Source organism: Lagopus muta, chromosome 1, assembly GCF_023343835.1.
Source record: "Lagopus muta isolate bLagMut1 chromosome 1, bLagMut1 primary, whole genome shotgun sequence".
In the NCBI taxonomy this organism is placed as follows: domain Eukaryota; kingdom Metazoa; phylum Chordata; class Aves; order Galliformes; family Phasianidae; genus Lagopus; species Lagopus muta.
This window is the reverse complement of record NC_064433.1, coordinates 129010705-129551344: the sequence shown is the minus strand read 5'-3', so window position 1 is coordinate 129551344 and position 540640 is coordinate 129010705. Positions and strand designations below refer to the sequence as shown.

Genomic DNA, 540640 nt, shown 5'->3' with positions numbered 1-540640 from the left:
AGGGCTTTATAGCAGTGATTGGGTAGATGCAGAACAATCTTTTTGCCAAAAGGATTGGTTTTTCCTGTGGCACTAAAGCCAGAAACCTCAAGGCTGATATCTAGGTTAAGCAGAAAATAAGGTGCTAAAGAAAACTAATTCACATGAAGTGGGGAAAAGCTGTCTGTAGTCTAGGACTTAGTGATAAACATTTCTGAAGCATTTTAAAAGGAATGCAGAAGCTTGTTCCTTTCAAAACGTAAGGACATACAGTAATATCTGTTTAACTGAAAGTATTGCATTGGCTGCAACAGTGGTGAAAAGTTTCCCTTTGAAAATAATAGAGACACATTTAAACACATTTTACATGCCACAAAATTAATGAGATATTCTTTGGACAGTGCTGCCACTTGATTTTTTTATGATAATAAACTGTTTTAACAGAGCTGCCTGGGCCCAATCAGACCAAGGATCTGCATACAGAGCTACACAAATAATAGGAGAAGGAACAAAGACTGCAGTCTGCTTACAGATGGTAAATCAGTACAGTGAGGAGCAGTGGCCCTGCAAGGTGCAGGAAGAACTCAGCCTGCATTCTCCTGCACTGGACTTGCAAGGACAGATGAAATTCCTGAAAGTGGAAGGACAATTAGTGCACAGACATTGAGTTTGATGTTTTCTTTCTATGTTAGAATTTTTTTTTCCCACACAGTGCTGTGTACAGTACTGGATCCCCCCTTTGGGAAAGGAATTTGAAAGAAGGGAAATAGGGCAGAAAATGTACAATGCAAATAATCTGAGGTCCTTACTGTGAGACAGACCAAAGGCTTTTGAGCTGTCCCATTTTTCAAAAATAGATGGACCCACTTACTAGGCCACCTCCACAGAGAGGAAATCTCTGGTACTAAAACACCCTCTAATTTAATGAAAAAGGCAAAACGAGAACTGAATTTATTTGGCTTTGGCTCCCAGCCATCAAACAGGAAACACGGCACATATTTCATGACTTATGTTCAGCAGTCACATTGATTAATTGCTGAAACAAACTACTGAGCATGGCTGCCTGGCAGCGCCTTCCCAACTAGAGTTATCAGTTATCACTGGGACTTCTGCTTAACCAAAACATGCTGCTCTGTCCAACGTTTAAGAAAACTGGTTGAAGTGTGGGAATGTGTAATACAAGTGCATGAGTCGGAGTTGGGAGCTCCCTTTAACTCTGAATTCTATGAAAATATGTCTGTACAATTTTCCCTTCAGTCTGTTCTCTCACAATCGCTTGTGGTTAATTTGTCCAGTTCAGAAAATAAATCAGCATCAACTGAAATTCAGTTTTCAGACCTTGGCTTTGCGGGTCTTTGATTTAAAAGTAAAAAATGAAATAAAAGGTGGGGGGCAGGGAACAGAAACAGTGATCACAGTAGAAAAGTTATCTAAAAAATCCTTACAGTAATCTGTTCCTTTTGGGCCTAAGAAACATTAGGCTTAAAAAATAAATAAATCTTCTAGTTACTAGGATTTTTTTAATATACATTTCCATGCTTAATAAGCAATTCTTCTGCTGGCAATTTTTGTTGAGCACTGTTATTAATAGAGCCACTTCAGCAATGAAATAGGAAGCTGTAATCTCACTCTACATGCTTTGGCAGCCCTTGGCATGGGCAGGATGTCTGAGAGGTACTGTATTCAGACTCTTCCTTTCTTAATAATAATGACATAGATAATAAAAATCTGTCTTCAGAGCTTCCGTATAAAAGGGGAGAACTCATTAACTGAGATGCACACAAAATGCAAAGAGCTCATTATGCTTTTGGGATGAAGATACCAAGTTCAGCCAGACATTGTATTTTAATTGGATTTTCCAGCAATAAGAGCAAAAGACTCTCAAAATGAACCCTCCAAGGAAGGAGAAGAATTGACTCTGCTCTCTCCTTGTGAGCCTCCACAGCAACTGTGACATTTGAAGATCTTTCTTCCTCATGAATGCACTCACTCCGCAGAGGAAGAAGTTACATCAATGAGTGCTGGTGACTGCAACCTCCCTTCCCTGTCCTGAGGCACTGAACTTACATAAATGCCTTGAAGGGGCTTGGTTACGTGCTTCTCACATCAACCCAACCCTTGTGTCAGTCCTGAAATTTCTTGACCCTGCTTCTCCTTGGGAAACTGATAATATGGACCTCTGTGGCCAAGGGGACCCTGTGAACTTACAGGTAGCAGCAGTGCTTAGGCAGCTACACTGGCAGGAAGGCAGCACTGCTTGCCCAGGCACTCGCTACAGCATGGGCAAAGCCCTGCAGTGGATGTCACTGATTCACATGTGGTTTTAATTCACTGGATAGCAAAATAGAGGATTCTTGCTCAGTTGTAACGGGTAGAAAGCCTAGAGCAAGGCTGCTTTCACACATAAATACTCACCACAGAACGATTCAGATTGAAAGTTAGCCTGCAAAAGGCAGGGCTAATTCCAAACTGACAGCAGATTGCCAAGGGTTTTGTCCAGCTAATTTCTGAATACTTCCCAGGATGGATATCTCTCAGCCTCTCTGCCTGTTCTGTACTTCAGCACACAGATTCCTTACATTCAAGCAGAGTTTTTCAGTACTGCAACTTGTGCCTCTTGCCTCTTGCCTTTCACTGTGCACATCTGAGAAGAGTCTCCTTTCCTCACTTCTACAAGCCCTTTTGATTGCTAAAGATAGCAATGCAATCCTCTCAAAGCCCTCTCTTTTTCAGGATCTCTCTGGAGATAGACTGCAAACTCAAAATCCTACATGCCGCATATTTCATATCCCTGATACTGATGAGAGAAGTGAGTCAATTGGTACATGTAGCCTGAAGGAAGCTAGGGCAGGAGGTCAAAACGATGCCTTACCAGCCAAAACTGTGAGCTCTGGTAGCTCCAAGAAAACCTTTTAAAAACTCTGTCTCAGATGTGCTATGTCTGAACATTGTATCAATAAACTTCATCTAATCATACATTTGAAATCTGTAATGATTTGATATTAAAATGGCCTTAAACTGCAGCAGTATTATAAACCCATCAGCAGCCACACTGTCAGCAGTTAGCCAGACAAGGAATAAAATATGCTGTTCTGAATCAAAAATGCCTCCTAAATACACTGTCTAATGTTTCACCAAGCATTTTAAGGCAGAGACCAGGCTGCCAGTTAAACAGCAGCCCAGCTCCTGCCTCTTGGTTTAAACTGTAGGATTCAGATGCACCTTTGTAGAAACCTCCAGGATAAAGGTTTACTGATGGCAATAGCAGACTCCATGTGTGGTTTTCTATGAGAAATGAAGCATTTCCAGAAATTTTTGCATAAGCCAAGAATTTTGCACAAAACCACAGCTGTCACAACAACTACTAGGTAAGGGCTGTCTCCCGACCTGCTGGTACCTGAAGCTTGCAAAGGAGAAATTGCAAGCTGTGTGTTGATGATCCTTGGATGTGAAAACTCAAGCAAGTTGTCTCTGCAAACCTGGGATCAAGGCCAGGGTGTGCATGCATTCTCTTCAGAGCCTTCCCTCTGACTGAGGCCTCCTTGCCAGTCCTGGAGATGAATGTCCACAGTTGTCATCCACAAAACACCAGGTATATTCAGTGTCACACATTAGTGCTTCTTCTGATAACTCTTATTCATATCCTAAAGCTGCTTTAAAAAAAATGCTTTGAACAAAAGCTTCGTGACCCTGAAATGGGAAGAAATTAATCCTTATTGAAGTCAGTGCCAAATACTTTCTTCTTTGCATGTCTGGCAAAAAAGAAAAATAAGCAATTCTGAAATCAAAATGAAGCTTCACAGATTCAGCAAGGCTGGAGTGACTTAGCTTCTCTGCTGTTCTTATATGAATGCAAATGAACACAACTACTACTATATAATTTAGAGCAGTTGAGATACTGAAGCATGTATGTTGTGACAGTTTTGAGACAATTTGACTTAAGCCCACTTCTGAAACTTGCCAGAGCCACTCCATTAGCAATCACTTAAGAAAGATGCAAAAAATGGTATCAGGAACAATGAGAGGAAGGGTACAAAACACAGTCACTGACAACATCCTCAGCCATTACATCTACAATTCATGCCGAGATCTGGAATTTCATCAGGATGTGGGACATGTAATCTAGGATCATTCCCTTACAGAGATGTGCTCAAATGTACAGTGTCCAACATCCAACCTGAACCTCCCATGGCACAACTTGAGGCCATTCCCTCTCATCCTATCACCGTTACCTGGGAGATCAACTCCCCACCTCACCACAACCTCCCTTCAAGTTGTTGTAGAGAGCAATATGGTCTTCCCTGAGCCTCCTCTTCTCCAGACTGAACAATCCCAGTTCCCTCAGATGCTCCCCTTAAGACTTGTGCTCCAGAACCTTCACCAGCTTTGTTGTTCTCTGAACACACTGCAGGGCTTCCATGACTTTCTTACACTGAAGCGCCCAAAACTGAACACAGTACTCCAGGTGCAGTATGCAATAATAGTCCTAATATATATCTTTGGTGTACACAATGTCAAGGCTGTCCCATGCTGCCCAAAGACAAGTGATCACATGACACATTGCATAAATTAGTACATACCAGCTGAGAAAGAAACTCCCTGGAAAAAGAAGCATATAGAAAGTGTCTTCTCATGCACCAAGTCCTACTCAAAAGTTAGGTGAGATTTTAGGTGAAGTTACTCTAGATTTGTTATGGCCAGTTAGCACTAGGTTATTGAGAAAGAGATTTCCTAGACTCAAGCTAAAGCATTCAATGCTGCTGCAAAGCAGTTTGCCTAGCAAGGAGCTTCAGAGCTTTTTGCTTTCCTATTAGAAGTTGAAGCATCAACTGCACTTGCTTATATCGCATACAGCCAGCCTAAAAGGAAAGCAAAAAGGAGCTCTCAGACATGGCTGAGAGGTAGTAGAGAACTGACCTAATAAGGAGAGAAGCATGTTGTGAAGAAAAATTTAAGACACGTCTCAGTGAATCTGCTTGTATACTTCTCAGGGCAGCTCAGAGCTTCCCTCTCTCACCCCAAATCCCATGTCCTGCCTTCAAGCCCAATCCCCAGCTCCAGAGCTGTTGAGGTAGCTTTGTTCTTCGTGGCCCTTGTTGGATTTCTGCAGCATGAATTTACTCAGCCACTTTCTGAACCCAGGAAAACATCAAATATTCACTATTTACTGTTGCAAAATGTTCTTGGAGGATGAAAGATCATTGAAAATGATGCTTTATTGAAAGGTCATTGCTGGACAACTACAGACATTCTGGTTACAAGCAGACTTGAAAGATAGACTCTAAATCATCAAAAGTCTAGAGGCTCCTTGGAAATACAACAGAGCTTTCTGTTCAATCTACAGCTAAATTTTTATCTGAATGTTCATTCACCCCAGTGATCTGACTTTGGGAATTCAGCTGTTGATATCTACCAGAACCAGCTGTTGGAGCTGTACTAATTTCTGCAGACGGATAGAGCCTATCTGTTGTTGCATACCTCTTGGGTCAGCGCAAAGAAGATTGGCAGTCTGTGGTAAGGGCATTCATTTCTTGCGTGGAAGATGCAGCTTGGGATTTCTTACTTCTCTGAAAGACTTGTAGCCCTCTGAAGTCCCACACAGAATAAAAACAATTCCAGCTGGGAGGGATCTCTGGAGTTCACGCAATCCAACCCTTGCTCAAAGGAGGTCTGGCTTCAAAACTAGGTATGGCAGATAATAGACAATTCATGATGGATCAGATGGGGTACTCAAAGCAGCCCAGGAACTCCCTGAGTTTGTGAAAACAGTGTGAGATGAGATATGAGTACAGACGTTGTGCCTCCCACAGTCAAGCATCAACACATCCTCCCACAACAAGTCACCAACACAACCACCAAGGTGTCCTTACTACCAAATTAATTATTTTTTCTCAAAACCAGTGGGAAAGCTTTAGAAATGTTACAGTTTCTGAGGACCAGAAGACTAACTCCAATAGTGGAAGGAATCAGGCAGAGATGGGTATCTCCCTTATCATAGAATCATCTGAGTTGGAAGAGACCTTTAAAGGTCATCTGGTCCAACTCCTCTGCAATGAACAGGGACAGTAAATCAGCTCATGAGACTGGTTTTCTAAACCAATACAAGTCCTTGTTTTATCAAGGTACTTCTTCAAAGCTTATCCTCAGCCTCATCCCTGCAAGGCACCACCAGAAACTACACCATATACCAGGCCCCCTAGCAGAACATTTGCTGAAGATGAGATCATGATTTTTGCAGCAAAGCATACCAGGAGAGAGCCAGGCCCTGGCACACATGACAGCAGCGAGTGTACTTGGCTGACGCTCATTCCTCAGCTGACTGTCCTGATCATTATGTAAAATTCCTCAGCTGGCAGAGCAATGCTTCTAGTGAGATACAGCCGGCCTCAGGAGCAGCTGGAGACAAATTCACAGCATGAGGAGGCTGCATTCCCCCGCATGCTGACAGCAGTCCCTGAGATCCTGCTCTTCCAGGGGCCTGGGCTGTCAGGCAGACAGAGCTGCAGCTCAGGTGATGGATAATTGTCCACTACTGGATACAGAAAAGCATTTTTTTCTCTTGGGTTTCTTAGTAAAACATGCCAGGAAAAATGATTTCAGCATGAAATTGTATCTGCGGGGTGAAGTACCAGCTTATAAATTAAAGTAGCCAGATCCAATGCACTATGCAATTTTAAAGTAAATCAAGCAAGTGCGTGCAAGCACAAGACTGTGGGTTTGGGAGGAAAAAGGTAATATAAATTCAAATACGAAACAGTAGCACAAAAATTAAGGGAGTCTTGCTTTCAGTGGATTATAACATGTTGAGTATTGCTGAAAAGATCAGGTCCTTGGCTAAATCATGATAGATATTTGGGGGTATATAAGGGTCTTCCAGTAAGTTTTCTTGTGCCTATTAAGTGAGTGTGTTCTGCTGCCTTCTATGCAAAAGTGCTGCTGAAGCCTCTCTTCCTCTCTTCCCAAAACCGATATCCAGGAACTTTATCTCTGAGGTGCAAAGATGTCCCCATATACAACCCCAGACTTCCTATGTATTGGGTTGGTTTTTTCCTTCTTCTGGCAATATTTTTATTCAAGGCTCTGTAGTTTGCCCACCATCCTTCACTACGGCCAGGTGAAAATTTGCCTGTTGATGATGAGAAAGGGCAAAAAAAAAATTACCTAATCAGGAAATGAAGAAATTATTAAGAGTGGTTTATGAAGGTGTATTTTGTCTGTGAAAGATAAATAAATAAATAAATAGGTTGCCAGAGCTACAAAACAGGTACAAACTTTCTTAGTTTAAATGCAGCCCTCTTAACCAGAAAAACTGTTGTTTCTAAATAGAATTGGTAGGTATTCAAAAGTGCTCTGCGATAGGAATGGGGATGATAAATATGTACCAGTTCAGCAAATATTTCTGCCTACACAATTCTAGTTATGTTGATCAAAACAAATCTCTAAAGTAGCCATTGGTCATGAGAACTCCACAGCGCTGTAAAATTTGCAGAAGCTCCAGTAGTATAATTTCTGCCTGGAACGAAAATTAAATGGTCTATAAGTCACTAAGTATAGTGTTAGAGAATCATTCTCACCAATTATGCTGTTTTGCTCAAATCCCCTATAACACTTTTTGGGTGTGTTCAGAGACTGGTACCAAATGTCACCCCCGAATTTCTTCTTTGCTTTCATCTCAGCAATCAACTTCCCAATCAGCTTCTCAGCATCCCTGCTGCAGCTGCTGAAGCTCCTGCCTTGCTGTGCTCACCCCACTGCTCCCGACAAGGCACACAGCACAGCAAAGGTGTAAATCTGTCATGAGGGATGGCCACTTCTCTGCGCTGTATTTAACGGTTCCACACTAATCCATCACAATGAATCCTAAACAAATCATGTAACTGCATTGGCTTCCTGACTGGGAGGAAAATGTATGCTCTGAGCCCTCCTGGTCTGACGACAGAAGAAAATGAAATTTTAACAAATCAGCCCATGAATAATGGAAAAGAAAATACCACACAGGCCAATAAAATGTTGTATTTGATTTAACATGTCTCAGGGTGACATTTTTCATTGTTTCAATGAAAAGGGCCTTCTATAATGAAGTGAAAGCCTCAGTGGACAATGGAAGGGCAACTGATGTCACCTATCCAAACTTCTGCAAGACCTTTGATATGGTCCCACACCACATTCTTATCTCTAAATTGGAAAATACAAATTCTAAGGATAGACTATTCAATAGATAGGGAATTGATTGAGTGGTCCCAACCAGAAGGTTGTGGTCAATGGCTCTACATCCAAGTGGAGGCCAGCAACGAGTGGCATCCCCCAGAGTTCTGTCTTGGCCCCAGAGCTCTTTAACATGTTCATAAATAACACAGATGGGGATTGAGTGCAGCCTTAGCAAGTTTGCTCATGACATCAAGCAGAGTGCTGCAGATAGAACCATAGAGTCATTAAGGTTGGAAAGGACCACTAAGATCATCTAGCTCAACCCATCACCACCATGCCAATTAACCATGTCCTCTCATCAGTACTTTTTCTACTCTTTCTCATAGGCTCCTGAAATACCAAAGATATGGGGCCGAACCCATTGAAAACTGCAGGATTTCTGCTGGTTTAGGTGTTTTCTCAATAGGTGCCATGAAGATTGTTTCCAAAGGAAAAAAAAAAAAAAAGTAATACATGACAAAAATCCATTAAACAACCAGAAGATGCTGCATCCTGCATCCTGCATATAAGCAGGTCCACTCATTCATTTGTTTATTTAATTATTACTTCTTATTGTATTACTCATTTGCTTCACTTATTTAATTCTAGGCTATCATTTTTTCCTCTGAGATGACATCCCTTTTTCTGCCTTTTTTTTTAATAAGAACATGCTGGGTGCAGTTATATTCTCACAGAGATCAAGAATTTCAATATTTTCAACGAGATCACAGATCTGAAGCATGGAAATGAGAGGAACGTGAAAGCCCAAATGTTGATTTATGAGTGAATAAGTTTATGTTCCACACATCTTTGAGAAAATGGTTTTGGCAGCACTGTACAGCTCTTCTGGTGAACACAGAATGTTTTCTTTCTTCTCTCAGGCAAATTAAAATATCAGCGGGTTCATTTCTCTTTCTTGTTTGATCTGTGCCTAGACCGAGAGATTTTAAAGCGTGTGATGATCCTGCAGTGACCACGTTCAGAATGCAAACATCTGCCAACCGTTACCACAGAATGGTTTCTGAAATAATGCTCCACTTGTCCCCACTTAGAGTAGAGATACACACAGCATGCAATCCCTAACCATAACAGCTGGTGCCTGTCAAAAAACAGTAGGGCTTTTGCAATGTTTTACCCTCTTTGCCCCAAAATCATAGCAAAGATCATCCAACCTTCAGCACACAGACTTCAGTAGTTTTCTTTGGTAAGTATGGCAGGCTGACATGGTTTTGTAAAGCTCTTGAAAAAGAATCCGAGTCGTCACTGTATCAATAAGTAAACTTTATGGCACTATTAATGATATTCTGCAAATGTAATTTGCTGAAGTCCCAGCAGCTTAATCTACTCTGTGAGAGAAACAATGACCAAGTCTCAACAGTAAGAACCTAAAGGCTTTCTGCTGTAACAGGATTTAGCAATAACTTTTAATTGGCAGTTCAAAGTTAATCCTCAAGAGAAAATGCGGTCTGGCAAATGCACCCACTCACAAAGAAAAAGAAAAATCATTAGACTGTGGAGTTTTTTCTCAGCATTTCTTCAGCTATTGTTATTGGGAAATTTTATAGGCATAATTGTTGCTTTGTCTCAGACTAACAAGGGTCTTCTTAGATAATACATTTTATCCGTTTTATATTTTATTTCTCTAGCAATGAAAAAGACGGCAGTAAGTTCAAATTTTTCAGTGCTTCTAGTAGGATTTAGCCTTATTTAATGCACTTTCTGAAGGGAAAATCAAAGGCAAATCCCCTCAACTAATGCTCTGCTCTTTCTCTTTTGTCCCTCAGCATCAGTTTCAGGATAGCAAGGTCTCATCAGTTTCAGGATACTGGGTCTGTTCAGCCTTGAGAAAAGGAGACTGAGAGGGGACCTGATCCAGGTCTATAAATATCTAAGGTGTGGGGGGCAGAATGGCGAGGCCAGACTGTTTTCAGTGGTGAGTGGAGACAGGACAAGGGGAAACGGCCGGAAACTGCAGCACAGGAAGTTCCGCACAAACATGCGCAAGAACTTCTTTACAGTGAGGTGACGGAGCACTGGAACAGGCTGCCCAGGGAGGTGGTGGAGTCTCCTTCTCTGGAGATGTTCAAGACCTGCCTGGATGCCTACCTGTGCAACCTACTGTAGGGAACCTGCTTTGGCAGGGGGGTTGGACTCGATGATCTCTGGAGGTCCCTTCCAACCCCTGCAATTCTGTGATTCTGTGATCAGTTTCAGATGTCCACACTCTCATATTTTCTTTCCATCTCCACTCAAACAGCATCCCCAAAGGCTTGCAGTGAGGAACCATTTCTCCTCCTCGATTAAGTTGAAGGAAAAGCCCATCACCCAGGCAAATCTTATTAACTCACTGGGATCTGTTCAACTCTAAACTTCAGCAGCTCTGTCATCCGTGATTTCCCTTCTTTGTTCCAGCAGTATTTAAGATTAACTCATGGTGAGTTGCTTAACTCAGAATAAAGCATATGGATGCCTTCACTGAGAACTGACAAGGTCCAAATCAGCCTCCTATCAACAGATCAAAGCCTGTGTGGAAAGCTGAGTTGTCGAGAAAAGCATTGGAGCTGCCCTCAAAAAAAAAAAACAGAAACACTCTGATAAGATATGCTTTGGCAGGAGCTCAGGTTGCAAAATGGCTGTGTTTTCCATGAGTGTTACTGAGAAATATGAAGAAATTCCAACACATCAACTGATCCACCTTTCTAGAAAGGTGCAGCTCTTCAACGCCTGTTTTGCACGAGTACTAGATTTAATTCTCGCAAAAATACATTACACAAATATTCACCGTAACAGTTACGGAGCCAACTTTAAGTGACTGATCCCCTGGCCTCCTGCCTTAACCTTCATTGAAACCCAAATGCTCACATCCACTTTGTAATATCTCAAACTCTGAGGAAGGCGGGCGGCTCTGCCCTCATCCTCACGCACCAAATGCCGCGCTGAACAGAGCAGAACAGAACAGCCCATTGTTGGTCATACAGACTGCTTTCTTTCCGGCAGACTGCTCAAACAAGACGAGAAAATCACAACAGCTTGTTAGAAGTACAGCCAACATGAGTAAAATCCATGAAAATGAATGCTTCGGAAAAGTAATGGGAGTACATACATACTTCGTTCATTTTCTATTACATTTTTTCACTTAAGAGATGTGTTCACTCTACACCCATGTGTTGACTTACTATGTATAACTAAGCACATTTTCAAAGCATAAGTTTTATAAGTTTAATAAAGTTTAATAAAGTTCCTACTTTACAGCGTTCCTAGCCCAAACTGTAAGCTCAAACTAATTCTTTTATGTATAAATGGAATAGTAAGGGCAAAATAGATGCATCAAAAAACACAGCAAGTCTGAGCCTCCAAAGAATCTACAATCTCATGTAAGTAAATTAGAAAAATCTTTTAAATATTTAATATTCTGGGAAAGGCTGATGTTTGAGACAATGCAAAGCTAAAACAAAGTGCAACTAAAAAAAAAAAAGTACAGAATTTTATAACATATACTTGATGTGTCCAACTAGTGTTTTAAAATGCTGAATGCTCAGGTACAGATGTTAACCAGACTGTGCTATTTGCAAAGTTCAAGTAACTTTTAATATGCATTATTTGAATGCCCAGATCAAAACTCATCCTCTCAAAACAACAGAACTAAGCCATTCTAGAAAAAAAAAAAAATGTATTATAGAAAGATTGTATTTTACCTGCTTTTTAGAAGAATTCTTGAAGCTTGAAAATTCTTTTACTTGAAAATAGCAATTCCAAAAGAGAAAAAAAAGAAAAAAAAAGAAAAAAAGAAAAAGAAAAAAAGTGTACAGGTGCTAAAAATAAAAGATCTGCTGAGGGAATTGCAAGATGCCTGTCGTTTGGTGACTACAATATTTATTTGGGTGGACGGCTTTGTTGATGTGGAATCCAGCTCAGCTGTTTGTAGTAAGCATCTCCGGATAAGGAGAGAGTGACATTACGTCTTGTGCACTCTCATAAATGAAGCAGGAATTCCCAGATTTGCTGTCACATGCTTTCAGTGAAGAACTAGCACTCGGTTTATACCCAGCCCCACTGCTCCCTGCCTCAACAGCACTAGTCTGAAGCCTGAGATAACTAGAACAAGTGGCAAAGATTGAAAGGAAAAACAGATTGGTGTGAGCTTCAGTGAGTAAACGCTTAACATACTGTCCTGAGTTCAGGCAAGAAGCAGGAATAAATATGCTGGGGAGAACAGAGCAGACATAGCCTTTTTAAACTACCATGGGAGTTATAAAGGAGCAGATTTAACAGTGCTCACTAAGAAAAACTGAAAGGGAAGAAAAATCAAATTCTGTTTTTCCACCATAAGAAAGCACTAAAAAGATTATCCTGACAAATACTCGTTCTCATTCTTTATACTGGAATTTCAAAGATCTACACATTCCACTACAAAATTCAATGCGACGTTAGATAAGCACCATACCAGCCAAGCTCTTTTTGCCCTGTCAGAAATAAATTGGTTTAAAAAAAAAATCATACTCCTGCCTGTCTACAGTCTCTACAAAGTATGTGCCAACTGAAAGAATGAATGCTACATTAATGATAGGTATGAGCAGAATAGAGAAAAGGAAGATAACATAAAATCCATTCTTCACTAAGAGAATGACACTATTGACATTTTGCCATACAGAATTGCACATTATTAACAATGATTTTTGTTGGCTGAGCCTTCTGAAAGAAGCAATTGTTCTTCAGAGATGAACAACTACTTTGACCTTCCATGACTCAAGGCAGAGATGAACACTTCCAACTCCACTCATGATTATCCATAAGGTCATCAATAGTTACATTCAACGTTCTCTTCTGATGTAAATCCAAAGCCTGTTCCTTCTCTCTTGTTGTTGTGAAGGTGCTCCGTACATGAGTCTGGTGAGGAAATGCAATAAGGTGGAGCATCACCCAATTTCTGTTACACTGTTCCATTTGTACTGTTGCTGGATATTATTATCTATTTAAAAATACACATTTTAGTGGTTAGGTTTTTTTGTTGGTTGGTTGGTTGGTTTGGCATTTTAGGTTGTAGAGCACATGTAATGGTTGCTCTTTTGCTGTAAAATATGTTCCAGTTAAAAACAACATGACAGTTGTTGAAAGCTCTAAGAAGTTATTGACAGATCTGTAACTCAAGAAGTGCCCAATCATGTTTTGTGAATGTAAATCTAGTTATACCTTTTCTATAAAGGCCTTTTGCATAAATGTCAACATCAGTGCCATGAAAATAGCAATTTAAAGGTATCTTATAAGCACAGGTGATATTCCATCCAATTTCAAGGAGATGAGTTGTACTGGTTTGGGGTGCATTAGAGATCTTTTTTTTTTTTTTTTGTAGTAACTTGTAAAGTGCTATTTGGGATTTGTGACAAAACAGTGTTGACAACACGCTGATGTTTTCATTACTGTTGAAAGCAGCCTCAAGATATTCTTCATTTTTCACACCATCTCATCAGCAAAGAGACTTGGAATGCACAAGAAACTGGGCCCAGCCAGGATCACTGACACCACCTGACAGAACAGATATCCTATACCATAGCACATCAAACTGAACAGTGGAGAGAAGGAAGAGGAAGAGAGAAAGAGGAATCCAGTTCAGAGCTGCAGTGTTTGGCATCAGTTATATATGCTGGAGCCCTGCGGTCCTGGAAATGGCCTGCTGACAGGAAGCAGTGGATAAATTATTTATTTTGCTTTGCTCGTGCAGGCCCTTTTATCTTTACTTCTTAAACTTTGTCTCAATCCATGAAGTTTTCTCACTTTTGCCCTTCTGATTCTCTGCCCAATTCTGCTGGGAAGGGTTAAGTGAGAGGCTGTCTGAATGAAGCTTAGCTGTCTACCAGAACTAAATCATGTGGGAAACCAGTACACCTTTTGAAGATGATACCAAGAAGAAAAGGATCCTTTTATTAAGATAAATGATTCACTTCCATCAATGTTATCGTTTGCCTGTGTTTCCTTTGCTTAGATGCTCCAGTTGTGGCTAGGACCCCAAAGCAGGAGATGCTGCAGAAGCATAGAAAAAGATTGAATTTCCGTCTCTGCAGGTGATGTGCAAGACACAAGTTAGCAAACACAGTCAGAAGTGGCAAAGACATCACCAACCAGCATAGTAACATCATATCAGAAAGGCGCGCAACTAAGGGGTGAAGACTACCCTATTTACCATAAGAGTTCACCAAACGCCCATCACTTCATTCAACCTACACTATCATTTACACTTTGTACTTGAAAATTGCTACATCAATATGATAACCCAGAGCAGAGGAGCTGAGGGGAGGCCTGAAGGCAGCTGCAGGGAGCGGAGGGGCAGCGCTGAGCTCTGCTCTGTGTGACAGCGACAGGGCCCGAGGGAACGGCGTGGAGCTGTCAGGGGAGGGCAGCTGGGGGTCAGGGAATGGGGCTGCACCACAGCGCGGTGGGCGGGGAACGGGATGCACAGGGCTGTGGGCACGGCCCCAGTGCTGGAGTTCAAGGGGTGTTTGGACAATGCTCTCAGACATAGAGTCTGGATTTGGGGTGGTGCTGGGTGGAGGCAGGGGTGGGCTCCTTTCACTTCCACATATTCTGTGATTGCATGGTTAACAGTGGATGGCCAGACAGAAATCCCAAGAATTCAAAATAAGTATTTCCTGTGAAGTTTATACCTCTGTGGTAGTTTGACCTTTCTGGTTGCCATACGCCTACTCAGCCACACTCTCACTCTACATCAGCCGCAGAACAGGAGGAGAAAACAAGATGAAAACCGTGTAGGTCAAGATAAGAACAGGACAACCACTTCACCAATTATTGTGATGGGTAAAGCAGACTTCACCTGGGGAAAAACAATTTAATTTACAGTTATTAACAGAGCACTGAGAAAAGCAGACGAACACAACTTCCTTCCCACCTCCTCTTCTTCTCAGCTTCAAATTCACTCCTTCACTTCTGATTCTTCTCCAGCCTAGTTCTCTTGTTAAGCTTAAGGGGAAAAAAAAAAAAAAAAAGAAAAAAAAAACCAGCATAGTAATGTCATACAATTGCACCAGAGAAAGTTATGCTTTCGTGTCTCAGATATCTAAAAATAATTCATTTAGTACATAGCTGAGGTAATAGAAGGAACATCACATACTGGGAACAAAATATAAACAAAAAATACAAGTAAATTATGAAATCATGTCTGCAAAAGATTTCAAAGAGAAAACTGTGATGTTGCTCAGTTTGATTTAGGATTTCACGTCCATAAGGCTGAACAGTGAAACAGAAGCTAACTGCGGTCTGGACAACACAGCTGGGAACCAAACCAGGCTTGGTTTTAGCTTTTGCTCTGCCTTCAGAGCAAAAACAGGACTTCTAGCATTTTCCGTAATTGCTTTTATGGAGAACACTACCATGCAGTCCTGTTTTTCTTATAAAGACACATAAATAAATAAGGTCACTGGTCTCAGCAAGTCCCAGCTGTAGCCCTGGAGCAAACATTATTTCCTCAGTAGGGAAGAAGAAGCCTACAGACAGGCTGGCCATTGTGTGAAAGTCATGGAACTCAAACTAATGGAGAGGACTTTTGCATTCCTGAGAGACTTTCCAGCAGGTGAGAACTGCTCATTCAACACACGGAGGAAGCCAGTTGGACTCAGCTGTGCCCATAGGGCCACCTCAACAGTGAGCAGCCTGCACAAGGCACGGGTTGCATGGAGCAGGGCATGCACTGAATGAGGCCAGCAGGACCTGACTTGGGGAACTTGCTCTTTTAGGAATCCTGTGTCTTATTTTGGAATTTATGAAAAACACACAAGCAATGGACTCACAAACTTCAGCCCAATGATGCACAGAGTTGATACTGCTTGTGGTTTTGATCAGCACATGTCCATGCTCAAGAAAGCACTTGAGGCCACGACTTCCATTAAGTCTGTTTAAAAGCAAACCAAATCTAATCAGTCTCCTACACAACACAAATACAGACAACTAATGGAAAACTTGTTCCATCATAAGGTAGGAAGAGATTCCTGCTGGCAAATTTTAGAAGTCAACGTGAAATCTGAAGGTCTCAACTCCTGCTTGTGGTCCCTGAAGGTGCAGATTTAATGCAATTCATGGAAGGGATGCTGCAACCACAGCCAAGTATCTACCTCAGGGTTAGATTAAAAACTCTTAAGTCTGTATTGACTGGGAGGGCTTTGCTCCACTGAAGGTGGTGTTCTACAGCAGCACCCCTGTTTGCCCATGTTTTCTGGAACCACATTGAGCAAACACACTGAGAAAAGGCGCAGGCAGGCACAAGACCATCTGTGTCTGGGCTCTTAACTAGTCTCAGCCTCTTTTAATCTTTTCTCCTCAACATTTTTTTCTACTTATGTGTTTCTCTCATTTCCTGGCAGGCAACCCTGTGATCTTTTTCTTTTACAGTAAAGCTATCAATACTGGCTGTCTGCAGTATACTATCAGCCCGCAGTGATATTAGACAAACCTACCCCAGACGGCTACTGGTGTAGGTCTCCAGGGCTTCATACCAAGGTTTCCATCATACCAATCAGCCTAGTACTGTATGCCTGACTAGCAGCGGGAGGAAGAGCAGCAGAGCACTCGTGAGCATTCCATCCTCACTCACAACACATTGCTGGCAGGGAGATGGGCACACATCCCAGCTTTCTTATCTCCGCCTGCACGCACTGTGAGAGGCTCCGTGCACCGGGTCATAAGATGCGGTCAGGAAAGACACAGATCACAATGGCAGCCTTTCAGCTCTGGACCCTGAAAGGTGGCATTGATGGCCTGCCCGGTACTGATTGGCTCCGCCACAGCCCCTAGCCACCACAGCCATCCTGCACGCCAAGCACTGCTTGTTCTTGCAGGCCACGAAGGTTGCCGGACAGCCAACATTTGCTTCAGGGCCACAATGAGTGGAGTGCAGCATCCTGAAGATAGAGAAGGGGCTGTTTTGGATCATTCAGTGACTTTCTATATAAGATGTAATTACGAGAGCATACTGCCCTTTATGCATGAGCACATACGTCAAAACAAGTATGAAACAGTAGTCCTTGCATAAGGAGAGCTTCATTTTCAAAAGTCATCCCTTGTCCTGAAGGTTAATCATGATTCAGCTGAGGAAATTATAAAGATAAACCCTCATTTAGGCTGATATCCCATTTCCACAGAGAAACAATCAGTGAGTAGCTCCAGTGCGCCATCTCTCAGTGTCTGTCTCCATATCTGTTCCAGAATAATGGCATGTGCCCCTCTCCCATTCCCCATCCAGCAATAATATGTAGTGGAGCAAGAGGAATAATTACCCCAAGGGATTAATTTAACCTCAGTGTCAAATTGGGTTATGCTGTCATTATTTCTGTGTCCTGGCCAGAGCAGATGTTATGTCTCTAGAAGATTTGAAACCAGTTTGCTTAAACTGGGAATTTTTCTCAAATTTTATAAAAGAAATTTAAGAGTAGTTCATTGTGTTGAGGGATATGGTTTAGTGACAACTATTGGGATAGGTGGATGGTTGCACTGGATGATCTTGTAGGTCTTTTCCAACCTTGGTGTTTCTGTGATTCTGTGATAATACTTCTTTCTTCCCATCGAAGTTACTTCTTCTTCCTTTTATTTCTCTCAGTAAATATGTATGATTTATGTACTTTATATAAAATTCTTCTAAGAAATTTAGAATCACAGAACCATTAAGGTTGGAAAAGACCTCTAAGATCATCTAGCCCAATCCCAGTACATTCCCATCATGCCCACTGCCCACGTCCCTCAGTGCCACATCCACACGGCTCTTGAACACCTCGAGGGACAGTTATTGCACCACTCCCTGGGCAGCCTGTGCCACTGCCTCACCGTTCCTGCTGAGAAGAAATGTTTCCTAATACCCAACATGAGAGTTGTAATGTTATTACACATAACAACATATCCCAGTCCCATTTTCCAGAATGGCTGAACAGAAAATTCTCCAGCTTCTGCAGGGTCTAACTCAATATTTGACAATGCTGGTGAAATGAATTTTCTCTCCAGTAACCTTAACACATAGCTGGCTCATGTAAGCTACTCTACATGAACATCTCACCATAAACCCTTATCTACATATCTACTTGAACAGAGGTGTATTTGACAAGTCAATGTTTCAACTCACTTCACTGTTTTTGTTTCTGACTTCTTACTCTACCGGGAAGCATTCTCATCTTTGGGAATGACAGAAAGATCTCACATTAACATCAATAGGACTGTTAAAAGCCACAGACTCAGCAGTACCCATGGGCTTTTTGGGGGCTTTTCCTGCTTTTCTACCTGCCATATTGGGTTGTTCTGGGTTGTGGGGTTTTTTTTTGTGCCAGTCACAAACTGTCAGGTCTCTTCAAGAACTAACTCATCATGCTTAACATGGGCCTTTCACTTCTTTAAGGGTCCAGTACCCTGTGGCAGAAAAATGCAGAGTTATAATGAATGTATAACAGTTTAGTACAAACTCTATTGCCAGTGCAAATCCATCAGATCAAAAGGCATGGCAGCTTTGCATCATCACAAGGGCATTCTCCAGGGACCAGAGCCAACCTCATGTACCTGAACTTCATGAGAATGCTCGTCTCTGATGAATGGATTTCCTCATGGATGGTACAAGGGGGCTGCACTCAGTGATCTCCAGAGGTCCCTTCCAACTCCTGTGATTCTATGATTCTATGACTGGCAACCCAGAGTACATCCCAGTGGTAGGAAAGCATCATTTCGCTTTCTGACAATTTATAATTCACTAAATGAAAGTCCTCTGTCATGCAGAAATCCCAGATGCCCTTGGGAGCTCATCTTCTGGCTCATCTGCCTGCTCAGCGCACAACTATGGAAAAGAATCAGAAAATCACAGGATCACTGAAAGGATGAGGTAGGAAGGGATGTCTAGAGGTCACCCAATCAATCCCCACTCAAGCAGGACCACCTAGAGCAGGTTGCCCAGCACCAGTTAGCACTGACAGTGGCACAGTGAACTTAGAAGGCAAGGACACCTTAAGATTTTTGCAAGACTAAGTAGATACACTTTCCATCTATTCCCACTGCCCTTTCTAACACAATCCTGCAAAATATGACACTAAAAGGCATGAGCAGTTCATATATACATCATCACATTCACTGCTCAAGTCTGGAATGTGTGACAGGATCTTCATGGAGGACTCCAATGAGCTCAATAGTTACACCTTGTTCTAAACTAAACAAAAAGGCTGAGATGACATTCCCTAAAGTGCTGAAAGGCACCTCAGATTCTTCTTTTAGTCCTGCACCAGATTTCTTGTCCACTTTTTTCTCTGTCCTCAGAAGTATTTATCTCATTCTTCAACCCCTACACAGTTACAGCCCCTTCTTAGCAGTCAGTCATCCCCAGGCTGGCTTCTCAGGCGAGATGATGTTTAATCTAGAGCAGATACCTTGCAGCCTCTCCAGCACAGTATTAGTATAATTATGATGTTTATTAGTAGGATCTACCTTCTTCTTTCATGCGAGACAAGTTACTGAAATCTCAGCAGAATGACCCCAAGACCAGCCAAATTCTTAAGTAAAGTGCTCATTATTAGCAGTTCACCTCTTTTCTTGAGAGCAGGTGGGAAGCTTTAAAGTGCAGAGATGGCACTGACTGCTGCTGCAGACATCACTGTCTCAGAGCAGCTCTGAGACCACAAAATAACCTGAATGTCCCAGAGGTGCCACAAAGCAGTTGTTACACCATCTCCAGAAAGGGCTTGGCAGCGATTGTCACTGTTGTGTAAAAGATAAGATGATGATAATACAGTTTGTACCACTCCCAAATGGAAAGGAACAGCTTGTACAGCTATCTTTCAAACTAAACATCCTGTAAGCAAATTCTAGCTAGGGACTTTGTCCTCCCCTCTTCTGTCTTCAAAGCCTGGCATAAAGTATATCTCAAAGCACACTCAAAGTGTGAGCCATTTCTGTAACCAGCAACTGTAAAAAAACATTTGCTCAAACTGTTCTCCATTAGTCATTGAGAAATTCCTTGATCTTCAGGGAAAAATACTCAGCTCAACATGAATTTATTTAAATATGTATAAGGGTGGTGCCGTTTGCATTTCTTGCTTATGAGTCTCCTGGCTGCATCCTTCCCAACTCTTGTGACACAATGTGACTGAAATAGCTGCAGCCCCACTGCTCTTTCCCCACTCAGTGCTCACCACGCAGGTGTTCCACAGACCCAGTAATGTGTATTTTACTGGACTGGTGAGCACTGGTGCTATTCATCCTTGCTCCCTTTTCCAAATGGCAGCCTTCTGTAGGTGGGAAGAGCCGGATCTCTGCAGTGCACTGGCTGGTAGAAATGACCCATCAGCCCCATCAAAGAAGTGCGTGTAGCACTCCTGTGAGATTGCTTTTATCAATGCAGCCTATGTGTTGAAATGGCTTTTCCGTACAATGCAGGAACTTTCATCTCCTGACTCCCAGTCCTGTGCCTTAACCACAAAGGAAGCTTGAAAAGCTCTCACAGACTTCTCCTCTGGTCATGCCCATGCACGGGTTTCTTAACACCACAGCAAACTGTCTGGGCTTAAGCAAGGCCATTTTGAATTTGGATCTATGCACAACACACTGGAAAGACAAATTACCTGGCTACAGGATGGCATCTTCCCACTGATGTGGCCGGGGCTCACACTACAAAATTCATAGCAGCTTCCTGTGAGTTCCAGGGCACCTGGTATCTAGTAACATCTATATGTAATCATTTGATCTAGTTTACACTGGTAAAATGTGTTCACACAACATTAGGTTATCCATGTCACACGACTGTGGCATTTTGCTGTAACAGCAGCAGCCTTGAGGAGTCCCCAGCCCTCTGCCGCAAATACACACGGTTATCCCTGAGATGGAGCCCAGAGGAGAGCAGGTATTTTGCAAGATATTAACAGTCTCAGGGAGTTGTTATTGAGGAATTACGGGAAGGAGTCAAGGGCTCGCTCTCCCTTGTTCCTGGTCTCCCATCTCCATCTTACCGGGCCAATGCAGTTGGTAGCTGGGCCACATTATGCATCAGAAGGAGGAAGTGATTTCATCACAAAACAGCCAAGAGAAGCCTTGGAACAGAGAATTTCAATGCAGGAGTGATTCTTCAAGAAAAATAAATAAATGTGATTGCTTAACCCACCAACTGCTTCCAGAGCTGCTTGGAAGACTGTCATGCGCTTCTCTGTTGCTCTACCATTCATTTTCTACCCCGAGGCTGACAGGTGTAGCTATACTGCTGTCTGAAACACAGCTGGCAGCAGAAGGTCACAACAGCTAATTTATATGTGAGCAACTACGTTGTGAGACCATAAAACACAAAAGCAGATGCAAGGAGGACACAGGAAGACTCCTGGAGCACTGAGCTGCAGTGCATCTGTATCTTCCACTGCAGGATAAATCAGCAAGCCCAGATGGAGGCAGGGAGAACTGTATGGGCAGAGGAGCTAGCACCTGGTTGAGAACAAAGTTACCAAAGAACAGAAGTACTGTCTAGCTGGTGCAGGTCCACTCTGAAATAGCTGAAAAGCTTTGGTGTCTTCACTTAAGAGTATCTGATGGGGATTTCAAGGTTTTTGTCTACAGTAAATTTGGATATCTTTGTTAGAACATGATGAATAGAGTACTATTACTAAATCTGTCCTACTCACAAGAAAAGTATTTAGAGATAAAGAATAAAGCACTGCAGGAATAACAAGCTGTAAGGACTCAAGAAATCAGTTTGGGCCTTACTGAGGGTAGGTCAAGTATTGTTGATCATGACCAAGACATGCCTAACAATGTTTTTAAAAGTTCTCATTGACCCAAATTCATGATCTGCCAAGACTGTGCATTTCAGTGTGCATTTCAGTTGAAAACTATCCACAGTAAGAAGCGGTAATGATGAGCATCTGGTGTTTCTACTGTAAGAAACCTATTTCTTCCAGACCTGCTTTGGGTAACTGTGGAAAATGATTGTTTCCATTTTTATCCCAAGGTTTTATACACTGAAAGATTCATCATGGTGCTTTTATCCAGCATTTCTACATCAGAGATTCCCACTCTTCAACCTCGCCATCTGTTTTCCAGCGCCACCAGAGGTTTGCTTCCCGCTGTGCTTCTCCCTGTGATGATGTTGGTGTCTTAGGAATACTGAAGAGTATTCCAGCCAAAGCTTTTTTATCTATCAGTTTAAAATAGACTTTATGACTTTAAATAGCAACTAAAGTCCTTGGAAGGATACTTGTTCTTTTTGTAACTGCTTCTCATTGCTGAGTTGTTCAGTCTGAAGTCCTCACATCCTTCGAAGCATTTTCTTTGCTAGCATTGCCTAAGTAAGAAACTCTTCCGAGGCGTGGCCCTGAACTACAGATAAAGGATTATGCACAATCAGGACATCTTTGAGAAGCTGAAGGCCACATCTTCACTTGCACACATCAGGTATCTAGAGAAGCCAGTGGTTCATAGATCGCGTTTGTGCCACAGAGGCCAAACGTATCAGAACAAATGTTAGGAGAATTATCACTTATGGAAAGAACTCAAACAGATCACCTTCTGAAGCTAAAGAACATATTTTCCTGAACACAGTGGTAAAACACTTTACAAGGAGAAATAAATTCAAATACACGTCTTCTAGGTAGACAAATCATAGCTTCGTCTACTTGGTCGTCTTTTATTTCTCCTTTTTTTGGATCTTCAGACCAGTGAATACTGGTTTTGGATGAGAAAAGCAAGGCTTATCACCAGTGGTGAGTATTTGACACCAACCCGGTTACAGAACAGACCTTTAGATCCCGCTAGTGGATTTTCTATCATATGCACCACTCCACACCCTCCAGACAAATTTTGAAAATGCTGCTGTTGAAACCTTTCTCAGGATGTGATGTGAGCACACAGCACCCCAACTCACCAGAGAGAGCTGGTCATGAATTGCCACAGCCAGAAAACAATGGAGACAATGATGGTCTGTGTTCCTAGGAACTCCTTGCCCAGGCTCCCTGGGCATCAGATGACTAAATACAGAACGGATGAACTTGCGGATATGCCATCAGTACTCCCATTTGGGACAAACAGGTAAATCAGCAGACTCTTCTGCAAGCTTGTAAGTCTGTGTGTCATATTCAGCTGCTGTTTTCATAATATAGAATGCTTATCTGAACATTTCTTTGACTAACATAATGGTTAGGAACAAATACCACATGTAAAAGCAGGAAAATTATGCTCCCTATGCTCTCTGAGGGGATTCAGTGATGTCCTATCTATGCCCACAGGCCGTTCACAGCAGCCATTAAGTGGTTTTAGAAGAATCAAGAATATAGGAAGCAAAGTAACTTTGAATACAAGAATCACAGAATCACCAAAGTTGGAAAAGACCTTCAAGATCACCCAGTCCAGCCACCCTCCTATCACCAATAGTTCTCACTAAACCATGTCCCTCAGCACAAAATCCAAACGTTTCTTTGAACACCTCCAGGGTCGGTGACTCCACCACCTCCCTGGCAGCCCATTCCAGTGCCTGACCACTCTTTCAGAAAAGCAGTATTTCCTAACGTCCAGCCTGAATCTCCCCTGGTGCAGCTTGAAGCCATTCCCTCTAGTTCTGTCACCAGTTACACAAGAGAAGAGGCCGACCCCCAGCTCACTACAACCTCCTTTCAGGTAGATGGAGAGAGCAATAAGGTCTGCCCTGAGCCTCCTCTTCTCCAGACTGAACAATCCCAGCTCCCTCAGCTGCTCCCCATAAGCCCTGTGCTCCAGACCCCTCACCAGCTTTGTCGCTCTCCTTTGAACCCGCTCCAGGGCCTCAATGTCTTTCTTGCAGCGAGGGCCCAAAACTGCACACAGCACTCGAGGTGCGGCCTCACCAGAGCTGAGTACAGGGGGACAATCACTTCACTTCCCTGTTCCTGCTGGCAACACCGTCCTGATGCAAGTCAGGATGCCATTGGCCTTCTTGGCCACCCGGGCACAGTGCTGCCTCATGTTCAGCCGAGCATCAATCAATACCCCCAGGTCCATTTGCTCTACGCAGTCTTCCAGTCACTCCGCCCCAAGCCTGTAGTGTTGCCACCAAAGTGCAGGACCCGGCATTTGGCCTTGTTGAAACTCATCCCATTGCCTTCAGCCCAGCTCTCCAGCCTGTCCAGATCCCTCTGTAGGGCCTCGCTACCCCAGGCAGATCCACACTTCCAGCCAACTTGGTGTCATCTGCAAACTTACTGAGAGTGCACTCAATGCCCTCATATAGGTCATCAATAAAGATAGTGAAGAGGACAGGCCCCAGCACCGACACCTGGCAAACACCATTCATGACAGGTCACCAGCTGGATTTAACTCCATTCACCACCACTCCCTGGGCCCGGCCTTCCAGCCAGACCCTTATCCACAAGCCACAAGCTGACAGCTTCTGCAGGAGAATACTGTGGGAGACATTGTCAAAGGCCTTGCTGAAGTCTAGGCAGACCACATCAACAGCCTTTCTCATCTCATCTACCAGACAGGTCACTAGATCATAGAAGGAGATCAGGTTGGTCAAGCAGGACCTGCCCTTCGTGAACCCATGCTGGCTAGGCCTGATCCCCTGGTTATCCTGCACATGCCACATGATCACCCTCAAGACAATCCGCTCCATAACTTTCCCTGGCACTGAGGTCAGGCTAACAGGCCTGTGGTTCCCCACATCCTCCTTACAACCCTTCCTGTAGATGGGAGTCACGTTGGCAAGCCTCCAGTCTTCTGGGACCTCATCAGTCAACAAAGAGCGCTGACAGATAATGGCGAGCGGCTCGGCTATCACCTCTGCCAGTTCCCTCAGCACTCTCGGGTGAATCCCATCCAGCCCCATGGACTTGTGACAGTCCCACTGGAGTGATAGGTCTCTGACTGAGTCCTCCGGAATTGCAGGAGGTTCTGTCTGCACTCGAGTTGAGACTACCAGGTCAGAGAGTGGAGTACCCTGAAGATAACTGGTGTGACCTTTAAAGACAGATGTAAAGAAGGCATTCAGAACCTCTGCCTTTTCCTTATCCTCAGAGGTCACATTCCCAGCAAGGGTTTCTTGTTCCTTTTAACCCCAGTGGCCAGGTTGAGTTCAAGCTGGGCTTTTGCCTTTTTGATTTTCTCTCTACACATCTTAACAACTTCTCTGTACTCCTTCTGAGTCGCCCATCCCTTCTTCCACAGGAAGTAGATTCTCTTTTTATCCCAGAGCCTCAAGAATGGCTCCCTGTTTATCCATGTTGGTCTTCCCACAGGCTCATTTTGCATCTCAGGGGGACAGCCAGCTCCTCCACCTTTAAGACTTCCTTCTTGAAGAGTGACCAGCCATCTTGGACCCCTTTACTCTCTAAGACTGATACCCAAGGGATTACCCCTACTGGCCTTCTGAATAATTCAAAGTCTGCCCTCTGTCCAAGGTAGCAGTTTTGCTGTTCCCCCTCCTGGCTCCACCAAGAATCAAGAACTCTACCATTTCACTGTCCAAGACAGCTGCCAACCTCCACATCTCCCACCAGACCTTCTCTGTTTGCAAACAGCAGGTCAAGCGGGGCAGCTCCTCTTGTCGGCTCTCTCACCAGCTGCATCAGAAAGTTATCCTCCATACACTCCAGAAACCTCCTAGACTGGGAGGGAAGGGATTTGTCTTTTAGTCTGCTGTAATTTCCTGATGGTACAGCTTTATAATAAATCCAGTCATCTGGCCCTTTGGTTTTATAGGGAAACAACGCACAAAGGAGGGGAGAAGTACACTAATACTTCAATCATCTGTTGCAAAGCTGTTTCTTTTCCCTCTCAGATTATGAATCTGCATCTAAAAGCCGAGTAAGAGCAATTCCCATTTTCTGACTACTTGAAATAATGACTTCAAGAGGAAAAACTGGCTGCTCAGAAATGCTTCAAGTCAGGCCATAGGTGACAAGAATTGTGAAAGGTCATCTGGGACTCTGATTAGGATTGGAAAGCAAAGAAGCAAGCTTGAAAATCTTCCTTTATTCCTCCACAAGTTACCAGTGTGAACTGTCATCTTACAAAAGAGTATTTACTTTTTTTCCTTTATTGGGAGAAGAAAGACTCTGACATTTGTGGTATTTGGTTTCTTTTTTCCCCCTATAAGTTACAAAACTTCAGTGCTTTATCGTAGCTCATATGCTCCTGAAATGAGTCTTGAATTCAAGAATGGTAGTTGAATGCAGCCTCAGTCCTTGGGCCTGTGGCATTTAGATACAACTTACCGATCACCATCTCCTGAAAAGAGGGCTACAGCATCTCTTTGATCAAGCTGGATGCCTGAAGGTCTCCTGTGTTTCCATGGCAAAGGACACCAGACAACCACATGATCACTGCTGTACCAGATTCTCTCATCACTCTACCTCAGGATATTCAGGGGAAATTCAGTTCAGAAGCGAAGGAAAAAGAGGTTGCTTAACGTTTTGAGGATTTGAATATTTTTTTAGGCTCAGAAAAGGCTCAGCTTTTTCCATCAGCAGAGAAAACATGGAGGAGAGAACCTGGGTTCCAGAATCACCACCACAACAGAGGATCAGGACAGGAGCTGTCACCACGAGAGAACTTCAGCACTAAATAGAGTTCTTCAAAGCTGACAAATTTCAAAACTTGGGATATTTTAAAAACAAATTATTTCACCATCATTTTGAAACATCAAGTATAACTCAGGAAAAGTGATTTCATGATCACAGTTAATATATTTAAATAGAGAAGTTGGAATAGGAGCTGTATACAAGCACTGAAGAATCAAGTCTTGGTTGTACAAGGTTAAATGTTTGCATATAGCTATCCTAATAATTAGTGAAGTTAACATTACTTTCTACTAATTTTGAAAGTAAAACACTAGTGATTTGGCACAACTCTTATTTTCCTACTCTGCAAACCTAGTGCGCTCACACAATACTGCCTGAACACCACTTGACTTCCACAAGTTATTCAAAATATTCAAACTCTGGACTCACATCTCAAGGTTAAGCCTTATGAAATATTCTAAATTTCTCAGGGACAATATTATACACATTTTGTCATACTCTTCTACTTGCAGGTACTTGAAGACATCCATCCCCCGCACCCCCTGTGAAGCAATTTTTTTTCCAGATGTACAAGAAGAAATTTACCATTACAGACAACAGCAGCACTAGAATCATAGAATTGCTCAGGTTGGAAAAGACCTTAAAGATCATCGAGTCCAACCACAACCTCACCATACTACCCTGACGCTAACAACCCTCCACTAAATCTCTGAGCACCACATCCAAGCAGATTTTAAAGACATCCAGGGATGGTGACTCCCCCACCTCCCTGAGGAGCCTATTCCAGTGCTTCACAACCCTTTCTGTACAGAAGTGTTTCCTGATATCCAACCTAAACTTACCCTGGTGCAACTTGAGGCCATTTCCTCTCGTCCTGTCACCAGTGAGAAGAGACCAGCCCTGCTCTCACTGTAAGCACCTTTCAGATATTGGAAGAAAGCAATAACGTCTCCCCTCAGCCTCCTCTTCCCCAGACTAAACAGCCCCAGTTCCTTCAGTCTCTCCTCATAGGGCACATTCTCCAAGCCCGTCACAAGCCTTGTTGCTTAGGAACCGCATAAGCAAAGTGACCATAATCACTGCTGTTAACATGTTGTGTAGACTTGCTCTGAGTTTACTCTATTTCCCTACTATTATTGACATATATTGGTTGAACAGCAGTTCGTGACAAACAAATGTAAGTGGCAGGAACATTTCTTACTTGAGTCAAAAAATGCTCATTCCACTGAACAGCTGGATGACTATGAAAAAAACACATACTACTTTTTTTTTTTCTGTGGCAGAGTTTTTATTTGGAGGGAAATTATAACTTTTGCATTTACATGGCACAAATTATATACAGTACACTTTCCATGATAAGAATTATGATGCTTCACAGAAAGGTATCAAATTTGAGATAAATAATGCATAAGCTAAAATATACAAACCAGGGGTGGAGGTGAAACTATTGGCCATTTGTATTATCTATAGAAGAATTTCAAGGAATAACGTTAATTCAATGTTCAAAAAATTTTAACAAACTTCTAGTAAAGTTAATTGAAATATTTATAATTCCATTCAGTTGTTGCACAGTATTTCCAATATACAATCAAGAAGATGCACAGAACACAACACAATAAGAAAAAACCTACTGCACCCACAAATTAAAGGTTTCACTACCTTTTGGATGCTGCACTACCATATTTATATAAACATTTACAACACTTCAGTAAACACAAGGGTTCTAAATGTAGTGCAGCATTATGGGGGGCTGCTTTCAGCTCTTGAAATAAATGTTAAATGCCCATATACTGTGCCATTTATTCTAAGCTGATGGTTTAAGCTGTCACCCTTAATTCCTACCATGTGTAGCAAACACTTTTTCCCAACTTTCAGATTACCATCCTTCTGACACCACACTCTATACTCTGAACCCTACACTGTCCTTGGTTTCACTGTCATTCTGGCATTTTGCCTCAGTGCTTGTAACAGCTAATCCCTTACATTATTTCTGTTTTAATGCCCTGTTAAGTAATCCTGTGTAGAATCTGAAGCAAAAGAATCTGCATCTTCATTATCAGAATCATCACTACTGTCATCAGCAGCTGGCTCCCCTGTCAGCGCTATCCGGGCGTAATCATCAGTGTCTATAGACTTGCAGAAATGAATGGCATATTTCAGTTTTTCCTCTAGTACTTGCTTACAAGAATACCTGGGTAGCTTCAGGAGAAAAAAGCAAGTGTATGACTCAGGAAGGAAATGGTCTGGAGGATTGTATTTATCCAATACCTGTCAAAAACAAAGAACACAATATTTTTTTATTTGCTGTCCAAACCACAAATAAATATTGACATGGTACTTGTGAATTTTTCTTAAAAGAACAGTAAAAACACCAAATCCATCTTCCCTCCACTAAGAACATAAAAACATATGCAGAAGCTTTCTTGATTATAAATATGTGATTGGGAACAATCTAAGATAGATTCTGTTGTTCTAAAAACGCCAAAACATGAATCGAAACACTGTGGTTTTTAAATTTAGCTGAAATGGGTGCTGAGCTGAATGAAGTACTGAACAAAAGCAGAAAAAACAGTTGATGACAGATAGTGGAAAATAATTAACATCTAAAGATGCAAATAGCTGGTAATCAAAAAGAGTAGCCAGTTGCCCAAATTAAAACAAGAAAATAAATAAAAAAAACAAATGTTTTACATCTTCATTGAACTGCCAAATCTGCAATACAATTTCACATCAGTAATAAAATTGGCCTGTTCTCCTCTTCTACGACTGCACTGGTTTTGGCTGGTAGAGTTAATTTTCACAGTGGCCAGTATGTTCTGTGTTCTGGATTCATGATAAAAACAGTGTTGGTAATACACGAACGTTTTACTTCTTACTGAGCAGTCTTTATATGGAGGTCAAAGTCTTTTTCTGCTTCTCATGCTGCCCTGCCAACAAGGAGGCTGGGAGTACACAAGGTGGAGAGAACACAAGCAGGACAGCTGATCTCAAACTGACCGAAGGAAGGCCCCAGACCAGATCGTGGTCAGCTATAAAAGCTCAGGGGGAAAGTTTGCTGGGGCTGCCATTGGTCAGACGGCAGCAAGAAGTTCTACTTTTCTTCAGTTTCTTCCCTTCCTCACCTTCATCACCCAACAATTTATTAAACAGTCTATCTCAACCGAGGAGCTGTCAAAATTTTTTTGCCTGATTCCCTCCCCACCACGGCTGGAGCAAGCAAATGGCTGCATGGTTCTCAGCTGCCTCCCAGGGTTAGATCACAGCAATCATGCTACTTCTTTCCCATAATTAGCTATATAAAATAAAATCCCCCCACCCCATCCCACACCTTACCTGAATAACAAAGTCCCTCCCTCTAAAATCTGCAATAGTCCTGGGCAGCCTTGTTCTGCCCCATACAAAACGTAGAAAGAGAGATCGCTCGGTATTGGAGAATGACTCCATCACTTCCCAGAACCACTGTATCAATGAAGCAGTTGGTTCAATGCCTTTGTAAGTTGCTACAGACTTCAGAAGATGAAGTGGAATATCTGGGCTTCCACATACCTAAAAAAATAAAATACAGTGATAAGCTACCAAAGTCTGACCAAATCATTTGCAGGTGATTTGTTTCCCTCCCATTCTCTTGAAATATTTAATCTGTTTTTACACTGACAAAATGAACATTCAGATATTTGAAGTGCTGCGCAGAGACTCCTATTACAATGATACTAAATAGACATCTTCCTCTCAGGGGACAATAATGAACCTTCTTTCATCTTCCTGAATCACATAAAGAATTAAACAATTTACCTGGGAAGAATATAGGTCTTGTTATCTTTCGTCAAATTGCGCTAAGAACTCAGTAGGCCCTAGGGTTGTTTTTTCTTGGTTGGCTGGTGAGGATTTTTTTTGGGGGGGGGGGGGGGGGGGAGAGGGGGTAAGATGGGGTAAGATGGGGTAAGATGGGGTAAGATGGGGTAAGATGGGGTAAGATGGGGTAAGATGGGGTAAGATGGGGTAAGATGTCTTTTTTTTTTTTTAATCTCCACAAATCATTCATTACATCACTGCTCAGCTATATAAAAAAATAACCTTTTGAACACTAAGAGAACAATTAAACTTCTAGTATTTCCTTGAGCAAAGTCTTTGCAATTACAAGCGAGCACTGTAAACAGCATCACATGTGGGGTTTATTATTCAAATTGGGATTAATAAGACATAAGTGAAGAACACAATTCAGTTTCAACAGAGGTAGCAAAACAGAAATTGATACCATAGTTTCCAGTTCATATCCTGTAAAGAGTGAAAGCAGAGGAACTGGAACAACACGGGCCATCCCCTCACGAACTGCCGCCACCTGTTCATCAAATTCATGAAGTCTGCAGAGACATATTTCCAGAATTTACGTGAATGCCATTTCTAGTAATTATTGGAACTAATAACTATTGCAATATTTAGGATCCTTTACGCTTTCTCCTTAAGTCTCCAGCTATATTCCAAGGAACACTTATCGTACAAGATGCCTGACCTATACCAGTTTATCAAGCAATCCATGCTGCACAGCACATATCTCACTGTATATCTCTCACTTTTATTGCCAGTATTATTTATGTACTGTGCCTGGCAAGAATAGACCAATACTCCATATTGAAACACCATGCTCTTGGGAAAAGAGCATCTGCGCCCTCAAACAATCCTAATACTAGACAGGCATTATGGTAAAAGAAAAATGGGTCTCACACATAAAATATGATGTCTGAGGAACAGATATGCCACCTTTTCAGATAATGATAGATGTTGCCACCCATGATTTGTATTTTACCTTTTTTTTTCCCCATCAAGTTAATTTTTAAAACATCGAGCTCTGCAAAGCAGAGTTTCACATCACTGCCATGTCCTGTCTTCAGGCTTCTCATCACCAAAATAAGCGAAGATCTCAAGACATGCTTTTACTTATGCATCCACGTTTTCACATGGATTCTATTAAGATGCCAGATTTGCGCTCAAGAGATTCACATAATTAAAAACTTTGGTATTAAGCGTTTTTCCTAAAAGATTTCTAACTGCTGGTGTCCTCTGAGAATAACCAGAATTTTGAATAGAACAGAAGCATTTCTTTAAGGTAATGCAATCCTTTAGGATCCATTTGATATTTTATATAGACCTATAATTAATCCATCACAAATAATACTCACGCCTACTGTCAAAAATAGCTGTAGGTAGTGGCTCAGAACCACTTATAGCAAAAATAAATAAAATAGGAAAGCAAGGACTATAATTCATATAGTCGTTGGCAGATACTGCACTGCAAGCTAATAAGGATATAGCGATGAGATAGTCTTGCACAAGTGTCCTCTAGAACGGATGACTGTGGTGAAGAGAATAAAACAACTATGAATCAGTTTTATGACAAAATTATCTCCATAATTTAATAGGCACGATGGCTACTAGGCCCCCTGTTTCTCACAACAAGATGCCTAAAGTTCAATGTACTGGTCTAGATTAGATATTTGGGTATCTAACTAACAAAATGCCCATTTTCACAAAAGCTGAACAACTGCTTCCCACAGAGTTTAGCGCAAAGTTCAGCTTTTGGCACCTCTGCATGAATTTAGTTGTCTGCAATAGATGTCAGGCTTATTTTACAGTGTCCAGGGTATGAAAGTCTTGTTTTTCATATTCTACCTTATATGAGAAGAGGAAAACCATTCATCTAGGACCGCTCTTGGCTAGATTACCTTAGTAGTCTTTTCAAACTTTAATGATTCAATAATTCATTTGATGGGAGTTAAAAATAAATATACAAACAAAAAACCTGTGAGAGCAATAGTACTGAAAGTGCTGTTCACAAGTTGCTAAATGATCAAAGTACATAAAAGGATGCATGCAAGGTAAGGCTTCGAGCCTACTACTTTGAAATGAAAATGCTTATTCATTTAACAATTTGAATGACTTATTCAACAAACCTGTAGTTTATTGCCAGCCTCACATATTCAGCTCTGTTATCCAGTGTAATATGAGTGTACTTGGAACTCAGCTGAATATCTTGACCACTTGCATTAGGCACAGTGAATGGAAGGCTCATAGCTTCAAACTCTTCTGATGTAGCTTCATTGTCTCGAATGTACATAAGTCCAGGAATAAAATCTTTATCAACCTTTTGAAAAAACATGCCTGAGTTAAAGTCAGCTTATTAGCACCCTACAACACTGTGTCCTTCCTACCAAAAGCATGACATCATGTACTATCTACCAAAAGCTTTGTGTCAAATGTCTGACCGTAACTCATCTAAGTGAATTCAAAAACAGCAAAATGGCTCAGTCTATTACACGAAATTTCATTATGCTGAAATGTTGAAGGGTACACGTGTTCTGGATTTCACACCACTCAGGGAACATTTGCCAAGGAACTGTATTATATAAGAAATGGATTTAAAGCTTAAGAACGCGATCAACTCTGTAAAATCCAATGGTTGTTTTGGTACAAAAGAAATCTCCTTACTAACATGTAAAAGACCCAGTACTTCTACAGTAAGTACATTTCCAGATGACAGCAGTTGAAAACCAACTCATCTTTGTAACAAAGATCTAACTCTTAACTCCACATTCAGTGAGTTCAGTAAACAGGAAGTTTGTGATTCTCAGCACATTGACTCAGACTATCTTCCATAGTAGTTTGAACTCATTTTCAGACACTAACAGCTATGGAAACATTTTCTGGCAAGAAAGAGTTTCACTACAAAACATTTATCTAGTCAAACCCAGAAGTGGATTTGAGAATGCTCTCCAATTCAAAGAAGTTATTTAACTACTTCTGAAAGACTTAAATTTACAGCTGTAACAGTGAGTACAAGTGATCCTTATGTATTGGCTCAGAAATGTGAAAGATCAGACAAAACACTACAAATACGCACAGCAGGGAAGCCAATCACCAGAGAACTCTTTTATATTAGAGTCTGCTTGTCTTCTGTAAGTTATAACTTACAAAGAAACAGCACACTTACCTCACTGAGATCAGCAATTGTTAGGTTCATTCCTGCAAGCTGTTTCCATACTGGTTCAGCCAGGTTGAGGCTCAGAGGACTGCCAGTCCGGATAGCAATACCCAGAAGGACACCTGTAAGTTTAAATAAGGGTGGGAAAGTTTGTATTTTATATTTTTTTTTAATAGATTCCTAATATTCTGAACATGTAGTGCAAGTGGAATGTCACAGAGTTGCTAGTTACCCAAGAAACGGAACATGTTCATATGCAAGAGAGACTTGGCAGCAGGATTTAATAGGAAACAATCTCTGTTTGCTCCAGATTCATCTCTTCCATTTGGTGTCACGATTAACAGAGGGGTCAGCCCATTCTGAAGCTCCTCACACATTTCTGCTATTGATTCACTGTAACCTCCACCACAATCATCCACAGATTCACCTTGGAGAAGAAAACAGGCTCATAAATATACATTCTTCCAAAAATATGTTTACAAACGAAGTCTTGAAATGAACTGGATTTTCTTTCACATGGATAACTGTGTAAACAAAAGTTTACTGAGAGCTACATCTGCTCCTCTGAAAACACCTGATGTTTTCCTTTGTATTTGGATTTCTCCAGCTCCTTGGAAACAGTATAATTTTAGAAGATTATCAACAACATACCAAATTTCAAAAATATTCTTTTGACAGAGCTTAACAACCACTTTTGTTTTAAACACTTGTCAAAATAAAAGAGATGGCGAAGAGAGTCAAACTAAAGTGACTCCCTGTGTGTCATTTGAAAGTAGAGATATTCTATATATTTTAGTAGATACAGTGCAGACAATCTAAATTCTATTTCATCAACAAATTCAAAGAGACATACAAATTGTGAAAAGAATGATTGAAGTAGGAACAGCCAGTCTGAATTATTTTTGAATTCTGACAACCAAAAAATAAGCTTCGGTTTTGCAAATACCCTTCATAACTAAAAGAGTTGCCTTCAGAATTTGAGGACAATTACAACCCCATTTCCACTGATCTTAAGGGTTATTTGCAGATTTTTGGTTGTTTCTGTTGATTTTTTAAATTATTTTAAAAGGCTTCATTATTTCCTAACGTTTTAAGCACATTCCTGTGCCAACATGCTGTTTTAATGTATCCATTTCTTTCCTCAGATCCTTCAAAAATAAAAGAGAAGCCAGAAAAAGATAGGTAGAAAATAGTTGAGACAAAGATGCTACGAAACAAAGAATTCTCTTACCAACAAACTTGACTTTCCAAACACGATGAGGAAGCAGAAGGCTATCAGGGCTGAAAGAGCTCATTTTAGCACACATCTGTCCAAAAACTGACTTTGTACCATCTGGCCCAGCCAGTCCACCTTTACTCCTAGAACGTTTTACCTGTCAGTTAAACATATGATAATAGTAACTACAAGAACATATATCAGCCAGCATCCCTGTGCAGATCAGAGATGAGATTTATAACATCTATGTGTTTAGTGAAACATTTGTAGAGGTCTACCCTGTATTTTGTATACATGTATATTACAAAGTAAGAACCAAGCTTCAAATTACAACACTGCAATATTTTTCACTGCTATTTCATACCTAATCAACCCTGGATATAGATACTGCGGATTCTTATTACATATCTTCACCCTTTACAAGAAGACAAAAGAATTTAAAATTTGTAGTTATTAAGAGGCCAGAACTATTAAAGAATAGCTGAGGCTAGAAGGGACCTCTGGAGACCACCTGGCCCAGCCCCTGCTCCAGCAGAGCCACCCAGACCAGAGTGCCCAGGGCCATGGCCGGGCAGCTTTTGGAGATCCCCAAGGAGGAGACCCCACTGCCCACGGGCAGCCTGTGCCACTGCTCTGCCACCCGCACAGCACAGGAGTGCTCCTGGTGTTCATTGGGAGTTCCTGTGCGCCAGTTTGTGCTCACGGCTTCCTGTCCTGGGCACTAAGAGCTTATTTAGCTCCATACTCTTTCCAGCCTCCATTCATGTGTATTATACTCCTTGATAAGATACTCTGAGCCTTCTGTTTGCCAGGCTGAACAGTCCCAGATCTCAACCTTTCCACATAAGAGAGATTGTCCAGTCCATCTTTGTGGCCTTCCTGTTGGGCTCCCTCCAGTACATTTATACCTCTCTTCTACAGGGGAACCCAGAACTCGACACAGTGTTCCAGGTGTGGTCACACCAATGCTGAGTGGAACCTTCCTCACATAGTGGCAATGACTTGCCTAACACAGCCAAGTTTACCATTAGTCTGTGTCGCATCAAGGTCACACTGTTGGCTGATGTTCAGCTTGATGTTCATCAAGACCCCCAGAGCCTTTCCCACCAAGCAGCTTTCAGGTTGGGCAGCTGACTCTAGCCTACATTTGTGTGTGGGCCTGTTCCTCCTCGCGTGCAGGACTTTACACTTCTCCTTGTTGTTGAACCTCACGAGAATCCTATCAGCCCACTTCTCCAGTGCACTGAGGTTCGTCTGGATGGCAGTAAGACCCTCTGGTGTATCAGCCACTCCTTCCATAATAATCCTCAGCAAGTTTTGTTGCTGACACACACTCTACCTTATATTCCAGATCATTAATGAGTATGTCAGAATAGGACTGGACCCCATGATATGCCTTTACATACTTGCCTCCAACTGGACACTAACAGCTGACCCTTTTAGCCTGGCCATTCAGTCAGTTCTCAACCAACCTCACTGTTTGCTCATCTAGTTCACACTTTAATCATGTTGTTCCCAACAGGTGAAAATAATATATACCTAAACAGCAATCAGAAAAAGATGCATGCCAACTTCCACTAGGTCTTATTTCTGTGACATAGCTATTTAACTGTGATTACTACAATTATCACTGTTAACAGAAGAAACTGGCACAAACATGAAAAGCACAGTATCTGGTTACCTAGGAGCTTCCACACCACATCCTCCATCGACTGAATGACTGTTCTGAGCTGGTTGGTTAGATCTTAGTAATTTTACGCTTAGAGCTGGAAATGTGAAACAACTAGGGCATGTTCATTGCAGCTAAATAGAATGATTCTTACCAGCCCTGCTGACAACTCTGTGGGCTTTCTTCCCTAGATAAGGAATTCCATGTTCCCCTCAACCACCAGTACCTTATTCATTTTTCATTTCAAACGGCTCATTGTTCATCTGTCTCCACTCAACATTTTATCTGTTCATCTCGAAGGCAAATGAAAGACAGAGGGATGCCAGTAACAAAGTTTGTTAATAAAAAAAGTTTTCTTCCTTTATTGGTTGAGAAAGAAATAATGATTTGGTAAATTTGTTTTTGGCAGGGGGCTTTTTATTTGTTTAGTTTTTGTTCTCCTGAATTGCAATATTCTTCTCATTAGCAAACTTGTTTTAATTTAATAGATCTCTAAGGAATTCAGATGCCTAAGAATTTTGAAGTTGAGAAGCTGAGAGCCTTCTCTTGAAAAGATTAGGTATGAGTAGGTGGTTTGTGAATGCAGTACTTAATTCACTGTTATTGCAAATCTCAAACTGAAAATACAACTCAGGTGACAATAAAATGGCAAACAATCTAGACTGAAGCCAATAGGAAGGCACTCATAATTGCTATTCCTACTGTACATTTTATTTAGCAACTGTTCACTAGCAACACAAGGTTTGCATTTAAATCTGCTCACACAGATGCTCAAATAGTTAAAACTCAACTTTAACAAAATAGTGTAAGAATGTGACAAGGGAATATTGACATTTCTGTTAGCACTATGATATTTTGCTGTGCCAACACAGACAGATGCCCATATTAAAATGTATTAGGTTATTAGCAAAAAGCAGAACTCTTCAGTAACAAATGGCAAAATTCAAACGAATTTGATCAGGCCACATTTCAGCACTGATGTTTTAACTTTTCATTGTAGAGGTCTAGAACATGAAGCTTTGCTCCTGTTTCCAAATTGTGTCCTTTAGAGATGTAGTAAGCAACCTGTGGAATCCATTCTGAATAGAATATTCTGAATAGAATAAACAGTTTCAGATACAATCCTTATTTAGTATGTCTCACTAAACTCAGATTATGCAACATAAATATTTTTTGAAATACAGTTCTAGCATTCTTGCTGTCAAGGTAGCTTTTTAGCACAAAATATGCTGACTAGAGCCCCAAAAGAGCTTCTGCAAAACAGTCTGCCATCAGAAGATACTAGCCTATGGAAATCAACTTTTCCTGGACCAGAGAGAAATGCAGCAGCTCGATAGCAGCATACAGCAATGGGCAGAGGAATCAAGTTCAAAGATATGCCTCAGTAAACAATCAGTTATTGCGAACACAGTCACTGCAACAAGGAGGAAGAAGCACTTAAATACCTCTGTTATCTGGCTACAGCATCTTTAAATAATGAAGATCAAAATTTAAGTTCTTTCTCCAAGTCTGAATAAAAAGACCTTCTATTTGCCCTAAACATCCTTCTAGAACTAGAGAAATACCAGCCATCCTATGGGACTATCTCCAGTTTCAGCCTGGTAGAAATGTATTATGTCAAGCCACACACTTAGGGACTAATAAAAACGCTCATGAAATGCTTATGACAGTTTGCTAGCTGAAATCAGCTAAGAAAAAGAAGAAGGTTCTGTAAACACAGAAGACATCTATGAAGAAAAAAAACACAGTTTAAGGATATGTCATGAAATCAATTTCCAAAAGCAGAAAAGAAGCATCAGCATGATAATTCCAAGAGCACAGACATCATATATTGAGGTTTCAGTTAACTATGCTCAAACTGAAACGGCAGCAGAAAAATACGTTATTAAAAGATAAGCACTGAAAGACCACTCCACAAAAACAGACACACAAAAAAGCTTAGCTTGTTCAATGCAGGAAAAAGAAAGTTGATGTGTTCTTTAAAAGCAGACTTGGCTAAGGGACAAGGCAATAACCAGAAAGGAGGAATGCCATTTAAACTGAAGCGTAGCACTTGCAAAAGAAGAAAACATTCATTGATTCATATCTTGTATAACTTAACATACCCAGAAGCACAACATTCCTCCTAAGAAAGCAGAAGACACTGAACCAGGAGTACTTGTTCTCCTTAATAACTAAGATTTCTTTGCCTACTAAAAGGAGGAAAGATCACAAAATACAAGGCATGCTCCAAAAGTAATGCATCCTATTTTATTATGCTAGCCCATGGATGAGGCGGGTGTTGGTGGCAGAGCAGTGGAGGTTGAACCTTCTCACCAATATTCTGTTACATTTTGTTGCTGTGCAACAGTGGCAGCAGAGGGGCATGTGAAGCTCCAAATGGAGACTTCAAATGCGGCCTTCACATGGAAGTGCATATGAAGCAAAGATGTGTTACTGAACTTCTCCATGTGGAAAAAATGGCATCTACTGACATTTATTGATGCTTGCTGAACATCTACAGAGATCAGAAAGTGGATGTGAGCATAGTGAGGCAATGGGTGGTGCTTTATGGCGCTTTATTTCAGCAGTGGCATGAGAGATGAGGAAGATAAGCCATGTTCCAGAAGGGTATGCACAGCTGTCACCTCCACTGGTGCAGACTTTTACAAGTGCAGCATGCAGGCTCTTGTCCACCACTGACAAAAAAGCACAGCTAATGGTAGTGACTGTTGAAAACCATGTTTTGTGTTGAGAATTTTCTCTATCAAACAGTGTTTTTTGTAGCTGTTGTAGCTTCCACGGAAATAAATAGGCACTGCTTTTGGAGCAACCTATGTATTTTAAAGAACAAGTCGGTATCTGCACAACAACTTTAAATTAAAATCTCATTCATTTATTTTACACAGAGGAAAAAGAAGCAGTGAACAGACTGCACTGCATAATTTACAAACTGTAAGAAGTATCTTTTGACAGCAAAGGGATTTTCAAGTCTTGCTGCAGTTGAACTCCCATCTCCAATTAAGTTGAAAACTCTGTTTGAGACTCCATAAAGCAGCTTTGAATCACTACTTAAAGGATCAAATAATTTCATTCAAACAGATCTTTCATTCAGTAGTTTCATTCTCCGCAAAACCTAACTCAAGAGATTATAATCCACATTTTGTACTATATAAGCAGGGCAGATTACAAGCACAGTCTTTCTTAGTCTTGACTAAATCTTGGAAAGACTTGTGTTACAGAAATATCTCATTTCCTAAGGAAGCTATGAAAATTGAAGCCTCGATGCTACCAGATTTTTTCTAAATTTAAAGACAGACTGAATTAATGAACAGGAATACAAGAGAAGCCCATCTTTAATAATTAACACAACAGTAGAAGAACACTAGGAAACAAGCCCAAAACCCAATCACTTGTTTTCAGCTTAAAGCTAAATATTTGCACTGCTTATTTTGAATTCCCCCCCAGAAAATAAAAATAAAAAGACAAATAGTGAGAAGATTTCTGGCACTGCCTCTAGCTTCACAGGGTATGTATTAAAGCAACGTATTTTAATCACATAACATTAGCAGAAGAAGTCTTAAGAGCCTGTGGAAAATGGCAAATGAGCAGAAAGTATCATCCAGCCCAAACAGAAGGTATTTCACTGAGAAATAACTCATTATTCAAAGGTTTTGCAGCTTCTCAACTCTAACAAAGAGTAAGTTTTCTTACTTCCTAAAGTACATTTGAAAAAATGAGAAAAACCACACGACTAAAGGAAAGAAACACATAAGGATTCTGTAATACCAAACATCAGTCCATTCAAACAAAAACAAACGTTTTAGTATTCTATGTTACAAAAACATCTATGGACAAAAAAAAAAAACCTTATGTGGCCTAAGGCACAACATTACATTTTCTAATGTCAATGACAAGAAAAAGCCCTTTTATATCAAACAGTTCTGCAATCGATATGATCACATGCAGTGACCAGGCTGAGAGTTTATCAGCCTGATTCTTAATCATACCGAAGCGCCTTCTTCCTGTTCTCCCCATAACCTTTATGTCCTCTGTTCTGAAAGCAACAGTGGAGTAATTCATGTGATCATCTCGGAAGGTAAGAAAGGCATCAGAATCTCTGCTCTCTAAAATCATCTAATACAGTGAATTTTGAAAAAGCCATTCTTTGTCAAGCAGGACATACTTTGCTCATTACAGTCCAAATCATACACTTATTTCAACTGTTCCCTCCTCCTCCCCCCACACACACATCTATAGTCTGGGTGAAAACATACTGAAAAGAAAACAAGCTTCATTGTTGTTCTATCCGCCAACATAAACCCAACTCCTCAGTACTCAGACACCAAACAGCTGAAACATGAAAGGACCTGAAGAACGTTAAGCACTGGTAACTAAACAAATGTACTAAAATCAAATCTTCAACTTCAGATACCTGTATTCTATTGAGCTCAACAACTGGCCCATGCTGACGATCTCTCACCATAGTTGCTTGTACAACCTTTCGGAAAGCTGCCTCCTAATAAAGGAAAATACAAAAAATTAAGTGGTAAGATTGCAATCAAATAAGAATACTGCATATATTTGACAGGTAAATGTATTCTTAGTTCAATTAAGGAAAAAGCAAACAAAAAAAACTCTTCAATGGAACAGAGAAGCTGATGCTATAGTAATATTCTTAAGCAGTTTTCTTCCAAGTACATCACCAAACACTGGAAAAGGCATAAAGCCCTTGACACTTTCTTTAGAAGACATGGAAACAAGCATCAACTACTTTTGAAATGCTCAAAAATAAACAAGAGCAACAGAATATAAAATTGTGAGATGTTACTTAAGGAGCATGTTAGTTTGAGCTAATACAATTCACACTTGAAACACCTGGAATACTAAAAACTAAAGAAGAAAATCTCTCCTGGATCACACAAAATAGTGGCTTGAAAAGTTTTACTGCATCCAGATTCAGTTATTACTAGACTGCCAATATGCTACTGAGTGTAAATTAACTTATGCTGCACTAATGTGAATGTAATTAAAAGTTGGAGAAAAACAATCAAAAAGTCAAAGGGAAGATCATCCTGTCAAGGAAGGACAGAAATAAACAAAGAAACCCACAATTTCTTTTTGGTGCAAATTTAATTATCTATATTTCTCTCACTAAATATTTGAATCCAATTCTACATTATCAGTTTCAAGAAAGGTTTAAAAACATTTTAAGTTTGTTTGGTTTCTGTTTTTTAATATCCCCCATCAAAATGAGGTCAAGATGCCTCTTGTAGCTGAAGCAAGGAGGCCTCATCCACAGGCTCCCCAGAGTCAGGCAGCCTGTAGCAGATCCCAACAACCAGATCTCCTTCATTGGTCCAGCCAGCAATTTTAACCCACAAGGTCTCAAACTGGTCATGGCTGTTTCTCAGAGGCTTAGAGCTCTTCACAACCTTTTTACTTATTAACATGGAGGTCAATTTCCCTCCCTTCTTGCTCTACCTATCCCATCTAAAAAGTTGGTAGCCCTTAGTTGCAGTACTGTTGTCATGCAATATATCATACCATGTTTCTACAATAGCAAATACAACATTTACAATTTCTGGTGTCCCTGATGATTGTTTTTGGCATAAAATATGCCTGATACCACATTTTATCTTGTATCTGAAATCTTTCAACAACTGTTCTGCACACTGTAAAGTATTGGATATTCTTCCTACACACAAATTCCTGTACTTAAATTACCTAAAGACTCCCATTAATAGCATTAAGATGCACAAGTATCACGAATAGAATGGACTTCTCTTTGACTCTTCTGATGAAAAATTGTGGTGTTATCTTGGCCCATGAAGCATATATTCAGCCAGATTTCTCTACCACATAATTTTATTGGGGTCTAGAGAGACTGCAAGACAGTGCATTCTGAAGAGTCTAATAGTAGGTCATGTGTCTTATTTAAGAATACAGAGCAGTAATGCAAAAAAAAAAAAAAAAAAAATTGCTTCTAGTTTCAATCAGACCAGCTAGCAAATTTTGTCTGTTTACATATGGCTATCACTTTTTGTTAGATCAGACAAGTTACTAGGACAGTGAGAAAATTCAGATCCAAAGCTAGTGATCATGTGGAAGGCCAGTCATCTTTTTTAAAGGCTTTCCATAACTGAAGTTTTGAAATAATGTTGCATCCTTCAAGAATCTTAAATATCTAGACTTCATGACTGACTTTCCATATTGCTGTGATATTCCACGCTTCTTTATTCATTTGAGATTGGCTTCCTAGGTATCCCTTCTTTTAACATCATTTAAAGCCACAGAACTTGCTTTAGATCAAGTACTGTATCATCTGATTATTGCAATTGAAATACGAAATTGAGACAATGACTATTTGAAATATTTCTTCTTGGTTTTTTTTTTTTTTGTTTTTTTTTTTTTTCCCTAGAATAACACAGTGATTATTCTAAAAGAATTTGGCTATAACACAAATGTAAGAGCTATAATATACAGTTATTTTTAAAACTAATACACAGTCCAAAAAAAGCAGAGGAAAATCTAATGAAGAGAACACATTCATGAAGAAAGATATGTGCATAACCAGAATGCATACGTTCTAACATACAACATACAGAACAAATTAAGATAAAAGTTCAGTTTTCTTCAGAAACAGTTTAAGCAGCACATTTAAACAGTATAGTTACAAATATCTCCTTTAAAAATCTATTCAGATAAATACCTTTCCCTGTGATATCAGTATTCCCCGTAGTGTGTCAAAACCAACTGATGGTCCTTGGCCAGTTTCATCAAGTCTTCCTTCAAGGTCAAACATTGGAATACAAGGACAAAAGAGTTCTGAAATGTGATGCAGCAGTAGAAGCCTGTTTCTCAATGAAATGATGGGTATTTCCTGTAGATGATTGTACTCCATAGGAACCTATAATAATGTAATTATATCCAATAATTTAGGATTATTCTATCCTTTATTTTATTAAATAGAACAACAACTTAAGATTGGTAGGCAAATTTGTATCAGAAATTCAGGAAATGCTTATTCACAGTGTAAAAACTTAATATGGAATCCAGTTGTGTCTAAAAGATATGTACAGTATACATCTAAACTGAAAGCACCTGCAAGTATTAAAATATGACAGTTATACTATCCTTATTTCAAATTTTACTATTCTCTTTAGCCATAAATAAACATTTTACATCTTGCCACCACTCCACCTAGGCATTATGCACCATTATTATAGCTGAAAAACTGAATGTACAAAAAACATTCTCAGTGCAAAGCAAGCAATGATGAATTCACGTGGAAGAGGTGGAATACAGAATTAAAATTCCTTCCAGTTTACTCTTCAGTATTGGATTAACAACTGACTGAAGAATCCTTTTCACTTGAAGAAAAAAAAAAAAAAAATCTATCTTTGGAAATGCAGAAGCAGAACACTGTGTCCAAGCCAAATCAAAGCACACTAAACTGATACAGAGATTTAGAAAGGAAATGTCTGCTGAAAGATCAGCAGCAAACATTAGTACATTAAAAACCAGAATGCAGTAAGCCAAAAATATCACCTGTGTTGGAAGCTTGCCAGCATTAGCAGGTTTACTGGTTGACCAAGCTAAAGTATGTGCTGAGCCACAGGCAACTCTGTTGATCTTTTTACCCTGGAGTGCTGCAACCAAACGTGGTCTTTGGATGGCATTAGTTGTTCCATCTCCAAGCTGTCCTTCATCATTATCTCCCCAGGTATACACCTCCCCTAAACCAAGAAAAAAAAAATTACTTCTGAAGATAGAAATTTGTTTGTTTGCTTTAAATAAGCACTTAGAAATCATTTAACCAATTGAGACCATGGATAGTAATTAAGATTTCTAGAACTGACAGCTGTCCTGACATCCTGCAGGTAAAAGTGAATGACACAGTTAAGGCTGTACAGCAGCTTGTATTAAATGCGTCAATTTCCTCACAGTTTATATAATAAAGTTCTATTGCAGAACAGTAGGAAATGGTGGTGCAGAAGGATAACAACAGATACACCAGAAACAGTCTGTACTTCACAGTTCCATAGCAAAAAAAATAATAAAAAAAAGCTAAAAAAAAAAGAATTAGAAAAGACATCATTTTGCATAAGAGAGTCAGTAATAGCTTATGTTATTAGAGTGGACATTAAAATGGGTGTTTAGTGTTGTAAAATTGGAAAATACTTTTTTAAAAAGCAACTTTGATTCACAGCATTCATTTTCTGCAGCTATATCCTATTTCACTAGCATCTACAAAACAGTTCTGCAGACCTGTTACTTAAATTTGGAAATATCCAGTACCTCAATCTACTTTAGAAAAAGCAATATTGTTTGTGCAATGCTTCATTTATCAAGTTAAAACACTCCAGGCAGTTCAGACAACCCAATAAAAAAAGCTAAATCCATTAATTCTACTCCTTGATCAACTCGTAATTACTTTTTGAGCTCTGTGTTTTTCTTCTACCATCAGCATTTATGAAACTTAACTCGTAATTTTTATTAATTCAAAACCTTCAGTTGTTTTTAAGTTATTACTGTAAATCAATGACATATTTCGTGCTCAAGAAATATGCAACTTCTGTAAACCCAACACATAGATGCACACAGAGGATCAGCATTTTTAGCAAGGACAGCCGACCAATACTCAACATAAACTTTCCTTTTTTTATTCCCTCTCCAAATTCGGTACTAAGTAACGTATTTAATTTTTATACCATCTTCAGTGCAGCAAACACAGTGTAAAGACCCAGTAGCAATTGCAATGACTTTCTTTCCTTGCAGCCCCTGCACTTGTCGTGGTCTTCTAACATGGTCATCAGATCCATGGCCTAGGCGATGATAATCTCCTTTGCCCCTGCACAGAGAAGACAGCACATTTCAAAACTGAGTTTTAATATTAGAAAGAATGGAAACATGGAACATGTCATGTATTTGGCCTTCCAGTAGAAGTAGTTATAAATAGCCAGGCAAAAATATTTGATATTTAGCAGAAACAGTACAGCTCTGACTCCAACTATTCAAAATGAATAATTCCTAGTTCATGTGACATGGATGTGACTCTGCTATTACAATAAAAATACTTAATATATGGCTCCAGCTTGCTCTTCATAGGTCCTTTCACCACATTCACATGTGTTTTGTTGCGTTTTTTTTTGTTTGTTTCTCTTAAAAGAGTAAGACTCGAAGATTAGGCATCCATCAGTGGCAAAAGCAGTACCAACTTCAGAGACTGTAACCTCATATAGTTTGAGGATATTGCTTGGAGGCAGTGTTTGGAAGGTATTTTGTTTTGCTTTTCTAAACACTTCAGTCTGGTAGTTGTTTAAACTACCAGAATTGCACAGGAAGATTAAAACAACAAACTAGATATACAAATTCTTAGATAAGAAAGATTTTGATAATATATGAAAATGTTATTTATGCTGTCAATCTTCCAAACTGCACGACACTGAGCTTACATTTTTAGTGATCTCCTTTGAACTCTTGCATTTTACAGTGGTCAACGTCTTGAGCAAGAAGTCTGTGTTTACATCTCCACGACAAAATACCTTAGTTTTTCATTCAAATAGCACTACAGTATGTTCCTCAAACCACTAGAGGTTTTTTTATTATTATTATTTTTTTATTATTATTATTTTATTACTAATCAAAACAGAGAAACTCAAAAGGGCTTTCCATATGGGAGAAAAATCAAAGCAGCGAAGGTAGCGTAATAGTAATATTTGTTGCAAAGAAGGTTACATTTAACGCTGTCCAAATAACTAATATAAAATACCTACCAGGTATATACTGCTCCAGATTTGGTAAGAGCCACAGAAAATTGTGATCCACATTCTACTTTAACCACTCCAAGGCCTGTGAGAGAATCAATCTAGGAAAATAATAGCAAATAAAATAACAATCAATTAGGGAGACAATAGCTTCATCAACCATCCTGTGTTTAGGCATATCTTAAGTACAATAAATTGTCTAAGTCTTGCAGTACTTATACGCAAGCTTATGAATTAAAGTGCTTATGTAGATCATTTAACAGAATTCCAGTCCTTTCATCTTTCTACTACTTACTACTTAAACCCTAAAAAGAAACTCAGATTTGGAAAACCATTGAAGATCTTAACTAGTATTTTACCTGCAGCAATATCTCCTTAGTAGAAATAGTAAGGCTCTGTCACCAGCTACTGAACATTACTATCACCAGCTCCTCTGACACAGATGTGAGTCTGCTGCCTTCATAAAAGTACTTAAACCTGCAATACGCAGTTCCTATTCATTCTGTATGTGCCCTTACATCATTTTATCATCAATCCTATGGACTGATAATCAACAAGACCAATAAGCTATGTTCAAATTGTGTTACACCATGCAATAAATAAATAAAAAACACCCCTACTTGGAACAGGCCAGTAGACTCTGTCTTTTAGGAAAGGGAATGGAGACACCTGCATCCATATAAAGAGGTGCAACTCTGGATTAAAAATATAAAATCCACTGTGCATAGGTGTGCACAATGACACTGATGTAGTTACACGTTATTCTCAAACTGTGCTCATCTCTATAACAGATGCTGTTATTCAGATTAGTTGGCTATATGGATTTTGTTTGAAATATGAAGATTCCTTGGGAAATTTCTAACCTTTCAAAGGGAAATAACATTAAAGCAACAACTACTTCTGGAACCAGAAATGATCTCTAAATAACAAAATCGTAAAACCAACTTTTATTCTGCACAAAAATTGAAGACCAGTCACTGTATCCTACAAAGCTCATTATTAACATCAAAAGGATCCTGATGTCCCACGGGGGGTGGAAGTTTGCTCATATTAATGTATGTCTTCACTAATTTCTATTAACATTATGGTTTATAAAACAATTGAAAATATGTATTCAAATACCTTCATTGGCACTTTACAGCCATCACTGCCTCCTCTCCCAAGTTTTCCATAATCTCCATCACCCCAAGACCAGACTGTGTCATCATCTGTCAGGCACAATGTCTGTGCATCTCCACTGCCACAGGCTATGTCAATCACACGATAGCCCTGAAGAGCTTCCACCTGTAAAGCAATCACCAGTTTTTGTTTACAATAAAGACTCAGTCACTTAGTTTCAGAAAAGAAGTCAAACCCAACTTGGAGAGAAGCATCACTGGAACTACAAGTCTGAAACACAACAGGATCTTGCAAATGAATTCAAGTCAAAAGCCTTTACTCTTTTCAAACCAATAAAATAAGTACATATTTCACATACTGAATTATTATTTTTACTTGAACTTTTTTTTTTCAGCCTAAAAAAAAAAAAAAATACAGGGGAAGTAACTCATACAAAACATTTAAGGTTACCAAAGGCTATATTCTATTTATGTGCTCAGGTTCTCTGGTTCACTCTTGTGTACACTAAGCACCTGAATAAACTGCTTATTTTCAAATAGCCTCTTACTATTTTACGATTTCACTGCTTTCTGAATTAAATCAACATCTTGACTTTTGAAATGCTGCCATCTAGTGATGATGTATGGAATTGAGATTCACAAAGCAAAAGAATTCTGACACACAAACTGCATTCTGCTAATCCACATCCTTCTTGAAATAAGGGATTTGAGGAAGCCCAATCCATCATCCAAACCGGCATGGGATTTCACATTCTTCAAACTAATCTATGGATTTGTTATTTTCATTCTAATCAAGAAAATGGAGGAATGTTGTACAACGAAGTGAGGTAGACCTTGCTTTTGGGGGCAGGGGAATGCAAACATCTGATCACTTTCAGTAATTTTACTTCAGCAAAGCACTCCTGTGGAAGGGTGCAGGCACGTTCATCCCTCTCCAAGATACCTCCCACCCCTCACCCAAACTGGAAGCAACATCAGCATGTAATCCATTTACAGTTGGTACAGGTTATGTCCTTTACACTCACAGTACTGTTGTTTGGCTTTTAGAGCTGCTGTTTTGCTTGGCAGGGAGGGTTAAGTCCTCTCCAAAACAAATTCCTTATAAGCTGCTTAGTGATCTCTAGCAAAGTTTTGCAACTCAACTTTTACTGCATTCTCACAAACCATTTCTGTTCTCTAAAGCAACCACTGTTTCTTCCTATTTTTTTTATTTTTTTTTTTACAATGCAGAAATACTGAAAGTCACAGATCAGAAGTTAAGAACTGGAATAAAAGACCACACAGAATTCCAGAGGTTTCTTACCAGTTTAGGCTTCAGTTGGTCTTCGCTATCTCCATGCCCAAGGCGCCCATATCTTCCCTTTCCCCACGTAAAAAGGTCTCCTGCAGCAGTAATACATGCACTGTGTGCTCCACCAGCAGCGATGTCAACCACTTCTATACCTCTCAGAGATTCAATTACACGAGGACGATCACAAGGGCTGAAATGAAAACACTTTTTGACACACCTTTTGCAATAGACAACTCACATAAACCAACGTATGAAGAGCTTTGCAAAATGAGTACGAGGACATTCTACTTCACTGTTTATTTTTGTTCCACATCAACATCGTCAAGATTTATGTTAAATTATTCATTGAAAAAAATTTTAGAGATTTATAAAAGCTGGAATATTTTACTACCTGTACTACTAAAGCATAACAGGTTAAATGAAACTACAGAAATATTTCCATTAAAGCTTAAGAGTTAAGCCTTTACCCTGGAAAATCAGTCTAATTTAATATACATTACCAAAATTTCTAGCATAACATGTACTGATTTCCTCCATGGACTCAAGCATTTCTTTCTTTTTTATTTTTTTTAATCACAGACAGAATCACACAGAATCACCCGGGTTGGAAGGGACCTCAAGGATCATGTAGTTCCAACCCCCCTGCCTGGCAGGGCCACCAAACATACACATTCAGATCAGGTTGCCCAGGACCCCGTCCAACCTGGCCTTAAACACGTCCAAGGACGGGGCATCCACAACCTCCCTGGGCAGCCCGTTCCAGGGCCTAACCACTCTCCTTGTAAAGAAGAATAATATCTGATTATTGTCTGTAACAACAAAACTTCTTTAACACAGGTAACTGCAAGTGAACATCAGAAGCAGAATGGTAGTTTTGTTTCCTCCCTGAAGTGCCACATACACACAGTGTAGATTCCAAAGGAAATCCTCTGAACTTCAGCATCAGCAGATAAGATAGAAGATAATGTTTTGTCACAGAAATCCAAGTAATTTTATCTGACAAAAATTTTGCAGTTCTGCAACTTGAAGACATACATTTCTACATCACTACTTACCACTGACTTCTACATACAGACCGTATTCATATAACACTTCAAATACTTTTCAACTATTATAAATATCCATTCATAGTTCAAAAAAACCAAAGCATTACCTTCGGTTTCCATGGCCAAGTTTACCATCTTCTGCTTCACCCCAAGAATAAACTTCTCCCTCTGAAGACAATGCCAAACAGTGCTTCCCTCCTGAGTTCACCGCAACTTTCTTTATAAACACATGTTGAATGGACTCCAGTAAAGTCGGAGTAGAAACTGACTCTGTTCCTCCAATTCCAAGCCTACCACCTGCTCCATATCCAGTGGCATACAGCTTTAGAATAAAAAATAAACTTCAGTTTTGTTTATGTCTTGAAGAACATTCATTATGGCTATAGAGAAGAATTCTTAATGAATGTATACTAGAACAGAATTGATGCAAAGGCCACCAGAAAAGTTTCTTATATGCCTCTATATCATCCTTTGGAAATTTTGAACACGTATTTACTAACAGGAAGAGGTTTTTCCTTTCACAATAGAAGTGGCATTGTTTTAAAGACTAAATTTAAGCAAGCAACATCAGTACATGTTCTATACTGAAGCTCCTGAATGTGTGGAAGGAGAAGGAGTACTCAAGCTTTCATTTTGGTCCTCACTATATAACAATAGTCTAAGGACAAAGCCAAGCAAGTTGAAGCAGAAGTCATATTCGAGATCAATACAAATGTGAAGAGGAGACCAACTTTAGGCAACAAATTCTTTGTCAAACCTGAAGCAGAAACAGCTTATATTGCAAACAAATATAATCTAAAAACAACTCCTCCAACACACATATCCCTTTTTCCCTTAGAAAGGACACTTGTCATTCAAGGCCCCTTTACTACTAGCATGATCTCTACTATATAGACATGACCTTCTTTTGCTTTCAGAGATGACCTGACACACATCTAAGTAAATTTTTCATAACGACTTTCAGTCTGCATTTAGCTTTAAAGCCTTCTGCTTTTTACTACCTGAAGGTCTTCTGTCTTCTTGTCTTGTTGTACAAGAGTCTATGAGTATGTTACTTGTATTCTTTATTTTCCAAAATCTGACAACTGTTTTCAATGAAGAACTGAAATATGCAATACTAGTTTCAAGTATTTAATGCTGCAGCTCACTGAATTCCTCTGTTGTAACGGCAGAATTGGTACAGTTTAGTTTCTTTAAAATATATATATTTGTAAATGGTGAAAAACACACAACAGGATGCAATTTTTACAAGGAGTCCAACAAACATTTGTTGTACGCTTACCTTTCCATCAGCAGTCACTGCAAACAGTGTCTGCTCACCACCAATTAATTGCACTGGTCTAAGAGTAGCAAGAGCTTCACATGGAGTTGGGACCTTGACTTTTGCCCCTTCAATTCCACCAAGTTGTCCTCTGTGATTATGACCCCAACCATAAATGGTTCCACTGCCTCCAGCTGAAAGCGTCCAATCATCAGGTCGTCTGTGTAACATTCAAAATAAAGCATTATAAATGTGCTTAAAGAAAGTAACAAAAAAAGTTCATTTGTACAACAACAAAGCATCACAAGACAAAACAAATGATAGCTGAAAGAAGTAACCTATTCATCCACTGAACAAGCTGTTCATCCTGTTCTCTCTTAAAGACATCATGGCATTCATGAAGAACATCCATATTTTCATTATCTGCCATTAATTCTCGGATTTTCTTTGCTACCTGTAAAAGATTTTGCATTAAACAATGTTATTCCAAATATACCATATTCTGATTGCAGCTGGCATAAACTAATTCAAATCTCAGTCTTTTAGATGCAGCGCTTTTCTAAGTTCCATGAGCTATTTAAAATATTCTGGCAATACCTCATCGAGGAAAAGGCGAGGTAATGGTGTCCTTTTGTCAAGGGCCACAGCAACCCTGGATGCCATACAGTATCTTCTGAACCAGGCCCATTTGTGTGTCTCAGCACAGCAAGGGAGAGTGTCCAGCTCTAGATCACAAGCAAGAGCCACAAGAACCTGCAGATAAAACAGATTTCAGAGCTGCAACAAAAGTATGTAATAAAAACTAACATACATTTGATGTAGCAGAACAGCTCATAGACCAGTAGGGCATCAACAGTCTCAGAAAATGTAAAGTGTGGGGGACATTAAGAGCTATCCACCTACATTATCCTCACTGATGAGGCAGCATCAAGTGTATGCAAGCTGATCTCACACAGTTATATATCTAACTTTCCTCCTCTAATACAGGAATTTTCACAGTACACTTGTGACAAACAACAAATTAATTGCCTTTTCTGTATCAAAAATGACATGCTGAACATTTTACCTTCTATTTCTAAACTAAGTATCCTTCCTCCAATCAAATCAAGTAATTCAGTGTGTTACCGGCAAAGACAGTATATAATGGATTACTTCTGCCCTGGAAAACCTTCTACGTATTTTAAGAACTTATTTTCTTTAAGACAGATAAATCCTTTTACATTTACTATAGGGGAAGCTTTTTTAAGCCGTTTTATTCTTGTTGCTCTTTTCTAGACTCGCTCAGTATATTTCCCTGTACTTTGAAGTACATGGCTCAAAATAGAAGATTCCTCCTTTTATGATATTCTTATTTGCTCCTACTGGAGGTAAGTAATACCTGCAAGATATTTTAAAGGTCAAAACTATATAAATATTCCTGCTAGGACAATTCAGATATCAATTGTCAAAAGTATACCTGAAGCTGTAGTGTAGTGTACTTTCATGATATTGTTCTTAACTACCTACCTCAGTCTAGTTAGGTATTCCTGATTTTTGTATTTGCGTATTTGGTTCTGATTCTAGAAGTAATATTCTGATTTTATCATTACTCAACTAATCTCAGTGACTTCAGACTAATTTTTCAAAATCCATTAAAAGCAGCCTTTAAATGAAGTTTTTCTATCGGGATGAGGTGAGCTAGTCACACACACTCATAAACAAAAATCACAAAAAATTTTACTCATGAATTCTTTACTGACTGTATCCCATTACCTTAAAGAAAGGGCTGTGGAGTAGCTGTTTGCCACCTCTCACAATAGGGTCTTCATAGTCAAACTGTCGCTGCAATGCTTCTGGAAGACCCTTAACCAAAGCAGCTAAAGCACTCCCTGTAAAACTCTAGAGAAATCAGAGCAGTTGAAAATTACACTGTGTTAGGAAGTAGGAAATTACTTAGATGGCCATGACAAATCATTAGTAACTTCCCAAACCATAGTTTGCTTTGAAAGTGGATGGAACTGAAGCATCAGTTCCATCCATTTCCTAATACAAAAGTATTTCTGTCATCTTTGACAATTCCAAAATTACATGGATAGAAAACTGGAATTAGCTTTAATTTTTCTTCTAAAACAAAGCCCTTTAAAGAGACTTGCAGACATGTTCAAGCAGGCTATTCATTTGGCGCATTTCCTATTTTGTGGTAACCAATAAAAGCCTTGTAAATAAAGGCCAACATTTTTAATGCTTCACAAACATCTTAATGAGAAGAATGTTAGAGGAGAGCTTCTGTGCCCTCTTACCAAAGTCCGTGCTTCTCCATCATTGTCCCCAAGAATCCGGTTGATGTTAATAGACTGGCCAAATTCTGTTGTGAGAAGCTTCCGTAGTCTCTGCAAAGCCCACATTCTATGGCCAGCAGCTAAAGAAGCAAAAAGCACACAATACCCAGAATTACTTTCAACAGTAATCTTAACTTCAAAAAAATAGATTTAAAATTGGGACTTACACCTACCTAAGGCACTCAGTTGAGCACAAGCTGCAAGAGAAGCTGCCAAGCGAGGAACTATACTCCTGTTGGAAGCAAAATTTAAGCGAAAATCCAGCAAACACGTAACCAAATCCATTGAGGGACATGAAAGAATGCAACGATCTGAGAGAAGATCTTTGGGACCTGAAAGAAATAAAAAGAAAAGGTAAAGAAGATTTGACAATTTATGCCCTTTTACTCAAATTAGAACAGAAATAAGAGCAGGATCTGCTGAACAAACACAGCAGTCTACAGTCTATATCCGAGTTGGTTCATTCCACCTCCCTTTGAAGGAACTGGAAGAAAGAGCCATTTTCATTACATACAATTACATACAATATTGGGTTTATAATGGATCCAAACAAGGATCATTGAAGACAACTCCCAACTCCACACAGGGGAGCTTAGGACTTAAACAATCCATCTAAGAGTATTATTCTAATACTTCATGAACACCAAAACATTTAGGGTCATGACCACTTCCCTGAGAAGCCAGTTAAAGTGCTTGACCACTCTCACCTCAGTGAAGAACTGCTCCCTAATACCCAATCTGAACTAACTCTGCCTCTTGCTTTAAGCCGTACCCTCGAGTCACACCAGTCACCATGTAATTAACCTAATACCATGGATTCATTAGGGAAAATACGTGTGTGTGTGTGTGTGTGTGTGTGTGTGTATCTCTCTCTCTCTCTCTCTCTCTCTCTCTCTCTCTCACATGAAGTAACCTCCCTTCACAGATAGACAAACGAGAGCAACTACAAAACATTTTTCTCTCCCCTATGTGCACCTCTCAAGCCTCTGTTGAAAATGCTTGCTATGTATGAAAGAAAACATTTTCTTAGTATGAATACAAATGAACAATTAACCTTTGGCATGTAAATATTTAAATTGCATTGGCAAATACACTCTCACCCTTCTATAAATGAGATATATTACTTTACCTGCAGCTGGCATGATAGGATAAACAGTGAATCGCCATCCCCATCCATTTACAGAGCCATCACTGATGAACTTCCACTTTAGTTCATCCCCTGGAATTCGCAACTCACTAGACCAATCTGACCACTCACGACCTGTTACAGTAAGTAATATGAACATGTTCACGTACGCTGACCAAGCCGATCCAATCTACTCAGCAATAACTTCTCTCTACGGTTATTTTAATATCACAAATATCACATAAACATATTCCAAAAGAAAAGTGCATGTGGAGCACATGTACATACCTATAATGATGTTACATAACCAAAACATAATTCTTAAACAGTTCAATTACCACTTCTATTGTATGTCTTCAGTGCTTTTCATACCACTTTCAGAAGACAATTGAGCTCTTACTACAATCCCACTGTCCTGTCCTCAAATTATCTTTTCATATTACAAAAATATATTGAAGCATTAAGCTCTAGGTCTTTTTCCAATCAAAAACAGCTCAATAATAAAGCACATGAAGATGTGCATCTGAAACAGGTTGGGGAAAAAGTCGTTCACAGTAAAAGCTCACATTATAGTGTGTCACATTAAGTGCTGAAAAACATTAAGTATGGGTGGTATACTTAGATTCTTGCACGATGTCGCAGATGGAAAGGGTTAAGATTTGATGAGATCTCAAATACTCCTCTATCATCTACAGAAAGGCAACAGCGCTTAAAAATGAAATTATAGACAATGGAATAAAAGATGTGGAGATTTCACGTAGAGTAAGGTACATAGACCAGAGCAGAAAACAGAAAGACAGAGCCTAGATTCTATTTTGGGCATTCAACAGAAGAAGAACATTTGTCTTGACTGTAAAAATAAAATAAAATAAAATAAAAGCTCAAATTCCTGCAACTATTACTTGAAAAACTCAAAGGGTAGCAAAAAAAAGTATCCTCTTCCAATTGTTTTTCAATTTGTTCAACTTTGATTATGCAGAAAATCATACATGGGCTGTGAGCGCAAGAATTTTTTTTTTTTTTTTTTTACATTCCAACTGCTTTTAGGAAAAATATAACAACATATACATCTGAGAGTCTATGAATTCAAATATTCAAGTTCATTCTTGTATGTCTGCATACAGATCATCTTTCCTTTTCGATTTAAAATGGGACATCAGCTTATACGTTTTCCTCCTTTTTAATGGCACATCGCTCACAAGGACTATGTCACAGTGGCACATTTATTCAATGTTTAACAGTAAATCACACAAGACACTTTTGAAAAGCACCTGATCGGACGGAAACAATTCTGTTGACACCATCCATGATGGTGAGTGGATCATGACGCCGCTCTGTAGAACACTGGCGATCAAATTCTACTCTCAGTCCCTCAGCACCTAAACAGCAACAAAGAATTTACACACTTCTACAGAGCAATCAATCCCACAAGCAAACGCAGTACTTTCGAAATCCACATGAAATCAAATGCAATTGTTTGGAAGCCATAGTGCTATTAATAAAAATAGAAATGTGAACTTGCTTTGGTTTAATGACAAACTGTTTCTAACTTCTCTTTGAAAGACCTACATTACAGGCAGCTCACGTGAATCGGAGCTAGCATACAGGAGACTATGTTCAGAACATTCCCAATTGAAGTTGCCATAGCAAAAAAATACTTATTTACAGTTAAGACAAATATCAAAAGGTAAAGGCAACAGAGAGTTTAAGTATCAGCACTGGAGGAAGAACTAGATGAAAATACAGCACAGAAGGAAAAAAGTATCTGCTAATGATTAAGGCTACATGATGAGCGTTCAATTACTGACCCTGAAAATGACTGCAGTCATTCTCAGCTTCATAAATGAACAGAAAACAGCAGTAATACATAGCTGCAGAGAAACAGTGTACGGAATTCAGTCACAGGACCCAAACTTGGGTAAATGTGCATTTCACATGACTGAGATGTTCATGCAGTATACAAGTGTTTTAAGAAACATTTTATTACAGCAATAGAACAGATAATATGACCTTAAAAGTTCAATACATGTTTTTGTAAGCTGAGAAAAAAAATTTACATATGCAGGCTTGTAAGTACCTGAGTTTTAGTAATATAACTCTAGGAATCCTATACCTGGTATTTTAACTGTGCCACTAGATGATGTATCATCAGTATATGGATGGCTGCTTTCTACCACAACTGGCTGCGAAGAGAGGCGGCCACTCTGTGAGTCAGTTGCCACATCTTCTAACTCAGTAACACACAGCTCCAACAACATATCAGCAACCTAAATCAAGAAAAACAGTCACACACCTAAGAATCAAGCTTATGAAAGCAGTGCATGGTTAGTCCAGGAACTCTGAGCCAACTATCATTCTTTCTCACTTAAAAAAACAAACAAACAAAAGAAACCCCATGTATTCTGATTCCTAAACTATCACATTCATTCAGAATATGAAAAAAATTAAGTAAATGCCAAAGCAACTGATGATTTCCATTGCAGAAAAACTGAATTGTAAACATAAACCAGTAGTGAAATATGTAAGTATATAACCAATGCGCAACATTAAAATGCATTGTTTAGAGAGAAAACTCCAACTATACTAATTTCTGAAGAGCAGTTTCAAACAAGAATTCTGACTGAGTAGGGAGAAGAAATTTTTAATTTACTTGTTAACACCTGAACAATTCAAAAAAATGATATGTAAATGCATGTATTTAATTGGAGTAGGAGGGATATGACTACATCTCAAATCCAGAATAGAATATCACTGATATACATATGGTCATTGATATACATATATCAATATATCAATGACCATATGATCATCACAAGGAATTTAAAGATTTGAAAAAAAGATGTTTAATAGGTACCGAAATACCACTTTGTTACTCTTACAGCATCTGTTAGAGTGGCCTCTCCCAATCCTGATTTAATATAACAGATACACCCTAAGATTTCATTTTTTAAAGTACAGCTGTCTTGTCATTTATATCATTAATTGAAAAAAAACTCAGAATTCTTAGCAAAGTCATTATTTATCTTTTTGATTAGTGAAAAAAAGAAATACAAACAAGAGCTTTGCATAATCACTTCCAATGTTTCAAAGCAGACTTTAAGCAGTGCAGAGCCATAAGTGAAATATGTTATATCAGCATCGTAAAGCAAATGCATTATTACTCATTAAAAAAATATTAAACAAACATTAAACAACATTCAGTTCATTCCCATAAGATATTATATGCAACAGTTATGATTGTCATATTCTGTTGTATAGCTTTTGGTAGCCAGTATTACAACATTCATTCACAGTTTGTTAGTTATGCAAGGAAAACACACACCCATGAACATTTTGCAAATATTTCTTAACTTCTTAACTTCTTTGATTCAGTTTCTTGCTTTGCCAGAATGATAAATCACATATATGATTTATATATGAAATTATATATGCATATTATGGCATAAATATCAGACATATTTACACTTGTTTCAAATAAATATATTCATGAAGCATCTCCATTACAGTCATTAAGGTTCAGATTCATTAAGTTCAACTGTAATTTTCATGCTTACTAATCTTCCCAGTACATCAAATTATACCACAAATAAATGAAAATATTCCAGTAAGCTAAAAACATAAAGGACATAGTCAAAAATGCAAGATAACAAAATCTGACCTGTGGGTAAGCTGTGCCCATACCAGACAGAACAGCTGAGAGAACATCTCTTCCCTTTTCACCTGCTCGGTTGGACACAGCAAGCTTTAGCAGGTCAACCATGACTCGCGTGTCATCTGGGACCAATAGGCTAGTAAACTCATCCAAGTACTGAGGTTCTGGGCCAGACACTTTACTTTGGCTTTCTACATCCTACAAAACAAATTGCAGAAAGATTTAGACAGGGAAGATGAAATAGGAATCTCATTGAATACAAATGTATTAACTTGTCTGAAGAAGTTTGAAAGTAGTTTAAGACATAATTCGCAATTCTGGGACTACGTGGCCTCAGAATTTACCTACTGTTAAACCAGTTTCTCAAGTGAAAAAGCTTTCCAAAATTAAATTCCTTCAGCTTCAGAAAAAAAGAAAAAAAAGAAGTAGCAGTAATCACCCAGTCTCTGAATGTACTTTACAAATGCAATCACTTATAGAGTAACTTCAAATGATCTAAAACAGCAGAACTGTTCAATAACAGCACTATAAGGACTTAAGTTTTAAGGAAGGCATTAACAACATTACTTCTTTGGTTTTTGTCATGGTTTCTGCAATGATGCTGGCAGCTCCAGGATCATCTGTGACTGGAATGAAAGGACGGGAAGAGGCAGCAGCAGCTGAGGGAGTTACGGCAGATGGCGTCACAGCATCTTCTGAAGAAACAACCTAGCCAACACGAACAAAAGTAACAAAGGCTGCAATGAGTGTAACAAATCCTTTAGGAGTGTATTTATTTTTCAGAAGGGTTTGTGTTCAAAGACAGCAGCAATTCAAAAACAGTCATAAATTTAGATACAACAGTTTCATTCCCTGTTTTTCTAGCTCCTATTTTATGTTTCTAACATGATAAGTCAGCAATGACATCCACATACTACAAAACATACACAGTAAAACATCAGTGTCTGCAGTGGAGACTGCAAAGCAGAAGACAACCCCATAAATACATGTCAAATTAGTAGTCTATGAAGGAAAAAATCTTCAGCAGCAAGCCTTTCTTCTTTATGGTTCTACTAGCAGTTCAGAATCAAGAGAGTGGAAACCCATTTACGCTCTTCTGTCTACCTTAGTTAACATAAGTTTACAATGATATTTCATTAAATAATTGCTGAATAGTCTTTTAATCCAGATTTTTAATCAGTCTTGCAAAATTACTTTGCTATCTGATCAAATAATAAACATTTTAAAACTAACTTTAAAATGCTACTATAAATCATAATTGCATTTTTATGACATACTGCATGCTGAAAGTTCAAAGTTGATTCCAGAAAAATTTGTATTTCCAAATGTGACATACATAAAGCATCCACTCCATAAATTAGAGGATGAGAACAACTGTTTAATCTCTGCTACTTTACCATCAAACTAAATACTATACAGTTCTAGCTTTACTCTTAAACAATGTTGAAAAAAATTCATTAGACACTACCTCCCCTCTCCTGTCCTGCCACGGGTTTGGGCTCAGCCTCTCTTCTATATCTCCTACAAGCATGCATTCATCTCCACTTGCAGGGCTTCCTGTAGAAGTAGCATCTGATGGGGGGGCTGGTGATGAAGAGGGACATTCTACTGGTGCAATCATACTTGCAGGCATCAGTGCTCCAACAACTGCATCCCTGAAATCATTTAGGACAGATTCATATAAGCCTAATTATACTCCTTTGTTGAACTTAGAAGAAGAAAAAATGGCACTAGCTTGGCTTAATAAAATAAGCAAAGGTTTCCACAGGCAGAGTTTAGCTCCATTCTCAAAGTTAAATGCTTAAATATTGTGTCTTAAGGCCATACTATTTTACATGAGCTCTCCTCTAAACAAATTTTAACAGCAATATTCTGTTCTCTATCAACGAGGAACGGTAAAATTTTATTATTCTTTCAACCCTGTTCCCTGCTGCTTCTTCCACTTCACCTGTCGTGACATTTATACCCCTATTACACAGCGTACTTGAGCATGCCTGAATAAACGTTTTTCCCCAGCTAGTGAAAGCTTCCTATTCTAAAGAAATCTAATATGAATATCAAAAGAAAAATTAAGTGAAGCTTGGCCCTATCCTGAGAAGTCCAAATCATAAAACCATTTACAGCTGACTCAAGAGACAGCGAAACATGGTACAGTATGACATGTATTGCTCTTTAAAACAAAGGAATACTTGAACACCTACCTGGCATACATGATTTGCAGTGCCATCAGAATATGAGATAATGCCTGCTGTTTGGCAACATTCCCATCAAGCGACAGGAGAATCTTAGCAAGGGAAGGGCGATTTGGCTTCAAACTATTTGCGCCGCTAATCTTGTTACTGGCAGCAGAAGAATCTGCATCTGAAGGAACACCTGAAGTAAGGGGGGGGAAAAAGAGAAAGCAATTGTTTCTGTTTTACTAAAAGTGTACTACATAATCGGAACTTAATCTCATTTCTTGGTAGATCATTACAGATCACAGAATCATAAGATAGCTGACATTGGAAAGCACTTCTTGGTCCATCTGCTTCCATCCCTGCTCCACCAGAGCCTCCCAGAACAGGGCACCCAGGCACACATCAAGGCAGCTTTCAGGAGGTGCCTCTCTGAGAATGCAGTGCCAGTGCTCTGTTATATACACAATAAAGTGGCTGTAAATCTAAGCCTAAAGGACATTTTTAAACTGCAGTTCTACAGTTACAATACTGGAATCAATACTGAAGCTTTTTCAGCAAATGCCTTCATAAAACAGTGTTCTACCTTTTCACTTATTCATGAAGAATGGGATAACATATAAATATTTTAGTGATTGGCATTTAAAACAAATTTTACTTAAACAGAAATTTTTCAAACAACATTAATATTAATTAGGTATCCTAAAAATACTAAATAAATATTATATTTATATATATATATAATATATATTATAGATATATATATTATATATTATATATATTATGTTTCTTACTCTCTTTATAATATAATATAATATAATATTTCTATATCTATATTATATATCTATAATATAATATTTAAAATAATAATATAATATTTCTTACTCTCTTTACTCAGTTTTCAAAGAAAGCAATTAGCAAAATGTTTGGAACTTTTAAACAAAAAATAGCAGTAGTGTAAAAACTACAGCAAAGACATGACATGTAACAAGGCCAGTGTTACAGTAGCATCCATTTACCATGTCTACAAAGCTATACTCTACATTAAAAGACAAAGACTTTGCAGTATTCGATCAAGTATGTTACACTTTACTTTTGAACAAGCCCTTTATAAATCCCCATTTTCAGGAAGAGGCTTTGTTTTATTTAGATGGGGGTGTTCCTCATATTGGATGCTTTTTGATCTTTTGCTTCTTTGCTGACTTTTAGTTTTCTTTAGACAGTGTTCTTTTCGTACTCTTCTATCAACTGCCAAACTACGCACACACCTAACTCTACTCTGGCATTAAAAAAAAGCATAAGATGATGTCTACCAACCAAGATAAGAAGCACCTAAAGGGTCCCTCGCTGTCTGAAAAAGTACTGGCTCGTGAACAGATGGTGTAGCTACATCCACTGTTGTCCATGCTACACTGTGGGAAGATCCACAAGCAACCCGGGTGATTTTCTGGCCTTCCAAGCCTTGGACAAGAGTGGGCTTTCTATTGACTGTAGTAGTTCCATTCCCTTGTTGCCCATGGTCATTGTCACCCCAAGCGTAAACCTGCCAGAAGACATTTCAGTTCATTAATTCACCTCAATGATTGCCTCATTTCTTTTCCTTACAACTCTACAGAAAAATCTGAGCGATCTGTATTAATAATGCAGAATATTTTATAGAACCTATTACTTTATTTTTAAATAATGCAAGTGTTGTCATATGTTAAAAAAAACAAGGTAACCCTTTATTAGGTGATTCCTAAATCACTGTAGATTTATAAATCATCAGCTGATCAATTATACAATGTTCAAAGTGAACAACTAAATTGAAAGAATCAATTTCATAGTAATTACTTCAGATTTTGTTTCTTTATGGATGGAGGAAACAGGGGAAAGGAAGGTGATAAGTAACATACCTGTCCAGTGTCAGTAACTGCTAGACAGTGGAGGGCACCTACTGCCACATGCACGATCTTTTTGCCCCTCAGACCCTCCACTACTTGAGGCTTTCGCACATGTACATCAGTGCCATGGCCCAGCCTGAAGTAATCTCCCTTACCCCTAAAACAGACACAAAAATAAAAGCAAAATTCAGGACAATTATAGTGCTCACACAATTCAAAATTGAATAAACAAAGGATAACTGCAATTCTATGACGCCACTACATTTCACCTCAGTCTAGAACAGGCATCATTTATGACTTTTCATACATCTGCAGTTACATGGAATTTCATCTGCTGCAGATACACTGAAATTATAGACACCTACAAAACTGATTGTTATTCTTTTTGGACCTACTTATACTAATAAGGATAAACCTAAAAATAACAGATCCTTTACCAAGTTCACTCACTTGAAAAAAAATATGAGAACTACTGTGTATACAGAATTGAGCTTCTTCAAACTGTTGCAAGCCTCAGTATAGGGTCTCAATTTATCATAATCTAATCTTATAAAATTGTCATAAAGAAAACAAAGCACACTAAAAATATGCCATAGAGGAAAAACTAATGTAGACACCTTAAAATGCCTGTGAGTGAAGAGGAAAAAGATCAATATTTCTTCATTGTGTTTTTAGTAACCATTTACTCATCTCTGCAGCTCACCAGAACCAATTTCTAAAAAAAAAAAAATAGTTCATGCTGGAAGTGAATGTGTCACATAGTGCCACTGCCTACCTAAAGATGTAATACAGAAGTTACAGTTTTTCTCTCAAATCAGTACGAATTTGTTAAGATAAAACTTAAGAAGCATCTCAGCCATCATAAGGTGCAGACGTGCACAGGTGACACAGAAGAAAAAAATAAAATCTCCTTGCCATCCTGTAATGTCATGAAATTATGCAAGAATTTTGCAAAACATTCTTGAAGATTGCCAAATTCCCCTTCCTCTTACTCCTTTCATCACCACAAGAACTCAGAGGGGAAAAAGAGAGAGACAAATCTAGTTTCTAGTGGCCGGCGATGAATGAGAACTACTAAAAGCTTTTCTCCCTTCTAGTAAGAGAAGTAAGTTTTAAAAATATAAGTTTTGTGGATTTCTCTATATTATTCATCAATTGGCGACAAATTATGTAACAACAACAAAAATTTTACATCATCCTAGGTTTTATATGTGTCAAACAGATACATTTATACTCAAAGATGGGGTAAGACCTTGAGCTGTAGAGATCTGAAATTGATTTGCATTACAGAAATTGACAAATTTTACAGAAAGATTTATAAACTTAAAAAGTGAGGCTTGTGCTCAAAATAAAAGCAGAAACAAAGAGGAAAAATAAAAAAGTCACTATTGATAACTCCGTGGCTTTCCCAGCAGCAATGAACTCTGCAGTGTCCTGCATGTTTTCAAGGCAATCTGTTCTGCACTTGCTTACTCTTGTAACTCTTCATTCTTGTTACTTCCTGACTCCACCAATCTCTGTTTTAACTGCAGGCTATGATTCCCATGTTCTCTTTTTTTCCCAACTCTGCTCCAAAGTCTTAATTTAACATTCTTTTGCATGCTTCATTACTTTCAAGAGAGAAAATGTTCAGTGAGACTCAGGAATTCTAGCAGAGTACAGCACATAATTCAGTATGTAGGCACAGTATACAAGACACAGTGAGCAACTGAACAGATCACAGCTTTTCTCAAAGAGCTTCCTATTTAAAAGACAAAGTCATCACACAGATGAAGTACAGATGGGGTTAAGGCAATCAAATAGCAGTAAATACAACACATACTTAGCAATTGCTTTATTAATATTTTCTGGCAAATTTCACATACCAGGTCCATACCACTCCTGACTTGGTCAATGCCAACGAGAACTGTGCACCACACTCAATCTGACAAACGCCTTGGCCATTTAGTCTTTCAATGTTCTGAGGAATGTTGCATCCTTCACTTCCTCCTCGGCCCAGTTTTCCAAAATCACCATCACCCCAAGAAAACACCAAACCTAACAAACACCAAACTGTAGGTCAAACAATGATCACAGTATTCCCACGTGCCAGATATCCAGCTTCTGGATAAAGATATTCCTACCTTCATCTGTCAAAGCAAGAGTCTGAGCATCTCTGCTTCCACAAGCAACCTGAATTACTCTGTGTCCAAGGAGCACTTTAACCTGCAAAAGAGAGAAAGAGATGTTTCAAATACATTAATTATGTTTTTAAAACTTTACAAACATTTTCAAGCTGTTACACTTGACGTTCAGGTTATCAAGTCCTGCTCACTCAAGATCCAACACTGCTCAGTGACAGCTGTGTGTCAGAACAGATGCATGACATGTAAGTTCAAAACAGTATTTCAAAACAGCACTAGCTGCTCTGAATGCAAGAGAGACTGCATCTTTTCAGCCCTCCTGAAATACTTAGCACATCAGAGGTAGGTGTACCAAAGCCCAATCAGATCACTCCAAAACAATATTATCGTACTGCATTTATGGTTTTGGATTTGCTTTACCTTTATTTTACAATTTACTAAATGAGCACATTCACATTTCATCAGAGATGAGAAACATTATTTTACCATCTTCGGCTTCAGCTGCGTAGTATTATCTCCATGTCCTAACCTTCCATATTCTCCAAGACCCCACGTATACAGTTCACCACTAGAGGTAATGGCAGCACTGTGGGAGCTGCCACAAGCAATATCACGGATACGTTTGGTTTTCAGAGCTTCTATCAGTCTGGGTTTATCACAATTCCTAAAGAGAGTAAATAAACAATATATAATCATTTTTTGAAGAGTTGTACAGTACATTAAGTTCTACAATTCAAAAATTTTTGTACTTAAAATTAACAGTAATCTAAAGATAAGATGCAACTCATGATTCCGATATTAATTCCTTATTACCACGAGTTTTAAATTTATACCAGTTAAACATATCTTAATGTATTTCAGTGTACTTTTGCTAATACTGTTGCATAAGATTGTATAAGAGTCACTATTAATGTTTTATAAACATATATATGGCTTCTGTGAAAGACTGTGAAATTCTCCCATGAAATGCCTACAGCAAGAATTTCAAGTTTCCCTTTTAAGATGTTACAAAAAATGCAAGACATTTGAACAATAAAATAATAACACTGCTCTAAACTGCACTTTTCATAGGTTTGACAATGACAATTTGGAATATTTATTTATTGTCACATCTACAAACACTGAGTTGGACACTGTAACTTTCTATGTATTCTGAGCAGCTTTTTGGAATATACCAGAGCAATAAACAAAGATTCCCCCCTCACCACAGGCCACGTCTATTCTTTTTGTTCCAAAACTTTGTTCTATGTTGCATATGAAGAAAAATTCTGACACATTTAATTTTTTCCTCACCATTGTCACATGGAAGACTGAAATACTGGATTTATTTCTAGATGTCAAATTTGTGAATTCTGGTCAAAGAACAGGCTACAAAAAAACTTGCAGAGTTGCAGTAGGAGCTGTTAGTGCTCAGGAGTGTAAAATCAATACAGTTTTACATGTCAAGGTAGCTCAGTAAAACTCACAACAGTAACAGAAAACTCAAACTCCAGAACTATATTATTCCATCAGTAACATTAAAAAAAACTAAGAAAGAATTCTACGGAAACTGCTACCAATTGCTGCACTGTTGACATACACTGCTGAAAAAAAAGTCTTTTCAGAACACAGACGTTTTATTTCTGTTAAAAATTCTGCCATTGTCAGTAGTGGTACTGCATGTCACAGCACAGCTATAAGCAAATCTTCTCTTACTACAAGCCAGATAAAACTGGTATCCTTACATTCGACTGAAGTGACCAAGTTTACCATCATCTCCTTCACCCCACGAAAATATCTTTCCATCTACAGTTAACGCCATAGCATGTCGGCCACCTGAAAGTATAAACTCAAATTTAAGTGTTCAAGCAGGTAGAGAAGGTCTAGCAAAAATCTCAGAGATTTGACATTGCTTTGTGTTTACGATGTAGTTGCATAAGTGGATACAGTTAGTTGCATTCTTAAAAGCTTCAACGTGTTTTAATTTAAAACAAAATGTTTGTGACTATAGGCTTCCTGGCACATTAAAAATAGAAATAACAACTTAATTTGCTATTGTCAATGCTGCAAGGAAATCAGCAAACAAACCACTATTTAACAATATTTAAAACATGAAAATACTTCCTTAGGAGTCTACTATAAGTTCTCCAGTAGTTAAGAAACTAGGTATGGTCTAAATTCATAGAATTTAATATCTTACACAGAATTAAACAACCTGTACTTACTAAAAAATAACTTTAAAAAAATCAAATATTCTGGTGCATTACAGCACTAAAGAAACTACAAAACAATTTCTATTTTTAAGCTTAACGTTCCAGTTATATAAGTAAGAATAACAACAGACCTGAGTGAACAGCCACCTTCTTTACAACGTAGTTACTGAGAGCTGTGATCTGGCGGGGAATAGGCACAGTCCCACTGGATATTCCTAAACCCAACCTTCCATTTGTGGCTTCTCCACAAGCATATACCTTACCCTCTACAGTCACTAAAAGTGGGGGGGGAAAAAAAAAAAAACCAAAAATAGTTTGTAATGCCATCAATGTTTCTCAAATGGAAATTTATTTCTGCCCTTAAATAATGATACATACTTTAAACTTGTATTACCTGCAAAAAGGCTTTTGGATCCTCCAGCCACTTGTACAACATTCAACGCAGACAGGGTTTCAGAAAATGAAGGAACCTTTATCTAGAGTAGAGAGGAAAAAAATCATTCCAATATATTTTGCAGTTGTATACATTATAGAAAAGAGGTATTCTGAAGTGATAAAACTCTGACATTTATCACTTTTATTATCATAGAATCACAGAATCACAAGGTTGGAAATGACTTACAAGATCATCTAGTCCTACGGTCCAACCATATTATACATGAAAACTCCTCATATTATTTGAACACTTTGCAGATACCATTAATACAGATCACACAAAAGACAGGAACCAAGAAAAGGTATATAATGCAGAAACCATGATAAACTCTGAGAGAAAATGAAATGGGATAAAAACAATCATTTTCTTTTTAGTATAGTTATTTTCTTGAGGAAAAAACAACTCAGTTCTGAAGAAAAGCGTAACAGCAAAACTAACCTAACTGAAAGTGTTAACCAACACAGTTTAAATCACAACACACGTACATTTTTTCAGTAGCAAAATGCTTTAGCAATCAGGATTATAGACCAATTTGAGAAGGAAAAAAAAACACATGCAACCTATTTTCCTCGTTACTACAAAATAGTCTTTAATCAAGCAGATTTTAGATATGTATTAAAAAAGACACCAATGCACCCTTCACAAGAGTCTTAAATCAACACACATGAAAACCTGGTTTATTCTCTTTTATAAGAGAGGCAAACATTCAGTTATTTTTAAGCAGCTGAAACATTTACAACAGACTATTTCACTGCAGTATATGAGTAAAAAAGTTTTTGTAGGACATTTGTAAACTAGCATTGAAATTACTATCCTAATTAATCAATTTATGTAACTTTTAATAATAATACTTACTAAGAACTCAAAATAAAGTGTTGAAGTTCATAAAAGCATTTTTTCCACCTAAAGAAGCTTAGCTTAATCTTCATAGATTTCATTCATATTTATACATGCATTTTATTTTTTTCTTCCCTCACATCTTCAATTTAACTGTCCTATTTAACTCCCTTTTCTACAGGGAGACAAACACTTCAGTCAAAGGAAGTCAGGATGATTGGAGCAACAATTCACATTATTTACAGCATAAATTCATGCGTTTAGCATCTCTCCCATCTTGCATCATATCAAAAATTATATATAAGCAGTTGCATACTGGCCTGAAATTTCAGTTAAAATGCACTTAAAGTTACACTAATAAGACAGCATTAATTTGAATTTTTTTTATTATTACTGAACTAGCTCCATTTACAGGTAATAGAAAAGTTCACTGCTATCTACATTTTACACATGCAAAAAAACTTTAAAAGAACAAAGTATAGAGAGTGATACAGATTTTTAAAAAAATTAGTTGTAAAGTAAGTAATTCAGTGCCTGCTAAAAAAAAAAAAAAAAAAAAAAAAAAAAAAATATACTACATTTCAGGGAAACAGCCAAAATGCAAATTTGCCCCAGCTTTTCCAGCCAGCACATGTCTAAACATCAAAAAGCCATAAAATAAACTTTAAAATTCTGATTAAATTGGAATTTAATTTGAGTTGTGTGAGGCTTGCACATTTTATTTTTAGCTGCCTGTGTTTTATACTAAAAATATTTAAACCACAAACATACCTTGGAACCTTTTAGTCCTCCCAGCTGATCTTTGTCATTCAGTCCCCAGACAAAAACTTTGGTTCTTATTGTAGCTGCTGATTCCAGCCCAGCTGCCTTCTTTCTAACAAGACTGAGTGTATTTAGGGAAAAAAGTCAGTTTAGCAACCTATATACTACAGCACAACCATATTTTTATTTTATCTACTTATTTTACATTTCTGAATGGTTTCAATATCCAAATGAAGTCATCACAATTGAGTGGTATCAATGAAAAGTAAAAACATAAAACTACACAAAATATCTTTCTTCTCCTGAGCAGTGGTAAATATATATATATATATATATATATATATATATATATATATATTCACTACATTTTAAGTACAAACATAGGAAATTTTCATTTTCAGAAATCAAAAGGAACCGTACAAAATGCTACCAACTTACCAGTTGGTAATTTTCAAGTATTTATCAACAAATGAGCTACCCACAGTTGTGACACGTATATTTCTCTTTACATTCAACCGAATTAAGTTGCACTCCTCACAATTAATCTTCTGAATAGAATATATAGGAACTAAGTCTCTTTGCCAACTTCTTTCCACCTGCAGTTACCTACCTCCCAGTATTAGCTTTGTCATCATCCTCTTCCTCGTTATCAGAAGCAAGGAAAGGGACGGCTGCCAAATCCTCATCCTCTGCACGTATACGTCCCAGTATGCTGAGGCCATGTATTTTGCAATCGATTCCAGAGCTTCTGCACTGCTTGATTGCAATCTCAATATACCTGTGATACTAAGAAGAAAAAACTAGATCGCCATCTTTTGGGTTCTCTGCATGTTCACAATAGACAGGAAAGATCCTCAACTTTTGCTCGACTTCATCACCGTAACAAAATTAATCAGCAAATTCAAATATTTTGCTTTTCAGAACTGTATACTTTAAGATAAACATTTGGCCTCATAAATTTGAGAACGATTTCACTTTAAATCTCCTGAAAATTCAGTACATATTCCTTCTTGCTGTTACTGAAAACATTCAGAATTACTATCTGAAATGAGCTTTTTCACCCACTAAAATGAACCCCAGATTTATGTTTACTGGAATGCCACCTTGGCTCAAAGGTGTATTGAATTACATCAGAAACAAAAACTAAAATATATTGACTGCTAAAAGATATTATAGAGTTGCACTGCGATTTACAGTAAAACTCATCAATTAAATTTACAACTGCCAGAAATGCTTCTAATATGCAGGAAAAGCAAGATACCACGCTTTAATAATCACAATAGTGCTTTTGATCCATCTGTTGCAACAAAATAATTTTCAGTTTACATACAAAAATAATTCTCCTTACAGAAACTTCACTTACTTCTGTACAATCACTGAGAAGAGGCACTGTGGTGTCTGTAGGATTTATGTTGATTGTCTTCAGCTCTATAAGGTTATTTAAGGAACTGCCTCCTAGTGAAAAAAGCATTGAAAGAAAGACACAGTAAAACACAATTTGTGTCGGGAACAGACACTACACATATGAAATAGATAAATGGATATTAAACTAAACTAGATAAAATAGAAGCTGCTGGGCATTAAAAAGAAAGTATTTTTCCAGCTTCTCAGAGAACATTCACATACCTGAAACTACGACTAAAGAGGGCATGTAGCTGCTGTCTGCAGGATCCACTACCATCTTTAGTCTGTGAACAAGAACATCTGGAAAAATCTCCAAGCGTATCCAGTGCTAGAGTAAGAAATAATTTCATTTTCAGATAGTATTCTTAGGACCATTTTATGATTAATAAGAATACACATACTGTTTTTCAATAAAGAATGATAAACATTCTTAGGTAGTATAAAAAACATCTACAAGGGTGGAAATCTGGCCAGTCTAGCTCTTAATACAAAAGAAACATCTGCAGCAAGTAATTGATTTCATTCAAGAGCAACACTGCTGAGAAGACTGAGAAAAGCACATTGCTCTTGAGGGTCAAAACAATGGAACACAACGTAAATCTCTGACTGGTTAGTGAGAACCCACAAACTGAAGGAAGGATACTTGGGGATATTTTCAGCATAGCTACCAAGAGAGCACCAAAACACACTGGAGAGAAGCCTAGCTGCAAATCCCAGTGCCTACACCGGCCACCAAGCAGTTCTATGGGCCAATAAGAAGAGATGAAGGAGAACAAGAGAGAAATAGTCAGAAACAGCTGTATTTAATAAGAACAACAAACTCACTTGAGTAAAACGTACACAATGATTGCTAAGAATTGTCATCAGTTACTACACTGAACAGGCTGTTGAAATTGCCTATGGCCAACCACAGAATAAAATAATCACTCCGTGTTCCAAAAAAAAATAATAAATTATCATAAGTTTTCCTTACAATTTCCAAGAAATAATGATGATGCATAGATTAAAAAATAGACATTATGAAGAAACAGTTGTACTTCAGATGCCTGTTTTTATTACTTACTCTCTTACTTGAAATAACAAAAACATTAGCAAAGTGAGGTAAGTAGTTATCCCTATGAAAAGATATGCCAAAATAAAGACGTTACAATTTCAGGTTACCTTTCCTTGTGAGCCAGAAGACTGCCAGCACTGCTCACTGCCATCAATAAGACGTGAAGCCTGATTCACAGAGGAAGAGACATTCAGATTCTTCACTATCCTTGACCAATCATCCAGTAACATTCCCCTCTGGCTACTATGTCGTCTCTTCAGCTGCTTTCCAGAACGCCCACAGAACACTGGAGACTGACCTGCATTGTTAAATGAAAGAAAATTTGTTTTATTAAACCTGTAACAGTGTGAAAGGAAATGGAAGAAATCAAAGACTTCAGACTTATAGTGTCAAGGTAGAAAATGTAAGAATGCCAGCTGAGCTTGAAATTGATTGCTTTTTAAAACGAGATGCAAGTACTTCATTTGAATACACATTTTCATGCCTGTCATCTGTGGTTGTGTTGTCATATTTTTTGTTCTTATGATTGATTTGTAAACCAAGCATGATTCAGTAAAAAAAAATAAATAAGTATTACAAAATTATGGAAAATTAGTATAATATCTTTAGGAATTACTAAGAGTGATTACTAAAATCATAAAGATATTCCGTCATTTTGAAATATAAATCAAAATTTATGGCCATGCATACATACAGTTGAAAAAACAGGCCCACAACATATGAATTCATGTTCTCTGCTGGTGTACAGAAAACTATATAGCCAACTCTCAATAGAAATCCCTTATAGGACAATAGACATAGCTATCTTAACCACTCAAAAAAGATTCTGAAGGTTATTAAGGAATAAGGAAGGTTAGTGAGCCATATTTTTCTTCCCTGCAAAAATTTACTTCTATGTCCCTTGCACTGATGTTTATAGCTTCTGTTACAGAGTCAAAGAATGAATGTTAGGTATTTCAGGGTTGCACCTGTTGTCCTGAGGATTCATTCCCCTATGTTTAAACTGAAAAGGCTGATTCTACTATTTTTCTCTTCAGTTCTGACAGAGTTATTGCCATGTAGCCATATTTTTTTAGCTTATTTAACACTACAAAGAATGCTTAATCATTGACATTTTGGTGTAGTTCAGCATGTGCAATTGTAACATCACAGTGATATGTTAAAAACATTCTGTTGTCTAAACACATTTATTATGATAAGAAGCTGTAATTCAAAACTGCTATTTTAAAACATTGTATTCATTGTATTTTAAATGTATCTATGAAACACTTGGATTCTGAAACTTACCTGGTTCGTTTATTCTGCCAAAAGTATGCCGGGTGTTATGTTTCCTGGTTTTAAAACAGGTTTCACAAAAGTCAAAATCATCACAGTTTCTGCATTTGAATCTAGGCCCATTGATAGGAAACATCTGACAGCCATCACACCTGATTTCACGAAAGAACAAAAAGTATATAAACTTTGAGCAGTTTCCATTGTAGAAGTTAATTGTGCCATCAGTCAAGATAACGGAATCAAGGTAGTAAGGCCAATGGATAAACTATATAGACTAATTCATCACTCACGTTACTCCAGGATGAATGCTGGGGACCAGTTCCATTTCTGACAATAAGCCAGTCCAGTGAGATTGCTGAGGGAAGTCTACGATAACATCTTTTCCATTGGCACTAAAAGCTGTTGCAAAAGCATACAGAAAATACTATGTGTTACAAATCACTCTGAAATCAAACAGAAAGTGTCCAGCACCACAGTCAAACAGATAAAAAAAAAAAAAAGTTACTTTCATAAGGAATCTTTTATTTTAATGGAGCTATATATTGACTTGATCAGACACCCTGGGTAAGGGCAGAGAGAAAGAAGAGAGGCAAGAAAAACCTTTTATTTGTTTATATCAATACATATAATATATAAAAAAATCTTTAGTTACATACAGTTACTTAATATATATGATATAAATAGAATATATATTTAAACAGAATACAGAAAAAATGTATTTAAATTTCTTGACTGAATTCCAAAGGAAGAGAGTTCTTCTAAGCACAAATAGAATGACCAAAATCTCTTAAAAAAATTACTGAGGCCCTATGGATAATTTCTATTTCACTTACAGGCTGCCATTAGCATTATGCACTTTCATATGAAGTCTTCAAGTCGCATAAACTTTTTAGACACTAGTTACATTTGTGGCTCATCCAGACAAAATATAAATAGAATTAGGAATGTGCAGGAAGCTGCAGATTCTTAAAGATCTCAAGAAGAACTCAAAAAGGGGCATTCACAGAGTATGCATCTCTGAATTTATCACTGACGTCAAATATATTCTGTTGTCTCATCATCAAGCAACATCCCACATTAGTGCATGTCTATAAAATTCTCTCCTTAAACACTGCAGAAAGTCTCTGTGGTTTCCCGTTTTATTACCCATGACCCATTTTGCACACGCATTACCTTTGACAACTCCCACACTTCGGTGAGTAACTGATCCCCATTTGTATTTGGGCGTAGTAACCGAGGTTTTCACTCGCACTTTGTCACCTATCTTGATATGAGAGGCAGAACTCTGTGGCGGGAAACCTAGCAGTAGCAAGAATAAATACAAGATAAGTGTTCTTTCCACCCTCCAAAACCAATCTCCCTTTGTATAGCATGCCAGTTTTTTGATAAAAAGAAGTTAACAGTGATCTTACCTAAAAGCTCAACGTGGATATATCTGACCCAGTAAGTACCACCCTTTTGCTGCCAATCACACTGTACATTGAGGTCATGCAATCCATCTCGATCCAGTTTAATAACTTTGCCTACATCTCCTTCACAAACTTCCTCATAGGTTCTGCAGCACCTAACCATCATCCCCACCTACAAAAAAAGAACAACAAAATGCCATAGCTCTGCAGTGCAGTGAAAAAAGGATTAAGTTTTCCCTACAGCTTTCATCTCCATGCTTACCTGAATATTCTCTCTCACATATACAGCATAATCATCATTACTCAGGAAATCAGCTCGTTTCTTGTATGTCTGGCTCTCTGTTACAACAGCACCACTGGACTGAAAAAAAAAAATCCAACACAAACGTGTATCAGTCACAAAATCTGTTTGCTATCAATTCAAATAAATAGCAGAAAAATTAAGACAATCCAACAACAACAAAAAAATATATATAATAATCAAGTGATAAAGCCAGAACAAGAAAAATCTTCACATCAACCCTCCTCAGGGCTACCATTCATGTTCTACTTTAAAGCTTAGTTTCCAGAACAACTTGCCAAAGAATATAGCTGCAGATTTTCAGAATGTGTGAAACAATCTATACATTGCTTGTGTGAGAACTGTCTACCAAAGAAAACTAGTGCAGAGAGGAATTGTGAGTAATCTACTTAGCCTTGTATACATACACTCGTATTACATTCCTTAGGCTGTGTGTTTGCACAGGAAAAAAGAGAACAGTGGGTGAAAAAGACATCTCTATCTTTCTGTCATGGAAGCTATTTAATGGCCAATGTCTGAAAAACGCCCTCGTGAAGAAAAAGTATGTTATTTTATTGGTATTTTTTTTGCCTTTCATTCATTAATTCTTTAGTCACACTTTGGAACCAGCAAGTTTCACTTTTTATTTTTCAGCCAAAGGAAGTTAAAAATAAACAAAAAGAAGTCCTTGACAAATATTACTCCACTGCACAGACCAGATTACCTAAAACTGAGAACTATCAGATATACATACAGTTACCCATAGTGAAAGAAACACCTGCAATTCCACTCCCCCCTTCTGTGTTTCTCTTACATAAACATTTACAGATTATTCCTTAATTAATTTACACAATCCCCTAGAAGCACGTGGCCAACATGGTCTTGAAAGCCTGGAGAAGCACAACGTTTCTGAACTCCAACCGAGTACAGAGAGAAAAGAATTACAAAATGTGCAGTCAGTTAGCATGACTTAGCTTTTATGAAAATGATACTTACCACAGGACAAGCAGCTTCAGCCTCTTCCACCTCCTCTGTTATTTCTTCATCTGAATACTCATCAGAGACAGTGTCAGCATCAGAGAGATCAGTAATCTGAACATCAGGGTGATCTAACAACCAGCCAACGAGAGCTTCCACTCCTAACACATAAAAGCACATTCTTACTGAGGCATTCTCTAGCATTCTTAGAATAGCATCCAAGTTGATCCATTTTACATAGCATTTTAATCTGCAAAATTTCATTCTCTCTATAATGTCACCTGAACAAAATACCTGGTAATCCAGAAGCACTTCCAGAGGTTCCAGACAGAGATTTTAGTGCAAATTCAATGTTTTTCCTAGGAAATCCCATTTCCATAAGTTGTACTACAATGGGGAGAGGTGGAATTGGAGATTGTTTGCGTTTTTTCACTTTCGTGGGTCGGATGTGCTGTACAGTCACAGGTGTCGTAGCCTCACTAGAGCTACAGTCTTCAAACACCGGAGTTGAAGGATGAGTAGACTCTACTGCCAGATACTGGCACACTGCTAAAGCAGCAGCCTAAATGAGAACACCAAAAGACACCAGTCCAAATAAAACAAGCATATTCAGTACAGGATGTGCGTGCAAGACTGAACTTAATGGTTATTTAACAAAAAAGTTTGGTATCACTTTTTCTTTTTTAAAAACCATAGCTTAACAAGTTTTAAATGGAACCTGAATTAGAAAGGGCTATTTACTAAATTATTTATTAGCAGAAAACAAAGACTCTACCTCAAGTTCTTGTTTGTCAAATATTGCTTTCACAGGTGATGGTTGTGTAGCTGCTGTTAAAAGTTGTTGCAAAAGAATCATGGGAGGCTGAGGTCCTTCAGGAGACATATCTCCTATGTCAGGAGAGGCAACTGCTCCATCCTCTTGAAACGAAAATAATATTTTAAACAATAAGCATGTAGTATAAAACAACCAGGGGACTTATTTGGGGGCCTATCAATAGATAAAACATATTGTTACTTCTACAACAGTTCCCCATAGGAAAGATACATTTAAGATTAAATGTGTACCACAACTTCCATACAAAAAGCAAATGAGACATTTGTGAATGCTAAACACTAGGTTTACAAAAATTCACTAGCACATGCCTTATAGAAACTGCTCATTAGATGGTGAAAGTGCACAAGTAATTTAAGAGTAATTTAAGACCTTTTTACAATAACTTTATTATATAGAAGTCCACAATGAACTGCTTTGTGAAGAACTACCCATTTCCTTCTCAAACTGATCCAATAACCATAGTATCTTCCTCCTAGACTGAGTCATTTCCCTCTCTATTACACCTAGTGTGAAACAATCCCAATCAGTATTTACTGTTCCTTCAAAAGAATACACCATTTTGAATCAACTGCTTCACAATTCTACAATTCTCCAACTTTCATATTTGATATTATTTTCTTCTTAGCATAAATATTCATGTTTCCTAGATCTTTGCTGTGGATATCACAGAAAAGTATTCTCACTCATTTAATTCTAATAAGAGGATGATAAAATATTTGGAACAATAATAGAGCTTCATGCACTTAATATTGTTGCAGGTTTTTTCTCCTTCCTAGAAAAATGATGGTAGAAGTAACACTCCATCCCCAGAGGAAAAAAAAAAAAAAGCTATTCTTGCTGATTTAAAATTTGATGATTGAAAATAAAATCAGAAATACATAATTAAATTCAACATATATTCATTAGTTCATTAGAGATAGTACATGCTTATCATTATTACATTGTTTTACATTACATTAAAACTTCAGTTCCTTGAAGTCCTCCTGAGATTCTGCTAGACATATTATACCTTGGTTCTTGTTGCACTGGAAACCACAAAACATCTGAAAACCAAGGAATGGCTATAGTAGATCTCATACTTTAAGCTTTGTAATTATAGAAGATCTACAAATCCTGCTAACTCAAATGTTTCAGTTTCAAAAAACTTGACTCATTTATTCTTCAAAAGATAAGCTGAAAATTTAAAGTGCTTTTGTGACAGAGACACTTGATTCCTGCATTCCTGAATTCTTAAGCAGGCTTATGAATACAACATACAACATGAAGGCCACAATGTAATCTCTCCCTACACTGGACAGCTCACTAATAACAGAACACCAGGTGGGTGCTCACAGTCATGATCACAATCCAAGAATACAGTTCAATATCAGAGAAAGCTTAATTTGAGCTGTCCTTGCTGAAGCAGAAGGCTGTGCAGCAGTGATCTCTCTGTGATGAAAGGGATGCCTCTGAACATTTTCTTAATCTTCAGAAATAATCTTTACAACTATGTTTGTTTATGAGTTAAACTTCGATTTATATTAGGACTTAGAAATTTAAGTGGTAAACTGATCACTGTAACTCTTATAATCATAATGGATTAATGGTATCAATCCATTTACAGTAATAAATCAAATTGCTGTCATATCACTTAGAACCACACAGATGTTGCTTCTTCTGCAGCAGCTTTTAATAAACAAAGTTAAAGCACTCCTGAATTTTAACCTTCAATTTTTGATCTTTAGAAGGCAAACCTAATTTCTAAGCTCTAACTGCAATTAGCCAGGGTCATAGTAATATGTTCTAACTTCTAAACAGTGACACACTCAAGTTGCATTTCAGAATACCTCCAGGATTTAATGCACTCTCCTGAACAGCTGGCTGAGATAAGATCTGCCTTAATGTATCCTGGTGAGACAGCAGAGCTCGGCCTGCTTTCAGAATGTACAGCTTTAATTGCTGGCATCTCAGCAGATCCAAATCCACTTGACCTACGAGAAACATTAAGCAGTCACTAGCACTATAAATATTTTCTATTACAGAATTCAGGTGGTATTCATACAACCTCAAGGCAAAGAAATCAGTTCACATCTTAACTCTTTGTGAAAGCTTATGAAATGCTATCGAATATATGTTAGTTTGAACCTAAATAACAAGTCTGTATATATTCTATGACTTGTGACAAAAATACCACTTTTTTTTTTCCACACCTCAGACAACCATGCAGCTAATATATGATACTCATATATATGAGTAGTTGTCATATACATACAACAGTATTTATAAGAATTCAACAGAACAAGCCCAGCCCTAAGCCACATTTACATTTTCTCAAAGTAAAAACAGTATCCCACTCATGATGAAGGACAACTCTTCCCCAGCTATATTGTCTCCTAAGTACATATTATCTAACGTTGATTAGGAAACAAGGTAAAGTTCCAGAAAATCCTTTTTCTTATGTACACTAGCTGTTTCCAGTATTTTCCCCAGAGAATATCTAGCCCTTTAAAACAACAACAACAAAAATAACTGTACCTGAAAGACCTTGATGGGGAGACTTCATTCTGTGTTTTTCTATTTTACTTCCAGCCAGATTTACTAGTTGAGCCCAAATGGATAGCATGGGTTCAGTGAAAGGCAAGTTGTTTACATTAAAAGCCACAACTGGAAGCTGGGCAGAGGAAGAACCAGACAAAAACAAAAAACGAATAAGTATTTTACAAAGTCATTCACAAGTTCAAATTTTTGTTGACTAAGGAAAAGGAAGAAGTAACATCTGTACTATTGCTCTTCCCCAGGAAGAACTGGAGAAGATTTATATTCCTTACCAAACTCCTAAGCTTGTATTGGAAACACAGCTAAAGCAAGGAAGAACTGCAGTCCCTGAAGTTTACTATACACTTACTTTGGTTGTGCATTCACTAAATCCATACTAACCAATTTGAGATTAAGATTCAAGTGAAAACACCTAAGAGATTCGACACTAGTTAGCAAATGAAGAAAACAAACAAGCTTTTCTCACACAAGATCCGTGTATCAAATTGTCGGGATTTGAGATTTTACCTCAAGTCAAGGACTTGAATCCCTTCTCCTCACCTCCCCAAAAAATGATCTTAGTTTAGCATTCAGAGCACTGTAAGTCTTGAATGTCAAAGTATTTACTCAACCAAGAACTAGTATTTTCTCTGCATCATAACAGCGCCTTATTTCCCTAATTTCACAAAAACACACCCTTCCCTGTATTGAAGCCCAAAGAAAACAAACGTACTGGTTTTAGTTGATTCAGAGGGCACACTCTACATGTTCGCATGTCGTAGAACTGCACAGTGATTTTCCCTTTGGGAGTGATGCGCGTCACCGTGCCTTCTCCAAATTCATCATGAACCACCTGACCGCCCAGCCTCAAGCGACTGTCTATGCCACCAATCACAGCTAGCACTGCCATTAGGCCTCCCACCTCTGGATTCTCAGTGTCAGGAAAGTAGTCATCCAAAACGGCCTACCAAAGAACAGTAAAATTAACTGTAGGGAGAAAACATACTTTCATCTGCTTTAAAATAAAAGATAATTATACGTACTTCAATTTAAAAATTACAACACAAACACATACGTTTATAAATATAAAAAATGGTTTCAAAATTAAGCTTAATATTGTTTACATTTATATTGTTTACATTTAATATTTATCATTTCAAAATAAACATTGCTATAAAAATGAGCTTATTTTAAAACGTGGAAACTACCCCTTCTGACTGTTTTCCTGCAAAGATGTGGGTGATGGAGGTTAGCTGAGAGTTGATGTACTTGTTTATGAGTCCATTCCACTGGCTTAGCGAATGGAGTGTCCTCAGCAGTGCCACTATCTCTTCTGCTAAAGTACTACTATGAGTTGCAGTTAGAGATGCTTGGGGTCTGGCTTTTCTCCTTCTCAGAGTAGATTCTGAAAAGAAAAAGTAATCAGACAACAGTTATCAGTTTAAAGCACACATTTTCCATACGTAAAAATAAGCCACTGGAGAAAAACTCCTCTACCTCTGAGCAGTGGGATATCTGAAGAACAAGTACTAAGCAGGCTGCCTAAAAAACCAAACAGTTTTTCCACAAGAAATTTCATGTCTCTTGACCTTTCATTTTTATCCCAGGACGGAAGTACTGCTTTCAATAAATGCACAGCAAGAATCTAAAATGAGAACAAAATTAGCATTATTCCAGTCAGTTATCAAGTATCATGGAAATTCTCAAACATTAAGTGTCAAAGAAGAATATTTATCAAGTTAACCTCCCTCTGTAGTATCTTCCATCACACTCATTTCTTTCTGGCTATAGCAAATCAGTAGCTCTCTGATTCCTGTTTGGCTTGCTAAGGAATATGCTAAGATATGTTTTATTGTCACATTTTAAGTGAATCCAACGCCTCTGCAATATTTAGTGTACAAAAACACGCAGTAGGAAAAACTTAAGTGACATAACACTAAAATACATAGGCACATTTCACATCTTGTTGGTTTTGTTTTCATTCTGTTTTCATCTCTAAAGACAAACCAAAGTAATTTTGAAATGCACACGTTACCTGTCTTTGTAGTGAAGCAGCAGTGAAAGATTCATGCCCCTCAACAATTTTCATTAGCAATGTTATCCACTGAGATGTACTTAGAGTGCTGCACATCTGAGGCATGAGTGCTATACTTCGAATGAAACCCAATGTGCACCAGCTCCTGTGTTGCTCTTTATAAACCAATTTATTTGGCAAGGAAGCTAAAAATAGATAGACATACGTAACAGTTAACTTTTCCGTCAGCTACGTAATTCTGTATATACTACTGGGCTGGAGTTCAGCTTCAGTTTCTTGTGTGGATTTTATTTGACAAATTATAACACAGAACATATAAAACCATTCTTATAACTATTAACTTAAGTTCTAGAGCCTGTAACTAGCTTCCTTAATCACAGAATCATAGAACAGCTCAGGTTGGAAAAAAACTCAAAGTTCATCAAGTCCAACCACAACCTCACCATACTACCCTGACTCCAACAACCCTCCACTAAATCACGTCCCTGAGCACCACATCCAAACGGATTTTAAACACATCCAGGGATGGTGACTCCCCCACCTTCCTGGGGAGCCAATTCCAGTGCTTCACAACCCTTTCTGTACAGAAGTGTTTCCTGATATCCAACCTAAACTTACCCTGGTGCAACTTGAGGCCATTTCCTCTCGTCCTGTCACCAGTGAGAAGAGACCAACTTTGCCCTCACTGTAAGCACCTTTCAGATATTGGAAGAGAGTAATAAAGTCTCCCTTCAGCCTCTTTTTCCCCAGACTAAACAGGCAGTTCCTTCACTGTCTCCTCGTAGGCATATTCTCCCTTCACAAGCCTTGTTGCCATTCTTTGGACCTGCTTTAGCACCTCAATGTCCTTTCTGTACTGAGGTTCCCAAAACTGAACACAGTACTCAAGGTGGGGAAAATATGCCTTCAAAAACAATTAATATGCCTTTAAATATGCCTTTAAAATAGTTCTCATCATTAACTACTCAAAAAGAGGAAACAATTAAACAGCATTACACTTGAAATTACAGAACTAGGAAACATACACGGTTTATCCAGTCACAATAATCTCCCAAAAACAGAGATAGTGCTAAGAAACTCATTATCTCAGCAAACTGCATACAGCCTAATCTCAGCATCTCACACATTTCTCCCGCTACTCCTGCTTATGTTCTAAGAAAACTTATTTGTCATGTCTACCAACAATTAAACATCCAAAACCACATTTTTTAGCCTTAAAAGATTAAGAGCTAGCACCAGAGGAAGTTTATTGGGCAATAAACAAAACAGAAACATTGCTGAATCAGACTATGACTAAATAATATACCTGATTTATCTATTGTACCACTTTCCACAAGCATACGGAGTAGACCACACAAAGTCCTAGTAGCATCACTTTGCATGACTTCAGCATGGACACCAGCAGAGAGACACAATGTCTGCAAGAGGTTCACAGTACTTGTCAACATCATGGATGTAGGGTGAAGATTCCTTTCAACTTGTTCACCTTCTGAAGGAAGACAAAAAAGGCAAAAGAATACAACAGTATTAAGTTATGCTATTCCCCAAAATGCTCTGAAAAAATGAGATACGAGAAACTCAGAACAAATATTTTCCAATTATTTCCAATTACAAGGGCAAATTATAAACCAGATATTTTGTGCAAATAATTCAAACATTTGCTCCAGCAATAAACTACTTTGAAGAAATTCAGAACGTGATGGGAAGAACAGGCAAGAAATCTGAATAGACTATATAGTTAGGCTGGGTAAAAACCACACTTCAGAATGGCATAAATAAACGTTTCAACATATACCTCTCCTAATAACAGTAACAAACTATTTCTAGTGGATAATCTTGTTTTCTTCGGCCCCACAAATATGCAACAAACACGACACTAACCTTTTCCATCCTCTTTTGTCATGGTAAAGATATTTTATGAAAGATTCTGGTCAGAAATCAACACCTATTAAATTATTCTTGTTACATGCAACATTTTCTCCCGTAAGAGCAGCTTTTTTCACATTTTAAAATGTCAGTTTTTGAATTCAACTGAAACTGTGCCTCCAGACTTATTTATTTAAAACAAAAAACAAAAACAAACAAACAAAAAAACTTAGTTTGGTTGTTTTTCAGTGGCTTTTGGGTTGTTTTTTTTTGGGTTTGTTTTTCCTTACCAGAATCATCCTCAGTGTCTGAATCCTCTGTGGTGGGCTGAGCTGCTGGTGGTGGCTCAGCTAGTTTGAGATCATACTTTCCCTCCTTTCCCATTCTGTAGGAATTTGTACTTCCAGTGTCCCATTGCACTCTAATCCAGCCATCTTCACCCAATTCTCCAATTACACGACCCAAACCTGGAGGGGGCCCATCCTGACAGAATAGAACACTTCAGGTTATAAATTTACAATAGTATTTCATAATCAAAGTTCTATTGCACTTTTTTGCTGCTAACAGTAAACATTCAACAACATTTCAAAAATTGGTGTATAGTAGTAAAACATTTCAGAATCCCCAAGGAAATTATCCAGTGAACTGCAGCAATATTCATCATTTGATCTATTTTACAGTGTACAACGTAAGTGCCACACACTTAGCTCAAACTGGATGTTATGTAGTAAGCATGTGGTCCTATTTCATTTCAAATCATGACTCAGAACTTTCTCACTTGAAAAAAAAAAAAAATCATCTCCAAAAATGAAATTAAACAAATAACCTATTTTGTGTTAAGGCTCCAAAATTTTGGAATGTAAAAACATTAGGACATAAAATTTAAAAACATATGGACTTTATATTTTAACACACCCAAATCTGTATGAAAGAGGCTGTACCTGATCACCCCATTTCCAGTCTACCCCTCTCACCACTCTGGTACCAATTTTCATCATGGCTGCCAGCTCTGGTCCAGAGACAGGGAGCTGAACTGGTGTAGTTTCCTTTCTTGATTCTTCTAGGACTGTGGCAGAAGCTCCATGAGAAGATGCAATCATATCTTCTTCAATATTGTCAGAACTAGGTCCTGAAAAAAATAAAAATATAAAAATAAAAAATCCAAATTTTTATAATGACATTTGTCACAGTTCAATTGTGCCACAAATAAGGTTTGTGATATGAAAGTAGTAATAACTTTTAGAAATAAAGGGATATAATGATTTTGAATGCAAGGGGCTCTAAATACTTAATTCTGATGAACTGTTAACATTATTAGGCAGTAGGTAAATGGTTGTCTGACAGAAACTTTTTGGAAAGAACTTCATATGAAAAATCCAGATAAGTACAGAAACAACTATTTCCTACTGTCTAAGAAAACCAGTTAAAGAAGCACCTGAGTCACGTCAAAAAACACCATAAGCCAACTGATCTCAGAAAGGAAGCTTAAATATTCAGACTGAGAATAGGTAGAACAGATGAAACTGAGTGTATGCAGTTTTAAATGTTTCCATAAAAACTACACTCTCGCTCCCAAATTCTAGTTAATTTCCACTTACATACCTATTTTTTGTAGCAGAGATAAAGGTGAATAGCTTTGAGTACTATCTTTACATGTTTATCTACCCAATCTACATGATTCACTACTTAAACATGATTACTTCCAAACACCAAGAAACCAGAATCTGTCATACCTATCAGCCGCAGCGTCGTTTGTGTCAGTGCCAGCATACCAGAGTTAAGAAGAAGACTCAAGGTATTAGCACCATGCTGCAGTGTCAACATGTTGAGCATGACCAGCAGGAAACGTGCTTGTGGGATAGTTCCAAGACTTGGTCCTGCTGGATTCTCATTAGTAATTGTTTGCAGAGGAACAGGTTGCACACCTAATACACAAATAATAAAGCCAGTTGACATTTGGAAGCTAGAGTAAAACAGATAAATTTGTTTGATTGGTGGCTTAAAGTATGTCTTGATTCCACACTTGGCTTTAAGAACTTGCAAGCTGAACTGCCATGGAACTTTTTTTCAACAATTAAGATTTTAATGGTAAAATATCACTAATGATTAATCAATAACCTGTTGCTAGAAAACAAGCAACATTCTCATAAATACGGAAAAGCGAGTTGGGGTTCGGTGAAGGACAGACAACACGCAAACCAGAAGTCATAATATTTCTCAGCAGAAAGCAAGGGAATTAATTTTAAAATTCTAAATTACTGAGAACTTCAGAAAATGTAATTATGTTAATTTAAAACAGTTTTATCCACAGTCAACAGCAACAACAAAAAGAGATTCACCTAGCTCTTTAAATTTTGCAGAGGCGTCCAGCAAGATGTTCCGGACATTCTGAACAGCCCATGCATACAGTTTTCCAAAAGTTACTTCTAGGAGCATTCTGTTAAAAGGTGGTATCAGATCAACGTCCTTCAAGCAGTCCGTAAGAGGTTCCCTTTACATAAGAAAAACAACAGAAGTTCAGTATTCCTCTCCCTCACTGAATTGTGAAAGCAAAATTAAGAAAAAAAAAAGAAAAAAAAAAGAGTTTTACCCTATATTGGCTCCTTCTGGAATAAGCCTCTGCCATCCACAGAACATAGCATATTGTACAGATGGAAGCAAAAAATTCTTTGCTGCCAATTTGAGAATAGTATCTATTCCCTCTAGACGAACTTCTGCTCTTTCCAGCTGCAAAAGGGAAAAAGAAAAAAATATTGTACTTCTATAAATTGCTGATACATTAAAGCCCATTTTCATCCACTTTACCTGTTTTAATAAACATTTTCTCATTTTTTCTACATCTACTGGCTCTTCTTTAAGCGCAAATTCAACAATTGTGTTAAGGAGTGCAGACTGTGGATACAAGCCCTGGACGTTTTGTTTCAGCCATTTGTACTTGTGGACACCTGTAACTGTACTCAAAAGTGGCTGCCACTTATCCTGTAAAATATGAAGGTAACACGTTAAACAAATTTTAAATTACTGTAAACAAGTTATTTCACATTAAATCATGTCTAAACTTAAGATACTAGGAGGATAAAAAGAAATTTTTCAGAGCCAGTAAAAAAAACCTAAAATTATTACTAACTCATTATCTATTTACTTTAAAAAGGCTACATAAAATTTCAAATTCATTACTATTTGAGGAAAAAAGAGAAAACAACTCATCACTGCTTTTATCATAGCATCGCCAAAGTTGGAAAAGACCTCTAAGACGATCTAGTCCAACCACCCACCTACCTCCACTATCACCCACTCAACCATGCCAAGTAGTACCTCTACCCTTTTCTCAAACACCTCCAGGGATGGTGACTCCACCACATCCCTGAGCAATACTGACATGAAGCTTTATTTGAACACTTCTGAACATATTCGATTCACATATTCTAAACATCTTCAGTACCCAAGCTTATTGTTAACAATTATTCCAAGTTTTACTCAAACAACACACCATACTTAGTTATATATACCAAACATCATTATCGAAATATTAAATGTCAATTTATAGCAATCACCACTTCAGCTAATTTTTTTTTTTTTTAATCTTGCTATTCTCATTTATAACATTGATCTAAAATCTGATATCCTACCTTGGGTGATTTGATTGGCATGGGCCTTTTATCAATAGGTACAGGACTGTGAGGAACAACACAGGATTCTTCTAAGTCACTCTCTTCGTTTCCAATTTTGGATTCTTCCACATCAGCAGATTCTGATTTTTTTGGCACTAACAATAAAAAAATTACTCCTTTTTGCAATCTGACAGTATTTGCAGTATCACATTTTCAGGTTTACATGATCAACTGAGAACGCAGAATGTATAAGATCTGCCTGTGATAAACTGAAGCAGTACTCTAGGTGAATCCTAGTTCTAACTACTGCGAAATGAGATCTGAAAATAACTGCAGTAAACTTATATCTATAAAGACCAATTTGAAAGCACTTCAGTGTTTTTTCTTCACATTGACTTCCAGCTGTACAGTTCTCCAACCACACTGCTTTAATACAACACGAGCATTAAATAAGATACCACTTCTAGTTGAACTGTACTAAAACCAATTCAGAACTGATAGTGATGGACCACTTTTAACATGCTGGAATGCAAGAAGCATGCCTCACTTAAACTTTCTCTCCCCTGCCTGATTTTCCTCTAAGAACTGACATGTAACCATTGATTCTGACAATATAAAAACACAGCAGAAAGCAAATCTCAAAAAGTACAGCAAACTTTGAAAGGAGCTTCATTTTTACCTTTTCAAAGAAAATACAGTATTAACATTGACTTACCTCTTTTTTTCCTCTTTTCTCTAATTATTTTCTGAACTACTCTCCGCCACCTGGGCAAAGAACTCAGAAGTTTAAACTTAGACATTATGGAGAGATCATTGCACACTGCAGGACGTAGCTCATTGAATAAGAATCTTAAACGTTCAATGACAGGAGCACAAACTTCCTTGTAAGAACGCCCTTGTTCTTGATGGGTCTGTAAAGAAATCATTGGAAGATTCAATTACTTTTTAATATACAATTTTTGAAAAGTGTAAGTTACTTTAAATAAAACCACTTAATGAAAAATAACCTAAACTTCAGTAGGTGAGTGGCTTACCTTAATCAGTGAGCATTTTGCTTGGTAGACAACACGACACACATCCACTACAGATTTTGGTAAGGTTTTGTGTTTCACCTGGTCAACTCCAAGAGTACCAGGATGAACAAGAGACAATGCCACATGACCTTAACGGAAAACACAATTTTTGAATATGCATTTCCAAAACCATGAATAATAGAATTTAAACTCGTCCAAACTGTTGTCTGGAACAACTTTGACACAAGTCTACGTACCCAAATCTTCATGTTTCAAAAGGCAACACAGTAACAAACGTCCTACTTCCTCCACAGGATGCTCAGGAGGGAAAGTGATTGGTGTTGTTAAGTGACACTGTTTACAGTATCTCTCTATTTGACATAAGAAGTCCTACAAAAACACACAAAAGACACTGTTTAACTTTGGTTTTAAGCATAACAAAAGGGTCCAAAATACAGCAGCCAGCACTTAAATTTAACTTCTACAGCCTGAACTAACACATGAAAGTCACAGATATCACAATTTGCACAGTAACTAAGCTATACATACACTTAACATCCAAAATGCATTCACATACTAATAGAAACACATCTTAGTTCAAAAAGAGATGAGCGTTATCTGTTGATAATACTAAAGCCTGACATCCCAAGTAATGTATTACTTTTTTCCCCATAAGAATACATTTATGATTTTTAGTTCTTCCACTCCAAAAAAGTCAGAAGAAAAAAAGTGGTGCTGCTAGAATATTGAGCGGACTAAAGCAAATCTTACTCATTACTTGTACTTGATCATTCCTTTCACAGAAGAGTAATTCTGAAGTGACAACAACTACTGTCTGCTATTACTTTCAGAGAATTTTCATCAACAAGAATGCTTCATGACACTGCTGTCAGCCTTTAGCACCACTTTATAATCAAGAGCTTACCTTCACAGTGTGATCCTGAATATTATTATCTGCAATAGCTTGGAGAAAGGGTTGTGAATGGTCGCTCAGAGTTAATCGATGTGAATATAGTTTTGATTTGTTTGGGGTTGTGTTCCCAGGTGAACTGCAGTGGTCTTCATCCTTTTCCTCATTGTAACTGTAATGAATCTGACTAGTCTGCAAGCCTCCAGAAAATATAGATGACTTCAACCATTCTAAAATTTAAAAAAATGCAAATGTAAATCCTAAGGAAAGCTTAACTATCAAGACTCAACAAATCCTGGAAATGAAAGCACACAGCTCAGTACAGAAGGTTTAGCACACCTTCTATTTGCTGAAGCTTTTTCAGACTAAAATAGGATTCTATAACTAGGAAACAATGAAGTAGCAAAGCTGCCATCACCTGTTTAGAGATAATATGGCCTTAACTATTTTTCTGTGATTAATATAAAAGTATACATCCTAGCTACTAAAATTAAGGTATTCAACATGATATAATCCAACAGCAGATGCTTCAGGCAGTCTATACTGAGTGAGCTTTACTGCAGAGATAGCAGTTACATAGCTTTCTCTCTCAACATTCTGTCTTTTGCATATTACTAAACGTTTTATGCTTAACTGTTCAAAATTATCATGTAATTCTTATCTAAATCTTGCTAAATGCTTGGACCTTGATGAGCATAGCAGTAATTAATGCTAAGAATAAAGAACTTCAATTTTGCTATTCTCTGAAGAACTCAAGACAATCTGTTCATTTGGCTTTTTTTTTTTTTTTTTGCATGCTTTGACAAATCAATATCAAGTTTTGCTTACTTGCACATTCAACTTCCAGAGGAGAAAGTGGTGTACTCATTGCTAAGTAAGACGCGTGCAGTCCAAGGAGAAGACCCAAATTTCTTTCTGTGTCTATTAAAGGTGATGATAAAGTACTGAGATCTGGTGTTGAAATCACTTCCTGGTCAGGCTGGTTAAAAGAAGGATGAGTTGAAAGCTAGTACGGAGTTCCAACAAGGATACTGAAAGCAAAGTAATACTTTACTTTAGGAACTGTGCATCTATTATAACATTTTTACCTCCATATACTGGCCAACACAGAAGGCGTGCATTGATTCTCGTGTGTCCTCAAACTGCAAGGCAGCTTCCAAAGCAACAACTGGGTCCTCACCTGCAAATTGAGCTAATAAGAGAATGAAGCAGTGAGTATAGTATAGCCTGTTTACGTCATCTAGCTTTGAAACAGAAGTTATTTGTGCCTTGAATTCAGATGCTGATTCTCACCAAGGATACTATTGCCAGTTAAAGACTGAGTTTGAAAGTCCTTTATGTCATATACTTTCCCATCAATCACAGTCCAAAATCCTCCATCTTTGTTGTGGTTCTCCAGATCAGCTTTACGTATAAGTGTTACCTCCTCATTATTTCTGCAACTCTGGCCAGTAAAAAATGAACCTATGAGTATATAAAACAGAACAGAGAATTTATCTACAGAAAAGCTTTACTGGAGATCTTTTCAATAGTCATTTAATCCTAAACTCTTCTATTCAAAGGTTGCCTGTCTTTTGACGTGCTCAGAAGTCAAAATAACTATTAACATACTCCTGTATGTGTAGTTTGCGATTAAATGGTGCCTATGCTCTATTTTATGCAGTAATAATCAATGTCACACTGAGATAGATCAGGCATTGCACAGCTACACAACTGTTTTTTTGTTTGGAGGCAGAGCAGTACAACCACTGCTCTGGCAAACCGCTGCTCTATTTGATTTTCCTGAGAATTATTTCAGTTTAGTACATGCTTGCCTGCAAGACGTTGTATTTAAGTCTAAATCCACATTTTTTAAACACAAAAATGAAACGGGAGGTTGTAAGTTACACAAAATGCTAAATGCTGTGATCTACTTTTCTGAAAAGCTGCATTTAACCTGCTTAACTCTATGCCTAAAACATATGTTAAGAGTTTACTGGCAGGAATACTGCTTAATTAATTCGTTAATGGAAATCTGTGCCGTAAAGCAAAATTCCCTTCCCAAGAGATGTTTGGGAATAGAAACCAATTTACATAGCTACTTAATGAAAACAGAAATCAATAGTCCAGATAGTATTTGTACATACCCATTATTCCTGGCCATGCTAAATCCTCATTGTCATCTCTTTCCTTCCCAGGGGCTAAATGGTTAAATCTGTCTAGATGTTCTAGCAAACCAGCCAACAGAGGGATTGCACCAGCTTCCTGCATTAATCCAGCATTTTTGCTGAGGAGTAGCACTATAGATACTACCAATTCTGGAAGAAGGATGCCTAAAGCATGGAAAACACAGCCAGTATTCAGATATATTTGAAGACTTGGATTTGTAGCATCATGAAAGTAAATCACCAGGCAACACACTCTACTTTCTATTATGTTTTAATTTTATTTTTAGTTTTCTATGTTTTAGTACAACAGTCTTTTCTCACCCCCCCCACCTTTAAATTTGTTCTCTCTTACCAATCTAAATATTAATTAGACTCCTTTTTTATTTTTATTTATTTTTAACACATTTAACACATTCAAGAACATTTACAATATAATGTTATTAACTTATCAGAGGGAAGGGGGAACAGCTAATAGCAACCTACCTGTTAAATCTCCATCCACAACATAAGATACTTCTGCAAAATGCCTATGACTAGTAGAAGCAATGCTGGTTGCCACAGGAAGTATATCACTGATGTGTGTGCACAAAAGAGCAGTGTATTTCTTCAATAAAGAGCCAACACCTAATTGGTCAGGACCTGTATAAAAAGCAGGAAAAGCACAGGAAACCATCACAGTTGTGTTTAAGAAAGACTTCAAAAATTGTCACACTTCTGAAATGGCAATCCCTCTTTGAAGGTAACTTACTGTATGTATTAGGGACCTGCCCAACACAATCTCCTGGATAAAGTTTACTAACAAGCAGACGCTGAAAACGGAGCAACAGGTCCAGAGAAGCAGATCTCTCTTTGCTAAAATGTTCATGGTCCATGCAGGAAGAAATGCGACGAGCAACATCTTTCAGTTTGGCTATCGTCTGTGATGCGATGTTCCTGGTTGGTACACAAGTGTTGTAAAATACTTAAGAGTTGATAGCAAAGATAGGCCCTAGAAATCTAGGTTAAGCTTTCACAGGAATTTCTCACCAACATACAAGAAACTTACACAATTATTTTTTTTTTTGTAGGATGGTGCCCCTTTGTTTGCACTAAAGTACCCAAAAACTCAAGGTTTTTTTTGTGAATGGATTTAAAAAACATCTGCTCTGACATAATCTAGTTCAGAAGAGTCTCAGTACTGATTAAATTACATGGCTACCATCACACTTAATGAAGAAGTACTCTACTATATGTTAAATACTCACATCTTAAAGGTCACACATTTAACAATTCTTTCTCACTGTCAAGAATTTAGAAATCTGATTTCTTCCTCATCTAAAGCCCCAGATGGATTCCTTAATTCAAAATGTTCGGTTCTAAATACATCCATGCAGATCTTCCTACTCTTTTAAGAGCAAAGTGGCCTTTGTAAAAATTGGGTAATTAATTGTAGTACTGTACTTCTCTCCTACATAGAATGGCACAGGTACATACAAGCTAGGAGGATGTTCAATACCTTGAATTCTGCGGAGATAAAATTCTAGCAGATGACTGCATTTGTTTGCGCACCAGTCATCCTTAAATTGCCTACCTTATAAAATGTCTCTCTAAACAGATCTTCTGTTCAAAAATAAAATAAATTTGAAGAAATTACCTTAGTAACTGCTGAATTAACTGAACTAATGGTAAACTTTGCTTTCCTGCAGATTCATAGATTCCAGTATTAATAAGGTCTTTGTCCAGTGGAGTTCTACTCCTATGAAGCGTAGACGCATTTGCTTCTTGCTCATCAATTTCTTTTTCTTTTTGTGCCTCTTTTTTTGCTTCTATATCCTAAAAATGTAAAACAAGTTGAAGCAAAAAAAAAAAAAGCAACTGTATTACAAAACATTTCACTAAAGTAAGTACTCATGAAAATAAGATAAAATTACTTCCACCCTATGCCAGAAATGAAACAATTCCTACCAGACAAACATGTACATTGTTTTCCACATGGATGATGCAGGATGGGGCTTTTTGTTTGTTTGTTTTGAACAATCGTAACAAAAAGAAAAAGCAGAGGAGGAAACAAGGCTAGACAAATTCAGAATTCTGCTTACACCAAACCAAGTTAACAATTTATTTCTATTCCGTGAATGTTTTGACATGACAGCACCTGCTGCACAGTTTAAAAATGAAGGCATGTTTACTCTCTATTTATAAACGTAACAAATCCAGTCCACTGCAGAACCTGGATTAGATCTGCTACTGAAATACAGACATACAGAACTCTGTGGAGACTAATTTATCCAAGTTTCAATGAATCAAAATTACCCTGTGCAGTGTTGTATGCTACCACCTACATCACTTTCAGCTTATATCTAGAGCTAATCCAAGCACCTCTGATTTACACTATAATGTACACATGTCCTAGTAGACGTGGTTAAGAATTAAAAGGTCTTGCATGTCTTTAAATATTAAATAAAAAAAAAACACACAAAAACACTAATGCTAGTACTAATTACTAAAACTAATGCATAAAGCAAAACTTAATGCACACATTTCATCTGTACCAAAACCCCCCTCATTTACCAACAGTGGAGAGGAACAGAAAAAGGAAATACGTCAGGATATATTAGCCTACTTTCATATCCATACATAAATACAGCAATTTACAGCAGTCTGTAAAAAGGACTTGGTGAAATTATGCCTCTTTCACAAATCTTTATGAAAATACTTGTTACAGTTGCTAAAATCATCACTGTAGGCAACAATAAGAAACACTCTTCTAAAAAGGAGAACATGATTCATACCTTCACACAAACACTGGCTCACATTTCAAGTTTCAGGTCAAGAGAGGATAATTCCACTCGATATATCTTCTTACTCTATTTATACATAACTGTCAAGCTGTTGAAGCATACCTGAATTTCTGCAGTAATGGCAGCATTTAGCGCAGACTCTAAGCCTCCATCAGCCATCAAGCTGCCCACCAAGAGGTCGATCATAAATCTACGGCCTGGACTTACATTCATTTCATTCCCTGAAACTAAGAACAGAAAAAACTATTAATGACCAAGAAAGGAGAGCACCAAAGAGCTTTTCATCTTAAGACCAACCTGCACTGGGTAAGAGCGCCGAGAGAGCCCGAGCTCGCTCTTCTGCTGTTGGCAGTAACACAGACCATCCACTCTGCAGCACTGCTTGAGCGGCGGATTGCACAGTGTTAAGAACACCAGCGTTGCTTGCAAGTGTTACCACTGTCTGTTTAAGGCTATTGAGCAGTATACCGCCCAAACCCAAGCCAAGACATTCTGGATCCACCTGGTGACTAATGGCAGCATGGAGCTAAAAAAAAACAACAAAGAAAGAGAAACAAGAAAGAAAAATAAGGGCAAATTTTAACAACAAAGAGACACGGAATTGAAAAAACAAGTCAGTCCTGGAGCAAGTGAGTAAGCTCACTGACCTAGATATAATACATCTCATATGCAAATCTGTGAAAATTAATGGGGAAATGCTAGCTTGCATAAACTTGTACTAAATTTGAATGAGTACCCAGAGACTACGAACTATACCCCTAGAATTCTGAACCCTAATAACCTGAAGAGTAATGTAAGCATCTTCTCCATTACTACATTACACTAGAAAAAGTAGCACATCTTCAGCAAGTACAGGTGTCTTCTAAAGAGGACACAAACTTGTGGAAATGCTATTTAAAAATATTAGAAATGCTCAAAATCCCAAAGAGCATAAAAAGCCTAAGCCATCTATATTTTATATTTATAGTTTGTATTTAATAAGATCCAGACGCTGTGAAAAGAAGAAAAGCTTTCTGGGGAAATGGAGGTGATAGAGATATTTCTCATCTGTAAAGAAAAGTAAGACACAGTTAAAACAACCATCAGCTGCAAAGTTTCAGAGAATAGAAAGTGATATTGTATTCATTTCATTTTCTAATCAATAAAAACATTTTAAAGCACATTAAATCTGCTATATTTGTCCATCAAATTTCCTGTAATATTTATTGCACTGAATGCTCAATATATAAGAAACTGAAGGTACCTGAAGCCTTAGAAGGTTTAATGTCGCCACAGCCATACATTCCTTTTCCTGAGGAGGAGGCCAGTCAGAAGAGCCATCCATTCCCTCCGTCACTTGTCTCAGTAAAAGATCTAACTGCTCAAACGTCATGGGGCAAACATCCACCACAAAAGGAACCCGCAAGCCTATTGACCATTCCGAACACGATGACCAAGCAAAACTCTACAAATTGAAAAGAAATGCAAAATTCAACTGCTATTTCTCAAAAATAAGAACAAAACAGATAATAGTTTCACACTCCTGCTTTTGAACAGTAACAGTAAGAAGAAATTACATTAGCACGTCTGATGAAGAGAAACCTTTGCTTGCATCTCTACATAAACACAAAACCTTACTAATCCCATTATTATCACATTTTCCAAAGTGCTGCTATGGCAATCCAAATATCTCACTATCTTTGCTGGAGTAAGCATTCAGCTACGCAGGTTTTCAACTGCTGTATTGGGATGGAGTGGAAGAATATCAGTATTTCTCAGAATATCCAGAGGGGAAGCTAGTCATCTATTTTTGGCAAAGCAATTGCATATGGTTTGTTTTTTACCAAGCTTTCATCTGTTCAGAATAAAAAATAAGAGAAGTCATGCAAGCACTGAAAGAGAGATTGGGATTAGCATACAAAACTAATCCCAGAGAAAGACAAAGACAAATCACAACTAACAAATCAAAAAAAAAAAAACTTACCTGAGCAGGCCCACAAGCGATTCCAACAATGTGCTTTGTGTCTAATCCTGGGAGGGCTGCAGGCTCCGGTTTAGTGATCCGTAAAGTGTCAAAGTGTTGACACTGATCATTGCTCCCCCAGCTATGCACTTCGCTATCTTCAGTCAGTGCTAAACAATGCGTAGATCCAGCTGCCACATCTATCACTTTTTTTCCTGAAAAATAAGTCAAATATTGAAAACATAACTTAGATTACAATCATTAACAGAAAAATATCAGAGGTAAGGCGAATTGTGCTAATTACAGCTGTACTTCCATGTCAGCATATTATAGATGCTAGTAGTAGCATACTGGAAAAGTACAGCAAAAGAAAAATCAAGGAAATACTTCAAGTTTCTTAAGAAATGACCAAAGTGTGAAAGTCCACAAGTTCAAAACAAACTGCTTCTATTTTGTACCCCTTCTACTAGGATACTACTAGGAAAGGTTTTTTAGAAGATCTACCCATCTATACACTGAGACTGTGAAGTTGAATTGTACTCATCAGTTTCAATTAGACCACACACTGAATATGAACAAGTTTTAGGAAAGATAGTGCAATTAAAGAGGTTTCTTTTCACATCCTCTCCTACAGAACTACAGGTTTCTATCAGATTCAAGAAATAACTCTCCCTGGAACAAACCAGTGAAAAATACTTGCGTAACAATACAAAAAATACACCTTATACAAGAATTTTTCTGTGAATCTAATAAAAGAAAAGGACAAGTACAACATAAAGACAAGGAGCATTTAAAATTGTCCTAATACAGTGGCTGTGAGCCTGTTGAAATGAAAGGTATGAAAGGCAGAAAAGACTACCTTTTTCAATGCCACCAGCACAAAGTATGACAGCAGAGTATATGGTACTGTCATTCTTATCGTTTAGATCATTAATGTCCAGTTAAAGGTTCCATCAACGACAAAATACTTTCCACCTCTGATAATTACCTTTCAAGCCTTCCAGTAGTTTGGGATATCGAACATGTTCTTCTGTTCCATGCCCAAGTCTCTGATTGTCACCTTTTCCCCAGGTGTAAACCTGGCCATCTTTGGTTAAAGCAATAGAAAACTGACTTCCACAGCGTACTTTGACAATGTCCAGGTCTTGGAGCTTTTCTATCAACTTGGGAGTCTTGCAGCCATCACTGCCTCCTCTTCCTAGTTTTCCATAATCACCATCACCCCAAGACCACACCTGGCCTTTAAAACAAGAGAAAGAAAATCAGAAATATTGCACTGCTTTTTCATTTTAAAGAATTATCTGCTCTGACAAACAAGTTCTTCAAAACTGAGATTCTCTAATTAGCACAATTTTCAAATTATACTTTAGGAGTAGTTCATGAAAATAAGAAGGATGAGAAAGATCTGAACAGTGCCTCCTGATCTGAGAAGTTCTCATGTTGACAAAAGTAGGCAAAAAAGGGTAACTCACTTAAAGTTCATCAATATGCAAAAAGACCTTCTGAAAAGCATATGCAGTAGACAATCTGTTGCAAATCACATCACTACAGTTAATAAGAACTTGCAAAATATTTTTTTCCACAGTGAAGGGTCAAATTGTCTGCAAAAGCTCTTAATTTTCAGTTCTTGTCATTCAATCAATTTCACAAAATGAAATGAAAAGTGCCATTGTCTATTATTATCATCTTTTGAAATGCACTACTGAATCCAAGCCTTGATTAGGAAATTTCTGAAAAGAAAGCTTTGTTTTACACTCCAGATTGTATTCATTCCTTATATAAGTTAGTCTGTAAGATACTGTAAGATAAGCAATGGAGGCATGCAAGAAGGGCATCAGTTTAAAAAAAAAAAAAAAAAAAAAAATTGGGTTTTCACTTCCTGGATGAGCAAATCTCAGCTTTTAAATTGAGACATATCACCACATGCAGTTATATTTTAGTAGAACAATTAGCTTTCGAGAGTTATTTCCCTTCTAAAGAATGATTTGGGTGCATAACCTCACATAGTGAAATTCAGATTCTGAATCTGTCTCAAACTCGGCATATAGTTCTGAGATGCTGGGAAGTTCCATTCCAATAGAGTCTCCCTTTGGCCCTTCCCATGGGTTAATGTAGGCAACACAATCAAAAAAATCTTGCTGTTGTGACAACATGAGTTAGTTAATTAGACAATGCATAAAATGTAGATGTATATATACTAATATTTTGTTTGTCTATTATATACTTACATAGCTATCTGGAAAGTATACAAAACAAATTTAAACAAAAATTTTCACATTCTAAATGAATATATTGAATATATACATGTTCATATAAATTTGCACAGAATATATGTAAAAATAGATAAATGTACATATATGTATCTCCCCAAAAAGAATTTCAGCTTTAAATTTTTAAAGAATTTAAGCCACTATAAATAAACACACTATCTGCTTAGAATGAAATAAAGCATATTTAGAATAAAAGAAAAAGTTAAGCTTAAGTGTTTCATTTTGCTACTAACCATTTTCAGTAACTGCAAGAGTCTGAGCATCTCCGCTTCCACACGATACATCAATAACTTTGAGACCTTTCAGCCCTGTGACCAGCATTGGGATGGTCTGGTCTTCACTGGAACCTTCAAAACAAAACAGCTCTCTGATTAATAAAACCAATATGGCTTGATGAGCTCTTTTGTTTGCTTCTGTTTGGTTGGTTTTGAATGCTTTGCTGCTTGAGGGGATAAGGAAATGGGGGGAAGAGGGGGAGTTATTTGTTTTTAGATTTGAGTATCATGACTGAGCTCCAATATGGTTTCTTAGGTCTCCAATACAGATTTAACTTACAAGATAGCTTTTGCTTCACAAGGAAGGGAACAGACAACACAATGCAGATTTTTCTTCCCCATCCAGAATTCAGAGCTTTAGCAGTTTTGATACAATCCTTCTCATAATGTAAGAAACCATTCAGGCTTCTCAAATCAGTCATAGGTAGGTTGCATAAAAGAACGTTTGAAAGAAGCACTAACAATTACTTGACAAACAACTGATTTTAACATACCATGACCAAGCCTGCCATAGTTTCCTCGTCCCCATGTATACAGCTCTCCTTCAGCAGTAATGGCTGCACTGTAAGTGCTTCCACAGGCTATATGAACAACATGTTTCCCAGCTTGCTTTCCAGACAAAGCAGATATCAATTTTGGTTCCTCCAGAGGGCTGTTGAAAGAGAAGGAAACATATTTCACAAACAGTAATCTGATGAGTAGATAAAGGTGGGCCATATTTATTAGAAAATAACTGATGCAATTCTACTTACAAATCCTAGCAGCAGTCTAAGGTACCAAAATAGAGTTATAAGCCAAAAATAAAGTTCAGATTGTTTAACAGCATACAAACCACTTAAGGGATGTCCAACAACTAAGATTTGTATTTCCAATTACATTGCTGAAGCGTTACTCAAAAATAATTTAGCCTAATATAAAAATTACTACCTTTAAATGCTATTTCTGAAGAAATAATTTTATGACAGTTCTAATCCTAGTGTAGTAATTCAATACTTTACAGGACATTCATTTCTGAAGGAGGATACAACCACTAAAATATATCTTGCACTCTTACAGAATACTCCTTTACAAAGACAGCTCCTGCACAAGAGGAGGACATCAATATTATTGTTCAATGTGGGGGGGACAGAAGAGGAATGATGTAACATGACTGCATTTGTAAAGATGATCGTACAATGACACCTGAATCAATGTTCCCAGAGAAAAATGCACTGTAGATTTATAAAACCATGAATAAAAGGCCTCATAATAGTATATTCACTACTACACCCTCTACCTACAAGCACTTCAGAAAGTAGCACAAACACAGAACTAAGAATATTAGAATTAGAAAATATGCAGAAAGAATTGGTTTAATACCATATCTGCAAGTGAAATGCTTAACATAAATCTGAAATATTTAGTAAACTACCAAACCAAATTATTTAAAAAATTGGACTAACAGTTATATTTTACCTTGTTTTGTTTAGTATAGTAACAAAGACTTTGAGGCCATGAATCTCAATCTTCTTACCTAATGGGACTGTCTGAAGAATGTAAATAAGGTGTTACATGTTTTGTCATTATGGCAAGCAATTCTTGATAAACAAATTGCAATCATGACAAAACATGTAACGCCTTATGTACATAGGAACAGTCAGTTACTATGCCAGAACTAATTTGCTTGCTGAAATGGTCACAACCATACAACTGGAAGAGCATCTGAAATATGGTTATTAACAATGCAATCTCTTACTTGCCTAATTTGCCAGATAATGACTGAAAAAGTACACACATCCTTTAATAAATCGTGATCAGAGAGAATCACACCTTTCACTCATGGACTCATTGTAGAGTGCTGTATTTCAACAATACTTCTTATGGGCATTTGCATACACAACCAAACAGTTTATAGTGTGAATTCAAACCACTGGCAAAAAAAAAATTGTTTATTTATTACGTACACTGTGTCACCATGGCCTAGTCTTCCACCATCTCCACAACCCCAAGAGAAAACTTCACCATTTGCTGACAAAGCAAGATAGTGATGCCCATCAGAATGTGCTGCAATCTTCACAATATTTCTAGAAGCTAGACTCTGCACCAGCTGTGGTCCCTGTGACACAAACAAAAGTAATTAGCTTATAACAATTTCTTATGTATTCCAGGAAATATTTTTCTTAAGCTTTTATCAAACATGTCAAATCCAACAAATCAATGTAAGCTTAAGGAAAAAAAGCGCCAAACTACTATTTAAATCTGATAAAAATTATAGTCTGAAGTTATTTTGTTCCAATACGTACAAAGTCATAACCTTATAAATGAAATTCTGTTTATCTTAGAGGCAATCTTAGCGATAAATATTTTTGTTTGAGAAACTGCAGTTTGAGAATGGTGTTATACTACCGAGCTAAAATACATTTAATATCTGCCAATTTCTACGCTGTTTCCAAGGCCAGCGTATCAGTGAAAGCAATTATCACTGTACCCTAATCCTCTAGCTTGACAGAAACTATGGAAATTAGATACATTTAATTAAACCAACAGAAGAGATAGAAGCCACTGCTTCTGAAAATTCAAAAACAGAAATAAAAGCTCACAAAAATCAGCACGCATTCACCTACTCTTCCAAGATACTTAAACAGCAGACCTATGGTATGCCATAATGCCTAAGAGAACACGTTCTTGAAAAAGGTCAGATAAAACTCACCAGTGTATCGCTGTTGTATGCTTGTGTATAAACTCGCCCATTCCTAGATAATATCAGAAAACGTTTCTCTGCGCAGGCAATCTGCACAACACCAAGACTGGCAAGTCCTTCACACTGAATTGGACCACTCACATTAGCATAGTATTTCCAACCTATTAAACCCCAAGCAATGACCTCCTGCAAAGAACCCTAGAAAATAAGAAATTCTGTAAGCATTCATTTTGAAACATGCAATTTATTTAAAAAGCATGTAGAAGATTATTATTGTTTGCTGTCAGTAGTCAATGAAGCATAGCTATTAACAGGGTATCAGAAATAAAGATTTGCATGCATTTTGTCCAGTTTAACCTGTAACAGAACATGCTATAAGTATCTGAATCAAGCATACAGAGATTTTCAACATGGGAAGCTAAACATTAACTAGGGTTTGAGGTAGCTGAATTTGTTGGTTTTTACTGTTGGTTTTGTCAAACACCCAACATATTCCCTCTGGTCTTGGGAATTTTCTCTGATAAACAATGGGAACAGCTGAAAACACAGCTGAATTAGCCTTGGAGTTGTGATAAGAAAGAATGCTTCCCAAACCGCAGAATTACATTCTTAGGCTGACTCAGAGAGTTCTGAATGCCATTAAAGATATCGAAACAAATTTAGGCAACTCAAAGTTACTTTGTGAAAATAAAGAAGGAAAATTAGGCAATCTTTAGAGTTGCTAACTTTGAAACTGAAAACTAGTTATAATTTTAGGAAATACATTAACTTTGATGCTGCGTAAGTTACCTTATGAGATGTAGGAGAGCTACACTGTGGAGGCATACATGGAGTGGCAAGACGATCCAAGTGGGCCATGATCACAACAGCTGTTTGTCTCAGATCAATTGCTAGTTCATTGTCCTGTGGTAAAGTCAGATACCTAAGAAAACTTTCATTTGGACTCAGAGGATAGGTCAGCAGCTGAAAAAGAAAAAAGAGCAGTCGGAAGAATATTTTAGTATTTCCATGCTGCTACACATACAGATAAAGAACATAGTTGAGTATTTGCACAAGATTCAACTCTGCACGTGCTCTTTCTTGAAGGGAAATCTCAAATGCACATGTTGAGAGAATATAGTGATAACTGAAAAATATAGTGATTAACTGAATAAAACAGGAAGTTGATAAAATGCAGTAAGTAGTTTTATTACACTCACAATCTCAGTAATATTTGCTGAAAGTTGTAGTAGAATTAACTATATAAAAACAATTCAAATATGCAGAAAAGATAACAGGCCATGTCTGTAATTACTTATTACAAAAGCATTAGCTCTGGAACACAATGTTTACCCATAATTATACTATGGAGTTCCTTTACCTATCTCCAAAAACACAGAAGTACAAAGAAAACCAAACACTAGTGAATGCATACATACATACATGTGCACACACACACGTCACTTGGAAAATACTACTGTTAAAGCCCAAATTTTGTTTGGATAGTTTTGTTTGAAGTTAATTTAGCCAGCCAATAAAATTTATCCCTTATGCATAAACCAAAGATAAGTACCTGAATCTCTTCCTCAGAATTGGGCACATCTTTATTACACACTATACTCTGAAATCTTTGTAACAAAGGTAGAAGGGGTGCACTTGTTCCCTGTGCAGATCGCTCATTGTCAGTTTCCCTTGTTCCATTATCCCAAAGCTGAAGCAACAACATAACTGCAGACAACATTTGGCTGAAAGAGAAAGTAAGTTTACATCTTTCATTAGTAAACATTTCTCAGGAAACCATTTTAGGTTAAGATAAGTTACTTTTTAGATTTTTAATTTTATAATATAAGCAGCCACATCTTTCCATTTGAAAGAGGGATCAAAATATCAAAAATGCATTTTGCAATCTAGCTAACTTTACTGCATTGCAGAAAATGTTTGTGTGCTTTGAGTCATAATTACATAAAACCAAAGAAAACTGAAGACAGGCATTGCTCAAGGCATTCCATTAACAACGATGGCTAAAAAAAATCAGTGCTCATGCTACTCACCTTAGCGTGCCCCTCTGCACCGCCAGTTCTAGCAATATAGCAAGTGCCAAGTGCTGGTCTTGCAATGGAATGTTCCCTGGTCCTTTTGTACTGGGAGCTCCATGCACATCTCTGTTTAAAAATCAAACGACTTACATTAGCTAAGAACGAACCAGAAACAATAGATATTTCTTAAACAATACCACACATCAAAAACCACTAAACTTACAGAATAATTTAAAATTGTTAATGAAAATGTACGTGGAAAGTGTTAGCTTTTCTTCTTAAGGAAACTTTTTGGACTGACACTAGAATTTAAATCGCCCCAGGCTTCACTGTCTATTCTTCAGCTCTCTTAAATATACTAAGAACATGAAAAACACATTTTCACAGGTGAAACACAAATATTCCTTATAATATTTACTATAGAGATGTATTTGCAGTATTCAAAAGAAAATTTTTTGTAACAACTGTAAAAGAGCACATTTAAGAGTCATCTTATAATAGGTAAACGTAGGAGAGTGCTTCAAGTCTAAAGGGAGTATCTTTATTTCCCCCTCTATGCATAGAAGTCTGCATTATATTACTACACTGGAAAGGCACAATTAAGTGTACACAAATAACGTATCACCAAAAGCTTCCTTTTTATGGATACAACCTACATTAATGATATAATATTTTTAGGGAGGATCTATGCAGAATGATTCAGAATACTCAAGTTTAAATTTTTCTTAAAAAGTTATAAGAATTAAATCATGTTTAAAGAGCATCATTTCAACAATTTACGTACCATTTACTTGCTTGGTGTAAAATTAGAAAACTTATCTTTTTACTTTTTCATAAAATATTCTTCTTACACCATCATTTGGTAGGAGATGCAAGTTTGCCGTTAAACAGATACTTCAGCAATACTCAAAAAAATAAACTTACCCAGTCACAACAGACCTTAGGAATTTAGTAGCTCTTTCCACCACTTCCAACCATACAGAAGATACTGTCCCTTCATCAAAAAGGGATGCCTCTGGAAGAGCTCGTAGTGCATCAAGTGATTCCTGTAACAGTTCACTGCACAGGTCTGCATCTTCACCTAAGGATCATAGGAGTACTAGCTATAAAAACTTTTAATACAGAATTTTGTCGGGGGTTTTCTTGGTCTCAAGTTACAAGTTACTTAATAATATGTATATACCAGCTCTCAACTTTCACACAAACATTTTGACTGCAAGACCTCTGAAAAACAACCTGCTTCACAAAAAATGCATTCAGAAAGGTGACAAGTCTTAAAACAGCCTGTCCCACTGTGTATCTGCTAAGGCATTCAGAAAAAGAACTAGCCTAGACAAAGATCCAAACTGTTGCAATCTGAACAAACAGCACAGACTGAGACAAATAGGTAAGTCAGTGTGACAATTCTCATGTGTCAAACTTTTGAGTGCCAGCCTTTGAAACATGACAGATGTTGACAATACACAAATTAAATACAGTTCTCACACTACTGCTCCAAAATTCTTTTCAGAACTACTACTATCCTGAAGTTACACTGCAACCTATCTTGTCTGAAGAATAAATCTAAGTTTTCTGAAACCTGGTATTAATAACGTATTCTTTTCATGAAAACTGCATTTGTATTGCTAAGCCTGAAAGTAACCCAGGACAATACAGCAGCCATATCGGCTTGGATGGCAATCTGCTCAGGCATCTCTGATCAACAGTAGTGGTGCTTTTATAATATCTTATAAACATAAAATACAACTATGGAAGTCTTAACATACAGAGCTATACATTTAATACAGACACATGATTCAATGGATCACCTGTGTTCTAATCAAAAATACATACAACGTGCTGCTACAGGGGAGACCTACCTGACCTCCACGCTCTACGGAGGAACGCAAATGCAAATGAAAGTGCTGCTCGGGATCCAACTCGTGCAAGTCCTTCGACACCTTTGCCTACAGGTCGTGGGCTAAGGGAAAAAAAAATACATAGGCATTGTGTCTATACAGCTTTATAATATATGTATTTAACTACATAGACTGAAAATAATTACACAATGTACTTGACAATTTTATAATTTACCTATATACATGCACATATAATTATACATTTTTTATAAATAATTGTAACTGCCTCAAAATGTCAACAAGCAAAATTTACTCTCATCCTAACTAATTCAATCCCTGACAACAAAAAGTTTCATACAGAATAAACAAAACAGACTGCCATCATTGCCATAAGAGAAGTTTCTGAAGGTGCTTAGAGTGAACTTACGATATTTTACTAAAAATACACAGATGTAAGATACTTCACATACTTATTATTTATCCAGGCTGTTTATACTGCTTGTGTATTTGAGCTGCATAAACTAGATTCACAGACTTTTTTTTTTTTTAATGTGAACCTTCAATTACAGATAATTTCATCGCTTTTTTCATTGTCTGTCTTTCCACTCAAGTGTCCTATGTCTCACTTATCTCACATATCTCACTTTGCAGCCTCTGTATTGGTATGTGTACCGAAGAGAGACAGCTAGAATTTTTATTTATACCTCACAAAACATTTCTATCAACTTCACTTTTTAATCAAATTATCGCATTAATCAAGCTGACAAGCTTTTAATTCTCTACCATTTTCTCTTAGGAAGACACAATCCTTTTATTTCTATCTCATATGACAATGAAAGTGAACTGCACAGAGCTTCTTTCAAGAGAGAGAAATTTTAAACTGGCATTTTTAGCAGTCTGGTAACTTAAATACACCAGTGTTCTTTTGAATCAAAAAATATTCTTCAGAGAATAGACTGTTCAGTGAAAGACATCACTGTCAGAACAATCCCATAATAACTAGTCTACAATCCTACTTACTGTCTCCTTCAATTTTAAAAGCTAGAGACAAGCTAACAAAAATTTGCTTGGCTGAATTGACTGTTCAGTCAGACAGACAGCAGTCTAATTCAACAATTGACAAGTTTTTTTAATACCTCACTTGACAGAATTTTTCTATTTTTAGGTCAAAAAAACTATCTAAGGAAATGGCTTTAAACTGGAAGAGGGTAGACTTAGACTAGATATTAGGAAGAAATTCTTTACTGTGAAGGTGGTGAGACTCTGGAACAGGTTGCCCAGTGAGGCTGTGAATGCTCCCTTCCTGGAAGCATTCAAGGCCAGGCTGCATGGGGCTTTGAGAAGCCTGGTCTTGTGAGAAGTGTCCCTGCCTATAGCAGGGGAGTTGGAACTCAATGATCTTAAATGCCCCTTCCAATCCAAACCATTCTATGAATTATAATAAAAGCCATCAACATCACAAGTAAACATCTGCCAAGGAGGAAAACTGTATGGCAGATAGCACCAGATACCTTAAGAAATAGAAACTTGTCCATGCATGACAACAACTCGTTACCTTTTCTTGTCCACAGTAGGCAGAGGGATACTATTGCTCTTCCACTTAACTTTGACATTCTCCTGAAGAACTGTTCTGTTCAACGCAATAAAATAACGTTCCAGGATAACAAGCCTCTGCTTTAGCCGCATAGCTGAAAGAGCTGTTGTGGCAGTTTGTGTGGCCAGAGTCTGTTGTTCCTTCACTAGTACATGTAGGCATTCCTTCAATTCATTCACATCTAAAAATCAGAGAAAGATAAGCATTCATCTTTGTTACATACATTGCCAACAAATGTAAAGACAAATTAAAAACCATTAGTTGACCAGAAGTCTAAATTGCAAAACCCAGTGAAATTCACTGCTTCTATATTTAATGTGCAAATGCTAACATATGTATTACTTAATTACAAATCATATTTAACAGATATTTAGACAAAAGCTAAGGTAATCATGAGAACTGGTACTGTGTGAATACATCTGAACCTTTATATTTCATGTCTGAAATGAAAACATCATAGAAAATATTTATGCAAGTGTGCCATATAACTTGTTTGTTTGGAAAACTCTTATCAGCAGCAGGCGTCAGTGCTAGACTTCTAAGTACAAGCAACAACATGGAGGCCATATTTTCATTTTCCAATGATATACATTATCTTAAGTTTCTCAGAAGTCATAGAATAACTCTCAGAAGCTCTAGGGCCACTGCCAAGAAGTGGTTAGATTCTGAAACAAATTATGCAAGAAATTTAAAAGACACGGGTATCATCAGCAAATTGAAGATGTGGCCTGTGCAGCAACAGCAGATAACTAATTCTTTGCTAACCAAAACAAGCATTCCACACTCTACAGTCCTAATAATGTAATGACAGCTGATAACAACAACAGCTTCAAAACACAGAATTTGGGAACAGTGTTTTGTTGCTCTTGTTTGATTGACTTGTTTAGTTTAGTTTTGTTTGGCTGTTTTTTTTTTTTGGTTGGTCTGTTTCTTTTACGTTCTCTGGAGATTTATTTCCTAGGATGAAGATCAACTAAGTTTCTTCTTAAGAGAGGTTTTTCTATTCTATTTTCTTTTTATGTCTACATATATGTAACAGTGTTTGTGAAAAGATGCCTCAAAGGAAAAAAAAAAAAAAAGAAAAAAAAAAAAAAAAAAAAAAGAAAACATATTTTGGAGTAGCAATTTCCAAGCTACAGAAATGCACTAGTAGCAGCCTTTGGAGCTCAAAACTGTATCTAATGAGACATGAAGGTTTTTTTTCATATGTAATTCTACAAAATACATCAAAGTTTTGTCCCCTTTCTGCAATGCAACTCCAGATACCCAGGAGAGTGGGTATTCAAGTGGCCTCTTCTACCACTATATCACATTGCACAGTTGCATACAGCTTGTTGTCAGCCCTCAACCCAGCCTGCTTTCAACACTGCTACTCACATTTCAGTATTTTGTATGTTAGATTCCTTTCCCTGAGGCAGTCTGCATTTTTCCATCTATGAGGAACAACTTACTTTTTTCAGTAAGAACAGATAAAAAAGTGTTCCTTGTAATCTAGACTTCAAAAACTAGACAAGAGCAATAGCAGCTATCACACACATCCATACTTTAATTCACAGAAGAATATGACAAAAGAGCCAAACTGTCCTTAAAATGTCCTTAAAATTCCTATAAAATTTCCTGGTATGGCTGACACTCAAGAGATTGCACACAACTACTTCAGATCCCTATGTAAAGTAAGACAAAGCAAATGCCTGCTTAAAGCACATTTGGTTTGTTTGGTTTAAGCTTATTGGCAACCTTTAATGGATTAATCACACAGAATCACAGAATCACCCGGGTTGGAAGGGACCCCAAGGATCATGTAGTTCCAACCCCCCTGCCTAGCAGGGCCACCAAACATACACATTCAGATCAGGTTGCCCAGGACCCCGTCCAACCTGGCCTTAAACACGTCCAAGGACGGGGCATCCACAACCTCCCTGGGCAGCCCGTTCCAGGGCCTAACCACTCTCCTAGTAAAGAACTTCCCCCTAACATCCAACCTAAATCTTCCCTCCTTCAACTTAAAACCATTTCCCCTAGTCCTGCTGTTGTCAGTCCTTTTGAAGAGTTTACTCCCCTCCTGGGTGTAGGTTCCCTTCAGGTATTGATAGGCTGCAATGAGGTCACCCCGCAGCCTTCTCTTCTCCAGGCTGAACAAGCCCAACTCCCTCAGCCTGTCCTCATAGGGGAGGTGCTCCAGCCCCCTGATCATCTTAGTCGCCCTCCTCTGGACCCTTTCCAAAATCTCAATGTCTTTCTTGTACTGAGGGCTCCACACCTGGACACAGTACTCCAGGTGGGGCCTCACAAGAGCCGAGTAGAGAGGGACAATCACCTCCCTGTCCCTGCTGGATGTTAGTTTGCAGCCTGAAGCTCCAGCATACTTTGAGGTCAATAACCACAATTTTGAAGGAAAAGTCTCAGTTGCAAAGTATTAGCACTACTCAGAAGCAAAATTAAAATTGCTACATGTTCTGAGGCTAATGCTGTTACCTAAAGCATGACTTAACATTTATCTTGTAACAGAACACTATCAGTGCTGACATACCAGTATCACGATCTCTCTACATAAGCCAACAGAAAAGACAAACACTGCTTTTCTTCCCTTCCTAAATACACCCTAGCAATCTCTTAATACCACTGGGACATAACAGTGAAACAGGAAACAACCAATGCTTCATTTTACAGATAGACTTTTTAAAATATTATTCTTTTTGGCAACCTATTTCATTCTGCTGGTTAATTCCCAATATTACATTCTCAAATATCCACAGGAATATTAAAGACATAGTCAATGGCACTTCTATTACTGCTTATGTCCAGGAGAGACAAAGTCTACGCTTAGTGTTATAGAAATCAAGTAGACCCCAATTCAGCAGTCTACAAACAGAGCTATAGTACTCATACTTCCCTCCTAGCAGAAAAATTATCTAAAGGTGAACAGTCCCTAAAATTGTTCCCAAGAGTTAAGAATGACATGTTCTCCTGTGACAAAGCCCTTCCTTTCAAAATAACATGTTTACTAAACATACATCATGGGGATAACTGGCAAGAAACAGAACACACAGAGACTACCTACATTCTGATTACAACTCCTTATTTCCCTGAAATACTACAACTGCTCAATTCTAGAATTGGTTCCAATCAACCACATTGTTTCTGTTTCCAAGATTCCCAGCTTCTCTGTTGCAACTGATGATACAAACTACAGTACAAACTCTGAATGCATAAAAACCAGAAACCTACAAAAGTACACAGCATACATCAAGTCAAGCAGAACAAGTTCTCAAGTGAACTGTTGCATACACACTGTACTACATCTGTGTACCTACAAATATGCAGGTGTATATACATATGTATATATACACACACATACACACACACACATGTACATATACACGCACAAGGCTTTTGATACGATCCCACGTCAAGTTCTTATCTCTAAATTGTTAAGATACGGATTTGAAGGGTATATTATTCAGTGAATAAGTAACTGCTTGGATGGTTGCAGTAAGAGAATTGTGGCCAGCAGATCTATATCCATGTGAAGGATGGTGACAAGTGGTGTCCCCCAAGGGTTTATCTAGGGACACAGTGGAATCAAGTGTAAGTGTACTCTAGGCAAATTTACTGACAATACCAAGCTGTGTGGTGCAGTTGACACAACAGAAGGAAGGGATGCCGTCCAAAGGGATCTGGATGAGCTTGAAAAGTGGGCTCACATGAACCTCATGAGATTCAGCAAGGCCAAGTGCAAGCTGTTGTACTTGGGTCAGGAAATCCCAGATGCGTACAGACTGGGAGAAGAACACACTGAGAACAGACCTGCAAAGAAGGACTGGGGGGTCATTGTAGATGAAAAGCTGGACATGAACCAGCAGTGTGTGCTTGCAGCCCAGGAGGCCAACTGCATCCAGCTCTGCATCAACAAGAGGGGTGGCCAGCAGAGAGAGGGAGGGGATTGCCCCTCTACTCTACCCTCATGAGTCTCTGTCTGGAGTACTGCGTCCAGGCCTGGGGCTCCCAGCACAGGAAGGACACAGAGCTATTGTAGAGGGTCCATGAAGATGATCAGAGGGCTGAACCACCTCTCCTATGAAGAAAGACAGAGGGAGTCGGGCTTGTTTGGCTTGGAAAAGGGACTAGGAACTAGGGAGACTTCACTGTGCTCTTCTGATACTTCAAGGAAGTTTACAAACAGGAGACCAATTTTTTACATGATCTGATAGCGAAAGGACAAGGAGGAATGTCTCTAAACTAAAAGAGGGGAGATTTATGTTAGATGTGAGAAATAAACACTTCTCAGAGGGCAGCAAGTCTCTGGCACACACTGCCCAGAGAGCTTATGGATGGCCCATCCCCAGAGGCATTCAAGGTCAGGTTGGATGAGGTCCTGGGCAGCCTGAGCTAGTAGGCGGCAGTCCTGCCCACAGCAGGAGGTTGAAACTGGATGAGCTTTAAGGTCCCTTTCAATCTAAGCCATTCTATGATTCTATGACATTCATAGTTGCACTCAGAAAATTCATTCCCAGTAGTTCAGCAATGCATACTGGTGATAAACTGTAAGATACTCAGCATCACATTCAACGATCTGACAACTGATTTATTTGAGAAAAAACAAACTTTTTAAAAGCCTCAAAGATTCAGTTCTGTTTCAATGCAGAAGATCAACATAATACTTCAAGATAACTGGAACTAGATAGACCACAACAGTTTCAAAAGAAAAATTTCACAGTATCATTTACTATCACTTCAGAAGCAAGTTATTTTGCTTTCCTGTCAACAAATGAAGTTGAATTAAGACAATACAAGAGTTAGTAAAAGGAATCAATCACAATTATTTCATCACTTCTTATGCACAAAAAGAACGGCTGGAAGGAATCTAATTTTGAAGCACTTAGCCTTCTAAGCATTCAGTTACAACAAACTATCTTCAAATACTTCAAGACTACATGCAAAAATAATTTATTCATGCAGAAAATATGACGTAGCCTCACCAACATTCAAACCATTAAAAAACTGAATAATTAGCTTCAACGACTTTAGTTTGAAAAATTCTTCCCCTCTACTCTTCTCACTTGAACCCCTAAAACCGTAGCCATTTCAGATTGAGAAGTGTAAGTAAAGTCTGGAACAGCTATTTCAGACATTATTTTAGCTATAGTAATCCTACATCTCAGTTATCTCAAAGCTGGACCAAGGACTGTCTTACTTTATTAGAGGTAAGTTCTTCAGTTTTAAGTGACCTGTATCTACACACTTCCTCTTCTTTAAATCTACTCTTACTACATAAACAAATTTATATTTTTTTTAATATGAGTTTCCTTCTCAGAAGGATTTAAGTACTTTAAGGAATAGATCAAGTGAAGTTGGCCAAATCTGAATAACATATATTACAAAGGAACTAAACAGACTAATGAGATAACAGCCTGTTAATAGTAATGATTCAAATTTCACCTTAGAAATTTGGTTACAGGGAACTCTTTAACCAAAAGTGTTTATGTCAGTCCTTGATGCTAAATGCCTCTTGCCAAACTCTGCTTTGTGAATCGTTTTATGAAGAGTGGAGACATTATTTACCTAATCCATATGTACAGCGTAAGACCTGAAGTCATAACATACAAGCTTAAATTCTCAAGTTAACATTAGCAAAATACTTGTTAAGTGACAACTATAATCAGATATGTTTCTGGCTGTCGTGGAGAGATATATAAGGGTTTTACCATCTTCTGTTAAAACTCATCACACCCCTCCCATCCCGCAGCAGCTAACATAACTACATGTCATCACTTCTTAATTCATCCTGCCAGCAATTCCCTGCATTAGAAGGAAAAATACCAGCAGTGTTTAACCTAGATGATTTGACAGAATAAGGTTAAGGAGTGATGCGCTATTTGGTTATGTCAGCAAACTTAAGGGGGCAAAGCAGGCAGCTAATGACTGTAACTTCTTAAACCATCTCAGCCACAGACAGAACACTAACCTGACATGAGTCTAAGACAGGTTGCCTACCAAGGCATGTCTGCTCCCTTTTTAGGATTTTAATAGGAATTAACATACTAAATGGTTTCTTAACATTTACAGCAGTAGCTTTTGCAGAGAACACTGCAGGCTTTTTACAGGTGAACTGATGATCAGCAAAAATGCCCCTATCAAACTGAAAAGTTTCAAGGACTTCCCCTGGGCCACAAGTCTTAGTAAAGGCAAATACAGATGATAGGATGTAAAGGGATTTCAGACCTAAAAATTCAAACAATTTGTGAAGAATACAATGCTACAATGAGCTCACATTTCCTGAAAGCAGCAGAACTTTAAGTTGATGCTCAAATACTCAGACACACAGCAGAATGGCAAGACGTAAGCCTCATCTACACCTTCACACATGTGTTTTATGCTTCTCAGGGAGTGTTTTCAGGGACATCCTCTGAAAAGCATAAACAGCAAGGAAAAGGATGCTTGGAGACAGACAGTAATTTCCAAGTTAGATGGGGGGGAGGGAGGGACTTAAAACCTGTTTGAAGTGGTAACAAAAAAAAAAGTGAAAGAAAAAACAGGGAGGTAAGCATTTTGAGCTAGGCCCTGATTCCTTTCACTGAACCATTGTTTCTATCAACATTCCTGAATCTTAACTTAAAAAGACTTGATCTAGAATATCAAAAACTAAATTTCAATACTGTGAATTCTTTCAATTTCTTCTGACCACACTATAATTTAGATGTATTTACCTAGCTAATATCTCTTATAGGATGAAACTTCAGCATGTTTTCCCCTTTCTTACATAAGGCAGAAAGATCCCATTGCTGTTGCTAGTGACATGTTTCTCAATAGCAACTCACTGAAATCACACGATTAATTTTTACCCCCCTCTCCCTTAGGTAATGCCTCTGAAGCATTTCTCAGTGCAATTAGCTATGCTAATACTATCAAGGAAACAAGACATGGTATTATCTATGAACAAGCTCTCACTTGTACACATGGAGACCTCCAGGAGTTCCATGTCATAACAGTGACTTACTGGCAAAACAGTTTAATTCACTGCTGAAATAAATCAGGCCTGACTATCTGAAAAACAACAATGATAGTAGTAAAACAAGGCTTTTAAGAAGAATCAGAAGTGCTTGGGTAATGATGAACACATAGCCTTGAGGTAACAGGACAAAGGGTAGTTGCTTTAAAGGAGCACTCATGTCAAAATGAGGCCTGAACAGTTCAACACTGACATCAGGTAAGAGCTGAATATGAAATGGATGAACGCTAAGAATCTAGAGAAGAAAAAAAGCAAAGTCCAATAATGACTTACTCACATTTTTATTACTACCTTATGCATTTTATAAGAATTTAACATAGTAACATCACTAGGGAGGCTGGGGGGGGGAAGAAAGAAGAAAAACAACTGTGACATCCTTGCCCTGGTTGTGGCAGTACAGTCATCACAGCATAAATTACAACCAGGGAAAATATTTTCCTTCTCTGAACTCGTGCCAGGACATGGAAAGGAAGACAAAAAGCTCTGCTTCTCAACATGTTTTCTGAACTGCTTTTTTTGTGCTTTCTCAAAATCCCTCAGCCCTTAGGGAGGAAGGATGTCACAAGGCCTAGTGACTTGGTTCAGCCCACTGAAGTTCAATAGCATGATCCTCCACACTTTACTGGCAAAATAAGACTGTATTCACCACTTCCAAAACATGGATATACACCAGACATTATGAAAGCCATGACTAGACAAAGTAAGACTGTAAATCATTAAATTCAACAGATACAGCTCAGTGGTAAGTCTGAAACGCAGACTTTAAATCCCTCTTCAATTCTTTTTCTAAAAGAACTCCAAGCTCACATCTCTAAATTATACCTTACTTGTCAAGGAATATAAAATATATATATATATATATATATGTTTAAAAAAAAACAAAAACCCACAGTAAATCTTTCATTCCAACTTGATCAATAAGAATACATTTAAGAAACAGTTCTCCTGAAAAGCTTCTTCACTCTTTTGACAGACAAATATTCAAGGGTTCATTTTATTTTTCAGATAGATGACAGAAGAAAAGCTCAGAAGAGTTGCACGTGTTTTATAAAATAAGAAAAATACCAAGATTGAAATAATCTTCTGTATTTTCTTTTCCAAAAATTAATTACCAAGCCACAGGATGCAGATGATGACGCAATGAAATGCAAATGAATGAGCAAAAGGCAATTGTTACCTCTCCTTCTAACAAATGCAAAACAAAAAGTTACCTACAATCAGGAGCAAAAGCTCCATCACAATGCTCTACTAATAAAACACAAGAGTGTTTATAGTATTTTTTACGGATCTGCTTGTCACAGACATTAACTCAAATCAAAGCGATGCAGACTTTAAGCACAAAAGGTAACAGCAAGGAATACAAATTTAGTATATGAAGCTAATAAATTATTTCTGTAAGCTCCATACAAACATAACTTTTTACTTTAAAAAAATATATATATTTTATAGGAAACAATTGGAGGGTGAGCTTGAAGGACCATCTCAATCAAGTTGGTCAGTTGGGAGAAATTTAATAAGATACTTTGTATTTAGATTACCATTTTTTACATTTGTTTTATTATACTGGTCATCAACAAATACCAAATACAAATTCAATACAAAAACAATGTGACCTTTAGCTTACATCTCTTCAATACATTCCCCCTTCTTCAGCATTCCCCCTCCCCCCACTGTAACTACAATTCTTCTCATTCCTCCTGCACTGCAAAATTCTGTCCCAGTTCTAGAGTGACAGCAAGTCCATCTGCTTCTCCATCCTTAAGAAAAGGGGACAAGCTGGCTGGCAAATATCAGAGGACAACAGACTGACAGTTGACCTGTGGCTCAACAGAAACAAGTGAAGTAGCTTTCCCAGAAAACAAGGCTATGCAGATCTGGATTCTGGCACTAAAGAGACAGGGACCCTCACGTGCTTCTGCGTGAGGGAAAAGGAACAGGAGCATAACAGGTGTCTCCAAAGTTTGTACATGCCAGCATCTGAACTGGGCAACATCAGGCACCAGAACTATAAAACAAACCACTGAAGTGAAGCTGCTGTTCACTGTTTCACTGAAGTGAAACTGCTGTTTTCAAGCTTAGACCATTTCAGACAGTGGGTTTGCTGTACAATAATAAGGAGTAATAGGGAACTTTAACTGACTTCAATATAAAAATCAGTATTGTACAGAGTCACAGGTGAAGAAGTGAACACACAGACCATTTCTCCTCTGCAATCACAGGTGAGATTACTGTCAGCAAAGGTCAGGACAGACAGTTAATTTAATAGATACTTCCAACATTGCTCCCATGATTCACTGAAGCTCCTCTACCAGACCATGAAATCAAAAAAGAAAAATCACCTATTAAATCTTTATTGCCTGCAGAAAATTCAGGCTTCAGAACCTAAGTAATTTCTTTTTAGTATCTGTAACTGGAAAGAAATGTTCTAAAGACATCTTAACAATTATCTGTATAACTGCATTTGTTCCAAGCCAGTTTATCACTCCTTCAACTAGCATGAGAGGTGTAAACTGACTCTCTAAGTCATGACTCTAATTAAATCTGAAAGCAATTACAGTAAATGTTTAACTTGATTCTCAGTTAAGCACTTACCAAACTTCTTCCACTAGCCTAACAGATGTATCTGTCAACAAGTACATTTGATCCAATTACTCTGCAATGCTACAAAAGTAGTAATCAACACAGAACATGTATTGCTTCAGTGAGAATCACCAAAACAGCTATAGTACCTGGTTGCCTGCCCCATACCCAACTCTCCACAATCGATTTGGCCCTGTAAGTGGGTGGCGGAGCCTCTTCTTCATCCTTCTTTTCTTTGTCATTTTGCTCTTCTTTCTTTGATGCAGTTTGGCATTCAGTGCTATCATCTAAAGAAGGAAAAAAAAAAAAAAAAAAAAGACTGGTTAAGCTACCTTCTCCTTTAAGTCAGATTTAGATTAGAAAGGTGAAAGGTGAAACTCAGAGCCCAATTTTTCCAGCACGATGGTCTATTAGTAAGAGCAAAAGGGGCAGAGGGGGGGAGGGGGAATGTGGTATGTACCATGTTAACTGCCACAGGTGGTAGGTCTTACATTACATTTCATAAGACAGTGACCTTAAAATCCAGAAATCACTGTTGTAACCTCCTAGGGAACTTTATTTAAATCCACACCAACACACAAAGTCACTATTGCAAAGAGCGCACTCGAGGTCAGACTTGGCTCCCAACTACCTGCATTTCTCCTGCATTTACTTTCATATTTCAGCACAGAAAATACAACAAATTGTCTTAATTTCAAAACCTATATATTAGCATTCTATATATTAGCATTCACACTAATTTCATGCAACAGCATTTCAAAATCTCTAGTGTATCTATCATCTTAGTAATTACCAGCAAGCAATGAAAATAATACCACCACTTTGTCCCTAAGCAATAGAAAAGCATTTGCAATCCTTTTTAAGGATTACTTTCACTAAGACAGAAAACAGACATTAGTCACTTATCTCTGTAATCAAAGACTGCCTGAAAGCCCAATTAGCTAAATACAGTAGATGTAGACAGCTGAAAGTCTCTCATTCACATCAGGGATGTGGATCCCCATTCCCTTACCTTCAGCCAGTTCAATTGCTTTGCAACTCAGGGCTTCATAGCAATTGCATATGACTATGACCTTCATTTCTAAAAACAACCCTCAAAATTTCTCAAGATCAGCATTTAAAAGAAAGCCCTGAAGAGATTAGTCTCAGTCATTTTTATCAGGCTCCTAGAAACCACTGGTTCTCCACTCCCTTCTGCTAGCCTAGACTACATAGACTCCTTCCCAGACAGCCAAGCCACAACAATCCAAACAATCCCAACAGCCACCCCAAAAGCAGAAGCACATTTCAGACAATGATAATAAGAAAGACCCTTAAAGCTGCAGAAAAACACAGCACATCTATGTATACTGCACCTGCCCCACACTCCCCTTGTATCTCACTTGGATAACAAAAGCTCTCAGCATACAAACACAACCTAACAATTTCCAATATATTCAGTTATTCTTTTCATTTGGCCTGGAATTAAAGAAAAAAAAAAAAAAAAAAAAACAGACTGTCATTTGATTGTAACCAGATCTGTGACTGCCTATTTGTTAAAAATGTCTTTGGCTGGAGACAATAGCAACACCCACAGTACATTTTTCCAAGCTGTCTTATTTATACAAATTTGTATTTAAAGTCCATGTTTCGTAATCTGTAACACACAGTAGTACACAGGAGGTGGCAAACAAAGACAAGGCAAACAGGAAAAATAAAAATAAAAAGATAGACAACAGCACAATGCACGCTGAGGTTGAGCTTGCGAGATAAGGAAGTGATAGTAGAGGTCATGTGAGTGCAGGATAACATCTGCATATTTCACTTTCAAGTAGAATGTATATTGAATATGACCCTTCCTATCAAATACTAACGAGCAGCCAACAGTCCAGCAATCATTAGCATGATAAAACACATCCAAAACACAACTGAATAGAGCTGGTTTTATTCCAAAGTACAAACAAACAATATTAAAAGGCACAGATTCCACTACACAGTTAAACCAAGCAACCTGTTGAGCCAGAGTAGTTTAAAATATTCCCACATCGCCACCATAACCTCAGTGTTTCTCCACTCACCCACACATGTACAGACACACTCCACAGCAGCTGGGATCTCAGTTAGTGGGAAGAAGGGTGGTGTGCCAAGACACTATGTTTTGCAAAGAGCTCTAAGAGAACTTGTTATGCTTTATAGCAGATCCTTGGCAAAGGTTGACAGCAAAGGACTATGAACTTAGCTCCTCTCTGCAAACAGAAGAGGTTCCAATCCAGGCTGGAACTTCATCTTTGTATTGTATAAAAATAAACGTGACTTTAAGCACAAGCAAATCTGCAAGGAAGAGTTTCTTTAGTTTTCTGTGTGAGCAGAATAGGAAGGGGGGGAGGGGGAAAGGAGGAAGAAGCTGAGCTAAAAATCACATTCAAAGCCCATGACAAATCGTTCCACACAGACTTGTCACTATTCTTACACACAACCACTTTCTCTTTAGGGAAGCTGGTCGGTCTAAATTGAAAGGAGCAGCACAGATCCCAAAATGATGAAAGTTCAGTTACATTAAGGAAAGAGATTTTTTAAAATAAAAATAAAAAAAAAAGGAACTCCCTTATTAAAAGGAACTTATTACAAAAGGGAGAGGGAGGCAGGAAGGAGTAAGTCTTGAGTAAAGCCAGCGTAAGCCAAAATGACAAATCACAAGGCAGTCCACAAAACAACACATACCAGAAGAGGCAGTAGCTGACAGCCCATTTTAATTTAAAATTAACAGGTTGCCAAGGAGGCTGTGGATGCCCCATCCCTGGAGGCATTCAAGGCCAGGCTGGATGTGGCTCTGGGCAGCTGGGCTGGTGGTTGGTGATCCTACACATAGCAGGGGGGTTGAAACTAGATGATCCCTGTGGTCCTTTTCAACCCAGACCATTCTATGATATTCATTATTATCAGAATGAAGTGTAAACATTGTAGGGAGCAAAAGCAACTGCATTAATTCTCTGCAATAACTTTCTCTTAACTATATTTTGGGTTATAATCTTAAACCTCCAAGCTGAAGTAGGTATGTTCCAATTCAGCAACTGAAGAAACTATCCTGCCTCAGTTAAGTCAGCTCCCAAAGCAAAGCACAAGAAGTCACCACGTGTGGCCAGTAATAGCCTAACCCCTCACAGGCAGGTAACAAAATGGAAGCAACTAAAGCTGGAACTTACACTTATTCAGTGAAGAAAATAACTGACAATCTGTAATGGCCTCAGGCACCTCTATTAGAGGAAGGTCTTGTGCTCCTCCCATATTCCAGCAAACTCATCCAGTCAGGAATCCTACACAGAAGTAAAAACCCTGCAGCTGTTTCCCAGCAGACAGCTCTATGAATACCTTCATGTCAATCATGAGGCAACAGTTACACAGCATGCTTTAAGCAAGGACTGCATTTTACAACTACTCTGAAATAGTACTTGGTAATCCAAGATCCAGGAAATATTTCAATCCCAATACAAAAACAAACAAACAAAAAAAAGAAAACACACACCACTGTTCTCTCTGCCAAAGATCAGACTGGAACGTAATAGCATTAGCGTGAAGTTCTATCTACGAAGCCATCTCTTACAGCCCCTTTTCCCATAACCCAGGACCTCAGAATACCAGCAACTTAACCAGCATCAAGCTGACAGACAAAGGTTCAACTCTCAGTTTGGAGGGGAATAGAAGAGGAAACCCAGTAATGGGACAGAGTTGTGAAGTTCATTTTATACTTCTCTATTAGAACTTAAGATAGTTAATTGAAACAGGAATTCCATCTATGCAGAAGTTTGTGGAAACAACAAAAAATTAGATTTGTGTGGTTAACTGACATCTTCAAAACATCCAGTTATGACTTCCTAACTTATTTCATACTTTCTACTCTTTCCAGTACACAGCTTCCAGTACAAGGTATTCATCTGATTCCAATCTCCTGATGGCAGCTGTCTTTTAAGTACATGTCATGCTACACCTGTATTTGGACATCACTGCTGTCACAGCTGTGTCCTTAGATGTTACTGGAAGCACGCAAACACATTTTGCTGAACACATTGATCATATACATCTTTCCAAAAGTGCCATGAATTAAAAACAAGCCTATTCCTAACCAAACGTTTCCACTAATAGGAAAAAATATATACATATATATATTTGCACTTTCTTCCCAGAGAGAAAATAAATGCGCTTCACTACCAAAAGCATATTCTTCCAGTTTATTCCTCTGCTGATTATCCACTGCAAGAATGAAGTGCCCCTTCAGAGCAGCCCAGCCTGTAATAACAGAGCTGTAGCTGTAGTGAAGAGAAAGGAATTGCACGCTAATTATAAGAGCCAAGAGCCTGAGAAGGCTATACTCAAATATCTAAACTATTGTAGCTTCACTTCACCCCTTCAAAGGAACAAAAAGGCAGACTAATCATGCTATTTAAACCTAGCTAAAGATTCGAAGAAAATCTTTGCTTGCTTCACATCTCAGAAAATCAGTCTATCTAAAGCCAGTGCTACATTTAAGAATTAAAAAAAAAAAAAAAAATCAGATACATGGGATTCTGGGTCATCCCATGCATCATCTTTTCACATCTTCAGCTCAGGCCAAACAATGGCAGAGAATCACTTTCAAATGGAGGAATACGTTATGTGCATGAAGTTTTCTGAAGGAACACTTCAGCTAGCAATATTTTCTGCAAACTACACTACTGATAAAGGCAAAAGTAAAGGGTATGCCAAACCAAGCTACTTGAGAAAGCTTAAAACCATCCAACAACAGTTACTAATAAAACTATTCCTTCTGTAAAATCTTGAGCTCGTAAAACCTCTCACAAAAGAATGCGATTGTTCATCTGAATAGAAGACAAAAAAAAAAGCACCCCATGCTCAGTCAGATTGTGGGCATTTTTCAACTGACCTTTTAGTCACTTCATGAAGACACAAAATTTGAAATAGCACTACTGCCTTTATCCCTTCCTCAGCTCAACTCCTTTATACCACGGCCTCAGCTGTAAACACACTGAGCAAAGTAACCAAGAGGACACTGCCATGCCTCACTCATCATAACACATCTGGTTATGATGTGTTCAGTTTCCAAAGACTGAAACAGATTTAAGCCTTCATTTGAAGACTCAGAAGTTACCATCCTGTAGACTTTTAGGAAACCACCTTCAAGTGTATTTCATTCAAAATAAAAACAGTGGCAAATTTATAAGCAGGTGAAAAGAAACCAAAATTTTGCTACAGAACAAATTCTGAATTCCATTTTCATCATCACTATAAAAGAAAAAGAAAGAAACAAACGTTTAAGAAAAGTCATACCTTTTCTTGGAGGTAGTTCACCATTCTGTGTAAATTCTGTTCCAGGATACACAATCTCCCCATCTTTTACCATTTCATTCCACAAACCACAGAGTCCGTCTCGTGTAAAAGCAAGCTGTTAAAAATAAATTATATATAATTACTTGCAATTGTATTTTTCCTAGAATCAACCCAGACAAAATTAAAAAAAAAACCCACCATGTATCATCTGACTAGTAAATTATTTGTGTGTGTTTGATAGAGGCTTGCATCATCTTCTGATTCTGCAGTTATGCTATTTTCAGATTAAAAGCTGAAAGCTTAGGTAGACTCAAAAACAGCAAGATGATCTTTCTTTTGTTGAATAGTTCTCCTCAAAAGCATAATTTGATCACCTCAAAACCACACACGTATTCAAAATGACATCAGGCAGTAATTCAGGTAAATATGTGAGGGAAATCCTTTTCTCCCTTCAGGAAAAGCTATGCTACATAAAGTCAAAAAATGGGGAAGCACGAAGAAAGTCAGCACAGCCTCCTCTACAGTAACTGAGGAGCAGGGCAGTCAAAAAACACATGACAACCAGACCATGCATCATAGGCACATTCAGTCAGTTCAAACCACCCTGCTGTGCAGAGCTCTGGTCACAACACTCCCTCTTCCTTCCAGCTGCTACAATACTTCCTCTCACGTGCCGATTAATGCATTTGTGTGAGCATCTGCTGAACCAGATCATGGGACTGATGAAGACTAAAGCAAGCTGTGCTCAGGGGAAGAACCAAGGGCTGTCTGAGCTTTAGCACAGGTCAGTTCTCAGTAAACTAAGTGTGTAGTGGAACAAACACGGCGGATCAAATGGCAGAACCCTGCCAGCATGAAGTGCTCACAAAACTACCAGCTATGAGACTGGCCTCCCAAGGATTTACCAATTTGCACCTTCCTTGAAGAGAACCCCATTGACCAAGACAACCTAATATTCTTCAGATGATGCTCTCTGCTTTCCAGAATGCTGTAAAACAGGTGCCTGCATCAAGTGAACTCCTTAATAACCAGGCTACTATTTGCAACCATATAGCCTAAGGGAGAAGGGGAGTACGTGAAACTAGAGAACAGAATGCCTTCAGTATTCTAGAGCTGTGCAATGGAGACATCTAAGGAAAATCCTGAAAGCTTACTTAGAAGCATCTTTGTAACACAACTGTAACTAACATTCAAATCCAAAATGTTTTAACTGAGGAATAATATAAATAACTTACATAACTGCTGCAAATATTTGCCACTATACGTACAAGTCCATTTATACTTTATCAGTTTCCCAAAGATGTTTTAGGAAAGGTTACAGTTTTTATGAGTCACAACCAATAGCAGGGAAATCATTAGCTGAACTCAGTAAGCTAAGACAAGAAAAATTAAAGTTGCATCACCACAGCAAACTGTGTTCCCATATCAGCTTTTTGACCTCCCACTGTGCACTCCACAAATTCAACAAGTCCTAATGATTTCATTCTTTTTTCAGCATAAGATACAAGATCACAAAGCATACGCATTTCTCACTTCCTGACCTCAAGGGGATACGAGAGAAAAGACAGTCTGACCTAGATCTTATACAGCTTACCTGTGATTTACCAGGTGTATACCACCAGAATTGTGCTGTTACCATACTTCAATGAAGGTGACATTCCCTGCTCTTCAGAGCTGGAGAAGACATAAGCCTTCTGCAGAATGCTGTGCATTGCTAAACACTTTACAGCTGGCTTATTGTTTTAAAAATTGGAATAGAGTGAACTAAAGTTGTACTCCAATAACGTAAAAGAAAAGAAAGAAAAAGAACCCTTTTCCATCACTGTGTTTCTCACATTGTTCTACATCTATAAATATTTCAACAGTAAGAGAGAGAGAGAGAGAGAGAGAGAGAGAGAGAGAGAGAGAGAGAGAGAGAGAGAGAGAGAGAGAGAGAGAGAGAGAGAGAGAGAGAGAAAGAGAGAGAGACACCCCCCTCTTTCATACGATGTGGGCATATTCTTTAGTGGGGCACCCAAATCATTTAATTTTCCCAGTTCTTAACAATAGCTTTGGTTGAAAAAAATACCTAACACAGCTATTTCAGTGTTTCTGGCTCCTATATCATTGAAGGATTTACACAAAGACTTTTGTTTATTAAACTGTATTCTCGTACATTTTACTTCATATTCTCAAATCGCCCTGATATAGAAAATAATTGTCACTGCCCTTTAGTTTACATACTAAAGGCCTAAAAGCTTTGGATTCAAGGTTCTTCATAACGCAACAATATTTTAATGATAAAACTTACTACCTCGGCAAACACAGCTGTAAAGCAGACTGAAAATTCTCTCCATTTCAACCTCTAATCTTTACACATAGCACAAAGCTCACACAAGTCTTCTAAGCAACTAAACGCTGAAAAAGTAAAAAAAAAAATGTCTTCTGCCTTGGGTTTACTGTCTGAATTCTTATCCAAGTCATTTTGTTGGTATGCTGCAGAAAGATAAAGCAACCACAGAGATTATAGGTCAGACTCAGACACAGCTCCCCCTCCTTCTCCAAATATGCTGCATGGAAGTTTACACTGTAAGCGCTCTCCGGAAAAACAACCTTTCTTTCATTCACTCTGTAGTTAACATTTTGTCAGAGGTTTAATTGGAGGGGGGGGGAAAGGGGGGTAGGGGGAGCAGAAAAGGAGGCAAGTTTGAAGGTAAAGAAACATTGGACTTTTCTTTTAGCAAATAATAATTATCTAGTAGCCACCTGAAAAGACATTTAAGGAACAGTATTTACAATTAATACATGTGTGATAGCTGAAGGCAACTCAACTCCAACTGTAACAAGTTCACCATTAATCTATTCAGTGTCCAGCAAACACATTAAACAGTGAACTGCTGCTACAGTAGCCAACAGTTCAAGCAAAGTTTGGGTTTTCAAAGAATGATGGGGGAACACAGTTGAGAAGCAGCTCTGCAGAACAGGTCCTGGGGGCCTGGTGGACACCAAGCTGAACATGAACCAACAACACTCCCACGCTGCAATGCAGGCTAATAGTACTCTGGGCTGCAGTAGGCAAACTCTCATCAGCAAGAGGGAGGTGATTTTTCCCCTCTGTTCAGTACTGGTGCCCAGTTCTGGGACACCTCAGTACAAAAGAGTCATGGACACGCTGGAGAGAGTCCAGTGAACGGCCACAGAGATGATGAAGGGACTGGAGCACCTCTTTGATAAGAAAAAGGCTGCAAATGTCCACAGAGGACTCAGCCAGGCTCTTTTCAGTGGTGCTCTGTGTCAGGACAAGACACCACAGGCACAAACTGAACCCAGAACCCAGCCTAGTCAAAGCACATCCACCTCAATTCCTTTAGAAACATGGCTAAACATGCTCCAGAAGTTATTTCATATTAACAAGGAGCAAAAGAGGTTCTGCCTAAATACCAGGAGCACTCCTGTGCTGTGCAGGTGACGGAGCAGTGGCACAGGCTGCCCAGAGGCCATGGGGTCTCCTCCTTGGGGATCTCCAGAAGCAACTTGGATGTGGCCCTGCTGGAGCAGGGGCTGGAGCAGATGGGTCCTGAGGTTCCTGCTAACCTCAGCCAGCCTGTGATTCTGTGAAACCAGCAGCTAAAGGTAGCAATAAGTCAACTCTATGGCATAAAAGCCAAATTTCTGCTTTGATTACACAATCTTGGTTGCTTTCTTTCTACAGCGTTTTAAGGTTTATCAGGAAATCTGTTGCATTCCTGGCTTGTCAATTAGTAGGTTTTCTCACCACGTTTTCCAATTAGTTCACTGGGCACGCAAGGACTAATTACAGTGTACTAGTATAGGAAAAGCCTGTATGTTTCAATATGAATAAATTATTAACAGAAAGAATTTAGTACCTTAGGTTTATTGTGGGAGTCTGTATCATACAGTCAATTAAATACATTAATTATTAGAAAAAGAAAGGGTTCGTGACAACTTTTCACAGATATTCTTCAGGAGCACATCATACTTTTCTGTCCCTCATCACTTCTGATGTACTGGGGTTGCAAGTACAGGAGTACAAGCCTAAAACTGTCCCCACCAGACACTTGACTTATGCAAACCTTCTTCCCTCTAATAATTTAGTAACTTCATTTGTGAATGTTTAAAGAGATTAATTTGACAAACGCAGTAAGTTTTCACTGAATGTTTGCAACTAGCAACACCTCCAGCAATGTGCCCTCTGTAAATGCACCACAAGAACCCCCAGGTCTGTTTGCCCTACCACCCACACACTTTCTTTCCAAGCCTGAGACAACAGCAGTGCCTTACTCCACCCCACCAACCAGTAACCCTTCAGCCTCAGAACACATTCTTAATTCTCTTACTCCTTCCACCACATTAAAGGCCATTCCCCAAGCCCAATATCTCCCTCATCTTTCCCATGACACCTCCTGACTTTCTTTCAAGTAAGACCACAGCAATCTCATCTTCTACACACCTCATATTTACAAACCGCAGCCCGCTTCCATCATTTACCACATATTCTCATATTCAGACCACGTCTTCTTATCTTTGCATTTCCAAAGTACGGATCACACCAAATTCATACTTCCCTCACAGACCAGGACTTCAGCCCTAACCACTTCTCTCAAGTCAAAAAGGGCCTGAGGAGCCTTCAAAGTGAACAGTACTGTAAACTAAGCAGACCTCTCCCTAATCTTTTGCTAATCTTGTATCTACAGTTAAACTGTAATTTATTCCGTCTGGTACAAGATTTAATTAAAGTCAAAAGTGTATTTAGTTTGCTGACATATGCTGTTGCTATCATCCAATGAGCCCAGCTGTGAAATTCTGCCCCCTCACATCACCTTCCCACTACCCTCTACAGAACAAGGTACTGGCATTACTGTTTCCTTAAATTTCAAGAACACAAAGCATTGCAACCACAACTCGATAAGCTTCTGAGAACTCTCAACGCAAGATTTGCTTTCAATAGGTTATTTTAAAAACAATCAGAAGCTGTGACTTGGTTCTAAAGTCAACCGCTTTAAATCAGACAAAGCTTATTCCATGTGGGCCACAGATCTCGTCCTAGATGTGGTTTCATGAACTTTCCTGCAACAAGAGTAGAAGCCTCTATAAAACTTAACTGGAGCTCAAGAAAAATGATGCAAGAAAAGAAGAAAGGAAAAAAACATCAGAAGGACTCATCCAGGTAGGATTGCTGTTTACATAACTGCATTGGAAACAGGAGATAATCATAAACCTCATTATGGATTTAAAATATAAGCTACTTAATAACCTTCACCTCAGAACTGTCACCATTTAAGGGATGGCGGTGGAGAGGAATCTGGTCCTCTACTCAGCTACTTCTGCATTAGCTGCTTGTAAAACATTAATTAAAACAGATTTTTCTTTAGAAACAGATGAAAAATATTTTCAACACAGGAACAGTAAAGAAAATCACAAGAAAAAACAGTAAATCCTTTCCCAAATCTGTCTACTGTTTTCACTCTTTTGATTCTTTTATATTTGTTTCCTTGTTCTGTTGTCTTTCATTTCAATGTTCCATCTAGCTTCCTTCCTTTCCTGCTAACATATGCCCTGAGACCCCAGCTGCTTATCATACCTATAAAAAGTACAGCGAACATCATTAGGTTTAACACATTGCTCTGATAACAAAGACAATAAAGTTCAACAGTCTTCTAATTGCTTCAACAGATTTGGGTTTAAACTAGAAATGTCCATTTGTCAACAGACTAGCAGGCTGCCATTTGTAGAAGTTTATATATAGTTTATGATAGTTTATAGTTGATAGTCATGTGCCCAGAAAAATCAAATCTTACCCTTAAACTTGGAAGAGAAATTCTCTAACTTCCTCCACTTGCAGAGCAGTAGCTCTGACTAACCCAAACACCTGCACATTGCATTTAATTTCTCCAGCCTTTCATTTCACATGCAGCATAGTCCTTACCTTTCCCCCTGTTTTGAAGGGACAGCATTACTTCCATTTTTAAATAGCTACAAATTCTATATTGCAAACTTTGCTACCCTTAAAAATGTAGTAGCTTTGATTTGCAGTTTATCCTTTTTTATCAGGATGCTGAATCTAAGGATAAAACAAACAGGAAACCCACAAAACAGAAAAAAACAACTTTGACTAGTTTCTTGCTTGAAACAGTCAAGATATCATTTATTTGCATCACCTTACAAGCAGGAATGCCAATCTAGATGCTAGAATAGTTAATCTTTCATTAAAAATCAGAACACCAAATTAAGCTTTAGAGAGAAGGTGAAAAGGTTTGGGACAAATGCAACTCTTACAGGTGGCTGATTCATCTCAAGATTTCTCTCAGATCTGGGCAAAAATAAAATGACAAATAGCCTGCCAGCCATGAACTGAATGAAAACTGATGAAAATGCATCCTATTCTTACTGTAGATAGCTTTTGTACCTTCACTATTGCTTAAAGTATTTCTCCCTTCTGCAGGAAAATGAAAGCTTTTCTCCCCTATCCTCTGCTGTTAAGCACTATAGTCCTCCCCAGGATACAGAATAAGCAGACCAATAAACATCAAACGCACACAAGCATCCCATTAGCTGACTGACTCTGCTTCTCCATTATTCAACCATCACTAATTAAAGTTCTCTGTGTAAGGTTCTAAAAGGGTAGCATGGTACGCTCACTTAACTGGAACTATTTTAAGCACAATTTGACTTGGCAAAGTGGATATCTAGGTTTAAGTAAACAATTTTAATCTTGCCTGCCTTCCTTTTTTTTTTTTTTTTCTTTTTTTTAAATGTTTCTCTTTCAAAAATGGATGTCTTTATTAGTGCAGCCATTAAAACACAATCTCCCCTTGCATATAGATTTTGTGATAAATGAGACAGTTCCCACTCATTAAAGATAAACGCAGTAGATGTTTTAAAATGCATTAATTCAAACCTAAAAAAATACTAGGAATGTAACAGGTGATCTTCCAACATTAGCAGCAATGCCTTATTTTATTATTTCCTAAGATTACTTAGCTGTTAGATAATACAGTATATTATTGGCATTTGCATTCTGAAAATGTTACATATTGTATTACTGATGCAATCTCATACTTGAGCTAAACCATCTGAATTTTTCAGCTACTGTAGCAGATTGCACTCTTTCAGACAACACAAAGCCTAACTTTGGTCCAACAGGAATCAGTAATTTAGTAAGAACAGATGAAAACAATAACATTTGTTAAGTAAAGCTCACAAAATGAATGTGTCTAGACACTGGTCTAGTTTTAAACTATGCTAGCAGCCATAAAACACAATAGCAGGCCAATTCCTTATAAAAATCTGACATTCCTTATAAAAGATCTGAAACAGTCGTGGGCGGCAGGCAGGTCTTTGTAGAGCACTTAGGCTTCCTATCATAGTATGGATTAAATTAGTTTCAGATAAGTTTCAGATGCTGATCTGAAACTTATCTGAAAATAAAAAAATTATGTTGCTTACATGCAAGTTTCTACTAACATTTCATACCACTTCAGTTACTGCTGCAAGATAAAGGCTCTCTGTTCCTACAGAAGGACATATGTCTTTAATATTCTCTTAACAACAGTAAAAAGATGCTACAGCACACTGTCTTTGTCTATTAACACAAACATCGTAAAACTGAATAAGGGCATTTAAATTTGGACTGGATACAAGCTAGAACAGTAGCTCTCAAAGATGATTAAACACAATCTGTCCTGAAGTCCACCTATCACTCTTTTCTTATTACAATAATACCACCATCTTACATACTGCTACTAATGCACACAATGTTATAGTGTCATTTATTACATTATTAATGCAACACTGTCTTGAACTAAAATAAAGAAGAACCCAATGATCTTCAGAGAGAGTTCAGTGCCTTTAAGCTTTTAACAATAGCTGCCAGAGACATCAGCCTGATAGCAGGGGCAAAAAACAAAAGCGGAGGAGTCAGAATTTGGAGACCACGAGCCAACCTAAAGAAATATTATCCTCCAATTCTAATTATATTCCTCATGTTAAGCAACAACAATCTCCAGTATTACAATCGTAATTCCAATTTCTGTTGACAGTCCCTTGAAAACTGACGGGGCCTTTCAGTAGATAGCAAGTAAAAATACACACAGCAGGAAAACTGCATGTTCAGAACACAGAGAGGTATAAGATTTACACCTGTAAAGAGATCTCACACATAGCTAGGTCGTGCCAGTTGATCAGTAGCTAAAATAGTCAATCGTGCAATAGAGAAATTCCCCAGAGCCTAAAACCCCCTTACTTGACAGAAGACATCTGCCATTTAATACACCCAAAGGAGAGACACGAGATCCATATATACCACTAATCCTTTTTGTTGTTGTTGTTGGACCTGTGTAATACCAAAACCTGCTAACCTCGTAAGAAAATCGTATCATACCTTGGTGGCCTCTTCACATTCCAGAGAAGAGAAAAACGCTTGTGTCCAGGAGATCACAAACGATTACTGTTCTCTTATTTCATTAATCTCATTATTTTGGCTGGAGTACGATTGGAAGAAAGCAAAGGGAATACTCTGGCAATTACAAGGCAAGTAAATAACAAGTTTAACTTGTTATTATTCAGAAGAAAATTTTATGAAACAACTTGCTCATAGAAATTTGTCATAAATTAAAACTTCTTATTGTTTAATGGAATTGTTACAACCCATTGGCTGCACAAACATCCCATAAAAGACAAGTACGTCACTGCAATTATATGCACTTAGTTGAAAACAATCCTTGAGGTACGAATGGCAACACTGCTGTCAAAAGTGCACATAAGCAGAAGAAAAAAAAAAAAAGGAGGCATGTTGAAAAAAGGCTTTATAAATGAAAGGAAAAATAGGACAAATCACACCAACAGTCACATTTTTCATCTTGTATAATAAAAGAAGAAGCCAACACACACTCAGCAGTAGTTAAAAAATGATTGTCACTCACCAGCTACAATTTTCTTCTATACTACAATAGCCAAAGCAACACTACAACTCAGCAATCAGTGTCCAGAATAGTATTTTTATATTTCTTCACACATTCATCTTCAAATTGTTTTGTACTACACTTATTTACCTCCTATGCCAAAACAAATAACTTTGGACAGAAACTTCAAAGTCTAGAAAGAATAAAAGAGGAAATACAGAATCATCTAGCTAACTCAAGACCAACCCCTGTCATTTTATAGTATTTACATACAAAACTTACTGTGTAATGTAACCTTCAAGGCTCTGTTATTCCAGAATCTGATTTAGCTCATTAGATGTAAAATACTGCAGGTAGCTGCTTCTGGATCACAACTGCAAAGGAACAGTTCCTTGTCTAAATGCAACAGCTGAACTACCCAGACCATCCAGGATATAATTTGGGGTAAAGTCACTCGGAATGCAATTTATTTTTTAAAATTCTTTATCTGTATCAAAACATTAACATCAGCTTGCCTATCCCAACAGGAACTTCAGCAATTTGAGCAGGAAGTTGGAGGTCTATTCAAAGTAAGGCATCTATGTGTAACATCTGAAAGAAGGAAGAAGTCATACGACTCAAGGACTCGCCCATTTTATCCAAAACTGACCTACATCACTCTAATTAGTCAATGTTTTCCTCATAGCTTTCACATTTGAATTGGGAAAACAGGATAACATGCTCATTCTTGCATCACACAGTCTAAATAAATAAGCAGACCATCTCCTACAGCAAAACTTCCACCAAATACCAGTACATCTCAACAAAAAACAGTTCCATTTTGGCCACACCTCTTTGACAGACTCAATACAGAATCAACTCCCTTGGGGTAAGAGAGCATTTAAAAGGAAGCCTATGCCTGTTAGCCAAAAAAATGACGGTAAAAGCACATCTGAACCCTTTCAAATATAAATTATATTCCCATTATCTTTCACAGCAGTTCTCTCGTGCATTAGAACGACTAGCTTTTAGGCACACAAGAAGTTCAGCGACAGCCTAAATGGAGAACTTCTGAGTTCAAACAGATGTGTGCTTTGGCTCTCTATAAAAATAACACATGTAGCCCAGCTTGCTTTTCTGCAGAGAGACTGGAGCAACAATGCAGCTCAAAATGAGTTTGTGCTCCTTCAAGCTCAGACTGATGCATATGCATCTGGCTCAAGTGCACTGCTGCTGATGTCTGTCAGCAGTTTGGATGACAAGCATCCCCAATCCACATCCGAAAAGTGCGACGCGGCAGTCCGATGCCTTACCTGCAGGTCTGTCTTCAGCCATTTGGAGTCAAACCTGGCCTGAGCAGCCAGACAGAAAGATTCCGAGGACATCTTCCCTTCTCCAGCCTCCTCTCCAGGCTGGCCGAGCAGCCCCACCTGCCACACAACGACACAGACAGCCAACCAGCACGTGAGATAAGCCACACAAGGTTATTTTCGTCCTAGCCACGACGGCCTCCGCTTCATCTTTCAATACCACCCCTCCCCCCCCCCCCGGCCCCGGAGCTCAGACCCCCCCAACGCCGGACAGGTCAACGTGCTCGGAGCAGAGCACCGCCGGACCACCGCCCCCCAGCAGCCCCGCTCCCCTCCCCGTGACGCCCCGAGGGCAGCGCCCGCGGCCTAACGCTGCCCCTCACCCAAGGCACAGCGGATCGATGGCGGATTACGCAAGACACCGGTCAGCGGCCAGCGGGGCCGCCTCACTCGCCGTTCCCTCCCCGGGGCTCAGCCCCTCCCCCGCACGGCCGCCCCACCCCCACACTGCGGCCATATCCACGGGGCTGAGCCAGGCGATGGGGGGTGGGGGTTGGTTCCCTTGGTAGTTCACCCCCACCTCGCGGCAGCGGACGGAGACGTCAGGGTACGACCAGCACTCACCGAGCGCCCGCGATGGTGGTGGCGGTGGCGGCGGCTCCCCGGCCCGCTCTGTCACCGCCCGCTATCCCCGGATTAATCCTCGCCCCTCCTTCCCGCTCCCGCCCGTCCCCCCCCCCCCACCCTCCTCCGCCGACAGCGGCGCTGAACGTTCCCTCCCTCGACACTGGAAACTGGGGAAGCACAGCCCCCTGCTCCCCCCATACACACATACGTCAACGAGGCTATCGACAAATCAGGAAGGGAGAGAGGCGGGACATCCGGTGCGAACCATCGAGAGGAGCGGCGCAATGGAGATAGACGGGTCAAGCGGAGAGGGGTGGGGGGATGACCCTCGGCCTCCTGGTTCTGGGTCTTGATGCTCCTGTCTCAGCGCCTGTCACCGTGGTGGATGAGGGCAAACCCCAGGGCGGCTGGGTGGTAAAGGTGTCATAACGGAACAGCCAGGCCTGGGGTTGTTAATGTGCACTGCAGATGGAGCCTAAATCAATCCAAGAGTAGCAAAGTAACAGTCACAGATTCACAGAATAGCCAGGGTTGGAAAGGACCTCAAGGATCATGAATCTCCAACCCCCTGCTACAGGCAGGGCCACCAACCTCCACATTCAATACTAGACCAGGCTGCCCAGGGCCCCATCCAACCTGGCCTTGAGCACCTCCAGGGATGGGGCATCCACAACCTCTCTGGGCAGCCTGTTCCAGCACCTCACCACTCTCTCTGTAAAGAACTTCCCCCTGACATCCAACCTAAATCTTCCCTCCCTCAACTTCAAACCATTTCCCCTTGTCCTGCAGTTTTCTACCCTCTCAAAGAGTTGATTCCCTTCCTGTTTGTAGGCTCTGAAAGGCTGCAATGAGGTCACCCTGCAGCCTTCTTTTCTCCAGGCTGAACAAGCCCAGCTCCCTCAGCCTGTCTTCGTAGAGGAGGAGCTCCAGCCCCCTGATCATCTTTGTGGCCCTCCTCTGGACTCTCTCCAGCAGCTCCCTGTCTTTCTGGGGAGCTGTTGGAGGGGGCTCCATACCTGGACACAGTACTCCAGATGGGGCCTCACAAGAGCAGAGTAGAGAGAGACAATCACCTACAATCACTTCCCTGTCCCTGCTGGCCACCCCTCTTCTGATGGGATATATTCCCTTTAGAGACCAGCTTCAGTTCCACATAAATAAAACCACAATTTCAAAGCAAAAGGATCAGTAGTGAGCAGTTCATTGGCAACCAAAGTGGCAGAAACAGCCTGAAGAAGTGAGGCCAAAGGAAAGGGTTGTGCTGGATGGAGTACGAAGAAGGGAGGTGGGCTTGGCAGGTGGGAAGAAAACTAGCCTTGGCCAACTCTAGCATGTGAAACCACAGGCTGCACATCCATGAAATTCTGACATGACTGGGACCCATACCAGCATTTAGACAAAGATACATAATATTTATTATTATTATTTATTATTGTTGTTGTTGTTGTTTAAGAAACAAGACATGGAGTTGTTGGAGCGGGTCCAGAGGAAGGCCACGAAGATAATCAGAGTGCTGGAGCACCTCTCCTATAAAGATGGGCTGAGGCAGCTAGGCTTGTTCAGCCTAGAGAAGAGAAAGCTCCAGGGAGACCTCATTGTGGCCTTCCAGTAGCTAAAGAGGCCCATGAGAAACATGGAGAGGGACTTTGTCCTGTAATGTAGGGATAGGACAAGAGCTTTAAAATAAAGATGGGTAAATTTAAATAGGTTTAAACCAGACATTAGGAACAAATTCTTCACAGTGAGTGCAGTGAGGCACTGGAACATATTGCCCAGAGAAGCTGTGGATTCCTGTTGTGGTTTAACCCAACAATAGCTCATCACCATGCAGCCTTTTGCTTGCTACTCTCTTTCTGCCCCAACATGGTATGAAGGAGAGAATTGGAAAGAAAATAGAATTTGATAGTTGAGATAAAAAACTATTTACTCAGACAAAAGAGGGTATGGAAATACAAATGCAATTTTATATATGTAGTTTTATATATATGTATATATAAACATACACATATGTATGCATAATTGCAACACAATTACTTGCCAACCAAAGCCCCGCTAGCAATGCTAGGTCTCACCCCCTGCCAACTGTCACCCCTCAACCCCAGAGCAACAGGCAGCTGTGGTCAACTACCTACAACTCCATGGCTTTCCATGTGGTTTCACATGGTATGGAATGGCCCCTGGCCTAATTCAAGCCACATGTACTAGATTTTCCCGGCCACCCTGGCTGCATAGTAAAGGTGGTGGCTCTTCCCCAGGTGTGCTTCCAACGGTCATGGATTCATAGAATTACCAAGGCTGGAAAAGATCTCCAAGATCATCCAATCCAAATGTCCACCTACCACCAGTATTTCCCTGCTAAGCCATGTCCCTTATTACAACATCTAAATGTTTTTAAACACCTCTAGGGACAGTGACTCCACCATCTCCCTGCTTAGCCCACTCCAGCACCTGACCACTCTTTTGGAGAATGCATTTTTCCTAATATCCAACCTGAATCTCCCTGACACAACATTCTATCTAGTCCTATTGCTAGTTACATGAAGAAGAGGCCGGCCCCTTCTTGTCATAGCCTCCTTTCTGATCACTGTAGAGAGCTACAAGGTGTCCCCTGAGCATCTTCTTCTCCAGACTCAACAATCCCAGTTCCTTCAGCTACTCCCTGTAAGACCTGTGCTCCAGACCCTTCACAGCTTCATTGCCCTTCTCTAGACACACTCTGGGACCTTGATGTCTTATTGTAGTGCAAGGCTCAAAACTGAACACAGCACTGCAGTTGCAGCCTCAATAGAGACAAGCACCAGGGGATAATCACTTCCCTGCTCCTGCTAGCAGCACTATTTCTGATACAATCCAGGATGCTATCGGACTTCTCAGCTCCCTGGACACACTGCTGGCTCATTTCAGCCAAGTGTCAACCAACACCCCCAGGTCCATTTCTTCCACACAGTCTTTCAGCCACTCTGCCCCAAGCCTGTAGCACTCCCTAGAGTTGTTGTGGCCAAAGTGTAGGACCTGGCACTTGACCTTGCTGAACTTCATCCCATCCCTTAGTTGTTGTCAGCAACAACCAAGACTTTGATGTGCTATTAATGCTGTTTGGGCTGAAACCAAGATGATGCCCCATTCCTGGTTCAAGACATATTGCATGGGGCCCTGGGCAGTCTGATCTAATGAGTGGCAACCTGCCCACATCCATGGGACTGGAATCAGATGAGCTTTCAGGTCCCTTCAACCTAAGCCATTTTGTGATTCTAAGAAACACTGTAATAATTATTACTGGTAAAGAATAGTGAATTTGACTATCTGGTGTTCATTTTCGAGGTAACAGAAAAGATGCTGCTATGACCTAGCTGCTCAGCTTGTCAATCACAATGGACCTCCCTGAAGTCAAGACCTGGTCTCCTTAAGTGAAATGCTGTACAGCATTTCTGAACTGCCTGAAATTTCATATAAAATATAGAAAGTTCTAATTTCACATTACTCTCTGAAACTTAAAAATATGAACCTTTAAAAACAAAAGTAGTTTCCCTTGAAAAATCTGCCCAAGTGTGAGCACGTCAAAAGCTTCATGTTAAATATGAGGGAACTGAAAGTTCTGTTACATGTTTCATGTCGTGTCTACTCTGGCTAGTCCATATGGCCTAGTCCATAGGCCACGGACTAGCACACCAGGATGGGAAATGTTTTAGTCTCCTCTTTCCTAGTAGTCTGGAAATGTAAGGAAATAGTTATATTTTCATATTAAAATAATTTTAAAAAGCACTTTGCAATTCACAGAGGCCAAACTAGAAGGAATTAGTACAACCTGGTTGAAACAATAGTCCCCACTGATTATGCCTATTGCTTTAAATTATTTGCAAGTTGGATCTCATTGAGGTACTTTGCATGAGCTACTGTCTCTGTTATTTGTTTGTTTGGCTCTCCAAAAATGTCATTTGCATACCTTTCAGACATATTTCTTACTTTTATTAAATAGCAAGCAGCAGTAATCTTCTGGTGCTCTTGATGAAAATAGTTTGAAGAGTGCATAACTAGCTAACTTGTAAGACTTGAATCTCTAGTCCAATTAGCAGGTAGTCACTGGGTTCAAGAAATAACAAAACATATTTGGGTGCAGTAACTATGGAGATTCAACAGATGGAAATACTTTTGAAGAATTTGTGGATTATTTTGTATTTCCAGATTTAGATTTCACTTTTGATGAGTAATTTTAATTTGCATTTGAAATGTGCTGTAATAGCATGGTACAATCTCAAATGACATCTTATTTACAGAAATACTATGTACCCATCAAATTTTCCACAGAGAAAAGTATGCTCAGTAAAACAGCTTCAATAATTACTTTGATGACATGAATAAAAATCATTTTATTTTAACAAATAATCAGAAAATACAAAGGCTCTGATGCCTGCAGTTTGTCCTTATACACAGTATTTTATTAATAATTTTACCAGTAAATAAGTTATTGTGAAGTTGTTTAAATGACAACGCTTTGTTGTTTCTCTACTGAATGCCCAAGGCAGTGAAGGTGGTAATACAGGCATCTGACAGACTTCTGAAGGCAAGTAGCTGAACTGCTGTTGGCTGTTGGCCACTCCACAGCCAAGCACTCCACTCTTATGATGCATATTTCCATCTCAAAGCAGGATTATGTGATCCTTTAAATCAGTTCTCCAGGCATCATTCTCTGTGTATCAGCTTGCTAAAGCAACCTACATTAAACTCAAGAAGATGATTAAGTAGATTTGATGTCCCTGTCTTAGAGACACCAACATCCTCAGGAGTTGCAGGGCAGGCAGCTAGTGATGGTGGAAGAAGGCTCTCAGCTTCCACTGCAAGTCTGCCAAAACCTTCACAATATTTTCTTGTTTACTCTAGAGAAATGAACAAATGTGGAAAAATATAATTTCCATGGACAGATACAGTCAGTCATTCACATGTATCTGCTTCAGGGCATATTATCAAATCGCTGTTAATACAGATTAAAGAAAAAAGTGAATATATCAGAATGCTTTCTAAGAGGATCCCTCTCCGCTGCACTTCTTAGAGCGCTTGCAAACAATACAGTGTGCTCTAAAAATGCCTGGCTTTGTGCAAGAGACCTCTCTTTTGCTGTGAACGTGTTGCAGGGGACGCAGTAGCTGCCACAAAAGAAGAACAAATGAACAAATGATGGGAATGATATTTTTTTTAATCATCAAGGACCAAAAACATCAAAGTATATGTTTATATGAAATCAGTATCCAATCCTACCTACAAACATTTCAGGTATATCTGTTCAATTTTTACTAATAAATATTTTTCAATGTGTTATAACAGCAGTGAAATATGGGGCATTCTTTTTTTCTCATTTGATCTCAATAATTGTTATGCACGGGGAAGAGACAGAAAACCATCTCTGTAAGAGCAGCACCCAACTGTTCACTGCAAGACAATGCTTTTTTTGTTTGCAATTTTTTTCAAGAGCTATTTGTGTTGAGCTCTCCCACTGAGCTTGGAAGTCTTTGTGTATTATTATCCGCAAAAAATACAAAATCCAGTCCATTCTGAGCTTAAAACAGGTCACAAAGAATTTCCTGGCTTATTCTTAGTGATGAAGGCTTTCCCAAAGAAAGTAAGAAACTTCTACAATTAGCCTTTATTATTTTGAACTGAACTGTGAGCCAAAATTTCAGTTTTACACAATAAAAGCTCATGATGAGGACCATTATTTCTTCATTTTATTATTTGTAAAGAATGCTGTCAGTTCAAATTGGTCAGTACATATTATTCCACATCAGTGCTTCCTACTGAGAGAAAACAGAGCAGAGTAAGAACGTAAAAGGATTCTCCTCCTCCTCACACGCTAGTATTTCCATATAGTCATCATGACAGTTACTAGTAGCCATTTTTATTACTGAAAAAAGAAATATGATTTACATAAGCAGAACAACCAAACAAAGAAAGCAGCTTCCGTGTTCAAAAACCAAAGCCTTTCATGATCAGTACCCCAATCCTCTTTCCCTGTGCATCCTCAGGACAACAAAACAACATCCGCCTCTACACATGACTTTCTGCTCCTTTCCCACCTGCAGTGCTACCTCTCACTTTTTTCTCTGTTCTAACCCATAGGCTTCACGTTCATCCACACACCCAAGATGATCTCACTCCACCTTTACTGGACAGTGACATATGCCCATTTGAGTTTGTAAAATGTACTGTTCCACTATAACATAGAATTAAGTTAAATCTGCCCCTTCTTTTTGCTTTACCTCGATCTTAATGACAAATATTGTTTACACACAGAACTTCAGCACGCTTTTCTCTTGTAACATTTTTATTTTGTGAAGCATTCTACCTAAAAATCACAGAGCATTGTACAGTTGATACAGTTCAATTGCAAAGGTGGTGCTGGGAAAGCAATTTGTGGTATTAAAAAGAAATGAAGGATAGAGCAATTAAAAACTGTCACAATAAAGCCACACTTTCCAAAGGTAGCTAATTAGACTCCATTGTTAATTACATTTTGAACAGTTAATTATTTTGAAAACTAAGGTGAATCCTGTCCTAATTAAAGCAAGCAATAAAGTTTTTGTTCTCTTAGCTCAAAATTCAGCCTCATGTACCTTACATTGCTCATCCAGTGCCAAATACACTTGTTTTCGTTCTCCCAGAAGAATGCTATCCCAACAGTTAATTCTTCAGGTGACATCCCCCATTACAGAGAAGAAAGGTTGTTTTGCCTCCCCCAGGCCAGCCCCAGTTTTTCTGTCCAGAAATATTCTTGCTTTACAGCCCAAACCAGTCTGATCTGATTTGCATCTCTGAACACAGGAAAAAGGAATTAATTCTCTGTTTCTGTGTCTGTTCTTTAAATTATCAATTCAAAATATTCATTTCATAAAGTATTTGAGATAGATGTTGCTCTCTGACTCACATATTAGCTTTGGAAATGCCAGCTTGAGTATACTCATTAGGCAGATCTTCAGGAGACTTTGGAAATAAATGCTACATAAACATTCAGATATCCAGTACAGACCTATGGAAATGAGAAGAATTTGTTATACACGAAAGGGTATAGCAGAATTTCATATTGCTGTTCATCAACAAACATTAGATTTTCAAAATCATCAAGATGGCATTTTAAAATCCACCAAAGCATCAAGGAAATGCTACTATCAGTACCAATCCATTTTGTTTTGCATTGAAATTCATTTTACTATTACTCTGACCTGTAAAGTGAGGACAGAATGGTCTCTCTTATCATAATATTGTGCAAATAGATTATCAGTAGGTGAATGCGTTCTGACTGGCAGAAGGCTAGTTGCCTGGTTAATGTTCAGAAGGTAACCCATCACAGACACTGCAACATGCTTCACAGTCAGTATCCAATTAGGGCAGCGAGTACATTCTGAACTCTGAGTTTAAGCAGATAAACAAAAATGTTTATTTCCCCCTAAATTAGAATGCATAGAGTAGTTCATTGCAGAAGACTTAGGAACAAAATTGAAATGATTTGGCAAAATGAGAGAAGCATTAGATCACTCGAAGATCTAGACTTCAAGTCTATGCCCTTTAGATAGTATAGGTGGATATAGGAGGATGAAATTTTGCTAGACAGAGATAGGAACAATATCCTTTAGCCAATAATCAAAGCATGAGAAAAATCTCCAACAATATAAGAAGGTATGATGCTAATTTTAATTCTTTCCATTTACAAGCTACCAAGTATTGAGTTTCTTCTAATGCTTGGAAGATGGCCAAAAACATTTTAGCTTTTATACGGGGAAACGCTACGAACACTGATGGGAATCTTTACTCATTTAAACAGGAAAGGAAGCAGTGTTTCTATAAAGAGTTTGTTAACCTACAGCCATATGGTATCCTTCCATACAGAAGTGCTTCATAAGGAAAAAAAAAAACAAACTTACTTAAAGAAAAACGTTTGAATATGTTGGACTTATGCCACACTTTGTCCTTGCTGCCTTGTGCTAAGAGAGGTATTAGCAGCCAAATAGAAAGGTCAAGGACAGGTTGATGAAAGCATAAGCCCAGGGATATCCGTGGGGGACAGGAGGAAAGGGAATCAAGATAATTTGTTGAATCTGTCCCTAATATGTACAGTGAATACCAGCACAAAACAGCCTCAATCTGCATGGCTTTTGAATCAGGAAACTGACCACGGCTCCCCTTCCTCAGATGTGTAAGAACAGTTGTAGACAATCTCTGTCATGTTTTTCCAGTGTGCCAATTTATAAAAGGAGATTTTTGCTCCTTCTTTGTTTTGCCAACTCTCACCCCATTATTACAATTGCAGGAAGTATTTTATTCCCAAGGGAGAATCACATGATATTTCAGCCATGTTAATGTGTTTTGTACCCTAAAAATTGAGAGAGGGGATGCCAACATCATGGGTGATCTAAAATGATGTAACTTGTTCAAATAGGAAGGAAAACAGCCCACCCAGACATTGTGTGATTCATCTTGTTCCTGTGCTAGTCTCTGTTGGCTCTGTGGAATGTGCTGAGCAAGCAAATTCAAGTATTTCAAGCAAGAGCATTCACACCTAATTTTCTGCTTCAGGAGAGAGCACTAAATCCTAGGTAGTGCTTGTAACTTCCTCCTAATGCTTTCTTCAGTATGATAGTTTTGTGTCACCAGATCACGAACAGATCACAGATTTGTCTCTCTGTCATGCTATTTCAACGTCTAAACTATCAGTATTTTTGAAAAAATAGACCTTGAAAGGTTTTTTCATCTTATTTTGTTCATAATGCTTTGATGAATATTACAACCAGGAAACCTGCAGCACTGGTAAACAAGCCTCTTTAAGTCTTCTCTTCCCTACTTAAGATGAATTTCTGGCCCATCTGCTGCCATTATATAAGATTTTAATAAATGTCTTGACAGGGATCTCTTGGAAAGAGTCCAGCGAAGGGCCACGAAGATGGTGAAGGGCCTGGAGCATCTCCCCTATGAGGAAAGGCTGAGTGAACTGGGTCTGTTCAGCCTTGAGAAAAGGAGACTGAGAGAGGACCTGATCCAGGTCTATAAATATCTAAGGTGTGGGGGGTAGAATGGAGAGGCCGGACTCTTTTCAGTGGTGAGTGGAGACAGGACAAGGGGAAACGGCCGGAAACTGGAGCATAGGAAGTTCTGCACAAATGTGCGCAAGAACTTCTTTACAGTGAGGTGACGGAGCACTGGAACAGGCTGCCCAGGGAGGTGGTGGAGTCTCCTTCTCTGGAGATGTTCAAGACCTGCCTGGATGCCTACCTGTGCGACCTGCTGTAGGGAACCTGCTTTGGCAGGGGGTTGGACTCAATGATCTCTGGAGGTCCCTTCCAACCCCTACAATTCTGTGATTCTGTGATTCTGTGTGATTCTGTCTATGAAGCCTTTTCTATGAGGTTGATTGACTGCTATGGTATAAAGCTGAGATGTCTACACCATGATGGTAAGACTCCAGCCTTATCCCTGCACACAGTAGCTCCTAGTATTTGTCTGTAGTTTTCACCCTGTATACACATACATTTCAAAGCATTGAATGTACGTATGTTCCCTCCTCCACCATCCAAAGAATGTGATCTCTGTTCCTACGTCCATCTCAAATGGTCTCTAGCTTTTGACATGATATGTTTGAGACATCAATGTTTTATAAAGCCTTTACTGTATCAACCCTTCTTGATGGTACATTCATTCTACTTCTCCTACATCCTCTTTTCTCTTCAATTTTGTTATTTATTCACACAGCTGAAGAGGAGCAGAGAAAACCTGAGCTGGCTTTGAAGCTCATATACTACATTTATAGGATATCCAAGAGGTACAATACAATATCCAAGAGTTTATGGCCTTGCACATTTACAGCTAACTAATTCTGAGGCTGGCATTAATGGAGTCATTTATTAATATGTTATTAATAAATAACTTTTTGTAGGTAAAAAGATCCTTTAACTTTTAAGAATTACTCAGTCACGTAAGCTTCCTTCCTGTTTTAAGGATAGGCAGCTGAATTTCCATCTGGGGTCGTATTTACTTCTCACCTGGGTAATACAAATGAAGATACAAAGTTTGATATTGATTAAATCAGGTATAAATGATTTACAGTGGTACATACTACACATATGTGGAGAGGAATGAGCAGGATTACACAGCCAAAATAGAAAACTATCAGAAACTCTAGAACAAACTTTTTTTTATTGTAACCAGTGATCCTCAGTTCTCAACTCACGCTTCGTAAAATACAGAGAGGTCTCATTTTGGCTAATATCAGCCATTCTCCACTAGGAGAGTCCAGTCCTTTGGACTGTCTTGGTTCTCTCAATGATCTTTAAGAATATATGAAGAAGAAAAATTTTAAAAAAAACCATGAAGAAGAAAGGTCATAGCACTCCAGTCTCATTTCTGTGTTAATTCTGATAATGAATTCATTCTACTCATTCCATCTATGTTAATTCTGATGTGTTGTGTTAGACTTGGCCCTCTGGAAATAACAAACTGGATGTAGTTCACATTTTGTGTGGTTTTTGACTTTAGAATTTCCTGGTTAGAAAATGGTAGTTCAGAATGGCCACTAAAAATTCCCTGAAATATCAGAATAGTATTCCTCCCAAGTTTAAACAAATTTCATTAACCTTGGCCACTACAGCAAAAATATCAACACGAATGCATTGCTTTGTCTTATAGTAAGTTTTCATTGTTTAATATCAAAATATCAGGCTAGGATAAAGAGTTTCAAGTGCCCCTAAAAAACGTGTTAAGAAAAAAGTAATTCCAAAATACAAAATAACAGCATGGATAACAAATGTGTTACTCCACCTGGGAGCATGTTGAGTTCTTTAAGCCTGCAGCCACAGCAGTGCAGCCTGTTCTCTGCTTTTTTCACTTCCTTCTGTTCTTTGGATACAAAAGAAGGCTGAAAAGAATCTGCTGTCTATTTGCGTTATTCATTAACTGCTAAATTAATAGCCATTTCCTTCCACCTTTCCCTCTGGGTACCAGATGCATGAGTTGCTCAGACCTCAGTCCAAGAAAATAACATGCCCCTGAGACATGTTGTCCCAAAGGGCGTTCTTCTGACATGTGGCATGGTGAAGTCACTTGCAGAAGAGAAGTCACAGCACAGAGAGGGTGAAACAAAGTTTGGCTATGGCAGCACGAAGGCAAATGTTCCGAACACGAGCAAAAGGCAAGAGCTAAAAAGGCCTACCCACACACATGTTGCTGCACATCAACCAACTCTTTCCCTAATTTTTCAGCTTTTACAGATTGTCTGGAGTGTTGGAGACCATGCTGAGGTAATATCCTCACCACTATGTCAATCCCCTATTTATACGAAATATTGTAAAGTAGAAGATGCTACATATATATGTGCAAGTGTTCCCCGTGCTCAGGAATAAGTGCAAGTTTTTATTGTCATCAACATTTTGAATAAAATGGTATTTTACAATAGATTTTAGCATCCTTTGCTATTCTGTGAAAGTGTTACACACTTTATTAGCTGCAAGTTAGCTTGACTGATAGAGACCAATGGAGCCAACAGCAGCTGACAGCTCTCAAGAAGACCAGACCTTCAACTGAGTAGCATAAGTGGCATAAGTAGCCTCACAGATACTTCGAGTGGTCAAAAGTACATAAAGGCAGTTTTGCAGACTTGCATTTGCACAACCAACTACAATTCCAGCAGCTAATATATCACCAGTGCCTCTGCATGTAGCAAAGATTTGTAGATTGCTGGCATTACATCCTGTTTAAGTGGAATTTTAGTAGAAATGAGGGCACTGATGTAGCTTTAGTATTTCACTGCTCTAAAACAACAACAAAAAAAGAACATTCTACAGCTGCTTTTGTACTACTAAACTATTCCTTAGTAATTTTGATGTATTCTAGATTACAGTGATCATGAATACAGAAAATGTGGACAGACTCTAAGGGCTGCTTTGCCTTACTTCATTGGCAAATAGCTCCAGATATTAAATCTAAATGACAGTCTTGTTAGATAAGTTTATCTAAAAAGGGTTGCTACTTGGCTGAATTAAGTCAGTTAGACCTTTAAGCATAAAATGTCCACCATATAAATGCAATAAAGACTACACTAGTTTTAATATGTCTAAAATATTACACCAGCAAAATAATGAATAATAATAATGGAAAGAGTACAAAACAAGTAGCTCTGCTAATGCAAATTATTTTGCACATATTAATTTGGCTTTGCTGTTTAGGTTTTCAAAGCCTTCTTTCCGAACTCTTCCAGAGACACAGAGTAAATATGATTTTGCATTGTAAAACATTTTTGCCTATGTTATATGCAAATATTATGTTCAGAGTAAGCTCCTGTGTATTGCCTTGACATACCCACCTCACACATGAAAACAGATGAGAAATGGTCTACAGTTAGTCTGTAGACTAACAAGTCAGCCAGAAAATAAAACAGCAAATGATCCATTTTTTTATCAATCAGCACCATTTATCATGAAAGCATTTTGCTTGGCATCTTAAGTATGTAACAGAATTGCCCTATAAATCAAAGGTCACAGCTCTTGAGAAGTCCTGATCTTCTGTTCTTATGTCTTTTAGAATGCCATGTTGACCACACAAGCTTCACTACTGTCATCACTATAATGTATAGCACTTTGCTGTGTACTTCAGTAATAATGTCAGTTGATTTCTGCTTTCAGTTCAGAAGCAAACACGTGACTTCCTCTATTTTGAGTTACAAACCTTAATGTAAGCATTTTTCTGAAATATGTTCAGCAACCAAGGTATTACTAGAGAACAACAAGAAGGTTAAGAAAAGTACAGCAGTTCCAGTGCAATGAGCATCAGAATAGCACTAAAGGAAAACTGAAAACTGTAACTAAACAGAACAGACTGAATTTCTGAAGAATGTTACCATCTGTCTGACCATTGCCCACTTGGAGCACATGCTTATAGACCTAATCTGCACAAATCATATCTTTCATTTTCCATCCTACAGGTACTGCTGTGTCATGGCTAAATCCAGAACGATTTTACCACTGCATTTTTCTGAGCAGAAAGTCTCATAAATTACTTATATTCCTAAAAATATCCTCTAGCATTTACAGCATACTATGTAAGCAGATGAACGACCTCCAGAGCACTTTGAGGAGAATCAATTAAAGATTTCTGAGCTGCAGCGACCAGATGGCCAAGTCTGAGACCACATCTGGACTGCCAGAAATTTAAGCAAACCGCGTTATCTCAGTGTGCAAAAATATCCCAAGAAAAATCCCAGATGATCCAATAAACTTGAAAAAATCCTCTCCAGTTCTAAAATAGGCTTATGGGTATAAAGGGATCGATGCCTGGGAGAGGCGCCAGAGATTTATGCAACCACTGCATTTGAAACTGATCGACAATGAGGGCTAACAGCTTTGAGTATTTTGGAGCTCGCCCACTTTTCTCACCCAAGAGATCAAGGGCAGGAGATTATGACCAGCCCTACCACAACCAGACAGAAGAAAAATTTTAGGAGATGCAGCTCTGGCTGGATGCCTTACAGGTAATTAGATTCATATTTCCAGTACTTTACCTGCATATTTAGAGGTGGAGTTATACTGCAGCAGTTAAAAATAAATGAATGCATTAGATTAATATAAATTGCAAAAAATCTGTTGCTTTCTAGGACACTAGGAGGCTTCCCACAGAGATGGAAGTAGGGTATTTCTTCTATAGTCACAAAAGCCTTCCTTAACTTCGAACATGTAAGAGGTCTGGTGACAGGGACCTATTTCAGTGGTTGATTCAATGTCCTTCTTATATAAGAGTTCTTCTGCCTTTCCATGCCAAAAAAAAAAAACAAAACAGCTGAAATACTCACCTTCTGTATTTTTAGTAGGAAGGGCCATGGCCATAAGTTTCATGGAATTCAAATATGGCCACTTCTGCTTCTCTGTCCAAGGTCTGTTTATGTAATTTTTAGGATGTTGAATGAACTCAAGACCTGGCTCAGAGGCCACGTTGCGTGATGCAGCTGAGCCTGCCAAGAGCAAGGCCCACCAGCCTGCAGCAGGACCAGCAGGCAGAACAAACACTGTGCAAGGCTCTGAGCATCCATTCATGTGGTGAGAAAGGTCTCTGGAAGATGCTCGCCAGCATCTCAGGGCAGCAGTTAGATGGCCAGAACACAAGGAAGTGTGACAGAGAAATTCAGGCGCTGTAATCCATGAGAGCAAAGCTACTGAGATCAGTAGAGGAGGACTGAATACTCTGAACACAAGGACAGCAATAGACTTTGTGTCCCTGAACCAAATACAGACTCATGGTGCACAGGTGAGTGAGAAAAGCTGGCCAGACATAAGGGTTCTTCTTCAAGAAATGCTTTCTGAGCATCTCCCACCGAGTTGCATTTAAACACAACTATAACAACTTCAACAAATGTAATTTCTGCAACTTGCTTTGAGCATTTCAGAATTGCTGTGTCATCCAGTCCATTTTCCAGTATAGCATAGGCTGTAAAATTTTGAGTGTCTGATTCCAATTTTATGTCTTTGAGATCAAACATGAATGCTATAAATACACACCTGTTCTAGATGTGAAGATGTCAAGAAATGAAGAACTGTCGGAGGGTCAAAGTGTGTCTTCCTGCAGCTCCTGAGAATTGGCTGCATAGGCTCCAGGCTAATCCATAGTGCAGCTGCCAAGCCTGTAAGAAGCACCTCAAATAAAGTGATTTTTGGATGACGCTTCTGGTCTGGGTCACTGCCTAAGCCTCACAGCAGTTTCCCCATGCATTCCCTGTGATTGAGACCCTGACTTGCTGTCTTAACTTCAAGCTTGGTCTCAGAACTGACTCACCACTGTGGACTTGTCCAGTGGTCTGGGCTGCTGGATGAACCCGCTGATGTTCAACCCAGCAGGTCCGCAGCTCTTATCAGTGAAGAGACTTCTACTGTCCTACTGTCACAACCAGCTCTCCTCCCTTTATGGTTACTGCTCCCAGACCAGTTCTTCCATTATTTCTCTTGGGAGCTTGCTTCAAAGGTTCATCTATGCTAAGGACAGTTCACTATTGCTAAGGAAAAATCAAGAAATACACCTCTTTCTAACCGGTACACTCACTCTTGATGTTTTTTCCCACTGAACTGAAAAAAGTCAATACCTGCTCCCCATGAAGGAAGGGATTCTATGTTTTGATCAGATCACCCTCTGCTGCATGCTGAGATGTTGTTTGCTATCAGACATTTTCTTTTATCTCTCAGACAATTTACAAGACCCATCACTAGCTTTTCAGCATTTTTTTAAAAACATTATGAGCAGAACTACAAAAAGTAGTAGGGTAGATAACTGCAGGACAGGTACCCTATCTACAAAAGGGTAGATAACAGCAGGACAAGGGGAATTGGTTTGAAGTTGAGGGAGGGAAGATTTAGGTTGGATGTCAGGGGGAAGTTCTTTACAGAGAGAGTGGTGAGGTACTGGAACAGGCTGCCCAGAGAGGCTGTGGATGCCCCGTCCCTGGAGGTGTTCAAGACCAGGTTGGATGGGGCCCTGGGCAGCCTGGTCTAGTATTGAATGTGGAGGTTGGTGGCCCTGCATGTGGCAGGAGGTTGGAGATTCATGATCCTTGAGATCCCTTCCAACCCTGGCCATTCTGTGATTCTGTGATACACATTCTATTTCAGTATGCTATATACAACGCTTCATGCACAGATGTTTTTTTTTGTCTCCCAGTACCTATCCCCATAAATCCCTTTTGCTTTGGTTTATCCAAATCACACATTTATATGCTTGTCCAGTAAAGCACCTAATCCTATTCACAGCAAACTGCTTTTGAGGATATAGTTCCCCTCTCTCTTCTTACCCGGCTTCCACTCCCATTCTACAAGTGGTAATCAGCCATACTTGCTCTTTGGCTGAATTTCACAAAACCCAAATTAGCTGACAGTGCACGTTCCTCTGAATGATGGGAGCAGAATATTCTTCCTTCTCCAAGTTTCGTTATCTGTTCCCACAGTGCAGAACCCCACTGGTTCTGTCTATACTCCACAGGGACACCTGAAATAGTGTGTGTTAGCGACCTTTGTTATTTCATCTGATATACACTTATCTGTTCAAAAGTATCCTCTGGTCAAAACACAGCCAAACATATTTGCAAAGCTAAGTTTATTAAATATACAGAATTTCTTTTAGCAAATTTGTCAACTCAGCAAAGACAAAGATCTGTTTTGCTTAACAAGGAAGCTTTCAAAATCTCTTAACATTGATCCATTCCCTTTTAACACTTCTATAAAGTAATGCTTCAGCATTTTTTTCCCCTGTTATTTTGCCCAGAATCAATGTCAACCAAACAAATCTAATTACCCAAAAGAAAAAAAAAAGGACAGTGAGGTGCCCTAGGGCTGGGCAAACATTAACACTCCAACTTTCTTTAGTTTTCACAAATTTCCAAATACATTAGCATAAGCAGTGCAATCTCAAAGTCACTTAAGAGTGGCTGATTCCAAAGCAGCCACAGAAAGATGATGGTGAAGGCATAATTCCACATTCTTTGGCTCCTTATGGGGAAAAACAGAGCTTTTAATGATGCCATGAGGCCAGAGGAGTATTGGAGAGGGCTGACAACATAGTGACACTGCCTAAAGCTGCTAGAGATTGAGCTGTCGGTCTCAAAGTGCTGGACAAGGGGAAGCCTGTAAGACAGTGAGTCCAGACACTCCCTGAGCACCTCAGCTACGTCACTGATGGGTTTATACCATGTGGTTTGAGCAGCCTCCAGCAGATGTACATGGGAGTCTCCAAAAAATACCCTCTTCATTGCATATGTTATGAACTTATTTGTTACACAAGGATCAACAGCTTATAATAGTGTGGTGAAGATATCTGAGGGTCACTCGTAAGAGCTTTTTTATTCCATGTCAGAGAACATGGAAATGCAGCAACTGCAGTAGACCCTCATCCACAGCATAGCAGGGCAGTCACCTAATGAACAGAGAGACAGGGTTAATGGATTTATCTGCATCTGTTTCCTAGTATGGCTTAGATTTGTACTCTTAATCACAGATGATGAAGAATGGCTTTGATTTTGGCTTTTTAATGTCAAAAGCTCAGTCTAATTCCCTCAGCCATCATCCTTACAGAATCCTTTAAACTTTCTCAAGACACCAATGCATTTATACTTCAGTCTAATTTATTTCTTAATATTTTCTTTCCATCTTTTTAAAGTACATTTCTGGACCAATGCAGTATTAGCTGTCTCTCTAAGGAAGTAAACTTAAGTCAGATTCCGTCTTGTCCTCCTGCTTTTTTTTTTTCTTTCCTCTTAACTGCAGCAATTTTGCAGGAACACTTCACAACCTTTTTTTTCTGGAAGGGGAAGATGCCTCATCTTCTTTTCTGAAGGGGCACAGCAGAGGGCAGCACATGGTATATGTTCCCCCAGCTGTTCCCAAGTGCCTCCCATGCGCTGTCCATGCTCTTTGACTTTACAGCTTCTGCTTTAATGCAACACGTTTTCAGCAGCATCATCACACCAGAGATCAAGCCAAGAATTACAATTATTGATTTATACGTGGGATGCAACAGTGAGCAGGAAAACAAATGTTTCAGCGCCTCTATCAGCATACATTACTATAACTGTGGGATGTATTCATTTTTTCCCCTGTGCCATCAGACTCCATCAGCTCCAGCGTATAAAAGAAGGAAGTTATTCTAGCAAAAAGTATTCCACTTCTGTTTGCAGTTGGAAGTTGAGGGGAAAATGTTATGCAAGCATTTCTCCCTTTTTACTTCTTGCTCCAGGGTTTCATTTCCAAGATCTCCACTTACACAACAATTCCACAGCGACTGCCTTTTAGGGAAAAAAGACTACATGTGAGGGAAAGGACTCTGAGCTGTGCTAGCAGAGATAATTCTCAAGCTTTATTTTTCCCAGGGATGCTGAGGAAGCCACAACTGTTAGGGACCTCTGCTTTCTGACTTCTCCCTCTCTGCAGCAGAGGCAAGGGCCAGAGCTGGCTTACCCTCCTGATGCATTGCTGTTGAGGACTCACCTACTGCCATTGGTTTTAGCTCCTGCTATAGATAGACACAGCCACCCAGAAGCACTTCCAGTCTATTCAGCCACATCCACTGTCTTATTAAAAGCAAATCTGCAAATCTTCCTCCTCAACTAGCAAGTAAGGGCTCCAGACAATAATTCAGCTTGCACAATTAGTGGCAGCGAACAATCCTTGAGCAGCAGAAGCATGATTAATTATCATCAAATAACATCTGCCTGCCTTTAGCCTGCAGTCTCCTTCCTGCTGCTGATGCTGTAGGCTTCAGGGAATGGTTTGCAGGAGCCTGGAGCAATGGGAATTCTAATCTGAAGTTTCCTTTCCTAAATACTTTCTATCAGGCTTAAAGAATAACAGGCCATACATGTATTTAGACATAGGTTCCTGCCATAAAGAATCATATATCTTTTCTTCTATCTATTTTCTGATGCATTAATATTTTGAAACTTAACTCTGTAACACTATAGGTCTTCTATTAAGCTTTCTCTAAGGCAGCACTATCTTCACAGTAATACTGTATATGATTAAATGCTCAGTACTGGGGATCTGTTCTCAAAAATATCCCCCTCTAACTTTAACTAAGTCTGCACTGAATTGAGACCAGAAAGGAAAATCTGAAGCCAAAGTGTATAATTCCATAGTTACTGAATGTGAGAAGTATTTACCTAGCGTACATCTTAGCAATTGTATGAAACATTCTATAGTCCATTTGTTTTCAACACAGATTACACCATGAGGACCTTGCACAGTCCATTTGGAGGCTGCACCTTTCTCAATGGCTCAGGGGACCATGAGTCAGCCAACAGCAGCACCGGATTTCACTCTTTCCTCCCTTTCTCTCAAAGTAAACATGCCAAAGGGCTTCCATGCAAACTTTGTACGTGGTAAATGTCCTGTAAATGACAAAGCCTCAGGGGTGCTGGCAGAGCCATTTTGAATAACTTTGAAAGTTCAAGAAAGACAGGGAAGTTCTTGAGAGAGTCCAGTGGAGGGCCACAAAGATGATTATGGACCTGGAGCATCTTCCCCATGAGGAAAGGCTGAGACACCTGGAAATGTTCATCCTGGAGAAGACTCAGAGGGGTTCTTATAAACAATTATATATATTTAAATGACAGGTGTCAAGTGGATTGCGCTGTTCCTTCCATGGGAGCTGTGGTATCTCTCCTCCCATGGGGTTCAGCATCACCAAAGATCAGCAGCTGGTGAGGAGGCCAACACGCAGCCCTTCTCCCTGCTGCCCACAAACATGATTTTTTAATAGGTATACAGCCTGCAATATTCCCTCATTTAAGCTTAGGCAATAATTCTGTTAAAAATAATTCTGTCATGGTGATAATACTTCATACCCATAGTAATCTTCTCCACTTTCATAGCCACACAGCATAGGTCTAAAATACATCAAGACCTGTAAGACAGCCAAAATCTTTCAAATTCATTTCCTCACTTTCGCCATAAAGCAGGAGAGAAAACCATGCAGGAACACATACTGGTGTAACCAGCCTGTACAGGTACATTAAAACATGGCTGCTGGCATGTGTAAGCCTATCTGAATGTCTCACAAGTGAGATTTCCAAAGATTTGGGGTCAACTCTTGCCTTAGATCATATGAATTTTAAATAAGTTATATTCTGCAAAGAAATTTAAACTGTTCCTCCCAGATAAGCACTTGAGAACTTATTTCTTGCATATTTTGTAGGAGCTGCCTGTGTCTTTTAGCTGCTGAGCTTTCTGACATCTTGCCCTTGATTGAGCTCTTGACTGTCAGCATACACACTCTGTACTGGTGAGGCTGTACCTCAAGTGCTGTGTACAGTTTGGGCCCCACAGTACAAGATGTGGAGGCCCTGGAGTGTGCCCAAAGAAGTGCAAAGAAACTGTAAAGGTTCTTTATCACCAGTATTATGAGTCGCATCTGAGGGAACAGGGATTACTCAACCTGGAGAAGAGAAGGCTCTGGGGAGACCTTACTGCTTTCAACAATGATCTGATAGGAGGTTGTGGTGAGGTGAGGTTGGCTTCTTCTTCTGAGATAACAGTGAGAGGACAAGAGGGAATGGGCTTATGTTGTTCCAAGGGAAGTTCAGGTTGGACATTAGGAAAATTTCTTTTCCAAAAGAGTGGTGAGGCACTGGCACAGCCTGCCTAGAGAGCTGGTGAAGTCACTGCCCTAAGAGGTGTTCAAGAACTGTATGGACATGGCGTTGAGAGGTATGGTTTAGTGGGCATGGTGGGGATGGGCTGATGGTTGCACTAGATGATCTGAGAAGTCTTTTCCAAACATAATGATTTTATGATTCTATGAGCCATAATTTATAAAAACCTCACTTGGTGTTTTGCAGGAAGGGAAGAGGACCCAGGGACAAAGGACTGCAAATCATTTTACTGTTTACCTTTACCATCCATTTACCTTGGGCCAAGGTAAAATGTATGAGTTTTAGTAGGGCCAAGTGTTGGGTCCTGCATTTTGGTCACAACAATCCCAGGCAACCCTACAGGCTTGGGGAGGAGTGGCTGGAAAGCTGTCTGATGGAAGGGACCTTGGTGTACTGATGGGCAGTCGGCTGAATACGAGCCAGCAGTGTGCCCGGATGGCCAAGAAGGCCAATGGCATCCTGGCTTGTATCAGGAATGGTGTGGTGAGCAGGAATGGGAAGCAATCCTGCCTCTGTAATCGGCATTGGTGAGGCCTCACCTCAAGTACTGTGTTCAGCCTTCGGAACCTCAGTACAGAAAAGACACTGAGGTGCTAAAGCAGGTCCAAAGAAGGGCAATAAGGCTTGTGAAGGGCTTGGAGAATATGCCCTATGAGGAGAGACTGAAAGAAATGGGGCTGTTTAGTCTGGGGAAAAAGAGGCTGAGGGGAGACCTTATTGCTCTCTTCCAATATCAGAAAGGTGCTTACAGTGAGAGAGGGGCTGGTCTCTTCTCTCTGGTGACAGGTTACAGGACAAGAGGAAATGGCCTCAAGTTGCACCAGGGTAAGTTTAGGTTGGATATCAGGAAACACTTCTGTACAGAAAGGGTTGTGAAGCACTGGAATGGGCTCCCCAGGGAGGTGGGGGAGTCACCATCCCTGGATGTGTTTAAAATCCGTTTGGATGTGGTGCTCAGGGACATGATTTAGTGGAGGGTTGTTGGAGTCAGGGTAGTATGGTGAGGTTGTGGTTGGACTCGATGATCTTGAAGGTCTTTTCCAACCTGAGCAATTCTATGATTCTATGAAATAACTTAAAGCTGTACATGTTTACCCAGTGATTTGCAGCTGATCACTTACCTTAAACAGTAGATTTCCTGAAAATCATTTAAAGCATTAGAAAAAGGCATTAAATTTAGCACTGATGCACTCTGCATTACTAACCATCCTCCCTTTCAAACTGATGGCCTGTTATCTAAGATTTTAGCATAGTGCTGTTCTCCAGTGCTAGCTTAGGATTTGGTAGCATGTCCTTCCATTTTGCTGGTGAGAGAGCTCCACGCTGTGGGAGGAACATGCACCATGAGCAACAAGACAAGGGATGCTGAAAAGAGAAATTATTGCATCCAATTTACTCTTGTTATTTCACTAACCATTTCTTAGTGTGTGTGTCTGACAAAACTCCAACCTCTCTCTTTCAAAGGGGATGGACTTACGCAAAAGCACTGCTTTGCTCTTGCCAGCATGTGGAGAAAGACACTGCACAGAAATGAGGGGAGAATGATTCAGAGATCTAAGCTCAGCCAAGTATTTAAGTATATACCTAGAATAAGCTGGCGGTAAGGTTAGACCTTTTGAATGATAGGTACAGATAACATCAAAAATAATCTGAAGTTCGGAAACATTTTCATCTCACTTAAGTGATGCTTTATTTAGAAAATGCTGGCACTCGAATTTTCTATGCCATCATTTTCATATGTTTAGTTCCTCTATCCATTTTAGACATCAAGATCTTAACTGGCATCTTCTAAGGGACATGCTTACCACTGTCATTTTTAAATAAAGGTAACAAACAAGACATTCTCTATTATAACTGAAATGCAGGCTATGAGAATCAAGGGGCCATAATCTTTAAAAATGAAATTGCTTAGTATCATGACATTTGCTTGTGTGCAGTGATCGGGTGGCATTTGATTGCACTGATTTTTTTTTATTGTACCTGACAAAAAAAAAAAAAAAGAAATTAAAAACAAATAAACAAAAAAAAAAAACACAAAAACCATCTAATTTGTTCCACCCTGTTAGTGGTCAGTTTTATTTCCTGTGACACCTTTTCTCTCAAGGACAAATTCTGCTAGCTATAGGCGGCACATACTTTTCAGTGTCAGAACCACCCCTTCTCATCACCTTGTGCTGACCTGTACATTTTCTCTTGGGTTCTGAGTTTCACCTTTTTGCAATTGCCCATTTAGTGACCTCTTACTTGCTCACAATCCCTTCATTCTGTTACAGTTGACAGGCCAGCCATCATCCTTTTCACTGCCCTTTAACCTTCCATGCTTGTTCCCTATTGAATCCCAGTGAACAATAAGCCTCTGCCTCCTTCCCACTCTGGCACTGTGGTTTGGATCTGTCTCACTGTTTCTGGGAATAAGAAGTGGATTAGGCTTTTGCAGAGGATTATCATAGGAGTGGTTATAGTTAGCAGCATATGCTTGTACCACAGGAATCAGATGTTTCATCTTCTAGTGGCCCCATGTCCAGCCGTAGGTGCGTCATGACACTGGCAAAAGGCCGGCACTCACAGTGGGCCTTAAGGGCTGTAGAGCTGGTGGCAGTCTTCCTGTTCTCATAGGTCGAGGCAGGTTGAGCCAGCATCATGCTGTACCAAGAATGGTCATCAGTGGCGGCCGGGCAAACTTCTGCAGTAAGTTCATCATTTGCTTGAGAATGAGGATTAGGGTACAGGGGAGCATGCACAAGGAGTGCATCCACATTTTTGTTGTCCTTCAATGGCAAGACATCTGAGTTACAATTCCATTTTTTCAGGCATATATGAAAGGGAAGGGGCTACTCTTCTGGGGAAGGATAGCCCCTGTGACTTCATCTGAGCCATTTGTCTCCATAATTAAATTCTGACTGGATTTTGAGTAGACTAGGATAGGAGTTAATGTGTGACTGCTTATATGAGCTCCTGATAAACTGCCTGTGCTTTGGGTATCTGTGGAAAGTGAGACCTCTTCTGAGTGAGAACCATTATGGGAGCCACAGACCAGGAAAAGCCTTTCATGAACCATCAATGATGTTTGCAAATACTGGAAGACATTCCACCCCACCATCACAATGGTCTCAGTCTCCCTTGGAGTCCCTACAAAAGCCTCAGGTGCTTGCCATGCAGTCCGTGCTTCCTGTGGAAAGATTTATCTCTTGAATTTGGCACAGCTGTTGTTGCTGCTAGTGATTAAAGACCTCCCAGGAATGGTCTGTATGTGCCTTGAAAGGTGGAGAATATAAAAATGCAGTCTGTGTATTCTACAACACAGTTATCAAATAATTCAAGATGTCTTTTACAAAATGCGGGAAGGTGGCTGGAGCATTATAGAGATCAAATAGCAACACAAGATGTTTTCAGTGGCTGTATGTGGTGCACAGAGTGTTTTTTTCTACTTGTTCCCTCGCCAGATTTGGAGCAAACTATACTCCTCTCTCAGCTCCAGCTTTGTGAAGCAGCAAATCTCTTGCATTCACATTGCTCCAGAATGAGAAGCAGAGGATATCAGATCTGCACAGTGATGTTGCGAAAGGAAGCAGAGGTCTGTGACTACTGCAAGCCGCAGGGCCAAACCAGCGTCCCTCAGAAGGGACAGCAGAACCCAAGGTAACAAAAGACGACTTTTTCCAACCGTTCTCAAAATCCATGGACAGACTGCTTCAGAGAGTCAAAGAATGCCCTAAGTTGGAAGGGATCCAACAACAAGGATCACTGAGTCCAACTCCTGGCTCTGTACAGGATCACCCAAAATTAAAACCAGTAAGTCTCAGCCTCAGCCCACTGTGGTCTCAGCTACACTTTTGATGTTGTGTCTTCCCACCCAGAGGGACCCTTACAAGCACATCTTCCTCTCCTGGCTCTATTCCCAGACCATTTTCTTCCATCTCTCCTCCTCCTTCTCTTACTCACCTCTTAGCAGCTCTTGGGGACAAGCCACCTCCCTGGAGACAAACGATCTTCCCACACCAGCAGATGCAGTCCCCAGGTCCCTAATGCAGCAACCACTGTCAGTCAGAGAACAGATGCACTAAAATGCCATGTCCTCTCCAAAGGTCACAAAGTATATCCTAAAGAACAGGGTCCAGTTAATTAATTAAGATGTGACTTTATTGAAGAAAATTGTTTTTGAGCAGTGTGAGAGCTAGGTAAGATAAAAAAGGTGCATACGTGCAGACACAAACAAAAAAAAAGTGAACTTGTTGACTCATGCTAGTTATTAACTCAAGGCCTCAAGGGAAGAGCATTAATGTGAAAGTTCTAAAGCTGAAAAAATAATTAAAAAAAAACAGAAGGCAGTTAGAAGACTGTAGCTCAGAAAGGCAGAGGCAAAGGATTAGCCTTCACCCAGGAGTAACAGGGGCTGCTGGCTTTTCACATGACCGACAGCTGTATGACCAATGAGAGCATGTCCTGCACCCCAATAATAACAAGCCAGTGGGAAAGGATTGCAGCCTTGAAGCTCAAGTCTAGGCATTCCACTTCCTGTTCCACACACCAATGTTAGTAGATCCACTGCCTAACCACAGAAATTGAGAAAAGCATCAATACGTGTATCTCACAGTTCAGATGAGCAAGAGTTTGCATGCATTTAAGAACTAACGCAAATGGAAGGCTGTTTTCTTTCTTGACAGAAGAAAAGTAACTTCCATCCATTTTGTCTCAGAATCACAGCATGTCAGCCATTTTCTCACTCTACTGCGCAGCTGTGGCCTGCTTTCTAGCAGCAAGGCAAGCCATGGCTTTGATTCTGCTACTCGTTATTAGATCATTTGGTAAGTTTGTGTTTTTACAACACAGATGCCCAGGTTCTGCAGAGAAGAGCACTTTTACATCCCACTGTATTGTCAGTAATCACTCAGTCACACTCTCATTGCAAAGGCAGAAGGAAAAATGGGCTAATGCCTGGTCCCCCCATCATCTGTGCAGGGCATGTGTACACAATGCTCCTTAGCTATTCCTACTGCTGAAAGAATTGGCACAGGTGTAGGAACCTGCAAAAAGAACAACCAGGCAGGCATGGCCTCTACACACATTGTCCCTACCTCCTAAGCCAAGCAGTGGTTCTGGGTGCAGTGCAATGCTACTTCTGGTTCCTAGACTAAGATGTCTATCTTCCCACATGATACTGTATCTGGCATATTTATGGAATCACAGAATCATTAAGGTTGGAAGAGACCTCTGAGATCATCTAGTACAACCATCAGCCCAGCCCTACCATGCCCACTGACCACGTCGCTTAGTGCCATGTCCGCATGTTTCTTGAGCACCTCCAGGGATGGTGACTTCACCAGCTCCCTGGGCAGCCCGTGCCACTGCCTCACCACTCTTTCAGTGAAGAAATTTTCCTAATTTCCAACTAGAATTTCTCCTGGTACAACTTGAGTCCATTCCCTATTATCCTGTTGCTAGTTACGTGGGAGAAGAAGCTGATCCTCACCTCACCACATCGTCCTTTCAGATCGTTGAGAGGGCGATAAGATCTCCCCTGAGCCTACTCTTCAGGCTGAACAATCCCAGTTCCCCCAGCCCTTCCCCCTAAGACTTGTGCTCCAGACCTTGACAGCTTTGTCGCCCTTTTCTGAACACACTCCAGGATCTCCTTACAGTGAGGAGCAAAAAACAGAACTCTGTACTCAAGGAGTGGCCTTACCAGCTCTGAGTACAGAGGGATGATTTTTTCCTTCTCCATACACAGGTGAACAATGTCCATCTCAGAATCAGCTGGCTTTTCAGCTGGAATTCCTGATGACTTCTTGCATTTTGGGAAAAGGGAAAAGGTTTAAAGCCTTTCCTGCACTAGCCCTAGCAAGTGCTAGACACCTGCCATTGTCACTGAGGTAAGAGTGAAGCAGAGAAGTTAAAAGGAAACAAATATATAAAAGAATGATTTATTTAACAGACAAAGGAGGGAAGTCTCCCAAGTATTAATTTTGAGGGTTGGCAATACTGAAGTCAGCCAAACGGAGTCCAAAAGAAACATTAAGGAAGAAGATTATTCTGTTTCAGCTACTTGCTAAATCAAAGAGAGGAAGAGGCTTCAGACGTTCTTGTTGTTCTATTGCTAGACATGCTGAAGTAGCAATTATCCTATCTACCTTGCACAGTGCTATTATGCAGTCAGCTTCATTTGAAGGAAAGATGTCCTGAGACAAAAGATTTAAAAATATTCTTCTGTTCACAGGACCTTTTTAAAAAGTGTTGCTTCTTTCTGTTTCTTTTTTCTTTTTTTTAAGTCATACTTATTTGACAAATAAAGCTCATTTTTTCACTGAGTTTAAGATTAGATCATTAGACCACAGATGCTACTATTTGTTACAGTCATCCATGACTGAGCCACACAGTATCATTTCAACAGAGGCTACCACTAAATTCCTAATTAAAACGGATTTTATCATTAAAACTAGAGATAGCATGATGCACATCGAAGACCGTTGTATCAGTCTACAGTTTATATATAGGAAGACTTGTCTTTATGCCTGACTTTACCTACAATATTTGCTGGGTATCCCATATAGCCAGAAAATATTTATAGGTACTTTCAAGTTAGTGATAGCCAAACGCCTGTACTCCCATTCTCAGTTCTCATTATGACAGTTTAGCAATAACAGTAGCTTTTGTGTGCAGACTAGTTGCTGTTACAGATCTTCACATATCCAGTATAAACATATCACTGCCAACAGCAAGTAGCCAGCTAAGTAGTAGAACTATAAAAAGGACTGAACCCTTCGGAGTAAATATTTGAGGAGCAAACAATATCAAAGAAATCTGTAAGACAACTGCATGTAAAATGCAAAAGTGGAATAGCTGAAATAAATAAGAAGAAACTCATTGAGCGACTCTAATAATTGGACTGTATCCCTGGTGCCTCATCTGCTAACAACATGAAACAAGACTTCCAATTTAACCTAAGTTAGCTAGCATTCCTGTCTGCTGCTTTGTGAGAACTCAGATTTAACCCAAGCATTTTACTCATTACTAAAACTCACTTCATGTTAGGAATCATGATATACTAGAGTGCATTAATATTGATTCATCATATAATAGACACTTTGACTACTAAGAAAACCAACTTTTCAGTATACAGATTGCTAGGACTTGAGTGAATTTCCTTGGATGGTAACAATGACTTACTCTCTGACATTGCTTAAGATCTTAAAGTTGTGCTTAGTGCAAGTATAGCCTCATCTTATTAAAATGTGTAAATCCACAGGTGTGATAATTTTGTGACAATGCTGAACAGCTGATGAACACATTAAGACCAACTGCATGCCAATTGGTTTCCTTCCAGCTTAGATAAATAACTACCACAGCCACCTTCCATTATAGCTCTTAAGCCAGCTCTGTTATGGTAAACTTAGTGTTAAATATGAGAGTAGTTAGTTCTGTAGCTATTTTTATTTGAAGCAGAGCTTCGTGGAAAGCCTTCTAGCAGCATGTACTTTTTGGTAGATTCTCTATAGAAAGCAATCCCATTAGCCCTTTACCTTTTCTCACAATAGGATCCTCCTTAAGCCCAACAGCTAGGCTTGAGTTTTCTCAGTATGTTTCTCCTAGTGAAAACAGGCTACTTCACTGTGTCCTTGGGAAGATTGCAGGACTCACCCTGGAGGCAACAGTGAGTGAAGCTGGAGATGTAGTTTTCCTGCTGAGAAGGCAATTATTTAGTAGGTAAAACATATTACTAGAAAGGTGGCATATTGCATACACTGAGAACTGAATGTAAGATAGCTACTGCAAGCTCAGTGGCTTACAGTTTGCAAAGGCATGGTTGGTTCAAAGCGAGGCTTCAAGTGGAAAGTAGGTTAGAATAATAAGCCATTCTCTTGTTGAAGTTGATATCCTATTGCTTAGTTGGATGACAAAAAATTCCAGTTGAAGTACATAGTAGTAAGTATGCAATCTTGCAACAATATTGCCTTGAAACTCTATTCAAAATACCTATATAAAAATAAACATTACAGTGAAGTTCAGGTTTGGAGTGCAGTATTATAACAAAGGATGTGCTGTACCTTACGAAAATTGATCTTTGAGCAGGCAGCTGACTGCTGTATTCCCTGAAGTGTCTGATAGAAAAGATGACTTCCTGAGCAGCAATGTAATAGAAAATCCACGTACGTATTGTTGGAACTACTCAGCAAATCTCATGACAGAGTTTATTTGATGAGTGAGAGGAGTTCCTCTGAGTTCTTCACTAGGGAAAATTTGAATTGCTCAAGTCTCCAAGGCATACCTTGAAACATAGTCAATTCAGCAGCTGACTGATTGGAAAGAGCAGCCCAAAGGGAATTCAATGACTATGACATGGTGGTTTGGTATGCATCTGTATACCAAAGCAGTTCTATAAATCACCACGTCAAAGCTAACAACATCTCTAAGTCTGAAACATGGTCCAGAACTCCCTTAAACTCAAGCAGAAGATCAATTTGCATACTTAACAATGAAGGCATGGGAAAGGCAGGCAAATTCTTTGCACCCAGGACTGTAATAATCAGCTTCTTTAAATTACTGTGACTATCATGCCTTCATTGGAAGACTTGTTCTAACGGTTCATGATAAAATGCTAGTGCATGCTAGGCTTTCATCATCCTCCCAAAATACAAAGACAGAACACTAGGCATACAGGTACTATATGTATCACATCAGTTCGCAACTAATGTAGGTGGACTACACCATCTGCTGCAGAATTATATGGAAAACTTGTGATTTTTCCTGTCTTCTCTAGTTGCTGGGGATCTAGAAGTGATTTCTGCTCAGCATGTGTGAGTAGGCATGGTATTAATTAAATCGAGTTCTCTGCTGCATGTTGAGAAACATACATCAGAATTACCTGCCTAGCTTTTGCCTGTTGCAAGCTGGAGAGGTTCCTTCCAAGGACCTGAAAGAGAGCTGAAATGGCTCTATCTATCTGCAATACACCTGCTGTGCTGCCAGTGCCAGTAACACAGCATCAGTCTCGCGTGATCTCTCTGAGAAGGAAGTTGAAGTTCTCCAGCACTGTAAGTGACCGCTATCATTTAGCTGAACTCTGATCTTCGTTTACTCCAGGCTTTAAAAATCGCAGACTTACAGCAGCTCTAATGCGCAAACATGGCAAGGCAGCAAAGGAGACCTTCCCTGTCCTCACTTCTCCACTCATTTGCAGACTACATTAGGTTGTGCTGATTTGCAGAATGCTATTCTGCCCTGGAAGGCAGTTGGTACACCCGACTGCTGTTTTTCTAGTGGTAAGCCATGAGAAGGAGAGTCCATGGAAGCTTATGAGACCTCCCATGTTGCAGATAACATATAAGGCAGTGTAATGTTGCAGATTCAGATGTCCAGTTTTGGGCATCAAGACTGAGTGTGATTTTCTTAAGTGCCAGCTTCCCAGGATGTTTCAGGAGTCCTGCTGCCACTGTCTACAATGCAGTAGAGCTCAGCGCTATGGTTTCATTTGACAAAAACCATTACAGATTTAAAAGCTTAAACCTGGGCCCAAAGACTGTACAGCGTATCCTCTGATTCTTGTTAATGCAGCAGGGAAGAGAGTCAAAGAGCCACCAGGATCCGTGATATTTCAGGATACCAAGGCTTCCTTTCATTCTCTCATCTGCTGGTATGAATGCCCACAGCAAACCAAGATTCACATCACTTCCTTTCCAAAGCAGGACCAACTCAGACCAGTGATGGCCCACTTGTACCAAATCCACTTCTGTACTCCAGAGTCCTTAGGAAGGATTTTAAGGTAATCTTCTGGCCAAGTTTCAGTGGACCAATACACAACTATCTTCACATAAGTGTACTAATTTTGGGTTTTGGTTCTCAAGGGCCAGAAAACAGAAAGGATTTCCACTGTTTTACTGTTTTCTCTACAGTCTCAGTTCTTACTGCTTCACTTGCTGGCAAAGTTGATTTCTTTAGTGCTTCTGCCAAGCAGAATTACTGCTCTTGCCTCAGGGTCTGATACAGCTGTTGGTTGGCTTCCACCCTGCTCTCCCAGCTACTTTATAGGAGTTTCAGATCAACTTCTGGGCATACACAATACGTTCTCAGACTTGTGCCAGATACAGAATAATCTGATTTTCCTTTAGCATAGAAAACAAAACAAAACAACGCTACAACAGCTGCTTTAATTTATTTTTTAAATCATTTTTATTTCATGTACATAAAACAATCACAACAGAGGAATCAAAGCAGCTACAGAAGAAGCAGTACATTCCTTTGGACCACGTAGATCTAAAGCATTCTTCTTTTCCCTGCAGATCAGGAAAAAACTCATCCTAACCAGAAAATGTCCACTCTGCACCCTGCCCTCCCCCTATGGCAAACAAAACAAAAAACTAAAACATACAACAGTAGAACCTCTACCAGCTTTTTCATCTCCTTCTAAGAGATCTACCTCCATCATTCATCCCTCCCTAAGAGGAGAATCCCAAGATAAGTCTGTTAAGTACAGACTGTACCTCTTGACTGATCCCAAATACCTGTACTGTTATTGAGTTTCAGAGTAGAGTTATCTACCTCTACAAAGCAGTCTGTAGACTTTTTACACCAGTCCTCACATATTGCCTGAATTAAGCAAAAAGTGGCTAACAAGTGGAACCAGGTACTATGAGTGCTTAAAATCGAGTTGGATGAAAGCAATGGAGAGGAACAGTTTGTCAGAGGAAATGCTACATACATCCTGGTGTTCCTACTGTGCACTTTGTGTGCTCATGAGACATCAGACCACAGTGGCATTCAGTACACTGTAGTACTACGATGTAAAAGCTGAGCTAATCCACAGCATGTTGTTTTGCAGTACTACAAACATGATGACAACTGCAGCAGGAGGAGTGCAGGACAACTGCGACAGAAATCAGAAGATTGTATTTACCATAGAAGTTTACATATACTGGGTATATGCAATTTAAGTTTAAGAAAGGTCATCTGATTTCCATTAACAGTTAAGAGCTGCAGTACCTTCCCTGTGACAAAAAGCTGAGGGAGCTGGGCGTGTTCAGCTTGGAGAAGGCTCCAGGGAGATCTCATTGTAGCTTTCCAGTACTTGGAGGGAGGAAGAAGGAAACTGACTTTTTACACAGTCTGTTAGTGATAGGATTAACAGGACTTGTTTTTAAATAAAAGAGGGGAAATTCAGCTTAGATGTTAGGAAAAAAATCTTTACACAGAGGGGAGTGAGGCACAGGCTGCCCAGAGAAGACATAGGTGTCCTATCCCTGGAGGTGCACAAAGCCAGGTTGGATGGGGCCCTGGGCAGCCTGAGCTGGTGCGTGGAAGTAGGTGGTTTTTAAGGTCCCTTACAACCTAGGCCACTATATGAATGATCTGAGCTATTATTTCTAAGGTATGCTTATGCTTTGGTTCAAAAGGTTTGTAAAATAGACAATACAGATGTTTTGAATGAAATGATCTGGTAGGATATTGGTGGAGTCAGGCTCTGGTTTTCAAGATATTTGCAAAGTCATTATTTATCATCACTGTTTCTTATTTTAGTCTGTGACTAGTCCTGGAGAACCTTTACATGGCAAGAGTAATAGTAACCAGCTGAAAGAGGCAGCAAGTGTATGTGGAATTACCCATCCAAACGTGTACTTCAGCAAGACATAACTAAGCATTACAATTTAGAGATTAAAATAATATGGATAGAGAGAAGTAAATGTTTTTTACAATGTCTGATGCCTGTTGGTTCTTGGTTGGGGGTATGTCAGCTTTTTTTACTCTTGGTTTGACCACACTGCAGAGATTTGAACTATAAAAATCGCTCATGTTTGAGCTCTGTTTGGAAATTTGCTTGGTAATTGTGAAAGCTGTTAAACATGTTTCATCCTTCCACAGGGCAAAGCACAAGTTAAATTTCCTGTAATGAATGTCACTGTACGTGTTAGTAGGCTGTATATAGATCAGAAGCTGGTATAACTACCCTGTGTTTGCCTTCACCTCTGTTCTTGTTTCGTGCTTTGCAAAATTCAAAGGGTTGCTATGGATAATTCTTCTTCCACCCGATGGAAGATTCTGCAGATCTTGTGAGTCTCACAAGGACAAACCCTCTATCCCATAGAATAAGATATTTATAGATTCCCTACTGCAGGGAACCCGCTTTAGTGGTAAGTTTGGACTCCAGAGGCCCCATCCAACCCCTGCGGTTCTGTGCGGTTCCGTGAGATGCGTGACACGCAGTAGCTCCGCGGAGCAGGAAGGCTGCTCTCAGCTCGGCTCTGCCGGGGTCTCTGCTACTTCCACACTCTTTCAAACGTGTCATGGCCAGGAGTCACGCTGCCCCTGAGGACGCGATGCCCCCCGTGCTGCCCAAAGAACACCAAACCGGCAGCGGTAGGGAGGGGCTCAGCGCTGCCTCAGGGAGGCTCAAGCTGGAACCCCTCTCAGGCCACCCCGCTGCCCTCACAGGGCCCGCGCCTCACACAGCGCCCTGCCGTGACGTCAGAGTACGTGTGTATATGGGGGCTGGAGGGGAGGTGATGGTATGACGTCATCCTGCTGCCGTTCCCGAGCCCGGTTCAGCACGGAGCCGCCCCCGGCGGGCGGGGCGCGCAGCGCGGGGCGGTCCCGGTGCAGAACCGCTGCCGGCAGCACTGGGCCCGGCCAGTCGCCGTGCGTGAAGCCATCGGCTGGGCGATGCGGATGGCGGTCGGTGCGGCAGCAGGGGACGGGGCGGCGCAGAACCCCGGCCCCGCCGCCGTGTCGCTGGGCTTGAGCGTGGCCGTGGTGTCCAGCCTAGTGAACGGCTCCACCTTCGTCCTGCAGAAGAAAGGGATCGTGCGGGCCCGTGGGCGAGGTAGGGACCCCGCCGCCCAGGGCGCTGCAGTGCGGGGGGAGCGCCGCAGCGGGCTCCCGTTCCCCTGCGGCACGGCGGCATCGAGCCGAGCTCCGCCTGCCGCGGGCACGTCGGGTCGCCCCGGGCGCGGCCGGGGCGGGCCGGGAGCACCTTGCAGGCGGCCGCGGGCTGCGGGGAAGGTGGGCTCATTGTCTCCTGTGAGAGGCGGAGGGCGCGTTCGGCGCAGTCATCGTCACCGCTCCCCAGCCCGCCTGTCTGCCGTCCCGCTGCCGCGCAGCGCTGGGAACCGCGCCTCTGCCGGCACGCGATGCTCTTTCACTTCCGTGTGGCGCCGCCGCGTTGTGCCGCTGTCTCGGGCCGTTGTGGTTCGTTCTGCGGTGGGGCCATTCCGAGCTACAGCCGCCGCGTGGTGGTTTCCTTCGGTGGAGGAAGGCGCGCCCACAGCGCCAAGTCGCTGCTCCTCTTCTCGTGTTGAAAATCCCATCCCTCGTTATTGTTTTCTGATGTAAACCTACTCGGGAACTTAGCGTGCTGTCTGAGCAGCCTGGCCAGAATACGGATGTGAGCTCACGAGGCGTGGAAGTCTTCTGTGTTTTGTGCTGCAAACAGCAGCATCTCGATGCATAGGGTGTAGGGAAACTGCAGTGGGTGCATGGAGCAGAACAAACTTCCAGCTCTGCTACCACCAGCTGACAGCCTGATCTAACAAGTTGTTACACTTCCTACAGTGACTTCACATTAAGGGTCTGGGGTAAATCACTGTTTTACAGGTGTGCTCTCCCTTCAAGATAGCTGTAATCTATTTTTATTGTCCATAGAGGAATTACACTGCGTCATAACTACTGAGCTTGTTGTAAGGGAAACAAAAGAGAAAGGAAAGACTTTCCAGCCCAGCTCTGCTAAAGGTATCATCTCGTGGTACAGTTGGGCCTCATTACCTCAGTAGTGCCCTGAGTTAGGTGACTGATGGGAGTGTGTTTGTGTGGGTGCTGTGTGACAGCTGTGAAACATCTGCTCTGGAGATATGAACGAGTTTCACTTGTGTGTCTTCCCAAGTGTTTCCTGTCTCTGCATTAGGGGTTGGACTAGGTGACCTTTAAAGCTTCCTTCCAACTCAAATGATTCTATGAGACATCCAGCCAAATACCCTGTTTCTCTCTATTTAATGTGACGCCATGTAGCCTTGAACCTAGCAGTCAGGATGAAGAACATGGAGATGTTCGGTGTCAGATGATGTCTTTTTTTCCACTGGCTTCAGCAGGTGCTGTATAATTAACAAGGAGGCACTGCAAGTCTTTTCTGTCATCTCTCCTGAGTCAATAATATCAAGTCATTGCAATTAGTAATCCTCAGAAACGGCAGCGGGTGGCAAATATTTTGCAAAGTTATCTTACTTGAGTCAATATTTTCTGTAATTTGTGCCCCCAAGTGTTTTAATTTTATATGCAATAACAAAAGTCTAAAAAACGATTACTCCCACTCTAAAGCTGGCCATTTTCATTAGTCATTTTGTATCTCGCTTCAATTATGTAGTGTGATTTCCAAGTGCTTAATATTTCATAAGTTTCCAGAGTTGCAGATTATTATATCTTTCTTTCATTTGGGATTTCACAATGCTCGCTGTAGAATCGTAGAATAGCTTAGGTTGGAAGGGACCTTAAAGATCACACAGTTCCAACCCTGTGCCATGGGCAGGGCTGCCCCCCACCGGCTCAGCTGCCCATGGCTCCATCCAACCTGGTCTTGAGCACCTCCGGGGATGGGGCACCACAGCTTCTCTGGGCAGCTGTGTCAGCGCCTCACCGCCTCTGAGTGAAGAATTTTCTCTTTATACCTAATCTAAATCTCCCCTCTTTTAGTTTAAAGCCATTCCCCCTTATCCTGTCACTATTAGACTGTATAAGAAAATTGGTCTGTCTCCTGCTTATAAGCTCACTTCAGGTACTGGAAGACCACAATGAGGTCTCCCCAGAGCCTTCTCTTCAGACTAGACAAGCCCAAGTCCTTCAGCCTTTCATCATAGGAGAAATGTGCTCACTGCAATGCTGCCTATTGATCCAGAAGATCTTGGAAGAGAGTGTTTTCCCAAGTAAAGGCAGAGTGGGATTGCTGGAAAAGCTGGCATCATGTTCTCATATTCTGCTCAAGTCATGTTTGATGGGAGCTAGCATTTGGTTTAGTAACTAGTGATTAGCATTGATGCTCTTCAGAAACAGAGCTGATAAAATGTGGGTACACAGGTTCACTGGTGCGGTCCAGGTCATCATGAAAATAGTCATCCTTGAGATGGGAAGGCCCAGAAAGGCCATCCTGAGGTTTTATGCTTCTTGGAAATGCGTTGGTATGTCCATAGTTCGGAGGTTTCAATCATAGCATTTTCCAGATATTCAAGTACAGGATGATCTGTCCACACTACCATACTGCCAAATCTGCTTGCAAGACAAATTCTTGATACTACTTCACTGAAGCTATGTTAACAAATGAATTTATCCAAATAATTCTTTGTTTCCGTATGTTTCCCATTCTCCTGGTAGTGGCTTCTATGTGTATATTAAACTTCCTTTAAAGTGGCATTTGCTGGTGTTTTGGACACTTTTCAAAGTCATATAGCATTAGTGGTGCATAGGTATTCCAATCTGGAAATCAGAGCCTCTGGCTGTTATGTTCCCTTAAGAAGGTCTGACTTGGGCAGTTTTATTTGCCCCAGGCCAGGTCTGGACACCTTCTATTTTCTCTCTTGTTTTCCTCCCACTTGTCTGCCTTGAGGCAAAAGGTTAAGATAAAAATCCTTAATAGTTGAGAGTGTTGAAATTGTTCTATTTTGTTGTTCTGATAATGCAGTTTCATATTTTTCTAATATATCTTCCTATATTTCTTCTCCCAGGTACTTCATACTTGACAGATATAGTATGGTGGTCTGGCACTATTGCAAGTAAGTATCTTAAATGGTTTGATTTTTTTAAAAAAATTTTTTTTGAAGGGGGAAGTTGTGGTTTAAGTTGCAAAATGAGGCAAGATCTGGTTTCTAATCTTGGATCTGGCACTCGTAGTGAAGTTGCTTTCCCTCAGAAATATCCCACTTTTACTAAACTGCCTCTCTGGCTGTTCTGTCTGATGGTGTTAGAAAAAGCTAAGAGCTGGGATAAACCCAGATCAGATGTTTTTTTCTGGATTTTCTGAACCATCCGATACTTGCAGCTCTTGGCACCCACACACTGCTCTGACTGGATTCTTGCATGTTTTCTGTTTCTGGATTGCACTGGTACACCCAGTTTTTAATAAAAGTCAAAGCTGAATAAGAAATTGTAGCTCTGCACAAAGGGGCTCATTGAGCACATTATGCTTTAGATCAGAAAGCATTTAGCCTCAATTTTAAAAACAGTGTCTTTTCTTATTTCTAGTTTGGTAGCTCTGGTTTCGGTGTTGTTTTTAATTTGCTGGGTTAATATGAAGCCTTACGTGGTGCTGATTATGAGATCTGTGCAGTTCTAGTTTTAGTGTCTTTGTAAGTAATCCTCACACTCAGTTCACTCTCCAGTTTCAATCCATGCAGAGTAACTAGCTTTCTCCTTTTGTAGTTCAGTCCTAGTCTTACCCACAGGAGTTTAAATGCAAAGCTGGTTTATAGACACTAGTCCAGCCTTCTGTGGATTATTTGGAAATGTTTTGATGAGTTTCTGAGAAGCAAATGAGTCCAGCTATGTCCTTTGCTTTGATGCAACAAAGTACTTTGTTGTCCTCAAGCTGCACAAAAGGAATGGAAACTGATAGATCCCTCAAAGGATGAGGTTCGCAGCAAGACTAGGAGCCAACAGAGCTTCTAAAGCAAGTCTTCAGCTAATTCAGGCTGAGTTTAATTAGTGCTTTGTGGGCTTCTGACTCCGTGATCACGGCTGCCTAGGAAGCAATAAATCTGTGCTTTGGTCACTGTTTTTGTTCTCTGTGAGGCTTCTGTATTGAAGTTCAGAACAGACAGTTTACATAGGAGATTTTTTGGTACAGGAGTAAGAGGAAACGACTTCATGCTCAAAAGAGCTGCCTGAATTGGCTGAAGGTGCAACAGCTGAAGGGGTTGATTTAAGTTGGCTTTTGTCTATCAGCTAGGTGCAGGTATTTCAAAACACAGCCTCAATTATTTTACAAAGAAACCGATTAAGGACTTTATAGGTTCATTATTGCAACACCGTTACAAACTGCAATAGCAAGGGCTGGGCAGGCAGGCAACTGTGACATCTAGGGAAAGGTAATTCTTTGGCAATTAGTTGGGTGAGATTTGTTTTTTTTTTTCAGGTATGGAATTTGGAGTTAGGACAACTATCAAAGTCAGCATCAACTCTATCAACTTGTTTTTCCAGTATTTGTTCAGACACTGAACAAGCATTTCTGTGTTGGCATGCTAACTCAGAATAACACTGCCTAGCTATTTTGTGGCCTTGGGATCCACTGGAAGACTTCAAAGGAAGGCTTACAGATTCTACTGAGGGACTTCTTTTTTGACTGCTAAATTTTTTTAACACTAGTCAAGAGAGTGAGAGGTATCTCAGTTGGCTTTAGGTTCATTAGCTAATTGATTACTTTCAGTGTGAGCTGAACTTTTTTGTGATAAAACCAGGCTGGTAGATGTGCTCTAGGAACATTCCTAGTGTGTGTTAGCTGTGAATAGATTCAGTCTGTGGAAAGAGGCTAAAGTTTGTTTGCAGTAAAGCCCCTGAGGTGCATGGAGCAGACAGCTTTCACTGTTTAGATCTGCTTTTACCAATCTCCTCGCAGATGTAGACATGTCAGTGTGCATCAAGCTTTGTGTTGCAAGAATTTCTGGGATATCAGTGCTGCTTTTGCAAGCTGGAAGCCTGATGTACCTTCACAAGCTGAAGTAGTGACTTGATTTACAGCAGTGATGTGTTTGGAGATAAATTTCTAACCACTGAGGACTGGATAGGTTGGCAGCAAAGGTCCTCAACAACAGGCAGAAGGTAACTATTACTTAGATTTGATTTTTTTAATTACTCTTAGTTAATCCTAGTCTGTTGTTTACAGTGGTTACTATTCTATGGTAATGCTGAAAAGTTTTGGTAAGTTCACTTGGTTTATTACACGTGCAATGTGATTAAAGCTTTGGAGACCTAATTTATGAGTCTTGAGTTGGTGCCGTGTATTAGTGTTCTGTAGTCAGAAAGATGAGTCAGCTGATCTACACCCAAAAAAGGCACAAACTTTTGTTAGAATAACTTGGAAAAGTGTGAAATCTGCAGATCCACAGCATGCCAGGTGGGTCCTGCCTTCCATACAAGGTGTCCCTCAGAGCCATTGGATGCCTTGAGGATAGTGGCACAGCTGCCCCATGTGCCTGCCAAAATGCAGAACAGAGTTACTCCGTTCCCAGGGGCTGAAAGCCTTTCAAAAGACCCGTGCTGACTGAGGGACCAGCTTGTGCTCTACCAGTGCTGCTCATTAGCTTCTCTGGTTCGCTCTTGCATATAGAGAAAGCTTCAGTGACTTCGATTAGTATAATCTTGCCATGTTTGCAGTTTTTGCAGTTTGCGTATCTCCTCCGTGCTTCCTGTGGGTGACAGGTCTTCATTTTTACTGATGTAAATGTGAGCTCGTTTAATAAATTAATGAATGTTTGCACTGTGCTTTGCAGGTGTGAAGAGCAGTTTGATGATAACAACAGTTGATAGTTGATGGCAGTGCCAGCCTGAGCAGAAAGACAGTGTGGATTCTTGAAATGTTTTCAAATGTTTATAATGGCTCTTAAAATCAACTTGAAATTTGAGCTGTATGTAATCGGTGTTCAGTCTCAGGGTTTTTGCCAGGTAGCAAATTGTAACTGTGTGAGAATCATGTCGACCTATTATAAACGTACTGTAAACTTGCCAACACTTGCAAAACCATCCAGCCATTTTCTTTTTTTTTTTTTTTTTTTTGTTTACTGGAAACTTGAGCACATTTATCGCAGCTGTGGTGTGCAATAATGTGGTAAATTTTAGAACTGGCTTTTATGGAGTGGAGAAGTGAAAATAAGATTGTGAGGCTGCTAATGTGATTTGGTATGGATATATATATATTTTTTTACAGTGATCAGAAATTTCTTCTGATATTGTATAATGCTGTGAGAAGTTGAAGCATTCTATTCTATATTGAAGAGCTTTTATATATGCAGTTCATATTTCATTATTAGATTTATTTGCTGTCCTTATTTTTCCTCCCAAAGGTAACACTGCTGTTAGAAACTGTAAGCCACTGTGTTTGTGTTATATGAATGCACATTCTGAACAAATCCTGCATTAACATATAAAAATTCCAGCCATTTGGGTTAAGTGCAAAATTAACAGAGCTAAGCAGATCTGTAACATCTGTTTTCCACTTAAATCAATCTTTCTCAAACAATATTGGGTAACTTTTCATTCCTTCTTTTTACAAAGAGGTTTAAAAACTTATTTCTGGTTCTCTTGACAGTGGCTCTTGGTCAAATAGGGAATTTCTTGGCCTACACTGCAGTCCCAACTGTGTTAGTGACCCCCTTGGGAGCGCTTGGTGTTCCATTTGGGTAAGAGTTTATTTTTCTTGTTTTTATTTGAATGTTGTTACTACTTGGTATCAAATAGACTCTGTGATCACTGGGCATCTGCTAAGGAGATGCCAGGTTTATGAGTGTAGTGATGAGTTGTAACTTTGCCTGCTCTGCTTTGCCCAGTGAAGTATGTGTATAGACTGGTGGTGGTGGGAGTGTGGTGAAGAAAGGATTCCTGAATCTCTTCTTTTTTCATTTGTTCCGGACCATAGGGATCATTAAACTACTGTTTTTTTCCCCTTCATTTTGATTATTCTGGACTCTTCTGCTCATTCTCTTACTCACAGTTCCCTTACTATGTAGATCTTTCTCTTTGTTTCACATTTGTTCTCTGCCCTGCTATCCACAATCCACACGTGTTTATTGATGCTGATTTTAATTCAATTGGATTTGGCCCAGTTTCCTGAAGTGAGAGGCTCCCCTGCAAATGGATGCTCACAGTTTCTTCAATGTTATGTTCACATGAGGGGAAGGGGATAAAAAATAAGGCAGCGAGTGTTCCTGGATGGATTTTAATATACAGGTAAATATTCTGTGTATATCTTGACACTATCTATGAAGCTACTGCAGAGAAAAGGTACAATTATTTTAAAACAGTGCTGAGTGCTGCTCTGAGAATTTTTGCACCTGCCTACTGCTGTCTGCTGAATTATGTATGACTGGAGAGTTTATCTACTTGAGGATATACATTGTGTGGGCCACGTGCCTTTCTGAAGTTTTGTATGCTATGATGCTACACTGGTGCTCTACTCACCACCTATTATTTTATTCTAGACCACATAGCTTTTAATATTTTGGTCAGCTACATATTTGAGCTGAGTCCTTGGATCTTTGTAATCAAAGATGATTTTCATCTCATGGTTGTATAGCATATAAAAATTTAATGATATTTCACCAAATCACTAACAGGTAGTTGTCTGCTAATGAGTTTTGTTTCTTGGTGGTTTTTTTGGTTTGCTTTTCTTGAGGTGAAACATCAAGGATTGAGTAAAGCTGAGACTGGATGAATCTTCTGTTTTATAAGTATGTTTGAGGCTATTTGAAGATTCACTAATGTTTGATAATATTTCTTTAAGAAGGAAATTCATATGGCAGGTAACTTACTGCATTATTAACAGGATGTATTCAGGCTTAATTTTCTTCTTTTTCTTTGTGAAAGGTCCATTTTAGCTTCTTATTTGCTGAAAGAAAAACTGAACATTCTTGGCAAGCTGGGATGTTTGCTGAGCTGCGCTGGGTCTGTTGTTCTCATCATTCATTCCCCAAAGTCTGAGAGTGTAACGACTCAGGCTGAGCTTGAAGAGAAACTTACAAATCCAGGTACTTTGTTCCTTTTTTGAACTGGGAATGATTTTGTGAGGCTGACTGAGAGAACACGTGAGGAGGAAACTAGCAACCTAAATGACACAGGAGAGCTGTCTTCTGAAGAAAATATGACATGACAGAGGCAAACTGGTGCAGCTTTTGTGTAGGAAAACTGTGACTTGATGTCTATAGGATACCTCAGATTTATTGATCCGTCTATGTAGAAAGGAAAACACAGATGCTTTTGAAAAAGTTCTCCTTCACAGGAAGCTTAGAACAGTGGCCATTCGAGCTTTTAACTTTCTAAAATTTTGGAAGAGTGTATCACTTTCTTAGACACGAAAGCTATAATTCTAGGATCTTGATTTACATTGTTTTATACAGAACAAAAAATTCTCATTGTCTTTTCTCCTTTAATTCTACTCTTTTTAAATTTTAAGTTTATATTAAATGTTAATTATGTTCCAAATGAAATTTTTTTGCATGATAAAGGTGTGTATCAATAGACTGTTGAGATGTATGCTGAAATACCTATTCTTTTTCTTAACACCCCAGAAGTCCCAGGATAACACATACCAGTGCTGACACGTGCCAGATCCACTTCTAATTTTCTTTCATAAGAGCTAAGCTTCCAATTATTGTTACTTTAATTGCTTTAGGTGAGGGAAACTTGAACCTAACAGCATCAGCTATTTGCAGTTATGGATGAAGGGAAAAAAATAAAAGCAAAACAAAAAAGTTGCAAACAAAGAAAGCATATACTCTGGTCTAAATTTAATTTATCTGACCAAAATGAATTGGAAATGTATTATTTAAAGTTTTAAAGCATGCAACATTTTTCACTAGTCCAACTTGTATACTAATACTATAATGTAAATGATATGGTCTCCCAGTTGTTCCATCTGTCCTCTCTCATCTCACTCAGTTAATGGAGTCAGTTTTTATGCTTATGCTTTTTGCTGGATCCGTGCGCTGTGCTTTAGTGAAATGAGTGATGAATGAGGTATTATCACAGCTGCCCATCATAAGGGACTTTAACCCTGACAGAAGAGAGTTTTTTAAATAAGAACAAAAAAGAAAAGACATCTTAAGTTCTGTTCAAATGTGCAGCTGTCTATTTTACTACTCGATGACTTGCTTTCCACAAAGAACGTGAGGGCATCATTAGTTTCAGGTGCCTACAACATCACTGAAAGCACAGCGTTTTGGCTCTGCATTCAACAGCAAATCGTAGCTGTGATGTGTACTTTAGGTTCATTGACAGGACGTGATTTGCCTGCTAAAATCTTTAGAATGCCAAGAGTTCTTACCTTGCTGTTATCTTGTTTTGTTTTCCAGTTTTCGTGGGTTACCTCTGCGTAGTACTGCTAATGCTTCTCCTGCTAATCTTCTGGATAGCTCCAGCTCATGGACCTACTAATATCATGGTTTACATCAGTATTTGCTCTCTCTTGGGCAGTTTCACTGTTCCCAGCACAAAAGGCATTGGGCTGGCTGCTCAAGATATCTTTCACAATAATCCGTCAAGTCAAAGGGCCTTGTACCTCTGTCTGGTACTTTTGGCAGTATTAGGATGTAGCATTATCATTCAGTTCAGGTACATCAATAAGGCACTGGAATGTTTTGACTCCTCTGTGTTTGGAGCCATCTACTATGTTGTGTTTACGACTCTAGTCCTGCTGGCTTCAGCCATCCTTTTCAGGGAATGGAGTAATGTAGGAGTGGTCGATTTCTTGGGAATGGCATGTGGATTCACTACAGTATCTATTGGAATTGTTCTTATACAGGTCTTCAAGGAGTTCAACTTCAATATTGGAGACTTAAATAAACCTAACATGAAGACAGATTAATTTTTTTTTTTTCTTTTGAGGGGAAACTGGATGGCTCAGGGAAAGATAAAGAACCTTTCATTTCTAGGTCACTGATTCAAATATGATTCAGGTTGGTAGTCAGCCTCTGATGATTTGGTGGCCTACGTGAAATGAATTGGAGGCCTCCATCCAGTTTCAAAGGAGCAGTTTTCCATTGTACCCCAGTCAATACAATAAATGACCTTAATTGGAACCGTGGATTGAGTTAGCATAGAGACTGTTGTATTTCCTTACTTTAAAGGATAATCAATCAGAAGAGATGTGAGGATATTCTGACAGACTTGTGTGTGAATCCTTGTATTATGGCTGTCCCTGAGGTATTGTTTTTGTGGGTAGAAAACATCAGTTTCTAATGCACTCAATCTGATTCCTTTCCATGAGTGATGTGTACCTTAAAAATAAGAGGGAAAAAATGCGAGTTGAACAATTTGTTAATACTGCAATGTGTTCACCGTCAAGGCTGTGAATTCTGAGACTAATGTTGGCTGAACTGTGGACCGCAGATCTGTCCTTTTTAGTGACTGTCTTGGCAATTTGGTCTGCCATGTGGTGAAGACACTGGGGAGTTTTAAATTGAATTCTTTACACAGAGCAGTGAACCCTTAAAATCCTTCACTATTTACTTATCAGCTGATGGTATTGTTCAGGGTATGCATTTTCCTTTGTAACATGTGCATTAAGACATACCGCATTCACCTGAGAGTTTTTAATCGGGAGACAAAGTCTGTAAAAGATACGGAAATGATGCACAGACTCATTGCCTATATGGTGGCTTATTTTGTAAGCAGCTCAGAACTATTTCAGTGCCTTTGTAATCCAAAAATACTGCGTAAATGCGAATGTATTTGTTTCAGATGGCCTATATCGGTTTAATAATTCAGTCTCACTGTCAGTAATACTGGACTGTATTCAAATTCTAAACATGTAAAGCATCCAGGAGAAACACATTTTGGAAGAATTTACTAGCCTGAATTGAAACTCCTAGATGCTTTGACAGCTTTGGCATAGTTGTAATGGGAAGAGGTAAACTATGAGAGGACTATTCAAAGCCAGCCAACATACCTTGATTCTACTAGTTACTACTTGATTCTAATTGACTAAACACAAGAAGCTATATTGCAAAGTAGTTAATAAGCAGCAAAACCAAAATGTTGAGACAGAAGAGCATAAAATTTCTCACTGCTCAGAAAAAGAAAAGATTGCCTTGTCCTTTTGTAACCTGGGTAAAGGAGATTGAAGCCTGCCAAAACACAGGCATTCAGAGAGCTGAGTTTCAGGCAACCAACTGGAACATACATTCAGATCCACTAACTTACAGACCTTTATGAATAGTTCAGCAATAATATTTTGACAGGTAGTACTCAAGTACACAGCTTAAGCTGTGAGTGGAATGATTCTGAACTGTTTAGGTTAAACCTTTTAGAGAACATTTGTATGTCAAAAATAGTTAATTTTCACGTTTGTATTTGGTAGTTAATCACAAGTCAAGAATTTGTGAGGAAAGCTTGAAAAGTAAGAAATGTTTGTTTCTATTTCGAGTGCAAAAACAGAATTCAGACAGTGGAACTCAATAATCTCTGGGTCAGGATGTTTCTTGAAACAAGCAAAATCCCAGTATGGTTACAAGACAGCATTTGGAAAAAGTTCATGATGTTTTTTGAAGAATTCATGAATCTTTGTGACTGGCTGAGGGTGATACAAATGTTGATTAATGAAGGTAATAGTGCCCACTCTGAAATGAGGTTTTTTTGTGTGTCTGTGTGTGTGAATTAATGCTATCTCAAAACTCACCTATTGTTTGGAAGCCAGTTTGACAACTGTGAACTCCGGATTCATGGTCTGAACTGGCAGAAATGTGCACTCTTACAGACTGGCACAGAAATTGGGTGTCTTGACGTAATAAAATAGCAGAAAAGGGGCCATCTTGGATTTGCAGATACTTCATATGATTTCTAGAAAGTTTCAGAATGGTAGATGGGGCAAATTGGACCATGGAAGATAATTACTAAACTCTGTCGATATTGATTGAAGATGGCATATTGGTTATCAGCAGTTACGTTTTGTCACCCTAGTTCCCTTTTTTTTTCCCACTGAAATCTGAATTGTACATACGTTATGAGACCTGTAGTGACCTACTTTTTAAAACAATGTTAGCTGTTTTCTGAAGCAGTCAAATTGCCTTTTCAAAATCCGCAATCAAAGTTGCATGTTGGTTTTGTACTAGCCTTTAATCTCCAAACGTTTCCGTGAAGATCTTTAGGTTAAAGTGAAAAAGTTTGTGGTCTTATCTCAGACCTCCTTTGGCCATGTTTGTATGTTTTGTTTTAAAACATTCTTATTCATTTAGGAAGTGCCTATCCTAGTATGTTAGGTTCATATGCAAATTATTAGTTAATATTGTATCCACAATAACTTGACTGCCCTATCTAACTCTTGCCATTTTCTGCAACACACAAGCAAGTTTACTTGAGGAGCACTCTCTACGCAGAGTAAGAATTAAGTAGCAATCATGTTCTGTGGTCCTTTGGCCATCCTTACAGCTGATAAATGTATGTATGGGTGTCTTCTCCCCGGCTGCTCCTCATCCATGATGAGCTTTCTAGAAATGTCTGGTTAACCTTGTTTAAAACAGATGTCAAAAGCCAGCACATAAGATGAAAGAAATTCTCGTGGCCTTGCACATCATTTATATCTGCAGCCTTTTACATCGTGAATGCTAAATAATGGAAGCCTTTAGTTTTGCTACTTTGTTCATTGTATAACAGTGTTTTTTGAGTACTGCTGTACCTGGACCTGGTTCAATTCTAACTTTAGAAGTGTATTAGCATTTTGTTGTCACTGTTGGTATCATTCTTCCTCCCTTTTTTAGTCTTTGCCAGTTGCTTTTCTGATTTAAAAGGAGGCAGTGTTGAAGTTGAATTTTAGCTGTTCCCTCTTTTTTTCCCCACCTCTGTCACCTCTGTCTGCACTTGAAAAAGACATCCAAGTTCCGTCATCTCAGGGAGCAAATGTGCATAGCTGTTTCCTGAGCTTTCCCTCATGGAAGTGATGGAGCCTACATGTGTAAAATGGAGTGATTACAGTAGTGGAATGAATTTGAGTTAAATTCAAACCCATACAAAAGGTGTTTCACTCTGTATGCCTGGCATCTGTTGTACTTATCAAACTCACTCACTTGTTACTCACTTGCCTTTGATGATTACCCCTTCAGTGTATGGAGGGTTTACATGTGTCACTCCCAATCTTTATTAGGTGTTAAACACAAAAATTCCTCAGATGCTCAGTAGGAAAATAGAAACATTTTTGATACAACAACCAAAAAAAATTTGTTACCTTAAGTACTTACATAGAAATGAAAAATACCTAAGGTTATCTGCTGTACTGACTTTCCAACACGTTATATATGTAAATAGAGCCTATTTATTAGTGAACTGAAACTAATGTTAAAGAGAACCTGTCATATCACAGTTTGACAAGTGAGGCTTCCTATTAATAATCTTGGTTTGTACTGAATGTACGTATTTTTCTGAAGTAGCTAGCACTGAAAAATGAAAACACTGGATTTTGTTTGTTGAAATACTAGAATCTGTGAGGTTTAGCTTTGCTTTTTATTTGAAACATAGAGGGTTTGTATTTGAAGAAAGATCTGGGGTTAATAAGTATGGAGTGCTTAAAACTGGACTTTGCATGTTATACCCTTCTTTCTTCATAAATATAAAGCATTCTGCAGATGTTCCTCAGCTGTTTAGCTGAAGCTGCACTGTTAAATCAGTTATTAACAAATATTGATCAATTACCTGATGTCTTTTCTTTACAAAGACCAATCTTTGAAATAATTTTTGGTGCTACTGAATGCAGGCTGAAGTGATGCGGAATGTTAATGTACCATGTGAGGCACCAATGATGCAAAAAGTTATTACTATTAGTGCCCAAGTGTTTCAGACAACAATGTTGAAATGATTACAAAGTTAGAGATTAAGAAATCTTTCTTAAAAACTGAAAATATGTGGTTTTGGTGGGTTTTCTTGTGTTTGGATTTTTGTTTTCTTCTTTCTCTAAACAGCTACTCTAGAGAGTAGAAAATGTTACACAAATGGGGTATTTTTAACTTAATTCTTTTTTTTTTTAAACTGTGGAACTTTATTTTTTTCTAACTTTTGTTTTCCTGGAATGTAAAAAAACAGTTCTGATGCGATGTGGGGAAAAAGTGGATGGCAACAAATACACAATGTCAGGTTGCTTCAATGCTATTGCAATATACTCACTATGGATTACATACAAATGGTTTATTTTATTAGCTTTCAAATAATGTGTATATATATATATATATTTGTTAATGGCTTACCAGTCAAGCTTACTCTTTGCTTTTTAAAAAATAGTTATAGGCATGTTGTATTTGCCTTGTGTAAATTATAAGAGGCTATTTATTAAGTTTTCTGATAACTAATCTATTTATTAATCTGTAATGTTTTAAAATAAATGATTTTATTTCTAGCTCAATGCTTGTTTTGTGACTCCTCCTCTTTATCACACAGGCCAAAAAAAAATATATATATATATTTTCCCACTCATCTAATTGTGGTGCAGTCTAATCCCAACTCATGAGCCCAAGCTATTTTCCTTACTTTTGTAGCCTTTCTTTTACTGGTGATGGACTGTTCTTTCATGTGTACAGATCAATTACCACGTGAAAGGCTCAGTCATCATGTGGTGGCATCTACCAAAAACTGCAGCCTTGATGTTTTAATTGCACTTGAGGTATGCTCACATATAAAATAAACCCTCCTGGCAGAAGTGTTCAGTGGAGCTTGAGTCAGTTCAAACTGGTTTAAAGGTTATCATACTCTCCTGTACATAGTCTAAAGAAACCTGTGTGACTGGTCTAATTTCTTGCCACAAGAGCTTTCCACAGAGGGAATCATTTCAGAAGATGGTGTCCGCCCAGGTAATCCTTCATCTGAAGTTCATAGCTACTTGTATTAGATACTGGCACAAGCATGACTTTCAGACATGTCATTTTTCAAATGGTGGGATCATGATGAGGAACTGTTTCGGTCTTTAGGCTTGTGTCTTAGGGAACAGACCAGTATTACTGCTGGTGAAAGTTAAAAGTTATTTTAAAACAAGCAAAGTGTCTCTTGAGTATAAAATTTGCATGCATTAGAAGAGACCGACATGGATTCCTCACAAGGTATGTGATTGAAATCTTATTTTTAAGATATTGCTGATATTAATGCCATGTACTGAGATAGGAAGACCAGGAAACCAGAGGTTTTCTTTCTGTACGCAGCATCTCTGATTTCCCTTTTTTAATAGCCTTTTCTTTATTTATTTTTAAAGTAAGCGAGTATACCGTTGTTACCAGTGAGGTCTGTGACATAACCAGTCATGAATGTGTGTGCATCTCATCCCCACGTCTCATGTGAGGAGGGTGTTAAAAAGACCAAAAACTGATAGTGCCGTTTTCTCTTTATTTAACCAGAGGTGGTGGAGGGGAGGGGAAAAAAATAAATAAAGTGCTGTTGATTTTTCTGACGTGTTTGTTACTGTTTTTGTTCTTATTTTTGAGATCTTAAGCAGAGCTTATTAAGTTGCATGTGGGAGAGCAACCCTTGTAGGATCAGACTCACAGATACAGATCCTTTGTTCTGCTCAGCTGTCTCGGTTAATCGCAGCAGGGACATGGCCACCAGAGGCCGTTACAGCTGCCTGATTTCCTCATCAGTTTTCTGCCATCTACAGACAGCACTGAATTTATTACCCTGGTGGGATGCTTTAAAACTCTGCCAGCTTGTGATATTTTGCCAAGGGATACCAGACAGAGGCTCTGGGTAGATAGCTTTTTATCGCAATCCTTTCACTGTTTGTATGGGGTTGGAAATTACTGCACGAGAGTGAGCTAGCTCATATGCAGCACGAACCTGCTTACCTGCTAATGTTTCCCAGGGTTGTGTGAGTGGCAGCCTTGCTCTTTATCCTTAAACCTTGAGGGATGTTTATATACACAATAGATATTGAGCCCTGAAAAGTTCTGCTCGTAGCTTTGCATAATAACTTATACTAGCAGACTTTTGCAGTGAAATTCACTGAGTACAAAGAACGTGCAGCAGTATTGTGAGAGTGGATGAGGGTAGGTAGCTTACTATCACTCTTCTTTTCAGAGTAGTTTCCAGATACTCTGAAAACATGTCTGGTGTATCATGCTGTTGTAAATTATCAAGAGATGCTTTTTGATAATTTTCTGTTAAGCACAACCTCTGGCAGTGAAATAAGGCTGCGATGACTTGTGATGAACTGAGAGCACTCAAAAATGTTTTCTGTGTGAAGGAGTAACAGTATTTTGATCAGAACTAACAGCTGGAAAAAAATCAGGAAGAGTTTAAACAGATATTGAACTTTTTCAAAGACTTCACAGTTCTGGTATCTTGCACAACACAGAAAAGCCAGCTGTGAAGTGCTTAGCAAATAGCTGCGTACTGTCTATTATATAGATCATCACAGAATCATAGAATGGCCTGGGTTGAAAAGGACCACAATGATCATCTAGTTTCAACTCCCTGCTATGTGCAGGGTCACCAAGCACCAGACCAGGCTGCCCAGAGCCACATCCAGCCTGGCCTTGAATGCCTCTGGGGGTGGAGTATCCACAACCTCAATGGGCAACCTGTTCCAGTGCAAAATTAATGTTGCATCTAACAGTCTAGTTTCAAGCCTGGGGATAGAATGTTGCCCTAGGACATAAAATAGGCCTAAAAATTATTTCTTTGAGTGTCCTGGAAAGTGCAGGACTTAAAGTGACAGAGTGAGGGGCCTTTTTGGTCCAGCTGATGAGCAAGATGAGGGATCATGGGAGGGTAAGCCAAGATTGCTGCTCCGGTTTTGTTTCTGAGTTTTACAGAAATGAAGCAGCAGCCTATGCAGACTGTGGTCATGTTCTGAGAAATCCTAGCAAAGAAAAGTGTTGTCACTGGGAGTTGTGACCAACAGGTCTGTCCTACTTGAAAGTCAGAGCTCTCAGGTGGAGCTATCGTGGACGTTTTGGGAGTGGTGGCAATCTAGGCTAATGTTCCACGGTAGCTTTGGAAGGTGTATATCAGTAGTTTTGAAGGAACTGAAGGGCTCTCTGAGCCTGGCACTTATCAACTGATAGAGCTGCGTTCCAGAGTCTAAACTACAAGCTGAGGAGAAACATGCCAACATCCAGTCAGGCATATGAGATTCAAGCAGTCTTGGTAGGAAACTGCGTAAGAGGAGCGTGGGATTTGGCTTAAATGGACTAATAAATCATACAAATCATTCAACTATTTAAAATGGCCTTTTTTTTTTTTTTTTTTTTTTTTTTTTTTTAAATCTTACTGTATATGGTCTGTAAGTTTTCCCGTAAGAGTGTAAAAAGAAAGGGGAACGTGGATTTTTGGAAGGGATGCTTGGGGTAGCAAGTCATAACAAATGACGTGCGGCTGCGAGGAAACACGCTTCTTGTGAAATATTCTGCAGTGCATTAAATGGCTCTTTATTTAAAAACAATAATATAAAAAAGTTGCCCGTAGAAGGCGACAAAGCCGGCTCAGAAATAGCGTTCCTAAGCGGAGTTACGCCCCGCCCCGGGCTCAGGCAGCTCCCCCCTTCGCTCAGAAGGTGACGGCGGTTACGCGGCCCTCAGCCGCCGGTAGTGCTGACGTCACACCGCACCCGCAGGGGGAAGGAGAGGGGAAGGCTTACGGGAGAGGCCACGTGACCGGGACGGGCGGGGCGCGGCCCGGCCCAGAGCGAGGCGGCCGCGCCCTTTCCGGCGGGCGCTGCCGGGACCAGCGGGGCGGGGACAGCCGAGCGCGGGGAAGGCGCCTGCCCTCGCCTCTCGCTGCAGCTGCCCGCCGTCAGTCCTCACCGTCCCATCCCCTCACCTCATGGCGGTGCAGAGCGTAGCGGCCGGCCCCTCCCACCGCCCGCTCCGGCCTCCCCCTCCTCCTCTTCCGCGCGCGGGAGCCGCGGGGCTCCTCCCGACGGGAGCGTGAGGGGCGGCGACCGCAGGTAACGGGGGAGAGATGAGGGCGGAGGAGGCCTGGCGGCCCGCCACGGGGGGGAGGGCGGCCTGGAGCTCGCGCTCCGAGGGGCGGGGCTTGTGGGCGCGAGGCGCCGCCCCGCCTCGGGGTCGAGCCGCGGGCTCCGGTGCCGGCGTGCTGGGAGCCGTGTGGGTGAGCAGCCGGGAGGCCCGGGTGGGCCGTGCCTGGCTGCGGTAACGTGTGCGTGCGTGCGTGCGACTGGCGGAGGAGTATTCGCGGTGCCGCGTTCGTCCCGTGGAGATGAACGGTTTCGTCCGTGGCTCGTTGTGACGCTGAGTGCCCGGTGAACACCGGCAGAGCTTCCCAACCCGGGCTCGGCTTCGGTGTGAGGTGTGAAGGGAGGTTTTGGGTCTGTTTCCGTTCGGTGAAGGTAAGGGTTGCGTCTGGCGTCTCAGTCCCGGAGCGTCTTTAGGTTGCGTGGAACGCGAGGCTGCCTGTGTCAAAAGCTCAAGGTGGAACTTGAGTGAACTTTGGTCGTGTGGCTGAGAATGAGGTAACGAAATAGTTGCAGCAGGGATGGAGGAGGTTGTGTCATTGACTGTTGGGCCGTTTTGATAGACTTCTGGGAAATGCAGGCAGGAGGGCAGCAGCTACGAAACACGCTGTAGTTGCCTAGTTGATGAATAACGCTCTGTTTTGGTGAACGTCCTGCCATTGAAGATTGTTCTTTATATAAAAGAGGATAAGTGTAAATAGCGTAGGAAGAATAGGATGTACAAAAAGGTAAAGAATGGATTCTTGTCTTGTTTTCTCCCCCAGTATCTTAAAATTGAATGCTCTTTGTTTTTTTCTTTATTAATGCCGTGTTGAAGGAGTACACTTCCTCACTGTTCAAAAAACCTTCTTCAATGGGCTTTTTGAAACTGGTGTGTCTTTTGCTTTGAGCACTTGTGCCTCTGGTGTGCTATCTATATGCACGTGTATGACATCCTTGTAAAAAAAAAAATAATAATAATAACATGAAGATAAAGCATATTTCCTTGTTTACCTTGTCTGTGTAATACATAAAAATAAGTATAAGACTGCGCTCTCATGGACAAGGCTGGAAAACTTTATCTCTGCTTTAGGAGATTAGGGGAAATTTTTTCACACAGAGGGTGGTGACACACTGGAACAGGTTGCCCAAGGAGGCTGTGGGTGCCCCATCCCTGGAGGCTTTCAAGGCCAGGCTGGATGTGGCTCTGGGCAGCCTGGTCTGGTGGTTGGCGACCCTGCACATAGCAGGGGGTTGAAACCGGATGATCATTGTGGTCCTTTTCAACCCAGGCCATTCTGTGATTCTGTGATTCATTCTGTTGGAATTAGAGTTGCGCTACAAAATTGGAGGTGCTCTTTCCTACTTTCTGGACTCCTTGGGCTCTGGATGGCATGCATCTTGGCCTTTTAAAGGTGCACGTGACTGAGATTTGAACCAGCAGCTCTGAAGTCTGAATTGTGTGTTATGTCTGTCCTTTATGTGTTCTCTGCCCCCATGTCTCAGATTTTCATGAGTGCGCATAACTGGACTGAGGAGGAAGACTTGGGTTACAGAGTTACCTGTACATTGCAGATTTAAGGAATCTTACTGAGAATATCTGCGTTGTTACTTTTTTCCCCAACCTAAGAGTTCTGTATATTAATATCTTCTAAAAGCTCACTGTACCAAAGCCAATGCTTGAAACTTTAGTTTTTCTTACCATAAAAGTGCTTAGGACTTAAGTTACTGAACAAATATGAAGGGATGACAACAGTATTTCAGTTCAACTTTTAGCATGTTCCCTCCTAAGGAATGGCTTGGATTGCACGCTCGTTTCTTCAATTAGTGAAGCGAAAAGCAAAGGGATGGGAGAACTGTAAGGTTCCACATGAGGCATTTGAAGGGAATGTTGAACTGGAAAATCTCTCTACTGTGTTACTCAGGCATTTTTAAAAGTGTGAGCTCCCTTTGTGAAGCATAGGTGAGACTGTGTACACTTCTGTGTGTCGTGCATGAAGGTGAGATTAGCATTAAGTTATGGACATTGGGGTTTTCTAGCTGAATTCTTAATGTACCAATCAATATTCTTATTAACTTATATTTTAGAAACCTAACACTGGAGATACTTAAGAAGCGAATGCCTCTGGATTTTGGAACAAATTGGTATGTATGTAACAAGCCTTCAAAGGGTATATTACTGAACACTTGTGCTTTTAGGGGGTGTTTCTGGTTCCTGTGGATTTATGCCTCTGGAAAGGAAGAAGGGAACATATAACAGTCACTGTACACTTGTTGAAGCTTTGGTTGATTGAACCCACTCTTCTTCCACATAAGGCTTTGTGGATGAGAGGGCATTAAGCAGGTGCACTATTTGAAATTCAGAAACACAAAATTTCTTATGGAGCTCTTACAGGTGAGCAGAATTGAGAAGACAGCAGAAAAGTTAATAAATAAATAAATAAATAAATAATGGTGAGCAGCTGTACCTGGGCTAACTCTTAGTAATGTCATATCAAAACAGGCCTGTTGTTTTCAGATCCTTCTGGTGAGTCATGTAGTGTTGGTGGTGTGGCCGAAACAAGAGTGGTAATTAATGGCAGTGAGCAGGGAAGGGTTGCCAGTGAGTAAATGCTGTTGAATATTTTCAGGAAACATTTCTGTAAAAGGAGATGTTTCTGTAGGAGGAAATGAAAGTTATGACGTCCAGCCAGGTGGAACTGGCTAAACAAATGCAGTTCATAAAACAGTAGTTCTGCAGAAAAGAGTTTGGAGGTTATGCTGTTGGAGCACTTGAAGCTGACTGTGCAGGAAAAAAAAACCACTAATTTTGGATTGAGTGGAAGAAGACTTCCACTGTATTGTGGAAGTGCTAATATCTCAGCTGAAATACAGTGCACAGCTTCAGGAGTCACACTTGAGAGAAAAAAGCATGGGCTGTTGAGAGGCCCCAGAGGGCTGCACAGCAGAAGGCAGCAAACGCCTGACCTGCAGTGACAGAGGGAGTTGTACGTTGTTCCAAGGCCAAAGTGGACATTTGTGATGGGTTTTGTTAATCAAAGGGAAGATCTAGATGAAGATCATTAGGTAATGAGAGAGTTCCTAACAAACGTGAGAACATCGAAGCACACGTGATGTTTATGTGGTTTCATTCATAAGAATCTTCCTTGGAGAGGAGTGTTTGAATTGCCTGTAGTGAGGAGCAGCATTAAGTGATGCTGTACTTGGGCAGATGGTTAAAGTAAATGGCTTGTTGAAGTCTGCCTTAGTTTATTGATATCATCTCATTCACAGTTAAAAAGATGAGGCTTTGGAGAGAAAATCCAGAATTCTAGCATTCAGAGATTTTAGTGTACGTTTAGGCTATTTCTCAGAGAAAAGACAGTCTACTTAGCTATTGAGGGCTGGTGGCCAAGTAGGCAAAGTTAGAACAATCCACCATGTTAACTTTTACCGACTGTAATTATTGCTTTCAGATGAAGTACAACAATTAGAGGTGATAATTAATTTTCTTTGGCTGATAACTCCTTCATACTTTCTTAAGCTTATCTACTTTCAAATGTAAAATATTATTTCATCTCACAAAATCACTTCTAATGTTTCTGAACATGTAGCTAATTTGTTACAATAAATATTTAACATCTTTTAAGCTCCGTACCTTGTGCTCCTGTGGAGAGAAAAGGACTTCTGAGCACAGAGGAAAAAGAAATGTTTCCTTGTGTTAGGCTGATGACACACTGGAGCAGGTTGCCCAAGGAGGCTGTGGATGCCCCATCCCTGGAGGCATTCAAGGCCAGGCTGGATGTGGCTCTGGGCAGCCTGGTCTGGTGGTTGGCAACCTTGCACGTGGCAGGGGGTTGAAACTAGATGATCATTGTGGTCCTTTTCAACCCAGGCCTTTCTATGATTCCATGATTCACTCTAGCTTGTCAGCAGCTTTGCTTGTTATTTATGCTATTTCCCAGATATACTCAGTGTTAAAATCAGTTGTGAATTCAGTTAAAGAATCTTTGCAGAACAGTGCCAAGTCCAAATGAAACCACCGCCAACCTTCCTTCCCTCCTGGTGAGCCTCTTCAGTGAGGAGCTGGATTTGCCACAACCCTGCTGCAGAAATAGCCAGTGAAAGGAGACATCAGGGTGAACTATGCATGAAAGTACGGCACTCCAATCCAAGCCAGAATAGGACTGGCCACATCTGTGAGGGCAACTAAGCTTAGGAAAAAACAGCAATGTGAAAAATAATCAGATTCTTCCTCCAAAGAAAGGTGATTTTGTCAGTTTGAGTTGTTTTAATAAAAAACTACACCAATAAAATTACTCTCATTGGTAATATAACTGGAGTAGCTTCTGTTGGTCTTCTGAATTTATAGAATCACAAGGTTGGAAAGGACCCACAAGATCATTTAGTCCAACTGTCCTGCCATCACCATTGCCACCACAAACTAAACCTTATCTCACAGCTCCTCGTCCAGACCCCTCTTGAACACTGCCAGGGACGGCAACTCCACCACCTCCCTGGGCAGCCATTCCAGTGCCTGACCACTCTCTGAGAGAAAAAGTTCTTCCTTATGTCTAATCTAAACCTCCTCTGATACAACTTGTGGCCATCTTCTCAGGCCCTGTTTATTGCCTGGGAGAAGAGGCAGTTCAAAGCCAGGAAGTGTTTGGAGCTGTTAGTGAGGTGATTTGTTGTGGTCTGGCTCTCTCACTCATGAGTTTTGTTTGGTAGGTGTCTTTGAGTCATGCATGAATCCACTTCAGGTTTTTTTGTTGTTTGTGTTGGTTTTTAAAGTAGATCTTCGCAGTTCTTTTATTTCACTTTTTCCTACAAAAGAAGATACTGAAACATCTGCAAGGATAATCAGAGAGGGCTGGAGGTTTTTGAACTGCCGATCTTGTAGTGTTTTGGATAGTGCTGTGTTGAGTGTTTATGGAATAAGTTTGCTTTTCTTTGCTTTTTCACAGCCTAACAGGGTGCAAACAAGGGGAGCTGTGTTCACTTTTAATGTTAACCTACCCGTGTTCTCTGCTGGGTTTTCCTAGGAGAGTAGTGAATTAATGGAAGTTGGCAGCAAGAGCATAAAGAGAAAGGTAGTATTGGAAGAAAACAATGAATTTAAAGAAACAAGAGCAGGAGTCGAAGCTGTGAGCTTGCCTGACAGACTTGCAGTGTACTTTTATGAAGTCCAAAGCTTGCATTGGTACACCCATCTCTGCCAGAGCCTGGGTGCTTGGTATTGCACTGCCTTGGTGCTGGCATTGTCTCTCAGTATTAGAATCTGAATTCCATGACTTTAATGAGCACCTGAATGGAAACATTTTTTTCCCTCCTGTTCTTTGCTCCCTTTCCCTTTAAAGTCAAAAGCTTGTTAATACAACGTGCAGCAGCACATGCAGTGCTTCTGATTATGTGGAAAATGATTGCTTGGGGAAATCAATGCAAATCAGTGATTGGTGTTCGCAGGGAATAAAACTACCTTTATCTATAGGTGTGTTTTCTTCCTTTCGGCCAGTTCTCTGAATGTTTGTAATAACCAGCAGCCTTAAAATAAAAGCCTAAATATATTTTCCATTTCCCTTCATACTAGAGGAACGTTAATCTTCTTGAAAGGACTTTGGGTTGGGTTTTGTTTTGGGTTTGGTTTTTATTCATTTTGAAAGGATTTATACAGATATCTTAAATTTAAATCTTACGTATTAGATGAAATCCAGGAGATCTTCATTGCAGTAGATAACAGGAGAAAGGATGCACTGAAATGAATTTCCGTATTTAGCTAGAGGATGAGTATGTAAAACCTACATTTGTACTCCAGTCTAGTTAGTACTTTTTGCTAAGCTGTCATTGAAGGTCTTACATAACTAAGGCTTAGGTTGAGTGGGTGCTTTTCAGCAGAGAGCACATAGTTGCTGTAGCTGAGCAGAAAAATGCTTCATGCAGGTGTGGGAAGTTCTTTGTACAGTGCATCAACAAACAGAGGCATTTTCTTGTTCCTTGTTTATAGCTAGTACATGCATGTGCTTACATCCAGGCTCATTTGTGTCAGGCAAATTGCTGTTAATCTGACACTTGTTCTGCTCTTCTTTCACTTTCTCTAGTGAGTTTACATGGAAGAAATGCTGTGGCTGTTCTCAGGCTCTCTGACAAACTAATTTCAATGTAAGTAATTATTTGTTTGGTGTTGTCAGTTAAGTGGTGTGCAGCTCACAGGTCTGTGTACGTAAGGAAAAGGAAAATAAATCACAGCACTTAGAAGTTTTCCTTTTCTTTCTTTTCTGGGAAGCTTTTATGTTTTAAGGTTTCCATTTTTATATTCTGGGTCAGATAAAGATGTTAGTTGCTCAGCCATGAGTCAAGCTTACCCATGCTTGTTTCTTTCCATAGGCCATTCTCAGGAAGAATCAGCCACACGAACTGCTGAGGAATCCTCTGTGTGTTACACATTTCTGCCATTTTAATCGTGTTTGTTCTGTGCAGGTTTCAGTATTGCATCACCTCGTGTTGAGTAACAGAAGCTCTACTGTTCATTGATCAATGTGACAGTCCCCAGAAGTTTACGAGATGAGCCAAGCCCGTGGGAGATATGACTTCTGCATTGGGCTGGTGTTGGCTATGAGCTCCAGCATCTTTATTGGAGGGAGTTTCATCCTGAAAAAGAAAGGCCTTCTCCGATTAGCAAGGAAGGGCTCCATGAGAGCAGGTAAATGCATGTTTAAGAAGCTTGACAACATTCTGGTTTTACTGCTTAATAGATTACTGAATTTGTGATCTCCTTCTTACTTTTAGGTATATGGAACCTAAAATATATATCCAGTGTGTTTTTGTTGTGTTTTTTTCCCTCTGGTGTCAAATACACCTAACTCAGCATGTGACACATACTGCTAGATTTGCATACAGTGCCCTGTAGGGACACTTACTATAAAACTATTCCTTTCCATGTTAGGTAAGGCTTGAATTCATTTTGCAAATTGGTCTTGGAATCAGCACTCTTAACTGTATCTGTGCTCCTAGGAGGGTGGATTTAACTGCATTTGTCAGGAGATGGTGTAGAAAACTCAGAGTCACATAATGATATGCTGTAGTGTTGTCTGTTCTCTGGAGCTGCTGAAAGTGTTTGTCTCTCATTGTTGCCTTTTTAAAGCCAGAAACGTTCTAAGCAGTGCTCAGTTCTCCTTACGGATTAATATATTACCCACACAAAAAGCCATGTTAATGGACACTTGTATACATTTCCAGCTTTATTTTGTTGAACTGAATTAAACAATATTAAATCACTTTCAGTATAGCCGTTACCATTTTGGGAATTGATTTTTTTTTCATCAGTCTGTCAATGTATTGATTGGAACAATAAAATTCTGACCAGCACTACCTAGATTCTTTCTTTTCCTTCTGCTTGTTCCTGGGTTTTCTCAATGAGGCTCATGTTTGCAATGTTTAGTAGCAACCAAGTCTGAGTTCTGCCTGTAGCAGGGAGGGATCCAACTTAAGGTCTTAAAGATTTTAAAAGCCACTTCCCCACACCTCAATGGCTGTAAAGGAGATGAGGGATTGTTACAGTACGTTGGAGCTGTAATAGAATATTGGTTTGAGAGCAGCATGCAATGAGCATGCAGATAGTTGCAGAATCCTTAGATCGTTCAGAAAGCTGAATCTGAATATTTGTAATTCAGTGGCAGTCCTGTCTGCTTTTGAAAGATGGTTGATTCTGTGAGATACTCAATTCATTTTGCCTGGTTTGGAATGGGGAAGTGTGACTGCATTTCACACTGATGTATGTAGTTGATTGTCTAAGCCACACCTGATTTCCACAGTGTTTTTCTGAGATGTGTAACTTGGCTTTTTGTGTTGTTACAGTGAGTTGAAAGAACTGTTTTTCATTGTAAAGCCAGTAAGATCATCACTGCCACTTCTAACAAAAAGGAAATAAATAATCAGTTTTCAAAGCAGGCTGTAAGAAGCATCTGCATGTCAGTGCTTGACAATGATTTCAGTTCCTCTAGCTCAAGAGACCATATAAAAAAGACAGTAAAGACTGCCTGTATTTTTAAGAGCAAACAAAAATGTTTTGGCAGTGTTATTAGTGACAGAGCTAGCTGTTTGTTGATCTGTATTTTTAATGGAGTAACAAACACTCTTTCAGGTCAAGGTGGTCATGCATACCTTAAGGAGTGGCTGTGGTGGGCTGGACTTCTTTCAAGTAAGTAACTGTGACTTAATGTATGCTGTAGCCTGTGTTTTGCCTTGTAGCCTGGCACTGCAGATTCTTCCATGCAAAAGTTCATGATTCCAGTTAGCAGGCTGGGGAGATACAACATGGACACCAAAGTAAAGCACCTCTTCTAATTTGGCAGAATTAATTTTAGGGCCTGTTGTCGTCCCCCAGCCTGTTTTGTGTTGAAAATAGCAGTGGACGCTTTGTGTTCTACAAGTACTGTTAGCCCAACACCACCATTAGATTTTTCCCTTGTTCCCTTACTGCATGTTCATGTGTGCAAGAAGATTTGCATGGATTCACACGTTTGTTGCATAAGACACCCTAACCTCTTTTTTGTTATCATTACTACTCTGCAGTGGGAGCGGGAGAAGTAGCTAACTTTGCTGCCTATGCTTTTGCACCAGCTACATTAGTGACTCCTCTAGGAGCTCTCAGTGTTCTTGTAAGGTAAGAAATACTAACAGAAAGCAATGTGATTGCAGAGAGTGAAGCTAAATATTTGTAAGTGCCTGAGATATGCTGTAGTAAATGTGGTTTGTTCTTAACTATAAATGAAGAGCAGTTATAAACGTCAGAAGTAACTTGAAGTTTCTCCAAATTCCAAGTGACTTCTTTAAAATGGTTCTGGCAGTTTGCACCTCAGTATGTGAAAAACTGTTGCCTTCTCCATTTTAAAAACACATTGTATACAACACAGGAGTATTTTCAAGATTTTTGTCTTTTTAAAAATGATTTTTACAAGTGCCTCAACACAGAGTTCAGGGGAGGCAGCATAAAAAGGTGCTGCAAAATCCTACAAGTTAGTTCTGCCTGCAGCAAGTATCCTGATAGTGACATAGTTGATTTTCTATTTTGACTAAAAGCTTAACCAGTGGAATTGCTGTAAGTGATTTATGGCTATTAAAGGTGTTCCTGCTCACCAAAAAGTGCACATCATGTATGTAACTGGCATGTATGGTCAAATCAAGCTGTAAGTCGGTGAGCAAATAAATATTACTGATTGCATGTTTTGTTCATTTTTTCTTTTTCTTAGTGCCATTTTGTCATCCTTCTTTTTAAATGAAAAACTTAATCTACATGGAAAAATAGGGTGTTTGCTAAGTATACTTGGATCAACCGTGATGGTAATTCATGCTCCACAAGAGGAAGAAGTAGAAACTTTAGATGAAATGTCCAACAAACTCCGTGATCCAGGTAAGAAAAATGCTGGCTTGATTTCTAAGTAGTTACTACAGAAAGATGTGTACTTACTCCTCTCTAAGCAGAGAGTTTTATTACCACCCTCAGATACCACAAAGATGTCCTGTGTCTGCTTCATGTTGTCACAGCGGAGTAGAGATCTAGGTTCTGCAGTGTGATTCCATAGAGAGTCTTCAGGCTGACAGAGTGGTAAATGTAATGTGCCCAAGTTTCATTATTTTAGCAAGGTCACGCTAAAATCATTTTAACTTCAGTGTTGGTGGAGTAACGAGAAACTTGCTATCTTTTCTATTCAAGCTGAGTCAGTCGCCTTATTAGTGTGCTTTTTCTTGTTACCCTTAAGGTGTTTGATAGAATACATAAATAACAAGATGCCTTTTCTCCCCAAACGCAGGTTTTGTGGTCTTCGCAACAGTTGTTGTCATTGTGTCTTTAATTCTAATAGTCGTGGTGGGGCCTCGCCATGGACAGACCAACATCCTTGTGTACATCACAATTTGCTCTGTGATCGGAGCATTATCAGTCTCCTGTGTAAAAGGCCTGGGCATTGCTATCAAGGAACTTTTTGCAGGAAAGCCAGTGCTGAAACGTCCCTTGTCTTGGATTCTGCTGCTAAGCCTTACCGTCTGTGTGAGCACGCAGATCAACTACTTGAACAGGGCTCTGGATATATTCAACACTTCAATAGTGACTCCAATCTACTACGTAATCTTTACGACGTCCGTTTTAACTTGTTCTGCTATCCTGTTCAAGGAATGGCAGCACATGGCGGCTGATGATATCACTGGCACCTTCAGTGGCTTCCTTACTATCATCGTGGGGATCTTTTTATTGCATGCCTTCAAAGATGTTAACTTCACCCTAGCAAATTTGCCCGTTTCCTTGCGGAAAGATGACAGAGCAGCAAATGGGTCTTTGCTGAGCACGTATGACTGCTTTAATCACGATGAAGAAAGTTCTACCTGCCTAAGTGAAATACAATCCACAGAGAGTCTCTCAGCCAGGAGAAATGGAAGTCTGTCAGCCTTCTGAAAACACCTACTTGTTAAATAAGAGAAGAACAATTCTGTAACTCTGGATTTATTTCTTTTTCCTGCTGTGAAATGTCTGAGCTTGTCTGGAACCTCATGTACTTCTTAACAGTGTGGGTAGACAATCTTTAAGTTCGGTTAGTTTGGATCACAAACACTGAAGGGGGTTTTAATTTGCCTTATTTTTACTTTACAAAAATACTAAAATGACCTCAGACCACAGCTGGTGTTGTTGCTTAAGTTATGTAAATACTTTCATTTCCCTCTTCCGTTTCAAGATGTATTGCACTAATGACAATTTTATCCAAAATAAATGGCTTTATTTCTGCATTGGTGGTAAACGGATTGCAGTGGGCCTGAATCCTTTGTACTTATTGTGCCCCAAATGACTGCTGAATGGCTGTAACATCTTATCACAGTGGGAGCTGTCCCAGCCTTTGGCAGAAGAAAGCTATAACCAAGCAGCAGTAATCCTTTGAAAGTCCTACTTACCTAAAGCTTTGTTAGACCTGGAGGATTTACATCAACAAACCAACCCTAATCACAGAACTGTACTTCTGCTTGCAGTAATGCAGTTGCTGCCTCTGTCAGTACTTCAGGAAGTGGATTAGAAAAAAAACAAATCCAAAATGTCACTGCTTAAACAGTGTTCTGGTGGTAATTTTTTTTAAGCAAGTTCACAAAGGCAGAAAATAAGTATTAGTGATGTAGTTTTATAACAACGTTCCTCCTATAGATGGGGAAGGTTAGAGCCAACTGTTTACTGCTCTCATTTTGTCAGTTTCAGTGCTTAATGTTGAAGAGTACAGTTTATAACCAGGACAGAAATCAAGCACCTCCCACCTGTGAAACTGACTCTGCTGCCTTCCTTTTCATATGTGGAAGAGACACCAAGATGTCAAACAAGAAAAAAGGTCCTTGAAATTCTGAGTGAAGAACAGGATTTGAATTTCTGTCTGGTTTTAAGAAGCATCACATCTCTACTGTTCAGGTACAGAGCACAGCTCCCTCCAAAGACCCTAAAAACTGCAGGTTGTGCAGCAGTAGCACCAGACTGCTGACTGCCACTTCCAGTACCAAAACACCAGCCTGTAACATTTTACTTTATACTGTAATACATGCTTTGGATTCCAGATCCCCTGTGTTAGATAATTTAAAATAAGACAGTTATGCCTTTTGTGTGCTTTCTTTTTCCCCTTTAAGGCGAGCAATTATACTAAGTGAAGAAGGTGGTGGATTTTTTTTTTTAAACACTTAAATCTGGTTGATGAAATAATAAGCCACCTTTGAAAGTGTGAAACTAACAGAAAAGTAATCTCTGAAAACATATTCATTGCAGGGAAAATGTCATCCTAAATCCACACTAATGCTACTATTTCTAACATACATGTTAGAGATCAGTCCACCTAATGCTGCTAGTTAACCAGTGAGAATTATAATTTACTTTAATTACACCATAATTAATTATTTTTACGGAGTTCTTAAGCCAAAAACCAAGCTCTATTACTTAACTGCTTATGTAGCACAGGGCCAAGATGAAGCCTTGGGTATGTGAGACTTGGCTCTAAACCACTAATGATCTCAGGAAATTAAGCATTTCTTCAATTCCTTAATTGAAGCCTGAAGCAGAGGGGAATGTGTGACTGACTAGAAGGCTTCCTGGCACTCCACTGTGAGGAAATAACAGTTGTCTTTAAGAAACATTTCTTTATCTAGTAGAAGAAATGCTTGAATCAAGGACAAGCATCTCCCACACACCATGGCAGCCATGTGTGCCTGCTTGCCAGAACAGTGGCTCCTAAGCACTGACAGTCTGGGAAAACCTGCATCAAAGTAAATTTACTTGCAGACTGCCTGGCAAATCTCTATCTTCTGTTTTGTGAGGAATTTTAGCTCATTTTTTTCTCCTTCCTCAAGGAGAAACAAGAACTGCTTATCACTTGTAAACATGTTTGTATCTCCAACCAAAATACAAGCTGGGGAAGAAGCTCTTAGAAGGAAAAAACAGAGATCCCACTCTAATCAGTTAAAGTTCTGCCACTTAGAAATACCAGAAGTACTATCAGCCACCTCCATCTTAAGTAACTGTAGAGCAGTCCCCCTGAGCCAGCCTTCATTTCCACAATTAATGATCACAGAATACTTTTGCGCAGAGAAAGAACAGTCGACTGAAAAAATCAGTTATTCACAAAGCAGCTGCAGAATTCATTGTTGTTTTTTTTTTTTTAATAAAGGCTAATTAAGCAATTAATGCTCTAATACAATTAGGCATTGGTTTCTAAATCTTTCTACAGAGCCCAGTTTCTTAGCCTCCGCAGCTGTTACTTTGATAGCTTGGGGGAATGTTTATTCTGATCCGGTCTGAGATGGCCACCTCAGAAAAGGAATGCAAAGAGGTTGCAAGAACAAACCTTCTACAGCTGCAGGCTTTTAATCAAAGTATATAAAATTTTAGTCTAGAAAAATAAGTATGGATTGTATACAGTTACTGTGCTTGGAGAGTGAAGAGGACAGTGCATCACTCAGATGGCACAGGAGGACTGAAAAGGGCAGATAAAAGGATTTCTTCAACCTGCTGGCATTTTGTTTTTCTCCTTTCTCATACTTTTAGCCTAACCAGGTGCAAAAAGTATCATTAGGGAGGAAATCTAGTTGCTGGCAAGGGACTGGTGAATGGGCGGCTGGAAGCAGCGCACGTGTTCCACGGGTGTGCTCTCTCCATCTCCAGACTTCAGATACTTGTCCAAAATAGCAATTATTTCATCATTCAAAATCTGGAACTTGCGAATTCTTTCAACCATTTTCTTCAAAGGCTGCAAAATGCAAAAAAAAAACCCAACAATTAGCTCTGGAGATGAAAAGCACCAAATGCTGTGACGTCACTTTGTTACAAACGTTTCCCCATTACTGGTAATGCAATCAAGAAATCCAAGGTGCATTCTGGTTTCTGACACTGCAGCTTTTTGTACAAAAAGGACAATTTACAACTGCCTTCATGTAATCATAATCCAAGTGCAAGCGTAGGAGATGAGCAGCGTTCAGAAAATCCTTACAGCCAAGTAATTACAGCCTTCAGGCTCCAGTATTAGCATCTAATCCTTCGTACTCTCATTTTCAACATTTCATTCCAAAAAGCGATCAGTCCATCTGCAAAGCACCTGAATACAAACAGCTCTGATTTTTTTGTTCGTTCTGGAAAGAACAAATATTTTCAACATACCACATTCTTTATAACCTCATCTTTGCCATCGTGCTTTTGGACTTTCAGCAGGTGGTAGCAGAAATCCAACACGTCAAAGCGACGCTGCTGTCCCAAGAGCACAATGATCATGCAGCCAGCCCAGTGCAGGCCATCTCCAAAGCACTGCCTGAAATAGAAACCAGAACACAAAGAGCCTTCAAACACAGCTACAGGAAACATTTAGGAATCAGGCATTATAATAAAACACATATTAAATAAGTCCAGAATATGACAAACATGAATCTAAAAAATACTGTGAAGTCTAGTAGATCAGTTTTGCTTTCCAGGTTCCACAAGTGATGCAAATGAATGCTTAACACACACACACACACACACACACACAAAAAGGAAGCCTCCACCTTCTGCTTTCCTACAACTTACAGTTAGTTACTTCAAGGACATTTACCCCCTCCCCCACTTCGGCTCTAGCAGCATACATTTCATTTTCAAAGAAAACAAAGGGGGAATTCAGCACTGTCACTCTGCTTTGGGCTGCAGACAGGAAGGGAAGCAAAGGTCATTTCCCCCATAGCTGGTCAGTGAGAAGCACTCGACAGCAGCAGTTTTTCAAAATATGGATATGCACAAATTACCAAACCCAAGAACCGTATTAACGTGTTAACTTCCAAATGCTCATCCTTGCAGAGAGGAGTCAGATGAGAAAGTACTGGCTAGGGACGCTCGCACACGTCCAGCTATTTTATTTGCATTCAGCTTCTGTAATGGTAAGGCTACCACTGAACAACGTGTGCTAGGGCCTGCTTGTCATGGGATCATTCATTCTACTCTGCCAGCACTTAAAATAGAGGGTTATTTTCTTTAAAGATACAATCATCTCTGTGTTCACGCGTTACGAGCCCCTGCCTGCGATCGCATCGCTTCCCTTGGCTTTGCAGTAAGCAGACACACAAACAAACCCCTCTATTTGGTGCACAAGGAACAAAGGAAGGGCTGTTGGCACAGGTGCCCATACGTACTCCACAGTGAACTCGTGCGTTCCCACGGGGATGCAGTAGACGAACTGCATCGCGCTCCAGAGGCGGTGGAATTCTACACACTCATCTACGTGCATCACACCATTGCTGGGTAGGGGCCCACGCCAGATGGGATCGTCCAGGAAGGATCGGATCCTCGTCAAGATAACCTCAAACATGGACAGGCCGCAGCAGAGGCGTTCTTTGGTCAGCAAGTCGCCTTCCCTTGCGATTGCTATTTGCTGAGAATGGAAAGTGCAAAATCCCAGTCACACAAAGCACTCAGTTTACAGGCCTTCTTCCACACTGACTTACTTCACACTGAATTACTGAAGGAACTGGGGCTCTTTAGTCTGAGGAAGAGGAGGCTGAGGGGAGACCTTATTGCTCTCTCCCAGTATCTGAAAGGTGCTTACAGTGAGAGAGGGGTTGGTCTCTTCTCACTGGTGACAGGTGACAAGAGGAAATGGCCTCAAGTTGCACCAGGGTAAGTTTAGGTTGGATATCAGGAAACACTTCTGTACAGAAAGGGTTGTTAAGCACTGGAATAGGCTCCCCAGGGAGGTGGGTGAGTCACTATCCCTGGATGTGTTTAAAATCCGTTTGGATGTGGTGCTCAGGGACATGGTTTAGTGGAGGGTTGTTGGAGTCAGGGTAGTATGGTGAGGTTGTGGTTGGACTCGATGATCTTTGAGGTCTTTTCCAACCTGCACAATTCTATGATTCTATAACTTCTAGAAAAGTACCATCCTGAGCTAATAGCACAGCACTGTTCACATAACTGCTCCAGTTCCCACACTGCGCTCTCCTCTGGAGCACACTGATTGGAAAACATGTAATAGGAGCTTTAAAAAAAATAACAACCATAATTCAGTTTCACTTGGTTTATTCTAGAAGTTCCTCTTGTCCTTGAAGTGAAGTCAGAGTTCAGTTCAGTGAAAAAGCACTCAGAAAAATCTAAGGGCCTTTCCTGTCCTAAGGAAGTTTAAAGGGGTTTTGCTTGCATGGACGGATGCAGAAAGCCAGAAGAGTGCTCAGTGGCCTGCTGCTAGTATGGGCTGTAGCAGCTGCAGCTGCTAGATGAGAAAGCTCCAAAGACAGCAGAAACGGACTCAGATAAAACCAAAAACTGGCAATACCAAGTCAGTGCTTGTCCCACTTACACCATCACACTGCTCTCTTCTGCAGCACAGCAGCACCCACCACCGTGCATTACAATAGAACAGACTGAAGGCTTTGCTTTAGAGCACTCTGCTCTACACAGTTCACATCTCAATGGCTTGTAACCACTACAGTTCACAGAGTATTACTGTGCCCCCACAGTGACAGAATAACAGTGCTGAAGCTACAAAGGCAGTGGAAAAAGAATGTCCTCCTTGGTCATCAGTTTGCCTGGAGAACTCAACTCAAACGACCACTCATTTCTAGTGGTTTTCTAATTTACTGGCTGAAAGAGGAAGAAACTGTTTTAAGAAAATTACATACATTAAAATGGATCACAGTGAGTGGAATTTGCATTAGCAGCTCACAGCCTGGCCTGTACGCTGAGCATGTATTACGTAGCAACGTACATGAATAATACAATGTTCCTCCAAACCTGTCACCCCCACCCATCTCAAATATTTTAAACTTCTGGGCTACACAGCTTTACCAAATGCATGGATCTAATACAATTCCTGTCATGTGAGCAAGCTGGGTGTGCGGGTTGAATTCCTGACACAGCTATCTGCGCTGTGACAAAGAACAGGCTTCTGAGTGCCCAAAAATGTCCTGAATTGCCTCAGACAGAAATGAGAGCAAGATTACCTGTGGTGTTCCCAGTCTTTCAATGAGAGGGACCAAGTGTAACGGAGCATATTTTGATTCAAGTCTCTTCATTTTAGCATCAAGCCTTTCACCCTCTGAAAGAAAAATAAAAGGAGCATTGATTCATCTGATTCATTTGATTGATATCTGGCAATTTATTCAGTGCAACAGAAAGCTGAACATGTTTTTATTTTTATAGGCCATTTCAATTCTAAACAGTTGGTTAATCATCAGTGTGGTTTTAGAAAAAAATACGTATTTAAATCGTAGATTGGTACATCCAAATAAAAAAACACCAAGTATTTATAGTGGAATACATTTAATGCATTACTAGATTCAAGACAGAAAGTAAGGCTCTGTTATGCTACTGCTGCTGACATATTTGACTCCCACTTGTACTAACCAACTAAATTGCCTGACTGTAGAAGGTGGGTTATAGTGAGGGTGGAATTCTGTGTATAGTAAGGCTTAAAAAAAGCACTTGGCAGCCCCTTGTCACTGGCAAGTAGGAAATATTCTCTGGCAAGTGGGAAATACTGCTTACAATGGTCTAACAAACGGTTTGCTTTATGTACAGAGATGCAAGAATCTGAAAATATTCTCAAAGATTTTTAGCTGATGAGATTTCTCTGAGCAGAACAGATCAGCTGCTCTGACAGTGAGAAACAGAGGAAATGAGACAGAAGAGCAGCCTGGAAAGAAGCAGAAGAGCAAGGGGAAAAAAGCTCACTTCCTAACAGTGATGGATAACAAAAGGGGATACTCAAGAAAGCAATCCTACAAACACTCAGTGTGCATCAATGTAATAGAAAAAAAAAGTAGAAAACAAACATACGAAAAGGCTACAGGATCTGCCTGCATTTACTTTATCTGCTCCCAGGCTTCTTATACCTCACTGCGATTGACAGCTATGTACATCAGACAATAGTTTCAGAAAAGCCTCTCACCTTACCCACATTGAGGCATTACTGCTGCCCCAAATACCCCACTCATCTCTGTCACAGTATTCCTCATCTCCCTCTTGTAGATTGCACTGCAACTCGCCACGAATACATTCTTCAGCCAGGCAACCAGGCTTGAATCGGTTACCTCTACCATAAATGTAACAGCAGTGTTGTAAAGGACTGGAAGTGGTCACCAGCAGTGCAGCAGCATGTAAGGAAAGCAGAAAGCATTGCCCAAACGGGGTGTTTTCATTCCGTACCTTTGACATGAACTCTCGGCAGGATGTTTTGGAACGGTGCCGCATGCAACAGGTCACACACTTCCTCTAGGGACTGGAACAAAATGGAAAGGAGGCAGTTAGGAATAAAGAGTCTCCAGACCACAGCAGATACAAAAACTGGGCTTCCAAAAGCATGCTGATGCTGGAACAGCAGAGGGCAGCCAGCCTCCGCTGTCAAAGCTGCACACATAACTGCTCTGGTGCTTTCTGCACAGAAATTCTTCCTAAGACTAAATGATTTCACCAGGTTACCTTGGATTGACAAAGCAATCAGCAGCTCTCCTCCCACCCTGAGCTGGCTGCTCTTAAAGGACAGGATATTTATTAAAAAGACTAATTCAGGATGAGTAATTTCGGTGTGAAAGTGGCAGACGGATCCTGAGCAGACAAACAGAACTGTGATGGATGACGCACAGCTCAGCTATTTTTACCAGCACTGCTCCCACAACACATTATCACGTTGGGCACGTCTCCCAATAAGGCAGGCTGAGACACCTCCCAGGAGCTGCTTTACTTCTTCAGGGATGTGGGGAAGGAAGAGAGATGCCTCCTGCTTTTTGGTTGCTGTACGTGCAGAGATGACCAGCAGATGACACACAGCTTTGCTGTGTATCTGTCTTTCTTGGAGCAGAGGATCTGGCTATTTGCAGTCCTCGGTGCTAGTATTAGATGCTCAGCAGCCACAGCCCTACCAAGGCCAGGGTACTATGGCTATGTGCCTTTCCTAGCTCTAATCCTCGATGTCAACAACACAAAAATGGACATGCTATGCAGTAAAGATTAACAAGATCCAGCCACTAGCAGAGATGCACCAAAGACCCTAAATTTTGCACTAGTTATGGTAGATGACCACAGTGGAAAAACACTGGAATACAGATAGGACATCAGGGCACCATTGAGAGCAAAACCAAGAGAAGGGGCAGCAAGCAGGGGTGTGTTTCTAGAAAGTGCCTTCCAAGTCATGTCCCACTGAACGTGACTCCAGCACTGGCATCACTTCAGTGCACCCTCAGTCAATTCCCCCAGGCAGCAGCAGGGCCTTCACCTCTCTGGCCTCTCACCTCGTGCCCTGTTAACCTGAAGCCCACTCCAAAGCCCAAACTGTGACAGTTACCCCATCACAAGATATGGTTTCACTGCCAGTCACCTGGCCCTCCATCACCCACCCATCATCCCTAGGGAGGGATGCTCTAACATTGCACTGGTCTCCTGAGAACAGTGTGCCTTCGTTATCTCAGCTAACATTAACAGTTTTAAACACCTGAGAAAAGGACTCTTACATGAGGATTCATGCTTGTGCACAGCAGGACCCCAGCCAGCTTACTGAGTGAGCTAATGTCGGGCTGGTTGGCAGTCAGCAAAGATCTCTCCTTGATGGACAGCCCAGCCTCAGTACCTATATGCACAGGTGGGGAATCTCTCCCCACCTAGAATGGGCAACACAGGTAAAGAAAGGGAAAACACCACTCTTGTTGCTTTCATTGCTCATAAGCAATGTCCATCTTTCCCTCTGTGAGCACCCAAAAGCATCAAGAACAAGAGATCAGCATAGGAAATTGTTTCTACCTATCTGTCCATCCACAACAGCAATCCTGCAGATTTCAACCTTGTTATTTGTGCCATTAGTAACACAAATTTGAGAGTACATTTGGAGACACAGCAGGGTTTTAAACCAGCACAGCAGGTACCTACCAGGCTCTGCTCAATAAGCAGGCAAAACAGGACAGCATTTCCCACTTCCCGCAAATTCTGGAAACAGACAGTCTTCAGCTCTGCGTATTCAACTATGTCCTTCAGCTGATGATGGAAAAACTCCAAGATACCTGAAATCAACAGAGAAGCAAACAAATGAAAGGAAAAACAATAATCAAAACTCAGGAGCCAGAAAGAAATCTAGCGATGATCACACCAGTACAGCTCTCCATGTATCAGCACGTGAGGTTGTTTTTAATTTATGGACATGCCTCCTAGACGAAACTGAAAGGAGCAGTATTTAAACATATTAACAATCAGAGGTTAATGTTAAGCCAGTGATGTGTTGAGCATTTCAACTGGATAAATCATGCAGAATGGAGTGCCTGCATTCTGCTGGATGGAGCTGCTAAAGTAGGAGGTAAGAGAATGATTTCCAGACGCAGAAAGACAGAGCAGGGCTCTTGTCTGCTATTAGTCCTGTTCCATCCTCTTATTCTTGATTCTATTTCTGTCCCCCAGCCTGCTGCACCACCCAACATGTTCAGTTCACAGCTCTTCTTCCCACAGATGACAGAGCCAGCAAGGAGCAGAGCACTGAAGGGAGCACAGGTGATGTCAAAATAGAGCTGCAAGCACCACAGCCATGCAGACACGATCCATAATCTCTCAAGACAAATACAAAAAAGCCAAGTCAAGCTCTGCTGACAAGGATGCACTACATCCTGGCTGACAAGCACAGTCAGATTGGTTCATCTATCAGGTTTTCAAAAAAACTGCTGAAAACAGCTAAACTGTCATTTTCAAAGCCACACAACTTATAGAATCATCTCAAACCTCTCCAGTAAGGCTTAATGTATTGATGGACTCCGAGCTCCTCCCCCAACTCCAGAGAAAGGCTGCACCTTCTCCTGGTTTACAAGCAATTTCAGTAAGCCCCTGGGTTCAGGTGGCTCCTGCAGGTCAACAGCACTGAGGCTGAAGAGCTACGCAGGGTGGGTGAGGAAGAGCAGAAAACTGCAGTAGGGCAGACAGCTTCCAGGCTCTTTATAACATATTTCCATCAGCATTTTTGCATCTGTTTGCATAAACCTGGCCTTTTCAACCTCAAGAATAGTGATAGAAGAAAATACATAATACAAAGCTTTTGGATTGTATGCTAGATAAAGCAGTTTCCATTACACTCAATGAGGAACACAGAGAGCCTCTAGCACCTTCCCACGTGCTGCTTGGATGCGGATGGAGAACCCTTCCTATATAGAGGATGAACCTTCCATATTCACCCAGCAAGGCGACAGCCCAGAGGGAGCACATAACACAAAATATACGCTGGAGCGTATTCATGCCAAGGAAATCCCTCAATTTCAGAAGAGCTTAAGTATTTACAGAGGAGGAAAAAAGAGTATGGCTAACCCACGCGTTTCTACAGAACGTCTCACGCCATTAAATTTAGCAACAGAGAACATCGGTAAAGTGAACAGTAAGGGGAGGGAGCCAGAACTGCCTGTGCTACATCTCAAAGATCTGTTTGTCAACAGAAAATGTGCAGTAAAGGAGTGTTCCTCCGTGCATTCAGTGAAGAGAGGTTTCAGACCCAACTTGAGTAACTTAATGACTGAATAGGAAAACAAAACAGACACCCTAATGGAGGTCATCAGTTGTAATGAATGCTTGCTGACTTTGATGGATTCAAAGAAGAAACTGAAATGTAGCTGAAGGGAATGTTATTGATGTTACATAGACAGCTCTGCAGTGAAATCCTGAGAATAACTGATGTCACCTACAGCAAATGTAAAAAAGGAGGATGACAGCACACAGCGAAACCAAGAGCAGCACAAAGAACAGTGACCAGCAATAAGGAAAACTATTACCTAAACCCATACTGAAATTGCAACAGAAACCAAATCAAGGCTGTAAGTCCACCCAAAAGCAGCAGGAGCCAGAGAAGCAGGAGGTTCACATCATGAACACCAAGTAACTACAGACCAGTCAGTCTCACCTCTGTGCATGGCAAGATCATGGAGCAGATCCTCCTGAATGCCCAACTGAGACACACAGAAAATAAGGATGAGGTGATTGGTGCTAACCAACATGGCTTCAGCAAGGACAAGTCACGCCTGACAAATGTGGTAGCCTTCTATGATGGAGTTACGGCATCGGTAGATAAGGAAGAGCAAGTGACGTCACCTACCCCTACTTCTGCAAAGTCTCTGACACTGTCCTGAATGACATCCTGATTGACAAGTTGGAGAAAAATGGATTCGATGGATGAAGCATTTGCTGGATAAGGAATTGGCTGGCTGGTCACACTCAGAGAGTTGCAGTCAATGGCTCAGTGTCCAAGTGGAGGCCATTGATGAGTGGCGTTCCTCAGGGATCGGTGCCATTTAACATCTTTGTAGGCAACATGGACAGTGAGACTGAGCGCACCCTCAGCAAGTTTGCAGATGACACCAAGCAGAGTGGTGAAGCTGACACGCTAGAGGAAAAGGATGCTATCCAGAGGGGCCTCAACAAGCCTGAGAGGTGAGGGTGGTGTGACACTGAACAAGTTGCCCAGCAAGGTTATGAATGCCCCTGGCCTTGCTGCCCCCTGGCCTGCATTCAAGGCCAGGCTGGATGGGGCTTTGAGCAACCTGGTCTAGAGGGAGCTGTCCCTGCCTATAGCACAGGACTTGAAGTAGATGATCTTAAAGGTCCCTTCTAACCCAAACCATTCTATGATTCATTCTATGAAAATTACATGTTGTCTTCTACAACTGCTCCAAGTTACCGAGTTCCTTTCAAAGTCCTTAACAAAGACTTTTCTTTCTTCCCTGAGAGCTCCCATGGCCATATGCAGATACACAAACGCACACACCCACACACAGGCACTCATGAACAAAATGGTGTCATTATTTTGAGAACCTGACACTCCGTATTTATTACGCAGCTGTTCCAAAAGCCGTATCAACTACCTCCCTTACATGCAGCGCTTGATTTAGGGGTGAAGCAGAGGAAAGTTCACAGAAGTACACAGGCAATTTCTGACGGAACAGAAATGATGCTGGAAGTGCAATCTGCTCCACAGTGGAGACCTGGGGCAGCAGAACATTATCAAGTTTCCATTAATATTTAAACGATGGCGCTCCTGGTTACATCTACTTGTAGTGTACAGCACACAGAAGGGCATTCCTATGAGACTCCATGCGCATAATGAAGCCCTGCAGAAAGACCAACTGTCTTAGTTTCATTTTAATTGCATGCAGCCTCCATCCTTCTCCTATCTCCACATCCTTCTGTGGGTGCGAGCTGTAAGCAACTGAGTTAACATACATCTTGTATTTCGCAAATTAATCTGTTTGCTCCTTCTTTCCAAGAAAGCAACTTTAACTAAACCTCCCTATTCCTGCAGATGGGATGACGCTGGGCGCAGTAATAATTGGTCGTATAATCCCAGTTTCTGATTTACACAGATAGCAGCCTTGCTTCTGCTGAGATCAAACATCTAGTAAAGCACAGGAGATTAGTAAAGGATTAGGCTCCATCTCAACTGTGCTCAAACAGCAGATGCCAAGTTTCAGCTGTGCAGGCTGTACACTAATTAATTTAGGAAGTCAGACTAAATCGACACATGGTCAGATTTCTTCACTTTGACCTTCTCTCATTTTCTACAAAACAATTTCAGTTCACACCTAGAGACTCAAATCAAGCATGTTCCAGAGCTTGTAACAAGCCTGGTACCTCAAAGATTAGCTATTGGCTATTAATTATAGACCTAAGGTGCTGACTAACAACAAACCTGATCTTGAAAATAACTCTGGATCTACCCACAGTATGGCTTATTTTCTGCACAGTGCTGACTTTACAACTGTGAGGTGAAGTCTGCTAATCTGCAGCATCAAAATTGTTCCCAAGAAACCGGGTGATGTAATGAACTTTCTGCTGATTCCCCTACAGACCTTCAAGTGCTGTCTATGATTATTTCTTTAGTTCAGTAGAGACATCGTTAATTAGCTTTGCATCTCAGCAGTCACACCATTCCTTTAAAAGAAAAAGGAATTCTGATCACAAAGCCTGTGCACTGCTTATTTTGCTAGAAATAAATATCCTATTGGTCTTCGTATCTATTGTGTTACTCACTGTCCTTTCAAAATCATCTAGGATTTTCTTTTATGTAAACATAACGTACACTTCTGCAGTGTTTTGTCAACAGAGAACCAGGATTACCTTTTTTTCTCATTAAGTACGGACACGTGAAGGGCATTTCCCTCACCACTGCCTCCTGAAGTCTTTCAGTGTCATTTCTCAGCTTCCTTTCTGATTCCAAATCAGACAGAAGGAGCTACAATATGGAAAGCTTCTGAAAGTTTGGCTTTGCTGAGTTATCTGATATTGGAGCTCAGAAAATGGCCTCCCCTGTGTTTTTCTGCAAGTCCTTCAACAGCACTCCTATCTTTTCCTGCTGCGCATCTCCCCATGTCCCAACATTCTTTTCCGATGGACAAGTTTCAGAAAAATCTATGAATAAATTTCCTCCATGTTCTCCCCCAGGAGAATTCAAGACATGGCCCCCCAGCAAAATTAACCTACCCTTCCACTGATCCAAGTTCAGTCAAAATACCAGGAATACCTGGAAGCATCTGCAGCCTCTCTGCTATGCCCCAAGCTATCCTTCCCTTTCACTACTACTGCCCTCTTCCAGCCAAGGCTCCCTCCAGTCCTCATTAGATACTCCAGAAGATGTACAGGGGTGCAGGGGGAGACAGTTACCTGCTGGGTTGCTATGTTGAGCAGAAAGGCACAGCCAGCAGCACAACTGGTCAAAGGAGAGATGGCAGCACAGCTGGCAGCCACCCAGAGCCACAGAGCTGGGGGCTTCTCCCACATGGAGGGCAAACACGTGATCACAAGAGGTCACTGCCTCTTACATGTTGTAATGCCCAGTTTGCCTCACAGAAGGCCTCTAAGCCTCATCAAACAGCAGAGCTGAGGAGCTGTTTTCCTTACCACAACCAATGGCATTCCAGAGTGGCCAGGACATGAAATACTTGTTTATGAAAAGAAGGAAAGCTGTATTTAAATTCTAGGAAAACACCAGAAGAAAAATTTTACTTCCAAGATCAAAAGTCAAGTTCAGACTTTTACAAACTATTATTCCTTTCAAGAGCTTCAGAGACATTAACAGGTCCCTTCAAGAACCCTTACACTTGATGTATTTTTAGACAAATATTTTTATGACTACAAGATGAGCCAGTTCCCCACTGCTGTAAGATTGTTTCTATGGAAACAAATCCATTGGTGAGCAGGAGTCCTGAACAATTCTAATGCCACTGTCTGTACTCTGCTCCTTTTAGCAAGAATAAACCTCTTCAGAAATCCACAGGTCCAGAGGGCTGATCACGTAGAGCTCCCAGAACTGCAATCAGCGGAGTTCAAATAAAGCTCTCCATCAAAGTTTGGAGCACATGAAATAGCTGGAGCCTTACTGAGCAAACTTAAATTGCTTTGCTCGTGGAGAATGGACTCAGGAAGTTAATTCTAAATTGATGAACTAATGTTACATCGAGGCAGACGAGAGTCTGTGTACCTAATCCATAAATTGGAGTCATAGCTTTGGTCTTTATGTGTAGGCAGCGGTAGGTATAAAGAAGTGATTAAATGAGTTAGGGATGAAAAGCAGCATACAAACATGTTCTGTAAGATGCAAACTTCCTACTACAACTACTGAACACTGCTTCTGCAGCAGGCTGCCAGAGGCAGAGAAGGCAAGAGACAGCAGTTGGCATGCACTTGCTTGCATTTTCAGTGTGAGCCAAGTGAATAAGGTGAACAAGTGGCAGAAACCGCACAGAGATTTGAGCAGAGAAGAGAGGACAGTTTTTGAATCAAACGTGGGTTGAGCCTTTTCCTTCCATACTATGACAATTCCTCTCAGCATGCCAGACTGGGGCTAAAATCTACAGCAGGTTGCCATCACAGAGAACATTTTCCGTCACCAATCAGACACGCTCCAAGGGCAGGCAGCTCATGATGGAAGGGCTCCAGAGGCAGCAGCGCGATTCTTCAGTTATGCTACAGCCAGATGAAAACCCCCTGAGTTTCCACACGTTTTTTTGTTTAGTAGCTTCAGTAAGAACACACAGAAAAGCTGTGACTGTGCTACAAAGACTGCCTCTGCCGCTTCTCGGAAGAAGTTATCAAGTGTTCTTTGCTAGAAATATTTCAGCACAGAAAAATACCCATCGAGACAAAATCAGCCTGTGCACCAGCCACAGACATGCTTAGGGGACAGAATCAAGTGGGTTTTTTGAGATCCATTCCAATTCGAGTAGCTGTATGTCTTCTACCGTAACATGAAGAACTCTGATATCTCAGGACAGCAGGAATCCAATCATAGAGCATTTCTTTTCAAGTAGTAATTATGAGGTCGAAGTTGTTAGCGTTCTCTAGAAAACCAGAATGTTAAGAAGATTTTAAAAGGTTTAGGTCCTGCAGCAAGAGTAGATAATCTCTGTGAATAGCTGCACAAGTAATGTTTTGTCTTTCTTACAGGATAGATTGCCTTTTTATCTCAGGAGAAAGTTTCTGTTTAGGTCCCTAATACTTCTTAAAGTTGAGGATTTCTGGCAGAGAACACAGGCTTCCTAACCTCACCTGCAGCTCACCTCAAACCTCAGTGATGCAGACTCTGTATCTGAGAATACATGCTATTGTGGCCAGGACTTAATGAGTGGCTAAAATTCTCAGAAAGATTATTTTTAAGCTGCTAAGTACCATGAGTCATCCATTTCTATGCTCCAGGGAGAAAAACAGGAAGGAAACACTTAGCGAGTCCTCGATTTCGTTTAACATTGGTAATGAGCGTCAAGCAAGCTGTGGGAAGCAGAAAAAACAACCTTACTCCATTTGGAGTGGCATTTAATAAACCTGAAGAACTCTGAAATAATAAAGATATGCTCAGAAGGTGGGTGGCACATGGAAAGATTAAAAGATTAATTTGTGTTAATTAGATATTGTGGAGGAGGAATATTTTGAAGGGGGAAGCAGTTTCAAAATTTCAGAGAACAATGTGATAAATACTAATTAGCCAATTATTTCCCCACAGGGGCATGTAACTTTCAAAGACGTTTCTTCTCCAACTGTTATACTTCCTGCTAAGAGGCCGAGGTGCTCCCTGCACAACCTTCTGACACAACTGCTCTGGCAGGACCAGTCTGTCCCTCAGCAGTAATGTTCCTTTTACCTTACATTTCATAAGGGCAAAGCAAGAGGAAATGAAGGCTTTCCTGGAGAGTCAGGATTATCTAAATGAGACATTTTAACAGCACTGGTACAAAGGGCTAACTTGCAGAGGGAAAGCTCAACGTGCTTGAGATAAAGAGCAGAATGAGAAACTACAGTGAATATCCCAGCTCAAGGTAATCGTGTCATAAAGCTATCTATAGACAGACTGCCATCCTTTCATTTTCCCTAAGGACTGAAGTTGTAAAACACCATCTAATCCTTTATTAAGTATTTTCAGAAAGCTCAGCCCTTAACGATACTTGCTATGAAAAAAACGACTAAGTTCTGTTTAATGGGACAGAGAAGAGAGGGAGAGACAGACAGAGCTACATATAATCCAGAAGACAGTAATTAGTATCATTTTATTAAGTTTATAGTAACACCAAACGTGAACTAACCTGGAGAACCATACTCGTGTCTTGGCAACCTACAGATCTTAGGCATCACCTCCATCAGGGTCTTGACATACTGAAGAATTGTCCCTTGTAACTAAGAGAAAAGAGGCACTTGTTAATGTGTTACTAGAGAAAAACAAAAATTGTGTTCAAGCCACATACAGACTGAACGTGGTCTTGAATTTAGCCCTGTGCCAGCCATCATCTTCAAAAAAGGTCACTCTTTCAAATGAGGACAACTGCATTTTCCTTCACATGGTATTAGCTGCTTTTTGCTACAGGAAGAATGGCTTGACAGCTAAAGCCAGGAAGGAAAAAGTAGTACAGGAAATCACCAACTTTTCTTACAGCAAGCCTCGACTGTCCAACCAACTTTTTGATGTTAGTAAACAAGTTCATCAGAATGTTTTCAAAAGCAGCAAAAGAATAATGCTTAGTATGAGACATGTCTGTAACAGCTTCAACTGGCTATTCTAGGCACACCAGTTAAGACACAGCTCCAGTCCATAGTCATACCTTCCTGCCATAGACACCTATCTCCCAACATCTGAGCATTCAGATCATGCATCCCCCCACCTTGAGGCTTTTCAGCCATCTTAACTAATGCTTACTTGTTCTATGCTGCCTTTAATAAATTGAGGTGATCTGCAAAAAGTAAAAATAATCCCCCTCAAAACAATAAACCAACACTCAGCTCCAAAGCATGAAAATTACGTTTCCATCTTTCCCTGAAGATTATACCACAGAATCATATAGAATCACAGAATCATAGAATGGCCTGGGTTGAAAAGGACCACAATGATCACCTGGTTTCAACCCCCTGCTATGTGTGAGGTCCCCAACCACCAGACCAGGCTGCCCAGAGCCACATCCAGCCTGGCCTTGAATGCCTCCAGGGATGGGGCATCCACAGCCTCCTTGGGCAACCTGTTCCAGTGTGTCACCACCCTCTGAGTGAAAAACTTCCTCCTAATATCCAAACTAAACCTTCCCTGTCTCCATTTAAAACCATTGCCCCCGGCCCTATCACTATCTACACTTTACCCCCAGCACTCCTTCAAACAGGCTCCATCTTTTCAGACATTTCAAAAACATACTTAGAACACTGTTGGAATGACAATAAACAATTTGTCAACTGCCTGAAGTGAGCTTAAGAATAGTACAGCTATGCACCTCTTACATTTGGACTAAGTTGGCAGCATGCTCCTTGCAGAAACACGAGCTGGAGAGGGAAAAACCACTCCTGTAGCTTAAACTTACTAGCAACACATTATGATTGTATGCAAAGATGTTCATACAGTAAACAAACAGCCTCCCAACTCCTAGTTCCAAAAAAGGTTGTTTCCAGTACTAGTATCCATAGGCTGTATGGGTAACTCCTCCAACATCTGATGGTCTGAGCACTCCTCTGAATAGGCCTGATGCTACCCACTTCTAGATAAAAGCACTGAGATTAAGCCTTCCTTGTGATTAAGGCTCATCCATCAGTGACATTATTAATCAAAGCCCTGAAGTCACAGAAGGCAGAAAGCACACTCCAGCTGCTTTAAAGCATTCTGAGAGAGTAAATTTATGGTACATTTTTTAGTTTCAACCAACTCAGTGGAAACATTTATACTTTTCCAGAGTTTATCTAGGACCCAGCAGCATAGATCTCCACAAATTGAATGAATCCCCAAAGCAGAATTCAAGATTTTCAAAACACTGCTCAGCTTCCCAAGGTATATCTTCTATTGCTTTCACGAGACACCAAGCATTCCCAAATACAGCTTGTACTGAATTTCAGTGGGTGTAACATTTTAATTTAAGCTGAAATCTTAGTTTCCTTAGACATCCTACTTCCATTTTATTTTTCTTAAGATATTTCCTACCAGAAGCTATTCGGAATAGCAAAACTGACAGACAATGGCATACCAGGCTCTTGACGACTTTCAGCAGCTCCTCCATCACCACAGCAATCCCCTGATAGCCAAGAAGCCTACAGATGACTTTAAAGTGAGGGGGGCCAACAAAATTCCTATAGTTGCTGTAGATGCTTGAATATGCCAGATTCAATGCCTGAAATGAGGAAAAACAGATTGCATTAAATGAAAAATCTAAGCTGACTGCATCTTACAAATAATCTCATTTAAACACCACTTTGTAGAGTATTAAGAACAACGTAAATCTTGTATCTCACTCTCTGTCCAGAAAGTTAAAATATAAAGCTTCATTTTCGGAAGGCAGGAACTCTCTTGCTAAGCAAGAAAAGCCCATAAGAAGTAAAAAGAACAAAAAAGTATTTACTCACCAGACATTTTTCACTTGACATTTATAAAGTCACAAACATTACCTCATGTATTTTTCTGTTTACACAAGTAGAAAAGGATGATGGGTGCACGAATTTGAAGCACAATTTCTATTCCTATGCAGTCCATTTTACGTACAACACATCTTAAAAGAAGTGACTTCAATTTTCAGCTCACAACAGGTGTTGTAAACCTCTGTAAGAGGACCCCCTTACAGAAAACAGCCTTTTGCAGTTACTGCTCTCTCTAGCTAATTAATAAGGATCTCTGTTCTGCAACCCCCTTAGCTGTACACAAGATTAAAGCAAATCCAAGTCTGGGATGCACCCTCACAAAAATTCTTTTGGAGTTTATAAAGAAACACAGGATCAAGTTAGAAGGGACTCTTAAAGGTCACCTAGTCCAACTCCCCTGCAATGAACAGAGACACACCTACAGCTACATCAGGTCACTCAGAGCCCTGACCAGTCTGACCCTGAGTGTCTCCACGGATGGGGCATCCACCACCTATCTGGGCAACCTGTGTCAGTATCTCATAACTCTTATTGCAAAAAATTTCCTTATATTGAACCTAAATATCCCAGCTTTTGGTTTGAAACCATTTCCTCTTGTCCTATCACCACAGACCCTCCTAAAGAGTCTGTCCTTTTCTTTCTCAAGCCCCCCTTTAGATACTGAAAGGCTGTGCTCAGCTCACCAGGCTGAACAGCCCCAGCTCTCTCAGCCTGTTCTTGGAGGAGAGGTGTTCCATCCTTGGGTTATTTTTGCAGTCCTCTGGACACGCTCCAACAGCTCCATGTCTATCCTGTACCGAGGATTCCACATCAGGATGTGGTACTCCAGGTGAGGCCTCCCCAGCTCAGAGCAGAGAGGCAGGATCACCTCCCTCACCCTGCCAGTCACTCTTCTTCTGATGCAGCCCACAATTTGGTCGGCTTTCTGTGCTGACTTACGTCCAGCTTCCCATCCACCAGTATCCCATGTTTTTCAGCAAGGCTGTGCTCTATCCTTACATTCCACAGCCTGTACTGGTAGTGGAGCTCAGAGCCTTGGCTACACCAAAGAGTAAGCAGAAATATACAAACGGATGCTGGATATGGATTTAGAAAATGTTTGCTAAAGCTATGGATCAAAGGGGAGTTGGCCAACTTCACCTGGGGTGCAGCAAAGGACCACAAAGAGAATTAAGGGCTACAGCATCTGTTCTACAAGGAAAGACGGAGCTAGGTTTGTCAGCCTGGAGAGAAGGCGGATCCTGTCCATGTGTAAATGTACTTGGTGGGGTAGTAAGGGAGCTGGGCTCAGCTCAGACGTGCTCAGCGCCAGGACAACGGGGCACAAACAGGAAACTCCAGTTAAACACGTTATTACTGGAAGAGTGGTCAAACAGGGAGGCTGTGCAGTCTCTGTCCTTGAAGATGTTCAAGGCTGCAGCCCTGAGCAACTCACTAGAGGCGGCCCTGCCATGGCTGATGGCTGACGTGTCTTCTGCCACCCTGTGAAGACAATGTTCATTCCAAACTCTCAGCGACTGAACAGCACGAAGCTGCAGTCCCTCATGTACAACAAACCTATCTGTGCAGATTTCTGCTCACACTGAGAGGATCTGGGACACTGAAGAGGATGAGAACTGGTAAAATATTAAGCGTGCAGACAAATGTCCCAACATATGAAACATTTTATAGAGTTATCCCAAAAAGGAAAGACTCCTTTTCTTTCTCCTGATGTTCCCAATCAGGTAAATCTACACATTAAACACGCCCAAAGTGTTTCAGCCACAGCACAAAGAGAATTTTCCTTCACTGGCTTAAAGCACCCCACTGCCACCAGCTCTCTCGTATGCTGGTTAAAAGGGAGCTCCCTTCATACAGCAGAAATCTGTCACAGAAAGGCAAGCCCTAAAAACATGGTTTCATTATAAATAACTCACCAATGCATACCAGTAAGTCTGCCAATCTAATAATACACCATTTTCCAAGTAACCTTTGCAGAGAAGCACCTGACATAATCTACCTGTAAGCACGGGATCAGCAGTAAGTGAAGCAGGACCGAGGATTCAGAAAACCCCATCACACATCATTGCTGCTTTCCCCCCATGGTGCACTAAACCATAAAACACCGAGGGAAAATGCCACTAACACAGAGGGAGGGGAAGGTAGAGAGAGGGAGCTTACGTTTGTTCAGCTACGCCTTGCTCCCTCCCCTCCTGAAAGTGAACAAAACAACAACAAAAAAAAGAGTTGCTGGTTGCTGATGTCATCCAAGAGCTAACATAAATCACTCACAGCACCACCAGTACAGGCACAGGAGCATATAACAGGGATGTGCAGGCAGCGTGCTGCCCAATGTGAAGCAAGCAAGGGAGGGGGGGGAAAGGACATGATTTTTTTCCTCTATGTTCTTTGAAAACCAAGGCAACAGCACCTTTAGACAAGATGTGGCCCTGCCTGAATTTAAGTAGAAGAGACAAAGAAACCATGCACCAGCAGTGCCGTGAGGAAAAAGACAGGAGCGAGCAGTGAGAACTCAGTCCCAGGAATCTGAAGGGAAGAGAAAGCAAACTGGCAACAGAGAGCATGAAGCTCCAGTAACTCCTGATGAAAACGATGCAGAACGTTTGGTGCCTGTTCATTCATTTCCTCGGCATCACCACCCGACAGTCCTGGTCTGACATTTCTCCCAGGAGGCAATGGTAAGTACTGACTTCAAAAAACACCAGATGTGCTTTCCAAACATTTACTTGTACTAATTATGCATCTTATAACAAATGATGTGTTATAATGACAGAAAAAAATAGTATTATTGTTATTTAGTAAAGCACCAAATACTCTACTTAAAAAATGCTGTGATGAATAAATGTTTCTAGACAGTATTAGGAAGTGTTCTATAAAAAATAATTACATTTTTAAATAATTGGGATTCACCAGCTAGAAAGGAGACAATTGAACAATGAAAAGGTCTGCTCCTACCAATGTTCAGAAGTCAGTTACGTGTCAAAATGTGTCTCTCTGTTAAGCTTATCTGATAGAAAACTCAGTTCCTTTATCCGGCTGCTGTACTGAAAAGAGTGCACTTAACTTGATCAGGAAGGCAGCACCATACCATCACAGAAACATTAAGGCTGGAGAAGACCTCTGTGATCCCCCAGTCCAACCATCAGCCCATCCCCACCATGCCCACTGCCCACGTCCCTCAGTGCCACATCCACACGGTTCTGGAACACTTTCAGGGATGGTGACTGCACCACCTCCCTGGGCAGCCTGTGCCACTGCATCACCGCCCTTCCTGACCAGACTTTGCATAGGAAAGAATATTAGCAATTAAAAAAATAAAATAAAATAAAATAAAATAAAATAAAATAAAATAAAATAAAATAAAATAAAATAAAATAAAAAAGCACTACAATGATAAAAGCTGTATTTCACCAACTAAACCCAGCTTGAGAAAGCTCTTCTGGAGTGCACCAGGGCTAAGCACCGTGACTGATGGCAACAGTGTGGGGCCATCACAGCAGCTGCCTTAGCTGCGGATACAGAGGTGCAAACTCACCAGCAGGAAAGGAGAACAGCAGGGAACATGCAGTTAATGTAAAACACGATGGGAGACAAAAATACTGGCTGGTGACGGCTCTGCATGCTGCTTTGTTTTCAGTTAGCCATGACTGGAAGAAATCAAAGACTTGTGGGTGGCGGAGAAATTTATCACTCAATTGCCACTCTTACCATCCCTTGCCAAGTAAGAAAATCAGTTGCTCATGAATTGGATCACAGAAATCACCATTTAAGTAGAATAAAATGCTAGATACTCAGAGAGAAAAACAAATGCTGCATTTCTTAAAACAAAACAAAAAACAATACATACAAAACCAACCCAAACCCCACTTATCAACACACTCATCAGGCAAGAAGTAACTGCAACAGGTAAGCAGTTCGTTAGTTGGGTGGTTCATCTGGCTGTCTTCAGTCTAATGCCAATTCAGACAAGAATTTCAGTTTAATATAACGTTCAACATTACTTTTTCATAACAGTGTCCCTTAACATAAGATTAAGCTACGTACAAAGATTTTTTTCCTAACAGAAATGCTTGGTTTACTAACCAGAATACTCCAGTACTGTTCCAGGGAAGAGATGTATTAATGCATTCGTTTAAACTTCTGATCATTCACTTTTTCCCTGTTGGATGGCTGCATTTTTCACAACTGTAAAGGATGTTTTCAATCTTGAGAAGTTTTTATTTTACCTCATGTCACCTGAAACAAACTCCTCTGGCCAAAATACCCACAGACTTTATTCTAAGGACTGTATTACATTTATGCACTTAAAAGAGAGCAGGCAAATTCTGAATGGGATACTGAGGGCTATTACCCCTTGGCTCCGTGTTATGAGGGCACAGTAAAATGAAAATCCCTTTGGAAGAAAGTGGCTCCCCAAAGCCAAACCCAGTAGAATACACCATCTCTCAGAGACAAGATGCAGCTGGTCACGTGGACAGGCAGCAGCAATGACTGAACTAATACAGGCACATATTTAGCCTTTAACCTGGCGAAGAACTATGTAGTTTAAAGCTAAGAGCATTGTTTCCTAACAAATTCCTTCTTTGAATTACAGAGTGCTATGATCCCCACAGCATCCCCTGTGCTGCAGCATCTCAGCTGCCATTCTAGGAAGCAATAATTCCTTTGGGAAGGGGGATCACTGCTGGCAAAGCCAATACACCACAGCAACACCGCAATGGGAATAACTGTCCAGAACATCACAGGGAACACAGCGATGGTGATTTGGCCCAGAATGGCCAGCTGTGCCGACAGCTTTTACAGTGTCATGTATCACCCCAACTGGAACAGCGTGCTGTCCAGCTACTCCAGGAAGAGTTTCCAGAGGGAGGAGAGGGTGCCTGCCAGCCGCTCCTCATTCGTGGTGGAAAACCTCACCCCGCTGACCACGTACCTCCTGTGCGTCACCTGCCAGTCCGCCAGCCCTTCCAGTGACCAGTGCCAGGTGTTCAACACGCTGGAACAAGACCCGGCATCTGCTAACACCACCAAGAAGGAGCTGGCATTGGGCATCTGGCTGGCCAGCAGCCTCCTGCTGCTCATCATTGCCGCAATCCTCCTCTACGGCTGCCTGCACCTGCTGTGCCGTGCTAGGCGTGAGCGGTCACAGGGCCAAGCCGGGGCCTCCCAGAGGGAGGCACATGACTTGGAGGAGCCCAGCAGGCAGAGCCAAGTGCTGCAGGACAGACAGGAGAGGCAGCCAGATGGCATCCAGCTGGCCACCATCATTGAGAATCCTGCAGTCTGCAGGGAGCCTGGCCAGCCAGTCTCCAGCAGCCGGGAACGAGCGCCAGCAGCAGGACAGTGCCCTGCTGTCAGTTGGGAACCATAGGTCACGGCAGAGCTGTACTCCCATCTGTGCCTGCTACCTTTGTGGCTCTTTCCAGTGCCCTACACAGCCACTGATGCCCTGGGTGAAAGCTGAGGTTCCCCAGAAGTTTGCTAGTTAAAAAAGAAGCATGGAGCAAGCCATTGGCTTGCATCTGGGGGCAGATTTGGTTGCTTTCCTTCCATAGAAATGAGCAAACAGACATAAAAACAAACATAGACAGTGACCAAGTTATTTTTTTTTTCTTTTTTTTCTTTCTTTTTTCTAAGAAATACAAACAAGAATAGAAGTTTCCACATGAGAGCTCAGTTTGCCATATTGAAGCACACGCCCTGAGCATGAGAGCTTGCTGGTACACGTGTCACTGCCCAATTCTGACCACTTCTCACTCGCTCTCAATAGTGCCCACTCTCAGCAACGGCTCAGTCACAGCACATCAGCTACACTCATTGGGTTTTCATGGTGTCCTTTCATCTCAGAAATCTCCACTCAGCTGGACACACACAGTACAGCACCTCTGCAAGGACAATTCCATACAGCTTAAGAGATGCTCCAGGCTAACCTTACTTGGCACTCTGTGGCTCCCACCAGAGGCTCCTTTCCGCACTGCAGGCAAGTGACTTCCCGCAGGGGCAATGCAGTTCAGAGAAGCAGCTCCTGGTCCTTCCTCCTTTTTTGACAACAGAACTCATCCAGCAGCTGCCAGCTTCCAACCACATTCAAAGTTTTGTACAGCCAAGGGGCAAGGAAGTAAAAACGTGCTGAAATGCATTTCCTGTTTGTAACAACCAAATCTGCTCCTCATCTCACTCTGCGTTGGACTTCATGGCAAAGTATCAAGCAAAGTCCTCAGACAGAAACCTGTTCACCTTTGCAAAATGATGAATCTTGTCTCGTTTATGTGTAAAAGTCACCCTGCTTGAAATCTCTTTACATTCCCTAAAAACGTAGTAAATCTTTGCATCGCTGTGTAACATGGTCTTTCTGAAAGAAGGATGCACTCACTGTGCCTGCAGGTATTTTAAGCAGCCACTGGCACAGACATCCACGTACAGCCTGCCCCACTGACACAGCCTGGCTATGCCAGCAGAGGTACAGGGTGGGCAGCCACTGGGCCAACATGCATCCCAGCAGGCAGTGTGGCTCAGCAGCTGCTCTGTTCTGACCACAACTCCCACAGCTTGTGAAAAACCTCAACCCTCGTCTTGCTGGAAAAATAGATGAGCACATCTAAGCATCAGGCTGCTTTACTTTTTTCTCCCAGGACAAGTGAAATATGGAGAAAGGTGTGCCAAAAAAACAGGAGAGTATTTCTTCTCCAGAAAAAACCACCTCAGAAGGCATCTTTGTTGCATTAAGTTGGCAACGTGTTCTCCATCCCTGCACAGCACCTCCTACAGCTGACAAGTGTTTGTCTGACACCAATCTTAAATAAACCATGAAGATGACAGCACTTCTCTGTTGTTTGAAGTCAGGGTGAATCATGAAATGCACTGATAAACTCTTCAGAATGTAAGGGAAACACTACAGGTTTGCTTCCAAAAAAGGATGAGGGTGGTGGGCAAAGATTTGAATTAATAATTCAGCTGATAACAAGATGCGGCACAGTGCAAACTGGTGTCTATTTGCACACCAACACAGATAGAAACCATCATCTTTATACGGAGAAGTATATTCCAAAGGGCTGAGGTTTTTTTCACTAAATAACTCAGCACATACAAAATGCAGAAGACATACAAGTGTGAAAAAGTTCCGTAAGTGTTGTTTAAGGCAGAAAGCTGACTATTAAACTCTGGTCTACAGAACCAGGCACTTTATAATCAGGCACTCTTGCCAACAATGCTCTGGAGGTGCTGCAAGCACAGCACTGACAGCCAGGCAAGGGCAGCCACCGTCACAGAGAAAGGACATAAACCTGTTAAAGAGTGTCCAAAGGAGGACTACAAAGATGGTGAAGGATCTGTAGGACAAGGTGTATGACAAGCAGCTGAGGTTGTGTTCAGCGCAGAGGAGCTGAGGGGAGGCCTGATGGCGGCTGCAGCTCCTCACAGGGAGCAGAGGGGCAGCGCTGAGCTCGGTGTGACAGCGACAGGGCCCGAGGGAACGGCATGGAGCTGTCAGGGGAGGGCAGCTGGGGGTCAGGGAAAGGGGCTGCACCACAGGGCAGAGGGCATGGAATGGGATGCACAGGGCTGTGGGCACGGCCCCAGTGCTGCTGGAATTCGAGGAGTGTTTGGACACTGCTCTCAGAGACAGGGTTTGATTTTTGGACTGGTCCTGTGTGGAGCCAGGGGCTGGACTTGATGATCCCTGTGGCACCCTTCCACCTTGGGATATCCTACAATTCTACCAGTCATTCACACGTAATGTTAGTTCCGAACGCCCAGAACAGACTATTTCTTATACCTGCATTAGTCTTTCCTGCATCCAGCCAACGCTCCCAAATTTCAGCTGACATCCATTTTGCTAATCCTACACACATTTCAGTGGTGTAAGGGGATTGTAATGTCAAACACTCCTGCTCACTTTCAAGGCCAATAGCTCTGTCCTGTCTCCAGCTCTGCTCCCAGCTCAGCCAGAATAAGTTATACCTATGGTCTTCTGTTTTGATAATGAAGATACTGCTAAGAAAACTTTGGATACAGTAAAGATTGCGGACACAACTGTCTATGCTGAACATGAATACAATTAACACAGACCAAATGATTTAACCCATGTAGAAATATATGAGAACGAGTGAGCCCCTTGAGATCAAAACTAGAAATATCATCAGTGGTTCACAAACAAGTTCTGTGCTTGTGCAAAAATTCTGCACAGCAAGTGTGTAACTACTACAATCCCATACACGCCCAAGTATTTGCATGCACAGGGAGCCACCATGCCTCTGCCCTGACCTAAATAAACACCAATAATTGCTTAAAACCAACCAAACAAAAAATCCAGTTAGAAAAAGAAAAAACAAAAAACCACACACACATTCCTTGGGTATCTAATCAATACAAAGTGCTTACCTGAATATTCCGAGTAGTTCAAATACTCAGAAAGACAGCAAAAATAAATACACAGCTGTTCCACATTCCTCTATTAAACCACACATGTAGCAATTGAACAGTTTAACAGTTAAAAGACTCAAAACTTGTCACAGAGTGCATCTACTGGCTGTGCAGTACACAGAATAACATCTCATGGTAATATCACTGTGGAATTTGTAGCACCCATCGTGTAAGAAACACCACCTGTTACTTGCTGTGTACGTAGAAATTTCCTTACAATTCCATTCTGATATTCTCAATTCCAAAACGCACTGGAGTCAAGAATAAAATATATACTTCTGTAAAAATTCAGAACTAGTAAGGAATCCTTGCTAACACAGGTGCATCTAGTTACAAAATTTGCTCCAGAAACACACAGAACCATAGAATGGCTTGGGTTGAAAGCAACCTCAAGGATCACGAGTCTCCAACTCCCTGCCACAGGCAGGGCCACCAACCTCCCCATTTAATACTAGACCTGGGGCCCCACGCTAGTATTAACCTAATTAGGCTAATACTAGGCTGCCCAGGGCCCCATCCAACCTGGCCTTAAACACCTCCAGGGCGTTCAACCTCCACAACTACTCCAGACAGCCTGTTCCAGCACCTTACCACTCTCTTGAACCAAACATCTAAGAAGCCCTTTGATGGCTTCTCTTCATAGCACTACAGAAAAATATTCAGATATCTAAAAACGTATGGCTTTCAGAGTAAGGATTACTGAACTCATTTTAATAATGTAACCTTACTGATAAAATGTTCCCCGGCAAATCCTCCTCACTCGCCCCACTGTGTCATCATTTAGATAAATTACGTTAACAATCTGCACTAAATTCAGTGAGCTTTCTGGTCTTTACACAGCATCTGGTGAATTCCTAAAATAGTAAAGAACACAATAACTCTAATGTAAGAGAATCCTGTGCTCCTATAATTTACCATTGCCAGCTGGAGAACAATTACATAAAAACACTTTTCACAGGACCAGATGATCACTTGTTACTGTTCCGTATTAAAAATAAAACTAAAAGGTGAAGCTTTCCAACTCTTTTACATGCTAAAGCATGAAAATTTTAAGGGAGCAGCAAATTCATTATGTCTAAGATGTGTAACTGCACAGAGTAAACAACTACAAATCACACAGGCTTCTGTGGAAATCCTGCACGAACCTGCAGAGCACCACGAGGCCAGTACAAGATGAAGAGATGAGCTGACCAGAATGCCAAGCTCATCACAGAGACTGTGACATCCTCAGTTTGAAGTTGCCAAAGATATGGTACATTTTCTCTAGAATAATTCAAGCAGTTTAGTATCTGATAGTTTAGGATAGTAAGAGTGTCTATATTCCTGCTATGCCAGACAATAACTGAAGCTGTTTTTCCCACCTGTTCTTGTCTTTCCTGCTACACCTTTAGCAGCATAGCAAGGAAGTGGCTGCACTCAGGATGGGCTCTCATTCTCCTTTCCCCAGCTGACTACTCTCTGAGCCTGCTCTGCCACTACAAGCAGCTGCAGTGCAAGGTGGTTGAGAGCAGGAGCTGTTTTTAGCCATCAGATAAGACTATCAGACTAATCACTTGCACTTTGGCTAAAATACACTGTGGACTTCGTGGCACAGCCTAAAAACAAAGCGTACATTGAATTCAACACAACCACAGAATGTATTCGAGTCCATCTCTAGTAACTTTCATATGCATAAAATATATGAATATTTTTGGTAACATTCATGTGAAACAATACCCTTAAATACTGGCAAACCATAGACGTAAAGGGAATAAACTCCAACCTTTGATCCGTAGAGATACTGGGGCTGAGCATTGGGCTGCTTATCTCTCTGGAACTCCTGAGAAAATGGTAGCACAGTCCGAACAAATCTACAATAATAAAACAAAGACATAATTATTAACCCTTTAATTACTAGGTGTGTGTCTACTGCACTTTATCCTGTACACTACTGTTGTCTATGAATAACATCAAAGCCAGGCCAGTACCTTTCAGACCTGAGGATGGGAAAGCACAGAGCCTCCAAACACCTAAGCACAATGCAAAACTCAGTGGCCAAACTAGTGCTTGAATGTTTCATCATACTTGACTGATGTTCTATTATGTACATAGCAACAGAAACCAGGCCTAACAAACAGCATTACTGCTGTACATCGCACAAGGGGAAAAGAACTACAAGGACTTGGAATGCTGCAAAAGATGTGAACAAACATCCCCTCCGAACTGAGGGCTCCAAGAGCCTGAGAATCTGCAAGTCTGAATCCTCTCCTAAGCTATCAGCCCTGTGATAATGCTGTGTAATCACAGAATTCACATTTTACAGCAGTATGGTTTTAGTGGAGGAAGAAGTTAGTCAGCACCTACTACAACTTCAATTCTGCTTTAAATTTAAATGAAGCAAAATGAGGGACAGGATGGGGGTGCTTGTGGGTTAGGCATTTCTTGGTAAATGGCACAAAGTTGCACAGGCATAGGGAAGCTGAAAATGAATCATTTAAGAACTGCACATCAAGTGTTTGCATCCAGTCAAGCTGTTCCAGCTGATAGTGTCCAAAACAAATTGCACTTAAGAAAAGGTTTCAGAAGGGGAAGTCTGCAGCATTTATAACATTGAAAAATAATACCGTACTTGCATGTGTTTTTAAATATGTCCAAATTGAATTGAAACGCAAAATAAATGATCCATTAATCACTTCTCCTTGTAAATACCTAGGTATTCTATTTATGACAATTTTGTAGCTGAAAACAGGAACAGCTACCTAAACAAAATCTGTTCCGCCCAAACACGTACAAGTTGTACCATTCTGTTAAAAATTATTTGTACTACTTTTATTTCTGAGTAATCTGAATTTTTCTTCTGAGAATTTATAACTTCAAATAAACCTAACTTGAATTAGATGTTAGGAGGAAATTCTTCACTTAGAGGCGGTGAGGTGCTGGCACAGCTGCCCAGAGAAGCTGTGGTGCCCCATCCCTGGAGGCACTCAACGCCAGGTTGGATGGGGCCCTGGGCAGCCTGAGCTGGTGGGGGGCAGCCCTGCCCATGGCAGGGGGTGGGACTGAGCGGACTTTGAGGTCCCTTCCAACCTAAGCCATAAGTGATTTTTTCCCACAACACTAAAAGATATACATAGAAAACATTAAGTCCAGCATCACTTGCACTCTTCAATCTTTTTCAATGAGCAGGTATGTTCTGACATCCTGCAGGTTGCCTTCCTCCTGCTCCTCTTCCAAGCAACAGAAGTACCACTTTCAAGGACTGAGGAATCAACTCTCTCCCAATCAACCTACGACAAAGTGAGACAGATTTTACCTTCCCTCCAGCGCTGCTGGCTGCAGGTTTTGGCACATTACAGGATCACCAGTTCTTTTTCATTTTTAATCACTGTTGATGATCTCAGTAATTTATCCATTTTAATCAACACAGGTTGCAAGCAGCCAAAGTAGATTAAGTGGATGAAAAGCCTGCTGGCTTAACAGAGCTTTGCAGCGGTGATTGCTAAAGGATGACACGAGCCCTGAAGTATTTTCAGGATCAAATCATTTTATGTCAGTGTCTCTGTGATACTTCCCAGGAAGGAGTTCACAGTGAGCACTTTACAACCGACTGCCATCATCTATTTAAAAATATAAAGAGAAAACTGAAAAGGACCACTACGGTTAATGATCCCACTTCCTTGCTGCCACAGGCACCAGATCAGGCAATCTCATTCATAAACTTACTGAGCTTCAACTCACAGCAGTCCCTCCCTCTCTCCTCATAAAGTGTGCTTCTGGACTTCCCTGTCCAATGGATAGGGATCTTTTCAACGCCAGCCTACCAGCTCAAAGCACAGTCCCTACTCCCTTCAGGAATGCTAGATCCAGTGCACTCTTCGTGAATGTGAATGTCAAGCATACCTATCTGCACATTATATGGTACAATGCACCTTAAAAGCATTTGCATGACATTGCTAATGAATCTTGACCCCTTCTCCAAGCTGCTGAGTAAAACAAAGCATGCTATGGGAGCAGCACAGGGATGAAGTGATTGCTTTGGCTTGATCAAAACTGCAGCTACTACAGTTCAGCTCTGCCACTGGGACAAGCTCCTGTTTAGGCCACGGTTTCTTTGAGCTCTGAGGATTTAAGACCACACTTCACACAATCACCACTACACAACCCTTTAATTTGGGTTTTCTGCAGCTTGCCCATCACTGCAGTATCTAAGCATGCTGCAGTGCGCTGCTGCATGAAGTGCCAAGTACCATTCAAAAACAAGACCAGAGCAATTGGGAAGATAAAAGCTACAGGAGTGCACAAAACGTTTCTAAGTCATCCACACCGTCTGCTGTTTTACAGGGTTTTTTTTTTTTTACAGCTGTATTTCCAGTTGCTTAGAAATTGTGTGTGTGGCAGGGTTGGAGGTTGTTATGAAGGATGTTGAGAAGAAGAACTGGCTGACACTTAAGGATGGTGCTACTGGAGAAAAAGCAAACAAAATGGAGGGCATATTTAGCTAGAAAACAAGGCTTTAGGCCTTGGATTAGTACAAAAATGCTATGTCTTAATCTTTTCAAACAGCAAATGCCTGAGTATCACAAAGGAAATATCAATGTTCTTTCAAAATACAGTGGTCCTGGGTTTGGTGTGATTAAAGTAATAGTTGGACTTAGCCCAAAAAGAAACTGATAAAGAATTTCTGTTCCAAAATCAGGATCACATTAAAATCCATCAGTAACTTAAAGGGTCATTATAGGCTTATGTGAGATTCCCCACAGAATTCAGGATTTGTATAATATGTTGAGAGGAGATAGGACACCAGGACTGATGGCTGTCCTGGGAAGCTTGCATCAGTGTTTCAAGAAAACTCAGAAACCCTTAATCCCAATAAGCATCCAGATTGTCTTACACTTGTCTCACTTTCTTAACCCTGAACACAAAACACACTGTCAGCTCAGAAATAAGGCAGAAAACATGGCAGAAAAGGGAACACTAGCAGCAATACTTGAAAAGGAACAAAAAAGAAAAATCTTTAAGTTGCCCCTGAGCCTTCTGAATCTTCTGGATGGCCCAGTCATCCTAGTTCCACAAGTACAGAGGGAAAAAGCACAGGCATGGGCTTAAAATATGAAACAATTTCATGGTGCAGAAAGCCTTTCGGCTTGGAAAAGCAGGGAGCAAACGTGAAGAGAACTCTTAAAAGAAGTCCCAAGCAACACAGAAAAGACAAGTGAGAAATGGCTGCTCATGATCACTCTCAGAGTAAGAACTGGCCAGAACAGTTCCAGAACAAACTGAAGAGAGATCCCTTTTCCTACAGCATACAGCTTCCCTGTGAACCCCTCACAAAGCATCTCATGAATGTGAAAGCTTCACATAGCTTTTAAAAAGGACTGGGTAAAGCAGTGGGAAAAAAAATAAAGAACAGTCTGCAAAGGGTCAGAAACACAGTAACATTCAGAAAAGCAGCAACTGCAAAAATTAAATTCCTCTATCTTTTGATAACAGCTTCGTTGTTTTATCTCAGTACATCATCACGTATGAAAATATTCCTAAATCCTAAATAATTAAAGATGCCACATGTTTCAATTACTTCTGCACGAATAACGGCAGTCTGAACAAAACCCACAGGCTCTGCAAACATTTCAACCCTTACAAACGTTTGAAATCACCAAGTTCCAGCACTGCTAGGAAAAAAGCTTCAAAAAAAAAAAAAAAAAAAAAAAAAAAAGCTGGGCACAAATCAATCTGCTAACACACTAACTTTAAAGGAACAATCCTCATGTCTCAGCTCCACTCAAATTAACAGAAGGCAGGGCACAGGGACTTCATTGTCTAGGATCTCTGCTTCCAGCTCCTCACCCCAAGCACCTCCATGTCTATTGTCCACCATACTCACTGCTCTTTCTTCCAACCTTTCACTGTTCCATTGCTTCCTTCCTACCTACCTTCCTACCTTCACTACCTGTCAGGAGTTTAACTGACAGCTCACACAGAGCATGTTGCTGGGTGCCCATGTACTTGTGCACAATTACTTGTGCTCAGTTAAATACACTGATAATTCATCAATCTAAAGCTCATGCAAGGCAGTAACAGAAATAACGACCATGCTGGAAATGACCTGTTCCTCTACCAGCAAAAATACCAATGGGCACCACAGTGTGTCTGTAATTCTCACCACACTCCCATTTTCGCCTGAAACCAGAGCTACTTTGAGATGAAAACAGATCTGCCCAAGATTAATAACTAATAATGTAATAAAATATTATTATTATATTATTAATAACAATAATAATGTAATAATAATCGGGATACATTGATTATCCTGAATTAACTACCTAACCAGCCTGAGGACCAGCCTAACTCAATTTGTGTGCAGTTTTTAAATAGGCAAGCAGCTGTTCTATCGGTATCATGGTCTTATAGCCAAAATGGAAAGAGAATAACTAATTCTAGGAGCTACCAAACATATTTTATTAAAGCTGCCACATGAAATAGCACCCTTTCATCAAAATTTTCCTTTAATATTATGCTTATGTGATTCTTACCGCACCACACTGAACATTCCAGTACTGATCTCCAGACATATCAACATGCACAGTTCAACACTGCTGTGCAAACAGATGCGTGAAATAAAAGCTTCTTGGTGAAAACTTAAACACAACATTCACTTTTTTTTTCCCCAGACAGAATGTTGGCTCTAAACCACAATAAAACCATCAAAAAGAACATGTCAGACAGAGGAAGCATTCCAAGGAGAGTGAAAGATGAGAACAGGCTTTTCTTCCTGCCATAGCTCTATATCAGTATTGCTTTACTGACTCTTCACAATGCTTTAATCAGGTTTTGCTTAAAAGCCAAAAGCAAACACAAAATCAGGAAGCCTAAGTGCTGTGCCTTCCACTCATTCAAACTTTGAATCCTATCATTTGCTTCCTATTTCCATTACTCACTCTCCTTCAAGGCTGCAACAGCAGGAAGGAAGTACACCTGGAACAAAGTTCTAACACTACAGATACACACTGTTCTGCTGCCATAAGCTAAGCAAAACAAGAAAAGCTCACCAGCAGAGAAGATCTTTTAAAAGTAGCACTGGCCACCTGAGAAAAAGAAATGAGAAGAAATACAATTTACAGCTTCTCTGAATGACCAGAGGATCAGGTCAGGTCAGAGGATGAGTTTCCTCTGCTCAAAAAGACACATGCTTCTTCAAGGTAAGACTTCCCTGGCTAACAAAGGCTTAGTAAGACACAACCATCGGCCACGAAATAGCCACAAGTTCCAGAAACATGGCAGACAGCAGCAAGGCAGATAAAACCATACTCAGCAAGCACTCAACTCTTCCCTTTTTCTTCTTATCAACGCGGAAACAAGGAATATAATTTTACTTTCGTCATCGCACAGTTGAGGATCCTGTTTACCAAATGTCTTTCTGACATGCACACAGCAGTATTTTTGGACACACTTTATTTTCAGCATATCATAGCTAAGTCATAAAATGTCATAAAATGTAACCTCAGCAACCAAATTCTATTTCTACTGTGGACTAATAACAGTCTTTCATACATTTGACAGTACTTAGTAAAATGACTCATTTTACCTCATTTCAAGAAAAGCACCAGCAGCGAAAAATACACTAAATGAATGGTGATGGAATTTGTTAGCATTTGCTGTGAGAGAAGTTGCAGGAGAACAAGAGAACTGCTGCCAACAAAAGGCTACACCATGCCAACCTGTTAGTGGATCCATTGTAGCAGTAGTTTGGAAGGAAATCGTAATTGAGTTCCCAAAATACATGAAGAGTGATTCGTCCATAAGGGGCTGACACATTGTGATTGGCTTCCCTGAACATGGCATCAAAGCTGTCCAAGGTCATGTATCTGCTCAGAAGTTTGTGAGTCATTTTGTTTATTTCTATCAAGCCGTCCAGCTCCTACAAAAAAATAAATCAAGAGGAAAGAAAACAAGCAGTAAATTTAACAAAGGAGAGAACCTCAGCAAAGTACATAAATAGCCTTAATTGAATAGCAGACTATCAGTGAAAAATGGACAGCTGACTCCTCTCCAGTCTCTTAGTTCACTGGCAAAGCTGCAAGGAATCTGTGTTCCCAAGACTACTCTGTGTTTGTATCCCACCAAACCCTCTGAGACGCTGAGGGCATGACCTGTCTGCACTGCTGGCAGGTGTCTCAAACACAGACATGGGCCAACTAAGCTAAAGTTAGAACTCTAACACTTAACTGGAGTCAGATCGAGAAACAGCTTCTGCATTTCCTACATTACAAGCATCTGCAAAGTTATTTCTGCTGGGCAGAGCAACTGGTGACCGAACTTATGTAGTAGTACTGCTAGGGATAATACTAGATTTATCATAAATCCTTCTCGTGGTTTAGTCAGGTAAAGAGCTTACTAAGAGGCAATAAAAGGTGAGCCATTTACAAATGGAGGGAAAGTACCTACAGAATCACAAGCTGTGGATTATACATATGGGCACTGCCTTTCATAATGTTTTTTCTCTTGACAAGACATTTCCAAGTACGGTTTCTGGCACTTTCTTTTAAATAAATTACAATAGAAACAATGCATCTTTGACACCGGACACTGAAACACTCCTTCTTATGGAACAGAGCACTGAGCTCATTAATGACCAGAGTTGATCTAGCAATTCCAAGGCGAGTTACAGCACAGCCTCTAACCAGTATGTACCAAGGAAAAAAAAAAAAAGGAAAAAAAAAATTAAAAGCAGAGAACACAACCTTTCATTCCAAAAACCACCAACAAGCATTGCTTATAATTGTGCAATGACATATGAAAGAATATCCAGGGGAGACTGGTCTTCATTTGGCTGTGTAGATATATTCCCATACAGTGCTATCTGATTCAACTGCTCCATTTTTCAAAGGATTTTCAAACTTGTGAGTGACAGTTAACTTAAGAAGACAAAAAGAACCACTATGATCATTGCAACAGCACTGAGTCCAATCTGAGAGCACAGATTGATTGATCTTTTAACTGCCTTCATTTATTTAGCTTCAAAAACAGCAGAAGTTATTTACAAGTTAAGCTATTAGTACCAGTTTCTCATAGAGGAAACTAAGCAGTTTTCAGCAGAAGTGATTCTGTGTAAAACCAAAGAAAAAAAAGGGAAGATGGCAACAGGGGAATGGATGGCAACTTAGCCCTGTCAATCTGTACCTCAAAGAAGAGTAAGAGCCTATGACCTAAGAATCATCAGTGGCTTCTGTTCACTTAGCCAGTAACAAAACTACATTTAAGTAATTCAAATGTTAGAACACCATGCTCCTAAATGTCACAAAAAACCTGACTCCTGCCCATTTCAGGGCCTTAGAATTCTATTTACCCCCAGTAAAGGATGACATGAAATTGGGCGAGTTAATGCATGTCAAAATCTCACAGGTGAAAAAACAAACATATTACAACAAGACTGACAGTAAACTTTCATTCCAGCAGAACAGAATATAGCTTACAGCTGGCATTTCTGACTGAACATTAACTTGTCAAATTCATGCAGTTTGGCAATAAAAATTGCCCACTAACATTTTCATCAGGAAACTAACTCAAAAAGACACTTCAGTATTGCACAGATGCTCTCCTTTCACATGCCAGATCTCATCCCTTCGCAAGAAAAGCTTACCTTGATTTTGTCATGCTACAAAAAACAAGCTGGTGGGCTAAACAAACTCCTTTTGATTCTACCAGGCACAGTGTTGTTTTGTTTTGGTCTGCAATATATGTATAAGCACACACAGAAGTGGGCATTTCCAAAAGCTTAAGTCATGAGAGTGCTTACTCTCCTTGCCTGCTCATAGCTCCTAGAATACACTTTCTCTACAGGTGCTGTTTACACTTACAGCTCCTGTGGAGCTCAGCCTCTTCCCCTCTCTCCAGGTGTGACCGTGCAGTTAATCACTGAGAGAACACCTAGAGGGCTTCCAGCCAAACTTGAGATTGTTTTTTTCTTTTTTTTTCCTTCTACCATTAAAAAAAGAACACATGCTTTTAATGAGAAAAGTAAAAAAAAAAAAGGTGGAACACTCACCACAATGGAAGTCAAATCCTCACTTTCAAATCGACCAATTGCCAGCTCCATTGATCTGTACATAGCTGCTGAAATTCGCTGAGTGATCAATCGGTTCAGGTCTATCGACCTACCAAGAAGCTGAGGAAAAACTGCCATTAAGCTCTGAACTGAACATCAAATCACAAGACAAGCTGTACACGAACTGCAAGGTTCCACAAATTAATAGACTTTTAAACAGTGGATTTGCATTCCAAACACACAGAAACAAAGTATATGGATAACATTTATAAATCCATGAATAAATGAGGTGTTACATTTTATATCTAATTTCTCATAATAAGAAGTAATACCACATGCAGTATTCTTATCTAGGTATATATGTATCATCATTTAATGCCTTCATTACATTGTGCCAACAACACATTAAAAAAAATGTTGAAAGATGTTATTAGGAAGACAACATTACTACACACATTTCTCCTATTTGGCTTGCGTTTGCTTAACTTCAACACATGCTTGCAACTAAAATGGGATCTTTTAAGATTTTAGTTAGTTTATTCCTCCTACAGACAAAAAAACCTTATCTCAAATGTCACTTCTGCGACTTACAAAGCAGAACAGAAAGCACAGAAATAGTTTTGCGTATCTACGGAAATCAACACCACTGGAAAAATGCCGAGCAATGCAAATACAAGAACATGAGTTCACTCACCTGGACGTGTCTTTGTTTCAGCAGCGTCTCATAGCGGTTGGACTGCAGCAACTGAATGGTTGCTCCCTGATTCTTACATTCTGAACGCAAACGTTTATCCAAAAGCAGGCTATCAAGAAAAGAAAGGAAGAAGTATAGCAAACAGCAAACCCAAGCATGAGTAAAAGTTCTTGCTACTGAAATATCTACCTGCCGGCCATTGCCTTGTAGTATGCAAATATTTGGTCTGCCAGCTTGTAGACAAATTGGTCAAAACACAGGTTTACCTTAGGAGAGAGGAAAAAAAGTGTATTTATGGCTACTCAGTATTAAAAAAGAGGAACTTCTCCAAGACTTTCCACCAGTCAGTAAATACAACTAGAAGAGTTAACATTTCTAAAGACCCTTGCACAAGAGAAGATGACATTCAGCCTTCAATCATTAATGTGAAGGGTTTTGTAAAGATCTACACATGTCCTTGCAATGCATCAGCAAATCAATCATCCATATGCTGTCTTTGCAACTTGTTCCTCATTTGTTATTAATCTTTTGCAGTAGGTCTCATCCTTTAATTCAGCTTCCTTAGAGGAGGCTGAGAGGAAACCTTATTGCTCTCTTCCAATATCAGAAAGGTGCTTACAGCAAGAGTGGGGTTGGTCTATTCTCACTGGTGCCAGGACAAGGGGAAATGGCTTCAAGTTGCACCAGTGGAGGTTCAGTTTGGATATCAGGAAACACTTCTTTACAGGAGGGTGGTTAAGCACTGGAATGGGCTCCCCAGGGAGGTGGGGGAGTCACCATCCCTGGATGTGTTTAAAAACCGTTTGGATGTGGTGCTCAGGGACGTGATTTAGCGGAGGGTTGTTGGAGTCAGGGTAGTATGGTGAGGTTGTGGTTGGACTCAATGATCTTTAAGGTCTTTTCCTTCCTGAGCAATTCTAGGATTCTATAATTCCACATTAACATACAGACTACTTTGCTCCTGTAGGTAAGGTTGCTTTACCTCTGCCTCAATCTCATCATAGAGGAACTGCTTCTTAAATTTAGTAAGCGCATAATGAGCACTGTCATTATAAAGATCCAAAGAATACAGAACATACCTGAATGAAAACAAACAAACAAACAAAAATGTTACATATCTGTAGAGATGCGGCTCTTCAAAATGGTTAAGTCAACATACTTAAAGCCTGTGAATACTATGACCTACATGGGTGTCATGTAAACAAGATTTTTTGTTCTTGGAGTTTATATAAATATTCATACTTGCTCATTTAAGAAAGTCTTTTGTTAGTTTAATAATTTTTACAGATAAGTTTGCAGTCTGAAACCTGCTCTGCAGATACAGTTTTTCATCAAGTGAAACCATGCCTGCTCTTAGTACCCTAGATTATATTGAGTAGGTAATCAATTATGTTGATTATATTGAGTTATTAATAAGATCTACTGCAAAATAAGCATAGAAGGAGAACTCATCCAGGGAACAACACATTTAGCTACTGCAATTACATTTATATTAAATACTTAATATTTTATTCACTTTGGAAAAAAAAAAAACAAACACTGTGAGTTGTGGAAGTAAGCAAAGAGGAAAATTGTATGACGGTTTAGAATACCTTCTCAGTGACTGCTTGTTAAAATCAATTAAAGCAGTAACATTATAATAAAGAGTGGCAATCATTAAGAATAATCATTCAGTGGAAGAGCACGAGTAGGTCTTACTCCATCATTGACGCCTCTTTGGTCTCCAAAATATGGTCTGTCAGAATCCAAGGCATTGACATCTCAATGGGAAACTGGATTCTTCTTCCCATGGTCAGCTCTAAGAAGAATTCCCTGAACCACAGCTGGGACAGATCACAGCACTGCTGCAGGGTTTCTTTTGGGATAAATAAGGCAGAATTACACTTCTTACAGAAGTACATCAAGGAGAATACAACTGTGATTCTGATGATGCAAGGTGAAACAAATAAAAGCAGGTGTTGAGTCATACACAAGCCAAATGTGTAAACTCAATTCAAAATGCAGAGCCCATGACTTTTTGAAATAGTTCTGAACTCCATGTTGGCCCCCAAAGAGGTGCCTTATTACAAAAAATACTGTGGGAGTGGACCAGACTACCAGTTAAATGGAAAAATTCTGCACACCATTATGGGGGGCTTCTAATTTAATTTTTCATTTAGGGTCTGCTCCTCGACAGTGCACTGAACTTGGGAAGTAGCTGGTGAAGGAGACAACACAGTACTGGGACCGTTAGTACTATCCATCCTTATGGAGGACTGAATCACTCCACACATCTCTGTTCATCAGACAGGTCGTAAGTGACACACAGACACATGAAGAAGGGATTAAAACAAAAAGTTTCTAAGGCCACTGTCAGGGACACAGATGTACGTTTTCCCACCTCTCCAGTAAACACTCAGCACAAGCCTTCATTTGTGTAAGGCTTCAGAGCCAAAACAAAAAATAAATTTTTTACATTAAAATCTCCAAAACTGAATGTGCTGCTCACCAGCAACATTATAACAGAAATTAACAGGCTCCCCCTTCTTTGAGGGTAAAGGAGTCCAGTAACAAAGCAAAAATGAAAGACAACACAGCATGGTGATGACAAAGACTAAATACATTCAATGTCAGTAGGTGAATTCTTTAGGACAGCATGTTTCCGATTACAATTAACTGAATAGTAAAAGTGGTGAAATGACATTAAATTTACCACAACAGAGAATCCATTTCCTCTGTACTTGGGAAAAAAAAAAAAAAAAGAGAGAAAAAAAAAGAGAAAAAAACCCAAAACACAAAAACGACTTTCTTTTAAAAATTTCAATGCACACAGAATTATCTGTCCCTTGTTTGCATGAATACATTAAAAAAAAAAAAAAATGAGGCAACAATATGAAATTTGACCCATTATAAATGAATGTGTTACGAGTCAAAGTAAACCTACCACAATAATGAATAACACATCTCAGAAAACGTTTGGACAGACCAAGGTTTTTTGATCAATAAAACAACAGTAAGTTGGCTGAGGCAATCGGAAACATTTCCCAGGTTGTGTTAGAGGTGTTAGGACATGCTAAGCTGGACACTGATCATCTCCATATCTTACCACTGAAATTTATCAAATGAGTGTAGAAGAAAGACTCGCGATGGAATTTTTCTATGTCCAATATGGTGGGTCCCTCAAGGCTACTTCTCAAGGTTTTCTTGGAACCACTTTTGTCAGCAATGAGGGACTCTAACATAGTTCTCACCATGTAAAGCTGTATCATTAAAGGAAACAGTTGTGGTGGAAGGGGGGAAAAAAGGAAAATACACATGGCACATTAGTTGAGCAACACTGAGAATGACTATCAGTAAGCGACTGCTCCACTTCAAATTGAAAATTGGCACTGTGTGGGCAAAAAGCCTTCAGGCAAGAGGAACGGATGCAGCACTAACCTACCCAGCAGCACAATGCCTACCCACGCCAAGGGGCCTCCACTGACTCTGAGCAGCAGACCATTTGCAGTGGAACAGTTCACATCACCACAAGAGTAGAAGTAATAAGTAACGTCTTACCACCAAAGTTTAACAGAGGCGGATAGATGTAGGACTGCCTCAGAAACTTGTGTGTCATTTGCAATAGCTTTTCCAGTCCCAGAGCCTTGAGCTGCTTCAACAGCTCAGCAGAGTTTAAGGACTCTGTCATAGTGCGAACCATGTAGAGCTAAAAACCAACAGACAGGGGCAGGCAGGGGAGAGAGAATCCGTTAATAAAAACACACAGGTAAATAAGGAAGGGGAAACAGAAGCAGAGAAATTGTGTTAGTTTGTTAAAAATGAAAAGCAGCACGGTAAGCATGCAAAGGAAACTAATACACTTCTAAAGCAGAAAGGTTTCTTCCTTCAGAATAATTGTTGCCATCCCGTGCTCCCAGAGGAGAATGGAAAAATCACCATTCACCTCAGCAGATGTGGAGCCAGGCCCACAGCTGTTGGCTTCTCAGAGTATTTCACAGAGATTTCCAAGCATATCCAATTTGTAAATAGCCATTTTAGAACTGCAGGAGATTGAGAGAGAAGTACCTAGAGCGGATAGCTTTGATCTCCTCCCCTCAGCAGAGACAAACAAGTGTGCCACCCCAAGAGCAGAAATGACAACAGAACCGTGTGCTCTAACAAGCCTGTAGCTGCCACTGAAACAAAGCTCTCAGACACACCAAGCGTAGAGAAACACACTGATGAATATATATATATATATTTAAAGTTGATTGTATTTCCCTCAGAAAATTAGAAATCAAAACAAAATCTTCATTAGAATCATCCTAGTAAAACTTAGGCAGTCTTTTACTACCCAAGAGTGTTATCCACATGGGTTCTCTTCCCCACTGATGTATATAAGAATATTTGATTTACAAACCACAGTGGCCTTCAGTTTTTCACCCAAAGTGCTTGGTACCTCATTTTCTCAGTTGGACTATGAATACTCAGGCCTTACACTCTCCAAAACAAATTTACAAATAAAATAAAACAGGAAATTACACAGAGAAAACAAAACCAGCATCTAGGTATGGGATTTTGATGACATTTTTGATGCCACAGAAAATGCACCTGAAATACTATTAATAGTAGCATAATAATATACAGATTTTAGGGAGCAGTTTCTTTATTCACTGCTGAACAAGATGAGGGATCTTGTCAAGATTCAAATACTCTCCCTTGCTTTATATTTAAATTCTAAATATAATTTAAAACTGTAATTTAAAACAATGTAATTTATGAGATTTAACTAAAAGAACCAGCCACATGAGGGAGAATCTAAAATGGAAACAGTTAAGAAATAATCAAATCATTCCAAAATATTGCATTAATACATTAGGAGCTCAAGGAGAAAATATTTCTTTGAAGTGAGTCAAATTACAGAGATGGAACACTTGGAAAACCACACATCTGAATAGAAAGTGACAGCAACCCAGACAGATGATTTGGTTAAGTATACATCATTTTATAAATATAAAACTAATCAAAGTAGATTTTGAACATTCCAAAAGAAAACTGCACTTTAAAGTAGTTTAGCCAGAGAGAAAATGTGATGTGCCATCATCACTGACAAGTATCACAACCATTAGATGGGAACCTACCTGAGTACTGGAGGGACCCACCGCACGCCTTGGGACTTTGATATCAAAGCCACTTTTGGGGTCTTTTTCCCCCCTTAGAGCTGGGTCATTGAACGGTTCATGACCTGCTTCCCAGTCACAGACTGTCTTTCTGATGGCCTGCAAAACACTGAACAGAATTCACACCGCTTCAGACTTGCATGCATCCAAGTGCGCAGAAATTCTGCAACGATGCTCTGGAGTTCAGAGGAACTCAGAGGAAAAACAACTTTGCCAACAACTTCAAGACGGCCAGATCCACGTGATAATAATTCTACACTGTTCCCTCAAAAAGAATAGTCCAGAGCACTCCTCCTTTGTCCCAAAGTTGACCTATGAAACTGGTTCAAAACCCAATTGTCAGAAATTTGCCTTTGTGATCCTTAGTGAGTGCATCAAGCCATTTTGTACTCGTGCACCATGAAATGCTGGCCAGTTAATCAAATAAAACCACACTAAAACAAGACAATTTGAGCTTGAATTGAAAAAGATACTTCCTGTTTCCTGCAGAACTCCTAAATTCAGCTGGATTTTATACAAACGTAATACTTTAACTAAATTGAGAGTAAACAACTGATAAAGAAGTTAAGCTTAAAATCAAACAACTAGGGACACAAAAATACAGTGAAAAGTCATAGCAATCAGTGTGGGACAGAGCATTTGGAAAAGAAGTGGAAGGCTAATAAGGTAGAAGCAGAAGAAGTGAAGAAATAAGGCAAGATGCCAAGAGGGCAGAGAAAAGACTATGGGATGTAAATATCAGACACAAGGAAACACCTGAATCATAAGGAAGGTGGACAGCAACAATTTTATTCAGAATAAAAATACTGGTCTTTCTTTAAATATTACAGTACTTATCTTTCCTTAGGATAGAAATAAACTACAGGCAATCCTGTTGGAAGAAATCCTGAGGTAGTGCAAAGAAGCTCAAGACAACCTGGACTCCTACCTTAGCCATACTGGCAGTCATCCACTCTGACTCCCAACATACAGTCAGGCAAGCTAACTCGGAATACCATACAGACTACAAAGGGAGCATGGATTCAAGAGGCAAAATTTATCAACTGTGCAATTTTAATAAGAGTTGGAGAAAAAAAAAATACAGGGAGAGATGAGAAGAAGAACATTACCTCTGAATGACATTTTTCTTTTTTTTAATCGCTTGTCTTAATGGCTCTCTAAGCGTGACCTGGGCAAAGTCCTGAAGAGCTGCATAAATGGTATGGCGAATGGCATGATTGAAAACACTTTCCATCCTTCCCATCAGCACCTGAAGACCTTTGATCATGGCAATCACCTGGAAAAAAAAAAACACAGTTGTTTGTTTTAAATTTTGTTTGTATACTTGTTCAAAAAGTCATTTTTTTTCAATATAGAAAATGAAAGAAGAGGAATTAACAAGTTCAAAAAGGTAGAGGAGAAAGGCAGTCTGAAGAGGCTAGTTTTCCTGTACCCCTTCTGTGCTTTGAATGTAGGAAAACATGTACTTTCAGAGTCAACATGGGCATAGAAAATGGTTTCAGAGAATGTTCTCTTTTGGAATTAATCTTTGGGAAATCCGTCTAAAAAGAAAAAGGAAAATTTCTTACCTCAACCAAAGCAAACTTCTCCTCACTAGTATAATTGTATCTTGTTGCTCTTTCATACTCTTCTGCATTGTCAGGACAATCTTTATTAGAGTATTTGTCAGTTGGGTGTACCAGCTTCCATGAGTACTGCAGTTCACAAAATGGAAGAGGGAGAAGAAAGATGGAAACAAAAAAGGCCTGATAAACAAAACATATCTGAGCACAAATAATATGCTTATAAAATACTCTGATATTTTCAAGAACATCTGAAAAATATCTGGTACTATTCTCAAAACCTGCATAAATTCTGAAACAGAACATGATGTATGTAACAAGGTTATGGATACTGAGTTATTAACAAGGTTGATGGATACTGAGTGTGCTCAGAAAATGGATCGATAAGTGAGATACTCCATGCCAGGAGAAAATCTCAGTGGGAGGGCAGAAGAACTTATGTGACAAGCACTTGAGGGAATCCATACAAATCAGACACAGAAAAGCATGGACCTAAAATTGGCAGTAGTAAGAGGTAAAACAAACAAACAAGCAAGCAAACAAAAACAACCAAAAAGCCTACAAAAGTAAGCCCCAACAAAACAACTGCTGTGGTTTGTTCTGGAACTGGGAGTATAAAGACGGAGGTAAAAATGAGAGATTTCTACAGAGGTATAACAAATAGATCAAAGGTTCTAATCTGTCTTCTCTCATACAATATATCACCTGTTTCAACCCCTTCTAAGTTGTGCTTTGCCGTAGGTAAGACACACAGCCTTTATCTAAGAGTCTGGAATATATGAAGCATTCCCACAGTCTCCTCTTCAGTTTCTGCATTAAACAGTTTCTGATTGAAAAAAAATATATAAATGGCTACTTTTCTAACTAGCATCTGTTTTTAAAGTAAGTTATTAAAATACAAACCACTTTGCAGGTTATTTCCTCTCCCTCATCTCTTCTCAAATTTTATATTATCTACATTTATCAACTAAAAGTCTTCCTTACTCTTCTCCCATTGGCTAATGGAAGCCCTTCCATCTTTTCTGTGTGTACAGTTAAGACGTCCCACACTTCAGTTTACTAAGTGACAGCATCTAACCATAGCCAACTGAACACACTGACTTCCTATGTGACTGCATGTAGGTAATACATGACATATATGGAAAAATAAATGAAGTCAGTCTACGAAACATGCACCAAGAGCAACATAAAAAGCAACTGATCAAGGATCACAGGTGAACACCTATCCAGTAAATGTAAAAAGTTAAATGTAGTGTATGAGAAAGCACATGCTACTGGATATTTCAAGCAGTAACATTACTCCTAGACTTTGAGAGCTGAGGTGCTGCTTTCCTCTGGGAACAGTCTGAATCAGGAGAAAAGGAGTGCAGGAAAAAAGAGAATTAAGAGAACAGTACATAACATGCATTTTTTGTTCTCTTAAAGCAAAGCCTGTCCAACCTCATTTTCATCTGCTTTCCTTCTTCAGAAAACATACCACTTCCATGACGTGTGCACTCCACTGAGAAAGAAGCTGCAAGCCTTGGAGAGAAAGATCAAAGAGCTTCCGATACTCTGCATCTGTTTTCTGAGCTTCCTGTCGGCCAGAACCAGTCACCACCTATGATGTTTTTAAACAAGCAAACAAAAAAAATTAAAACACCTTGTGTACAACATTTCAAGTCACATTTCTCAGTATTTTTTTAAGCATTACACAGCATCACTTATCAAGACGTGGGTACAAAAGACCAGTAAAAGTTTTTTCTTTTAAAGAATTATCTCATTACATTTCACAGACTTTGGTCAAGAGGTAGAAACCACAAGGACTCTGTATCACCAAAATATCACTGCAGACAAACTCAAGACACTGATTATATATTATATATTATATATGCATGTGCACTTGATTTTAGTTTTCAACTCATCTCTTAAATTATAGCTTCACTCAAAGCATTATGGGCACACATTTGGAGTAAAGGTTAGACAACCTATTCCCACAGAGACAAGTCAAAAATTTCTGGGATACACAGACAAACAGAAGATGTCTGCAGTTTGTATGATGTATCAGAGTTTAAGATTTAAAATTTAAATAATATCATGCTGGGGATGGGTACCAGCCTTGCAGCTGGCTTTTCTTGAGTCAGGTCCTTGAGCTCTATCCTTTACCCAGCCTGAGATTTGCCTACTTTTTAGATGTTCTACAATAACTGCTAGCCAGTGATGTAAAATCTGCGCAAATAGCTCTAATCTCCCACACCTCACTGTTGCTGTAGCGAGCCAGTTCTGATATGAAACGCATATGGTCTTCTCTGATTTGGATCATCTGCTCACATATATTGTACTGGGGACTGCTGCTGGAAGACGTGCACGTCCATCTGTTGCAGAAGACAAAAAAATCTCCAATCAGTTGATGCAATAAAGAGTACAGCTGATACTAAAAAAGAAAGAACAAAAGATGAGTGACTCATTTTTTTCCTTAAATCCTCCTTCTCATCCACGTGAGGCCTTTCCTCTCCTCTGTCACTCTGCTGCTGCTGTGAAATACAAACTGCCATCTCTCTTCAGAAGCACACACTTAGGGACAGGACCAAAAAGGACTGAAAGCCAGGGCAGAGGGACAAGTATAGGAGGCCATAAGATGTTTAGCTGCTTTCAGCTTGTTTTTCTTCATTCATGTTTAACTAAGAAGAGCTTACAGTATGCTCCAAATATAAAAAGTTATTATTAAATACTATTAACATGTTATCAAGAGAGACACAAAATACATGCTACCAAATATTGTGTTAAACAGCCTCATACTTTTAGTAGCACAGCAGGTTCGCTACTATTGATTTTCTCTTAGCAATTACATGCAAGTTACATTTTTTTTTTCTGCAGGAATTAAAATGCAAAGCACTACATTCTAAATTCACATAACTGCACGGAGGGAAGGTCTCAGAGGAGCACAGGAACATTTGCTAAAATAAAGCAATAACCATAAACCATGGAACAATTTATATAAAACATCTGCATTTTCCAGCCATTTTGCTGTGTTGTACTCCTACCAAAACAAAGAGGGACACAAGCTAAGTTTCTGCTCCATGTACAATATACACATGCACTACTGCTCACCTTGCTTAGTATAATCCTTCATTTCTTTTAAAGAAAGTTTCATATTTAAAGGAAAAAATAAAAATTACATTAGTGTAAGATAAATTTTACATCCTCCAACTCAGGTGAAAAACAATGCCACTGAAGCAAGAAATAACTCAGCAGCACAGAAAGATTTTTAAATAACCTGTCCTTTACATTGTATCTACTATGTGAAGTACATTAATAGTGAAATACCCACACCAAAAAACAGACCAAGGTGAAAATCCTATTAATGTAATTATTACAGATTATCAGGTGATTATGAAATTACACTTTATGGGTCTGACCTTCCCCAGCCCACATGCTCCCCTCTCTGTATCCTCATCCTACCTACCTGGATTTGTTTTCCTCATAATGGGCACTTGTCTTGATGTATCTTGCAAGTTCAATCTGCATATCACCAAAGAGCGGGACAACCTGCAGCTGCTGTACACAGGGAATAAATCAGATTAGATAAATGATGACATATGCGCCTTAGTGAAAGGAAACTGCTATTTACCCAATGACAGTTTCAAAGTCATCTTTGTTTTATTTGATTATATTAATCTGGGTGTATATTTAAAACGCAGGGGGAATTGCCTTCTACATTACATATTAGGAAATGCTTCTCTTAACCAACCTTGAAGAATTTGTCAATCTTGGCTAAATTTATCCTCTTTTTTGCATCCAGCTTGTAGATGTTACTGACACTTCCATCCATCAGGTACAATCCAAAGCCCATAACCTGGCAAAAGAAAAAAACCAAACCTCACTGCAAAAGGAGTTCAGGGGTATAAACATGCTGAAAATATTTGTCATGAGACAAACATTCAGCGTTTACTCCATACTTTTTCATTCACTGCAAGACACACAGTAGATAATATCAACCAACTTCACATTACCTGGTGCTCTTTTATTATACGTACTTATACCTCATACTTATAGCTCATTTTTTCTGCTTACTAACCCTAATTTTTAAGTTACTTGCTTCCTCAAAGCTTTGATACATAGCATCAGCTTCAGAAGCCTTCTGCACAAATTTCCCACCTATCTAGAACTAAAATTTCCTAGTTCCTTTCTGTTGTTGCTATACTTCACAGAGACGTTAGTATAATCCTTCATTTCTTTTAAAGAAAGTTTCATATTTAAAGGAAATATGCAGTCTTGTTAGGAAGCACAACATTCGTTTCCTAACAAGGCTGCAGTTCAGTTAGACTAATTTCAATTTATGAAGAATAAAAATGGATTAGAAGTTTTCTTAACAGATTTAGTGTTTAAAATAAAAGAAAAAAAAAAGAAAGACAAAGACACTGAAGAATAAAAACAAAGGGCAACATTTGAGTTACATGGTTCATGTGGTTCTGGCAAAAGGAAACAAAAATCCAACAAGAATGCAAACATCTTTGTTCTGCTTCAGCCTTTTTTTAAGTTTGTACTGAAAAGAAACTCACTTTCAACAGCATGTGTTTCTCGCTGGGGGTTAGATACATTTTGTTTTCATAGTAGTCCACACACAAATTCACAATATCTGCAAGCAGTTCTTCATAGCCAACAATCACTTCCAACTGCTGCTGTAATGACTGACAAAAAAGAAGAAAAGGACATGAGTCAAGAAGTTACAGTCCCACAGGATCAGCAGCTACTACCAAAGTGAAAGGGTTTTCTTTTAAAGGCTTCATACAGCATTCGGTATTTTGGAAAAAGACAACTAAAGCTTACTTGTGTTATCTTGTTGTGGTTTGCAAGGAACATGGAGAGATTCTGGGACTCTTGAATGGATTGAGGATCTGCCATTTTCCGTAGGAACTGAGCAGCTCTTTGCAAAAAGAAGAAAACAACAACCGTATTTCCTTTCAGTGGCACTGCTTGTACGCAAATTCATCCCCGCTCAACAGAAACACATTTGTCTCTGCATCTACCAGGTAGTCAGCAGAACTCCAAGACATCAGCAAACCTGAAACTGTCAGTACAACCAGTACAATGGCAACGCCATTTGTTGCTTTTACAAGGTTGTTGACCTTACATTGCTACCTCCCACCTCATGAATAAAGCAGAAAGAGAATTTGACACATAAGGCCAGTGCCTTCTTGCCACAGCTTCACAAGAACATATTAGCCAAACCTACCCTCTTATTGACAACCTCTTAAGAGCAATGCTGAAATATCATAAGAACAACTTTGATTTACAAGCATCAAAACTGGATGCCAAAAACTGGAATAGAACAAAAAGTCAGCTTTCTCTGAAACTTGAAAAGCAGTACTGAGCAATGCGTATCCAATAGATGTAGTGAACACCAAGATAGAAGTATTTGCCTGTTTTGCCTTGAAAGACAGAAGAATCTTTAGTTGCTGGAAGAGCAGCATAAAGAAAGTCAATTCAGTCAACAGTTTAGCTGCAGTAACTGCAGAAAAAGCTGTCCAAAAAGGAGCTACTGCTGCCATCTTGTGGGAGCTCTGTCTCCCCACAGCATAAATCCTGATCCCATCCTGAACAGCTTACCTCTTGTAGGCTGAATGGTCATTTTTCACACTGCACTTCATATTTTTCAGCTCATCCAGTACTGCAAACATGTTGATAAATTTGCCCAGTGTGATCAGATACGCTTCAGAGACAAAGTCTTTTCTCCTCTCTGCATGGCACAAGCGTCTCACCTCCCCACAAAACCGTTCAATTGCATTTCTCTAACAGAAAACAAAAGAGACGAGTCAGGGAGTAAAAGCCATCATGTTTCCAAGAAAGATTTATCACACACAACTGGAGATCTGACACCTGTCTGTCCTCCCCTCTACGTGAGGTCTTCCACTGTCACAACGGTCCACTTTGGTGCACCTGCAAGAGCTAATGAAAAGCACCAATGAAGCAGAAAAACATTTAAGGCATGTGAGGCCAACAACACACCAACACAGCCTTTCCAGCTTCACCTCTGTGTACTACAAGTGTCATACAGAATTTTAGCCTGGCACAACTGGAAATATGATTTGCAATTTAAAGTCAGAAAAAATAAATCCCTTTGAAACAAGTGATTTTATATCAGAATAGTGATGAATGCTAGCACACGCCAATTTGCAAAACCATGCTTGCAGATGGTTATTTGAGGGCTTATTTCCAAGTGTACACCAGGACCCTCTGAGATTACAAGTGCAAATAGAAACTTCAGACACAAAGAGGAATCTGTTCTGAGTTTAGGGCAATAACCTCAAATGAAAGGAGATTTTTGTAGTCAGTAAGATCCATGAGTTTAGGAAGATGACAGATAATGCTACATTGCATTCATTCTCCTGTGTGCTCCATGGTTTGCAAGCTCTAGTTGCTCTGGCTTCCTCAGAAAAATGCCAAGAAACATCCTCCATTCATTGAATAAAGTGGCAAGCTGCTTGCACAGGAGGAGAGAGCAAGACAAATGGCTGTTCTCTAGTCTATATTTAGTTTGGGTGGCTGGCAGGTCAGAAAAACTGGGTTAGCTTGCTTCAAGGATGAATTTCTGCAGCGAAGTTGCACTGGGTGCTATGATGTCGAGGCTTGTAGAACCCTCAACCACCCAACAAATGGTCTCTGTGCCTTGATGGCCTTATGTATACACGTGAGATGTGTTTTATTTCTATTTCCTTTCCTTCCAAGTGTCAGGAACCATGTGCCATTATCTTCTATTTTATGCTCAAAGTCTTAATGGAGGAATCTCTTTTTGGTGGTGTGCAGCAATAGAACAAGAGGCAATAGGCAGAAAGTGGAACACAGGGAATTCCATACAAACACAAGGAAGAACTTATTTACAGTGAGAGTGGTGGAGCACTGGAAGATGCTGTCCAGAGAGGTTGTGGAGTCTCCTTGTCTGGAGATACTCAAGAACCACTTGGATGCCTCCCTCTGAGACCTGCTGTAGGGAACTGCTTTAGCAGGGAGTAGGATTCAACAATCCCTAGAGGTCCCTTCCTACCCCTGTAATTCTCTGATTCTTTGAAACTCCTGAAGTTGTTAAAACAGGCATTAGAAATGCTGCCCTTCTGAGAGACCTTTTTTCCCCCCAAAATATAACAATTAGGTTGAGTGACCGAGCATACAATATTAAGCATACAGAATAAGCATATAAGCTTGCTAACAAATTTTCTATTCCTTTTACCTGGAAATACATAAAATTCATCAGTTTTGTGACTTCTGGCTCCAGCACTTCCACAGTTTTCTCATAAATTTCTACTCTGTTAGGCTGCTCGTTGCACTTAACCTGAAGACAATTAGAGAGATCGTTACACTTACAGCTTTCCCCGATACAAAATTTCCCTCAGAAACTAAGATCCCAAATGACAAGCTGGTAAATGTATTATTATCACCTTGACAATACAAATTTAAGGCATCTACTGCTGGCTTTACTAAATCTATGCCATTCTTCTAAGATTCATTATGAGTTTAAAAATATAAATTGAGATTTTTTCTCTATTTTCTCTATTCTTTGCACTTTTGCATAAAAATATTTGCAAGCTGTTGCCAATTCACAGTTTCGCTTTTGGTCAGTTTCCTGATGCATCTTAACATTCTTCCCATCCCATCACCATATCACCAATCCCAGACACGTATTCACAGGATTTAATTTTTGTACACAGATCAAGAAAACACTACATAGCTCTGACAAGAAGAGAAGAACCATCTAAAAACCTAGAATGTTTAACACAAATGCTAATTATTACATGCTATATCACCTGTTAAACCTGCTCTGAATTTAAATATCTGGCGGAAAAAAGCAAGACGTCCAACCAGTTCCCAAGTATTAAAACACTATTCGACAGCATGCACAGCTTGCTAATTCAGGGATCAAAGCAAACTTAATTTCAGAACTCATTACTAAATCTCTAACCAAAACAAGATGGAAGTCCACATGCTGCATGGCAGTTTAATTTTGATCCTTTACCTGGGGAATGGCTCTTGAGCAGCTCCTCCATGTATATAACATGACAGCATATTCCTGGCCCTCTTCTAACATTTCATTCTGCAAGAGAGACATTTGATAATAATAAGGCATTGTAAAATAAAGGAGTTAAACTCACTTCTCTGCCATCATTCCAAAGCAAACTATTTTTCTTATTCAAAAGTGTATGTGCAAACATATATTGCAAGCTAAATGATATACCTTACTGCATATGTGTGAAGTAACATTACAGTAATACATAGGTGCAAACTGGCATACTGAATGCATCAGTGCTGTTTCTACCATTAAAGAAACATAACAGTTGAATTGATCAGCTACAGATGCCCAGCTTAGGCAACAGCTAAATTTTTCTATCTACTCACAGTCATGTTTTAACATTCAATCTAATTCTGATTAATATGCAAGAAAAGAAATGCCACACACTTGTGTGTTACTGCCTCTTGGAAATGTTACAGACAACTTCTTTTCTGTGACCACAATTCTTTCAATGAAATGCAAAATGACACATCATTCCCCTTTTATTCTAGGTAGCAGAGAAGCATCTACCTGGACACCTACTTACCATACTAGAGTGGACTGTAGCTTGCTCAATGTATCTCGCAATGCCAGTGACAAATGCATTTCTGTCCTCAAAGTTAGTGTTGAAGTTTGGCTGCAAAGAAAGCAAAATGTTGAATCAAATTCTTGGTAAGGAAAATAATTTAAGTATATCATAAAAGTGAACACTTTTGCTACTGTTGTTGTTTGCCTTTTGAGAGTACATATTCTTGCAAAAGAACTGCAATATTTTTTTCTGAAATGACAACAGACCTGGTAAAGCAGAGATGATGGTGGAGGTTCAATACACGGTTGCTGATCTGGCAATGGTAATTCTTCCAAGAGATCCACATTGGATAAGGCATCCTCCAGTGTTACTTGAGCAGTCATTTTGCACCTGTGGTTAAAAAAATACACACATATATATGTATGTATATACATATAGGCGTGTATACATACACGTACCTGTAGTTGTTTTATATATATATACATTTAACTATATAAACAGAAAACAAACACCACAAAGAGCAGTGAACCATTACTACTGTGGGAAACAGGTAGTTTCCCTTTGATAGACACCATAATGGAAGGGGACACAGTCAAACCAAAACCCACTTGGTTTCAGTATGCAAGTTTAAAATGAATATTAGGATAACGACCTCCTCCTTACTTTTTGACTTCAGAAATACTTCTCTTCCTCCCTGCTGCACCAAAAACAGAGAAAACACTGACATCAAATTCACAGGAAAAAAGGACTGCCCTCAGATGTAACCACGAGGACAGTAACATCAATCTGAAGTTAAAAATAAATAAATGAAGAAACCACCAAAGACAACGCAGTAAAAGCAAAAACCAAAGCAAAGGGAAGGAAACACTCAGAACTGATACGCCACCTGCCCTCAGAGGCCAACCAACAAACCACACACAGAGAGAGCTCACCAACAATTTCTAACAACTACTGTCAGACAGGTCTGCAGGCATTTTGCTTCTTGAAACCATGGCTCCAGCTTCACTTCGAGCCCGAGCAGGTTAGTTTTCATTACAATAAATAAATGAGCAGCGCACATGTTGTGCAACTTGCAATCCCTGTTGAAAAATGACGAAGGACAGGACTGACAGGAGTGCTTGCTGACAGAGCTGCCCACACTGAGCACAGCTCCTTCACAGCTAATGCGGTTATTCTTAAGTGAAGGGCAGGCAAAAGCCATGGCATCTTCCCTTCAAGAAATAAACAAATGCCAAAAGAATTCCATATCTGGGCACAAGCCCCACAAGGAAGTTGAACTGTCAACAGTTTTAGCCTGGAGGAAAACAAGAGAGAGTAGCTAAGAAGTTAGAGCACCACAAGCAAACATTATTTTAATATTTTTGTTCTGAGTATCTATAGGTCAAGCTTCAGCTAAAATAAAAACCAACACACTTTACCTGGGATAGTTTAACTGAGAGGCTTCTTCCAACTTGAAACTTCTCCTCCCTGTAGGCTCATGACCAAAAGAAACTCCCACTCACAGCTCCCCTGGGCCTCACACCCATGGGACAGATGCATGCACAGCCACCCCACGCTGCCACAATGGACAGGCAAATGGCCACAAAACACTGCTCCATCCCTACTCCAAAACCCAGTGAAAAAATGGTTGCCTCTTATACTCTGAAAACTACTGCAGTTATTCACACAAAAGGGAGTTGTCATTTAATGGAATAGAAATGGCCAGGTCTCCCCTCACCAGCACCAGTGAGGCTACACCCAAAGCACCACGGCCACAGCTGGAGCAATGTTACTGGACCCCGTGGTGGAAGAGGGACATAGATATATTGCAAAGAGACCAACATTGGCCCACCAAAATACTGAAGGCACAAGAGCACCTCTGTTATGAGGAAAGAGAGCTGAGACTTTCAACCTGGAAAAGAGGAAGCTCAGGGAGATCTCATCGATGCCCTTAAACACCTGAAGAAAGGATGCACAGAGGTCAGGTCCAGCTTCCTGTCAGTGGTGCCCAGTGCCAGGACAAGAGGCCATGGGCACAAACTGGCACACAGGAGCTCCCTCTGAACGCCAGGAGCACTCCTGTGTAGGTGATGGAGCAGTGGCACAGGCTGCCACTGTGGGGGCAGTGGCTGTGGGGTCTTCTCCTTGGGGGCTGGAGCAAGTGGGCCCTGAGTGCTCTGTCAGCCTCAGCCATGCTGTGATCCTCATCCCACCTCCTCAAACACAGCCCAGATCCCCAGTGTGGAAGAAAAGCCAAGGATGCTGATGCTAAAAAAGTAGTTAGAAAATACGAACCAAAGGATAAGCAAAACCCAAACTCCCTCTCACTTACTCTGCTGTCTTTTTAACAGCACCAGTCTAAGAAACTCCCCTCAGCAGGATGGATGCACAGGCTACAAAAGAAAGACTCCCTGCTGCCCCTTACACTGTGAGAAGAAACACAGGAGAGTACCTTTTTTCCAAGCCCTTCGGCATGATTTCACAAAGATAGAACGGCATTTTGTGAACTGGAGAATGTAAGCAAATGGGCGCAGACTGTTACAAAAGCCCTCTTGTTCTAAGGTTGCTGACAGATTCCCTTGGTAATTGCCATCCACACAGTTGGTGTTTGACTGGCCAAGCCATCATTTTGGCACACCAGCCCTTCACTTTTCCTATCCTGCTGTCTAGCAAGACATGGAAGAAGAAGAAACTCCTTCCTGCCCAGCTTTGACACATTTGCATACATTGAGAGCAGCAGAGGAAGGGCAGCTGGAGCTCAGCTTGTTCTCCACACCATCCCTGAGACCTTGGTGGGAAAGATTTTCTTCAAGGTTCCTTTTCTTTTCCCCCCCTAAGTATAATGAAAAATCATTTAAGTAAACTAAAATTCCCAAGACGCAAAACTGAACAGTTTTGCCTCCTTGAGACTGATCAGTATGAGTTCTTATACGTGAAACTACTGGGCAGCAGCACTACTACTTCAACAGATTCCCTTCTGGCAAAGAACACAAGAAACTTCAAAGACCTCCTTTAAAAAAATCACAAACCACTGTCTGATTATGAATTCATCTTAATGAGAAGAGATTAAAACACTGTAGTTACACTGATAATTATAGCTACACTGGTAAATTTATTCAAGCAGCAAGGTTTACTTTCTTACTACAGTCCTCTGATGCTGTATTTTCAGCTGAGCACTCACCTAGGATTTTCCAGGACTGATTCGCTCAAGCAGAAGAAACATATGAATTACTTCAAAACAATCCTTTTTTTTTTTTTTTCCTTTTTCTTTTTCTTTTTTTTCCTTTTTCTTCTGTCTTTGCATCACAACCCATCATTACAGCACTGAAGTCAAAATGCATTCCAGGAACACGCTTTCCTGGACATACACAACTTAATTAAAAGCCATTTGTTATCTTACATCCTCCCTCCAGGAGAATCACACACATCTGCATGTTGGTTAGCTAAGTTTTAGTGTCTGATGAGCACACCCATCTTCCTAAGCAGTAGAAAGCTGTGTCTGTGCTGATTCCCAGGCTCTCTCCAGACTGCAAAGCCAGCAGACAAGAAATCCCTGTCTCCTGCACAAACAATCATCTTACCATGCAAATTCCCACTGCATCCAAGGGTCAGATTATCAATCATGGGGTGGTTTTTTTCTTTTTTTTTTTTTAGGGCAACACCACTGACTAACTTAAATTAAGATATTCTTCTTTCTCTTCATTTGTGGATGAGACAAGCACCAGATGGGCCTGACCTGCTCAGAACAGTTTGCAGTGCAGAGAAGCTTACTGTGCCATCCCCATAACATTTTGTCCAGGTGAAAAACAAAAGAAAGGTACCAGACCCTGAAGTTCCTGTAGCATTATTTACATCTTAATCTAACTTCAGAGCTGGCTTAGTATTGAAACATATTCAAACAAAACATCTGCCAGTCTATTTTAAATGTTATAATTCTGTATCATTATTAACAGCTATGCAACTGCATGGCACACAACACTTTGCTTAGCGTTGCTCTGGTATTTAGAGGTGAGGGTCAATCCTAAGAGATAAACTATTTCCACATCTCTGTCTTAACAGAATAACGTCTTTGCTAAAGATTAATTCCAAGCATACCAGAAAATGCACAGTGTGCATCTTTCAGCCTTACTCTTGAAGGCCTCTTGATAGTTGGGCAGCCTGGTCCACTGGTTGATGACCCTGCCCACAGAAGGGCAGTTGAAACTAGATGATCTTTCAAGTCTTTTTCGACTCAGGCCATTCTATGATTCTATAATGATTCTATGATGATAGTGCAGACTGTTTGAAAAAACATATACAAACAGGAACACATTATGGGAAAAAGCCTTTCAAACAAACAAACAATCCACCTACATGAGTGACCAGAAGAACATTAAAAAAACATTGTAGGTAAGGACTGAGAAAGCAGAAGGTAGAGGAAAGAGTAGTAACTTCAGAATCACTATGATCTCAGTGATCATTTCCAACCTTTATGTTTCTATGATTCTATTTCAGAATGGAAAACTATCCCCAAAATGCCATTTCTTGGGTGGATGAATGATGTTTCTGGGCTGGTTCCTCTATAGAAATAAAGGTTTTTTCTTCTCATTTTTGGGGCAAGGATGTAGCTCTCCCACCAGGGGCATGGACACGGCTGGACTAGATGATCTTAGAGGTCTTTTCCAACCTGAACGATTCTATGAGTCTACGAAAAAGAGGACTGCTGTAATACTATTCCACTCTCAGAATCAACTTGTTTTTTTTTTAATCTCCAACACCCAAGGGAATTAAGGGATTATTATTTTTTTTTAAATGAGGGAAAAAAAGAAAAAAAACACTTTTGAGTTTTTAAGATATCTTCTATTGACAGTTACACGGGTCAAATTATTTATCAAAAAAGAAATCAGAAGACAACTCACTCACAGTCTATAATTACCTATAACAGGAAAATAATGTTAGATACTGGGAGATAGTTCCTAAGCGTGTTCAAGAAACAGCACACAAAATCCTGCAGACGTAAGTAAATTTAGGTAACCGTATGTTTCTTGAGACCTCCTTGTAAGTACAGAAATCACCAAGCATTTCCTCTTTCACTTCTTCTTCCAGAACCAAGGCTTCCACAGACACAACCTCTAATGGCCTCAAGGATCTATTCAGCTGAACTTGAAAAAAACTTTGATTCTCAGTGCAAGAAGTTCAACCTCACAACTGGGCTCGCTAATCTCTACCTGTTTTCTTTTCCATCATTCACTCAAAGTCCTGAAAATCCAGAAATCTTTATGGATTTATCAGCACAGGACCATCAGAACAGTAACCCAGTAGCCCTCCTGCTTAGAAGAGGGGAACAGCAGCAGGCAGTGGCCTGGACGTGGTGACAATTTCCAGGTGGTCTCTGCCAGCAGCTCCTTAGAGCAAATCCAAATCTTTACCCAGGACAGAGCAGGTGATGCTCTCAACTCCATCTATTGTGCCTTATGCTCACAGCATGCTCTAGAAGGAAAACCTCCCTGAAAAACAAAAGGTTTAGCTGATAGCATGGCACAAAAGAGATCTGACAAGTGAACAGGCAATGCCACAGAGGGAGAATCTGTGTTGAACACTGACTGGGGTTAGAGAAGCAGACACAGCAACCAAGCTCAGGCTTTCATGAGAGGAAGGACTGCAACAAGAAACTGTTGTAGACATGATAACCCTTCTGGACCTTTACTTCAAGGTGATGCCATTTATCTCATGGTTTTACACAGTGTGCAAGTCAGACCACAGGGATTCACCTGTATCACCATTTTTTGACACCAGTATCTTAAATAACTATTTAAAAAAGAAATTCCCAAAGTATGTATTTTCATTAAACCATCATTCCCAAGCATACCTGAAGTTTAAATGAGCACAAATTCAGTAAAAACACAGAATTATGCTTTTAACAGCCTGAAAGTTATAAAATCCACAAATGCATTAAGAAAAAAAAACAAAGAAGTGACACCAATGAAATTTTTTTTGGAAAAGCATACCCTATTGCTGCTATAACTACAGTACGAATCCCTGCAGCTCTAAAGGAGAAGCTGCACCAGCAGCTCTGAAGGCAGCCCAGGCAGTCAGAGGATGCAGGCAATGTACAGCTGCACCCACAGCTATGTAAGCTCTTAAAACCTAATGAACCCAACCCACGTGCCAGGGGCAGTGTGAGGATACTGCAAAGAGAAGCAAAGGGGTCTGGGGGTGTTCAGGGAATTGGTTTTGCTAAGGTCATGTCCTACACGACCCAAGAAGATCTCAAGCATTGAAATTTGTGAAAGAAATATTTTTTACTCGAATTCCAAAATCCTTAAGGTTGGGTTTAAACAATATATTAAAAAAACCTGCTGGATTACAGAAGCTCTAGAATATTTTATGACTTCATAGATGAGAACACTGTTTAATTTGACTGAAAACAGGTGCTGGGAAGTTTCTCTCTGTCTTTTTGCAGATCACTGGAAGCATTTCTTATTTTGTGTTTAAATAGATGCATTGCATTTCCAAGTGCTTGTGCATGTTCCCAGGCTCAAAATAAGACAAAAAGGAAGTCTGTCTGCTCTTTAAACAGCACTTCCTCTGACACTCTCTTCTCTCCCAAGTTTGCAAAAGCATCTTTGAATTTCAAATTAAATGAAGAATCTTAAATTAAGCCTAGCGTGGGTACTGAAAATTACAATTGCATTGCAACTCAAGAATTTAAACACACGTCTACGTGTGGGTTTTTTGTGTTGTTTTGTTGTTTTTTTTTAGTAAGCTTAAATAAGTAAATGAAAAATAAGCAAATCAAAATTTATCCTACTTCTTAGGGCAGGATACACTGATGAAAATGAGGGAAATTCTACATTCTCTGTAAGTAAGGCAGTGAAGGAAGGGAAAAATAAGTACATCCTTGGCTTGTATCAGAAATAGTGTTGTCAGCAGGAGCAGGAAGTAACCATCCCCCTGTGCTCAGCCATGGTGGGGCTGTTGCTCAAGTGCTGTGTTTTGGGCCCCTCACCAGAAGAAAGGCACTGAGGCCTGGAGCATGCACAGAGAAGGGCAATGAAGCTGTGAGGGGTCTGGAGCACAAGTCTACAAAAAGCTGCTGAGGGAACTGGGATTGTTCAAGCTGGAGAAGAGGAAGCTCAGGGGAGACCTCATCACTCTCTACAACAACCTGAAGGGAGGTTGTGGCAAGGTGGGGATCGGCCTCTTCTCCCATGTAGCAGTGATAGGACTACAGGAACGGCCTCGAATTGCACCAGGTTGCAATTCAATTGCAATGCAATTCATTGCAATGCAGGATTCAGGTTGGACGTTAGAAAATACTTCTCCAAGAGCACGGTCAGGTACTGGAACAGGCTGCCCACAGATGTGGGGGAGTCACCGACCCTGGAGGAGTTGTACTGAGGTACGTGGTTTAGTGGGAAATAGTGATGATAAGTGGATGGTTGGATTGCATGATCTTGGAGGTCATTTACAACCTCGGTGATTCCATGATTCTACATTCTCTAAAGAAGAGGAGCAAAAGCATTCAGCGGGCCAATAGGGATAAGCTTAAAAAGAGGACTGAATGGTCAGTTAAACTGCAGTGTGTGGCACCAACAGCAGTGAACTACATAGGAAACGACAAAATTCCCACAGTAACAGGCTTGGTCTACACAGCAGAAGTTTAGTTTTATCTCCGTAGCAATGCAACATTTCATCATTTCTTTTGCTCCCTTGTGTCATTCTTCTACATTACTGGCTTGCAGAAAATCAATTAAACCATTTTTCCATGAAGATAAATTGTTTCAGTACTCCTTGCAATGTTCCTATTCAGGATAAGTCATGAGACTGATCACAAAAGGCCCCTGAAGGTAAGAGTTGATAAAAAGAATTGATCGTCCCTTCCTAGAGCAGCACAGCAAAGATCACAATGTTTTGTTGGTTTTTTTTTCTCCCAAACTTCCAAGAAATCTCCCAAAATTTCACTTTTGTTTTATGTTAATTTATGGTCTGATTTTTGGGTGGTCCTGTTTGGAGCCAGAAACTGGACTTCTGATCCTTATAGGCTCCCTCCGACTCAGGATGTTCTACGATTCTATGAATTAAACCTCAAAAGCAGCAGCTGATCAACTGTATATTCTGAATACGTATAAACAATTTTATTAAATTAATAAGCAAACTGCTTCAGAGATAAGCAATGTGCCAGATCTGCTCTGTGTGAATGCTCTTTTTCAGTGCTGGGTTGACAGAATCTGCCTTTTTGTGATGGGGATTAATGCAGCGTGGTATTTTTGTGCAGGAGTGGAGCTATTCTGTGTTCCTAAGCAACAGATTAGCATAAACTGAAGAAGCAAATAAAAATGCTTTTCTCATCATTTATTGACCCACCTTATTAAAGTAAGGGACCAAAGGCAGCAGGCAGCAGCTGACAACCCTTTATGCAACAGACCTGACGTACAGCTCAGCTTTCAAAAAGCAGTTTGCATTTGGAATAAACAAGACTCAGTAAACATAAAAGGGAAAACTAAAAATTCCAGTGCTGAACTGTGTTGCAATTCCACCCGACAACACAGCAAATCCCAGAAGGGTCACATCAGGGAAATGGTTCACCTAGAACCAGGCTTCTGAGTGCACACAGCACTTGACTAACTCCCCTTCTCTTTCTCAGGGCAGCAGTCACAGCCTCAAGCTGCTGGAGTTAAAGGAGCATTTGGACACTGCACTCAGACAGCGGGTTTGAATTTTGGATGGTGCTGTGTGGAACCAGGAACTGGTCTTTATGTTCCTCCTGGGTCCCTCCCACCTCAGAATATTCTATGATTCTGTTCTTTTCCCTTCACACAATTCACCTCACCCCTGTTGTTTAATCTCTTCTCCTTGACTTGCTGTGCTGTCCCACTGCTCCACCTGCTGCAGCTGTCCTCAGTGCATTTTCTCCATGCCTCCATTTCAGATTCTTCCGCTGCTGCAGGAGCTCTGCTAACCAGTTCCTGCTGTGCCACATGGATGTGCTCAGAGGCAACACTGCATGGCACTGCTTTGGGAATGACTAAGGAAGGTACACCTGTGTATGGAGTGTATGCAGTGACTGGTAGGCAGAGCACCTGTCTGCCAGATACAGATGAGGGAGCCACAGGGTCTGAAAGGCCAGCCTGAGTCCTTAGATGCTAATACAAAAAACAACCAAGTTTTCAACCTTATTTCACCAGAGTAGAGGAAATAAAACAAAACATAAAATATTGTTGTTTTTTTTTTTTTTTTCCAGGGGCTGTACTCTAAGACATTTTCCAGAAAGAAAGCTAATAGTCTTTACTAGCGTTGTAAGTTTCCCTTTTCCTTTAAATGGGCTCATCACCTGATGAGTTTTATTCTTTCATTTTCATACAGCAAATAAAAATATGCAGTCTCAGTAAAAATGCTTCATCAAAAGCTCTACTTATGGCATCACCCAAAAAGTATCTACATGTGAATCTTGAGCAATGTATCCTAACAGTTCACCTGAACTTAACGCTCAAAATCAATAGGAGAGTGTGCTGAAATTAGTAGAGGTCAGGGAACCCACCTGAAATAATTGGGGCTGTACTGAGAGAAGAACAGAAGTCAAGCTCAGGTCTATAGCATTTCTTTTTCCTGCCAATAAAGTGTCCATGCCCTCATCAGAACTGAAGTATGTTTAAGTATCGTGTAGCAACACTACATTTTTATCAAGATCTTGGAGACAGATCTCTTGCATAGCTGTAGTGCATTAAGGTCAGCATTTCTGGGAGCTCCATGTCCCATTCTACAGCTGGAATCCTACCTAGCATGTCAGCTCTTGAAATGCATGTGCTAACACAATGTGCTGGTTTTGAAAGCTGGCTATTTTTACTTAAAAACAACAGCACTGCTTTACTTGCATTCATTCATAAGAGCATTACAGAGAATCAATTCTGGTAATTATTTGTGAGAGACAGTCATCTAAAAAGCGCTAAGTCCACCCTTTCTCTAAAGTATTAACATACCTTTGGGTGGAGGAAGGGAAGGAGAAAAGGCATTTTGTGCTCCAAATGAATAATTCTTGACTTTACCAACTTGTTTGCTCATTCTATTACAGACCTACAGAAACCTCTTCTATGAGAGGCCGCTGAGGGAGACACCACTGAACTGGAAAAAATCTAACTCCAAGTAGCTGCTCTGAGTATGAAGTAATTGTGCAGTTCCACTTGGAACCACAGAACAGCTGCTTGGCCCAAAGATCGTCATACTCACCTTTATTTCTCTAAGAGAAGGAACACAAGTCACACCAATGCATCTTACGTTTGTTATATCACTACAATGACAGATGTTGATTAGTGCAAGCACACTCACAACAAGCAAGTTGTACTCTGAGCTATTGGTACCACACAGCAAAGTAGTGTACCCTGATTCCTACAAACATAAGCTTCTAGGGACAAATGTACAGCACAGAAGTGTCCTAAGCTGATATCTGTAGCTTAAAATACCATTTCTAAAGTCTCAGTGAGTTTTTCTGGGTACACGATCCTATTTCACAATGCTGAAATGTCCTTCTCTGTTCCCAAGACAGAGTTGCACACACACACACAAAAGCCAAATATATGTGGGTTTTTTACACAGTCAAGTAACAACATAGCCAGATTTTGAAGTTGGACCGGATGATCGCAGAGGTCTTCTCCAATCTTGGTGACTCAAAACCCAACAAAAAAAGGAACGAGGTTATCTGATCTATCAGAGGCCACCTGTGACAACTTTCATATTCTAAATATCCTAAGTTTCCAAATCTGTTACATTTACTACCTGCTCTCAAATTCTAACAAAACTCAGAAGCATTTAAAGGAATCACAATCCCACGCACATGCATGGATTCATCTGAAGCACCTCACTGGTGCACCATTCACACTTAGCCTGTGTCAAGTTCCTGCAGTTTTCCTAGAAAAACAAGCACCAAATCTGGTTCAGGAGTAATTGCTTACTAAGCTGGGGCTTGTCATAGTAAGTACAGCTGTTTAAGATCATACAACAACAGTTCAGAAACCCACAATGTCATTGCTGAAAAAGAAGCCAAGTCAATCATGTGGCTGACTTCTGCTATGACATAACGCACTGCCCAACACTGAAGTTTACTTTTATTTGGTACAGCAAAGGAACCACAAGAAGAATTTGCCCCAAGAATGCAGAGCAATGACAGTAAAATGAAGCTGTCCTGACTCACATATAAAATATATACGGAAATTATACTAAAATTTGTTTTCTTTTGCATAACAGTGTAAGTGATCTTAGCAGCTTTCAGGCCAGCAGATGAGTAAAATTGAGTCTGAGGAGCTTTATGTGGGCTTTTTGTTCTACTTTATGTAACTTCATAGCTCCCATACAACTCCTCCGAAGCTTTCAATAAACCTCAGTCTGAGTATCTCAAATCTCTGAGAAGCAAAACAAGAAACAGAAGTCTGATGATCCTGAGAAACAGGTTATGGAAAGACTGTGACGATCACTCTCAGGAACCAGTCACCTTCCAAAGACAGCTCTCTCTCCGAGAGAATAAACAAACCACTAAACAAAACCAAGGAGCACATGAGACAAACTTTTAACATAAATGATGCAGCTGGAACTGATATCCGTTAATTACATGATTACACTTTAAGGTCTATGCAAGTTAAGGGAGTTTGTAGATACAAGTCCCGGGGCAGATTTCTACCTAAAGCTAACTTAAAACCCAATAATTTTATTAATGAATACTTTAGATACCGAGTGTATGTCATACAATATAGAAATACAATTTCTTCTATGTAAAACAAGCATAGAGGAATCAAACAATGAAAAATTCAGACTGTCTGTGAAACATCCCCATTCTACAACACTGATTTTTTTAAAAACAATTTTTGTAACTCAGATTCACTCAGTAGATAAATGATTCTGTGAGCTCTGGACGTCACGTTGAATTGGAAGGGACTTTTAAAGGTAGTCCAGCTCCCCTGCAATGAGCAGGGATCGCTGTCAGAAGCTTTAAGGTAACCCTGCTGGGCACAGCTCAGACGCTGCTCCATTCTCCTCCTTGTGACCCTCAGCAGTGTCCGTTCAGAACCCCACATTTTGCAGGCTGCTTCCGAGCACCACCTCCTCTTTCCTGGTCCTGGCAGCTACAAAAATACTGCTGCCCACACCAGCCAGACCTCACAGACTTCTTGTTTGGGAACGCTTAGAAAGCCTTTCGCTGAAAAAGCCAGGGTTTTGGAAAGGATGCAGGGAAAAGTGAGATAAGGACAAGAAGCAGAAGAGCGCTGATGTCAGGACCAGCACCAGTTTCACGCACGCAGCTTACAAAGCCAGTCTGAACATAAAAAAACTCTTTGTAGAAACGCAATTGTTAAGCACAGTCCAGAAAACAGAAAGTTATCTCATGATAATTATCAGAACCTCCGCTCTAAAAAACACACAGTAACGCACGGGGAAGTTTTCAGAATATAAATCGTAACAAGCAAGCAGAACGCAACAAGGATCGGAGCTGCAATTAGAGCCCAAGCTTCGTGCCCCCCACAATCACCGTAACGCTGTGTAACCTCTAACTAAGGAGAAGCCCCCTCAGACAGCTTTCCTCCCGCCGTGCAGCCACAGGGCTCCCTGATGTACATATCGCGCACATGCCCGAACTCTGCCCAGACCCCCGCCGAACGCCGCTGGAACACGGCCCCCATCGTGGCAGCGGGAGCTTACGGCCTCTGCCCCAGCAGCCCCAACCCATCGGACGGCACACAAAACCCAGGGGCGGACACCGGGAGGAGCAGCGAGACGCGCCCCGAGCGCAGCGCTCCGGACCGGGCAGGGGGCGAGGCCGCACCCGAAGCGCCGCCGCTGCCGCGCTGGGCCCGGCCGGGCCAGGCCGCTCCGCCTCCCGGGAACCGCTGCCGCGGAGGCTGCTCACCCGCTCGACGCCGCCGGCTCCCGGGAACGGCGCTGCCCGGCGGCGGTGACCCGTCCGGGGCTCGGCTCGGCTGAGAGCGGCGCTGGGCCGGCTGCTCGCTCCTGGGCCGCGCCCGGCGGGGAGTTTCCTGTATGAGTCACCGGACTGGGAGCCGCGCAGGGAAACACCCTTCCTGCGACCCAGCCCCTCCTCCCGCCGCCCGTCCCAAGCCTGCCGCCCCTTCCCTTCCTTCCCACCCGGGCCGGCCCCTCCTCCCTCCCTGCCCGCCGGCGTCTTGCTCCGACAACGGCGGCTCGTTTCGTTGGTATACGAGAGGCCGTGCCCTGTTCGAGCTGCACTACGAATGGCGGAGGGGACAGCGGTGCTGGGGCACCCCGGTGACATTTGTCTGGGTGGAAAACTAACGAGGTTTCTTTCCTTTGCCTCTGCGGCAGGACGGTGATCCCAGCAGTAAGGGTGTTGGTTCTAACCTCATGGAACCAACACAAACCCGTCTAAAAGTATTTCCTCTAGGTGGTGCTCATGTATGGCTTTTTTTCGTAGCTGAAGCGCTGCTGTTAATTGAAACCGAGCCAAACCAAGAGTATCTATTTCCCCACCTTTGATTTTTCTATAAAACACAACGAACACATAAAGTACTTCCTCCATTTAATACGTGCCTACTTTTTTCAGTGCGCTCCTATCTGCAGTTCTGCTTTCCTTCTATTTCTTCATCCTTCATCAAATGAACGTGGAAGCATCAGCACAATGTGAAACTGCTGCTTCTTCCTTAAAGGTTGTCAGGATCGCTGTGAGTGAGGGTAGGCTGGGTAAACAAACATGCCTTGTGTAGGGGTTACTGCCAGCTTACAGCTTGGAAAGTTCCAGACCATCTTGGTATTTCCCTGAAGCCTGGTTGCTTGTAATTGGACTAAGTTGTACCCAACATTTTTCACTATTGAAATCCTCTACAGTCATTAGCAAACGAGGCAGTATTGATGTAGCAAGCAACTTTCTGCCTTTGCTTTCAACAGCTGATGGTTTGGGTTTGCTGAGAACAGAACAATTATTCCTTCAGTTGGTATATATATATATTTTTTAAGTGAGTTTCCATTCTACTAAGCTTCCTTAAATAGCCTTCTTGTAACAGCCTTTGGAAAGTGGGAATAAGTTGCAAAGCCCATCATTCTCAGTACTTCATCTACTGCCTTATCGAATTATTCCACCCGTTCCACATCATCAAGAATTCCAACAGCTTGTGGAGAAATTCTGCATCATTTCAGACCGTTGCCATTTCACCATGTTCCTGGCATGTCTTCAGTTATTTTTTCCAGTGCTGTACCCAGAGCTGCAATCCAGTGCCGCTCTATTAAAGTTTATTTTCTAGGATGTGGCTACTTATTCTTCTCTGATAGGATATTTCCATAATATATGTTGGGTGTGTACGTTATAGAATTGTTTGCATTGGACGGGAGCCTTAAAAGCCATCTATTTCAATTCCTCTATGAAGAACGGGAACACCTACAGCTACATCAGGTTGCTCAGAGCCCCATCCAGCCTGACCTTGAATGTCTCCAGGGATGGGGCATCCAGCACAGCTCCATGCAACCTGTTTATATTGACAGAATGAATTTCACCCATCATAGCCCATGATCCCTAGGCTTCTTAGCTCAGTGAAAACTGCAGAAGACAACCAGAGCCAGATGCTTCCATTTCTAGCTGCTACTGCTCAATACACTTCATCATAAACCTAGTGCAGTGAGATTGTTAAATTAAAAAAAGAAAAGAAAAACTCACCTTCATAATGAAGGACTGGTTTCATTTCCTTGTCCCAAGTGAGCACAGAGTTGACAACAGCTCTGTCTTAGTGCAGCACTTGGCCTACATCAGCACTGAGACCTCAGTTCCTAAGCCACAAGTGAAGCAAGGGAGACTTGAAACATGCTGTGTCTGCAAGCACTAGACAGGGAACTTACTCCAAAGCTAAAAGCTCCCAGTGAGATCTGATCTACAGCATTTTGCCTCCAGCAAATGCTGGAGTGATACTACTTAGGCTTCTCGGGAGTACAGCTCCCACCTTTGCCAAAAGTCACCCAGTGCCAGGAGCGGCTGCTTCACCTTATCCTAAGGATTGGCTGACATCCCAGGGTCTTCCCATGCTCCTTCTGAAGCTTTTGAGTGATTGAGATATTTCCCCACTAGTGGAGCATTCTGCTCTTCACTGACATTCCCATACTCAAATTTATACCAACCCATGAAGTCAGATAAAAAATGCTGATATTTGATTACATGCAGCTTTTTTTGCCTATCAAGATCTTTTCTACTTTTTTTGTATACTGCAATCATAGAATGGCCTGGGTTGAAAAGGACCACAATGATCATCTAGTTTCAACCCCCCTGCTATGTGCAGGGTCGCCAACCACCAGACCAGGGTGCCAGAAGAATTAGAGGACAATCCCATTTCACCATCTGAACGTCTACACTATCATGTAACATGAGGCATACTTATCAGTATTACATTCTGGAATACCCCCATGACTCCTTGCTCTCCATTTTTGCGCAATTTAAGTACTGCAATGACTGTACTTGATAAAGGGTTTCAGTGGGTCTTCATGACCAGCTTCTCCTTTTACTGTATCATCCCTCTTACTCTTGCACCACTGCATATGGACCTCCTGGGCCTGGCTAAAGTTATACATATCTACATATACCTGATCATCACCAGATGTCCTACCCACTAGAAGGTAGGTGTGGCCTCTATGATGCCAATGGCTAGAATTAGAATCTCAAACAGACCTTTCTCAGGTGGTATTTATTTAAACTCAATATTTAACCTGTCACCATTATCTTTACTGATATCTATAACGCCAATGTGTTATGCTCCTGACAATTTTTGTACCTTACATCTTCATCAGATGAACACCAGACAGTAAGACAGCACAAGCTTAACCCAATTCCCTGCAGATCAGATGAAGACTTTCTTCAATGCTCTATACTAGCTACGCTAGCCACAGATACCCACAAGACTACTGCCTGAATTCCAGCTGGGTTTGTTCTATTTTGAATTCCTTTCTTTCGGCTGTACAGTATTTATCCAAGCTCTATGAATGAAAACCATCTGCAGAAGCCCAGATGATTTCCATGTCATTCCATGTGAAAGAAGAGGTTAGACAGAAGTCTTGAGGCCTTGCTTATGCGTTTCTAAGATGCTTATGTACTCCAGTTTTACACCTTTCCACCCAGATATCTTAGTGATTAAGTTTAATAGCATTCCTACCTCTCAGTTTGAGGTGCTGAGTCCATACACTGATCTTTTTATCCTCACAAGGGAGATAATACAACACAGAAACGTGCTATGATCTGTCATGATCCAACACAGAAAGGTTGTTATGAAGCCATCACGAACAACAGCCACAAGGACATCCACGCAAAACTACAAAGGTGATAATTGTCTCTGAATTAATTTAAAAATAAACCTACACCTGCAGCAAAAAGTCAGACAGCTTTCCACATTCTAAAAGACTGAGAAGAAAAAAAATCTGACATTAGGAGTCAGTACACACTTAATTTTGTATCAGATATGACAAATGGTTTAAAGCAGAGCAAAACTATGGAGCTATTCCATACTCCCACACATAAAACAGAGCTGTTGCTGGAGATAGGCAGAGCACTTGGAGAGTGTTTGCTGTGGCCATGTCCCATCTCTATCATGCAAGCAACAGCTCAAATATAATCCCTCACTTGGCCTCATCTAAGGCCCATCTAGTGCTGGTCATTTTATGAGTTATCTAGACGCCACGACCAACAACCCCATACAACTTCCCCAGTAATAAAAGCAGTGCAGCAACAAGCCACAGCATGATCCAATAACTACAAATTGCAGAGATGTGGGAATGTTTCTCTATAAGCACAGGAAGAAAGCTGGCAACATGTAAATCTGTAGAGTGAATAAGATTAAAATGCAGTTGGGGGGTGGATATTTTTATGTTTTTTATGGGCATGCAATTCAGAGATGGTATCTTTAATCCATGCTGCCAAGGAAACCATGCAATCAGCAACTGCTTGTTAACTTTTTGCTATCAATAGCTTGACACAGCAAAAGTCCCCAAGGACCCACTTAATTAGGAGGTTATTAAACTAAACAACAAAGAAAGCGTTAGAGAATTTCTGAAATCTGTTCTAAAATGGACCTAGATACAATAGAAGATCACAGGAAAGAGAAGGAAATGGAAGGGAAGTACTGAGGCTGACAGATAAGGGCCTTTACACTAACTTCTGACAGCGCACACAGAAGTTAGAGAGAAAAAAACAAATTTGCAAATAAAGCATAGATTTAACTGTGACAGCATCCAATAATGCTGTTTGGTTTTTTTCCCCAAAGATTCTTAGACATCAGATTTAACATCTCACCTTGAACATTATAATTTTTCTAAGACCATTTAGCCAGATCCTTACTTTTAAGTTCCTAAATCCATGCTTGCTGTTTCACCCAGATTAGTGCTCTTTATAAAATCATTCACTCCTCCATGCACATCATTTAAGTACTTGTTTTTCAAGAACCCAACGCCTTCTTGTGGCTTAGCATGAAACTGGATAACTTGGCTCAGAGTAGGATCTAACAGTATTTTTGTTTTGTAGTTTGCATTTCTCCAGGACGAGAACAATCTGGCTGCAGCTACAAATCAGCCTGAGCTTCCTCTCATTCAATAATTCATGAAGACATTATCCCCATAATCAAGAATCATTTTTTTTTAAATAAGTTCCTACTTCTAACTTTAGATCAGGCACATTTCTATCATAGGACATACCTTTTTTCACTTCAGTACACACCGACCTTTTAATATTATGAAAGCAACAGCCATAAGCACAAAAATCAACTTTGCAAAATCAATTCCTTGAAATTTTAATATCTGCCACCTAGTGGGCTTTTTTTTTTTAACAACAAAAGTTTTAAACCAGAAGTTATCCCTTAGAAGCTTAGAAAGATCAGTTTTCACATGCTCAAAATCCCAGAAGTGCAAATGAAGCTATACATATAAATGCAGCATTTCCATGTTGAAGAGAAGGATCCCAAATTTAAGATTCAAATCAGAGATAACTGATGGAAATTGGAATTTGCAAGCAGTCAAAATCATCCAGAAGAAATGGACAGGGGGTGAAATCCAACTAGCAGCACTTCTCTCTAAAGAGATCAGAAAATGCTAGACTTTTTTTTTAATCTGAAATTTGAGCAAATAGCTGAAATACCCAAAGCCTCACCAAAAACCTCTTTTCTGAATAGATAAATCTTTACTTAGCCTCTGCTAGGAGGCCGATGAAAGGTCTTGGCAGCATCACAAGGCATACACACCAAAACTGAAGGACTTATTCTTCAGTTAAACAAAAAAGACTCAAAAAAAAAAAAAAAAGCCATAACTTTGCAGGAACTTGTTGAGATCTCTTGTTTACACAAACCAGCAATATTTATACATGTAAAGTAATGCAGCAAATTCACAGCTCCAAAAACAGCTTTATAACGTGAGCCACTGTTCCACAGCTATTGTTAATATACTGCACTTACATAGCAGAAACACCCCTCTAACTTTAGTAAGTTACCACTGAGATTCAAGCAGAAACTCACACACAATGGTCTAATTCCAATTATTTAATCTTTTATTTACTCAAGTAAAAAGGCAAATGGCTGCGATTTTCTTCTTTTAAATGTAGGTGTACTCATGTCAGAATGACAAAATTACGGGGATGTAGCAGGGTTGTAGAACAGGGCCCACATCCACCTCTCTAAAAATGTACCCTTATTGGTACAAAATCCTATGATTTGATCAAAATCAATCAAAATCCTAAGTGTATTGTGATCTACCTCTTTACAAGAAATTAACTATTAAATGAATGGTTTTGTTTGCAAAAAGCTTTGAAGGAGAATGATCAACTTGTATCTGATGACCTCTGAAACATCTCAGCAATCCAACAGGTAAAAGCAATGTATGTCACACTGTCATCTTCATCATGCTTAAACTGCCAAGTTTACCACCAAAATGAGTATGCTTTCATCATTTAACATCAAAAAATATCAGTATTTTATGGCCTGCAATAATCCAATTAAGTTAATGTTGTTGTTTTTTTAATATCAGGTTATTGTAACAGTCATAATTGTTCCCAAAGAGTGCTTCAGAGCCATTAAGCAAACAAGATAAATGGCTCTTAGCTTCTTTTTTTTTCCCCAAAATGAACTCAACCAACCTTTTGAATAATAAGAACTGAGTCACACCACTGCACAGTGCCCTGTGACCTAGTCACAGCTGCAAAATTAATGGAAACAGTAAATCAGCAGTTATTCATAATAATAATAAAACCAAAATACTTATACAGCACAAAATACACTTCATATATTTCAGGCAAGATTGTTCACGCAGGATGCATTTTACAATGCACATTTTCTCATGTTAAAGCATATACATACAGAGAACAATACAGCCACAACCAATACGCTTAAATACCTGTACATTATTTACATTTGAAAATACTTTACACAACCCCAAACCATCAGTATAATTTAACTATATACGTTTCAAAATGGAGTGTAAAATGCTTACAGTTAACAAAGGACATTCAACATAAATGCTGCTTTCAGTTGTTCTGCAGCTCAGCAGATTCAGGCACTAGCTCTGTTCCATGCCAGCCATCAGTGACAGAGCTAAAGATTCCACTGTGAATCAAACCATTTTAAAAAGTGAGTATCTGCACTTAGATCAGTCTGCAAACATTCACTGTAATATTCAATTTCATAGTTTAAATGGAAAATACTAGTTTATTTTTTAAATGTTAACACTTCAGGATTTAAGATGCTAAAACATTTCAAATGTTATGAATTTCTGACATTTCTTAGTGATGATTAACTGATAAGAACTGGCAAGAAGTAAGATCCTTTGTTTGAAAGGCTAATGGCAGCAAATGGCAGCAAACAGAAAACTGGATAAAAGTGATAAAAGTTGAGGGGAATTATGTGCAGTTAGCCATTCTCACTGACAGTTCTTGCAGACAACCTCTTGTTGGCTGAAGTAAGATATAACCCTCTTTTAGAAGCCCATCTCCTTTCCCTATTGGAAAAGGCTGATCTCAGAGGAAAAACAGGTGAATGTGCATCTAAAGCTAATCTAAAGCATCCCAGCTAATTTCATTCAGAAGTCACACCCTAGCTCTAACTGGCATTGACAACCCATTTAAGCTAGTATCAGGCTGCAAGTAGAAACACAAATACCCTCTTCTGCTGTTTCTGGTACTGAGTAACCTCCAGCAGGCAGTCAAGAGCATAAGGGCAGCTGCAGCTAAGGCATCAAAATATTAAAATGTTATTTGTTCAAGCTATTCCCCAGCTGTCACCTAGCAACATCAAAAATGCTTGAATATGCTCTTCAGGTCTTTGTTTTAATTACCTATTCAGAAGACTGCTTTGGCTGTATCAGACAAGGGATACAGGCTAAGGGAGCTGGGCTTGTTCAGCCTAGAGATAAGAAGGCTGCAAGGAGACCTCAACTGCCCACTTTCAGTATTTAAAACGAGATTATAAACAGGAGGGGAATCAACTTTTTACAAGGGTGGACAGTGATAGGACAAGGGGGAATGGTTTTAAGCTCAAGAAGGGAAGGTTCAGATTGGATGTTAGAAGGAAGTTCTTTACACGGAGACTAATGAGGTGCTGGCACAAGCTGCCCAGAGAGGCTGTGGATGTTGCATCCCTGGAGGTGTTCAAGATGGGGCCTTGGGCAGCCTGGTCTAGTGCCAGATCTGGAGGTTGGTGGCCCTGCCTGTGGCAGGGGGTTTGGAACTTGATGACCCTTGGGTCCCTTCCAACCCAAGCCATTCTGTGATTCTGTGATCTTCTCTTCAAGCAAACAGGTAAACTGAAGATAGTTCCCATGAAAAATAAATTATGGTACATATATTCTAAAATTAATTAATTCAACTTATTCGGAAGTAAGGCTTTAATGTTTCTCTGAATGCTTCATTTATTATTTTCACAAATTAGACTTTTTAATCTGTACTGACAAATAGATTAAAATTTAAATACATTTTGTGTGATGAGTGCAGGTATATGAAAAGCATCATGTACTTACAGTGAGGAAAAGAGCCTCGGCAGACGGCTTTGTTGAGGACAGTTACAAGAAACATGTGGCAGTTTTTAAAATCAGATTCCATTTTCTCTATGGATTCCATCCTACAAAGTATAAGGGAGGTACACTTACCAGTCAGTCAACCTTACTTATATTTGAAGTTACCTTCAAAATATAAGCAAAATTTCACAGTGAACAACCAACATGTTTTTCGCGCTGCATTCTATCTTGAACTTAAAATATTTCAGTTATATTTGAGTATACCACTCTAGAATCTAAACTGTGGCCAATTTAGACTGGAGTGCCTGAACACTATCAGAGTGGCATTACTAGTGGTTTTGTCATCCCCTTGTAAGTATTTGCAGTTACTAGGAGGAACTTTGTGGTTTCAGCTGATGAGAACTACTGTTCTGAGGTACTCAGAACAGTTTTCAGGAATTTCAAGACAGCCATTCCTGGTCCCAAGTGCTTTGGAGCTCTTTGGGCCAAACTTACACTACCAAATAAAAACATGGACACACAGCAAGTTAAACAGGGCCTCAATCACCCACAGTTTCTTATTACAGAATCACAGAACAACACAAAATTGTAGGGGCAGGAAAGCACCTCTGTTTCATCTAGTTTCTATATGAAAATCTTTGCTCCAAAGTCAACTTTCATAGACTTCAACATCTCCACATTTTTGCCCTTGAAATTTTGACAAAGGTTTTATAATGTGGACAGTCTAGTGAGAAAAATAATTGGATTTAGATTTACCTACACTTATTTTTAACCTACATTTATTTTTAAGAAAGACAAAAATGTACTGCCTTCTAGAATGAAAGTCATGCAAAACAATCTCGCTTTTCGTGAGCCAAAAAAATGTCAGCAGCTGGCTGCCTATAACTTTAAACAACAAGAAAACAAGATCATAAACAAAACCTATGAACATCCCATTTTATCACTGCGAACAAATATGGATGAAAACCTCTCTTTGTTGCTATGCTGTACAACCTTTTCAGATACTTTAAAGATACACGCGAACCGTACTTGCAATTAGAAAATACCAAATACACACTCACAGACGCATATGATACTTGTTATGTTCTAAGATAAATTTCACTTCTATGAAGAAATAGTGATTAGCTTCTGGCATCTACCATTAAACATCTCAAAAGCACGTTTCTGAGCTGTGAAATCATGACTGGGTTTTATTTTAGGTACGTATACTTACTTCCAAGCCCCCAGACCCGCCTGCCAACGGTCTGCAAACATCAGCACTAAATTTAAAACTTTCATTATAGCTTCTTTGACAAAGCTCACCTAAAATAACAAAACAAAAGGAGTAACAATCAGAAAGTAATTGTTAATGAAGGGAAAAATCATTTTCATTACTAAGGACACAAACATATCCTACACCTTCCAATCTTATCTGTAAAACTGGTCTCCAAGGCGTAATACAAGTCTGCCCAGTTAAGATATGCTTTGTATTTGCCTTCATTCATTTCATGATTATTTCAACGAGGATTAGTCCAGACAGTATATGAGACAGGCGACTGTGACAACAGACATGTCTCCATTTCCTACTACACTAGCGTGAACAATCCTCATTACTTTTCCAAGCCTGTTAGTTCAAATACCAGCATCTCTAAAACACAAACGTATGTAAACTCCAGTAGATAATTTAATTTTATTTTCTCTCCTTTACAGAAAGCTGAGACTTGCAAGGGAAACAATATCAGTGTTAATCCTAAACAAGTTACCACTTCCTCAAGAGGATCTATTTATTACAATGCATGTATGAACTGCAAAATAGGCACAGCATCACTAGTACTAAACTATTTTCATGTCCTGCTGAACTCAGTACATCAGATATTCCATTTTTTACCCACCTTTTCTCTTAGTAAGCAGCGATCATGGATTGTAGATAGGTATCTGTAATGAATCTTTATTAATTGATCTAAATCTTTAGCTTCTTCTACCTGGTGCTGAAATTCCAAGCCAGTACTGTGAAGAATCTTAAAGAGAAAACCACAGTTATTTAAATTCTATGTTGCACACAAATCCTTGTGACTCATTTCCAAGACTTCCTTTTTGAGAGCCAATAATTGCCTGATACATTCACTCTTCCCTTTCCAGTCTCAACCTGGAGGCTCAGCCTCCCAGCTACTATAAAGTAAAAACTCTGAACTCATCTCACAACTCAGTGACATTTTGTATACTTTGCACAAGTAGGAACATTATCACTACACACAGGCAGATATATTAGCTCTGGAGGAATCAACTTGGACTGTATTATTTCATTAAAGGCCAAAAAATGGCAATTGAGTAGATATGAACCTTCTAGATGTTACCTTTATTTTTGAGAAGTAATAATTTTGGATCTGCCTGGCAGAGATTTTTTTAGAAGAATCTAATTGCAAAAAACATCTGCAGCAACACTTTTATGACCATAATAGCTCTTGAGAGATTCTTAACAGCTTAAAGAAGCCTATTTTGGCATGCATTGCACACACAGCTCTGGTACAAACAGCCAAAAAGAAAAAAAATATATATATGAAAAAATAACATCCAAAGATCAGTCTGCACACAGAGCTTGTGAAGCATTTTTAGAATTTATTTTAACTGCCTAAGTGAAAGCTGAAAGTTTTTCTAGCTTAAATTTTAGATTAAAATCACCTTGCAGAACAGACATTAGAAAAAGATTTTGCTTTATTAACTTATATCTCTTTGGTCTGGATAGTTTTAAATAAAAAATAACACTGCATTTTACAAGTTCTTAGCTTAGATGAAATTATGACATAAGACAAACCCGAGTCATGATGTAGTTGTGCAGGCTGTTAACAAAATGCATAAGTTTCACTCTTAAGAGGAACATGCGATGTATTTGTTGTTTTATACTTTCTGTTTGTGGTCCAAATCGAGGAAGTGTTCCGTGTTCTAACAAAGTTCCCTCTTTAACCTGTGAGTTTTCTGCAGCACAGACTAGTTCTAAAAATAAAACATATTAAAACCCTTATGAAAACAAACTGTAGCTAAAATGTTACTTAAAATTGATTTATTTCTCATTACTATGCAAGATACGCTGCTATAAGATTTTTCTTGCAATTCAGGTGTTTTATTAAAATATAGCAGCAATATATTGTATTTTGAAAATATGTGTACAATATAATTTGATAAATATGAGAACAGGAAATGCTATTTAAAGGTTCATTATGTACAAAGATAATAAATAAATAAAGTGCATACTATCTCCACAAAGGGGGAAATACTTAAAACACAAAACCTTATCTGTAAAGTAAAGATAGAAAATCACACACTTTCAGGAACAGAATCTAGCTGATGTACAAAACACAGATGAAGCACCCAACTTTCTAATTTGATTTTCCAGGACATGAATCACATATCAACTTCATATACGAAAGGAAAAGCATTATTACAGTGAAGATTAAGATCTCACCAGCAGATCTCTTTCTACAAACATCAAATTATTAAACTGTAGCTTAAAGTATGTATTCTTATCGAGTTTACTGTTTCAATCTCAATTTCAGTATTTTTTTCATCTTGTTTTCTAAACTTGCTTGCAAGATATTACTCACAAAAAACTTGGGCTATGAGTAGAGGACAGATCTTCCTACAACAGCAAGGTAGGAAGATCATACATAAACCAACTAGACCTGAATCAAAGTGGCAACAAGAATGCAGGAATAACATTGTTTATGAGGCTGAGGAGATGTAAAAAGCATGTCCTGTTTAATATATCTGAATTGTGAAGCTAAAAGAGATTAATATTTTACAGATTTAATCAAACTGCTCACTTCAGAAAGCAGCAGACCACTTATATCCTTAGATCCCAGAACAAGTTTTTAGAGTCTCTCTTATTTGAACAGCTTCTTACCATCAAATCTTAGAACATCTAGACTATACTTGGCCCACTTTATTTGCAATAAGAGCAGAAAAACTTGGTTGTAAATCTTTTGGCACTCTAGGCTTATAACTATGTCCACAGGCCAAGGAACCTAAAAACAGCAGAGGATAAGACAGAGACAGAAAAGGTAAGTCACATTAATACAACACTTCAGATCTATTCTAGAATAAAAACCAGCAGCAATATTAAAGTTACTATACCCTACCTTATAACTTAATGTCAAGCCATCCAGGGTGTGGACAGGCAGTTTCTTCTTTGCTGTATCAACACTTTCAAATGATATAGACAACCTTCACAAGGAAAGAAGTGATTTTATTGGTGGCGATCTAATTCTAAATTAGTGGCTACTTGCATTAGAGATTTTTTTTTCACTGTCTTAAACATTGCCTAATTTAATCTGATAGAGCTGTGTTGAAAAGGGGACAACAGCTCAAAGCTTCACTGAAACAGATTCTTGCAATGAATGTGCATTAATTAGTATTGAACTATACCAGTGAAATGTACTAATACAGGCAGATGTGAAAGAAAATGCAACTGAAGTCTATTTTATAGGATTTTGCATTTACCTTGAGCTGTCCTCTGGATAGCGCTGTCCTACTGCTTCTTGAAGCTGAACATTTAAGAAGGCAACATTCTGCCAAGCTTCCTTTTCTCTAATTTTGTCAAAAATGGATGTATAGAAATCATACATAGTATCTCCAGCTTCAAGTAAGAAAAAGTTTCTCATAGCTTGCAAATATTCTACAAGCCTAAAGAAGGAAAAAAAAATATAGAACATTACGTAAGCCTTCATCACACAAGTGCAACCAAACCTTAACAACTCTTCGTTATCCGTACTGAACAGAAATGTAATGAAATACACTGCTCAAGAAAACCTCCAAACATTCAAATAAAACAAAATAATCAACTCATTTTTTCCTGTCAACTTGAAAGGCATGCTGTCTTCAACAGACGTGATCTCGGCATTCAGCCTTCTTACAGGCCAGACAATTCTCCAAAATGGCTGTGAGTTTGGCAATCCCATCCTTTCTGAACACAACTTAAGAGAGTTCTGTGTAAGAAAGGACTTCAAAATGCAGTTCCAGAAGGTGATGATAGTGATACTTCCTTTGCAAAGCATAGGAAGAACAGTACCTCTGCATTTCTTTCAAAACACAACTACAAAAATACATTAAGTACTTAAGGTAGCTTAAAACATGACCTCTTCTGACCACCTAACAGGAATAGGCCATTTTACTTCATGTTGTATAAAAATACTGCATAACAGTGTTTCACGTAGTATAAATTTTTATATCAACAAAACCAAATTTCAGACTATATAAATACATTCTGGCCTCCTAAAATTCATCTTCCAGTTTCAAATGACAAGAATACTAAAAATCCTGTCCAAAACAACTTCCCTGTTTTTCTTCAGTGGGTGTTCAACAATGTATGAGCTGTTGGTTTAAAGCAGATAGACCAAAGTTTCATCGTGACCTTCTTAGACCTCCCCTTTTTTAAGTATTTCCTTGATGATTCAATTAGTACAGAAAGGCCTTTAATTCACATTTGTAGGGTTTTTTTAGAGAAAATTCCTGGTTTTACTTATATAGCATAACATTGATAATTAGAAAGGATAAACACATTACTTTCTTACCTATAATCCTTCTTTAAAGTTTGCATTAGATTACCACAGCACTCCAAGTATTGCTTGTCTATGTGAGGATAAAGGCAAGACCTCAGTGTCAGTTCAAAAGTCTGGCAGGTGACCGATTCTGAGGATCTATCCACACAAACATCCCCACCAGTAAACTTCTCATGAAAGTCACTCTGCTCCAAATATAATCTTAAAAATTAAATATAATAAAAATGCTTAGGTTAGAATACATGTATATTGTGCAAATTACAGAAGAAAAATGTCATACCTTAGAAAATTTTAATCAAAAGTGGAACCTCTACTCAAAAAACAGGATTGCAGAATAAATGTAATGTAGAATTATATAATATTACAGTTGCAACCATCAATATATTAGTTTAGTTTCACCTAATATAGTGACCAGGCATAAGAATACTGAAAAGGATGGCATACTGTAATCACTGCTAAAGGAGTAATTCCAAAGAACAACCTCAAGTTTGAACACTATCCAGCTTAATAAACCCTTTCTCATTGGAACTTTTAAAACTATGTTACTGTTATGCACACACAGTAGCCAGATGAACTTCCCAGTAAGGAATTTTATTTTTTTTCAAACCAACAATTTGGGAAAAGAATAAAGTTTGTTTGAGGCTCCTTGAGTATAAGATACCTGTATTATCTGCAGACAGCCTACATTTGTTAATTATTATTGTATCAGAAAAGGTCAACTTATTATAATGATGTTTGAAAAGCTGCTCAGTAGTTGAATCCAGTGTAAGAAGCCTGGTCCACTGCAGATATTGCCTTGATAGACTGGATGAGTCAGACACTGAATTAACTTACTATCTAACTTAAACAAATAGTACCAACAAATGAGAGAAGTGATAGTTTTATCTATTAATAATTATGACTTCTTTAAAACAACTTCCTCTGAAGTCTGAACTGAAAACACAGAAATTGCCAACTAGTATTTAGGAAAAACCTCAATAGCTGTTTCTTATTTGAAATGACAAAAGATTTTTAGAGTGTATATTGCACACAAATTCCAAGCAAGCATATTTACAATTTAGATTTTACCACAGCATTCATTACTCAAACACTTATTTATGTGCAAAAAAGGTCATGAGAAAGGCTGCATCTATTTACTACACTGATATAAGCAGCCGATTCCTCACTGATTTGTTTTTCTCTAACTAAGCAGAAGGGTAGTATTTACTGAGATACTGCCACTGATTATTGGTGTTCCTCTTTATTCTGTTTGCTTGTTTACTGCAGCAGCAATAAAAATTTGCTTTACCAGATGTCACTGAGCAGAACATTGCTCTCAACAACACAGCAGGAAGACCATTCATCTAGTGGGTATTTACTTACCTGGCGAAATTAATAGCCAGCAGTGGGTCATGGACATCATCCAGTTCCAAGTGCCTTTCTGCTATAGATTGCATCTTTATTAGGCTCTGCTTGGTGGCCTGCTGCTCTGTAATAATATCTGGAACAGATTCCTCCCCGTGCCTCAGGCGAGACTGCACGGATTCCAGGAACAGCGTATACAAACTCTTTCTTTCAGCATCTAAACTGGGCAACGTGTTTCATGGTAAGATTTCATTGTAAGAGAAAATACTGCCTGAACTACAAGACCAACTGCAGAATCTAACACACACTTGATACATTTTAAACAAAATGTAGGCTACTTCTCAAGTAAGTACTTAGAACTAAATGCTGCTAAATCAGTGGGGCTAGTCCAATGCTTCAAGTCGGGCATTCGGTTAAACACGTTGCTAATTAGAGACTATAAGAGAACTTCTTTCTCATAAAGGCAATTCTCAGCACCTAAAACAACCATGTCATAGAGGGAAAGAAGCCTATAGAGATACCAACATAATTCAGCAATCACTATTAACCCCACAGAAATTGCATGACCAAAAATTGCATTTCATCTCCTCCAAAAAACAAACAAACAAAAACAAACAAACAAAAAAATAAACAACCAACATTGATTACCTGCTACACTATGTTTTACAATCATTGAAAAAAGTAACCTGGCTACAGATACCCATAAAAATGTCAGTATAAGTTTCATCTAGTTATTAGTAAACTTTTTTTTGTTGAAGTACCATATGTCACCTCAAAATTACTCTACTGAAAAACAACTATTTATTAGACCAAAACACAATTTTACTGTTTACCATGTTGTCTAATAACAAATGAAATGTTCTGAAAACAAGTTTATGAAAGTTTGAAGCAGTAAGACCTGAAGGAAGTACTTGATCACTGCTCATTGTTTGCTTTGTTCTTCTCACTTGACTGCATTGGAAGAGTAAGTCTTCAATCAGAACTGGAGTTACAAACCATGATACTGACATACAAGGAGGACAGTGAAGTTGTTCCGTAACCACAGAAACACCATTATATAAAATATTCCCATGCTGTTAGTTACCCTATGGATTGATACCCCACCAACTGACAGCTCACCCCTGGATGCAGCCTGCTGTGGAGAGCCATCTTTGCATTGAAGATTCTTCAACAGCTGCATGGATTTTCCAGCCATGATGATTTGCTTTAGCACAGGTTTCAGAAAAGAGACCATAGTGTGTTGCCTGCTTGAAGGGGCCTGATCACTGCCAGAACTGGCACTGGCATTATCACTCATCTTCTCTTCGTTCTCTGTTTTTTCTGACACACTATATAATGTGTAGGTAGCATACCAAAAATCTCTGTGATTAACTGGAACGTTTTTGTTCCTGCAGAGAAGAAAAAAAAGAAAAAAGGAAAAAAAGAAGGCGTTGAATATTTTCCTTTTTAAAAGATGAAACTTCCTTACTAGAAGGTTTATCGCCATCTTTGTTCTATACATTGCCTTTCTTTCAGAACAATCAAGAAGTTTCTTTCAAACTATGAGCGTCCAACATCAGCAGCCCTACCTCTGAATGATGAATTCCTTTGCAGGATCAAACAAATTGCCGTGGACAATCCACTCATCCACTGTCTGTAAGTATGGCCTCACAGTCTCAACCCAGAGAGAGAACAGAAGGGACACCTGAATTCAAAGAAATTTAAAAAAAAAGCTTTTTTCCAGTAAACATTAAAAGCAACATGGCAAAGTCTAACCCATTAATTGTATGACAGTAAGTTTATAAGATATACTTAACTATACTTAATGATTTTTAAAGATCAAATATTCAACTAAAAATACAGGCCTAGCACTATAAGTGGAGACGTGCATTGTGCAAGTTTCCCCTTATTACTTTTGTCATGGCAACCAGACCCAAACAGCACCTTTCATTACTCTCACTCCGACATTCCTTAAATGATAACTGATAGTTGTAACACACCGTGGTTTTATAATGGACACAGTGACATCTACTACATTTTCACTAATGCTCATCTCCTCATTAATCTTGTATGCAGTTTGAGTGAAGTTTCATCAGAAAACAGTAATTCATTTTGGCTACCAGATTTGTCCCTGGTTGCTGAAGGACAATGTACTCAGTCAGCAGAGTGAAAACAGCTTTACCAAATATTCCAGAGTGTGATTTCATTACGGATGAATGATTTTTGCGTACCGTTTGCTCAGATGCTTCTCCAACACTGTCATATTCCAGAATAGCTTTGTAAAGAGTATTAAGCAGATGAGACGCTCGTACAACATTCCTGGTATCAGGTGGCACTTCTGCTACTCCTGTGCTAAAAACCTTGTGAAGTACCTTCAGCTGTGCCAGGCGGGGAGACAGCTTATCTATCACTATCGAAAGTGTGACTGTTTTGTCTGGGGGAAAAAAGATGGGGGGGAGGGGAAAAAAAATGTATAAAGGCAACACGCAACAGAAAATCAAATTCTGGTAATGCTATTCATGAGGTTTTAAAATGAAGAATGGCATCTTTCACAGTTTCAAAATGCCTTCACATAATATTTTGCATGCTTCCCTCATAAAAATTTCCTTCTGTGCCTCCCTCTTGTAAAATATCCCATAAAATTTCCCTTGCACTGTACCTTTGTTGATGATGCATTTTTCAATTTCGGTAAGTTCTTCTTTGAAGCTAATGAAGTATTTGTATAAGGCCCACATAAAAGCTTGGTATGTTCTGAATGGGGCTTCAGTGGTTTTCTTTGGAGTAGAAACATTTTCCGGGCTGTGTCCCATCACCTCATCAATAAACTTCTGCAGTCTAAACACAACTTGACCATACGCAGCTATCTGCTCCAACACAGACCTTAGGCAATTCTAGAATAAAGATATATATGTATATGTATATATATATATATATATATATATATATATATATATATATATATTTCTAATGAAAGCCTAACAATTAAATCACAAAATATTTATCTGAATTAACATGCAATGAAATTCTGCCATCTTTATTGCTTCATCACATAGAGGAAAAGCCCATTCCACTCGGACTAAACGAAGAACAATTACGGAAATGTTACTTTCCCACAAGCAGTGTTAACTTCCTTGTCCCAAAAACTACACCTTCCTACTGACAGATACATTCAGCTGAGATTCAGAAACAACTTACATGGGTTAAGTGAGTTACAATTATATCATTCCGCACAACCACTTTTCCATCATTCAGCTGAAATATAAAGAGCTTTTTCACTCCTGAAAGTAGCCTTGAAAAGAAACAAAGATTAACGCTTTTTCTTTGCCTTTATGGATTCACAACAACATTAATAAAAGAATCAGCTCTGCCTTGCTTACATTTCTGTTTTCAAATGAAAGGTGCTCAAAGATCAACTGTAATGCTATTCATACTGTTCAGCTGTTGCTAGAACAAGAACAAAACACTGACACTAGGCAAACACATCCTAAAGTTCCTCTCCAAACAAGACATCTTCCAGCCATGGGATGAATGAAAACCTACTTTGCAAAATTGGACACTATATTAAAAGATTCTAGGGCAAGGTAAGAACAACTTGGTTCTTCTTAACAGTTAGACTTGAGGAATCAATACATACAAGCAGCATTTTACATTTTCTTTGTAAATCTCAATGGTTAAATATACACTAGCAGCATCCGTGTTGTCAGCAACACTGGAAGCTAAAAGCTCTGTAATAATTCCTTCTTCAGATACAACTTCAAAGATAAATCTCTTATTTCCTTGAATGAGGATACAAAAACATACAGACTTAAAATGCAAGCTTTTTGATATTGCTCTTACCAAAGAGTTTCCCTTATAACCTGGGTTTCTGTGACTAGTGTTCTCTCTTCTGGTACATACAAAGGATCACTGGTGTACAAGTGGTGGTCCCTAGTAAAATGTGAAATGAAAACAATTTAAGGCCTGAAATCGAAGATCAATAATCTGAAAGAAAAGATGAAGCAATACTCTTAAGGCTCATTTTTGCTCTAATTGTATATGAATAGATACAATGTTCACGTAGACATTTTAAGTCAGAGCTTGTTCCCACACTGTTAAGTACAATACTATGGAAAACGTTCACTATCATCTAGTTGTACACAGCAGGGCAAACAATTAGGTAGGTAATAAGTAATGAATTTGAGATTTCTTTTTATGTTTCTAATTATTTCACTTTCAACGTATGAAAAGTTATGGAGTTAATCTTTCCAATCCAAAAACTAAAACCTAAAAGTAAAGTTTCAATTTCCTGAACTCATACCAGCAAATTCCCCCTTTATCTCAAAAGTTTGCTTCTGAAACTGAAGCTTCCCCAGGCAACCACGACCTTTTCCCTGTAGTAATGCACAATTCTTTGTAAACCTTCCACAGTATTTTTCACATTTTAGGACACAATGATTATTAGTATTTGCAATGTTTGATTCTTTATCAGAGGCAACAGTTACACAAGCAATAACTTTATTAGCTTTATACTTCATAATAAAGACACTTAATTAAGTCGTTATTTAGCTTTACGTGCCAGCAAGGAAGATGCAAGTGACATTGTTTTCTCACCAGACTGCAGCTAAGTTGGAATGCAAGTGCAAACTATGAGAAAAACGAGGAGCTCTTCCTGTCCAGTACTGAGGAACGACATGCTGCTCCAGCCAGCTGCGGGCATCAGGCTCACCAACTGTAAAAACACATGACTGCGGTGAGGTATTTTATTTCTACAGGAAATGCCTATGATAACGTTTCCATGTGTTTTCAATAAGCCTATCTGCTCAGCTGCAGAAGTAAAGATCTTTTAATATATATCAGAGTTTTCAACTGCTTACATTTCACCTCGATCATGTGACTTGTGCATCGTGCATTAATTAACTCACACAGAAACGTCTCACCTCCTATTTGTATTCACCTCAAGTACTGTGTTCAGTTTTGGGCACTCAGTACAGAAAGAACATTGAGGTGCTGGAGCAGGTCCAAAGAATGGCAATAAGGCTTGTGAAGGGCTTGGAGAATATGCCCTATGAAGAGAGACTGAAGGAACTGGAGCTGTTTAGTCTGGGGATAAGGAGGCTGAGGGGAGACCTTATTGCTCTCTTCCAGTATCTGAAAGGTGCTTACAGCAATAGTAATACAGCAATAGTGGGGTTGGCCTCTTCCCACTGGTGACAGGACAAGGGGAAATGGCCTCAAGTTGCACCAGGGTAAGTTTAGGTTGGATATCAGGAAACACTTCTGTACAGAAAGGGTTGTGAAGCACTGGAATAGGCTCCCCAGGGAGGTGGGTGAGTCACCATCCCTGGATGTGTTTAAAATCTGTTTGGATGTGGCGCTCAGGGACATGATTTAGCGGAGGGTTGTTAGGGTAGTATGGTGAGGTTGTGGTTGGACTTGATGATCTTTAAGGTTTTTTCCAACCTGCACAATTCTATGATTCTATGTCTTAAAAAACAGACTCTGAGGTGTACCTAGTTTTTAACTATTCCTCAGAGAATGCATTTTTATTTCAGGCAATTGTCACATGATATATACACGTCATGGTTTTATGATGTTTGGTTATCAGTATTCCACATCATAACATCATGTAGCGCACTGGGAGTTAAAGAGTTAATGCTCCAGGTCCAGGTATCTGTCCATGAAGAGAAGAACTACTACATACAACAGAGACTGTTCACTGTTCTGTTCGTATTTCCACTCAGGGGAAGAAGACAAAAGCCCTTGTAGGTCACCTGATGGATCATCTGGCTCATGTCTGTTGCTCGTCTCATCTCAGCATTAAAGTAAGGTATTCAGCTTTTGGACACTCTCTCATATTTGATTTATTAGCTTAAATTCTAATTATATTGTATTATATTGTATTATATTGTATTATAGTGCGTTCTCTTGCATTCCAATATCTTATTTAGCAAAGTAGTTTGTTTCTCCTCAGATCGATGTTGCTGTTTTGTTCTAGGGCCCATTTCTCTACCTTTTTCCTTTTTCCAGAGCACAGATCCATGTGTCCCTCTGTCCTACTAGTCACAGCACTGGACCGAACCAGCCCATAAGCCATTGGCAATACAAAGCAAAGCAGACTTCAAAAATAAACTGCCAAATATCACCATCTTTATCACACTGTTCCTTTTTGCTATGCATTCATTACATTACACAAAAATGTTTTTTTTTTCTTAAATGTGGTTACTAAGAAAACCATAACTGATCTCAGTAGATAACTACTACTTATACAAATTATGAATATTACAGACTTCTTATACAGGATATCATAAATCCCACAATATTCTATATGAAAATCTACTGCTATAGTTAATATTCTGTGAAACTATTCAAAAATAAGCCACCAGTATTCTAATGACATAAAACTAATTTTTCGGAAGTGTTTTACACCTAGAACTGAGTCAATCAGTTCTGTTGCCAATTAAATATTATTTTAGCATCCTGATAGTTAATAATAAGCATTTACTTTATACCCATAAAGCTGCATGCTACATCTACTTTGGAAGTTTTCATTTCTGTCATTGAGTATTTATGCCTATTTCCACACAAATAAACAGAAGCCTTCTCCATCAGCATCAACAGAAATTAAATCAAGCTTTCCATGTTGAAAAATTAAACGAGTAAACACTGAAGTGAATTATAGGTCTAAAATGCAGTATCTCACTAAGTATCTTCAGTGTCTCACTAAAGAATAATAAAGCAGTATTTGTTTGTAAAATCTGAGTACATATGATTAGATTAGAAACATTTATACTTAAACTAACCTTTCCAGGAAACATTAGGTACTGTTTTCTTGTTTGGATCTTGGTCTTCTAAAGGTGTTCTGTCTACTTGAATACCCGAGTCCTCCCTGCTCAAAGGCTGAGTATCATCCTCCTCCTCACTTTCTCCAGACCAATCCTAACAAGGGAAACAAAACCCCAAATGTTCCATTACAACATAACGGACAGACCTATACTCAGTTCCTATTGACTTGTTTGTAGCTGAATGTAACAATTTTCTTTCTTTCACTACAAAGCTAATTCAGGACATTAAGACTAACATAACTGTCTCTCAGAGACTAGTTTAAATTATATTAACATTAAAGCTGCAAGTTTTAAGTGGAAGAAGCATTTGTATTTATCTGCACAGAAACTGAGCACTGTAGAATAAAACACACGCTATTGACTTTTCAAGCCATATTCCACATGCCCAGTCACAAGAGAAGGCTCTGATGATGATACTGCGCTTTTCAAAGTTACTGATAGAAATTCTCCTCCTGAGACTCAAAACGTAGCATGACCTGAACTTCCTCTGCTTCTTACTTACCACCAAAACTTGCCACAATACTGGCAAGATTGTAACTTTCGGAAACCCATGTTAGGATGATCTGGGAAAGCCACATATGTTCCATTAATTTCAACCTGCTTGGAAATCTGCAATAGTCCTCACCTCCTCTTGCCATATACATTCTACTCTGATGCTAAGAATTTCACATACTCCTTTATACTACACCTACATTATAGTTATATAGTATATATACCTATATATACCTACATTAAGTAGGAAAGAGGTCAAAAAAAGTACACAGGCTGTGAAGGAAAAGCAATTTACTTTCTCTGAAACCTTTCAGGGGAATCAGAATTAAGGAGTGGAAGAGTTTAACTACAGAGCTAAAGGAGGCTTTGATCAGTAGCAGGCAGACGAGGCCAGCTCAGTCGCAAGGCTAAGTCAGAGCAGAAGGAAGAACAAAAGCATTTCTATTGCTGCTACTCTGAGTATGCCTGAATCTCGTGGTGTGAAGAAAGCAACAGCATGCCAAGGAATCCTTTAAGAATCAACGTAAACAGAGCACACAAGTCAGGGTAATTTAACCAGATCTCCAGCGTACTTCAGAACAGTTTATATGCTCTCCTTTTACTTTAAGAAATTACTTACTGGTGAATCTATGCCTGGGCCAAAGTAAATTTCTTCTCCTTCCAACAAATACTTTCCCCAATCAAATTTTTCTTCCTTTTCTAGAAGAAGTATAAATAAAATAAAATAGTAAGTATCACTTCACTCTGACTTCCTTTGAAAACAAATTCCAGAGCTTAAATTACCTTTATACTTTAAATCTAAAGCAAAGACATAGTCATCCACTTAAGGTTACACCACTGTTCTTTTAACAAGGTTATACACTTTCAACATGACACACAAATTGTGATATTGACTATGTATATTCTTTATCTCTGAGTTCTCAATTTTATTGTTTATACATTCAAAATATGCAGCACGGAGTGCTTTCAACACATTTATCTCTATAATGTTACACTACCCTATCCTTCAGTCCTGGAAAAACATGCAAGAATGCAACTTATCACTGACTGTGACTACTCCATTAGCTCAGTGGAGACAGTCTAAATGTGTAACTTACATATGCACAAGCATAGTGGACGATAAACAACAACAAAGCAAGAATTGTCTTACTCTCCTAAAGACACCACATATCCACAATGCGATGTGTCATATTTTAAAAGTAACAAATCACACTTAGAATATATTATATCTTAAACATGAAGCTTACTCAACTGTAATTAGAGCTGTTTGAGATAACCTCTTCATATTCACATTCCTGGAATGGGCTGAAAGTGCATTCAAAACACCGCCGAGGGAATGTGCAGAGATCATTCAAAAAGGAATCTTAAGATGCAAGATTTTCTTTAGGTTAGTCTGAAATATTCTTCTTTCAGTCTACGATACAACACTGCAAACAAATGGGGGATGGTATCCACTCAAACTTAAGCACAAGCCTCATTTTAGGCACTGAGTGAAATAGTCCTACTTCAGAACGCAGGCAACTGGGGTCTCCCTCTGGGAACCTTCAAAGGTATTTACCTTTCCTTGACTACATTGGGAACACAGGAATTTATATTACCAAAGTTGTTTCAGTACATATCCTATTAAGGTGCAAGACAGAGACTGAGGATAGAAACCAGCTGTCTGCCTTTGAGCGTGCAAGAGCTCCCAAGGTACTTTGCTGGCTGGAGAACTCAATTATGGAATGCAACATAAACAGGAGGTAGGAAAGGTTATTTGCAGACTATTTGAAATGTACACATTGTAAAAAAGACAATCAATAGTGCACCTTGATGTGATGGGAGATAATAAAATGGAGAGGAAAAACAGTGTTCTTATCAGCTTGTATTAACTGAGTACATCTTTTGTTAGCAACACAAACATCTTGTAAACTTACCTGCTTCTTTTTCTCTTGGCTTTTCCACATAGGTGGTGTTAGATGGAGAATCAGACAAACATAACAGAAGAGACAGTATGGAATAGTGTGTATCTGTCTACAAAACACATTGGAAAAAAAGCTAATTAAAAAGAGATTGAAAAGATTTTGGTTAAAAACAACTTCAGCCTATTATCTTTAAAAATGCTCACAGTTAATTCCCTCACCTCAGTCCCGAGCTAAAAAATAAGATCTGCAACACAATATTAAATGTTATCTGCTCTCTTCTGCCCACCAGCTAGCTGATCAATATGCAAATACTATGAAAACACTCTCAGCTGCCTCTTACTGAGCAGCTAATCAGGTGATGTGGAAAAGAGATAAGAGGAACCCGGAACTACTGTGAAAGTAAGAAGTCAGCTGAGGTCAGGTAAGTGCACACAGCTATATCAACATGGACAAAAGAAAAGGCCCTGCAGGTATCTAAGTCTAATTTCCCACACTCCTATGGTTTGTTATTTCAAGTGGAGGCTAAATCAAAGTTAGCTAAAAACATTTCACTAAAACTGCTCCATTTAGATATCATCTTCACATCATCTTCCCTCATCTGAAAACCTACACTAAGTGTTAAGGACACATTTTTAACTCTGATATTGTGCTAAAGCAGTTTTTGAAACAGGCCTTCAACTAAGCTAGAATATTATAGCAACAGTGGTATTTGGCAAAGATTGGTGTTACAGTCCTAACTCCTAATACTTGCTTAGAGGACAAACACTGCTGTCATTAGTGAGCTTTTTCTTTCTGAAGCAAGATTTTTCATTGGCCTCATTCTGACCTTCCAGAGTTCTTCAGCAGAACGCCTCACATCTAGCCACGTGGATATTCTGCTATCCACATTCCATATGCATGGACTTAAAAAAGAAATACATGAAAAGCTCATTGGGAATGTGATACAAGCCCACTTCCAATAAGAATTCTCAATTTTTTTGTAGAGCAGCATCACCCTCAACTAGTGTACATGGAGTATAACATGTTCCCACTGAACATTACTGACCTTTAGGGTTAGTCAAAGAGTTTTGGTAGGTCGTCAACAGAGCCACAAATGAGAGCGGGCATTCCACTCAGAAGGCACAAAACTGTTAAATAACCAACCTTCCCAGTTATGTGACACTGCTGAAAACTAAAAGCAGTTTAACTTCCAAGTATGAGATAGATAATATCTCCAGCTGTATTCTATTCACAATAAAAAAAAAAAAAAAGTAAAAAGTCTTAGGATACTGGCAACATTTAGAATGCTTACTTGGATTTTTGTTTTTATTCGACTCTCAAAATAAGTTAAAGGTTTGTAATTAGAAAAAACCTAAGGAGCACAGTACAGTAACTCAAGATGTGCAAGCTATTGAGGGCTCCACATTTTTTTTTCAACAAAGTAGAGGAAAGCTAAAAAAAAAAAAAAGTCCAAAGAAAGGTATATGACAGCAGTTCAATGAGAAGGAGAATTGACTCCAACTACAAACAGAGCCTTGTATTAAAGAATGACATTATATGGAGCAACACCTCTCAAATTGCAAGCTCAAACCTCCTAACAGCAGAAATTCCCAGTTTTCAAAGGTGAATTTCATAATAAACGACCACAATGGAAAATGCCCAAGTGAGACAATTTTTGCCATTTCCACTCAGGCCACATCTTAAACTGCTTTGATACAAACTGTATCGAAGGCCAAAAAAAGCCCAACCCACTCCAAAGCCACAAATGCAGTCTCATTAAGGAAGCTACACTCCATCACTGCTCCATTTGGGAATAATAAAAATCAAAAGGTTCAGATTCATTACCTAAGGTAAAAATTTGGGCAAAGGGCAAGAATTTCTGCTCAGCCAACATCTAGACAAGGGTTCAGCTACATTTGTACAATGCTGACCACAAAACATTTGCTTGGCAGTGAAAAATATATTCTGTAAGTCATGAAAATGAGCACACTGGAACACTGAAAGGACAATAAGACTGCTTCTAAAACAAATAGGGAAACTACAGAATACAACTCTAAAAATACATGATGTGAACAGCAACCACAAACTCTACTGCTAAGCCATCTGAAATTTCCAATGTGACATTACAGTAGAAGCCCACTGCATCAAGAGTGCAAAAAGCAGAAGGAAACTGTAACATACGTACTTTTGTTTCTTCTATGCTTGGGAGTGGTGAATTCAGAAATTTTTCTGTTAATCTTTTCCAGCTTGCTGCTTTTCCCAGGTCAGAATGAACTATCAATTTTTCATGTATTCTAATTTAAAAAAAAAAAAAAGTACAAGTAATGCTTCAAAAAAAATTAACTAATCCATTATTAATCCATAAACACATAACTCACCCTTCTATAGTCCTCTCTACTTTATGACTGTTCACATCAAGAAAACGGTGAAATCTGTATAAGAAATCTGTATTAGAATATGCTTGATAAGGCAACTTACGTCAGAAAGAAAATAAAGTCAATTTACACGATGGCAATATTTTTTTTAAATCTTATTTTCTGTTTAACAAAGCCTGCTTAATTCAGCAACATCATTAAACATCAACAAAATTTAATCTCCGTGCCTCTTATCTCAAGGAGGATTAAGGGCAATCAGCCTTAAAGACAGAAAAATGGAACACAGCTTAAATTTAACCAGCAATTCCAGACGAATGGAAAATTACTGCAGTAACAGCAAAATAAGTAATTAAAGTATGTCATCAGTTAAGTCAAGCAGAGCAAGGAAATAAAAAAAAAAATTACTGTCAAAGTCATCTGTGTCAAACACACAAATTATCTGGGACCTGCACCACAAACACAGGCAAAACAAACACCCACATGGAAAGGTCTGTAAACCTAAATGAAACTCCTCTGTAAATGGCAAAGGACAGCTGAAAAGAAAAGACAACCTCATCCAAACAAACAAAAAGATAAATGACCAAAAGTAGCATGTATAGGGATAAAAAAACCCCAAACTTGTGAAAGGTACAATAGACTTCACAGAAGACGTCAAAACACAAATAAGATTCTTCAGTTAGGAATAGAGGGAGAATAAACAGGAAATGGGATGTAACAGCACTGAGCACATGAGCAAGATTCAAGATACCAAGAACACAGGCCTGAATGCTAGCCTAAACTCATATTTACGAAATGAAAATCATTGCCTCTGAATCAGAGGCAAAAGCCAAGTTTAACCAAGCGAATTTGGAAAAAACAATCTAACATCACCTCACAGTCAAGGTAATGAGCTAAAAAAATCAAACTGCAAGCCTAATAGCAATGCTTTTTAATAACATCATTGAACAGTAAAGTCATGCCTGTATTTAGGAAACAAAGATGAACCTTTTTGTTAACCATGGATCAACTAGCCTGATTTTGGCTGCATCTAAGGCTTTGGAATAAATACCAGATAGAACAACTAGAAATGACAGTAAACAGTGGCAAGCACAAGAACTGGAAGACTTAGGGAAAAAAAAAGAAGAAGAAAAAATGTCTGGAAAGAAAAATTTAAAAATCCCATCCGTGGCAAAGATAAGTTATTAAGGAGAAAGAAACTTATTAATAAGAATCATCAGAGGTTTTGAGAAACTCTGGGGCCATGAGCGACCTTTAGCCTCAGCATGACCACTGTTACAAGCAATGCTTCTGATGCGGCTACAAAAGGATTAAATGTAGTACTGTGGTATGTAACACAAAATACTTCTGGTAAATAAAAAAAATCACAACGGGACAGCAGTTACACCATATTCCCACATTCCCAATGCACACAAGTGGCCTCCTGAATATCTATCCAAGCTGAACTTGTCAAGCATCCACACTGTTGTCCAAGAGCTATTCACTGTTCTGTATAAAATAGCCTTATTTGAGCCTACGAGGTGCTGATTCCCTGCCTCACTTAATGCAACGCAGTAATGCAACTGCTTACTTAAAAACTGGATTTAAATAGCAATAAAGCATGGAGCTTTTTTTTGCATAAAGCTCAGCAAGCACATATGGCCCAGCAGTGGCAGCAGCCAACCGGTGGTGAGGGAAACTGGAAACGGGTCATGTCAGGAGTGGCAGCAGACAGTGAAAAGGTGGTTGTGATAACTGGAAAAGCAGCGCGGGGACGTTCAGTAGGAACTGGCTGGCACTGTGACACAATGAAAGGGATGCTGCCAACGCAAGAGTACGGGAGGCAGGTTAAAATACACCATGTTTACGACAAGCTCAGATGACATTCGGCATCAGCAACGCTCCAGGCCGGCAGATCGCTCCCCTGCTCACCACGCACAGCCACTACTCTTCATTTCCCTGCAACCAACAAAACGCTGCTCGCTGAGGCGAGGCCGCCGAAGGGCACCTTCTCCCGCGAACAGCGCAGCAGCACTCAGCTCAGCTCTCCTCCGCAGCCGGCCCATAGCGCAGCCCACACACGAGCCCCGGGGCCGTGCAGCGGCGCTCCTCAGTCCGCGGGCGCTGACCTGAAGTTGGACCAGGCGAAATTCAGCGCCGTCTGGAACCGGCCGCCGCCCGACTCCTCCTCCTGCTCCTCCTCATCCTCCTCCTCCGGGAGGCCGGTGACGCTGCGGATGAGGGCGCGGACGGTCCGGTCCTGCTCCTGCTCGAAGCGGCTCCGGCGGCCGGGCGAGGCCAGCAGCGGGGCCGCCATCGCCGCGGCGCGGGAAGGGGACCTCGGGGAGGCGCCACGGAGCCTCCTGCCGCACCTCTCGCGAGATTTCGCAGCGACTCCTCACGAGAGCACAAGCCCCCCGTCAGTGGGGGGAGGGGGGAGTTAGGCGGGAAGGGAGTGTGCGCATGTGCAGGGCGGGAAGTGAGGGTGAGCGTGGACGTGCTGAGTGGTCGTGTGGAAGTGGAAAGGTTCCGGGGTGTGAAGGGCTCCGGGTATTGTTGCTGAACGGTTCAGCGAGCGTTGGTTGTCTCAGGGTGGTTGCCACCACAGCCACAGCTCCGTGGTCGGCGGGTGTCACTTGTTCACAGAAGCATAACACAGGGTGGGTCATTAACTGCTGAGTAGCAATCCTATTAAAGAGTCAGGGCTGGCCCACGTTACATAGTTCGTTTCAGTAACCCAAAATTGCACGGATCCATAGGGTTTGGAGGGAGCCTCTGGAGATTGTCCACTCCAACCCATCTCCTGTTGGGCCTGTTTTGGCAGTGAGGAGGGTCTGAAGTCAGAAGAGGGTGCTCCACCACAGAGGTTTTCCCTAGGGTTTTGTGCATAGCGTCTCATCATCCGCCCTGTTGTCATGAGCAGTAAATTGGATTCCAGCCTTTTCATAACCTCCCGCGTCCCTAGCAGGTCCAGCTGTCAGTGAGCTGTCTGCAAGCAGCTGCATCTGCACCTCCCCAAACCAAGCATTGCTTTGCATAGCTAGAGAAATCCACTGTGTATATTCCGTAATAGTACAGGTTTATGTGGAAGGAGTGGAGTGATAAATCAGCTTCAGTTTTGTCCTCGTTCTGTGTTAAATGTTCACAGTTATGGCACTGAGCAGCCTACAGCACTTCTGTCCTTCACAGTAGCTTTGTAGCACAGCAACAGCATCCTGAGCATGAGCTTCCTTCTGGAAAGCAATCATCCGAATCAGAGGGAAATGATTACTGACCTTTTACTGCAAGTCCTTCCTTTACTGCAGCTGTCATACCCCATATCCTTTACCGTTAGGTTTTGTTGTGCCTGATTTCACCAACAAATACTGGGTGTAACCTTTCCTCTCTCTCTCTTTGCAGTGAAGAGGAATGACCTTCTTCTTTAGCATTACGACATTGAAACTGGCACAACCAAAGGACCAGCCAGTGGGTCACAGTGAGCAGTAAAAAGGGGCCTTGGAAAGAAGTGCCCCTTTTTAAAATATACACAATTTATCAACAGAGCAGTACAGCTTTTACATTTTGTTGATACATTTAATGTATTTTTAAAAGGGCATTTCTTTCTGGGGTGTTCTTTTTTTGTTTGTTTGTTTTGTTTTGTTTTCCTGTGAAAATACAATAGTCAGTGTAATTTTATATTCCTGACAACAGGAAAATAAGATTGAAATTCTTACAAGTTATATTAAGGAGCACTAGTGCATTTTTATGTAGATAGGCTAAATCTTAAGTTTCAGAGTACGTTTGCAAGGAAGTGATGCTCTCAGTGCACCTGCAGGCAGGAAATTTGGCATGGGCCTGAGCTCAGATGGGCTCCAGGGCCTTTCCTGTAAAGCCTTAACTTACCAGATACTCAGAGGAAAATCTATAAAACTTCATTGTTGTTCCTCTTTCTTCTCTGATATTACAGTTCTTACTCTACATTAGAAGCAGCATTTTCACTTTTTAGTTGAACAGCATTAGCCAAGCTGTATGCTGAGCCATCATCGTTTGCGCTAGGTCTATGCAGTCAGTGGTGTATATCATAGCAATTAATGGTTGGAATGCTGTGAACGGCATTTAAAAAAAGTTATTAGACATTAAAGCTTCAGATGTTCTTTATACAACACTGCTGTGGTTTTTAGCCTATCGCCTACTCCTGTGTACTTAAGCATATCTGTGCCATTGCTTTAGTTGTTGAGAGGGGAAGTTCCAGGCTTTGCAGTGACTGTGGCATGCATGTGTCTTCTGTGCCCTTTGTGGTATGCTACGCTTGGCAGCCACCCACTCGATACACCATCAGAATAAAAGGGATTTTCACAGGGAGGTTCCAGATCTTGTTGGATGCCTCATGACAAGCTGAGTCCCACAAAACACAGGCTTTAATAACAACACTGTCTGAAAGATTTCCTGCTTCCCAGCTGCCCTGTACAAGTCCTTTCCCCTCACACCACACCCTCAATTGCACTGTTTTTGGAGCTTCACAGTGAGCTGCAGCAGGGGATTGGTCCCATTTAAAAAATAATCTTGTTCTTGTTTTGCAAGGAGTTTTAACCCAGGCCAAATTGCCAATCCCTTCCATTGGAGGTGTCAAGAAGAGAGGGAAGAACCACACACCCTAAAGCCTCCAGGCAGTAAAACTAAACCCTCAGTAGCTGGTAAATCAGAAATCTGTAGCTGGCTTTCAAAACAGGATACAAGGGCTGGGACAAATGTATAACATCTGTGCTCCCTCAGTCATAAAAGGTTTTAATGCTCCTTTTTTTTTTTTTTTTTTCCTTTTTTCTTTTTTTCTCATCATAAACCTCATTTTCTATTTTTGACACTTTACAGTAGCAAGGCTTGGTGTCTGTTTTCAACTTGGGGAGGGAGTACTGGGCAGAGAGAAGGCATGAAGGCCCTATATAAAAGAGATTTCAACTTTTTTTCTAGTAAGATTTAAAGCTAGGAAGCTTAAGAGCTGTCTGTCCAGATCACACTGCTGTGAACTAAAAGTATTTCTTCCAACACTTTCCTTGGTCATAGAACTAGGTCATATCTGTGAGGCACATTTCTCCATATAAAGTCATATAAACATCTGTGTCCAGTTACGTGCTGGAGGATGAAAAAGCAAGTCTTAAAAGTTTTTTGTTTTAGAAGCAAGTTTTGTTGAAGTTTGTTTTGTTTTCTTTTAGTGAGATTGTTGTGAGTTCTCCCCTGCTTTTCAGCTACAACTGACAAGCTAATTTGTCAAATAGGATTTGAAAGCAAAAGTACTGTATGATATGAACCATAACAGGTGAAATCCTGACTCCAATGGATAATTCATCAGCTCAGCTATGTGAGGTCCTCAGTTCATCTAGTTCCAATCCCCTGTTGTGGTCAGGTCTGCAATCTAGTTTGCCCAAAGCCCCATCTAGCCTGGCCTTAAACAATTCCCAGGGCAGGGCAGCCAGTTTCTCTGGGCAGCCTGTGCCAGTACTTCACCACCCCCTGAGTAAAGAATTTCTTCCTAACGTGCAATCTAAACCTGTCCTGGTTTAGTTCAAAACCATTACCCCTTGTCCTGTCGCTGTACTCCCTGACAGAACCCGCCTCCAGCTTTCCTGTAATCCACCTTTAGATACTGAAAGGCTGCTGTACGGTCACCTTGGAGCCTTCTCCAGATTGGGCAACCCCAGCTCTCTCAGCCTGTCTTTACAGAAGAGGTCTTCTGATCATCTTCTTGGCATTCCATATTCTTCTTGCGCTGGGGGCCCCAGTCTCCTGCAGTATTCCCAGTGGTGTCTCACGAGGGCAGAGTAGAGATGGACAATTACTTCCTTCATCCTGCTGGCTGCTACCAGAAAAATATGCAATAAATTCCAAAGGTCTGAAGGAGAGCATATTTAAAATACTATGTTTAGAGAAGTATTTAATATTTTAAGGTGCTTTTTTTTTCTTTTCATTCTCAGTGTATCTATAGAAATAATTATTTAATAATTAGTTGGAGGAAGTTAGAGAAAATAGATATTTATTATAAGTAAGATGTGGCTATATTTTCCTTTAATAATAAACATAGGCTGAATGAGGCTAGTCTGAATGCTGAACTATCATTGTAGAATAAGGCCTGCCTTTACGGTCTTGCAAAAATCAATCTGGATGACTCCTACCAGAGGAGGCTCTAAGCTCTTGGAATTTAGCTAATGATTTGCACCAGAAGCAGCACAAAAAGTATCTCAGAAGAGCAACAGGAAGATGGTGTACCTGATCTTTATCCTTAACAGGAAGGAGGTCATCTGATAACTTTCTTCTACAGTAGTTTTTTAAGCACGCTATAACATCTTACTCTGAATTCTTCCTCTGGTGGAGTTTCACAACAGAGTAAAATGTAGGACAGATTATAAAAAACTGCTGAAACTTACTTTTAACTCTTGTGATTTACAATTGCTTGTGTTTCCTGTTTAAATAGACATTCCAGGACAGAAGTTAAGCTACCATAAACTACAGATCCAACAGTCTTTTATGCTAGACTGATAAAGATTTGGTATAAGTCTTAGAGGGGGGAAAAAAAAACAACAACTTTGTAATTTTTAGCAGTCATAAAAAGCTGTAGGAGTGCAGATAAGGGTGCTGAACTGACTAACTGGAAAAAAAAGACAGTGGGATAGTAGGGCTGATTGGATGAATTTCACATCATGTCAAAGTCTTGCTAATCTTAAGAATCAGTATTTCATATGCAGGTTAAGTTTCCACTCGTCTGTTATTCAAGTTATTCATATTGAAACGGAATGCATACTGCAAGTCTTCTGATTACACTGTTAATACCAGCTTCAAAAAGATCATTGCATAGTTCTGATGCACCTAAAGCATTAATTTAACTACACATAGAATAATAGATAAAATTCTGACTTGGTGTCATTTTTTCTTACAGGTCTTGCAGGGCAGTGTGGGCCAACAGTCTCCCTTCAGCTATGCACGTTGTTGAAAACAAATCAGACTCATAAGCTTTTCCTTGTCAGTTAACCAAAGCACACAAACATGTGGCACAGCGGGTGAAGAATGAGCTAGAAGACTGATACTGTGACTTAAGACTGGGAACCTTAAAGGATGCACCCAGCACACAGAGAAAAAAATAAAGCAAGAAAAGCTGAGCAGAAGACTTCCAAAAAGGGGAAGGGAAAAAAAAGGCTGTAATGTCTTGTGCTGTAAAGTCACAGAAGACAGAAATCACGTTGTATACTAGGTCACTATTGCACTAGCAACAGCAAATCCTTGCTGGAATACTGAAAAACCTCCAGTGTTCCTGAGTAATTACACTTCAACAGTTACATGGCAAGTTGGTGAAATTTTATTTGGGTGCAATGCATTTTCCTTCACTAATACAATTCCAGAAGGTCACAGAAGCTGCCAATCCCCACATTTTCTCACCTGTTTGTGAACGAGGTTGAGGAACCATTCTTTCATTTTCTATAGGAACTGCACTTGGTCTTCACAAATATTAACAAGTATTCCAGTTTGTGAAGTTTGTCACAGTCATTTCTGTTTTGTTTCTGCGTTCTTCACTTTTCCTACCCATTAAAGCTATCAAACTTTCTTGGACAATTTTACCATATGCTGCTTTCCTGCTTGCTAAAAAATATACGTTTTCTCTTCTTTTTACCCTTTCCAACTAAAAATATTTTGCTCTTCTAGATCAGGTTGTTTGTTTTTTTTTTTTTTAATGGTAAATGCACTGATGTAAGTTTCCATCCCTGTCAGGTCCTTCTGGGAGCACGCTGTTATTCTGTTCCTGTGTTCAGTGGTATTACAATTTAACGGACCAGTACAGTTGCTTAGTACAAGGAAAACAAGCCAAATGAAGAAAAAAGCATCATGCATTATCTTCTCTTCATAACACACAGTAGTTGCCTTACACTTCTTGAAGACCTCCGAAATTTTCTAAACTGCCTTTCCATGGAAAGTACCTCCTCATGCCTCCCTGGAAAAGCTTACATAGTTTTCAGTTATTTCCAGACTTAGAATATCACTTAGATATCACTAATATCACTTAGACGAATCTGTTATTAGTCCTTGGATGTGCGAGTATTCAGCAAATCTGATGTCACTGTATGCTGGAATAAGAAATGCCTGATTAATGCAGAAATACTTCCCACTGCAAGCTGTGGAATCAGCATTGTTAAGGGTGTTTCTTTTTATTCATCTGAGAAATGTAATTGCAGTAGGTAGCTGGGGCTTCTATGGTGATGGCTTTGAAGCTGATTTCCAAGCATAGGATGGAAGAAATTGAAGAGTTAAATTAAAGAATAAACAAAATATGAGCAATGAATTTCTGTTTGTCCTTGAGCTGAGAATTCCTAATGAACACACAGCAAATGATATAACTGCTATATAATAAGCTGAATTATGTCAATGCTTTATTAGGAGATCACTAGTAATTGTGTATGATTTCAAGCTGGATTAAAGTAAGTTGATATAATTGGGAGCAACTGTAATTGAGAGAGTTCAGATGGTGAAAGTAGGCAGACCTCAAAGCAGTCTAAACAAATACAGCAGCTTGATCCTAGGAAAATACATTTTTTGTGGGGTATTTGGTGAAAAGGAGCTTGGTGATGAAAACTGACATGATTTGTCTGATGTCCAAGAGAGCAGAACTTGCACATTCTTGTTAGTATAGCGAATTGTACTGGAGATGAGGATCCTTCATGATTTTTCTTTTTAGAATCAATCAATCTACATCACATAAGCCTTTTTCACTAGTAGAAATGAAATTGATGGATGCATACGCATCACTATAAAAGTAGTTTTTGCATGAGTTCATGACTGCATTTTTACAGATAAATTAGCATTTGCTTTGTGCCTTACAATATGGTTAGCTTACACATTTTGCTGAGCACAGCAAACATCCCTTTTGACATGCTAAGCAACCATTTGGGAGCTATGTGTTTGCATCCAGCTCATCTAAAACCGAGTCACAAAAAGTGAAAGTGTTAGAGGGCTGTATTCCCGGGGAGAATGTCTATTCAGTTATTTATATGATTTTCCATATGGTTTCACCCACAATGACTTCTCATAGAATTCCTAAAAGGCACGGTCAAAGAGGGATGATTTGGAAGAGTGGTTTTTCAGCCGTTACTTCAAGTGATAAATTCCAGACAACTCTATAGGGATCCTCTAAAATTTTCTTCCTCACCTAGTGCCTTAGAGGATTTCCCATTGCATTTATGCATTTCCCATTGCACAGAACAAGTCTTAATGCTGAATTACGTACTGGGAGCCAAGCTGGCCTCAGCAAGAGATCAGTTTAATCTGAAGAATGTGATGGACTTCTGCCAAAACACAGAAGAAAGCCAGGCGCCAAAAATTACCTGTAAAGACCAAGCCAGTAATAAAGATTGAACTTAAGAATGTGAGATTAATGAGGGAAACTGGTAAAATGTCAGGTAAAATAGAGAGCTTTTAACATTCTTAAAACTACTATGAATAGGTGGCCCAGTTCACGGAAATTACATACGAGAACAAAAATCATTGTTGTCCACTTCCAGAATCAGGCACAACTATCTTGGTGCTGTTGGAAGCAGTACAGGCACTGACTCAGAAAGAACTACTAAAGTTTATTGCTAGAAAAGGAAGAAAGGAAGGAAAGGAAGGAAAGGAAGGAAAGGAAGGAAAGGAAGGAAAGGAAGGAAAGGAAGGAAAGGAAGGAAAGGAAGGAAAGGAAGGAAAGGAAGGAAAGGAAGGAAAGGAAGGAAGGAAGGAAGGAAGGAAGGAAGGAAGGAAGGAAGGAAGGAAGGAAGGAAGGAAGGAAGGAAGGAAGGAAGGAAATAGCAATCAAATGGTATTTTGAGTCTATTAAAAACAAATAAAAACAGGAAAGGTGAAGTTTCTTGTCACAGCTTGCTACGGGAGGCCTTTATAGGGATGACTTCTATTGCTTAGGTAGTGAGTTTAATGCAAAATAACAGTGATTGTTTGTTGTAAATCTTGAGCATGTTTGGACTGGTTTTGTCTAACCAAAACGGTGAATGATTAAGTTGAATTTAGCTTTGTGAATATACAGTTGATTCACGAAAATCTACTTGTAGATAAATAAAACACAATGAAGCCCTCCAGAATGTGCTGCATTTCTGGAAAATTTAACACTTCTAGGCAAAGTTGAATGCTGTATTGTCTAGCAAGCATGGTAATGACACTAGCATTTAAGTGGAAACTAATTCAAGTGGAGAGAGTGAGTAGACAAGTCTCCAGCAATCCATAAGTAAAAGACAAGCACTCAGAGAATGTTTCAGCTGTAACTGAGAAGCCAGAGCAACTGCAAAAAGCCAGTCACTTCAGAAAACATGAGAGAAACTCTCATGAAATGGGGAGCACATAGTAGTAAAGCAGTAGTAAAGCAGCTTAACAGGAAGCTGTAGAAGAAAGAAGAACACCAAAACAAACCTTATGAACACAAAGGCAGATGACGCCGAAAAAACATCCTGAGCTCTGCAGAGCTGCTGTATAGGCAATGAGAAATGGCTGGAAGGTATAGAGCCGCCAGCATCTGCCACTGACAGCCTTCCTAATGTTGAAGTGTGGTGTACATTACCCTAACTTCAGTATTATTTCTGCAAGACTAGCCAGAAAGAAAGTAGCCATAGTGAGTGCTTGAATTTCTTTGGATAATTTAATTACTGTGAGTGCTTTGATCTGTTAGAAATATGGAAATCATGTCTGTTCTTCAATAAAATGTCAAACTATATTGCTACATGCATTCAAAAATGTCTGAATGTATAGAGAAAGTATTACTGAAAGAAAATAATGTTACTGATCTGTATAGGCAACGAGCAGTGAGTATCTAAACAATAAATAACCTTCATAAATTAAGAATGTCCCAGAAATACATGTTTTTGATGCTGACATTGTACTTTTTGGGTGTGGGGGCATGGAAAACTGATAGATTTATTCCAAAGTACATACAGGAAATCCTCAGAGAAGAATCATCTTACAGCACCAAGAATTCTAACTAGGACAAGCACACATCAGCATCAAGGATAGCAGGAAGATGTTGACAGACACATTTAGGACACCATCAACATGACTTTCATAACAAGTGGTTATTCGGATGCCATCTGGAAATCACAGAGAGGGAGGTGGATAAGCTTCTGTCAAAGTTGCTGTCTATTTTTCCTGTTATTTTCTGTGTAAGTTCCTGACTGTGATTATTTTTATATAATAAGAATTCTTTCAGCCATACATGGTCTTATCACACTCCTAGGTGGAGGAGTTCTGAAAGTGAAGGGCTTTGGGGAAGCACAGGTTTAGTTCTGAAGGATTTCAGGGAAGGGCTTTGCTACCATTTGTTGTGATGGATCTTAACAATTCTGAACCACCTTTTTTGCTGCCCTTAGCAGTAGAAAAGCTGTAGAAAGGTTGTGGCCTCCAGAGCATATTGCAGTTTGTTCTAATGGTCAAGTATATAGTATATACTATAGTATAGTAGTGCAACTAATATACTGATATTAAGGCAAGTCAATCCTGTCCTGCCTAGTTGTGTAAGTACGACATTCCTTCTGAGCCTGGAACACCTGCATATTTTCATTGCTTTCAGTGGTCTCACCTTTCTTTATGACACTGAGATGAGAATCTAACCCTTTTAAAGAAGAGCATTTCACGTATTCCCCCCCAGATTCTTGCAGTCCCCTTCAAATTTGTCATCAGTCAGGAAACATGGATCCTGAAAGCAGTAATCAGGATGATCCCCAACTTACCATATTTAGTCTTCATCTGAAGCTGTATTTCTTGATAGCACTGAAATGGTTGTCAAATAAGTAGCTGTTGAGGTCTGCACTACAGAAAATTTATATGCTTGGAGCATCATAAATCTAGCTCTTAATTACCCTATTTGTCAAAAGGGATAGATTTGCACTAGGCGAGTGAACTGCCTATTGACAATTGGTCAATAACAGAACACAGGCCACGTGGCCCTGTCTGACATCTCAGAAGTGCCACAGCAGATCAAAAGCTAATTCTGGCTCAGACCATGCTTCACAAACTGAGGAGCCATAAATTAATGCCCTATTTAAAGGAAGTGTCATGGCCGGAGCATATACCGGATGTCTCCAGAAGTGCATTTATATTCAGCAGTTGGCAGCACCTAGAGAAATTCATGAGAAGAGCTTTACTGTAAACAAGTTTCTAGCACCAGGGGATAGTGCCAGGGCATACAGCTCGTCAAGGGAGCCAGCTCCGTGCTCCAACAAGCTGCAGACGTGTCCCATCAGCTCCCAGCTGAACAAAACCCGGAGAGGACTTTGGGAATCAGACCAGTGACAGACAGCCAGTAAAGTTTGTTGTTGCTTGTTTGCTTTTTATTTGTTTTCCGAATCTACTTCCTAGTTTCTTAATTCATTTTACTTTTCATCTGGTCATCTGGCAAATGTCATCTGGTCTGGAAAATGCTTTCAGCATTTGCTGGCAGTAGCTCAAGATGGCCTGTCTAAGGGGCTGAGGAACAGAACAAAAGTCCGCTAAAATTGCACCTTTGTATTAATTTGTGTTAAGGCAAATTATGCTTAAATTGTCCTTCTCTTTTCTGGAAGAAAGTAGTGAAGCAGGAACTGTGAAAAGAGAGGAAAAGCTGCCTTCTAAACAAATCAAAGTAGGACAGAAACCAGCCTAATCCTGGCTAAATAAAATGTGAAACAACCAAAAAAAGAGAGAGAAGAGGCAGAAAGTGAAAAACTGGAACAAAGAGCTACAAAATCAATCAGCAATGCCATGAAACTGTTGATGAAGCAAAAGGCAGTGCACTGAGGTAGCTTCCAAGAAGTGTGAAACCTAAATAAAGATGCCAAACATCAAGAAATGAGGTGATTTCACATTTGAAGGCAGAAGTAACTTTTTTCAGGTTACTGGAAACTTGGAGAAGTTCTCATCACAAAAGGGTCACCTGGTCACTTGAAGTTTTAACCAAATACCCAAACTACTGTGGTGTTCAAGACAGCAATGCTAATACTAGGATAACAGGAAAAAGGCTGAGGAGTGATTCTCCTTCCTTAAGGTGAGTTTCCACATAAACCAGCAGGAGCTTAGATCAATAATGAACAGGCTGAGATGTCCATCTCTCATCTCACCCCTGCTTTCTGTGTGCAGGGGAGTCAGAGAGAGTCTTTCTGGGAGCAAGAGGAGCATCCTGCATCTTTCAGTCTATGGCCATCAACTCAGTGTGAGTCAAAAATACAGGTACTTCCTCGTGTGCATAGAAGATATGCAGAAAGACATTTGGTAAAAAGAAAACAGACACTTAGAAAAGGCTCTTAGAAAATAGTGAAGTGCACAAACTATGTCTAGATGTATTTAGTAAAACAGGTTTTTCCAAGGAAATACAAATAGAAACAGATTGCTCTGAGTTGAAGGGTACTGAAAGAAGTAGAAGAACTGGACTCTGTTCCTTTGCACTTAGTAAAAGATGTCTTAGCTGGAAGAGGCAAGTGAATGATTGAAGGCTCACTGGAAAGTAAGTAGAAAATGACATACTGGACAGGTGATAAGATCTTTCTTCCTTGCCTACCAAGAGCTTTCTTGGCATCAGCTGGACTTGTCTTCCTTGACTTGTATATGGGCAATACACAGTACCTGATTTAGTTGGCAACCCTGCTCACGTCAGGTGTGGAACTGGACGATCTTTAAAGTCCCTTCCAATCCAAGCCATTATGTAATTCTATAATTCTATAATTTGATGACCTTTTGATTTCTTTAAGGACTCCTAGTGAGTGAACATTGGATCTGAAGATACGTGGAAAAACGTCTGCCATCATCCCTCAAAAGAGATTTTAAAATACTTACATGAACTAATTCCATTTGTATTCTAAATTCATAGTAAAGGACTATTCAGATTCAACCCAATTTTTGTGAGTGAAATTTTAAAGTTCCACAGCAAGTAGGAAGAACACAAAGAATGCGTAGAACTATTCCAGGACTTTTTAAGAAACAAATGCAATGAACAGACAGTGGGCTAAATGTGCTCAGATTAGATGCTTCCCGTGCGGCCATCAGCTTCAGCATTAGTCACCTTGGGTTCTCCTTGTAGCAAATGGAGAACAGCAGATGTTTCTGGGCATGAGTCATCCTATTTGAAAGCTGATATTTGAACTAGATAAAACAAACACCACCTTGATATTGCCAGTTTCTCTCTTTTGACTGTAAAGGGTTGACGGGGTGATCAGCTCAGCTGTATATGATTCCAACATGGATGAATAAAACCAACTCAGAGAAGTGAGAAATGGACGTCCAGAGGTCTCTTACAGCTTCCATCATCCTGAGATGCTGTGAAGCCCAGGCAAAAGTGTCTACATGTAAAACTGGAGCAGACAAAGGCAGCTATCCCCAAGGCCTGTACCCACACCAGTTGCAAGTCCAGTCTTTTGCACATTTGAAATAACAGGACAATTATGAAGGGTCAGTGATACTACTGCTCCATTTACTCATCTAAGTAAAAAATGCAAGTTTTGACAAAATTGTATGTGCATATGCTCCTTAACAGATTGTCAGGAAAGCAAAGGAAAACTTACTGAAGGGACTGATTTTATTGAGATGAGGATCTTTGTGCTGTCTGCCACTTTGAAGAATGGATAGGCATGAACCTGCAGCCCTTTTTGAGCTGAAGAAAGATTTTACATGATGAGAGTTATCCAGTTACTAAGAAATTGTTTTATTATCCTTGTGTGGACAGAGCAATAGACACTGAACTGTTGTCAGATCTGACGAGGAATGCAAAACGCCTGGGGATGAGCTACATAGGAAAAGGGAAGGATGGAGGCCTGTGACTAAATTGGCCAATTTTTGAGAAGGTTGTGATGGCCAGAGAAGCAACAAGCAATGGAAATGTCACCTTGTTTGCCAGAAAGTCTCATTCTCCCATTAATTACTGAAAATAGATTATCTCGATCGTCATCTCAGTGCTGTTTATGAGTCAGAGATTATAGTGGGCTGGGAGGGTGTGAAGAATTATGGAGGTGTGGAGGAAAAGTGCTCCTCTGTGACTGCTGTCAAATGCAGCCCGTAGCTGCCACACAGATTGCTTGCACGACAGAGGGAAAGAAACTCCCTTTGTAATCGTCACACAATTTGTTTTTCAAAAGTCTCCTTCTCTGGAGATATTCAAGTCTCGCCTGGACGCCTACCTGTGCGACCTGGTTTAGGGAACCTGCTTTGGCATGGGGGTTGGTCTTGATGATCTCTAGAGGTCCCTTCCAACCCCTACAATTCTGTGATTCTGTGAAAATTTTTTAGGTTTAGAATTGCCTTGAGCTACGGTTGTCATAAAAAGAAAAAAATAAAATAACAAAATAACCCACAATACCTTAGAATGTAATCCATACTTTTCCAAAACAGCACTAAGTACAAGCAAGCAACCTGGATAGAAGGGCATCCATGGTAGCATTCATGGCATAGCATCCATAGCATCCTTTGGCTAACGGCTGTGCAGATTCATTTGCTCAAGTAATTGGTGCCGTGAGCATCACTTCTGAGTAATGAGAAGTGAGAGAGGACAGAAGCAAAGCTGGAGGCATCCCATCAGAATAAAAGAATACTGCATCGCAAGAAGGGACATGATCACAACTCCATAGCTCAAACCAGTGTGACTGGGAGCTTTCCCTCTGAATGGTCTACAGCTGAAGAAGGGTTTACACATAGCAGAGTGCAAGGATGGGAGAACAGTTCATAGAATCAGAGTCAAGAATGGCTTGGTTCGGAAGGCACCTTAAGGATCATCTAGTTCCAACACCTTGCCTTGGGTGGGGTTGCCACCCTTTGCCTTTTCAGCACTTTCAGCTGAAATAATTTTATCAGTAAACATGAAGAAAATGTTCAGGAGTTAAGAGAGAGTACAGAATTTGTTTCTCTAACTCCCTCACCCCAGCAAACTTACATACCACACTCAAGAGCTGTATCCCTCTCTGGGCTGTGAGGTATGCATTCGTCTCCACAACATGGGTTTTATCTCTAGTGTGGTTAGCATTCTTTTCTAATCCATTTCCCAAAAAATAATATTTTGCTATCTGAGCAAATTTTGTAATGAGGCCAGGAATGTGGCTAAGAGGAAATTGAGGAGAGAAGGAGTAGAAGGGAAAACAAAACATAATTCTGATAATTATTGAAAGCACTCATCTACCTCAGGAATGGATAGTGAGAGATGAATGCATTCAGTTGGCACTGACAATTGTATATTTAACCTTTCCATTGCTTTTTGATGTCTTCAGCTCTTGAGGAATCTGATTCTCCAGTACACTATGCATTTTTAGATCAGAAGCTCACAGAAGGTAACGCGTGAATCTTCCTCTGTACTAAATGAAGCAAGCCAGCCTATGAGGCAAAGGAGTGAAAAAATGCAACAGTGCTGTTTGCTCGAACATTTAAGGTTAAGCATGTTTGATTTCTTTGTTCCTCACGTAAGTATTTCCTCATGTTTACATCCCAAAGAAATAGAGCTGGTGTGAGCAGGCAGCCGACATGGCCAGTCAGCTCTTCCACGTCCGAGGTGCGAGGTGAGCTGAGGGGCTGCAGGTGGGACTGCATGGGCAACAGGCAGCTCCAAACCAGGAGGAAGATTTAGAAACACACGGTGCTGCACACAGCATCAGCAAGGATGGGGGGAGGAACACCAGTGATGGTGAAACACACTGTCCTGCGTGCTGCAATGCCTGCAGAATATCTGCCACTGAACAAGCACAGCTTGTTATGTAGCTGGTTTTCCATCTCATCCAGTAACATACCTCTATCCATGTTCAGTGATTTCTCTCCCTCTGGGATTTGCTGTGCTGCTGTCAGCAGTTCCATGGCTTGCAGGTGCCACATCACATTCACACATTCTTGGCATTCCAGCCCCTTTAAGGTGAATGTGAGGCCTGACCCCTTCTCCCCAGGAACCCTTCTGCACTCCCCTCCCGACCCACAGAGCTACTGTCTCCCATCCTCTTGGCTGAGCTCAGATTTACCACTGCAACCCCTTACTTCCAAGCAAGAATTTATTATCATTATTATTCTCTCCTTCTGTGCTGGATGAAGCGGCTTTGGGCTACAGACCCCCATTGCTTATTTAAAAAAAAAAGTGTTGTTAGATGCCTGAATGGTGATCCCCTGCCTTTGACACTGCAGTGAGTTCTGCAGAGGTTACCCTGCATGACTGTTGCAGATCAGCAGCAATGGCAGGAGCTGTACAGACCAGCCCTGTTGCCCCGTGCCCCATTTTAAACACACAATCACTGATTCATGGCAGCAATCTCATTACGGACTTCTATTTTTTTTTGAAGAACTGCTGAGCAGCGGATAACAACATATCTTCAAGTTAAATCCAGTTCAATAAATAGTGCAAAATTAAATCATTCAATGTCTGGTGTGCCTTGAGCTGTACTTAAACTCTGTGCATGATTAACAGATTAGAATGAGAAAAAAAGAAGCTTAATCTGTCTGCTGCAGGCCTCTATTCCCCTGTGCTGCAGATTGCTGCATCTCTGGATGCTGCGCCAGCCAAGGTCTGCCCTTAGGTCTCAGCAGATGGTGTGGCCAGAGGAGCACAGCATTTCCAATTTAGCCTAAGACCTGAGTGTTGTGTGTGTCTTTATAATGAAGCAGTGACACATGTCCTTTTCAATTCTTCTGAAGAGGTATATCTGACTGTGCTGATTATTACAACAGTGTTCCCGGTGAAGATCAATATGAACACTGAGAAATAAGGCCCGGAAAATAACCTGTCCCTGGCCATGCAGTACTTCAGTACAAGAGGAATGGCATCCAGATGTCCTGAATCCTATTTGAATGTCTTCCCTGTAACAACACACTGCCCAGAATGTGACTGTAGGCTATCCTTTGAATTAGTGCTCTGTACTGGAACACTTACAAAGCTGGCACTCCCTACATTTGTTTTCTTAAATCGAGCCTTTTGAAAAGGCTTCATAACTGTATGAGTACGCCATTGCACATAAAATATAAGTACCTTTATCAGGTTAACAGAAAGCCCAATCCAATTGTGCCTAATTTTCCCGGTGTGGTGGGAGCACATTTCCCTTCAGCAGAAGCAGAGAGGGAAGAGTATTTTGTGTTTTGCATGTACTGCTATAGCACTGATGGCTGAGAGTATCAGTCACACATTGAGATCATACTCAGAGGTCAGGAATATCACCACGTAATCTTCAGCACCTAAATAACCAGCACATCACTAGCTCCATTTGCATTTCCTAATAGCAGCTCACAGAAATACAGGGACATATCTGCCAAACAAAGAAGCGTGCTGGCTTATTCACATTATTTTTAAAAACACAGAAAATAAAACACTGCTGTTCAAGGTGTTTTGCAGACTGCTCTGATAGAGAGCCGGTGGGTAGGGAGCAGCTCCAGTTGCCTGTGACTATTGGCACCTTCCAACTGCCTGCAGAACCACGATATGGTCCTGAGCTGTAGGTGGTGCGAGCTCCCAATATCCATATCTGCAGGCACCATGCTATCCCATGTAGGACTGGGACTGGGTACAGATGAGGTCTGTGGTGTGCAGTTCACGTTTCCACATCAGTGAACACCTTCCAAATGCTTGAAGAACCAAGACACGGTACAAGCTAGGACTGTGCATTTCTCTTTATTCTTTGGTGACTGTCATTGTAGAAAATTGCAACACTATTCAGCTGAGTGATGGGGAAGAAGAGGACAGGAGCATGCCATACATATGGCTGCCTCATCACTAGGGCTGGTGCCAGGAGCTGCATGGGGCTGAGCCCTTGGAAATCTGGGGATAAGGGTGTGGGTCACAGAATAATAGAACCACAGAATGGTGTAGGTTGGAAGAGACCTAAAAGACCATCGCATTCAAACCCTCTTCCACAGGAAGGGTTGCCAACCACTGAATCAGGAGCCAGTCCAGGTTGCCCAAGGCCCCGTCCAACTTGGCCTTAATGTCTCTTTTGCTCATGGGTAGTTCTGGGCACCCTGCTCTGGATGGCCCTGCTGCAGGTGGGCCCTGAGGGCTCTGCCAGGCTTTGCCATCCTGTGAGTCTGTGATTCAGACATTTTCTACTTAAGTGTCAGAACAAATTAGAAAGTTGCCAGCAGAAGGGATTTTTTTGAAGGAGCAGCTGTATTTTAATTTAGAAAGTTTAATTTATTTCAGTGTCACACCCTGAAAACACCCATGTGGGCCTAGGAGCCAAGTCAGACTGTGTCCTTGGTACAAAATCCCAGTGGCAATTAGCACACGCCAGCTGCACAACCAGGGTGGGCTAATGAGCACTGCAACATGGTGGTGGCACATCACTTGCAGCTGCTGAGACACTGAGCAGGCTGCAGCATGGGCCACCAGAAGCTCACAGAACATCAGCAGAGAACATCAGAGAATATCTGGCCAAAGCTGCAGGAAGGTCCCAGCCATGTGAAGTGGCTTTGTTGAGTTGAAAATTGTAGAACTGTGAAAAAAATAGAAGGGTGACACTAATGCCACAAGTGAAGGTGAGAAAAATTCCCCCAGATTTAACATTATTGTAAACCATTTCATAAAGGCAGCCTCTATGCTTTTTGTACATCTAAAATCAACTACAGATCTGAGACTGTCAAGTGCTCTTGTTTAATTAAGGGCTGCTAAGATTGCTACTGAAATGATTTTGCTGGTGTTTGTATTATAAAGGCACCGTGGCAGTAATATGAGAATAACATGAATATCCTGTCATCATAGCAAAAACCCCTCACAGCAAAAACTGAAGGGAGTTCTGTAATTGGGCCTGTGTTTCTGGTGCAAAAAAAAAAAAAGAATAGTTCTGCTTTTCTGTTCAGCTGCATCTCATATTTATACTCACTATATACTCACTAGAATTCTCCAGTCCTAGCCTAGGTTTCTTGATCAAACTCAAGTCATGTTTAGAGTTTATATAAAGAATGCTAATCTTGGAATTAACTGGTTGGTTTTTGTATTGAATTTACTGCGCTGGGGATAGCATAAAAATAATAAAGGAAACGATATAAGACCTGACTTCAATTTCATTTGAATTTTAATTGTTTTTATTGCAACTTAGCTTTTATTTTAAGATGCAGCATAGCTTTGGTGCCATCTTTTCATGACTTAATTTTAGTGTACTACAGCCTCTACATACAGTTTTCTGTATCAGAAATACGTAATAATTCACATTTCTCTCAACAGGTGATGTGTTACATGAGTACAGAAAGGCTGAAGGACAGAGAGACAACAAAGCCATTAATGAAATCAGGAAAGATGTTACATGCTTTATGCTTTAGCATATCATGGAGAAGAAACTGTGGTCAAGGCAGCAAAATGCCTCAGTCCTGCAAAACGCAAGGTTGGCACTCAGGTCACAGGGAGCTCTTATTTGGGTCACATTGGGTGGAAAACAGGTTTCCTAAGACAAACACAGATAATTTTAATTAATTGTTTTTTCTGGAGCTATTTAAAGAGAGATTCCATTTTTTTCAGGTCTCCCACAGGATAAAGATAAATTAACCAAGTAAATAGACACAGGACATCTTAGACCCCAGGCAGAACATTTAAACAAACTAATCCATTTGACTTCCTTGCAGAGTAAATATCATGTTCCCTAGCCATCATATGGACCCTGTGGAAGGCAGTAAAGCTAAATGACTGAAAAGCCCTGGTTTACAGTGCCCTACAACAGACCTTCTTGTCAGTGCCATAAGGTGAGATACATCAAAACCCAGAGTACTCCTGGGTGGAGAGAATTGAGGCTGTAAATTAGGGAAGTCAAAAAAAAAAAAGCCTTGAAAGAAAAGTGACAAACAAAATAGGTCAAGAAAGGCATGGAAACTAAAGTTTCCCAAAGTGCCAGGCATGGCTCAGAGCAATGCCTGTGATGACTGGCAGTGAGAACTGTTTGTACACCAAGGATGCTAAGAGAAGATACACCCATGTGATGCTGATGTTAAGCTTACTTTGGGAACGTGAGAATATACACATTCATCAACTGTGTACTAACCCTGACAGTAACGCACTGGGCATTTCTGTTCTTTAGCAGTTATTAGCAAGCACAGGTGGGAGAGCCTAAGCCATAGAGCAGTGAGTCAGCTCAGATGTGAGTGGGTATCCAGCATATCCCTCAAAGTGCCTGGTGGCAGAAATGAAAGCCAACAGCACAGAAAAACATCATTTACCAAGTTCCATACCCTGAGAGCACCCACAGACCTCCCTCTCCCTGCCTGCTCTCCAGGGCTCTCTGCAACCTGCCCAGGGCCATCTGTAGGACACATCCAGATCAAAGGCATCCTGCCTGAGCAGCATATAAGAATGCAGATGGATGCTGCTGTGGCAATGATTTCAAATACTTAAAATATTTGATAATTTTGTTAACTTTTCAGGCTTAGCAGTGGTCTTACTTTGTTTTCAGGAGGTATTAGCAGATTGAAGGGGAAATATAAAAAAGAACAAAACAACACACAAACGAACAGTAAAACCACAAAGTATTGCAATTTGTCAAAACAAGATGTAAAACAGGGGCTTCCTTCCATTTCACCCCAGTATCAAAACAGATGTGGAAAACCTGCTTTTGGCAGAACAGGGCTCTTTCCTGGGGCTGGGGACTGCACCCTTCACCAGGAGGATAAGCAGACAGTGTCTGCAGGCGAGAGGGCTAAAGAGAGTGAAGGAAAGACAAAGTTTCTTGAATTCAGAACAGAGGCATGGGGAACATTTTAGTATCTGCTTGGCTAATGATTGTCATGGACAGCAAACTGGAGCAGCTGGATTTGACCCATTCAATCCTACTGCCAGTAATGCCTACACACTTTTCTGCATATAACCAAGCCCAGCAGCTAATGCATGATGCAGGAAGCCTGCCTGGGTAGAGGATAGTTCCAGGGGCTGCAGAGATCAGGTTTTCCCAGAACGTTTCTTTAGACAACCCAAAAGCACAATGGGCAGGAATTTATCCTGAGTAAAGAACATGAGGAGCATTGCAGAGATTACACTGAGACCAGCCTGAATTTAGGTGATTTTATTTGAGCTGAACAGATCTCATTAACTTGCACAGGAGCTCTGCAACTATATGCAACTTTTCTGTCATCGTTGTTCAGCTGGAACATTAGTTGCACCTCATCTGTCAACCAGCTACTATATCCTGTAATTATATAATGACCTTTTACTTTGTGGTTTTCTTCTGCTCACCCAGTTGTTCAATGAGTTGAGTTTGTGGGTTTGCTCTTCATTTTTCCGATAGGTATGGTATGAGTGAAGATAATGTGAGAGCAAAAGAGCAGATGACATCTGTACTAATGCTTTAGTAAAATCTGTTAAGACAATTCTCAGTGTTTTGTACAGCCTGAAATTGCATTAAACTGTCTACAGAACTAAAGCAGCATAGAGCCTGACAATTGAAGTTTGCACACAAAGAACTGCCTTGGGCAAATTTAAGAAGTCCACCCTTCACGGCAAATGACTGTAAGCATGTTGTCCTCCTCCGTGTTTTCTGCCAAGGTGCTGATACATACTGCAAGTTTTACTTCTTACTGCCTCTTCAATTCTGACTACACAAAGCGTGGCTATCAAATGCCTGATATATTGTATACTGTCCATGAAAGCGTTGAGTTACAAAGCACAGAAGACCTACACGTATTTTGTAGCAATAGCTGTCAGAGGAATTTTTGGAAAAAAAAAATCCCCTGTTAAAAATAGTCTCAATTTTTCGCTTGACTGAACTGTAAAAGATTTGTTTCCCTAATTATACAGACACAATGGTTTAACTTGAGTTGCAAAAGCTTGCTGTTATTCTTCATCAGCATCTCTAATTCAGCAATAGCATGTCTGCAACATTGAGAGAAAACAGAAAAAGATTTGTGGTTTCTGCCATTATCAGTTATGGTATCAAATCCATTTTAGTGCTGAGGTGAGACCCTAAACATGTTCCTGTTAGAATAACTCTTGTTCAGCAGATACTGCAAACTGTCGGGCACGGAGAGGCTTTCAGGAGCTGCTGGCTATGCATGCAGCAGATGCTGGGCTGCAAGGTTACTCTGTTGCTGTTAATGGGATAATAGGGCATCATACTCTGCTATGAAGGACCTTAAGTACCTCAAATTAGACTCATTCATGGAAATACTCAAGCTGTATTAGCATTGAGTTTGAGCACAGAATACGTGCTCATTCTTTTTTCATTTCTACTTAACTGGTTTTCCTGAATTTCCACTGTAAGAAATAACAGATTTCTCCTTTGACCTTCCTGTTGAACCTCCACCAATATGCATCTTGCTTTGCTTTGCCTTCCACCTCCTGCATTTTCTTGTTCTATTTCCTAATAGCATCTTCTATCACTTTCAATGAGGACATTATCTTCCTTCCTTTCTTACAGGAAGAGGAGCTCACAAGATCACTGGTGTCAGAATATGAATCATTATTTTTCTTTTTTAAAACTTTCTTTATGACTCTACCAATTCTCAGCCAGTACCGTAGCCCTTTGCTACAGTCTCTCCACCTTTCTGCTACTCCTTTTCTCTCACTTTCCACTTTCAGCATCTCCTCTAGTTCTCCACCTAGTCTCCCCAACACCCTGCAGTATTTCTGGCCTCCTGCAGACTCTGCCTCTATTCTGCTTCAGGGAAATTCCATTTGCAGCAAACCCCCGTGCTGATCCACCTGGCTCTCATGCCACCAGGCATCCTGCTACTTTCATTGCACTCCTTCCTAACCATGACCCATTAGGACTGGTCCTGTATGCAAAGTATGTAGTGCCTCACATGTTGAAACCCCTGATGACAAAGAACCTTCAAAAAAGTAAAAAGAAGTTACACAAAAACATTGTCCTAGCTTGTTGGCTTCCTTAAGCTTTGAAAGCTGTCGTTAACTACGGGCTTCCTTTTGGCTGAAGTCTGTAAGTGACAATGTTTGCAAGCATGGTGCTCATTAGCAGCCAGGATGTGTGAGGCCAATGCTCCTCTTGCAAAGCACATTTAATTTTATCAGATAATCAAGCTATTTTTAATCACAAAGTGCTCTTTCAAAATGACAAGAGCATGCATGATCCAAAAAATGAACAGATACAGAGGCAACCAGTTCTATTTTAAAACCTCTGCTGAGAAGATAAAAATGATTCTGGGGCTGAAGTGCTGTGTTCCAACATTTACAGGCTTTCTTGTCAGTTGAAGAGCTGTGGGAGACGGAAGAGCAAAAATCAAGTTAGAGAGATAATACACAGGAAGCCAATGCTACATCAGGTTAAAAACAGCCAGTGCTTTCAGTGACAAACTTGGAAACCAGAATGGAAATACTGCTACACTAAACTACGCAGAACACGTCTACTCTGTCCCTCTTTTTCTTTATAAAATAGCATGAAGCAAAGAATTATCACCAAGAAATGGCAGAAGTCAGATGCCAGCCAAGCTGCTTCATGTATGAACAAAGAATCTGTCTGCCTTTCTCACACACTGAGTTATCACGCTCTTGGAAGAAAATGAAGATCATCTATTTAAATAGTGTCTGTATGAATCATAGGAAAAAAAAAGGTTATTGGGGAAGATCATCCCCCTTATCACTACTATTAGTGTTGAAGACAGAACAAATTCAAATCAAACTGAAAGCCAAGACAAGCCAGGGCTGACCTCCTCCCAGCTCTCTGAGGTTCTCAAGCTCTTTTAGAATCCTAAGTTTCTTCACCAGACAGTGGTCAGGTACTGGAACAGTCTTTCTGGGGCAGTGGTCACTGCGCCAAGCTGGAGTTCAAGAAGCATCTGGACAGTGCTCAGACAGATGGTCTGATTTTTGGGTGGTCTTGTGTAGGAGAAAGGAGTTGGACTTGATGATCCTTAAGTATCCCTTCCAACAATACTCTATGATGCTAGCTGTGGTGCGATTCCTGCTCTCTCTCCACTCCAAAAAAGCTCAAACCTAAAAGAACTGAAGTGACCATTTTCAGGATGATCCTGCTTCAACACAGGAACCTCACTATGAAGGCACAGGACAAAGCATTCATTGTGATTCTTTTTTTGGTTTGATAGTCTTTCAAGAACTTCCTATGTTTTTATATTAGTGAAAACGTAGTCTGTGGTAAAGTGATTTGTGCCTTCTGTTTTCCAGAACAGTTGCCACAGACGTTTGTAGCTCCATTGTCTGAAAGCTCAGTGCAATGCATGTGTATTTTTATTTCTATGGTCTCTCATAGATCTAGCAGGCCATCTTACTCCTACATGTCCTACAAAGGGACAACCTCATTAGCTACATTTATCCATTTTCATCTGCATCTTGGTAAGTTCATAAATCCTCCAAAATTATTATCATGCCACACAAGTCAAATGTGCTAGAGCTCCTTGAAATACTAGATGAGCACATACTTCGCATAGGTCAAGGTTTTTCAGCAAGTCCATGGCCTAGTATTGACAAAAGTGCTTTTATTCTGTCATCCTCCTGTACTTAAGAAGTTCTAAATGAAATTCTGGCTGTAACACAGCAGGAGATGATGCTTAGACTGATTTAGCTTGCTGTTTAAAAAGCCCAAAGCCACAGTGAACCTAAATAGGGAAATATATGTTGGGGCAGAATTTCCTTTCAGATTTTTGTACATTATTCTGCTCTGGAACCCAGGAGTCTTGTTTGGCTCCATCTCCTCACTTAGCACACTATAAACTGCGGGAAGCCAAGTCTTTAACACTTATTTAGCAGAGGAGAGTGTTAGCAGGCAGGTGGCTGGCCCCCCACCTGGGTAGGGCAGACACACGACTTTTCTTCCGCATCACTTTGTATCCCTCTTATGTAACCCAATAAATCTGAAATAAGGAAAGCCACCAAGATGATCAGAAAGCTGGAGCACCTTTCCTATGAAGAAAGGTTGAGGGGACTGGGTTTGTTTAGCTTAGAGAAGATAAGGCTTTGAGGAAACCTCACTGTGGCCTTCCAGCACTCGAAAGGAGCATATAAACAGGAGTGGGAATGGCTGTTTACAAGTATGGATAGTGACAGGACAAGGGGGAATGGTTTTAAACTAAGACAGGGGAGGTTTAGGTTAGATATTAGGAGGAAGTTTTTCACAGAGGATGGTGACGCACTGGAACAGGTTGCCCAAGGAGGCTGTGGATGCCCCATCCCTGCAGGCATTCAAGGCCAGGCTGGATGTGGCTCTGGGCAGCCTGGTCTGGTGGTTGGGGACCCTGTACATAGCAGGGGGTTGAAACTAGATGATCATTGTGGTCCTTTTCAACCCAGGTCCTTTTCAACTATGATTCTGTGATTCTAAAATACATATATTATACCTACACATCCAGGCAGACAAATGCACAGCAGTTATAAGCTCTGTATCTATACACTTTCACTGTACACAGAGCATTCTTAGAACATCTATAGGTAAGGTGTCATTTCCACACAGCTATGTGTGACGTTGGTGATTAATGCTATGCCATGTGCCTCACCACAGGTGAACACACAATGTAGAGACTGCTCTGGAGGTGAAAACATCATGTATGTGAGAGCTGTGTTATTGTGGCTGAATTTCACTGTGTGCCTTGCTTAAATCTTGTTCTTTTTCTGGGACACCATCCACTGCCATGCAGTTGGCATGACAGGGATGTCACTGTCCTGCCAGATGCTCACCTTAACCAGGAACACGGGATTGGGATCCACCTGTGAGCACCTGCAGGTGTGCTGCACATTTTGATGCCGACTGTTGGAATTAAAGCACAGAACTGCAGGGGTTGGAAAAGGACCTCTGCAGATCATTTGCTCCGACCCTCAGCTGCATGCAGCAGGTTCCCACGAAGTCAACATCTCATTGACTTCCACCTCGAATGAAGAGATGTATTTAATCTGTTCTTAGCAGCCTAAAAGAGGCGACATCCTAAGCCTGAGGAGGTAGCACCGTGTCCCCGGCTAGTTAACCAGACATGGGTACGAGGGGACACCAGGAGGTCCGGACGTGCCGCGGCAGTGCCCACTTCAGGCACAGATGTCCGCGCTCAGCCGCCGCGAGCACCGAAACAAAAACGCGGCTGAAACTTCTGAAACCCACAGCAGACTGGAAAAGCCGCCTCTCACCCGGTCCCGCCTCTGAATAGGCATTCGCACTCTTCCCATCGCTGCGGCGCGCTCTCTCTCTGGACAGCTAACAGAGCCCGCAGGACCCAGCCCGCCTCCTCAGCTCCTGCCGACACTCCCCCCGTGCTGAGGAGAGCGCCGCAGCGCTCCTCCCGCCGGACGAACGTTGGGGCAGCGAAGAGGCGGCGAGGAGGCGGCGAGGAGGCACCCCGCGGCTCGGCACAGTCCCGAGGTCGGGGCAGCGCCTCAGGCGGGTCGGCGGGGGCAGGTGCGGCGGTTCCGCGCGGCGCCGTGAGGCGGCGGCCGTGGCCGGCGTGCCCGTGGGCGTGCTCCCGGCGGGAGGGCCGCCCCGAGCCCACACCCCCGCCGCCGAGCGTTCGCCTCCTTCGCCGAGAGCCGGCGCGGCGGCGGCCGCTCGCTCTCGGGCCGCTCCCCCCCCGCCATGAAGGGCCGTCGGCGGTGGTGCTGGCGGGGGGAGCACCGCCGCTTGGCGCTGCTGCTGGCGCTCTACACGCTGCTGCTGCTGCTGCTGGTGCCCTACGTGCTGGACTACGGAGCCCGGCGGGCGCGGGCGGACGAGGAGCCGCTGCTGCGGCGCTGCCCCAGCCTGGAGGAGGCGCTGAGCGAGTGGGGCTGGGAGCAGCGCCCGCCGCCGCCCGGCGACGACGACGACGACGACGAGGATGCGGCGGCGGCGGCGGGGAACGGCAGCGGGGCGGGCAAGCGGCACATCTACCTGCACGCCACCTGGCGCACGGGCTCGTCCTTCCTGGGGGAGCTGTTCAACCAGCACCCCGACGTCTTCTACCTCTACGAGCCCATGTGGCACCTGTGGCAGGCGCTGTACCCCGGCGACGCGCTCAGCCTGCAGGGCGCCCTGCGCGACATGCTGCGCGCTCTCTTCCGCTGCGACTTCTCCGTGCTGCGCCTCTACGCCGCCCCCGCCGCCCCTCGCGACCCGCTGGGCGCTGCGCCGCCCGCCGCCAACCTGACCACGGCCGGCATCTTCGGCTGGCGGACCAACAAGGTGATCTGCTCGGCGCCGCTCTGCCCCGCCGCGCCGCGGCCGCGCCGCGAGATCGGCCTGGTGGACGGCGCCGCCTGCGAGCAGCGCTGCCCGCCGCGGGCGCTGCGCGAGCTGGAGGCCGAGTGCCGCAAGTACCCGGTGGTGGTCATCAAGGACGTGCGGCTGCTGGAGCTGGGCGCGCTGCTGCCGCTGCTGCGGGAGCCCGGCCTCAACCTGCGCGTGGTGCAGCTTTTCCGCGACCCGCGCGCCGTCCACAACTCGCGCCTGAAGGCCAAGCAGGCGCTGCTCCGCGAGAGCATCCAGGTGCTGCGCAGCCGGCACCGCGCCGAGCCCCGCGGGCCGCCCCGCCCGCAGCAGCCTCCGCTCCCGCCCGGCCTGGGGCTGCTGGGCGCCGGGCGGGCCCCCGCGCAGCACCGCGCCGAGTTCTTCCTCGGCGGAGCGCTGGAGGTGATCTGCCAGGCGTGGCTCCGCGACCTGCTGCTGGCCCGCCGCAACCCCGCCGCGCTGCGCCGCCGCTACACGCAGCTGCGCTACGAAGACCTGGTGCGGGAACCCCGCGCGCAGCTGCGCCGCCTGCTGCGCTTCGCCGGCCTGCCCGTGCCTCCCGCCATGGAGGCCTTCGTGGTCAACATGACCCGCGGCGCCGCCTACTCCTCCGAGCGGCCCTTCCTCATCTCCGCCCGCGACGCGCGGGAGGCCGTACACGCCTGGAGGGAGCGCCTCAGCCGCCAGCAGGTGCGGCAGGTGGAGGCGGCGTGCGGCGAGGCCATGAGTTTGCTCGCGTACCCGCTCAGCGCCGGGGAGCGGCGGTAGGGGATGGATGGAGATCCTCCGGCAGCCAGCGAGGGGCGAGGTGGCCGTGTGCGGCGCGGCCGTCGGGCGGCAAGATCTGAGCGTCTGCTCTGAAGGGGCGTTGGGGACGGCCGCCAAGCTTTGAGGGGACAGCAGGGATGGGCTTCTGAGAGTTCTGAGGTGTTTGGTAGGAGAGGTCCTCACCGGATGGCATCGAGCTCCAAGGCCTACTGGACATGAAACTGACGTACCAAGAGTTGTAAGTTCTTAAAACTTGTATTAAATTGATAAAGACTCTGAGCAAACACTCAGAAAACTCATATAAGAGCATCGCCCTTTCCAGAGCATAAAACATATCTGGTTACACACTGTTACAACACGTGAAGAAAGCATTTGTGGAACTCCCTGTGGGATTTGGCTGCCCATGCCTGGCAGGAGCCGCTCTGCTTATGGTCTAGTTACCCTACAGGCACTGCCCGTACCTCCCTCAGCTCCCACCTGCAGCTGTGCCCTCTGAGCACTGGGAGGAGCAACATGAGCATTTGTCTGCTTCTGTGTCTTGAGGACATGTGTTCCAGAAAGTCTGCACTTTTCTAAACTAGACTGTAATCCTTTTTTAAAGAGAAGTGTTCTAAGAAACTGATAGGTGTGATACCAGTGTTGAACGTGCTTTTTGCAGATTCCTTTAGAAGTGACATTATCTGGGAGGTGAATGCTTGACATTTCCATTTTGTTTTCTCAATCAGCTGAGAGAATGCCATTCTATCCCAGCTTCCTGGCTGAGACAATGAGCTGCACAGAGCTCCCATGCTCACATCCCCTCCCAGCGATAACATCCTCTCAGCTGTAGCTCCTGCATGTGGGCAGAGCAAACGCTGCCACACAAGGCTGAGCAATCCATCCTGGCAAAAGAAGTCCCCAACTAAAAGTCTGTATTTATTTAAAAAAAAAAAAAAAAAAAAAAAGCAACACATCCTTAAGTTTCATTTTGGGTTTTCAGATGTTGTTTTCCTGTAGATGTTCTGGGGTTCGTATGAGGAGGGTGTGCATGTGTGTGCATGCAAGTCTCTTTTTTTTTCCGTTGCTTACTTGGGGACAGAAGGTTGAAGATTTGTGGGCACTCACTGTAACTTTTTAGGAACTGCTCTTGCGTCTGTTCTGATCTGACAGCAGCTAAATGGTACCTTGGGAGTACATAAGGCTGTGGAGATGCTGACATACAATCCTCAAGCACAAAGTGAGAACATGAGCTTCAGATGGAGGATAATCCAGGCTCAGAACAAAGCTGTGTTTATATAAAGTGCTGGAAACGAAGGCAGCTCAAAGAAGTCACGTTATCTTACAAGACACGTTTGCATTGCATTGTAGTTTTTCATGCTTTGGGTGTTGCACTGTAAAACATGTCAGTGTGTTAGGGCCAACCGTAATTTACTGTGGCTCTTTTTCTTCCTTGGCCTTCCCACCCAAGAGCAGTGCCATTAGCATTGACACAGATGCAATCAGGAGCATGCTATTTGTGCTGGTCTGTGTTCAGCAAGTTGCAGCCTAGGAACTGTACGGTGCAGCTGTTAAGCACTCACTTCACTTGGCAGAGAACCTCATCGTGCCAGCTCAGGATGCAGTGGTGTGACACAAGGAGCTGTGGGAAACACACCCTCAGGTTCACTTTTACTGGTTTGTTGTGAGAAGTGTTGTTGTCCAACCGAAATTCATGCTTACTGCTGATAAAATCCACTAATTGTAAACTAGTCTGTTTTCTGAAACAGTTCCCACACTAGACAGATGTGTTTTCTGTATCAAGATTTATTTTTTCTCCACAGAAGTTTCCTGTTCTCTTTGTTAGTGGTTCATTCAGTTTTTTTCTCACCCCAAGCTGTTCTCCTAAGACCCAGTCTAGTTCTTGTCTTTTTGTGTGTGTGTGTGTACCATGAGAAGGGCTCTGTTCTGCAAAGTGTATAAAAATACAGCAAGTGCAATTTCTGTTTTGTGTTCAGGGCATGAGAGTTTATTAGAAGGCCCTGTAAAAAGATCAGCGGGGAACAAACAAAACTGAAAAATGAAGAAGTAGCAGTGAGAGTGCAGGATGTGCAAGAGCACCAAGGGTTAGACAGCAATTGCTCAATGGCAGATGTTGTGACTGCAGCACTTCAGCCTGGGCAGGACCTGCTGCAATGCCACCATCCCAGGAGAACAGCTGAGGCTCACCACCTACTTTGCTCCTAAAGCATTGTGATGGATGTTTACAGCACATCCTTGTTGGCCTGGTAACCTTGTAGGAAAAACATTGTAGTGTCAAACAACAGCATCGGTCCGTGCCTGAAAGGACAGAAGAAATGTGTGGGGTTGGGGGTGGGTGCTGGAGCTTTGTGGGAAGAGCTCTCTGGAAGGGCACCCAGCCTGCTGGGTGTTGGATGCAGGACAGCCAGGGTTAAGCTGCATTTTGGCAGTGGCTGCTCTTCTGTGGCTTGGTTAATGAGCTCTGCTGCTGCGCTGGGCATCTTCTAGAACACAAGGGACCGGTAAGCATGCTGCAGCTGAGCTGAACTTGGCAGGCTGGGAATCAGTCGGTGCTGGGCCGCAGAGCTTTAGTGGTTTAGACTGAGATTTGGGAACAGTCTATGCTTGTGTCACGTTCCATGTAATGAATTAACAGGTTTAATCTGTTAAGTCGTAGTTGGAACTGGGAACAAAACCGATGAATGCTTACACCATTATTTCTGTCATCTGGCTTTACTTTTTACTTTTTACTGGTTTATTTTTTGATCATGGTGCGTTTGCCTTAAGGGAGGTAGAAACTTGAGTCCTCTAATCATATGTAAAGTGCTTTGCTCTAAGCGAGGTATTTCCGTGCTGGAATTGCTAATTGCTCTGTTCCCATCTTATATCTGTACTTAAACTGCTGGGCAACAACTGCAGTGACACACTTGTGAGAAGCAGTGAAAGCGCAGAGTGAAGAAACACACAGCCCCTTGTGTTACTTACACGTGCTGACACATCACTTGCAGATCCCCACGCTGTGTACTCACATACTTTAGATACCATGGAGATGTTTTTGTTGCACTGAGGTGTTTATTTCTTCGGTTTCTGTTTGCCAGCACAAAGCTCTCGCTGATGCAGAATCCACCAAGGAATGCTGGAGCGGTCGTGGAGAATGGTAGCAAAGTCACTTATGGAGGAGCTGTGGTGTTGCATTGCTCTGCTCGGTGCTGTCCCCGCTCACTGAATATGGTGAAAAGTTCTGAGTTTCTACATGTAATTCTCTTCACACATCACTACTGCAGCTTTCAGTAAGCCAGATTATGAAAACCAGTGCAGAACTCCTGGGTTTATTACAGTCATGCAATTGGACAACATTTTGGTGAAGAACAGAGCTCTGTAGACCCAAAGGCATTGAAGTGGTGGTTTCTGCAAGCATGGGACTTGATGTACTGCCTGCCAGTGATGCTGTCTTTGGCACCAGGCAAGTGTGGCTTCCATCACCAAGCTGTTGTGCCCTGCTGATGACCTGCACGCTGTTTCTTGGTGTTAGTGAACAGGAATCAGGGCTTTCCCCGATGCCGCCAAGTTTTTCTCCCTGTTTCTAACTGTCTAACTTTGACAAACTTCAACTGTATTTAGGCTGAATCTTTTCCTGTTGGGCTCGAGGTTTGATTCTCTTTGGGGAACTTAATTCAGTGGAGTGCATCTTCTTTAAAACCAGGGTTGGGATGTGGTGGTGTTGCACCCACATCCAACTGCTCTCAGAGATGGCTCTGTGAGGTCATTTTGTCACTGTGGCGCTGTGGGAGAAGTTTGGGCTGGGGGAATGACTTCCATGTAAGCAATGCACGTGTTTGGTTTTTACTGTTACTACTCTCAGTTGGCCAAATCTTTGCAAAAAAACTGTTAGCATGTGCTAGTAAAAGTGGTTTTTGTATGTTTACGTGTCTTTTATTTTACACCAGAAAACATCTGCATTGGTCTTACCTTCAGTGAACGCTCTCAAACCTCTGTGTTCTCATGAAAAAGGCACATGTATGATGGCAGTGTCTTAATTACCCATGCTCAGGGTGAATTAACTCAGACTTTTAGTAGATACAGAGAAATATCAAGTGCAGTAGAAGCCCTCTACCTTGGAGAAGACAGAGCTGTTCATTCTGTTTAGCCTGAAAGGAAAGATGGAAGGAGGACAGCAGCGTGCAGCAGAATGAATAGCAGAGAGGCAGAGAGGTAGTCATGCCATGGACAGCTTTGGCACCAGAACAGGGATTTGTACGTGAGTAGTGAATCACTTTAGCCTGGCAGCTGGAAGTGTGGTTCTGGAGCAGGCTTCCAAATGGAGTTTGTTCCGGAATACTCTGTAATAAGTTCACACCATGTAAAAATTCTGGTCATTTTGTCTTTACCACGATTTGAGTACAGTTTACCAGAGCTGTACTATAAATGAAAATGAGAGCAAAAACCACATCATTAACTCAGTAATTTTTGCTCTGTTTTCTCGGAAGTCAGGAATGCCCCCAGCAGCCAGGATGCCTGCTGATAAAAGTGCTCTCTGCCATCAGTTAGAATCATTTCTTGCTTTAAGTCTTTTTATTTCTCCCTGTGGGTGCAGAGAACAGTCTGCCACCATTTCCTTCTGGAAACTTTGTCGCTTTGCCTTAGCAGAAGCATATGTTATACGATTGTTTATTACACAACAGCAACAAGAAGCACAAAAAAACTCCATGTTAATCAGCTTTAAAGCTTATTAGCTTCCTGTTCAGGCTGCAGTTGTACCATTCTAGTTCCGACACAGCACTCTGGGGCTCATTCATCCTTTTGCACTGAGCAACTTCCATGCTCCATGTGACTCAAGCCACAGAACTCCTCCAAGTGCTGCCTTAATGCCACCATATCAGATAACCAGATAACCAGATAAATGTTTGTACAACATCAAATTCGTGAAGAGAGGTGTTCTCACCTACCTGTCATGCCTTGAGTTGCTTCTTTCCGATTGAGTCACTATTATACTCCTGAGGAGTGTAGTATGAATTTCATTTTCCACCATAAATTGTAAATTGGAGCCATAGCTTGCAGCGATTCTTGGTAAATCCTTACCAGAATATTTATGCAGGTGGACTCTTCTGTGAACTTACAATCAAAGCTGCTACATTCACACTGGAAGCATCAAGCTGATATTACTCAAACTTTGTTCCTGGGTTGAAAAGGAGCTAACCTTTATCTTCTGACAAGATTTTATGTGTAGTTGTCTTAATACTTCCATGGAGAATAAACTTCTTGCTGCTCTTGGCTCCCTGCTCTAGGTTAATGTGTTCCCTGTAGACTGGTCATGGTAACCTTGAAGGAAACTCCTAGAAAGCAGTTTTAAAACCAAGCAAACTCAGATCATTTTATAACTGACTTACACGCGGCTTGCTGTGGAAGTACGGCAGCTGGCTAAAAAACAGTGCAGAGGAAAATGGTCTGGGAAGTGTTAGTTGACAGCCTTCTGAATATGAACCAGCAGTGTGCCCAGGTGGCCTAGGGCATCCTGGCTTGTATCAGCAATAATGCAGCCAGCAGGAGCAGAGAGGTGATCATCTCTATACTTGGCCTTGGTGATGATGCACCTTGAGTGCTACATTCAGTTTTGGGCCCCTCACTACAAGAAAGGCATTGAAGCCCTGCAGTGTGTCCAGAGAAGGGCAATGAAGCTGTGAGGGGTCTGGAGCACAGGTCTGATGGGGAGCAGCTGAGGGAACTGGGATTGTCAGCCTCGAGAAGACAAGGCTCAGGGGAGACCTTACTGCTCTCTACAGACTCACATCCCCAGAGGTGTTCAAGAACTGTGAGCATGTGGCAGTGAGGGACATGGTTAGCAGGCATGGCGGTGGTTTGATGGTTGGACTAGATGATTTCAGACATCTTTTCCAACTTCAGTGATTCTATGATTCTATTGCGTGGAATATGCTTAAATAGGAGATAAGTCTCCTGTGATGTTATGAACAGAATAATTTTGAGGTAAGCATTTGGTTAATACAACTTCTTCCTCTGCTAATGACGCTTTGATATGGTGAATGCTGAAGCAGTGAGAGGTCCCACAGAGTAATTCCCAAGACTGACTTTTGAATGTCTGCAGGCTTTTGTCTGCCTGTGAGATGGTAATTCTGCATTTGATGGCTTTAAACCAATGAGGGTAAAAAAAACTTCTGGGAAAGCAGATAGTTCCTCTTTAATGCAGCTGCAGCACTATAAGCATCTTTAGATCTGAGCACCAATTTGAAAACTACTTTGTAATGTTGTGGCTGCGACTGGTGAGATGCCAGCTTACCATGCTTCCATTGCTCAGAGTAGACATAATCATGTAGCATTTAAATACATTTTCTTGTCCCCTAAGAAGAGAAGCAGGCTTGGTTTTAACATTTTTAATAGATGTGAATTTGATAGATTTCATTAATCAGATGGTTCAGAACACCTAAACAGTGGATTTAGAAAAAGTTACATTTCTAAGCACTGCACAAATCTGAATGTGAATTTTGTTTATGAAAAACAAACAAAACTGAAGAACCTCTTTGCTGCCAGCTTCAAAAACACACACAGCTTCTGGTACTGTGAGTGTGCTGCAGAAGTCAGTCGGTCCTATGTGTGTGGGTTAGCCTGGTGGGAATAACAGCTTTCACTTAGTGATCCCATTCTTGCTTAGGGAAAACAGGAGGTCAATGGATGAACAAAATTCAGTTTCTTTGCAAACACTGAACTTGGTTTAAACACCTATGATATCTTGCAACAGAAAAGCGATATTAGGTTGCAAACACAAACATCTTTATTGTTTATATTAGGGAATACACAGAATGCCCGGGGCAAAGAAAGACATTATCGAACTTCCACAGCTCATCAGACACAGTTCAGTTCTTAATCAGCATCTCATACCACTATTTCCACTCCTCCCCTCTTTGATCTAGTTCAAATATCCAGCTGGTGTTTGCGCACTGAGAAGTTACTGAGAACCCTTAAAAAGCCTAATTAGTCACAACTTGAGAAGGATACTCCCAGCTATCTGAGAAAAACGTAATGGAAAAGAGCAATAGATTATTTGGATTGGAAAAAAAAAAAAGGACAGAAGATCTGAAAACAAGTAGCATTAAAAGCATCAGTTGCTCATTGTCCTGAACAAAGAAGCCCTGTGGTTGTAGGCAGGAAATAGCTGTAATCTTCTTAGGGCTTTGCTTTCCAATATAACACTTGGTAATGTTGAAGAAGAATTCCTTTCTCATTAAATACCAGATGTGAACTTCATCCCTTACCCGATTACATGGTTTTGCACGTTCACGTTTCAAATGCCCAAACCTACTGAACTACAGCAAACCATGACTTCTCACATTGAAATTTACTGCAGAGCTTCCTTCCCTTCCTGAGCGCTGGGTGAACTGGAGCAAGAAGGGTGGCTTGCCCTCACTCAGAGCAGGTAGAGGAACTGCACTACCTTGTCTGGAAGTTCCTGCTGTGCATGTACAGTGTGATATTGGAAAAGTTACACTCTCAAGAGCAGGTGTAGGCTTCAGCCCAACTTCATGACTGGAAAGGATCAAGAAAGACTGCTATCTAAAACACGTTCCAGTTCCAACCTCACCATACTACCCTGACTCTAACAACCTTCCGCTAAATCACGTCCCTGAGCACCACATCCAAACGGATTTTAAACACATCCAGGGATGGTGACTCCCCTACCTCCCTGGGGAGCCAATTCCAGTGCTTCACAACCCTTTCTGTACAGAAGTGTTTCCTGATATCCAACCTAAACTTACCCTGGTGCAACTTGAGGCCATTTCCCCTCATCCTGTCACCAGTGAGAAGAGACCAGCCCCGCTCTCACTGTAAGCACCTTTCTGATATTGGAAGAGAGCAATAACGTCTCCCCTCAGCCTCCTCTTCCCCACACTAAACAGCCCCAGTTCCTTCAGTCTCTCCTTGTAGGACATATTCTCCAAGCCCTTCACAAGCCTTATTGCCCTCCTTTGGACCTGCTCCAGTGGCAGTCCCCTCTATCACACCCATATTGATGTACATCTACATTTTACTGCTGCTTATAATAATATTTATTGTCAGCTGTTTGTGGCCCTTTCTTAAATAACAGGTAGTCTGAGCAAGTGTTGAATACTCTTATGAGGGAATCATTAATTACATTTAAGGATGGGAACTCTGGTTCTGCGTTGTGAGGACACAGCTGAGCTGCTGGCATTAACCTCAAGAGAACAATCCACCCTCCTGACTTCTCAGCTGAAGTACAGAACATACATGCACGTGCCAAGCTGCCACCATCACCAATCAAATCAGAGGTTCGATAGATGACCTGAATCCAGATGGCATGGCCGTGGGTTCTCCTGGTGCAGCACACAGTAACTCCACGTAACTCCAGTGACCTGTACAGTAGCGGTAGGAGCGCATACATACCCGCTACTTCTCAGCAACTCCAAGGTCTACATTGAGCTGTGAACACAGTGTGGAAAGTAAAGACAAAGCACTTGGCTGACCTGTAACAGGTGTCTTTGTTCACAATGAACCTGAAACTTTTAACAAAGCAGGAGCTCCATGCAACACGCAAGCCTCTCATCTTTGGAAAGGAGTGCAAGGATGAGGAATTATCCTTGTGTTCAAACGTAGCCAGGAGTACCAGCTGTGGAATTCTCTTGAAAAGGCAGGCAAAAGAAAGGGAAAGGCATAATTAGGTAAGGGATGGAAAACAGGACCAGCTGATGATCTGGTAGCAGTTTCCCGCCTAGTCGTCTTGTTTATCATTTTGGTATATAGCCTGCAGCAATTATGTCACTGAGAGAACCAATAAACCTGATTCTGCCCCTTCCAGTCATGGCCTAAACCAATGTCAAGAGCCCAAGCCAGCAATTTCTGCCTGAATGTACTGCCACTCTGTTGTGTTGTTTCATGTCAAGCCATGCTGCACCAAGACAAAACATGGGGCAGCACTCACAGGTGTGGTTTCATGGCTCTAGGCTTAAGTAAGCAACTCTTGTAGAACGCAGGGGAGGTCTTCCTTGCTTTTCTTTTTTAATGAAGCAATCCACACAAAGCTTATCAGACTAACTCCATACAGCAGACGCAGGGTGCACTGTAGCAATTAAGTAACAATGTCAGTAGAGACTAGTCACTAACAGAGTATAGAAAGAATGTCCTGGGTTGAAAAGGACCACAACGACCACATGGTTCCAACCCCCTGCTATGTGCAGGGTCACCAACCCTGTCTGCACCGACCATTGAACTTCAGGTCACATTATCCTCCCCAACAAGATCTTGAAATCTCCCTTCTTTCCAGGGGATGTTGATTATGGCCCTCTCTCAAAGAATTTGGTCTAATACTGTGCTTTGAAGGAATGGGCGGACTCCATTACCTGGCAGCTTGTGCAGTGCACTGTGTACTTTTGGGCTTTCCATGAGTTACGGAGCAGGGGGTGCGTATCATTTGTGGTATGCTTTGCCAGGACTGTTTGTTTGTTAGTGCACATTTGGAATTGTTGTCTGTTGAGCATTTGCTAACTTAAGACCGTAATTGCTTAAGGACAATGTATTCAGTAAATATATATTTAACCACCTGAGTTGTGGTCAGTGAAGTGTGTTAACTGAAATCTATTCCCCGTCTATCTACTATCCCTAGAACACAGCTTTTACAATACATTTTTATTTTTTCCTCTCTTCTTTTTCTCCTCTGTTTAGTTAAAGAATAACCCATTGCTATTTAACATCATCAAAATACTGTGACCTGCTATTTCACCATGGTAATTACCCATCTCCTGGCATCCTGTTTGCTGCCATTACTCTGTGCTGACACCAAGACAAGTCAGGCAATCTGGGACCAAAATTTGGAGTCATTGGATGACAGCTTCTTTGATTAAACTACGAGCCAGAAATAAACTTCATGAATATGCTGTAACACGGGACTGCACGGCCTACTTCTCCCTGCCCCAGCAATAGCAATGTCAGAGACGTTATTAGTGAAAAATACATTCAATCTATTTATTATAGGCTGAAATCAAATATTTTAACAGTGTAGCAAAACCCTTTTAAGTCAAGCACTCACTTTCTCTGAGGGAACACATTTTTTTTCCTCCAAATAACTACATCAAAGTGGGCTGCAAGTGTAGTATTTCCAATTACTGCTATCTAATTGACCAGATTTCCACAAGCTGCACAGCACAGCTCTGGCATTGTGCTCAGGCATAACAATGAAGCCTGAATACTTCCACCATTTTTTATTTTTATTTTTTTTTAACTTGCATATCGAATGTTCTTATATGGGATGCCTTTGAGTTCAGAAACATTTAAGAAATGCAAGAGACCAAAGGCACCTGAAAATTAAACAAAAAGTATTTTGTTACCAAACACTAAAGCTAACCTGAATGTTTGTTTCTCCAGAAATATGACTCTGGGCTCTGCTGCCCATTTACGTGCACCAATACACATCTTCTCCAGCTCTGTACTACAGAATATGGGCCTGGGAGGGCCACTGCCTTTACTCATACCACTGCAACAGGGCTTCCCCCCCCACTGGCACCTATCATAGAATCATAGAATCACCAAGGTTGGAAAAGACCTCCAAGACCATCCAGTCCAATCATCCACCTGCCACCAATATTTCCCCAGTAACCCACATCCCTTAGTACAACATCTGAGTGTTCCTTTTACACATCCAGAGATGGTGACTCCACCAAATCCCCGGGCGTTCCAGCTCCTGACTACTCTTAGTAGAATTTTTTCCTAATATCCAAACTGAGTCTCCCATGGTGCAAACCTACTGAGGGTGCACTCAATCCCCTCGTTCAGGTCATAAATAATGATACAGAACAGGACAGGCCCCAGTATCGACCCCTGAGGAACACCACCTGTGCCTGGTCACCAGCTGGATTTAATTCCATTCACCACTCCTCTCTGGACCTGTTCGTGCAGCCAGTTCTTTACCCAGCAAAGAATGTACCTGTCCAAGCCACGGGGAGCCAGTTTCCCCAGGAGAATTCTGTGGGAAACAGTGTCAAAGGCTTTGCTGAAGTCTAGGTAGACTACATGAACAGCCTTTTCCTCATCCACCTGGTACGTCACTTGGTCATAGAAGGAGATCAGGTTGGTCAATCAGGACCTGCCTTTTGTGAACCCATGCTGGCTGGGCCTGATCCCCTCCCTGGTTGTCCTGCACGTGCCAAGCGATCTCTCTCGAGATGATCTGTACGGCACTGAGCTCACCAGCACAGCATGGGAAAAAGCTGGGAAGTCCTTTACTCCAGTATATATTATCATAAACTGCCTGTTAAGTTTTGGTCCCCAGATGAAGCTTCACACTTCAACGGTATTTTGAAAGTCCACAAGCCCACCCAGGTAGGGTGGTGCGTAACAGACCATGATTAAGAAAGTAGCATAAGATAAAGGTGTATTGGATAGAGTGTCCAAACCAGATAGTTTATTAACTGAAAATGTGAATCAATCCCAGTACTTAAGCCCTTTCCCTGTCACAAGTACCTAAGTTCTGTGCAAAAGCCTGTATAAATCACATAACAAATCAAGATAGGGCATTTCATCTGAGTCCGCACACAGATTCAACTATGATTGCCTGCACCTACATCTTGTCTGTGTCTATCCATGATTAAGGCACTTTCACATTCAGACTGATGTTACCTTAAAAACGACATCCAAACTTACTGAAGGCTTTTTAGATTCAAGAAAATAGAATGAAATTATTAAAAATAAAAAAATCATTAAACATTCCTTACCTTGCCCTAGATTAGAATTGAATCAGGCTTTCCTTGTAAAAGCCTTCAAATCTATGATGAATTAGGATAGGGGACAGTTGAATTCCTGCTCTGTTATCCCATCACCCTTTCTTTAGGATAAGTTATGCAGAAATCTGCCAAACTCAGCATTTGGGACTGTAAGATTAACAGCAACAATTGTTTACAATGCTGCTCCTGCAGTAAAGCTGCCTGTTAAAGCCATTTCCTGGCTCTGAAATTCACTGTTTCCTCCCCTCTTTCCTTCTCTTTCACTTTATGGGCACATTTTTCAGAAGGGCGCTCCCAACATCACAAGCCAAGAGGAATCTGTGGTTTCGCACTGCAGTGTGCAAATCTCTTCTCCAAACTTGGGTCATACGACCCTCCTAACTCCACAAGTAAGGTTTGTGTCAGCTGCTGCTTGAAAAGAACAGTTTTCATTGTAAGGACATTTGAAATTGTTACTCAGGGTGTTTTTCTCTTCGGAACACTTTCATGCTACAAAGCAGCTCCATCCTTCTTACTGTGACGCTAGTTACGACAGATTGCACAAAAGCTGTGTGGGGTATTTACTGCCTTCTCTCCTGCATGATTTCCAGTCATCTCTTACCCTCCCTTGTTTATAAATCCCAGTGGGTCATAAGTTCCATGTTTTGGAGAGGAATATTCCCTGCTGCTGATGTATCTGCAAGTTCCCTGTTTCTCCTCAAAAAGGTTCTCCCTTCACCTCCATCTTAAAGAAAAGCATACCGAGTTGAAACTATTGAGTACTCAAATTCCATTCCCACACTTGTGCAGAAGCAGAGACCATGTCTGCCAAGCCTGAGGTCAGGCATGTTATTCTTGCAAGCTACTTCAAACAGAGTTAAAAGAAATACCGCACCTCTCCTTAAAAGGCATGCAAAACATATTAGCATTTGGAGACTTGTTGTTCAGAATTAAGTCTGATCAATACTGCCAGAAGAGAGATTGCAAGCCAAGTTGAATTGAAGTTACACAGGAGAGACCATCATTTCCACACCAACCTACAAATGGTCCTGCTGAATGATTAAAATCACAGGATGTGACCTCCTAGTTATTATAAATCGCTCGGGCTGTTTATTAAGCTGTTGCACTTCCTACTATGAGGTCCTTCCACCTGCCAGGAGTAAAACACAGTGGCCATCATACTGGTGAGCGTCCCTAGAACCTTTGCTACATACTCACCTCAGATCAGCTCACCGCAAGTCCAGCCAAGAACACTGTTGTGGTTTTCTTTCCTCAGCTTGCATTTTCTGCAGTCCTTTCCCCAAAGGAAATTTCTTCACCGTGAAAAAACATTTTTTGTAGGCCAAAAAATTCATATCCTTGGAATAGGGCCAGACTTCGTCAATTTCCAAGTATTTAATGCTTTACCCTTAGAATAGTAGAATCATTAAGGTTGGAAAGACCAACAAGATCTTCTAGACCAACTATCAACCCATGCTTGTGACTTCTAGACCAGGTCACTCAGTGCCATATCCATGCTTTTCTTAAAAACATCCAGGGATGATGACTCTACCACCTCACTGGGCAGCCAGTTCCAATACATTATTACTCTTTCAGAGATAACATTTTTACTAATATCCAATTTGAACCTCTTCTGGCAACAACATGAGGCTATTGCCACTCATCCTATCACTGTTACTTGGGAAAACAGGCCAACTTCAACCTCACAACAGCCTCCTTTCAGGTCATTATAGACAGTGATAAGGACTCCTCTTCTATAGACGGAACAATCCCAGTTCCCTCAGCTGCTCCCCATCAGACTTGTGCTCCAGACCCTTCACAGATTCATTGCCCTTCATTTGACACTCTCTAGTTCCTTGATGCCTTTCTTGTAGCGAGGGTCCTAAAACTGAACACAGTACTCAAGGTGTGGCCTCACCAACAGTAATTACAGGGGGACAATCACCTCCCTGCTCCTACTGGCAATGCTATTTCTGATATCCTTGTTCACTGTTTATTTTCTTTAAATCAGAGAAGGTAGGTTACACTGCTCCTTTCCCCAACACAAGTCAGGTGTCTGCACATCAGACATGGAGCACACAGCAAGAACACACTTGCTCCAGTCTCCCTCTTTTCTGAGGGCTTGACTTGAAGTCAGTGCGTTGGAGCTACTACTGAAGCCCACAGAAGCATTTAAACACCTCTCACAAAAAGCACCTTGTAAATACAAGGTTAAGCCCACATTTGTAACAGGATTGCTCCTATACTGTTCCTTCTACTTACAGAACCAAGTAACAGCTCCTCACCTTTAGCAGATGATCTGCCTAGAATCCCACAGAAGGTACAAGAATTGGCTCTTGCACAAACCACCTGCAGGGTGACTTGACACAAAACACCTTTGTTTCTTACCCAGCCACCAAGATAAGCACAAATATGCCAATTTTCTACCTATTTTAGTATCTTCTAATTCTGTAAATGAATCTCTAATTCCTCTCCCAAACATTGTAGATGAATGTACAAAAAAGTTCAGGTCACTTCTTAGTCTGCTCAAACATGATGTTAGCATTATGCTTGTGTATTGTTATAGATTTGAATACAATTAAAGACTTGTTGGCATAAGAAACAGAACTCCTGCAGACCTGTCTTGTTTTAGTGTCAGGATTTGCTTCTATGAAGTACTGAAAGAAGATCAGGGACGTCATTTTTCCCATCCACAGGGACTCAAATCAGCAAACTCCTTGGTAACGTCAGGTGAAAGTTTTCAGTCTGATTGATGATGCAGAAAGCAAAAATCTGGAGGGAGGAATCTCACAGTCCCAAGTACAAGGGCAGCCATATCAGCTGCAACATCCCATGCTACTAAAGCAACACCTCATTCTGCAAGGGCCACCATCTCACACATCCTCTTTCCACGTGAAGCGTATATTAGTATGTATTGATTGCTATTCACTGCAATCTTCAACTTTGTTTTCTACTCAAAACCTCACACCAAAGTTGAAAGAAATTACATCTGCTGCACAGACAGGTCAAGCTCTTGCCAGCTTGGCTTCTTCACGGAATGGCCTGGGTTGAAAAGGACCACAACGATCATCTAGTTTCAACCCCCCTGCTATGTGCAGGGTCACCAACCAGCAGACCAGGCTGCCCAGAGCCACATCCAGCCTGGCCTTAAATGCCTCCAGGGATGGGGCATCCACAGCCTCCTTGGGCAACCTGTTCCAGTGTGTCACCACCCTCTGTGTGAAAAACTTCCTCCTATCTTAATGGAAAGGAACTGAAATGATTTTTTCGAAGACACTAGTTGGTGAAATATACTATTTCTCCAGGACAAAGAGTTGTTTTTAAATCTGCATTTTCCGATTTTTGTTTTTCTCTCCCTACTTCCTTAATAAAGGAAATGTGGGAGTTCTGAACAAGGACCAGTGAGGTAAGAAGCAGCTAGAATTGAAGCCTACCTTTGGCTGACAGTGAATTCCAATTTTGGAAGATTTAAAATGAAAAGAATAAATCAAGGAATAAAATTAAGCTTCCATATGTAGGCCTCTCTCACTATGTTGGAGAAGTGTTTCAAGCCATTTTGGAATACAGAAGTTTGACTCAATTTTGGTTGCCCTTTCACAGTCACATTTTGGGCTTACTGGCAAACTTCATTAAACCATATATCTTTGCAGTGGAATTATGAACAGGGACACAAAGGAGTCTGTACTGGGATGGTTTACTACTGCTTTCAAAAGCTCAATCTCCCCAAGAAAGCCAACCAAACAGTTTTTACTTCCAGAATTTGTACGTGGTCTTTCTCCTAAACAACAGATCTCTGCAGAAGGAGCTGCTTTTCACTCAGAGTGATCTGATACTCCCCAGCCTATCATCATTTGAATTGGAAGGAACTCTTAAAATATGACTCTAGTCCAACTCCCCTGCAATGAACAGAGACACCGACAGCTACATCAGGTTGCTCAGAGCCCTGTCCAGCCTGATCTTGAATGCCTCCAGAGGGGGGGCATCCACCAACGCTCTGGGTAACCTTCAAGATGAATGTAAAGTTTATCTCACTGTATTAAGTCCATTTACTTTAAATAAGTTGTTTTAGTGATTTTGTAACTGCTTTTTCTATTGTTAGCACTTAGAAAAAACAAAAACAAGACAAAACCCCATGAAAGCCAAGCTACAAAGAGTATAAATAGAGCATGGATCATTGCCATCTTCGTCTTTCTTGAAACTGGAGAACTCAAAGATCTGTTCTGCTCAGAGATCTTTCTTTATCAGGGTTTGTTACTCTTCACCCATTAGGAACAGAACTCGGTTTTCCCATCCCACCAATAAAAAGTTTCTTGTTTCCTCTTTTTTTTTTTTTTTTTTTTTTTTTTTTTTTTTTTAATGTCAGGCAGTCACTAAAGATCAATGCTCTGTAAAAACGTACGTTGAAGGGACACATACAGGAGGTAGATCACTCATAAGCAAACAGCTGAAAGAAAGTAGACTTGACCATAGGACTGCAGCATTTCTCTGCAGCAGCATGTAGTCATTATTAGCCCAGCATTAAGTTTAATAGTTAAGGAGAAACAGAGTGAGTATTTACTCACACACAATTTTATGAGGAACAACTGAAATGGCAGCAAGAAAGAAACCACACTTCTTAGACAAACTGATATTACATCACATTAGTGGGCCACAGAGTTGTTTTAAAAAAATAAACCTTCTGAGACATGAGAACGACACGACATTTTAGCATGCTTTGAATAGCTGAGCTGCTCTTCAAGGCGCAACAGTTTTCAGCTATCAGCAAAGACAATGATATCGCCTCACCTGGAAAATAAGAAGCGTTTAGCATCACGTTAAAGCTAGCCTACGTGTGAGTGGGCTAAGTACTAGGCAAAGATTTTCCCTTTTCACACTTAAGATGATACTACAGTTCATCACTTCTGTAGCTTAGACATTATTGTGCAATGCCCCACTCAAGTTTCACATCTACTCTGCAAAAGAGAACAGTGGTAAACACCTTTCTTTTAGGATGGACACAAATGGTAAAGCCAGTATATTTGTCTGTCCTTTTAACTAAATGTTTGCTGTTTATCACACACAAAAACTGTAAGCAGACTCCATGGACTCTTCTGAGAAATATGAAACTTCTGTGAAAGTTCAGTACTGCTTTTTTTTCCCCCCCCCTTTTCCACCTCTTTTTTCTTCACTCCTCTTATCAGCTGTTTTCCCAAACCCAAGACATATTTCCATCTTCACCTGATTTTTAGCAACCTTAAAGGGAGAGGAAGTTTTACCTCCTGACTTCTACCCGAGAGCCTGGCTCCAGGCTTGGGTCAGGTCAGCCATATCTCAGACCACAAGAAGTTGGGTGTTATTCTTTTGAGGCAAGAGGAGTTCAGCTAATGGCAGCAGTCAAGGTACCCAAAGCTAAAGGGACAAACAGCTCTCAGTGTCTTCCTATTTAAACACATGGCCAGTAACAAAATCTTATTTTCCCTTTTTTCCCTGAAATTCATTAAGTACAGACTGTAGTAACAGATTCGCCAGTGTTGCATTCATGCATCTGTAGTCCTAAGGCATACTGTCCCATTTTACCTCTGGATTTCTCAACCTTGCTAGAGAAGTAAATGGATCTCTCCACATTCAGATACATACACATTCCTCTTGATTGCCGTGATCACCACATTTATATTTCTTCTTCCACATTCACAAGCTAAGCCAAGACAAGCTCAGGTCTACGACAATGTTGTCACACACCTCTTCTCACAGGGAGCTGCTGCAGCTGAACAAGACAATCGCAGCATGCTAGTTACGCTTAGATTCAACGCGTGGTGTAAAAGAAGAGAATGACCAGTTCTCATTTGTCTGTTTTCAGACTTCTAGAAAATCCCCACTGTCAGCATCTTGAGTAAAAAATAGGCGACGTCTTCAGACCTTAGTAAAACCACTTAAACACATTCACTTGCTTCAACAAACACCCCCACCTCAAGTGGCACAGTGAGCAGCAGTCTTCCTTGATCCATCCGCAGAGCGAGAGCTGTTTGTACTGAGTCAGTAATCACGCATTGTCTTCCAGAGGAAATACCAGCCGGGTACCCCTGCTTGCAACTTCATGCTCTGCTGCTCCTAAGTCGCGTTCCAGTGCTTCCTCTGAACTGCTCTTTGTTCTCCTGCCATCAAGGCTGGTGGTGGCTGTATGGGGGCCAGAAGAACCGTTCGCAGTTATTGTTGTATCGCCGTATGTCACAGTGAGGTCGCTGTCATTGAGAATAAAATCAGAATCCTCTTCTCTAAGTTGTTCTTGATTCTGGAGAAAAAAAAAAGAGGAAAGCCTTTATACAGCGCACAGCATTAGGTCTTCACCAAAAAAATAACTGGACAAGTTCACCTACATGTCAATACAGCAGCAACAGAAGGTAAAATTCCACCATAAGAAGTGTTCAAAATAACCCTGCACCCAGCGTTTGCAGAACAGCTTGCTGTTCTCTGAATAACTACAGCCCTTGTGGGCAGACAAGGGGGATCTGAACTCAAGAACTAGATCTTCAGGCAAGTCGCTAGTGATTTTTTAGCACTGGAGTACAAGTAATATAGGAAAGAGAAGCTGTCTACCCCATTTTTTATATGACAATTTAGAAGGCTGTTCAGGAAAAACAAAGCCTAAGACTGAGTGCAATTAAGCATTTCAACTACAAAGTCTGAGTTGTATCTTTCACTACCTCGGTAAGTTCAGAAGTAAAAGAACTCATACAAACTAGTAAGAATTCACTAAATCCAAATTCTTAACATTCAAGATTTCCTTAGCAGATAACTTTTTAGTTCATGAATTAAATCAACTAACTTACGAGATATGGTTTAGTAGCTTGTGGTACTAATAGGAATGGGAGGGTGGTTGGACTGGATGATCTTGCAGGTCGTTTCCAACCTTGCGATTCTGTGATTCTATAACTGCTTACAATGTTTACCCAGTACTAAATGGAGAATCAGTTAGCCTAGTTCTTAAGAACACTGTCAATCCATGAAATTAAGACAGACTTATATAAGAAAATGCTTTCTTCATAATTTTAACTAGTTCTGAAACGTTTTCTTTTCAAAATCATTCCAAATAAATGGCTCATGAAACCCTATGAACTTATTTTGGTAGAGATGGGGTCAAATAGATTGTCAAGGACTAGAAGTTGGTGGAGTAGGTAGTGGCAAGACAAGGGGGAAAGGCTTTAAACTGAAAGAGAGCAAATTTAGACAAGGTATCAGAAAGAAACTCTTTATTGTGAGGGTGGAGAGACACTGGAACAGGTTGCCCAGTGAGGCTGTAAATGCCCACTCCCTGGAAGCATTCAAGGCCAGGCTGGATGGGGCTTTGAGCAACCTGGTCAGTGGGAGGTGTCCCTGCCTATAGAAGGGGGTTGGAACTGGGTGATCTTAAAGGTCACTTCCAACCCAAACCTGTCTATGATTCTATGAGTATAACAAAACACTTGAAGTCAGTTTTCCTACACAGCACAACACAACAGCAAAACATTAAATTGTACCATGTTTAGCATGGTCTTCATAAGAGGCAAAATGCCCAAATTGTGTTTTTCTCATAGTGGAAGAAAACCGTATTATAAAGCTTGCTTTCTCACAACCAAAAGCGAGCATTTCCCCATGCAAATAGTCCATATTGCTCAGCAGGATCTGAAATGTAAGCATGTGTATCACTGTTCTCCTCAGTAGGCTGAATGCTCTCCACACCACACTCTCAAAGTACACCATTTCTTCCCGCTATAGCAAAGGAACGAGGGCGAAGTCCAGCTGATACAGGATGCCTGTGGTTAGTCTGACCAGAAAACCCTACCTGGATTGCAGAGCAGTTCAGGATAGTTGAGACTGAGAATTCTGACTGATGTCTGATGAAAAACTCTGCTCCTAGATAAATAAAGCTTCCTGGAAAAGCTTCCTGTTTTTATTTCAGAATGAGAACCAGCCGAAGTAAGGCAGCAGAACCCTCTAGGTGGTACAGAATGTGAGCTAGTCAGGGCTGAAAGAGGTATCACGAGCTTACCAAAAACACTGCAGTTCAGTGTTAGGTGCAAGACAAGCCCTACTTACACTGAATCTAATTTCTCAGAACCATCATGTCATCCACATTTACCCTTTATTACTGAAAGTTATTGTGATAAAAAGTGCTGTTCTCAAAGAGTAAAATGCAGTTTAAGATCCCTCCTTTCTTTGATTAAAAAAAAAAAAATCACTGAACTAACGCCAGCATCTTCAAGAGAAGGTCAAAATTGAAAGGTTCTGATACAGCGCACAGAAACAACTTTCACAAGCTTTCTATTGAAAAAAAGTCTTGGAAACAAGTCTAAGACAATTCAGAAAGTCACAAGAAAACGAGCTATTTAAAAACATCTGTCATGCTTATATGTACACCATCTTTGAAGAAGAGACATTCAAAGTAAGACAAAAAGCAGAAACACTGAGAAGAACAAAAAGCAGGCAGTTCTCAAAGCAGCATTCAGGCATTAAACCAAAGATGCTGCAAAGCTGTTACCACAAGTTTCTTATCACAGCGTTTGCCCTTGGAGAAGCACTAAGGAAGGACAAGCATACCAAAAGCTCCCAGAGCATCTCCTAGCTCCACAGTGCCATTAAAAGCAAGTTAATGGCAGCAAGGACAGCAGACCCAAACACACTGTGCTTGAGCTTCTCCAAAAGGCTGGGCAGCTTTTGGGAGCACAGTGCTGAGTGGAGAGGGGCCCCAAGCCTTATACTGCGTGGGAATTCCTGACTCAGTCCTTTCTGGTTTGTCCCAGGCTGTGCTTGCTCATAAACAGGATCTGTTCCAAAGAAAACAGTGTTCTCACAGTATGGTGAACAAACATGGCCTTGTGCTGGTTGAGATGCTCTTGCTTATTTCAATGAACAACACTGCAAACAGCAGGCAATTAACTTCATACTCTTTCCCACAGAACACACATGACCAAACCCATGTAGTACTTGGATCTGATGCTATGTTTACAAGCAAAGAGAATGTGTGTGTAAACCTACTGTGCTTCATACAGCATGAACAATTCTTTCAAGAAAGACAGGAAATGTATCCAAGTAGATCCCCAGAGACTTGAAATTCTTCCAAGAATAACCCTAAACTGGCCTCTGTAATCCCCTACAATTCTGCAGGAGTAACTTCAATTCACTCAAGCAGCATAAGTCCGAACTTCACTATTTAAACTCACAAATTATCATGGCTATGGACCTAACTTCAAAACCCTGCAAAAAACTGAAGTTTGTTTTGACTTAACACACCATTACCCACTCACCTCAAGGAACTTCACAGCATTCCGTCCATTCATTACAACATTTGGTGGAGATGTCACACAGATAACAGTGTGTAATCTAGTTGTTAAAGCTTACTAAGAACCCAGTCTTTATTGCTGACAGGCAGTATTTTGACCTCTCACGCTGAATACAGCACAGGCATCACAGGTGGCAAAATTTACATCAGAAAATTACTCCTCCTAAGACTATGGCATACTGCAAATGGAGTTTCTTTATTGGATTTGCACGTTTAGAAAACTACATTCAATTCTCTGGTACTTTCATACCAAGTGTCACACTGTGCATGATGCAAGGGTCAAACAATCTCGAAAAACAGATGGGAGCACGTGTAGGACAAAGCACACCCCTCAACCAACAAGCAAAGCCAAAATCCCCAGGAGTGCTTCATCAGGAGGAGTAAGTGATAACACAGATGCTTCATCCAAATGAAGTAGTGGGTAGAAAAGGGAATTACTGCTAGTTTCAAAGGACACATCATAAGTGAATTCAAATCTACCTCCATTACTTTAGGATAAGTTGTAAAGCCCTTCCAAGAGGTCACTGAAGTGAAAGACAGGAGGAAAGTTTTAAAACTAATCATTTTAAGCATGAACTACAGCAGCCTCTTGTGCTTTTTAGTTCCAACTTTGAAGAAGTAAAAAGCAATCACAGAGTTAGGAAGTCTTGAAAGGAAACTAGAAATTACACCTTGAACCGATAACCCTAATCTTAAGGCAGCAATGCAACAAAATACAAACAGCAAAAAAAGAATACAATATGGAAGATCCACATTATGAGTGTTAGAAGTAGCAAGCAGCCTTGTAAGCATTTTTAACATAAATGGCGAGTTATACAGAGATGAAATTAGCATTGCATCTCAGGTGGTGAGGTGTGACACAGAACTAACCCCATTAAGTAAGTTTCCATGCACAGAATCACAAAATTGCAGGGGTTGGAAGAGACCCCTGTGGATCATCAAGTCCAACCCAAAGCTAAAGCAGTTCCTAAAGCAGGTCGCACAGGTAGGCATCCAACTGGGACTTGAATATCTTCATAGAAGGAGACTCCACAGCTTCTCTGGGCAGCCTGTTCCAGTGCTCTGTCACCCTCACAGTAAAGATGTTCTTGTGTTTATACAGAATGCCCTGTGTTCCACTTTCTGCCCATTGCCCCTTGTTCTACTTTTACTCACAACACAGTAAGTGTTGAAGCAACCCAGAATGAGAAGTACTGGGGAAAAAAAAAAAAGGCCAAACTATAAGATAAAATGATAGCCAAAGCCTACATGCTCATTCTGGTTACTTATCCAGTAACTGAGGATCTAATCTTGTAAGATCATACACAGATAGCCACATGGGTAACACACAAGTAGACTAATTGTTCTGATGGATGCCATCCAGCCTAGATCTGTTCTAAGATCTCCAGTGGCACTGCAAAGATGGGAACAAAGCCAATTTCTTGCATTACTAATAGCTCTAAATAAGCATCAGAAGTTTGAAAATTCTTGGAAATTTTCCTGTCAGATAAAAGCAAGATTCTAATACAGTAAGAAGTGAGGAGTATTTCAAAGCTCCATGTGGGACTTGAAACTTTCTAGGAAAAAAAATAATAGAATTCTGGCCCAAATAATAGAAATCTGGCTATGCTACTTGAACATAGCAAATATGTTACCATCCTGGAGAATGTGCAATTGAGAGCATTCAGCCAGTACTAAGACTGTATTTACAAATCAGTTCACAGAAAGTTGTAAGACTTTAGAAGCATTTTACAGATAGGAAGGACATGTATCAGGATCTTGCAAGAGTAACAGGAGAAAGCAGCATTAATTATTGCAAGGCATGGCCACACAGCTAGTATGCTGACCTGCTAGATTGAGATAAGTAACTGATAAACAGTTTCTGAAATGTCATCTTAAATTTCACTGTGGAAACAATGAAGGGATGTCCTACCAGATTTCCTCCTGGCATGGATAAATATGTCAATGTCATTTCTCAAGGAGACCTCAATACAATCTTAGCAACAGCAGGAAAGGAATCTTGTTCAGAAGTGTCGAGAAGGGACAAAACATGTTGAAGTTATTCATGAACAACTAGTTTACTAATTAGATCTATAATTTTTCAATGTCCTTAAATATCATTAAATGGTATTTGAACAACAACAGCATCTGATTTCTACTAACAGAAGTTGTTGCCTCAGGTTGACTATCTTCACTCTTTTCTGCCTAGGACACAGCAGCAGTTACTTACAATAAATTTATCTTATCACCTTTGCCCAAGTAAATAAGTTGCTGAGGTCATATACATAAAGAAAACAAAACGCAGAAGTATTGAGTTATTTTACTTACATCATAAACCTGGGGACTTGTCAAGCAGCGGGCTATGAGGCCACACCAGCTGGGCAGAGTCGTGGTCAATGGAGGGCCACTGTGAGTGAGAATTGGCTTTAAATAACTTAGACTCGTTAAGGAAAACAGAACAGCTCTTGAAAACCACTACTGAAAACAAAAAGACAGTTTCTACATAAGTATAGTTCTGCCTTTGATTGACATGTTGCTCAATAATTGCATAACATCCACTAAACAAATAAATGGAAAGCATCTCCCCTCCCCAGCCCCATGTACCCTTGATCCTTCTAAGGGTGGTTTCTTTATCCACCTGCTTTCTGCAAAGAGAACAAACTAACTTATGGAAGTTTCATATAGTTGCAACATTTCCAGCTTTTGGGCTTGAGTCAAATGGAGCAAGCAGATACACGTGCTTTAATGTTAATGTGTTGCTGACCTACAGGTGGGAGCAGTTTCATGACTGCAAGCCAGAGGTAGCAAGGTGGTATACCTGCAAGACTCAACAGAGGTAAGTAACAAAATACTACGTACCCAACATCCCCAAAAGAACACAGTCACCTCATTTGTCCACTCTTGGCTGAGCAGTGAGCCACAGAGGTGTGACCATAGATCTCCACAGCCTGGACAAAGCCTAAGGAGACCTAAAAGTAAGAGCTCTCAAAGAAATTATTAATCTTATCTTTCAAAATTCAAGCATGATTTAGAATGGCTCAGTTCACACATGAAGCGTCTTGGACATCAGAACACCCAAAAGATTACAGCAGTTACTCTGGTAAGGCTCAAAAACATCACTGCTGTGCACACGCACACCACAGGCCCTCAAAAAGGCAGAGGGAAGACTGTATGGCCATAATCACATAGCATGGAACGAAAGCATTTGCCCAGGCAATGCTGCCAAGATGACAGTGGGCATGGGAAAGACCCCAGGTAAATCCATGTTTGTTCATTTTATTACTTCAGACTGATGATATACCCAAATAATAACAATTTTTTAAAAAGCATCCCTGCTACAAAGCAGCATATTGATCTTGTCTGGTACAAGAACAGAGCTGGGGGAGAACACCAATACATCCAACACTGCCAGAAATCAGGACCACAATTCTTCATTTTCCTCCTGACATCAGTTTGACTATATTAAATATAAGCACGTTGCAGGTATTTTAGCCACTTTAAGTCTCTACATTCAGAAAAATCAAGTCTATTTGTGAATTAGTACCATTTCCCTGATTCTAACTCAGCAGAGGAGAGTGTTTAGGAAGAAAAAAAAAAAAAAAGAAAGACTGTTTAAGCAGAGGTATCTCTCTTCTTCAGCAGAGCCTGGCACAGTGCATTTACTGGAACACATCATGGTATAATTATGCCACAGCAGTTAAGCTTCCTCCTTCCCTCCCCAACAAGTGTGGCTACACCCAGTCCTGGAAATAAACACTCTCCCCCAGCCCTTATGCAACCTACTGGCCTGTGTGTTTCCCCATGGCAGACAGGCCAGCAGTAAGTATATCACAAAAAGCAAACTCACTAATAGACACTTAGTATTTTTTCAGAGTTGCTGTTTCTTTTGCATTTAACGGTTGTGGCTGAGCCCAGAGCACAGCCCACAACACTGAATGAACTCCACATTCCAGAGGAATGAAGATCCCAGTTACTCATCTGCACAGTGCTCTGCACACAACAGCCAGCATTAGCACACTGCCAAATGAATCTTATTCGCGTCTTTTTCAAGTCGAATTCCACTGTGAAGAGCAAATCTTGAGACAATCTGCCTTTTTACTCATAAATCATGTGAACGCATCAGCAAAAAAAAAAATATTTTGACATTTAGATGTAGGTGGAGGTAACATTTCTACAGATCATCCATCCCCTTACGTGCAATTTAAATGCAGCAGATCTTTAGCGGAATGCTTCCTCGCAACAAAAGCAGCAGAATGTTACTGAAGGTACAGCTCTGCCTATGGATGTCAGTTTTGTCAGCCCAAAGTTCACAGAAAGCTTCCCTAATGATTACTAGTTGCCACTGAGAAAGCAAATGTATTATTAGCAGCCTTAACAAAGTTTGTGTGAAACACCTAACTGTAATTTTCACTTAGCTCTCCCCCCCTTGCTGTGGCTGCTGAAGGGAAGTCGGTATTGCCAACTACTCCTGTTATTCATAAGGCACATCCCTTTGTAAAGGGCGGGGGGGAAGGAGAGCTCTGCTTCCTTCAGGGCAGGGGGAATGGCAGTCAGTCACAGCCAGGTCCTTCCTGCTCTTAGCACACAAATTGTTTTTTTTTTTTTGTTTTGATTTAAATAAAAGCAGGTATTAGAACAAAAATTGACCTAGATAGCGTTGAACATTAGTCGCTACATTCAAAGGGATTGCTTGAAATGACTAACATTTATGAACATTTAAACTAGTACGAGCACACTTCTGAGCTTTGTCCCTTCAGCAGCACATGAGAGTACTGATGACAAACAGATTTTACTCTGAAGTGCTGTTAGGATTAAATGCTCCCAACAACATTCCTTGGTTGGCAGATCTTGATGTACAAGGCACGGAAGGAAGCTACTGTGCTCCAAGCAGGCCAACAGTACCCAACCAACCAACAGACAACACTGTGGACCATACAGTCACTTCTCAGGTGCAAGCTGCAACAAGATCAAGGCCCTGTCACAGGCATTTAGGTACCTTTAACTGCCTCAGATTACTAGGAATCAAATACTGAAACATCTAAGTTTCTGGGTAAAGTGACTTGGCAAGGCCAAAAGAACTTCCCTGTTTCTTACTAAGTGAACGTAAGCAGTTGCAGAGGAACACCTGTATGATAAACTCATTAAGAACACGCTAAGTAGTTAAAAAAAAAGAAAAAAAGAAAAAAATACAAGCACAAAGGACAGGACAGCTGCATGAAAACTGCTGTGAAGTTTAAACAAGGCACAATGACAACTTCAGAGAGGTAGTACAGTACAATACAGACACAAAAGGACACTGTGCATTAACACTCATAGGAAGTTCTGAATATTCTGAAGGAAATAAGCTGGATCACGCGTATATTTTTAGTGCCAGAACTTCCCATATCAGGGTTCACAAAAAGCAGGTGACTCTTCACCACAGTGAATTGTGTGTAAGACACGCACAGTGTGCTAGAAAACTAGTTTGTGCTCTGAACACCAGCAGATTAACAGAACAAATCAGAGGATCTGAAATTCTCAACTGTCTGTGTCACTTCTTATGCAGGTCTTCAACACACAGAACTGCCTTTTTTTTGCCATCTGGCAAGTTTGGCATACCATACTCTAAATGGAAAGGCCTGTTTTCCAAGTCAGGAAGCTGAAGTTTCAGCGTTGTGCCTTGAACCTGTCAAGCACTTGCTCTTTGTCATACCTGACTCTCTCAAGTGCCTAAAGCTACACATGGGTACATGGCAAGAAAAAAACATCTGAATACTTCACGTGCTGAAGAAACGCTGTTTTTTCAGAAGGATACTTATGGTCAAAGCTGTACCACAGCCTGAAGAGCCACGCACTTTCCTGCTTTGTTCTGTTCCTTCTTTCAGAATCAGGACCATCCTGGAAATAAGATAAAAATCATACTCAGTATTTCAGGCAGAAAAGCAATTTTTTTGTGATTCTATGACAAATTATACACTCCAGTCATTCACATTATAATGTCCTGTGCAACAAAGTCAAAAGATTTCAATATGATATGCAGATGACAGAACATTATTATTTAGAGACTTGCTTGTACTGAGATTACTTTCTATAGAAAAAAAAAAACCTGATATGATTGTGCAGAGAACAAGCAGGCCCTCTTCAACATTCTCAAGTTACCTTAATGATGTAACTTGGTGGCAAGAACCTTAAGCCTTAATGCTTACCACATAGTTAATGCAGTAACAGGGAAGAAAAAAAGTCCAAAACTGATAAATAAGCCTCTCTGCTATCCTGTTACTACTTGTCAAATAAATGAACTAGGACAGTGCAGACTGTTCATTACTCGGTTGGTCTCCTTAACTCAAGGAGTATGTCATGTACTTTCCCTTAAGCCTACTGCTTCCTTGGAAGAATAAGAGAATTTAGCATGCCTGATAAACTTCTGCAGAACCCATAAAATACATCCCACTTAAAAGAATTACACTTAACAGGGAATATACAATGAAATCACAATTGAGGAAGCTTATAGTGCAAACTTCCTAAGTGCTACATCACACCAGCTCTCAGAAGTGCTAAGTATTAAAATACAGTCCCCTCACTAGCTGTGCAGCAAGTCCTCCCACCAGCTGGGCTGCAGCTGCATTTGTTTTTACTTTTGTTACTTTTTTTTGGCCAGAGGCCAAAGTCAAGCCCAGGGAAACAGATGATGTGAGAACGCCTTGCATGAATCATCTTCCAAACTGCTAGAAAAGAACAGGATAGAGTTGGCCTGGGTATTCCTCATCTGGGGGGGGGGGGGGGGGGGGGGATGACGACGAAAAAACACCAAAAACAAACAAACAAAAACCCCCAAAACAAAACCACAACACCCTATGATTCATTCACCTAGAGCTAAACCTTCGTTGAAACTCATTGCCTCCCCAACCCAAACAATATATTTTCTTTAACTGTGACTTGCTGCCAATTCTGGTCTTGCGAAAGCCAGAGGAATCCAAAGGGAACTGACTAATGGACTCCATTAGGAATGCAGTGCACAGCTAAAGAGGGAAACAAATGGATAAGTGCTTTATGTTTACATGGGAAAAAAGCAAGCAAGTTATTTCCACACAGACACTGAATGAGAACAGAATACCCATGTTCTGGCTGGGGCTGTTTCCTGTTAAAGCAATTCCACTGATACTGACAAGCAGTCTAAAAGCCATCATACCACAATACCACTTCCTAACCTTGGTTTTATGCCATAACTTCACTGTAAATGGCATTTTGAGGCCCAGCCTTCTGGTCACTTCCACGCATAAAATTTAGAGAATATACATGCAATCTACAGGAATCTATCATGTGTTAGACTCAGTCTATCACAAAGAACAGAGATGCCTAATGTAGTTTCTGTAATGAAAGAGATGCTTCCTGAGCAGGTAAATATCTGTACAATCTGTGACAAAATGAAAAACAGATGCAAAATCCCACACAAAGTTGGAGATTGCTAATAAGAAAGCTGATCCCAAATGCAGCAAGTATCTCACGCACGTATCATTGGCCAGTCTGAACACCAGCATCACACAATCCAGGGTTTACAAAGCAAAGTTCACATGCTTGCTCCCTATGCATCCTCCGGTCCAGTCATCTACATTTCCTGCCATTCAACTTCATTTTCCTCTTGCTGGCTCCTGCATAATCAACCAGTTGTGCTACTGAACAATTAGTGTCACTGCAGTAGTATACTGTATGGGAGAGTGTAAACTACGATCTGGACAGAAGAACATGTGATGGAGAGTTGCTTCTACAGAGGAAACTCCCAGTTAAACCTCAGGAAATGTTTTCTTTTCAGACCATAAACTCCTGTGAACTCAGTCAATTTACAAAGAAGGTAAACTGAATAACATCCTTCCAGTAGTCTTGTTTACACATGGTGTATTGTAGGTGAAAAAAGCAGCACTTTGATTGTTACTGATGCATAGAACGCTGCACTAGGGATTCACTGAAAGTCTGCTGAAGGTAACTGACATCTTTTCAACGCTCCTTTTGCCTCAAAGATGGTGGGCAATAGAAGCAAGATCCAACTGGGTTCCGGTACATTACACAGGAGTTGAAGTTTGACTGAGAATCTTTGATTCTAAGCAAAGTCCAAGTGCTAAAATTTATTATCAACTATAGGACAGAAGCAAGAGGATTATCTGTGTCAGTTTAAGGGGAGACCATTTATGCTGCACAATGTTACAAGCATGCATTCGGCTGGTGGAGGAGGAAAGCACATTGCTATAAACAGAGCGTATTAGTATATCTGAGGAGAGGTTTGAGGCCTTGTACATACATACAAAAATCTGAAATGCAGGGAGACACCGCAGTGTTACGCCTAAAGACACAACTGTTTTTGGTGGGCGTTATTTGAATGTTATAAAGTAACATGCATAACTGATTTGCCAGCAAGGAGAGGAAGGTTTCAGCCATACACGTAGCTTCTGCAGTTCATCATCTCAGTTATAAAATAAGGATCAGCCTAATAGAGAAGTTATATTAATTACTTACTCCTTGTAAGACTTGGAAGTTGTCATTAGTAGGTGGAGGGTCCTGATCTGGGTCAACCCCAACCCTACAGAAACATTAGGAAAACAAAGCAAGTGGTGTTATTGAGGATTGAAAATGCTGTAAGTTTGGCAGAATGCATTTAAAAGCACCGTAAGCATCCAGCAAAGCTGCATTCAGAGAGATTATGAGAATAGTTTGAAGAAGAGCTGTCCATTATTTCCGTGCAGTCAAACAGCTAAACAAGAGGCTTCTTCACACAAGTAGCAACTACCTGTAGACAACAGCTTTAACTCTACCTCAGCACCAGCTTTAACTGCTTACCTTTGCTGCCAATTCTGCCAGGATACTTGCAAATACTACTTTTGGCCTAAAAAGATGAAACATGTATGATACCTTCTTCATTGGAGAAGATCCAAAGCAGAAAATCACAGACTAAGGAAAAGTCCAGTCTAAATATTTGACACAGCAAGTAACTCGACTGCCCAATGGGCCTGACAATGGCCCAAAAATACCATTAAGAAAACACAGTGTAAAGTGTCAAAAATACTTGATGAAGATCCATAATGTTTATTTGATGCAAGTTTCATTCACCTAACACAAAACAGTCAAAGTGGATTATCAAATGGTCTGCATAGTCCAGCCACTCATCCAAGGGAGGGTCAGTATGATAAGACTGTGGATGACCATAGAATAGTATATTGGTAAGAAACTACTTCTTTTTGCACTGTTATCAGGCATTTTATTACCGATCTATTTTTTCACCTGGCTCTTTTATCCAGGACAGGAATTTAATATGATACTTGTAATTAAGTTCTTTTTTTTCCCCCAGTCTATTCTTAAGACTTGAGTTGTCCAGCCTCAAATACTAATGATCTTTCAATCTCTGGAAGTCTAAATTCCACAAGAAAGTACAACCTTACGTGTAAGGTAAGACTGCCAGTGTCAAATGTTTTGTGTTTCAGTTCTGTGGCATAGCATAAAGACTGGAGAATGAAGCATTTAGTAACAAAAGCATTGTGTGAAATGGCTCACATTAATTGCCCCAATTTTAGAAGAAACTGAGCTGATTTAGTATAATTTGTTACCTAGACTTTGTGTACGCTTTTTCTAGCCATAGTGCCTACGGAATCTCCCTTCTGAAACAGTAACCAGAAACCAACACAACGTTGCAGGTCTGTCCAGGGGATGTATGCTCATGTAAGGCAATCGATCCAGACACGCTTTACTTTCAGACATACATTGCATTGATTAAAGTAACAAGGAATACCACTGAATAGTTTCAGGGCAGAACTCTATAAAAGAGAAGTAGGCATTAAAGCAAATGTTTAACTTATCCTTGCGGACTCAAGGCCAATCCAAAGCCTAACTCAACAGTGTAGTTCAGCGAAAATCCAGGAGGCAGCTCTAAGACAACTGCAGCTACCTCACATTGAGCTTGTGCTGACTGGGTCCTTGGCTTGGATTTTTCCTCTCTCATGTCTCCTCATCCCTTCGTTTTTCCTTTCATAGCAAGAAACAGAGCATCGTGTACTGGACAGACTGGGAACCAGACTGTAACGTGCCAGAATGAAATGCCACGCTAAAGAGCTCTGCAAGGTTACAAGAGCTGACACATTACTGCTTAGGCCATTGCTAAGCAATGAAGACAGGACAAGAAGGGCTTCCTGCAGACAAAACTAGTTACCTCACCCAACATCAGGAAACAAGCTCAGTATGGCAACATGTGAGACTGACCATTCCTTCATAAAAACACAATAATAATAAAGATTTGTGGCTTTTCTAGTTCCAACTGCACATCAGGGAGGTCCAACACACTACAACCACCAGACTTGAGTTAGCCATGCAGCTGGCAATATGGACTGTGAGCCCACAAAACTTATTCCAGAAGATGAACGTAGCTTGCATTCCCAAAATAATTTTAACTTGCTTCTACCCATTCACTTCATGTTATATAAAAGCATAAACAATCATCTCAGCTTCTATACGACTAATAAAGTTGTGCCTTTGATTCCTTCCTTGAGACAGTGGAAAGGGGCTAAGAAGACGACCAAAGCAAGATGACCATACTATTCAGGGAAAAGCAGATCATAGGGTAGGTGTTTGGGTTCACTGGCTTCCTGAAGAGTATGATCCCTTTTCTATATTAAAACATGTCCTGTTTCAGAGAAGGAAAAACGAAAAACAAACAAACAAAAAAACCTACAGAAGTTTCTTTCAAAATTGAAATAACATGTGGACAGATTCACCTTTTTAATGGTTTTCAAAATTATTCTTCAGGGTAACATATTTTGAATTTCTCCAATGAATTCTTTTTACAGCCACTTTATCCCCTCCCTTAACTTCATGTTTCAAAGCTTGTCTCTCAGTTCGCAGATTAACACAAAATGCAATACTACTTTGAATTCCCACAACTACTTTCACTAGTGTACAGTATCTTTCACCAGAGTGAAATGTATAGAAAGCATTTATTATTCAGAGCAAGTCCATCTGGTCAAGTTTCACATTATATACACATAGCTCTCCAACAAATGCTGTTTTTGTAGACCCTGCACCTCCAATTTCCAAGACAGCCTCATTTTTATTACCTGAAACAGAACAACACATGAACAGTCAGGTATCCCCTTAAGCTCCTTTACAAGGAAGAGAGGCTCAGAGAACATTTAGTTACTTCACTCTTAATTGCTTTCATAACTGAAAGTACAAGGAAAGCTGGTGTATGCATGGATAGCTTTCATCATAATTCTTATTGATGAAAGAAAAAAAAAAAAAGAAAAACACTTTACATCCTGAAGTACATTTAAAAAGCTTCCTATAACTAAAATGTGCTATAAAAGCCAATGACAGTTTTTCATTTATCTGAACAATATTCGCATGTAGAAAAATTGTTACTGGGTTGGCTTATGCAAATTCCCTTTCAGAGATCAGAGGCACAGGGTAGGAAGTCTCACTACGGATTGTGGTGTTTTACTCAAACATTCCACAGCCCACGAGCACAGCTTGGAGTGGATCACCCCGTGCAGCCACAGAGGAGCCCACAGGGCAGTGGTGGCTGAGGCCTGGAGGAGGGACAGCCTGCATAGGGGCAGGAGGGCTGAGGGAGCTGCTGCCTGTGGGGACCCATGTGGGGCAGTGCCTGAAGGTGGGCCCTGAGCTATGGAGCTGTGTTTGGGGCAGTACTGGGAGTGCTGCAGCCCACGGGAAGTCCATGGGGATCAGCTCAGGGTGGATGCCACTGTAGGATGGACTCACGTGAAGCAGGGGCACAGTGATCATGGAGGGATGGAGCGTCATGGGCTGGCAGCAGCCTCGAGAAATATACTGGAACACTCAAACACTATGACTATGTACAATTCAGCAATTTAAGCAGCATGCTAGGAGATAGCTGATACAAACATGGAAACCAAAAATGTGGAAAGGAACAGTGGGGGAAAAAAAAAAAAAAAAAGCAGGTAAAACTGCTTCGAGTTCTCCACTATGTCATTTTTCTAAATAGACAGAACAGTTTCTTTTGATATTTCAAAAGCCTTTCCAAGGCCCTACAAGACCTGGATGAGAAGTTACCAAAATATAACTATTACATCCTAGCATATGTAGTTGCAGTGACGGCCGGGAATGACCACAATAAATAGTACTTCTCACATTTGCTCTATGTGCTGCTTTAATACTAACTCTGTGCATCTCTGATAAATTTAGCACTCAACAGAACTTGCACATGTGACAGGCTCTGTGAAAAATTTACCATTGCTCTACACCAAAAATTTTGTGTGTTGTACATAGTGGCACATACAGATGATAGAAATACACTGTGCTTCAAGATATTTTCCTTTTTCCTGTCAGTTCTAGAAACAACCAGCTGATTCTCTGTCATCTCCACTCTTATCAGCACCTTGCTACAAAGCAATCTAACAACATTTACTTTTAAAAAATACATTTCAAGGAGGCTGAGATAAATCATCTGCAGAAGTCCCCTCCTCTTGAACAGCTGTACGTAGTAGCCCCAAAGAATGCCTAAGACTGCCTATGTGACCAAGGATAACAAGATCACATCCATAGTTTTCTCAGCTTTCAAGCCTTCCCAGGCCAAAGACATTCATTTAGTTTCATTAATTACACATAAATGATAGCTAAAGTTACTGGTAGAGTGGTTGGTTGGTTTTTTTTTTTTGGTTGCATAGTTGTTTGTAAGGCTAAATACTTAATGCTTGATCCATGCTCTCCCAGTCCACAAGAAGCAATCTAATTCTGAAGTGAGGAATATCTATGGCACTGCAAAAGAGAAGAAGCAGCAATAGCATGCCATAGTATAGAAGAAGAGTATACAGTGTTACGAAGATAAAGGAAGGCAAGCACCAGGTTAATTTGGTATCAAGGAAAGCACAGTGTCACCTGAAATACAGCCAGCGGCTTTCACTCATCTCTTCCACCGATGGAACATGGTCACCAACTCTGGTACAGTACAAGAATGGAATGTGAGTAACAAAAAGCTCATGAGATGACAGCTTTACAGAACTACCTAGCAAAATAAAACAAAAACCCTTACCCAAACAAAACAGACAAAATACACAAAAATAAGAATGACAGAACAATGGCATAGTGACAAAAATCATAGAAATTAACCATAACAGCTCTTTTTGATGGAGATGTCCAATAACATTCTTCATTTGTTCAGATCCAGGCTAGGAAAACACCTGAATTCACAACACAGGCTACACATTCATAACTTCTACACTGTATAAATTATACTCAAGAGCTCTTAAGAGAAATGCTACAGGAAGACAAAGTTGATCAAAGACAATTCCCAGCACTTTGGACTCATGTATCTTCTGGAGGGGAGAAAGTAAGTAAAGAAAAAGTCACAACAGAAATCCATGCATATACCAAAGAGGCTGCCACCATTTACTAGTTTTAGAGCAAATACTGATAATACATATGTAAAATACTCAACTGGCTTAACTAACAGTAAGCTAACAAAATCCAAGATAATTAATCTTCAGTCACAGTAGAGCACTCTCACCACTTGCTTTGCCTTTTTTCTACTGTACTTAAGAACAAACAAACAAGCCAGAGTATGTTTTGTTTCTAGTACTTTCCAATATAAGTTCCTTAGCAATTCATGGTGTTGTTCCACCCCACCTCTCTCCAAATCTGCATGAAAGCATACAGCATCAATTGTGTACTGCCTGTCTGAAATACAAGCCTAGGTTACCACCAATCCACACAGGTCTTACTTTACAAAGAACAGGTATGCATACTGACTGCAGGCTCATGTTTAAGAACCAAATACTTAAAGCTCACAGCTTGTGCTACTACTACAGGTGTGCAGTAGTCTAAACCTTCGAAGCTAAGGCAAATGCCAGACTTTGGGTAGATTTGGTTTTTGGATTTTTAATTCCCATGCCAACATACATTACAGGTCAGAGTAGTCAGAATTTTAAGTCCAGCACAGAGAAAGGTTTGCATATGCAGCAAAAGCTAAAATTAAAAATTGCCCAGTAACTTCAATTCTGTGACTTCTTTTTGCTGTACCTTTGCCAAGTCAGTATTACAGACATCTGGGAAAACATCAGTATGAGTGAGTGCATTTTTGGAAAATTTTAGCTATTTTGGAAGAGATCAACTGTTTTGTAGATGGTGGCTGAGGAAGAAGGCAATTCCCATCCTGATATTTTAAATAATAAAAATAAAAATAAAACGAAAGCTTATCACTCAAAAACTCTAGCATTGGATAAGCTGCTGCAGAAGTCAGCTTTAAGGTACCTTTGGTACTACTTTACTTGGCCTAACCAAGGTAATGACTCCTGAAACTGCCCATGCAGGCTTGGCAGAGCTCAATCAGTTAAATTCATATTATCCCATCAACCCAGATCCTACAGAGCCTGGGTGTTCCTCACTCTTTTTCTCTCTGGTGGGAATAGCCGTGTTTCAGACCACAAGAACTGCCATGCTTATATCCAGGCATCTAAAGAAGGAGGTGATCCTTCTCCTACCAGGGAAAAATCTCACAGGGCTGGTCCAGCAAGGCTAGAGAACTGATGGCTCTATTGCACTCCCATCAAAAAAGATTTGTGACTGATGACAAGGAATCGAAGAAAGCAGAATATGGAGAAGAGAAATTGAACATAGATAGAAGACTGGAGAAAACAGTACAGAAATACATGGCAAAAGGAAAGAGCTTACAACAGAGGGAAATGGACAATGCACATGCCCACCCTATAGAGGCAAAAGAAAGTAGTTAGAAGGCAGGCTTAGAAAATGATAAACCAAATGGTGGATCTGAACTGTAAAAAAATGGAAATAAGGAGGAAAGCAGAAGGGTGTGATCTCTTATTGAACAATTCCCACCTCAGACACAGACACAATACAAGGCTGGATCCCAGCATCACTTCTTGTCATTGCAGCACACTGAAACATGGTGTTCAAGAAAGGCATTTTATCCAAAGCCTAATAGCTGGACCACCCTGGTCCAGATTCATCCAGACACTGTCATCAAGCTGTTAGTTGCTATATGAACTGTCTACCTATCTGGGTTAAAGATGAAACTATGTGAGACTACTTAGTTTTATGGTTATTTTTTTGTTGTTTGCTTATTTAAAGAGGGGGAAAAGAAAAAAAAAATATATATATATAACTAGATAAAGAGCTCCTTGAAAGATTATATTTGCAAAGTCACGCAGAAGGCACTAAATACCTAAGCTGACATTGTCCAGACAGCCTAAGTATATTAAATGGAAAGTTATAATCCTCATGTTTAAGATTCCAAAAAAGGTGGCTTAATATAATTGAAATTACTTCTTTAAGATGCACAAATGTTTGAAGCAGCTTATGAAGGAGAAGCAGGCATTAATCTACACATTGCTTCACAGTAAGAACTAGGTCAAAACCTAACAAAAAAAAAGAAAAAGGGAAATATTTTTCTAGTTCCCCTCTTCCTTCTCCTGTAACGAATAAATGAAGCTATATGTCAGCTACTTTTTAGAAAAGAGGAACTTTGCCACTGGCTTTTGATTTACAGAGCTAATTTACTGGAAACGTTAAAGCTTCACACAGGAAATTGTTTCTTCACTTTAATCTCAACAAAGTAAGAGATTTTCATTTTTAATATTCGAGTAAGTTGTTTTAATTTCTACCAGAAAACACCTACTACTAAAAAAAAAATCAGTTTATATTCACATACATGAATATGTTCCACAGCCAAGACAGCGCATAAATTCAAATAGAGTTGATGTCATGGCTTTACACTGGATTCTGGTGGTAATTTTTAAACTCACCTAAAATCAAGTGGCAGAAACAAAAAGCACCTGAAGATCCCATTATTTTTGCTTGGATTTTGTTGTCACAACCTTACTTTCCCCAACTAGGGATCACCAGAAGAAAAGAACAAAGCATGCAAGCCAACTGCCATTCAAACAATAGGTACATGCCTCCACCTGAGCTACAGCAACTCCAGATCCTTGCATAACCATTGCCTCACACATGCAGCTACCTCTGCATGAACACAGTGCTACCAAGCCAGGCTGAAAGTCTTGGCTGCAGCCAGCTCTATGCTACTGTTATATTTAAACTGTGCAGGCTAATCTTAAAGATCTCGTCATTTATGTCTTCCTTAACACCCCAAAAACTGCTGTGAACTTCACAAGAGAGATGGACTTTTAAGAGTCTGCACAAATCCTGGCATTCAAGCCCAACACACGAGTGGCATTAGTTTCCTATTTCTCTCCATTTACTTTCTCCAGAGAACAGTGAACCTTCTATCTTTTTATCTCTCTTCTTCTAAACAATCCTAGACAGGAGCACTGCTTATTACCAGCCTCTGGCTCTGTTATCTTACGGTAAGTGCCAGAGCTGAGAAAGCATCCAAAGAAGTGCTGTCTCAGCACTACACAGTGCACCTGTGTGAGGCACTGGGAAAGAAGAGCACCTTCATCTCCTCCTGCCTACCTCACTCACCGGGGGGAAAGTGATGGAAAAGCAGCACGCGTTTAAAATTCAGCTGGAAAGTAATCTGTCGCTTCCCTGCATATGAAAAGTGAGGCGGGACTTCGTGCTTTCCCACAGAAAGGACTTGGTCACAACGCAGAACACCAGAACCCAGGTTTCTAATTCTTCATCAGCTGCACACGGCTGCCACCTCCTGGCACGAATCTGAGGTCATCCCTAGGAAGAGCAGCTTCAGTGATCAACACTGAAGTCTTCAGGGCAGCTGCAGGCAGACCCAAGCAGTTCTCTGCAATACTTCTCTCTTATGTGGAGTTCCCCTGCTGACACGATATCCTTCTCTTCATAGACAAACTAAACATTTATTTTCTATTAAGCATGTCAAACAAGTGATGATTAAAATAATTACTTAAATAAATGTGGTTAACATTTTAAAAAGCTAAACACTCCAGCCCATGGTTCAGCCAACCATCTGCTGGCAGCTGCTCTTCCAGGATGAGAGGCTCCTTGAGCCCAGTTCAATCTTGGTAGACTGCAAAAATGTTTTTACCTATCTACTGCTTGCAAGAACTCATCTCCTGCTCTCTTGTATCCCACGCCCCAGAAAGCTTCTGTACACTGCTGGTCGAGCAGACACCATCTGCCTGCTTTGCTGTAATTAGCATGGGGTTTCCTTATATACCACTATTAGCCAGAAATCTGCTTCCATTTCCAGAGGTGCCTAATGGAAAGCTGCACGTGGTACCTACTCCAGGCATCTTGTCAGAATCATTAAACAGCTTTCACATGGAAAGAGACACCAGTCAGGCTGAGCTGAGAAGTATCACTCATGGTCAAATGATACCACATTAAAAATGACTCAGGAGCTGTGGAATCGTTTTGCTGTTGATCTCAAGACCAGGTATTGCATATGCTGTTGCTAGCAGCATGATCTTTGGTGACCCTGACTACATGGAAGTGATATCTCTTTCTGGAGTACTAGCTAAACATCTGGAAATTGCATTTAAAGGACAAAAATGACAAAATTGGCACCAAAATATAAAAGGAAACCAGGATTACCAGTGTCTGCTGCTAAGCAGAGCTGAGAAACTGTAAATCACTGTTGTAATTTCTCAGGCTGGAAGCATCTGACATTGAACGCAGCTGTCTTCCTGGCACAGAACCGTTCAACTCTGTCAAATACATATCCTTAATGACAGGTTGTCAGGCAGTCTGACATATCACAGTTTGTAGTAAGCTCATCCCATAAACTTCAAAACTTGCTGTTGACATTACTGTATCAGATAGTTTGGCTTCAGCTGATCCATTCATACTTTTTTTTTTTCCCCAATCTAGAAAGCACTTGCTACCTATTACTACAAGTAGTTCACTGAAATTTTACAAGAAGAGCAACAATCCTTGAAGATTGTTAGTACTTCCTAAGACAGAAACTATCTTTGCTTTTTACTGTTCTAGCACAATACAACAGTAGACATTCTGGTTAGTATAACTAGGCTCCATCGTACTTTTCTTCCCTCCCCACACTAACTATCAAAGCTTTCAGATTGCCAACAGAAGTTGTCCTTAAGAATTGAATCATGATTCTTCAGGGCTTCTGTTGATAAGCAGTCTCAAACACTTGCAGCCCTAAAGTGCTAAGTATTGACCAGAATTTACAGACAAGTGGCTATAATTGTGTTGTTTGTTATTTCCATAGATCACTTCAAAACAGAGGGAACACACAGATAAGCAGGTTCCTATTTATCTCAGTTGTTCAGACTGAGATGTTGTTTAGGCTGTTAATTTTGTTTAGATAAATGTTTAAAGTGCATTCAGTATAGCATTAGAATCTCCATCTAACTTGGAAAACAACACAACCATTACCCATAGGCAGAAGATGGGGAAATACAGGATGAGAAGTCAATATAGAAACAGATTGGCTAATACTTTCTTTTTTGTATCTAGCAATGCTATTCCCACATTCTACTGGGCTGACAAGGATCTACACGCTTACTCACAGACCACTAGGAAGCTTAGGCCAAATACCTGCAACATCTTGTTTTGTTTTTGAACCAGCCTGCACTAACATTAGAATGTTCTAGATACCTAGAGCATATCTAGCAAGCATCAAACAAGTTTACCACCTGAAAAGTGAAGTTTCCCCAGCACACAGCTACATACTGACCTGATGTTCAGCCATGACAGCATAGGAGTTGTGCCTCCACCAACAATCCACACAGTGAAGAAGACAATGAGGAGAGTTGTTGAGAACATCATCTGATGAGCATAGGTAGCAGTATCTCGTATAGCCAGGGCAAAGGCCATGGCTCCCCTGAGACCTATGTGGAAAAAAAATGAAATAGAGCTTCTGAAGTGCAATCACGCCGTCATAATACAGCATCTTTCCTTTTTTTCCAGACATACAGGCTTAAAGTGATAAGCAGAAAGCAAGGGGTTCAGAGTAATCTCACAAGAGTTTTAACTCCCTCAGTTTCATTGATAAATTATGCCCTGGGATGACTTAGACTGTAACTTGCTGAATCCACAAGTGTTAAGAATTATTCATAAATTAATAGGAAAGAAATGCAGAAAAAAAACAAGCTGTGGACAACAGCAAAATAAGTTTTGGTAATCGAGCAGCTCCCTGAATCTAAATGAATATGCACACTTCTTCAACACTTGAACTGAAAATACTCCATTCCCAACATGAGGTGATCGTAAGCTGCCAGCAGCTGTCATTTCAAGATGTCACTCTTCTTAGACATTACACTTTCTATGACAGTTGAAAGATACATGAGAGCATGCTACAGCTGCCAAGTCCCCTGTTAAGGAAACCTACACGTTTGCAGAACTATCTCCTGCTTTCATAATGCACATCTTGCGATTTAAAAAGAATTCTTGCTCTACCCAACATTTTTGCTCTTTTACCTGAAAACATCATCATGTGTTGAAAATTCCAGCTGATCTTATGCCTTCTGCCCAGATTCAGCAAGAAGGAGAGGGGGTAGATGTGTGCAGCTCTTCCCAAAAAGATCGCAATCTGATCACAGCTGAGGGTTAAGGATTTCACCTTCCCAGGATTTCAACACAGTCTTGGGCACCTGGCTCTAACATGAAACTTCTGTTTTAATGAGAAATTCATGCAACAATATCAAGTGTCATGCTATTCCTCTCTATATAGAACAGACTTACACCAAATCTGTGCAGAATGAACTCACTGCACCGAATGCAGACTATTATGACCATGTGTTTTTAATGAAGTTAAATTACATCTAGCACAAAGACCATCAGCTGTGCAAACAAAAACTTAAAATATCACATTATAAGCAACTACTACCTCCAACATAAGACTGCATTTTAGACCAGCAGAAATGCAGCCCTAGCATTGAAAGAAGGTCAATATAAAAGACCAGCAAGTGTCCACTACTATCGCTCTTACAGAGGCAATGTGACCTACCGGTCAGTGGGCATTTAAATGTTCAGAGAAACTACAAAGATGAATTAAAAAATAATCATCATTACTAGAGTGAGGTTCAAAAAGCTTTGAAAAAGTACTGCAAAAATTCATAACCGTAAGTGAAAAGCTCCTGCCCTCCTGCACTATGGTCCCAATGAATAACCAGAAAGCTGAATAAATGCTCCACCCATCTAAGGAACACCTGGGTACAAATTAGATCAATAAGCTGAAATCCTATTACACAACAACACAATACTGTTTATTTGCTGCTAGGATATCAACATTAGAAGAATGAAGCAGCTCTTATGGGAAACAAAAGCATTTATGAAAGAACTCAAGACTTATCTGGGTTGATGTTACACCCAAATACTGAAGTAAAACAATATAGTCCACCTTCACGGAGTGAAGATTTTGATCATTACTTTCACAAAAAGCTTCATGCAGTTATTCCAAGCAATTTTTACTGCAGTTCTTTCGGGCACTGCAGAAGTTACCATCATGACCAACACCTGTAGGAAGAATGAGTAGGATTTTGCTAATGACACTGAGGCCTTAGCTCTGCCTTTGCAGTCCAACCTTTCTCTTTCAACAGTAATGATGTTTACATATCCCCTCAGATCCCACTCCGTAAGGCATTAACTCAAGGGGGAAAGCAGCTACTAAGGCAAAATTATCTTCATCTTCCTCAAAATTTAAAAAAAAAAAAAAAAAAAAAAAAAAAAAGTTACACCAGAGGTAACAAAGGTTAAGTGTTGTAGTACAAAGAGATGTGAAAAATGCAGTAAAAGTAGGTGGGCAGGAAGAGAATAGAACAGAAATTCTGAGGACAAACAAGACTGATGGCATAGCTTGGACAGAGGACAGATGGGTATAGCAAAAACAAAAAAATTACAACATTCAGCACCCCAGACAACTATTTCATCTGTATCTTCAACCAGCGGTTGCCGGGATCCAGAACATTTGTTAATTCAGAAATAAAAGGTGTGAGGATGTGGAACATTTTTGTCAGTGTTTCAGAAAAGTAAATGATCAAAGATAAATAAAGATAAGTGCGATAAATCCCTAGAAGTAGTATAGATATGAGAGAAAGAGTAAGCTGGAGAAAAAATAAACACATTCTAGAATAGGCCGCTTTTATGCTTCCTGAGTTTTATCTCCATGGCAAAGAGCCCTACTCCTGCAGTAGGCAGAGAGAAGTCAAGACATGAACCTCCATGTACATCATTTCAATCACACTCTGAATTGCTCTGAATTTTCAAGCCTCCAGGAATACAGTGAAGGAATAAATATACAATCTGTTTTGAAAGGGGGCACGAGGAGAGATGAATCTAGCAACTCCCAGCTTATCTGAGGGAGACTACCACCAAAGTGCTCAGTTCTGAGGCAGCTGAGCGCCAGGTAAGAAGTCAGCCAGTGATGATGGGAACTGGATACCAGTTTGAACAAAAGTTTGAACACAACAGCATTACAAGCACTGCTTGCCATCAACAGCTGAGGCACATATTTTTGTCTTCTCCACTGACAAAAGCAACAGGAACAATTTTTCTTTTGGATCAGACTGGTGAAAAATCAAGAAGAAAAGTTTGGAAGTCAAAACCTTCTACCTCTACCTTGTTTGCCCTGACAACTTCTGCAACCTCTTACTCACAGAAATCCTAAGCTATTTCTCCATTTACATAAACTGACAAGCTCAAAGTGCTTTCACCTATGCTGTAAACATCTCTAGAGGAAAGACTGGGAAAGAGCAGAGGGATGAACACCTATTACTTCACTTGTTACAAATTACTGTCAAGAATCAAAGAGAGTTTGTATATGATTTCAAATGTCAGTTTGGTATCAAGTTACATCATGCAAATCCCTCTTAAGGCACTATTACAAAGCTTTCTCCAGCCTTAAGAACTAGATATCAATTGTGGGAATGGGAAAAAAACAGACTACAATGTAGATTCCTCTCTTCGGTAACTCAGGAGCCCTGAAAGTTGAAGATGCATTTCAGCTCATAGCCACAACACCATGCATGATTAACCTTCATGATGCAACATACTTTTTTGAATCATAAGGTCTGGAGAAGAATAAAAGTTTTGAGTCTTCCTTTCCCAAGAGACATTGACACTTGATGTAGATACAGTGAATAACAGACACAGTGAATAACAGACCAATCCAGGCACACATCCCCCTCTCCAAAACCTCTCTCCCCCGTATTCCCCAGCTTCTCTTCTTTTCCACTCCACTCGGACTCTTAAATTCATCTAGTATAACTTCTCCAGGTGGGCAACATATACATTTGAGATGAGAACAGATAAAAATCAGAGTCCTGAATGTCATCTGTAAATCCCTTACGCCTTAGGAAAAACAGACAAGCAGAAGATATTAAAAACAAACAAACAAAAACAACTCAAATAATTTGCATTGGTGAACTATTCTTCACCAAGAATTCCCTAGTATGCTCATCCATCACTTTACCTTTAGATTCAGTGTTTCTCCATATCTGTGCAGCAGGCACTCACATTTCCCAAGTAAGCAACTCCCTTTGCCTATGCTGATAAATGTAGCAGCATGCTGCTTCCCCCTTCTGCTGAAACTGATGTTTCCTAGCTAGGAAGGAAATCTGCAAATTCAGGTGTTGAAAGTTCCTCTGTGCTACAGCTACGTGGAGGAAAGCATATCCATTTACTGATATGTTGAACATACACGACTTTGTACCCACTCAGGTGCAGAGCCAACAACTTCGTGGCAGAGACCTCAGGGCTTTGATATAAGGGTTAATTAAATATTTTCTTAGACTTCTTGTGTCTGCAAGACACAGGAATACTCTGGTCAACCACCATTTATTTGGTCAATGTCATTTATTTGATGAAGCTAAAATGCACCACCAGTCTACAGGCGCACATGAAAATAGAGAAGCTTCAGACAAACTGAAAAAGGATACAAAAGCTCCAATGATGAAAACTGGGCTGAATATGTGTTTCTGGAAAGTAAACAGTGCCAAACCCATGTAAGAAAAGATGAAGTTCTCAGCCAGGAAGTGCAATACCTCAAATAGCTAAGGAAAGAAGAAAAAAAATAACATGTTAAAGGCCAAGCAATAAATATGCTTTTCAAAATACCAGTACACAGCACTATAGCAACAAATAGTACAAAAGGTGAAAGGATCTTGCCTGCTTAGTGCGACTTCTTGATTCAACTGATAAGTTATTGTACGTATAATGTGCCTGAGTAATTCCACAGAACAGGACAGCCACTACACCTGTAAACAGAATTACATGTAAAAAATACATCAGTCTGTTTACTATGCGAGCACAAGATATTTTCCCTTCTCAACTCCTTTTAGGTTACCCTTAACCTTGAGATTTTATGAACCTCATTTTCAAATCAAGGATGGGGCTGGGCATGCTGGGACACAGATGCTTTTAAGCCAAATGAAAGCTGTTCTTAAGAGCTTTTACTGCACAGAGTTCCACCCTCTATGGTATTGTACAGAATACAATACCATAGAATACAGAAGCTTTAATGCAAACATCATGTTTCTCACAGGAAGGTTTAATGAGAACATGCATACATGGCTAAGATGGGCAGGAATTCTCTTAGTGTGCTCAAAGCCACCAACTCACCAGTAAATCCACAGGCTTCTGCTAGCAGGAAAGTGCTCCAAGACATTAAGAAGAAGAGAGCCGTTTCCAGCAGAGGGAAGCAGTGTAACTTGGTAAACTTCGTCACGTTAAGTCATTTGTTAAGGGATCACAAGTAAAAGAAACCCACTGGTCCTTCAGCTTCTCTCTAACATTTACAAAAAGCGCTTTTATGTGCTAATAACCAGTGCTAGTCCAAAAAAAAATTTTTTTTGGCATGAAAAAACATCGATTCCATCATATTAAGAGTCCCTTTCACATCATTAATTTTAGATATGTGTGCTGCACAGCTGCAGCATAACTCACCTCTTTCAACTAATAGCTTACTCCATACCACATTTCCCTGCAAAGTACCAGCACAGAAGGGATATATACTCAGTGTTCCATTCAGATTGCTTTTTCTTTTTCCCCTCACAGTATATTTTATTTTTAGACAATGATCTGCACACGCATACTCACTGGTCACCTTTAGATAAACCATAAAATGCATTCAGAAGTGTTTCATTTACAGGGCTGATCTCAACTACAGAAACCCTGGGATGAAGCACACTTATCAGAATTTTTCCACTCAGATTTGTGGAGAAGTATTTTTCAGCCAGTTTGGATATTTCTGCATTTTTAAGGTAAAACTGATATCCTGCCTACAAGAAGATAGATTTCTTCTCTCTGTGTTGATACATCTTGGATAAAACACCAGCACAACCACAGCAAGCTCAGCATTTTCCATGGGAAGAAAAAACAAATTTATCTTCCAAATGAGAGAACTTGAATAATGTCAAACACACAGAATTAACAGTTCACATAGGTAGCAAATAGTGAAACAAGTTTCAGCTGCCTTAAATACAGCTCTCCACATATTTCAAAATTTTTCTTCCCATTTATGGGAATTTTTTTCCTCCCTTCTCTCACTATTTTGGCAACACGTAAATAGCACAGCTTACTATAGCTCAGGTGTTGATAGCTACACAACTGTACAGGGAGTTATAGAAAGTAATAATGTGCTACAGGAGTGGTAGAGAAACCTCTGTTCCTTCTGAAGGCTGATGGCTGGCAGTCTTTGAAATCCAAGCAGGGCAACAGCAAGAGAACAACAGTATGGAGACTTGGAACAGCAAGATGCAGCACTTTCCCTGTCTACAGGAAGGCAATCAGCACCTTGACAGAGACATCAGGGCTGCACCACCATCCACCACTCCTCTCCACATACAATATAGCTGCACCCAGGGCTCTCTGTGGCATTACACAATCAGAGCTAATGGCAACACAGCTACTTGGGGAGTCATGGTTCAGTACATTAAAAACAATGAGGAGCACTACTTTCACAGGAAATTCACAGGCCCTGGGAGGTCTGCAGCTCACAGCACTCTTTGTGATTCTTGCAAGAAGTATTCAGTTGGCCCACAGGACTCACTGGAAGCAGTCTCCCAAGGGCTTTGTCACAGAATACGGTGTTCACAGCCACAAGTGATTCACACCAGAGGCAAACAGCTGGCAGCATTTCAGTGGTTAGCACAAAGCACTCCTGAGCATGGCTACCTGCTCCCCACCCACACTACTGCTTCCTGTTGGCATTCCGCATGGCTCAGAGAAGGGAAGGGCTCTGAAGCACATATTCTAGGTGCAACTTCAAACACAACCCTACTTTGCCAGAAGGCTGAACTCAAAACAAAAGCCCAAATCATGATCAGAAAGTCTCCACGACTGCTGGCATTAAACAAAACATAAAACTCAGCATTTTCTAAATAGCTGTTACTCTCCACATGGTCCTTTTCCTACATAATCCATCTCCCTGCCATTTTTGAAGACATACTACATGGATCACTCCTACCTCCCAACAGACTTACTGTGTAATATCATACTTCTGAAGCAGCAACCACTTGAGCAGTACTTACAACCCATCTTCCACAGAAGACTTAGATAATCCCACTACAAATTTATCCAGTGCCTGACTCAAAAGGAATTCATGTATTTCCTTAGCAACTAGACAGTCACATCTGTTGCTCCACGGGAGAAGAAGAGGTTGAAGGTTGATCTCCTGAAGTCAGAAAAGGAGCCCCATTCGAACCAATTCCTCATTTCCAGTCTTTTCTGGCAGCCTTGTGAATCAAACTCTTTATTTCTCTTGCCATTATAGTGTAAGCAACATATCAAAGTAATTTACTAAATTCAAAATTAAGACTTGTGGTCACCATTCTGGAGGAAGAGGAGGGTGATAGAAAGGAAAAAAAAAAATCACTTATTTATTTTATTTTAATTGACCAAATTGAAGTAATACTTCAAAATAATTACTTGCTTTCCTAATTTGAACATTAAAGCAAAGAGTTTTCTTTCTTTATTTCTTAGCTATAGCATTTTGGCTTCACTTCATTCCAGCCAGGTAGATTCTACAATTTAGAAAGAAAATACCAAATGATGCAATACTTTAAATGTTATTAAAAAATAATAATAATAACCAAAGGCTTTGAGGCCAAGACAGTTCACTGAAAGCCAGAACAAGTTTAAATATATTGTTTGCAATGTACTTGCAAAATAAGTATTCTGTCTATTTTTAAAGGACAGTGCATGACTGCATGAATGCCCTTTGCTGGTAGAGAGGTATGGTGATGGGTACTTCACAGCTATGACAGAGCTACAGAACATTGCTTGGGAGTAAGGTTCTATTCACTCATGACTGAAGTTACAGGTTCTAACTAGCAAAGACTAAAATGCACATTTACTGTTACTTTCTATATTATTACACACCATTAAGTAGTTTTCCAAAATAAAATAGTTAAAATTGTATAATTAAGCAACAGTTTATGCATTTTTATGCATTTATTTTTAAACCAGAGGCTGTCTTGTGAACAGCATCCTTCCTACTAGTCTCATAGCACCCTCCTGAGCAAAGCATTAGAAACAGCAAGAACCAATTGCTGCTTTAGAACATGATTTTACAAAATGGATTTGAAAGTATTCCAGCTGCAATTAGAAGCAACTCAGAAAACCAAAACCACAGCAACAGCATTTGAGCAGCTAGACCTATAGGTGGCCAGTGGCTTAAAAGCCAGTTTAAGAATCATCATTTTGGGTCACATCAACCGTAGAACAGTGGAACTGGAAGACAAAACACGAAAGCATCACAGCACATATTCCTCTTTATATCTGAAAAGTTTCCATTATGCAGGATACCATTGGGCAAATCTGAGCGGTGTGCCTGTAACTAAATACAGCTGAGACACTACTGCTTAAGATAAAGAATCACTGGTTCATTATTATTGTGCAAAATATCACATTTTACCCTTTCTTGGTCAGTTTTCAGAAGCCTAGGGAGATCAAAGCAAGCTGAGACACACAGAAATATTGTTATCCTTCTCAGTCTAAAAGAAAAAAAAAAATTGATTCTTTTCCCCTCCAGGAGAAGAACCACAAGCTTAAGATTTACAGCCATAGCCCAAAGCAGAACCCACACAGATTGCTCTGAGTGCTTCAGAGTTCTGATCAAACTAAATAAGTGTCAAGAGAGCAGGACAGGTCATGCAAAGCACACAATGTCATGATGTTAACTCTGACAGAGGTACAGTCTTTTCCAAGCTGCATGACAGGAGATTTTCAGCAAAAAGTTTGAATGAGAAACACTCAGAAAAACCTCATTAGGGTTAAAAAAAAAAAAAAAAAAAAAAAGAAAAGCTGTCAAGGATTCTGCTGAAGACAGAACAAAACACCAGTTATCTTCCAGTTACCTTAAAAACTGCTTTTCATAATTACTAACACTGAATGATAGGCCATCTATTTAGAGCCTCTTATTGACCTTGAGCCTTCTGGCAGCACACTGCGTGCAGAATTAATAAATTGTTAATACATCTGGTATGGCCACAGTTATACTGGAAAGAGTCATTTCTGTGGGTATCTTTCTATAGACAGAGTTAAATCTTCACACTCAGGTTGAAATAAGCTAGAGTCACCATTGCTACAGCAGGAAATAGGTGAGCACTGTTCGCACCTGAATGTGGTTTCTCATATGGAGGAGCTTAACATATAAAAGGATATCAGAGCTGTCACTACTCCTGTCACTGCTCCCATCATGAAAGAACCACTGAATATTCCCAGGAAAACACCAACTGACTTGAAAAATGCTGCTGCATCAAAAGCATGGGTGTTTTCACCTGTTGGCTGGTAGGCAACTATGGACCTAGGAAGAGAGTAACACAATGAGAAGTCAGAAGTGGCATCAGAATGGTTTTAATCCTTAACAGCAGAAAATGAACAATAGAACAGACCAACCCATACTGAAGGCAATTTTTTCCTTTCTGGTCTGTGTATGCCTGAAGAATCTTGGCAAAGGCTTGTGATATATATTGTCAAGTTCAAGGAAATAGTCTTAAATTTAAAACAGCATGTCTAAAATTATTTTTTTTTCCCCTCAGAAAAAGCATTTAAAGCAGTTAAGTAATTTCAGAGTAGAAATTCAAGGAGCTACTTACGAAGATAATACAATGGCAACAGCATCATTCAGCACGCTCTCCCCGAACAGAAGAGCATAGAGATCAACATCAGCGTGCAGCTCATTAAATATTGCCAGCACGGTAACTGCAGGAAAAAAAAAAAAAAAAAAGAACAAAAACCATACTGGATGACTTCAGGAACAACTGAGAGCTGAGAAAGCAGACTTACCAGCTTGCCTTAAGCAATAAAACACAAGAATTGAAGGATCAAAATCAATCTGGGAAACAGACTAGCCATGTTTATCTACAGGTAAACAATTCCACCATCAGTTTTAGGGTAGCCTCATTAGGCAGGAGCTCTGTGCCCCCCCACATGCACAGCATTTATAGCAAAGCCCCTGTGATGCACTGGCACAGTGCAGACAAAATACTTCTGTTATTTTTTGTAGAATGCTCTGCTATTTTTTGTAAAATGTGTTCCATATAAGATAACCTACAAAGATGTTGTGCTGCTCTTGATGTGTGGATTGTTGACATAGCTTTGTTGTTTCAATCACTGCACCAATGGCTGTAAGTGTTCCCCAAAGCATACCTTGTGCCTCAGGAGCGTGCATTTGCACAGGATTTGAAATGGACAAGACTGCTAAATATTTACAGCAGTCCTTTCAAAAAAGGCTCCAGTCTGACCTGAAAGAATGATTTCAGATGTTCCCATATATAAGCTTCAAAAATCAGATGGCAGTTTTTTGCACAAAGGCCAAAAACAGTGTGCAGCCATAGCCTGCTCAGAGCTCAGCTCAATTACAGGAGCTACTTCCCATTTTCACAACACACAACACTGAGCACATCAAATAATCTGTTTTAAATGTCACAATTCATACTTCAGCACACCATCCCCTGGCCCTGCTCTTCCACCAACTCTCCAGACTGACTTGGCAAGCACAGACACCTTTGTGAACATGCTGGATTTAGAAGGATAACTCAATTTTCTGCCAAAAGCTCAAACTACTTTGCAGAAGAGCATTCTTCTCTTTGAACTTGTATAGTATGAACTTCATTTGAAGGAAAAAAAAAAGAAAAAAACCCTCAAATATAGCTTTGAAAAATATCAAATGTCAGATGCAACAAAGACACAGAAATCCTTATATCCAATATAATTTATTTTCAGCCCTAAACTTGAAGCATGCTAAAAAAGAGTCTGTTGGGGAAAAATAATTAAAATAATGTATAATGAACAGGAAAGTTGGATTTGCCCTCAAACATACGATCACATAATCACCAAACTGATGGAATAGCTTTCACAGCACCCAGAACATCAGAGATGTTAGAATAACAACAAAGAAAATAAAGAATTATTAATATATTCGTGCTATACAGCCAACAATCCTAGCAACAGGATCATTTTGGAAGGTCATTAAAAATTGCTCAGCAAGCTACCTGGATCAGTGGCGGATATTATCGCTCCAAAGAGGAGGCAATCTGTATAATAGAATTTATCAGAGAGCTGTCCCACCAACTTCATTAGTTTCACAACCCCATACATGAGATTCCTGAAGAGAAAGGATAAAACAGTCCAAGTCAAACAAGTTAGTATATTTCAAACAAGCAAAGGAAAACCAAAAGCAACAATATTTCAGGTGGGCTTTGTTACATTGGAGCTCTGTGGGACAGTGCTGCAGTCTAAGCTCTCAAATTAAGGCCTCCACTCTTCTCTAGGAACTGAGTCAAGAGTGAGACATGATCCGGCAAATATAAAGCAAGCACAGCATGAATTCTGTTCATACAACCAGCACAAACTCCACAGGCTGCTTCCTTTTTCCACCACAGCAAACATTTTCATGCTCAAAATTCCCCTCGGTAATGCTTCTCCCAACACAGTACATAGAGAAAAAGCTTTGAACTGAGAATAGCTTTTAAAGTATTTCTGTGTAATGAAATTGAAGGATGCAAATCGAAGTCACCTAAGCAAACTCAGGATTTCTGTACTTCAGAATATCCATGCACCAAGAACACAATAATATTATCTGTGTGATTGTATGCAAGTAAACTAACATGATTATCTTAAACCAAATGTGCATGTATACATAAAGTGATGTACATATTCTGATCAGAGAGGGAGAGACAGAATGTGCACATGCAAAATGGAAAGGACATCTCCAGAAATTTGATAGCTAAGACTCTATTACAAGTAGTGCCTACAATTTGGAATAAAGTTAATTCTAACAGAAGTCTAAAAAGGTTTAATTTTGGACTACAACATAAGATCAGAAACTGAACACTGCTCTTTAGTTGTCTGGACTTGTGAAGTGATTCAAACTTGACAATATTGTTTTGTTATCAGTATTGCTTAGAAGTCAGATCTCAGCAAAAGTTATGCTTTAATTTTGAGTGGGAGAATCAGAAATAACATTCAAACAGATCACTAAATTAAAACTATCTGAATGGCTCAATGAACTCAAGGGACAGATATCACAAATTTCACTTACCCAATGATAAAACAAGAGACTGCTGTTCCTAAAAAGGCGTAGGCCAAAATCGACCCCAAATTCCTGAAAAAGTGTCTCTGTATAGAAGAAATGAAAGTTTAAACATGTTTTAAAAAAAAAAAAAAAAGAAGTTAAAAACACAGTGCATTGTTACACTTGCATTCATTGCCACATTCTAGAGAAATCCTTCAATTACTGCAATGCAAATTCTGTCCAACAAAATTTTGGTAAGATGTATACATGTAGGATATACAGTAAGAAAGACTTAGTTTCAAAACTAAAAACATGCACCACATGAGTAATTTATGTCATCTTCTAGTGAAACAACAATCTGGGTCCTTTCATTATCCAGAGTCTGGAACACCCCCACTGGAGTTGAATTTTGACTCTACTTCTCAGTACAATGTACTGCACTTTGGACATTTAACAGTTCATAGCAGCATATCTTTTAGCTCAAATGCAACTAATGCACAAAGGAAAACAAACGAGCAAGATTAGATAGTGTGCATATACACACACGTGTTTATATCCATGCATATGTAAAGTATTTTTTCTTAAAACAGGATGACCTAACCTAATCTGTAGAGGAAATCAAGATTTTTCTTACTGATGTACACAAATGATTGCAATGGAGACTGCACTCCTGAACAGATCAGTCTCCCATTAAGAAATTTTCCACAGAAGATGATTACACTTACCTTCTTCAAGCTATAACCAGCATGAAAAATAATAGGAGGCAACAGAATGTTGAAAAAAACTTCTGGGTCAAATGTAACCTAAAATAATAAATAAAATGTGAAACAAATTAGGAACAATCACACACTTTATGTCCTTTTCCTCTTTCATTTTTGACACTTACTATTTTTAAGTGTTGAAATCACAGTCAATGGGCCAAGATGACCTTTCAAATTACTGTTTAGCCCTATAAAGACACAACAGCAAAAAACTGCAGCTCTCCATAGGGAACAGCACCTAGGAAAACAATCTTTGCCTTCATCACCAATGACAGTCCTGCAACACTTCCAAACATAGTCCCTTTTTTGAAATAAAATTAATTCTAATGGAAACGATGCTGAAAAAGGTATCTAATTGCACATGACATTCATGTATTTGCAGATGAAATTATATTTAGACATTCATTTGTTGTTTGTTATTTTTTTTCCTGAGTCTAGCCAGCATACTGTTATTGCCAGCCAGTCAAGTCACGTACAAGTCTGGTTTTCAGGAAGCAGAATCACCATCACTTCTAAGTGTTCCAGTGGATGCTGCAGGTATCCATGGAAGACTATACTAGACAAAGGAACAAAACCAATCATTTATAATTCAAACAAGACCTGCACACATGTGAGACTAGACCTAGTGAAGACTAATACGAGAGTGTGCACCCAGACTGGGGCTCATATCAGCTCACTTCAGCTGTCTATAGCAGACAGGTACACGTATAAACAGCCACCTTCACAGTCATTCAGAGTCATCCTCATCATAGTTACTGAAAGTGTTTTTAAGACACAATCCTGAAGTGTCAATTCTGCACTTAAAAGTCTAGCTTTGCTACACAGCTACACACTGAAGAGATTTAATTCCTGCCACTGAATAAAATAAGAAAGGAAATAGCAGATCTGAGCAAAAGTTGATAGATAAGTTTCATTTCTAATACCAGATTGTTTAATTTGGTGGATTACAGGATGCAACAAGCAACTATTTCCTGAAAGTAAGCAGATTAAAAAAAAACAAGGAAATAACACCAAGAAGCAATGAGTATTCATTTCCTTCTATACCTTACATTACAGAAGGTAGCATCAGGCTCTTCCTGCTCTGCTGGTTTTCATGAATTTTATAGATATTAGAAGTGTACACGAAGTCTCCAGCAGCAGCCAAAGGCTTTGGAAAAGTATTACACTGTGGCAACAGAACACAGTTTTGCCAGCAGCAACACAGTACAAAAGGTGCTTCTCAGTTAAGCATTGAGGTGCAGTTACCACCAAAAACACTGACGTTTGATACTACCATTCAAGGGAATCGTAGATTTAAGAGCATTCAAGAAGGAGAAGCATGCAGCCAAACAGCACACATCCACAAGAACTGGCCTACCCTCACCTTTCGCAACATGTCATTTTGCTCCACGCTGTGAATCTTCCCAGGACTTATTTCGCCTTTGAGTGTATATTCGAAGAACTTCCCACTGACGTTGACCAGCAGGGTTGTGAATGGCCTGTCCTCCTGCGAGCAGCTCAGCGGTTTATCACGGCCGCTGGAAGAAGGAGTGCCGTATCTCAAGATTACCCCAACAATCAGGCCTGCAAGAAGAGGATTAAAAATCCATGAAGCTGATTTGACACTCCTGTACCGAGCTTCTGAGTTTGGAGCGTCAACTGAGGTGTAACACAAGAAGCTTACGTATATTTTGCAGTGAATGGCTACTACCAGTTTCCTGCAAAGGAAGAGAAGACCCAAGCAAACATGCTGATACTGATGAATTTGTAAAATCTGCTATCTGCTCAAAGAGACAAACAAAACACTCACTTTCATCTCTCTTCTTCCTCACCCTCATTCACATCTCTCCGAAAACTCCGAATTGTGCTGCAGGCTGACAACTGGGATGTAACAAACATTTCACCTCCTTCTGAGCAGAACTGAGTACGATATAACTAAATAACTACTGAAAATATACAATACTGAGTACTGAAAATATACTTCACTGAAAATATTCATTGTAAAATACCACAATACAGCTGCAGCAACAATGCAGCTTTCTGCCTGGCAATTCTAAGCAAGCCAACAATGGCAGTTGCACAATCTCCTGTGTATTTGCAAATTGTGCAACTAAAGTTCATACGGTGTGTATAAAGAAGTCAGCTGCGCCTCTTTTCACTAAGCAGAAATAAAACAAGGTAAAAAAAATAAGCAACCACAAGAGGCACGAGACATGCTATTCAGGAATATAAAAATAATTACTCAAGCAGCCTAAAGAAAATCCAGCCAGAAAACACCATCAGTAAGATGAGCATCATTAGCATGAGCAATCAAATTAATTAAATACATGTAACCAAATGGACAATGCCAGGAATCAAAACAAAAAAATACTGAAGAAATATAAGCTTTTAACTGACACTGTTCCTTTTACAATGTACTGTGAAAAACAACTGTCCAGCCCTATAGGAGGAATGGGAAGAATAGTCAGAGTAGTTTTGGCCTGAGAAGTACACAGATTGATACCTCCTTTAAGTCTTCCCTGTCATCTTAAGATAATTTGCGATTTAATCCCTGTTGCAGACAGCTGAAAGGTGATGATGGGTGACTGTCAATAAAGAAATGATCCTTCTGTTGGCAGGACAGTAGTTAGAGCTGGTTTTGCTCTGTGACCCTCACTCTGCATCCACAGATCTCTTTCTCCAGATGGTAAATAAAGTTGACAGATATTAACAAGAGAATAAATGAGGTGTAACAAGAAAGAAAGCACACATCACCAAAAAATGAAACTTTTTGGTATATATATAAAGAGTAATTGAACTGTAATGAAAAAACAAAACCAAACATAAAACAAAAAAGACCAACTCCCCATTCTCTTCAGGTTCAGAGCAGAAAAACGGTCTTGATGTAAAAGAAGGTACAATACAATAGCTGTGACACTTGAGCGGGTGGTTATTCTCTGGTCCCCAAGAGAACATAACGGCAACAAGATCATTAAAAAGTAATGGGAAGATTAAGATGTATTTTATTTAGAAAACAGACTATTTATTTAGAAAAGTATGTACTCAAGGAGAACACAGGGAAGTAAACTCTTCAGCAAGACAAGACTACTTACTGACATTTTAAAATGTTGACAATTTAAATACAGAGTTTTAAAGAGCATATTCCATACAACCCCAGAGTATTTTACAGCTACACTTATCTGATGCAATAAAAATGCAGCTATGCAGAAAATGACAGGTTATTGCCAGTCAACTTCAAGCCGTTTGCACTGCCAATTATGGCTACAGACATTTTCCACAAACCCCACTAGTCAGATTGCCAAAACTTACTTATTGCTCTCACTCCCCTCATCCCTAGAGAGGGCTAGGCTCACATAATACATCAGGAAGATGTTCAGCCTTAGAAATTCAGCTAGCCAGCATCTGCCAAAGCCCTGCAGTAAATCAGAAGCAACAAAGAAAACTCCACAGATTAATTTATACACAATGGTGGCACAAAACCAGCTCTGTACTGCTACTAAGCTGAGAATATTGAGGAGGATAGATTTCGCAGCCTAAGGCTCAGAGAGCATCATTCAGTGAATTCATTGCTAAAGCAGATGGGAAACCTTGTTGCCATTGTATTAGGAGGATGCACAACAGAGTAGGATGTGATTATATGATAGAACTGGACATAATTCACTCTTACATTTTCTCCGCTATAATAAAACATAGCTATTATTTTAAGTCTGGATTCAACTACATGACAATTATATCCATAACTCACATTTAATGTTTGAGGTTAAACATACTTTAACCATCAGTATTCCATGGTCTGGCTACAACAGCTGCTGGGAAATATCCTGTTTTGTACCCTTCCTGCTGATAAAATATCAAAGTGGACATCCTTCACATCAAGCACCACACAGTTTAGGAACATCCGATCCCTGCTGTCAGGCTGCTATCTTGCAACTCCTCCAACAACAACTGCAGGAAAAAACATCAGGATGCAGCCGAGACTGAAGTCTGCAGCTACTGCTTTCCTCGGGGTGGCCAGCAAGAAGGTAGGAGGCCATAAGAAGCAGTGGCAGCTAGTCAAGGGAGGGTGCTGCTAGGGCTCAGTCCTGCTTAGAACTGCACAGGGCTCAGTCCAGAAAGGAAATAGGTATGAAAACATGTGGGGCCCAAAATGGCCACACACATCCTACAGCAAGCGTCATCAGAGAAAAAACAACTAGGCAACTCAGAAGATGAGTCACAAGAGTGGAACAGATCCCTAATCTCACAAAGCACAGGCATGCTGCTATAGTTATCACACAGTCCATAAAGAGCAGGTTCTGAGCATTCAAGTGAAGTGTGCCAGCTAGGCACATTTGACAGAAGTGAGCTGCAGAGAGCCTCAAGTCATTAACATTTTTCTAAACAAGCTCAAAGTCCTTACGGAAAACCGTAGGGAAGCATTTATGGTTCCAATGAACATCTGCTCTTCTACACACTAAAAAGTTCCTGGACTTGTTAGATCACTTCTACAGACTTTTTTCATCTGATGAAAAGGCTTATATACTTAGCCGTCCCCCAAGGTCCCAAACAACTAAAGACCTAAGAACTAGAGTGCTTTTTAAGCAGACGGAACAGCCTGATTTACAGCTTCAGAAAAGATGCCCTCCTAAGCTGCCTGTCATCATGTGTTATACAGAGGGCAAGTTCATCCTTTATAAATTCTCTCTAGATATTTGACTTCAAGCATCTCTGGAACATTAGAGTCACAGCTGCAGAAAAAGAACAGAAGAGAATAAGACTTGGAACTGCTCAGTGGGCAAACCTAGTGAGGCACTATGCACTTACTTTAGCAGCTATTTCTAGGACAACACAAGCACAAATTCAGTACAGTACTACTGCTTATATAGAGGTGAAAGAAAGGATGGAAGTTAGGAATAAATACGAAAGTATCAGTATGCCAGCCCCGTGCTACCTTCATCTTGCACGGTCTCACTGATGAAGAGTTAATGAAGAATGTGGATCAATAGAGCAAATATTTGAATGCTTGAGAACATTTTAGCTCATCAAGATGGAAATCTGAAGAGACAAACTAAACCAGCACTGCCTTTTACTGCAGGAGACAAAGAGCTACAGGTGAGCTATAAATACTGCAACATTTTCACAGAATGGCCAGGGTTGGAAGGGACCTCAAGGATCATGAATCTCCAACCCCCCTGCCTCAGGCAGGGCCACCAACCTCCCCATTTAATACTAACCAGGCTGCCCAGGGCCTCATCCAATCTGGCCTTGTACAACTTTAGGGATGGGGCATCCACAACCTCTCTGGGCAGCCTGTTCCAGTGCCTCACCACTCTCTCTGTAAAGAACTTCCCCCTGATGTCCAACCTAAATCTTCCCTCCCTCAACTTCAAACCATTTCCCCATTTTTCCCAATTTTAGAAAAGCCATAAGTTGCTTGTGGTAACTGCTGCAAGGACAAGTTTGCACCACTGTCCTTAAGGATTCTCAGGAAGGCTAATCTCAGAAGTTAATACTTAATGCCTTGCCTTCAATGTGTGACTGGCATTCTCACTTTTAACAGGGAAAGTATTTATGCCACTACATTGACTGTATAACCTGTCTGATTGTGCAGCTGGTACATAAAGAACATTGTATTGGGGCATCCAACACATCCTCTGGACAACCTGTGCCAGGGCCTTATCACTCTTATTGTCAAAGCTTCTTTCTTAAGTCCCTCTTTTAGTTTGAAACTACTTCTTCTTGTCCTACAACAACAAAGAATTAGACCCCTTCTTTTTTTACAGTCCTCGTTAGGCCACTATCAGATCACCCCAGAGACTTGTCTTCAGCAGTTCAGACAGGCACACATAACCCAGGCCAGAGTTGAGTGGTTCTTCAGCCAAATTCCCTGCTGAAGAATTAGCCCTGAGATTTCAGGAAGCTTCAACAGCCGGCAAATTTCAGAACTGGAGGCATCTGCACTCCATGACACACAACTCAATCAGTGGATTCAAACCGTGAATCAGTGAATTGGATCAATGGGTGAACTAAAAGCAGCTTGGATACTGTTTCTTTTGTCCTAGAAAAGGCCTGGGCACAGACTGCTATGGCTCTATCCACGTCAAGTACAAGTTGTTATAACTGTATTTCTGCCTGAAGGAGACTCAGTGGAGATCTTACTGCTGTTTACAGCTACCCACTAGGAAAACAGAGAAGAGAGAGACTTCAGAAAATGCATAGAATTAGGACCAACAGCAGCAAATGTATTGCAACACAAAGGAAGAAGAATAAGATTTAAAAAAATATAAAAACCAGCAAAGTGGATAAGCACCAGGATAAGCTGCCCCCAAAGGCTGATTTATCTCTATCCTTGCACGTAGCAAAGCTCACACAAATACGCCCTAAGCAACATGGTCTGCAAGGGGCTGCTTTGAGCAGAAGGTTGGATGAGAGCCTTGCCAGAGGCCCCCCAGCCTAAACTGCGCTGCAATTTGCACTCTTTCCTACGGACACTAGACCCCTCAGACAAGTACGTTATGCAAAGAGAAAGCACACGCTAAGAGCAGCAGTTAAAAAAAAAAAGCAGCGCCATTGCATTTTGATATCAGCACTAAGCCAAACCATCATCTAGCTGGGTAACACCACCAGCAGAAGGCCCAGTTGCACCTCAGAGGAGATCCTATCGCACTCTACAATGACCTTAAGGGAGACTGTGGTGAGGTGGAGATTGGCCTTCTTTCCCAGGACAGTAGGTAACAGCTTGAAGTTGTGCCAGGGGAGAGTCAGGTTGAATATTAGGAATAATTTCTTCTCAAGAAGAGTGGTGAGGCATGAGAACAGGGTGCACAGGGAAGTGGTGCAGTCACCGTCCTGGGCGGTGTTCAAGAAACACATCAATGTGGCACTGAGGGACATGGTTAGTGGGCACAATAGTGATGGGCCGATGGCTGGACTAGGTGATCTTAGTGGTCTTTTCCAGCCTTAATCATTCCACGATTCTTCCTCCATTCTCCCAAACTGAACTTTTTACCAGCTTGCAGACAAGGATGGAGGAAAACCTGTCAAGAAGGATGGAAGAAAACCCTGCTCACATATCTTCAAAGCAGAAAACCAGGAATACAGAGTATTTATACACAATTTGTATATATATTTATACACAATGTATTTTAATAGAGGATGGTAGTTTGCGTGCATTGAGATGCCACAGTTATTTCAAATAACCCAGAGCACCACCAGAGAAAGTACTTCTCATACAGAGGCAGCCTCCAAACGTGACAAACCACACTTCAAATTTCACAGTGATTTATCAGGAAGTTTCAGAGCTTCTTACAAAGAAAATAATTCAGGCATTGTCTCTGAGTCCTCATTGAATTTCAGTAAAAGAGCATTTTTCAACAGGGAATGGAGGCACATGATACCAGTCCTGAAACACGAACAAAACTCCGGGGATACCCAGAATCTAATAGGTTGAACAACAGACTCAAGGTCACACTTTGTCATTGCTTTAGGATTGTTTTAGATAAGGACATAAAAAGACAGCAAACAACATTAATGGAATAATGTTGCTCTGCACTAATTCTTCCTTCTAGGACATCAAGTATCACACTATCAAGGGCATTTTCCTAATAAGCCAAAGCAAGCATAACTCTGAATTTAAATAAATAAAAGGATTATTCAGAAAAAGTTACTGAGACAGTGCACAGTACCCAAACATCAAATTAACTTGTTGACTTGATGCTGCCAGACACACACAACATGCACATTGCTGCCTTCTTTAAAACCTTGCTTTCCAGAAAGGCCACAGGAGTGTCAGGTGGCCAAAACTACTGTCTGACTAACTGTTATGTCTGGCTGTTCTGACTTTTTTTATTTATTATTTTTCTAGGATTTTTTTTTTTTCAGGTCATGTCATGTTAGTATGATCTACATACTCACGTAGCAACACGGTCAAAAGAATGTGAACTAAAGGAGAAGGCAGATACATTTTATTCAGTGGTGATAATGGGATTAAACAATAAATTTAAGATAGCAAAAAAAGGTCATTAAAAATATAATTATCAGAAGACAGAAGACCATGTTGGAATTCCAGCACTCCATGATCTGAAATTACTGCATTTCGCAGTTCAAAATCTATACAAGACAGTTATAACTGCAAAAAAATTTGTGTGTTCCAATTAACTGGAAAGGATGAGTAGGCACTATTAGGAAGACTGTAAACCAGAAATGTGATCCTAAGTACGCAGCAAATAGGTGACCAGGAATAATGTGTTGCTTCTCCTTCTCCTTCCCCTTTGGAATCTAACATTCGTAAGTACAAACTGAGCAAAACCCATATATTCAACAGCTTACGCTGAAAGCTTGGTCGTGGAAGAGACTGCTGTCTTGTGGTAAGATCATGTGGCCTCTGGTCCCAGCATGGGACTGAGTCAAGGCTCTTGGCAATTCCCAACTTCAGTAGTGACTCAGTGGAGTCACGGGATGAGCCACAGAGGACAATTTAAAGAGGCACACTCAACAGAGAAATAAGATACTGCAGCTGTAAAGTATTTGTCCGTTACAGATGGCACAAATATTTGTTAGAGATTATCAGTAAGATAAGAGCCTGCAATTAAGCTCTCCCTGTTTGTGCTTTCAAGTTCACTTACTGCACAACCATTGTTTCAGGTAACATATTTAATAAAGTATTTGCTGCCAGGTATTTTACATACAATATCTTAAAAGATTAGTTGTACTTTCAGAAATGCAAGTATTCCTTCTTAGCTAGAAAGCCCAAAGCAGTGAAAATCATACACATACTAAAGCCACGTGCATTCCTATAAGCACAGGCAGCAACGGGCAACCACAGAAACACAGGGTGACTTCAATCACCCTGCAATTGTCTTTCCTGACTCGTGAAGAAATAGCTTTATTATAGAGCACCAGTCAGCAGTCCCAACTCCCTTCTGCAGGAGCAGCGTTGAAGCATCTTTGAACCCAGGCTTCTAAATCAAATGAGGGAAAACTCAAACACTGAGATTTTTTTCCCCCAAAACATATTTGGGACCAGACTAGCAGGCACCCCAACAAAAACAAACAACATGAACAGCTCTATGGCATCTAACAAAAAGCTGTCTACTCAATCATATTTTTTTTTACTGCTTTTTTCTCCATTTGTGTATATACGCTTGAAATGCATGCATAGCTCAAACAGGAGGCCACAAACTCCTCAGCGTCCACAAAAATACCCAGTAAACTGTTTCCAAAAATAAAAAATAAAACTACACAGTATCACCTATTGCAGGCACTAGCAAGAAGTTAAGCTATCCTATAAAAGAAAAAAAAAAAAAAAAAAAAAGCCCAGATACTTATACTCCTCACACACATCCCAGTATATCACCATAAAGCTCCAGCAGCAAGAGTTATTATTGCACCGTTGCAAAGAGTTGGGCTTCCATCTGAAACCTCACAGAAACTTATTAAGTAACAGCAGTCCCCACTGACACTGTCATTTGAGGGTTTGACAGAGGGAGAGGGTAGAGACAGAAGGGGCAGGAAATACAGAATCATAGAATTACCAAGGTTGGAAGAGACCTCCAAGATCATCCAATCCAACCATCCACATATCCCAACCCACCTATTTCCCCACTAAACCATGTCCCTTAGTACAACATCTAAGCATTTCTTGAACACATCCAAGGACTGTGATTCCATCACCTCCATGGGCACACCTCATGACTTTTAGAGAGTATAAATTTTTCCTAATATCCAACCTGAGCCTCCCCTGGCACAACTTGAGGCCATTCCCATATCCATTTCTGCATGGCTTTGGTTTCAAAGACCCTCAATAGCTACAAAGAATGCTCCTAACTATAGCTAAACCTGCATTCTTGCTAAAAACAAAGAGTACACCCCAGCCAGAGGCCTTTGCTCATTTGAAAAATATTTACAAGTTTAAAGTGATCAAAGTGTATAGAAGCCTTCATCCTGAAGAACATTTCTGGAAGCTTCTGATTTGAGCAGTAGACCAAGCGAAGTCTTAAGAAAAAAAAACTAGAAAGATGTATGACCAACGCAAACAAAGTAAAATCTGCAACAAAAAAGTGTTCAGCTATTTCAAGGAGAGCTATCCAGCACTTGTTCCCCCCCCCCCCTCCCCCCCCCCCCAAAGCCTTTTTGCTCCAAGCCACATTCATCTATTAACAAAATAACCTCCTATCCACAGAACAGGAAATTGGCAAGCAGACTGAATTTTCAAGGAAATCCCACCCGCTGAGGCAAGCCCCCCTAGCTGTGGAGCCACGAGTAGAAGGCTGATGGATGCTCGTAAGACTGATGCTTGTGGCTTCCTGGGAAACACACACAGCAAGCAGAATATGTGGGAAGCAACAACCCCATGGCTTTCCGTGGACATACAATCATAAAGATCTCTTCTGACCTTAAAGATCATCTAGTTCAACAACCAAACCATCACCACCATGCCCACTAACCATGTCCCTCAGTCCCACATCACAGACGTCTCATTATAACATCCCCTATCCACCTGCAGTCTCAACACAAGATCTATTCCATCTCGTGGAACAGCTTTCTCCATACAGACGTCTCCAAGAGCAGAGCTGGGCGTTGTGTGTCCTCTCCGTGTCATCTTTCTGGGTGACTGCCCTGTGTACAAGCACAGTCTGGCCATGGCTTTCCCACAAAGCTCAACTCTCAATCCCATTTGACAGCTATTTAACTTGCTGATTCAGCTACTCTGACATCCCACTTCACATACTAGAAATCCAAAGGAAAAAAAAAAAAAAAAAACTAAGTACTTATGAACAGCTGAACAGAGGATCAAAGACTATTTCTTATTTGTGATTGGCTTTCCTGCTTTCAGCTATAGCAGTCTTCCTCTAACCAAGCTCACCCTTACAGATCCCACTCACCGCCTCCTCAACCTCCTCACTACACACCAGAGACCCAAACAGTATTTGCTTTGTCTCTGCATCCTATCTCAACTCAAACCCTGGCACATCTCACCAGTGAGGAAAAGATGGTTGGGAACCTATCAGGTAACATCCCCTTCTAATCCACAAAGTGCCAGCTGAGATTCAGTAAGGTCAGATTTATTTCAGCTGAATAGCAGCCAATCTCTGCTGTGTATTGAAAAATCTGAGCCACTGACATCCAGGGCATCTACCAACATTACAAGCACCTGCTGCAATACCCCTAGGCATTACAACAGGAAAAATAAAATAAAATAAAATAAAATATTCTTCCCAAGGCTAATCTCACTTAAATGTGCAGAACTACAGTGCATTGCAGAAGTCTGCATTTATCCTAACCATTTTATCTGTATATAGCCATTTATGCTATCTTTTGGCCTTCTATTGTCATTAGAATATGCACCAAACTTTGCTACCTTTCTTCTTGTTACACAATTTTCACCAATACACTCACAAGGGGTTAACTACTTATGACAAGCTTGGTTTTAAAATTGCTGAAGCCAGTGTGATCTTAAAAGCATTACCTGCACACTGTATGTATAAAAAGCCTGGCAACTTACATGTTTGTCATCAGAAACCTAAACTCACACCCTCTGCAAAAGTAAAGGACAAGGGACTCACTCGCACCCACACATAAGGTAGTATGGAGGATAATCAGGCCAGGAAACTAAGCACTGCTGCTCACCACACGAGTCTGTCCTTGACCATTTTTGCATACGTGACTCTATTTTAATCAACCAGCCACATTACTTTTCTTTTAAAATTGCCATTCAAGTTTAAAGAAAATTCCAAATTATCTATTTCTGTCTTCACATCACTTTCATTTCTCCATATATACTATTTTCTTAGATTAAATATGCTTGACAGAATAGAACAACTGCCAGTCACAACAACATGTAATACCATTTAATGCATTTTGTCTAGCCTATAGCTGCCTTCTCAAACCACGAAAACAGTTCCTCATTTAATAGCAATGTGGACTCTGATATCAGATAGTTCTAAGTGACAGAAAAAAAACCCAAAAATTGGTTTTACGTAGATAACTGGTTACACCACCTTACTATTCTGTCATTATTGCTCATAAAGAGAGCTGCCCTCAGAGCACTTGGAATTCTTTACAAAAGCTTCTTGACTTTACAAATCACATGCTGGAATTAGATTATTTGTTTAGGACACAAGATTATCTGAACAATAATGGTGGAAAAACACCCCTTGACAATTTACTTTAAAGAAGTACTTACACCAAGATTGGTCACCATATGAACCTGTATATTAATGACTGTGTGTATACATTGATTAGTCATGCTTTTAACGAGACTGCAGATATGCTTCACTGGAGGTAGTTTATCTATGGCCACTCTCTGTAAGCTTTTATTTTGTGTTGTAATGGGCGTAACTGTGCACATTCACCAAACCTGGATTTGGTACAACCATCCTGAACATCCTGATGTGCAGGGAGGCCACAGGGACAAATCATAAAATCACCAAGATTGGAACAGACCTTCACGAGCATCCAGTCTAACCATCCATCACCAATACTTCCCCACTAGAACATCCCTTAGTACAACATCTGAACAGTTCTTGAACGCCTCCAAGGATGCTAACTCAACCACCTCCCTCCAGGGCAGCACCTGACCACTCTTTGTAAGAAGGAATTGTTCTTAACATCCAATCTGAATCTCTCGTGTCACAACTTGAGGCCACTCCCTGTAGTCCTACTGCTAGTTATGAGGGAGAAGAGGCTGACTCCCCACCTCACCACAACCTCCTTCCAAGGAGTTGTAGAGCATGATAAGGTTTTCCCGAGCCTCCTCTTCTCCAGACTGAACAATCCCAGTTCCCTAAGCTGCTCCCCATAAGACCTGTGCTCCAGACCCCTCACAGCTTCATTGGCCTTCTCTGAACAGGCTGCAGGGCCTCCAATGTCTTTTTTGTAGTGAGGAGCCCAAGGCTGAACACAGCATTTGAGATGTGGCCTCACTATGGCCGAGTACAGAGTAGCGATCACTTTGCTGCTCCTGCTGGCAGCACTATTTCTGATACAAGCGAGGATATCACTGGCCTTCATGGCCACCTGGGCACACTGCTTGATCATGTTTAGCCATGACCAACCAACACCTCCAAGGTCCTTCCACACCGTCTTCCAGCCACTATGCCTCAAGCCAGAAGTGTTGCCTGGGGTTATTGTGGCCACAGTGCAGGACCCATCACTTGGTCTTGTTGAACTTCATCTCACTGACCTCACCCTGTCCAGATCCCTCTGTAGGGCCCCTGTCAGATTGACATTTCCTCCCAGCTTGGTGTCATCTGCAAACTTACTGAGGGTGCACTCAATCCCCTCATCCAGGTAAAAATGAATGGCTCTTGCCCAGAGCCAGTTGATAAGAGTCCTCTCATCTCTTCCCAAGAGCTCAAGCTTACCAGCTACCAGCTAGTGAAAGAAAACAGTCAAACCCTTGACTTGACTGTTCCCCCCATCCCTACTCCAAACCCTAAATCAGAAGGTAATTTATGCCTTATCTGCCCTCTTGGGGCTTTCCAACCTACCAGCGATGGACCATTTTCAGCCCAACAGGTTACTTCCTACCCCCAGAAGTACATGCTGAGTTTTAACATGCCAAAGAGTTATACTCCATAAGCTAACAGTGGATTCCCTTTGTACAATTCACATTTGAAAAAAAGCTCTGCAAAAAAGTACTAAAAACATAAGTTCGTATTCTACAGACATTGAAATCTCTGATGTACTAAAAAGACTTCTTATTTAATGATTTGCCTTTTAAAAGCCATTAGGAGTTTCTAAGAGCTCTCACATACTCATCTTTCAGGTTGTTCATCAAGATGGGACATTTCACAAAGGCCATGGCTTTGCATTCTTGAACAAGTATTTACAGCTGTGGTTTGCAAAAACACCAGGCTTTCCAAGCTGAAATGATGCTAAAAGCATATTTGGGATCACACTGAGAACAAAATCCCCATCACAGGCATTATAAGAAGACAACTGAAAAAAGGCTCAGCAAATCTTTTTCATCTTGTTCTTAACCCCAGTTTCTTACCTGCAAAATGGAGAGGCACTGCTCTGCAAACACATCACAGGATTTAATAAAGTTCAGCGACTCCCCAGTGACTGGGAATAAGATCTCTAAAGAACAGGAAAAGGAACGAGGAAAACTTCAGTAGGGATGTGTGACACGAGACCTCTACATAACACTCACAAGCTCTTTTCCTGAAGCTAAGAAGGGACTACCACATCAACAAGATAAACCTCTCAAGTCAACAGACTCAAGGAAAAATGCAATTTGACTAGCACAGTTAGCAGCTGACACATAGGCTAGGGGTGAGGCATGCTAATATGCAGATATTACGTCAATTCCTTAGAATTGACACATGCAGAGCGCAGGCTGGTCCAGTACATTTTTGGAATCTGACAGTCATTGCTTTTGCAGTTCCCAAAAGGCCTGATGAAAAAAATCCCAGGAGTCCACATGACCGGGGTATAAGAATACTGGACATCATAGTCTGATTTTCAGTTCCAGAAGTAGTGTGGAAGCTAGTTTGCATTTATGTACAATATAGGCGAGTTCCTTTGCTGTGATTTGTCAAACACTTGGCCAACACAAGTTGGAGTCAATGACTCTTGTGGGTCCCTTCTATCTCAGGACATTCTATGATTCTACGACCTACCGAAATTATCAAAAAGAAACACAAAAGAAAAGTTATCTGATGTGAATACAGCAATGTAAATCAGGCCCAACAGATAACAGCTTAGCAACTGATGTCTACAGAAACACAAATATTCAGTTAGCGGCTTTTATCAGCAATAATAATAGATGGTCTGGTATCAGGAAAGGCAGTCGCATGAACTCCTGCCAAATCAGGGAACACGCATGCATTCACAGAGATTTGCAGAAAAGTACATTGCTGTGCAAGGTGATATCACTGAAAATCTGAATTACAGCAATATTAAAAATGCACACTTGGATGTATCATATAGCACTGTGTTTTCATCGAGGAAATAAAATATTTTCCCTAACTTCCTCCCCACAGGTATTTCAATTAGTTACTATTTACAAGATCTTAGATTGCTGTTCAAAAAACTCTTTTTACAGGACTTGTAATTAGTAACAAACTGTCATTAGCAAAACACCATTAGCAAAAGGCTGTATGTCTAGGTCTACGCACAGAAGTCTTCAAAAAGCCTCACTAACGTGTTCCACTTCAGTAGGTGTGAGCATCCAAGGGCTCCAGGTTTGCCTGTAAACTCAACCAAAACATCTGAAGTGTCTGATTCCGTAAAGAAAATTCAAAAAACCAAAACCAAAATATTCTTCAGATCACTATATTAAGTTTGTGTGCAATAAATAATTGATATTAACATGAGTGTTACGCTTTGTCTGTGCATTTCCTAAATCACCTTGCAACGAAGGCATTGAAAGCCCTAGTCAGGAATACAGATTTACTCTCATCTGCAATCAGTGCCTGGCACAATAGTTAACAATACTTTTCATAATGCTTTGCAAAAAAACTCGTTCTAATTCTTTAAGCGACACTGTACAAGACTTCTAACTTGAAAGTAGTAGCTAAAGTAGATTGCTATACAAAAAGCAATCTGTTAACATGCAATTCTATTTAGTTGATCTGGTATGGGAGCAACTGCGAAATCACTGCATGCTACATAACAGTATAGCAGCTTCCCTGTGACCAGTTACTTCTCATCACCACAGTACCTAGAGGACATCACCGGGGATAGGACCACTGAAATGCTTCATCAGAACACCATTTACTGTCACCCACCACGACAGAATCTGCAAAGTGAATGCCTAAAGCATGGAACTCTTGGTCGCAGTACTAATTCTACCTGAGAACATGGAGAATGTTTCAGGCTCCAGAATCAATTCAAGTGCTAATCAAGATGACAAGGTTTTCCTTCTCCGCTGTTCCTGGTATGACAAAAATGCAGCATCCCACTCAAAACTGCAAGTAGCTTTTTGGTAAGACTTGTCTGATAAGACAAGCACAGTTAACAGCAGAAAGTAGAATTAAGTCTGAAGTTACAAGCTTCAAGTTACAAGTAAGAAATAAATCACACTTGAGTGAAGGATACACTAGTATATCAAATGCTGTCTTAGAATATATTCCCTCTGAGTACTCTTTTATGCTTTTAATAAAACCAGTATGTTCCCCAAAGCTAATGTTTTTGCCAGCCCAAATACATCACAATATACTGCCAACTGAACAAGTGTCTGGGACAATCCAACCATTCATGGCCACCGGAGTTCATCATTCCACTTGTTCCTCATCCTTCACAGATGCAGTAAGCCTTATGAATGCAGGCTTTCTTTAGATTGTAAGGCACAGCAATGGGGCTACAATATAAACCCATCCAAAGAAAATCCAGGCTTTTCAAAGCATCTATTGAAGATTTGCTGATCTGCACAAAGGTACATGCTCTGAAAAAAAAAAAAAAAAAACAGGTAGAAGAAATTCAGTAAAAAAGGGTTTACAAAGCACTAGAACACACAGAAGCTGTACTTAAAAAAGCTGCAAAATGCTTCTGTATAAATAAAGTTGTCTTGCATCCTTGCTCCCAATTACACAATATGATGATCTTTCCTCACTCATTTCTACCTGGGGGTCAATAACTCACAGAAAGAGGGAATGACAAAAATAGAACCAGATTACTGGTATGCCAAAGTGCTCTTACAGGGCACTGTGGAACATTCTGTTGCTTCTACACACAGTAAGTTCATGTCAGGTCCTGACACTGATATGTTCTGAAACCATAACAATTAAAGTAGCTCTTAAGTTACTGCTGTGATGCCTATTCATGCCAAAGAATTCAACAGAATTTCCACATCAGCGAGCCTTCCCTCAGCAGCAGGCAAACCAGCTGCTACAGTACTTTTGCTGTAACACAATGTGAATAGAATACCATCTCCCAAATCCTAAATATAGATTACACAATAAACCAGTGGATATACATTCACTGGAGTTCTTATTTTCAAAGCTTTTAATGAGGCTGTATCAGTTTAAGCATAAAAACATGTTATGAAATATGAACTAGTTAAGTGACAATAAATGGAAGATCAAATTAGGGAGCTGCTTCCTACAGGAACTTCCTTCCTTATATCTTTTATATACATATATACAAGATCACAAGTGTGAAGGATCAGTTTTCAGATCAGAGCTATTTATCACACCAAAGCAACTGGACTATTTGGACTACCGATATCTTATTTATGTCACAATGTCCTGATGTCTTATTTATATAGAAGAAACTATTTAAGATATCTATATATCTTAAAGATATCTATAGATAGATAGATAAGATATAAATAAGACTATATAAGATGTCGTATTTATATAGAAGAAACTATTTCAGAAGCAATAGCAGAACTTTGAGGAAAGCTACAGTATTGCCATTGTTGCATTCTACAGGATTGTTGTAGCAGCAAAATAGAAAAGGTGTGCCCAGTTACTCATACCAAATGCTGACAGATGGAACTGTAAGACCATTGGAAAAGCATTCATCAGAGCACAATCAGCCCAGTTTTACACCACAAATGTAGTAATAAAAAAATAAAAAACAAACAAACAAACAAAACCAACTAGCAGATATTGTGTGTATAAAAACTACACAATCAGAACCCAGCATAACGACTGGTTCTTTTCCAGGGAAGAGCTATAGTGAAATTTGGCTAAAAGCTAACAGGGTGAACTACGTTTCTCCCATCGCAATAGTAACTAAAATCTTGCACTGAATTAAAAAGAAATAAAGGACCAAGAAAATCTTATAAGATGAGTAATGTACTGATACAGATCCTCAGTTTAGGCTGATGAGCAGCAGTAGCCTAGCCATTCCCTTGCTCCCTGCTATCATGCCATCCCTTCAGGTTTGCCAGGTGTGCCGCACAGGGTAGATGTATGAAGAAGAAAAAAAAAAAAGGAGTGGTGTAAACAGATGAATAAAAATATTTTTATGGACTGAGCAATACAGTCGTGTTAGCTGGGAGGTGATGCAACTGCTACTATGCTCTAAGGAATTATGACATATAATACTTAAGGCTGGAAATGACCTCTCAGATCATCTAGTCCAACCATCAGCCCATCTTTACCATGCCCGCTAACCATGTCCCTCAGTGCCACATCCCCACCTCCAAGGACAGTGACTTCACCACCTCTCTGGGCAGTCTGGCCACTGCCTCAACACTCCTCCTGAGAAGACCATAAAGCTCCACGGCATAAACCCAGCCTCAGCCAGAAGCCTCTTCCCCATTTAAGCTCCTGAGGAAAAGTGGTGGCCTTTTTTCTCCCCCCAGGATTTTCTATTTATAGCCACAAAGACTTGAGGTTATTGGAACGTGACCCAAGACTATGTAGAAAAGCCTGCCAAATAGCACAGGAACATAACAATGAAAAGCTTAAACCACTGATATATTATTTTCCTTTTAAGACAACGTCTACTTTTTCAGCCACTGTTTTTGCATCCCCAATAGAAAAATAAAAATACCCTCCCTCCCAGAATACTTGTCATCTTAGCATCAGCCCATGTCAGTAAATCTGACTGAATCTACTGCCTCCTCCTTGGCTAAGTCTTCCCTTGCAGATAAAGCTCAGTCAGCCATTTCTCATTGTTGCTCTTTGTTCAGCAAATTCTTCTGGGCAGAGTGGGCAACCTCTTGGTACCAGCTAATCACCTGCTCACTGAAGTGCAACATGAAACGGCTACATCATCAGGCACGTCAAACCACAAATCATAGATTTTTCTTGTCAGTGCAGCCACTAATCCAGCAGAACACAAATACAACATCCCTAAATCCACAGAACTACAACAGTTTAAGTTACAGTACAAAAATGAATTTTTAGCATTTTAGAAACTAGAGGTTTTTTCCCATTTAATTTCCTCAACTTTGAAGGCCAGCAATAAGGAACAGACCTATGGTGGACAGCTGCTACCAAGAATCAGTAATGTCTTCCCAACCCTTCACAGCAGTCCCCAAGCACATCCCCTGGGGTCATCACCTCTCTCTGCCCACTCAGGGATTCCTAAGAAATTCAGACTTGTCAACCAGATGCTCTTTCAAGTGTCTTAAACAAATACCACACAACAGGTAAAATGCCTATAGTAAGAATTGTGAATTTTGGGAGTATAAATAATGATTACCTAAAATGCATCAACTTGAAATAAATTTGTGATCAATGGCAATGTATGATTCTTTAGTCAATGCTTTAGGGGAAAAAAAATACATATATCTAAATGTCTAATTACCTTTATATACTGTCTGCACATTTAAAAGTGTGTTTATCACACTAAATCAAATACAAAGAAAATACTGATTCAGCAAAGCATCAGAAAACAGGTTCTGTGTTCAGACGCACAGTGTTACCCAAGAACGGGCTAATCTGGAAAGAGAGTCATTCAGCTCTGCGGCATGCATGTAGTACGTGGGAGCACACGTAGGTCAGGAATGTGACCAGTTCAAGGATCTCAGCATCAGGAAAACACAATGCAGTCACTGCAGGACTTGGATCCTGGCACTCTGCCATCGCCACAGAAGCAGCCAGTTCTTGTTTTTAAGTACCACCTTTTTTCTGCTATTAGGATTCTGAAGATCTCAGTAGAACAGATCCACTAAAACCCTACTTTTACCAATTCCTAGTAATCCAGCATTACAAACTGAGTTGATTTCCTCACTTGCCACTTCAAAAGAATTCAATAGCATAACCTTGGTAAAGAGCATTAAGTGGTTTTTGGCCCTACTGGTGGGGGGGGGGGGGGTTGGAGCTTCATGATCCTTGAGGTCCCTTCCAACCCAGGCCATTCTGTGATTCTGTATAAGTTTTCTTCTTACAGCTGAAGAGTTTATACCTTGCCTACAAGCCAAACTTGAAGCCTTCCATGAGTTGAAGGACTAAAAATCTGGTCTTGCTTTTGAAATAGCCTATTAGCAGTTACACTAGAAGATATCAAACAATTATTACAATTAAATATTCCAAGAGACAATTGTAATGGTAAATCACAAAAGCATTGATTCTTACAACACAAATGAAAAATATATAACAATACCCACAGAACTACGAGGGCAGCTGAGAACAGAGGAATAAAATAAAAGAGGATCTAGGAAAAAGAGTTACTTATGATTAACACTGCAGCAAAAGATAAGTCTGAACACAGTCCTCCACCACCTCGATAACATTGAAAAAAAAAGTGTTGCAATGAAAGCTTGAGCTGTTGTTGTTACATAGTAATAAATGCATATATATAGCTGCCAAGGAAGAACGTGCAAAGCTTAAATAGTTTGCAGGAGAAGACAAGTACAGATCACATCAGCAGCATTCAAGAAATAAGACAAGACAGGCAAACAAGATGGTGGCAGCAGAGGGGTAGAAAAATCACAGAAACACCAAGGTTGGAAAAGACCTTCAAGATTATCCAGTCCAACCATCTACCTATCACCAATATTTCTCACTAAGCCATGTCCCTCAACACAACATCCAAATGTTCCTTGAACACCTCCAGGGACTCCATCACCTCCCTGGGCAGTGCCTGAGAAGGTGATTTCAACCATTTTGTTCTTGAGCCAATTGCACAGTCATAAGAGGCAGGAAAAATAGCAAAGGTTTTTAGTTTTGGTAGAAAAATTAGGCTTGGTATGCAAACAGGAGTGAAAATAGTCAACATTAAGATATACCATTGGCTACATCTTGGGTAAAAAAAGAAAAAAAAAAAAAAAATAGAACAGACAAGAGTTGAAGGTGATTTCCACAGAAGTAAAGAAAATGCTGAAGCACAGTACTTCTTCCAGACCAGAAACAGACAGTCAAACCTAGAGGAGACATCGGAGGGCAAAATTTATCTGTACCTACATCAGCACCTCTTGTGTGAAAATAGAAGGGGTACAGCGGACTGCCAAAATCCACCCAGACATCATCCTTCAGACTTCCAAGACTCCCCAGCTTTTCTCAGAGCTGTGGCAGAGTTAGAACCTAATGCTGAAAAACAGCTTGTCTGGTAGCAGAGAAACCGTGACTGGGGCCAGTGATAGCAACAAACCAAACATTTTAGATGGTTAATTTCCTCTGTGGTTGTTACTGTTTGTTTAATAAAAAGAATACAGCTGTAAGTTTAAGCAGTAGCTAGAAGATTACCGACCCGAACCAGAGCTTTAGCTTCATCAGGAAAGTGTTACTACACAAAATACATTGTATTTGCACCTCCTACCTTGACTTTACAGACTTTGGCACAGTGCCTCTGCCATATGTACCCTATAATATCTAACGCAAAGTGTCCTCTAACCCTGATTAAGGTTGACAAAACACAGGTGTCTGCAATGGAAAGCATCTGACACAATGAGAACCTTAATTATTCGTCTGAAGTAGGGAGAAGAAGGAATAACTGTTGTATGTTTTACATTTCGGAAGAGATTTCAAAACCATTAGGGTCTGAAATTGGAAATGTTAACATAAATATGCTCAAGTATTTGCCAGCAAGAGAAATAAACTTTTTTTTATAGTTCTCTGAAGATAATATATAGGGAAGGAAAGGCGGTATCACCAAGATGTGTGTTGTCAGTATTGTTTCATGAAGGCAAATATAAGAATTGAGTTTGCAGTAATTCTATTTAATTATTGCAGTTCAACAAGCAGATCTTCCATAGGAAACCACTCATTAGCTTACTTCAGTCACATTCTGCTGAAGAAAGATCAATTTTACATCCATAAAGCCCTATAAAAAATGATCAGGAGGCTGGTCACCCATGTGTTTTTGAAAGCCCAAGAAACTTCTATGTGTTCTGAAGAGAGTCCTTGTCCGACAGACAGATTTGGAAGCAGCAAACTCCCCGACAGCTTAATAAGCCAGAACTTCAGAGAAAAATTAAAGCTGGTACAAAAACAGAATCTTTCCATTCCAGCTCCCAAAGTTTGAAGAATGTGTCTGGGACAGAGAACAAACATGCAAATGTAGTTTAAGAGGTATAAAGGTTAAAGGTTTCTAGAGACAAAAATCAACTTCACAATCTGTTTGCCGAGAGATGAAAAACAGTAATGCTCAGGCTAAAATTGCACTGATATTCAGTTACTCATTTGAAAGTCTACTGCAGGGTTCAGGATAATTGACTTCCACCATCATGTGTCCAAAGCACTTTCCTCCTTCCAAAAATCTACTCCCATTAAATGGTGCCCAATGGGAATATACTCCCTACATTCTGTCCCTTGACAGAAGTGCTTGGAAGGCCTCACATTCTTACTGGTCTCTGCTCTGAATACATGAATATCAGGCAATGCTGGAGGAAAAACAGGAAACCACTTCCACAACACAGAAGCATTTGTTCCAGTTTTCCTCCTCCTGGCTTATTTTTCTATTTCCCAGAACTGCAGAACTCCAGTGCAGTCAGTGATACCAACTCCTCACATCATTTCACAGCTCCTGCAAATGCTCCTTCCATCCCATGTAGCACATCCCCGTGGACCAGCCAAGGGGCTCTCCACATTTAGCAGTTCAAAATCCATTAAGCCCAACTTCTGAAGACTACTGAATACTAATTCTGGAAGTATTCAGCTCTACAGCAGAAGACATGTAGGCTCACCAAAGTTCAAGCAAGTTCTCCAGTCACAGAAGGCGGCAAATGCTGAGGCTCAACACATTAGTTTGGTCACTGAGAGGACAAATTAAGGAATACAATCACGTTATCTCACAGATAAGTGTAAGGGAACTACCCCCAGAAGAAAAAGAACAGCCAGTTAGCAAATGACATAACATGGAGGGGGCAACAGATAGGACAGATCACGCAGCAGTGAAGCAGCCAAGATGCATGTGACACTTTGAATACAAGTTCCCCTTTCACTGGTCAAGGACTTGATGACATGCTAAGAAGTGTGGGAGGATGGGGGGGGGGGGGGGGGGGGAAGGGGAAGAGGGGGGCAGGAAATAATTTATCACTCCAAACTAGCATGGAAGGAGATAGTACTTACACTAGTGGATTCAAAGAATCGAAACCAAAATCTAGCCACATCCCTGCAGGACACCTGACACTTGAGTCAAATCTCACACAGGACATTCAGCCACGCAGGACACCTCACTTCAGCAAGCTGCCAATGGAAAGAGCTGCAATGTCACATATTGTCATCTTACACAGACAAGTTAATTGTATTTTGGAATACATTATACTGTGTTCTTTTGTTTTCACACCTATTTTTGGCTAAGAATAGCCCCCCCACTTTCATGATGAGAGAGCAGGAGAACAAGTAAAAAAGAAAAAAAAAAAAAAAAAAAGAAGAAGAAAAAGGAAAGCTACTACTGAGAATATGTTTTTTTCCCTAAAATGGATGTTCTTTATTTAAGCAGAAGAAAGGCATGCAGACATCTGTAGACACCTGCAGACACTGACAGGACCTTCTGGCCCTGGCAAAGCCAGTAGCTAAGCCAGTAGCTGGGAGATACACCAGGGTCAAGGTGCAATCCTTTTCCATGCTTTCCTCACACCTGCAGAGGTATCAAGAGGAATTCAGAGCTTAAGCTTTGAATTCCTCTTTTGAAACTAAACATGAAATGCTACAGCCAGGAAGAAAGCACAGACAGCACATGCCTCCCTCAGCTAAGAGCACAGTTCAGCTTTCTCTGCTCTACTCTAATTGAGGGGGAGTCTTTGACCATCTCTACTCCGATAAAACCCAGCTCCTTCCTCACAGCTTTTAGGGGCCTTCTGGCATTTCTAAGTGAAGTGAATTGTCTGATATCAGGGCATGAACAAAAAAGCAATTTTATATCATTTCTCTTTTATTCGTTCACACTCAGTTAATTGCAGGCTGAAGTGCTTTTTAATAGGGGGGAAAAAGCAGTACATTTGAACTAAATTACCCATCTTCAGCAGAGACAGAAGAGATCTGATCTGCTGAGAACAACTGTGCATTTTTACAGCACTGGTAAAAACTGTTCAAGATAAATACCCTTCTAAAAAATAATTGCTTGTATCACACTCCTTTCAACAGACACCACTTAGTTTAAAGCAGGAGAAGGCTATATTCAGTCATAAATGGGGATACAGCATTAATCCTGAATCACAAATCAGGTCTCACTAAAACACTTAAACACTTATATACCCAAGCCACTATTTCTGTTAAAGTGGACGTAACAGCCTTGAGAGAAATACTGAGGTTTTCTCCTCAGCACACATAAACAGTTCAGTGCAGGACTTGCAGCAGTCAGCAAGGAAAGAACACCCACAGCAAGCTGTAAAACTAGATAGCAACTGCATGATCTGCAGGAAGTAGAAAGTGTCCCTTCACACACTGCAACTCTGAGTCTCACCTATTTATTATTTTGGATGGCTGACTTGCAGCTCCTGCTACAAATTTCTGCTTTCTAATGAGTGAGAGAAGATAAATCATAGAATCACAGAATAGTGTAGGTTGAAAAAGGACCACAATGATCACTGAGTTTCCAACCCCCTGCTATGTGCAGGGTTGTCAACCACCAGACCAGGCTGCCCAGAGCCACATCCAGCCTGGCCTTGAATGCCTCCAGGGATGGGGCATCCACAGCCTCCTTGGGCAACCTGTTCAGTGCATCACCACCCTCTGTGTGAAAAACCTCCTCCTAATATCCAACCTAAACCTCCCGTCTCAGTTTAAAACCATTCCCCCTTGTCTGTCACTCTCCAGCCTCGTAAACAGCCATTCACAAATAAGAAAGTTGTTATTCAGAGAGCAGGAGTAAGCAGTGGAAATATCTCCCCAACAGAGCAAGAGAAAGGCTTCACCCAACTCTAAGATATCTTGGCTCTACAGAGTAGGTTTGGAAAGGGAGCAGCTTTGCCACGAGCAGGGGCTGGGAGCACACCCAGCAGAACCCTGTAGTTTCTACCTATGACAGTGAGCCCAAGTCACACAGTCATGTAGAAAAGAGTTTTGCTGCAGCACCTAGGCACTGCCCCAGACTGGCTGTCAGATGAACCAGAGGCACTTCTGAAAGCACCCCGCTGTGCATCTAATTGCTGCATGTGAAGGTGACTTTGGTGTTATGATGCTTTGGTCTTTCTTTAGCACAAAGTGAGGAAGCGATATAAAAGACACTACAATAGAGGCCACTGCTAAAAACCATTTCAGTCCAGCACATTCATTTTTTAAATTAAATATCAGAAAGAACAATGTCCAGATTGCTTGTTCTTTGCCTCAGGTTTATGTTAACATTACATTGGCCAATCCAGCAACAAGCTTATACACTGCTCACATTATGGCCAAGAAAATGCTTCCTCTTACCCTTCTATTGTTACCCACACAGGAAAGTCCCAGCTCACCATAGCTAAATGAGACAGCTGAAAACCTAGACTTGTTCAGTCACATTCATCTTCTCCCAGAAGCATGGAGTTCAATTCTTAAGTAAAGCAGCACTGAGAGGAGGATACCATCAGCACCCAAGAAACATTTCTGGGCAGCCTGTAGGACTTGACTTTTATACATTCACTCATTTTCCCCTTTTCAGTCTTCTCATCTAAAACATGCACTGAGGTTTACTGGAAGAGCTCTGCATTTGCAAAGTCTGAGTTCCTCCGTAATCTTTTAAGGAGATTCCTTGGAGGATCTGTTTACAGTTTGATTTCTATTGCAAAGTGGCAAAGAAAAACTGGAAAACATTACAAAAAAAAAAAATCTTATGAAATGGACTGAGGAAAGTCTCAGTAACAGTAACTGTAATGTACTATAGAAGAATATGGCTGTCTGACAACAAACCTATGCACCAGACATCAGGTTACCTGTCCCCAGCTCAACACACCATTATCATCAGAGCCATGCACTGTGCAGACACACATGATACACAAGGCAATCACATGTATGAGCTCTGCAGGATTTGTTTTTCTTCTGCAACAACAGCCTGGTTGTAGGGCAGTACTAGCTTTAAAAACCAGTTACCCTACTAGCAAGGATTAGTAAGGATTGATTATACAGAGGAAATACAAGGTCATCATTTCTCTTCTCATCTCTTACCAGTGATCAGAAAGGTAGACCAGTGCTGATTTGATTGAACATTGGAAAGCTGACATTAACCAATGAATATTAACTGATTGACTGCTACTAAAAACACTTTCAAAAAAACATTGTCCTGAGGACTATAACTGAACTGTATCACAAAGAGATTTCGGAAGCATTCAGGCTACTCAGTTACCCCACCTGAAAAGCAAAGCTGAAACAGCGGTAGGTTCATAACACAGATGCAGTGTTCCTGCGATCTCTCAAAGATAAAATGTGAAATTTCACTTGATCACAGACCACAAAGCAAGCTCAGAAACAAGATCTGCAGTACAACTCAGACATCCTGAGCAGACAACAAATGGAGCAAGACTCACTTGGAATGTTTGTATCAATTAATTTAAAAGAACATGCAGGTTGCCAAAGAAAGGACAATGTTCTTGAAATGGAGTGCTTGGAGTTATACTCCTAAATCTAATATTAGAATGCCTACATAAAAGTGGCTTATTAAATGCCAACATTGCCATTATTTTTTGATGGTCATTGAGGTGCAAGATGTCTCCTCCAGCATGTCTGCAGCTTAGAACTGGTATAGCAAGTGCTGCAGTGTGATGCGATAAGAACAGGCCTTTCTGTATTTGCTCTTCGGATAAGAGAATCTAGTCCAATACTGAGTATTTCAGAATAAATCTAGTTTTGTTTTTTTTTTTTTTTCCTGAACACCTCTCATTTCTCATTTACAAAAGGCAGCTGACATTTCGTGACCCTTCACATATTGTTTTTCCTCAAACAGAAGTCCAGTTTGCTTTTATTTTCAGATGTACAGTTTTCATTGGAGGTCTAACAAGTGATCTTCCTACCTCAACTTGCTGGCATGCTACAAAGCCTGGCATTGATGGAATTGTTTGGGCGGCACGTAACCTTTGAAAGTAGCAGGGCTGAGAAGGCAGAGGCACACAATATAAGGAGCAGAGAGGTAAGAACCAGGGCAAGCAGCCAGCCCACAGCACTGGAAGGTGCAGCCTGCACACAGCTCAAGAGCAGCTCTACAGTCCAGCAGGATCAACACCTGTGCTATGTGCGGGCTGCCAGTTGCCTAAGTTGTCACTTACAAAAAGGGACAAGGTAGTTGCCTGATGGCTGCGATACAGCCAGGACATCCGCACACCTGGAGAGCTGTTGCCCTGAGAGCAGAACTCCAGCAGCCACCATCATTTGCCCTCACCGAGCTCTTTCCAGTGCTCTCAGGGCATACAGCCCACACCTCACATTTCCCTAACATTCCTCATAGAGCAAGGCAAGCCCCCAACACAACAGACTCACACAGCTCAGGGAGGGCACAGGGCATCATGCCTTACCTTTGGGACTCGGAGCAGTACAAAGTGATCATCACAGCTGCTGTCACAAGTTGGCATACATGTGTCAACAAAGCCTGAAGTCCTTAATTGCTTCATAATGACTTGCATTGGTACTACTGTTGGTCAGGCAGCTACAGAAGAGCAACATTCCTGTTAAAGCTTGAAGACCAGAATTCAATTGTATTTAGCACTTTATAAGCCAAATGCATCTTCTGGAATAACCTGTGCATAAGCACAGTGCAATGACATGGTGTGTAATCAATTAAAATCTACGTTGAACCTGAACCTGCAGTTTTGGTAAGATCCTTTCCCCTTCCATTTACACAGCTGTGAGGTACGGCACATGCAGCCAACCTGTGGGACTTCCACATTGCCTGATCAAAAATAGGATGTTAAGTTGTACATCACATCAAAAGGCAGCCCTGTAAGTCATTAAGAATTCATGTAAACTTCAGGTTGTTTTCCATCTCAACACACATCTCCAGAGGAAGACATTTAGCATGTCAGCATAACACAAGCAGACAACAGTATCTGTCTCTACTGAAGAGGAAGTGACAAAACACAAAACAAGAAACACGAAAGACTGTTATGATTTTAATGGCCTCAAGAAGCAAAGCAACTTGCCTTACAAATCTACATAACACAGCAAGCCTGGCCACAGCAGCAGCCTTGGTTGCATCAAGGACTGGGTCATGGACCACCACACTGGTGGTGGTATCAGTTACAGCAGATGCCTCTTGCTCTATGAACAACACAAAGCTCCAAGTCTGGAAGAAATGTGAACTTTAGCAGCACCAGCAGTATCGGGGCCACAGTTCCTCTTAGCTGAGTAAAATGCATACTTTCTTTAACAGATGCATGACCAAATCAAAGAAATATCAAAGTGGAACAGGATGTGCTCATAGCAGGGTTCCCAGAAGAGATAAGTCAGAAACGTTGGTGAGAGGTCTGGCTGGAGGCAGCTGCTCCTCTCACCACCTCAATCCAGCACCGCGCCACCCAGCTCCCACTGAGCTCAGAGAAGGATCTCTAATAGCACGTTGCCATAAGGGAACAGAGCTAGACCAAAAATCCAGCAAGACAATTCTTCCAGGTCATTGTTTCCATGATAAAAATTAACCAGACCTTAAATGCCAGCCTGCATCTCCTGTACATCAAAGACATTTATACATTGCAAAAACTGCTGTTAGGGAAAACAGCATGCTCTCTGGTATACCAGAGGGGTTCACTGAGAAGGTGTGTGCATCAAGGGATGACCCATGAAAACAAAATGATTTAAATGAGGGCACATCAACAATGTGCAGTAGTTTGAGCCAATCGTTCTGGCAGTGCTGCTTATGGTGCAGAAAGAGCTACAGCACAGTGCCTTCTTGAGAACAGAATTTCAGCATTCATACATCAAACTGGGAATCCAGCATCAATTTAATGGATCAGAAAGTGGAAGTTATAGCAAACTAATTTGGGTTTAATGAGAGGCAGGGATTTTTGACTTGAACAGTTCTTTCCTCACAGCCCACCCAAATGCACACAAATAACAGGGCATCCCAGGCATCTGGGCACTACAGACATGAACTCTCCAGGTACAAGGATTTCTACCACGAAGCACAACACCCGGATCTCTGACATGGCCTTACAGCAGCTCCTGAAGGTGACAATACCAAGGTGATACCTAAATAACACCTTCAACACAGCTTCACTGTGTCACTTCCAATCAGCATTTGCACAGTTAATCTACCATCTCCCGTTCAGCTGCTAAGGATTATTATGCCGGTGCATTATTTACTCATATCTCCAATCTTTAATTTGTCACTTTCCAGCAACAAGCATACATGAAACACACAGCAATGCAGCAAAGGTATCAGTGACTAAGAGCAAATTGGGATGGCTTAAATAGAAGCATCAGCAGAGGAAAATTCCACTGCTTTGCAAGCAATCACAGAGATCACAGCAATACCCATCAGGGAGGAAAACCAGCAGTACCTATCAAGGAGGAAACAGCTCCTTTCCCCCTCCCACGAGTGTGGGATCTCTCAGCTGTGGTTACCCCGAGCACGCTCACCCCAACAAACACCAGGGAGGTGTTTCGCACCGTTTGGCAGGAACAGATTTAGCTAATGAACGAGAAGAAGGGCCTCTGGCACCAAGGCAATAACCAATCGCGGGCAGACAAATCATTTTTTAAATGGATGGCTGCTCCTCATCGGTGCCGCTGCGCTCTGCGCACCAAACTAAGCACCAAATACAATTGCATAAGTTGGCAACACAATGCCACGCTCCAGCAGCATCTCAGTGTCATTGACAGGACAGAGCAGTGCCCGGCTGGTGTGGAGCGCCAGCTCCAGAGATCAGAGGAGCGCCTGTGTCCTCCTGCTCAGACACTTCCCTGCGGGTTCGGCGGAATGTAGGCACCTCAGCGCCGACGGGGGTCAGGATGACAGGAGTGCGCCTTCGAGGCTCTCCGATTTCGCAGCAACCGACCGGCAGCCGGCGACGACCCGCACAGCCCAGGGCTTCCAACTGCCACCAATAGGACCCAGCGAGCGAGGCGGCTCCGCAAAGCGGAGCGGTGCAGGACGCTACGGCCTTCCAGCCGCGAAAGCGGAGGATGATGACAGGTCACGGCTCCGCACGCGGCGCCGGCCCTCCCGCCCCTCAGGAACCGAAGGCTGCGTCTCCCCCTCGTCTCCGTGGCACCGGACACCCATCGGGGCGGCGGCACCGGGCGCCCCCAGCCCCGCGGTGCCCCCCGCAGCCCCCGCCGCCGCGGTCTCCCCGCGGGCAGGGCGCTCTCCCGGGGCCCGGCCGCGGAGCCAGGCCCGCCGCTCACCGTAGATCATGGCGAGCCCCGTCTCGTGGAGAAAGCGGACGCGGCGGTGCTTGAAGAGCCAGATGGTGAGGATGGTGAGCGTGAGCAGCAGAATGAAGGTGAGGAGGCTCACGCTGTCCTGCCTGTGGCTCTCCTCCGCCTCCTGCTCGGTGGCGAGTTCCTCCATGGCGCTGCTGCTGCTGCCGCCGCCGCCGCTCCGCTCGGCCGCCCGCAGCCCGCCGGCTCCTAGCAGGAGGAGCAGCGGCAGCGCCATGGCCGCGACTCCCGCCCGCGGGCGCTGCCCTCTGCCCGGCCGGCGGCGGAGAGCAGCAGGGGCGGCCCCGGCGAACGGGAACCCGCCCACCGCCCCCACGGTCCCTTAAAGGCGCCAAGCCGGGCAGCGCCGCCTCCTGGTTGCGGTCGCCCGTGGGGTGCCGCGCGTGGGCTCCACGGTTCGAGGCGGCTGAGGGGCGGGTGGGGCGGGCAACGCACCGCCCCCGGCTGGGGCTGGGGCTCGGCGCTGCCGGGCGGAGCCGGCTGAGCTAGGCCGGAGCTGTCTTCTGCGGCACCTGCGAGGCGATGGGTGGCCGTCCCCGTGCGGCGCCTTTTCCGCTTCCGAAAGTTCTGCCGAAAGAAGGCGGAACGCTCCGGTGCTCCTGAAGCACTGCAGCGTGTCCCCGCGTGATGGTTCGGTGGGTTTGGTTTCAGGGGGAGGAAAAATGACTAAAATGCAGGCTGCTCGCTTGGGATTTCCTGCGCGAAGGAGGCAGGAGTGGGACGGTGGGAAGAAATCAACCGCTCCTCGGTGGTCTTCGTGTGAAATCCCTGCTGGAAAAGCGCGCGTGTGCCTCGGGTTCTGAAACCGACCACGCTTTGGGGCAGGGGAAGAAAAGTCGGTTTTCACAACCAAGCTAATATTGGAACTTTCTCCTTCAACTTTCTTTTAGTTAAGGGCTGTCCTCTGCCCACATGCTGCCGCACGGCCCTTTCTGTGGGTACTCACTGGAGTCTCCCCCTGAACTGTCTCCTCTTGCTTGAGGAACTCGCATCATCTCTTACTGCACACGCTTTCGTTTAGAACCCTTTCAAGGTGACAGCTATGCAAATCCCCATTTTTATTTTAAATGTGTTATTTATACAAACGCTTCCGCCTTCAAAACCCGGTACAGTTGCATACAATTATCTGTAAAGGCTTGACTGCACAACGGTGAAAGTTTATGTCGGTGGTGATCCCATTTGTAAGCCTCTTAAAGATGAAAAGCATTAATTTGCCCTGAAGACCCAGCTCTTAAACCTACACGAACTATTGAAGATTACTGCCTCCAGGCTGCCATATGTTAAATAGCACGTTTAAAATTAACATTGCTGCTACAATGGGAGCATTACACCTCTTAAGTCTTCAGGGTGTGACAGCCTACAGCCTCGCAGCAGCCTACTGTGTGTAGTACAGTGCTAAGCACATGCAATGCCAATGAAGTTGTAAAATAAAAACCTGAGTGGCCATAACAGATTCTCTTCTACTTTGTTCTTTATCATTTGCTGCTGAGTAATGCCTGTCCCTCAGTGCAAAGTGGGGCTTAAGAAAAAAATTTACATTGATGTCATAACTCCATCTACCTCTCTGCTGACCTGCTGTCAGCATCTTCAGTTGCATATTGCAAAGTCTTCCATCAGTAGTTTGTTGTACCCATCAACATCAATGTGGGTTGTATGTACTATGCCTCTTGCCCACCAGGCAGCAACAGTAATACCAAGGCAATTCTTTCAATACTTCAATGCAGTAACTCAGTTTTACTCTTCTCTTTTTTCAGCAGTGTTCATTATGGAATATAACATTCTTCCATAGTTTGGCATGTCAGTGCTACCATGAGCACAACTTTGCCACACTTACAAGTGTTTGGACTGCTGCACTGTTCTTGTCACTTCTGCCCAGGTATCACCTACGATGAGAAGGAATGGCTTCAAGTTGTGTCAGGGAAGGCTCAGGTTGGAATTAGGAACAATTTCTTCTCAAAAAGTGTAGTGAGGCAGTGGCACAGACTGCCCAGGGGGATGGTGCAGTCACTGTCCCTGGAGGTGTTAAAAAACTGTGTGAATGTGACACTGAGGGATGTGGTCAGTGGGCATGGTGGGAGTGGGCTGCTGGTTGGACTGGATGATCTGAGAAGTCATTTTCAAACTATTGTGTGACCTCATCCTAGGGACATCTCCACTGAAAGCAGTACATCACTGGGTACTCTCCCAAAATTCTTTTTATTGCATAAACGATTATGTTCACCACTGGTATGCATAAAATGGGGCATAATTCATTCCTACCCTGAACAACGTGGATGTGACTGAGTGTCAAAAAATTGGTGACAGGAACATGGTTGTCCACTAAGGAGATCAATGTTTAATAGTGATGTAATTAAAGTCTCCTCAACTCTGCGCTTTCTCTAGCAGATCGTTGCTAGGGAATTTGATGCACACTTTCCAGCACAGTATATTTGATTCCTACTGGGTCAAGTTTGCTGTCTTTACTTTCATTGATTGGTATTGTGGTGCTTGAATAGTTTAACTGACTTAAACGGGATCATTTGGGGAGTAATGGTGTTGAATAGCAAAAAGAATTAGGCCAGGTTTCTCTGCACCCCTCTGTGAACCAGGGCTTACTAAGAGAGTTGCGTGGCAGAGTCTGCAGCAGATTGGTGTGGTGCTTTTAGTTCGTTGGGAACAGCAGCGACATCACCACTAGGTGCGCTTCATTCCCACGGTAACTCTTTGGTGCAGCGGTGTTCTAGACTTCTTGGCAGGTCTCTGCCTGCCTTCCCACGCTGTTCTGCGCTGAACCTTCTTCACGTGCCCTACAGATGGCACTAGGACGTTACTTACCTCAGCTTAAAGGCTGCCACATGCACTGCAGAAGTCAGACTGCTCATCTAGCCAAGTGGCCCTTTTGTTTTATTCCTGCTTTCTTCTCTCTTATTCAATTTGTATCGGGTCCCGGTCAAAGATCTTAGTTCTGCTTGCTGCTTGTGAGTTCTCATTTGAGGCAGAAATATATATTTATGGAGATGCAAGGCAATGACCAGGTGGGTTCACAGTGGAGTTGTCATGGTTTTATGATTTTTTGTTATCACTATTACACATAACACTTTATAGAGCACTGGGAGTTAAAGAGTTAGCGCTCCAGTTTCGTTCCAGGATTGTCTTTATTTCTGGGTACCTGGTTCTCAGAAGAAAAGAACTACATACCCCAGAAGATTTTCAGTGTTCCATTTCCATTTTCCATTCAGAGGGAAAGATAAAACTGTTTGCAAGTCACAAGACGTCCCTTTTCTTCTTACTGCTCATCTCTGCAGCACGTGGTCCCTTAGCCATCTCGCATTCAGCACTGAGTAAGGCCTTTGGTTTTGGACAACGTCTCTCATTTACTTGTTCTATTAGCTTCGATCCCAATTAACTAGAGATAACTCTAGACATAACTCCATGACAAGAAACTAAAGCTATGAAATGGTGCATAGAGATAGCAAGGGAGACAATATAGTGATTCAGTTAAATTCAGCCATACTTGAAGGAACATGTTGGTATAAAATACAAATAAATAGGTACATTTGAGAGTGACTCATAGGATTGATTCACAAGAATGTAACCAAAATGCCATGGCTGTAGATACGGATCAGCCCATGCCATTCTTTTTTCCAACCAGTTTTCTCTCATCGACAAGTTCGGACTGTGAGAAGCATGATCATGTAGTCTGTTCAGCAATTTTATCATTTCCTTTGTGATGTAATTCATTGTTACCACATAATATGCCCTTTACGTTTATTCTTGATCCTACAATTGTGTAATGTGATGTTAGGCAAATGCCAAGTGTTATTTTCACACCTTCCTCTGTCTCTGAGCTCCTGGTGGTAGCATTGTTGGCCCCTCATCGATCGCACTGAAGAACTTCTGCCCCTACTCAGATCTTCTCAGTATTGTGCAACTGTTTAAGGTAGCACATGGTATTGCTGAAAGCATTTTGAGATTTCCACTTGTCTAACATGCCTTCATCGGGCTGATTTTGATAGAGAAATACTCCCAGCTGCTTGCACTTATAACAAACCAGAAAATCAGACAAATTCCTATCTTGATATGCAATGTCTTTGTGCAACTTCCCTTGCACACTCCAATTTTCTACCACATTAATCCAGAATGCAGTGTTGATTCACATGCAGAATAACCTTGCAGCAGCTAATGCAGGTCCTTATCACATTCCTGTCTTTCTCCTTTCTCCTCTTTAAGCCAAAGCCTCCCATTATCATGCTTTCAAAATGACAACCCACTGTGAACCTCTTGCCAGCTTCTGGCAGTAGTTGGGTCACCCTGTGGGCTAACCATCCATGTCAGTATTCCCACATTCCCACACCCTGGGGTTTCAGAAAAATGTGCTTTGTTGCAGACATCTTTTTAAAGACAGCTAAGTGTTCTGCAGTAAAATCCTGAAGAACATGTCATGTTTTGGCTCAAAAAGGAATTTGTTTGAATTTCCGTTCTATTGGTATTACCAAAATTTGTGACATGTTTCTCTATTAGCACCAGTTTTGCAGAGGTGTTGTATATCAAAGAAAATGTCAAAACTGCCATTTTTTCATCACATGAATGAAGAAATCAACATTAGTCTTTCCAGCAGACAAAAACCTAGAGGAAGCTCTTTTGTGATATTTGCAAGGTGTGAGAGTTGTTCGTTGGTACAGATTCACATCTCACAACTTTTAAGTCATGATAAACTTAAAAAATGTCTGAGAGGGATATGAGTAGGAATTTTATCCACAGGAGTGGGCTTTGCTGTTTCCCTCATGTCCAACAAGTTGCTTTTCTCTTCTACCTATTCATGAAATCAGGCAAATTGTTCTACCAGGAACAAAGCAGGTTTCCCCTTATTCATCAGCAGAAGGTAGCTCGTTATTCTTTGCAGGTCACACCATGGTTATCACTTGCAATGTTATAACTGCTTTAAGCAGCTCAGTGATCACTGCTGTTCTCATTGCACATCCCCATACATATTTAAACAAGTGAATATTCTCTTTCTCAGGGCTTGCCTTGTGCCAGAATAATAATAGTAATAAGAAAAGCTCTGGAGAAGAGCAAGTGAGCCTTGTTTGAGGCACGTGAACCGTAATTGGATCTCCTCCCATGCAAAATTAATCTTGTCTACCTCTATGAAGAGTTATTAGAACATCAAAGCTGCAAACATGCAAATGGATGCTCTGTGCTGTCAGTTGGACACTACTAGAAGCAATGCCTATGGAAGGTTTCTTCACTTCTAAAGTGCAGAGGATGAAAGACTGAGAAAGATATGAGCACAGTGTTATGGCATTCAAGCTTGGTAAAAACTATCTATATTCTACAAGTAGATTTGTACAGCTATACCAAATCTTTTGACAAAGCTCTCCTGGAAAAGCCTGCTGTTCTTTTCTTGATAGAGAATCAGAATGCCAAAATTATGTTTGATTAAATCTTGATTACATTCAATACAGTATGCCTGTAGGCATTGCATAGGTTAGAAAGTGAATGTTTGCATGTAAGGTTATGTTAAGTATCTCAATTTCATCTGAATTAGGCACCTAAGTGTATGAAATATGAATTAGGCATAGTTAGAGGAGAAGGATACGTCTGTCTTAGGAAGCTATACATAAATGTAATTTTTACTCTTGTTCTGGAAGAAAGGCAGAAAACTTTTAGGTTTTTGTTTGTTTGTTTTTTCTACAGGAAAACAAGCTTTTCTAATAATATTTGATCCTAAAGCATCCATTCAGAAATGTGCTTAAGTGATAAAAGGTGCCAACGTGCTGCACTTTGTGCTTTGCAATTTTGGAGGAAGCCTCACAGTTTGCTCAATCTAACTTGCCTGTCATATTTTCCTAGGCTCTCCTCCTGCTGAAAGTGCTGAATTATTAACAATATACTAATACAGCCAATTTGTGTAATCCAAACAATGCCTCTACACAGGCAATAAATTACTCACGGAGTGACAGAATGGCCGTTGAAGTGGCCAGTAATCACAGGATAACTTCTCCAAGAAGGAGACCCCACAGTTTCTGGGCAGCCTGTGCCACTGCTCCGTCAGCTGCACAGCACAGGAATGCTCCTGGTGTCCAGAAGGATCTCCTGTGTGCCAGTTTGTGCCCATGGCCTCCTGTCCTGGCACTGGGCACCCTGGCTCTGTCTTCTTTATACCGTCCCGTCAGATATTTATATTCATTGATGAGATTATTAATGTATGAAGAAATGAGATGAGACTATTAGTGGTGAAATTATGAATGCAATATCAGTTTTAGTAGCAATGCTTATATCCAGAGTTTCCCAGACTGGCAAAATTTTAAGAAAGTGGCCCTTACCTCCAAGAGGTAAGAACAATTTTGTTGTAGATTTTGATTACTGTGAAAACTGGAAAATGGATTGACTGTTACTGATCTCATTTTACAGTGTTTGACAAATGGTGTAGGAAATCTGGAGATGTTTTTTGAAAGGCCATGTGGACGGCCACTTCCCCACAGCTTGGTGGAAACCTGAGTCCAAGGCCACCTCAGTGAGAGAGGTTCATATAGCAGTTCTGAAAAAGATCAGCTAATGGTAATGCTGATAGCTGGTTCTTTTTCCCAAGAATAAGCAAATATGGGCTATTGAGGACAGTGCCACTGAGCAAGTTTTAATGTCTTGGTTAGTGACAACGGGAAGCTCCATGGGAAAACATGTTGGCTACAACAGTTGATCCCTCTCACAACAGCTCTGCATCTACCAGATTAATTATTACAGTGGGTCTGGGCCATGTTGCGACAGAATGTGAAGTCTGACAGCTCCCCAAAACCATGCCTATTTGAGAAGGAGCTGGATAGGGATGCTATTGAAAGGGGTGTTTATCTGGTTGATTGTTAGGCTGCTGGCCAAAGGCAAGGAGGAGGAATACTCCAAAGAGCTTAAAACACAGAGAGCAGTTGTCAGCTACTTCAAGACGCAGTCAATATTATCTCAAGGTGTATCACAAAGGTAGGAAAAACTGAAGGCAGGTATGTTAGCAGAATCAGCTTTATAGTAGTCAGGTCAGTACTTTTGCTGCTGTTAACAGAGGGTTTCATATAACACTGTACTCTCCCTTTTTATTTCTTTCTATTTCTTATTCTAATGGATAGCATATTTCATTCTATAACAACTGTTTTCCATGTGAAGATTATTTGCATATTCCTAGTTCCTTATCCTTCCCTCTTTTGTGCTTTTCACAATAAATGGGCAATAGCAAAACTAAGGTGATTTATTGTGGCATGGCTGGTACGTGCATGCAAAGCAGGGGCATCCAGCAGGCCAAAGCAGCATCTGCAAATGCATCTAGCAAATGTGGAGTATTAGAGCATTTTTTCAAAAGCAGCTTACATAGTAAGTACATTGCATGACCTCTAGTGGCATTAAGCCCAAGGCACTGTCAAAGTCATGCAGCAATCTGATAAAAGTGAGGAAAAGCCACGCTTATGGAGGCACTACCATTTATATGGTAGTTTATTCTAATGTGTCCTGCCTTACTGTCAGGCCTGTGTTGGCCCAAATGTCCCACTGCCAGAATAAAGCTGAGAAAAGTTTTTAATATAGCAGGAATTCCAAATGCTCAGCAGAGCAAATGTCTTGCAGCAATAATTTTTGTTGTAAGCTAATTACACGTGGTCATCGATCTTCCTGTGCATTTTCACATAGAGAAATAAGGAACCAGCAACACTAGCAACTCAAAAAGGAATAGCAGTGAGTATTGGGAAGTAAAGCCTCCAGTATCTTGCAATGATTCATTAAGTTGAGGAAAACCATTTTTTTAATGTTAGCAGAAGAATAATGTTCCATTTCCCTGTTTTTGTGGGCCTTATCCCCTTGAAGAACAGGAACAGTCATTACTGACTTCCCCTTTCAGGGTTCAAAGTCCCTCAAGCGAAAGAAGCGAAGAGCGACTCAGTGCCTGAGTTATGGCAGCAGGGAGAAGTAGGACCATTGCTGCCAGAGGAAACTGATGCAAAGATACAGTGGAAAGGGAAGCAAATGTGGCAGCAGAAAAGTGAACTTGGCTATGCAATTACAGATCCATGCTTTCACATAAGACATCCTCCTTGGGTTAGTAGCTGGTGTGGCCTCAGCAGGACAGCAGGACACACTGGGACAGCGATATTCTGTGGAGATGCTGGGCCGGTTCCCATGGCTTCCCTCCTCATCCATCATGTTCTCTAGCCTGAATCATGGAGCTAGTCAGCAGATAGACAGGCAGCCAGCAGTCTCCAGCAGCCCCTCAGCAGAAGGAATCCCAGTGCTCTGCCACACCAGGGAGAAGGCTCTTCAACAACTGCAGCTGCACCTTATGGAATATGACTTTTTGTGTGTGTGTGTGTATGTTTAAGTTTAGTTGCACTCACATTCTGGGGTCTGAAGCCTTTCTCTTGTGCACTTCTTTTTCACTCATGAGAGCTGGCTGTTTTCTTGACGCTTTCTAATTATTTGCATGTTGTTTTCTATAATTTGTTGTTTAGTCCTTTGGTGCGTGAATAGCTGTGAAATAGAGAGAGGAACTTGAAAGTAAATGCCTTTAAAATTTAAAAATCTTCTTAAATAGGTGATGTACCAAATTGATCACAGAGCACTTTAATTAATCCAGAAAATTAGCACTGTGTTCACCTTATCTTTCAAAACTGTTCAAATTCTTTTCTTATGCCTAAATAAGACTTTGTGGATTCGTTTCAAAGTACGAGACAGGCTTATTTACTCAGCATATTAATCTTTATAAATTCTTCATAATTAACAAGTGACTATAATTTAGCCAACTGTTTGAAGTTCTGTTGTTATACCAAACACCTCTTTAATGTGTGTGTGATTTGCTGTTTTTTCAGATGCAAGCCCTTTCAGGCACTGACAACTGTAGTTCTGTTTATGTCTAGTGCCTGTAACATATAGGATACTGCTAGAAACAATGAATGATAAACAGTTCTGCATAAAAAGCATGATTCACCTAAAATAATTTTAGAAGGTTGGCTTTAGACAGCTGATGTTTCAATGTCTATGTCTGTATTCCTCACTCTAGGTTTACTTTCATATTCAACAAAAAAACCCGAGCAGTTGTGATGGGTCAGACTAGCTACCCCAAAAAGTGCCTACCTGGAGATATGAATTGCCATTCCAAAGTTTTTTTCTATTGGCTTTATTATAAAGATTGCTTTGGGTGGCAAACTCAGAGAGACGTGCCTGTCTAACTAGAAAAACTGGGGCTGAGGAAAGCTGCCCACAGCTCTGGTTTGTATGGCAGGGAAGACAGTAGTGGGTACAGCAATATTCAAAAGAAAGCTGCTTTTAAATAGTTCACCTGCACTGAAAACATGCAATTTCTTAAAGATGCACAGCAGCGACAGATTGGTTTTTTTGAGGAAAAAACAATCAATAGACTGTTTTGCTGGGGACATAATCCCACTGAAATACATCTGAAACAGAGTAAAATGTGAGTCCCTAAGACAGTCATCCTTACTGGATTCTGGTTATTCTTTTCTTGATTTGGCCTTGTCTTGATGCCTGTCCTGCTTACAAATTTTTACTGAGGCTACTGCAGTTTGAATGGCTTCTGAATGCGTAGAAAGAGAGAGGCATAAATTCCCTAAAACAGCCCATAGGTGAATGAGGAGAGTCTGTAATTTGCATTAACTCAGACATCTTCCATTTTCTGTTCCTCACCAGCCAGCTGTGCACCATGACTGCGCTTCTCTTTTGACCTTTAGGTCAGGATCTATCAGCCTAAACTGTATGTAGGCTACTCAGAGTGTGCAGTATCCCTGTGTAGACTCACAGAAACTGGGATTTCACCTCTGAATATTAAACTCTATTTTTATACCCATCTGAACTGTTAGGAATGTCTCTCTATGCCAGATTAGTCTAATGTGTACCTGTTTCTGGTGACTGAGTCAATTTTCCACAAGAACATATATTTAATGCCACCCCAGTTTTTCCCATTTTGACTATTTTAATGTATTCTGTGTTCTGTGCTGGACTTTTTTGCTCCTTCAGTGTAAATTACATTATCTGAAAACCAGACTTAATGCAACAAGCCTTCCTAATATGCAATCAAGCTTTAGAATTTTAACCCTTCCAATTAATACTAATTTTTATATGTTTTCCACCTGCTGTCTCTGCAGAATCCCTTGATACTTTGTGCTATTAACAGTATAACTAATTTATTCCTCAGTCTTACGGTGACGTAACAGCATTTCCAAAAACAGTCTGGAATGTTTATTATATATTCTGCCATAAGACAGAAAGGGAAGAAAAGCCAAAAAAAAAAAAAAAAAAAAGATGTAATCCTTTATTTGTTGACTTCAACAGCTGGAAATTTTTTACAGTGAACACTTGAGTATTAAAAAGATGCTGCTCAAGTTCTATGAAATCTTGACTTGATCCCCTAAAACATGTGGGGATTGTTCAGGGATACAGATGCTGTGTAATTCCCTAAAGGATGTGCAGGCAGAGTCCAGCACAGACATAGCCTTTGAGTATATTTTGCCAGGGTTTCACCATGGTTGCAAACAAGTGGTATCTTCTACATTTCTGTTGGAGACCCCACTTTTCACCAGTCTCCCTGGGAACATGGGCCAGCCACCGTTCTCACCCACAAAGACAATGTGCATAGCAGGCTGGCACCATAGATAAAGCCACCTCGTTAAATTTACTGCTTAGACCTGGAAGAACATGAATAGGCTGTGTGAAAACATAAAATAAGACTGCAGATAAACAAATTTTGATGAATTATGCAACAGCAAATTAACACATTGCTACCTCTGACCAATCGCTTTTGGTGGTCTGCCGCACCACCAAATGATGAGGACAGTGTGTACGCCAGGCTTCAGCTGTCCCTCTACACAAATAGAACCTCTGTCCTGCAATTAAAAAGTTCCCTAGGCACTAAAAAGGATAACCTCATAGAACTGTGGTACAATCCAGGTTGCAACGGATCACAAAAGATTGCCAGGCCCAACTTTTTGTGGGAAAAGGAAACCTTGGTGTGATCAATATCAAAATTAGATTTAGGATAAACCTCTCTTAGGTTTCCTGGTATCCATTGCTCCTTGTCTTCTCCATGTAGCTCCTTGTGAAGAGAGAGCTTCCATCCAACTTCTCTTCTAAGGTGAAAGACAAAAAGGTATAAAATGACTAGAGCAAGCAACCTTTACTCGGTGTATTTCTGGCCTTCCTCTTCCATACTAGGACTGCAGCAGAGTGAAACTTTTCTGAAGCCTACATGTGGAACAGCACTCTGCAGAGCAGCCGTAACATTGGGTGTTAGAGACAAGGATAAAAGGTAAGGTAACTGGACATGCATGTTGACAAGTGTTCCTCCTGGTTTTAACTAAGATGCAAAGGGAACTGGAATGCCTAGAGCAAAAAGAAGTTCTGCTATCAGCAGCGTAAGGAAGAAAGTAAGGGCTGCTGGACTGTGTTTCAGTAGCTGTTAAAGCTCATCTTCATTATTCTTCCTCATGTGCTCCATTTGGCATGTGCATACATGCCTTGCTGAGTCAGCACTGTAACTTGTTATCTGAATTGCTGTCCAATTTAAAATGAGCCACAAACATACTCTCCATAAATTTTATGGTTGTTTCATTGCATTTGCATCTAACACCAAACTCAAGACTCCTGCCTGCCCCAGCTCGGTGTTCACGTAGAACACAAGCTTCTCTGGCAAAGTGTACATTAGGCAACACTCAGGTTGTGGCAGCTCTCTTCCTATCACAAAAAAGGATCTAGGATCTGGGCTCTTGTGTAAGATCTATGAAACGATAATTGCAAAATAAGAATGTGCTTTACAGCTGAAAACTTAATTTGCCCTGTTTCAGTAAGTGCAGTCAGAACACCAGCAGCCCTTTAAATAAACTGCAACCCCTTTCATCTGCAGACTTTCTGTCACAGAGACAGCTTGCAGCAAAATTCAGGATAATGTGGGTCTCGTGTCATATGTTATGCTGTCCTAATACCAGGATACATGCTTCAAATGTATTGGATTATTTAAATCATGGTCTACTTTCAAATATTTCTTTCGTTCATTTGGACATCAATATTTAATTTCTGCCTTTCTGAAATTTTGGCTGTTTAGAGCTTCAGTGAAAAAAACTTCAGAAAGGACTTGTAGTTCTGTGAATACTTTTAAGAGGGATGTTAAATAATTTACTCCCTGTCTGCACAGAATTCCACTCATCTTTGTCCCAAACACCAGCAGTAGAAAAAGGGTTGTGTATATGCTGTAATTCCTTACCAGGAAATCATTTGAGGTTGGGAACACCAAGAAGGTTTTTGGAACAAAAAAAAGCTTGCAGATATGAACTGTTCAATTTTCCTGTTTGTGCTTTTCCTTGTTGCAGTGGGTCAGTTCACAATAAGCTGTGACACAGCCACACTGGCCTGTTGCTCCTGGTTCACCAGCCCGTGTTGGAGATGTATGTCATGGCTGCCAGACTCTTTGCTGAAGACAGCTATGAAAAGGACATGCCCTTGTTGTCCAGTGGCACTGTGATTGAACAAAGCTGCCAATGACCAGGGTTGAATTCTATTTGCAGGGAGATGCTGGAAAAAAAAGATGCTTTTCAAACATGTTTATTGAAAAAAAGGAAGAATTCAGATTCAGCAGTAACAATGCGAAATAGACTCTAATATATTTTTTTGCAAAATTAGCCATATTATTTGTCCATCTTGGTCTCAAGTCCAAACCAACTTCTGTTGGCATTCATTCTGGCAAGAGTATCTGGCATTAGAAAATCTGCAAAGGGGACCAAAAAAATGGCCAGCATGGTCTCAGAATGTGTGACAGTTGCTGTATGAGATTATTCAGTGTATTTATCATCTGCTTCTGTTAAAAAAAAAAAAAAAAAGTCTGTTTAGACTCAAATGCACAGATGTCTGATTGAAATGCTTGCTTTTCACATTCAGCTGTTACCCAGTGCAGTTTGCCACACGTCTGTACAAATGCGTGTATAGGTGGTTGGGGACTCGGATAAGCAGTTGGAGGTGAGGGATCTTTTCTGGGAATGCTTCTGCCATAAACATATATCAAAGCTCAGCCTCAGAGAGTGAGCTCAGCAGTAAAGCATCCTTCTCTTTCTTTATGCTGAATGCAACATAAGAAATTGCCACTATCATATGCTATTTATCTCATATTTAATTCACAATTTCACATGAGTATGGGTGAATCTAATCTTAACTAAGAATCCTTTTCAAAACACAGTCTAGGTAAGCTGCCAGTATCTCAGGTATGGAATTTGTAATGCTTCCTGGTGGGGAAAACATGAGCTGAGATTTTAGGGAACAGTAGTTTTGAAGTCTTTTTGTTTTCAGAGTCTTCCCAATTTTCATGTCTTACAGGTGAAGTTTTCAACTTCTCTATAACCAGCAGGATTAAAAAGCAGTTTTAAACAAGACATTCTGCAGATTTTTCACAATGATACAATTCCAAGAGCTTTAAGACACGCACACAGAACACAATGAGATTGTGCAAGTTTGGCTCTGCACATTGCAGTGAGCTGCCAGCAGCACAGAGAGCCAGACTCTGCCCGGTGTTATGAGTGCCAATGTGCACTCTGTGAGCTTTTGCTTCCTTTACTACCTGTTTAGGGTGTGGGCAAACTTCCAGGTTCCAGTGTTTGCTGAGAATAAGCTCTCTTCCTGCACCTTGAGGTGATGCATGGGAGTGTCAGAAAAAAGAAGGGGAGGAAGTTGGGATCTCTGCACTGCAAAGCTGTGCAGGGACAGAAGCCAGCACAGAAGGCATGGATACACCAAGCTGTTGCACCAAATCTTTTATGACATAAACTCTACAGTGAAAATGCCTTATTTTTCAGTTACCTAGAAACTGCTAGCCGGGGATCAGAAAGCTCCGTATTACAGTGTAATTAGGTATATTTCATAACATCCCCAGGAGGGAAGTCACTAATTACGGCAGTTTGTTGAAATTAAAGTAAGTATAATAATGTTTGGTAGTGACTACAGTGTTATTGCAATCTTACATTACTACACTTCAGGCTATGATTGTATCAAATCTCACAGGCCAAGAGGGTTGAGTCTGCCTGGCGTATGAATGGAGAATGAAGAGCTGTGCCGGGCATTTGCAATTTCTAAAGAAGTCATGTGCTTGTAAGTCATATTAAATTGGTCTGGAAGAAATATCCTGGTGTTTTGGTGTCAGGAAACAGCCTGGAGGTTTGGCGATAAAACCTAAGGCATGTCCCAATCTGCTGTAGCCATATAAAACCCTGACTTCTTGTGGCACTGATGATTTTGCAAGGCAAGGATATTGGTCATGATAGTGTGGAAAATCCTAGCTCTAATTTACATTACAGCAAATGCAAGGCAAATGCAGGAGTTACTTTCTTCTCTTGCATTTAAAAACCTTTTGAAATGGTACTGACATCAGTGATGAGGTATTTCTATTGCAGAGCCAGCTGTTTCTCAGCACAGTGAAGTGGTCTCTACTCATGGGGACTATGAAGTCCTCTGTTATGACAGATCGATGTGAGACAGCAACCTTCAGGTTATGTAGTGACATCCATCACCCCCTGCCTTAACAGCCACTTCTGCCCTGTGGGTCTGCTGGCCTGGGCGCAGGCAAGAATACTTCCCCGCAGTATGGGGGAGTTAAGGAAAGGCTCCTCACCAGACCGGAGGGCGGTGGGTACGGCAAAGGAGTTCAAGGAACGTTTGGATATTGCTAGAAGATACAGGGTTTGAATTTTGGGTGGTCCTGTGTGGGGCCAGGGGTTGGTCTCGGTGGTCTTTGCGGCTCCCTTCCGCCTCGGGATATTCCGTTCCGTGAAACCCGGGAGAAAGCATTTCGAAATGACGGTACAGCCTCCAGACAGAAATTTCCCCGCCCCTCCGGGCCGCCAGCTGTCGCCGTCGCTACGGGAGACGGAGGCGGGCGGGGAAGCCGGAAGCGGGGCGGGGCGGCGAGGCGCTGCGCTGGCGCTCGGTCCCGCACGGCCTCTCCCCGCGGGCCGGGCCGGGCGGCGCCAGCGGGGCGGCTGTAGAGCGCGCGGCGGTTTTCGGTTGCCGAGGCGGCGGCGCCGGTGCCATGGGCTGCTTCTTCTCCAAGCGCAGGAAGCCGGCGCAGAGCGGGCAGCAGCAAGGAGCCAGCCAAGAGCCGGCGGCCGGCGAGGAGAAGGCGCCGCAGTACAGCTGGGACCAGCGAGCCAAGGTACGGGGCGGCGGGGAGGGCGAGCGGAAAGCGGTTTCCTGTCAGGCAGTGTGCCGGCAGCCTTGGCTTCGTATTCGCCGCGAGGCAGCCCGTCCCGTTAGCGAGAGCGGGGCGGAGTGAGAATGCGCTGTCGGTCCGGTGCGAGCTTCGATCGTTGGGCTGTCGGACCTTTAGGCCGTGTGGTACAAGTGACAAAAAGATGCGTGAGCTCATGTTAGCTGTAACTCGTGCTGAGCTCGCTTGTGTTTCTAAACTTGGTGAGGTGCTTCGGGGTTGCTCCTAAGTCTTTCAAGTGGATTAAGAAAAAGCTGTGCTGGAGATGAGCCGAGGGACTGTGCGTGTAACCTGGAGGGATCGGATCCTGGGGATAAAGAAGGCTGACCTGTGCTGGGCTCGTTGCTCTGTCTGGCTGTAGGGTGCTTGTGGAGACTTCTTATGGGGAGAGGGCTGTGCTGAGAACCTGTCCTGCAGTGAGTAGGGTGAGTGAGTGCCAAAGTACGTGACTAAATGAGCATTTGAAACCGTATGACCTAATCATAGAGCAAATTCGTCAGCTAAAGGTTAACTCGTATGAGCTTTTCTACACACTGTTTTACTCAAATGGCACTAACTTGTGGAGCTGTGTGGAAAACTGGCACATAGACATGCTGGACTTGGGAGGAAAACGAACCTTGTTGCTGTGGAGGTGATTGTTAGCATGTGGGAAGTAGGCTGGAGGGAACAGATGAGGTTTTACAGTGCAAACAAGCTGTCTCACTGGGGGGAAGTATGTCATGTATTGCGTATATAACTTCCTCTTTGTATGAAATACTCTGAAAAACTGGAAGAATCAGTGAGTTTGGGCTGTTCTACTGAACTGCGGAAGAGTAGCTGCTTAATTTGGTACAGCACAGCTCAAGAACATTTATGTCACATTCCAGCCCATTTCTCTTGCTCCCTGCAGCATTACTTTTCATTGGTCTCTGAGTATATGCTTGGTATGTTAAGCCAGGAGAGCAGAGCTGAGATGCTTGCTTTTAGGCAAGGGAATGCTGAGCTCTTTCTGCACTGTATTTGTTGATCACAGTTTGTGTTAAGTGTTACCATGTCAGTGTTCACGTGGTAGCGTTAGGTATTCTCTCAGACACATTATCCAATTCTCTATTGCTGCTTCATTTTTTGATGCAGCACACATAAGTATACTTATTCATTTCACAATCTGTATTTGTATGCAAAGTTTGATTGGTGGCAATTGGAAAACTTGAGGCATTAGGGCTCTTTGATCATCGAGCGCATCAAATTTGTGTTCTGAAAACAGTAACTCGGTCAGAAATATGAACTTTAAAAGCCATTAGCATTTCCTGTTACTTTTAATATGAATGTGTTAGGTGTGAAGTGTGTTCTAATTTCAAGCTATTACGCACAGTGATGCTGTTCCAGTTGTGTAGTGCAGTTCTGCAAGCAGAGTGCAAATGCCTACAGTCTGTGCAGGATGTCTGAACATTCTTAGAGATGGATAAATCTTGCTGCTCAGAGGCTCTGGTTGGCTTCCCATTAATTCAGGCTATGCTGACATACTTACTGTAGGCAGCGCAACCTAGGCACTCTTATGTGCATGATTGTCTGTACAGGGATGCGAAACAAGGCGACTGCTAGCTGACAGCTGTGCTGGCAGAAGCTCTGAACTTAAGCAGTTCTTCCAGCAAAGTTGTTTCTTCCACTTCTGAAGCACAGCACAGTGTAGACTGTCTTAATTGTGTTCTTCTGGCAAAAGAAGATTACTGTTGGTATTATGTAGCTAAAAAGTAGTATGACAAAGACTTTGTGACCATATAACTCCAGTGTAGTAGCCCTGAAAATGGGCCGTGTGGTAGAAAACTAAACATGAAATGCTATGAGCTGCTGATAGGTTACTTAAAAGTAAGGAAAGACATGAATTTGAAGGGCCTTTTCAGATTTGTATGTGCTCTTATTTAAAAGGGAACAGAAGTCTATGTATTTCAGATGGTTAAAAATTAATCAAATTCAGATTGCGTCGTAAATCTACTGGGATCTCTATAATGTTTGCTGACCTCTGGATTTGGAGAACTGTGTGAAGATTACTTATGGTGCAGAAGAAGAATCAAAGGATGAGCTTATCCTGAAATCAAAATGTGTTCTATTTCTTTCTTCTATGGGATTCCAGATAAATAAGCAGTGCACAGCTTATTACAGAGAGTTATCACTACTTAACATTCTGCAGGCTTGTCATATCCCTTCCTGACCAAATGCAAAAGAGGAACTTGGTGATGCCTGAATCTCCTCGGCCTTCAGCTATGATTTCATCTACAACATAAGATTGCCCTCCTGTTCTTGGTCTCCCTTTTCCTTTCCTACCTTTCTATGTTCTGAGTGACTAAACAGCATTGGCACACAGGACCAGAATAATAACTACAGCAATGGCAAAACATGGATATGTACAGACAGAAACTGGGATTTTATATTTTGAGATGGCTGATGCAACCATGTGCTGTGATCTCCTCCGTGAAGAGGGGAAACACAAGCATCTGAGGTTTTTCTTTTTGCTGTTGCTTCTCATCCTCAAAGAAGTAAGATTAGATGAGTTATGATTTCAATTACATTCAAAACTTAGGTGGACTTCCCTACTGAGAAAATTTTCTTTTGTGCCAATTGACTTGCAGATGAAGTGCTGTATTTGGTAGGAAACATATAATGATAGTTACTGTCAGGCCCTAGTAGTTGAATTCAAACAGTTTAAAATTGGACATACATACACAAAAATAAAACCCCCAAAACAGACAAACAAAAAACCAAACCATAATCAAAGAAGAAAACCTCATGAACAGGTCTTTAACTTGCCACACGAGTCGTAGTTTTCTGTTAGTTACTTCACATTTGGTGATTCTGCTGGAATGGTCTGAGCTGATAAGGTCTTCTTGCATTGTCTACATCTCTTTCACATATATTTTATTATTGAACAAATATGAAATCACTTTAACCTTTTTGATTTGTCTGTTACTAAGCAATGGGAGGTGGTGTCCTGAGTTCTCATGCTCAGATCAGATACTCTGACATATTAGGCTTTTCAGTGCACTGGAAAAACTACTGCTGTGTTTCTCAAAATGTGATCTACCAACTGAGGAAGTCAACAGGTTAATATTAAATAACACCTTCATTTAAGGCTGATGAGAGTGTGTTCTAGCTTCTTTTTTTTTCTTTCTTTTTTTTTTTTCCTTTCTTTTTCCTATCTGCAGCATCTGGCAGCAGTTTGTTGTTCAGACAAGTCTGCCAGTGTCTCCTCAGTGCTATTATTGGTCCTCTGTAAGAAGGGAGGGATTCTGAAGAATAGAATGAAACATATCTTCTGGCTGTTATATTGGTTGTGTTTAAAGTCAAGGTGTACAGGAGATGCTTCAAGATGAAAAACTGCATGACAGTGGTTAGAATCTGCAGATATTGTCCCTCTTTACAGCTTTTGTTACTGCTGGGAACCTGGAAGTCAGGCAGAGGTGAGTAACTTGAACAAACACTTTCTCCAGTGGATGTTGCAATTCAGTGCTGAAGGGCACCAATCCCATTTAAATCTGAATGCGAGGAATTGCCTAGGCCTGGAATGCACTTCTTTTGCTTCCTTTCTGTTAATTCCCCTATTGACAAAAATAGCACATAAATCTTCTTAAGTCTGTGTGCCTGCCCTGTAACTGCAGCTTTTGATGTCACTGTGTCAGCAGCCAATTCTTACATACTCTTAATTGTACATAAATTTGTAATGGAAATATCGTTTGTTATAATTTAGAAAGGTAGGAAGTGATTTTTGAGAGCGATATTTAAAAGAAGATCTTTGTGTCAGTGGTTTTGACAGACTTCAAAGTCACTGTTTTGCAGGCTATGTACAAGTAACTAGGGGAGGGCCACAATCCATTAAAGACTGCTTTGCCTCCTTATTAGTAGTGGGCAATCATTGCTGACTAAGACTCCTTTCCTGATCGACCAGGCTTCTTAGAAAAGTCTTCTTAGATCATGAACCAGGAAGAAGCTGTTGGGGACCTTGGTGATTTCAGGTACAGCTAGCACTGAAAACTGTGAGTATCTGGTACTTCTCAGTCTTCCAAGTGGGAGCTGCCAGGGCTGAAGGGAGATAACTTCATCTGCCTTCCTGGCCTCTGGCCTTCTTGCAAGACAGTTGTTCACAGTAGGAAAAGCTGCATACTACAGTGTTACTTGCTGCTGCAGAACTTACTAGAGTTCAGAGCATTCATGGCAAACTTTTGCTTGCCACCACTTCTTTCTCCGTGCCTTATAATCACTGCTTTACATGTTCTCCAGTCCTTTGTAATAGACTTATCAGCACTGTTGTTTCCAATGACTACAGATGAGTGTTGCCGTTCGAACCCGTCTCGAATTTCCCGGGAGACCGCAGCTTGGCCAATTACCGAGGCGACACCAATATGATGAGCAGCAAATGGCATTTATTACCCGTATACACTACCTTATATAGCCTAATTACTTCGTCTACGCCCCCAAGGGGGCACATCACACATCAATCATTAGAGCAGGGAGGGAGCTTAACACATCAGACCCCGCGGGGGGGTCTCGCAGTTTCGCAGTTGCTGACAACAGATGAGACTTCTGGTTTTCTGTTAAGGAGAAAAGCTATTGAGTAAGCAGGGATTTTTTTTTGGTCATCATATCTAATTATTTTAGGTTACTTTACAGAATGATTCCTGAACCTACTCATAGCACTTTGACTAGAAGTTTTCAATTCTTGAGCTGTGCTTAAACCTATTAATGCAGAACTCTCTACTCTAAAACTCTCTAAATTCAGCTGAAAGCATTAAAACTTACACCTATAAATACTGTGGTTGTTTGGAATTATACCAATCTGCAGAAAAGGGCTTTCAAAACTATATACAGCTGCTTCAATTCTTTGAAGCTTTATACACATGTGAAGGATAAGTAGGTGAATTATCAAACTTGATTTTTCTATTGCTAGCTTGTCATGCACATAAGATTCTACAACAAAGTTGTACCAGATAAGTAGGTAGAGAATCTACATATCTCTGGTTCTCACCGTGCAAGTCTTTAAATGCTATCTTCTGTTGCCTGTGTTTTTCCTAGCCTGCTTTTTAGCTATAGAGGTGGAACTCAAGCAATTAGTGCAGTCTGTCTCAGGGGGAGGAAGGTGAGTTAGTGGAGTATTAACCTCATGGTGATACCTGTACACCTGAGGACTGTTAAGCATGAAGCTCAGTGATAAGGACATAAACAGATGTTGGATGTGTTCTCAAAATTATAATCCTGCCCTGATATTTTTTCTAAGGCTTTTCTTTTATCCAAGGGAATTGAAATACTCAGATGTGCTACGGCCTCTTGGGTTACTGACTGCTCTCAAGGGCACAAACCCAGCGTGGCAGGGGGAGTGCTGAGGTCTATTTCATTCAGTCCCTCTGGTTCCAATGGTTGTGTTAGTCAATAAATATTTCTGGTCTTTGAAAAAGAAAACTGCCAAGTGGAATTAAAAGAAATCATCCAACTCCCTACAGTGGTGAACAAACTTAGAGCTAAGAATTACATCAGCACACAACTGTTAATTCACATTAGGGAAACAAAATTGAGCTCTTGAATGTGGAGATCAGCTGATTTTGTTGCTCAATCTAAATTAATACAGAACATCATTGAACTCAACGCTACTCTTTCTCAAGTGCTCTTATCTGAGATTCTGTAACCTGAGGATTATCTGACAAAGCAGTGTTATACACTTAGGCCTAATTAAAATAGTAAAGGAAAGTTGTTTCACAGATCTTTGTGAGGACTTAATGTTGGACAAACTAATACAGTCTCCGAGGCATTTAGAAGAGGCTTGTTTAGAAGGGCACAGTAGGTGTGATGTTTCTAAAAAAGCTGCCAGTTCTGGGAACTTTGAACTTCTCCTTTGTAAGGGAAGTAACCGTTCCTCTGTTTCAGTTACAAGGCACTACCACTCCCAAGGCTATAAATAAATATTTATGTTTGTACATATTATACACATGCACATCCATCCATGAATGCTCTAGGAGATGCTGGGGAAGAATGTGTCCCAAAGCAGTTCTGATACTTCAATTCTCTCGGTGCCTTGGGAATGCTCAGTGGATCAGATAAGTAACGTTACACGAGTCTTGTGCAAGATCTTAGGGAGTTGGAATCTTAATCATGTGGTGTGGCTCTGTGCTGTGATGCCTTTACTTTGAGCCTTCCAGTTCTGTCTGTAACTCTTCCACCTCCCTGTCCCAGGTTTGTGCTAGCAATATTGAATTTGGCTGAAAAGTGCTTACTGGGAGTTCATATCCATGGAGAAAGTTCATCAGCTGCAAACTTACTTTTGTGTCAGGAAGTCTCTCATGATGCATGTAAGAGCACACTTTGTTAGTAGACATATGTGGCTTCCAGGAGCTATTTCAGGAAAAACCTATCTAAACTAAGCTGCTTTAGTGCATGTCCATGACACATGCACTTTCTTGCTTGTGGTTTTAGAAACCAGAGACTTTTTTCTGGTCTCTAATCTTCTGTGAATGTTCAGAATAGTGGGGAGGGGGAATTTCTTGCCAGTTGAGCTGTCCAGGGCCTGCTGTACTGCTTTATCATTGCCTGCAGTACAGCAAGCCTTAAGGCCTTTGGACTGAAATGGCAGTTCAGGGAAGTGATCTGGTGTTAGAATAGTTCAGGTACTTGTTTCCTTTCAGTGCTATTTTAATAAGCTTTCACAAGAGGGCAGAGTAGAATTTGCTCTGGGAAAGCACAGTTGCCTTGACTGTCATGTAACTAGGAGGAACGCAGCTCAGATTTCCTTCAGTGTTCTGACTGCAGCTGCTGTATTATTCATGCAGCCCAGCTGCATCAGGTACCGTCCTTGTCACTGCGTGGCTCCCCAGTCACTGCTCTGCAGCACAGGCTGCTGGGGAGGGCCACAGTTTCTCTTGCAGCAGAAGAATGCTGGAGAGTGGAGGAGGAGAGGTCTGTAAACATGACCTGTATGCCAGCACTGCCAATCTTTGCTTGTTGCTTATAGCTAGCATGTAGCTGGAGTTGTTAGCACAAGGTAGTGCTGTGGCATAGATAAGCAAGCTCTTTGTTGTTTGCAAACGTAATGATGGAGATGCTGCTTGAAAGCAGCAATGTTTTCTTGCGGTGTGTTGAGGAGTGGTAACATAAGAGCAAGCAGGCTACTTGAAAAGGAAGTACTCTGTCTTCCCAGCTTTATGAATCTTTAATGCTGTTGGCCAATTCATTTATTACTGTTATTACCATAATCCTCAGGACCATCTTTCCTGTAGAAACAGTTTAGAACCCCCTCCCATTTCCTTTCTAAAGAACAAACTTAGTTGTGGTGAGGTTTGTTTGTTTGTTGTTGTCCTGGAGTTTAGTTTCGGCTCTCTGTTGTACCTCAATACTATGTGTTCCAGTAGCCTAGTTAAAAAGCATCTTTCATCACTCTGATATCTGTTCTTTGAAGTTTTCTGGCAAGTTATCCTGTACAGATCTGTAATATCTCAGATAATCCAAATCAGTTAACATTTGGCATTATAACATCATCTGTACGTAAAGACTTTCATGTGCTTTCTTTCCTTTCTCCTTCAGGTTGATCCAAAAGATTACACTTTTTCTGGACTGAAGGATGAAACTGTGGGTCGACTCCCTGGAAAAGTAGCAGGACAACAATTTGTCATTCAGGACTGTGAGAACTGTACTATCTACATATTTGACCATTCTGCCACAATCACTGTCGATGACTGTGTAAACTGCCAAATCTTTTTAGGACCAATAAAAGGCAGTGTGTTTTTCCGTGATTGCAAGGATTGCAAATGCATAGTAGCCTGCCAACAGTTTCGTACTCGGGACTGCAAAAAGCTGGAGGTATTCTTGTGCTGTGCCACCCAACCTATTATTGAGTCCTCCACAGGTATGAAATTTGGTTGTTTCCAGTACTATTATCCTGAGCTTGCTTTACAGTTTAAAGATGCTGGACTGAGTATCTTCAATAACACATGGAGCAAGATCCATGACTTTACTCCTGTGTCAGGAGAAAATAACTGGGGCCTTTTGCCTGAAAATGCTGTGGTTCAAGATTATGTTCCTCTGCCCACTTCTGAAGAGCTGAAAGCTGTCAGAATTTCTACAGATGCTATGAAGAGCATAATACCAATAACTCGAGGGCAGAGACAGAAGAGCAGTGATGAATCGTGTTTGGCTGTGTTTTTTGCTGGTGACTACACAACTGCGAATGCCAGAAAGCTAATTGATGAGGTAAGTGACCTTTTTCTCTGTTCAACTTTATGAATTTCTAATTGAACTTTCTCTGGATAGCCTTGGTGCTTATTGAAGAGAGAATGTTGAGGTTCTGCCTGCCTGCTAACTGTATTAATCAACTGCATGTTAAAACCTTGAAGCAAGATAAGATAATGGAACTCATCCTGATCAAACAGTTATCATAGAATGGCCTGGGTTGAAAAGCACCACAATGATCATCTAGTTTCAACCCCCCTGCTATGTGCAGGGTCACCAATCACCAGACCAGGCTGCCCAGAGCCACATCCAGCCTGGGCTTGAATGCCTCCAGGGATGGGGCATCCACAGCCTCCTTGGGCAACCTGTTCCTGTGTGTCACCACTCTCTGTGTGAGTTATATTACAACTAATGTCCTGTATTGGCACACCTGTTCTTTAATCATTCCAGTGTATTTTTCCAGTACAGCACACCAAACCTACACTGAGGAAAATGTGTAGTTCATCAATGAACTTGGTGAAGTATAGAATAAGTGGTTGTCAATGCTTGTGAAAGGAGATAGTCAATAAACTTGTTAACTTATTGTCCCCAAAATCTATCAAGGCTATTTGCCCTGAAAGCTTTGCCAGCACTAACAGAGACTTTTAAAAATAACATGCTAAATGTTATCTATCCCCTGCCCTTACCATCCAGTGTTGGAATTTTTTGCTGGAAAATTCAGGGAGTATTTGTTACAAGTCAGCTGTCTTTCATTATTTAAATAGCTGGTGCTGTCTTTTTTTTTTTTTTTTTTTTTTTTTCTTGTAAGGCAGGAGCTCCTATGCTTGGCTGAGTTTGGTCTTCACTGGGCTAAAATCTGGGAGTGGCTGGCTGCTTTTAGCATTCTGGAGTGCCAGGGATGACAGAGCAGAGCCAATAAGTGAATTACAGCTTACAGCTTGAGAGAGGTATCTGCAAAAGTTGCTGATCCTAGTGTTGTATGAGCAACCAAACAAATGATGGAGTTCTTTCTTTCAATTTTTAACTACAAGGAAAAAAAAGATAAAAAGCTTTAGGGTGTTTCCCTAAAGCACCTACCCCCATCCCTATCAGGAACTGAGTTACTAACAGTTACTTCAGTGAACACAGATAAGTAAGGGGGTATTTTTTCTGAAGAATGATTAGCTACAGTAAAGAAGGTATTAGGTGTGTTCTCCCCTGATAGTCTCCCTTTACAAAGAAGAGTTAAGAAGAATGTAAAAGACTACTTAGTGAAATGCTGGGGAAATCTTACTAGTCTGTGGATTTAATTTATGTTTTGGATGTATAAATATAGTTGTTTCTTTCGCATGCATGTTGTGGTTTTAACCCAGCAAGTAGCTAGGCACCCCACAGCTGTTTGTTCCCCCTACCAGCCAAGTGGGATGGGGGAGAGAATCAGAGAAAGCAAACAAACAGCAAAGTAGAGCTCATAGGTTGAGATAAAAGCTATTTACTAGGACAGAAAAGGAAGGGGGGAGGGGGAAAAATAATATTAGTGATGTATGTCCTGCAGTTATCACAGATTCTCAAGGTTTTGGGTTTTTTTTTTTTTTTTACTCAATTCCCTGGCAGTTTGGCAAGTACTTGTTTGCTCTGCTCTGCAGTCATGTGCTCACAGGTTTCTGAAGTATTTACTATCATTAAAGTCTGTTGACCTGTTTTTGCTTTTACCCATATTCTTCCATTCATTCCCAGCACCAGCTCAACTGGGTACAATCGTGACAACTCTTGAATTATTTCACATTTGGGAGCCAAAAATAAATATATGCAAACATAAAACAAGTGATGCACAAGCAATTCCTCACCACCCGCTCACCAATGCCCAGATAGCCTCTGGTTAGCAGCTGCCCCCCAGCTAATTCCCTTCAGTTTTACAGCTCTTTTACGTGTTGTCATATGATATGGAATGTCCCTTTGGCCAGTTTAGGTCAGTTGTCCATGGTTCTCCCCCCTCCCAGCTCCTTGGGTCCCCTCAATGCCCCTCACTGGTCGTGGCAGTATGAGAAGCTGAGAAACCAAAACATCCTTGGCTCTGTGCGGCGCTGCTCAGCAACAACTGGAAGCACTGATGTGTTACAAACATCGTTTTTCTCCTAAAGCCAAGTATCTCACCAGATTTCTTCTGTGAATAAAATAGCTGTGTCTCAATCAAAACCAGGACAATGTACCTTCAGTATCTCTGCTGGGTTTGGAATAAAGAGCTGTGTGTGTTTGAGAGCTTGTAACTTTTTTTTTTTTTTTTTTTTTTTCTTCCCCAAAATGGAAAACTTCAGTAGCAGATAGATAAGCATTTGAGCTTATTTTTTATTACAGTCTAAGGAGAACAAACTGCTTGACTCCGGATGCTGAATGCTTTTAACTCCTGTTAGTTTCAGCTTGTGAGAGACCGTGGAAAAAACTACAACCCTAGGCCATAACATAAAACCAAAATTCACACCTACCCCTGTAGGTGCACTAGAGCAAAGAATAAAATCTGGATGAATGGAATGGAAATAAACAGAAATGCAGAAAAAGCAAATGGTCTTTGAAAAGAGTAAAAAGGGTCTTTTTATTCTGTGGTTTAATGTATATGGGAAATGAGTATTCAGTCTACACTGGAATAGACTAAAGTTGAGCTGCATGCCTGAGAAACATTTTAGCTTGAACACTTTATCTGTTAATAGATGACTGCCAAAGGCTTTCAGCTGGTACAGACCAAAGAAGTCTCAATGAAAGCAGAGGATGCTCAGAGAGTTTTCCAACAGCATGCATCAGAATTCATTCCACTGCTTGAAAGAGGTGAGATTATACACAGTTTTGTTTCTCTTCTTAGTGCAGAAATCTAGCTGGTAGTGGGGTGTTCTGGAGAAGGTGAAAGAGAAGAAAATGGAAGGATGAAGGAGAAAATTATAAAGCCCGTTGAGATGAAGTTTGGAAGCTTCATTTAGGCACTGAACCTGTCAAAACTGAAGGCATCCAAAGTGAACTAATTCACTTAGGAGCTGTGACATAAACAGATCTGTCTGGGCTGATCAACAGAGGCTCATCTTTCTGGAATAAAAATCTATTAGCTTAGCACAACTGCAGGTAAAGAACCTAGATATTCAGTGTTTCCGTATGGATATTAAAGCAAATGTATGAACAGGCAAGTGTTCAATTCCTGTTTATAAACGGTGTTCTGTCAGAGTACTTGAAAAGCTTTTTTGCTGATTTGACTGTAATCGTTTTATTATCTGTTCCTATAGAAGTAATTTCATCTTGCCATCTGTTGTGTGCTGAAGCTCAAAACGTGCTCCCAAACTTAGGAGCAATGCGAAGTTTTTTTCACAGTACTGTAAGCGGTCCATGATGCTTACTGCAGGAATAGGATAGAAGTTCTGCTTTTCAGATCAAAAGTAGTTTAAGGGCTATTTTGCACCTATGTGGGAAGAAATAACGCTTTCAGAATGAAAGCAGAGAAAGGGGATCTGAAAATGGTGGGTGAGAACAAGTCTGAAAATCAGACTGTTCGCTATCTTGGTACTGAGGTAAAAATGCCTGAATGACTCAGTCGTGCTGCAGATGTCTGTGAAATGGCTCACTATGTGAGCAGTAGAATCTGACTCACTTGCACGATGCCTTCCACCCTGCAGCATTTCTGTGCCATTGCTGTCTTTCAAGAAATAAAGCAGGAAACCTGCTAGAGCCTCTGCAGAAATGAGCATGGATTTGCAGATATTTTCTGCACAGATAACATCGTACTTCTAAGCTATGGTTAAGTGTTTCTGTTTCTTAATTCTGTATTATGGCTTCTCAGACAAAAAACTGAAATGATTCTTGTAAGCTTCACCATTCCCTAAGGGATGAAAACTATAATGTTTTAATGCCAGACTCAAAAGTTGTATTGATTCCAGATGAAACGATCTTCTAGGTCCAGTCGTTGCTTTGGAGTTCAATGGAGATGGTGCTGTGGAAGGATGTCGAAACACTGTAAATGATGTTTTTAATGGAACCAAGGTAAGCTGGTGTTTTGCTTTATTAGCAGAAAATGTTAAAGGACATCTAAGATAATTCACAGTCAAGCTGTAGTTTCGATGTACTGAATTTTCTTTTGAAGTTCCTGAATGGTATAATCTAAATATCCTAGTCATGTTTTGTTTTTGTTTGCTTGTTTTGCTCAAAACTCAAGCTTGCTTGCAGGAAGGAATAAAAATTGCCCCGTTAACGAAAGTACTAAATTCCCATATTGTTTAAAAAAAGGATTTTCACCTGAAACTTTTCTCACATAGTGGTAAAAACAAATTTTGTTAATTTAACAGGGTAAAGCTCTGCTCCAAGACTTATAGAGCAGAGAACCTCATAAAGGAGACTTCAGTACCACATCTTTGTCAGAGTTTAATAGTATTCCAGCTTTTCTCAAGATTTACTTTTGTTTTGAAGGATATTGCAGTGTGCCTTCCTTCAAAGGCATTTGCTTTTTTCTTCTGTCAACGTGTTTTACTGTACTGTCTTTATACCGTGTCTCCTTTTTGCTTGCTGTCTGCTTTTTTCTTTTTTCTTTTTTTTGAATGGCAGTGGATTTGAGAAAGTGTCTGGAAACAATTGGAGCTCTGCAAGGGAGCAGTATTACTGATAATAGGAGAGAGGCAAACCCCTTGCTTTTAAACTGTGCAAAAAAGACTGGAATGTCTTTGGGACTTAGTGTCCATACAGCTCCTTGATGTCTTTCAGTTCATCTCAAAAGGATTGCTCCGGGAATTAGACTGCCCAGATTCTGGAAAACAGCCTTGTAATGTCATCTGCAATGTAGCTAATGATTGAGGGTTTTGTTGTATTTGCTATTGTGTGAGCAAAGCCTGATGTGTAGCAGGTTTACATTTTGGTTCTCCTAGTCTGGGAAATACTAGGACTGCAGTCTAGGCAGCGCTGTGATGTTGCTGGTTCTTTCTTGGGACCCAGAAGTCATCTCTGCAAATTTTACCATAAAAATCAGTTCTTTAACTGGGAGATCACTGTGGTGTTTCTGATGTAGTTAGTTTGTTGGTTTTTTTTTTCTTTTTTCATACCAAACAAAGCTGATACTGGGTACATAATTAGCTCATTCTTCTAGATCTCAGTTTCTCTGTTCAAAGGCTGAAGTTATATTAATTATTAGAACAAATAAAAACTTAGACTTCCCTTGCCAGAATGACTGGTGTCTGTTGTCATAACACAGTGAGTGCTCTGATCTGGGACATCAGAAACTATGCACTTCATACTTTGAAGTAATCTTTGTTCTTCAGGTTTCCAAATGTGAAATTATTTCCTGCCCCTGGATTTAAATCTGCTTTTTACAGACTGGCTCTGTAGTAAAACCTACCTCAGTTTGTAAATAATTGTTGGGCTGAATTGAGAAGCAGGACTTCAGGCTTCCTATCAGTCTTTTATTTAGATACAATTTAACCCCCAGATATCAGATAAATGCTATGTTTGTGTATGGATCTCCAGTTACTTGAATATCACAAATATACATTTTAGGAAATATATCTTTCTTAGGTCATAATTTAGAAATAATGTAGGGAGTAGCAGACTTTGGACTTATTACTACCAGCAGGTTCAGGAATGCTCTATAAAATGATTTCACATCACTGCTGGCTGCCTTTATCGTTTGGACAGCTTGAGAGTTGTTACAGTGCTCAGAAAGAATTATAGGTATTCTTGATCACAAAGCAGGGACAAAAGCTCTCAGGAAGGCATTTATCCTGTAAGGTTTTGCAAGGACATCAGTCTGCTTTTAAGCAACTAGTTACACTTGCATTGCAAAATTATTAATTTATTAACTTCGTCCATTAATACCTTCAATTTAGCCAAATTTTTGTTTCTGATTTAGATCTAATATAACTGTTGAGATACTCTAGTGCAGGTAGAAAAAATCATCAGCAGTAGTACCAGCTGGTCTTAAGTCTTCTACAGAAGTATTACAGCTGCTTAGTAGAAACAACGTGTTGCAAAGAGACCTCTGCGCTATACACACATAACAGAACTTCTGATTTGTGTGGTCTTGCTAGATCTGTCCTTGTTTCTTTTCTTTTTTCTTTTTTTCCCCTCTGTGTGCCTTTCATGCAGTATCCATTGGCCTCATCGCTTATAAAATCCTCTTCAAAATGTAAATTGCAATATTCTGGTAGGGAAGGATATTGAAAGAACATACTCAACTATTGTGACTGTGGTACAAATTGCTGTTGCACCAGCAAACTGCCAGATAAATAGTAGGTGTTGTCAAGTCCTTTCAAACAGAAATCTACTGTGCTTGCAAGCAGTAGTCTAGGCAGCTACTTGAAATAGACAATTTTGTTCTGAAATCAGAAGTTGATGGATAACAGGATATTCATCTTGAACTATATTAAAGTAAACCAATTCAAGGAACTGTCATAGTTTATGTTGACATGGTACTCAGAGGTGAAGCAGAAGAGTAGTGCTGTGTGAGTGTGATATCTGGAGTAGCCCATTTTTACACTTCAGAATCGCTGTTTGCTGCACAAGCACATATGATATGGTAAGAGGGAGGGAATTCCCCTGGAGGAATAAAAAATAGAAATAATTCAAGTGTTTTAATTGAAAGTATCCTTTGTTTGTTGAGACTGTTGAGCGTGAAAAAACTGATGAACTGCTGCAGCCCTTGTGTCTGTTACACTGATCTATTTGAATGGTGCCTGGGACATTTGTAGCTAATTTGCTGGAAATTCTTGAAGGTGATTGTCCTAGACCTTGAAATTGCATGTGTTGATCAATTGTGCAAAATGCAAATCTAATTAATTATAAATAAATAAAACACCTAAAATTGTCTAAAGCAGCAGCTAAGATTTTAGGAATAGAGTGCAAGGGAGTTCTTACCAACTTTGTTTTTTTGTGTGTGAAAGCTTACTGGTAGCCTGAGTCTGCTGAGAACAGTCACAACAACAAAGGGTACGTCAGGGCTCAGAGGATTCTGTTGTCAACCCTTAGTGGAAACCAAGACATTTGGGTCTCTCATGAAATGCAAAAATAAAGTCATAATTAGCTCCAAACAAGCAAAAACTACTTGAACTTGTTTATTAGTGATGCATAACTGTTTCCTTGTTTACTGAAATAGGTTTTTGTGTCGGAGAGCAAGGCATCAGCATCTCAAGATGTGGACAACTTCTACAACTTTGCTGATATGCGGATGGGAATGTGAGATCTAACACAGAAGTGTTCATGTATGGTTTGACTCAGCACTTGAATGTCACTTAGTTTGAATACTGCAGTAGTATCAGAGAATTTTTGTCATTTGGATTTATATTTCTCATACATTCCTTTTATAAAGCTCTTGATGGTTTTAATACCACGTTACCTGAACTGGAGTAAACAACGTACCTCCTTGTGTGCATTGTGCTCAAGACTTACACTTCAGCTCCAGAAACCACAGAGGTTTTGTACTAACTTGTTTTTACAGTGATTTCTAAACTTTTATTGACGCTTGAATGTTTCTTGTCAGCATTTAATGGAAGACATGAAAAGTGCAATGCTGGCATACATTTGATACATCGATAATTGTGAAGTTTAATTTGGACACTTTCTTAGCAAAGTATATTCCTGTGACACTCATTGTTCAAAACTTTCCTATATGTGTATTTGTCTTCATTGCGGGTCAGGAAGGAAATTGTATTTGATGAGTTCTTCTGAAAGCTTAGTCTGAAATGGACTTTTCTTGCAGCATTCTTTCAGAAACAGAGCATGACTTAAAAAAATGTGCATCTGCTTTATTCTGCTTCGGCATCTTTTTTGAATAAATTTGTTTGCAAGGGCATTTATGCAGAGTTGTCATACGAGCAGTCTGGTGAGTGAGCACTTGCTAGGCTCTTTGCTCTGAGGTGAACTCTGATCATGGGTACTCAGCTGAAAATGCTCTAAAGTCTAAAGAGCTCTAAGGTCCCTTCAGGCTCTCTGGAGATGCATCTACCTCTGGTATTCCCATGCCACATATGGGATATACCTGAGATTCCCTTGAGCTCTGGGAGTAATGACACTGGCACACTGTTACTTGTTACAAGGGACGTGCAGCAACCAGGAACCAGAGAAAGGGCTCTGATGGCATTAAGAAAGCTCTTCTTTGTTAAGACTCGAGAGCAGGGGGCTACTCTCAAAAGTACTCCTGAAAATTGGCTGTAGAATATTACTCTTTGCTGTAGGGCTTAGAGATTGATTCACAAAATGGACTGAAGAAGTGCTACTGTCAATTTGGATTTATTTGAATAGCTATCAATAAGGATGCTTATTTCTATATAGTACTTACTAGGGTGCGTATCTTTACTACTATTAAGTATATGATTACTTAATTTCTTTTAGCATGTTAGTTCCCCACTGATTTTTCCACAGGAACTTAATACTTATGTCTGGGAGTACAAGCCCTCTGTGATTCTTGAACAGGCTGTGCATGCAACTGCACAGAACAGAATTTATTAATTAAAATTGTGGGTTGCCAGTATATGCAGCCTTTATAATCAATTGAACACACTTTGGCTGTGTTGAGATGCTAAAGCAATAATGTCCTCATTAGCACTGTCCCTCTGAAAGTAAAATCTTGAACCCTTTTTTTCAGCTGAGATGCACAGTTCATCCATTTCACAGCTTTAGAGTTCCACAAGTGGGAGGCTGAATACACACCTCTTGCTAGCTGTTTTTAGAATTAGCACATGAATTTCAGGAGAACAGGTTCTTTGATAATTCTGTCATGCCCAAGAGACGTTCTGAGCTGTCATTTTGTTGCTACTATGCAAATACATGCCCTTAGTTTAAACTAGATATTGAGAATATGTCCTTAGGACCTCTCATTAAAGTTATGCATAGATTAAATAAGGAAGGATATCTCCTGAAGTCACGAAACCATTAGCATGCTGAAGGTCAGAAAAATGTCACTTGTAAAATGTTATTATTCGATAGAGTGAAATAAAATGAAACTGCCACCTAAATCTGACTGGTAGAAGAAATTGCCACTTATTTGCTCTTAGCCAGCTAGGATTTCTTTTTTTGTATGATGTGGTGAGGTGAGGCTATGGGAAGTAGCTACAAACCTTAGGTCTGTGCACAAGGCACAACTCATCAATGAATACTGCTGGAATTATTCTGGGTCCATACTGCAAGTGCATTATTTCTGATATGAATAAAGCTGTGTAATGTACTTCAAAAGAGTCGTTATGTGACTTCTCTGAGCACTGCCTGTATTGGACCATCCTGATCTCTAAACTTTTACACGTAATGTTTCTAATCTTATGTGCTGACACGTGATTATGTGTGTGTTACAGGTTATTTTCTGTATTTTCGATCTGATCAGGAAGCAAAGTGCTGAATTGCTTTTTGTGACTATTTTTGATGAAGGAGGAAATGAGTGATTGAAAATTAATCTGGTCTTGAAACATTGAAAACCTTTTTTACATGCTGGAAATGAGCAGGGTGTTGCTTCTTTTGCATTGTTTGCATGCTAAGCAACATAAAGGGGTTTTTAATTTTTAAAAACCTAAATAATGAAGGAGTTTCTTAATCCAATTATTTATCTTTGACTTCAATTTCTTGCTAATGGGTGTTGAGACATTTCTAGCCTTACTAAGAGTATATCAGATATTGCATGCATTACTGAATGGTACGTGCTCCGTGTAGTCTTTTGTATGTTTTTTGTATAGCTTTTTGTGTAATTTGCGTTGCACTGTGAATGTATTTCATAATAAACATTGCAAATGTAAACTCTGGGTTCTGGAAGACTTTCTTAAATTGCAAATCATTGCAAATTATAATCAAATATTAAAACAGAATTCAATGTTTAAGCACAGAGTGTGAGTTGCCAGATATTTGGAGCTAATTGAGAATAGGCATTACCTCTGCAGTCATCCATCCACTGAAAAAGATGCATTTTTGACAGCAGTGCAGTCATCCATCCTCCAAAAAGGTAAATTTCTGACAGCAGGGATTTTTCCCCAGAGTCACTGAGGATATGATTAACTTTACTTCTTGCATAATAAGATGTGCCAGAAGATATTCTTATATCAAATTGTAGAGATACGTGGATGCAGACTGTTAAAGCACTTCTCCCTGTTGTTGGTTGGTTGGGCGTTTGCTTGTTTGATTTGTTTTGTTTCAGCTTGTCCTGTGCTTTCTAACTGTAATTACCTCTTTGGATACTGGGTGGATGATAGTGATGTGCTCACATCAAAAACAGGTCATGATGTTTATAATAATAGAGTTGAAAGCTTTAAATTGATCAGAAAAGAGAATTTTCCAGCCATAGATGGTCTAGAGTGACTTCCATGAAGCGTAAATGTTTGCTAAGAAGTCCTGTATCAATACATTTTTCTGTTGAAACAAGATCAGTTGGGAAGCTTTAAATACTAGAAAGATTTTGTTCTGCTCTCAGCTGTTTCACATGTTTACAGTTCAATTAAAATCTTACACCTCGCTTGGATCTGAGTTGCCGCTAATCTTTTTTCTTTTTTAATTGTAGTATCTGAGTTGCAGTAAAGCTTAAGCATTTTCACAGTGTTTGCCAGTCAAGTCCCAAATAGTAGCCAGCAGATGCTCTGTATCTGTGTCCAATTGCTAGGAAGTCACCCACTTTCTTTTGTCGTATCCAGATAGTCATGCATAAAATGCGTGGATTTAGAAGTAATCCACATACCAGGCTGCACTTATATAACTGGGACAAATATTTTCCATTCCAAAAAGGAGCTTGAAACTTTGTATTACAAAATATGTGCTTCAGTCCTTCTGACTAATAGGAGCAAAAATGAGTTTTACTGATTTATGCTTCTGAGGGAGCTCTGTATCTGATTATCTTCTTTTAAATGATGAGTTTTAATCATGTAGGCTTTATTCTTATAGCATTCAGCTTTCAGTGTGTATTTAAATTACTGTTGCTGATAATGTCTTGTAGAATTTGTCAATTCCCCAGTCTTTTATTCCTAAAGATTAAATAAAAGCTGGAGTGAACTGAATCCTTTAAGATCTAGAAACAGCCCAGGTGTATACCTGAATCGTTCCTAAACTGTAAGACTTCTCCAGTTCCTTATTGACTCATTTGTGCTGTTTCTTTTTCATTTTTTTCCCCTCCAAATGAATGAGTAAACCTCCTAAATCCATAAGGGTGATTGCTGTAACTGTTTGGAGGTCTGCAGGAGCAGCTGTTCCGAGGTGTGTTTAAACCTGGTCTGAATCACCTAAATTCTAGTCTGACAGTATTAAAAGTTATGCATAAATGCTGATTGTAAGTAATCCAAAGCCTGGATTTGAGAAGGATGGTACAAGTAGACTGCAGCACTTTGTTAAACTGCGTGCTGTAATCTGCTGTTCTTGCATTTGTTTGTGTAGAAACGCAGTTCTGTTGTGGTCCATCCAGTTCCCTGTGTGCCTCAGGATTTGCAGTGTGAGCTATAGCAGTTTGCTGAGGATAACAGTTTCTGACAAAATAACATCTTGCTGCATTGCCAGTCTGGAGTTTTTTCTTTAATGTCTAATAAGAGCTCTGTCTCTGTGGGGTGAACAACACAGTCATCTATATATGAAAAACCTGAGAAGTGTCAAACCTGATAAAACAAGCACATATGAGAGGCTGGGAGTCTTGATGTATTAACAGGCTGGACGTGGTTATCTGTCTGTCCAGTTTTCTAGAAGAATGCTTTTCACTGCTTTTGTTTCATCAGAATGCCTGATTGCCATAAGACTGTTGCTGGTAACGTCTGTGGTCATGCAGTCTTGCTGATGCATGTGTGATCGTTGCTGGTTCTGAGTAAGAGAAGAAAATAGAGGGGGAAGTGAGAAACTTTCAAAAAGCTCTGAAGTTTTGTGAGCACAAAAGAAGTGCAACTGTGCGTTGTTGTTGGTTGGTGTTGTTTTCTAAATGTGCTAAACTTTGGCTGTGTGTGCTTTGGTGGCGTATCTGACTGCTCTCCTGGAATGCGTTAAGCAACCTGACCAGGATCTGTCAAGTATGAGTACCCTCTTTGCAATAGCACAAACAATTAGAGTGCCATAACTTTACAAGTGCTGTCAAAGGGCCTGATTTTCCAAATCATGTTGATTTTTCTCTCCCAACATTCTGGAAAAAAAAAAAAACCACTGTAGGAAGCTTGTCCTTAAAAGCATCTGATGAAGTTGATAGGTGAAGGAAATGAGGTTAAGAGGCTCTTGAACAGTATTTATACAAGGGTTTGTCTGATGTTCCCAAACTCCAAATGCTAAAAGCAGCATGCTCTTACAAATTCCACAAAAATGATGGGGTTAAACTTAAAGCTAACCACCTCCACAAAGCTAGGACCTCAAAGGACTTGGTGTCAGGAGGAGAAATATGTATTTCTTTTTTTCTTCCTACTTCATATAAGGACAAAGGGGAATGGTTTTAAGCTGAGACAGGGGAGGTTCAGGTTAGATATTAGAAGGAAGTTTTTCACACAGGGTGGTGACACACTGGAACAGGTTGCCCAAGCAGGCTGTGGATGCCCCATCCCTGGAGGCTTTCAAGGCCGGGCTGGATGTGGCTCTGGGCAGCTGGGCAGCCTGGCAGCCTGGTTGGTGACCCTGTATATAGCAGGGGGGTTGAAACTGGATGATCATTGTGGTCCTTTTCAACCCAGGCCATTCTATAATGATTCTATGATAAGAATAGTAATGATTGAATCCCGGTTTGTAAAGTTGTGAGAGAATCTCTGCTTTAATTTTTAGACAGCTTTGTTCTTATGATGTTAAAGAAAACTCAAATAGGTGTATGCTTGTTGTTGTTGTTGTTGTTTTGCATTAATTGTTCACCTCAAAAATAGAATGGAAACTACCCTTTTCTTTTTTGGGGAGGAGGTGTGGAGAGACAGTTGACTTGAGATTTCTGAGCACTTAAGGAATGGCAGCTTTATTTCCTCTTATCTAGGTGAATGCTAAGTGCTTTAGGGCGATTTCTCCCAAACAATTCTATTTGGCATATCAAGGCATCCAGTTCCTCCAACTCTTAGGTAAGAGATGCAGTAACTTTTCCTCAGTAATAGGGCTATGAGATGTCATCTTTGATTCTTCTCTGGTAGGTGTACTGGTATGTGTTTAGGATACAGACTCCCAATACCAATAGATACGGTTTGAAAGCTGCTGGCAACTCTGTCCATTCTGTATTACTGTTTGAGAAGGAGACAGATAAATAGGTGTTCTCCATGTGCGCAAATCTTTGAACTTGTCAGATCCTGGGAACTGAAGCTGGCACACATGTTTTGCTCTGAAGAGAATAGGTGCTTTGTGGCAATGCTAGTACTTTATTTGTCTGAATGTGCTGACCTTTTTAGGAGGAGAGACCCTTTTCCCCCATTTCTGAAATCCCTTCTTAAAAAGCACTTCAGGTGCTGCAGAAAAAGAGTTCTGCAGATTAAATGGAAGGGCTGTGCTGTGACCCGAGGGCATCTTTTGAGAGCTGCCCCAACAGGTGCTTAAGGATTGGCTTCAGCCTTAGAGGAAACAATAATCTTTTGAAGCTCTGAGTGTTTTTTGCTTCTATTTCTAATACTTCATATCGGAAAGAAACACTTCAGTCACAAGAGGATTTTGAGACAGCTAATGATTCTCAGATGAGACTCTACTTTGCATTTTTTTCCCCCAGCAGAAGAAAGTTGCTCCACAGCAATAATTAGCTCTCTTGTTTGCAGGTGGGTGTTTGTGCTTTGCTATAACACTTCAGTAATTTTGTTCATTGTGAGAAGAAAATAAGGGAGGTAAGCTTCTCTGTCTCTTGCAAGTAGCTGTCAGTGCTTGCTCTCATTTCAAGGGCATGATATCAAGGCTTCAACAGCGTCTGATCTGCCAATGAATCAAGTTTTAAGCAGTATCTGCAGGTTTCAAAGAAAGGAGTAATGCCAAGCTTTGGTGTCGGCACGTTTCTTTTTGCATCAGGGATAACTCCAGCTGCTCCCATAGAGGATTACGTGTCCAGGCTGGGAATGCTGCAAAGACTTGGAGGTAAGGGGTACGAATGAAAGGATATGAACCTTTTTCTTACTTCCCCCCCTGCCTCCAGCTGCTCCTTCACGGTGCTCTGACCTGTTAGCCGTCTGCTTCACTGATCTGGCATCTGATCAGAGATAGCAGGTTTCATAGAAAACAGTATTTTTTTTTCCATTGAAATTCACTGCAGTACTTCCAGGTATTTCAATTATAGATGCCTCTTTCATTGCTCGAGTGGATGTTAAACTCTGAGTGACCCAACTTCTCAGATGTTAAACGTTACTTCAGTGTAACTTTCTTAATACGCAATATACTGTGTGCAGCCTTTGTGTAGCTGCATAGTGACTCAGTTCAACTTGAGTATGGTATAGATGTATACATTGTTTCATGTTAACCATACCTCTTACATTTCTAGCTTCCACAGCGTTCCTCCCCAGGGAGGACTTTAAGTTTGTGTGCTATATTTTATCAACTTGTTAACATCTGGCTTTGCAAATTCCTCATATTCTCTAGGTCCGCAAGAGCATCTGTAGTTCATCCTTTCTCAGGAAAGTGGAAACTGTTGCATGTGTCTTTGCAAAGAGCAACAGTGTGCGATCTGCTTCCTATTTATTTATCTTGCTACATTTTCCTATAGAAATGAGTAGCAAATGCAAATGTAATTCTGCAAAAATTCATATCAAACGGCAAATAGTTTGCTAGAAGTTACGTGTGGATGTGGATGTGGATTCTGCAGATGTGGATTTACTGCAGAACCAGAGGTTGGGATGGGATGTCTTTCTCTCCTGAACTGAGACAGGCAGTGCAGTGATCCCAGGCATGCCCAATGAAGGTGGCTACCCAGCAGCATCTTTTCTGGGCTGCTGGTGAAGTCTTTCGTATATAAAGTAATTCAGCAGAAGATTTCTTGTGGGAATGTTTCTTCATAGAATGGCCTGGGTTGAAAAGGGCCACAATGATCATCTGGTTTCAACCCCCTGCTATGTGCAGGGTCGCCAACCAGCAGACCAGGCTGCCCAGAGCCACATCCAGCCTGGCCTTGAATGCCTCCAGGGATGGGGCATCCACAGCCTCCTTGTCCTTCAGAATGACCAATACTTTAACCATTGTATGTACTCTGTAAAGGTTCATGGATGCAAAAACAATAACAAAAAAGAAAAATTTTTCAAATCCAAATGAATGCATTGATACTTGAAAATGGTTTCCTTTCAGTCTGACTCGATCAGGTTTGAAACTTCCTTTATGATCAGGAAATGGTCTACTCCTGTTACAGGCAGATTTGACTTCATCATTCTGAGTTCTCTTCAATCTGGACTTCAGACCTCTTTGTCTCATTATTGGTGTTGCCTGCCCTAACGCCAAGGCCACTCAGGTTAATAGAGGCTACCACAAGTAGGGGGGAGGAGGAAGGGGGAGATATGCCTGGTGTTTTGCTTGATACTGTGGTTTACCGAAGCTGCTCGGAGAAGGCTCAGAGTGTTTTCCTGGCAAGTATGTATTGATGAACAGAAGGCAAATGAGGTGATCGCTGGTGCGTGAAGGAAGTCATTTGCGTCAGCGTCACTGGTTGCTGTCTAACTGCATTTGTAGAAAGTTACATTTTGCATTACACGCAGGAATACTAACCAGCTATCAAAAGACAAGACGTATTTTTGCAATGGGTATAATTTCCACAAAAGTCGCTGCCAGCAGCAGCGTTCCACAGTCAGAAACTGACATGGCCTCAGCTGTAGCTGACTTGGAGAAGTATTGGAGAAGTGAGAGAGTTAGTCAGTAGGCATGCCGTGCTGTGTGGGGGAAGTCCAGGCAAAAAGCAGAGTGGGCTTGCTGAGTGCCAAGGGCAGTGATGCACAGCAGTACCTCCCTGGCCTGGGGAAGCTGTATGCATGTCATAGCATGGTAAAATGGGCAAGAGGTGTTGTTCTGGAGGGAACTTGTGGCCAGAACTGCTCTGTCTCCTTTGCCATGAGCTGTCTCATGTCACTGCTTGGCTGCTGCCTCAGCATGGTGCAGCTCAGATATGCCAAGCCATTGCCGCCGTGCTTTCGTGCTCTCCTCTTTCCTTCTCCTCTGTACAACGCTTTTTGCTCGTACCTTTTCTCAGCATCGGTCCGAGCACAAAAGCAATGGCTCAGGGCAGCATCCTAGATTTGGGATGCCAAATATGGTTTCCCACTCTGCCAAAGCCTGTGCAGTCAGCAGCCTTCCCATGCCTCCAGCACCACACCTGCGACGCGGGCAGGCCTGCGGTAAGGGGGTGAGAGGCTGCACGCCGTGCCTGACGCAAGGGATGCGTGGAACAGGAGCATGGGGGCCGCGCGTGGGCACCAAGCCGAGTAAAGGAGGTTTGCCGTATATTGGGCCATCGCTTCCTTCGTTCTGAACGATGCCACCCATTGTGCCCATTTCTGTCAAACGCCGTTCCAGCGGGGAGCTCCGCCGCGGGTCGGACGATGACCGTCACCAGCCGGCCGAGCGCTGCCCTAAGGAAGGCTGCGGGATTCCGTAGGAGCCTTGCGTAACTCCGGCCAAACGCTCTAAATTTAGCGCTCCGTGCGGCGCCCTCAGAAGCGGTTGGAAAGCGGCCGGGCCCGGGGCCGGCCCTGCGGCGGGTGAGTCAGCGGCGGGGCGCGGGAGGCCGAGCCGAGGGGCGACCGAGCGGCCGGCCGGCCGGCCATCACCCACGCCGGGCGGTCCGCGTGGCCGCGCTCCCCGCGCCACGCCGCCCCGCCCAGGGGGGCCGCGCCGAGGCGGGGCTGGCGGGCCGCAGCCCGCGGCCGGCAGGAAGGGCCAGGCGCGGGCAGGGAGGGAAGGGGAAGAGGCGGAGCCTGCCGCCCGGCGGTGTCACCAGTACAATAGGGCTCTTGTGCGGCCGGAGGAGGGGTGGGGGCGGGCGCGGGCCTGGCCGCGGCGCGCCGAGCAGCCGGCACGCAGGGCGGGAGCCGCCGCCGGCCGCGGGCCCGGGCGGGGGCGATGCGCGCCGGCGCGGGACGGCAGCAGGAGCAGCCGCAGCGGGAGCGGCAGCAGCAGCAGCACCGGCGGCAGTCGCCGCAGAGGGAGCGTCGGCGCCAGCCCTGACGGCCGCGGCCGCCCACGCCGGCGAGTGGACAGGCGGCGGCGCGCCGGGCCGGGCCGGGCCGTGCCTCGCCGGCGGCGGGAGGTGAGCGCGGCCGGGCGGCCCGCGGGGAGGCGGGGCGGGGGTGGGCCGCCGGGGCCGCCGCGCCGGGCCTGTGCGCGGAGGAGGCGCCGCCGGGCCTGCGGCGGGCGGGAGGCGACGCTTGGCGCCAAGGCCGAGGAGGAGGAGGAAAAGGGAGCGGGCGGCACGTCCCGCGGCGGTGCGGGCCCGGTACGTGGGGCGGCGTGGGGCCGGCAGGCAGCGCGGTACCCGGTACCCGGCCCGCCATCGCCTCAGCACGCGTGCCGCTGTGCGCTGCGGTCCGGCCGCGGCCGGAGGGAAAAGTTGTGGCGGCTCCCGCCTGCCCGCTGGGGCAGCCGCTCCGCCCGCTGGCTGCGCTCGGGCCGGGCGTGGCGGGGCGCGGGGACTCGGGCTCGGCGCCCTTTTGTTCGGGGCGGGAGGCGTTGCGCCGCGCCGGGCGGCGGCGAGCGGGCGGGCGTCCTGCCGGTGCCGAGTGTCTCCTGCCGGCACGCCGCGGAACTTGCTAGAACTCAGTTTGACAATAAAGCACTGGCGCAACGCCTCCGCCGGGCGGCCCGAGCGCGACGCTCCAAGGTGAGCGGCGGGTGCAAGGAACGGGCTGCGGCGGGCGGGGCTCCGCGCCTCCGAGCGGGACCTGGCCCGGCCTCCTCGCTCTACGACGTGAGCCCGCAGGTGACGCGGGGCGGTGGGGGGTGCTGGGTATGGGCTGTCCTGAGATACATCCCAGTAGGGAGAACTCATGCTTTCTTTCTTTTTTTTTTTTTTCCTTTTTTTTTTTTTTCCTCTCCTTTTAAACTACTCTTTTTTGTTTGTTTTTTGAAGAGTTGAGGTGTTGTTCACAAATGAAGGCACTGGAACGGGCTGCCCGGGGAGGTGGTGGCGTCACCGACCCTGAAGCTGTTAAAGGAACGTTTGGATTTTGTGTTCAGGGACGTGGTTCAGTGAGAACTGTTGGTGATAGGCGGACGGTTGGAGGTCTTTTCCAACCTTGGTGATTCTGTGATTCTGTGAAATTGCAAGCGGCTGCGTGTTTTAATTAAAATATCAGTACGGTAGTGCAAAACCCAGCTTTGAGGTACACTATATTGAAGAGGAGAGGAGGAGGTAGCATCCAATCTTGATTAGAAACCCTCTGATTAAAGTACACCAGGAACTTGAAAGGTGTTATGCCTCTCTGTTGACATAACAGAGCCTTTCTGCTAAAACTAACGGGTGAAGGGAACAGCCTCATCTTGGTGTATGCAAACGCTGTGTCTGCAGGCAGCTTGTTACATCCCATTGGTGTTTGTCACAGGCTGCTCCTCAGAGCATCACCAATACATGCACCTGCTGGGCACTGTGTGCCAGCACTGGCTGGAAGCATCAGGAGGTGGGCGTGGGGAGGGAGGCCGCAGTAAGATTGTTTGGGGCTGACTTTGCAGCTACCACAGAGTTCCTTGGTGGGACTGCAGAAGAGCACTTGTTTACTGAAAGGAAAAAATGCTACGAAAGCACTTTTCCCGTTAAAACCAAGCTGGTGCTTCTAAGACCTGAAGTGTTGGCTGTTTTCTTTTTTTTTCTTTTTTCTTTAACTGAACTTTTGACCTCTTTCCAGGCTAGACATGACATGCTCTGCTCTTAATGCCAAAGAAGAGCAGAACAGAGCTCCTTTCCGATAAGGCTGCCTTTGTGTAAGGCGAAAGGCATCACGATAATTGCAGCTGCTTCTCTTGTACCTGTTCTTCATTTGATGTTTCCTTACCTGCTTTTCTTGTACAGGACTGGCTGTGTTCTCTTCCCCCGCAGCAGCAAAATTCGCCCTGGGTTGGGTCAGGCAGCGCAGCAGTTTTTGGCTTCACGTGTTTCACGTACATGTAGCAGGTATCTGCAAAGAGTTGCCAAGGAACTGGAACATGTGCAGTGGTCTTTGGCAAGGGTGCATCTTTATTTGGAATCTCATTGTAATCATGCAAGTCCACTGTGATTCTAAAGATGTGGGCTAGAGGATCTCAGTGTAGTACTGGAATAAACCCAACTTTCCTCTCCTGCAGTTCAGTGGGAACTTTGCACCCAGTTTTCATGGGGATACCTGAAGTTGCTGCAGGCTTTATTGATGCACACTTATTGCATAGATGTGTATAGCTCATGTATATGTGGTCACTGTAATAGCTGCTGTGTGTAGAGTGCTGTGCATTATTTACCTGAAGAGCCTGCTAGAGCTTATGTGTGGATTTTGTCTATAAGTGACCTGACCTTTGGCGTGAACATGAGTGTGCAAGGCTGTAGTGAGAGCTGCTGCATGGTTAAGGCTTTCTGGTGAGGAACGTGGTTGAATCATGTGCAGGGTGCCTCAAGTCAAAGTCAATATCCCAAAGGTGTTCCCCATGGTCTGTTTAGGTAAGTGTTTTGGTTTTCAGAATCCATTTTGAAGGTTGTGCCCTAGAGGACTGGGAGTACTGGGATTTCTGTTAGCTCAGCAGGAGCTGGGATGTACTGAGAGTAAGAACAGGTGCCCATTTGGGCAGTACATCTTTTATGATGCATAGGTGAAAATGTGCTATGAGCATCTGTTTGTGCAGTGTGTCTTCAAGAATCCTGAGATGCTGATATGTGGGCTTGGGGCTGTTAGTTGAAGAGGGAGGTGGTGTTGCGTCCATTTTTCAGGCCAATTTACTAACGAAGAATATTGTATTAACTGAAATTTGAAGCTTAATAAAATGTCATGCTCAAGCTCAGGTGTCATCTTTTCCTGTGTTTTGTAACCAAAACCTTATCTTTTTGCCTAGAGGAGATCTAGGCAAACTAACCAAACTAACCAAATGCACGTTGGCTAGTTGCCGTGCATCCAGATCCAGCAAGGCTTACTTTGCTCACTGTACACCAAAATAGACCTAATCAGAGCTTGCTGCTCTTTTGTGCAGCTTTAAGCTTTCTCAGCTCCCCAGGCCACTGCATGCCCTTAGCTGTAGCTCCCCCAGACCTGTGGAATGTCTGGAGTGGGAAGCAGCTCCTGTTCGACTGTGTGGCATCTCTTTTTGTTTTGTGAAGATTTGAAGCGTTTGTAACGCTCAAGGTTTTGTGTAATTAGAGACATAAGTGCAATTTTGAGATACTTTACTTAAAATAGAAACTAACAGTTAATAATAGTTTTTATCAGGGATATTTATGTCATGAAAGCCAACAGATGCTGGTAATGTCTTGAGAGATTACTGGGTGCATTAAGCGTTCTGTCAAGGCTGGGTGCTGCTGGGGGTACAGGTCAGGGCAGACTGGCAGAACACCGAGGTCTGCAGGGCCTGGTGTGGTATGGGACGGCCTCCTGCCTTGCCAGGGTAAGTTTAGGCTGGATATCAGGAAGCACTTCTTTACAGAAAGGGTTGTTAAGCACTGGAATAGGCTCCCCAGGAAGGTGGTTGAGTCACCATCCTTGGACGTGTTTAAAATCCGTTTGGATGTGGTGCTCAGGGATGTGATTTAGTGGAGGGTTGTTGGAGTCAGGGTAGTATGGTGAGGTTGTGGTTGGACTCGATGATCTTGAAGGTCTTTTCCAACCTGAGCAATTCTGTGATTCTATGATTCTGGATGGGACGTAGAACCCCATTTAACACTGCAGAGCACTTGTGTTTCTTATGCTTGTTGCTGCCTTACATTCAGAATTGCAGAATGAAATGCCTTGCGTATTGAACTGCAAGCTGAACGCAACATATCATGTTGTTAATGCCTCGGTGTGTTTTAATTAGAGCTGGAGGGCGATGTTAAAAAACAGGTTTAAACACATGCCTGACTGGTTGCTGAAACAAATAGGCCTGTCACACCATCTGGAGGGAGCTGTGTGTTATTTAACTATTCTACTGTCCAGGCCTCTTTCACTTGTTTCTTTCTTTTTCTTTCCCTTTTCTTCTTGTTTCCCTCCTTTCCTTATTCCTACAAACGCCGCCCGTGCGGAGCTGCCGCACCTCCTGGAAGCCGCTGCTAGGCTGTGGCTGCCGTTCCTGCTTCACCTGCAGCATCTCCAGGTCGGTGGCAGGGGCAGTGTGCTGCCCACCTTACCCCCCAGCATGTAACCGTGCCATAGGAGTACTGGTCCCAATTAGTCGGTGTTGTGCCACAGAGTGTGCACCGTGCTGTGCACGAGGCTGGCGGGAAGCTGCCATTTTGTGGTACGGGGCCTGGGGCCGGCACCAGGAGGCCTGTGTGGGGCCAGCCTGCGAGCCGTGCTGGTTCTGCCTGTGCTTCATCGCGTCGTGCTGTGTGAGCAAAGTGCTTCGCCTAGGTGAAGTGCACGATGCGTCTGCTAGGAGTCTGAGAGAAAAGGTTTGTGTTTGTTTGGTTTCTCGTTAACGTGAAGACGTTGCTGTTAGATTGACACAGCTGTTAGGTTGACAGAGGGATGTGGGTGTTTGTGAGCACTTGAAAATTGTAAGTATACACAGAGCTTTCCTTCCTGCTGCTTTGAATGCGCGGTTGTTTTGAGCAAGCCCGGCACTTTTTAAATAATGCTTGCTTTAAGGAATATTAGTATATAGAGAAAATTATTATTTGCACTAGATATTTAAATCTTCTCCTGTATCATGTATAGCGGAATAAATGGGCAGTATTTTCTTTCTACTGCTGCACAGAAAACCCTGGTTTTGGACTGCTGTGCACAAAATGTATAGAAGTGTGTGTTCTGACAGGGGAGGAAAGAAATGTCCCTAGCGGGATTACTTGTGGTTTTTAATTCTCTTCATTGTTCTGCTTTTAACTGCTTGCATTTCTTTAATGCTCTTCGTGTGTTGATTTACAGGCTTTGGTATCAGAGCGGCGATAGTGGAGTCATCGTCGAAGTAGTGCCGCATTCCAAGCAGGTTTGGGCTCTAGCGGAGAAAGGCTCATGCAGCTGAAACGTGCTGTGTGTGTGTAGAAATGCAGGAGCAAGCGGTCAGTGCGGTGGTGGCAGGGTGAGGGGGGCCTCTGTAGAAGGGCATGGGGTGTCCCTCGCTTCGGTTAGCAAGGCAGGAGTGTGCTGCAGAGAAACAAGTGTGGCAGAATTGTGCTCCTGTGCCTCCCTTGATGCAAATAGGCTCTTTTTCCTGCAGCTAATGGACTGAAGTGAAGTAGTGATAACAGGGGATGATTTGCAGTGAAAGGTAAAGCTTGTTAAATGTTGTTTGATAGGAAGGAGAAGGAATGCTTGCTTCTGGCACGGAAAATAGTTTTCTGTGTTTTCCAAGGCCGCCGACTGGTGATATGACAGGGGAAGGATGGCTGGTCATCAGCACTGCTGCGCTGCGATAGCCTTAACCTTGATTGGGGGAGTTCCAGCAACTCTTCCACATTGGCTTAATTCAGGAGTGGTTGTGTTCCTTTGAAAGAATCAAATTGACTGTCATTTAAGCAACTGAAAGGCAGATACTTAAACCCGATAATGAAGTTGCAGTCTTCCTTATGTTAACAACATAATCATTTCCAGCGTAGCATGAAATGAGCAATCTTAAGAAGTAAGTGAAGCATTTTGCCAGGCGAATTTGGACTTGCAGTTCTGTAACAGAATGTGCTGAAAGCGAGGGAGGAACCGAAGGGCTGATGTTAATACAAGGTGCTTATTTATGAACAACAGTGTTGTAATGGCCATTGGCATAGATAGGAAGGAAAATTCACTCCTGCTTAATGGTATTGATTCTTCGATGGAAATTATTTTTGCACAGTGCTTTGTCCCTGTTGCAGAAATGAATTTTCTGTGCTTTATTATCTGGAGTATAAAGCACACGTAGTTTACTTGCAGCAGGAGCTGAAAGTGATGTAGGCAGTGGCTGGCAAGTTGCATCCATGTACGCTGTTGCAGTTTTGAGGGAGACCTGGCTTCTGATCAGACAGCTATATGGAGGTGAAATAACTGGAATAGCTGTTGCGAAATGTGAAGCCTCTGGCCTGAGCTCAACAAAAGCCAAATGCGCTGAAAATTAGTTTATGCACCAGTACTTAGTGTATTCTCTGTCTTCTTTTGCTTAAAACTGACTACATATAATTCTTTGCAAGATACAACATCGTGCTTTCATTTTTCATCCCCTCTATACATCAGAAAATTTCACAAGGCAAGGTGTAAGTTATCAGAAAGCTCCTGGTGGTCGCCTCAATATCAGTCAAGAGTCTGTGATTGCCATTACAGGGATTAATTTGGCTTAAGTTGTCTTGGATCTTTTGTCCAGTGTCTTCTCTTTGCTTATTCTAGGTGTCAGAAGCCTCTCTATGCAAGCAGGAGTGTGCATGAGCTCAGACTGACATCTAATAGCTCTTACAGGTGCTGTTTCATTCTGTGTTTAAGATTATTGATGCAAATTTGTTCTGTATCCCCACTTCTGTTTGCTTAACTTCAATATTTCAGATAGTCCACTTGAGGTATGAATGGGTTAAGTGTTGAAAAAAGCTCTAAAGTAAATTAAAAAGGGGAGGAGGGGAGGCCTCAAATGCACATAGCAGCTCAGATGTGATTTATAGTTCCTGCTTATCTCTTCTAGCAGTGTCTTTGATGCCTTTGTACTCCCCTGTTGTCTGCCCCCTCTTGTCTTTTCCTTGACTTCCCTAAGTTCTTTCTTGTTGTAGAACACAGGCGTTTCTCATGAGTGTCTCACAGTGTTCTTGGGACCCTATAAATCAGCTAGGTCACATTACATTTGTCTCCTGTACCAAATTCCAGACAGAATGGACTTCCAGATTATTTGTAGTCAGCCTGAAAATATTTTTGGCAAACCTTTGGGGCTTTTTTTTTACTTTTTTAATGGAAAGATCTGTGTAGATTTGATAGGTCTGGTAGAAGATGGTGTTTCCTACCATCAGTTTTTACGTGAGGTAATATTCTGTGTAGCTAGTGCGTTTGTGAGAGTTCACATGTGCTTATCTAAAGGTATTGCCCGCTGACAAGTCGACTCTCAGCATTTGCAGAAAATAAGTAATTCACATTATAAAATATCATTTTCTGTTTTACTTGTTTGGTTTTTTTTAGGGTTTTTTTTTTTTTTTTCAGTAAATGCTTGTGTTAATTAGTATTTTGTTCATGTATTTCACACAAATTTCTATGCTTTTATGCCTGTTCATGTGTATGCTTTGCTTGGTTAAGCAAGTTGAATCTGTGTGTTTGATTGAAAATGTACATCGGCTCCATTTACTTTGTGCAGATATTAAGCATGTCTCAAAAGGGGAAGAAAAGCCACACATATATAGCAAGAAGAACTGCTGGAAAAACAAGATAGTGGCAAAGCATTGACTTAGTTGAGTAATTTCCAGAATGCTTCCAAAAGTGACTTCAGGTACACTTGTTCTCAAAGCCTTTTCCAATTTTCTGTTCTTTTATTTTATTTCATTTTTTGGTCAAAATGCTTTTCTGTTTCTTCCTTGAAATCATCATAGGGAGCTTATATTAAGGTAATTCCAGGAAAGAAACCAGCTTTTCTAACAATTTGAGGCACTGGTGTAATGTTTTGTAATGATCAAACTGGTTGTGCATGTTTGATTTTGAAGGAGTAGTGTTAGTGCCAGCCCTTACATGGGAAGCTGAGCTTGCTTTGCTCCCTGACCTGGCATCTATGGGTCTTGTAGAGGTGTTATGCCGCGTCAACGTGCTCTGCAGCACCTCTTTGTAGTCTTACAGGCATCTGGAGATGTAGTTGGCCGGACTATAGTTGTGCGATGATAATTCTCAGAGGAGAAGAGCTCAGCTCCTGCATTTATTTTCTCTGTGGAGCTGTGCAGATCTTGACAGGATTATAGAGGTAAAAACTGATTTTTGTCCTTCAGGTAAACAGGAGTGAAAACTCAGTGCACAATCTTTGTGTTGGAAGTTGCATTCTCTTTCTGCCTCCAAGTCATTGGTGCAGGGCCTTCTTGATTTGTGAGTTCCTGTGGCCCAGAAGCACTGAATGCTCTGGTTCTGGCAAAGCCTCTCGCCTTTCTCACAGGTGGCAGCTTTACAAAACAGGAATCTTGGGTTTTTTTTGTTTTTTTTTTTTAAAGGCAACATTATAAAGATTTCTGTTTTAGACAATTTTATTAAAGGCCACGTTTTCCCTTTTGTCAGCCAGCTCTCTTGGCAGCAGGTGATCTGAAGGAATAGTTTGCATCACACTTGATCTTGAACCCCCCAGTATACCTGGAGATTTTGAGCAGAAGTAAATTCAGTGTTCTCTGAGGAGTTCTGCTAACAAATTCATCAGATAAATGTCTTGCTGATTGCTGGCTTCGTTTTGGCGCTGACATTAATGCCTGCTGCCTCCACCGGGGCCACATTTTCTCTGCTTTTTCCTCAGAACTTCTCATTTGTTTTGTCTGAGCGGGAATGGCTTTGGAACAAGGTTTGTGTGAGTTAACGCAGGTTTCTCTTTCATAGCAATTAAAAAATAAACAACCCCCCAACCCCTTCTGACGATTTAAGATCATCTTCAGGGAGAAATGCATTTTTGGTTGTTGCTGTGGAATTTGTAGCCACAAAGGATGAAGTTGATTAAGGCTCATTTGATGTGCTTTCTGGTCTGGTGCTCCAGTAACTGTGCCATGATTTTGCTCCAGCCCTTGTCTGCATCATCCTGGTGCAAGGTGTGGGCACTCAATTTAGTTTCATTGCAGGGGGAGGTGGTGGTCTAAGTGCTGGTGTGGTGGCAAAAGAGAAGGAACAGGGAGCTTTCCTATGAGGTTTCACGGATAACTGATGTCACAAGTTTGGTGAAGGGTGTTGGTCTGGAGCCAGGGATCAACCTTGAAAGCTCTGAAGTCTACAGTTTGGTCTTAATGCAATCCTAAGTTTAGATCCACCCGTCGGTCGCTTGTATCGCCTGTGTGTGGGGATCCAAGAAGCAGCAGTGATAGTGCTTTCAGCATTTGTGGCTCTTGTGTTTGTTGTAGGGTCATGAGACTTTCTGTGGAGTGTATGAGAACAACGTGGCTCTGCCATCAAAAACATGACATCTGTTGCCATGTTTTAGAAGTTCTCACACTTGGTGAACCATTTCATTTTCTTTTATTTTAAGATCTCCACTAAAGACGTCCTTAACTTTGCACAAATAATTTCCATTAAATAATGGAAACTTAGCTATGGGAAAGGATGCTTTTAGGTCGTCTAGATGATTGCCTCTGCAATGTTTTCTTGAGTTTCCCTTCAGAACTTTAGATGAAATAGTGCTGCCATCACCCTGCTTTAGGAAATGCACAAAAAAGCCCGTGTATTTGGAACAGGATGTGCGAGTTGAATAGGAGATTTGAAAGCTAAACCCCAACTTAGCAACAAGTGGCTGATGGGAAGATGTAGTATTTTCTTTCCTTATGAACTGAAGTTAATTTTGTGGATCCAGATCGTCATAAATAGCTTGTTTTTCACTTTATTTTTTTTTTTTTACATTTATTTCTTGGCTGACAGCTTCATTCTTTAGCTTTTTGGTAGCACCAAACCAGATTTGTCATATCTGTTTCTATCCCCTTCCAGGTGTCCTGGGTTCAGGAAGCCTCCTGTGAGCAGCCTCAATACTTTGATTCTAATTTGCAAGCTTTGACTTTGTGCCTATGTGCTCTTTCTGCATAATTCTGTATTGCTGTGTGACCTGTCATTGGGAGAATGAGCTTTTCTGAGGGAGAAGAGCATCCTGTGCTGAAGTGATGTATCTCCTTAGCATTTCATCTTGAAAAAGAGGAGCATGTGCCTTTGCTGTTGTGTGGTGACCGTCCTTGAGTGCAGCTGCGTGATGCAGCTTCCCCCAGAGTACACAGAGCCCTCTATGTGATGGAGGGCGGAGAGGTAGGGCTGGAATAAGCCACTTGAGATTACTTAGCTTTCACCAGGAGGTACTGGTGTGCTTATGTGCTTTGGAGGACGTGCACAGGGCTCACTGCGGATCCACAGCAACATGTGTGTGCCATCCTTAGCGCCAACAGGCCAAGCAAGCCTCTCCTTCTTGTGCTTGGGTGCCATTTGTTGCTGCCTTGCCCTCAGGCCGGTTTGAGAAATGCAGAACTGGGGATGTTCTTTTGGCAGAGTGGGCACCAGCACTCTTGTCCAACATCCAGTCTTTGTTTCAGTGTCAAGAGCTGCAGCCTCTGTACTTCCCCTTGGGGATGCAGACCAATAGTTCTTACTGTCATAAAGTTTCCTTAATGCTAAGCTGAAATTATTTTTTTTTCTTTGGATTTTATCCTATTACCTCTGATCTCTCACAGGCCCATTCCTTTGGTCCAACAGCGTTAATGTCCTGCCAGTATATCAAGAGTCTAAATGACTTTATGTGCATGTTAAGGTGGGTGTTTTTGTTGAATCCTGTGTGTGTTTTGATCTTGGTGGCTTTTTCCTGTAGGGCAGCTGCTTCAGGTCAGGAATCTCCTTTTTTTTGTTGTCTGTGTATATGCTAATTACACTGTGAAACAAGTAATTTCATGCAATAAGTGAGATGTGAGCGTTTTGCAGAATGGCTGGCTCTGTACATGGGCCAAGTAACTGCTCCATTGGGTCACCATCCAAGTGCCCGGGGGCCAAGGACTTCAGAGCAATTCATAAAACAAGGAGTTGATGGTACTGGTTAGTTGTCTTATGAAACCTGTCATTCTAGACATCTTGTTGTATTGTTCATCTGAAATGGGGTAAGCTGCTATGGGAAATGATTTTCCCAACAAGTTCTAATAGGTTGCTGAGAATTACAGAGTTGCCAGTTACTATTAACAGTAGGCTCAAGGCTGTGAAGGTACAACAGAGTGTTTCTGTGAGGGAAGGAGAAAGTGAAGGTGACAGGGAGTAGCAGGTTTTAGTAGACGGTTTTTGCATCTCTGACCTTCCCTAAGGTGAAATGGACTATTTTAGGTCTCTACAATGAGTTTGTAGATTTATCCAGGGTCTTCGTGGCCAGTTTGGAGCAGGGGTAAAAACTGAGAAGCTCCTGAATATTGAGTGAAGACAGCGCTGTTTGAGGCTTGGAAAGGAAAAGCAATGGATCATAGTTTAAAACAGTCAAAAATTCAGTCCAGTTCATTATGAATGCTTACTAAGGATTTCAAAATGCTTTTCTCAAAGCTTGATGACTTAGTCTACTTTGAGTCCCCTTAGGATGATTGCCGCCTGGAAGCATCTCCTCAGTTACACCAAAGCAGTATCCACTGTATGTCTGGATACTTGTTAATGATTCTTGCCTTGTAGTTATAAGGGAAAGAGTGCCATTATCTTCCTGCTTGATGTTATTATTTATCTGTAACCTTGAAATCTATTGGCTTTATTGCCTGTGCTGCCTTGGTAGCATTGAAAGCTTGATCTGCCTTTTGTAAGGCATCTGTGTAATGTTACTGGTAGTCCGTAGGGAGCTGACTACATGTGTTAGATATCTGAAACAGTCCGTGAAAAAATTGGAAATGATTTTCTAATACCTTTCCCAGCTAAGCAGTTGTTACATCTGTGGGATTATTTATTGTGAATAGAATATGAGACATGAAGCATCACAAAGACCAACTTTCTAATATGCAGTTCTGCAAGTCAGTTGTGAAGTGGGAATTGCATGTTAGGTGATACAAGTTATCAGACAAGACATGCTATCAGAAGCAGCTGGGGAGATGTGGATTAGATGAAGTGCTCACAGGAATGTCTGCAGTTGCTTGGAAATCTAAGAGGATAGTTACTAATTAATTTTAAACAAGACATGTGGAGTTAGTTGAGTTTAACCTTGGTCTCTTCAAGGTTCAGTATCAACTAATAACTGATTAATGGTGTGGACCAAGGAATAAGGACTATGCTTATTAAATATCCAGCTAAAGCTGGGTGGGGCTCCACTTCTGCTTGGAAGATGCCTTGTGCTAACAGCTATCCTGACAAACTGGAGAAGCAGTCTGAAGGAAGCCTGAAGGATGGAGTGCATGGCTGGTGAAGCTTCCCTAACTTTTTTTGGCAGCAGGACCACGTTATTGCAAAAAGCAAACACACTTGAGTTTGTATGTGGGGCTACTGCCTGGAAGTTGCATAATGGGAAAGAACAATTTTCTATGTAGGGAAGTGTACAGCCGAAATACTTTGCCTGGATTTAGGCATCGCAATCTCCTATTGTTTCTTGTGAACCAGCCCTAGGCGGGGTAGTAGAGAGCAATAAGCAGGATCAGAAATGAAAGAAACGTGGTCTGTGAGCAGAGGTGACTGAGCCAGTTGTATTTGGCCTGGGGAAGGTAGTGGCATAAAAACAAGATGGTGAGAGTAGTGTCCGTGATGCTGACAGCATCAGGAAAGGAAGAGCTCTCTGTGTGTCTGCTGCTAGTAGAGAACTGGTGGAGGGCTTGAGCCACATGAGGAGGGATGCTGGCTCTTGTCTAGGAAGCTTCTGCTGCTAAGGGTGGCATGAAGAGGTGGCAGGGTCCCTATGAAAGCACAGCTGGCATGTGCATTTTGGGCAATGTCACGCTCTTGGTCCTATCTCACTGCGCTTCTCCAGCACCCTGTGGATCATTTCTCTGTCATTCTCTTTTTTGAGAGTGGCCATCAGTGTGTGATACGGTTAGGGAAGCATTGGTCTTCGTTCCAATTACCTTCCTAATGTTAAAAGTTTGATTTTAAGAAATATATCTGTCTGATGCTTTTTCCCCTGGTGATGCAATATTTTCACAGGCAGTATTAACGGAAAACTTCATTGCATTTCCAAGTTTTGTTTTCTGTATCTATGCTGTCTTTAGTTTCTGTAAAAGCCTTTTTAATTTTTCTTTTCTGCTTCACTGTGTTGCAGTTTCCATTGCTGCCGTGTTGCTTTTTGTTTACCAGGCTCTGCTGGTAAACAGTGGTACAGTGCATGCTTCTCCCTGTTTGTTACCCCTGGCCTCTGTTTGCCCCTGGGGGCTGGCACCTAGCTCTGCTAGGGTTCTGGCAAAGAGCCCCTACTCCTTCGTTTGAGATGAATCAGCTTTGTGTTTCTGAGTCAGTGTATTAGGACTGACCCCCCCCCCCCCCCGGACATACACATAAAACAGAAAAGAAAAAAAAACCAACTCAAAGCAAGCAAACAAGCTAGCTGTATCTTCCTTGCTACTTTGTATATACTGTGAAATAAATAAAACTGGTACTGCAGGTTGTAGCTGTACAGCGGAATGGTTAAAGAACAAGAGAAAGAATTTTAGTTGAACCTTTTGGTATTGTGGAGTTCATCTTGGCCTTTAACTGAGCAAACAAACGTGTTTTTAATGAATGATTCAAAAATATATTAGTTTTGTGGTTCAGCTGGGAGGCAGAGGCTGTGGTTTTGTTCACACTTAAAAGTTGTAAGCTCCACTGTGTTTTAATGATTCCATTTGAGCTGCCGTGACCAGGGCTTTGCTTTTGTTTCTATGGAAAATTTACATTAAAGGCATTCAGTGGGGGGACATTAAGGAAGGAAATTCAGAAATGAAACGTTGGTGAGAAACAAACTTGCTTAGTCAGGTTTGTAAAATCGACCGGGACGCTCTGTTCAGCTTCATCTCTCCCTCAGCCCCTGCACTGTATATGCAGTCCCCTCAGCTGGAGGGCGAGCCAGTACTGCCGTGGGGCTTTGCTATGGAGCCCTGGCAAGTTCTGTGGTGGCTCCCTTGTTCCCCGTTTGCTCAGCCCCATTTGTGGGCTGCAGACTGGATTGCCCTCCTGAGGCCAGAGGCTGGGCTCCTGGCTTGCATCCAGCCATGCCAGTCCCTCAGCAATGGCCTGCATCCTGCCTGAGGCGCAGGCCAGCCTGTGTGCTGCCAGTCACCATCCGGGCACCTCACCTTGGCTGCTGCTTCATCTGCTGGTCGTGGGTACGTAGCCAGGGACTGGCAAGGAGATGGGGAAGGGGCACTGAGATGGTTTAAAAGTAACCCAGCAACATGCAAACACAAAGCCCCAAAACCTTGAATCAAAGAAAACGGTAGTTAAAACTTTAAAATACTGTTGGGTCACAATAGGGGAGCTATAATATATTGTGTGGGCCTTTCTTTTAAAATTTTCTTTCCACCCCTTCTCCAGCTTATAAGGAGCTGCTCTCCTTTGATGGCACAGGCGCAGTTGAGCAATGCCTGCTCTCAGTAACGGCTGCCTGCTGCTCCTCTGGCTGCTGGGCTGTGGGACTCGGCCCTCTGCTGCGGGAGGGTGGCAGAGTGGCAGCGTGGTGCTGACACATGGGCTGGGAGCTGGTTTATTTCAGGGAGAGAGTGCCATTCCACCCACCCTTGTTCTTTTTCTTCTGGCAGTGTGTGTGCCTAGATATCAGATCTCGGTCTTATACTTCATTTCTGCTCTCTAATACTGCATTTCCCAGCTCTTAGCGGCTGACACCCCCAGGAGCATTGTCACAAATCTACTGGGTGTAACAATTGTAATGCTTTTGTCGTGTCCCTTACAATAGGACTCAAATGTACATGTGCGTAACCCCTCAAGAGGGGATTGCGGGCAGAGAAATGCCTCCTCTTCCCATGGTTCTTATTGCTTGAAGCGAGTTAGTCAATTAAAAAGAGCAAGTAAGCAGAGCCCCTGCCAGAGAAGCTGAGCTGTCCAGGATCATCACAGAGGAGCCTGAGGAATGTGGGGAGGAATTCAGGCCAGAGCTACTCGACCCTTTCTCTCTAGAGCTGTTTATTAATTTGCCTTTATGTGAATTTATAAACATGCTCCCTTCATCCAAGACCCTGTAGAATAAAGCAAGCATCTGAATATCAGAGGAATTCTACATTTTAGACCAGCTGAATGAGCTGGCAGTTACCTAAACGCTTTATTTCATATTCCTGAAACAGAATATTCTAGGTCAAGTTTCGTTTTGTTGATATCGATAAAGGTGGTTCTTATTCATACAAATGGCAAAGTTGACTTTAAGGTTATTCTTATGAATTCACTTATTGTTGTAGTAGTTTGTGTTTTTATATTGTAGTGTGTGTTGTATGTATAGTTGGTGCATTTTATTTTTCCATAGACTGAGTGAGAATTAGGGAATCTAGGTTCTAGAAGTGTAATTTTCTTTGGGAAATTGCAATAAAAATCTGACATACCCTTCACTTACTTGCCAAAAGTGAAATTGTAGCTCAAACATGAAATGCCTGGTGTCAATCCTCCCTAAATAGCACTCCTTTCATTTTTTTAGGAGCTTGTGATGTCATCAGATGAAGCGAAAACATCTACCTCGTGACCTGGCATGTAAGTGAAGGAGGAATTCATATTTCTTTTAAGAAAAGAAAATAATGCACATGTTGGTGTTTACAGTGCCTAAATTGAACCTGTATACCTTCAGCATTCAGATACCACATTTTAAATGAAAACCTTGTGGATTCCAAAGGAGTATAACGGCTTTCAAGGGAGACGAAGTCGCAAAAGAAGCTGTTAATGATGAGATTCCAGCGTGCACAAGTCCTCGTAATAATTTCAGTTAAAATCTGTAGTGATGTACCCTTGTTGGTAGGCACAGAGGGAATAGTTTCATATCGTTATGCTATTTACATGTGCTGATTGTGCTGCTTTTTTTCTGCATGTAGATTTTGATAGTTGTGATGAATACATGCTGATGCTGTGGTACTCTTCCTAAAATCAAAAAAAGTCCAGCCGTGCAGAGATTTAGGTTCTTTTTTACATGTTTGGGTACTCCATAGTAAGCTTCCTAGAGTTTTGTGATACTTCTATTTTTCCTCCCCTCACACTTCAGTAAGGAAGAATGTTCTATCCTCTGCATGGGCATTTACAGAGATTTTTTTTTTTGTCTGCCCCTCTGTGCTTTTCTTTTATGTGGTTGAAAGGATTAAAGAGCAGTCACTGCTTTGAGGGCTGATGTTAGCAGCGGGCTGAGTATTCCTAATTAGTGCCAACACCTGTACCTCATTATGGAGCCTTGTTCAAGCTGTCCACTGAACCGAGGTAGCTAGTCTCTGTTGCATGTCTCTAATGTGATTATAAGCCCCTCTCTTGATGCAAGTTTTAGTACTTATTCTACTTTTGGACTGATGTGGAAAATGGAGCTAAGCTGAGCCATTTGGCTGACTACCAAACGCTGTAAGGAGGGGCAAAGAGAGGGGATGCAGTGATCTCAGTTTCAAGGCTTTCAGTTCAAAGCTTGCTTCTACTTGGACGTTTTTAAAAAATGGAAGAACAACAAAAACCAACAAAATTTTGTCTAGTTTTCGGTGTCTGATTCTCATAATTTAGAGATCAAATCTGCAGGCTCCAGGTGGGCTCTGAAGGTCTGAGTGCAGCCGCTGTTGGGCATAACCCACTGATTTTCTGTAAATGGAGTTTTGGCCTTGACTGTTCCCATACCATTCCCTTTGTTTTCAGGGAGTTAGGACCTAGCAGTTCTTTCACAAAGAAAACAACCTTTTCTTTTCCTCCTACCTGATTGTATACTGTGAGTAGAGCTAAAACATACACAGAATCACACAGAATCACCCGGGTTGGAAGGGACCTCAAGGATCATGTAGTTCCAACCCCCCTGCCTGGCAGGGCCAACAAACATACACATTCAGATCAGGTTGCCCAGGACCCCGTCCAACCTGGCCTTAAACACGTCCAAGGACGGGGCATCCACAACCTCCCTGGCAGCCCGTTCCAGGGCCTAACCACTCTCCTAGTAAAGAACTTCCCCCTAACATCCAACCTAAATCTTCCCTCCCTCAACTTGGATCCAAACACATAATGTGTTTAGCCCTTGCAGCTGGAAAATACAATGTTGAATGGATTAAACTGGTGAAATTAATGGCTCGGATAAGATGGATCTCTGTTATCCTTGGGCTTTGCAAGCATTTGAACTTCATTGCTTTTTTCCTAACTACTTTAAGTAGGTTTTTAAGAGGTTAACTTACAGAATTCAAATATACAACAACATAAATTCAGGCTGTGGGCTTTATTTCTCCTCGCTGAGTGAGGAGAGAAACAGAACAGCTTCAGATATGTGCCTTGGAAAGATGTGAGACGATAAACCTGTAAGAATTCACAGGAAAACACTGTGTTAGTCATCCAGATTTGGAAAAACTGAAGGAAATGGAAGTGCAATGGCTTTTTAAACTTCAGATGTAGGACTGTTAGGAAAGGGATCACATCTCAGCAGAGTAAAATGTTTGGCTGGAAAGAAAAAAAAAAAAAGAATTTGATAAACTTTAATGTGTTTTTCTGCATTGTATATCTGCTTCCTAACTTGTCACTTACAGGAATGCCTTCTTAATCTGCTTCGGGAATGCTATAACTCAAGTAATTCCTGCTCTGCAGAAGTGCTATCTATCATCCTGTTCTATCTTCTGAACTTGGAAACTTTAAAAGGTCTTGAGAAATTTTCACAGCCTGTTTTTGATTTGTTTGTTTTCATGTTAATCTCCTTTGGCTTAAAGTTGATTGAGCCATTTTAAACTCCTTACAGAACGTTCTCTTTGGTTTTCTCTTATCTTTATTCAAACTCTGCAACACCTGGAAAAGGGAGTAAAGCCTTTTTTTTTTTTTTTTTTTTTTTTTTTTTTGCAACAGTGTGTGTTTGGTAGATATTTCTATGAGATGCTGACATGGCTGTAGGAGTTAGGAATAGATATAAATAGGTTCCTCCCTGCTACGTTGTGGTGGATACTAAAAATGACAAGAAATGCCAGAGTAACAGATTCCAAAGCAACTGTTTTCCTGAAACAGTTCTTCAATAGCTACGCAGAAGTCATGGAGGTTTTACTCATGAATTTTATGTTCTTTATTGTGATTACAAAAGGAAGAACCTGCACCTCCAATGGCAGTAACATAAGGCAGAGACAGCTTTCCCTTACGTGCTTTTGGAATAGTGTATGTAATTTGTACATCTACACATGCATATATGTATGTGCATATGCACACATATGTTTTGAGTTGTTTCAGGATGCTGTTTGCTTCTTCTTCCATCCACAGAATCACCAAGGTAGGAAAAGACCTCCAAGATCATCCAGTCCAACCATCCACCTGCCACCAATATTTCCCCATTAACCCACATCCCTTAGTGCAACATCTGAATGTTTCTTTAACATCTCCAGGGACAGTGACTCAACCACCTCTCTGAGCAGTCTGTTCCAGCACCTGGCCACTCTTTGCTAGTAGAAATTTTTCCTAATATCTCACCTGAATGTCCCTTGGCACAGCTTGAGGCTATTCCTTGCTGTCCTATTGTTGGTTACAAGGGAGAAGAAGCTGACCCCCAGCTCACCACCACCTCCTTTCAGGTTGTTGTAGAAAGCTATAAGGTTTCCCCTGAACTTCCTCTTCTGCACGCTGAACAATCCCAGTTCCCTCAATCATTCATGAGACTTGTGCTCCAGGCTCCTCACCCTTCTGTGGACACAATCCAGGACCTCAGTGTCTTGTAGTGAGGGGCCCAAAACAGTACACAGCTCTCAGGGTGCAGCCTCACCAAAGCTGAGTACAGGGAGATGATCGCCTCCCTGCTCCTGCTGGCAGCACTATTTCTGATACAAGCCAGGATGCCATTGGCTTTCTTGGCCACCTGAGCACACTGCTGGCTCATGTTCAGTCAAGTACCAACCAACACCCCCAAGTCTATTTCTTCCATGCAGTCTTCCATTTTTTTCCTGATAAATACTATTTTCATTATTTACCATGATGCAAATCACATATCTGATCCATAGTTCACAGAGATCAGGTTGGGAACTGATGTGTTTAAAAAAGAAGATCCATTCCATGGATGTGAACTTTTCAGTGTAATTCTGGTTTCATATGAACTCCATTAGTTAATTAGACCAATCACTATATCTGATAATGGTCAGCCATGGACACTTAAGAAAAGATACCATTGTAGCACTAGTGTACACTCACTCTGTTTCTTGTAGATTTTTGACTTTGGGGTTGTGTGAATGGCAAATCGTGTCATACATTTTTTTTAATTGTGTTTAATTGCCCTCATTCTCTGTTTGCCAAATTCTGTTCTATTTACTTTTCAACTCCTACAACATTTCATAGGACTGAGATTCTCTAAGTAATTTTAATTTTGTGTAAAGACATTTTGGATTGTTTGTCTGTTTGTTTGGTTTTTTTTTTGTTGTTTTTTTTTTTTGTTGTTGTTTTGTTTTGTTTTTTTTTTGTTTTGTTTTGTTTTCTTTTAATGACTTAAATTTTGCCCCATACCTTTGTGTGTCACTGGTCTTCTGGGCCATGAGAAGCAGTGAGTAGTCTGCTTTTCTTTATCACTTGTGGCGGATTTTTCCTATTCCACATCCTCTTTTCTCACCTAGTTAGTCTCACTCTGTTTCATCTCTTACCCTCAAGCCATGGCATGCTCCCTGTACAGCTGGATCTGGAGCTTCAAGTTCTGCAGATGCATTTTCTTCAGCGGTACTAGAGAGAGGGAGAAAATACTCCCTGTTCTTAGCAAAAATGAGTGATTTGTTAGTATTGCTCATCAATAAAGATTTTTCTGTATAGCCCACTGGGCACAGTGGATGAAACCAGACAGGTTTGTATTGGTGTTCTTCACTGCTATGAAACCTTGCTGGAAGGATGTATTGCTGTGCAGTTCTGTGGGGGTGTACTCATAAAGCATTTGATGCTACAGCTGAACTGAGAATGTACAAGGACCTCATTTTTAGAGTTGTACAATTAATGTGCTTATTTTTCATCTACCAAAGACCTTTTACTGGTGTCCTTCAGGTGCTGTGGCATGGCTGTGTACGTACTGACTTGGTGATTGAGCAGGCAACTGCCTTCTGCCTTCCTTGCAGAGTACAGCCAAAGGACCAGCCTGGACCTATGCTGCTCCTGCAGCACAACTGCAGTGTGAGGAAAATCAGTGAGGGAAAACATATTGATGTAAATGAAGATAAGGCTGTGGCAGTTAATGCCTTTTTTGCCTTGGTCTTTAGCACTGGCTGGTCATTAGCAATGTCAGTTGTTCCCTGAGTACCCAGCCTCCTGAGTTGGAAGATGGTGATGGGGGATGAGATGAAGCCCCTGTAATCCAATGGGAAACTCTGAGTGACCTTCTACATCTTTTAAATGTCTGTAAGTCTATGGTGCAAGACTTGATTTAGCCAATGACATTGAAGAAGCTGGAGGCAATACTCGCAAGCTACTTTTTAATAGCTTACTGGCAGTCCTGGCTAACTAAGGAGGTCCCGGTTGACAGAAGGTTAGCAAATGTGACTCCTATCTACTAGAAGGGTAGGAAGGAGCATTCAGGGAATTAGGGACCTGTCAGTCTGACCTCAGTACCAGGAAGGTCATGGAGCAGATCATCTTAAATGCCATTGCATGGCCCTTAGAGATGATCAAGTAATCAGAAGCAGTCAGTCTGGATTTTGAAGGGCAGATCCTGCCTGACTAACCTGATTTCCTTCTATGACAAGATGACCCACTTAAAAGATGAAAGAAAGGCTGTGGATTGTTTACTTGAATTTTACTAAAAATGAAGTAAATGTTTTGACAAAATGTTATGCAGTGTTCTAGAGAAACTGGCAATTCTAGACCTTCAGCAGGTGTAGGTTTGCTGGGTGAAAAGCTGTCTGGATTGCTGGGCTCAGAGAGCCACGGTGAATGGAGTTCAATACAGTTGAACAGCTGGTCACCAGTGACATTCCCCGGGGCTCAAGCATTGAGGCCAGTTTTGTTTGATGTTTTTGTTTGCAACTTGGATGAGAAAACAGTGCACCCTCACTGAGTTTGCAGATGACAGCAAGTTAGGTGGGAGTATTGATCCCCTTGGAAGTAGGAAGGCAGAGGGATCTGAATAGCCTAGACTGGCCAAGTCCGATCACATGGCATTCAGCAAGACTTGGTAACGTGCAGCAATATGGATTGGGGGAAGAGTGCCTTGAAAGCTGCCTGACAAAAAAGGACCTGGCAGTACTTGTTGACAGCTGGCTGAACTCTGGCCAACAGTGTGCCTAGGTGGCCGAGAAGGCCAATGGCATCTGGGCTTGTGTCAGAGCAACATGTGGTGTGGCCAGAGGGACAAAGGAAACAATTGTCCTCTGTACGGCACTGGTGAGACTTCACTTTGAGTGGTGTGTTCAGTTCTGGGCCCTTCACTACAAGAAGGACATTGAGTTGCTGGAATGCATTCAGAGAAGCTGGAGAAGGGACTAGAAAACAAGACCTACGTGGAACAGTTGAGGGAACTGGAGTAGAGAGGAACAACTGAGGAAATTGGGGTTGAGAGTCTGGAGAAAAGGAGGCTGAGGGGAAACCTCTGCTATCTACAACTACCTGAAAGGAGGCTACTCTGAGATGGCATTGGTCTCGTTTCTCAGGTGACAGTTGATGGGACATGAAGAAACAGTCTCAATTTGCACCAGGGCAAGTTTAGATTGGATATCATGAAGAATTTCTTCATAGAAATGGTGATTAGGCATTGGAACCAGCTGCCCGGGTAGGCGACAGAGTCCCCATGTATGGAGGTATTTAAGAGATCTGTGGATGTGGATATGGTTTAGTGGTGGGTCTTAGTAGGTCAGGTTGGTAGTTGACTTCAGTGATCCTGAAGATTTTTCCAACCTCCGTGATTTCATTCTGCTAAGGCCTGGGTGCAGGTTCAGTTGTGCCATCTTTCTGTTGCAGAGCTCTGGTGCCTTCTTAAACTGCATCCTTTCCTCATCTCTCCAGCTGCATCAAGTAAGGGTTTGCCAAGAAGGAGACTCCAGTACAGGTCTATTGAAAAACAGAACAAAACCCTCCCCACCAAGCTGGAGTTGTGCTTTTAAAACATCAGCTGTAGATTTTGTGATGGATTGTTGTGTCTTAAGAGCACCTGTGCTGTAGGGGGTGAATCTGCTTGGCAGATCTCAGTTCTAGTTTTGTTCATTCAATTTTACAGCTGCGTTTTTAGCTGCAGCCTCTCATTTATTTTTTTTCTCCCCATTTCTCAGCAGAAATTCCTGGTCTTGTCAGCAGCTGCAGCATGTTGAGAGCTCTTAACTGTGAATAAAGATGTGGTGAAACACCTCCCTACTTCTGTGGCTTGTAGTCTTTTCTGTTCATCCCAGTACAAGAGTGGAGAACGGATGGTGGGACTTCCTTTCAAGTCAGATTCAGCATCTCACAACCCTGCAGCTTTGGCAGGTCAGCTGCAACATTTCTTTAATCCTCCTGGCATAGAATGGACATTGCCTCCTATTCAAATGCTGCTGTCATGAAAATGTGCCGTAGCCTCAGCTTGGCCACTGGATGAGAAACTGAACCGTATGTTTGACCCAAGTCCTTACTGCTTTCTCCATCAAGTTGTGGCATTGTAGAAACCTTGAGCAGCTGCACTCATCCCTTTTGTGGCAGTGTCAGCCCAGTGGGCCCGTTGGTCACAGTAACTTTTTCAGGATGTCGTTGTCCACCTGAGTTGGGTGATTTACAGAAGCCTAGAATGCTATTTATGTTTTTATAAATCTGCTTAAAAACTGGCTAAAACATCTTAGGTCTTTTTATCTTACAGATTTTAGCACATAACATTAAATTAGCTGTCAGGGCATTACAAGTAATCTGAGTTTAGCAGTTATTAAGACAAGTTTTGTAGCCTTTTAAAACATTCTTAAAACAAAAACAACGCTTTCACTCCTTTTAGTAGGTTTTTGCTTATGTTTTCATGTTTTGACAAGGATAACTAATCACTGCATGAAAATGTCCTAACAGTAAATAATGGAAAATATAGTAGATTTCAGTATTCAACTAAAGATTTAGGATGTTCCAAATATTTTGAGTTCTGGCTGTGATACATGTTCCCTTTAATTGTTTGTATCCAGCGATCCCCTTGCTGCTGTTTTTTTTACTAGGAAAACTTAATCGTCCAGATTGTTTGTTTTAAAGTTGTTAATGAAAACCATTTCATGTCAGATGAGGAAAGAAATGGACAAATTAATGTTTCCTAATAGGAAAATATGTGTTCTTGCTTTCTCTTTCTCTCATTCTTTGAATAGAATATAAAGACACAACTTGATGATGTTTTTCTGCCTCTTTGCAAACCGTTAGGTTTTGCGAGTGATGCAAACTTTGCAGCAAAGCAGTTAGCTTTTTTTAAAGCATTATAGCAAGAAATGAATGAGTCAAAACAAATAAAATATTTAATGCAGGTTACTGTTGTCAGCGCTTTTATCACTTGATATTTAGAGGGGGAAAAAAGAACAGTAAAACCTACTTTAATTTTTTATTAGCAAGTATGAAGAAAGTGTGATTAATTTAAGTATCTTGCAGAATATGGGAACTATTGACTGTGCTGTTAGTAGTATAATAAATGTTGACTTTTAATCCCAAACAGTACATATTTCTACACTCCTCCGTCTTTGATAATGTCACAGAATCACAGAATAGCCTGAGTTGGAAGGGACCCACAGTGATAACTGAGTCCAATTGCTGGCTCCACGTGGCACCGCTCAGAATTCAGGCCCTATGTCTGAGAGCAGCGTCCAAACACTCCCTAAAGTGTAGCACGTCAGGCCATGCCCACCGTTCCCCGCCCACCGCGCTGTGGTGCAGCCCCTTTCCCTGACCCCCAGCTGCCCTCTCCTGGCACAGCTCCATGCCGTTCCCTCGGGCCCTGTCGCTGTCACACAGAGCAGAGCTCAGCGCTGCCCCTCCGCTCCCTGTGAGGAGCTGCAGCCTCCATCAGGCCTCTCTGATTAGGAATCTAGGCAGTACCTAGTTTACTGCCTGTGTTTCCCACCTGTGATCCTGTCTTCTTACTGTCCCCCTTTGTGGAGGCTCCCACTTGCTGTGGGGTGGCTCTGCACTGCAGTGCTGAGACACTGGGGACTTCAGCTGAACATGAGCCTGTTGTAAGGGTAGGGACTGTAAAGACTGCACAACACTAGGAACTGGGGTGACATGAATCATAGCAGTGCTTAAAATAGAAAGCCACAAGAAATACTCCTAGTTTTTTTCTGCTTGGTGGTGTTGGTGAGGCACGCTCCCTCATTGTGACTGCTGACCCTGTGTGGATCCCTCAGTGCCTGCCTGGCTCCAGATGCCAGCCCTGGTACAAGGGCTGCTCCTTCAAAGGTAGCAGCACAGCCACAGCTGTCTTCTCCAAAGCTTATGCTGTCCTTGGCAGTGCCTTTGTTGAGTGAGTTCACATGGGTTTGTGATATTTTTGGTCCGTTTTATTTTATCTTTTCTCTTACCCCTTGGTAGTTAGATGCTTTAGCATTGATGTCAAGCGCCGGTTATCTTGAGGAACTTGGTAAAGCAGATTGCAAACCTCATCAGCAGCTACACCTCTGCTGCATGAACCTCTTTGGTGTGAACGTGTTCCTAGCACAGGGATGGCTGCTTCTCTGCAAAACCCACTGCTGTGGGCCTGCACATGTATAGCTGGGGTCTGTGTTTGGACACACTCCCTGCTGCCGGCTGTCCTTTGGGAATCAATTAGTGCAACCCTTGGCTACTGCCCTCCCCCACCGTCTCCTTTGCACACATCTCCTGCCTTGGGTGTGCTGGAGCTGCTGCTTGGCTGTTGGATGTGGGTGAGGAGCAGGCCTGGTAGGCTCCTCTGTTCTCCTCTCTCTGCAGCTAGTGGGGCTGTGCCCTAATTTTTCAGCCTCAAACACAGCTGAGAGCAGCACTGCAGGGAGGATAAGGATCCTGCCTGGGGCCCTGAGCAGCCATGTGCCTGAGCAGCATGTTTGTTTATTGGCTTAGTTTATGTCCATCCAATGGTATTCTCTGTTCAGACTCATGTTGCCTTCAGAATTGGTGTATATGTATTTAATGGGCAGAAATACATCAGTACCTGCCTGGCCCACGTGGCTGGGTTGCGCTCAGGCAAAGCATGCAGCTTTCCTTAAAGAGAGAAGCATAAGGGTGATATGGGTGAAGCTGCCTGATGGAAACATGTTCTTCTGCCTTCACACACAGCAGTGAAGAGCTGTATGTTGGTTTTCCAGGTAGGGGAGGCAGTTGTGCCTGGGGGAGTTGTGCTTCACCCACACTACCTGTTGTAAGCATCAGGTGGCATTGCCTACCCTCCTTCTGTAACCACCAAGCAAAATGATGGACAGTAAGTGCTTCACACTAATGTGAAGTAGCAGCAAGAAGAGTTTTAGTATGTGGTAGGCTCACTACAGTCTTTATAGATTCAATAATAATAATAATAATAAATTCCTTTGAAGGTGAAGGGAGGATGGGCTGTATGTGGTCGCTCTGCTGTGGGGTTCATGCATCTGGTAGGAGCATATTACTCATTTATTTAATTTTCAGGTTGGAGTGAAATAGAGAAACAATGTTACTTCTTTCCTGAGCTTTCTTTCCTGTGAATTGTTTAACCTTTCAAACCTTTTCATTTCAGCAAATATTGCTAGCACAGGCTCCGAGCGGGTGTTTTTTCCCATTTATGTAGCCTCTTTGTGAGGTTGGATAGGATATTAAAAAATAATAATAAAAAACTCAAACACAAGTGATCCCTCTACCTCTAGTTATTTGAAAGGCTGTATTAACTCTGTTCATATTTTGTAATTTCCCTGACAGTTGACTATGAAATTTGACCTATTTAAATGGTTTTACTGTAGTACATTTCCTGAAGACCTTTCAAGATAATCTGCTTCCTAATCTAAATTTAACAGTTACATAAGCCACATCTTGAAGACTTGGAAATTTCTACCTACTGCCTCTGCCTTTTTTTCCCTTTTTCTTTTTCCCTTTTTCCCCTCTTTTATTTCTTTTGGAGACAAGGCATATTGTACAATGCACGTACATAATTTTTATCTGGGATTTGCATATAGCTTGTCATTCCATTTGTATATGTAGATGCTGTTTTTCTTTTTAATAAGATAGGGAAAGCAGGCTATTTTTTGCCCCTCTTGAAAGTTAATCAATCTGTTTTTTGCGTTGTGTTGCAGTTTTTTGCTTCCTCTTCCTTCTGTAAAGTTCTTCCTGGGTATTGAGTCTCTCACGAACATGTTTAACCATTCTCTTCAGCAAACTGAAGTCGGGAAGAAAGGACTGTTATACCCCAGGGATTCTGTTTTGTTCAGAAATTCTACCTGGATTTAAGGGTTCATTTTGTGCACTTATCTCTGGTGTCTCTTGCATAATATGCTGTGCTGAGTTCAGGCTCAGGTACCTCATCCTTTCTGCTGCCTCTTTTACTGTGGCCTGATAGAATCATAGTATCATCGAATCATAGTATCACCAAGGTTGGAAAAGACCTCCAAGGTCATCTGGTCCAACTGTCCACCTATCACCAGTAGGTGAATCCACTGAATCGTGTCCCTCAGTAGAACATCTAAACATTTCTTGAACACCTCCAGGGACTCCACCACCTCCCTAGGCAGCCCATTCCAGCACCTGACCACTCTCTCAGAGAAGAATTTTTTTCTAACATCCAAGCTGAATCTCCCCTGGTGCATCTGGAGGCCATTCCCTCTCATCCTGTCGCTAGTTAACACAGGTGAAGAGGCCGACCCCACCTCACCACAGCCTCCCTTCAGGCAGTTGCAGAGAGCCATAAGGTCTCCCCTGAGCCTCCTCCAGACTGAACGATCTCAGTTCTCTCAGCCGTTCCCCATAAGACTGGTGCTCCTCACAGCTTCACGGCCCTTCTCTGAATATGCTCCAGGGCCTCAATGCTTTTCTTGTAGTGAGAGGCCCAAAACTACTGAAAAATATGCTAAGACAAGAGGATAGACTCTTAATGGTTTGTGTTTACAAATTTAGCTTTTTACTTTGATGCAAACTGAACAGGGAAAAATGTTTCTGGAGGTATTTTGGGGCTCTGAAATGTTGTGAACTGTCTACTGCTTACATGTACTGCTTGACTGATTTTTTTTTTTGAGTAATGCATGATCACTGACTGTTCAGAGGTGGAAAGAGCCTTCACTAGTGCTGTGCTGGCTTTCCTGGGGGAGAGAAGAGAGTACAGAACCAAGTGGTTGTTTCTTGTGGAAATACTGAAATTCGTATAGTACCAGGTACTGGTGGGTAAGCCAAAAGGAGCAACCATAACTTAGAAATCACTAACCATAAAACATCTCCCCTAGGCTTTAGAAATACTGATATTGTCTCTCTTACCACATCCTTGTGTGTGCTGGCTGGTACATTGATTACTTGTAGCTTGGCATACTGAGTTCCAGTCAGGTGAGTGCAGGTTAGCTTTTTCCTGGTTTTCCAGGCAAAGAAGGATGAGTTGGGTGCAGCGCAAGTCCCAGCTTCATCTAGGCAGTGTTTGGGAAACCAGGTGGTTGCTGGCAGTGTCACTTCACTGCCTGTGGCTCAGGAGAACATGCTTCTGGGTTTTATTTGTGGTTGAATGCCCAAAGGATGTAGAGCGTCCTGACCTTCCTTCTGCTGTTGGGGCCAGGGAGGAGAATTTCTCTGGCTTTGTGGATTCCTTTTTTCTGGACCTGTGGTTTTTCCCCTTAGCTCTTGGGTGAGATCAGGGACGTGCACACAGCCGGTGTGGAGCGTGGCTCGAGTCCAGGGACTGTTCTGGTATCTGGCATTAAAATCCATAGCAGAGGAATGTTCCACTGCAGTAGCTGCCTGGAGAGTCGAGTGCCTCTTTGCTTGCGACGTGGTGATTTCTTAATGTCACTCCTTTATTTTATATTTTGTTTAAAAGATCTCTGAAGGTGAGCATCTTTCACGTTTGTATTTGTTGTCATGTGAGTGATCTGTTAGTCCTTCTGTTGATTTAAAAAAAAAATTATACCAAAAAATGTTACATGCCCATATTTCAGTATTTGTTTCTAAGGTGATCTGTGTTTGACCAGAAGGCTTGAGTACATTTTGAGTCCGCAGCCAAAGCACCCCTGCTTATCTTTCATGAGGGTGAGAATTATTACTTGGTAACTGGGAAATGAGATGTAAGGTTTAATTTGAGTTTTTTTAAGCACTTCCCTCCTTTGTTCTGTAGCGTAGAAGTTCTTGTCTATGTGACACTCGTTGCTTTTCTTAGCTTCTGCATGGGAACGAGTGGAAAGTTCAAAGTGTAAAAGTAAATTCTCAAATCCAGACCAAAAGTTCCACAGGCAAATTTGCAAAAAGCCTGAGTAAAGATAAAGGAATTGGAAAGAGGCTGTTTTTAGCTGCTCTCTGTGCGGCATTTCCATCATGTTCCTAATGACAGCTCATCTTTTCTCATCTCTTTTTCCTTTATGAGTAGCATCTACTTGAGGCAGTTTTCTGAATTTCTTTTTTGAACTATTCTGAGGAAAAAATATTATCCATTATGAAATATATTTTTTTTTCTTTTTGTGTTAAGAAATAAATTAGTTCTGGTTTTGGGTTGCCATGTCATTCATTATAACTGGTATTCTGAACCTAGAAAAGGGCATTGGTATTCTCATGAATTTCTCACCTTCGTATCTGATCTTTTCCTGATATCTCCCTTATTCTAGACATAATCACCATAGTTTTTAAGGTGAAGTTAGAAAAGGGACAAAACTGAACCATGTGTGCATCTCCACCCTCCCAGGTGGGCAAGGGACAGATGATGGCTGTTTCTCCAAGCCATCTTTCAGCCTGGGCTCTCCCATTTCCCACAGAGGTGGCACTAGCACAGCAATGCTGCATCCCACGCCAGGTGGGCACCAGTGGAGAGTGCATAGCATGCTGCTCACCCTAATGGCCTGTCTTGTGGGCACAGCGCTCTGTGATTTGTTGTAGCTCAGTGGGTTCTTATTCATGGTCGTTGCAGTTAATACTGCTGCAGAAATCAGGCTGCAATCCGGCATTATTACTGCGCTGGGCTCTTACCCTGGGTAACTGCCGCTGTCTGCTGTGATGGAGGTGTAAATCTCCTGCCTGAGCTGCTATAAATCCATGGCTGAAATGCAGCATCTGTAAATGTGGTGTTTTTTCTCACTGTGGAGCGGTTAGCAGAGGTGTACAGTGGTGGGTTGGTTTTTTTTTACGTTTACTGTTTCTGTGCGCAGTCCCCAAAGTAGCCATCTCCTCTCTGCCCTGCCCAGTGTCCAGGTATCCCTGTCGTTCTGTGCTCTGACCTTGCATTTAACCCCGCTAACTGAACGCTGTGCTCCTCAGCTGCTGTCTTGAACGTGGAGCAAAGAGGTTTTATTGCTGCATGTTTATGTAGGCTATAAAAGACGAGAGTCGTCTGCCATAAGCTTTCAGCACCTTTTAACAGCTGCTCAAAAATTCATCCCAACATAAAAACGGAGCGAACAGTGAGTGCTAAGGAATGGCAATGAGCAGCGCTGCTCCCCACATGTACATGTGGCTTCTCAGCATCTCCTAAGGGCCTGCAGCGTGCCCGAGGGTGTGGGCACAGGGCTGCATGGAGCTGCAGCCGCCAGCAAAGGAGGCACAGGGGCAGGTGGGGCCTGCTTCTTCCCAGCAGGGTTGTGATGTAGCACAGCCTGGCTCTGTGGGGGAGAAGCCCTCACCCCGGCAGCACCATTTTAGCTGCTCTTGGTTGAAGCCCATACCTTTGAACTGCAGGAACTGGCAAGATGAGAGCAGTCATCTTCTCTTTCCCTCGCTGCCTAGTGCTTAGCTCCCCAAACATGTACAAAAAAGAGACCTTCTGGCCTGAGGCCTTTCTGCCTGACAGACAGATTTTTTGCCAGGAGATGTGTGGCTGCAGAGCACTGCTCTTGGTGTGTGTTGAGGTGGCCCCCAGGTTGCTTGAGCCCTGAGCAAGGCTGATTATATGAAGTAAGTTATCTGGTGGGAGCTTATAGGTAAGCTATTAAAAGGATACCTTGTCCTGTTAATCACTGTCCCCTTCAGGCTAAATATCCAACTCTGGCTTTCTGTGTATGCTGAGCTGAAAAACACATGCCTCGCTTACCTTTTCAGCTTCTGGTGGTGTGGGCAGTGTCTTTCTATGAAAGATACATCAAAGGAGAATTTGAAACTTTGAGTACTGAATCTAAATGCACTGATCAAACTCACACTTAAGTGTAAAGGCTGCTGAAAATTTCCACTAAATTAAGCAATTCGGCTGCAAACGGTTCACTTGCAATCCCTTCAAAGCCTGTGGATAGGCTTCTCTTATCCAGAAATCCTGTTTATCCCCTGGTCTTTGAATAATCTCAGGACCCATTGTACAGTAACTAATGTGGAGGGTTTATCAAATGGGCTATTTAGCTGTGCTTTTTCTCTCTCTTCTTTCCTCCTTCTCTCTCTTTTTTTTTTTTTTCTTTTTTTTTTTTTTTAAAGCATGTGATTTTGTTTTATTTAAGAAATGGAGCTGTTTGAGCTTCAGGTGCAGTCAGGCTGGCAGCTCTGGTACCGCAGGTATTTCATCTACCCAGAATTCTGTCCTGAAGTCTGTAACTTATGCTTGTCTTGTGCTTTGGAAAAAAAACAGAGCACTTTCTGTTGTTGTTGATTCTTTTATCTAATGGTTTTCACTTTCAAGCCACTAAAAAAGACAAAGATGATTTTCATTTACCAGTATTCATGTAAACTGCTATTAGTTTGTGTTTAACAAATGTAATGTGGAGTGTTGTTGGATGGCAGGACTGATGGGAATGTACATGCGGTTGTGTTGGTACTTGTTTGGAATGCCTAGCTGGTTCCTGCTGTGATCCTTCCTTTGTTAAGTAATTATTCAGAATTTTCACCTTCTCCACTCTTCATACTTGTTGTATGTCTAAAAACTGATTCCGAAAAGCCTGATATCTTGTTATTAATGGAGCTGGCGTGGAATTTCTGTAAGAATTTCTTTCTTATACCTTTGATGGCTTTACAAACTTCAGAGCTACCCTTATGGGTGACCTAGGTTGTGACCAGAAGATTTCAGTGGCATCAGCCTCCACTTTCTGTAATTATTTACAAAGTGCCTTTCATTTTACCTGGACCCCTTTGGGCTTGGTTTTTCTTCCCTTAAAGGTGAACTGTGATTGTGTATTCCGTGGAGAGATAACAAGACTGGGGGTGATCGTTTCCATACACTGTGCCCAAAAGTTCTCCTTCAGGGGAATTCTTCCTTTTCTACTCTGGAATTGGCATGAGCTGGCAGGTCCCTGCAGTGTGTCATCTTCTGATGGTCACCATCAACACCTTTTTGTTTTTTCTTCCTTAGGATGCGTCAGGATGAAACGCCACAGGCATCTGAGCACCAGTGACAGTTCAGACAATGAGAGTAAGTAGCATGTGCTAGTTTTTCTTTGGTCTGTCACCTCCTTGTGGTTTCCTTCTGTGGTTTGAGGGCAAACTGTTTTACCTCGTATAATTAAAACAGTGTTTCTTCGTTGATTTCTTCTCATCTTCTGTGGTCTTCTATGTTTCTAGATCCTGTTTTGGGAGGAAAACGAGACTAAACTTGTGGTGGAGTTAAATTTACTTAGAAATCGAGGCTAAATTTTTCAGAGTTGAGAAAAATAATTCTTTACTCCAAGAGAAACTTTTCTGTCCAGAGAAGCTTTTGCACGGCTCGAGCTGTCTGAAAGTCCTGCTGTCTCATATGCTGAGCCTCAGCCTTAAGACCGAGCTGTTAGAGCTCGTTTTGCAGCATATGGTTCTTCATCATTCTTCTTTGCTCTGGTGGCCTGCTCGTCTGGTAGACAAGTCAATGAAATTTGTTAAAAATTCCTTAGCACATCTGGCTGAGGTTGCAGCTTCCTCTTGTGCCTGTTAAGAAACTGTAGGCAGAGTCTTGCTTGTTTCTTTAAAACCTATGGCCATCTCATAATGCTGTATTTAACAGTGATTCATTAACATGTTTATTACAGCTCAGTAACGTACTGAACTAACATGTTGCTCTGAGATGTTTAGACATTGCACTATATTTCCTGCCTTTCTCATCAGTATCCTTTAGTGTCACTGCTTTTTTTCACGTTGCTTTTCTAGCACTTGCAAGCTCTGTCTCAGTTTTGCTCCTCCTTCCACTTCAGATAGAAAGGCAATGAAGGGCAGTGGTCTGCATGTTTGTTCTGTTTATTCACACTTGTACTGATCAGAGCAGAATGTACCCATAAATTTGGAGAGCTGTGGTTTTACAAAGAACAAATGGAAAAGGAGGAGCCGTATTCAAGCCTACAGGCTACAGAAGAGCTTTTTGCCCATATCTTATCAAGAATTAGATAAGTCACGAGATTGGAGTGCCTTGTGTTGCACTGAGGGATTGTGAATTGAAATTAGTTACAATGGTTCTTTTTTTGTTTGTTTTTTTAAACAGGTCCTTCCACTTCCTTTTCTTCTTGTGCTAAATACAGGAGCAAGTCAAAAACACCAGCAAATGAACAAAAGAAACCTGCTGAGGTAAGAACCAAGCTTAAAGACTGGTTACCAGTGTTTTTTGTCATGTCGTTTTCAAGTTTCTATGCCTTGAAATAGTGAGCTTTGAACTGGTGCCAGCTCATTCTTTGGTTACCTGTTGCCTCCATGACACTGTTTTTCCTCATTGTGTGATTAATACAGGAACTCTGGCATCTTATCATGACTTATGGCATTGCAGACAGTGACATGTAGTTCTTTCTTCCCCTGAAATGTAGACTCATGTTGATACTGAAAAAGCTGGTCTGGTCTTGTGATTTGAAAGCATGCTACAGAAGGAAGTAGCTCGCATATATGTGTGTATGAGAAAGATGCCTTCTTTCTGCTTTAGGATAGAACAGTGGGACACCCCAGTGGGTGAGTTACATAGGAGCAGTGCTTACTCTCCTGCCACTTTCTCACTATTCACTTGTTCCCTTCAGTAAGAGTTTTATTTTGCCTTCCCTGCCTATCAACACCTATCACCACTCTCACTGGATCTGCATTTGCTAATTGAGTCCTTTTCCATTGGTGTTTATGTACAATGCAGTACTGAAATCCATCCTAGCAACGATTCCCATCTGTTGCCCTTCTTGGGGAGGATTTGTTGGCTGCCTTCTCCATATTTGATGCTTGCTTTCTTGAGGGCTGAAGTCAGATAACTGCAAATAGGAGAAATGTTTCTTGTAGTTAATTCCCTCTGCTTGCTGTCACATTCCCTCCAAATGAGTCCTTCAGCATGCTGGTATGACTGTTGATGCCCGAGGTTACTGAGAAAAAGACTGACAAAACATACTTTTCTTCTGTGGAATGTAAAACTGAGAGTTATGTCCCAGAAGTAATTCTTTGTACAGTAAGAGCAGGTTTTTAGCTGCTTACGTTCTACTATGAGAGGCTGTGTAAACATAAAGCTTGTGTTCATATACCAAAAGCTATTCAGCAAACATACTTCATGCTTCCTTTTTGAATGTTGCCCAGTAGACTAATTCAGTTTGATAAAAGGTAAATGCTTGAGAAGTGTCCTCTGTTTTGTAAGCTTAATTTTCATTACAAGTTAATTGAAGAGGATGTAAAGATTCATTTTGTAAAAGGGAATCCTGTGTGAATGTTTCAAGAAGAGCAAAATTGGCCAGAACTAACTACACAGTGTTTGTTTGCAGCCACCAAGAAGGTTAAGAAAAGTCTATTGTACTTTTTACCTTTAAAGTCTTTGAGGATTGTGGTTCTGTGAGAATGTAAATCTCAAAACAGCTTGTGGCTGTTGAGTTCTTGTAATCATTGCTCATGTTTCACTTAGCAGTAGCTTTCTTACTTGCCAAGCTGGGCAAATGGGAACAGAAACAAATCCATTTCTAGACTTGCTGTTTCAAATACACCTTAGCACCAGTCCCTTCACCCTGCCTTGCTTTTTTCTGCCTAAAAATTGTCCTGTTACTGTTTACTTTCCCTTTTCTCCATACTGTGTGGATGCATAAACAATAATTACGAAAATGTGGTCCATGAATACAGCTTGCAAGTGTTCTTATTTACATAAACTTCTAGGAGGAATTAAAATGCACAGTGTTTTCGGTTCTTCCTTCTGTGATCTTCCTTGCTGTTTTCTACCTGCTTCAAGACCAAATTTCAAGCCCATCAAAACTTGAAAAATACAAAACTTTGAAGAACAAAGCCTAGAATATACACTGAGTTTTAAAAGTGTATGTCATAACATCATCATTCTTGTAATGCTGGCATCTTTCTTGCATCTTTTGTTTAAGAGCTCCCCTCCCCAGTTTAAAAAATAATTTGAAAAATCAAATCTTAGAAGATGTCCTCTTTTGCAAGAGTGTCCCAAGTACAATATTGCAATATTAAAGATTAAAATTAGAAAAACAAAACGGGAAAAGTAAAGTTCTCTGAGAAGGGGACTGGTAGGGAGGGTGGCAGTCATGATCTCTACCCTTGGTACGTAAGACTCTTGGCTATCCTTCCTGTTTTTCCTTTCCTTCTGCTGGGAGCAAGCATTCCTTCCAAGCCCTAGAAAATCATATGCTGGAGATTGCATGCAGTGGTGCATTGCATGAAGCGCTGTTGTCAGCAGAGCATTGCAATTTATTATTAACACACCAACTAGTGACAAGAGTGTAAAGCAAAGACTGACCCTATCACACACCCTTCAAAAAATCATGTTACAGTAATTCCACAAGTTTTTTGTGCTAGTATTGGATAGAAATGTGAAATTTCGGGCTGACAGCATCCTTTCAGCAAGGGATCTCTTGAGCAAGTTGGCAGTGCTCTGCTTTCATTCACCTCTGCTTGCCAGGCAGCAGACTGTTTCTTGAGTTAGTGATGCAGAAAATCTAAAAGGTCAAAGCTATAAATAGCTGTTTGGGAATTTTTTTGCTCATGGTCTTCATACATTAATTTTTCTTTCATGCCAGTAAGCCTGGCTTTCTCGATTATATTGCATGTGGATACATAGGATTTTCTCCACCTTCTCAGCCATCTCTAGATTATTATCTACTATCTGGGTTCTCTTTCCAAATGAAAGCTCATTTTCAGAATTGTGACTGACAATCAGGTTAGCATATTTGTCTGCTGCTCCACAAGACTCGTTTGTAGCTGCCTTGCTCCTCTGTGGTCGCCTATAAAACCCCAAAGGTGGGTGCAGCTGAGGGCTGCGTGCCTTGCCTCTTGTTTTCTTCAGGAAGGAAGCAGATGCAGGCAATGGTATCAGGGGAGTGAGGTTCATAGAATGGCTTAGGTTGGAAAGGACCTCAAAGATTGTGTAGCCCCAACCCCTGCTGTGGCAGGGCTGCCCCCCACCAGCTCAGCTGCCCATCCAACCTGGCCTTGAGCGCCTCCAGGGATGGGGCACCACAGCTTCTCTGCGCAGCTGTGCCAGCGCCTCACTGTCCCCTGAGTGAAAAATTTCCACCTAACATGTACTGTAAATCTCCCCTCTTGTACTGCGGGACAGGGAATGGTGTTGGAGTGCAGATGTCCAAGCCTATTCTCTGGGCCTGCCTATCAGACATTTGCATCTGCGCAGAAGGGACGCTTCTGAGTGGGACCTTCTTGTGTCACCCTCCTGCTCGGAGAAGATGAGGAAAATCTAAGATGATGCTGCGGAGCAAGGCTGCAGCTCTTTCTCTTGTGCTCCTTTTGGGTTGTAATCTATTGCAAGCAACTGAAATGGTGTCTTGACAATTCTGCTATCCAATTAGCTTTAGCATTTACTTTGAATAATTAATGTTAAGGCATCAGGCAGGCCTGCAGTATATGTCTGAACAGTTTTTCAGAGCTTCATGATGGTGTTGGCTGTGTGCCAGTTGCAGAGTTGCCCCTTATGGACCTGAGCTGAGACAGGAGGGGCTCAGCTCTGAACAGTAGGCTGCGTGGGAGTAGCAGGTTAGGAGCATTTGGATGTCTGGCTCAGCATGAAACCTGTGCTTTGCTGTTTCCTGTCTCCTTGGAAGCTGCAGCAGAAAACGATGGCAGAATAGTTGGAATCATTTTTGCAGGGAAAACCTTTTAGCTGGGCCATCCTGAAAGGCTGACTGTTTCTTTTGCCTCGAGCTAGTGGGGGCACAAAAGAGCCAGAGAGATTTATATGACACTCAAGCTTATGTATTATTTTTTAGTACTTGCTCCATCTTAAAACTGTAAAAGGAGTTAAGTTAAAATCGTGGTGGTTTTCTGTCTGGAACCTACCCATATAAGGTGGCAGTATTTTACCTCTTTTTGCAAATAGGGTTTTGAATCCCGTGGCAATTGTAGTTCTTGGTCCCTCATTGCTGATAGTGACAGCTGTGTTATCATGTGAAATGTAGCTTGTCTTCCACAAGAAAATGGCCTGCTTTCATTACTTGCGTATGTGGAACTTTTTTTTAGTGGCGTTTAACTGTCACATAAATTGTAGGTCTTGATCCTGAGGAGCACCCTGTAAGATTAGACTGCGAGCAGAGAATGGATTCTTTTGGCAGTTTGAAAGCGGTCATTTTTGTTCTGTGAATGAATGGACGCCGTGATTAAATCATATTGCTTGGCGTGTGCCATGCATAATGGAACGGGAGACTGTCACCTTTCTGTGTGCACCTACCTTAGAAGATTCTGAATTAACTTTAATGACTCTGTCATCTTTGCAGCCTTCTCAAGACCACTGGTCAACATGCCTTGTGCATTTTGATGAGCTCCGTTTTAGCCTGTGTGGGCTAGTTGATTTTGAAGAAGAACATACAGTACTTTCATGTGCATCAGAAATGCAACCTTGCTGGTTATTTTTTTTGATCTTTTCGCTTTTAGCAAAGGGTGACCAGAATGCTTAAGGGCATGGAAGAGCCTGCTTGTGAAAAAGCTGAGCTGTTTTGCTTTTGGAACTGGATGAGTAGGCAAAGCAGTTAAGTATAAATGGTCTGGAGAGAGCAGAGGTAGAGCTTCAGTCCTGCCTGTCTTTGTGGCAGAGGAACTGGGAAGGGCAAGACAATATGAACGAGGCCAGAAGTTAAGTCTGTTGCAATTAATAGGATATCCTTTTGCATGCACCATATAATTAGACTGTGAAGCTCATCTGCCACAGGAAGTTGTTGAGACTGAGAATTAAACATGATTATAAAAGGAATTGAACAGATGAGAATGAGTACAGATTTTTCTAAATATCTGTTTAATTAATACCATTTTGAAAAATTGATTGTTAGGATTAATTCCCAAATCTGAAGCTTATGTCTGAAGAAAACCTGACATGCTCTTACACAGCTCTTGCGCGTTTTTCTGGCTCATGAGATAACACTGTCAGAGACTTGATGTTAGGTATGGTTGATTTACTGTCTGATTTCCTGACTTTTCCTACATACACCTGTAAAGGAGGCTCAGAAGACTTGTGGCTGCTCCATTGAAAGATGCAGTGTTTCATTTTCCCGAGTCTTGGATGATACATAAAAATAGTTTTTGGGAGTGGGAGTTTGAAGATTAGGATTTACTGCAGAACTTATTCAAATTATTGAGATGCTCCAGAAGCCCAGGCACAATGCTACACTCACTTCTGTCTGCCCTAGCTATTTTAACATTAGTTTTTCAGTCTAGTCAGTATACATCCCTGGAACTGTAGTTTCATTTTCATTCTTAAATTATTTTGCTTTTGATTTGCTTTGCTACAAAAAAAACCCCATCCAGCTCATCCTGTCTATAATAGGGTATACTCCTTTTTAATAAAGTGCCTCAATTCAGAAACTTAATGCCCAGATTGCAGTGTACTAACAATAACAATTCAACCTTGGGAAGACGAGCCTACCGAGTTCTGGAAAGTGGTGTGCACCTTGAGCTTCGTTCTCCATAGATAGGCAGCCTTTAGCAGACATTGTCAAACATCTATACGAAGATTAGATATGTTAGATGAGACTATCTGCTCAGATATGATGTGGTTATGTTACACATGTAATAGGTCTTAGTACCATTTAGCTTCCATGTTATCATTTATGGGGTGATTTTGGGTATAAACTGCTGCTTTGTAAATGTTGTTAATTTTTTGCTGGAGGTGTTGAGTAGTAGAATAAGCTTTGGTGCTTATGGGTAACTTTGGAATAATTAGATGCAATCCAGCAGAAATCCTGCTTTGATTGTTACAGCAACAGAGTGGTTGACATGTACTCCACTTAGACCTCTGATGTGTGCTTCCCACCAGTGGTCTTACCGTCGTGGAATTTAGTAACAGGTGGTCAAATGCTTAAAAGCTCAATGTCACAAGAAGTACCTTTTTTGTTGCTGTTTCAAAGAGATGATCCAGTCTGTTCTCCCGGACCACATGCATTTGGGCAGGATGCGGTGAGTGAGCAGTGAGATCAGTCAGTGTCAGTAGAAGCTTACAGGAGAGAATTGAAATAGATCTTTGACTCTTGTTTGATTGTGTTTTTTTGCAGTTCATTGGAATTTTGTTGTTGTTCTGGTTTTTGTTTTCCCAAAATGTGGCTTTAGATTTGTATTGCTTGGTAACAAAATGTTCTGTGCAGATCTGATATTTGCATTGCTTGCTGAAGATGGAGGCTGTAGAAGGCTGTTGTATGGTGAAGACTTGCTCTCTGTCTTGGATGCTAATGTTTCACTTAAGTTCTTTACAGCATTACTTGTACCCTCCATCACATCTCTGGTGGATAAGTATATTGCACACCAAATGATGTTCTTTGTTAGACAGAATTATTCTTTCATAGAGTCAGCACAGGAGGGAGGGTCGTGTGAGGAAGATTGTATATTGAATTTTCGTAGACTTCATGTTGAAGTCATGAACAGCTTTTGGTGATGCGTTTACAAACTTCTGATTCTGTGAGCTTCGTTTTCCTTGGACATGCTCTTCTAGCATAATTTCCAAATTGGACTTAGCCTGAAAAACAAACATGACACATGAACCATATCTTTCCATCCACAGCTCTGGAGTGTCACTGTAAGTGCTTGGTGGAGGAGCAGAGCATGCTTATTAAGGAGGATTTGTGTAGGATTTAGGCTTTATAGGCCCAGAGGCAGCAATGCATCTTTTAGAGGTGTCTGAGTTCTTGTTGCTTGAGCAAATCTTATCAGACTTTTCTGCAGAGCAAAAAGCTTGACTTGACCAAAGAGCAAGGTTTCCTCTTCTAGTTTTGAGTGTCAGCTTTGAAGTGTGAAAAACATTTTAGAGTTTCTTCATGAAATGCTTAGTATTATTTCTGTGACACAAGCCAACACTGTTTTCATTGACTTCATTCAGGCTAACTGCTGCACCGTTCTCAGCTGGAACTTAGAAGTTCCTGGCAGCTGAATGGAACCAAGTTCAGAACAAACAGTCGAGCACTAAGCAGGGCTTTCAATTGCTAAAAATACGTAAAACCGATCCCCCTGTCACACAGTAACCTCTGTGGAAGCTTCTGGTGGGTGGGCAGTTTCCTGTTCTGTGCACACTGGCCATGACCTGCCGCCTTCTAGTGCCGGAGCTCCCCTTGGCGAGGGCCTCTTCATGAAGTGCCCTGTGTCCTACCAGAGGGGTGGGAGGGCATTGCCTGCCTAGGCCAGCTGTGTTCCTTACTCAGTACTTCTCGATTCGTCTGGTGACAGATGATGCTGAAATAGAGTTGAAGGCTTGTGTATTGTGTGCACTGAGAAGTGTAACTGCTTTTGGGTTGCCACCAGCAAGTGGCTGCTGCCAGTGTGGGCTAACTGGGGAAGTAAAGGTGGCTGCTGCCAAGAGGAGGGGCTGTGCTATCAGTAGGACTGACCAGTGTCTTATGGAGGCAGTAAGAGTCCAAAAAGACACAACTGTGAGGAAAAGCTGGCTATCTAAATCCTGAACATGTGTGTCTGCTCCTCACTGAGTGGCCCAGACCTTAGCGTAGGAACTGGCTGCTGGAGTAAAAAATCATTTGATTGATAAGAAAGCTGTCTTTGGGTCCCCTGGGTGTTTTGGTTTACTTCCAGAACGCAGCACAGAGCGAGTGATAAAGACACATGTTTTGAAACATTGTCCTCTGAGAGTATTTTGCTGCTGGAAGACTGGCCGTGTGTGAGGACATGAGAAATGAGATGAGCTACAGGTTGGGACGTCTTTATGACAATTCCAGGCGTCTGCAGGAAATACTCAGTTGTACTTGGGCATGAAAAGCAAGGAAAGTATTGTTAGGAAATCTGAGCTGAGTTTGGCTTTTCTTTAGGTTTCAACAGTCACGTTTATATTGATGAAATCTTTTACCTTCAGTGATACCAATATTTGCAAACTGTAGCAATCTGAAGCAGAGAACTTAGCGTTGCTTACATGATACTAGACTGGTCAGGCACAGGGAAAAAAAAAAGTTCATGCTCCAAAGGTTTTGTGCTTTAAAAATAGAGATGGTACAGTTCACATACATAATGGATGATCAGAAGATGAATTTGCTGCTAAGCAATGTAGTTTGATGTAGTTGGAATACTAATGCCTTTCACAGCGTTTTTCATTCAGTGCTTGAAAAACACTGGGTTTGCTATGAGCCTCTCCTGTGTTTCTTCAGTGACTGAAAAGGTAGTTTGTAAAAGTGCTTTATGCTTTACCTTAGGTAAGGTTTGAGGAATATATTTTCTAATGATTAAACCAGTCATAGAATTTCTCACTGGATTATTTCTTCCTCATGGATTTCTATGGAACCGTGCCACACTAGTTTTCCTCATAAACCTAGCTCTACTTATAGCAAAGAATATGAACATTTCTTTTAAATGGTGTAGAACACATCACATTTTATTTTTGACATGTAGACATGCTGCTTGGATAAAAATGGGTGCTTATGGTCTTTCCACTTTCGCTCTTGTTTTCTCTAAAACCTAAAGAGCTGCAGACAGAAGGTTGCAGTAAACAGCCTGATGTAAAGCAAAGCAGATACTCCTTAGTAGTAAATACAGAAGCCTCAGGAGATTGCTGGTTGCTCTATATTGTTGAGTTCCCAGGTTGAGCTCCCAGCTGTCTGTGAGTGATACAGCTGTATCATGTAATGAAGCAACCCTTGTGCTCCAAGCTACCAGCAACCTCTTTCAATACTTGTTCCTAGTTAAAAGCATAGTGCTGCTTTTTTTTTTTGCTTCTTTTTCTTTTGTAGCAGTTAACTTGATGATTTCCAAGGACAGCTGAGAATTTTTGCAATAGACGTTAAGTGGTCTGGTGCTGTCAAATTGAAAAGGGTGCATTAAGATATTTGGCTCTGAAGTATTTTTATTACTATTCTCGCTACAAAACCGAATTTAGTAAGAAGGAGTTCAACCTTCCACAGCTTATTGCAGGGGTATTTTCCTTTTCATTTTATCACCCTTTGAAGATTTGATTTCTCATTGTGACAATACAGCTAATTAGTTGTAACGTCTCACCAACACCAAGCCACAGTCACTGCTCTGCTTTAATGAATGTTAAACTGGTGCAAGGTATCAACAGGGAGAAAAAAAACAACCAACAACAACAAAAACCAATCAAACAACAACAAAAGAGGGATTCATATGCCCTTTATTTAAATTTCATGCACCTCTATTTGACAGGTATTTACATTAAGTAAGCTTCATGACAACTGATAGTGGTTCCGTGTTCTTAAAAACATAATCTTCTTAAGCCAGATGTTGATCGGTGCAGCTAGAGGCTTGTCATGGATAGGTTTGTGGTGATATGCAATAGCATGTTTCACCTGATAGGTTTGCTAAAGGGTTCTGAGCTGGGTTGTTCTGCAGCAGTAGCATCACTGTACAGAGCAATGCAGAGTTCGTGCTTCTGATACAGGCAGCTCTTTGTCTTTGATCTTGAAGATCCTGACCACTAAAATTTCAGATGGGCTTAGAGATGAACAAGTGCCTATATATCAACCTTGCCAAGGCAACTGTTCTTAGCCTGTGAAGAATATGGCAACTTAAGGCAGCTTAACTGAGAGGAAATATGTATATATATATATCTATATATCTTACCTTGTACCTAAGTTAGGATAAAGCATGCAGACTGGCAAGTCAAATGAGCTGTTTGAAAATGGTATTACATACAAGTAGTAAACTAGGTACTTTCCTCCTCATCTTGGCTACCTGAAACAACCTTCTTCCTTCTGGTTAGACTTTGAGCAGCGTCATGATTCTGACAAGAAGCTTAAACTTCATGTCATACTGCAAATTAATGCATTTGTGTGTTGGCAGTCCTCAAAAAATTATCAACAAATGTGGATTGTTTCAGTGCAAACTAGGAAAGTATCTACTGCTTCATCTACTACTTTCTCTGGGCAACCCTTTTTCCTCAAACCTCTCTCCTCTCTGGGTTTTCTTTGCAGGTGTTCCGCAAGGATCTCATTAGTGCCATGAAACTACCGGATTCTCACCATGTGAACCCCGATGAATATTATGTCTTTGCGGACACGTGGAAACAGGAATGGGAGAAAGGAGTCCAAGTTCCAGCCAGTCCAGAAACGATTCCGCAGCCATCTCTCAGGTAACAGCAATTAGACATAGAGCGTGTGTGCAGAGCGTCAACTCGGAGAAGTTGGTCTGTCAAAAAGTGGTGGTCTAAATGCAGTTGGCATTTACTTGTTGTTATAATTCAGTCTCGAATGCAGTAGCTTCCAAGCTTGCTTTTAAACCAAATAAACCGATTTGGAAAACATTTCTGTGGCATTTCAGATCTGGTTCTGTTGCATACAACAAGTATCTGCGTTTAAAGTTTAAAAAGGGGATTTATTTTTTCCTGAGTCATGTGGATAAAACTTTTCTCATTTGAGTGTGGGAAGTTAAACATAAACCCAAATCTTGTGTTGTTTTCATGTTACTTGTAAGGCTTCCCTATATAAAGTAAGGTGAAGCCACTCAGTAGTAATAACTGATACCTGATAAAGCTACTCACTTGTTTGTGTAATGTAATTTTTGTTTCTGTTGCCAAAGTTTTAATTCTTTCTGCTTTCTCTTCCTACTGGTAATAGCTGGTAAGCATTATACATGCTCAGTGATCTCAGTTTCAGGAGATAGATCTTTCATCCTCTCACACCGTACTTAGACCAGGAAAACATAACAGTGTAGTCCTGCAACACTTCCTGGTAGAAGAAGTGTTGTAACATGGAAGTATTCATGCCAGGGTGGGCTTTGAGACAAAAATAGATGAAATGTCCAGTGCAAGTGCTTGTGGCAGCATAATCTAATTTCCACTGAGGCTATTATCAGTACCAAGTTGCTAAAATAAATATATTGCATCTCATACCAGCAATATTACATTAGAGGAAAAAATTGCTATAGATTTGGCTGGACCAGAGAACAGAAAATCTCATGAGAACAAGAAAAAAAGTAAGCGATGTGAAGGTGTGGAGAAGAGTGGCAGAAGAACATAGTGCTAACATTGAAAACACACATTGTCCAGTTAGAATTATGTGGGATACTGCTTGACTTTTGCCTGCTCCCTCTTTCTTCCTCTTGCCTTGTTTCCCACAGCTTTTCTCTTCTCCTGGTTCTGGGGAGGGCTAGCTGTGGAAGGCATGCAGAGCTTCTCATGCATGGCACCGTTCCATGCGGTATCTCCCTGGCTTCCTTTCACATGCAGGGCCTCTTGAACTAAATGCAGAGAAAGGTTGACTTTATCTAGCTGGGGTCAGTCTCTCCATTCCCATAGGCTAACGTACTAGGCAAACACCAAGTTTTATCTCACAAAATAATTGAAAGGTTGAAAACACTAGGTTTTTTTTGTTGTTTTTTTTTCCCTTACTTCCTGGATGATTTTTAGCTGTTTTTCCACTGTACATTTTTACTTGGCAACAAAATCGTTCTTGCAGAACAAAAATAATACTTATGTAGCATGGATAAAGTGTCATTTGTAAAACAGTGGTAGACTGTTTAACCTGAATGAAGAGCAAGCATCTCCCTCTTCCCTCCCCCACCACCCGCAGCAGAATAAATCAAGCTTATCCTGAGAAAGCTGGTGTCTTGAAGATCATCAGTTGACAAGATCGTAGGGAGTTTTGTGCATGATACTTTCTGTGCATTTCAAGAACATTCATATTCCAGTAGCATTTCTTAAATTGAAAATATTATGCACAAGCTTGCATTTTAAAAACGATTCTGTATACATAGCAAACCTTAATATATTTTATGTGAAGAGATGACATTTACAGAATCCTGTCTACCCATTCTGGCTTCGCTTACAGGCTAGCTTAAAGTGTGTGAAATGCTATTGATAACAAATATTTTATGTCTTTCAAGGCTGAGTCTTAAAAAGCTGTAGCCAACTTTGTGTTTCCTTTTTCCCTTACGTAGGGTTGTCGCAGAAAAGGTGAAAGAGGTACTGTATACACGACCCAGGAAGTATATCCACTGCTCCAGCCAAGAGCCTACAGAACCAGGTTACATCAACATTTTGGAATTGGCAGAATCTGTGTGTCGCTATGACTTGGATGATATGGACATCTTTTGGCTCCAGGAACTAAACGAAGAGCTTACTGAAATGGGTAATTCACAACACATTCTGGTTTTTAAAGCAGCAGTTAATTTCTGTTGGGAGGTTTCTTAAAGATCTTTGAGCACTGAATGGAAATGCTAACAAAAATGAAATAATGGCAAAGCTATAGAATGTTGAAAATGAATTGCTAGCTCAGTTAGTGTTTTCTTTTGCCTTTTGTGCCTTAAAACTTCTTCACATCCAAAATTATGTGCAACTTCTGCAGACTGACACACGAGGGAAAAAGCCAACACCAGGTGGAATTAGTTTTAGGACTTTAAAAGTTAAAAATTTTGCATAGGAAAAACAGATGTTTCCATTTTTAAAAATAGAGCATATTATTGCTGCAAAATAGAGTTGTGAGGAGCTATAACATGCCTTTTTCTTAAAGGAGTAATTAGGTTTTGCTGCTGGATTAGCCAAGCTGTGATAGGATAGCCTGTTTGACTGACATTCTTCCATGGGTGAGTGCAGGTTCTTGATGAAGAACAGGTAGAAAAAAGAGTTAATTGACATCTCCTGAATCTGCTATTCATGAAGAAGGAAGGACTAATTGGGATGAGTTAATTGGTGGTGGCATTGGCTGTGGCAGCTATGAAATAGTGGAGACTGAGATCTTGAGGGCAGCAAAGAGAGAAAGTAGCTTCTGGTCCTGGACTTAGGAGAACAATCTTCTGCTTATCTGGGGAACTGCTGGGTTGGATAGGCTGCTGCAAGGCAGCTCTGAAGGGTGAAATTGCTGGATAGAGTTAGCAAAACTTTAAGGACAATCTCTTCCAAGCCCAAGAATGATCGTCCAGGCATTCAGGAAAACAAATAGATGTGTCAGGAGACCAACGTGGTAAAGGAGGGAGCTCATGACTGAGCTCCACAGCCAAATGATGTACGTTAAAGGCAGATGTGAGGACAGGCCTCCTAGTCATATTGGGTGCTGTTTTCAAAACCAAAGCTCTTCTGGGGCTGGAGTCTCTATGCATCCAGAGATTTTCAAGATCTGACTAAAGATGTTACTGAGCAACCTAATCTGGATTCAGTGCTGATCCTGCTTGGAGTAGGGAGTGGGACTGAATCCCTCTGAGGTCCATACCTGCCTGAATTATTCTGATTCTTTATATAAGAGGAGTGAAAAAATATCCTGGCATTAAAGAAAACAGTTTAATAATAGACACTTTATATCAACAATCATTTATCTTTTCCATCTCATTGTTTATCAGTTGTAACAAGAAATCAATATTAGTACATGTATTCTTGTACATAATCTAGCAGTTACAGTGGTGTTAGCCTCTGGTATCAGTGCTGCATGGATGTCCCAACCTTTGCTAGTCTAAGTAAATTTTGTACAATAGGAGATGGCAGCATTTGTGACTGATGTTTTTCAGGGGATGTGACTTTGAGATTTCTTGTAGCTGTGAACATTGTAGAGTTTCTAAGGGTGTCTCTACAGCTGCAAGCTAAGGGATCAATCTCAAAACAAATCCTTTCAAGTAGATCTGCTTACACTGCATTTTATTAGTGGTAAGTGGGTATAGCAGGCATAGTGTTCAAGTAAATGGGTGCCATGGATTGCTAACAGTGCATTTATTTACTGTTTTATAAAAAAAATGGATATGAGCTCCTTTCGTATCCATTGTGCTGGCCGCTCAAGGACTGATGGCAACTTTTATATCTTCATAACATTTAAAGTGTACTTGGTAAGTTTTATTTGCTAAGGGATTTGTCTTCAGAATAAAGAACATTGTGTATGATGTTGAGTCATCAGTGTTTCCTAGAATGATGGAGTTGGAGGCAGACTTGCATGAGAGAAGCAAGAAGTTATAGAAGCTGCTGACTTTCATGCTGTAGTGCTTTTTTCAACATGTAGTCTTATGTACAACTCAAACTTTTACTCCAGTAGTAGTTCTATTTGTATTTATGAGGTAGAGGTAATATTAGCAAGCGAGCTGGAAAAGAGGTTCATTTATTTTTGATGTAAGTAATGTTTGTACTGCAGTAGTTGCTAGAAGTTGTCCTGTTTTTCTGCCTCTCAGACTTGGTCAGAGGCATCTGAGTGTCTTCTGTTTCCCTTTTCCCTATTCTGCACTGTAGGATGCGGGCCCCTGGATGAAAACACGATGGAAAAAACTATTGAAGTGCTGGAGCGACACTGTCATGAGAATATGAACCACGCTATTGAGACTGAAGAAGGTCTGGGTATAGAGTACGATGAAGATGTCATCTGTGACGTGTGCCGCTCTCCTGACAGTGAAGATGGGAACGATATGGTGTTTTGTGACAAGTGTAATATCTGCGTCCATCAGGTCAGTGCCTGCAGAAGTATTGACGCTGCCCTGTCTTTCTTTACCTTGGCAAGTGTGGAATTTGAATCAGTATTAATTTGGAGGCCTTTGTGATTCTCTGGATACGAAAGGTGATGTAGAATACCAAGGTCAAGTTTTGTACTCTGAGAATTACAGCAGATAAGTGGCTGAGCATAGTCTGTGTAGTCTAGCTGTAACGTGAAGTGTTGTCTGGACTTGCAAGTACAATCATAAACAGTTCCCCTCCACATCCTTAGTAAACCTGCATTTGTAAATAAACAGGCCAGAGGATGCTGGCAGCAGCCTATATGTTAAAAGATCATTTGTTTTGCAGCTGGGGCATTTCTCTCATTAGTTGACTGGTTAATTGGCTCCAAATTTAGCCACTTGAAACCATGTGTTTAGATGCGTTAACAGACTGATTTTTTTAGAGGGCACGAGCACCTGCAAGAGCTGTGCTCTCAGTCTGAATGCTGCTCATGATTGTGGTGTTTCATATGTAGGCAGGTCTTCGCACAGGCTGAGCTCAGCCTCATCAGGCAGAGGTGTCCTCATAACTAAAGTGGATTTGAGCCCTGTGGTTTCTAGTGCATCCTGTTTGAGAAGGAATTTTACAGCTGGGCTGTTGGCTCCAGAGGCAGCCCCTGCTTGTGCCCCTTGAAAATAGGAGGAATTTGCAGCACAAGGCTTGGGGTTGCCTGCAGAGCTGGAGCTGGTGGCCTGCTGCTTTCTAACTCTGCCTCTTCCCCAGCCACAGGATCTGGACCTGCTCTGCAGAAGCTGGGCTGGAGCTAATCCTAACAAAGCATAGCAGCAAACAACCAACCAAAAATATTTATCAGTTCAGGTTTAATTCTGGATGGGCTCTAGTTCACCAAGCAGCCTCGGGTCTGTTTGTCAGAACACCACTTGGAGATGCAGAGGAGTGTGTGAGGTTTCCTCCCTCGCAGTGCCCTCTCATGCTGGCTCAGATTGCTAAATTACTGGTTTTGTAGTCTAGACCACCTCCACTTATTAGCTGGATTGAATTAGGAAGTGTTGTATGTCCATTTCCAGCCTCCTAAAAGTGTTCTTTTGGTGTAGTGCCACTTGAACTCAATGATCTCTAGAAGTCCCTTCCAAACCTTGCAGTTGGTAATATAAAGTGTTGATGAGAATGTACCATTTAGCAGGAAATAAAAATCTTTTGTAAAATTTAGATTACAGCTCCCCCTGTTGGGCCTTTGCAACAGTCAAACGTGAAAATAACACTTGGGTTAGTCTGACTTGATGCTTTCATAATGCAGGATTTCATTCAGGGAACTCACTCTCCCTCTCAGCATAGCATGATTGGACATCTCTTCACATTAAGTACCAAGACCCTATAACCAGAAGGCTGGGAAAGCGAGCATTGGGAATTTGTACTAGATTTGAATCTAAGAGACTGGGTTATACCTAATAATCTTCTGTCAAGGCTTTCAGTGTTCCTGTTCCCTGGTATGTGTTGGGAATGGTGTTATTTCCTTTGAAATCTGCTTTACTGGTAAAGCTGTTACTGGGGGCAGCTGAGTGGAGTTGCACCTTGGTAACCAATGGTTTCAAATATGGTCAGCTTGAATACGTGTGTCCATGCAGCAGGATGTGTCTAGTGCAGGTATAGTTAGCCATTAAGAACTGCTAGGAACCTGAACCTGAACGTAAGTTTCATTTTTATCTTCAAACTTAGTAAAAGTTAATAAATCTCTCAGTTTCTAAGAGGCCTCAGGGAAACAGGCATAAAAAGCAGAACCTCATGATTTCGGAATATACTGTAGTAATTTTTGAGGCAATATTATATATAAATATTTGAAGTCACAAACGGTTCTCAGAACTGTAACCACAAAAGTAATCTAATGTCACAGGAGAGAATCTTCAAACAGTTCTTATCACTTCACATCTGAATAGAATAACATTAGAGCATAAAGTTGTTAACAGTAGAAGACTATGAGCTTAAAGAGATGCCTGTTTTTTGCTTCAGAAACATAAAAAGACACTGAATGCAAAGGTGAAGGTTGTAACACCAGTGTTCAGTTACAATGGCTGTTTCATACAGAAACAAATAACACCAAGACATGTTTTAAAAATAAACTGGCATGAAAAGGCTTGTTTTAATAGGTTGTCAATCTCTTTGATCACCTGACTCCTTTTAAGGAAAAGAAATTAGAGAAAGATTAAGTAAAGGGCAAACTGTGCTTTTAGGATTTGTAAGCTTCATGCCGTATGAGAATTAATCTTTGGATGTCAAATATTATCAGTGCAATGATCTCAATCCCTGTGCTCTTCCAAGGCGTGCTATGGAATCTTGAAAGTCCCTGAAGGGAGCTGGCTGTGCCGCACCTGTGTTCTGGGAATACATCCTCAGTGCCTCCTGTGTCCAAAACGAGGAGGTGCAATGAAAGCCACCAGGACAGGGACCAAGTGGGCACATGTGAGCTGTGCTCTCTGGATTCCAGAGGTAAAGCTGAATTTCTGTCTCATTCTTTTGTATTCTAATCTCCTTTCTCTGCCTTCTCAGTGTTCCTTCCTCTACCTTTTCACATTCTCATGATGTAAGGTATCTGCATGGGTGTTATTCTGGTGAGTCTGCAGGATCTGTTGAAGAGATCTGGAGAGAGTCCAGCTCATGTTCATTAATTAATTAATCTCTTTGTCCTTCCCCATTTACTGAGCAGTCTCTTCATGGTGTCATGAGATCTGAGTGACCTGCTGGAAAGGTTTAGTGATGTAAGCCAGTGATCACTGCACAACTGCAGCATCCTTGTCTCCCTTAGTTCTTGATCAGTTTGTGTGCTCTCAGTTAGGTATATAATTTGCACTGAATATGTCCTTTTTGTTTTTTCTTTTTTTTTCTTCTTTTTTTTTGAGACAAAAAGCCAGGCATATTTTATGATACGTATCAAACATCATCATTGGATGATATATATGCACATAACAGCAGGGTTGAAACTAGATGATCATTGTGGTCCTTTTCAACCCAGGCCATTCTATGATGTATTGGATGGATTCTAAGATGGGGAGATGTTTGTAGACAAGTTCTTTGCACTAAAATGAGACATTTTCCTGAACAGTGGAGAGATGAGGCTTTTTTCTTCTGTGTTATATTTTTTAAGAATGACTATTCAGATTGATGCTTGTGTTCATATATAGAGCTTAATGACGAAACTTTACATTTCCTCCATTTAGAATCAGATTTAGCATCATTTATAATTCTGTAAATTGAAATAGTCATTCAGGTATAGAGGACGTGTGTGTTTAATTTTGTACTCAGAATGATATTTGTGCTTTCCTTCTGGTAAGATCCGTAGATCCCTTAGAGTGAATGGCGTAGTGTGAGGTTGCAGCCTCATCTGTTGGCACCATGACATTGCTGGGTGCCTTATTCCCAAACCTTCTGCTCTCAAGCAGCCAGGCCTTGCATTTGCAAAAGTTCACAAAGAAGATGTCAAGATTCTGGATGGCTTTTTAATATGGCAGCCTGTTGCGGTGCACAACTCCTAGCTCTGTGCCAGGCATATATCTGATTATCAGTGGGCTTATCTTTGCAGTTCTGCTTTCCCTTCAGGCCAGCTTGTAGATCTGGTGTCTCACCCACCTTTAGGGAGAAAGGAGCAGAGGAAAAAAACAAAACAAAACAAAAAAAGATTAAAATGAATAAATAAAAGTCTCCTGCCTTCTCCTCATGCACTCCTAAAGTGCCTTGTCTGGAAGCTGTCCTAGCTCTGAGCAGACTGGTTTCCCTAAGAGGTTCTTTCTGCATGTGGTTGCCTTGATGTTCTCCCCAGCAGGAGATGAACTGGCAGGTTTGGAAAGCAGCTGACCATGGGACAGGGAGCACCTGCTGCTTCTTACCTGCCCACCTCCCTCCGGCTGAGGCAGAGCAGCCAGCAGAGTTGCCCAGGTGGGAGAGCTTGAATCCAGCTGCTCCCACAGCCCAGTCAATGGCTCCAGGCCTCAGGCACCTCCTCCTCTCTGTGCCCATGCCAAGTGTGTCAGGCATAGCAAGGAGGTGGCACCTGCCAGGAGAAGTGGGAAATGCCTCTTGGATCCGTTCAGCCTCTTCTTCTGCACCTGGTGCTTTTAAAAACAAAATGAACTACAGTTCCGTCACCAGAGAAGCCTGGCTTTTTTTTGAGAATCTCCGCTAAAACAGTGGGTTCTTATGTGGAGAGACACCATGGCTTTATGTGCTCTGGGAGACTAGAAAGGGACAGAGTTTTCAAGACCTTGAAATACTTTATGGAAGAATGTTTACTCCCTTGGAACACCCCACAAAGAAACAAATAATAAAGTCACTGCCACTTCCCCCACTACACCCCTAGCAAAATGGAGCAAGGCAGAGTGCAGAGGAAAATGGGCCGTCCTCATGTTTGTGGTAAAAGATCCAAGAGGGACTTGAGTGAGTTCATAAATACAGGCTAGCACTGTTGTAGGCAGTTGCACCAGGTATTTCCCATCACCAATATATTCAGCACCCTCTTAGAATGCTTTGTTTTGTTCTGTTTCTTCCCTGCCTCCCTCTCCTCGTGAGCTAATGGTGTGGGAAGGCTGTCTTGACCCTCAGTGAGTTTGGGACATTTGAAGGTTTTTACAAAGCGTACTCATTGTTGATTTTTATCCTTTTTATTCTTCTGCCAGCATTGTCTGTTAGTGTAAACGTGTCTCTTCTTCTGTGATTTCTTAAAAGATATTCTTGGAAAAAAGGGAGAGACTTTGACATCAGAAAATTTACGTTGTTTTGAAATTCATTTCTCTGCCTTAGATGACGGATGGCAGATACGTCTTCCCTTGGTCGGTGCGTTGTTGGCTGAAGCAGATAGTAATTTTTCCTTGCTACAGCTGCAGAACTATCAAATGACCGCCTTCGGCCGCTGCTGTGAGTGGCTGTGCTCCAGCTGCTGGGGTGCCTCCCCAGCCACTGGTGCGGATCACTGCCCACTAACACACAGCTGCTGGTGGCAGGCCATCAGTGGAGCAGCAGATAGCAGGGTGACAACAGAGATGTCAGCTCTGTGCGTAAATTGGAGGGAGCAGGCTTCAACAGCCCGCTGTTCTCACTCTCTCCCACTGTTACTTCTTCAGAGTATGGCAGACAAAATGTAACCGGACACAACACGGAGAAATGACAGAGAAGCTGTGTGTTAAGGCAGGCGGTCATTTCTATCTCGGGATGGGAGGTTTTGGGAAGTGGAAAGGTTGGCTTCTGTGCTCTCTGGATCCCTCATGAACAGTGAAATTCAAACAGGCTTTGCTTTGACTCCTCTCTTTGAACGTTAGAAACATGCAGGCGGCAGGAGGCCAGTATAAATAAACTGCACCTGACTCCAAGCACCTCTTTGTGTTTTTACAAAGTGGAGTAACATAAACAGGCAGCATTGCAAGCTGAATGGGCAATATTTCTAACATAAATATTTCTGGAGAAGGAGCAGGGAGAGGATGAAAAGGGGCAAAGAGTGACAAGAAGAGTATGTGTGAGTTCCAACTCCTGCTGGTATGCACAGTGAAAAGCTGGTGCAACTGCCTACAGAAAAAATCACTGACATTTCAGGTTACTTTTTGAAAGGTATATAGGCAACATGGAAACTGATGCAACCCCATAATTCCCAAGGGAAATCTTGCCTACTGGTCTAGTAAATGAAACAAGATTTGTGGTCAATGTTTGTACAATGTTATTTTAGAAGTACCTGTGCAGCTTGTAACCAGCTCTGTTCTTAGCAGGGTCAAGTTGGATTGGTCAATTTGGAAGCAGAAAAGCTACCTTTGCCATTTAAGAGTGCTGAACCTGAATTTGTGGAACCATTCAAGAGTTTCAAGGACAGCTTTGTCTCTTTCCCGCTGATTTATAGGAAGTCCTCAACAAATGAAATTATTCTTCATCTCTACCTGATGAGGACACTGCATACTGCCTGCCCATTTTTTAGGTGCAAAGTCCTGTTGTTTTTCCCCAAGAATTTTTCTGACTCTGGTTTTGGCCAAAGAGAAGGCTGAGTGCAGCTGCTACGGGCCTCCTGGACGCTGTAGATCAGAGACGGGTGCACACAATTGTCACTGGGCTCAATAGGAATGCCATACAACACTGGCTGACCTTGGCATTGCAGAAAATATGGCTTGGTTTAAGTTATATAACAAATCTTATTGGAGTCAATTTTTGTCATTGGTTTACAAACTACTAATCAACCTCTTAAAATGCAAAAATAATGGATGGAGTAATCTCTTGCAAAGCTTTCTTTCTCACCTACTTGTCTGTTGTTCAAAACAGTGAAAAAGATAGGAAAGAGAGAGAGAGTGTCAAAAATACTCAGTTTGGGAGTAGCAACTTGGACTTTCAGACTTGCTAAAGTTGGCATTGCTATCTCTGGCAATGCCTGCCTCACAGAGGAGGTCTGGTGAAACAAAGTTTTTCTTCATCGGGGATTAAGCAGGTTTTAAAATTAATGTGTGCATCAGGTGATAGCTGAAGTACCTTTGCAAAGAGGCCCCTATCCCACCAGTGGCAAAACAGGTGAACTGTCAGTAAGAAGCGTGGAGCTCTTTGTAGCTGGACGAATCGCCGTATTTCTGTTTCAGGCAGGTAGCCCTCCCTAGTGTACAACCACTGTATTCAAAAGATTTTTGATCTTTATGTAAGCATCCAAAATCCAAGCTTCTGGAAACTGGCATCCTTGGGGCAGAGCAGTTATCTCACCGAAGTCTTCTGCCACGTGCCATTTGGTTACTGACCCACTTCTGCATGTTGATCACTCAGAGCTGACTAATTTTGTTCTGCCCTTGGGTAAATCCTATTGCTCAGGAGCATCTTGGGGATGACTAAGGAGATAATTTTCATCTGTTTTGGTGTCCAAGTTATAGAGGACAGTCTTAGTTTCCCAATATGGGCAAATATTGGCTGATAAATTTTTATCAGAGTGAGTAGATGGACAGAATTGAAAGGGAATAAACTTTGCTATCACTTGCTGCAGTCTCTTAAATGGTTCATAACAAGGCATGCTGTAGCTGCCTAAAACGTTCTGGAAAATGACGACTTCTAGCCGCCAGGTTAAACTAATTGCATTCCACAATATTGTTTTGTTCATGTGGAATCTCCTCAAGTCACTTGTTATGAAGTATGAGCACACAGAGATCTCTGAATGAGATAAATGGCGGTCATACTCGCAGCCGTACTTCTGGTATTAGCGAAGAGCTTGTTTTTATTGCCTTGATAACTGCTTTCCATGCTGTTTTTTATTTTCAGGTTAGTATTGCTTGCCCAGAAAGGATGGAGCCGATCACAAAGGTCTCTCACATTCCACCAAGTCGATGGGCTTTAGTGTGTAGTTTATGCAAACTGAAAACCGGTGCTTGCATTCAGGTACGTACTTGTCTTCCTGTGACTCTTGAGTCTGCAAGATGGGGACTTTAAGGTTTTTGAACTTTATTCAGTGAAGACAACTGTTGGATAGCTCCCTATCCATATCACTGTGGCTGCTAACAAATTGGTTCCCTAAGCAGTCTAGCATAGAGAGTGAGAAGTTTCTATCAATTGCCTTCCTTTGAATGAGGCTGAGATGCATTAAGTTGGATCAGAAATCCACCAATTGGATCAGAAATCACTGAATGCTGTTCACAGATGAAAAAATAACAAATCATGTGATTCTGACTTAGAAATATCAGCTGACTTCTTCAGGGTACTTAAATTTGGTTTTGTAGGGACGAAGTTTCATGTAATTATGTTTTTTTCCTAGTTTGTGACTACCCTTAGTGACTTTCTTGTTTCATGTCTTTCATTTGTAGTGTTCAGTGAAAAGCTGCATCACTGCCTTTCATGTCACCTGTGCCTTTGAGCATAGCTTAGAGATGAAGACTATCCTGGATGATGGGGATGAGGTCAAATTCAAGTCATACTGTCTAAAGCACAGCAAGAACAAACAGAATTCGCTGCCTGATGTTGATGAACATCCCAAGAGCATAACAGATCAGAAGCAAACAGAGAGTGAGAAAACCAGTTTGCGAGCCCAGAAACTCCGGGAGCTGGAAGAAGAGTTTTACTCACTGGTTAAAGTGGAGGATGTTGCAGCAGAACTGGGCCTCCCTAAACTTGCTGTAGACTTCATCTACAATTACTGGAAACTAAAGCGAAAAAGTAACTTTAACAAACCTTTGTTTCCTCCCAAGGAGGATGAAGAAAATGGCTTGGTGCAGCCAAAAGAAGATAGCATTCATACTCGCATGAGGATGTTCATGCATTTGAGGCAGGACCTAGAGAGGGTAAGAGTTTAACTGGCAAAAACGATGTGCAAGTGAGCAGCAGCTTTGTCCAAACAAAAGTGGGGATGAGAGAAGCGCAGGGAGATGATTTATGAAATAATAATGATAAAAAGGTAAGGGCTTGAACTCCGTTCTGGTGGTACGCTGCATGTTGCAGAGACTTTCAGGAGCTGTCCCTTTTCAGTTCAGTGAGAGATCCACTGTGAGCACCACGCTTCCTGCCTTGCTTAGCGGATTCTCCTTTATATAATGTAACTGTTTCCATGCACAATGGACGCACTTGAGCACTGACTCTTTGATTTCAATGTGAATTGAATTTGCCTAGGTAAAGCACCAAGTATTCTTTGGTGAGTGTGATTTAACATTTTTAGGAATTCTGCAAAAACTTGAAACAGACCTTCTCGCCCTCATAGTTAAAGGGCAATTAGGTGAAGTCCTGGGTTAACTACTGTAGAGGCTTTTTGGTTTCACACATGAAGAAGAATGCTGGCTTGTGCTCAGACGGCTTCCCGTGGCACCTGATTCAGGCCCCTTACTCACCTCCTTTCTTTGACAGCGTGCTGTTGTCAGCTAGCCCTAGGTAAGGGAAGGCTGAATCACATCTCATGCTCTTAAATTGGACACTTTCCCTGCACGTAGCTGCCCAGGATGCTACAGTTAGTTAGCTGTTGGAAAACAACCCACCAGGTCTAGCACTGCCTGTGGCTTTGCTGAGTAAAGTAAAAGGGAAATGATCTTTTTACCAGTATTCAGCTTGGCTCTTTACCAGATTATCAGCTAGCCAGCATTCAGAAAAGATGGGAGTCCTTGAGCAAAATCCGGAGCAGGAATTTGTTCCCTACCTAAATCTGTTATGTATGTATATTCTTTACATACATAACATGCTTTGAATGGAAGGTTTGTTTTTGGTTTTTTTTGTCTGCTTTCTCAATAAAGCATTTCAAGCTTTTCCTTTTTGTTCGAAGAGTAGTTGTTTTATATCTGACTGTGTTGAAATGGATGAGTTTACTTTGAGTGGAGGGACTAGGTAGTTTGAAATCTATCTCAAAGTTTCTGAATTTCCCACACCGTAAGATTTCCAATTCAGATATGTCTTTAGGTGAAAATTAATTTGGGAATCTTGGAATTTCCTTTCTGGGGAGAGAGGCTTCGGTTTCTGAGCAGCTCAAGTTAAGTGTTGGGGGGAAGTACACATGGCAAGTATCTTTCAGCCAGCTGCTGTGCTGCTTCTGTGTTCTGCAGGCTCTTTCAGGTCTGTATCACAACTTTCTTCATCTCTTCCTATTTTCGTTACGCTAGGTGGAAATATTGCTATTAACTCCAACAGTGAAAGCAGAAATATGTGCAGAATTGCAATGGAGTCTGAAAATAAACTGCTGAATGAATCAACAAAAATGTGTAAAATGCACAAGAAGCTGCAGTGTTCTTTTAGGGGTGATTTACACGTTAATTCCAGACGTGTAAACGTAAAGTCCAGGCGTGCCAGCTCTATTGAGTAGCTTTGTTAAAAGTATTACTTTCCAATGTAACAGTAATCCTAGGAGAAACGAACAAATTTAGCTGTTAAAAATCATTCTGTGAAACATTTTGCAATGAAATTCTGGGAGAACTGAGTATTGACTACAGCAAGATCCCCAGCAATAATGTGTGGTGGAAGTAGGCTTCAAACAAACAAGCTGTACAGATCATGTGCTTTTCCTTTGACTGGAATTTTGTGTTCCTTTTCTGTTCTTCATGAAGAATGTATGAAAATACATTCTGCTGTCTCATCAGGGCATTCAGCAAACTGGCAATTAAAAAAAAAATGCAGGATTTGTTTTATATTCATAGTTACATCTGTTCAGTAACATTCATGAGGTGTTTGCCAAGGGATTTTGCTCACAATGTTTCTATAATTATGCTGTTGAGCCAATGTTTTTTCTAAGTCAGGATTTATTTTTTTTTTAATTTTATACTGAGTGTTATTTCTTTTGCAGGTAAGAAATCTCTGCTACATGGTAAGCAGGAGAGAGAAACTGAAACTGTCTCACAGTAAAGTACATGAACAGGTCTTCAATTTGCAAGTTCAGCTCATTAATCAGGAAATTGCTGCAGGTAATCATATGAATGTAAAATATTTATAAGTTACAACAAACTGAAAAAAAAGCTCCCATTAAATTTCTGCTTAGTGTTTTAATGTTTGACAGCTGCCTTTAAAAACTTTCTTTGGATATACCATTTATTAATTTAGCAACATCCACAAACACTGATCTTTTAAAATCTTGAGTTGGATCTCTTCTTACTCCATAGATGCTGCTGCCATATGCCAGTTAGTTTCCAATTACTGTGGCATCCAGGAAGCAGAAACAAACTGATGGAGATCTCTAGGTTTTTGCTTCGCTGGCCGCTGTTTCATGCTGCTGTTTGCCCATAGCAAGCTCTACTCTCCAACTGAGAAGTTTTTTGCTTGCTGTAGTTAATTTCTTCCGGCAGAAGAGAAGAGTGACTGATAGGAATTGCTGTTCTCATGTTGCCTTGAGTACTTGATGAGCATTACGGAGGGGCATTTCTTAGCTTGTGGTCTGCAGTTACTAAACTTCCTTCAAAAAGAGTTTAAGCACTCTTGTTTCTAACAGTGAATAGTAACTGCTTTGTACCAAAACAAACTCCGCCCTTAATTTTTATTAAATCTGTGTCCTGAAATGAGGAACACAACTTTGGGTGGTCCTATGCAGAGCCAGGAGCTGGACCCAGTGATTCTTATGGGACCCTTCCAATTTGGGATATTTTATGATTTGGAAAGAGAAAGAGTATATATTACAGTGCCATTTATTTTTTTTTTAATAGGAAGGTAATTGCTTCTGCAGCGTGAAATAGAAATCTTGATGTTTGTTCAAGATACTTATTGTGATTTCCATAACCTTCTTAAAGCGAAAGCTTCGTGTTTTTTCACTACTCTTGAATAATGGATAAGTTTTGTTGGCACTGACAGGTTTTTGTTTGTTTTTTTAACTGTTTTCGATGAGACCAGGACACACCCTCACTCAGACGGTGATGACACACTGGAACAGGTTGCCCAAGGAGGCTGTGGATGCCCCGTCCCTGGAGGCATTCAAGGCCAGGCTGGATGTGGCTCTGGGCAGCCTGGTCTGGTGGTTGGTGACCCTGCACAGAGCAGGGGGGTTGAAATTCGATGATCATTGTGGTCCTTTTCAACCCAGGCCATTCTGTTGACTCTACAATACTTGGTGGAAGCAGCAGTACTCTAAAGCACTTTGGTTCTGTGTAATGAGATTTTATTAGAAATGTCTACTAAGACAAAGCCAAGTGCTTTTTAAAGCTCATTAGAATGTTTTGATAGCTATTTTGCAGTGGTGATGCAAGTGTATTATATCACAGTGACTAATATATTGGAGTGAAAAGAGTTTTAAAACAGAGAATTTTATAAAACAAAGCAGAGAACTGAACTAAGTCCAAAGTGCAACTCAGCTTGAAGCATTGTTTTTTCTCTATCCAAAGCTGGATGTGAGCTTTTTATAATTCTGTTGGAACTACTTCAGTCACATCTCAAAACTGCTTCAATTCACTGGCTTAAAGTCCCATGAAAGGGGACGTTATTGTTTTTAATCCAAATTCTAAAATGCGTACCTAAATGCTGAGCTGGTAAGTGATACGGAGCTGTTTTCAGTTGCCTGACTTCTCTTTAATGTCCTAACATAATTTCACAGTAACTGTTTGCAAACGCTTCTTGTTGAATGACCTTCTCATAGTCTGTAAAACCCTACAGGTAAAGAAGCGATTACCTCTTTTTTGAAAGTCTTCTCATCTCCTGCTTCCTCATCTTTTTCTCACACAGGCCATACCCTGACAAGTGCACTAGAGAACACACTGTTCTACCCACCTCCCAGGATCACCCTGAAGTTAAAAATGCCCAAATCAGCACTAGGAGATTGCAAAAATAACTCGCTGAAGCCAGGCAACAGACCGCTCTCTCCTGACAACAACAGCACTGTTTACAGCAAAAGGAGCGTGCCGATGTCAAAGGAAGCATTTGAAATCAAAGCCAAATCTTACCCCAGGTATCAGCACGACACCAGAAGTAATGGGTTGCTTGTGACAGGAGGGATCGGCAAGCCTCGTGGTGAGGTGAAGGACTCCGGTCTTGTGCAGGTGCCAGAGTTCCACCGGGGTCAACCATCAGGGAAGCCTCTGGCACTGCAGGCTGCTCTGCACGGACAGTCCTCCATCGGGAATGGGCGGCTGCAGCAGGATGGCTCGCGGCTGGTGGCCAAATCCAATGGGCTGATGGGCAGGACTGGCGACGTGAGCCAGAGGGACAGCTCCAGCCAGACGCCCTTTGAACAGGAGTCTGTGCTGACGGCTCATTTGGCCAGCCAGAGCGGCTTTAGAAAATCCACCATCGAACACTTTAGCCGGTCCTTTAAGGAGGCCACTAACAGTCTGGTGAGGACAACGGAAGATTTGCGGTGCTGTGAGAAGCCAACGAGAAGGCTCACAGCAAAAGAACGCTTGTGGAGCAAGCAGACGCTTGAAGGAGCTCCGTACCAGGACAATGATGGCTACTGTCCCGACTTGGAGCTGAGTGACTCTGAAGCAGAAAGCGATGAAAATAAAGAGCAAATGAGGTTAAGAAGGAGTAGCTCGGAGAGAGAAAGCCCAAGTAAGGACTTTGGAAGAGAGTGTCACAATAGAAACAAAAAGAATATGATTTCTCACAGTTCGGTACAAAGGTGATTAGAAGCCCCCACGGGGTAACTCAGCCTTTGTGTATTCTGGTGTACCAGTGCAAAGCTCAGCATCCACAGGTTCCAGAAAACAGCACAGGAGCTACGTTAGGAAGAACTGCAGTGGGAGATGGGAAGGGGAGTGAAATCAGAGTAGTTCTGTTCAACTGTGAATTGGCTTGCAGCCTTTGCAAGGTTAACCGAGCTATTGCAAAGCCACGAAGAAATTATGGGTTCTATTAGAGTTGAACATCTGGGAAAGCATGAAGCGGTTGATCCTTACGTAAATTCAGGAAACTGCTTCCTCCTTGCCAGCACGTGCGCGAGGCCAGATGTCCACCTCATGTCAGTCTTGTGGTGGACAGGCATTAGAGAAGTCCTTGCATTGCTCTGGCGTGTTGCAAGGAACCGCGAATGGAGACACTGAAACCGCATTCTTACGGCACCTGCAGCGCGGCTCTGATCCAGCAAGGCACTTTAGGTACGTGTTAGAGCTACTCCTGTGCTGAGTCCCGCTGATTTCTCCCAGAACTCAGGGCTCAGCTCCCCAGGCACGTACCGGCATGCTCTGCTGGATCAGGCCCAAGCGACTACTAAGTGACGGTCCCCTGCCATCCTGCGGGGGGGCTCCAGCCGCAGGGGTGCCTGCAGGCTCCTTGTGGAAGTTGGAGCAGGTGTCGCTGGAGCTGCCAAACTTGCTGACCTCTGTTGTGCCCTTGCTCCCCGCTCCTGCTGAGGGTTGTGTTTCTCTTCACAATAATTTGCTGATTTTGTAAATATACAACTTGTAGTACTTCAGTTTTTTTTTAATCTCTGTACATAGCTGCTTGTTGTGGGATGCACTTGTAAATATTTTACCCAGCTAACAAGTACAGATGGCTAATTTTGTGGATAGTGTTTACAAAAGTAGATGTACTACTTCAAAGAAAAATGCTATTTGACACTTACATTTAGGCAATCACCAGTGATGCCAGGTTCCTCTTGAAATTGAGTTTTCACGTACAGAGGTATTTGTACCTGGTGTTTTTAAAATAAGCTGAATTAGAAATGATTTTGTCCGAATTTTTTACGTAGGCACAAATTTTCAACCCTAGCTGCCTAAATGTGGGCTTAAGAGTCCTGCTTCTGGCATCTAGGACTGTAAAATTTTAGCCAGTCATCATCTGGAGTATGTTTTTTATTGCTGAAAACTTATTGCTTCCATTAAGCTGCTTTTCAACCTCTGGATCAGTTGCTGTTTCCCAAACTAAAGCTTTTTGCATGTGCTTTAAAGCCAGTTGTTAACTGGTGTTTAAATTTCAACCGGTGTGGAGGAGGTGAGAAGCAAGGGGAAACCCCTTCTGGCTTGTTTATGTGATCCGGGATTTTTTTTGTTTGAATAGAGACAAATTTCTCCTTTTCCAGGCAAAACTACTGCACTGTTCCCAGCCGTGCTGCACGTTCCAGCCATCTGCAGCACCCTCTGTCCCTAGAGAGCTCATTTTGTCTAGGAAGGTTCACACCCCGCGTAAAGATGACTATGCAGAACCCAAACAACAGCTTGCTTTCCTTTATCATCTTAATTTATTGCTTAGGAAATTACAGCAACATTTTCAGATTTGGTTTAACCTTTGAAATCTCTCTACTCGCAATAGGACTAGCAGGTCAAGGCTGGAGGACTTTTCTGTAGTGAAATAACAATAAAAAAAATACAACCCAGTATAGTTGGCAATTCTAATCTATTTGCTTCATGCATCTTATTTTTTTTCTTTTTTCCCTCCCACTTCTTGATTTTATGTATATTTGTGTAATTTGTCTTTCTAGAGCTGTATCTTCAAAATTATTTCTTTTGGTGTAAATATACAGTAGCATTTTAGGTTTCGCCATGTTTTATTTTAAAGGGAAATGCTTTGCGTTCTAAGCCATGGGCCGTTCAGAATAAGGAAACAGATGTCTGTTCATTTGTGTTCCAGTTCTGATTCTCTTAAGTTCTCCTTCGATATTTATTAGCAATCCTCTTCCTGGTCACGAAATTCCACACAGCTTGCACTGGGAGGCGAGCAAAGTGTTCATGTCATTTTGTGGCCAGCAGCGTGTGGAGGAGGTGAGGAAAATGGTGCTTCAGCAAAACTCAGTGTTTCTGCTCTTCTGGGGTTATTCATTCCTGGGCAACGGTTTTGCTAATTTTTACGTGATTTTAATAGATATATGAAGGAGCCCTTGGTTGTGTAGTTCTCAAGTATTGTTCCCAAAGTGCATTTGCTAGTTTTTATTGTGTGTTCGGTGGCTAACTGTTTGAAGTATTACCTCTTAACCTTATTTGTTGATTTTTTTTTATTTTTTTTTTTGTGTTTTTGCATTTTGTTTTATATATATAAATATATATATATATATTCAATTTTCCAAGATGGACTCGGTCTTTTTCAGATGTCCCCTTTTTACAAGTACTTTTTCATTAAATTATGAAACTGCTAACAGTATTTTCATTTGTTGTGATTTATTTAGGGCTTCACTCTCCGTGTCCATAGGTTATTAAACTCATCAGTCCAACAGCAGCGCCGCATCCATCAGGAGTAAATCATTTCCACTTGAGCTTGTAACACTTTAACAAGCCAAAACGTGAAGGAAAACTTTTTCCCTTCAGCCTGCCCCCCAAAAAGTAGCTGAGCGCTGATGTGCTGTACTTAGCAAATAGTCCATGCCTGGCTTTGGTTTCTGCCTAGCCCAGCAAATGTGACAGACCATTTGCTGCACTGGTCTCACTTTTTTGTCTGTCTGCTCATGTTTTGGTATGTCTGCTTCTCTTGGTTGTACAAATTAAGTTATAGAGAGGGATCTGAGGCCTGGCTGCCTGCCTCTTCCCTGTACACTCTCACACATGCACAAATAACGGCTGGTGCTGTACAAGGAACAGATCGGCACGAGCCCCTTCCCGGGCTGCTGCTGTGTGTGGGTTTTGCTCGATGTACTGCTGTAGTTCCCCCTCCTCACACAGGCCGATGCTATGCTGTACCATGCTGCTTGACCAAAGCTGCTGCTGCCCCAGGGCTGGGGAGAAAGCAGGAAAGGAGGCAGCTAAAGCAAGGATGGAGAGCGAACAGCTGTGCAACCCCGACAGCATCCTTCCTGCCCAGGAGGGACGGGGACAGGGTGTGTGTGTGCCTGAGGCCATGGTGAAGTGAGACAGGAGCAGGGCAGTGAACTATGTGTGTGTGAGTGGATGTACTAACTGCAGCTGGAGTGGGACAGCTGGAACAGGGCACTGAGTCCCACGGCTGGGAAGAAAACCAAATGGAAGAAGGAAAAGGGGAATGAAGGTGCGTACAGAGGAGAGGAAAAGAACAGCAGTAGGAAGACACCATGAGTGACAGAATGTCAGCTGATTTTTAGGACAAAGATTTCTTCCCTGAAGGTGTGCTTGCTGGTTCCAGCAAGGGGCTGCCTTTTAGTGGCTTTTTGACTGGTGGCCTCTCATCTCTTTGAAAGTACAGTCCGGTTGTCCCTGGGATGTGGGAAAGACAGACAAAGAAGGGCATGGGTATTGCCATTTGTTTCCTTTTTGAACAGCTGCTGCTGGTTTGCAGTCATTAGAAATGAGAATTCCGACAGCCATGACAATCTGGTTACTTGTTGATGGTAACTTGGGCCAAACTCTCCCAAACATAAGCAGGGCCTTCATGGTGATTCCCAGCACCACTGTCTCTGGATTTGTCTTTGCCTAAAGAGAAAACACTTTCCAACTGTAACTGGTGCTTTGGCTCTGCCATTACATGCATCCTTGGTATAACATTCCCTTTGCATCATGAATCCCAAACCATACAAGGAGAAATGACAAATGCTTGACTATTAAAAACAACCTTTAAAGTTCACACTTGGTTTTGATGTCATATCTCACTGCCACCATGGGTGATGCCCAGCCATGCAGGCTGTGTGGCAGAGGTGGCAGAGCAAGAAGGGTGCGCAGTACCTGAATTACTAAATGTACCTATGTGAACTGAGATTAACATGACAAGCCAGTCATCATGATCGGTGTGAACTGAGACCTATGATGGGTATAACACTGCAGGGAATTGACACATCTATTGGGAAAACACTCATTTGATGTGAATTAATGAGTAAGAGGAAGCTCCTTGCACAATCTGGGAGCTAGGCATGCAAGGGAAAAGTACTGGCAAAGGGCAGAGAGGAGGAACAATGGGGTGGCTTAGTACTGCTGCTTTAGGGATATGTGAAGACTTGCAGGGTCCTGGGTTCTGGTTCTGCTTCTTAATCTTCCTTTATGCCAGCACCATGGCACAGCAAACCTTGGCACCTTCTAAGGTGCAATTCTGCAGCATTGCCCACTAGTCTGGGCCATCCCCAACAGGCTGGACAGGGCTCTGAGCACCCTGATGTAGCTGTATGTGTCCCCGTTCACTGCAGGGGAATTCAACTTGATGACCTTCAAAGGTTCCTTCCAAACCCAACGATTTCTGTGGTTCTATCCTGGAATAACTGCACCGGAGCTCCACTCCACTCCAGCAAGTGGACTCTTCTTCAGTGATAGGGCAGAACTAGACTGCTGGGACAGACAGCAAGCACAGTTTCTTGAAGCAAAACTATTTTTTTCCTCTAAAAATTACATAGCAGTTGTTTTCAAATAGCAGATGTGCATGCATGTGTTTCTAAAGATAATTCCTTCACATGTAGCTTGGGTAAATTTATATTGCTGTGTAAGGAGAAGCAGCCTTAGGTATTTGCCCATTAATTTCTCTGCCTCTATGAGTAAAGCTTCCAGATAATCTCTTTCTCCAGCAGGCCTCTCATGGCTGGGGCTGTGTCCTAGATCCACCTTGCCCTGCCTTTCTGCCTTTTGTTTGGGGCTGTTGTTCTCCCAGAGCCCTGAAGCTGGTATCTGTTTTGGCTGGGCTGCCTTATCTGAGGCATTGTTCTAAATCTGCTAGGCTTGCTAATGACACCTTTATGGCTTCTTTTTACCCTGCCATCCTCAAGACATTTTTTCCAGTCTCTTGTTTTCCCCCAGGTGCTGCCCCACCTGCCTTCATCCTGGAGATGAGCACTGGGCACTGCGACAGGCATTCCTTTACAGGGTGCCCTAATGGCTACAGAGGTGTTCTTCCAGCCAGACTGGTGGGCCCATGACCTCAGGAGGAATTCCAAACCTAATACAACAGCAATGCATAAAAGATGTCTTCAGGAAACTTTCTGGTCGTCCAAAAGCCTTTGAGCCTGTGGCCGACATCAAGACGCCGCTCCTCATATTTGCCGAGGCCTCGGTAACCACAGGGAGTCTGCTGGGGATGGCACTTAGGAAAAGAGAATGTGTTGTGTGCCACTTGGGAAAATGGTGTTGGCTCCAGAAACGTAGGGATGAGATAGCTGAGGGGAGAAATCATTCCCATGGGCACCTGCTGCCATCTGATCAGTTGGGTCTGGGCGCATTCCTCCATGGCTCCACCTCTCTTATCTCCTGGGGTGGTGCTTCCCAGCATCACTGATAAGTTAGGCTCCATTTGCATCTGGATGGATGAGCCAGACAGCTCCACTCCTCCAGCTGATGGCTCAGCATTGTTCTGCTATCTCTGAAAGGGCACAGGCTTACCTTCTGTCCCCTGGTCTCCCCTGGCCAAAATAAGACTAAAGGTGGAGAAATGGGTAGGCCAGGTGATGCAAGTCATCGTTTACATGGGTCACAGGCAGCTAGTCCGGAAAACAGACTTCTCTCAAATTGTCTGATTGAATGCACTGAATTAAACTCAGAGCAGTTGTCCCAAACCTGCAGTTAATTTGAGGTTTGCTTCTGACTTGGGCCTGAAGAAGGGCTTGTGTGCCTGAGAGCTGCGAACACTGAAGGCACTGTTACTGATACTGCCGCCATTGTGGCTGTAATTCTGCAGCTGCCACAGGACGTATCAATGATCTTTCTTTTTCCCAAGGCAAGCAAAATGCAAATCCAGGCCACACGGGGTACAAAGAGCAGGAAAGCAAGGCATTAGGAAACATTTCTTGGCCATGCTCCATTGGAAGAATGCTCACCCTTTCTGAGGCACCCTGTTCCTCACTGGCGGAGCGGAGAGCTGGGGAGGCCCGGCCTGACACTCGAGCTTTGTGAGGTGGCTGGGATGGCAGGAACTAGTGCTAGCAGGTGCTGTGCTGACATAGGAGCCGGGAGGCACATGTGGCAGTGTGAGCGGTGTTTGAGAAACCATCTGCAGCGAGAGGGGACAAACCGTGTGCTCGGTTATAGCACTCCATTCTGCGATGCTTTTACTTGGGTTTATGCTCAGTACACAAGAAACGATGCTTAAAGAAGCCTGCCCAATAAATCTTAATAAGTAAAGGGTACCTTTGATAGTTCTGTGACAGAAACTGGTCTTCTAGGGCTAAATGCTTTGATACAACTTCATGGTAACTTGGTGCAATCCTTTTTAGAAAAGATCTCCCCCATTTAGGACTCCTAATCCATTCTGCGTTCACTTCCTTGACAGCGTGCTAGCAAGGTGTGTTAGACTTGAGATACCATATGAAATAATCAGCGGGCACAAGTTTGCTGCTTACCAGCCTTGTGCTGCCTTCTCTCAAGGAGGCAAAGCAGGTAAATGCTGAGCTTTGGCAAATGTTCAAATCATGTGAGCGCTTACAGACATGGTTGTGATCACCCAGAGCAGTACATGGCTATGAGCTCTCAGCATGCTCACCTACCTGCTGCTTGCTGACAGATGAAAGCTTGATCCAGGCAGGAAAGCTCATTCCATGAATTATGTTTGGCTGAAAACAAACATGTGGCAATGTCCACTTCTCATCTTGCTTTCCCCAGCTATATACTAAGAAAAGTAAATAAAGAAAAGACAGAGATGGCTTTACAAATGAAGAAACAGCAGGGTTGGGCTCATGAAAAAGAAGAAAGAACTGCAGCCTCTCAGGAAGCTGCACATGCAAGAACTGCTTTCTTTTTACAAGCCTTGAAGTTGTCTACCACCCTCTCTTGTTGGGTGGGGCTACTTTTTCCCCTTGTGGGATCTCTATGCCTTGTGCTATTAGTGGTTGTGATGATGCACCACTCCCATGCAGCTGGATTACAGTGAGTGCAAGGAGCCCTACCAGGTGCAGCAACAGCGGGCTCACCAAGCACCTCTGAGCCACTGGCTGGTGAGAAGCCACAGGGGTGCTGTGTGCCCCCTAGCACTCATCGTGTGGTAAACATTGTGGTTGCAGTGCAGCAGTGGGAAGTGGCCAGCTCCTTTGGCATCTCTCTTCCACTCCTGCTAAACCTGAGGCCAAGTCAGTCTTCATGAAGTCACTCATGAGTGAATGAAGCCACAAATTCCTCGGTTTTGTCTTTCAGCAAGCCTGGGTTAGCAATTACAGAAAAGTCAAAGGAGCACTGTGCCACATAACTAGAGGTCTAAGTTCAAAATATTTGATGCTTTGGCAGAAGGGAGAATTGGTGTTGTAACCTGGAGCGTGCATCATCTGTTAATTTTCACCCAAGGTGTGTGTCAATACACAGCCTGTTTAAATGTTCTCTAACCACGCTGGCAAAGGCTGAGGTCAGTGAGGAGCACAGAGGCTCGCTAGTGGGGCAGGGCTGTGAGCATCTCCTGCTGGCAAAGGCAGTGAGCTGTTGATTGGCCATGCACCCAATGGCCTCACTTGTGTGCACCTGGAGAGCAGCACACATGGCTGAGCTTTGTGAAAAGCAACAGCTGAGTTTCAACTTACCTCTGTACTTGGTACTGGTGAGGCTTCACCTTGAGTACTGTGCTCAGTTTTAGGCCTTTCACTACAAGAAAGACATCAAGACCTTGGAGAGTATCCAGAGAAGGGTAATGAAGCTGTGAGCAGTCTGGAGCACAAGTCTTATGGGCTAAAGGAACTGGGATTGTTCAGTCTGGAGAAGAGGAGGCTCAGGGGAGACCTTATCACTGTCCACAACTACCTGAAGGGAGGTTGTAATGAGATGGGAGTTGGCCTCTTGAACCAGGTAACAGCAATAGGGTGAGAGGTGAGAGAGAATGATGGCCTCAGATTGTGCCAGGGGAGATTCAGGTTGGATAATGAGAAAATTTTCATCTAAGAAGAGTGGTGAGGTAGATGGTGCAGGGAGGTGGTGCAGCCACTGTCCCTGAGGGTGCTGAAGAGCCGTGTGGGTATGGCACTGAGGGACGTGCTCAGTGGGCATGGGCTGGTGGTTGGACTAAGTGATCTCAGAGGTCTTTTCGAACCATGATACTATGATTAAATTCTCAGTGATTTTTTTTTTTAATTATTTTTATTTTTTAACTTCCTTTGTGAAATACACAAAACCCAGAGCTACTGTGGCGCTTCCTTTTCCTGGATGTTGTTTTCTGTGCTGGCAGTCAGTAATAGCTTGCCTTGGGTCACAGAATCACAGAATGGCCTGGGTTGGAAGGGACTCAAGGATCATGAATCTCCAACCCCCTGCCACATGCAGGGCCACCAACCTCCACATTTAATACTAACCAGGCTGCCCAGGGCCCCATCCAACCTGGCCTTGAACACCTCCAGGGACGGGGCATCCACAGCCTCTCTGGGCAGCCTGTTCCAGCACCTCACCACTCTCTCTGTAAAGAACTTCCCCCTGACATCCAACCTAAATCCTCCCTCCCTTAACTTAAAACCATTTCCCCTTGTCCTGCTGTTATCTACCCTTTCAAAGAGTTGATTCCCCTCGTGTTCGTAGGCTCCCTTTAGGTACTGAAAGGCTGCAGTGAGGTCACTCCTCAGTCCTCTTGAACAAGCCCAGCTCCCTCAGCCTGTCGTCGTAGGGGAGGATTCGGTCATTCTGCGAACGAGGTGAGAGCACTGAGTGAAACGCACTGTTCTGTGCGCAGACCCGGCTCAGGGCCACGAGAGCCCGGCTGCCCGCCTCATGTCTCAGTGGCGCCGGAAGTAGCACTGCGACTACGTGACCCCGCGCCCTGCCGCCGTCGGCTCTCTGCCCGGCTCGGCCCCCGCCCCGCAGTGCCCCGGGGAGGGCCGCCAGCCGGGCCCGGCCCCGCGCCGCTGCCCCTCGGCCGCGGGCTGGCGTGGCCGCCTCCCGCCGTATAAGAGCGGCGGCGTCGGGCCGGGCGCGGCGGTGCGGCCGGCAGCAGGTAGGCGCGCTGTTACCGCTGGGATCGACTCTTTCTTTCAGGTACGACTCGCGACGCCCGGCGAGAGCTGCGGCGCCGAGAGGCGCGGCAGAGCGACCGGGGAGGGCCGGGCACGGACCTGGGCCGAGCGGCTCCCGTGCTGGCCGTGACGGCTTCGCGGTGGAGAACCGCGTGTGCCCGGCCGCGCTGCCCTCCCGCTGCCCGCAGATGTGTACAGCTGTGCTTTCCCCTCAGGCATGTCCTCCGTTAAGATCGAGTGTATCGGGAGTGACCGATACAGGCTCGGGGAGTCTCCGGTGTGGGATGAGAAGGAGAACTCGCTGCTGTACGTGGACATCGCGGGCAGGAAGGTGTGCCGCTGGGATGCGGCCAGCGGGCAGGTGCAGGCTGTGTCCATGGGTAAGGAGCTGCTATGATGCTTGGTGATGCTAGTTCTTTAAGTTCTGTACAGAGAGAGTGGTGAGGTGCTGGAACAGGCTGCCCAGAGAGGTTGTAGATGCCCCGTCCCTGGAGGTGTTCAAGGCCGGGTTGGATGGGGCCCTGGGCAGCCTGGTCTAGTATTAAATGTGGAGGTTGGTGGCCCTGCATGTGGCAGGGGGGTTGGAGATTCATGATCCTTGAGGTCCCTTCCAACCCTGGCCATTCTGTAATTCTGTGATGCACAGTGGTTGGTTGTGTTCAACGGTTTAGGGCTTTGTTCCAGAAGAGGCGTGCTAGCGCTAATAGACAGTTGCACATTAACTTCTGGAAGTGATAATGTAAATTTCTATGGCTCTGTCTCAGGGCAGCTCCTGACATTTTTTAACTTGGGTTTTAATGCTATGTCACGTTCAGTAACTCACGGTGAAAGACACTTCATTTGCCTACCCAACACCTCATTGGCCTGGATTTTCTGACCCTAAAATCAGCATAGCTACCAGCTTCAAGATGAGAGGAGGAGTTATGCTGATTTGGAAGCATTATTTCCCAAACTCCCTTCCCCTGACCTGGCTGCAGCAGTGCCACTGCCCACTGTCTGCATTCCTGGCGTGGGCCACACAGGTGGTGTGACTGGAGAATCATAGAGCTGTTGGAGTTGGAAGGGACCCTTAAAGGTCCAACCCCCCTGCAATGAACAAGGACACCTACAGCTACATCAGAGTGGTCAGAGCTCCATCCAGCCTGACCTTGAATGGATGGGGCATCCACCACTTCTCTGGACAACCTGTTCCAGTGCCTCACCACCCTTACTGTAAATAAACTTCTTCCTTATACACAACCCAAATCTCTTTTAGTTTGAAACCATTTCCCCTTGTCCCATCACAACAGACCCTGCTAAAGAGTCTGTCCCCTTCTTTCTTATAGTCCCCATTTAGATACTCATGTACCTGAGTAAGGACAGTTAGCCAAACTGAACCTGGAATCAGTGCTGCTGCTCAGAGTTTTGTGGCTGGTGGCACTGTGACCCTGCAGCTTGGGGAGACGAGGGTGCCATATTGATACAGTGCGGTCTTTGCTGCACGTGTACATCCTCAGCAGGGCCCAGCAGAGCTCCTGGCAGCCCTGGTTCAGTGCAGCAAGTCATATGAAAAGGTGAATGTGCCCTCTTTGCAAATAGAGGCATGGAGAAAGCAAGGGTCTGGGAAGCACTGGGGTGGCTGGAACACTTCACACCCTAAAGCTCTGCCCTCGTGTTGCTCCCCATTCCCCATGCACACATGCAGTTGGGCAGTGCCTGCATTGTGTTTCTTGTGTGGTGGTGTCTCTGGTGGGGCTACAAACCAAAGGGTGCCACGAACTGGTGGCCACCAGGGAGCAGCTCCTTTTGGCAGCATGGATGGCTTATGGTGGTTGCATTAGCAAAACTATATCTCTGCAAAGCTATAAATATGGCAAATGTTTTAGTTAGAGAGTTGGTGATCAGTCCCATGCATATTCCTAAGTCTTTTCTGTTAAATCCTATCTCAGATTTTATTGCTTTATTTAAAGTTGCTCTCCTTTATGTTGCATCTGATTGGAGGCTTTTACAGAGATGTTATCTTCACACTGATTTTTTTATTTTTATTTAACTACTGTATACTAATCTGCCATTACTGGCACTTTCCTCCCTTCCTGTTTCTAGATGCTCCAGTGAGCTCTGTGGCTCTTCGGAAGTCGGGGGATTATGTCATCACACTGGGAACCAAGTTTGCTGCTTTGAAATGGAAAGAGCAATTGGTAACCCCCATTGCTCATGTGGACAGAGATAAAGCAAAGAACCGATTCAACGATGGGAAAGTAGATCCTGCAGGGAGGTATTTTGCAGGTATGCTGCGCCTGATTCCTTTCTGTGGCTGCTCAGTCCTTGCCATGCTCTTCCTCTGTGGTTTTACTGCCAGCATGCAGCAGTCAGTTGGAGATGTAGTGTTGGTTTATAGTTAGTATTAAAAATAGTTTACATGTATTTTTATATATAGTTTATAGTAAGGATTTTTTTGTCTTCCACTATTCAGTCCCATTTAGAAATGTATTTGGATCACCTGGCCACCACCTAATCAGGATTCTTTTTGTAAAAAGAGGGCTACTATTCAGGGTCTGCCTAGTTTAAGACACCTTGTCTTCACCCTGTTGGTGTGCTCATTTTGAATGACAAAGTGCCAGTGGAAACACTGGAGCACAGAGAGGAGAAGGCTTAGGGGTGTCTCACCCTTGGCTGGTGGGGTGCTGGTTAAGGAGGGGGATCTGGAATTCTGCTCAGTGGTACTCAGGACAAGAGGTTGTAGACTGACATTAAGGAAATCGTGTGTAAATGTAAGAGAACTCTGTTGCTGGTCATCTGTTAGGATGGTCGGGCAGTGGAGCAGGTTTCCCACAGCAGCTATGCTGTCTCTATCTGTGGAGATATTGAAGACCAGACTGACCTTGGTCTTGAGCAACATGCTCTGAGCAGGGGTGAGACTAGATGACAGCCAGAGGTATCTTCCTGTCTCAGCCATCTCCTGGTTCTCTCCTGGCTTTAAAAGCACTGCTCTGTGTGCCTGCTGTGCAGTTAGGTCTTCAGGTTTACCTTAGCTTGCTTTTCTGCATCCTCTCAAGAACCACTGTCAGCTGACAACGTAGAGCCACAAAGATGAGATTTGTTTTTATAAGACGGTTTCTGAGGGAAAGTATTTCCTATGCTTCCTCAATACCAAATGTTAAGGTATGTTGGAAATAAAATGTTGCCAACACCTTTCTTTATTTTTGAAAGTAAAAGCGTTTTGGAGAAGTTTGACTGCATGCCATTTCAGCAGTCAAAACAAAGGCTCTGTTTTGTCATCTGCTAGATGCAAGCACTTCTGAAATCTACCTTCCTCTGTTGTTCTTCCCTGAATTTCTGAAGCCCCTCCGCTGCTCCCTTCTCCTGCTGGCATCATCACAGCGAGGGGCTGCCACCAAACCCCATTCATTCCCTTTGAACCTGCTTTCTGCCCTATGGCCCTGCACAGGTACGATGGCTGAAGAGATTCGACCCGCAGTGCTGGAGCCTCGCCAGGGCTCCCTGTACACGCTCTGCCCTGACCACTCTGTGGTGAAGCACTTTGATCAGGTGGACATTTCCAATGGGCTGGACTGGTCGCTGGATCACAAAACCTTCTTTTACATTGACAGCTTGACCTACTCAGTGGATGCCTTTGATTATGATCTCCAAACTGGAAAAATTGGTACGAAATGTGGTATTTTAGAATAGTCATTTGTGCCTGAAGATTGGCCTGTTAGTTTTCATTCTGGTTTTCACCAAGATAATGAATTATGTTCTGAGCTTCACGTGCACTTCTTCAGAATCCTTCTTAGAACAAAGCAGCAGAAGCCGTATTAAAACAAACCTGTGCCCCCATGGGTCCATATCTCAAACAAATCAGAGGCAGTTGCTAACATAAAATATTGCAGTTGCATGGTGGAGTTTGAGTAGTAATCTGGACTCCTGTTACTAAACATGATCTGATTTTCCTGCATAAAAAGGGCAGGGTTCCTTGTATGCTTAGATTTCTGTGGCTGCATGAGGCTAGCTTCTCAAAACTGCTGCTAGGCTTCTCTAGATTATTTTTTACCCTATTTTGGTTTTTAAATCCCAAGCAGACAGATCTTAGCAACAGCTGGAAAACAGTAACTCAAAAGTCTTCTTCCTTCACTCATTTAAAACAAAGCAAAACAAGCCCATAAGGGCTCTTACATGCTTGGGCAAATTAAACATTTGAGTGACTTGGACTAAGAAATTGCTTTTGAATGCACAGACTGCAGGATTTTGCCTTTAAAGAATCCTGTCAATTTGAAATGTTGTTAATTTTAAAACATTTTAAATCATTTTAGGTGTAGCATCTTGTCCTGATGTCTTTACTGTGTTTTTGGTTTATGATTTATTTTTTTTTCCTTTAGGAAATGGTGTGGTTCTCCCTTCTTCCCCCTGCTTATTTTTCTGTGGGCAATCTGATAATCCCTAGGAGCAGAAAGGGAACTCATTAAAAGCATTGCAACATATGAGAAACATTGAAGTTGTCAGAGCATAAAACAAACAATGTTGGAAAGTTGGTTTTAATTTTCTTTAATAACAGTGGATAGAAGTTCAGATAGAACTATTTGTTTTTAAGTTGACAGTGTGCCTTTGAAGTTATTGCTTTTCCTAAATCTCTGTTTATATAAACTCTCAGTTTATGTAGCTGAAGGTCAGTTTTGTGTTGTAACACTGATAATTGGCATGTTTCAGCAGGCTGATGAAAATCTCCAGTTCTCTGACTGGAAGCAAGCCATACTTGAAAGAATTCAGTCTGCTTTCAGAATATGTAGTTCGTGTTCTGAATATATATATATATATATATATATATATATATATATATATATATATATATATATATTCATATATGTATTTATTTAAAAAATCATTAGGTAATATTCTAAATCATTAGTTTCTATTCTAAGTGTGGAGCATGAGTGATACACTGGAAGAGAGCATCTCTTAGTTGTACTTCTTCTACCTTGCAGGCAACCGTAGGAGTGTATACAAAGTGGAAAAAGAGGAGAACATTCCTGATGGGATGTGCATTGATACAGAAGGCAAACTCTGGGTAGCTTGCTACAATGGTGGGAGAGTGATTCGCCTTGATCCTGAGACAGGTGAGTCCTTGCAAAGTCTGCATTTTAAAAAAAAGTGAGTTTTTCTTCTCCCTTCAACACAGAAATGGTACCAACTGTTATTCTTAAGTCTTTTTTTTTTGTTTGTTTGTTTTTTAGCAAGTGTCTTTTATTGCTTCTAGAAGTTAGCTTTGTAAATAAGTTTCCATTGTTCCCAGCCTCTGTTGTGTTGGAAAAGGTGAAGCTGCAGTGAGGAACTACTGTTACACGTGTGAATTGTTTGAGTTAAAATAGAGCATTTGAACAGAACATGAGAACAGTTAAATCAGTTCGGAATGACCTACGAAGATCATCAAATCCAACTGCCTGATTGCTTCAGGACTAATCAAAAGTTAAAACATATTACTGAGGGCATTGTCCAAATGCGTTTCGAATGCTGGCAGGTGTGGGACTCCAAGCACCTCTCTAGGAAGCCTGTTCCTATGTCTGACCACCTAAATGGTAAATACATGTTTCCTAATGCCCAGTCTGAACCTTCCCTTATGCAGCTTTGTGCTGTTCTGTCCTGCTATCTGTTCCCAGGAGCAAAGCCTGGCATCTCCCTCTGCTTTCCCAACTCAGGGAGCTGCAGGGAGCAGCGAGATGCAGCACCCAGCACTCTTTATTGAATTTCATGCCACTGCTGATTGCCCAGTGCTCTAGTTTATCTAGATTCCCCTGCAAGGCCAGTTCCACACTTAGTATGGCATGGCAGGTACCTGTTCATCTCATAGCTGGGCTACTTGTTCAGAAGGATGCAGTGAGGGATGATATTGAAGGCCTTACTAGAATAAAGAAAGATTACATCCACTTCGTCCACCAAGCGGGTGACCTTACTGTATAAAGATATCAGATTGCTAAGATAGGACTTTCTCTTGATGAACTCATGTGGATTATGCCTGATAATAGCTTTGTTCTTTAAGCACGTTTTTATAGCACCCAGAATGATCTCTATAATTTTTCTGGGTACTGAGTTTAGGCTAACAGCTCTATGGTTTTGTATGTCTTCTTTTATACTCTTCTTGTAGCTGGGTGTAACATCAGCTGGCTTCCAGTCAGTGGCAGTCTCACCAGGCTTCCTCAGTCTTGGGTGAACTGTTCAGAGTCATCCAGCTATAATGTGCTGTCTCCTTCTGCATTCTGAAATCCATTCCTGTCAGGCCCCATAGATTTCTGAACATTCAACTGTTACAAATGGTCCCTTACAATTTCAGTGGCCAGAAATGGAAAGTCAGCACTCCCCCAGTCATGGTCTTCCAACTCAGAGGATTGGGCAGCTCAAGATCTGTCATTAATATTAAAATATATATTAACATTAATATTGAAAACAGGCAAAAAAGGTACTAAACATGACTCTGACTTTTCCTGATCCCTGCATGCTAGCTGACCATCTGCACAATCCAGTGTTTTCCTTAGGCCTCTTCTCGCTCTTGACATATTTAGAACAGCTTATTTTGTTGTCAGACATCACGCCGGCCACTATGACTTGTTGACACAATGGGATTGCCTGCTCTTGGGCTCTTGAAAGGTGGTTCTTAAAAATCAGCCAGCTCTCCCAGACCCCTGAACACTCCAGAGCTGATTCCCAGGGCGCCAACTCTGCTGGCCCTTTTTCTTCTTACACCAAAAGTGTTGAACTCAGTTAATTCGTTATCACAGTGGCCAAGATGGCCACCTACCATCTCTACCTACCATCAGCCTTCTCAGTTCTCAACAACAGGTTCAGTAGGGCACCTTTCCTAGTTGGCTCACTAAGTGCTTGTAACAGGAAGTGATCTTCAGCTTTCTTTTGGAATTTTGCAGACTTGCATGTCATGGCAGTGTGTTATTTCCAGCTGGTGTCTGGGAAGTTGAAATTTGCCATAGGGATGAGGCCAGTGGATCCAAAGATTTCTCCTAGCTGCCTTTGGAGCAGCTCATCTGTGTTACCACTCTTGGTGGATAGGCAGTAGCTAAGCATCCGTCGTGACATCCTCTTGTATCCACCAAAGATTTACCATCCTCTTGCATCCTCTAAATTGAACATCAGTATTCACCTTTACAGGTAATAGGTGATGTGGAAAATTATTGATAAGCCATGAAATGGTAATGGTGATTTAAGCCTTTTTTTTTTTTTTTTTGGTCTTGCTTTTTCAACATGGTGTTTTGTTTTGGACACCCTGCTGAAATTAATACAAGTTTCACATGACACTGATGCCAGCAACATTTTTTTTTTATTATTGTTGAACGTTATTTGCATGATAAATTTTGCAACTGAAATCACAAAAAAATATTTAATGAATCCCACAGCATTTTATCATTCCCACAGTAATGTCTTGGGTGTGCCCATTGTCTGAGTCTGCCATGTGTTGCTACTCCCATTTCATCTTTGGTGGTCTGCCAGGCATGATTTTGTCTGGGTATAAACTCTGGAAAAGCACTTGAGAAAGAATGAACCACACTGTCTGCAAGGGGCCAGTGAGTGAGAATGGGAACTTGTTTTTGACAAGTCTCAGACAGCACAGGTTCGTATGATGCAGTGCAGGATCTGCTGTGCTGGTCCTGCTCTAACAGAAGTCATGGGGTTTTATGGAGCTGCAGACTAAGGGATGCCAGCATCCCTTGATGTGGGCCTGTTCTACAGCGTGCTGCAGAGCCTGACTGTACACCAAGTAGGCTGCCACCTCTCTTCTGACTCCTCCAGGGTCTTAACTAAGGTTCAGGTAGCCTTTTTCCTTCTCTTACTTATTTATATCCATCCAAGGCTCTGCCAACCTGTGGGACTTCCTCCTGTCCTGCAGAATACAACCCCAGAAGGACAAAGCTCCAGCTGGGAGATCCCAGCAGCTCTGGGCAAGAAAACTTGTTGGTTTGGCATCTTTTCTAAATGTAGCTTCTGAGGTTCAGGGTGAAGCAGGTTTTCAGGTTGAGGCTTCTTTAGCCTAGGTAGCTGCTGCCCTTAGATTCAGAATGTGCTACAGGGAAAGGCTGTGCTGACTGATCCCACTGGCTTTCCAAGGGCTCAGAAGGGATGTCCAACTCGTGTGTGTGCCAACTTGTCTTACCTTCCAGTCATTTAGTGATCTGGTTTTATGAAACCATGCCTTTTAATGGGAAATCAGTTGTTTTCCAATTCTTCCTCATCAATCATTTTTAATATCCCTTGATTGCACAGGGTCTCTGAAAGGCTTGTTGAAGTGTTTCTCATCTAGAGATACCAAACATAGAAAAATACTTTTTTGGGTGGAATTCAGAGCATCCAGGTGTGGATTTTCTCACATCTCTAGGAAGATGTTGCTCATCTCAGAGTTTTGTAAACAGTATCATCCAGGCTGTTCCCCGCTGGGACCACTTTGCTGATGCACTCGGGGCCTCTTCCCTTATCTCATGGGCTCATGCCTCTTCTTTGATGCATGTTTTCACCCTCTGAATGCCCTTCCCTCTCCTTTTTGCTCAGGTTTTGTGTCAGACCATTTTTTTTCAAATGGCTTCTGGAGTGTGTTACAAGACACCACGTAACCCACAGCCATGTAATCTCTCCACTTCCAGCTGACTGAGTAACCACTGCTGGAGCCAGTTGGCAGGATCATTGCCTTGGAACTCATTTTGGTCCTCGTCACTCCCAGGCAACACACAGGGCTTCTTCTCACCCAATTTTCTAAATATTTAGATAAATTTGCTTTTCTCAGGGAAAAAAAAAAAAAAAAAGGAGGTAACCACATTTGTATATAACCTGAGCACCATTACACTGATAAGGATTTTTTTTTTTTAACTTTTATTTTGATTTTTTACTTTAATCACTATGGGTCAGTGTCAAAGAAGCTTGTTATGCAATATAAGGAATCTCAGAGTCAAACTTCACTGTCTGTTTCATACAAGAGGTTCTTTCACCATTGTTAGCTTGCTATTTTCTTTCATTTATTTTGGAAATGAAAGCAAGACAGTATGAAAGTATCCAGCTCTTGTGTGAGGGCATTTAGCAAAACAAAAACAAACCCACACATCCCTCTCAGTCCCAAGGTTTGGGTAGATGGGTTACGTTCGTGCTAGCAAGTAAAATGAGTCCCTTAGTCGTGCACCGTGTGCCATGCTGTAACTTAGACTGCACAGCCAGTGTATCTTCTCACACCAAAATAGAACCCAAACAATCCCTGGTGAGCAACAACCCCAACCAGGTGTGTCTGAGCCAAAATTGTGGCAGAACTGTACCTATGGCTTCATTAACATAGAATCACAGAATTCTTTGAGTTGAAGGGACCTTTAATGGTCATCTAGTTCAACTCTGTAGCAATGAACAGGGACACCTACAGCTACATCTTTCTTTTCCACTGTGCCTGTGCCCTGTCAGTTCTTCACAGTTCTGATACTGCACTGCAGGAGACCAAAGCACAACTTGTTGGGTGAGGCAAAAGGTTTTAGAGGACATAATGAATGAGACAAAAGTGCTTTGATAAACACATCCTGGGAAATGTCACCCTACCCTTAAGCTGACCAAAAAGTTCTCAGAGGTGTCCAGCAGACCCAGTTTTCCATTTTTTTTTTTTCATCCTTTTGTAGAGTTCCCAATATCAAGGTTGTTATTCTGCTGTTTCAGCACATCACTGAACAGTGTGTTACTGTAAGGGAACCAAGTCTTGTGCACACATAACTGAAGACCCAGGGAAATCACATATTTTGTAAGGGATTCGTGTGTATTTCTAGAAAGTGAAAGTTGTAGATAAACAAGATGGGCATGATGGCTACAAGCCATTATTATATTGCCTAGAATTTGGAGGAGTTGTAGAAAAATCTGCTTTGAAGTGTCTCAGCAATCTTCTGGTTAACACCAGAGGCAATCTGTTTACTTCTTTTGTCATTAGGATGATAGTTATTTCTTGGCGTAATAAATGCGTAATATTTATGGTAGCCCTGAGTTTTTTTGTAAACTTCAGACGTGTCCCATGATCTCTATTTTATGCAAGCATTATTTGAAAGGTTATTAAAATTTCAGGAAAATCTTCTAGGAATTAATCTTCCTTAACTTGAGGCAGTGGCGGCGTAGCGAGAGCTGCACGAGCTCTGCTCGCTCCAGGCTTCCTTTGTAGTTAAAACAGAGAAGTCAGCAGGTCTGGGGCGGGTTTCATGTGACCTGTTTTAGGGAGGAATTAAATCCCATTTCCATTGCCTATATGGCAGCCTAGATGATGAGCTCAGATGGGGATGTCTGTGCTGTGGATGTTAGCATTTAATTAGAGGACATGCTCTAATTTGGGATTTGGGTTGCGATTCATTTGTGATAACTGAGATTGAAACTTGTCAAATAACTCCTGGTCGGCAGCAGTGTGGTTAACAGAAACCTGCCTTCTGTGTCCCAGTGTCTATGAGTGTGCTGACAGAGCGTGGGATCTCCCAGGGCCCCCCTGTTTGCTTCTGTGGAGCGCCTGACTCCACGGGGCTTATTTGCAATAATTTGTTTAAATTTTTTGCTGTAAGTAGACAAACAAGAAACTGCATGCATGCTTTTCTCCAGGAAAAAGAATCCAGACGGTGAAGCTTCCTGCTGACAAGACAACTTCCTGCTGCTTTGGAGGAAGGGATTATTCAGAGATGTATGTGACTTCAGCCAGCGATGGGATGGATAGAGAGCGGCTCTCACAGCAGCCACAGGCTGGTGGGGTTTTCAAGGTGAATGGTTCATTTTCCTTTCATTTTACAAGGCCGTTTTTCTCCTCCTGCACTTAGACAGCACAACAGTTGGAGTGGTGGGAAGCGGGAGGAGGGTGGTTGTTAGAATGCCATTCGTACATGTGAAGTTCATAATTTTGGTTCCTGTTGCAGGAGGAGAAACTTAAATGTATTCAATGATTTGAAAATGTTTCTTTATTTAAAATTTGTTACTGGTGACATCCATACTAACAAATAAAATGGGTCAGGAAATGTTCTGTAGACCCTGTAATACATGGCATATTGTAGCTGACAGTGCAAATTTCCTATGCCCTCACCTCTTCTTACTGCTCCCCTCCCAGGAGGGAGTTTTCTGTTTATTACAGGAAGATGTTTTGTACCCTAAACAATGGCAGATAAAAACATCTGCTTTTATTTACTCTCTAGATAGTTGTAACTAAATTCTCTCTTTAAAAAATACCTCACCTGAGGATTGTGTTTTAAAGACCCCACACTTCTGTATAGGTGGGGGGAATTACAGAACTATGGCTTGGCAGCATCTGAGAAGAGGCTTTTGGGGAATGGATGATGGACTGAGGAGTGGCCTCTGGCCTCTGATTGCTTAGTGTGTAAAGAGTGTGGGTTGAAATTCCAGCCTGTGTTAACTGGATACACAATGCAGTAGTATGTCAGGTTGGACACCATCCTTTTCTAAATTAAAGCAGTCCTGATTGTGAAAGAAGAGTGTTTGGCAGTGGTGACATAACTGCATTTTTCTTTTTTTTCTCCTCTCTTTTTTTTTGGTAGATTACTGGGCTTGGGGTGAAAGGAATCCCACCATACCCATTTGCGGGTTAGATGTGCACTCTTCAGAATGGATTCAAGAAAACTGATTCAAGCAAGACAAGTCAGCAGGTCTTATCTGGGTGTTCAGCATCTTTTGCCTTGAAACCATAACACAATTACAATATCTCTTCAAAAAAGGATGAAAAACTAATAAAATACACGGAATATTTTTAGACTGAAGTATCAGATGGTATATTTTGTTGTAATAAAAGATTCTTGCCCTAGTAAACTTTTGGATGTTGTAACTTTCTTCTCTAGTGAAATAATTTGTTTCCAGAGCGACCTGGACAGGCTGGAGAAGCGGGCCCATGTGAACATAATGAGGTTCAATAAGGCCAAGTGCAGCGTGCTGTGCTTGGGTTGGGGCAATCCTAGGTATTTATACAAACTGGGGGAAGATCTTCTTGAGAGCAGCCCAGTGGAGAAGGACTTGGGGATCCTGGTGGACAACAAGCTGGACATGAGCCAGCAGTGTGTGCTTGCAGCCCGAAAGGCCAACTGTGTTCTGGGCTGCATTAAATGGGTGGCCAGCAGGTAGAGGGAGGTGGTTGTCCCGTTCTACTCAGCTCTCGTGAGGTCCCATTTGGAGTACTGTGTGGGGCCCCCAGCACAAGAAAGACATGGATCTATTGGAATGGGTCCAGAGGAAGGCCACAAAAGGTGATCAGAGGACTGGAGCACCTCTCCTGTGAGGAAAGGTTGAGGGAACTGGGCTTATTTAGCTTGGAGAAGAGAAGGTTCTGGGGAGACCTCATTGTGGCCTTCCAGTACTTGAAGGGAGCATATAAACAGGAGGGGGAATGGCTGTTTACGAGGGTGGAGAGTGATAGGACAAGGGGAATGGTTTTAAACTGAGACAGGGGAGGTTTAGGTTAGATATTAGGAGGAAGTTTTTCACACAGAGGGTGGTGACACACTGGAACAGGTTGCCCAAGGAGGCTGTGGATGCCCCATCCCTGGAGGCATTCAAGGCCAGGCTGGATGTGGCTCTGGGCAGCCTGTTCTGGTGGCTGGTGACCCTGCACATAGCAGGGGGGTTAAACTAGATGACCATTGTGGTCCTTTTCAACCCAGGCCACTCTGTGACTCATGACTGTAACTCTATGAGCGTTTTTTCTTGTTGTTGTTTATTCTCCTGCCTCATTTGCAGTTTGCTGTATGTGTACAGGAGAGGTGCAGTGAGAGCACTCTCACTAGTGTGCGAGGTCCTCTTGGACTTAGGTTTGTCATTGCCAGCCAAGAGGCACAAAGAAACGCTGGGCCCAAACTCCCCCATCCTCTGCTCCATGTGCGGGGGGCTGCAGGCAGGCACGTTGGGCACACACCTCTGTACTCACTGCTCTGGGAAGGTGGGCAGGCACAGGAAACTTACCGAGAGATTATAGGAAGAAATGCCAGCTCTCCTTTTCCCAGGATCACATGCTGCACTTCTTCCAGCCGGTTTCGCAGGCACCGAGTGGTGAGGAAGAGCCCACTCTGCTGACAGAGCTGTGCTTACCACGCTGCCAAAACCTGGCTGCACTCCAACAGCCCTCAATGCCAAAGCAAGAGCTGCCTCCAGCATCCTGGGAAATGGGACGTATTCCAACTGGAGCTTCCTGACAGAGCGTGGGCCTACAAATGGTCCAAGCAATTGCCACTGCCCAGCCTTTCCCTCCCACCTGCTGACTCCCTCCATGGGGAAGGCTTCCTGGCTTTTGTTCAGTCTCTGCCTTGTTAATGGCACTTACTTGATTTCGTGTTGGGTTGAGCAAGAGCCCAATGACTGGAGAAACTGTATCAAGAGGAGCAGCTGCTGTGCCCTGAGGGGTTTTTCATCCTCGTGACCAAAATCTATAGTCATAGGTGAAGCCTATTTATTCCCAACCAAGCTGGGGAAATCTCAAATAATCCTTTGCAGGTACAAGAGCTCTGCCAGGATTAAAGCAGGCAGCACTGTGTGCCGGGGGAGCTGCAGCTCTGCCCAGCTGAAGGGAAGGGACCATCTCAGTCCTACAGAAGGGTGAACCCTCGAGAAGGCCTCCCCTGGTTTTTGGACATCAGCATTGAGTGGACTTCTGCTGGGGTGAGTGGCTGTCTGGAGTGTGTTAGTGACTGTTTTCATGAGCTCTAACCGAGTTGTTTGTCACCAGGACAGCGCTGCTGGCTGCAGGAGGGGACTGTATGGCCGATGAAAGATTTTAAGGGCTGGGGATGGTCAAATTACATGCAAAGCAAAGTTTCCAGAGGGAGCAAAGTTGAAGTGTGCTGTAAGGAGAAGAAGCTATGCAAGGGTGATTCAGGGTCTGGTGAAAAAAGGAGCAGAGCAACAGATTTGCTGAACACTTGCATAGTCGAAGTAACAAATTCAGTGCTATTGTCTGAGTGCATGCCTGTAGGTAATATGAGAGAAATAGCAGTATTTAAATACTGCATTAATATGCATGGTGCGCTAGTGCCTCGCTACACTCCCTCAGCTGCACTGTTGGGAAGAGCAGGGGCCTATAAGAAGCAGCACCAGAGCAGATCAGCAGGGCTGGAGCCCAGCAGGAAGCACTGCAAAGGAGCGGGGACCCCAGACACAGCTACAGGTGCAGGTACAGGGGAGTGTGGCCAACTTTGCTTTGCATTTGTGCTTTGCAAACTGACAGAGTTAGAGGCAGATGAAAGTGCATGGTGGAGCTTGCTGCAGGTTTGCACCACTTGTGCCCAGAGACTGCAAAGCCTCTGAGATGGCTTCTGGGAAGGCAGAAATGGACTGGGGGCAGAACTCTGTTGGGGTCCAGGTGCGCCAGTGAGTACATCATGTCTGGGGTGGTGTGAGGATGTCTTCAGTGCTGTAGGCCTGGGGGTCCCTGGGCAGGGGGACAGCAGGAGCCTCCAGTTGCACCCAAGCTGCTTGCTGGCCTGGCAATGTGAACAATTTGCTTGGTACTGTGTCGAGGAAAAGGTTTCCTGTCTTTGCATGACTTGGCTTGTGTGTGGTGGGGGAGATCAAGTCACCAGGGCAAAAGAGCTGAGCGGGAAATAAGGTTTTCTCCATTAAAATTCCTTTAGGAAAAACGCTAATGGGAAATTTATATATATATATATATATACAAAAATGATATATAAAATGATATATATATATATATATATATATAATTCTACACTAAATCTTCTTCAGAGGTATAATTTTAGGTGGAAAGAAAGCATGAAGCAAAATGAGTAGTGCCGCAAGGTAGATATTAGGAAAAATTCCTTCTCAGAAGAATTGGTGAGGCAGTGGCACAGGCTGCCAGGGAGGTGGTGGAGTCATCATCCCCAGGGGTGTGGATATGGCACTGAGGGGCATGGTTAGCAGGCATGGTGGGGATGAGCTGGTACTTGGACTGGATGATCACTGAACTCTTTTCCAACCTTAATTTTATGATTCTGTGGTAGAGGTGGAAGCTCCGTGCTGTTCTGCAGCCTGGGGCTTGTCCTCAGCCCAGGCACAGCTGTGAAGCATGGCAGGAGCTGGGGCTGGGAGTGCTGCTGGCTTTGGTGAGGAACGTTAGAGCTGGTCTCTGGCTTAGGGCTCTAAAATTGTTATCTCTGGGTTTGAAACAATGATGGCTGTGATCTAACTTGGTTATTTACTTATCTGGGTGAATCATTTGAGCATCAACTTGAAGTGTTTGTTACGTTCTTACATCGGTAAGGAAATGCATCGCTCCCGTGTGCCAGATCAGGACAGGCCCTGCCAGGGGCCAGGATACCATGGGTGGCCCTGGCTGTCTCCCAGTAGGGCTCTGTCCCTGCCGCTTTCCTGTCTGCTCCTCACATCGTTATCACCTTTGAATCATAAAATACCCCTGCTCCTGACTCCACACAGGACCACCCTTGCTCTGCAGGGTGGGTTGGGTGGCAAGAGGCACTCAGCATCACACACCTGCACTTCCATAGACCAAAAAATGGCCAATGTCAGACAAGGTGGAAAAAATAGAGTCTGGGAAGCCACCCCAACACACCTTTTGGTCACCTGAAATACTCATTTGCACCTAAATTGGGGAAGATGGGGCTGGCCCCAGGGCACATGTGTGGTGCAGTGTCTCTTCCTCTCCTGCTCTCATGACACAAGAAAACACTGAGCAAGGACTTTTCCCATTGTATGTTGTGCTGCTCAGTCCACAGCCTCACCTGCTGACTGCATGGAAAGCATGGCCGGCTTCCTGCCCGCTGCTGATAGCATCAGCTCTTACTCATTTTTAATCAGCTCTGAAAACAGCAGCCAGTTTCATGCTGGAAAAGAGGCATTGGCCCCAGTCCTGCAATCCTTTCCTCAGCAGGTGTGTTGTTTTGATTACCCATGGAGTTTCACGTTGGTGCCCTACAGCTTGATGGAAGTGCTCAGCTGCTTGGCCCGGGGAAGATGGGGCTTACAATTCCTTGCTGAACACGGCTGCCGTTGCACTGTACCTGCATTAAAGCTTCAGCTGGCTGTCGTCTTGTGCAGAGCTTTGGCTTGAAATTAAAAAATGGAATGATGTCTGCTGACAGGGGAGGGAGTAAAACAGAAAAGGACCCTTGTAAGGCCAGTTACTGACTTGAATTGGCTTTGCTTTTCATTTTCATGTGGATGTTTTGACATTAGTTCTTTATTCCTAAGAGGAAATAATGTGTACAGCTTCACTCTCGTAATGGGTTCAGGAGGCTGAAATGCTGATGACATTCTGCAGAGGGGACACAGCCAGAGTGATCGGGATGTTTTTAGCCTCTTGTATTCCTTTTGGGGAGAATATGGCAGGATTTGGTGGATTCTGCTTGGAAACATTACTTTTTTCTTGCACGCTCATTGCTGACATGTTAGTGCTGTGGGCAGCAGCTGTGAGGTGCTGCACAAAATGGGGTTTTAGGAGGTTCTTTTTTTCTGGCATCTCACAGTATATTTGGATTTTACTTTAGACATGATGTTGCCTGCATCTTTCTTCAGAGAAGTATAGTGCCAAAGCAGAGACCCAGAGATGCTCTGTATATGTTGCAAATAGAAGGCATATGGACATGGCAGTTGGGCAAAGAACCAATGAAGTCAAATAACTACCAGTCCCATACCCTAAAGCGTACATACAAAATCACTTCTTAGTAATTCGTGTTGGCCCTGCACTCTCAGCATCTTCTTTGGACACTGTTTCTGGGGAGAGAAGGTTTTATTCTAGGGCAAAACCAATTGTTTTGACCTCACCTTGGGACCAAAGAGTGAGAACAGTCCCTGCCTCCAAAATGGGGGCATTTTTGCTTGTGATGATTACTGGCTCTTCCCACTTAACTTCGAAGCTATTATTGCTAATGAATTATCAGCAAATCTTATCCTCAGCTCACCTGCTGGGAAACAATGCCTGCAAAACAATAGTAGGCTATAGGAAGAGTGTTGTGTCAGGGGCTGGCCGGCTCCCAGGGCACATCTCTCATCTCTGACGGGTGGGTGCAGCAGTGGCACCTCTGTCAGCGCTGACTGTGGGAGCCAAGGCCCCCTCTGTTTTGCAATAGCTGTGTAAAGGAGGTGATTGCTCAAACCGGAGCAGGTAGGATAAAACCTGAGACCACGGAAATGTCACAGGAGCCTCCTATATTACTCCACTGTTTGGGATTTGAGGGTCTTTCCACTTTTAAGCACTGTCAGGATGAAAAATCCACACACTGGGAGCTTTTCATTAAATCAGTTCCTGACTCTCTTCCTCTCAGGCCATGTCCTCTTCCATCAGAATTGAATCTGTTGTGAAGGAGAAGAACCGGATGGGAGAATGCCCGGTCTGGGAAGAACGGGAGAACGCGCTCGTCTATGTTGACATTAATGGCCAGAAAGTCTGCCGCTGGAGCGCACTCAGCCACGAGGTGCAGTGCGTGTCTGTGGGTAAGGGCACAACTGCTGTGGGTATTCACTTGTCTCAGGAGTCTCCTCTGTGTCTGCAGAGGGAAAGGCTTGGTCCTAAGGGCTGTGCATGCCCTGAAAGTGGGGGTATTTGGAGGATGTGGAGATGGCAAGATGTGGTCCTCAAGGATGTCGCAGAAGTGACTAGAGAAATGTTGCCTTTGCTCTGTTTGCACCAGCTGGGCCTTTCTTGAGCCAGCAGTGCCCTTAGAGAGGTGGGGGAGATCAGGGCTGCTGATGAGCCCAGAAGTGCCCATCTTTTCCTGTTCCCTCTCACCCACAGATGCCCGTGTCAGCTCTGTGGCCCTGAGGCAGCGTGGGGGCTACATCATCACCCTGGGGTCCAGGTTTGCCTATCTGGACTGGGACACCCAGAAGGTCACCACCATCCTCAAGCTTGAGCAGGATAAACCCAACAACAGGTTCAATGATGGCAAAGTGGATCCCAAGGGGAGGTATTTTGCTGGTAAGTCCCCAGCAGAATTTTCCTCTGGAGCAAAGAGGAACCAATGACAGTGTGTTTTATGTAGTGCATTTTATTCCATGTCAACTCCTTTGTTGACTTCCCCACAAAAACCACTGTCGCCAGTGTGGGTGATCTTGTGAGTGCTGTGCTCAGCTGCTGCTTCAGCCTCCGATCACCCAGCAGAGGAGAACATGCAATCCTGAATCCTTTGATCTAGATGAGGGCAGGCATTGCCCACAAAGACTGTCAGGCAGGAAGGCTCTGCTTCTACTTGGCAGATGGCATTTCCCCAAAACCTGCAGCATGTGGGAAATGACAGTGGCAGAAAGCCTCTGGCTGCCACTGGTTACAATGCAGCCAGGGTGCCCCTGTGCTTGTTTTCCTCTCAAGCACAGCCATCCACAGCAGGAGCAGAGAGTGACTGATGAGAGAGGAAATGGCCCCACACTTTATCTGCTAGCCAGCCATTTCATCTTCTTTTGTATTTGCTAAAATCAGCCAATACCTTTGGCTCTCAGTTATTCTTTAGGGATGATGTGTCACTGGACTTAAGAGTGAGAATAGAGAGAAATTAAACAAAATCTGCTTTGTACACCTGCTCCTAGCTGTGCAGAGTGGATCAGTGATTTCAAAAGCAGGTATGGCCAAATGTTGTAAAAGTAACTCAGAAATCATACAAGATATGAGACCAATTGAAACAGATTGCCGCAGCTGAAAGAAAACGTAAATACTCCTTACTGGATGCTTACCATCCTTCATTGCTGAACTCTCTCTTTGGAAAAGGGTGAATCAGAACTAAGCAATGAGTGCAACACTGAAGAATAATTTGATTTTTTAAAAATCTCAACTCTGTTATTCTTCACTGTTTTTCGAGGTTGCCATGTGATTTACAGCACCTATATTTTGAGGTAACAGTGCATTTGAATAATAAAAGTAGCCCACAAAAAAAGAAGAGCATATGACACTTGCCTGCATCCTTTTTTTTCTTTGAGGGCTGTAAGCAAAACCTCAGCCTTTGGTGTCTTGTGGCTTTCTTCTCAATCTTGCTGCCTAAGACTGAAAGCTCACCGAGGTGCAGAAACTTGTCCTGCCATTGGCCAGGATCACTTCCCAAGAACAGCTCCTCTTCTCTGTCTCACCACTCTGACAGCACCCAGTTTGCCCCATTCTCACTGCCACGAGGAGAGGATTTTTCTCTTCTTCTACCACCCTGCTGTTTCCCACATGGCTTTTACCACCCTCTGGTGTATAGGAACATCTCCAGGCCCATTTCTACAAACTCTCCATCCTCACAATGTCTCCACAGTTCAGCTGCTTTGTCGCCAAGCGTTACCTTGGGTTGGAGATGTTCTCATTATTTGAGACAACCTGGGAAATATATACTATTGGACTAGAGTATTCAATATCCGATGAATAATAGCTGAAGTCACAAAAGCTTAAAGGAGTGTGACAACGCCTGTTGCTAGGACTTCTTGCTAAAAGTTAAAGGAAGCTCCTGGCCAAGCAAGTTCCTGTGGGAACAAGCTTTTCCATCCTAAGCAACACTTCTCCTGCTTTCATTTCAGGCACGATGGCTGAAGAGACAGCACCAGGGGTCCGAGCAAGACGGCAAGGGGCTCTCTATACTCTTTTCCCTGACCTATCAGTAATAAAACAGTTAGACCAAGTGGACATCTCCAATGGTCTGGACTGGTCCCTGGACCACAGGACCTTCTTTCACACTGACAGCCTGGCGTACGCTGTGCATGCCTTCAGCTATGACGTGTGCACTGGAAAGATTGGTACACACACTTTCTTGAGTTCTCAAGGAGTGTTTTTGCTCTTTCTGCAGCAAGGCTGGGGAGTGTAATATGTTGTGGTTTATCTGATCTCGTATCTTGTGGTTACAGCTTCTTTGCAGGCTGACTGTGATTTTTCTCAAGTTTAGTTATATGGCAGGTGCATTTGGTGAACTATCTTTCAACAGTCCTTTGACTTTAGCACTTTCAGCTAGATAGATGGCTTGTGTTTAGAGCTGTCCCCAGGGAACTGCAGGGATGAAGCCGTTTATCCTGGGAATTAGTTTATGCTAACTAGGGTGCTGTTTATTCTCGACTGCCATCTACTGGAATGCTTCAATTATATTCACTTCATAAATGTGAATGCAGAATTAGCATGGAAGTATGTCACAGAAATGTATTTAAAAAAAACAAATTATCATTGCTACTGAAGTTTCTCATTTCTGAAGGTAAAGTTATCTAAAGATGTTGGATAAAATTGGCATAAAGTCATTTTCTAGACAAATATTTTTTATGCAGAAATGGAATTCAAATACAAACTTGACTGATAGAACCTCAGTCAAAACTGTGAAGTATTTTTGGGCTGTATCAACCCGTTATGCTCCATGGGAGTTGGAACAGCTGAACTTTCATCCCCTGTGCTCGGGTCAGTGTGACCTTGGTGTAATCGTGGGTGAAAAGCTTACAAAATAATTGCAATTGCTCAGATTGCTGCTTTCTCTGCTGTCCAAATTTTAGGAGAAAGGATTTCTAAAACAGAACATATTCTCCTCAAAATATGAAATCCCAACGATCCTGTGCCACTGCCTACCTGCTTGGTGCAGGCCCTGTGCTGTAGCCCATGTGGTTCCCAAGCCTAATGAAAATGGGGGGCTTTGCTGGCCCTCAAAATAAGTGCAATTCTTGATCTTTACCTGAGAGAGAGATAATTGCTGATATTTAAACTCAGGGGTGCCTTGCTCATAATGAGACACTCCTGGAGAGCTGTCTCGTGCCTCTCCTGCAGCCTGCCCCAGACTGCTGTACCGCTTGGAGGAGGAGGAGCGGATGCCCGACGGGATGTGCACTGATGCAGAGGGGAAGCTCTGGGTGGCCTGCATTGATGGAGGAAGAGTGATCCGCATTGATCCAGAGACAGGTGAGGCCTGCTCCGGCTGAGTCCTGCTTGTGGGACAGCCTGCCTGAGCAGCCCAGCCTCCAAGGGGAACTCTGGAGGAGACCACTGCCTGAGCTTGGCTCTACTGCAAGGGCAGTGCCTTCTGAGTAAACACCCATAGCCCTGATGCCATCGCTCGTGCTGATTTCATATATGCATCCTCCCTGTAAAAAGGGAATTGGAAACTCTCATATTTTTCCCAGGAAAAAGAATCCAAACTGTGAGGCTGCCAACTTCAAGGATCACCTCCTGCTGCTTTGGAGGAAAGGACTACGCGGAGATGTACGTGACGTCTGCCTATGATGGGCTGGACGAGGCCACCCTCGCCAAGGAGCCTCAGGCGGGAGAGATATTCAAGGTGATGGGATTTGAGATCTTTCTGTAAATTAGACCTCTCAGGCCTGCAGCTCCTATGTTTGCCTGTTTATATAGCGTGTTCTGTAATACACTGTAAGAAAATAAGTCACCAGAGCAAAACTTTGCATCCCTTTCCCCCAGATCGTGAGGGGCGATTTTTTCGAATGTTAAAAATGGGCTCCACATTTTAGATAATTAACAATCCATATTTTTTTTTCCAGGGCTCTTGAATCCAAAGGTTTTTTTCTGCCTTCATTTTTCAGCCCATCTGCTCTACAATTGCATTTGCTATCATTCCCTGGAAGTTGACCATAGTGTAGAAGAGAAGGGCTATTAGTGAGGGAAATGGGAAAAAAAAAACCTACTCTGTATTATCAGTTTGGCAGTAGATGAAGACATCTAGTTCTAGGAGGGATGGGGCTCTAATCTGGGATCTGAGTCCTTCTAATGGAAAGCAGTGCTTGGAAGAAATTTCCTGTGGCTGAGAACTAGTACATCTCTCAAGCAGCAGAGTTTAGGAGGCCACAATTAATATCACAATTAAATATCAGAAGGTTATTATGAACCTTTTTAATCCCCTTTCCAGCTATAAAAGGGAATTGGTATTTTCCAAACTCACATGTGTTTTGTATGGGCAAAGCTGTTTAAAAATCGCTATGGCTTGTTTAGGTAAAACAATACTACATGTAATGCTTACTGATAATGTGTAAATTACCAAAATTAGTGACCAGTGCTTTATAATCTTAAAGTTCTTCATGCTCTAAGATTCTAAAGAGCTCCATGTAATGACTCTTTTTTGACTCTTCTTAAAACAAGAGACTCTTGATGTAGGGATAGGTTGCTATGATATTTTTTTACACAACATTTGAATGTTTTTATTGTGCTCAGTCATAGATTTATCTTTTTCCTTTCTTTTCTTTCTTTTTTTTTTTTCTTTCTTTTTTTTTTTTTTTAAACAGATAACAGGCCTGGGTGTTAAAGGGATCCCACAGAATTTTTTTGCTGCTTAGAAGTCACCACTAAGTAACAAATGAGAAGTGCTTGCCTCTTGCAGTAATTCTGGGAAGGAGAAGTCCAATGAGCTACAGAATCCATCCTGCGAGGATTTCTAAACCCATGATTGAGAATGTGCTTGTTTGGAACCGAAGATATTCCTTCTTCTGTGGGCCCATGGCAGGTTACAATAGGTCAGAGAGGTAAAGTGTTACAACTTGACATCTTCCGTGACTTTACATAAACTTCTTTGAGCTTGAGCTTAGTTATTTTGAGCTTTCTGATCACCAGCTCTGGATTTTCATGTCTCTGTGGTTTCCAAAGCAGATCTGGCTCCTGGTCTGTCTCCTCATGAGACAGTGATGTAACAGAAATGATACAGCTGATTTTAATACACATTTTGAGAGTGATAACTGGAACAGGACTGCTCCTTTGCTGCAGGCTTTCATCTCTCACTTGAAGTATTCAGGCTCCAATTTTAGGTTCTAGGCTGTTTCCATTTGCTTTGTCACAAAGTTTTCTGTTTTGCCTTTAGGCCACCATTTACGCCTTGAAAATAAACTACACAACCACATTTAAAAGGTGTTTATGGATTTTTTTTTTTTTTCTGCATTCAGTTGTTATCATGAAAAAGCTGAGAAACCACACACAGTTGGTTTGCAGACAGGTTCTGAGTTACCAGGCTCATAGAATATAGCCTATGATACTGAAAACTGCTCTATAGAATTGTCCCACCAGAGGTCATATTTGCACGTGCACGTCTGGACTACTCTTTGATTTCTATACCTTCTTATTGCATGTATGGCTTCAGCTTCTTATTGCATGAAAGGCTCCTCTCTTTCTCTCCTGCTTCAAGTCTTGCTTTTTCCCCCTTCCTTTTAGTTTTTCTTCTCTTCCCTCTGAGTTTCTTCCTCTATTTAGAGTAATGTCAATTTTGTTCAGCATTCTATTGTCTCTTTATGGTCCATTTTGCTCACTGTCAGGTTCATATGTAATCGTTCTCTCTGCCTTCAGTGCCGTATTGAACATCTGCCCAGATTCCTGTTTGCACTGCTTTCACTTCCTCTTCTTCTCTAGGAGGGCAAATGTGTTTTACTGACATTTGCCTGAGATGTGCAGTTTTCTTCCACACTAATGCCTACACCAATGCTGAGACTGGCTCCTCAGGATTCAGGCAGGAGGCCTTCAACCTACCCTTATCTTTTACATGAAAGTAAGATTCTGCTTAAAAATACAGAAAATTGCATCTTTTGAAAATTTTATGAGCTGAACAAGACTGTTAAATGCACTATATGCATTTAACATGAGGGAAAAAGAAGTTATGCATTTTTGCACGTCTATTAGACGGAGGCAATGTTATGTATAGTTTTTGAGTTGAACTAACTCTTTCTTTCAAAAATTTTAGCTAGAAAATTGAACACCCCAAGGACTTGTTTTGGAGCTGTCCAAAGCCAAACTGGGCATATTGGAATGAAAAATAATGTCCAGTTTCATGACAAAATGAGGAAAATATCAGTTTGCTGAAACCTAAAGTTGGTTTCAGTGCTTGGCTAGTTACTTCTGTCAATGTGGTAGGTTGCTCGTTTGAAAGCAGGTTTCCTCACTGAAGTGAGCAATGTGCACTGTTTGGCTCTTATTTTCACTGAACTTATTTTAAAGACTCTAGTAGATCTTAACCACATAACATGAGCCATCATGATTTCAAGGAGGTATATTTTTAAGAAATGTGCATTCAAAAATTAAAACTGAATCCGCACAGAGGGAAATTTTGGAATATTTTTTGTATGTTTATTGGATTTGCTTGAGAATGAGAGTGTGGGAAAGGAGGCATCAGTAATTTGGGGATCATATTGTGAATTCTTTCCAACTGTTCAATATTTGTAAGATTGTTTTGTTTTTTGATACTGCTCTTCATTCCAACTCCAACAGCATCTGCCAGGGGCCAAGGTTTTTGGGACCCATATTGACTTGGTTGAAGGAACTCCTGAATATAGGATTTACCCAAAGGCATACCTGCAGGGAGCCGGGTCCTGTCCAAAACCTGCCCAGTCTGAGACAGAGAGTAATGGAAGTGAAACTGCTCACCTCCTCCTACTGCTTCTACTACAAGAGCTACAGACAGGAGGAAGCAGTACTTTACATGTCATCAAGTGAAGTGTACGTTGCAAAAAGCTGCCTGTGTGAAAACAGTGTTGTGGAGAGGTAAAAGGGGGGCTCTCAGTGTTTCTTGGGCTTGTACAGACCTGGACCCTGTCAAAACTGTCATTTTCTCCTATAACCCTATGGCCTGCAGTTCATCATCCTGTGAGGAGGAGCTGATTATACCACCAGAGGTAAAGAAAGCACAAATCAAGGTTCATTTTAGAGGTTATTTAACTGAGAACCTAACACTATGCTGGATTCACTGTAACCCATTTGATCCCAGCTGGGGGAGTAGGCTTTGTCCCATTGAAGAATACAGCTTTGTGGGAATCTGCTCAATCTCAGGAAGAGCTCCAGAAGCTGTGTTTAGAAAAAGCATAGTACACATGCAACAACTTTTCACAGAATCAATGCATTTCAATCTGTCTTTTGTTTGGATATCTGTAATTAATTTCTCTGGAAAGATTTACTTTTCACTGTGTGAGAATACTAAAAGCATATACACAGCCAGTGAGATACAGCTTTTGCATTGAATTTGGTATCTGCATACTGCCTGGAAAGATAGCACATAATACAGTTTCAGGTCCTTAATGCTGATTGTCACTTGGCAATGTTACAAAATGGTCAGTAATACTCATTGTTTACTGGACCAGATGTTCTGTGTCTTTCTCTCAAATGTTTGGCTCTTCCATCATAGTTACTCAAAGCCCTGTGTTAGCTCTCAGACACTGCAGGATGAATAGGAGAAAGTAGTTGATAGCTTGGTAGGACAATCCCCCAAATAACCCATGCGTGGAACAGCAGGGAAACAGCAATTAGCAGTTTGGAAATGACAATCTCCACAGAGTGGTGTGCAGATTCCCTGAAATTTGGCTGGCTTCTCCAGAGCCAGCATCCCTCCTAGCACTTTCAAATGAACCAATCTCAGTGGATTTCTTCTTTTCAGAACATGTGAAGTGTACTGCTCCCTTATGTGTCAGGCTGGGGGCCTGCTGACAAACAGATCATGTAGAAGGCTGTAATCAGGCAGAAGGTAGATAAACTCTGGGTCCCAGGACAATGTCTGTTCACTCTGAAGGGGGATGTGACCTGGGGGAGATAAGTGGTATCTTTGACCCCTTCAGATGAACTGGGCAACAGTCATGAAATAAATTTGCGGTCAGAGGGGCATAGAATCATTAGAATGGCTCAAGCTGGGAGAGATATTAGTCATCCAGTTCCAACCCCCTGCCATGGGCAGGGCTGCCGCCCATCAGCTCAGGCTGCCCAGGGCCCCATCCAACCTGCACGGGGCACCACAGCTTCTCTGGGCAGCCTGTGCCAGTGCCTCACCACCCTTTGAGTAAAGAGTTTCTTCCTATCATCTAACCCGAACTTCCCTTCTTTTAGTTTAAAGCCACTTCCCCTTGTCCTATCACTGTCTGCCTATGTAAGAAATTGATCTCCCTCCTGTTTATAAGCTCCCTTGAAGTACTAGAAGGCCACAGTGAGGTTTCCTTGCAACCTTCTCTTCTGCAGGCTGAACAAGCCCAGCTCCCTTGGTCTGTCTTCATAGGAGGGGTGCACCAGCTCTCTGATCATCTTCATGGCCCTTCTTTTGACCTGCTCCAACAGCTCCAGGTCTTTCTTGCAGCCTCACAAAGGGGACAATCCCCAATCTCTTTCCTCTCCCTGCTGACCATCACTCTTTTGTTGCAGCTTAGGATATGGTTGCCCTTCTGGGCTGCAAGCATGCATTGCTGGTTTGTGTCCAGCTTTACATTCACCAGGACAAAAGTCCTTCTCCACAGGGCTGCTCTCAGTGAATGCTCCCAGTCTGTATCGCATCTGGGATGATGCGATACAGACCCAAAAATGCAATACCTTGCACTTGGCCTTGTTGAACGTTATTAGGTTCTTGTGGGTCTACCTTTCAAGTCTGTCCAGGTCTCTCTGAATGGCATCTCTTCGTTCTGGTGTATCAATTGCACCACACAGCTCAGTGCCATGAATGGAGCTTTGTCTGCTAAGAACTATTGAATATATTTAGCCATTGAACAGGGTTTTCTGGAGTAAGTTATTTCACTGTGGTTACCTGGAGTGTACTGTAAAACCTGTGCTAGGTACTTTTTCAATGCTTGTTTTAGGTGATCGAACTGGGTCATCAGCAAGCACTTTCTTGCTCTGCTATTTGACCTGATAATTAGTAACTCAGGATAAAAGCTCTCTGCAGCTCGTTCTAATGTTTGCTGAACTACTACTGTTGTTTTTTTCCCTATTTACAATTCCAGTAGTAATTAAGCAGCTGGGGATTCTTATCAACTAAGGTGCTAAATGCCTTCTGGCACCATACCTGTGCCAAACTGGTATAAAGAACATTGAGAATTATGCAAGATTTCCTGTTTACCCACTCTGGAGAGGAATGAGAAGGCAGGATGTTTGGAGGATAGTCAAGTGTCTTAACTTTTAATTAAAAAGTAGGAAATGTATGCAGATACTTCATCTAATTAAACAAATATCCAATTATTTACAAAATTGCCTATCCAATAAGCTCTGCCAGAAAAGGAAAGTGGATTGTTTTGAAACAATTTGCCCATGAGAAATCCTTACTGCTTTCACATTTTTCTTCTAGAGCTTCCCTGGGCATGCAGTCCAGGCTCACTGGTTTGTAAATCTCTAGCCACTCCTTCCCCTATCTCCAAGGGGAAATCTTGTGTGCATCATTCAAACTGTCGGAGTGTATTGGGAACTCTCTCAGCTTAGTAAGGCTTCCCAAACTGAAGAAATGATGAAAGAGGCATGTCTTTCTGTTTCTCAGAGACCTGCTACTACACTTTTTAGATTTCAGAAATTATTGTTCATGATTTTGCTTCTAAAAAAAAAAAAAAAGTGTTTACTAAAAATCATGGTGGGGCTATGTTCCAGCCTTCTTAATCAAACTGAAGCTCTTTTCCTTGAGCATGGCATGAAGGAAGGAGGTACTGGACTAGGTTTATTCCCTTTGTGCACTTTAGGAACAATATTGTGCCTGTAGCCCTTGGTGAGGATACTCTCTGAGATGACTTCTGGGTGACCAAGTGGATACGTTGGTGGGGATCAGCTGCACTGGGTGCGATGCATGGCAGAGGCCTGCTGCTTTTTTCAGGGGTAACCTGCTGGTTGGACCTCTCCCCTACATGTGTTGTAAGCAGAATAGGAAGGGGCTCGTCAACAGGGTAGTGGCCACTAATTGGATGCTTTCACCTGGGAGTATTTTTGTCCTTGTGTTTTCTAACTTGTGCAGTATATAGTCTGACTAGCCTTTTTTGCCTGCCTGAAAAGGCACTTCTTTGTGAAAACCTATTTCTAAATAGGTTTCCAAATATTCATAAATGGAGCTAGGATTTGGATGAAGCTGGTTAAGCATCACAGCTGTACTGGCATTGCAGCTGTATCCACACACTTTCACAGGCCTGGAACTGGCAATATATCCTTGTATAGGTTTGCTACACTAGCTTTACCTGTCGTATCTAGGGCTCTGCACTGAATGGAAGTATCCAGGTTCTTAAGTGGGTAAAAAAAACATAATCATTTTTCTAACAAGCTTTGTTTACCTGTTTATTGTTCAGATTATGAACATTGTTTCAAAGAGAAACTCTAAACATGGTCTTTTTGTTAATGAGAGAGGAGACAGACACAAAGTATTGACTTCAAATAAATTCACCAAGTGCTACTTACTGCAAGGAAATAAGTCCTTGACAGAACAAAGAGGAAGTTCCCTGGAGAAATAAATTGGCTTTTCACAGTTTGTTTGTTTGTTTTTTTTTTACCTTGACCCTATTGTACTCCATATTCACATAAGCATCAGACTTACAAGCATATCTTTGAATACAGATCTTTGCTACCTCCTTGCTGTTATCGCTCTGTGTCAATGTGGATTGGGATTGCAGAGGGTGATAATGTCTCTCCTACAAAGGAGAGACATGGAACTTTGGCCTGCCTTGCCTACTAACTCTTTCAGCTACCTGAAGGGAGATGATGGAAGAAAAATCTGAACCAATGCTTTTACAAGGACAATTCCTCTTCCATAAAACATCTCAGGCCCAAACAGTTAGGCTGCTTCACAACGGACCAGTCTGTATTTAATGTGGAAAGGAGTATTGCAGTGTGTGGAATTCCATCTGTCATCACTGTTGAGGTGACATGGTCACATTAGAAGTTTAGAGCAGTCATGGGCAGGCTACAGGAAAGCCAAGGAATGTGAAGTTGGACTGGAACAGGTAGAGGAAGCTTTGCCTGTTTCACAGGATGCTGGGCTGGTTTTAGTTTTGAAATGGGAAATTTTTGGGAAATGTTCTCTGATCGGAGAGTATTAAGACTTTGTCTAAGGTAATGAGGGTGTACATAGAACCCAGAATCTTTCTGCATTGCAGGTACTATCAGCTCCTGCTAGAAAATCTGCACTTTAGCTTTCCTCTTTCTGCTCTTCCCCAACTACAAGGCCTATGGGTGGGTTTTGAGCTGTTTTCTGACTGCCTTGTTGGATGCTGTGTGGCAGGGAAATGGCTGACTAACATTGGCCAGTCCTGCCTTGTGTTGTGCTTCATGTGTGCATCTGGATCCTCCTTCAGCCCTCTTCAACTCTCTGCTGCAGCAGAACTTGCACACACTTCTTTGAAGCAACTTGTGCCTGCTTATGTGATGGCAAGTTGGCACAGCCAATACTGACACGAACATCGGAAAGATGACATAGAATTTCTTTTCAATGCATTTGCAGAATGGATGAAGCAGGTGCTTACTTTCTTCTAGGAAATACAAACCAAGGATGAAAGCTGCAGATGATTTGGGATATTGCTATGGAGAAAATGAGCAGAAAAACACGTAGATTAACTTGAGATGATACTACAGGATTTTAGAGACAGTCTTTTTTGTTTGTTTGTTTGTTTGTTTTGAGTGATTCAGCGTAAATTCCCTCCTCCAGAAAATAGAATGCTGCAGCCAAACTTGCCTGTACTATCTTGGCTTGAGGAAGGCTGTATTTTTACTGGCTTGGAGAAATTTGAGGTCTGGAATTGTATTTTCCAGTGTGGAATTCCTTCACTATCTTGAAGGCATTGCTCCTGGGATGATTGCCCACTCCTGTGTGCTCTTGACCCCTCTGCCAGACCCACAACTGGGCCACAGCTCCCTCCTCTTCTCCAACCTGTTTGTTTGTGGTGTTTGATAAAAGGTTCCTCCTTTGAATTCAACAAATTCCTCACTCTGATGAGGAGAGATACAGACAGCTCCAGGGTTTAACTCAGCAGACTGAGTTTAGATGTCTTGTTAAGACTAGAGGATTACATCTTTTAATTATTTACTGCCTTTGATTGCAAAAGGAGTCTTAGTTGGATAAGTGCAGACATCAGGAGACATCTATGCTGCAGGTATTCATTTGTGAAGACAGATGAGGTGAATCCCACCTTAATGTTTTGGTGACGTGGACTGCTCTCTCAGACGTAGGTGCATTGGCCAACAGGTAAAAATGATAGCTGGGAGAGCGCTGAGTGATGGGCTCTCAGTAGGCAGTGAGGCTGAGTGGTGACAAAGTTCTATTCTACATCCTCAGTGCTTGAAGGTCTTCTCTAATCAAGAGATTTGTGTGGGTCAGCACAAGAGTCCTCTTTGTCAATGAATAGCGGAGCCTGCCATGGCTCAGTTCATTTTCCTTTATTTGATATGTGCTTCTATTCCAGTGACAATTGACTCTCCCTGCAGCACATGATGTTCATTACACTGCTTGTATTAGGCTGAGTGTAAAGGACTCCAAGGAAAGCCAATACCCTGCTTGCTACAGATGCACAGAAACCATGTGCCTAGAAGAGTTGGAGAGTGATCGCTGCTGTAATCTCAGCTCTTGGGTAACTGAGGCACAAACAGGATTGCATAAGAAATCATTAGCAGATTTGGAGAGCCCCAGAAGAGCCCCATCTGTTGGTTCCTGATCCAGCTTGGGTTTTGGCAACATGAGGACTGCAGTAGGTTTTGGGAATGGGGAACCTGTGGGAGTAACTGCTGAGAGAAAGGAATGCAGAGATTCCTGCCCAGGAAAGATGTTAACAAGCCAGAGGAGGAAAGATGGAATCTTTCCTTGCTGCTGCAGTTGCTCCATCCTCCTCCCATGCACTCTGAATGCCAAGGAGCCCTGTTTGCAGCCACTTGCACAAAGGTGAGTGGGAGTCACAAGAGCACGTCCTCATCACATGTTCAGTGTCGGTGAGCTCTGCTCAGCTTGCAGGCATGAAAGCTGCCAGGGGCTGTTTTGAGGTCATTACCCCTGGAATTTGCTCTTGATTTTCATTAAGAGGCAGGCCGCTGAGAAAGGGTTGCTATTTTCTACATGTCCCTAGGGATTTCCCAACGGAGCAGCAAGTAAACTTTCTGTTTACTTTAACAAATGGCTTTATACATTTCAAGTCTCTTTACAGTTCCTTGTTGATGCAACAACAGTGTCCTAAGGCGAACAGTAGTTCATAAGGTGCATTTCCTGCCACACAGGTGACCTTCCTTGTAATTGAAACCACAAGCGGCAATTTTGTAATGTTCTCATTTGTTTTCAGCATTTGCTTTAAAATTCTGTGTGTAGTGGAAAGGGTGGCGGAGGAATAAATGTCTAAAGATGCTGCATTCACTGAAACTCTTTCTTATCCTTCTAAAATAGGGTGATCTTTTGTTTGTACCTACTGTTCTTACAAAGAGCTAGTAACTAGGACGGTTCCTCTTAAAAGATGTTACTTGTAGGTATCTTTCGGATCTTTTCTTAAAAGACTTTCTTAAAAAGTCTAAATGACTTTCTTAAAAAAGTCATATCTACAAGGTGAACTATTTTTAGGAGCTAAAATTAAGAGACCAAGTTACAGTGCTACACTGACCTCTGTTGGCGCCATCCATTCTTACTGAATCTCGCCCAAGTGCTGAATTTGATACTTTCAAAACTTTTCTCTGCAACACCTTAAAGCAAATTTGGCTGAATATCTCTTTTACAACACAGGCTTCATTCCTCTGGAAAGAGCCTGCTCGGGGAGCAGGGCCTTAAGCATTAGAATCACAGAATAAATACAAACTGGCTTAGGTAGGGAGGGACCTTAAAGATCATTGAGCTCTAACTCCATGCTATGGGCAGAGCTGCCCCCCACCAGCTCAGGCTGCCCGGGGCCCCATCCAACCTGGTCTTGATTGCCTCCAGAGAAAAGCTTCTCCACAGAGAAGCTCTGGGCAGCTGTGCCAACACCCCACTGCCCCTGAGTAAAGAATTTCCACCTAACATATAATCTAAATCTCCCCTCTTTTAGTTTTCACCCATTCCCCCTTGTCCTGTCACTGTCTGCCTATGTAAGAAGTTGGTCTCCCTCTTGTTTATAAGCTCCCTTGAAGTACTAGAAGGCCACAATGAGGTCTCCTTACAGCCTTCTCTTCTGCAGGCTGAACAAGCCCAACTCCGTCAGCCTGGTGGAGAGGAAGAGGCAGTTCTGGGTTGCATTCCGTCTGGTCTTAGTTTGGGATGTCACAACTTGCTCTCAGGGGGTGCTACATAGCTGGGAATGTCAGATGAATTTTGCCATTTTGGATCTGAGCCATGTGGTCCAAGTTTGCTTTGGATAAATTTCCAGGTGACTCCATGATCCGATAGATGAAGTAGTCAGTGTGCTGCTGAGGAGCATAATCCCCTCTGGAAAATGAAGAGTGTGTGTGCAGGGAAAGGTGACAGTGGGATGTTACAGTGTGAACTTGGTTGCTCTATGAGGAGCCTTCCTTTGCCATCTGCCCATACAAGGACTAAGTATTTGGGGATTTTCTGCTTAGGAGCCGTCTGAATTTCTCGCAATTCCATGCAGGCACTTGTAGGTACAACTTGGAGAGGCATTGTGTGTCTTTAAGAAACTCCTTCACAGACAACCAGGGCTACTAAATATCTGTGAGGGAAAAAAAAATCCATTCTTCATGTGGAGTTCTGCTAGTTTGTATGCATTTCAAAGAGAAGCCATGGCTGCTGCCCAAGCTCTAGCCCTAGGAGGTATGTGTTAAAGAAGAGTACAGTAAGATTCAGGCTGTTCTCCAGATTTCTTACCAAGTGAGCAAAATTGTTAGCTTCTGTTTGGAAGTAAACTTGCTGAATTGAGACAAGACAGGCAACAGTACGCAGTGACATGCCTATTCCTGTGCTGCTAGAAGCGCAGGCTGAGGCTGCTGCTCTGTCAGAATTTCTGAGTCACGTTTTCATAGCCCGAATTGAGAAAGCTCATGTAAGAGATTTTATGGCCTTCTACATCACTCCACACTTTGGCAAGACAATAGTCTGACATTTTGCCCTAAGTGTTGGGTTAAACAGTATTTGGAGATTGTGTAAACACTTCTACTTAGCTATGATTAGCATGCCAAGGCCTTACATAAGCTGGGGACTTCTGCTGTTGGGGTGGTTCCCCTAATGCATGCTGTTAAGATAGCAGCTTGCCCTGTCTGCACCACTGTTAGCTGGCTCTTCTTTGAAAGCACTGGTAAAAAGCCTAGATGAGAGGAGCCAAGGGAAGGGCCACACATCCTGACCATCAGCTCTTGCTATCAGGGCAAAAGTAGGTGGTAAACAGAGTCTACAGACAGCATTTTAGGAAAAGTAAGCTGTAAGTTTGCAGTTCTGTTGCATACAAGCGTTTTGATATGGGCTTATAACTGGTCTCGGCTCTCTGAGGTGTCATGCTGTGGTAAGCAGAGCAATGAAAAGACCACTGCACAAGTGTGCTCATCCAGCTATATCCTACATTTCTTGTAGAACTGCATGGTCCTAAGCTCTGCCTGTAAGAAAAAAAGGACCTGAAGGAGGCTGCAGGAGAAAAGGGAACTGCACTTCTCAGTCTCGTTCTAACAGCTGCAAGCCTGAAATCATTTGGGGGATTTTATGTTCACTTCAATTTTAAACATGAGGAAGTTTGGGACTGCAGAGTAAGTAGGTTTCATGTATTTTGATGGCTTATGGATATTTTCTCAGAACAATCTTCATTATTCTATGAACACTTTCCCCCTTTTGTTTAGTCACGCTATAATGGCATAGCTCTAAGTAATGATTTTATTATGTACTTTCAAGCGGTGGGAACGTGGCAGCAGCATGTTTCCTTCCCAGCAGCCTGCTTGATTGGAAAATAAGGATATGGAGTCAGCAGAGCCATGTTTCATTTTTAGCCACTCATTTTCTCTCTAACTGCTGAATCTCATCTTTGTTTCACTGCAGTGTGGTGGCATCTTCTTTGCCCGCCTATTTGACAGTGTCACAGTGAGCGATATATTTAAAATTTCTCATACTTTCTACCTTAGATAAAAAGCTTTCAATGCCTTCAGCTGCCCCTGTCCTGGATTATAGGTTCTTTTCTCTCTGTCATCCAAATTAGAGGGCCTGCTCAAACTCCTCTTGCAGAATCAAGAAGGAAGTTGAGCTGATTTGATCTCAGCTACACAAATGGCATGCTAGGTGTGCTCTTTGCTTTCTGAAGATTTTCAAGGGAAGTTAGCTTGTATTCAGGACTTTCTGGGATAAAAGTGAAGATATGGTAGGAGGAGAGTTGGATGACAGTGTGGCTGCATGTACCTCACTTGCTAAAAGGATACCTAATCTAACCCTCAAGTTAATCCAGCGAGGTCTATTTTGCACAGATAATTTTGGTTGAACTTACTTTCTGATTTAAAATGTACTGGGTTTAAAAAAAATTCAGGAGAGATACAGGATAATGTGATTTCAAAAATCTTATTTCCTCAAAAAAAAAAAAAATTAAAAAAAATCAAGATAGCTAAGTAGTTTTTTTTTCTGTTACCAACTGTTTGGCTTTGTGTTAACTTCTCCTGGGCTGGTAACCAGGTTACGGAGATAATTTCTTTTGAGCTTTGCTTCCATATGGGGGAGAGACTGAAAATAAGGGTCTAACTCTGTAGCCTGATACCAAGTTTTGTCCACGCCAGGGGTCCCTATAAGAAGATCCTAAGACCATTTCATGACTGGAAATGCTTCAAGTACATTTGTAGCAATGTGAATTTGTAGCTGGTGGTTGTGATCTCACCCACAAATGGAATGAACTTCTCTCATCCCTATAGCATAGCTTTTCAGTCACAAAGAGTTAATAGGCTCAGCAGCACACAGTTGAGTGTGCCATCATGTTCTTCATGTGTAACCAAGGAACAGGAAAAACTTGCATTTCAACTTGCCACAGATGTCCTTGCTCCCTGCAGCTTCTAACACGTGTACTGCAATAAATGCACTAATACACTCCTGTAAATGCACTTTGTTACTTTATTACTGTAAATTGCTTAGTTGCCATTGCCACAATCAGTGCGGGCGGCACAGTTATGGAGACACACAACTGTAAGAAAAATTAACTTTGTTTAGACAGCAAAACTTGGCAGAAAGATCATAATCCTTGGAAAAGCCAATTGCCAAGACTTGTGTAGGACACGATTTGTTAATAACAGCCAATGGATGATTTTCCTCGTAGAGAGATGTGCAAAGTCCTACCAGGGCATGGAGTAGTTAGAAAAGTTTTAGTGCACCTTGAATCCAATTGAAAAAATGATTGTCAGGTAGGCTTTGGTCTTAGCTAGAACAGCTCCTCTGTACCTTCTTGTTTCTCTTGTTAAACACAAACACAAACCGCAGAGCTCAAGCAGATGTTGAGCTCCCAGTGCATGGTGGTGGCTTTTTGCCACTGCCTTCAGTAGGAGGTGGTTTGTTAATGTTGTATTTTGAGGCTTGGTAAATCTGTTTTTATGGCCAGACGGCTCTGCATTCTGTATGCTGTGCTAGTAATATCCCCTAATAGGAATGCCATATGACAACTTGAAGAGTACTTATTATTCTTAGAAAGTCTGGGAGAGGTGAGCCATTACTGAGTGTATTTCTGGATAGTGATGGATAAACTTAGGCAAAATAAAGCATACCGCAGACTTGGCTGCGGGTGGGAAGTGCTAACAAGAATGTCTGTACATACACTTCTAGCAGAGTTGTTATCCAGAGTATGCAAGAGTGGGATTTACCTGTAGCTGCAGCACGTGTGTATCTTGTGCAATTTTTCAGCTCTCCATTCCTGATATAAGCTTTCAGCAAGTACCTATGGAAAGCAATCTACCAATAGGTGGCTATTTTTAGGCCATGGTAACAGAAAAAGAAGACACAGTAATATATATCCAGTAGTTTATCTGTACTATAAATTACTGCACTGTCACTGTCGTGTTTTGTTACTCTGTAATAAAGGAAAAAAATGTAATAAAGGACAAAGTACTTTGTTAGGTCACTTGGCCCTTTTAGAACAGCTTAATACATCATGTTTTCCTGTTGCAGACCTTAGCCTTTATTGTTAGCAGTGTTTGACCCAGACTGGCATCCTGAGCTCAGCTACCAGTAGCCCTGTACCTTCAGCCTCTGCCTCAGATGACTTGTACCGTTTGCAGAGTGATGTTCTGTTGGAGAATCAGCCTCTACTGCAGGTCACTACAGATCGTGCCTGCATTGCCCTGGATGTCCATTCTTGTATGCTTTTGCCTATATGGCTAGATACATATGATATGCATGCTGAGACCAAACTTGAACAACAAGTTTACCTACATAAATGCAACAGATGTGATTTTGCAGGGCATGGAGGAGGGCTGCTTTTGCACAGAGCACCCAGTTCATCTGACCTTTATTATTCTGTTGGTAGGGAAGCCACTTCATGAGTGAAAGATCTTACTCCAGGGCAGACTGTGGTTACAGGGACTGGCAATGCTAATCAGTAATGCATGACATTAAGGGGGTGGGGGTG

At 41.2% G+C, this 540640-nt stretch overlaps 12 protein-coding genes and 1 long non-coding RNA gene across 34 annotated transcripts; 8 read left to right on the top strand and 5 right to left on the bottom strand.

Annotated features, from left to right (window-relative positions):
• Window positions 1–27916: 27916 nt before the first annotated feature.
• HERC2 (HECT and RLD domain containing E3 ubiquitin protein ligase 2) lies at window positions 27917–131031 on the bottom strand. Of its 4 annotated transcripts, none has more exons than XM_048963836.1 (93): window positions 130924–131031; window positions 130303–130419; window positions 120111–120225; window positions 114959–115096; window positions 105182–105401; window positions 103648–103748; window positions 102713–102869; window positions 101804–101914; window positions 101326–101497; window positions 100563–100736; window positions 99783–99971; window positions 99037–99188; window positions 97588–97745; window positions 97052–97165; window positions 95537–95788; window positions 94570–94763; window positions 93850–94050; window positions 92904–93132; window positions 92709–92833; window positions 91460–91638; window positions 90575–90759; window positions 90310–90465; window positions 89806–89991; window positions 88973–89143; window positions 88768–88871; window positions 88508–88658; window positions 87695–87909; window positions 87027–87159; window positions 86791–86918; window positions 86472–86667; window positions 85775–85911; window positions 84951–85124; window positions 84736–84872; window positions 84485–84636; window positions 83879–84070; window positions 83087–83274; window positions 82436–82628; window positions 81586–81768; window positions 80280–80464; window positions 79742–79889; window positions 79453–79649; window positions 78978–79208; window positions 78245–78380; window positions 77557–77700; window positions 75671–75813; window positions 75190–75457; window positions 74914–75056; window positions 73900–73998; window positions 73641–73809; window positions 73402–73527; window positions 72519–72627; window positions 72241–72380; window positions 71061–71251; window positions 70122–70227; window positions 69859–69950; window positions 69106–69281; window positions 68505–68616; window positions 66855–66936; window positions 66592–66735; window positions 65993–66083; window positions 64755–64932; window positions 64269–64350; window positions 64011–64182; window positions 62158–62302; window positions 61580–61805; window positions 60290–60461; window positions 59557–59743; window positions 58656–58796; window positions 58095–58286; window positions 56550–56703; window positions 55708–55815; window positions 54440–54571; window positions 53484–53642; window positions 53272–53390; window positions 52745–52870; window positions 51590–51745; window positions 51331–51446; window positions 51014–51212; window positions 49839–50053; window positions 48698–48875; window positions 47399–47560; window positions 46286–46377; window positions 45221–45360; window positions 44058–44245; window positions 43219–43416; window positions 40942–41025; window positions 34874–35015; window positions 33875–34069; window positions 33652–33764; window positions 32615–32805; window positions 30922–31027; window positions 30000–30212; window positions 27917–28934 (listed from the first exon to the last, which is right to left on the bottom strand). In XM_048963836.1, exons 2-93 carry the CDS (start codon window positions 130372–130374, stop codon window positions 28662–28664), a joined length of 14520 nt encoding a protein of 4839 aa, XP_048819793.1. In that variant the 5' UTR covers window positions 130375–130419; window positions 130924–131031; the 3' UTR covers window positions 27917–28661. The 4 variants fall into 4 exon arrangements, with proteins under 4 accessions (XP_048819793.1, XP_048819812.1, XP_048819802.1 ...); XM_048963855.1 differs by having other exon boundaries at window positions 102728–102869; XM_048963845.1 differs by lacking the exon at window positions 130924–131031 and adding an exon at window positions 130683–130776.
• Window positions 131032–163576: 32545 nt separating this feature from the next.
• Window positions 163577–178136, top strand: NIPA1 (NIPA magnesium transporter 1). The gene is made up of 5 exons (XM_048964042.1): window positions 163577–163886; window positions 166771–166818; window positions 170346–170436; window positions 171620–171780; window positions 173104–178136. Exons 1-5 carry the CDS (start codon window positions 163727–163729, stop codon window positions 173613–173615), a joined length of 972 nt encoding a protein of 323 aa, XP_048819999.1. The 5' UTR covers window positions 163577–163726; the 3' UTR covers window positions 173616–178136.
• Window positions 178137–181402: 3266 nt separating this feature from the next.
• On the top strand, window positions 181403–192439 carry NIPA2 (NIPA magnesium transporter 2). Of its 3 annotated transcripts, none has more exons than XM_048964018.1 (8): window positions 181403–181667; window positions 183762–183818; window positions 187751–187811; window positions 188130–188352; window positions 189793–189849; window positions 190224–190314; window positions 190901–191061; window positions 191462–192439. In XM_048964018.1, the coding sequence occupies exons 4-8, from the start codon at window positions 188214–188216 to the stop codon at window positions 192097–192099; spliced, it is 1086 nt and encodes a 361-aa protein (XP_048819975.1). In that variant the 5' UTR covers window positions 181403–181667; window positions 183762–183818; window positions 187751–187811; window positions 188130–188213; the 3' UTR covers window positions 192100–192439. The 3 variants fall into 3 exon arrangements, with proteins under 3 accessions (XP_048819975.1, XP_048819983.1, XP_048819966.1); XM_048964026.1 differs by lacking the exon at window positions 181403–181667 and adding an exon at window positions 181752–182029; XM_048964009.1 differs by lacking the exon at window positions 181403–181667 and adding an exon at window positions 181752–182069.
• Window positions 192440–194293: 1854 nt separating this feature from the next.
• Window positions 194294–258405, bottom strand: CYFIP1 (cytoplasmic FMR1 interacting protein 1). 3 transcript variants are annotated; one of them, XM_048963893.1, is made up of 31 exons: window positions 258241–258405; window positions 245654–245777; window positions 245406–245495; window positions 244826–244903; window positions 244043–244144; window positions 242425–242606; window positions 241645–241741; window positions 241377–241505; window positions 240566–240670; window positions 240281–240372; window positions 239072–239189; window positions 238313–238435; window positions 236842–236967; window positions 236383–236549; window positions 235235–235382; window positions 233673–233820; window positions 231834–231990; window positions 231118–231214; window positions 230325–230401; window positions 230136–230244; window positions 229442–229561; window positions 227115–227314; window positions 221183–221270; window positions 210612–210755; window positions 208701–208791; window positions 201037–201167; window positions 199324–199396; window positions 198120–198214; window positions 196317–196555; window positions 195319–195466; window positions 194294–194911 (listed from the first exon to the last, which is right to left on the bottom strand). In XM_048963893.1, the coding sequence occupies exons 2-31, from the start codon at window positions 245768–245770 to the stop codon at window positions 194747–194749; spliced, it is 3756 nt and encodes a 1251-aa protein (XP_048819850.1). In that variant the 5' UTR covers window positions 245771–245777; window positions 258241–258405; the 3' UTR covers window positions 194294–194746. The 3 variants fall into 3 exon arrangements, with proteins under 3 accessions (XP_048819850.1, XP_048819835.1, XP_048819845.1); XM_048963878.1 differs by lacking the exon at window positions 233673–233820 and adding an exon at window positions 233221–233374; XM_048963888.1 differs by lacking the exon at window positions 233673–233820 and adding an exon at window positions 233221–233374 and having other exon boundaries at window positions 240281–240369.
• On the top strand, window positions 212756–218011 carry LOC125701672 (fibronectin type III domain-containing protein 9-like). Its single transcript, XM_048964057.1, has 2 exons — window positions 212756–213677; window positions 215594–218011. The coding sequence occupies exon 2, from the start codon at window positions 215717–215719 to the stop codon at window positions 216368–216370; it is 654 nt and encodes a 217-aa protein (XP_048820014.1). The 5' UTR covers window positions 212756–213677; window positions 215594–215716; the 3' UTR covers window positions 216371–218011.
• Window positions 258406–262591: 4186 nt separating the features above from the next.
• On the bottom strand, window positions 262592–287088 carry TUBGCP5 (tubulin gamma complex associated protein 5). 2 transcript variants are annotated; one of them, XM_048963907.1, is made up of 24 exons: window positions 286858–287088; window positions 284756–284809; window positions 284563–284671; window positions 282411–282507; window positions 281747–281857; window positions 281114–281193; window positions 279961–280096; window positions 277772–277889; window positions 277019–277108; window positions 276377–276470; window positions 275841–276072; window positions 275413–275615; window positions 274771–274886; window positions 274322–274590; window positions 273221–273419; window positions 271871–272059; window positions 270801–270983; window positions 270440–270524; window positions 270205–270325; window positions 269119–269297; window positions 268199–268324; window positions 267541–267629; window positions 266331–266431; window positions 262592–264922 (listed from the first exon to the last, which is right to left on the bottom strand). In XM_048963907.1, exons 1-24 carry the CDS (start codon window positions 287043–287045, stop codon window positions 264876–264878), a joined length of 3216 nt encoding a protein of 1071 aa, XP_048819864.1. In that variant the 5' UTR covers window positions 287046–287088; the 3' UTR covers window positions 262592–264875. The 2 variants fall into 2 exon arrangements, with proteins under 2 accessions (XP_048819864.1, XP_048819871.1); XM_048963914.1 differs by lacking the exon at window positions 281747–281857 and having other exon boundaries at window positions 262594–264922.
• A 24953-nt stretch (window positions 287089–312041) lies between these two features.
• Window positions 312042–313648, top strand: CHST7 (carbohydrate sulfotransferase 7). Its single transcript, XM_048934465.1, has one exon. It carries the CDS (start codon window positions 312145–312147, stop codon window positions 313540–313542), a length of 1398 nt encoding a protein of 465 aa, XP_048790422.1. The 5' UTR covers window positions 312042–312144; the 3' UTR covers window positions 313543–313648.
• Window positions 313649–314460: 812 nt separating this feature from the next.
• On the bottom strand, window positions 314461–396089 carry SLC9A7 (solute carrier family 9 member A7). 2 transcript variants are annotated; one of them, XM_048934502.1, is made up of 17 exons: window positions 395691–396089; window positions 367004–367203; window positions 365605–365682; window positions 364907–364983; window positions 363858–363970; window positions 362460–362565; window positions 362026–362167; window positions 357982–358087; window positions 357529–357617; window positions 357300–357413; window positions 353842–353953; window positions 353099–353252; window positions 347386–347445; window positions 343000–343063; window positions 340307–340389; window positions 336841–336946; window positions 314461–331506 (listed from the first exon to the last, which is right to left on the bottom strand). In XM_048934502.1, the coding sequence occupies exons 1-17, from the start codon at window positions 395941–395943 to the stop codon at window positions 331258–331260; spliced, it is 2106 nt and encodes a 701-aa protein (XP_048790459.1). In that variant the 5' UTR covers window positions 395944–396089; the 3' UTR covers window positions 314461–331257. The 2 variants fall into 2 exon arrangements, with proteins under 2 accessions (XP_048790459.1, XP_048790461.1); XM_048934504.1 differs by lacking the exon at window positions 347386–347445 and having other exon boundaries at window positions 395691–396087.
• LOC125688422 (uncharacterized) lies at window positions 314461–455079 on the bottom strand. Its single transcript, XR_007374715.1, has 2 exons — window positions 454039–455079; window positions 314461–324082 (listed from the first exon to the last, which is right to left on the bottom strand). It is a non-coding gene; the product is annotated as an uncharacterized LOC125688422 (long non-coding RNA).
• On the top strand, window positions 410636–428915 carry RP2 (RP2 activator of ARL3 GTPase). Its single transcript, XM_048934475.1, has 5 exons — window positions 410636–410880; window positions 418474–419139; window positions 421803–421917; window positions 423029–423114; window positions 426209–428915. Exons 1-5 carry the CDS (start codon window positions 410758–410760, stop codon window positions 426290–426292), a joined length of 1074 nt encoding a protein of 357 aa, XP_048790432.1. The 5' UTR covers window positions 410636–410757; the 3' UTR covers window positions 426293–428915.
• JADE3 (jade family PHD finger 3) lies at window positions 433010–497905 on the top strand. 10 transcript variants are annotated; one of them, XM_048934436.1, is made up of 13 exons: window positions 436315–436402; window positions 451255–451307; window positions 457982–458171; window positions 467083–467142; window positions 468178–468260; window positions 478013–478170; window positions 479976–480166; window positions 482242–482453; window positions 484759–484926; window positions 489700–489816; window positions 490239–490712; window positions 492689–492806; window positions 494548–497905. In XM_048934436.1, exons 3-13 carry the CDS (start codon window positions 458114–458116, stop codon window positions 495444–495446), a joined length of 2538 nt encoding a protein of 845 aa, XP_048790393.1. In that variant the 5' UTR covers window positions 436315–436402; window positions 451255–451307; window positions 457982–458113; the 3' UTR covers window positions 495447–497905. The 10 variants fall into 10 exon arrangements, with proteins under 10 accessions (XP_048790397.1, XP_048790394.1, XP_048790399.1 ...); XM_048934433.1 differs by having other exon boundaries at window positions 457979–458171; XM_048934435.1 differs by lacking the exon at window positions 436315–436402 and adding an exon at window positions 436713–436786.
• A 6534-nt stretch (window positions 497906–504439) lies between these two features.
• LOC125688417 (regucalcin) lies at window positions 504440–516336 on the top strand. Its single transcript, XM_048934494.1, has 7 exons — window positions 504440–504531; window positions 504766–504930; window positions 506633–506815; window positions 507978–508193; window positions 509509–509640; window positions 515126–515280; window positions 516067–516336. Exons 2-7 carry the CDS (start codon window positions 504768–504770, stop codon window positions 516115–516117), a joined length of 900 nt encoding a protein of 299 aa, XP_048790451.1. The 5' UTR covers window positions 504440–504531; window positions 504766–504767; the 3' UTR covers window positions 516118–516336.
• Window positions 516337–517671: 1335 nt separating this feature from the next.
• LOC125688416 (regucalcin-like) lies at window positions 517672–527277 on the top strand. Of its 4 annotated transcripts, none has more exons than XM_048934490.1 (7): window positions 517672–518170; window positions 521788–521956; window positions 522258–522440; window positions 524006–524221; window positions 525225–525356; window positions 525578–525732; window positions 526691–527277. In XM_048934490.1, exons 2-7 carry the CDS (start codon window positions 521791–521793, stop codon window positions 526739–526741), a joined length of 903 nt encoding a protein of 300 aa, XP_048790447.1. In that variant the 5' UTR covers window positions 517672–518170; window positions 521788–521790; the 3' UTR covers window positions 526742–527277. The 4 variants fall into 4 exon arrangements, with proteins under 4 accessions (XP_048790447.1, XP_048790450.1, XP_048790449.1 ...); XM_048934492.1 differs by lacking the exon at window positions 517672–518170 and adding an exon at window positions 518614–518675; XM_048934491.1 differs by lacking the exon at window positions 517672–518170 and adding an exon at window positions 518638–518681.
• Window positions 527278–540640: the final 13363 nt, after the last annotated feature.

Excerpts from the sequence above, each read along its gene's own strand:
- LOC125688416 (XM_048934490.1), top strand. The coding sequence starts at position 521,791 with ATGTCCTCTTCCATCAGAATTGAATCTGTTGTGAAGGAGAAGAACCGG. Across the intron at positions 525,357-525,577 it reads CCGCATTGATCCAGAGACAG|GAAAAAGAATCCAAACTGTG; the intron begins GTGAGGCCTGCT and ends TATTTTTCCCAG. Across the intron at positions 525,733-526,690 it reads AGGCGGGAGAGATATTCAAG|ATAACAGGCCTGGGTGTTAA; the intron begins GTGATGGGATTT and ends TTTTTTAAACAG.
- TUBGCP5 (XM_048963907.1), bottom strand. The coding sequence starts at position 287,045 with ATGGCGGCCCCGCTGCTGGCCTCGCCCGGCCGCCGGAGCCGCTTCGAG. Across the intron at positions 270,326-270,439 it reads GCTTGACATTAAGTTATAAG|GTTCCTTGGCCTGTGGACAT; the intron begins GTAGGGTATAGT and ends TGCTGTTTTTAG. Across the intron at positions 268,325-269,118 it reads ACAACTACATCATGACTCGG|ATTCTTCACAGTACTGGCTT; the intron begins GTTTGTCTTATG and ends TTTCTCTTTAAG.
- LOC125701672 (XM_048964057.1), top strand. The coding sequence starts at position 215,717 with ATGGGAATAACTGTCCAGAACATCACAGGGAACACAGCGATGGTGATT.
- CHST7 (XM_048934465.1), top strand. The coding sequence starts at position 312,145 with ATGAAGGGCCGTCGGCGGTGGTGCTGGCGGGGGGAGCACCGCCGCTTG.
- CYFIP1 (XM_048963878.1), bottom strand. The coding sequence starts at position 245,770 with ATGACTGCTCAAGTAACACTGGAGGATGCCTTATCCAATGTGGATCTC. Across the intron at positions 221,271-227,114 it reads TACAATGGATCCACTAACAG|ATTTGTTCGGACTGTGCTAC; the intron begins GTTGGCATGGTG and ends TTATTATTGTAG. Across the intron at positions 199,397-201,036 it reads TGCTTATTGAGCAGAGCCTG|TCCCTAGAGGAAGTGTGTGA; the intron begins GTAGGTACCTGC and ends ATTTTGTTCCAG.
- SLC9A7 (XM_048934502.1), bottom strand. The coding sequence starts at position 395,943 with ATGGCGCTGCCGCTGCTCCTCCTGCTAGGAGCCGGCGGGCTGCGGGCG. Across the intron at positions 364,984-365,604 it reads CTGGTTATAGCTTGAAGAAG|AGACACTTTTTCAGGAATTT; the intron begins GTAAGTGTAATC and ends TCTTCTATACAG. Across the intron at positions 353,954-357,299 it reads TTTTCATCATTGGAGCTTTT|ATTGCGATCTTTTTGGGAAG; the intron begins GTATCCTTTTTC and ends AGCTGTGATCAG.
- NIPA2 (XM_048964018.1), top strand. The coding sequence starts at position 188,214 with ATGAGCCAAGCCCGTGGGAGATATGACTTCTGCATTGGGCTGGTGTTG. Across the intron at positions 188,353-189,792 it reads GAAGGGCTCCATGAGAGCAG|GTCAAGGTGGTCATGCATAC; the intron begins GTAAATGCATGT and ends ACACTCTTTCAG. Across the intron at positions 190,315-190,900 it reads GCTCTCAGTGTTCTTGTAAG|TGCCATTTTGTCATCCTTCT; the intron begins GTAAGAAATACT and ends TCTTTTTCTTAG.
- LOC125688417 (XM_048934494.1), top strand. The coding sequence starts at position 504,768 with ATGTCCTCCGTTAAGATCGAGTGTATCGGGAGTGACCGATACAGGCTC. Across the intron at positions 506,816-507,977 it reads TGCAGGGAGGTATTTTGCAG|GTACGATGGCTGAAGAGATT; the intron begins GTATGCTGCGCC and ends GGCCCTGCACAG. Across the intron at positions 515,281-516,066 it reads AGGCTGGTGGGGTTTTCAAG|ATTACTGGGCTTGGGGTGAA; the intron begins GTGAATGGTTCA and ends TTTTTTTGGTAG.
- HERC2 (XM_048963836.1), bottom strand. The coding sequence starts at position 130,374 with ATGTCCTCGGAATCTTTCTGTCTGGCTGCTCAGGCCAGGTTTGACTCC. Across the intron at positions 89,992-90,309 it reads TGTGGATGGAGATTTAACAG|GCATCCTTCTTCCAGAATTG; the intron begins GTAGGTTGCTAT and ends TCCATGCTTTAG. Across the intron at positions 56,704-58,094 it reads TGGGCACAGCTTACCCACAG|GTTGCTGATATGTTGTTGGA; the intron begins GTCAGATTTTGT and ends TTCTTGATTTAG.
- JADE3 (XM_048934436.1), top strand. The coding sequence starts at position 458,114 with ATGGTGGGACTTCCTTTCAAGTCAGATTCAGCATCTCACAACCCTGCA. Across the intron at positions 484,927-489,699 it reads GTGCTCTCTGGATTCCAGAG|GTTAGTATTGCTTGCCCAGA; the intron begins GTAAAGCTGAAT and ends TTTTATTTTCAG. Across the intron at positions 490,713-492,688 it reads TGAGGCAGGACCTAGAGAGG|GTAAGAAATCTCTGCTACAT; the intron begins GTAAGAGTTTAA and ends TTTCTTTTGCAG.
- RP2 (XM_048934475.1), top strand. The coding sequence starts at position 410,758 with ATGGGCTGCTTCTTCTCCAAGCGCAGGAAGCCGGCGCAGAGCGGGCAG. Across the intron at positions 419,140-421,802 it reads CCAGAAAGCTAATTGATGAG|ATGACTGCCAAAGGCTTTCA; the intron begins GTAAGTGACCTT and ends ATCTGTTAATAG. Across the intron at positions 421,918-423,028 it reads CATTCCACTGCTTGAAAGAG|GTCCAGTCGTTGCTTTGGAG; the intron begins GTGAGATTATAC and ends ACGATCTTCTAG.
- NIPA1 (XM_048964042.1), top strand. The coding sequence starts at position 163,727 with ATGCGGATGGCGGTCGGTGCGGCAGCAGGGGACGGGGCGGCGCAGAAC. Across the intron at positions 166,819-170,345 it reads GTGGTCTGGCACTATTGCAA|TGGCTCTTGGTCAAATAGGG; the intron begins GTAAGTATCTTA and ends TTCTCTTGACAG. Across the intron at positions 171,781-173,103 it reads AGAGAAACTTACAAATCCAG|TTTTCGTGGGTTACCTCTGC; the intron begins GTACTTTGTTCC and ends TTTGTTTTCCAG.